This window comes from Paramisgurnus dabryanus, chromosome 3 (genome assembly GCF_030506205.2).
Source record: "Paramisgurnus dabryanus chromosome 3, PD_genome_1.1, whole genome shotgun sequence".
Taxonomy (NCBI): Eukaryota; Metazoa; Chordata; class Actinopteri; order Cypriniformes; family Cobitidae; genus Paramisgurnus; species Paramisgurnus dabryanus.
This window is the reverse complement of record NC_133339.1, coordinates 37,535,720-38,112,435: the sequence shown is the minus strand read 5'-3', so window position 1 is coordinate 38,112,435 and position 576,716 is coordinate 37,535,720. Positions and strand designations below refer to the sequence as shown.

The following is a 576,716-nucleotide window of genomic DNA, read 5'->3' as shown; positions in this document are numbered from 1 at the left end:
GTTAGGTCGCGCTGGACCTGACCTAGACGAAAAGTTGTGGTTTAAAAGTGCATGTTTTTTATTTTTATTGTCAAAAATGACAATCGTTTCGCTAGATAAGACCCTTATGCCTCGTTTGGGACCGTTTATAGTCCTTTGAACTCCGTTAAAAAAACTGTTAAGTGTTGAGTTAAGTATTAAGTGTTGGGCTCTATTAAAGTCCATTAAAATGAGAAAAATCCTGCAATGTTTTCCTCAAAAAACATAATTTCTTCTCGACTGAACAAAGAAAGACATCAACATTTTGGATGAAATGGTGGTGAGTAAATATCTGGATTTTTCTTTTAAGAAAATGGACTATGCCTTTAATATTTTTTATTCAAGATTTGATTATGAATTTGATGATTTGACTGTTAGTAATGAATTAATGATGACCATGATCCACAGCCTATGATCATACAGGAGACGGAGGTCGTCACATTGCTTTAAAAGGTAAACCGCATAAGGCAACTGTCCCAGATGGCCTGAAAGGGAAAGTCCTGACAGAATGTGCAGCCCAATTTGAATATGTGTGGAATCTTCCTGGAAAAATTCCATTATCACCCCAGTGCCGAAAATACCAATCTACCAACCTCAGCGAATATTTAAAAACACATATGTTTTAGTTTGTTTTAATCCTAAATATCTTAAAGAACATTTGAGGATAAACCAACAGCTGGGTTTAGGCACGGATTAACGCACGGGCCTACTGGGCACTTGCCCAGGGCACTGGGCCAGCAGGGGGCCCTGTCAAATTTACTGTGTCTATTATTTTCAAATAAATATTTTAATTTTAATTTTATGTTCAGTAAAATTGTGTTAAATATTGAAGAATAATGTAGGTTTTTTTGCAGTTGCAAAGTATTAACTAGTAAATAAATCAAATAAATAATTTTAATCTATTGCTGCGCTGTTGAGAGAGACATCTAGAGGCGAGTGAAAAGCATTGCGTGATATAAAAGTCACGCGTAGAAGATGGTTACTCAAAAACCAAAACAAAAATGAGTTTAAAACCACAACCAAGTGGATCAGTCATAAGAAAGCACAAAAGGACAGCTTTTCCTCACCCTGCCAGTCAGCAACTGTGAAGGAGAACGTTCATTTTCTCTAATGGCAAGAGTAAATAGGGGCTGGACACACAAAGCTTTTACGCCCGCAGCCAGCGTATGTTTTCAATTGATTCCAATGAAAACTCGGCGTTTTTCAAATAAGCAAGCAGCTAGCGGGTTTTTTCCGCGCTGAAAACCGGCGCTCTGGGTTTTTTTCGCACTCAGCGCTGAGCGCTGAGAGTTCAAAAATATTCAACTTTGAGTGAAATCTCCGCTCGTCAATGTCAGTTCTCACACGGCCGTCCAATTACAGTGGAGGAGGGGCGGGACATTACCACAGCAACCAACCGTCTTACAGCTGAAGTATCACAGCTACCAAAGCGCTCGGCTGAAAAACAGCTGGCATTCGGCGTCCTCAAGGCATTTTCGGCCGTGTTTAAAAGTTTTGGTGTTTCCAGCTTATAAATGCCTGTGGTGAACGACTGTTACACATGAAATGTAATGAAATGTCTGCTAAATGTAGAAATGTAAAATATTTATGGAATTTTCTCCTGTGATATGATTTGGAGAGGTCAGAATCTTTTTGATTGAGTATGTTGTACAGTATGTTGTATGTTGACAGATACTGGTAAGATATAAATAAACCAATTTGTGTTGTGAAAGTACAGAATATTGTGTGCATTCTCTCCCCCTGTATTAGTGCCATTGTTAATCCTGTAAGATGGGGCATACAGGCAGAGGCGAACCAACACTTGAGCCCTGTGCATACAGGTGCAACGCTGTTGCCCAAAAAATTGGTAAAGGGGGCCTTTGAGACATCCGTGCCCAGGGCACATCATCGCCATAATCCGTCCCTTACCCCTTTATGAAAATAAACCAGCATCTCAAAGAGTGCATAATGTCAGTGTATTATATATTTACCATATCAACCATATGACTGTTTTTATGTAAATTAACCGTATGTAAATGGATTAAAGACAAAACCTACGTCCTCAATTGTAAAAATATTATAAAAGTAAATAAAGTTTTTAAGCTGCACAATGTTTTTTGATAGGGTTAGGTTATATTATTTATAACTAGTGGCGAATTTTGTAAAACAATAGAAATCTATCATTTAGAAAGTAAATGTAATACAGTATAGAGTATGCGTTCTATGTAGCCTATTTGTTTGAGTTGCGCATTAATGCAACTTAACGCAGTCTTTCTCAAACAGTTATCTCTTCCTTTGACAGCAGCAGAAACTGTGTATTACTCCACGCCTTTTGATACTTTTTTGAATCCTTAATATTTTCACATGATTATTCTCTGAAAAACATGCTTATCTTGCTCTATAAATGTGATTTGTCCTGGCAAAATAAGTGATAAAAATGTCATATTTTGACATTCTCTTTTTAACAACTTCAAAACGATGCATGATTATTAGAATCCTGACAAAAAAGCATACATCTGTTTACAGTAAGTGAGCAAACTACATTTTGAGAAAAATCCAGTTAAAGATCTTTGAAGAAAAATCAAGGAAAATCACCCCATCCATACCTTAAAATCACTGGTAAAGCTAATAGATTTGGCACACACACAGACAGTCAAAAATAATATCTACACCCCATTTACCCAGGCAACATTGCCAGGAGGGGCCCATGTGGGCTTCCTATGTGGGGCCTATATGGGTTTGTCTATGGGTTCCACTATGGCCCCATCTGGGTTAGACCACATGAATTTAATGTAGAAACTGAGCGGGGCTTATGTGGGGCCCAGCTGGGCAACACACATAGGGCCCATTTTGCCCCCACCTAATGAAGCCCACATGTTATTTACCAGGGCACAGTCTGGGTTTTTAATGGGTACTGGACTGGTCCCTTATTATGTATTAATTATACTATTAATGCTTAATTGTAATTTACAAAAAGGGTAAAGCAAACATGCAAAATCTGTGGAGATGCTGTGTAGTAGAATTTTGCAAACTGCGTGGAAGTTTTTATTTTAGTGTATAAACAATCAAATAAACCATGAATTCTTGGGTCGTTCTATGTTGAAAATCAGCTGGGGGGAAGTTGGATGGTTTGTGTTGATTTTGTTTCTGCTTGATATAATTTGTATATTTGATAATGGTCTATTCTGATAATGAATTTTGATTTATGTTTTCTTATTTAAAATGATTGATTGGTTTACAGTTTTGTTAAAATTGATTTATTTAAATCTATTTATATTGTGTTTGTGTTATCCACTGTGTGTGTGTGTGTGGACTATAGTCCTGTAAGTTTCCCTTATCATTTGAGTTTTTTTCCAAGTAAGAATTCTTGTGTTAACTAGTTTTGTTTCTTTAGTTTATTTAGTTGAGCAGAAATGTGGAAATCTTTAATCAAATTTAATTTGTAATTTTTGATGGGGTTTGACCTTGAATAAACTTTCTTTGTTTTTGGAAAACCTTTCTTATTTTTGCCTTTGACTGCTTATCCCTTACAGAAATCATACCAGAAACCATTAAACCATGATGTGCCATTTGGTCAGGTGCCATTTAGAGATGATATCATTATCATGTAGTCTACTGCTACAGTATATGTAGAAAATGTACAAACATGCATGCAGTGTTTCATATAGGTTGTCTACAAAGTGGTGGTTCAATCCCCAGCTCCACCTGACCCCTGACCAAGTGTCGAGGTGTCCCGAAGAGCTGGATGGCGCCTTGCATGGCTGACACTGCCGTCGGTGTATGAATGTGTGGTATGTGAGGCAGCTTGTAAAGCGCTTTGGATGGCCATAGGTCTGTTAAAACTTAAAAGCGCTATATAAATGCAGTCCATTTACAACACTATCTCTCTCTATCCCTCTCTCTCTGTCACTATACAAATACAAAATAATTTAATTTTTAACTAAATACTGAATAAATTAGCTAGACTTTGGACTCTTTTGTGCTTAAACATTAATATTTAATACAGCACCAAGTGGCTAGAAGATCGAACAGTTATCCCAGTGCAGGTTGAACACAACCTATACACTTTTGGAAAAACCAGTTACACCCGTAGCTCGAGCTGGTGATAAAGAGTGATAACACTTATCCTGGTAAAACTATAGATTTAGCATAGCAGTTAAAAACAATATGTATATGAAAAATACACCTAGAATTTTTTTTAAACTTTTTTTATTGTTTGATTGACATTGAGACAGCTTTAAGATCTTCCAAACTCAGCATATATTTAATAAAAATTCTCTATAATAATATAATAATAAACACTGAAATAATTTCATATTTAAATATGTACTGTATCAACACAGGTTATTTTTTATATAAAAAGCCTCAGCATTTACATTTGAAATGTATTAAATATATAAATAAACAGGAGACTTAAAACAGATATTTACTGACAGATAAAGAATCATTTAATGCACTTAAGATTAGGGGAAGTGGGCATTGCAGGTTTGTCTTTTTCATTTAAAAAACAACAACAACCAATTCATTGAAACGTTATTTAATGATAAATAAATCTAAAAATAACCATCGGAAAACGTTCTGTATAACTTTTTTAAGGTTGTTTAAAAATAACCTGAAACGTAATGGGAAAGTTATTTTATTGTTTGAAAAAAATAAACCTATAAAAAATGTATAACCTTATTATTTAGTTCCCCAAAATAACTAAAAAAACTAACGTTAGGGGACAGTTCTGTGTTTGCTGGGACCAGTCTTCAATAGACTGTATAAATGCTGTATATAATGAATATTTACAAAAAAACACCATTATATATATCAGAGCTCAATATTAAGGAATGCCCGGTGGCCCGGGGCAAGTGTGAGAGACGTTCGGGCCAGTAAAAAGTATTGTCCCCATCGAGCCAGTGCTTCACCCTTAGTCACTAAAATATATTTTCATCGTTGTATATTATTTAAAATCTTGGAAGCAGACATTTACTTGGGTAAAACATGACGAAAGAAACAATGCAATATTGTGCACAGTTTGCTGTCAGTTTACAGGTAGGCTAAAGCAGAAGTTGGGAGACTTTTTTCGTTGGAACATGTCTGTTGTAAATTTATACAATTATATTTGACTTTTAAATTATTATTTTTAAATATGTGACACTGACATTTTTTTATTGGTGCCAGTGAAATTTTTGGCAGGGCAAGTGAAAACCTGAACCACTGGTCCGACAGGGTCAGTTAAAATCATTTGCGTTGAGCCCTGTATATAGCCTATATATATTATTTACAGGACAGGGACTCTGTGCACGCAGTGAAAGAGCGCGCAGAGCTCAAGACTCCAGCCGCAGTGAAGAAGTATGGCTTATAAAGTACGGCACGTCTATTAGTAGATGCCATGTTGTGTTTTTATCTATCATATATATCTAAAATAAGTAAAACACATTTCCATATAAGGAGGAATAAAACAATACAAAATCTATAATAATTAAATTAAATTACTGGATTATATTACTTGTATATTGAATATTATATGGATGTATTATAACACAGGTTATTTTAAATAAAAATGCATAAACACATCTGACATTGTATTTAGATAACATTGTATTTTATCAAATATATAAATAAGTGACTTCAACACAATAAAAAAGACTTACAATAGATATTTATTAAAAATGAATAAAGATTGAATTTTACTTAGATGAACAGATCTTACCACATCGTTAGCCGCCTCTCAATTATTAAGTTACAACAATTAATAACATCATCCCTTCATATAGACGTAAATCACTAAAATATATTTTAGTTCTCACATATAAGTTACTAAATGGAGAAAGAAAATGGAACTCGCTCTCAGTTTTTACAACAATCAAAAGCATCTAATACATTTTTCTCTTCATGAATTTCATTAAAATAAAATATATTTTCGTTTTCACATATTAAAGTTATGCTACTTATGAAGAAAAAAGAAATTGCTAGAATAATATTAGACTATAGTAAAAACGAAATGACAAATAAATAAACATTTCATTCACTTAAGTTTAAATAATCGACAGCAGTTTAACGTTAGTTCGCTCAGTTTTTACAACAATCAAAAGTTTCTAACATCATTTATCCTCATATTCTTTTCCTATTCTTCTCATATTACCCTCAAATCGCTAGGAAATCACTCACATGCATATTAATTTCCACTAATATAAGTTACAAAATCAAGAAAGAGAGAGAAAAAAAAACGCAAAAATAATGTTAGTCTCTGAGGTAAAAACGCTTTTTTTTTTTTTGCTGAGCACAAAAGAAAACGGTAGCCTACTCCTAAAGAGCGCAAGGTAAGCGCTTGCAGAGGAGCATGCGCATATCAGACGTGCTCACTAAAGGAATAATGGGTTTAATTATGCTTTCACTTCATTTCCTGAAAAAAAACATTAGAGAACGTTCTGTATAAGTTATTTTCAGGTTATTTAAAAATAGCCACCCTGCAACGTAATGGGAACGTTATTTTATGTTTGCAAAAATAAAACCTTAAAAAACGTTTCCAGAACGTTATTATTTGGTTCAACACATGAACACGCCCCCTTAGGAAAGAATGAGTGGCAAAACATTTACCGAAATGCCTGTATTTAATAGAAAGCGGAAGGATAACTGACAATTATCATCTTAAATAGAATTTAGTTGGCCTTGACAGTGACCCTAACAACTTGCCAAACAACCATTAGTCAGAGGATCTTGGCATGTGACCAGACATCTCTTTTGCCGACATATATGTGTTTGTGTGTCTTATACTACCAAAACAATAGCTACAAAATATTGTTAAATCTGTTTTCACAGTCGATCAGACAACAACTTACCCCATTTCAGACGCGTTTCCTGGTGTTTCCGCGCATTTCAGGCAACATGGTAATGCTGTCGCTCAGACTTTTTGCCTCTCAGTGCGCTTAACCGCATTCATTCCGCCGAAGGTGACGTCACGTGCATACCCTCTATAGCTTTATGATCAAAGCCTGATTTGACAGAGAAAGCTGATGAACAGCGTCATAAAACCAGTGAAGCATTGCTTTGGTTTTGTCATCACGAAACTAATCTCCTAACCTTGAGTTTTTTTCCCCATACATTCATCGTGCGGACGCTTAGTGGTAACAAATTGAAAAAAGGGCCAAGCGGGACCGTCTAGGTTGCATTTTGATGACAGCAATCAGGTCTGACCCTAAAACAATTATTTACTTAATGCTGCAACAGTAATGACATTTAACTAAACAGTTGGGCTTTGGCAAATCGACTTGAAAATGTTTGTGTGTGTGTGTGTATATATATATGTATAGTTTCTAAAGCTGGAGATATTTTAATATCTAAGTAGATTTCCAAATAACATTTTAAAACCATCATAGTTATTTCTGTTGATAATTTCTTTAAATACTAATGAAATTAATTACAATTTACTATACCGTGCGCTTATTTTATTTAAAGGCAACGTTTTTGACAATTGGAAAAATAGACAAAATTTACTGGTTTAAAAATATAATTATATTTAAATGTAAAATAAATTAATATTAATTATTTTAGTCATGCTCTATGAATGTGACATAACTGTATTATTGGAAGGTTACTCCATATTTGTCAGCTGTAGGCCAATATTGGCTGGTTTGGGGATACTGAATGTATAATTTAATTGCAAAGATAGAGCTATAAAAAGCAAAATGTTACAGACTTCATTTGACATTTAAATTTCTCTTTTTGCAGCACTCTGCTCCTCTCCACTTCCTCCTCAGTTATTCTATAGAACATACATCAAGTGAATAAACAAGATCCAATCATGGTGGGACTTCGTCAGAATATTAATTTCTTCTATTTTGTGTTTGTTGGCATGTCACTGACTGGGTATGTAAATTCGATTTACATTTTGCTGATTTACACGTGTGATGTTTGGAAGTTAAATGTATTATTTTGGCAATTATGCTGTTTAGTTGATATGATGTGATAGATACGGGATGTTTAGTTCACCGTCAAAAAAGTTAAAAGGCATAAACTCAAAAAAATGTATCTCAAGTATCCTGAATTTATCCTGAAGCTGAATACTTCTGTCAGTACTTTCTTCTGTCTTTGAATTACTATTGTTTGTTCGCTCAGCATTTTTTTATATATATTTTTGAGCAAATATTTATGTGTGATTTATATTTGTTATACGTGTGTGATTTATTAGTTAATAAGCAGTTGTGTAACTAATTAATTAAATTGTGATTTTACCATGCAACATGAATAAACTATAAACAGTATTCATTAGGGCTGAAAAAAACCCCGATTTACGTTAATCAGTAAATAATTTTTTAAATGATAGTAGGCTATGATTCACATTTAATTGCTTCATTTTAGTCTTTGTTTATAAACGAGGTTGATTCGACTTTTTTTATTCCAGAAGGATCCAATTGTTTTGATGTTTGCACCATAATACTTAATTTTGTGAAACTGGAACCTCCTGTTGTGCCCAAACATGGACAAATACACTGCTTTGTGTTCTTAGAAAAATAGTTGGTTATTATATTTATTGGTTCTTCTTCCTAACCCCAAAATAGCTGGAAGAAATCTGAAAAAAAAAGACAAACCAAAGCTCGCGTCTTAGGAGGTTAAACATTCGGTGATCGTTTAAATGCTATAAAAATATATAAAAAAATACACCATAACATGGCCAAATTTTTTGGTGAAAAAATACATTTTAGTAAACATATTTTAAAATATATTAGATTTTTGGCCCTTTTGTATACATTCTGAAATATATTTCAAATTAGGCTATTTCTAAACATATTTTTTGCTGTGTGGGACGGTTCAGTTATACGTAACATATTATTTTGGTAATTACATGACTTAACAACGTAACTAATACAACCCAGGGAGGTAATTTTTTACAATCATATAAACATTAATTTGCTTTTCAATTGAAGTTAGCTTGTCCTTTAGAGACGTCAAATACACTGGGGAGCTCTTTACATGGGAATTGAAAGCAGCATAACTCATCAGAGCAGAGCACGCACACAGCAGAACGGCGTCTGACAGAACCGGTCGTTTCTCTGAACTGACCCGTTTCACAAAGACATGTTTCAGTTGCTTATGAAAACCGCATTTAAACATGACATATTAGGGTATAATCTCACACCATCTCGTCTGACAGCAGTGCTTTTTTAAAGGTGCTACTGAGAGAAAAGTTATTTTTACAGAAAATGTCGTTATTTCCAACCCATACTAATGACATGCGTGGTAAGACACACACTACTACTACAAGCGTTACAATGGCACCCGGGTGGGTACAGTCAGCAAATGGGAACACTTTTAAAATAAACTCTATAAAATATAAATAATATAGCCTATACTATTTATAATTTCATTGGGGTAAATGCCTCTCTATATCAATAGTTTAGGTAGAATAACCTATATCAGGGATGGCCAACTTTGATAATGACGAGGGACAGCATTTTTCTCCTTTATACCAAGGGAGGCAGAACCACACGCACAATTTACATCATTCTTAATTTTCTTTATTAAGAAACCACAATATACAATGAACCGGTCTTTAAAGATTTTAACTATTAAACTTGGCAATTATGCTAATTCTAAATCATAACTTTATTTTCAGTGGACAAAGCATTTTTAGATAAAACTTCTTAACTGCATTGCTTTAACATTTACGGAAGAGGATTAGGGCCACTGGTGAAAAAAATTTGAATTCTGACTTTAAACTCAGAATTCTGACTTTAAACTCAGAATTTTGACTTTAAACTCAGAATTCTGACTTTAAACTCAGAATTCTGACTTTAAACTCAGAATTCTGACTTTAAACTCAGAATTCTGACTTTAAACTCAGAATTCTGACTTTAATCTCAGATTTCTGAGATTAAAGTCAGAATTCTAAGAATAAAGTCAGAATTCAAATTCTGAGATTAAAGTCAGAATTCTGAGATTAAAGTCAGAATTCTGAGATTAAAGTCAGAATTCTGAGAGTCAGAATTCAAATATTTTTTTCACCAGTGGCCCTACTCCTCTTCCGTAAACATCTGTAACAAACAAGGCAGTTTTAAATTAGTATAAAGGAGTTTCTCATCCTGCCCTCAAGAGAACAAAATTATATATATACATAATAATAATAATAAATAATACATACATTCAAAACAAAATATATAAAAATGTTAATAACAAAGTATTTTACCTTTCAAATCTAAGAGTAATTCTGTCTCGAGTCCGATCCGTTACCCAAACCAGTGGCATTGTTTTTAACCCGACTGGACCCGAATGTAAACTGACGTGTGTGCAGTCGCAGCCCCGGTGGGCTCGCAACCAATTTGGCGAGCTGCTCCATTTGTTTATATGACGATGACACCAAGGTAACCGCTAAAATTTACATTTAAAATATTCTGACATGTCTGTCTCTACGAAAATTTACCTATCGCCAGCCACATAATGTCGTAAATAGGCGCTCTTGGCAAACAGAGGAGAGGTTTGAAGGACATTAACACACACATTAACACACATAGTTCAGGGCTTCTCGGGTCCGTTTGGGAAAAACACATTCATTTTAAATAACCCGAGACCCGATTATTGTACCCGACATGTGTCCGAGGCACGCGTGAAACATTTAGATCCGAACTTGATTGGGTCTTGGGTCGGACCTTGGGTTTTCGCATTGACAGTAAAAGAAATGGACACAGCGAACCCATTGGATTCAACGGAGACAAGTGAAGTCAATTAGAAGCACGCACTTCCTGGGTGTCGAGCATACTGCGCAGACTCAAACTGAGCTCAATGACGTGGATGTCACGTGAGCAACCTGCCTGACAATTGTAAGTCTTCTAATAGCCGTGCCACGGGAAATCTGAATCACCTACTGAATCTTGCAGAGACGGCGAGCGTGAACAGGAGCACATTTTGGTTAGCATTTTGATTAATAATCTCCCTTGACTTTATGCCTTCACGTCCACCCGATTGCCTCATAGTCAGTAAAAGATTGCCTGTGAGCTTCTCTCCCAGTCCATACGGTAATTTCTCTACTGTGACAGAAAGTCGCAGGTTATGACGCAATCGTTAGCCTATTTTTACAAAAACTGCTTTTACTGGGACATAACGTAAGATACATGGTAATGGAGCCTTTTATACATTTTCATGTTTCTTTAGAAATAATTAATGGACAAACGGAGTCTTTAAACGCCTCAGATGTAAAGTTATTCGCTGTCAAAGTGACGCCAAAATGAATGGGAGTCAATGGGATGCTAACAGCAGATGGGTGTTTGCTAAGCAATGGCGGTGTCCAGGGAAGCTTCAATAAAATATGAAACCCTGCCCCCCTGGGTTTTCGGACCCCGTGAACTTGAAGACCTCTTCTTCACATAAGCCCAAACACGGGACTATGCTTACTGTGACGATCCGCGGGACCTAGCGCCCCCTCCTGGTTGGGAGGTTTTACGTCCGAATACAAAAATCATAATTTTAAAAGTATTTGATTAATTATAATATGGTCCAGCGGGCCGTATTAAAATTTACCCCGGGCCGTGTGCAGCCCTCGGGCCGCCAGTTGCCCATCCCTGGCCTATATTATATTGATATAGAGAGGCATATTTTAACGGTCTACATTCAGGGTGTGTCCGAATCCACTTTTGCTAGTTTAATAATGGGAAAAATGGGCTGTGCTCCTGGCACAAAAAGGGCTGTTCCTTTTCTCATAATGAGTAATTGGTGTGTATTGGGCGTAATTAGCGTCTCATCTCCCATCCCCTTTTAATGCCAGTTTTGGTCAGGCCATGGCGGATTCCCTATCTATAGCTTAGCATGTAAGAAAAAAACGACAAGCAGAGGAAGAAGATCACCAGTTTAAGAAGAATATTTAAAAAATGTCATTTTTTATTTAAATGGTTAATTAAAGCGTTGGATGTCCTTAAAAGTTATTATTTCACAGGAATAGGCATAATTAAAACATCTTTATTTGTAACAAATAGTGATGAAGAAATTACAAACGTGAGGAGAGCCGTTTTGAAAAATTTTACCTAAAAATGGTACTCATGCAGGTACAAAGTCATGGGCTGGTCAGGGAGTTCAGAGAGATCAAGATACTCAGTTGTATCAGGTGACTCTGCTGGCTCGGTTTAATTAGGTGATTCTGTTGGCTTGGTTAAATCAGGTGACTCGTTTGGCTTGGTTGAATCAGGGAATTCTGTTGAATCAGATTAATCGGTCGATTTGGTTAAGTCTGTTGAGTCGGTTGACTCGTTAGATTACGACGATTCAGTTGATTCCAGTGACTCGGTTGGTCGATTCCGATGACTCGGTCCACCCGGCTGACTCCGACGACTCGGTCCACCCGGCTGACTCCGACGACTCTGTCCACCCGGCTGACTCCGACGACTCAGTCGATTCCGATGACTCGGTCGATTCTGACAACTAGGTTCCCAAGATGGCCGCTGCCACATCTGAACCAGTTCACAAGATGGCCGCCGGCACATCTGAACGGGTTCACAAGATGGCCGCTGCCACCCCTGAGTCACTTCACAAGATGGCTGTCACACTGTATATCCAGTTGAGGCCTAGACTAATCAGTTAGTATCTAGTTTGCCGACTAGGTTTCTGACAAGTAGGTCGTTTCTGACAACTAGGTCGACCTGGCTGACTCCGACAACTTGGTCGACTCAGTCGATTCCGATGACTCTGTCGATTCCGATGCCTCAGCCATTTTTGACGACTCGGTTGACTCGGTCATTGGGGTAACTGGCAAACTAGACACTAACCGATTAGTCCAGGCCTCAACTGGATATACAGTGTGGCAGCCATCTTGTGAAGTGACTCAGGGGTGGCAGCGGCTATCTTGTGAACTTGTTCAGATGTGCCAGCGGCCATCTTGTGAACTGGTTCAGATGTAGCAGCGGCCATCTTGGGAACTGGTGCAAGCATGGCGGCGGCCATCTTGGGAACTGGGGCAGGTGTGGTGAAGACAAGGCTGGACAGAGTTAATGTAATGCATACAGACGTCCAATGTTGTGCCTGAACGTGTTAATTGAACGATAGTTCATAAAGTCGTTCATATTTTGGGCGAACATGAACTGAACATACTGTATTACTGCCTGATGAACGTTACTGTGAACTCGTTCATTCTGGTGCCTGTGAACGGAACACTCTCTCAGTTTAACTTGTTCAATAGGGTGCCAGATTTCTATAAAGCCTTCCAGGCGAAAACCCGACTAAAACACACCGTAAACAGGCCTTAATATGTAGCAAGAAAAAGCAATCTGGAAACACCAGCCACCAGTCAGTGTCGCACCGCTGCATGCGTCATCAAAACAAAAAGCAGCATGTAGGTGAAAAAGCAGCAATGAGTTCCCTTTCCACCGTTCACTCTACGTTGTGTGCTCTTGGGGGCCAATCTAGTCTGACTTATGTGTAAAACGCCAATGAAATTGCAATGAAATTGCAATGAAATTGCAATGAAATTGTGTGAATGGTATTCGCATACCAGTCTCTGCCCACACTTACGTGTAAAAAAGGTGACGAAATGCATTCATTCATTCGCTCTTGTTCTTCGGAGCTCACTGGTGATTTCTCTCTCCAATCAAACTGAAGAAATTATATTGTTGGCGATACAGCTTGGCAAGCGGATTTGTATTGGAAAACACCATCCCCTGGGTGCTTCAGCTGTTTTTTAGTTAGAATGTCTTAAAGAGCAAATTTCCACACAGAGTGAAACATCCTTTTAAGGATGACTTTTCATCTCTGTGTTCTTGGATGTGGCATGCATCTCTCTCCTGCTGACGGGCATGATCGTTGTCTTGGCTGTCTAGGTCGCCAGCATGCTGAGGCAACGTTTGTTGAAGGGACATGTTTCATTGCAAGAGTATGTCTATGAAGACGTTGCGGTCGCGGTTGGTGGCTTTCTTTGTGAAATCGCCGGCCACCGTGTTTGCTTTCCACGTTGGCGGGGCGGCTGGTAATTCAGCATCCGTCAGTATGGTGAGCAGCGTGGGCGATGTGGGACTTAGTGCAAGCACCTTGCTGTCGAATAAATACCTGCAGCCCGCTCGCCCCCCGCTACGCTCGTCTTCCCCCGTCAGCTTGGGAAATGAGTCAGTGTTTCAGCCTTCGGGCAGTCTAACTGTCACTATTCAGGGCAGAGGATGAGTTGTCTGTTGCAGCATCGGAGGGTGACATTCTGTTGTCTGATGCGGAGGATGAGTCTATGAAGATGCCTCCTATGGGTGGTCGATCCCAGGACGAAGCCGACGCTCAGATGGCAGCCGTGCTCGCTTGGGCAGCCAAGAGCATTGGGTTGCAGTGCTCTGCACCGCCTTCACCCAAACGCTTAAGGCTGGATGAATGGTTTCTGGGTTCCGGCCGTGACTCTAAGCCACGCCCTGCCCCAGTGTCGTTTGATCCTAAGGTGCACAAGGAGCTTTGGTTGTCCAAAAGAGACATCTCTGGCTTAACCTTGCGCAGATGAAGGATGCAAAGATGGTTCGCTTTCTTGATGCTCCCATCTCGCAAGCAGGGCTGTTTGGCGATACTGTAGAGGACTTCGCTCTTCACGACCATGGATTGGTTCTTAGCGATCGACCAGAAGGACGCATACTTTCATGTCTCTACCGTTTTTTCGGTTTGCTTTCGAGAGAATTGGTTTGCACTCACAGGGACCTGGTGTTACAACATCTAGATCATCTGGGCCTCCGGGTCAACTGGGAAAAGAGCAAGCTCTCCCCTGTACAGAGCATCTCTTTTCTCGGAATCAGGTTAGACTCAATAGTAGCGTCTCCCTAAAGAATGCGCTCAGTCATTGTTGATGTGTCTGAAGTCTGCAATGGCACATCAACTGCCTAGAGTTGTTGGCTGTCCTGCTAGCGCTGAGGCACTTTCTCACCATCTTGCAGAACAAACATGTGCTCATCTGGTCGGACAGCACAGCGACAGTGGCATACAGTGGTCCTTTCGGGCCTCAAGATGGCTCCATTCGAGCCCCTAAGAGAAACTGATCTTTCTCATCTTACGATGAAGACCGCTCTTTTAGTGGTGCTCGCCTCTATTAAGAGGGTGGGGAACCTACAGGCACGCTTTGTTTCTCTGGAGTGCCTGAAATTCGGAGGTAGTGACTCCTGTGTTACTTTGAGATTTCGGCCCGGCTATGTGCCCAAGGTTCCCACTACTCCCTTTAGGGATCAGGTGGTGAGCCTGCAAGCGCTCCCCTCTGTGGTAGATGACCCATCCCTGTCATTGTTGTGTCCGGAATGCGCACTGCGCCTTTAACTGGATCACACATGGAACATAAGAACTTCCGACCAGCTCTTTGTCTGCTTTGAATGACAGCAGAGGGTGACTGCTGTCTACAAACAGAGGTTGGCGCACTGGATTGTGGACACCATCACTTTGGTGTACCACTACCAGGAGCTGCCGTGCCCATTTGGAGTGAGGGCTCAATCCACTAGAGGTGTTGCCTCCTCTTGGGTGCTGGCGCAGGGCGCCACCCAAACAGACGACACGAGTTGGACAACGCCTAAAAAGTTCGCCCAGTTTTACAACCTCCGGGTTGAACCAGTGTCAGCCTGGGTCCTCCAGGGTAACAACTCGCCTGGTGACTGACTAGACATCTAGGTGAGTAGGGTCCTGTACCAACATACCCTTCTATTAAATGGGTTGGTACCTTTTCCATCATCTGCTTTTTTGATATAGACTGAGCAGAGCAGTCTTTATCGGTTCAGTATTCCCTGAATTATGCCAGAACTGAGATTCATATCCAGTCATTTGTCTCCACTGTCTCACATGGATAGTGTTCTCCAGCGGTATACCCACTCTAGTGTCTCCTCCACTTTGTGAGACACAATTTTTGACATGTTATTCTTCCCAACAGGTGAGACCATGGTCTATTTCATACAGGCTCCCCCACTGGGTGAGGTATGGTCTCCGTAGTGCCCCTTTTTCTATACAAGTTTATTTTTTGGCACATTCCCAGTATACTTCATTACCCTGCGGGCTAAGTCGATGCTATCTGTTTTAAAAGCCCCGCTGGTGTTACTGGTGAGGGGTCTGTTCCTCCTCCTCGGACCCCCTTGCACCTTACTGGAACGTTTTGATGTCATTTACCAACAGTACGGCATGTTGTTCCTGCCTATGATTGCTTTTTGAGGTCAAGACATGAGACAGAGTTTGTGGAGTTTTACATAGGGACCCAAAACTGTCGTCATCGACACAACGTCAAGTGAACGACAGAAAGAGAACGCCTCGGTTACGTATGTAACCACGGTTCCCTGATGGAGGGAATGAGACATTGTGCCCTCCGTGCCACAACACTGCTCATTCCGCTAAGCCTCATCGAGCTCCTCAGACACAAGCGAATGAATGAATGCATTTTGTCTCCTTTTATACATGAACGCAAATACCATTTGCACAATTTCATTGCAATTCCATTGTCATTTTACACACAAGTCAGACTAGGTTGGCTTTCAAGAGCACACCCCATACTGTCGTCATTGACACAACGTCTGTGCAAACTTTGCTCACCAGATTTCAAAAAGAAAATCCGCAGCACACCTGAAACGGCACATTGAACTGATTCACCTGGCTATCATTTCAAGGTATTTGCGAGCATATAAAAAAAAAGACAGTCAAGAAGATCCTCGACCCAAATCCCATTAACTGTGTACAGTAGCGGCTACGTTGTAATCTCCCAGCCACAGTTGGACAACCTGGTGGTAAATTAATAATCTCTTTAATAATAATAGTAATCGCTCAAATACGCAGCATTCAGAAATAAATAATTATTAAATAGAAAGTTCATCATTTGCATGTGTTTCTAAACCTTGCAAATGTTAACATTTAATCAATTTTAAACTATTTGAGCACAATAAGATGTTAAAATTAGCTGTTTCTGTGCACGCATTTGCACTCTGCGTTTCAAAAACCACGCAAACACGTCTCTCTGAGCTTGACACATACACCCAAAATTATCTCTTTTGGTAAATATTCTCATAAAAACAATCAGTTATGTCTTAAAGTTCGTGGGGAATGAAGTTCATATGGTGAACACAGGGGAAAAACATAAGGGCACCGAGAATGGGGTTGTGACAGTACTCCCCCCTCATGGGAGGCGCATCCTCGCACCTGGAAAAGGAACAAAGTACTACCTGGGAGGGGGTGGGCATCCTGGAGGCTGGGACTGGGTATAGGAACCTCCAATATGATCCAGATTGACTGTGATTAGCCCAGTGCTGCTCGCACTAGTGGCTATGGAGGTGCGGGCAGTTCGGGTGGCCACGGAGGTGTGGGCAGTTCGGGTGGCCACTGAGGCGCCGGCAGGACAGGAGGCCCTGGAGGTGCCGGCAGGACACCAACGGTCACAGACCATAACCCTGGGGACATGTAAGCACGGGGGGCTCATGGTCACTGCGACGGTGGTGGTATGGCCCCCCCAAAAATTCTTTGGGACAGACATAGTGTTCAGGGCATTTGGGAACAACCATCTTGGGCAGGGCAAAGAGTTCAGGGAGCTCGGGAATGGACACCTTTGGCCAGGCAGAGAGTTCAGGGAGCTCGGGACCAGGTGAAACAGGCGAATCAGGTGAACCAGGTGAAACAGGAGACTCAGGTGAACCAGGCGACTCAGGTGAACCAGGCGACTCAGGTGAACCTGGTGAAACAGGCGACTCAGGTGAACCAAGCGACTCAGGTGAACCATGTGAAACAGGCGACTCAGGTGAACCATGTGAAACGGGCGACTCAGGTGAACCATGTGAAACGGGCGACTCAGGTGAACCATGTGAAACGTGCGACTCCGGTGAACCATGTGAAACAGGCAACTCAGGTGAACCAGGTGAAACAGGCGACTCAGGTGAACCAGGTGAAACAGGCAACTCAGGTGAACCAGATGAAACAGGCGACTCAGGTGAACCAGGTGAAACAGGCGACTCAGGTGAACCAGGTGAACCAGGTGGAACAGGCAATTAGGATGATTCAGGGAAGTCAGGCGATTCGGGTGATTCAGGCAAGCCAGGTGATTCCGGCGATTCAGGCAAGCCAGGCGATTCAGGCAAATCAGGTGATTCAGGTGATTCAGGTAAGTCAGGTGATCCAGGCGAATCAGGTAAGTCAGTCGATTCAGGTTCGTTAGTTTGAGTGTACTCACAAGAAACTGAAGAGCAGTACGCAGACCACGTACACCACAGGGCCATGGCAAACATGGGAAGCACGGAACTCAAAGGATATACCTCCGATGCAAGAGGGACTACGGGACCATACCTTACCGGACTTTGGATTCCGGCCACCTGCACAGACATCATTCTAGGATTCCTCATCTTACGGGGAACAGATATTGGCATGGAGGTCTTCTCACAGGGAACAGAGGAGCAAGTCTTCAGCTTGCGGGGAAGAGATAAGCGAGTCTTTGGCTCACTGGGAACAGAGAAGCAAGTCTCCAGGTCGCGGTGAACAGATAAACGAGTCTTCATCTCTTAAGGATCAAAAGAGCGAGTATCCAGCTCGCGGGAAACAAAAAAACCGAGTCTTCAGCTCGCAGGGATCAGAGGAGCGAGTCTTCATCTCGCTGGGAACAAATAAGCAGATGAATCAGATGAAACTGTCTATAGGCGCATATTACTAACACGCTCTTTAAATAACAAAACAAATTACACTTTAGACCAGGTTTTAAATAGTCAATGGCGTAGTCTATTTTATAACAATAGGACATTAATGAAAAAACTCCATCGCACACCTGTAGTGAATAGGTGCGTAGGAAAAAAGACCAACAATTAGGTAGTATCAGAAAGGAAAAAACTCCCGCACACTATCATATACTTGCAATTAAAAAATTATTTATTATTAGCACCTGATGAAGGTTGTGAGACCGAAACGTTGTTATGAATAAATAATTTTTTAATTGCAAGTATATGATAGTGTGCGGGAGTTTTCCTTTTTGATAACAATAGAACATGAAAGTGATCACTGCACAGTGATGAAACTAGCAAAAAACACTCAAGTCACACCTTGCGCCTGGTGTATAGGACCCCTAAATGTTCAAAGGGTCTTGTCCCTCCTCCAACTTTTTTGAAGTGATTCTAAGGTTGTAAAAAAATCTAAATATTAAGATGATGTATTAAAAAATTAGGTGTGTTTGACGTCATGCAACGCTGCTCAGACTGGTAAGAGCAGATGACTTGTGGTCTGGCCTGAACGACCCTCCACCTCTTCAGGAGTGAGGGAGTTTGGTCTATTTGCCCTACTGGTAGTTGGTAGGTTGCCTCGCCCAACAATGTGGTTACGGGACCAGAGTCAAACGCTGCCTCCAAGCTCCACATCAAGCCCACTGCTTCCTATCCAGGATTGCGTCCTTGCCATTGTGTCCTTAAAGGACACCCCTCCATTCTCGTCAAATTCTGAGAGCCCTGCCCCAACAGTCAGCCTTTGGGGAAAAAGAGGGAGAAGAGCCTCCTGGGAGTCTGTCTCGGATGATTCCCTGCCTGAGACAGTGATATCCCATATGACCCCATCTGTGCCAACTTGTCTGTCCCTGTGTCCCCTCGATTGGCCTCGACTCTGTGACTCACCCCAAGAGGAAGAAAAAGAAGAAGGGGGCATCAGCTCCACAACCACAGTCTTCCCTCGCCTATGCTTGACGTCCAATCCCGTTGCAGCCACTCCATGTCTTGGCTTCTCAGCTTGCTGCAGCCTCTTCTGTGTTGGGCCCTCAGCTAGCTGAAGCCTCCCCAGTGCTGGGTTCTCAGCCACAACCACACCAGTACCGGCCCTTTAGCCAGCTGTGGCCTCTCCAGTGCCGGTTCCTCTGCCAGCTGTAGCCTCACCTGTGCCAGCCCCCAAGTCTGTCTCAGTCTCCCCTGTTTCCCTATTCTCCAGCCAGATCCCCACCCTTTATGTCAATGCCCTCCCTGAACTCCGTCCCAGGCCCAGGGAGCCCTAAACCACCCTCTGGCCCTGGCTCATCCATCTCTGCTCTGTTTCCTGTCCCCCAGCCCTTGAATCCTGCTCTGTTCCCATCTGCCTTACCTGCCTACCCCGGACCCATCTCATTTCTGCCTGTTCCTGCTGCCTTGCCTTCATTTGTTGTACCCCTCCACCCATGCCCTCTGTCAAGTTCACTCCTCCCAGAACCCCTGCTAAGCCTACCCAGACTCCTTGCCCTCTAGTCTCTCCCTCACCTCCTGGACCTAAGACTCCATGCCCGCCCAGTCCTGATACACCTGGATCGCCCCTCCTCCAGAACTTTCTTGTTCAGCCACTCCCTTCCATTGATGCTATTTTTGTTGGTTAACCCTAACCCATTTGTTATGTTGTACTGCCCATGTTGTTATTTGTCATGTTTTGTTGGTTCTTGTCTGTGTTTCCTGTCTAGAGTGTCACCTTGAGCGATGCCAGGTGGCATCCCACTATCCCTATGAGTCAGGTACATGACAGTCCCATGTGTTTTGTGTGAAAGCACATGGCCATTAATTGTTTTCCACTGCTGTGTGCTTTTCTGTTTTGTCTCCAGACCCCATTGTTTCCTCGTTAATTATGCTATTATTGTTTTATGCCCCACACCTGCCTGCCCCTGATACCTTGTTTAGTTCCTGCCCTATTTATTGCCCTTGTGTTTGCTGTCTTTTGCTGATTCATTTTGTAACATTCCCCATGTCAAGTGTTCTTTAGAAGTAAGATTTTTGTCAAGTTTATTGTTTGTTTTGGTCAACTATGTTTAGTATTATTGATACTGTATCCTGTTGAAATGATATTTTGCCCCCTTGTGAGTTTTTGTTTTCCTTGTTTATATAATAAACATGTTTTGCTTTCCTGCATAGTCTGCATCTGGGTTCTTATATTGTTATTTCCTTTATTTGTGATTTCGGTTTCAATAGCCGGCCGATAGAAAACAACCCTGCTGAAAAATCCAGCAAAGACCAGCATAAGCTGGTAGCTGGTTTTAGCTGGTTTAAGGTGGCAGTAGCTGGTCTATGCTGGTCCTCCCAGCCTGGCAAAGCTGGTCAAGCTTCCATCATGACCAGCTAAATCCAGCTAGACCAGCTTAAAAAGTGACCAAAACACAGCTAGACCACCTTGCTACACCAGCAATACCAGCTAAAACCAAGCTGGGAGACCAGCTAAAACCAGCTCACCAGCTTATGCTGGTCTTAGCTGGATTTTTCAGTAGGGAATGTTGTGGGAGCTGCTTTCACATGGTGAAACAATGACCCTCATAAATGCTTTTTTACTTCATCTTTACTGTCTTTTACAGACTTTAATGTAAAATATGATTAATGTAAATAAAGATTTATTCAGTTTATTGTGTTTTAGTGTTTTTTTACCACTATCCAGTCAAGTCCTGAGTTTTGAAAGGGGCATTTTTAGCCTTTTCTTTAAAGGAATAGTTCACCCAAAAATGAAATGATGTCATTATTTACTCACCCTCATGTTGTTCTAAACATGTTTAATTTTTTTTTAAAATTTTGTTGAACACAAAAGAAGATATTTTGATAAATGATGGTAAGCACACAGTTTATTATAACCATTGACTTTCATAGTAGGAAAACAAATAACATGTAAGTATTGTGATAAATGATAATGAAGATATTTTGTTAAATGATGGTAAGCACACAGTTGACGCCACCCACTGAATTCCATTGTATTTGTTTTCCCTACTATAAGTCTATATATTTAACTAATTTGTACTGTGTTTTGTTACTTGGTCAACCACTATTTGCAATTCTGGTAGATGCTAAATGCATCTCATTGCTGTGTACTTGTACTATGCAATGAAAAAAGTTCAGATCAGTCTGCCTGTCTGTTGATTTAAATATTTTGTCTTCTCTTACAGGCTGTTTTTTATGGGCTACAACTCCAATTGGCTGAAGTGAGTTTCACATAACTAAAAACGAATGTACACAAATGTATAAATTCCACAAAGTATAGTCATGTACAGTAACCCTTGAAGAGAATGAACAGTGTCAGCGTGGGTTTACTCCGGGTACTCCGGTTTCATCCCACAGCCCAAAAACATGCAAGATAGACAAATTGGAGATGCCAAATTGTCCCTACCCCAACCTGTGTATGGATCAACTTGTCTGAATAAAACTTGTATGGATTAACTGGTTCTCGCCAATGAATATAGCCGTAGATGCTGGAATGGCATAAAGAAATAAAGGAAGAAGAAGCAGAGATGTGTGTATCTGTTGGAAAGTCTATTTTTGAATAATTGTGACTTTTGTTTTTGTGGTTTTAGTTGCAGAGCTCAACAAACAGACGTTATCAAGTAAGTGCTCATGTAATGCATATACAAATGTGCAATAAAAACATTCACATGTACACTGTAAAAGATTCACACATACATGTACTGTACAGTAGCATTGCACATGTTTCCTAATTATCTAGGCGTAGACATCATGCATACACCTACTACATAAAATAGGGGGCATTGGTGGCCAAGTCATTAGAAAGTTGGGCTTGTAACCAGAAGGTTGCAGTTTTTTATTCTTACAGCTGACAGAAAGCGATGGCGGTGCCCACTCCGGGTGCGTGTGTGTGTTCACTACTCACTACTTAAACGCAGAGGTCACATTTCGAGTATGAGCTAAAATCTAGTCCCTTTCATGACATGATGTTTAAATGTAATTTCACAATTATAACATATACTAATCCTGCAATCTGATTGGTTAATGAAAATGTTGATCCAGGACCAACAATGGTGCTGATCCAGGATCACATTCTACTTGGTGAAATCACGTTCACCATACTTAAGATTATTTTATTATCAGGAAAGAGAAGCAGCATGAAGACTGGGGATTGCGTTCATTACCTGGGTGTGTACAACTACACACACATACACAAAATTTTATATTTGTATGATTATAACTTGTGTTAAATGTGTACCAACAATTAAGTCTATAAACAATAATCTACTCTATTTAATCTTTGTACAGGATGTTGTACAAACAGCCGAGTGTCCTAAATGGGTACGTATTAAATTGGAGCAGTACACATTCAATTTTAAAGGCAGGTTTAAATAACATTGATTTTTGTGTAATTAAAACAGTCGAGCAGATGTCGTTTATGTGACACCATGGTTGGCGCCAATTGTTTGGGAGGGAACCTTTGATCCTACACTGATTGACTCTATCTACAAACAACAGAACATCACTATAGCCACCACTGTTTTTGCTTTGGGAAAGTGAGTTCCACACACTACTAATATTTTTTATGAATCCTTATCTTTATTTCTTGTATTTTCTACACCGTAACAAGTATACATTTTTTCATATTTCTTAGTATTTCTTTAAGAGTCATTTAATTTAAATGTCAATTCACACAAACTCCAACTCTTAGGCAAAAACATAGAGAGATCCCAGTCCAGATGAACAGAAATATTCCGGTTTGCGGTTCAACCCTAAAGTTGACGTTCCTGAACCGGTTAGAACAAAAAAATTAAGTTCCTGAACCGGTTAATAACGTTCCATGTCAGCTGTGGGACATACAAATAAGCAGGCTTATCATTAGGACATTAAACTTTAATTATTAGTCTACATAATTTTCCTTAAGTCTCTATCTTGTCATTAAACATTAAAAAAGCTACATTATGTAAGTGGCATAACTGTAATTCTGACATGCCTACATTTGTTGAGTGCACTTAAACACGCGTGCACACACAGACGGAGGACGAATTACAAATGGCGCTTCGGGAAGAAGATGCAGCATAAACAGTCGCTCCACATAAAGTTAAAATTAAGTTGTTTTTCAATGCTTTATTCACCAAATGTGTTTAAATGGGCTACAGTATAAGACACTGTACCGCAACTCTTTCTCAAGTTTACACATGAAGAGTTCTGATCTTTGAAGGGCATAGGGATAATCACGTTTGATTGGAGTTGGACCGGACACATTTTTCCGCATATGCATTTGTGCAAACAGAAAATTGTTCACTTTAGTGCCTTTTTGTGGTTAAATTGTTTAAAATCACTTAAGTGTTAACATTTCCAAGCCTTTGAAACATGTGCAAATGATCAACTTTCACCCATATTTAAAATTGCGTATTAATCCGCTATTCACATGTGAGCCGAACTGTGGGTCGTGATCTGTACGGAATGGATCACGGATCAACTGCGATCCATTACACCACTAATTAGTATTAAAAAAATACCTTGAGATACTTGGTACAGTACCCTACAATATTTACCTTTTATGACTGAGCATTAAAGACTTGGGCTTGAGTAGACTACTTGCTGGTGGCAAGCTTCTCGTTACTCTGATGAGCCAACGACGACCAGAAGTAAACTTCACAGAGTCATATTGCACAGAAATCTTGTCAAGGAACGGAAAAAATAAAGGTATTAACGGTTACCATTATTTTAAAAACTGTTCTGTTCCGGAACATATATTTTTGGAAAGTTTCTAGTTTCGTTTCAGTTCCTTGCAAAACATCAAAAGTTTGTGGTTTTCGTTTTCGTTCCATGAACCGGTTCAAAGCCTTGGTCCTGACTATGGTAGCAAGATTAGAAAGCTCAGGAACGGCCATCTTGGTTGAGACATGAAGCTCAGGGGACTCAAGTTCAGATGATTTGGCCATTACAAGCAGTTCAGAAGATTTGATTTCAGCCGTTTTGGTTGAGAAACAAAGCTCAGGGACTCTCAAGAGATTAAGGTTTACGGGCTGTATCAACCTCTGAAGATATAGAGGAGCTGACTGTAGACCATACACCATAAAGCAGTAGCCACTACAGGAACCACTGCAGAGAGGGCATAGACCTCTTATGCTTCTGGGAGCACTGGACTTGGGAGCACTGGAATGCCAGCTGCATGAACAGAGAATAGTGGAGGATCCACCATACTGAAGACCAGTCTCTGGTAACCAGTAACTGCCATTTTGGGGACATCACAGATTATGACTGAAAACACTAGTGTAGCGGCATTGTTATCTCTAAGCTCTGACATGGCAGCCATCTAGGCTGTGGGCTTTAATGTGGCCTCCAGACATGGCAACCATCTTGGCTTTGAGCTTTGATGTGGCAGCAATCTTCAGAACTGGCTCTGGAGTGGCGGCCATCTTGGGTGCTGGCTCTGGAGAGGTGAGCATGACATGAACAAACTCTGGCTTAGCAGGCATGATGTGAGCATGGAGACTATCTGGTGGACCTGTAGACCATGGAGCGGCAGGCACTGTAGATAGTGATGGGTGATTTCAAAACACTGCTTCATGAAGCCTTAAAACGCGGAGAGAAACGGATGTGAGATGTAAGTGTATTGTGTTCTGATGTTAGTGGTGTGGAAAATTGTTTGCTGATGGAAGAAGTTTTGTTAGTGAAAAAGTTAGCAATGTCATTAGCTGAGGAAGTGGGTGGAGCGGGAGGGGGAAAAACAGATAATTAAAAGTTTTGAATAGCTGGTTAGTGTTAGGAGCGTTACTTACCTTTGTGGTGAAGTATGATGACTTAGTGGTGGTGACACTAGCTGAAAAAGAGGACTGAAATGACTCGTAGTAACAGAGGTCGGCGGGGTTATCAATTTTGTGCCATTTTCTTTCAGCAGAATAGTATGCTTTCATCACCAGCAGGGTGGATGACTGTAATGGACTTCTTACTGGGATCCCCAAAAAGACCATTAGACAGCTGCAGCTCATACAAAACACTGCTGCCAGAATTCTGACAAGAACCAAAAAATCTGAGCTCATTACTCCAATCCTCAGGTCTTTACACTGGCTTCCTGTTACATTTAGAATAGATTTTAAGGTATTGTTACTCGTTTATAAATCACTTCATGGCTTAGGACCCAACTAAATGACAGATATGCTAACTGAATATAAACCTAAAAGATTACTCAGATCATTAGGATCCTGTCAGTTAGAAATACCAAGGGTTTACTCAAAACAAGGTGCGTCAGCATTTAGTTATTGTGCCACCTCTAGCTGGAATCAGCTTCCAGAAGAGATCAGATGTGCTTCAACAGTAAACACTTTTAAATCTAGATTAAAAACACATCTGTTTAACTCAGCACTTTTAACTTAAGTCCCTTTTACTTCTGTTTTATTATTTTTAACATTTTAAACTGTTTTTGTTAAAATCACATTTATTTTCTTTAATTATTATTTTAAATTCTCATGTATCTTTGTTTTTATTGTGATTTTATTGTGTATCTATTATTTTTACATTTTCTTTTTTCTCTTTTATATATTGTATTCTCATTTCTATGTAAAGCACTTTGAATGACCTCTGTGTATGAAATGTGCTATACAAATAAACTCGCCTTGCCTTGCCTTCTTGAAATTGGTACAGTACTTGGGTCATGACTGATGACGTTTCACAAGTCCACGAGAACAGACAAGAAAGTATACTGAAAAATGGCCCAATTCTCTCTCGTACACACACTCATTCTTTCATTCACACTCTGGCTCTATTTCACAGCAATTGCTTCCCTTTTGTCCACATCCGCAACTTATCTGCAGTGTCTGCAGATATACCACAATCCATGCATCATTAGTACACAAGGAATGGAAGTGGATAAACAAATAAATCCAACTGTAACTGAAATCAAATCAAAGCACATATTGAATTGAATTTTGATTTAAATTTGAAAATCAATTTTGATGGATAGAGATGGAGAGCACTGTTTCCTCACTGGCCCTTCAATGTAAGCAGAGAGAAGTGTCATGAAGGGATAGCTTTTCAATTTTGTATTATTGTACGACCACATTTTAGTACCCCTGTGAGGTTGGTGTTAGGGGTGTGGTTTCCTTATTGGTTTTTATGAGAATCATACATTTTTGCATAATTTACTTCGTATAAATTCATAGCCACATCATAAAATATCAGGCTGGCCCACCTCAGAAGTATTTTATAGTTGCTTCGCCACAATGTTTTCAATAAATATAAATGTCTTTTCTGCTTTCAATAACTAACAATCAGATTCAGTTTTTTTAAATCTATCTCTTTCTTTTTCAGATATATACGTTTCCTCAAAGATTTTCTGGAATCAGCTGAGCAGCATTATTTTGTTGGATTTCGAGTACATTATTACTTGTTTACAGATCAACCAGAAGCAATTCCTGATGTAAAGCTCGGTGAAGAACGTCAGCTGAGAGTGCAGACGGTCCCAAAAATGGATAGGTGGCAGGACATTACTATGGGAAGGATGGGAATGATTGCAAAACTAACTGAGAGTGAACTGGCAACTGAGGCTGACTACATTTTTTGCCTTGATGTGGATACAAAGTTTTATGCCCGCTGGAGTGTGGAGGCATTAGGCAGTCTTGTAGGATTGATTCATCCTTGGCTATATGACTTTCGACGGGATCAATTTACCTATGAACGTAGACCAGAGTCGCAAGCATATATTCCAGTTGAAGAAGGTGATTATTATTATGCTGGTGGTGCGTTTGGTGGCTCGGTTCAGGAAGTGCATAAGCTCACCAAAACCTGCAGTGAGCAGCAGAATATTGATGCTGCTAAATCCATTGAGGCAATATGGCACGATGAGTCTCACTTAAACAAGTATTTTCTTTACAATAAACCCACTAAGGTTCTCTCACCTGAGTATCTGTGGCGAGATATTAATGCCAAAACAGACACCATTAAAACTATTCGCTTCTGTAGTGTAGCTAAAAATGTTGCCGAGGTTCGCCCAAACTTATAGCGACAGTTACCAATTGCAATATTCACCTGCATTGACAGGCCCCAGAAGTGTCAAAAGATAATACTTATAAAGAATGGTTCCAAAACGCAATAAATCCATTTTGACTAATTTTGGTAAAAATGAGTTTTATACCAAGAAAGTGACAAAGATGAAAACCACTTTTTTTTCTTTCACATAGCATCTTTAGGTTATAATAACATAAAAAATTCAAATCCATAATTTGATTTTCAAATATTTATTATAAAAACATATTTTTTTTCCGCAAAATGCTATAAATCTATTGAATCAATATTAAAATGTGCATTCATCTTTGCCATGTTATATTCATTTAGTTGACTAGTGGTATACACTGATTAAAAAAATAAACATTAATGGCATTAATCAAAACACTTACTTTGTCATAGAACATTGTCATTGCTGCTGTCATCCTTGGGACGTCATCGCTGAACTTTTTTGACAGCGATCAGCTTGTATCGATTTTCGATAACTTTCAAGTAAAATAATAGAAAGTTTTTCATAAGATCCCCTGGGGTCAATGTGAGCATGACAGAGGTTTGATGCTGTCGTGTGAGAACAAGCAACAGCTGGCATTTATCCATCGCCCGTGTCGCTTACATTTCTTCCTCGTCACAGAAAACCACCACAGGTTTATCAATGCCATCAAAATTACTATTTTGTTTTTGTTTGTTTTTTGATCACGAAGTACAAAGTAGATGAGGAAAACTAGGATTCAGTGTGTATTCAACGCGCCACCATTGTTGTTTAAAATGCGTGGAATGGTGCACTGTGATTTGTGGAGCGGATTTATTGCATTCTGCAGAGATGGAGGACTGGCGTTTATCGAGTTTGTGGAAAAAAGGGAGAAAAGATGACATAATAACACAGCGGATATTGGATTTTGCGTAAAATTAAGAATACAATACTGATTTTGGTGGTAACCAATTTTTTAAAATGGCGTTTATCGTGTTTTGGAACCAAACTCTTTTAATATACCCTTGGAAGTAACACTGGAGTCATACAGACATAATATTGTTATGTGACAAACCTTAGTCTTTGTCTCAAGCCTCTGAGGTCCAGGTCAAGTCTTTGTTCTATTTTTATCAACAGTTCTTTCAGCTTATTATTGTAATTAACTGTGTATAATGCAATTCAAACTTTGAATTAATAAAACTAATAAAAATAATTCTACGGGATGTTTTTTTTCTCACTTTTCATTTATTCAATATTGTCTACTAAAGCACAAAATAAATTCAATATCATTGACAATATCAATGAAACAACCTCAGTGCCGCTGCTAGCCATTTTGGTGCCCTAAGCATAATTCCTTTATAATGCCCCCCACCCCGACCCTGAGAAAAAAAACGTTTGTTTTTGCCAGTTTAACTTTTTACAAACATATAACTTAAAAGCAGAAAGTAAAATCTTCACAGTTTTAGCCAACACACACTAATTTGAATGTGCAAACTTTTATAGAATAGCAATAGAAAAAAATGAACAAACTTAAATAGGATAACAAAATAAAAAAATTATCAAAATAATCCAGACATGTTTTTCCCAGGTACAATGTCACTTTAAATAAATTACATCAAATAAATATCAATAAGTAAACAAGAATACCCAATATTCTTAAATAAAACAAAGATTTAGAGAACTAAGTGTCACAGTAATGTTTGCTTCATATCATACATACATGATGACATTTTATATTTATATATATTTAACAGTCAGGAATTGTTAGCCTACCATGTGCACTGACTGTTAACGTTAACTTTTACTGAGAAAGTATTAACCACCGTCACGTCAAAATAAACCACAAAATAAACTACTGCTCAATATCTAAAGAAACGTAGTAAAGAAAGTAACAGCTGGCGTCAGTTATTTGTAAAATGCATATGCATAGGTAATGTTTTACAGTAAAATCTCAATTTAACTTGCACTAAAGTTATAAATTATAACAACATAGTTTGCTAACATTGATGTCAGCACAGCAAGTTCGAGGCGCATTCCGATTAGCAGCAGCTGCAGCCCATGCACATTTCCCTTATTAGGAATGATTAAACATGATGGACTTACCTGCAAGTGATGCATGCGCATCATCCCGCAGTTTTTTCTTTTTTCCGATCCTGACTCCTGCTGTCTTTTCGGGGCCATTTTTAAAAGTTGCCTACTGACTGGCCGTTTCTAAATCCGAAGGCTGCAGCCTGCGCAAGGTCGCATATGCAGGCTGCATACGTCATCAAGCCTAGTTTATTTCAGTTAACTGAACATTACATTATCAAGTCATAAGCATATTACAACCATTTACGATTAACTAAGAATATTAGTCAACTTAATAAGCGTTTATATTACGAAATAAGAAAGTTTTGATGACGTATCCAGCCTAGAAATGCGACCTCTGGAGGCTGCAGACTTCGGATTGAGAAACGGCCTCTGTCAAACTTCTTCAGGCGCCCGCGCGATCAACCGGCATGGACCATCAAAGGCTGGGGGCATACTTTCTATACTAGAGCAATTAAATTATGTCGTTTCCCCTTTTTTTGTAACATATACATGGATAAAAATTGCCTGATAATATTTCTATAGGCTAATGAAATTCTATCAGCATTATAATTTTTTTACATTAGGCTTATTTTTGGTGCCCTATCAGCACCTGGTGCCCTACGCACAGCGCGTGATGCACGTTATGGGAGCGGCGGGGCTGAACAACCTAAAGTCACTTTAAAGTCAATCTTGAAAATAGTTTCTGAACACATTATAAATGTTAGAAATGTTCTGCTGAAATACGGCACAAAGACTGTAAACTATAGGGCGCACTCACACTATCCAAACAAAACTGTTAATCATGCCCTGGCCGGCTTGCAGAGGTGGGCTCGAGCTCAGTTTACTTCATGTAATCGCAAATTGCGCCAGATTGCTCTTCAAAATAAGAGACGTCAATTGCGTGGCCACTCACTTTCATCTACCTTCAGCGTGTAGCAGGGTTATGTGAATGTCTGAGCTGCACATGCAACAGATCAACTATGCAATATGATAGACATGTTGCTGTGTCTCATCGCGCACTAAACGATTTCAAATAAAAAACACAGACTTAACATAACGATAGGTTACAGTGTTAAGAGAGCGCTTTACTTCCTGCTTTGTTCAAAACAATCGCATCCTAATGATAAAAACGTGCCCGGGCTCGGATCAATAAAAGTACAGTGTGAGTGCGTGCTTCTGGGGGACAGTGGCGGAGCCAGAGGGCTAATTGGGGTGGCAATTGCCACCCCGGATGAAGTCCTTGCCACCCCTGTTGCCACCCCGCTGAAAACATTACACTGTTTGATTTTTACGAACATTTCTCAAATCTCTCAGCGGATGTGAATGCGCTGCACGCTGTTGCTGCTACACTTTTCATTACGCCCCATTCAGACAGCCAACGACAAGCAGTAGCAGAGCGACGCGATCTCATTCATTTCAACGGAAACCTGGCGACTTCCGGCGACACGAGCGAAAGTGACCGTTGGCGACCGTATGGGCGTGTCCAGCGGCGTGAGAAAGTTAAGAAAAGTTTAACTTTAAGCAAATGTCGAGCGACTTTCGGGAGCAACTACCAATGAGAACAAAGCAGTGGAGTTCACGTCATCCTTCTCTCGTCAGTTACTGGAGTGGATCGTACTCATTTGTTTATGACAAGCAGATTTAGAAACGCCTCATTGAAAGGGACGAGCGACACACAGCGACAACATCGCTGGCTGTCTGAATGCGGCGTTAGGCTTGTTCGACTTCATGCGGCGCCGCATGAAGTCGAACAAGCCTATTGGTTAAGCTGACACGCAGCTCCTTCGTGCTCCAAAACATAACGCGGCAGCACACACAGGATCGATGAAGAGCGTTTTGCTGGTATGTACGGCTTTTATTGGTATTAAATTAAACAAAGTACTGTTTTAACGGCGAGTAAGGGATAAGTTGCACTGTAGTGCTTAGCATTAATTCTTCAATGAGCATTACTAGTCTTGTGAAACTGACTAATACTGTCACGCCTGCGTGAAGATGCTTAAAATAATAAAAACATGTCGTTAGCAAATGTTCAGCAACAATCACAGACATTAGGTAGGCTTATTCATATTGGCACGTGTAATGCAGCATATTGAACTTAATAAAACCACTGTGGAGATAGTACAGGGATGTAAACAGCACGCTTTTCGGTGCCTCGTGCTTTTTCACGCCAGTTTGGTAATTGGGTCTGAGAGGGTTGGATTTTAAATTTCACAAAGTCATCTGAAGCCATTCCATAGCTTAATGTGAGGGACAGAAGTCTATTTACATCAGGGATTCCCAAAGTGTGGTGCGCGCACCCCCAGGGGTACGTGAGCTGCCAACAGGGGGTGCGCGAGAGGAAAAATGTAATGGCGGTCTGTTTCTTTAAGTGGGATTTTTCCATACAATAAATAAATAAAAAAATTAGTGCTGGGCAAAGATTAATCGCGATTAATCGCATACAAAATAAAAGTGATTTTTTGCATGATATATGTGCGTGTACTGTGTCTAATTATTGTGTATATTTAACCACACACACATTCATATATTCATTTCAGAATTGTTTTACTTATATATAATTTTTTTAAATTTATTTTTAATATAGAATATATAAAAATATCAATAAATATATATAAACATGTAAATGTTTCTTAAATACATACATGAATGTGTGTGTATTTATTTATACATAATAATTACACACAGCACATACTCATATATTATGCCAAAAATCACTTTTATTTTGTATGCGATTAATCGTGATTAATCTTTGCCCAGCACTAAAAAAAATGAACAGTAAACATTTCCTTTGTAATCGCTTTTATTTTAAATAAAAACTATAATTAATTAGTTTTTGATGGAAACGTAGAAGACAGCTGCTGGGTTTTTTACGCACTGCTCTTCTGTTATGCACTGCAGCCGCTATGCGTGCCAACTCGTTTCATTCATTCCATATATTATAAATATGCTTAACTGGCTGAATTCAGGGAAACTGTCAAGTGTGGGATGTCTTATGATAAAGTTGTTAGTCACAAAGGAGGAGAGCGACCAAGAGAGAGAGACTTTTTTATGGCAAAAATAGAAATAATGAAATGTGACGAGATGGGTGCAGGATAATGCACAGGAAACGCGAGCATTGTGTTTTCTTTCATGGTAAAGAGACCGCCAATGAATTATATAATAAAATACATTAATACTTAAAAAGACACTGTAGGGAACTTATTAAAAGCTTTCATTTAATTTTGTTTTAAACTTGAGCTGTTATAACGAATCTGCAAACTATTATACACCTTTAGTGCGAACAGTAAAGGCTTTCGTGAATGATGGGTCTGCACGTTACGCACGCATCTAGAAGGCTATATTAAGCAATATTACCAACTTCTTTCTAAAGAAGCAAAAGTCAGGTACAGATCAGGGCCAAACAGATCCCAGTTGTTCTGTTTTTGCTGTATACTTAATACATATAGGCTATAATTGTGTACATTTAGGAAAATAAACAACTTTAATTTAATCTATATACATTTTGTGGAAAATAATTTATTTTTAGTGTAATTGAACACTTTGTATATTGACCCCCCAAAATAATACCTTGCCACCCCTGTTTTAAAAGTCTAGCTCCGCCACTGCTGGGGAAGTAGGGAGGGGGGACAATCGCTGGTGCATGGTTTGGTTTGGATAGTGTGAGAGCACCCTTACTGAATTACAGAGTTCGACACTTAAGCAGTTTTTATTATTTCTGAGTTCAGGATTTTTTTATGTCGGCCTAAAACGGTGACTCGATGATGCACCCCACACAATCACAAGCATCCATTCAGGTTGTAGTGGTATTTAAAACTAAAGAAATGGCAGCTTTTACTAAGTGGTTACAGCTCCACTGGCGGACAAGCCCCCAGCATTTGAATTGAAAGATTTTGATAGCTTATTTTATTTACTGCGCTTTTTTCATTCATTCAATTTGGTTGGGGGGTTAATAACACATTTTTTATTTTTGACTTTACAGGGACTTTAATGAAACAATAACATTTTATTAGAAATCAAAAACAAAATGTATTTTGTAAGTATACAGTAAATGTTACTAAAAGCTATTGAAAGCACAGTGCTGTTTTATGAGGAATTTTTGCTATTCTTATTAATCCTGTATAATGCAATATTCATTTTTAAATTTTTTTAATTATATCTTCTAAAGATTAATGTCTTTTCATAATGTGTTCATTTATTCAAAATCTAGTCCTATATGACTAGTTTAAAAGAACCACGTTATGTTATTTATATTGTATGCTGCATTGTATAAAGTTATAAACAAAAATAGCAATTCCCATATCTATGGATCAGTAGGTGGCACTGTGACAAAACATGTGTCCTCAGGCCATGATTGTGATGAACTATAACAAAATTCAAGCATCATATTCATTTTAGCATGATCACTTGTTTGATGGGGAAGACAGGATTGGTCAATGGTTCTTAAGTTTTTTTTATAAAGGAGTATAGCCAACTTTCCGTAGTAGCCAAGACATCCCCTATTTTGAGCCTAAAGGGTTTATGATAAAAAGAGACGCTCACGTTTACAAAATACTCACAAGACACTAACTTAACACTGAACTCTGATAACATATGAGGTTAAAGGCGGGGTGAGTGATCTCAAAATCTCTCCAATGTTTATATTTAAAATCACCTAAACAAACACGCCCCTACCCTTATAGAATCTGGACCTTCTTTTGATAGGCCACCCCACACATATGCAACGGCAGCAACAAGTGTGTTTTGGTACTCAACCCGGCTCTCTTTTCCAAAGTGTTTTTCAAAAATCATGCACCCCGCCTTTAAGTGAGTATCTGGCAAACACGAGTGTCTCGAAGCATCTGCAGCAGGCATGTATTTTGATACAAAGCTCGATGCACATAGGTTCAAGGCGCGCTGAAAACATATTTTGACATGACCAGCCACACACTTGATGGGTTAAATACATGTTTTGACCGAGAGGCAACCTTCTGATCTCTCTGATAAAGCCAATACGGAAGTGATTTAAACTGCAATTCATTGACTGGCCACTAGAGGCTGGCTCCAAAATGGAGTCAATTCCATAGACCCCCATGTTAAAGTGGCCAACTTTACAGTAGAAAATAATATGTACAGCCTGGTACAAAAATAATTTTTGGTCTGTATAGCTAACTTTGTCCTTCATGACAACTGTGAGGGGGGGAATTTTCTTTGTAATTCATCCGTTTAAATTATATTAAGCCTTAAAGTTCTGCATAATTAATGACGTGGACACTTGAGTGACAGTTGAACTGCAACTGCTGTCACTAAAGTCGTGCTAGGAGGGCGTGGTTTGAGCAACCAGTCAACTCACACTCTTAAAACGAATGTGTTAAAATAACACATCTTGTGTCTAGTTAAAGACAACACATCTAGTGTGTTGTCCTTATCTTAACACATCACTTTTTGGAATAACACACTTTGTGTTGTTTTAACACATCTTGTGTTGTCCCTTCTATTTATTTGAACTCAAAATCAACACAAAATAACACATAATGTGTTAAATAGGATAACACAAAGCAGTGTGTTAAAATGAACACATCCTTTCTTGTGAGTGCAACTTCACCTATGTCCCGCCTTTTTACCCATTTTCGTATATCTGCGAGTGATGAGCAGTGATGCACAGCCAAGATGGCGACGCCAGGCACCGCCTACTTTAAGCTTCAAAAACGATCTTCAGAAACCTATGGGTGACGTCACAGACACTGCGTCCATCTTTTTTATAGTCCATGGTTTTGACGAGCTTTGAACTCGTGCACCATTGCAGAGGAGCTTGCTATCGAAATGCTCTTGTGGTACTTTGATGTCATCCACCTGTTAGTTCATGCGGTGTCACAAGCAGCAATAGCAGCAGTGCTTATCAGGGCACTTTCATCAAATCACAGACCCCTCAAGCTCAATCAGTATACTTTTAAGGGGGTTGAATAATACAATTTCATGTTTTCTATTTAATATAGTGGGTTATATAGCTGTTTGTGCATGTATAAGATCTGCAGAGTTTCAAAGCTAAGTCTCAACCAGTCTGTTCAGGTAGTCATTCAAATTCAGGTAGACTTTCAATGTCGCCAAACAATCAAAACTGTCCACCAATGTTTGTTAGATCCTTTGTTGATAAGAGTCCTACTGCATCCAGGAGATCCTGCTGAGTGGCTTGTAATTTAATGTTAGATGGTTTTCACCATCCCTGCTGAAAAATAACATCATACCAGCAAGACCAGCATATATGGTGTTTTGGTGCTGGTTTGCTGGTGACCACCAGCATAGACCAGCATAATTCCCATGCTGGATTGGTGCTGGTTTAGCTGGTGGTCTTCAGCATACCAGCACAAAAAATGACCCGCATGGGATGCTGGTATGCTGATGACCACCTACTAAACCAGTACCAAACCAGCATGGAGCAGCTGTTTTTTGTTAATAGGGATAGCAACAAACAAAATGCCCTCGTTGTGAAAAGACCTGACCAGTATACAAAACAGGTAACTGTAAAATATAAATTTGTTTATACATTTCTATTATCACCTAAGCCTAAGGATGATAATTTCCATGAAAGAACTTCCGTATTTTACAGATATGGCGACTGACACAATATTGGCACATTTTCATTACTTCATCTGATAACCAGAATAACAACCAGACAGTACTATCTTAACTGCAAACATTGCAATGTAAATACCAAAGTACAAGAAAAATACAACGTGTCAGGATGTCAGGCACAAAACACACACAGTATGTGACCCTGTCTGTAAAATCCAAGTAAATAAAATAAATGTTAAAATAAAAATCTGAAAATCTAATTAGATGAAGAGTATAAAAGTTTGAGTATCAAGCATTAATTTCACACTGATTTCAATGTTTAAAATGACCTTAACTCTTTCTCCGCCATTGACGGGTTAATTAAGAGAAAACACTTCTCTGCCAATGACAAGTCCGTAATACCACTATTATCCACCAGATACCCAACGAATGGAACCAAGAAGCAACCCCTTCCCCCAAACAGTTCAGACACAGCATGTGTTTTGATCATCGCTGTGAATGGGATTTCTATCAGAGGTTTTTCACAAAAATGCAATTATCTCAGCTTTTGCTCGAAAAATTTTTTTTTTTGAAAAAAGAGAACAAATGAAGACAGGAAAGCAGAAGATCTGTCCTTTCTTTTGATATATTGATTTGTATGTTTATATATTTAAAGAAACAAACATTTTCTGAAAGGAATTAATCTTTTTGTGAAAATCATATAAAATGTTGCTGCTGGAAACTTTTTTTAAACACTGGCAGGGAAAGAATTAATCAGTCAATTCTAAAGATATCAATGTTATATTTTGACAGAATGTTTTTTTTTACATTATTTCTGATGATATTAGTTTTCACAAGCAGGGTCACATTATATCTGAGATGAGATGAATTTCTCGTTAAGAAAAAAGAATGAAACATGCTTTCACAGCAGTCTCCGAAAGTCTCCAACTATGCCAGAAAAAGTTGCTAGATTTGTCCTAGTTGACTTTTTTTCACTAAAGAGGTCTGGAAAGTTGCTAAATCTAGTACTAAAGTTGCAAAGTTGGCAACTCTGCTTGGACTGTGTACGTGCTTGTTTGTGATCAAACACAGGAACCACTCTGCCTCTGGTGGGCTAACAATGAAAATTAAGCCAGTCATCATCAGTTATGTGGTTGTCTCCCAACCTCTCTAACACACACAACCACACACACACCAATCATCATGAGTTATGTGTCCCACCCCAACACACACACACACCAGAGAAAAAAACTTTGCAGGTCCAACTGTCTGTCTGGCTGAAAGAGCGCCTACTTGGAGGATGAAAATCACTTCACTGAGATGAATTATAGTAACATGCAGCATTTTTGTGATCTAGTTGCTGTTGATGAAAAATATTGCCTCGAATGAAGCAAAAATACTCTCTCGACTGCTTCAAACTTAGAATCAAAACTTTGAGAGTGTTGAAAACAGCGCAATCTGTTGGTTAATAAAGCATATAGTAGTCGCTTCTGCTCCATCGAACAGATAGTAGGTCTGTTAGATGTGGTACTTTATCTGAATACTCTACTAGGCACCCTACATGGTGTGTATGTGAGCTTGTAAGGAGATGGTTGCAATGGTGGGTTGAATCAGATGCCGACTGAATCTGTTGATCTATCTGCCTTGGGGATTGCAAAGCAGGATAGGGTCAGGACCCTGTTGCAGAGATATCAGTCTGTGTTTTTGGCTCACTAGAATGATTTGGGCTGTACTAACCTGATTTCTCATGCCATGAGCCTTGCTGATGATGTCCTGGTTCAACATCTGGAATGATTAGGTGGTCTTTTGAAATGGGAAGGTCTCAAAAAAATGTGTGTTTTTCCAACAACAGGTAAAAAAAAAAATTAAGAATTAAAAATTAAAAATTAAATAAAAAAATTTAAATAAGAATTAAACCAAACATATTAAATGATACATTGCAGTGTTGTTGGTTAGTAGGCTTATTATTCTGAAGTTTAATTACAAAGAATTTATGATAAATCAGTGTATTTCACGGCCCCCAGTTTAAGAACCACTGCACTAGGCTATCTGTTTTTAGTTGCATATTGAAAATTAGCGTATTTTAGTACAATGCAAATACATTACAGAACCATGTGTACTACTGAGCATTAACGTGTTTCATGGAGCAGAATATATGATGACTACATACTAGTGATGGGCAGGTCATCTCGTATGCTGCTGGTAACCTGCAGGTCGGGTTGGGGCGGGTAAAGAAATTGTAACTTTATTGCGGGGCGGGTTGGGGCATTGAAAAACAAAATAAAAAAAGATGTATGTTGCGTCTAATTCCCTGTAGCATATAGACGGCTTCAGCAGTAACAACATAAACAAGCGGCTGTCACGGTCCGCACGTAACTTCCGGTAAACTCCGCTAATAATAAATAACCACAAAGTACTTTAAACGTAGTTTATTTATATAACAAGCAAAAACAACACATAGATTACCTAGGAAACCAAAACATTTGTTATTTTTGACGAGGCATTTGTTCAAGAGATCAGTTTAGCAACTAGTCAGACCATTAAAAAAAAAGAAACCAGAAGTAAAGTTCGAATCCAGACGTGTATCACGTGCGTCCGATGAAACGTCTATATTAAATATTTGGGAATAAATATTTTAATATTTTATTAGGTTCTCTGATAAGGTTAAATTACGTAGGCCTACATGGCAATGTACCTTCTACCAGGGGCGTTTCTAGACTTTAAGGACAACCTGGGCTAAGCCAGGCTGGACCTGATGTAAATTTGAACATTAGCATATATATAACATAAAAACTAACAGTTTTATAAAACACTATATATAGTGTTTTATATAAAACACTACAAAGCATCCATTAGACACTACCTTAAAAAATGGAAAACACAACATCCAGGAGATCTGCTTACAGAAAAATATTGTACATATGTTTATTGTACATAACAACCCACTTGACAAATACTGTTAAAAATCTCTATTACTGTAATCACAAGTTTAGTTCAGTGAATATAGTGAATACTTTACTGTAAGTACTGTAAGTAATAGTAAGTTTTCAATATTACTGTAAGCAGCACTTGTATTTTGTAAAAAGTCAACTGCAACAAAAAACTGCAAATTTTGCCAATTGCATTGTCTCTGGTGTCCTTTTCTTCCTCATACTCTTCATCTGCCTCTCAGACTGTTTCCAATCCACACAATTGGTAAAAAATACCATTAGATAAAAGTGTGTAAAATTTTGAGTTGTTGTGTTTACTCGATGATAACGGTGTTTTAGTTGTGTTCAACGTTTGCCTGCATGTGTTTAGCATTTATAAAACAAGTGCATTGCAGTGTGAAATTTGTGTTTTAGTGAGAAGTTTGTGTTTAGAATTTTGCAAAAAGAGTGCATGATTTGACAAATGGGTTTAGGCCACTATGAATTTGGTTCAGAGATTGGGGTTTAGTGTTTTAGCAATTCAGAAAAACTGTAATTTAAAATATATTGTGGGTGTAATGTGGCATTAAATGAAAATATATTTATATTTAAGAAATTCAGTACACAAAGTAAAATAAAAAAGTATATAAAATATCATCCTCATTGGGGGCTGAAACTTACAGTAAAGGGTGCATAGTTAGAGCCCCAACACACATGGTTTGGCCTTGGGCCCCCAAATCACTAAATCCGCCCCTGAGTAGAAGTAAAAAATTATTACTCCAGTTAAGTATATAACAAAAATTTCTGCTTAAGTAAGGTAACAAAGTATTGTACTTTTTTACTTGACAACTCTGTTGATGGCAACTTCCAGTTACTTTTAACCTCCTGAGAACCGGGATTTGGTTTATCTTTTTTCAGATTTCTTCCAGCTATTTTGGGGTTAGGAAAAACCTTCTGGAACAGCCATTTAACAGGCTCTAAAGCCTCACTTCAAATGTAACATAAAACAGGGAAGAAAACACAGACATGATTGTGACAAAATGAGACAGTAGGAAGTAGATAAACAGATGGTACAAGATAATTCTTTAACCCGTTTACATAAATTTACATAATCCATATACCACATTGAATGATTCATATACCATCACTGTCAACAATCTTTGCATCTTATTAAAATGTAATCACTGACACTGATAAATATGCACTCTATAAAATGCTGGGTTGTTTTGAACCCGTTTGGGTCAAAAAGGGACAATACTCAAGTGTCCTTTAAGATATTTTAAGATTTAAACACATCTATAGTTCTTTTATCTTTGGTTCTTTTAAGTGTGTCACAACTACACTGTTAAAATGGTTTATTGGTTCAACTTAAAAAAGTTGAGTAAAAATGTTGTGTCAACAAATATGTTTAAGTGGAATTACCCCAACATTTTAAGGCTACCAGGTAATTAAATTTTTAAGTTGATTTTTAAATATAACTTGTCACTGCAGAAGATGTTCTTTTCTGTTTATGTGCATTATAGTTTATCTGAATTAAGTGTTATAAGTATAACCCATCACTTACAGTGAGGAAAATAAGTATTTGAACACCCTGCTTTTTTGCAAGTTTTCCCACTTAGAAATCATGGAGGGGTCTGAAATTGTCATCGTAGGTGCATGTCCGCTGTGAGAGACATAATCTAAAAAAATCCAGAAATCACAATGTATGATTTTTTAACTATTTATTTTTATGATACAGCTGCAAATAAGTATTTGAACACCTGCCTATCAGGTAGAATTCTGACCCTTAAAGACCTGGGCCCGGTTCCCCAAAACGTTCTTATCGCTAAGTAGTTCTTAACCTATTCCTTAACCTCTCTCTTAACTCTATGGCACGATTCCCAAAACGTTCGTACGCTAAGTATATCTTCTGTAAGTCACACTTTCGTAAGGTTGGTCTGGACCATTCGTAAGCTCTCTCTTAGCGTTGTTTGAGCGCAAAATGCTATCGCCGCAGTCTTTAGAAATCAGTGCAGTAAGTCAAACTATGTATGCTGACAATGATTTTATGTTATGGACATTTTTAAGACTTATAATAAAATATGTTTGCAATGGATACAGGGCTATTTATGCAGTTGACTTTATTTGGTATCAGAACTAATGAATCAAAGACTGCACCGGTGTTTGTTCCTCATTGAAGTCTGTTCCCTCTACAGTATGTTTATAGCGTTTTCATCACGTTACATTAATAATTTATTTAGAAAGATTAAAGATTTCAATTGGTTATACTAAAAAGCAATAATATCATGTATTCTATTATACAATTTATTAAATATTTCATATTTGAAAGTTTTATGTCTTTTAACATCTGGGGCTCTATTTTAACGATCTGAAACGCAAGTGCGAAGCGCAACGCGCAAGTGAGTTTGTGGGCGGATCTTGGGCGCTGTTGCTATTTTCCCGGCGTGAGAAATAACTCTTGCGCCGGGCGCAAATCAATAAGAGGTTGGTCTGAAGTAGGTTCATTATTCATAGGTGTGGTTTGGGCGTAACGTCAAATAAACCAATCAGAACGCTAGCCAACATTCCCTTTAAACGCAAGGGCGCAAGTTCCATGGCGGGTTGCTATTATTATGACGGATTTACCAGGCGCACGCCAGGAGCGGTTTACAGCCGAGGAGACCCACGTTCTTGTACGGGGGAATCCCACGCTTGCCAGCATAAATCGGGCACGCCGTGTAACGGGAGGTGGATCTGCCTCAGGACTTGACGCCAGCAGAGGACATCGCTGCGTCCACCCTCACCGCTGAAAGGGTTTGGGGGCTTTGAAATCGGACCCAAGAAACGCAAGCAAGGTCCAACCCCAAAGTACTCTTACAAATCAAGTTCATATACATTAAGGTTTCTTATGAAAACATTTTAACTATTATTTACATAAAATAAACGTAATACAGCCACACAACAAAGTTATGAAAATATTTTAATCGTTATTTGCATGAGAATAAATAAAAAATATCACCACAATGCTCACCACTATGATTCCCCTTATCTCGTGTATTAATATTTTTAAGTGTAACAATTTATGATTTGCAAAAATAACTGTTGCATCTGTGTAGATTAGATAAGCAAAGTGTATGCGCGTTGTGCACGCTATACATTATGGTCAAGCATGCGCCCTTAAAATAGCATAATGAACCACGCGCAACGCGCCACTGACTTTAGACTAGTATTTTTTGGTTAGTAGCGCAATTGTTTTTTGAAACTGCAAAATAGCATAAGAGATGGTTTGCGCCGCAACACGCCTCCTTTTTGCGCTGAACCGCCCAGGGAGCGCAAGTTCATTCCCTAGTTTGCTGACGTGCATCTGTGGAGGGAAAAACCCCGCTGTGCGCCGGCGCAAAATACGAATGATACATGCGTCACTGACAAAGTCAATTGCGCTGGGTGCAAGATAGGGCCCATAGCCTGTCTTTTTCTTTTCTTTTTTTCTCTACTGTTTGTTTTAAAACTGTTATGTTTCCAAACATAATAAATATATATTATACATATAATATGATTCATACTGTAAAAATAATTGACTTACAATCAAGAACAGTCAAGATACATTACATAAATGCACACATATACATCTCAGTAGCCATTAAAACTTTCAATGTATATAAAGAATAAACGTATAATGTGATAAAAATGCTATAAAAACACTACACTAAAGGGAAACATAGGGCGAACAGACTTCCACACAACACCGGCTGCGTAACTGTTTAGTCCATGCCAATTTTTTTATTCGTCAACCCTTAAACCTTTTGACATTTTGCCTGACGTGGCTAAATAAAAAAATTGACTTCCAAGACAACTCATTATGGAGCTGCTAAATCTTCTCAGACCATATTCTCTATCTAACTAGGTTTCTTTTTATTGAAAACATTAATGGTAAGCAATACCGCATTAAACAAAAATACTGCGGCTGCTTGCCAATCAGTTCTGATTGTTAAGTACCTTAACATTCGTATAAAATGAAGTCAAAACCCATGTCAAGAAGTGGCACAAGTGGCTGGATTTTTATCCACCCTCCTTATCCCTCAAAAAAACGAGCATTTAAAGACACAAAAGTGGAAACAGGCAACTTTTCATAGAACTCATATTAGTAGAACTGCGTGCACTAGGGGGTAACGTAGTCGGCGATCCACTTTTTTCTCCTGGGTTTTACAGCTCGACAGCTTATAAAAACTTATTTCTGGCTTCTTTGGCATGTTAGCTGTACACATTGTCACACAGCAGCTTTTAGGCATTATTCAGTTTTTTGTTACAAGCCAGAAATGACAAGGAAGCTGCCTCTCGCAATACAAAGTCAATGGAGACGGTTGGATTGTTTCCCCCCCAGTGGGTGTGGTTTTCAGGTTATGACGCGCTGCGCTCTGACTCTATGGTTAAAAGTCATTTTAATTGATGACAGATATGTACTATTCATATTTAACTTAAGTCTGAATGTGATTGTTTATGTTTATGTCTGAATGTGGCTGCTTCTGAACACTGCCGTTATAAAAGGGTGTGCACACTTATGCAATCAGGTTATCGTACATTTTTTATTTGAATTTTTTTCCCATAGATGATTCCTATTGTTACTTCAAAAATAGGTTGCAATTTCACAGAAAAGGTGGAGCAGGTTCTCACATGATTCAGCTTGGTTTCGTTTTTAAATCACAAAACCCTGCAAATAACAGGAGTGTATATCCACTGTATATCAGTGCCATTATTTTATAAGATTCACAACAGTATTGGTTTTGTAAAGTTTGTTTGTAAAAAAAACTAAAAAACTTCAAGGTCCCAATATAACTAAGGCCTAGTCCTGAATTAATCTAAACCATGTCCAGGAAACCACCCCATGTCACATTTAAGGACAGAAATGGTAGTTATCACATTAAAGAAAAAGTGAGGTTTTCTATTATTCAATTTTTATTTAAATATCCCAAAGAGGTTTAATTTTAAAACAAAAAATAAAATTTTTCTAACTAAACAACAATTAAGTTAAAATAATAAAGTCTCTTCTCTCTTCTCTCTTCTCTCTTTCTCTCTCTCTCTCTCTCTCTCTCTCTCTCTTTCTCTCCTCTCTCTCTGACAAAGCGTCATTTAGTGTAACGTGTATATTTATGTCTAAATGAAATTATACATTTATTCTGACCTGTACTTATTACAACATATAAAATGATATGTGATCTTACTTTTTTTGCAATGAATTTCACTTCCTTACAAAAACTTCTGGTTGTTCTTTTGAATATAAAGTTTTTCTCAGTCGCTTTGGAGCATTTCCCTAACCATTTCTTTGACAACAAATAAATATTTTAAAAACATCTTGTTCACCCCCCACACCATCTAGTCAACATAAAAGCTAATTGTCATTTTGAAAAAATTGCAAATGCTTGTTGATTATGTAAATTTATGTGCTTTCTACATTTTCTTCTGTCTTACAACATCAATAAACTTGTTCATTGCATTATTTACATTCATGCAAATACAAATTAGTTAATGCATAAGTCATGACACGCAAAATGGTTGACATTTTTGTCATAATCTGTTTTTTTATTATTTTTGTAAGTAATCTCAAGTGAATCATGATTTTGACTAATGGTTGGGGAATGGATGTGTGAAGCATGTATGAACAGAAAATTCACTATTAGCACATTTTCTAGAAATGCTCCATAGCAACTGAGAAAAACAGTAGCATAAAACATAGGTTTGTTGTTATTCAATTATAATTAATTACAGTGTGTCTAACCAATCATTGTTTCAGTTCCTACTTTCCAATTTACTATGTTTACATCAATACAATGGATTGTTGACTGAAACACTTATTTATTTTGTAAGAATTTACATAATGTGATTGTTTATGTCTGAATTTGGTTGCTTCTGAACACTGCCACAAGGGTGTGCACACTCATGCAATCAGGTTATCATACATTTTTTATTTTTCATTTTTCCCGTAAATGATTCCTATTGTTATTCACTTTAATAAATAGGTTTCATTTTTACAGTAAAGGTGGAGGAGGCTCTGACATAATTCATCTTGGTTTCATTTTTAAAAAGCACAAAAACTCTCTCTCTCTCTCTCTCTCTCTCTCTCTCTCTCTCTCTCTCTCTCTCTCTCTCTCTCTCGCACGCACGCACGCACGCACGCACGCACGCACGCACACACACACACACACACACACACACACACACACACACAGGGGCGGATTTAGTGATTTGGGGGCCCAAGGCAAAACCATGTGTGTAGGGGCCCTAACTATGCACCCTTTACTGTATTTTTCAATCTCTTTCTCATCGCTATCTCGATCTCTTTTTTTTCTCAAGGTTACCTAAGTTTCAGCCCCCAATGAGGATGATATATATATTGTATATATGCTGTATATATATATATATATACAGTATTGTTTGAATACTATGATTGTGTAGTAAATTGGCGTAAAGCCCAAATGCTCATTGGTTGGTTTCATGTAAATCTGTGAACCAACAAGGCATAAAAGGCCTAGTGGTGTAGCGCTTGGGAAGCGTCATTTATTTCTCACCCTCTCCATTAAGCGCTCTTTTCAAACGAGCGGCTTACCTGATGGCTTTTTGATGGCGGTGCGTTGGTACGTTTGTGGCAGTGTCGTGTGTTTGTAACCATTTTTGGATGAGTGATACGGCGTGAAGACTTCGTTATCTCTCTTGTGGCGACAGTATTGACTCTTTGTCGGACTTCATTCATTTGGTGGTTTGAGCTGGGAAGTATACCTGCAACTACATTGTCATCTGAGTTCAGCCCTGCCTGTAATGTATACAGAAATGCAGGAATTGTGGTCGCCTGTATAATGGATCACCAGTGTTATTTTCTTTTGTTAATTTGTTTATGTGGTTGTATGTTGTTTACTTGTGTATTGAAGTTGTTCACATCTACAAAGTGGGGATTGCCTGAGTTTGTGTACACAATTTGCTGTGTGGAAATTTTGTGGTGTTTTCACGAGTGTATTCTTATATTAAGTGTTTGGTGACTCTCCGACCCCTGCAGGCGATCTCCCCTTGTAGATGTGACTTTGCTTTTTTTGTAAATTTCAACAATCCAAAATATATTTTTCTACCTGTTGTCTATGAAAATAAAGAAATTATATTTTTGTTAAATTATTGTTTGTCTTTCTCACCCCATCCTTCACCATCGGACCTGTGTCTTAATCAAGATTTCCCGGGTAGATCACTGCTCGTACTTCATTATGCCACAATTGGATTTTATACTAACCACAACCACAGTACTACATGGTGAAAAGATGTGTATAACATTTATGTACTTTTTTATTTTACTTTGTGTACTGAATTTCTTTAATATATTTTCATTTAATGCCACATTACATCCACAATATATTTTAAATGAAAATAGTTTGTATTCAAATGAACATAATACGATGAGAAGAAACATAATATGGTAAAATAATGCAATCATAGGTGTTAAGAATTTGAGATAAAATAAACAAGGGGTGAAATTTGACTTTATACAGTGGATGGTAAAGTGTCATGTATTGCTTCTGCATTACATTTTGTAAATAGATTTTATATTAATGAACTATACAGATGTCATCTATCAGTTAATGCAGGCACATGCACACATAGACATCAAAGGGGGCTTGAGCACCTGCCCTTTTATTCCTGGAGAGAAAGTGCCCCTTTTTTCTGGGCTGCTTTTAAAAAAAAAATTATAACAAGTGATGTCTGTCTGTTTCTTGTGTTTTTTACTTGTTGCTTATTTTAATTTAACATGAATTCATTCAGGAATAATTTAAATGAGATTTAAACTCTAAAAATAGCGCTATTTGTGGCACACAACCGGTTAACAGATGAGTCCCGCCTCCAAAATTCACATCGCTAATATGATTGGCTTTACCTTTCCTTAGTCCCGCCTCTCTAACTTACTTTGCTTTATGATTGGTTTGTCTACACTCGTGCTGCATCATTCGCGCTTCAAGCGCCAAAGCTCAGCCTGAACGAGACGCGATCATGTGCATGATTATGCAGGCAGGCTATCGGTAAGTGTTTGAGGATGAAAACATTCTTATATTAACAGTTTATGCATAAAATATGGGACACGTTGTTACACATAACGATTCAGGGACATTGTTTTGCATGGCAATCCCATATTAACCTGAAGAGTTGCAAACTTGTAACAGTGTAGTGTAGTTTAAACAGACTGCTCATAAAATAATAAAGCACAAACAATAAAATAATTGCTAACTGCAGTAGTAAGCTTTTTTGTTTGCGTTTTTTGTAATGGCTGTTAAATAAGTATAATGTGTTATACTGGAGTGCTGGAGTAGATTGGGAAGAAATCTGATGGTTCAGTATTTTACTTGCCCAGTCTGAATTTTCACTGACATCACAAAAAAGTAAAATATAAAATACAAATAAAATAGGCCTAATCCATATTTGTTGTTTCTGACATGTGTAACCCTAATAAATATGAAACCTAAGATTAAAGGTGCCATAGGATGTGTTGTCATAATATGTTAAATTGTTCTTTGACAATTACATAAAAGGGAAGTTGCTTTATTAAGTGCAAAAATTATCCAGAAACGTTTTTACATGTCCATTTACAACCCTAGAATTTGTCATTTTAATGAAATGGTCTATTTTTGCCCTATTTGAAAGGGTCATAAATAATAATGTTGAGCTCTGCTCTGAGGCTCATGCCAGAAGCTCAAATTAGTAAACAGACCTTATATTTTGAGCCCTTATCAGACAAAAATACATTTTGAGTAACAACTAACAACTAATCAGCTAAACGCTAAGCATTTATTGGCATGCAGCGCTAACTCAGCAGTCACAACTTTGTTTTTAGCATTTTAACAAATTTGTAATTAATTTGTAATTTAATGTTTTCAAAACATGCACATTGTGTAATGGCTTCCTTTGCTGCTCTATAAACCTAGACTACTAAGGAGACCATGGTGTCTGTGTGAACTGATTATTTAGTAGACATCTTTTGAAAATTAAACAATTGTGTGAGTTTGAGGAAGATAAAATTAATTAACGTTTTTAATATTTTTTTTAAAAAAGGAAGTCAGAATTGCGTTAATATATATACTTTTTGTTAAAAAAAAAAAGAAAAAAATATACATAATTATGAGAAGTGCCCTTTATTTCACTTGAGCCCCTGCCCCTCAAAATGTCTGTGCACGTCCCTGAGTTAATGTACACATCTTGTACTTTGACGTTCGCTAGTGAAATAGAGGGCAAAGCCGATGCATGGTACCGTTTTCATATGAGATTTAAATGAGACTAAAGCGATCACAAATTCGTGTGCATATTGGGGAATGAATTACAATCTTTAGTGGTGCTGGGCAGACATTTCGGCGGACTAAATCTTACCTTAAGGCTACTGTACCTGAGATTACTCGCTAATATTATATAAACTGTAGAACCTGTATTATTTGCGGAGCATACTCACTGGCACACTATCAGTGTCCATGGCTGAGAGAGAGCTCTGTCTGACTGAAAAGTGGTTGCTGAGAGCAGCACAGACCGTGGTGGTGTTTGTGTGGAGAAAAGCGGAGACTTTTTTGTGTGAATCATCTTTTCTGCTACATTAGTGTAGCTACGTTTTACTGTTAGTTTATTTCCTTGCAGCTTCGCTCTTTTAAAGGCTCTCTAAGCGAATCTGTGAGACGTTAGTTGTTGTTGAAGTTTGAATTGTTTTCAAACAGACGGAGCGTAGCTAACTCCTCCCCCTCCCTTCCGTGCTTTCATGAACGCGCCCAACCCCCACCCCCAAATCCTTTTTGTCGTTTATTGGCTGGAATACTTTGTTTTGTTTCGTGGTGCAGGTTTGGGCACTATGTTGATATTGCCGTTTGTGAAGCCTGGGCTGTCTACAGAGATCGCGGTTTTTTTACATTTTGATCAGCGGAAGGCAGCAAGCAGATAGTGAGGAGATGTTTCCGGTATGTAACAAAAAATGTTTTATGGTCTAAAACGCGTCAATTCGCTTAGAGCGCCTTTAATGTATCATACTCACTCGCTGCTGCCTGCAGCTCTGCTCGCTTAAACTTGTTGATTTGAGCTTCGCGCGTATATGCGGTATTGCATGGAATGATCCACTCTAAACTATAATGGGGGGCGCAATCGTGCAGATGTAATAATAACGTTCAAACCTTTTATGGGAATATACTGAAAAACACAAAAGATGTTTAAATAGAATTCCTAATAAAACAAAATTCTTCTGGGAATCTTGATGATAACCAGGGGCAAAAAGTGGCAGCTCACCAAGAACACCCCTGCATTTTGGGGCCCCTTGGTAACGGGGGCCCAAGGCAATTGCTGACCTTTGCCTAATGGGTAAGTCCGCCCCTGCACACACACACACGCACGCACGCGCGCACACACACACACACATTTAGTATAATGTGTTTATTTATGTCCAAATGAAATTATACATTTATTCTGACCTGTACATATTACAACATATAAAATAATATGTGATATTACATTTTTTTGCAATGAATTTCACTTCCTTCCAAAAACTTTTTACTGACAAATGGATATTGTGTAAATCATAGTAAAAATATATCTATTATTTTTGCTCAGAGAAAAAGGAACTTAAACAGTACAAAAATGATCTTATCTTTGACATGCTTTTTGGCTTTGACATTATTTTTGGCTCAGGTAAGTAAATGATTTTTCTGGAACTTATAATTTATACCAGTATGTTATCGATCTTTATCTTCAGCTGGTGTAACTGGTTTTTCCAACAGGATATAGGTTGTGTTCAACCTCAACAAGGAAAACATTAAATTTCCTCGCAACTTGTTGCTGTTTTTATATTTATTTTTATAATGAATATTATTTTACGTTTTGGTATTTCAAACCCATAAAATAGCAGGCAGTGCAACCACCTGCACATATGAAAAGAATTTTATAAATACAATTCTAAAACATATTGTTCTAAATTATTTTTATTGCAAAGATGACATTGTTTGATATCTCTTTGTTATAACAGCTTGACATAAACCAGTAAATCATAACTTGTCATGATAATTTGACATCAACAAGACAACATAACTTGTCATGATAATTTGACATCAACAAGACAACATAACTTGTCATAAATCTGTCAAAAACATGACATAGCAGATCAATTAGCAAACTAAAAAAACCTCCCTTGACCATGTGACAAAACCCAACATTGCACTATATCTAAAACTAACTAAAAATAGGGGAGCTGTGAAATAAATGGTAGTAAAACTGTAAATGAAGAGAATATTGCTAGCAACCTAATTTTTGCAATTTGCATATAATGAATAATTTATTGAAAACTATGTCAATATAGTAAATATTGTTTTCTTAATATTTTAGCATGGTTATTTCAAAGATAATATACTGATCTTGGTCTCATCATGTTGAACACAATGGGTTGAACACATTGTTACCTTTGTATTTACACAAGCTCGTGGACTAATCCTATAGGTTTCCATACAAATTCTGACTTGACAAAGAACAGTGTTACCTGTAAAGCCTGTCAAATCACATTGGTTTGGTTCTGTTAACTGAAAACTACTCCCCTAACCATACTTTTGATAACAAATTGAAATTTGGTTTGAGCCAGCAAGACACAGGGACTGAACATCACGAAGCTGAACTCAGGTGCGTAGAGAAAATTGTTAATATTAAATGTTAAAGCTGAACATTTAAATGACAGCAATCAGGTTTTGATATAACATTAATGACATTTAGAAAGCGACGAGAATCAAACAGATTGGATAATGTTTGTCTTGCTTGTGTCATCTGTTTAAATATGGGCTTTTCAATTTTAAATACCGTACATGTAAACATTAAAGATATATATTTTTAAAATCCCATTGTTGGGAATTTTAAATACCTAAAAGTAAATAACCAAATATTATTGGAAAAAACATAATGATCTTTGGTTATTTCTTCTGTTGATAAATTCTTTCAATTCTAATGAAATCACAAATAATTTTTTTCTACTGTGTGCTGACATCTATCCATTTGTAAAACCATGATTTTACTGTGGTTACTGTAACAAAACCATAGGTAATTTGCAGTCACTATGGTTTCAGGGATAATGCATGTGTGTAAATGCAAAGTAAGTAAAGCTTTTAGACTCCATTTGACTTTTAAATTTCTCTTAGCACTTTCCTTATCGATATTTTCACACTCTATCATCCTCCAGCTCAGACATCAAGTGAAAACAGAAACAAGATCCAACTACCATGCGACCTAATTTCTTTCATTTTTTGATTGTTGGCGTATTGCTGACTGGGTATGTAAAATCTTTTTGATCATATACTGTAGCTGATTTATACGTGCAATGTTTAGATGTTAAATGTTATATCTATAGATACTGTATTGGCATTGAGGCTGGGATGGGATGCAATTTACAAATGTGATTTTAATTTGATTGTCAAAAGTCAGCCCAGCAAATTTTCAATAGTCACTTCATCCACCACATGAATCAAACAACAATTTTTTTGTAGTAAAAGCATAAACTGACTCTAAAGCAGACTCCTGAAGCTACTTTCTGTCTGTTCAATGATTTCATCTGCCAACAAAACATTGTCTTTAAATTACTTTTATTTTCTAACAAATATTGATATATGTGATTAAATAGCAGTGATTTATTGATCAAATTGTAATTTTTATAATGCTTTAAAAAATACAAAAAAATTGTGTTTTTAAGTACACTGCAAAGCCCTGAGGGATCAATCAACAAACAGTTATCCACACCCAAGATAAGCGTGTTGATTAGCAGGGATGGGCAGTATTTCAGATATATATTTTATATTATTGATGTAGCCTATTTTAATACTCTTTTGTATTTAAATTTGTATTTTGAATGTAATAGTATTTATATATATTTAAATACATTAAAGTAAGATGAGTATTTTTGCATTTTTAAAATACATAAAATCATTTTGTAGGTCAACCTATTTATTAGGCATATTTCTCACCTCAAATCCCAACATTCATGCATGTGAGCTGAAGCCTCTATATCTCAGAATTGGATCAGTGACTTTTTTGTCACGTTACATTTTATATGTATTTTGTGTATTTTCAAAATACTGTATTTTGTATTCAAATACATTTTCCACACAGTATTTTATATTTGTATTTTCATCATTTTTCCACAGAGTATTTTATATTTGTATTTTATTTCCGTGTTTTTATTCCCATCTCTGTAGATTCAGTTAATAAACAGAATCACTGGAAAAAAATAGTTTTACCTTTAGCTGGGCACTTGAACCTTGTTTTTTTTTTAAGCCAAAATGATATTGTTTGCCTGTTGGTGCTGATTTTTGTAAAAAAAAAAAAAAAAAAAAATCCTGATCATAGGTGTTGTGATAGTGATAAGTTTTGACCTGTGATAAGTTGACATAACTTATAAAAACAAGTTGAAATTGTTTAACTTAATTCGTTAAATCCAAGTAAAAAAAATATATGTTGGTTTGACAAAAATGCTGCATTTTTTACAGTGCAGGTGTGGATTATACGTTACGCATTGTTAATTTAACTATGGAGGTTTTGCTGTGTGCAGTGTGTTATGGTGTTATAGTGAGGTGTTCTCGACAGTTTGAATGATCGCACAGACAAACAAGTGAGTTTTTGCCCTCCCCCTATCTTACTATGAAACAGTAAAGAAAAACCAGATTTTCCAAAGTTCAAAAGTCAAAACATGTTCCAGTAAAGCAAATATCTGAACAATGGATGATGGAACTTTCGAAATGATGAGGGTGTGTTAAATATGAACATACATTTCATGAAGCAAACATGCCATACATTCAGACAAAGCAACCTCCTCCCACTTGACAAAAATGTGTTTATAGAAACACTGTCTTTTGTATCTGCGGCAGACTGGATGAGTATGTTGGTTTTGTAATTACCAGCATGCCTTTTTCATTGAATTTTTTCTATAGAAAAACGCAAATGGGGATTTAGGCTGTCAGTCTCTGAATTCCTGTTTTGGACAGTGAGCTTAACATTTTCAATTTTGGGTAAACTATGCCCTTAACCCTTCTTCTCCCCATAATACTAACTTAGTTAAAGGTTATTGACAGATACTTATGTCTGCCAGAAATACTACCGCAAATAGTGTGTAATTTATAAATGAACGCTTTCTGGATTAAAAACCATTTTTAGGTACTGTGGCCAACAGGTGGGTATCAATGCACTGCAATGGAAGAAGTATTTGGTTGAGTATTTAGAGCGTTTTTTTTTTTCATATGAACAACGATTATTGCGTGTGTCTTATCGAATGAAGTATAATGTCAGCAATAACCTGACCATGCTGAATGATGTGCCATTTGATTAATGTTTTTGTGTTACCAGATAATAGTACGAAAACAAACAAAATAGGCCATAAAGAAAAAATAAGTTCAGACCTTGTCTTTCAAAAATAAATTGTAGACATCACTAACAGTATTCACATACTCACTTTATATATTTCACAATGTGTCACATCAATTTCTAAAACATTAAACACAACATTTAAAGAGGATTTTTCCACAATGGATCTGGCAACATTGTGAATGCTGCACCTGCGGCCAACGTGTCACAGCTGCTTGAGTCAAACTCCATCATTTTCCGCAAAAATTTTACGCTTTACATTAAACTATTCAAACTTTATGTACGCGGATGCAAATGTGAGGCGTTTTAAATTACCAATTAGTCATTCAGAGAACTTAAAATTTTATTTTTTTAATATGAAAAATTACCGGCCTCATAGATGGCTACGGCCATGAGTGCATTACAAGGTTCATTTTATCAACATGTGTTCCCTGGGTTTAAACCCATGACCATTGAGCTGTTAACATAATGCTCTAACACTGAGCTATACAAGAGCAATATTTGCAGTGCTTTTCTGTGCGTTGTCTCTTACAATACTTAATAATTCCAGTGTGTCAGATTGTGTTAGTTGCACCTATATTTAATATCTAAATGTACATCATTTTTTGTAATCTATACGATTTATACAGTACTTAACCCGTAGTTACAGTATACATGTATATAAAAAAAACTTTTATTAGAGTGTTCCATCTTCTGTCACAGGCTCTTTTATTTGGGCTACACCTCCAACTGGCTTAGGTAAGTTTTTAACTATGTACACACATATATAAATACTACAAAATATGGCTACAGATTGTAACTCTGGTGAAGAGAGGGTGACCATACCTGCCATTCTTCCCGGACGGGTCCTGGCCAGGATTTCGGGTTCGTCTTCCGAAAGTCGTATTTGTCGACCGCATACGTCATAGAGGATTATTATTATTATTATTATTACAGAGAAGCAACCGTTACATTTTAAGGTAAGAATGAAACTACGATTGCATGTCTTATGTTTTAACTGAATGGCGTATGCAGTCAACAAATACGACTTCCGGAAGACGCACCGAAATCCTGGCCAGGATGCGTCCGGGAAGAATGGCACGTATGGTTACCCTAGGTGAAGAGGAAAAAGTGTGTGTATGTTGGGAAGTCCATTCCTGAATTAAATTAAATGTATTTAATTGAAGTGATTTCAGGTGCAAAACTCTACAAACAGATTCTACAGACATCAAGTGAGTGCTCATGTAATGCATACATACTGTACACTTGTGCATTAAAACAACCTCATGCACACACATAGATTCAGTCTTAGTCCATTGTAAAAGATTTACACATAGCATCTCAAATATTTCTCTGATCCTACACTGTAGGCAGACACATATGCAATCTAATCAATGTGCTTACAACAGTACACGATTTTTAACTGTAATTTTACAATAGAAATGCATGCCTTCTCCCATGGACAAGTACTTGTGAAGTAACCAGAATATAAGTTGTTTCTTCTTACATGTATTGTTGTCAGTATTCACATGCTCATATACAGTGGCGTCCGGTGACTTCTTTTTCGTAAGCACACAATAGCCGTGTTTGCACTATCGGGCTTCAAGCGGGCGTGCCAGTGCCTGCCGAGGCCTGTGGCGTTTGCATTGTCACTTCCGGGGCATGATCGTGCTTCACTGATGCTTCATTGGGGCTTAAGGCCCGGCTTTTCTGGCCCGCCGAATTCCTTGGGCCAGAGCAGGCTTCTTGGGGCTAGGGGAGTGGTAAAGGTCAAAGTTTATCTGAGTCTCTGGCAAGATGCGCATCCATTTGTCTGCAGATTTAAAACTTTAAAAATAATCGGGATCACCAGTAATTTACTGTTTAACGGAAGATGCCTGCTATGTTTGTACTTCGGACTGAAGAAAATGATCTGCATTTGTAAAAAACAAAGACGTGTTACAACGCCGAACTCGCCATGCTAAGGATCCGGCGCACACCGCTACCGGTTCGGGAGAAGTTTATAAAGTTTCGGGCACAGAACAAAGTGTTTAAAGTGCAACAGTGCTGAGAAATTAAAGATGTGTGTTGGATCATCATTTCATCATCCATGTATTAAAGAAGCGATCACTCGAGGCACGATGGTATCTACAGTCGGTGAGTTAATGCTACATAACGTTTGCATACAAAACACTTAAAATACAATACAAAAAAACGATTGCATAAGTGTCTTACATGGGTATTTATTGTGTTTTTTGTGTTATATTGTCATCTCTGTTGAATTTTTTAGTCAGCCTTTAGAAAAAGTAACCATGGTTTTATTATATTAGTCATAGCCATGCTTTCTGGCATTTTGGAGATTAATTTGACTCTTATATGAATGTAGCAAACTTTATATGTCGGCAGAGCCGGCCCAGCCACTAAACGACACTTGCAATTGCAAAGGGCCTCGTGGCCAGCAGAGGGCCCCCTTAAGTCACTCAGCTAGTGACTGAGTTGAAAAAAATGAAATCATTCATCAAAAGTAACATAAAATAAATATAAATATTCATTATTTATTATTATGGCAATGTTAAAAAGGCTGTTACTTGTTATTATAGTTATTATGAAAGTTCGCTAATAAGATCTCTTTCTTGCCGAGATTGATTGACACACAGCATCCAGCGCAGCAGCCAATCAGTGCCCGTGACTATGTGCAGGCGAGCATCCCGCCCACAGAACGCAAAGTTGAGTTGGGCCGGATCCCTGATACAGACGCGAACTTTTGCTGTTGCTTTAAGGACAATTTCTTTAATGTTATGTGTGTTTGTGCGTAAATGCGAAGTAAGTGGATCTTATTTGACTTCGGTAATGACCAAACCTGTGTTCTGTTTGACTTCTCTTTCTTATATTTGCCATCATAACGTGAATTGGTTTATTAAGCTTAATAATTAATATTTAAACGGTTTAACGTGGTAAATTAATTCTGTTACGCTTATATTTCACGTATGCCATAGTCATTTCTACATATTTATGTCATTAGTGTAATTATATTGTTAAACGTCTGAATTTAAAGTGTTTTATGTGTAAGAGTAAACAAACTCATGCGCATATGCGTGGTACATGTCCAGACAGCGCACTGATTTTAAACCACCTGCTAGCCTTTGCAAAAGTGTATAATGTCACTGTTCAGTCTTTAATATTTAAACTATAGCAATGCATATGACATACAGTAGCCAGCTTTGTTAGATTAATGTTATGAATGCAATGTTAATTGTTAATCTTCAGTTATTAATATTATTTGCAAGTGAATTGTTATTATCCACAAACCTATGTTTGTGTCAGATTTAGCTCATCTCAAACAAGCCTATTAACTTTTGTTATGCTATTTACGTAAGGGATAATATATAGTGAGGCGAATGTTAGGTACTATTAACCTTGTTTGTTGGGTTTTAGATAGTATTGTTAATTAAGTTTATTTGAAAAATTTAAACATTTAAGTGTTGTATTTATTATTTTATATTATATTTTATTTAAATGTTATTCTATTTAATCTATTTCATTTGAATTATATATAGGCTGTTGTTTGTGCCTCTTAAACTCTGGTGTCAATTAAAAATGTTTCTTTGATGGTCAGTGAAAATCACTTTATCAGTCTTTTTATTCAGCAAGTTCATCAGTGTGTGTTTGTTGCACTGCACTGCCATTCAGTTCAGTCAGTGGTATCATATTTTTCCTGTTAGACATCAAACATGGAACTCAAATCAAGAACTCAAGGGGGCAGTTTCCCTGAAAGGAATTAAACTAGTCCTAGACTAAAATAAAAGTAGGCTAAGAGCTGTCCAAACTGAAAAAAGCTTGCACTGACATATCTTAAAATACACCAGTTCCCTTTGTTTTGCCTCAAAATCCACACAAATAATGTTTTTTAGTAAGGCATTTTTGTTAAAATTTGTTATGTTTTCTAATTAAACTAAGGCAGAGTCCTGTCTTAAGATATTCCCTGTCCAGGACCACCCCAAGGTCTTTTATTGTCATTCTGTAGGCTACATGTTGCCACATAAGAACGAAATACTTAAAAAAAATAACATATTAGATATAATATGTGCAGTATAGTCATAAGGTAGTCATTGCTTTTCTTTAGGCCTTACTTAAAATGGTCAAAAGGGCCCCGACTAAATTTTGCTTAGGGCCCCCAAAGGTCTAGGGCCGGCTCTGTATGTCGGTATACTGTATGTGTATTTACAAACCCTTTATACAAAACATCACATGTGCTGCTTTCTTTTGTGTCCGTTTTACAGAAAAATGCCAACGTAAAGCTTTCAGTTTGTCATCCAGTAGTTTTTATTTAGTATATGAGAGATGACACAGCAACAGATGAAAGAGCAGGAGATGAAACGAAGATGATGATGATGAGACGACAGGAGCCATGGATGTTAAAATCCGTCCGGAGGAGATGTCTTTAAATACACCTGTTTGTGCACTGATATAAACTTCATATGTAAATAAAGTACCGCGCTATTATTACTACGGCTGCTTATCAGTTTATTGAAAATGATTGCTTAATAAGGATCACATCTTAAACACAGAAAGGTAAGATGCAACAAAATGGTAAATCTAACCTTCATTAACTTAACCACTGTAACATAGCTTTTTAAATACTTGTGTATATTCAGAGTTGATTCTTAACGAGTAAATTTTTTAATGATTTCTCAAACGTTTTTATTTTTGAGATGCAAATAAAGTGATTTTCAGTCCTAATCAGCTATTCGATGCAGTTCTTTATAGACAAAAGTATTTATTGATTGACACATTATTGAAATAGCTATTAGACAGTTACCTTGTGTTTCATGTGATGCTCAACTATTAAAGTTTTCATGATTAAAGATATCACACCTCTTATAATGTGTTAGTATGTTTACATCGCCATAGAACTATAATTACAAACTTAACATTACATATTTAAACACACGTTCATACCTGTATTTTAAAATAAGATTATTTTACATAAATGTAAAAGTAGGACTCGTTATATTCTTTAAAATATTGTGTATATAGTATAATGCCACATTAGGTAGATGATAGCTTTATTTGTAATTATCCTACTTCATAAAGTTAACTATTGCTTATTGATCTGATAATGTCTCGTCGTGAGATCGCTCGTGTGCAGCCAACATAAATTTGAAGAGTAACACCGCGGATGGAGCAAACATCTCTATCTTCTCATCTTGGCTTTCACCGTGCAAACAGCCGCCTCAGTTATGTTCTTTATGTTTGTTGTATGATGATGCGATCTCACTCCCGTCTCCTGTCAGATTGAAGTGACTTCCTCACGGTAAAACAGGCGGAGTTGTGTGACGTTACATCCAGGGCGTATTAAGGGCGGGGTTTTCTGAAGCGCTGCAGCGCTATTGGCTTGACAATGCAAACGCGTCGTGATTTTGGCTACACAGCTGGAGGTCTGAGGCTATTGGCTCCGTGAGGCCCGTTTGAAACCCTGGCTCGCACAGGCCCGAGCCTGTGCGAGCCAGGGCTAATGTAAAGCTTGTCAAACTGTATTTAGCCTGTCGTGTGTGGCTCGTCATATAAAAAAACTTGCCTGCTGCAGATGCTTTGAAAGGGTTTTTGATAAAAGAGACGCTCATGTTTGCCAGATACTCACTTAATCTCATGTGTAATCAGAGTAAGAGACGCATATTAGATTCCCCTCCTGTCACTCACTCGATGTTGTGTCGATGATGTAACACTAGGGTTTCGACCTTGGAAGACCAATCATTCTGATACACTCATCGATTGGGGCTTCAGGTCAACTGGGAAAAGAGTAAGCTCTCCCTGGTGCAGAACATTTATTTCCTGGGCATGGAACTTGACTCAGTCTGAGTCTACAAGGCAGCATGTCTTACAGATCAGCGTTCTCAGTCTGTTCTTAACTCCATCAATGTTCTCAGGGGCAGACTGGCGGCCCCGCTGAAGCTCTTTCGGAGGCTCCAGGGGCCTTAGGCATCAGCATCGAAAGTTACACTGCTCAAGTTGATACATATGAGACAATTTCAGCTGTGACTGAGTCCCTTGGTGGGCATGGCGCCTTGGCACAGATCAGATTTCCATCTCTCCAGTGTGTCACAAACCTGTGGATAGACACTCATTTCCTGCAGGGCAATGTGCCCTTAGGACGGGTTTTCAGATGCATCGTCATCATGACAGATGCCTCGAGAGCGTAGGTGGGGCGCTATGTGTAACAGGCATGCAGCTGCGGGTTCCTGGACGGGAGTCCGTCTGCATTGGCATGTCAATTTCCTCGAGCTGTTGGCAGTTTTGCTTACCCTGAGGAGGGTTCATCCTCTGATACAGGACAAGCATGTACTAGTTTGTTCTGAAAGCACAGTGGCAGTAGCGTATATCAACCGGTGTCCAGCTGATCTGGGTTAATTTCAGAGAGGCACAGGTCGACCTGTTTACATCTTAGGAGAATTCTCAGTGCCTGCTTTGGTACTCCGTTTAAGTATGCTTTTCCCCCAGTGAGCCTTATTCCCCCATTCTGTCCAAGGTCAGAGAGGACGAGGAGCAAGTTCTACTACTTGCGCCTTATTGGCCCAACCGGTCTTGGTTCTGGGAATTAGTACTCCTCACATCCTCTCCTCCCTGGTAGATTCCCCTGAGGAAGGACCTTCTTTCTTAGGGGCAAGGCACAATTTGGCATCCTCGGCCAGACCTCTGGAACTTTCATGTCAGGCCCCTGAACGGGACACGGAAGACCTAACTGACCTTTCGCTGGCTGTTGTACATACCATCACTGAGGCTAGATCCCCCTCTACTCTGCGGCTCTATGGACTCAAATGGCGTCTTTTCATGGACTGGTGCTCCTCCCATGAAGAGGACCTGCAGAGATGTCCAGTGTCATTGGTGCTTACCTTTCTTCAGGAAAAGTTGGACAAACATTTGTCCCCCTTGACCCTTTAGGTTTATGTGACAGCTATTGCAGCACAGCACATACTATTGGATGGGAATTGATAGGGAAGCATGACCTGGTTGTCAGGTTCCTCAGAAGTGCTAGGAGGATTAACCTCCTCAGGTCTAGCCTTGTTCCCTATTGGGACCTTTCTGTTATCCTTTCTGGACTTCTTGACCTTTCTTTGCCTCCCTTTGAGCCTTTGCTTAGAGCCGTCAAAAGACGGCCCTCCTGATCACGCTCACTTCTAAAAATGGGGTTGGAGACCTGCACTTTTCTCGGCCGCCAATGGATGCCTTGAGTTCAGGTCGGCCTTCTCTTAGTTATCCTGAGACCCTGGCACTATGAGCCCAAGATTACTACCACTTCCTTTCAAGGCCAGGAAGAGAACCTCCAGGCCCTATCAATTGAGCTTCAGATCTTCTGATCAGCTCTTTGTTTGCTTGGAGGTCAGCAGAAGGAGAAGGCTGTCTCAAAGCAAAGGCTCACCTGGCCAAAGGTTTCTAACACAGTCAGTTTCTGTGGCATTTTTCATAGGGACCCCTAGTGTCACATCATCAACACAACGTTGAGTAAGTGACAGAAGGGGAATGTCTTGGTTACATATGTTAACTCAGTTCCCTGAGGGAGGGAACGAGACATTGTGTCCCTCCTGCGGCGTCACTGACTGACCGCTGAAAGGCTGATCCTATTTCTGCTCCTCAGCACTAAATCTGAATGAATGAGCATACCTGCCTCCTTATATAACCGGATGAAAGGGAGTCACGGTATGCAAATTTGATTTGCAAAGTTCATTGTCTTTTTTCAAATAGTATCAGAGTGATTGGTCTCCCAAGGTCGAACCCCTAGTGTCACATCATCAACAAAGTCTTGTTCCCTCCCGCCGGGAATAGAGGTAACATATGTAACCAAGATGTTCCCATGAAGCACCAAACACATATTTTGACATTACAAGCCACACACATGACATTCCAAACATATATTTTGAATTTACACCCCTCGGAAGAAAAGTCACCAGCCGCCACTGCTTATAAAGAAACAGCAAAACATACCTAGATGCCACATAATCAAAATACATATAATAAAGATTATTTTATCATCAGGAAAGAGGAGCAGCATAAAGACTTGGGATTGCATTCATTACCTGGGTATGTACAACTACACACATGTACACAACATTTTTTTATTAGTATGATTAGTGTGTTTTGTGATAAATATATTAGCATCTAAGTCTATGAACCAAAAAGTGAAATCTATTCTGTTTAATCTTTGTACAGGTTGTTGTACAACCAGCCCAGTCTCCTGAATGGGTAAGTGATAAATAGAAGCAATACACATTCAGTTTAGTGTCAGGTTAAACAGTGCTGTTTCTGTGTTTAAAACAGTCGAGCAGATGTCGTTTATGTGACACCATGGTTGGCGCCAATTGTTTGGGAGGGAACATTTGATCCTACAGTAATTGATTCTATCTACAAACAAAAGAACATCACCATAGCCACCACTGTTTTTGCTTTGGGAAAGTGAGTTACACATATTACTAATATTGTACTATATTTATTTAATCTTTCCTTTGTTGCTAGTATTTTTATACTGGTAAAAATGATTAAGCTTGTTATTTGTCATTGATGCATCATTCTGTGCTGTACTGGAAAACAATCTGAAATAATTGTGAGAAAAAAACATTGTAAAGATTTCTTTGTATTTTTTAAAAGACTTTCAGTAATATTTTAATGTCAATTCACTTAAACTCCAACCTGGTTGTTTTGACATATTGGGAAAATACTGAATGCTGAAGTCTTATTGCTAGAGACATCTGTAGGGCAGTTCCAGCTAAATCCCAAGGTGGACTCCTGGATCACTGCCTTTTCATGTAATAAATGCCTTTTGATATGTGTTCAAGACCATACGATCTGGCTTCACATGGAAGATTTTGCTGGCCCAGTGTCTCAATTCAAAGCCCCCTTTTCTGCTAACAGCCCCCTCAGCTTGTCAATCAATTGCTTAGCCTCCTCTATTTATTGACAAGCTCTGTTAGAAGTTGCCAACATAGAAACATTGTTCTACTACTAACCTTACATTATCTTTGGATTGGCTGTGTTCTTTCATGTGCCATTGTAAGGCAAAAGAAGCATAACAGGGGCTACATGTTGCCCCAAAAAGAAGAATGTATCACTCAAAGACCCCAGGGGCACCATCTTTCTTTGAATCACACCAAATGAAATGAAGAAAAGGTCTATCTGCTGGAAAAAGGTGGACCTGAGAAACATGCCCTTAATGTCAGCATTGATGGCAACTGCATGCTCACAGAACTTGGGCAAGACCCCAAGGAGTGACAAACCCAAGGTGGGTTAAGCGAGGAGCGACTCATTTAGACTAAGGCCACTGAACTCCTTTACATTCTTAAAGGGCAGAACATCCACTTGCTGCAGTCTTACAACATGCTTGAGTACCTCAGCAGTGCAAGGGGAGTTGTACATTTGTAAACATTGGATTGGCTTGAGACTGTGTTCCACTAGGGTGGTAGGTCGCTGAAGTGTTCATACTAGTTTCAGACAGTCTCACTGGTTAAAGGGACACAAGGCAGCATTTTTATGTTAATAAATCATCTTCGTAAGTCGGTATATGGTTAAATGACTCATTACATGACGAATGAAGACTCTCTCGCCCGCCCCTACCGTCTGTAGGAAGAATACCCCACTTGCAAGTTCGCTGTATCCGACCCGGTGTCCTTCAGTCTCGTATAGTCTTAGATATAGAACGCATTTACTCCCAGACACTAGGGGGAGCTAGTAGAGAAATAATACTCAGACTTGCCTTGTGTGCCTTTAAGTTGGTGAGATAATACACCAACAAGGATGACAGGCTTCACTCTTTTAAATCAACGCAGTGGTAAACCAACCAGATATTTATATTGCTTCAGTGAAAGCTCAAGATAAAAGATAACTTATAAATATACTTGGATTGGAGTATGGAGAAATGTAGACTAAAACTGCAGGGTGATTGTGACCCTGCACATCATGTCTGATTGTTTTCAGAGCTAAGTTTTGTATCTTGTAGAGCAAGCTTCTGTGTGACACTCTGTTAGGAGCATACTATGCCCAGCGCTATCATTAAAGGGCGATTTATAGTTGTGCGTCGTGCGTAGGCTATCCGCAGCCTGTGCGTAGCTCTGCGTAGCCTGACGCGCACCTCGCAAAAATTTTAACAGCGCGTCAGATCTACGCGGACCGCGAGCGCTGTGATTGGTCCACCAGAACCCCTCCCGTCAGGTAAAAAAACTGCGTCATAGGTGTTTCCGTTTGTGACGGTGAAAACAAAGATGAGCCAAGATGAGGAGTGATTTAACTCAAACTGCATCAAAATTCGCTATTTATTTACTTCCATCATTGCTGGTCTTCTCAAATTATACACAACAAGTTGCTGTTTCTTCTTCGTTTGTGGGTTAACTTGCCAAGCTTCTTCTTCTCTGACGGTCACGCTGCTACTGTGCTTACACGCGTGGATACTGCCCACCAGCGGTCGCTCGTGTGTTTGCACAACTATAACAAGCCCTTTAGGATTGCAAACATGTCCAGTGTTTGATTGACAAGATGCAGCAGCACCCTGACAAGTTTAAAGTGCCCATATTATGACTGCTTTTCCACAAGTTATATAGGTGTATGAGTTCCATAAAGCATGTTTCAAAAGTTGTTTGCTCGAAATAGCATGTAGGAAAAGATTGTTACCCATCTCTAGGAGCCTCTGTTTCAGGGCATTTCAGATTGTGCCGTTTTGAGCTAGTCATTACATATTTATGAGCTGCTGCTCCTTTGTTCACGCCCCACTACTAACGTCATGTGCCCGTGCGCGTGCTCAGTGGTATCGTGAGCAGTACAGACCATACTGTGTTATTATTTTATATATTATTATTATTAACGGTTTATGTTGCCAACAGACAAATCATGCAGAAAAGTATCACTAATAAGTACACTACAGGAGGAGAAACTCATGACACACAATGATTCCAAAGTGAAAATTGTGATGTTACGTTAGCAGTCACAACAATAAACTCGTTTTCCCTGGACAATGCTAACATATTCCCATTATAAAACATTTTCAAACGCATTTTTTTTTACGCAAATTACAGAAATTAAGACCCGGCGGGGGATGTATACTGCTTGTGGACCGCGTGCTAATTGCTAGAAGCTAGCGGGAGCTCTGGACCGTAAAAACTTATAAATGGCTCGGGGGTTAGCCTCGTCAGAAAAGCCGGGGCGGTAAGGCCCGGTCTCGGTGTGTCAAACTCATCATGACACACAATGATTCCAGAGTAAATTGTGATGAGCAGTCTCAACAATACACTCGTTTTCCCTGGACAATACTAACATATTCCCATTATAAACATTTTCAAACGCGTTATTTTTGCAAATTACAGAAATTAAGACCCGGAGGGGGATGTATACTGCTTGTGGACCGCGTGCTAATTGCTAGAAGCTAGCGGGAGGTCCGGACCGTACAGTTATTAGAGGCTCGGGGGTTAGCCTCGTCAGAAAAGCCGGGGCGTAAGGCCCGGTCTCGGTTAGTTTGGCAAAAAACTTTTAGCTCTAGCATCATAAATGTAGTATTTTGTGACAGAAGATGACAACATGCAAAATATACTGTGACTTCTTACCTTTTATGTTGATACAAAGATCGCGAATCGAATCCAGTCTGTTTCAAATGTGTGAATGATCCATGAAAGTCCAATAAAATACAATACAAATAAAAAATACATCCAATGACCATTTTTGTCCACAAATGCGTATAATCCGTGGAAGCTACATAGTCTGTTGTTTACATCAGATTTCGCATGAAGGTCTTATCGCCTACAATCTGATGACAATTTGCGTCGTAACACACTGTATATAAGATTACTCCGGGTTCCATTAAACACGCGTTAAAACTTTGTTTTTAAAAGTAGGCGGGAGTATAATCCATAATATCCAAATAGCGCTGTTATTTCAGTGAGACATGATAACAGCACAGAGTGTCTCAGCGAAGTGACTGCTGTGCTCTGCTCTGAGTGCTCTCTAGCTACCTGGTGGGTGGAGACCTGCGAGTGGGGTGGTGGGCGGGAAAATTCAAACTGAATGTGAAGAAACGTTTTGTTACGTCACAACGGAGCTGAGTTTGAACTCGCGCGATCTGAGACTCAAGGCAGAGGACATTCAGAAACGTGTATCTCACTCAAAACAGCATGGATGGATTTTTTTCCAAGTTTGTATGCATGTGGGAGCATCAGAGACACAAAATAACACCCCAAAACCCAGAAAAAGTGAGTTTTTCATAATATTGGCACTTTAAGACTTTATAACTGTTGATTAGTTTGTTCAGGTACACTGGGGCAGTTGTAGATGTAGTGGTTACAAAGTCAGGCTTGTAACCCGAGAGGTCACAATTATCCATCTGTTATCCATCTTTTTCACCAAGGGCAAGTAACTCTACATGAGCATTAGATTTTGGTTGGAGTTGCGTCGTTGAGAAGTGTATTGATGAGTATTGTGTGGGTGAGTCACAACAATAATAATAATTCATTACATTTATATAGCCCGTTACTGCAGCACTCAAAGAGCTTTACATATGAAAGGAGGATTCTTCTCAACCACCACCAATGTGCAGCATTCACCTGGATGATGCAACAGCAGCCATATTGCACCAGACACCAGGTTATTAGTGGAGAGGAGACAGAGTGATATAGCCAATTAGTATATATGGGGATGATTAGTAGACTAATGGGCCAGAATGGCAGGGCACACCCCTATTCTTTTTCAAATAACATCCTGGGATTTTTTGACCACAGAGAGTCTGGACCTCTGCTTTTTGACAGTATAGTGTCCCCATCACTATACTGGGGTGTTAGGGCACACACAGGCCACAGGGTGAGCACCCCCTGCTGGTCTCACTAACACCTCTATGAGCAGCAACCTGGTTTTCCAAAGAGGTCTCCCATCCAAGTACTGGCCAGGCTCAACCCTACTTAGCTTCAGTGGGCAAGCTGTCTTGGGCTACAGGGTGATATGGCTGCTGGTCAAATCTCATCTATGCCAGCCAGGCTTAGGGGGGAAAGAAAACAGGAGAACTATGTGCTGCTTTAGGTTATGCGGCTGAGGCTATGCAATTTGGGTGAATCGCAGGGTTTCCTGGTTTAGAACAGGCTGACATCTTATTCCAGGGAAGTGCCAAGCCAGCTCGAAGGACCAGATGTTGGTTTGGAAACTGAAATCGGCTTAAAGACTGTCAGATAGTGTACACTTTTTACCCTATAATATCTGTCGTGAGGCGACAGATTCAGCAAGCAAATATGAATATATTAGCATGTATTAGCAGTAAAAACATCACAGGTGCTTTACTGAAATTGTTGAGGACATTGCTTACTAGTTTGTGGCTGTATGTTGGCTTTTGCCCAAAGCACGTTCACAAAGTGCATAGATGCAGCTTTTTCCACTCTACGAGGGAGCAATGTATGCATACATAATATTTTGAACAACTGGTTGGTTATGCCTCACTTGGAGAATACAATTAACAACACAAGCACACTCCATTAAACCATATTGACCACTTAGGTCTGTGTGTGAACACTCATGCTCTGCCAGACTCAAAATTCTATATTTGGAAGCACAGTCCTTTTGCAAGCCCACCTGTCTCAGGAGTGCTGTCTATATGCAATTGGGGCGAGAGTCTTGTTATTTTTGTAGTCTGCATGTATGGTTGATTTGTGGGGACTGCTAATACTGGGCATTTTAATGCGGCACGTTATAAACACACTTACTGGTGGTGCATGTGCTCCTTTCACTTTATGCTTAAAAATGTGAGATGATTCTGGTGACATTTGGTTGATCTTCTCAGAACACATTAAGCAGATTTTATAACTTTAATGTTTCTTTCCTAGCTGAACAGATCCTTCTTTAAGCTAAGATCAGTTATGATGGGAAGCAACAGCTTACTGTTGTTCACCTTTTTATCCCCTTATTGTAGCGTTCCACCAAAGTTGTATAGTTTGCTGAGGGGAAGGAGTTAGCTTCAGCCTTCATCTTATTGTTATGCTAGTAGCAACTTGTGGCACTTATTTGTCAGCGCTCGCATTAACACATTCACAATTTTATACTATTGTTCTATGCTCTTTACGAGTTGCCAGCCAGAGTGATGCACATAATGGCATTTTCTATTTACTGTTTGTTATGCTTAAAGGACAAGTTCGGTATTTACACTTAAAGCCCTGTTTTCAGATTGTTTATGATGAAATAGAACGGTTTTGACTGCAATTTGGACATATGATGCTGGCCTGAGATTTTTTTTTGTTTCTGTTGTTTCAGCCCCCACCTCTACAATGGGTGCATAGGTGCACTGGAACAATCCTTCCTAAAATGCATTAAACTTTCGTTTACAAAGACGTGAAACTCACCGAGTGGTCAGGGGTGTTCACTTATATGCTCACACAAAAATTGCTGCAAAAGATGCTTTCCAACAGGTGTTTACCATTCGTTGTAAACTTGTGGACCTATTTTTCCAAACGCCTCACACCCGTATATTCTTCTGTTGAGAGCTTGAATAATAGACACTCCAAACCAGTTGTTGGCAATAATCCGCCTTTGCCAACTGCAAGAATACAAACAAAGTTCCCGGCGTAATACCGTACCTCACAGCACATCTAATACAAGTCAATGGAGTTGGACAAAAACTACGATAAAACCTGTTGGAAAGCATCTTTTTCAGCGATTTTGGTATAAGCATATAAGTGAACACCCCTGACCACTCAGTGAGTTTCACGTCTTTGTAAACGAAAGTTTAATGCATTTTAGGAAGGATTGTTCCAGTGCACCTATAGAGCCATTGTAGAGGTGGTGGCTGATACATCAAACACCTGAAAATTCTCGGGCCAGCATCATATGTCCAGATTTCAGTCAAAACCCTTCTATTTCATTATAAACAATCTGAAAACAGGGCTTTAAGTGTAAAATACCGAACTTGTCCTTTAACACGGGCGTGTTGCCACTCAATTCATATTCATACAAACTGCATGGTTCAGTTGAAAGATTCTGAAGCTATGCTGTTAAAGCAGTGTATTACATAGTATCACAATCTCCATGCTTTTATCATGCATGATTATCATTGGTCAGTTCAACTGCCCTGGTGTTATTTAATAAACCCTCAGCATTCTGGTGAATGTAGGTTTCCCCCATAGTATAAGCTATTGACACAATTCCTGTAAAAAAAAGAGAATTGTCTTTTTTGTTTTCAGAAACTGATAAACAGACACATCTACTATAAAATCTAACTCTTTCTTTTTCAGATATATACGTTTTCTCAAAGATTTTCTGGAATCAGCTGAGCAGCATTATTTTGTTGGATTTCGAGTACATTACTACTTGTTTACAGATCAACCAGAAGCAATTCCTGATGTAAAGCTCGGTGAAGAACGTCAGCTGAAAGTGCGAACAGTCCCAAAAATGGATAGGTGGCAGGACATTACTATGGGCAGAATGGGAATGATTGCAAAACTAACTGAGGGTGAACTGGCAAATGAGGCTGACTACATTTTCTGCCTTGATGTGGATACAAAGTTTTATGCCCGCTGGAGTGTGGAGGCTTTAGGCAGTCTTGTAGGATTGATTCATCCTTGGCTATATGACTTTCGACGGGATCAATTTACCTATGAACGTAGACCAGAATCGCAAGCATTTATTCCGGTTGAAGAAGGTGATTTTTATTATGCTGGTGGTACGTTTGGTGGCTCAGTGCAGGAAGTGCATAAGCTCACCAAAACCTGCAGTGAGCAGCAGAATATTGATGCTGCTAATTCCATTGAGGCAATATGGCACGATGAGTCTCACTTAAACAAATATTTTCTATACAATAAACCCACTAAGGCACTCTCACCTGAGTATCTGTGGCGAGATATTAATGCCCCTTCGGACACCATAAAAACAATTCGCTTCTGTAGTGTTGCGAAAGATGTTGCTGAGGTTCGCCAAAACTTATAGCGATAGTTACCAATTGCAATATTCACCTGCACTGACAGGCCCTAGAAGTGGCAAAAGGTTGTAACAATCAGCCTAAACAGTTGAGTTACAAAGCTAAAATGGATCAGATTTTTACTGTGAGAGATTAAAACCGTGTTAAAAGGATGAGACCAACAAGTTAAAGAAATTATATAAGTATATTTACAATCTCACACTTTTAAAAGCATAGAATACATTAATAACACAACCTAAAACACTCTTAAAGTCCAACTGTGTAATGTATAGAAGTCCAGCGGTGTATATAGTTATAATCCAAAATCCTTGAAATGTGCCTGGTATGGCAAGAAACTCCACACTCCAGCAAAAGATAGTTTGAGCTAAGCTAAAAACTAAACATGTGGTCATGTTGCATCATTTTATGCTGCACTCCTCCAGACCTGCAGGTCAAATTTAAAGAAATATATATAAAACATGAAGGGACGGTTTTCCACCCTGCTGAAAAAACAATAAAACCATTACAGAAAATTCGAATTGTTTTATTGGTTTTATTGGGAATTGTATTGGTTCTAATGGAATATGGCCCAAAACACACTATAGTGTATTGGTTTTTGTTGGTCTCTAATGGTATGTATTGGTTCTTTTGGTTCTATGTATTGGTTCTAATGGAATATTTATTGGTTCTAATGGAATATGGCCCAAAACACACTACAATGTAGTGGTTTTAATGGTAAAAGCTAATGGTTCCTATTGGTATTTTAATGGAAACCATTAGAATTTTCTGTAATGGTTTTATTGTTTTTTTTCAGCAGGGCAGACAGGGTTTAGATTAAGCCATTACTAGGTGTTAGTTATTTTAGCACATTTAAGTTGTTTTTACAAACTTACCTTACAATATTACTGGTGTGCGCTTGAGAGAAAACAATGGCATAAATATATTTTGAGTAATGTCAGTCCAAGCTGTTTTTATCTTTGTACTATTTTTACCCTTAAGATAATTAACCATGGTTTTATTGTGGTAAAATGTAGTAACCATATTTTTTAGTGTATTTGTTACTATTAGCAAAACCATGATTTTACTACACCAATCATGGTTTAACTATGTTTTTTTGTGGTTATTTTGTGGTTACCTGGTTTTACTTCAGTGATGGGTAAATTTCGTAAGGGTAGCAACCGTTCAGCTACTTTTTGTAATTATTGTGTATTACGGAAAATTAATTTTGAAATATTAAAACTGATTACTACTACAGGATGTCTTTTTCATTTATTCAGAATTTTATTATTTAAAGAAGCGGTGGATTAAGGAATCGATTTAACTTTTGTTATATATGAGGTCATCATACTTGAATGAACATCCTGTAAGTTTTAGAACTGAAAATGACCTTGTTATGGACATATCAACTGTTATTGACACCAAGCCCCAAAAAAACGGCAGGTTCTGGAATGTGCCAAGATTTGACATAGTTGTGGATTTTCAAACACCCTCTCCACTTAACGTCTACTTCGGTAGCCCTGCCCTTTGGTGCGCACAAACCGGATAGCATCCAAACAACAAATATGTCACTGAAGACTGCAAAATATTGTTTAGTGCCTGATTGTGGAAGTCACTGCCTCAGAATCTGATATTAGGAATGTGTGGTTGAAGTTTATTTTTAAAGAAGTTTCAGCTAACGGAGGTTAAACATTGAGCGAACAAGCTACAGGCTGACGTTAGATTTTCAGAAACACTGCGATTAAAATAGGACAAAATAGCAAAGCAATCTTATGTGAGTAAAACACTTTAGTACTACATGTCACTATTGCCTTGTTAGAGATTGCGTGATATGACCTGACTGCCTAACCACAATGTTAGTGATAAGGAATTAACATGCTGTCACACCCTGAAGAATCCTATTACTGTGTTTGTGGTCATGCCAGCTGCGTTTTACAAGCACGATCAAGCCAGCCATGGTTTCGATTCTGATCTAAGCTTACCATATTGTTTACTTTATTTCTAGACCAGTTGCTTTTGAAGATTTGTTTGCTGCTTGTTTGCTGCATAGTCATTTATGTGTATCATGTCTTGTGCATAGAACATCTTACAGCTCGAATATGGGTTAATCCATCCGGCTGCCATTTTTACACATCGGAAGCTTTCAAAACAATTCACCACATGCAATATGGAGGAGTTGAAAGCTAGTTTACTACCAAAAACTGTTATCCAACCATAGCAGTGGGCATTTACTTCCAAGTCTTCAATGCGGCCCACCCATCAAAACAGAACATTTCTCGAGCTAGCCTCAATGCCAGAGTACAAATAGCCTATTACTTACTGTATTGCTTTTGATATTTTTGAATGTTAAAACCACCGGCACGCCATAAGTAGACCTCAGATAACAGTATAAAACAATAAAAACACCAGATTTACCAGACCTTTAAAGTCATATATAAAAATATGGATATGTGTGTGTGCTCAGTTCCAGACAAGCTACTGCTTCCTAGATATGTTTAGGAGCTGAATTTAATTTAAATGCTTTGTTGAAGAGATGGGTCTTTAGTTTAGACTAATAAAACAATAATGGACAAATATTAGTGGATCATGGGTACTGCATTGTGCTCTCTGCTCATGTCCTTAAGCATATGTTTACACTCATCTACAGCCCACAATCATGGAAAATATATTTCCATATTAGCTTATCAAGCCTTTATTAACAAGACAACTTGTTGGTCATTGTAGAAATGCATTAGGATTAAGTCTGCTAACATGGGCCACTTCATGGTTAATCTTTTAAAAACCCACAGCTTAAAGTGGCCACAACATCATATCATGTTTCTTTTTATTAGGCCTCTTGTATGGGAATAAATACAATTCAAAATGGTTTGCTGATGTGGGCACTTAACACAGTAGTGATTATATATATAATCTAATCAACCAATCACATGGCAGTTGCTTCAATGCATTTAGGGGTGTGGTCCTGGTCAAGACAATCTCCTGAACTCCGAACTGAATGTCAGAATGGAAAGAAAGGTGATTTAAGCAATTTTGAGCATGGCATGATTGTTGGTGCCAGACGGGCCAGTTTGAGTATTTCACAATCTGCTCAGTTACTGGGATTTTCCAACACAACCATTTCTAGGGTTTACAAAGAATCGTGTGAAAAGCGAAAATGCCTTGTTGATGGGAGAGGTCAGAGGAGAATGGGCCGACTGATTCAAGCTGATAGAAGAGCAACTTTGACTGAAATAACCACTCATTACAACCAAGGTATGCATCAATGCATTTGTGAAGCCACAACACGCACAACCTCGAGGCAGATGGGCCAGGTACCCACCAGGTACCACTCATCTCTACTAAACATAGGAAAGAGGCTACAATTTGCACAAGCTCACCAAAATTGAACAGTTGAAGAAATGTTGCCTGGTCTGATGAGTCTCGTAAACAGAATGAGAAGATGGATCCATCATGCCTTGTTACCACTGAGCAGGCTGGTGTTGGTGGTGTAATGGTGTGGGGGTGTTTTCTTGGCAGACTTTAGGCCCCTTAGTGCCAATTGGGCATCGTTTAAATGCCACAGCCTACCTGAGCATTGTTTCTGAGCATGTCTATCCCTTTATGACCACCATGTACCTATCCTCTGATGGCTACTTCCAGCAGGATAATGCCCAATGGCACAAAGCTTGAATAATTTCAAATTGGTTTCTTGAACATGACAATGAATTCACTGTACTAAAATGGCCCCCAGAGTCACCAGGGCCCGTATGTATAAAACTTCTCAGAAATACTCTTAAGAATAGTCTTAAGCTATGACTTGTGTCAAAAAATTCTTACTAAGGAGTAGGACCAGTCTGAGAATAGGAGCCATTTATAAAGAAGCTGAAAGCAACTTTCAGTAAAGTGTAAGAATTCTTAAGTGCTGACTTAAGTGCTGCAAACTAAGGAGTACAATGATTTCAACCTAAAATGCCCCCCCTTAACCTCTGAATCAGCCAATAGAAAGCCGGCAACGTTATACAGTCACAGCAGCATGTGACACCATACATTTATGAATCATGAAGACATTCATATTATATTAGTATTTAAATCAGTGGTGTAGTCTACGTGATACGCAGGTATACGGTGTATACCAACCTGATCTCACGAATTTCCGTGGCATAGTCACGGAATTTTGTGCTCATTTTTCCGTGGCATTCTCACGGATCTCCGCATTTTTCCGTGGCCCTGCTACGGACTGTCTTTTTCCGTGGCATTCTCACGGATTGGTTACTCAACTGTTTTGTCCTATTTTCTTACCATTTTCGCTTCGGTTTAGGGTTAGATTTACATGAAATGACATCCCTACCCAAACCCAACTCTAACCCCAACGCCAGGCGACAATTGTTTAAAGTTTAGAAAATATAAAAGAATAAATCAGAAAAAATTATATAAACCAATAGTTAAAGTGACATACTAATGCAAACACCAAATCTAACCCTAAACCGAAGCGAAAATGGTTTGAAAATAGGAAAAAGCAGTTGAGTAACCAATCCGTGAGAATGCCACGGAAAAAGACAGTCCGTAGCAGGGCCACGGAAAAATGCGGAGATCCGTGAGAATGCCACGGAAAAATGAGCACAAAATTCCGTGACTATCCCACAGAACTTTGTGAGATCATGTTGCGTATACCCACTAGAAAAGATCATGGATTTCCGTATACCCACTAAAAAAAGTGCGGAGATACGTAACAACATTGTTCTATAACAGAAATTTCATGCTTTCATTCATAAATCAATCACACTGTCTGTGTTGCAAACTTGCGAAGCACTGATCTTGTTTGGACCATATTTGGGCTTCCGTGGCCTGTGACCTGGATCTGACATATTTAACCAAATAGTGCTCCATACTACTATCCAGTAGGTGGCGGAAAATGCACCTTTAGTTGGTTTGCCAACCGCCATTTAAACAACAGAAAAAGAAGACCTGGATCTGACTTTAAACCGAAATAGCAACACACGGAACGGCGGTTAAGTTTTAAATGAACTAAAGTCAATGTAGATATGAAACTAAAGCAAACTCAGACTAGACTCTTTCACTGTTTTCGTAAGTCTGCCCATTAAGTTATTGCCGCTTCGGGTAACACTGCAACAGATGACACGAACGTTGCAGAAGAATCTAACGTTACAGAAAATGAGCCAGATTGTATTGTGACTTTACCTGGTAAGTAAAAGTAGCAAATACATTTTCATTAATGTAAATGGCGATAATTGGTATACTGAGATGTAAATTAACCATGTTTTTGTAGTATAACTAGATGTGTGGGTGTGTGTGCACGCGTGTGTGTTTTTTGTGTGTGCGTGCGTGTGATTATATCTATTTGTTTTAGATGACGAGAGGTAAGACAAATCCTGGCCAGCCTTGTGGACTGAGAGTCAGGCTAGGGAATTTAAAATCAAGCATCCTTGGTTAGACTGGAGGGACAGAAACTTAGGTAGATATATCAGCACATATGCAAAGTTGATATAAACTATTGAATTCCAGTGACTATGCAAATGACAGTTAATTCAATGTTATCTTAAGTCTGCATTCATTTACACCAATAAATTACTATATGGTAATGTTAGTTATCACAAAAAAACAATTAAAAAGGGACATTTTTCTTCTTTTAGTTTTTCTTTCAATGGTGTGAAGATTATAAAAAGTTTATAAAATATTTTTGATTAAAATGTGGCCCTGCTCAGCAGATGTTAATATAGGTGCAAGGTGCTAATATAGATACAAACTTACGATGATGCTTGTTAGTCATGGTTTCGTTTACTTCCAGGTTGTGCTGTTTGCAGTGCATCAAAATCAACTGTCATCCTCACAGAACAAAGAGTGTCTATGTCTGAGGAGTGGGTAAACTTTAAGATACAGTCCTCAAACACAAACAGATCAACATCTCTGGCCTCTTTGAGGAACAAGATAAGAAGAGACATCCAGGGCGCATGAAATAGCCCAAGAGCAGTACCGGTCTTTCCTATACGCAAATAACGCAATTTGCATAGGGCCCCCGCACCACTAGGGGGCCCATTATACCAAAGAAAAATTATTATTATGTTTAATGAAAACAAGACGCTATAATTTAAATAATTTGCAAACTTCCGAATTTATGCGGGTTTTTTAAAAATACTTAATGTTTCTTAAATCACTTATATGTACTCGGACAACATGCAGGCAGTTTCTCAATCCGAAGGCTGCAGCCTTCAGAGGTCACATTTGTAGGCTGCATATGCGTCATAAAAACGTATTTCAGAATATTAACAATTATAATGTTGACTATTATTCTTAGTTAATGGTTAATTGTTATATTATGCTATTTACATTGTTATATATGTAAATACATATATTATATAACCACCATTGATTTAAAACAAAGCAATCCGTCTGGGGCAGAATAAAGGGGAAAAAACGTGAAGCAAGGGAACAAGATAAAGGTTTGGGCGAGCAGATTACATACAAAGTCAATGCAAAGACGCATCCACACGCGTCCTAGCATGGGGCGATGAAAACAACGCTAATTGGGCGACGCAATTGCCGCGAAAACATGCGCTTTTCCCTTTGAACTTCAAGAACGCGCTCATTTGACATGGGAGAGAGAGAGAGAGAGAGAGAGAGAGAGAGAGAGAGAGAGAGAGAGAGAGAGAGAGAGAGAGAGAGAGAGAGAGAGAAGAGAGAGAGAGAGAGAGAGCAGTGAGAGAGAGAGAGAGAGAGAGAGAGAGAGAAGAGAGAGAGAGAGAGGAGAGAGAGAAGAGAGAGAGAGAGAGAGAGAGAGAGTGAGAGAGAGAGAGAGATAGAGAGAGAGAGAGAGAGAGAGAGAGAGAGAGAGAGAGAGAGAGGATTAAATTCTCCTTTATTTATACCATATAGGCAAGACCAAAAACTCTGTTACAATTCTGCATTCTTACATTTCACAAATCACAATTATTGAAACATTTAACCATCCACAAAAACATAGTTAAAAGCTGATTACTAAATCATCATTTTCATCAACTGTGCAAAGTACCTCATTTACAGCCCATATATTCAGCAAACATTGGTAAACAACCTGTAAGTTTATAGTAGGCATATTCAATCTTGAGTCTTGATTTCATCAACCCCCAGAAACATTAACAAAGGATCTAATGTATCTCTGCCCAGCATCTTATTCTTCCTTGTTTTCCAAATAGCCAGTTTAGCAATACCAAACACATAATTTAATAAAAAACAAAGCATTTTGTTGCGACTGACCGAATATTTTGGTCCATATATAAACAGTTGATAAGAAAAATCTTCACCCAAGGCTGATGCCCATTGAGTTAAGATGGTAAACATATTGCCCAGCCGTGTACATTGTACAAACAGATGAAAAACAGATTCACTTTCAGAACAAAACAGACAGCCCACTGTTGTATTTGGATTGAGGTGCACCACATGTCTATTTGTTGCTATTGCGCCATGAACTATGCGCCATTGCAAATCTCCTGTTCGTTTGTCAATTGGCCGTTTATACAATGATCGCCAACAGCCTTTGGGGGAGGTATTATCTCTAAAAAAATCAGTCCATCTAGATAAAATCACTCCAGACAAGGATTGTGCATTGGTCACTTTAACACAAGTCACATACAGTGCTGTTTTCTCAGCAGACTCAAAACTGCCCAGCTGAGGAGTACTGAAGGACAATATGAGATTTTTCTCCTCCTGCCATTGTCCTGAGTCAGCAGCTACCATTAGGGTTGGAAAATTATATTCACATCCAGTTTTCCAGTCATCAATGTGATTAGAATCATTAATGAAAAGTCGTTGATCAAAGTTCAGTTCCCCAAGCACTTCATTGGTGAGCTGTTTCAAAAATCGAGTAGATTTTATCCCAGTTCTTTCACTCAGATTGTCCACACTGATACTAAGAAGATGGCCCAATTTCACACATCCAGCTGCTGTCAGTCGTGATGTCAAAAAAGTGGAGTGTAAATGTCTAGAGGGTAAAAATTTATTAAAAAACAATGGTTCTTCAAAAAGCCAAAAACCTGCACTTGTTTCCATTGATCTTGAAACACAAAATACTTTCCAGGCTTCCATCATGGACCTATAGAAAGGGGTCAGATCTTTTAAAATGGTTTCATTCAAGTCCATAAGGAACAAATGTCTATCAATTCCCATGTTTCCTGCCCTTTTTAGCAAAGCAATTGCTGTATTTATCCAAGCACTATCATTGATGTAAAGTAGTCTTTGGGCAGCTTGCAAACGAAAGGCCATCAGTCTAGATTTGATGTCAACTAGACTTTGCCCCCCTTCTTGAACTGGTAAAAAGAGAACAGCTGAACGAACCCAGTGCTGTCCAGACCAAAAAAATGTCACTAGTTTCCTTTGAATTTCTTGAATTAGTCCAGCAGGTGGCTGTAGCACAATAAATCTGTGCCACAAAGCAGAAGCAACCAAATTGTTAGCAACTAAAACTCTCCCCCTATAAGACATCTGTGGCAAGAGCCATCGCCACTTTGACAGTCTGGTGCACACTCTCTCCAATACCCCTTCCCAATTCTTTTTCTGATATTCCTCAGATCCCAAAAATACACCCAATATTTTTAGTCCACTTGTGCTCCATACTAAGTTACTGGGTAGTTTTGGGAACCTTTTTACATCTCTTTTACCTGCCCAAAAGCCTTCAGTCTTTTCCCAGTTTACTTTGGCTGATGAGGCCTTCTCATACATGTCAATTATCTCAGTTAAAACATTGATATCATTCTGGTCATTTACAAACACTGTGACATCATCAGCATATGCAGTAACCGTAATTCTTAAATGCTGAGACATAGTAGTTAATGATAGGCCACTTAAAGCTTTTCGTATGTGAAAAAGAAAAGGTTCAATTGCAATGCTGTACAATTGCCCTGATAAGGGACAACCTTGTCTTATACCTCTTAAGACTGAAATAGGCCTACTCAAACCACCACCAAGCTTAACCATACAAGAAGCTCCATTATATAAAAGTTGTATCCATTTTATAAATTTTTTACCAAAACCAAAACCTTCAAGCAAATTAAAGAGGTATTTATGGTCTACACGATCAAATGCTTTTTCTTGATCTAGTGTTAATATCCCAACCTCATCATTACATGTTTTGCAAATATCCAAGACATCTCTCACCAGGAAAAGATTGTCCATTATTGATCGTTTTGGAATACAGTAGGTTTGGTCTTGATGAATGATCAAATGTAGGTATTTCTTAAGTCTATTAGCAATACATTTTGATAGAAGTTTGTATTCTGTTGTTAATAAGGCGACAGGTCTCCAGTTCTTTAAGAGCGTTAAGTCTCCCTTTTTTGGTAAGAGAGACAATACAGCACGCTGACATGAAGTTGGTAAAGAACCATCCCTATAACTTTCACAAAAAACTCCAAAGAGGTCCATACCGATGCACTTCCAAAAATGTTTATAAAATTCAGAAGTCAGTCCATCAATGCCAGGGGAACGACCAGATTTTAACTGTCCAACAGCATTACTGAGTTCATGAAAAGAAATGTTGGCTTCCAAGGCAGTCTTTGATTCAGAGTCTATTTTTGGCAGATCCTGACACAACTGTTCAGCACAATCAGAGTTACATTGTTCAGCCTTATATAAACAAGAATAAAAATCAACAGCATGACGACGCATTTCTATAATATTGTTGGTTATTTTTCCATCAGGAAGCCGCAGACATAGCATTTGTTTGTGCTGTGCCACTGATCTTTCCAGATTAAAAAAGAAAGTACTTGAGGCATCCATATCGGCAACTGATGTAAAACGTGCTCTTACCAGGGCTGCCTTCACCCTTTCATTCAATAAAGAGCTTAACTGCGTCTTTTTCTGCTGCAAATTATTAATCATGGTTGTGTCATTTCTTTGTAACACTGCAATTTCTATAGAATCAATGTCTTTTTCAAGTCTTTGAACTGTTTCTCTTTCTATGGCAGTAGAGTATGCAGTATATTGTTGACAGTATGTTTTAATATGGATTTTGCCAACTTCCCACCACTGCTTTAAGTTCTCAAAATCTGCCTTTTTTGTTCTCCACTGATTCCAAAAAGTTACAAAATGTTCACAAAAAGATGAATCCTGCAACAATTTAGCATTGAAATGCCAATATGAGGATTTTCTTAAAGACTGTATCATATTAACTGAGATAAACACAAGGTGATGGTCAGAAAATCCCACAGGTGAAATACAACAATCAATAACTCTATTATTAAAAGACTCTGAAACATAAATTCTGTCTAATCGGGCAGCACTAACCTGATTGTCAGACATTTTAACCCAAGTATATTGTCTCTCTACTGGATGTTTAATTCTCCACATGTCCAACAATTCAGCTTCCCTCATTAATTTTGACAAAAGAATAGAAGAAGCGATATGAGGTTCCTCATTTACACGGTCAAAAGTAAACTTTTCCGTGCAATTCCAGTCTCCACCAATAATAATATTCCCATCACTAAAATCTTGTTTTAAAACATTTTTCAATATATTAAAGAAAAGAATTCTTTCATGTCCCAGATTTGGTGCGTAAACATTTATAAAGTAAAAGATAAGCCCTTCAATATCAACTTTGACGAGCAAGACGACCCTTTACAAATTCTTCAGTTTTCAAAATACTAATCTTTTTATCTGACATAAAGAGAAAAGCAATACCTGCACTCAGATTTGTGCCATGACTAAGGATATGATGACCCTTCCACCACATTCCCCACTCAACTTCATTATCAGCATCGCTATGCGTTTCTTGTAACAATATAACAGTTAACTTTTTTTGATGCATTATCTCAGACACCAAGGCTCTTTTGTGCCTATCCCTCCCTCCATTAAAATTTAGTGATCCCACCCTCAATGAATCCATATACAAAAGAAGGAAGGGATAGAGAAAGAACAGAAAAGAGCAGCAAAAAAGGAACACCGCGTGATGCATAGTTAGTAGTTTACAAAAAAGCTTTTAGTTTCCTCTTTTTATCCACTTTTCTGTATTTTCTAATGGAAGTAATATGTTTTTTCAAACGAAATCGCTTCTTTTCACTCAACAGATCATGACTTACATTTTTATAGTAGAAGGCCACAGATCTCTCAAATTTTTCTACATCAGGAAAAAAGTCTTTGATATTAACTTGTCTTCCAAATGTGTCATCAAGAAAGCTATTGATTTCCTCTAATGTATATAAGGAGGAATCTTTATTCATATCCTGAGAAGTGCCTTCAGGTCCACACACAGAACCTGCTTGTGAATCACAATCAAAATCAATAGAACCATTGTCATCCGATAAATCATCCCTTACACTTGTATCATTACTAGAACACAAAGCTTTTTGACTCAACTCCACATGACCAGCTTCCACACCAAAACTAGAACTAGGTCCCGCCTGCATCACATTGTTTTCTTGTGGTTCATCACTTGTGATGTTTTGCTCAACACTACTGATACATTCAGCACTCTGACTTTCACTTACATCTCTAACATCGGAAGAAATAACGTTATCAAGTGTTTTTGTAGCGGACGGCGCCGCATCAGTATTACTCACCGGTTTAGATGATGTGGATTCCTCTCCCTGAACTGAAACCTCCGACACATTTCCCTCACCTGAGACACCAGGCCTGCTCTCTGCTGCGTGTTCGCGATGTGGGCATGTAAACTTTTTATGGCCAAGGTCACCGCATTCGAAACATCGCAAATGTCCAGTAGACGCATATACCATAAGGTTCTCCCGTCATGTCGCACGCGAAAAGAAACATCCATCGTATTTTCTGGAGAATCCAGAAACATAAACACTTGTCTCCTGAAAGATTTAACGTGTTTTAATGACGGGTGTTTGCAGCCCAGAGGGATTGTTTTAAAACCACTCGCAAATTTGCCAAAGCGTAACAATTCTCGTTCCAAAGCATCGTCGGGAATAAACGGCGGAACATTTGATACAGTAATTCTTGCAGACGGAGCATACAAGGGGGTAACCTGAACAAGATTTTCATTTATAACTAGGCCAGTTTCGATTACACGATTAACAAGTTTGTGATCCTTTACGAAAATCACTACAGCCTTATTCATGCGGGAGGCGGACACTATGTTTTCATGTCCGACTTCTTCCCCGGTGGAAACAAGCACGTCTTCCACTGAGACGCCGTCTTCAGGTACACACCTGAAACCATTTCGCAGAGATAACGATGGCGTCTCCTCGTGAGACGCCATCTCCCTCCGCAGTCTCTACTAAAGTGCTTAAAGTATAAACTTCCAAACCATGCAAGAAATTAGAAACAGAAAAAATCCAAAAATGTAGAAATATGAGGATATACAGAGCTCAGGTCTCACCCACCACCGCTCTCAAAACACTCCCAGCATGCACTCCGAGAGAGAGAGAGAGAGAGAGAGAGAGAGAGAGAGGTAAGAACGGTGCCCACGTCCAGAAAACTTAATATAAGACTTGAAATTTGTAAAGGATTAAAGTATATGTCACTCGTTTAATTACAGTATGTTAACTGGATAACACTGGATATAACTCATTGTATAGTTTAATAAAATAATGTATTTTGGTTACACAAATCAAACCTAACTATATGATTGTTTTAGCTGCTGACCAGCATAGGGAATCTCTATGGCTAATTTATAAGGCATGTTGCTGATACAGTACTGTGTGTTGTACCTTTTCTTGTTAATTGAGTCTTTTAGGGCATCTTATGCCTAGAATTATTCAAGGAGGTTGATTCTTTTAACTTCCTTTAAAGTTTGATCAATTATGCATAATGACATGTGCAACAAATGGATATAGGGTGTCAAACTCATAGATTTGCAATATTTAAAATCAGACAGTCTTTTTAAAATATTTGGGGTCATCCTCTGGGACAGCTTTAAAGGGACACTTCACCCATTTGCATTAAGCTTTGTAGTGTTAGAACCCCAGTCATGTTTTTGAATGGTCATGCATCATTTTCTCAGTTGCCGCTGAGACAGGAGAAATACAGGTTTCAGTATTGCACATCCTTCTTTCAATGATGTAAAAATCATCATTTGTTGAGGGAGTGAGACTACAAACACCCATTTTCTGTGTCAAATAGGCACCAAAATTCTAAATGTATGTTACATTTCGACTTCAAATATGACAGACTTTCAATAAAGATTAATATACGGGTGAAATGCTCCTTTAAAGCTGAAACTTATCAAATACTATCAGAGGTCCAGAATGTCATTGAAACCCACCAGTGGCTTTGCTGTCATCAGTATTAAACATGTTACCCCTCGAAGTACCCCTCCCCACAGAGCCCCCCCCCCACATAACAAATCCCTATTTAACCCCTGTGTATTAACAGTATGTATTTATATTTAATTTAATTTGATTCATTACATTAATTTAGATCAGGTTAATTTTTTAGTGCTTCTCACAACACATTTTAAATCAAAACAACTTTACAGCAAATATATGTTTCATGTTATAATCAGCAAGTTTATCAGTCAGGGTTTCAAAGTAATGTGCATATGGGAATAATATACAGCTATAAGATAATACACTATGTGGTTAGTTAACAACTAACTAACAGCAACAATGACTGGGTTTTACCCAGACAGCACAGGTACGTCTGTAAGATGTCTGGTAAAGATCTGGAGATCTGGAATACATCTGGTGTGTAAAAACATCTTATAAAGGAAAAGCGCTGCTTTACATACACTAAATCAAAAACGTCTTGCAGACATCTTCAATATGTCTATATGACATCTTTTAGGAGACGTCTCATAGACGTATTGCAGATGAGAAAACAATCTAAATAAGACATCTTGGAGATGTAAACGCAGACATCAAATAGACGTCCCTGAGATGTATGTGTGCTATCAGGGTCTGAATGCACTGACAGAGGGCCCCTCACAAAGCTTTGCTTAGGGCCCCCCAGCATCTAGGACCGGCACTGCCCAAGAGCTCACTAAAAAGGGTGAACAGGATTTATTTGGAAATTTGATGAGAACTGTGTCAGAGACAGTTTTGGCTGAGACAGATGCTGTATTTAGAACAGCATACGGTCTTGCATAGATGAACTGACCTTTCACTGACCTTGAATATTTGATTGAGCTTCAGGAAAAAAATGGTGTCAACATGGGCACTACTCTGCACTCTAGGTACAGTTCCACAAAAATTGTGGAACACATAGCAAAAGAGATGCAGAATTTTTTTTTGACAGTATTGTATCATCTTCAAGCAAGTTGTCTGTTCTCATTGATGAGGCTACATCTCTCAGCCACAAATCTGCCATGATTGTCAACATTAAAAGTCTCATTCGATGGAGCTACTCCTGAATTTGTTTTTCTGGAGCTGGATGAGCTGGAGAGCCAAAGACCAGATGACATAGAACAAGCTCTACTTAACTGTTTGGACACTGCAGGCTTCAGTAAAGAGTGGCTTCATATGAACTGCGAGCTTCTTGAAGCATCGCAAGAAGTGGGCTCACAAGTAATGAAAATTGGCAGAGTTTTAAGTACACGATGGGTGGCCAGCAGTTTCCGTTCTGTAAAGGCTGTGTGGAGATCATATGAAGCACTTAACAGACACTTTGAAAATGCTGTGGGAGACCAAACAAGAAACAAGAAAGACAAACCTACACAGGCGTTGCATGTCGTATGCAAAGCAAGGAATTCCTGTGTGACCTTGGACTCATGTATGATGTACTGTCTGAACTTGCAAACCTGTCTGAGCAACTCCAGGCACATTCAGTTGAGGGCAGACCAGCTTCTAAAATGCACCATTAGAGTGCTGACATCACTCAAAGACATGCCAGGAAAGAAATTAGAAAGGGGGCACTGACAGCACAATCTTTGGGACGTTTTCGATAAGTTCCCCTGGAGTCAAATGGAAAGCTCACATCAATGCAAAGCAGTTCCTGCAAAGTCTGATCAACAACATGGAGAAGCGCCTGTCATTTGAAGGTGAAATGCTTCATGATCTCAGCATTCTAGATAGAGGAAACTGGCCATCAACACCTGGAGTACGGCATGGTGAACCACAAGTGAAACAACTGTGCAGACGGTTTAATCTTTGTGAATAGCAAGCAGTTAATGGTATGAGAGATTTCCTTGAGCACCCAGACAGCCCGAAAGCATAAAACCACTCATACGATGCATCCACACTATCCCTTGCAGCACAGCCGAGTGTGAAAGGGGCTTCAGTCTCATGAACACTATATGTACAGACAAAAGATCTACACGGTTGTTGTCTAATGTAAGTAATTTGATGATGATTAGCATTAATGGGCCACCTCTAAGACTTTTTGAGCCAAGAAAGTATGTTACAACATGGCTGAAAAACCATCGCTCTGCCATACAAGCAAGGAGGCAATGCACACCTCAGACACCAGAGTATAAACATTTATGGAAATCTTTGTAGACTAGCAGGCTACCCTCCCTCACCTCTGATGGTACCCTATACTGCTCTTCTTTTTGATCTGCCCCAAGATCACTGTCACAATCTAGGTAGAATAGATAAAACTGCACAAATGTTCAAAATGCTAATGATAATCCTCAGCTTTCTATGGTAGTAAGAAAAAATGGTTACTAGGTAATAATAGTTGCAACCTGCACTCTTAAATGTTCATTAAAAATCGCCAGCAACCTTTGCTGTAAGAGGAAGTAATGGCTGCACAGCTGTATGTTACTGGCTGTTAACTCATGTGTTGTTTATAATAAATGAATACAATAAATTGACATGTTGAAAACACATTGTAAGGGGAAAATAAAACTATCCATCCGTTTGGCCCAACGGCGGAATCCAAACGGCATGGCAGAAGGATCGTCGCACGTTCGGTCTTTTTCAGCGCTTACCAATGACGTTTTAACATTACGCAACTTAGGTAGCTTCATCTGACTCCAAGAAGATAAAAACATATTGTAATATGAATTAAATTGATGTAATTATGGAATTTGGATAAACGTTTAAATCATTCTATTTACTCATGTTTACATTGAACTCATTCATTCGATTACCAATGTCATATCAGCCCACACCGGCCGTTGTGCGGGTACTGAACACAAACTCGACCATACTAGAGGTTGTAGCTAAAGCAATTTAACAATGTGAATCTCTTGTTAAAAAGTCCCCATGTAGCTCTCAAAAATCGCCAATTAAGTATAAAACTTAAACCATAATTAGAGGTTCAGTCTAGCTCCTTCTAGACTCATATAGTTAAAACATAGGACTATATAACAATGTGATTATAACAAAGGTAATTATGATTATCAAATGCGATTACAAAACAACTTAGTTAAGGTTAAATAATTAATCTGACCATACAAAAACTAGAGGTTATGGCTAAAGCAATTTAACAATATTGCTTCATGTTTACATGCTCTCATTAAAGGCATTCCATGCAGTTTGACGTTTATTGTCAAACAGCGACCCCTAGAGTCACTGGGGAAAACTTGCAACTGTCGTAATTTCGCACCCCCACTCTGTACGTACCTGTAAGCATAGTGTTTGGCGTGAATATGCAGAGATGGACTCCGAAGATAATGACCAGGTAATGTTTCACAATTTCATACAAATATTAGGCTACTGCATGTCTACTAAACTACAGATGATGGTAATAGGATAATAAGAAGTTTATGCCAAGTGTAGAGTAGGCATATAATAATAAAGTAGCCTACCGCGTTTGCTGGCTTATTACGTTTTTACAAGATTGCAGCTTAATCACAAGTAAACAGTCTATAGTCTAATGTTATGTCTACTGTATAATTTAATTTGTTTTTTAATTGTAAACATTACAAAATGCATTGACAAAGTTAATTGTATATGTTGCATTATTTCATAACATTGGCCGTTATTCGTTGGCCATAAGAAATCGAAATTAGACAAATGACTACGTACACATCACAACACAACACTTGAGTTTAGATGGCAAAAAAAAACATGTAAGAGAAATGAGTGTTTGTTAGCAAGTCTGCTAAATGCTCTTATGATCGTAAGCTAGCTAGACCCATGTTGAAGTTATTTTACTGGTCTAGTTATCAACACTGGATGAATGAACAGCATAGTAAAAAAATACACACTACAAGCAAGCGCAATCACATACAACATAGACCGCAAACAAATTTACAAAAAAGAGATTTACTTACTTGTCCATCAACAAGATCGCCAGATCAGCATCCAGTGCTGTCTATTAGCTCACGCCAACGAGTAAAAACCTGACCGAGTGGGACTCTTGTCCGGATCCTAGAAGATCTAACTCGTAAGGATTTGCACCGCCAATAAGTTGTAATTTCTCAAAATATCGTGCCTTTTCTTGTGGTCCAAGTCCTTTCCTGTATGCTTTGCATCTTGGACGTGTTTTCTGTTGTTTAGACATGTCTACATTCACTTAAAGTATCCAAAGCGCACAATACTCCATTTTACACTGTTCAGTTCTTTACACCGAGTGCCTCCACAATGGCCGCGCATCCGGGTTACCGCCCAGAACGTGACGTTGGTGAAAACCCTCTATACAGAGCAAATTAGAATGAATGCAAACGTAACAATTTATTAACCAGCTGGGTAAAACATAATCAGAAGCCAATTTACATTCCAATTCAAATACGAAAATCAAACGAAAACCATTGCATACCTGGTAATGAGATGAAGATCTGGTTACAGATTCCTCAACATAAAATAAAATACACAATGCTGTGTCAGGACAGCATCATGGGGGTGCATTTCTCGATATAGAATGTCCCGCCTGAATCTTCTACACATCTCCTTAAATAACCAGAAAACAAAGTATAGGAATTTGGTACTGATTGGTTGTTGTAAACCCAGGGGTGTTGCCTAATATACATACAGTGGATGATTGGTCAACATGTCTAAGGTAGGAGGTGTCTCCCAACATTAGGTTAAGTTTACTTATTTTTTTGTCACAGATTAACATTGAATCCTGTTGTCATATTAATAAACCCAAATGTACCACTTGCATTAAAAACACTTCATATAACACCAAACAAGACCAGTTTCAGATACTTTGTGTATGCAGAATGTAGCATTCCATATACAGTTTGCTTTGACAACATGAGAAGAGGGGGACGAGAAAGTGTGGTAGGGTGTCCCACACCATGGGGTAGCATTCTTGGGGGGGGGTAGATGTGAACTCTTTGAGAGGTTTCAGAGAAAAATTCAACAGGAATTTAAAAGCGGTTCCCTGTGGATTCAGCCATTTGCTGCTGGTTTTAGAAATACCTTTTGTCAGGGTTTCGCATCACCTTACAACATCAGCAGTCTTTCAGAATGCTCATAATTATATGTAGACACATACTCTATGCATTAGTAAGTGTGGTGGTGCTTATGGGTTGTTGCTCTATGACGGTTGAGTATGAGGCTGGGAGGGAAAATCACAGTATACAGTACTCACTACAAAAATCTAGACTACACCACTGATTTAAATATATTATAGTTTTTCTCAGTTGCTTAAAAACACATTTATTGAAACTATGCCTCATATTCTCAAAACAGTAAACACAATTGCATAACATCTCACCCAATACTCCAAACATCATATTTTCAGGTCAAAATGAAGCTCTACACTCAAAACCATTCACTCTTACTGAAAAACCAGACTTTTCCCTCAGACAACACACACAAGCTTTCAAAAACACACACACTACAACATAGTTTACGCACTGGTGCAATAAATTCAAAACAATATATCCAAAACTGGTAAGTTGCTTGTGGTTCTCCCCTTCAAAAACCTTTATATATGACCAAAAAAGACACAATCGAAGTTTGCATTAGCACATTATTCATTCATGTGCTACACAGCACAACTGTAAAAATAAAAAATAAATTATTCCTCCTCAACATCCCGTCTTTGTTCTGGTCAGGCCAGAGAATCTTGTCCACATCACAGACTATATTGGTCCCAGCCAAACAGTGAGGGTAAAATCCTATTGCATGATCCACCCCTGGCATTCATCTACTGATATGTCGATCTGTATGAAAGGCAATTTGATGCATTTCTTTATTCCAGTAGCATAGTCCAACAGTGTATGCACACTAAAGTTACTGTACAGAGCAGTCTAACTGTAAATACATCTATCTGTTTTCCTCCCTGAAGGCTCTGAAGATGGAGGCAAAAGTGAACTCAAATTAGGCTTTACTTGTTGCTCAGCCTCCCTCATAGTCATACCATGGACAAGGACATGGTCAGCTAAAGTGGCTTGAATTTCATCTGAGACTGCTTGTCACCTTGCCCTTCATCTCCCTCCTCCTCTTTCACCATCCCCCCTCCTCTTCCTCCACGTCATCCTCCTCTTCATTCTCCTCCTTCATCATGTCCTCTCCCTTCTCCTTCACCACGTCCTCTTCCTCCTCCTTCACCACATCCTCCTTCTTTCCCTCTCCCTCCTCCTCTTCAGTCTCTTTCTCCTCTACTTATTCCTTCTGTGGATCCATTGTTCCAAAGCTCAGTGAACTGATTCAGGCCCTTTTATCTATCTATTGAAGGATCTGATTGATGTGTGTTCAAATTTAACTCTTAGTGTTTCCACCTTGGTAATTGTTTGCTAATTGAGCCTAAGCTGTGCTGACTTGAGTGAACAGTTTTGAATGCTAATGCTTTCCAGAGGTGAGGACAAGTCGCACATGGTCAAGTCCAAGCAAGTCTCAAGTCTTAAACCATCAAGTCCGAGTCAAGTCTCAAGTCAAAGTTCAGATAAATCAAGCAAGTCAAGTCAAGGGTTCACCCTAAGCAAGTCAAGTCGAGTCATGATAAGTGTCAAGTCAAGTCACAGTACTAAAATAAATAGGGGTACATTTTTTGGATAGGTCTAAAATTAGCATTAGGCAAAGAAATCGAATAAAATGAAGAATAACACTGTCTTTATTTATTATATTTATTTGTTTCTTTATTATTTTTTTAGAGCTAAAAATTGATTTGATTTTGTTTAATTACAGTTTTTTACGATTGCTATGACGGTTTTTTCAATACTTTTAACAAGTTTCCAAAACTCTTAACACAGTTAGCACTACATCTACCTGTGTAAGCTATACTATTAACACATTTCTTATTGCTTTAACACAAAATGCATACAATTAACACGAATTTATAATGCTTAAACTTTTTTTACACACAAGCTCAAACAAAACCAAAACAATGGATTTTTACTGCCAAATTTACCAATGCTTTAACACTGTATGTCAGAAAAGATAACACCATGTTCTAAACCTAACCTTACATGCTAAAGTCAAGGTAAACAGCTGTTTATATTGTGAATTGAAATACAAATATATCCATTGTATTTTATTCTATTGTTACTGAGAAACAGCTGATTCAAGTTATGCAAATATATATATCACAGCTGATTCCCATCTAGGAAGATGTTGAGGTTCTTTCAATCGCATGACCATATGTTATAAAAGAGGACTCTGTGGGCTGATCTTGTGGGTAAAAGGAACAATATATAAAGCAACACAAAGAAAGAAAGAAAGAAAGAAAGGAAGAAAGAAAGAAAGAAAGAAAGAAAGAAAGAAAGAAAGAAAGAAAGAAAGAAAGAAAGAAAGAAAGAAAGAAAGAAAGAAAGAAAAATAAATAAAAAATGCCTCCACGAGGGAGAGGAAGACGAGTACCAGGACAAGGGAGAGGAGTGGGGCAGGGACAAGGGAGAGGAGTGGGGCAGGGACAAGGGAGAGCAGTGGGGCAGGGACAAGGGAGAGGAGTGGGGCAGGGACAAGGAAGAGGAGTGGGGCAAGGACCAGGGAGAGGAGTGGGGCAAGGACAAGGGAGAGGAGTGGGGCAAGGACAAGGGAGAGGAGTGGGGCAAGGACAAGAGAGGAGTGGGGCAAGGACAAGGGAGAGGAGTGGGGCAAGGACAAGGGAGAGGAGTGGGGCAAGGACAAGGGAGAGGAGTGGGGCAAGGACAAGAGAGGAGTGGGGCAAGGACAAGGGAGAGGAGTGGGGCAAGGACAAGGGAGAGGAGTGGGGCAAGGTAGAGGGAGAGGAGTGGGGCAAGGACAAGGGAGAGGAGTGGGGCAGGGACAAGGGAGAGGAGTGGGGCAGGGACAAGGGAGAGGAGTGGGGCAAGGTAGAGGGAGAGGAGTTAGAATGCGTGGTGGTGCTCAAAGAAGGACCGGAGCTAGGATAACTAATCAAATAAGAGCTACTATCATTGACCGTGTCATAAACCATGGGCTATCATACAGAAAGGCTGGTGAAAGAGTACAGCCAAATCTCAGCCATGACACAGTGGCATCCATTGTCCATATTTTCAGAGAAACCAACCGGTAGGATATTGCTTCTCTTACATCAAAGTGTAAATAATTTTACCATTTACTATAACAGTAGATTGACTGTTTGCCTCAGGTCTCTAATATGTAACTGTATTTTGTCTCTCTAAGATTGAACGTCTACCTCCCTCAGGGGGCAGAGGACAGCTCCTAAATAAAGAACAGAAACTAGCTATTGTCAACATGGTAATTGCTGACAATGAAATAAAACTGAAGGACATTCAGTCCAGAGTTGTAGAGGACAACCTGGTCTTTGCGAACATTGCAGCCATCAGCATAACAACCATTTCTCGGACTCTAGCTAAACACAGAGTCCGAATGAAACAACTATACAAAGTTCCCTTTGAAAGGAACAGTGAGCGCATCAAAGAACTCCGTCACCAATATGTCCAGGTAATCCGCGAATCGAATTACATGCGAGTCGAACCGTGGGTCATGACTCTTGACCACAGATCAACTGCAAGCGCATTTTCCACACGCAGTCCACACAAACACTTGAAAATGTGCAAATTAATACAGACATTATCCTACATGTAATATAGATCTACGCCAATGTTATAGCCAAATTCCCCAATACATATTTATGAGACGTATCAGTAATGATAATGGTCACATTTAAAGCATATGCAATCATGGCCAAATTATGACAAATAGGAAAGATTAACGTAATTTATTGCGTAATCGTTATAGAGTAAAACTGACTATAAAGAGATGACTTTCTTACCTTATTGTTCTTGAAGTTGTGGTTGTCCTGTCGGATATTCTTGCATTGCATATTATGCATCTGGCAAATCTTTTTTATTGGCACTGTCCAGTTTAAAGTCTTTATAGCCAAACGAGACTATTTGTGGAGCTCGACTAACGTTACTGTCTGCCATGTTTGGCGCGGTTTGAATTGTGCAGTGTTAAAGGCACAGACGCTGATTAGTGGTGCTAACGTCACAATAATATTTTTTATTTTAATGAATTTTTTTGCTGTTTGTTTATTATTTATAAGTTCAAGTCATTTTCGAGTCTTCCCCTTCAAGTCAAGTCAAGTCTCAAGTAACTTGTTCTCAAGTCAAAGTCAAGTCAAGTCATTTTCATACTTTAATCAAGCAAGTCTCAAGTCCTGAAATTTGTGACTCGAGTCAGACTCGTAGTATGGTGTTCCTAATAATTCTTTAGGTGAGTGTATATATATGAGTTTGTGCTGTGTGTAAATATTATGTATATATAACCACACACACACATACATATATAAACATTTAATAAATGTTTTATTTATATATCGTTTTTTTATTTATATATAATATATACAAATATAAATAAATATATATAAAACTGTAAATGTTTTTTAAATACATACATGAATGTGTGTGTATTTATATATACATAATAATTACAAACAGCAAAAACTTATATGTTATGCAAAAAAATACTTTTATTTTGTATGAGATTAATCTAGATCAATCTATGCCCAGCCATAACATACATACATACATACATACATACATACATACATATATACATATACATATACATATACATATACATATACATATATATATATATATATATATATATATATATATATATATATATATATATATATATATATATATATATTATGGCTGGGCATAGATTGATCTAGATTAATCTCATACAAAATAAAAGTATTTTTTTGCATAACATATAAGTTTTTGCTGTTTGTAATTATTATGTATATATAAATACACACACATTCATGTATGTATTTAAAAAACATTTACAGTTTTATATATATTTATTTATATTTTTATATATTATATATAAATAAAAAAATGATACACACACACTCATCGGCCACTTTATAAGGTACACCATTCCAACTGCTCGTTAACGCAAATTTCTAATCAGCCAATCACATGGCAGCAACTCAACGCATTTAGACATGGTCAAGACGATCTGCTGCAGTTCAAACCGAGCGTCAGAATGGGGAAGAAAGGTGATTTAAGTGACTTTGAGCGTGGCATGGTTGTTGGTGCCAGACGGGCTGGTCTGAGTATTTCAGAAACTGCTGATCTAGTGGGATTTTCATGCACATCTCTAGGGTTTACAGAGAATGGTCCGAAAAAGAGAAAATGTCCAGTGAGCGGCAGTTCTGTGGGCGCAAAACCCTTGTTGATGCCAGAGGAGAATGGCCAGCCTGGTTCGAGCTGATAGAAAGGCAACAGTAACTCGAATAACCACTTGTTACAACCGAGGTACACAGAAGAGCATCTCTGAACGCACAAGTCGAACCTGAAGCTGATGGGCTACAGCAACAGAAGACCACACTGGGTGCAAAGAATAGGAAAATGAGGCTACAATTTGCACAAGCTCAACAAAATTGGACAATAGAAGATTGGAAAAACATTGCCTGGTCTGATGAGTCTCGATTTCTGCTGCGACATTCGGATGGTAGGGTCAGAATTTGGGGTCAACAACATGAAAGCATGAATCCATACTGCCTTGTATCAATGGTTCAGGCTGCTGGTGGTGGTATAATGGTGTGGGGGATATTTTCTTGGCACACTTTGGGCCCATTAGTACCAATTGAGCATTTTGTCAAAGCCACAGCCTACCTGAGCATTGTTTCTGACCATGTCCATCTTTTTATGACCACACAACCCAGTCTCACCCCATGGCGTCAATATTTGACGACACTTGACCATGCGTCAATATGTTGACGCGGAGGGTATACCTTTCGCGTCACTTTTTGACGAACTGGGGACTTCAATACTATCAGGTACGCGAAATTCTCTTTCCTATTTTCTTACCATTTTCTACCATTTTCGCGTCGGTTTAGGGTTAGATTTACATAATGACATCCCTACCCAAACCTATCCCTAACCCCAATGTCAGTTGACAACTGTTTAATTTCGCGTACCTAATAGTATTGAAGTCCCCAGTTCGTCAAAAAGTGACGCGAAAGGTATACCCTCCGCGTCAACATATTGACGCATGGTCAAGTGTCGTCAAATATTGACGCCATGGGTGTGAGACTGTGTTGGACCACAGTGTACCCATCTTCTGATGGCTACTTCCAGCAGGATAAATCATCTCAGACTGGTTTCTTGAACATGACAGTGAGTTCACTGTACTGAAATGCCCTCCACAGTCACCAAATCTCAACCCAATAGAGCACCTTTGGGACGCGGTGGAACCGGAGATTCGCTTCGTGGATATGCAGCCGACATATCTACAGCAACTGCGTGATGCTATCATGTAAATATGGACCATTTTTACCAGCATGATGAGGATGAGCTGGGATGTAAACAAATCCCTGTTGTCTTATGGCCGATATGCTGGCTGACGATGATATTGGAGGAGGGGGTGGGAGGCTGGGTGGGACCAGCGGGGACAAAAACAGTGGGGTGGGACCAGCGGGGATGAAGGTAAGCTGGGCGGGACCAACGGGTATGAGGAGAGCTGAGTGGGACCAGCAGGGGGTTGCAGACAGCAGAACATATCATTGGGAAAGTTATATTGTCCAGAGTTCAGCAATAGCTCACCCTCAGTGGCGGGAGTGTGGGTGGGGCTTCCCTCAAACTCCACCAGACTACCACAATGGCACACAATGTAGCTGGCTCATGCACCTGGTCAGACGTTTCGTGAGGCTCTGGCTCCGGGGTGATATCGGGCTCAGTCACTGTGAGCTCTGGCTCAAATGTCGGTGCAGGCTCAGGCCCTCTTGTCTGCGGTGGGCTCAGACTCCATGCGGCAGGGTGATGCTGGCTGGTCTCTGGTTCAAGAGTGGGGCTGGCGGCGTCTTCAATGTTCCACAGGATCCACTCCACGAATGCGGCGAAGCTCCCCTGAAGATCTTCCCTGGACAACTGCTCTCGTGTGGTGGCGTTAAGTCCAGCGAGCAGGAAAGTACAGAGCCAGCTGTCCGGGAAGGTGGTGAACAGTGTTAAGACTAAAGTCACATAAATGTTCTCTCGAGGGAGCGATCTCCATACTCCAGGCCAACGTGACCTCATGAGAATACGTGTGTATGTTTACGTTTCAGTGTTGTTGTACAATACATACATTTACTTACGTTTAAAACACACTGAAACGTACAATATCGACATTTTGACAGGACTAATACATAAATTATTATTACGCGGGCATTGGCGTTTCTTACTCATAAAAATGACATGTTTTCTTTCATATTTTCTGACTTGTTTATTTAAGACAGTTTACCCATTTACCTAATAAAATTATTATGATATTCAGAGAATTTCACAATATTTAACATTTTAAAACTGTAAAATGAATAGCATTTCTGTATTAATATTTAGTTTGTTTGCCATGACACACAAAAACGCGTTTTCTCTTGCTGTCTTCTATGCAATACGCTATTATTACTACTAAGCAATAGTTACAACAAAATACAACATAAATTCACAAAAGATGTTACTTTTATTCATTTGCTGTAATCGACATCTTTAAAATTCATACGATTGCGAGGAACAGATCCAAATTCAGCCCTTTATCCAGCGATCTTGATCCTAGTTCTCATCAGCAACCGCAGTCAGATCGTGCGTTCATTAATGTGAATTCAAAAATCCTGCCTCAAAAAGCTTTACGACCAGAGGTGTAAAAAGTACTCAAAAATTTTACTCAAGTGAAAGTACAAGTACTGAGTGTAAATTTTACTCAATTAAAAGTAAAAGTATCTGGCCAGAAATATACTTGAGTAAAAGTAAAAAAGTACCACATTAAAATTGTACTTGAGTATTAAAAAAGTAAAAGTAACCGGAAGAAGGAAAACGAGAGATTCATGTTTAAGCTTTCTCTAAAAACATGAAGTGAATGAACCACATACAAGGTTTTATCCTTTACAACGGTTTGTATTTAATTGTATTTCATTATCAAACTATAAGACTACTACATAATTTCCAACATGATCTCACAAAGTTCAGTGGTATAGTCACAGAATTTTTTGTTCATTTATCCGTGTCATTGTCACGGATCTCCGCATTTTTCGTGTCTGTACCACGGACTTTCTTTAAAGGCCAGTTCACACTGGTCAGACAACTACCAACTCCAACAGACACCCACATTCTAAAGTCTCATTTACTCTGATCCAACAACTGCCACCAGGGGTTTCACACTGGTCAGTTTCATGTATTGATTACTCAATTGTTTTTCCTATTTTTAAACCATTTTCGCGTGGGTTTGGGGTTAGATTTGGGCTTTGGGTTAGGATGTCACTTTAACTATTGGTTTATAAAAAAAATTCCATACTTTTAAACAAAAATTTGGATGTCATTTTATGTTAAAGAAAGTCTTTCTAACCCCAAACCCACGCGGAAATGGTAAGAAAATAGGAAAAACAATTGAGTTACCAATACGTGAAACTGACACAGAAAAGAAAGTCTGTGGTACGAACAAAGAAAAATGCGGACATCCGTGACACTGACAGTGAGTTTTAGTATGCAACATGCTACTCAAAAATGTAAAACCTCGAACTTAACTTAAATTTCAAGCTCTATCAAGCCTCTCACAGGAAGCCGATGCAGGATAAGGTGTATTAGACCTTGTTCACACTGTAAGTCCAAATCTGATTTTGGTGCATATCCGATAGGAAACCAATCACATTTAGAACGGTACACGGCTAAAAACCACATGAAATCTGTTTTTTTCTAATCCGTTTCAGGCTACATCCAGAGGTGGTTTGAAATCCATTTCAGTCTTACCGTCCTGATCGCATTTGTGTAGCTTTTCGGTTACGTCATGCTGTCACGTCACATAAAACACGTCAGACGTCGAGGCAGATTGTCATGCCAGCACGACGACATTGCCATAGAAACAGTGCAGATAATCCGGAAAACGGCTACAGGATGCACAGATCTGAACAGGATCTGAACAGTTGTGATAGACAATGTGGACAGTGAGTCTGTCAAATTAGATATGCACCAAAATTTGGACTGACAGTGTGAACAAGGTATTAGTCTTGATAGAGAGGCTGCAAACAGCAGGAAACGTGTCACACTTCATGTGTTGTCAGTTTCAAAGAAGCAAAAAAATCTTCATCATTAGATGAACTGTTGGCCAATTCCTCAGTGTGGTCCAAAGGCTCCAGAATAAATAACATTTCAATTAAACTGGCCATCAGCGCAATTCAATTGTTTTGACAGAGCAAGCAAAAATAGATCTCTAAAATAGAAGTACTTTTTGACTTTAAATAAAATTGTAAGGAGTAAAAAGTACTTTTTTCTTAAAAAAATGTAATGAAGTAAAAGTACTGATTTTTAATTGTACTCTAGTAAAGTAAAAATCCCCAAAAATAATACTTAAGTACAGTAACCAAGTAAAATTACTCAAGTACTTTACACCTCTGTTTACGACACATTACTTTACGGCAGTGATATCAAAAGCTCATTGGCTCTTTGAGTGCCACGTGACATATTTGCGTCATTTCCATTTACGATGGTGAACGTTTGAAATTAAAAAAGCGCGCCGTGACAGAGGGAAGCCGGATCAACGTTTATCAAACTCTTGGATTAATAACTTTAATACTTTTTTACTTTACTTCATATACTCCAGAGAGGACCTTGGCTGCAGCACATCATCATTTTAAAGAGCCACACAGATCCAAAATCGAAACTGACCTGTATTGCAGTGTGTCATGTAGCTGTCCATCAATGTAAACAACGTGTAAAGAAGTTGAACCAAAAAGTGCACGATTAATAAAGTTATTGGCTTCTAAAGCAGGGAATCAACTCTGAATCGCTGAAACGAATCGTTATATGGATTGAATCTCCTGCCTGTCTTTATCCACGTCACACGAACGCATCCACGTCACACGAGATACTTCCCTGATAGTAATAAGCTCCGGGACGGATTCGCAACGGATCCAGACCGGAGCTGTCGGCTTCGGAGCAGAACCGTTGCAGATCCGTTCCGGAGCCTATTGCTATCAGGGTTATCTCCGCCTACAGCCTTGCCCGCCGGAGAAACGAAAACTATGACCCGCCCACAGCTAGTTAGTGTGTGTAAACATCAGCTCACGCTGTGTTTTCAGTTTGTGTTGTTTTCACTACCAAAGGAGACTTTTTCAAGGAGGGATATACTAAACGTGTCTGGCTGTGAATAATCAGTGGTTAAAATTAATTTTTAACGTAGGGATTTAGACGTTTGGCAGTAAAAGATGGTTCAGTACCCACTTTATTTGGAACAACATGCGTCTCCTAACCACAACCTGTCAGTATGATTATAGCTACATACTTGCTTAAATGAGTTTAAAATGTCTATCATCATTTTTATTGCTTGGATTAATGATGAATGATGTCGTTGTCAGAGAGTCACGTTAGCAAGCGGTTAACGCATGCTGCACTTTCGGTTTTGCTATGGCACGGTTATTTTACATAAATGCTTAAATGAGTGTAAAATGTCTATAGTCGTTTTTATTGCTTGGATTAATGATGAATGATATGTTTAAACTCTTTATACTGTCAGAGTCACGATAGCAAGCAGTTAACGTAACTCATGCTCAAGGGTTTTGCTATGAACCGGTTAGTTTACATGAATGCTTAAATGAGTGTAAAATTTTTATTTTCGATCGTCGTTGTTATTGCTTGGATTAATGATGAATGATTTCGTTGTTTAAACTCTTAATTTACTGTCAGAGAGTCACGTTAGCAAACGGCTAACGCATGCTCACTTACTGTTTTGCTATGACCCGGTTAGTTTACATAAATGCTTTAATGAGTGTAAAATGTTAGTTTCAATCGTCGTTGTTATTGCCTGGATTAATGATGAATGATGTGTATTGATGTTGATAATGTCTTCTCAGTAAATCATGTTAGCACGAGGTCAATACATGTTGCACTGTTGTTGGTCTGTGCCACTGATCTGTGGTCTGTGCAAAGACACTCTGTCAGTTGACCAATCAGAGCAGAGTAGGCTACTGAAAGGTGGGGTTTAGTCAGACTTGAGTCGTTGAACGGCTTCACACGAATCGTTTGGGGATCTCTGAGAAATGGGGTAATTTTAAATTTATATTTTGAGAAAATTACAGTGCTTTTTGACCTTGCATGCATTTAAACCTGTTGTCCGGGACTTATAAACAGTGATATGATGCTTAAAATTGTCATCTTACTGGCTCTTTAACAACTTTTGGTACTGATTTTAATATTCGCAATAAATAAGTTGTTGTGATTACAATTGTCTGTCTGTTATGATTTTTTAAACAGTAGCGTTAATTGATTTTAATAAACTGTTTTGCATAGGACTGTAGCACCTTAAAATATCTTTTGAATGCTATATTGTTACTAATATGTTCCTAAAAATATCTGTCTGTTACGTTATAAAAAGAATACATTACGTATTTAAACATTTTGTATGAAAAGAATTTGGGTTTAGGGTAAGGTTTGGGGTAGGGTTAAGGTGGTAACATATCGTTATAATGGTTAAAAGGAAATTATACAGCAATCTTTATGGAATGAAAGATATGTAAATGTTTTAAGTTTTTTAGCTGTCAAAACGTAATAATGCTACGTTTAAATAATGTAAATACGTCTACATTGTACGTTTTAGCATCTATTTAAATGTACAAAAATAAGTTTTTTGTTTTTTTAAGTTATGTGTAAATACTACGTATTAACAGTGAGACCAGGCTGTCCAGGCACACAGGCTAACTGCGGGTAGGTCCATGACAGTGTGACGCAGGAAACTAAAATGCAATGAAAAATTGATCATTCTTCAATTAGTGGCAAATGAGAGAAAATATAAAAATAATGCTTGTTTGTTTTCTTTTATTAAAATGTATTGTTAAGCATTTAAAATGAGTTTAATATACTATGGGGTGGTTTCCTGGACAGGGATTATTTGAAGCCAGGACTAGGCCTTAGGAAATATAATCAATTGGCACTAGGGGTGTAACAATTAACCGTGCAAATGCGCATTTTCTCAATGAATGAATTTTAATTAATTTCCGTGAAATCCCGGCACATCCGAACGCCAGGGGGCGCTCTTGTGTAGAAACTCCCTTTGTGCCACAGAAGAAGTAGTATTACAAACGCTATTCTAGGAAATGTCTACAGGAATATTTATATGCTGTTCTTCAAATTGTTTCAGGTATTTTCATAATAATAAAGAATATTTTGAATGATTTTTATTTAACGAGTGTTGCTTTTTAAATTTCACGTTATAAACGACTCAGACTCATAATGATTTTAGATTGATAAGGACTTCCTAATGATCATAGAGCTGTAGTACACGCACAAGCTGTGCATGAAACAAATAATCGCAGCCTTGCGATTCAGAATCGATTTCAGACAGGCATTTTTAATGGAACACGCGATTGAATCGTTACATCCCTAATGGGCACTGATGTATTTAAAGTTTTGACAGCGCATACAATTATTTTAGTCTGGGACTAGTCTAATCCCTGTCCGAAAAACCGCCCCAAAATCCATTAAAATTGAAGCTAAAAGCAACACTATGTAGTAGGGGTGACCCCGAATAGTCGAAGATTCGATGCATCGATAGGATAAGCCTGATTCGACTACCAATCTCACAGTCGAATCGTCGCAGATGTGTTACGAAATGAGGATCATTCAATTTTGGCCGTGGGTGCACAAATGATCTGATCTCACATATAACATCTTTCTCACAATATATTAATATACTGCATATTATGATAATGCTGCAAATAATATGTGAAGTAGCAGCTTTCAATAAATATTTTTAAAATGCTTTAATAAATCCAACAACCCCTGTGACTGGGCTACACGTCCATAAGAGGTTTATATGTTAATAAACCATTGCCTCTTTGTTTCTACATTTAAAAGAAAAAGCTGGCAAATTATATTATGCCTTTCGTTCTTTTAATAATTTCTATATTTTATTTATAAATCACTTTGGGTTATCTGATTTAACTATTTGGCTTGTGTTTTGTTTCCGTGCACTTGAGGCATTTTGCATATTTGTTCTGCACTTTGTTACTTTTGACCTTATTTTATTAACAAAATTGTATTTATTATAAACGTAAATTCTGATCTAATTTAAGTCTGTAAATTTTGGATAGCTTTTCGTTGTATCGATGTTGCGCTATTGCGTGCTGGCCATGCTTGCGCATGCAATTTAGCCGAACGGGCTAGGTGCTCTGCATCTCATATTTAGGAGTTCATCAAACTAAACATTAAAAAACGGATGTTTTTCGACGAGTATAAGTTTTTAAAATGTATTGAAAACAGATTGGTTATCTTCAAAAGTCAAAAGTTAAACTAAAAAACAGGTAAGCCGTTTTTTTTTCGGTGATGAAACGGAAACTAGTATCTGCACCGAACCTATTTCTGCCTGACACGAATGTCTTTCTTGTGATTTAATATTATTGTCGGTCGGTGTTCACTTTCAAATGATAGCAAAGAGATTCCTGAAATAAATAATATCATCCGGTCTTTCTGTATCTAAAGTTAATACAGAGATGATCAAAGTCAAAGCAAGCAAGCAGGTATTTCTGTGCTAAATAATTAACGCGTAGTGTCTATAAAATCATTAATTTCAGTGTTTTTCTTGTTATAAATTAACGTTTTGTATATATGGTTATATACAACAAATTGTATATAAAGATTAGTTTTTATCATTTACAGTCACAATCACAAATTATTTGTCATTTCTCATTTGTCGGGTTTTTTTTTGGTCATGACTGCTTTGACGCGCTAAATCTCCAAATTAAATAAAAACACTTAATTGTAGCCGGAGTTTCCAAAGCAGGAACACCTTTGTTATTTTTTTAGGTTTATTTATCAAAATGTATTTTTGTGTGATGGTCTGTAGATCGTGGCTTTAAAATGTTATGAGGAATAATTAAACAAATGTTGCCTTACATTTTACCTTAAAAAAAAAAAAAAAAAAAAAACTATATATATATATATATATATATATATATATATATATATATATATATATATATATATATATATATATAAATGCATCGTCAGTTTTGTCTTCTTTTATTACTTGAAAGACAGTTTTGGTCACTTTATCAGAAAGTTGTTTATGTGTGCTGCTTGTGAAAGAAAATAAAAGTTACCTGGCCCCTTCCCAACCCATGCACACAAACATAGATGATTCGACTATCGGTCGACTATGGAAAGATTCGACAATTCTGATTCGAATATGTAAATCCTTAGTCGAGGACACCCCTACTATGTAGTTTTTTACTAAGGAAGTCAAGATTTCGATTTTAAATCGAAATCGATCGAAATTAAGTCACAACCTCGAACTTCGAATAAAAAAATGTGATCGTCGATGCTGCCACGTCCCCATGTCACGTCCAGTCGGCTTGTCAAGGGGGGAAAATAAACCTCTCAGAGGTGCCTTTAAAAACATCGGTCCAGCGGAACGCGATTTATATTTTAAACACGATGATGTTTTGCAACAACTCCTTGTAATGCATATCATAAACAGGATTACTACCTAGTGATCTGATTTCGGACAGAGCGCAGCTCTCTACACGTGCGCAAGAGTGAGAGAGCCGCCAAGATGCAGCGGGTTATATTTTAAACAAAAGTGATAGTTTGCCTCAGCTTGCATGAAACGCAAAAAACTGAACAAATATGTAAGGATTACTACTTTAGTTTATGTTAAGACTTTGGACAGATGCGAGAGCGCGTGCACGTGAGACAGAGAGAGCGCAGCTGCTTATGATGCACTGGTTTTATTTCAGATGTTAGGAGTCCAAGACGCGTGCATTAAATCCATGTACGTGCAAGAAGGAATCCTCTCTCTACAAGATCTCTCGCGTAAAGTAAAGCCCACAAACCCCCATGCGAGGAAAAGCACGCAATGTGCATGTTAATGTGAAACTATAATAATAATAATAATAATAATAAAGGCATATAATTTTTTGTCTTTCAAAAAAATATATCGAGAATCGAATCGAATCGTGACCTTAGAATCGAAAATGTAATCGAATCAAGGATTTGGAGAATCGTGACACCCCTATTTTTTTACCTTTAAATAATGTCTCTAAAATTATTTCAGTGATAGAACAACTTTAAACTGGACAAATTGTACTGTTGCTGCAACCTGAGCAGCCTCCTAGCTGCTACAAGCACACTCTGAAAGTGGAGCAAACTCTGAAAGTGGCGGTGGAGGGTAGAGCACACAACCCCGCCCCTCCCCCTGCCTGCAGAAGAGTGTCTGATACCAGGCACTGTTGCACTTTTCAACCACATGGGGGGGCTGTAAGTCATTTTTACATGGAAACTACATAGTGTTGCTTTAATAACATTTTTATTTCAAAAAAATTAAATATATATATATATATTTTAAAACATTGTAAACATCCACTTATGTCTGTGGTGTTGCAAATGTTCAAAATAAAAAGACAGTAACACCACAGACAAATATGCCTAGATCCAGTCTTTTCTAAAATGGAGACTGCCATTATGATGATTTCATGATCAGGGCCCGTATGTATAAAGCCACTCTTATTCCTAGACTTAAGAATAAGTTTAATTTATAAAGCCTCCTAAGTGTTAAGACTAGGTCTCATCTCCTAAATTATTTAAGAGAGCTGGGCTCGTATGTATAAAACATCTCAGAAATGTTCTTGAGAATAGTCTTAAGCTATGACTTAAGTGTCAAAAAATTCTTAGTAAGGAGTAGGACCAGTCTGAGAATAGGAGACGTTTATAAAGAGGCTGAAAGCAACTTTCAGTAAAGTGTAATACTCCGTCTTAAGTGCTGACTTAAATGCCGCAAACTGAGGACTACAATGAGTTCAACCTAAAATGGCCGCCCTTAACCTCTGAATCAGCCAATAGAAAGCCAGCAATGTTATACAGTCACAGCAGCATGTGACACCATACATTCATGAATCATGAAGACTTTACAATTAGATTAGTATTTAAATATTTTTAAATTTGCTTCACGAAATGTTTAACAATATTACAAAAAAGTACATGCATTTATTTTACACAATTTTGATTAAGTTTCAACATGTTAATGAAATAGACAAATGTAATACTATTTTAAAAATTAAGATGATGAATCACATCATTTTGATTTTACTCACAAGCTGTTTATAAAGAAAAGACTAAAGTTTGCAAACACTTAGATAAAAATACTTTGATGATCAAGCCTGAACAAGATGATCAAGTTAAGTTGGATTTCTCCACTTAAACACAATTGTAATTTATGCCATCTTTGTTACTTTCACCTTTGGCTTGCTCACTGCTAACATTACTAAAATGATGTTTTGGGTCAGGGTTGTATTCTCTATTAATATCACTTTACATGTAATGATGTCACTGCAATCTTGTAGATACTTTACATTTTATTGTAGATTTTATTAACACTTTATGGTATTTTATATACCTATCATAAACTGTAAAATGTAAAAGCGGCTCTACAGTACTTAAAAAACTTACTTCAATTGGTAAAACCTAATATTCAAACATTTTTAACTTTAATTATTTCACTTAAACTGAGAAATTTAAGTTGAAAAAACATGACATTTTTAGGCATTATCAATCATTTGATCCAACTTTAACTTTTTACAGTGTATATTATTCAAATTTATATACATTTAAGTATATACCATTGCTGTCTTGATAATCCCATAAAAATTATTGGTACTGTGCAAGCACTTGAATAAGTTTCACTAAATCTTATACTGTATATTATATTGTGTAATATAATATACATTGTATAGAAAATCCTATACTCTTTATGTTTCATGTTATATTAATTCCTATCTACTGTCTATATACTACTAACATGTATTTATTGTACATTTTTTGCTCTGCAACACTGCAACAATAATTTTTTTTCAAAAGTGCTATAGAAATATATTTGAATTAAAGTAATTCTAACACTCTTTGTTGTAAAGTGAATTATCTCTGCCTCTCTGCTGCCCTCTTGTTACTCTTAACTAGGTTTCTCCAGCTCTCTTAAATAATTTAGGAGCTGAAACCTAGTCTTAACACTTAGGAGGCTTTATAAATCAAACTTATTCACTGAAAAAAAAATATTCATTGAATTTAATCAATTTTTTAAGGTAAGTGGTTGCAATAAATTTATTTAAGCTACATTTAAACAAAAAGATTAGTAAAGTAAAATAAAATATAAAACTTTTGTTTGAATGTAGCTTAAAGTGACACTTAAGTCATAGCTTAAGACTATTCTTAAGAGCATTTCTGAGATGTTTTATACATACGGACCCAGGGGACAGTAAGGAAAAAATTAATGGGTATATATTTATCAAAAACTTAATTTAAATATTTAAAATCTGCAAGTTATAAACATTACACCACAGACACTAATAAAATGTGACAAGAACTTGTCAGAAATTTTGCTAACTTTTAGAAAATTAATAAGAAAGAATGCACTCACCATGCACCCCTCAAATCAACCAGCACCTGCAATGACCTTTACACACAGGAAGTAGTCCAAATAGATTTCCTCCTTAAAGGGGCGATATCGATTGTTGTAACACCACAGACATGAATTTGGAGGACACTTTTTTTCTCTTAATTAATACAAAATATATCAATTTTAAAACAATTTAACAGATTTGTACATGTTAAATAAATTCTATATTCACAATATAACAACTTCATTTGTGTTAAAAATCTTATATTGTTGCAATTACAATCCATGATACCTCTCGGAGGTATGGCGGGAACATGCATTTTTTGTTACAAATGCAATCTCTCAAACTCAATTAAACATGTATTTTAAAACAAAAAATGTAATTGTTAATAGTGCACAAATTGTGTTTATACCACAGAATACAAACCTGGAAACATTTGATAATTAATTGGTATGTAAACTTTATTTGAACTGAAAAGTAGAGGGACACCACTTGACACCATATATAAAGAATGATCCAAATAATAAACACTAAACAGTGCGTCCGTTATTCTGTTACATTTGCTGGTGAAGAGAGACTAGGATGACAAAGGAGATACTAAAACATTTAATCTTTAATAAGAAATGATAACATAAACCATACAAATATGTTGACATTAAAATATAGGACAGACAATAACGGACAAAGACGAGTGGAAGAAAACAGGGTATAAATAGACAATGACAAAGAACATAATGATAGGTGAGGATGATTACACAACGGAATGGAATTGAAGTCTGGTGCATGTTCAAGTTCAAAACAGTTCACTGTGTTCTACTACGGTTTCCGGGTTGAACAACATGTTTTCTGGAAACGGTGTGCATGGGTGTGCAACAGGGTTTGAGATAAGTTTTCTCTTGTTTTGTGGGTGTGTCAGAACTGCAGTCCAATAACACCAACATGTAAATAAACCATAACCATAAACAGACAGCTCATACAATGGGTTTAAGTTGGAATGTTGTCTTTCATTCTGGAATGCAAGGACACCCAGATAGCATGCAACCGTTGAAACAAAGTTATGCAAAAAATGGATGTTACAGTACTAGTTGGAAACCGTGTCAGGTCTGTTATTTTGAGGATTTTAAAAACACATTTAAAAAGTTAAACTACTGAATCTATCTCTGATATCATGAATCGGTCTATGAATCTCATCAATGGTGACGATATACAAAAGAAAGCTTCATGCTGCAATGCATGCTGGGTATCATCGTAGTACTAAACTAATTTATAACTCCCAGCATGCATTGCAGTTGATTGTGTTATATGAATTTGTTTGATGATTGTCACCATTGTCGAGATTTTTAGGATGAGTAATGAAGTCTGAATGTGTCGGCAATTTTTCTGTTTGTCTTGTCACAGTGTATTTACAAACCAACACAATTATAAATGTCAAAAATGGATCAACATAATCATGTAAAGCAGCTTAATTTTATATAATCTTGACTTCTTCACAAAAAGCAATCAGTTTCAACTTAACTTTGAAACACATCTTTCTTTTCCAATGCATATGTGTTTCTACATAAACACATACAAACACTAAAAAACAGAAAAAGATTTAACTTAGTGAATAAGAAGAGTCAAGGACCAAACTAAAGCAAACACTGATCACAATCATGGTGATTTGTTGAAATCTCAATATTTTTTCAATATTAATGGAGGGTGCAAACCTGATTCAATGCAGTTAACTTTGACAAATCAACTGTTTTTAACATTGTTTCAATGGTTTGCATGCTATCTGGGGCAGTGACTGTAATATCGAGAGCATTTTACAGTATTTATACGTATTTATAATGATTTCATCGGGCTCCAGAAACATTTAAAAAGAACACAAAGAATGGCCTTTTCAGCTACCGTAGTTGCAACTCTTGGGTCATTAGAACAGGGTGTTCAACACATCACCTTTCTGTTTAAAAAACGTGCAACGCTTTGTCGGGGCTGAACGCAGGATGACAGACAGGGAAACAGACGAGGATGTAACAAAATGTGTGTGGATGTTAGGGTTAGGGTAACCCTAACCAAATGTTTCTTAAATTCATAATATGTTTAAAAGTAAATTTATTAAACAAAAAAACTCAAAATGCATAGGCATTTGTAAATACAATGGAATATAAATTCCCCTTTCTCACATGGCTTTACACCAAAAACTTGTTTTTTAATCCCGCATCCAAATAGCACCGATTTATTCACTTTATACCCCAGTAGGTTTTCTTGCATATTTTTGAAGTATAATTTTTTTAAACATTTAAACAATACTTTAGTTATGCATATTCTGTTCAAACATGACACTATTGAAATCATAAAGTTATGTTAAATTAAGAATGAATGTCTTGACAAAATGAAGCCAATTTCTTTCCACCCTTGCACACTTTAAAATCTTGCTGAAAGTAGTAGGTCATCCAGGTACTTTTCGCCTACTGTTTATCAAATAAATTAGGACATACTACTCGCCTCGCCTATTGCTTTTAAAAACAAATTTTCAAGTCCTGAGGACCACTTTTCTCCAAATTTTGTCTCTACTATTGCAAATGTCTCTTATTTAACACACTTGATTCAAATCATCAGCTCATTAGTAGAGATCTCCATTTATTTATTTATATAATTAGTTAGTTAGTTAGTTATCAGGGACATGGCCTATTACAGTTTTTTTCAACTGCTTACACAAAAAAATTATTACTTGTCACACAATTTCTAAAACCTGACACTCAAACACCAGAACCACACACTAAATCTGCAAAACCATAGACAAATTTTTAGCCTTTTACTCAGTTTTCAATTTCATTAAACACTTTTTGCAAAACACAACACACAATTTTCTGTGCAACACACAAAAATCTGACAGGAAGTTTATTGGTTTCCTTTTATAAACACAAACAATCAAAATGCCATTCTAATTCATCAGTGTCTCACACTAACTGCTCACATGTACAAACAATTGTTGCTTTACTTAACAATTATGACTTTAGGAGTGGCCTATACAGTTTTTCTCGATTGCTAAGACACATTTCTTGAATGCTGCTCTCCTTTTCTCTGAACTGTGAACACAAAACCCAATTTTCAAGCTACATTCACAGAACCTCAGACTCTCCTTGCAAAACCAAACTTTCACCTCAAAACAGTTCAATCTGTGCTCAAAACTGAACCATGTTGTCAAATCGTGCCTCGAGTCAATCAAAATTAGAACACTACCTAGAAAAATAGAAAACACAATGCTCAGGACATGAAGCGTGAGAAATAAATGATTATTGTTCAGTGTAGGCTAAATGCATGTTGCAAAACAAAAAAAACTGTGCATTTATCACTTGTACAAAAAGACAAAACAGAAATCCAGAACATGGTCAATCATACCGTAGTAGCTCTGATTTCATCAGATATTTAGTGTTTTAGCAATCGAGAAAAACTGTAAATAGGCCAAAGGTCAAGTAATAGCTTTTGGACAATGGATGCCCATGCCATTGTCCATGAATACATTTATGTGGATGAGGTGGGCTTTAATCTCAGTAAAATCAGAAGAAGGGGAAGGAATGTCATTGGACAAAGGGCCATTGTCAATATCCCTGGACAATGTGGCAGAAACATTACAATGTGTTCTGCAGTTTCACATAATGGTGTCCTGCACCATCACGCCACACTTGGCCCCATAACACTGATCACATCATACAATTTATGGAAACCATTGATGACATGCTTGTTTAGGGTCTGCAGAATGAAGACCAGGCAAGATTTGTCAACATCTGGAAAAATGTCAGGTTTCATCATGCCCATCAGGTCCAAAACTGGTTTGCTATTCATCCCCATTTTTCTGTTGTCTACTTGCCTCCATATTCACCATTTCTAAATCCTTTTGAGGAGTTTTTCTCCACATGGCGCTGGAAAGTTGGATACGCCATACAAGAAGATTCTTTCCACGGTGTCTGGCAAGAGAGAATATAGCATGTGAAATGGATGAAGTATTGTGGCCGGACCCAGCCCTGAGGAAAGATGGAGCCTTGATACACCCAACCATCCCCACACACACACACACGCAAGCACGCATGTTTGGTTTTACAATACATGCAACAAAACGTCTCGGTTACGGATGTAACCCTCGTTCCCTGAAGGAGGGAACGGAGACGTCACGTCGTGACCGACGAATTGGGAACTCGCTTAGAGGACCAATCTGCTTCGAATACTACTAAAACTTGGCATTGAGATATTTGCATAATGCTGGCGCCGCCCCGCCAGGTGCGTATATAAGCAGCAGGTGCAAATAGGGAAATTAGCTTCTTTTTCGCTGAGAAAGCCGGAAAGTGTGACCGGCCGTAACAGCAGGTGGCAGCACCTGTGGCGACGGGACGTGACGTCTCCGTTCCCTCCTTCAGGGAACGAGGGTTACATCCGTAACCGAGACGTTCCCTTTCAGTCGGTCACTATGACGTCACGTCGTGACCGACGAATTGGGAATCCCTACCAAAACGCCACTAGGGGCTGACCTCTTCCAGTGACTGCGTAAAAGCCCTCCGGTTCCACTTAAGGAGGAGGAGATAGGTTTTAAGGCAGAAGGCCGGGCACTAGATGTTCCTTTAACCCCACAGAAGTGCCAGCGACTGGGAAGCGCCCTACCTGAGCGGGATAGGAACGCTGCGGAAGCCACCACCCGTCTTAAGGGCTAATGGTGGGCGAAAGTCAACCGTAGTTGAAGAATAAGACAGCCGTGGCTGTGTAAGCAAAGCAGTGCTCTGCTAAGGGAAACGTGGGCTGGTAGGATTAACCCCACGGAAAAATACTCACAAAGGAACCCGGTGGGACACAATGTGGAGCCCGAGCCAGACACGTAGGTTCGCGAGGATACAGCTAGTGAAAGGCTGACAGCCAATGCTCCGCAACAAAGGCTGCCAGGGCAGCGGAGGAAGAGCAATTCAAACCATTACGCATTTTTGCTCTGAAGGCCTTCCATACTGACACAGTTATGAAGCATCAGTTGGAGGCTGCAAGCCGACATGCGAGTCTGCTCTCCGTGCCCTCCCTGGTGAGGAAAGAACACGAGAGGATACAGGCTCGATACGAACACTGTAAAATCTAATGAACGTATTAGGTGTCGCCCAACCAGCAGCTCTACAGATGTCTGTTAGCGAGGAACCACGAGCTAGAGCCCAAGATGAGGCAACGCTCCGTGTGGAGTGCGCTCTCAAATTAAAGGGGCAAGGAATACCCTGAAGATTATAAGCCAGGGCGATAGTATCAACTATCCAATGAGACATCCTCTGCTTAGTGACAGCTTTCCCTTTCTGCTGGCCACCATAACAAACAAAGAGCTGGTCTGAGGTCCTGAGGCTTTGCGTGCGATCCACGTAGAGTCGCAGTGCGCGTACGGGGCACAACAAAGCCATGGTTGGGTCTGCGTCCTCCGGAGGCAGCGCTTGCAAGCTCACCACCTGGTCTCTGAAAGGAGTGGTGGGAACTTTGGGCACGTAGCCTGGTCTGGGCCTCAATGTTACGCTTGAGGCAGCAGGACCAAACTGAAGGCACGAGTCGTCAACAGAGAATGCATGTAAATCCCCTACTCTCTTCACTGAGGCCAACGCTAGCAGGGTCAGAGCTTTCATTGATAAAAGCTTCAGACTCGCAGACTGCAAAGGCTCGAACGGGGGGGCCTGAAGGGCTTTCAGCACCATGGACAGGTCCCAGGGAGGAATAGAGGGAGGGCGCGAGGGGTTTAGCCTACGAGCGCCTCTTAAAAATCTAATAACCAAATCATGCTGGCCAACTGTTCTGCCGTTGATAAGTGAGTGATGAGCAGAAATAGCAGCGATATCAACTTTAATGGTGGAGGGTGACAGCCTACCGTCTAACCTATGTTGAAGATATAAAAGCACGATGTTAATAGGGCATTCTCTGGGGTCCTCGCGTTGCGAAGAGCACCAGGTGACGAAAAGGTTCCATTTAAACGCGTAAGCCCGTCTTGTGGACGGAGCTCGAGCCGCGTCGATTGTGTTAGATACCGTTTGCGGTAAATCACCTAAACCTTGCGCGCGCTCAACGACCACACATGGAGATCCCACAGGTCGGGGCGCGGGTGCCATAATGTGCCCCCTCCTTGAGAAAGAAGGTCCTTCCTCAGGGGAATCCGCCAGGGAGGGGCTGTCGCGAGGAGCATTAACTCCGGAAACCAATTCTTGCTCGTCCAATATGGGGCGATCAGTAAAAGGCTCTCCTCGTCCTGCCTGACTTTGCACAGTGTCTGCGCGATTAAGCTCACTGGGGGGAATGCGTATTTGCGCATCCCCCGAGGCCAGCTGTGTGCCAATGCGTCCACGCCGAGGCTGCCCTCGGTTAGTGAATAAAACAGGCGACAGTGGGTATCGTCCGGCGACGCAAACAGGTCTATCTGCGCACGACCGAACTTCTTCCAAATTAGCTGGACCGTCTGGGGGTGGAGTCGCCATTCGCCGGGGCGCGCAGCTCGAGAAAGCGCGTCCGCCGCTGTATTGAGCGAGCCCGGAATGTGAATGGCACGAAGGGACCTCAGATGCTTCTGACTCCAAAGGAGGAGATGACGAGCGAGATGCGACAGGTGATGGGAGCGCAAACCGCCTTGACGGTTGATATACGCAACGGTCGCAGTGTTGTCGGTGCGTACTAGTACATCCTTCCCTCGCAGCTCCGTAGCGAAGCGTACAAGTCCCAGATATACTGCCCACAACTCTCGGCAATTGATATGCCAGTGCAACTGGGGTGCTGTCCACACCCCTGAAGCTGTAAGCTCGTCGTACGTGGCACCCCAGCCCGTGTCGGACGCATCTGTGTGTACAACAGCATGCTGAGCGATCTGTCTCATGGACACACCGGACCTGAGAAACGCGGGGTCCGACCACGGGGGGAATGTTAGGCGACACGCCGATGTAATGGTTACACGATGGATGCCGGCGCGCCACGCTCTCCTCGGGACTCGATCGTGAAGCCAACGCTGAAGCGGTCTCATATGGAGCAGTCCGAGCGGTGTCACGGCCGCTGCCATATGCCCCAGGAGCTTTTGAAATTGTTTCAGCGGGACCGCATTCTTCCCTCGGAATGAACCGAGGCAAGTCAGAATTGACTGGACGCGCTCTTCTGTCAAACGCGCCGATAAATCGATCGAGTCCAGTTCCATCCCGAGAAAAGAGATCCTCTGCGTGGGGCAGAGTTTGCTCTTTTCCCAGTTGACCCGAAGACCCAAACGGGCGAGATGCCGAAGCGTTAAATCTCTGTGCTCGCACAGCGTCCGTCGAGAATGCGCTATTATAAGCCAATCGTCGAGGTAAGCCAATATGCGAACGCCGCTCTCTCTGAGGGGTTTTAACGCCGCCTCCACTACTTTCGTGAACACACGGGGAGAGAGGGATAGCCCGAACGGTAAAACTTTGTACTGGTATGCCCGTCCCTCGAATGCAAACCGGAGAAACGGTCTGTGACGAGGGATAATGGACACATGAAAGTACGCGTCTTTCAGGTCTATTGCCGCAAACCAATCTTGGGGGCGAATTGAATTGAATATTTGCTTCAGTGTTATCATCCTGAAAGACCTCTTCTGCAGAGATTTGTTCAGAACGCGCAAATCCAAGATCGGTCGCAACCCACCGCCTTTTTTGGGTACTATAAAATACGGGCTGTAGAAGCCCGACCTCATCTCGGTTGGAGGGACCGGCTCGATCGCGTCCTTCGCCAGCAGGACTTCGACCTCTGCACGCAGTACGTGTGCATCGGACGCTTTCACCGTGGTGAAACGAATGCCCGAGAATTTGGGTGTGTGCCGGATGAATTGAATTTCGTAACCGAGGCGAACAGTGCGTAAAACCCAACGAGACGGGCTGGGAAGCTGAAGCCACGCCCCCAGGGACCGTACGAGGGGAATTAACGGCACTGTCGGGGTACCCGCGGTGGGGCGGCTGAGCGGGACAGGTGGTACTGCCGGTACGTCTGCTGGGACAGCATAAGTATCTACAGTATGTGTGTGTGTGACACTGACCTGAGCCCGCTGAGGGTGACGGTCGTCTGGTCTCCTCAGCGGAGAGCACAGACTCCGAGGAGGGTGCTGGTGGTCCCGTCTCCTCAGCGGAGAGCTGGAACTCCTCAGAACACCCGCTGGCGATAGAGGAGAGGGAGGAAGAGCATGTAAATGCCCGCTCACATCTCTCTCGATCCTCTGGAGACCTGGAGAAGGAATAGGAATGCACTCTTTTTGTGGTTTTGTGGGTGCCGGCTGAGAAGCCGGCGGAACAGAAACAAAACGAAACCAAAGATTCTCCACCCGGCCCTCTACCGGTGGAGGGAGCGATGCCATCACCGTCTCCCGTAGAGTGATCCCATCCAAATCCAGGTCGCCCGTCTCAGGGCCGCTTCGATTTCCGTTTACCACGGGAAGCGGGTGGGGCGGGCGGGGCGGGCTGTCGACGGCTGTTCCCCCTCCGTGGCCTGGAAGATGTTCTAGTGGGGGGGGCGGAGGCAGCCGCCGCAGGGCGCCCTCGGCGAGGAGCAGACGGGCCCGCCGGCGCTGGAGGGCGAGATGCAGGTCGCTTGCGCCGGGGCATGATCTGAGCGATCGCCTCTGTCTGCTTCTGGGCGGCGGAGAACTGCTGGGCGAAGGACTCCACCGACTCACCGAAAAGGCCAGCCTGGGACACTGGAGCGTCCAAGAACTTGTTCTTCTCCGCATCCGACATGTCCGCCAGACATAGCCATAAGTGGCGTTCCTGGACCACCATCGTGGACATGGCACGACCAATTGCCTGCGCTGTCACCTTCGTAGCGCGAAGAGCCAGATCAGTGGCAGCCCGGAGCTCCGAAAGGACAGGCGAGTCGTGTCCTCCCTCGTGCAGATCCCTCAAGGCCTTCGCTTGGTGAACCTGCAGCAACGCCATAGCGTGCAGGGCTGAAGCCGCCTCTCCACATGCCTGGTGGGCAGCGCCCGTTAAACCGGAGGACTGTCTGCAGGCACGAGAGGGGAGGGTTGGGCGGTCCTTCCAAGAGGGAGCGTTAGCCGGACACAGCTGCATCGCGACCGCGCACTCCACAGGAGGGATCCCCGTGTAACCCTTAGCGGCTCCGCTGGTGAGGGAGGTGAGGGGGGAGGGCTGAAACGGCCGTAATCTCATGGAAAACGGCGACTTCCAGGTTCTAGTCAGCTCCTCGTGCACCTCGGGGAAGAAAGGCACCGGTGGAGAGGGTTGTGAAACCCGGGCAGCTCCAAAGAACCAATCATCCAGGCGGGACGGTTCGGGCTGAGGGGGGGGAACCCACTCTAACCCTACGGTCTCCGCCGCTCGAGCGAGCACGGCCACCATCTCTGGATCGAACTCCGGCGTCCCAACCCGACCAGAGGGAGGAAGCGCGTCGGGGTCCACGTCAGGGGGAGGAGGCCCACCCTCGGATGCTGCGGCGTCGGTGGACCCGGAGGGCGGCACGATGGATTCTAGAGACATCGTAGAACACGACGCTGAAGTCTCCATCGGCACATCAACCGGCTGTGGATGAGAAGGCTGAGAGCCTGAGGACGAATCCCCCGCTCGGCTCAGCACAGTGATGCGCAGGTCGTCCTTTGAGAGCTTCACAGCCGCACCGTGGCGGCGTTCAGCACTCGCATGACGAGGGTTGCGTTTTTCCCGGAGGAAAGACAACCGTCTGCGCAAATCCACAAGGGACATGTTCTCGCAGTGAGAACACTTACCCCCAGCGAACGCTGCCTCTGCGTGCTCGATGCCCAAACACGAAAGACAACGCTCGTGACCGTCCTTCGGACCCATGTATTTGCCGCACCCAAGATCGCACGGACGAAAAGCCATCCTGAAAAGGACGCTGATGTCCGGATATACGAGAGAGTGGCTGCCTTTAACAAGGCACAAAGCTCTCTCGTATCACTCTTTTAGGGAAATTCACTCAGATGCTTAGTTGATGAGCGCACAGGAAGGCAACGCACACACTAAACTCAAAACAATAAAAGATGTAGAGTCGTGGAATTAAGCGAAGCGTCCGCTGTGGTACTGCTAGTCCAACCAACTTCAGCAATCGAATCCCACCAGAGTAGAGTAGCTTCTCAGTAGCAGATACTGCCGGCTTTCGAAGCGATAAAAAGCTAATTTCCCTATTTGCACCTGCTGCTTATATACGCACCTGGCGGGGCGGCGCCAGCATTATGCAAATATCTCAATGCCAAGTTCATTGGCGTTTTAGTAGTATTCGAAGCAGATTGGTCCTCTAAGCGAGTTCCCAATTCGTCGGTCACGACGTGACGTCGTAGTGACCGACTGAAAGGGAACTACATTTTGATGTATTTTTTTTATTTCAAACTGTGTACACTAATACTACATTTACAACCACAAAGAGCAGAAAATAAAAACATAAATAAAAAGTTTGTTTCAATTTTGCTTTTGTTTTTACTTTATATATTCTACAGCTCTCTCATAATTACATTCAATCAAATACATTGGAGCTTTTAAAGTTAAAGAAGAGCTTTAGGTTTTGAATAACACTGTGTATAGGACATATTCAAAAATATAACATTGTGGTAAAGGTGTTTACAATGTAAGAAAAATGTTTGCTTTTGAAATATGTTTGTGATATTTTGACTGTGGTGTTTCATTTTGAAAGAGATATGAGGCATTTAGCATCTTGTATATACTTTAAGTTTACGTGTGTACAAGGCTGTGGCATAGCCACGGGTGTGCCAGGGTGTACCGGTGCCACCCAGAGTGGCAGCTCCCTACTGAAAAATCTAGATAAGACCAGCATGAGCTGGTGAGCTGGTTCTCCCAGCTTGGTTTTAGCTGGTATTGCTGGTGTAGCAAGCTGGTTGTAAAACCTAACAGTTAACTCAAACCATTTAAGTAAACCAGTTGCATTAGACCATTTAAGTTTTAAAACACATACATTTTAGTACTGTCAACTTAAGTAATGTGTAATTATGCACTTATATTTAATGTACTCAAATGTATGTGTTTTAAAACTAAAATGGTCTAATGCAACCGGTTTACTTAAATGGTTTGAGTTGAGTTAACTTTTAGGTTTTACAGTGAAGCTGTGTTTTGGTCACTTTTTAAGCTTGACCAGTTTTTCCAGCCAGGATGAGAGGACCAGCTACTGCCACCTTAAACCAGCTAAAACCAGGTACCAGCTTATGCTGATCTTTGCTGGATTTTTCAGTAGGGCTGGCACACCAAAAAATTGATGCATTTTATAGTCTCAAAAATGTTTACTAAACTTGAGCTATTGTTGTTTCCTTAGAATATATATATATATTTTAAATCAAGCCTTTCAAGCGTAAGTAAAAATATTTTAACTGACCCCTTGTGTCCATGGCACATGGACTATTATAATGCTATTCGTTTTATTTCGTTTTTCCTTTTTTATCCAAAATATTCAATAACTTGTTTACCATGTCAACTATCTGATGTTCTGATGGTTCATTTAAAAACCTTTATAAATTATTTTGATTTATAACGAGATGTTTAGGGCTATCTTCATTTTGTGGCACATACACAATGCAAAGTTTCCTTGAAACATTTTAATACAACCAAATGGGTGCACAAACATCTTCCAACAGTAGCATCATTTGGCCAATAGATTTAAGTTTTCCCAGTACAGGTTGAACACAACCTTAAACAAATAAGTGCAAGCAATTTTCCTATAAACACAACACAAGCAAATAAAGCATGCATATAAATGCAATACAAGCAAAACAATGTTAATGGCAAAAAGAAAATCATCTGCCTGCAAGCTAAAGAAGAATTCCCGTGAAAATAAACAGAACCAGTCGACTCTCAGCAAACGGACCAGAACACTGAGGTAAGTGATGTAAATTTAACAAGTTTGTTGATGCCACATCCTGACTGCTGATGCTGACTGACTCATGCAGCCTAAGATCCTGCCAGCACTTATATCAAGAACTTTGTAGCTCATTTGCTGTGCTTGTGTTTGTGCATGTGTTTGTACAGAATTATACTGTTTTCTGTAAGTTTGCCTTGGCCTACATAGATCTGTTTCCTGTAAAACTTAAAATAGTATAAAAAGGTAAATACTACTTGGAGGGTAGAGAGCTTGACACCGTTTGACTTTCTGTTTGTTCATTGTTTATTGTCAGGAAGTTAAGTGTAAAAAGTTAAAAGTTGGACTTAAAAAATACTTATTTTGGTAACACCAACAAAATTAAAATGTATTCAACTTTATTTGAAAGTTTATTTAACTTTAACTTAAAATTCAAAGTTATGCTGCACCCTTTTTTCCTAGACATGGGCGTAACCAGCATGCCATTAAATTGCCCTTTTACAGAACATGTATAAAACATGTCAGAAATGTTCTTGAGAATAGTCTTAAGCTATGACTTAAGTGTCAAAAAATTCTTAGTAAGGAGTAGGACCAGTCTGAGAGTAGGAGACGTTTATAAGGAAGCTGAAAGCAACTTTCAGTAAAGTGTAAGACTCATTCTTAAGTGCTGACTTAAGTGCCGCAAACTGAGGACTACAATGATTTCAACCTAAAATGGCCGCCCTTAACCTCTGAATCAGCCAATAGAATGCCAGCAATATTAAACATTGGAACACATTTTTGTTCATGGTCAGGGACAATTTTTTCTAGCGGAAGGAATGCTTTTTATTGATTTAACTTCATGAAAGTTGCACAAATATTTTTTTTCTTTAATATTGTGTGGTAACTGTTTTATAAAAGCAATAAGGTACTTGAGGCAAGTGCTGTATCATGAATAAGTAACGGCTGAAGGACGTTGTTAGGCAAGACGCGAAGCACGATTATACAATATACATTGTATAAAAAACCCAAACTCTTTATATTTCATAAAATGTTATATTAATTCTTATCTGCTTTCTATATACTACTAACTTGTATTTACTGTAAATTTGCTGCTTTGCAATAATGCAACAAGAAATTTGTCAAAAGTGCTATAGAATTACAATCGCTGCAAAAGATGCTTTCCAACAGCTGTTTTAGCATTCGTTGTTAACTTGTGGACCTATTTTTCCAAACGCCTCACACCCGTACATTCTTCCGCTTAGAGCTTGAATAATAGACACTCCAGCCCAGGTGGTGGCGCTAATCCGCCATTGCCAATTTCAAGAATAGAAACAAAGTTCCCGGCGCGGAGTAATACCGTACCTCACAGGACATCTAATACAAGTCAATGGAGTTGGTAAAAACTACGATAAAACCTGTTGGAATGCGTCTTTTGCAGCGATTTTTGTGTGAGCATACCAGTGAACACCCCTGACCACTCAGTGAGTTTCACGTCTTTGTAAACGAAAGTTTAATGCATTTTAGGAAGGATTGTTCCAGTGCACCATTAATCCCATTGTAAAGGTAGGAGCTGAAACACAATCACGCGAAAATTCTCAGGGCAGCCGCAAATGTCGAAATTTCAGTCAAAACCATTCTATTTCACCATAAACAATCTGAAAACAGGGCTTTAAGTCTAAAATACCGAACTTGTCCTTTAAGCGTGTCAAAATTCTAAGAATGACGTCATTTTACTCTTATTCCTAGACTTAAGAATAAGTTTGATTTATAAAGACTCTAAAATGTTAAGACTAGGTCTCGGCTCCTAAATTATTTAAGAGAGATGGCGAGGTCTCTTAACCTAGTTAAGAGTAACAAGAGGGCAGTAGAGAGGCGGAGATCATGCACTTTACAACAAAGAGTGTTAGAATTACTTTAATTCAAATGTATTTCTACAGTACTTTTGAAAAAAATATTGTTGCATTTTTGCAGAGCAGAAAATGTACAATAAATACATGTAAGTAGTATATAGACAGTAGATAGGAATTAATATAACATGAAATATAAAGACTATAGGGTTTTTTATACAAGGTATATTATATTATACAATATAATATACAGTATAAGATATATTAGTAAAACTTATTCAAGTACTTGCACAGTACCAAGAATTTTTATGGTATTATCAAGACAGCAATAGATACTTAAATGTATAAACATTTGAATAATATACACTGTAAAAAGTTAAAGTTGGATCAAATGATTGATAATGCCTAAAAATGTGATGTTTTTTCAACTTAAATTTCTCAGTTTAAGTGAAATAAGTAAAGTTAAAAATGTTTAAATATTAGGTGTTACCAATTGAAGTAAGTTTTTAAGTAGAGCCGCTTTTACAATTTACAGTTTATGATGGGTAAATAAAATACCATAAAATGTAAATAAAATCTAAAATAAAAAATGTGAAGTATCTACAAGATTGCAGTGACATCATTACATGTAAAGTGATATTAATAGAGTATACATTACTACCCGTATGTATAAAACATCTCCGAAATGCTCTTACAGTTTTTTTCAAATGTTTACACGCAATTTTGAAAACCAGGTTCTTTTTATCAAAATATAATCACAGTTATCCAAACACCACGATCAATTTGCATAATTCCTACAAATCCCTACATCTCTCAGTGCTTACACCATTTGGTCATATCACTAGCATTCAATACTGTTCACTCAAGTCAGCACAGCTTAGGCTCAATTAGCAAACAATTACCAAGGTGGAAACACTAAGAGTCAAAATTGAACACACATCAATCAGATCCTTCAATAGATAGATAAAAGGGCCTGAATCAGTTGACTGAGCTTTGGAACAATGGATCCACAGAGAAATTAAGGAATAGGTCAAGGTCAGGACAAGGAGGAGGAGGAAGATGAGGGAGAGGCAGAGGAGGAGGGAAAGAAGGTGGACGTGGTGAAGGAGGAGGAAGAGGACATGGTGAAGGGGGAGGGAGATGAGGAGGATGTGGTGAAAGAGGAGGAGGGAGACAAAGGGCAAGGTAACAAACAGTCTCAGATTAAATTTGTGCCACTCTAGCTGACCATGTCCTTGTCCATGGTATGACTATGAGGGAGGCTGAGCAACGGGTAAAGCCTAATTTGAGTCGCTTCACCATCGCCTCATCTTAAGAAACATGTAGATGTACTTACAGTAAGACTGCCCTGTGGAGTAACTTTAGTGTGCATATACACTGTTGGACTATGCTACGGTAATAAAGAAATGTATAAAATTGCCTTCTATACAGATAACCATATCAGTAGATGAATGCCAGGGGTGGATCATGCAAGAGGATTTTACCTTCGCTGTTTGGCTAGGATCAATATAGCCAGTGATGTGGATGAGATTCTCTGGCCTGACCCAGAACAAAGACGAGATGTTGAGGTGGATTTTTTTTTATGTAGCACATAAATGAATAAAAAAGTGCTAATGCATATACTGATTGTGTCTTTTGTGGTCATGTGAAAAAGTTTTTGAGCGAGAGAACCACTGACCAGTTTTGGATATATTGTTTTGAATTTATTGCACCAGTGTGTAACACTATGTTGTAGTGTGTGTGTGTTTTGTGTGTGCTGTCTGAGAGAAAATGTTGGTTTTTCAGTAAGAGTGAATGGTTTTGAGTGTAGACCTTCATTTTGACCTGAAATATGATGTTTGGAAAATTGTGTGATATTGTGTTTACTGTTTTGAGAATATGAGGCATAGTTTCAAGAAATGTGTTTAAGCAACCAAGAAAAACTGTAAACAGTATCATTTCCGTAGGAAAACAAATATTATGGAAGTATTGTGATAAATAAGAAGATATTTTGATAAATGATGGTAAGCACACAGTTGATTGTATCCATTGAATTCCATCGTTTTTGTTTTTCCTACTAAGTCAATGGTTACATTCAGCTGTGTGTGCTTACCATCATTTATTAAAATAACTTATTATGTGTTTATCTGAGAAAAGAAATTCATACAGGCCTAGAACAACATGAGGATGAGGAAATGATGACAGGATTTTCATTTTGGGGCAGTGATGGTGCCAGGGATTTTTTATAGGTGTGGCCAGGCATTTTTTATTTCATTATGCATACAAACATGTCAATCATCTAAGCTTAAAATACTTTTTAAGTATTATAGGTGCGTAAATCAGAATGATGAATAACATGCAATTGCTACAACCCTTTAATTTGAATTAAACTACTGTATATCTGCTGCCTTTCTCTTCATTTTTCTTACATTTCAATGATTATCTGACATTAAAACACTGATGCAAAACAATTAAACATTGCCAAATGTATCTAGATGTCTGTTTTTACACTGTAATGTTTGTGTGGATTATTTGTGGGATTTCCGAATGTACAGTGACGTAGGCTACACTGTCCAGACTGTCACGTGAGACACCGCGCTGGAAGAGATTCTCTCTCGTCGAGTGGCACTTCCGGTGTCCAGTGGCTCATGCCACTTTTTAGTGGCTCGTTGTGACACATACCACTCCGTTTAGTGGCTTATCTACTGACACAGGTCAGTAGGTCTGTTGGATTGAGGCATGTGGCACTAATAGTCACCGATCGATCATGACAGATCCGAGAGTAACTTACGCGTCCTGCTGCTACGTTCATTTAATTGTGACATTGATTTTGTGTGTTCTTTTTGACTCTGGTGTTTTAGGTAATCGAATGCGTGAAATGCATCGAGAGCTAAATAGAACATTTTGATGATCGTTCAACAAGGGATGTATGATTATAATTCATAATTTAAGTATTACAATTGTAAATAGCTTATTTAAAATGGGAAGGCAAATATTTTATATATTTGATAAAGCACAGCATTTGTCTGAGCTATATTGTATAATACTGTTAGTTTTTAATATAATTTTTCTAAATGTATTATTTGTAAAAATGTAGTCTGTGAGTGTTTTTTATGTAACCAGTGCCAATGTGTTGTATTTAATAAAAAGTGTCATTTATAAGTATCTCGCAGAACAGGCTATTATAATATTTTTTTCTGCAAAGTAGGCTACCGCATTTACACATGCACGCCGATACAGTAAGGTGTCAGTCCAACCATGTTGATAGTTTACCTATGTTTAAAAGCAATGTCCCATTACATATTTTACAACTTGATATATACACGGTGTTGACAGTGCAGATACATCACGTGCCCTTCAAAATTACATTTTATATAGGCCTAGTCTTAGTCTATAGGTATAGATTGTTGTCCATAAGAAATAATGGTTGTTAATTTTAACAAATTATTATTTCACAACATTTATGAGAATTAGTCATATTTTAAATAAATTGTTGAATTATTTCAAAGTAGCAAAAATTATTTTTATGTAAGCTCCGACTTTACAAATGATTAAATCAAACACAGTTTTTTCCTTTATTTTATGCCTTTCAATGGATCTAAATGTTGCCTACAGTATGTTTTAAGAAGGGGTCAGTTTTGTTTACTTCAATCTCGTCTTCCATAAAGAGTGTGAACTTATTTTTCCGATTTTCATCAGCTCTGAGTTGGGGCTTTATCTCCTCCACAATTGCAACTTTCATTACTGCGTTGTTGTTGCTGCTACCCAGTCATATGATTATTATATAGCTTTCATATAGTGTAAATCATGTGACCCTTGAAACTTTATTTTATGCATTTCAATGGATCTAAATGTTGCCTACAGTATAAGAAGGGGTCAGTTTTTTTTTACTTCAATCTCGTCTTCCATAAAGAGTGTGAACTTATTTTTCCGATTTTCATCAGCTCTGAGTTGGGGCTTTATCTCCCACAATTGCAACTTTCATTACTGCATTGTTGTTGTTCATATTACGATTATTATTTAGCTTTCATATAGTGTAAATCATGTGACCCTTGAAATGTAAATTAAAGAAATAGAGAAAGAAGTGCTTTTCGTTCTCACCTTAATATCATCTGCAAACCAAAGGGTGTGGTGAAATGTCTCAGTATGTCTAGACTCACTTAAATTACTACATTTTAAAAAAGATTTACAAAAACAGATTAAATATAAAAAAGGCACACTGTTCACACTACCATGGCTCAGACAGATACTGTGCTTTATTAAATTAAAACAATCAAAATTATGCATTTCCATTTTAAATATTTAAATATTGTGATCATACAATCCCTTTTAAACGAGCGTCAAGATGATATATAGCTCTCGATTAATTTTACGCATTCGGTTACCTGAAACAACAGAGTCAAAATTACACACAAAATCAGTGTCACAATTAAATGAACATAGCAGCAGCACGCGTAAGTTACGCTCGGATCTGTAATGATCGATAGGTGACTATCAGTGCCAAATGCCTCAATCCAACAGACCTAAGTTTTAGAGGGGTATGAGCCACTGGACAGCGGAAACATAGTGGCACGTGCCAGTGGCTTCTGTGCGTAAGATGCCATGCAATTTCATGTTAAAACTGCTACTGGATATCCTTGAGTGTTTGAAAAGTTATTTTCGTGCCTGCAGGGTGGCCGTGATTATGTCCATGATGGCCCCCAGCAAACATTGGTCCGACCGCAACGTCGTGTCCCTGGCCAAAAATAGTCGCGGTATGACGGCACAAATCGGTGAAAATATGTAACACAGAACATTTCATAAAAATGCATTCAGATACATTTGTACATGTCTATAGTTCTATGGGGTTGCATGTATAATTGTTACTTTGACTTTTACTACGTGTGCTTCAATATTTATACCCTGTTGTGAATCGGTTGTAAGAGGACGTCACTAGGTGACGTCTTTTACACGTGCATTTATAGTCCACCATGACCCTCTATAAAAAATCATAAACCTTCTATAAAGTCATTGTGAAATATGCAAATGCTGTGCCTACACCTTGGTTAATACTGCAATAATTAATTTAAGTGCAAAAAGTATTTTTTAAGAGGTTGTGAATAGACGTCCACTAACGTCTTTTACACGTCAAGACTAGACTAGTAGGAAAAAAACAGAATTATCTTTATGAAATACACGATTTGTATACAAAGTAAATATATTAACTTTATCTTGTTTAAATAAATTATAATCACAAAGTGCCCAGTGTGATTGCAAAGCCACACTGCATTTTAGTCATTATTCCAACCTGTTTTATTATTGAATGTATGCATATAAATGTAAAACAGATACATATCCGGTCACCATTTAGGTCTGAGTTGGATGTAATTTCAAAAACTGTGCTATTAATTTAAGAAATATTGTGATAAATCTAGGGATATTACAAAATCCCGCGATAGGACAGATTATCTCGCGAGATAGTGGTGACGTCACGCGTTCTTCCGGAAGTTCACATTCAAACACGAGGAGCGATTACGAGGGAGTTTTGTCTATATATCATTCAAAATCTACTGTTGGGTAAGTACATTGTGTATTATTTGATTAACGTGCTTAAGTTTTACTTGTTTGACACGAAGGCTCCGAAATAAACGTTGCCAGAATTGTCCACACTGAGTATTGCAATAATTAGCTAGAAGGCTAAAAGCTAACGTATTTTGAACTTATACATGGTATAAAGTATGTTTAAGGATACAGTCAAAGTAACTTATTAATGTAGCCTCTTGAAAGTCTCTTTCAGAAAGTAAATTATCTGAAAAATAAAAGTTATTTGGCATTAATGGAATTACAATGATTTGATTGCCTGAACATTGCACATGCAAAATATTAAATACTGTTTTGCATTAAAAGTTTAGCAGAAGTGTTTGTTTGTTTGATTAACTTCCTTTGCTTTTGTTTTGTACAAAGGAAAAGCAGAACCTCATCCAAATAAAAATAAACAAGCTGTTAAAGGCACTGTGTCCTACACAGACCCTCCAAAATATAACCACCCAAAACCCAAGTCAGGTAAATGCCTCAGTTTGAAAATACATTAACAAATTGGAGTTGTTATTGTGGAGTTAATATCATTAATTACAATTTCGTTTTATTTACAGTTGAAGGTCAACACAAACCAAATAAAGATGTGCATTCTACAAACAATAAAAAAAGGTATGGAAAACTGTAGATATGAATTTTTGTAGATATGACTTAAACAGTCTACACATTTGTTAATGTTCTAATGTTTCATATGTCCTTGTTTGTGCTAAAGATCAAGTTTTGTGTCCACCACACTTAGATGAGGTGTGCCCGACCCCTGACTTTGTCTACCCTACATTAAGTTGTACGTTTTTGACTGCTTTGCTTAATACTATGAAAAAGCATGATTCTTTCAAAAAGGACTTTTATATATTTTGATATGAAACTCAAAAATGTATATAAATTGTTTTGGTGTATTTTGTTTACACAGGCACACTTCATGACAGTAAACATCGGTATCACAATGGTGTGATTGATCTATACCCTAGAATAAGCTGTGACACTATGAGACGTACGTGCTACTGATGCTTTTTTTTTGATGCATTCCCACACTATACAAACACATGAATGTCAACATAACAACATAATATCCAAAAACTTTGATATAAAAAGTGATTTATTTTAATATTTTACACTACTATGTATTTTTTAAAATACATTGTGCATGTGTATGTTTATTGTACTTAATGAAATTACATGCAAGGTGTCATGCAAGATTTTACATTAGTGACAACAAAGCTAAGAGTATAAACATATTTACATTTCTCTGAATCTGAGTTAATAGTTACAAATACAGAGCTTATAATATCTGTCATTGCTCAAGCACAAAGACCTAAAAGTACAGCCAGCTGATTTCATAACTAATGCAGTATTACACTGTGAAGTGATTTACTGTTAATATTTTACACTACCATATAATTAACTCTATTTGTACAGGTGAGGTAACACAACGAAAAAATTACCGGATGGAGACTACCTGATTCTTCACCTATGGCCTCAGCTTCAAATGCAACATGTAAGAAATGCTATATGACTGTGTATTTTGCATTATGAATACATCAAATATGTTGATAACAAGGTGATCTGCGTAAGTTGTGACATAAAGAATATGTATATATATTTCCATCTATCTTTCTATAACATTATTTCAATTGTTTTCACATTTAGGTCCAGCAACTGTCTGAGTTGGTGGATATTCTGTCAGAGACTGCGTGAACAACGTTATGAACAGGTATGTATTTCTCTTGATTTGTGTAATCCTGCATAATATTTAAGGAATATATATTGATTACCACCATAATTAACCCAGCTATTTATATTACTTCAATTCAGGATTTAATCCGTCACACATCACTTGTTGAGAAGTTTTAATGTTCGTAATGACTTAAACAGTCAGCCATACTGAAAACAAGAAATCAAAACATAATTTCAGTGTAAGCCATTACTTGTCACCCAAAGTTAGGGATGAGGATATAGTTCATAGCACTTGTTACATGGTAGATGAAACAAGTGAAGTTGTGAAGTGTTAACACATAGTGTATGTTTAAACATTGTATGCAATTGCTCATTACTGTTAATTGTGATTTATTGACCATTTAGGTAATTTGTCTAAGGTGAAGTAATCTTAAATTTCTTTCACAGAATGATGTCAAATTGTCTTATGGCAAAGTTCAATATGAGGGGTGGTGGACATCTGGAAAAGAAGTCTTTTAAAGGCACACCTTTGTATTATGTTATTCAAGGTAATTTGGGGAATGTTGATCTAAAAAAACTTGTTTTTGTATATTGATTGTAATTTTATTGTTATGCTTGATCTATTCAGGGGACATCACAGCTCACCTGTCTTTATCAGAAATATCCTGTTCATTTTTTGACACACCTAGTTAAGGGTCTTTCTCAAGGTCACCACAGTGGTTTTGTAGAGGGAGGGGACAAATGCTGTATCCCCCACAACTGATCTAACACTTATTTAAAGCAGAGCATATTTTGTACAATAATATATATAATATTAATATATCATTTTAGCTGTATGCCATAAAGATTTTGAAAGTAAGTGCATGTCATTTACCTCAAAATTTTAATTGTATTTATTTTAAAAAGAAACATATTCTTCTCTTCCTTCAGATGCTGTGAAGAGGTGGAGCCCAAATGCCACAGACTCGGAAATAGATGCAGCTATGGCAGACCACCTCAAGCACGCTCCAGGAAGAGCTGGGGGTGGTGGATACAAAAAAGCCTAACAGCTGTGATGTGTTAAAGAGAGAGTTCACCAAAAAAGGAAAATTGTTATAATTTTCTTATCCACATGTTTCAAACCTGTATACCTTTCTATTTTCTGCTGAACACAAAGATTGAAGAATGTTTGTAACTTCACAACCAATTAACTGTCAATATTTTTTTTACAATTGTAGTAATGGGTTGTGGGATCTGCTTTGTTAAAAACATTCTTTCACATATCTTTGTGTTCAGCAGAACATAGAAGGGTATACAGGTTTGAAACATGAGAGGGAATAAATGACTAAATATTAATTTTTGGGTGAACTATCCCTTTATAGAAAGTGTTTTGAAGTTATTATAGTTAAATGGTTAAAAAAATAAAAAGTGCTAAATCAGAACATGCTTCTTTTTTTGTTATGGCCACAAATATTGTGTTCTTTAATGTGTTTGTGAAGTACACGTGGTTAAAACGGTTTATGGACGTTCAGGTCTGACTGGACCAATTTTGAACTGATTTTGAACCTTTGTGAATATGTGTTAAACCTCAATACAATTGATTGCCTTTCACGATGTTACACAATGGGTGTATATTCATTTTATATGCATACATTTAAACTATGCAGCAACACATTTAAACATCCAGAAGACGGCACATTTAGACGTCCAGGGACGGGCAGAAAAGACGTGTAATTCACGGCCAAATGACGTCAAAGACGTCCGCTCAACTTTAATTTAGGGTATTTTTCAACCGCGATGGGACGTGACGAAGGGTCGTCTTTTCAACGGTCATAAAACGTCCACATGTTTGCTATATGAGGGCTTAAAACATTTATTTAAACTATGCAGGAACACATTTAAACATCCAAAATACGGCGCATTTAGACGTCCAGGGACGTGCAGAAAAGACGTGTAATTCACGGCCAGATGACGTCAAAGACGTCGGCTCAACTTTCATTTTGGATATATTTTTCAACGCGGACGGGACGTGACGAACGGACGTCTTTTCAACGGTCATCACACGTCCAAATGTTTGTTGGGCCGTGGCACCTGGCTCCGCCCCTTGGGTAAACGATCTTTTTGAGTAACTTTACAATATACACTTCAAATGCAGGGAGCAAATGTTGCATTGCTGTTCAATAATTATTAATAAATCTGAATTTCCCCACTAATTATTATGTAAACATGTTAAACATGTTTTGACCAATGGCAAATCATATTTATCAAGCTGTGTAGCTTATTATGTGCCCTATTATTACCATTTATATATGCAACCAAAGATTTTACTATTAGCCTGGAGCACAAAGTTATGTGTGCGTGTGTATATTGTGTATGTATGTTTTTTTATGAATAACCACGACTTGTCATCTATGGCTTTATACAAACAAAGGGCTGACTGTCTATATGTAAATAAAGCGATTAATGCATTATTTTGTTCCTTCTGACTGTCTTCTGTCTCCTTTTCTATATTTTGGGGACAAATTGTTCACAAAACTGAGCAAAATCTAACAAAACCGACGTCATCGTTTGTAAAAAATACTATAAAATATAGTTTATAATTTTTTTGGACTGTAAAAAATGCAGAACGTTTTCTTTTAGGGTTAGGTTATATTATTTAGAGTATAAAACAACTGAAATGATAAATAAGCAATTATCTTTGTCCAACTTTGACAGCTGCAGAAACTGTGTATTATCCCATGCCTGTAATACCTTTTTGTATCCTTAATATTTTCACATGATTATTTTCTGAGAAATATGCGTATCTTGCTCTAAATGTTGAACGCGATTGGTTGAAGGCGACGTCAAACTTGTATGTGCACGCACTCCCGAGGTAAAAGTAACAGCTGATGAAAAGCGTCATAACAGACTGAGATTTGGAGCGTTTCAGGAAAGACAGGGGGACTGGAATTCAGGTGCGTAGGGGGAATTTCTACCATAGGGTTAAAGCTGGACATTTAAATGACCTCAATTAGGTCTCACACTAAAACAATGATTTAATTAAATGCTTTAACAGTAATGACATTTATATAGCTGGACTTTTGGCTTTTCAATTCTAAATATTCAATTATAAATATATATAATAATGACCATTATTTTTTTTGTTGTTGATAATTTCTTAAAAAATTAATGTTTTTAACATTAATTACTACACTATAAAAAGTGAAAGATTTAAAATTAAAATATTTAAAAAACTGACTTCAACTGGTAACACCTAAAAATATTTAATCATTTAAATCTTTAAATATAAACACTTAAAGTGAGAAAAACGTCACATTTTAGGTGTTACCAATTGAGTAATTTAAGTAAAGAGACAATCTTTACTTTTTACAGTGTAATAAATTTAGTATGCTAACACCTATTCTTAAACCACACCCACCACAATTATATTATACTAAAAGTGTTGTAACCATGTTATTTTAGCATAATGATTACTATTTGTAAAAACATGATTTAGCAAAACCATAGGTAATGTGTTGTCACCATGGTTTCCAGGATATGGATACATAATGTGTATGATGTAAATGCAAAGTTTAGTAAGTAAGGCTGCATTTGACTTTTAAATTTCTCTCCTCATCTGTATTCTCTATCATCCTCCAGTTCATACATCAAATGAAAACAGACGCAAGATCCATCTAACATGCGACTTAATTTCTATCATTTTGTGTTTGTTGGCGTGTTGCTGATTGGGTATGTAAATTCTTTTTGAAAATATGTATCTAATTTAGACGTTCGATGTTTGGATGGTAAATGTTATACCGATAGATACTTTATTGGCATTAAGGCTGTTTAGAAGAGGAGATGTGATTTACAAATGTGATTTTAGGTTGACTGTCAATATCAGCACAGCTAATAAAAAAAAAAACACTCACTACATCCAGTACATTAGCACAATTAATCAAATAACAACAGATTGTAAAAGTAAAAGGCATGAACTGAACCTCAGATTCTGTTGATTTAGTGACAAACTGGACTCCTGAAGCTTCTTTCTGTCTGTTCCATACTCTGCCAACACAACATGTTTTTGAATTACAGTTATTTGTGGGATAGGACATTTTCTATTTCTCAGAAAACATTGATATATGATTAACTAGCAGTCTGTACAATTAATTTAAATTGATTTGTTTAAATAATGATTTTTCCTTATAGAAAAAAATAATGCATATAGACGGTTTTAGCGGTAAAAACATGTCATAATACGCACATAAAAAGGTAAGATCCAAGTGCAGTTTATTAGGGTAAATCCATCCAGGCAAAGGTCAAAATCCATACGAGATTTAATGTACTGTAGAGAGTTCAGGAGGGAGGTGGAATAGTGGAGGATCAAAGGGAGGGAAGGAGGGCCAGGACCATGAAGAGGCCAGGGCGGAGCCGGCAGGACAGGTGGCCAGGGTGGAGCCGGCAGGGCAGGAGGCCAGTGCGGAGACGGAGACAGGGGGCCTCATTTATAAAAGTGCGATGTAGACCATTACTGAAATTATTATATGTGTGATTCCGAGAAAAGGAGCGTACGCACAAAAAACGTGTGTATGCCTCTTTTTCAGATGTGCTGTTTATAAATCACAAATCACGGGTTTCATTTAAATATAGTTTTACACGTAAACGTAATATTTGTGTCTTTAAAGTTTTGTTTCACTGTGCAATTCCTCCTGAGCGGCAGTGTAAAATTTAGATATTTTTTTGACTTTAAAATTCAAAGATCGTACACTGTCCGAAATAAAGGTACAAACTTTTCTGTCACTGGGGCTGTACCCTAAGTTTTCATTGGGTAGCTTTACATGAATAAAAAACAGAATACAATTTTGGGTAGATTGGGTACCTTAAGGACCTACATTGTTAGAAAAAAGTCAAAATATGTACCCTAGCTGTCAGTGGGGCAGCACATAAATTGTATGGACCGTTAGGAATAGATAAGTAAACATTTAGTACCAATATGTACATTTGAAATACTAATATGTAGGTCCCAGTACGTACCTCCGAAGTACTAAAGTGAAATTCGGTGCAAAGCTACTTTTGGAAAGGGCAGAGCTCCAGTGACAGTTTTGTACCTTTATTTCTGAGAGTGTATATTAAACTGTCTGAATATATTGCATATGGATACATTTGGATTTACAGATGTTTAACATCGATGCATTGGAATAATTTATATAATTTTTTTAAATACCCATCACTCTTAAATGTCGCATGTCCCTTATTGTACATCGAGGCTTTACAATTTAGTTTCTCTTACGTCGTTTTAAACATTAAATTCGATCGTTTTTACTTTCATTCAATAAAGCACACGTTATGTAACATTTGCATGTGCATTAAACACGCGAAACAATTTTGCTATATTTTAAAATATTTTTTGAAAATATGACGAACTAGAAAATCGTTTCCTGAACCTATAGCTTAGCGCCACCTTTTTGCCTCAGAATAGGTCTACAATTTAAAATATTAAAACAGGCCAACAGTGTTTTGATTTAAACCTTCATAACTTAAAAAATACAGCGAAGTAGCACCATAAAACAAAATAGTAACATGATAACATGATAACATAATAACAAACATGTTTTGACAAAACCCAACCCCCACCCCCAAATCCTTCTTGTCGTTTATTGGCTGGAATACTTTGTTTTGTTTTGTGCTGCTAGGTTTGGCCATTTGTTGATATTGCCATTTGTGAAGCCTGGGCTGTCTACAGAGATCGCGTTTTTTTACAGTTTGATCAGCGGACAGGCAGCAAGCAGATAGTGAGGAGATGTTTCCGGTATGTAACAAAAAATGTTTTATGGTCTAAAACGCTTCAATTCGCTTAGAGCACCTTTAAGATAATTCTGAACAGATTTCTGTAGTGAACTCTGAATTGTAGTTGAGAACGTCACAGCGCACTATTAAAACATTGTAGGTAATGTGTCGGTCGGGCCGGGGTCGGACACAACATTTTTGGGCCCGATCTAATACAGATGATGTTGACGCTGTACACTCTAAAAAAACAAACAGTGCTATATAGCACCAAAACTGTTGCTTTGGATCGTAATCATAGAAGAACCGTTTTTAGTGCCATATAGCACCGGTGAAGCACCAGTGAAGCACCTGTGTAGAACCATATAGGGGCCATATAGCACTACTATAGCACCACATATGGTTCTACAAAGCACTTTTATGGTTCTAAACAGGTGCTTCACTGGTGCTATATGGCACTAAAAACAGTTCTTCTATGATTACGATCCAAAGCAACAGTTTTGGTGCTATATAGCACCGTTTGTTTTATTAGAGTGTAAAAGATTCGAATATTAATTAATTTTTTTATCAAACATATTGAACACTTTTTTACATTAGCGAGGGGATGAAAGAGAAAAATAATTAAATAAAAACATGGAAATGCTGACATGCATTAATACATTTAGCAGCTTTCTTGTTTATCAGATTATAAATAGATTTTAGGTATTGCTTAACTTCTAATAGAAAAATACGGAATAATGGTTTATAATCACCATATTTACATTTATGTATACTAAACTTTGCCAACAAAAGTAACACATTAATCAAATAATATTCCTTATGTAATGAGATATCATAAGAGAAAAAATATATATATATATATATTTTCAAAACAAAGTCTGAGCAAGATACACTGTAAAAAAAACTTTGCTGCCTTAAATTTTTTGTTAAATCAACTTAGATTTACAAGTCATGTCAACAGAAATGAGTTGTCACCACTTATAAAATATAGTTGAGAAAAGTCAACTTTATTTTATAAGTTATAACAACTCACCTGTAGTTATAACAACTCATCTCTAGTCAAGATAAATAATAGTAAGTTGAAATGACTTGTAAATCCAAGTTGATTCAACAAAAAATTTTAAGGCAGCAAAGTATTTTTTACAGTGTATGAATTCTAACAAAAGAGCACAAATCTAACCAATGTTTTGTTTTATAAGGACAACCCCAAAACAAATGAAAAAAAGGGTTTCTGTATGTTGACCACAAAGATACAAAACAAAAAGTTTTTGAATAGCCTATGCATTTCTGCAATACTGCAATATTGCCACAAGGAAATGTGCGTACATCAAGTCGGAACCTGACGTGGAGGTAAGTACTTTTCCACGTTGGAGTGGATTTGAGCGTTTTGGTCTAAGATCAAATATGTGCGTAAAAACAGTTTATAAATGAGGCCCCAGGTAGAGATTTCAGGGCGCTCGGGACAGCCATCTTGGGCCAGGCAGAGAGTTCAGGGAGCTCGGGGACGGCCATCTTGGGCCAGGCAGAGAGTTCAGGGAGCTCTGGGGCGGCCATCTTGGGCCAGGCAGATAGTTCAGGGAACTCGCAGTCTCCCATCTTGCGCAGGACAGATAGACTGGGGAACTCAGGAACAGCCATTTTGGCAAGGATAGAAAGTCTATGGAGTTTGGGAGTGACCATGTTGGCTGACCTACAGGACACAGGAAACTTAGGAATAACCACCTCGACCTTTACAGGAAACTCATGGAACTCGGAAACAGGCCTTATGGTCAGAACAAAAAATTTCAGGAAACTTAGGCTGAGCCAACTTGGTCGAGACAGAAAGCTCAGGAGACTGAAATTCAGACCTTTCAGCCAAAACAAGAAGTGCAGAGGACTCAGGTTCAAACCTTTCAGTCGTGACAGGAAGTTCAGGAGATTCGGGTTTGTGGACCTAAGAGACCTCTTGTGGGACAGAAGAGCAGAAAGCAGACCACACACACCACAGAGCCAAAGCAAATACAGGAAACACAGAAGTCAATGGACATACCTCAAACATCATCTTTTCCATGGAACTGGAGACCATAGGAGTAGGAAGACCAGCCTTCCGTACAGACATTAATGGAGCATCTGCCAGACTAGACATCAATAGCTGGGTCCTAGCATGAACCGAAGAGTCTGGTGAGGCAGCCCTCTTGTAATTTGGCTTCGGTGTGGAAGCAGCCATCTTGAGAACAGGTACAGGCATGACAAACGGCCCTCTTAAGAACAGGTACCTGTATTGCGGTGGCCATCTTGAAAACAGGGACAGGTATGACAGCGGCAGTCTCAAAAACTAGTGCAGACATGGAGACAACCATCTTAGGAACAGATGCCGGCTTGGCTGTGGGCTTCTTGAGAACAGGTCCCGATATGGCAGTGGCCATCTTGAAAACAGGGACAGCTATGACAGCGGCAGTCTCAAAAATTGGTGTAGACATGGAGACAGCCATCTTAGGAACAGATGCCGGCTTGGCGGTGGCCTTCTTGAGAACAGGTCCCGATCTGGCAGTGGCCATCTTGAAAACAGGGACAGGTATGACAGCGCAGTCTCAAAAACTGGTGTAGACATGGAGACAGCCATCTTGGGAACAAATGCAAGCTTGGTGGCTGCCATCTTGAGAACAGGAGTAGACATGACTGGCTTTGTGGAGAAGGGTGTTCTTCTAATTGCCAGTGTAGAACCTCGTCCTGGTCTAGCTGGTGTGATGGGTTGTTTAGCGAACTGACCCCCATTCATTTTGGCGTCACTTTGACAGCAATTAACTCTATATCTGAGCCATTTATAGACTCCATTTGTCCATTAATTATTTCTAATGAACCACTTAAATGTATAAAGAGCTCCATTACCATGTATCTTACGTTATGGCCCAGTAGGAGCAGTTTTTGTAAAAATAGGCTAACAATTGCGTCATAACCTGCAACTCTCTGTCCCACAGTAGAAAAATTACCATATGGACAGGAGGAGAAGCTTGTAGGCAATCTTTTACTGTCTTTGAGGCAATCGGGTGGAAGTGAAGGCATACAGTCAAGGGAGATTATTAATCAGAATACTTACAAAAATGTGCTCCTGTTCACGCTTGCCGTCTCTGCAAGATTCGGTGGGTGATTCTGATTTCTCGTGACACGGCTATTAGAAGACTTACAATTGTCAGACAGGTTGCTCATGTGACATCTACGTCATTAAGCTCAGTTTGAGTCTGCGCAGTACGCTCGACCCCCAGGAAGTGCGTGCTTCTAATTGACTTCACTTGTCTCCATTGAATCCAATGGGGTTGCTGTGTCCATTTCTTTTAATGTCTATGGCTAGAACAGCCAGTCATTTTGCTAAGTTCAACAGGGCGAGCTCCGACATGTTCACATGGAAAAGTGACGTTAATGCATACCCTTTATAGGCCAAATCACACTGACCCAACAAACACCAAATGAGGCGTCTTTTGTAGTCTGTTAGGTCAGTGCGAAACCTTTGTTGGTAGTTGTTGAATCAAAGTAAATGAGACTTTAGAATGTTGAGGTTTGTTGGAGTTGGCTGTTGTGTGACCAGTGTGAATTGGCCTTATTGGTGGTGGTTGAGAAGAATCCTGCTGAGTGCTGCAGAGAAGCGCTATATAAATATAACAAATTATTATTATTATTTTAAAGAGAAAAGAAAACCATGTTAAGTATTCATTACAGAGTAATTCTCTGTAGTGCAATTCTTAGAAGTTCAGATCAGACAAACCCAGTGTCTTTTCCAAACCTAGATTACAATGGTTACAATGCAAAAAAGCTTTTCCTGAGGAATCCAAATATCTTAACAATGGATGATGGAACTTTTGAAAAGACACGGGTGTGTTCAATATAAAATTACACTTGCATTAAGCAAACATGACACGCATTAAGATCAAGCCTACTGACTATTTTCTCTGGTGCTAACTGGGTGTGTTGGTTTTGACTCATTAGACCATTCACCTTTGATCTTTTTTCCATACAATTAAAGCAAATGTTCATTTATGCTACCAGTCCCCAGAATTCTATTTTGTAGGTTCCATGGAAGAAATAATGTCATGTACGTTTTAAATGATTTAAGTGAGTTATTCGATTTTCTATATATAAAGGGATAGTTTACCCCAAAATTTAATTCTGTAATCATTTACTCAGCCACATGTTTTTCTAAACCTGTCAGTGGCAGCCTGTGCCTTATTTGTGTTTAGTGCGTCATGGGAACCTATGTGTCATGTCAAAATATGTCAAAAGGGTTCATGATAAAAGAGATGCTCACAACTTGCAGGACACTCACTTAACACTTAACTCTGATTACACATGAGAATAAGTGAACAGAATTATATAGTTCATTTGTATAGCACATTTCATACAAAGAGGTCATTCAAAGTGCTTTATATAGAAATGAGAAAACAATCTAAGGGAAATAACTGTAAAAATAAGAGACATAAAAAAATCACAATAAAAACAAGCATATGCTGGAATTTAAAATAACAATTCAAATAAAAAAAATGTAATTTATAAATACAGTTTAAAATGTGTTATGTATAAAACAGAGATAAAATTGCAGTCAATGTGAAGCAGCACATTGCTCATTCATTAAAGGCAGAAGGTTAAACAGATGTGTTTTTAATTAAAAGTGTCTACTGTTGAAGCACATTTATTCTTTCTGGAATCCGATTCCAGCTGCAGAAATCACAGCTACATTTGGCATTATGTGTTTTCGTTGATCGGATCACAAGTGGACGACGTTAATGCCAGGTGTAAACGGTGTTCAAAACGTTTTGAGCTCATCCACTTTCGACCACTTTCAACCACATCCAGAGGTAGTCGAAACCACTTTCGATCGGATCGCTTTAGGAGTTGCGGAATGCACATGTGGTTGAATGTGTTCGAACAGCCACACGCGACCGCCACACTCCGCCCATTTATCTAATTTGAGGTATTAAACAAGTTTTACGTCTTTTTTTGACTTCTGGCGTGAACATACGGTGAACAGCACTATTTTTAGCCTTTCATTGATAAACCTAAAGCGGCTGATCTCCGTAGTTTCGTTTTGAAAGCGTGTGATAAGGTAATGATCTTATAGGAGGGCAAAAATCGTGCAGTGTATTCCGGGCTTAAAGATAGCGCTCTACATTGTGTGTTTGCGCTAGAAGTAAAAAATTATGTAAAATATTGTGCTCTTTAAATGTAATGTGGCTGTTCGAACACATTTGACCACATGCGCATTTACACCACAAAAACAATCCGGTCTAAAGTGTTTTCGACTACCTCTGAATCTGGTTGAAAGATGAGTTCAAAATGTTTTACTCCTTGTTTACAACTGTCTTTAGCGTCGTCTACTTGTGATCATCTGATCAACAAAAACACATCTTATTAATACCAGCTGTAAAGTTGTTTAGGGCCAGTTCGACCTGTTAACAAAATAAACATGTTGTTCGTGTTTTCTTGTCTGATGCTTAATCAAAAAAGAAGAAAAAAAAAACAGAATTTGGGCCCGGTTCTCCGATAGCACTCACTCTTAGCCCGCTAAGAAGACTCAAAAATATATATCTTACCAAAGTTTTTTATGTTCCTAAGTGTGTTCCCCGAAGTGTCCCTTAGGAAGTTTCTTAACACGCTACCTCTAAGTTCGACGTAACAAAAGCGCTGTCCCAAGTGAAGGTGCTGAATTATTGGGATCGATTGCTCAGGGATCGATTTTTCACTTCACGCGAAGGTGCATTTAAGGAAGACAACACGTTCTATACAAATTAAACATTCCTCAAATTATTCCATTAACATTTATTTTAACATAGTTTAAGTTATCCGTAAATAAACTATTAATTTAATTATCAAATTGTCAGTAATACGGGTAGTATTACCTCGCTAATCATCCAACCTCCTTATCCCGTTGTGCCACTTGTGCCGCTTCATGGGTTTAACAACTTTTAGAAATTATCTAATACACTTTTATACTAATGGTGAGGTACTTTACAACCAGCATTGATTGGCAAGCAGCTGTTTGTCAAAAGGGTTTAAGTTTTGCCGAATAAAAAAATTGGCATGGACTAAACGGCTCCGCGGCCGGTGTTGTGTCGAAGTCTGTTCCCCTTTGTTTCCCTTTACTATAGCGTTTTTATCACATTATACATTGAAAGTTTCAATGGCTAATGAGATGTATACGTGTGCATTTATGTCATGTATTTTTTTGTTCTTAATGGTAAGTCGATTATTTTTACAGTAATCATATTATATGTATAATATATATTTATTATGTATGCAAACATAACATTTTTTAAACAAACAGCAGAGAAAAAAAAGTCGGCTATATGTTAAAAGACATACCCTAATATATAAAACTGTAACATGTATGAAATATTTAATAAATTGTATTATAAAATACATGATGATATTGCTTTTTAGTATAACCAATTCAAATATTTCATCTTTCTAAATAAATGATAAATGTAACATGATGAAAACGCAATTTTTATTTGCGAGGCGATAGCATCTTGCACTCAAACAACGCTAAGAGAGAGCTTACGAATGGTCCAGACCAACCTTACGAAAGTGTGACTTACAGAAGATATACTTAGCGTAAGAACGTGTCGGCTAATGCTGAAAGTCAAGATTGAGCAGTAGTATTTCTGACATAAGTTTTAATTCGTTTTAGGGCTCAGAATGTCCGTTCGACATATGACGCAGAAATAATCACTGCTTAACATATTAATACGTACAGCTTCCAGATTTTTATGATTAAGGAAATCAAGGATTTCAACTGGATTGTTGCCTGTAAAATCAGTCATGGCATGCATTACAGTCAGTTCTGTTGGACTCTGTGTTAAGCTAGAGGACGCTGTATTTGGGAATTTTTCCCAGTATGTTTGAAATGGCTGACATCGTTGTATGCCTTCTAGAAGACTCCGGTTACAACAACTTAACATCTGATTGGTTAATGCAATAATTTCACTTCCATTTATCTTAAAGGAACACGCCCAGATTTTGGGAATTTAGCTTATTTAGAATTTATACAAATCACAACAAATAAATAGGAAAATGTTCGCGTTATTTTGTCACTTATTTGGAGCAGTATGCTAGCTGGAGCCATTCACTTCCAGACTTTGTGCTAAGCTAAGCTAGCGGGGGCTGCGTCAGACAGAGTTACAGCACGCATGGAGATGAGAAAGGTATGTATGGACTTATCTAACTCTGGGGGATACGGTGAATAAGCTAAATTCCCAAAATCTGGACGTGTTCCTTTAAGCTGAAGGCGCCAGCACTGTTCGTTATGAAGGCCTAGGCAGATTCTTTGACCCTGGCAACACATGATGTCAGCTGCTGACTGAAAAGTTATTTGGATAAATGCTCTATCATAAATATATACTGGAACCAAGGGAAAAGCTATTAAATGAAGATAATAGACTACTATGGGATTTATTTAATACACATTCATGGTAAAATATATTAAAATGTAAATCAATGATTCAGATATTGTTTAGGCAGCAGAAAAGGCGTTGATGGCCTTGAAGGCCCGCCATATATTATATGGGAAAACATGTTTTTCAAATATCCTGTCTTCACCCACAGGCTCTCTTATTTGGGCTACAACTCTAACTGGCAACTCCAAAGGTGAGTTACATGTATAAATACACTGTGGAAGTGAAAAAGTGAAAACATGAAAGTTGCATTAACATAAAGGTATAGTTCACCCAAAAATGAGATTATTTTCTCACTCTCATGTTGTTACAAACCTTTTAACACATTTCAAAATACACGTTTTTGCATTTTACAGCTATTGTTGTCAGTGTTCATAAAAAACATTCAGATGCCACATGATCCTAATACCACATATAATAAAAAATTATTTTATTACCAGGAGAGAGGAGAAGCATAAAGACTTGGGATTGCACTCAGTTCCTGGGTGTGTACAACTACATACACATAATTTCATATTATTAGGTTTATAACTTTGTGTCTAATATGCATGCATTGTATTCACCAGATAAAAAGCATAGCTTATCGTTTAAATGTGTTTAATATGTATCAACAGCTAAGTCCATGAACCAGTAAGGGATGTCTGCTTTTCATTTTCTTTAATCTTTGTACAGGTTGCTGTATGCACAGCCCAGTGCCCTTAATGGGTACGTATAAAATCTAGCAGTACACATTTCATTTAAATGGCAGGTTACATGATAACAGTGTTGTTTTTGTGTTTAAAACAGTCGATCAGATGTCGCTTATATGACACCATGGTTGGCGCCCATTGTTTGGGAGGGAACCTTTAATCCTACACTGATCGACTCTATCTACAAACAACAAAATATCACTATAGCCACTACAGTTTTTGCTTTGGGAAAGTGAGTTCTACTTTTATTTTACTGTATTCATGAATCATTTTCTTTATCTCTTGTATTTTTTACAATGTTAAAAATTATTCAGTTTGTTAAAATGTCATCAAAGCATAATTATTTGCGTAAAAAAATAATAGAATAAAATAACTGTAAAAAAAGAAGCCGGCCAGGTACTGAGACATTGGGGTTCAGAGACGTCAGCTCTCCAGGATACTCTAACTGACCTACCTTAGAGGTAAGACTTGAACCACAGTAGTGCCGTTCAAGAGACAGCCATAGCCTTGAGGGTCGACAGGAGGATGTGGTGATTGACAGTGTCAAAAGCAGCAGATAAATCCAGTAGGATCAGTACAGATGATTTGGAGGCTGCCCTTGCCTGCCTTAGGGCTTCAATGACTGAGAGCAGTTGCAAGTATAAAATCTTGCAAGTATGTGTGATGGTGACCAGTTGGCTACTTCACAACATTGTGACCACTTTAAAGAGAGCCAACAATGATGACATTCCCCTTGTTGAGTGTGCATGTAAACCAGATTGTTTGTAAGACTCTTACTGGAACAGGCCAAGGAAATTGCTTCCACCATTGAGTGTGATAATCATTGTTTTGGGATCAGTCTTCCCATACACGTTTTTGCCAATGTATAAATGTTATGCATTTAGCATAGGCATTTAAGCTTGCTGACCAGTTGAGGCCAAAGATGAGGTACTGAACCACTCAATTAATTATGTAAATATATATAAATGTTTTGCATGCAGGCAGAATGCATAGAAAATGCATGAATTTGCTTACAGGCTTTGCTGAAGCCAGAGCCAACACCCTTCATCATTAAAGCTTAAGTGACATGCTGATATACAATTGAAAACACTTTCCATTGATCTATCATATCCTGAAGAAATGCTAGTGTCAACACCACTGAACACATTTTTCATTACAACTGTAATTCCGTGCTAACTGCACCATTGCTCAAACATGCTTCATTTACGTTCAAACAAAGACCCATGGGACCAGTTGCATTCAAATTAAACCATTTGACCAAGCCTAGTGCCAGGTGCACTGGGTGCGGATGAAAAATCTTTTACAGTGTGCATGACAGCAGATCTCTGCATAGGCAAAGAGTCCATGGCTCTTTGTATAACACATATGATCTCTACCAATTAGTGCTTTTCTGGCCAGCATGGAGTTATTAATATCAGTCTCTAAAACCACCATAGTGGGTGTGCTCCTGTATGACTCAGTGGTAAATCATTGCATAGCAGTGCAAAAGGTCGTGGGTTCAAACCCAGGGAACACACTTACTGATAAAAATGTGAAACCTTCTAATTCACTGTGGATAAAGCGAGTGAGCAACCACCTTATAAGTATGTTCCATAATTTCGATCTGGTTTTAACAGCAATATCAGGTTAAACATGCTAAAAACTTATGCTGCATACACACCAAACGTGAAGCTTTGCATTCCTCACTCTAAATTACTCGCATTTGGTGTGTACCCTCATTACGGTGCAAATGCGTGGCTGCTAATGGCTCCCATGGCCCGGAGACATACAGAGAAGACCCTCCTTCTCCCCCCCTTATTGTCAAGAGCAGATCCCGCAGTTGTTTACCCTTGCAGCATGACTTTGCAGCCTCTGCTACCATAGTCGGCCATTAAATGTTTAGGTTCTTTGCAGTGCATTTGCACACATCCTGCAGATCATCACTAAGAAGCGGAAATGATGGTGTTCTGCCGTTTTTCTCTATGAATTTTACCACAGTGAATAGTTGTGCCTGTTGAGCAGAGGGAAAGAAGATGAAGTCATTGAAATTTTTCACTTTCTCAGGGAGAAGAAAATACCATTGTCTATCAAAATCACATGCAAATCTTTTACTTCATCCATGTAGGGCATGTAAGGTAAAGGAGATGTAGTACACAAGGCTTACTTTGCACAAGGCCACTGCACTTCTCTGGTTTGCTCCCTGGCTTGGCTGTAATAAGATGCCGGTTCTCCACTGTCTTATTTTGCTCATTTGTATGTGCTTGTGTAACCACTTATTACCAAGCTGTTTCTAACTTATAAAAGCAGTACATGTCTCCACATTGCAACGTGCACTTGGCACATAGAGGAAGCTATCTAGGGTTAAGACACATTCGTTTTCTTAACAGAGCCACCGATATATGTGACCGTGGTGAAATCAATAACACTGAGGGAGCTGGCAGGTAATGTTGATCTAGATGGGTCGATGCAGCCCCGGATCCCAATGATACCACTAGCCATAAAAGAATACACAGTGACAAGAAAAAGAATGTGAATCTTTTGGAATTTCATAGTTTTCTGAATAAATTTGTTGTAAAATGTGATCTGATCTGATAGTCAAGGGTATTGACAAACATAATGTGTCTAAAAATAATTACACAAAAACTCTGATCTTTCATGTCTTTATTGAACACATTCCAAATTCAAAAAGGCATGAAAAAAGTAAGTGAACCCTTAGAATTAATAACTGGTTGACCCCCTTCTTGGCAGAAATAACGTCAGCCAGGCGCTTCCTGTAGCTTTGGATCAGACCTGCACATAGGAATTTTAGCCCAATCTTCCAGGCAGAACTGCTTTAGCTCTGTCATATTCTTTGGACATCTCATGTGTACGGCCCTCTTCAAGTCAATCCATAGCATCTCTTTTGGGTTGAGGTCTGGGCTTTGATTTTGTTTTTCTGAAGCCATTCTGTTGTGGACTTGCTTCTGTGTTTTGGGTCGTTGTCCTGTTGCATTACTCGCCTTCTATACAATTTCAGCTGACATACAGACATACTCAAATTATCCTGAAGAATTGTCTGATTTACTTGGGAATTCATCTTCCCCTCAAGCACTTCCGATTTTATTGTTCCAAAGTATATATTTTTTAAATAGGGTTTTGGTTAAATTCCATAAATAAAATCTTGGGTTAACATAAGCTCAAGATATTTCTTATGCTTTATTTTACAATATAAAACACAACAGTAATACTCCCACTCATGGCTTTCTAAAGCTTTAAAGTGTCTTTAAAGGGGAGGTTACTAACAAGTTGGTATATGGGACTATACAGACTTTGTGGGGACTTTAAACATCATCCCACATGAAGATCTTAAAAACATTGCAACATGGGCATAATTCCCAACAAAGATTCAAACTCAAAGTATTAGGAAACATGTTTTTAAATGTGTTTAATAAAGTTTAAACAAAAATGTCACAAGCTCGAGATGACGTTGATGTTTAGGGTCCATGGTGTACGGTTAGCTGTTTACTTCAAGTAAATGCATTTAGACTTCAAAATTCATACATTTCTTTTCATCTGTAAAGATTATCTTGTTGGACAAAACGTGTAAGTGTCTTTAACTTTTGTTCAACACGGAACTTAATTTTGCGATAATCCAAAAAATTTATGGGAAAAATTAATGGGCTTTTGGTGAGGAAACCAATGGGGAGTTTTCCTCGTAGCATCAGCACCAATAAAATGTCTTTTACTGTTTCTTTTTCTTTTTCAGATATATACGTTTTCTCAGAGATTTTCTGGAGTCAGCTGAGCAGCATTTTTTTGTTGGATTTCGGGTGCATTATTACTTGTTCACAGATCAACCAGAAGCAATTCCTGATGTAAAGCTCGGTGAAGAACGTCAGCTGAGAGTGCGGACAGTCCCGAGAATGGATAGGTGGCAGGACATTACTATGGGAAGGATGGGAATGGTGGCAAAACTAACTGAGAGTGAACTGGCAAATGAGGCTGACTACATTTTCTGCCTTGATGTGGATACAAAGTTTTATGCCCGCTGGAGTGTGGAGGCTTTAGGCAGTCTTGTAGGAGTGATTCATCCTTGGTTCTATAATTATCGAAGGGATCAATTTACCTATGAACGTAGACCAGAGTCACAAGCATTTATTCAGGCTGAAGAAGGTGATTTTTATTACGCTGGTGGTACGTTTGGTGGCTCAGTGCAAGAAGTGCATAAGCTCACCAGAACTTGCAGTGAGCAGCAGAGTATTGATGCTGCCAAGTCCATTGAGGCAATATGGCACGATGAATCTCACTTAAACAAGTATTTTCTTTACAATAAGCCCACTAAGGTGCTCTCACCTGAGTATCTGTGGAGAAATATTGATGCCAGAACTAATGAGGTGACAATAATACGCTTCTGTAGTGTAGATAAAAATAGTGAAGAGGTTCGCTCAAACTTATAACAACAGTTACAAACTGGAATGTTCATCTACACTCACATATTGCGTCCATAAAGGCTTCAGAAGTTTCAAATTGTGACACTAAAATACTTTTGATTATATTATGATATAGTATATTGTTATGTGTTGTCAAGTACAAAACTTACCAAAAATTTACTTTAAATAGTCACTATCCCCCGGTTTCACAGACAAGGCTTAAGGCTAGTCATAGACCAAGACACATGTTTGAGCTATCTCAACTCAGAAACAAGCACTGATGGATCTTAAAATATGCCACAGTGCCATTGATCTTTTTCTTCAGTAAATGAACCATTCAGGGATGGGGTATTCAAAATATCACTTTTCTTTGGCCTAACTTCAACTTGCTTTTGTTTTAATTGTTTGATTGTCTGTCCAGATGTAGATACAGATTTTTCTTTTTCATAATGTTATTATTTTATTATTAAAAAAAACGTTTTATTTATCTCTCTACTTTTTTCTTTTTGTAATTATTGTATTCTATTTATTGTAAAAAAATTTATTCTGTCAAAAGAGCGATTATAAAGGTCAGTTAAAACTGCCTTTCATTAAATGCAGGTCATCAATATAGGCAGCAAAACGCTGGAAGGAAACAGTCAGTGAATCCCTAGGAGCAAATAAACCCAAACCAGGCATTCCAGTGCCCCAAGCTTTATCGCAGCGCCCCTCTCCACCTACTATAGTGGAGAAAGGTTTGCTACATTGGCGGAACTAGATTTTTATAGATGGGGTTGCCAGGAAGTGGCCAAGACTTTAGGGGATGCATAGTCAATGAAAGAATGTCTTACCCTAACCTGGCATCAAAATTCCATAATTGCATCCATGGTTACCCCACATTACCTTATGTATTTCTATACTACGACACGTGAATGTTAATCAATTAAAATGTTGAACTTCACGAAGTGCAACACAATTCAAATGGCGGTGTGGGTCCCTGAGGGGGCTTAGGGATGTTTGTGAGTTTAAAAGTGGAGTGGAACGCCGCCCATCAAATGGGGAGCTGCACTTTTTCTGGATTATAAGCATAATAACACTTACATTTCTCAACCACTATTTTAATTAATTATGTAGGCTATAATTTAAAACAAAGTAATAGTAGTAGTTTTACCATATCACATAAATGTTTAACTAACTGCTGAAACTTTTAACCAGATCCATTAGGGATTCTCTTGTCTGTTTTGAAGTATGTCTGTACGCTTTTATACTTTTTATTTGATTTTCATTGTCTAAAAAAACTCATGCATGGGTTCTGACCTGCAGCACAAGACAAGCATATGATGAAAGAGAAACCCACTTCCATAAACAACATATTTTTAATGTTATGTAGATAAGAATTGGTGTTTTGTTCGATGATTCAAATAAGAAACTTCTCTGTACGATCTTAGCATATCCATGTTGAAAGCACTGCATATTAAAAAAAATCTTCTGTCTCTCTCTCTATACAGGTTGTGTTCTAATGATTATTGCTTTTCTTTGACAAATCACTTTGCCTTTTTTCCTTGCTTTTGTAAGCCGATTTAGATGAAGGGATTTGCTAAATGCCTAAATGCAAATATCTGTTATTCTTCTTGGCAAACACTTCAACTGTGTTTATGCTCTTTATCACTAAACATAGTGCCATCTAGTGGCTTTAAATGAATAACAGACACAATAAATCAATATTTCACAATTCCTTATATTAATTACTAGCCTGACGTTGTCATACTCAATTCTAGTCAGAATTTGAGTCTGATACCGCTCCATTGGGCTATGATTATGAGGCGTTTCTCAACCGAAAAAGCCTCTGCACTCAATTGGATAGACCTATGACCAATCAGAGCAACAGAGTATGTGATGTATGTTGAAATGACGTCTTTTGCAGCCTGACCGATCTGCTAGTTATTTCGCTACAATGACACTAACATTGTGATTATACTAAGTCTGAGTTAGCAAACGTATATCAACACCTACTATGTTTACAACATTTCATTTATATCACAACATTAAGTATTTACTAAGTCATACAGTTAAACTATATCTCTTACCATTTGTACATTAGGTGAACTTCATCCACGACGATACCCATTACGTTTGCTTGAAAAATATCGGAGCCTGGCATGTCCCTCCACTTATTCAGCAGCCACGATTCCGGGCTTCCAAAAAGAAGCTGGCAACGACCGCTAATTATATCCATCTCGTCGTGCACGCCGAGTTGCATCGCCGTGATACCCATTTCAGTTGCTTCTTTAACTTTGTCCTCCATAAGTGTGACCAACTTTTGCCGAATCCCGTAAGGACGGCAAAAACATCTTTCCCATCAACAAATGCCTTGATCCACACATCTGAATTCTACAGCGGCAACCATTTTGTTGTAAATAAATTCAACACACGCGCTCTTTGGTGACGTGGTTGATTACGTTACTGTTGATCATCTGTCCATCATCGTATAAAGCTGCCCTGACAATTTGATTGGTCGACCAGCTTTGGGTCTCGCATAGTAGCTCCTCAACGGAGAAACCCCAGACCGATCTTCCCGTCCTCAAAATGTTGTGGGCGGGGCTAAGATCGGCTGGCACCCAGGCTAATTAATTACTTTTTTCTGAGACTGTCTACATTTTGGATACATGACATTTTTGATCCTCAAGTAGATGGTAAACAATTAAAATTGGCTGAGAAATGTCTTGTAACAGCTGTAATTGAGGCTTTTCCCAAATATGCAATTGTTTTACCCGTAATTGTAATCCCTATTAGTTTTTCAATTAATTATGTGCAGGCCTACGAATTAGCCAACTCAGAAATAAAGACTTTTGTTTACCTTTTAAACTTTATAAAGCACCAGGAGACCACAGACAGTTGATTCACTGCACTGCATTAATGGAAATTGATAATATAAAACATGCATTTTAACCTTAGACTTTAATTGTTGATGTTTCACTCTTCTATTACACACACACACACACACACACACACACACACACACACACACACACACACACACACACACACACACACACACACACACACAACATGCGCACACACACACACACACACACACACAAACACACACACACACACATATATATATATGGGCCATTCTACCGAATTGGTGCAAATTGACACTTCAAAACTTCTTGAAAAACGTGTGTTTTTTCCTGAAAGCTTTGTAGCCATAAACATAGTAGAACATCTAAGGAACACTAATCTACTGATTGGACACTTTAGTTTCTTAGCATGTTTTTATACAGTTTCGAAATGTTTTCTCTCTCCCAAAATGTGTCACTACCAAAACACAACAACATTTGATATAAAAAATAGGTTTTTAATAGCCTATTCTGATTTTCTGTACATTAACCTTCTAAATATATTTTTTATTTTTTTTAAAGACAGTTTCATGGTTATATTGATTGGAAAAATAGTTTTAACAAAACTATAAGAGTGGTTTATCAAATGAAATGCATTTTGAAAGCAATATTTCTCTGTAATTGCCATACATGCACTGATACAGATTTGAAATTCAAGGATTCATTAGTTTAAATTTTTATCTAACCTATTTTATTTTTCTAGAACATTATTTGTTTCGGTCGTGACAGTAATGTTTCGGTAGTGACAATTTAAGATAACTTTAATCCTACTGCTAAGATGCTAATTAGTACGTAGTTAGCCAGCACAGTTCTCAACATTGAAACATGATTAAAACCTAAATGACCAGTAGAAAAAATTAAAAAAAATTAATTAATCATTGAAAATGTGTGATCGGTAGTGACATTCATAAATGTCGCACACTGATTTCCAAACTTTTGATCACATTTACTTCAAAACCATGGGACTGATCTAATCGCCATGCCACCGCGAGGGAGCGAGGCACAGACAAAGTTTCTGGTTAAAAATTGAGGGGAGTGGCTTAAAGCAGTATTATATTATTGACCAAACTATGCAATGTTTCGGTAGTGACGTGAAAATGCGGGACAGTGTTTTTTTTACATGATTATTCATGTTTTTTTACTGAAAATATCCAATAAATATATTTTTGGTTTTAATTTACAAAAGTATTCAAAATGATACTTCTTTAAAAAATTATAAAAAATTATAAAAAAATTATTTCATATTTTTTTTCTATGGTGAAATTCAGACCTTGGGGTTTGGGACAACCACCTCTCAATTGAAAGCACCATATAAATGATGATATTTTATATATAAAGCCTGCAGCTACCTCAAATATTACTTTGGGTTTTGATTGCTATTTGCTTATATTTTTTTATTATCAAAAATGTTCCTACGTTAATGCTTTTTAAATTAGTTTTTTTGGTTCCGGGACAGCAATTTGCACGAATTCGGTAGAATGGCCCATATATATATATATATATATATATATATATATACACTCACCTAAAGGATTATTAGGAAGACTTGTTCAATTTCTCATTAATGCAATTAATGCTGGTCAAGACAATCTCCTGAACTCCAAACTGAATGTCAGAATGGGAAAGAAAGGTGATTTAAACAATTTTGAGCGTGGTATGATTGTTGGTGCCAGACAGGCTGGTCTGAGTATTTCACAATCTGCTCAGTTACAATGATTTTCACACACAACCATTTCTAGGGTTTACAAAGAATGGTGTGAAAAGGGTAAAACATCCAGTATGCTGCAGTCCTGTGGGCGAAAATGCCTTTTTGATGTTAGAGGTCAGAGGAGAATGGGCCGACTGATTCAAGGTGATAGAAGAGCAACTTTGATTGAAATAACCACTTGTTACAACCGAGGTATGCAGCAAAGCATTTGTGAAGTTTTCTTGGCACACTTTAGGCCCCTTAGTGCCAATTGGGCATCGTTTAAATGCGACGGCCTACCTGAGCATTGTTTCTGACCATGTCCATCCCTTTATGACCTCCATGTACCCATCCTCTGATGGCTACTTCCTGTGGGATAATGCAGTTTGAATCATTTCAAATTTGGTTTCTTTCTTTCTGTCACCAGATCTCAACCCAATAGAGCAGTGGTTCTCAACGTTATTCCTGGACGCCCACTGCTCTGCACATTTCCCATTAAATGGATGTTTGCAATGGAGGTTTTGATCAAAATACTAAACAAAGTGCCACCAACTATTGTCACAGATTATAAAAGCTATACCAGCTTGTTTTAAACATGGATTCTGAAAGAAATTATGTTTGTTTTATATTTACGTTTGAGTATTGTTGTGTTTGAATATTGTTGTAATGTTTTTTATGATTTGTTTCAATTAAATTAGCTTATTAAGAAAGACAGAAAGTAATTTTACATGCCATATGGGGCGTTAGATTGAAGGTTAAAATGATCAAGGGTCAGACATAATCTTTGACCACTAAATAAGTTTTGTTTACTTCTTTAAAACGAATTTCGTTTCATACAATTAGTTTCTTAATTTTAAAGTATGTTTTGTTGATGCGTTTCATGAATATTAATAAATAAGAGCATTTAAAGCAACACAAGGAACATAAGCCGAAGTTTACTTCAAGTAATTGGCGCAGTGGCAGAAACGCGATCTGTACAGTTAAGTTTTAATTTTTCTTGTTGATATCATGAATGGAAATGTTAAGCTATTTAACGGTAAAATATACCAGAAGATTAGTCCTTTCCATTATTATTATTTACATGGCTGAAATATGTAAACAGCAGAACTGCTGCACTTGAGTGGTTGAACTTGAGCAAGTGATGAGAGAGAGCAACAGGTTGCTGGTGCGATGATCTCAGAGTCTGATAATGACACGCAGTGACAATAATGCACCACCCTCCGGGAAAATGGTCTCGGACCGATCGGGCTCTGAACCACCGAACAGACGGGAAAGAGCGTCAGGCTTAACATTCTTGGACCCAGGCCGGTACGAGGAATGAAGTTAAAGTGGTCAAAGAAGAGTGCCCAGCGTGCCTGCCTGGATGTTAACCTCCTGGCTGAACGGATGTATTCCAGGTTCTTGTGATCCGTCCAGACCAGGAAGGGCTCCGAGGCTCCCTCTAACCAGTGGCGCCATTCACCCAAAGCGAGTCTAACCGCCAGCAACTCCCGATTACCTATGTCGTAATTACGTTCAGATGGGGTTAACCAGTGAGAAAAAAGCGCAGGGATGCACTTTCCTGTCAACGAGTGCTTGCTGAGACAAAACGGCGCCTACACCGACATCAGAGGCATCTACCTCCACTATAAACTGGTGAGCCGGATCAGGAATAGAAAGAACAGGTGCAGAGATGAAACAGGACTTTAATTCATCAAAGGCTTTCTGAGCTTCGTTATTCCAACGGAAACCTACTTTAGTGGAAGTAAGAGAAGTAAGAGGTTTAGCGATCTGACCAAAATTTCTGATAAATCACCTGTAAAAATTAGTGAAACCCAAAAATTGCTGTAACTCCTTACGTGTGTCGGGTACTGGCCAATCAGCTTCCGCTTTGACTTTAGCAGGATCGGGGCGAATTTCACCAGCGGAAATGACAAATCCCAAGAATGTAACCGACTGTTTGTGGAATTTGCACTTCTCCGCCTTGACAAATAACTGATTCTCTAAAAGCCGTTTTAAGACTAGGCGAACATGTTGGGTGTGTATTTCCATGGCAGGCAAGAAGATGAGAATGTCATCTAAATACACAAAGACAAACTTGTTAATCATGTCTCCCAACACTTCATTTACCATAGTCTGGAAGACAGCTGGAGCATTTGCGAGCCCGAACGGTAAAACGGAATATTCCCAGTGCCCCTCTTATGCGAACCAAGTGATAAGCGTTGCGCAGATCTAACTTGGTAAAGACACAAGCTCCCTGTAATAATTCAAAGGCGTTCGACATTAAAGGTAAGGGGTAGTTATTCTTAACAGTAATATCATTTACGCCTCTGTAATCAATACACGGGCGAAGGGAGCTGTCTTTCTTTTTAACAAAGAAAAAACCTGCCGAATGAGCCCGGCGGCGAGAGCTTTGTAAATATATTTATCCATAGCCTATCTTTCAGGACCAGATCGAAAGGGAAAAAACGCTACCCTTCGGCGGAGAAGTACCTGAGAGGAGATCGATAGTACAATCATATGACTGGTGAGGAGGCAGGGACGTGGCTTGAGACTTACCGAACACCCGGATAAAATCCGAATACTCCGCCGGGACCCGGGTGAGATCGGCCGCAGGAGTCTGAAAAACAGAACAAACAGACGCAGAAGGAGCAGGACCCAGACAAGGACCAAGATAATACAAGACTATTCTGTCAATCAACATGAGGATTATGTTTAGATAGCCAGTCATTCCCTAAAATGAAGGGTGACTGACAAGATGGTAATGGGAAAAATTGGAAATCCTCACGATGATTGCCAGAAACAAAGAGACTTACAGAGGGAGTGCGGTTGGTGATCTCTGCCATGTGTTGCCCCTTTAGTGTGAAAGCGGACAGACAGTCAGTTAGAGGTACCGCTGGAATACCCCAAGACTCTGCAAGAGCAGCGTCCATAAACCTTGTCTCGGCAATGGAATCGAGCAGAGTCTGAGAGTGAAATGTAGAATGATTATAGTTGATTGAGATGGATAACATAGTACGAGACCCGAAAGAAGAACTGAGATGAGAAATGCCCACCGATATTCCTGAGACTACCGGCGGCGGAACCTTTTACTGGACAGTTCAGAGCCTTATGCCCCGGCTTACCACAGTAAAGACAGAGTCCATTGACGAAGCGATGTTGTTTCTCCCCTGCCGGAGCTGACCTAGTTGCATAGGCTCTACCGAGGAGGGAGATGGAGTGGAAATATCGCTCACACTCAGGGAAGATCATGTGACACGATCTTGTCTTGAATACTTTCCTTGAGACCTCTCAGGAACTGCGCCTTCTGGGCTGCATCATTCCACCCGTCATATGACCGTCAAGAGTGTCAGTACGTATGCGACCTTTGATACCTCAGTCGCATACCCCCGGGGCTGAAACGCGAAGACCAGAGAACATTGATCGAGGAAGGCTCTACAGGTCTTAACATCTCCGTCATATGTGGGTGGGTGAATGACTTGCGGTTCAGGTCCGTTACCCGGGACCTCAGCTGGTGGTGTACGGTTTCCTCTCTCTCCAATTACCTGTGCCACCTGTTCCACCTTCTTGTGGATGTCAGTGAATTGACTCGATAGGATCTGGAATTCACGTGAAGCTGGTGAAAGTAATGATGAATGCTGTTCCAGTACTGCCACCTGCTGGGGCAAGGTTGCTTGGACTGAATCCCTGCTCGCTTGTGCAGATTCCATTTTTGGCGCTTTCGTCCTGTAAGGAATGAGACAGAGAGGAATCTAATGCAGTAAAAATGTTTATTAGTAATAAACAGCAAGAGGGGCATAAAGTCAATAATCCACTGGAAACTTCATGAACACAGTCCAATCAGGAACTCTGCTTATAACATATAATCTACACGAACGTCTTTTGGAAACATGAAGTTATACTCATAATCCACAAGGGTAATTTATCAGAATCTCTGCTTTCAATACACAATCCACGAAGGGCTTTCAGGAACTGGAGTTTCAATACACAATCCACGTTGGGTGATGAACACCATACGACCAATCGGAACCTGTCTGAAAATGAGACACACCGATGAGAAATGCACATGAGACATACACTGTTCGAGGATCTGTACTGTACCGAGTTCAACAGTGTCAGTCCCAGTCTAAAGACGAGACTCACTGAACAGAGGATAATCCAATATGTCCAAACGGGTAATATTCAAAGAGAGAGGGAAACAGAGATCCAGAACCTTCAGGAGAGAGAGAGCAGGAGCCGAGCGAGAACATAATCCACAACCGGTCCTGGAGGCAAACACAGAGTACATAAACCAATAACAGGATCAAAGACCAACATGAGTCAGACACGACATGGCAGCGATCTCCCGGAAGAACAAAACGAATGCGCACAGAACACAGCACACCTGAACCTAATATATAGAGAGAGACAAACAAGCAACAGCTGTAGAAAACAATCAGGGATAACGAGAAGGGCGGAGACAAGGAGTGCACACGTGAGAGACAAAAGGTAAACAAACAGAAAGTGCAGCCGATCACACCGAAGTCCTAACAATGGTATTATTATTACCGGAAAACAGCAATATTACTGAAATAACCTCTGAGGCAAATGCGCCAGGTTTTAGTTTTTTTTTTGCAACCATAAAATAACGTTCCCATAACGTTGCAGGATGGTTATATTTAACCTTAAAATAACTATACAGAACATTCTTTAAAGATATTTTTTTTGAAACATAAAATAGCATTCCCATTACCGTAACATTAGAATAACGTTAGAAAGATGTTAAACTAACCTGAGAATAACGTTCTCCTAACGTTAGAATAGGAACTTTAAACTAACTTAAAAATAATGTTCTCCCAACGTTAGAATAACGTTATCATAATGTTAGAATAACGTTGGGGGAACAATAAACTAACTTAAAATTAATGTTCTATTTTTATAAAGAAAACTTTCCTGGCTAACCAAAAACAAACCTAAATTAAAACTGCAAGCAGTGATGGAAGGGCCCTCGCACACATGACACCACCACGCCGTGGCATAAGAATTAAAGGGAACAGTAGTAAATAGGCATTTAAGCATGTAAACATAGGTGAACTATTTGTGTAGTACTATAAGTGTAGTATAATGTGCCACATTTCCTGTTGCTAATTACAAATTACAGCGAGGTAGCATCATGTAAGATAGCATGAGAGAGGGAGAGAAAGAGAGAGAGACAGAGAGAGAGAGAGAGAGAGAGAGAGAGAGAGAGTGAGCGAGTGTGTGTGTGTGTGAGTATTAGTGACTACATGTAAATATTGGCACATAGATGTGTTCAGTCCAGGACTCTTATTGATCATGTAAAATTTAGGGCAGATCTGACTTTGAATAATCAGTGTAAAACATGTTACTTCTTGTTGCCAGCAGGTGGCGCTATGGCCATAAGTGACTATTGGCATGTAGATGTGTTCAGTCCAGGACTCTTATCAATCATGTGGAGTTTGTGACTAATCAGACATTGCATAATTAGTGTAAACATGTCACTTCCTGTTGCCAGCTGGTGGCGCTATGACCATAAGTGACTATTGACATGAAGATGTGTTCAGTTCAGGACTCTTATCACTCATGTGAAGTTTGGAACAAATCCGACTTTGCATAATCATTGTAAACATGTCACTTCCTGTTGCCAGCTGGTGGCGCTATAACTATAAGTGACTATTGGCGTGTAGATGTGTTCAGTCCAGGACTCTTATCAATCATGTGGAGTTTGTGACTAATCAGACATTGCATAATTAGTGTAAACATGTCACTTCCTGTTGCCAGCTGGTGGCGCTATGACCATAAGTGACTATTGACATGAAGATGTGTTCAGTTCAGGACTCTTATCACTCATGTGAAGTTTGGAACAAATCCGACATTGCATAATCATTGTAAACATGTCACTTCCTGTTGCCAGCTGGTGGCGCTATAACTATAAGTGACTATTGACATGAAGATGTGTTCAGTTCAGGACTCTTAGCAATCATGTGAAGTTTGGGACAAATCCGACATTGCATTATCATTGTAAACATGTTACTTCCTGTTACCAGCTGGTGGCGCTATGACCATAACTGACTATTGACATGTAGATGTGTTCAGTCCAGGACTCTTATTAATCATGTGAAGTTAGGGAAAGATCAGACATTGCATAATCATTGTAAACATGTCACTTCCTGTTGCCAGCTGGTGGCGCTATAACCGTAAGTGACTATTGACATGTAGATGTGTTCAGTCCAGGACTCTTATTAATCATGTGAAGTTAGGGAAAGATCAGACATTGCATAATCATTGTAAACATGTCACTTCCTGTTGCCAGCTGGTGGCGCTATAACCGTAAGTGACTATTGACATGTAGATGTGTTCAGTCCAGGACTCTTAGCAATCATGTGAAGTTTGGGACAGATCAGAAATTGCATAATCAGTGTAAACATGTCAATTCCTGTTGCCAGCTGGTGGCGCTATAACCATAAGTGACTACTGACATGTAGATGTGTTCAGGTCAGGACTCTTAGCAATCATGTGAAGTTTGGGACAGATCGGACACTGTATGCCTGAGTTCCAGCAACCTGTTTCATAGCGATACATCAAATTTTGGCTGGCCGAAACCGACACAAATTTTAATATAGAATCAAATCCTTTGCAATTTAGCATCACAAAGGCCTCAAGATGAGACTCGCCAAATATGATGATGATCCGACGAAAACTGTAGGAGGAGTTAGTTAAAGTATGACGCCTGGAAATGAGAAAAACTGAGCCAAAATCTGAGAAATAATTAAAAATAGCTGACTTCCTGTTTGGTGTAGGGCGTTGCTCCAAGAGACTTTTTTGTAGGGCTTGTAATAATACACGAGTATACCGAAATTCGTACATGTAAGTTAAACACAGTCCAAGGGCTGCTTAATTCAATATTTGAAAGTGGCGCTAAAACATGTTCCTTCAGGTTGCCAGCTGGTGGCGCTATGGCTATAAATGAAAATTGTTATGTAGATGTGTTCAGGTCAGGGCTCTTAGCAATCATGTGAAATTTGGGACAGATCGGACATTGTATGCATGAGTTCCAGCAACTTCCTGTTTCATTGGAAAACATCAAACTTTGTTGGGCCAGAACCGACACAAATTTTTACATAGAGTCAAATCCTTCGCAATTTAGCATCACAAAGGCCTTAAGATAACACTCACCAAATATGAAGATGATCCGACGGAAACTGTAGGAGGAGTTAGTTAAAGTATGACGCCTGGAAATGACAAAAACTGCGCCCAAATCACAAAAATAACTCAGAATAGCTGACTTCCTGTTTGGTTTACGGCTTCGCTCCAAGAGACTTTTTTGTAGGTCTTGTCATACTACAGAAGTGTACCGAATTTCGTAATTGTACGTCAAACACAGTCCGAGGGCTGCTTCGTTGAAAATTTGTAGGTGGCGCTATAGAGCCATTTTCCCACGCCTAATTCTAAAGCCTACACCACATGTCAATTTTCATCACTCTTGACATCTGTGCAAAATTTCATGAGTTTTCGAGTATGTTTAGGCCCTCTAAAGTCCCGCTGAAGTCGGAGAAGAAAAAGAAAAATAATAATAATAAATATAGCTGCAAGCAGCAATGGCGGGCCCTCGCACGTTTTTTTACCGCTACACGGTGCGTCCGAATCTCATTAATATTCTAGAAGGAGTATTTAAAAGAACATCGGCGTCAACTGAAAGGCTTCAATATGCCTTTAAAATGAAAGTAAAGTTTGACGCGTTGCCATGGGAACAGCGTTCGAGATATCAAAAATCCCTTCGCAATTTATCATCTACAATGTCTCGGCATCATGTTGACCGCTTCTGGTGTCAATCGCATGAAAATCCTAGAAGGAGTATTTAAAAGAACATCGGCGTCAACTGAAAGGCTTAAATATGCCTTTAAAATGAAAGTAAAGTTTGACACGTTGCCATGGAAACAGCCTTTGAGATTTCAAAAACCCCTTCGCAATTTATCATCTACAATGTCTCAGCATTATGTTGACCACTTCTGGAGTCAATCACATTATTTACTCAGGAGGAGTATTTAAAAGTTTACCGCATGCAGCTGTAAGGTTTAAATATGCCTTAAAAATGAAAGTAAAGTTTGACACGTTGCCATGGGAACAGCGTTTGAGATATCAAAAATCCCTTCGCAATTTATCATCTACAATGTCTTGGCATCATGTTGACCACTTCTCGTGTCAATCGCATGAAAATCCTAGGAGGAGTATTTAAAAGAACATCGCATGATACTGTCAAAAAAATCCACCTTTATGACTGACACACTTCCTGGCGCCTGGTGGTGGCGCTATACACGAGACTCACAATAGGCACATCGATGCGATCGGAATCTTCAGACGAACAAACACCCCGCGTGTCATCACAATAAGACATTTTTTGCCTTAGATATTAGACACTTCCTGTTTCTCTGAATTCGCCATAAATTTGTCGCCTTGCCATGGCAGAACCGTTCGAGATATCAAAAATCCCTTCGCAATTTAGCAAGTCCAATGTCTCGACATCATGTTCACCACGTTTGGTGTCAATCCCATGATTCCTCTAGGAGGAGTATTTAAAAGTTCAACGCATGCATTTTTTAAACAATCCAAAATAGCCGACTTCCTGTTGGGCGGAGCTTAAATGTTAGAGGGCGAAAGTTGTTTGGGTCGATGAGATCTATATGCGTACCAACTCTCGTACATGTGCGTAAATTTTTGCCCGATCTGTGCCCCAATGTTTGTTTTTGCATTACAGGGGGCGCTACAGAGCCCCCTTGCCACGCCCGAGTTCCAGCCTTTGCCGGGTCCTGATGGCCAACGACTCTGACATCTCTGCCAATTTTCAAGAGTTTTTGAGTATGTTAAGGCCCCCAAATTGCCCCGAAACGTAAAAAATAATAAAAAAATAATAATAAATATAGCTGCAAGCAGCAATGGCGGGCCCTCGCACGTTTTTTTACCGCTACACGATGCGTCCGAGAAAACGATGCACGGTGGGCAAGGGCATCAAGTGGGTAAACATCAGTGGGCTATTTAATGTTGTTACTGAGCCATTTGGGGACTGTAGGTAAAAAAAAAACCCACATTTTAGACAAACGGGGGCGCTAATGAGCCACTTAAGAGACACGCCTTTGCCTGACCTATTTGTCCACTCTGAACAGCCGACAACTCTGATGTGTGTGCCAACGTTTAGGTTAATCTAAGCACGCCAAGAGTCCTAAATATGCCTGAAATAAATGTAAAGTTTGGGGCGTTGCCATGGGAACAGCGTTCGAGATATCAAAAATCCCTTCGCAATTTATCATCTACTATGTCTCGGCATCATGTTGACCGCTTTTGGTGTCAATCTCATGAAAATCCTAGAAGGAGTATTTAAAAGTTTCCTGCATGCAACAGAAAGGCTTAAATATGCCTTTAAAATGAAAGTAAAGTTTGGCGCGTTGCCATGGGAACAGCGTTCGAGATATCAAAAATCCCTTCGCAATTTATCATCTACAATGTCTCGGCATCATGTTGGCCACTTCTGGTGTTAACCGCATGAATATCCTAGAAGGAGTATTTAAAGGAACATCGGCGTCAACTTAAAGGCTTAAATAAGCCTTTAAAATGAAAGTAAAGTTTGGCGCGTTGCCATGGGAACAGCGTTCGAGATATCAAAAATCCCTTCGCAATTTATCATCTACAATGTCTCAGCATTATGTTGGCCACTTCTGGTGTTAACCGCATGAATATCTTAGAAGGAGTATTTAAAGGAACATCGGCGTCAACTTAAAGGCTTAAATAAGCCTTTAAAATGAAAGTAAAGTTTGGCGCATTGCCATGGGAACAGCGTTCGAGATATCAAAAATCCCTTCGCAATTTATCATCTACAATGTCTCAGCATTATGTTGACCACTTCTGGTGTTAACCGCATGAATATCCTAGAAGGAGTATTTAAAGGAACATCGGCGTCAACTTATAGGCTTAAATAAGCCTTTAAAATGAAAGTAAAGTTTGGCGCGTTGCCATGGGAACAGCGTTCGAGATATCAAAAATCCCTTCGCAATTTATCATCTACAATGTCTTGACATCATGTTGACCACTTCTGGCGTCAATCGCATGAATATTCTAGAAGGAGTATTTAAAAGAACATTGGCGTCAACTGAAAGGCTTAAATATGCCTTTAAAATGAAAGTAAAATCTGACGCGTTGCCATGGGAACAGCGTTTGAGATATCAAAAATCCCTTCATAATTTATCATCTACAATGTCTCAGCATTATGTTGACCACTTCTGGAGTCAATCACATTATTTCCCCAGGAGGAGTATTTAAAAGTTTACCGCATGCAGCTTTAAGGTTTAAACATGCCTTAAAAGTGAAAGTAAAGTTTGACAGGTTGCCATGGGAACAGCGTTCGAGATATCAAAAATCCCTTCGCAATTTATCATCTAATATGTCTCGGCATCATGTTGACCACTTTTGGTGTCAATTGCATGATAATTCTAGAAGGAGTATTTAAAAGTTAACTGCATACAACTGTAAGGCTTAAATATGCCTTCAAAATGAAAGTAAAGTTTGACGCATTGCCATGGGAACAGCGTTTGAGATATCAAAAATCCCTTCGCAATTTATCATCTACAATGTCTCGACATCATGTTGACCACTTCTCGTGTCAATCGCATGAATATTCTAGAAGGAGTATTTAAAAGAACATCGGCGTCAACTTAAAGGCTTAAATAAGCCTTTAAAATGAAAGTAAATTTTGACGCGTTGCCATGGGAACAGCTTTCGAGATATCAAAAATCCCTTCGCAATTTATCATCTACAATCTCTCGGCTTCATGTTGACCACTTTTGGTGTCAATTGCATGATTTTTCTAGAAGGAGTATTTAAAAGAACATCGCATGGAACTGTCAAAAAAAATCCACCTTTGTGACTGACACACTTCCTGGCGCCTGGTGGTGGCGCTATACCCGGGAGTCACAATAGGCACATCGATGCGATCGGAATCTTCAGACGAACAAACACACCACGTGTCATCACAATAAGACATTTTTTGCCTTTGATATTAGACACTTCCTGTTTCTCTGATGTCGCCATAAATTTGTCGCCGCGCCATGGCAGAACCGTTCGAGATATCAAAAATCCCTTCGCAATTTAGCAAGTCCAATGTCTCGACATCATGATCACCACGTTTGATGTCAATCGCATGCATCCTCTAGGAGGAGTATTTAAAAGTTCAACGCATGCATTTTTTAAACAATCCAAAATAGCCGACTTCCTGTTGGGCGGAGCTTAAATGTTAGAGGGCGAAAGTTGTTCGGGTCGATGAGATCTATAAGCGTACCAAGTCTCGTACATGTGCGTACATGTTTGCCCGATCTGTGCAACAATGTTTGTTTTTGCATTACAGGGGGCGCTACAGAGCCCCCGTGCCACGCCCGTGTTCCAGCCTTTGCCCGGTCGCAATGACGGACGACTTTGACGTGTGTGCCAAATTGCAAGAGTTTTCGAGTATGTTTAGGCACCCAAAATGGCCAAAAGTGTTAAAAAAAAAAAAATAAAAATAAAAAAAAAAAAAAAAAATATAGCTGCAAGCAGCAATGGCGGGCCCTCGCACGTTTTTTTACCGCTACACGGTGCCTCCGAGAAAACGATGCACGGTGGGCAAGGGCATCAAGTGGGTAAATATGAGTGGACTATTTCATGTTGCTACTGACCCATTTAGGTACAGTAGGTAAAAGAAACACCATATTTTAGACAAACGGGGGCGCTAGTCAGCCACTAAATAGACACGCCTTTATCTGACGTTTTTGTCAACACTTAACAGCCGAAAACTCTGATGTGTGTGCCAAATTTAAAGTTCAACTAAGCACGCCAAGAGCCTTAAACATGCCTGAAATTAAAGTAACATTTGACGCGTTGCCATGGGAACAGCGTTCGAGATGTCAAAAATTCCTTCACAATTTATCATCTACAATGTCTCAGCATCATGTTGACCACTTCTGGTGTCAATCGCATGAATCCCATACGAGGAGTATTTAAAGGTTCACAGCATGTAACTGTCAGCCTTAAATATGCTGGAAAATGAAAGCAAAGTTTGATGCGTTGCCATGGGAACAGCGTTTGAGATATAAAAAATCCCTTCGCAATTTTTCATCTACAATGTCTCGGCATCATGTACACCACTTCTGGAGTCAATCGCATGAATATTCTAGAAGGAGTATTTAAAGGAATATCGGCGTCAACTGAAAGGCTTAAATATGCCTTTAAAATGAAAGTAAATTTGACGCGTTGCCATGGGAACAGCGTTTGAGATATCAAAAATCCCTTCGCAATTTATCATCTACAATGTCTCAGCATCATGTTGAACACTTTTGGTGTCAATTGCATGATTATTCTAGAAGGAGTATATAAAAGTTCACTGCATGCAACTGTAAGGCTTAAATATGCCTTTAAAATGAACGTAAAGTTTGACACGTTGCCATGGGAACAGCGTTTGAGATATCAAAAATCCCTTCACAATTTATCATCTACTATGCCTCAGCATCATGTTGACCACTTTTGGTGTTAATCGCATAAATATTCTAGAAGGAGTATTTTAAAGAACATCGGCATCAACTTAAAGGCTTAAATAAGCCTTTAAAATGAAAGTAAAGTTTGACGCATTGCCATGGGAACAGCGTTTGAGATATCAAAAATCCCTTCGCAATTTATCATCTACAATGTCTCGGCATCATGTTGACCACTTCTGGTGTTAATCGCATGAATATTCTAGAAGGAGTATTTAAAAGAACATTGGCGTCAACTGAAAGGCTTAAATATGCCTTTAAAATGAAAGTAAAATCTGACGCGTTGCCATGGGAACAGCGTTCGAGATATCAAAAATCCCTTCGCAATTTATCATCTACAATGTCTCAGCATTATGTTGACCACTTCTGGAGTCAATCACATTATTTCTCCAGGAGGAGTATTTAAAAGTTTACCGCATGCAGCTGTAAGGTTTAAATATTCCTTAAAAATGAAAGTAAAGTTTGACAGGTTGCCATGGGAACAGCGTTCGAGATATCAAAAATCCCTTCGCAATTTATCATCTACAATGTCTTGGCATCATGTTGACCACTTTTGGTGTCAATCGCATAAACATTGTAGGAGGAGTATTTAAAAGAACATCGCATGGAACTGTCAAAAAAAATCCACCTTTGTGACTGACACACTTCCTGGCGCCTGGTGGTGGCGCTATACCCGGGAGTCACAATAGGCACATCGATGCGATCGGAATCTTCAGACGAACAAACACACCGCGTGTCATCACAATAAGACATTTTTTGCCTTTGATATTAGACACTTCCTGTTTCTCTGATGTCGCCATAAATTTGTCGCCTCGCCATGGCAACACCGTTCAAGATATCAAAAATCCCTTCGCAATTTAGCAAGTCCAATGTCTCGACATCATGTTCACCACGTTTGGTGTCAATCGCATGCATCCTCTAGGAGGAGTATTTAAAAGTTCAACGCATGCATTTTTTAAACAATCCAAAATAGCCGACTTCCTGTTGGGCGGAGCTTAAATGTTAGAGGGCGAAAGTTGTTCAGGTCGATGAGATCTATATGCGTACCAACTCTCGTACATGTGCGTACATGTTTGCCCGAACTGCGCAACAATGTTTGTTTTTGCATTACAGGGGGCGCTACAGAGCCCCCGTGCCACGCCCGTGTTCCAGCCTTTGCCCGGTCGCAATGACGGACGACTTTTACGTGTGTGCCAAATTGCAAGAGTTTTCGAGTATGTTTAGGCACCCAAAATGGCCAAAAGTGTTAAAAAAAATAAAAATAAAAATAAAAAAAAAAAAAAAAAATATAGCTGCAAGCAGCAATGGCGGGCCCTCGCACGTTTTTTTACCGCTACACAGTGCGTCCGAGAAAACGATGCACGGTGGGCAAGGGCATCAAGTGGGTAAATATCAGTGGGCTATTTAATGTTGTTACTGAGCCATTTGGGGACTGTAGGTAAAAGAAACCCCACATTTTAGACAAACGGGGGCACTAGTGAGCCACTTGAGAGACACGCCTATGTCTGACCTGTTTTTGCACACTTAACAGCCGACAACTCTGATGTGTGTGCCGACTTTTAGGTTAATATAAGCACGCCAAGAGCCCTAAATATGCCTGAAATAAAAGTAAAGTTTGGGGCGTTGCCATGGGAACAGCATTTGAGATATCAAAAATCCCTTCGCAATTTATTATCTACTATGTCTCGGCATCATGTTGACCACTTCTGGTGTCAATCGCATGAATATCCTAGAAGGAGTATTTAAAAGAACATCGGCGTCAACTGAAAGGCTTAAATATGCCTTCAAAATGAAAGTAAAGTTTGACGCGTTGCCATGGCAACAGCGTTCGAGATATCAAAAATCCCTTCGCAATTTATCATCTACAATGTCTCGGCATCATGTTGACCACTTTTGGTGTCAATCGCATGAATATCCTAGAAGGAGTATTTAAAAGAACATCGGATGGAACTGTCAAAAAAATCCACCTTGGTTACTGACAGGCTTCCTGGCGCCTGGTGGTGGCGCTATACCCGAGACTCACAATAGGCACATCGTTGCGATCGGAATCTTCAGGCGAACAAACACTCTGCTTGGCATCACAATAAGAATTTTTTTGCATTAGATATTAGACACTTCCTGTTTCTCTGATTTCGCCACAACTTTGTCGACTCGCCATGGCAGAACCGTTCGAGATATCAAAAATCCCTTCGCAATTTAGCAAGTCCAATGTCTCGACATCATGTTCACCACGTTTGGTGTCAATCCCATGAATCCACTAGGAGGAGTATTTAAAAGTTCAACGCATTCATTTTTTAAACAATCCAAAATAGCCGACTTCCTGTTGGGCGGAGCTTAAAACTTAGAGTGCTAAAGTTGTTCGGGTCGATGAGATCTATATGCGTACCAACTCCCGTACATGTGTGTACATTTTTGCCCGATCTGTGCATCAATGTTATTTTTTTGCATTACAGGGGGCGCTACAGAGCTCCCTTGCCACGCCCATATTCCAGCATTTGCATGAGCCTAGTGGCACGTGACTTTGATATCTGTGCCAAATTTCCGTTGTTTTCGAGCATGTTAAGGCACCCAAAGTGCACGCCAAGAGCTTAAATATGCCTGAAAATGAAAGTAAAGTTTGACGTGTTGCCATGGGAACAGCGTTCGAGATATCAAAAATCCCTTCGCAATTTATCATCTACAATGTCTCAGCATCATGTTGACCACTTTTGGTGTCAATCGCATGAAAATCCTAGGAGGAGTATTTAAAAGTTCACCACATGCAACTGTCAAGAAATCCACCTTTTGTGACTGCCACACTTCCTGGTGCATGTTGGTGGCGCTATACCCGAGACTCAAAATAGGCACATCGATGCGATCGGAATCCTTGGCCGAACATACACACTGCGTTTCATCCCAATAAGACATTTTTTGCTTTAGTTATTAGACACTTCCTGTTTCATTGAATTCGCCATAAATTTGTCGCCTCGTCATGGCAACACCGTTTGAGATATCAAAAATCCCTTCGCAATTTAGCAAGTCCAATGTCTCAGCATCATGTTCACCACGTTTGGTGTCAATCGTATGAATTCCCTAGGAGAAGTATTTAAAAGTTCATGACTGACACACTTCCTGGCGCCTGGTGGTGGCGCTATACCCGGGAGTCACAATAGGCACATCGATGCGATCGGAATCTTCAGACGAACAAACACCCCGCATGGCATCACAATAAGATATTTTTTGCCTTAGATATTAGACACTTCCTGTTTCTCTGAATTCGCCATAAATTCGTCCCCTCGCCATGGCAGAACCGTTCGAGATATCAAAAATCCCTTCGCAATTTAGCAAGTACAATGTCTCGGCATCATGATCACCACGTTTGGTGTCAATCCCATGAATCCACTAGGAGGAGTATTTAAAAGTTCAACGCATGCATTTTTTAAACAATCCAAAATAGCCGACTTCCTGTTGGGCGGAGCTTAAATGTTAGAGGGCGAAAGTTGTTCGGGTCGATGAGATCTATATGCGTACCAACTCTCGTACATGTGCGTAAATTTTTGCCCGATCTGTGCATCAATGTTTTTTTTTGCATTACAGGGGGCGCTATAGAGCCCCCGTGCCACGCCCGTGTTCCAGCCTTTGGATTTCTGCGATGACGGACGACTCTGACATCTGTGCCAATTTTCAAGAGTTTTCGAGTATGTTAAGGCCCCCAAAAAGTCCAAAAGTGTTAAAAAAAATAAAAAAAAAAAAAAAAAAAAAAATAAAAATAATAATCCGAGCAAAAACAATAGGGCTTCGCACCTACGGTGCAGGCCATTCTGGCCTGCTCCTCGGTGCTCGAGCCCTAAAAATAATAATCCGAGCAAAAACAATAGGGCTTCGCACCATTCGGTGCAGGCCATTCTGGCCTGCTCCTCGGTGCTCGGGCCCTAATAAATCCGAGCAAAAACAATAGGGCTTCGCACCTTTCGGTGCAGGCCATTCTGGCCTGCTCCTCGGTGCTCGGGCCCTAATTAAAACTGCAAGCAGTGATGGAAGGGCCCTCGCACGCATGTGCACCGCCACTCTATGGCCTTAGTAAAGCAATAAACCAGGGGGATTGAAATTTCCGTGGATAAATATAGGTGGATATTCAAAGGAACTTTGAAGTGCCACTACTCCTTTATGCAGCAGGTGGCGCTATGATTGTAATTGATTGTTGTAACATTGATGTGTTGAGGCCAGGACCCTTGTCAAACGTATGATGTCTGTGACAGGTCGGACATTGCATGTCTGAGTTACAACAGCTTTCTCATCGCGAAAAATCAAACTTTGACAGGCCACAACGGACACGCCCCTTTAACGAAATGTCAAGATCTTACCAATTTATCATTGTGAAGTTCCTAAGTTCAGACTGACCAAATATGATGATGATCTGAATACATTTCAATGAGCCGTAAATCACAGTGTAAAACATGTCATTTCCTGCTTCCAGCAGGTGGCGCTATAACTTTTACTGAATATTGCCATGTTGATGTGTTCAGGACAGGACAATTATCAAACTTGTGAAGCGTGGGTCAGGTTGGACATTTTAAACCTGAGTTAGAACAACTTCCTGTTTCATTGAGAAACACAGAAATTTGGCAAGCCGCCACATACACACCCTCCATTGAAATGTCAAGATCTCCACAATTTAGCATTGCAAAGCCCTTTAGATGACACTCACCAAATATGATGATTATCTGATAAAATTTATAGGAGGAGTTTGTTAAAATACGAAGGCCAGAAATGGCAAAAGTTGCACTCAAATTACAGAGAAAATTCAAAATGGCTGAATTCCTGTGGGGTTTAGAGCTTTGCTCCAAGAGACTTTTTTGTAGGTCTTGGGGTGATACATGATCCTACTGCATTTCGCATTTGTGCGATTAACGTAGCGGGGGGGCTGCTCTATTTAATTTTTGTAGGTGGCGCTATAGAGCCATTTTAACACCCCAAGTTCTGAAGCCTATATCACATGAAAATATTCGCCACTTTTGACACGTGTGGAACGTTTCATGACTTTTTGAGCTCGTTTAGGCTGTCAAAAATGGGATTCATTTAGCGATACTTTGCGAGGCCGCAACGGACACGCCCTTTAACGAAAAGTCAAGGTCGTTGCTATTTATCATCACACAAGGTCTTGAGATTAGACTGATGAAATATGATGTTGATATGGTTAAATCTCTAAGAGCAGTAAGTCACAGCATAAAAGGTGGTATTTCCTGCTTCCTCTAGGTGGCGCTATGACTGATACTGAATTATGCCATGTTGATGTGTTCAGGCCGGGACCCTTATGAAACGTGTGAAGTTGGGGGCAGATCGGAGTATGTATGTCTGAATTACAACAGCTTCCTGTTTCATGGTGAAACATCACACTTTGCCAGGCTGCCACGGACACGCCCTTCAACGAAAAGTCAAGATCTTTGCAATTTATTATCGCAAAGGACTTAAGATCAGTCTGACCAGATATGATGATGATTTGATTAAATCTCTAAGAGCAGTAAATCACAGCGTAAAACATGGCATTTCCTGCTACCTCTAGGTGGCGCTATGACTGAAGCTGTATATTGGCATTGAAATGTGTTCAGGCCAAGACCCTTATCAAACGTATGAAGCGTGGGGCAGATTGGACATTGTATGCCTGAGTTAGAGCCACTTCCTGTTTCATGGCGAAAATGCAGAAATTTGTCAGGCCGCCACGGACACACCCTCCAACGAAAAGTCAAGATCTCCGCAATTTAACATCGCAAAGGACTTTAGATAAGATTGTCCAAATATGACGATGATCGGATTAAATCTGTAGGAGGAGTTCGTTAAAGTATGAAGCCTGGAAATGACCAAATTTGCACAAAAATCAAGGCAAAAATTCAAAATGGCCGACTTCCTGTTGGGTTTAGAGCTTCGCTCCAAGAGACTTTTTTGTAGGTCTTGGGGTGATAGATGATCCTACCAAATTTCGTATCTGTACGTTTTTTGTAGTGGGGGGGCTCTTCTCTTGAAATTTTGCAGGTGGCGCTATCGAGCCATTTCTACACGCCCACTTCTGGCGCCTATGCCACATGTAAATTTTCGCCACTCCTGACATGTGTGCAAAATTTCATGAGTTTTCGAGCATGTTTCGCCCCTCAAAAATGCGATTCACTTTGGAGAAGAAGAAGAATAAATAAAAAACTGCAAGCAGTGATGGAAGGGCCCTCGCACTTATGTGCACCGCCACTCTATGGCCTTAGTATAGCAATAAACCAGGGGGATTGAAATTTCCGTGGATAAATATAGGTGGATATTCAAAGGAACTTTGAAGTGCCACTACTCCTTTATGCAGCAGGTGGCGCTATGATTGTAATTGATTGTTGTAACATTGATGTGTTGAGGCCAGGACCCTTGTCAAACGTATGATGTCTGTGACAGGTTGGACATTGCATGTCTGAGTTACAACAGCTTTCTCATGGCGAAAAATCTAACTTTGACAGGCCACAACGGACACGCCCCTTTAACGAAATGTCAAGATCTTCACAATTTATCATTGTGAAGTCCCTAAGTTCAGACTGACCAAATATGATGATGATCTGAATACATCTCAATGAGCAGTAAATCACAGTGTAAAACATGTCATTTCCTGCTTCCAGCAGGTGGCGCTATAACTTTTACTGAATATTGCCATGTTGATGTGTTCAGGACAGGACAATTATCAAACTTGTGAAGCGTGGGTCAGATTGGACATTTTAAACCTGACTTAGAACAACTTCCTGTTTCATTGAGAAACACAGAAATTTGGCAAGCTGCCACATACCCACCCTCCATTGAAATGTCAAGATCTGCGCAATTTAGCATTGCAAATCCCTTTAGATGACACTCACCAAATATGATGATTATCTGATTAAATTTATAGGAGGAGTTTGTTAAAATACGAAGGCCAGAAATGGCAAAATTTGCACTCAAATTACAGAGAAAATTCAAAATGGCTGACTACCTGTGGGGTTTAGAGCTTTGCTCCAAGAGACTTTTTTGTAGGTCTTGGGGTGATACATGATTCTACCGCATTTCGTATCTGTGCGATTAACGTAGCGGGGGGCTGCTCTCTTGAATTTTTGTAGGTGGCGCTATAGAGCCATTTTAACACCCCAAGTTCTGAAGCCTATATCACATGAAAATATTCGCCACTTTTGACACGTGTGCAACGTTTTATGACTTTTTGAGCTCGTTTAGGCTGTCAAAAATGGGATTCATTTAGAGATACTTTGCGAGGCCGCAACAGACACGCCCTTTAACGAAAAGTCAAGATCGATGCTATTTATCATCACACAAGGTCTTGAGATTAGACTGATGAAATATGATGTTGATATGGTTAAATCTCTAAGAGCAGTAAGTCACAGCATAAAAGGTGGTATTTCCTGCTGCCTCTAGGTGGCGCTATGACTGATACTGAATTATGCCATGTTGATGTGTTCAGGCCAGGACCCTTATGAAACGTGTGAAGTTGGGGGCAGATCGGACTATGTATGTCTGAATTACAACAGCTTCCTGTTTCATGGCGAAATATCACAATTTGCCAGGCTGCCACAGACACGCCCTTCAACGAAAAGTCAAGATCTTCGCAATTTATCACGGCAAAGGGCTTAACATCAGTCAGACCAAATATGCTGATGATTTGATTAAATCTCTAAGAGCAGTAAATCACAGCGTAAAACATGGCATTTCCTCCTACCTCTAGGTGGCGCTATGAGTGAAGTTGAATATTGGCATTGAAATGTGTTCAGGCCAAGACCCTTATCAAACGTATGAAGCGTGGGGCAGATTGGACATTGTATGCCTGAGTTAGAGCCACTTCCTGTTTCATGGCGAAAATGCAGAAATTTGTCAGGCCGCCACGGACACACCCTCTGACGAAAAGTCAAGATCTCCGCAATTTAACATTGCAAAGGCCTTTAGATCAGATTGACCAAATATGACGATGATCGGATTAAATCTGTAGGAGGAGTTCGTTAAAGTATGAAGCCTGGAAATGACCAAATTTGCACAAAAATCAAGGCAAAAATTCAAAATGGCGGACTTCCTGTTGGGTTTAGAGCTTCGCTCCAAGAGACTTTTTTGTAGGTCTTGGGGTGATAGATGATCCTACCAAATTTCGTATCTGTACGTTTTTCGTAGCGGGGGGGCTGTTCTCTTGAAATTTTGCAGGTGGCGCTATCGAGCCATTTCTACACGCCCACTTCTGGCGCCTATACCACATGTAAATTTTCGCCACGTCTGACATGTGTGCAAAATTTCATGAGTTTTCGAGCATGTTTCGCCCCTCAAAAATGCGATTCACTTTGGAGAAGAAGAAGAATAAATAATAATAATAATAATAATAAACCGAGCAAAAACAATAGGGTCCTCGCACCCCGGTGTGCTCGGGCCCTAATAATTAAAACTGCAAGCAGTGATGGAAGGGCCCTCGCACTCATGTGCACCGCCACTCTATGGCCTTAGTAAAGCAATAAACCAGGGGGATTGAAATTTCCGTGGATAAATATATGTGGATATTCAAAGGAACTTTGAAGTGCCACTACTTCTTTATGCAGCAGGTGGCGCTATGATTGTAATTGATTGTTGTAACATTGATGTGTTGAGGCCAGGACCCTTGTCAAATGTATGATGTCTGTGACAGGTCGGACATTGCATGTCTGAGTTACAACAGCTTTCTCATGGCGAAAAATCTAACTTTGATAGGCCACAACGGACACGCCCCTTTAACGAAATGTCAAGATCTTCACAATTTATCATTGTGAAGTCCCTAAGTTCAGACTGACCAAATATGATGATGATCTGAATACATTTCAATGAGCAGTAAATCACAGTGTAAAACATGTCATTTCCTGCTTCCAGCAGGTGGCGCTATAACTTTTACTGAATATTGCCATGTTGATGTGTTCAGGACAGGACAATTATCAAACTTGTGAAGCGTGGGTCAGATTGGACATTTTAAACCTGAGTTAGAACAACTTCCTGTTTCATTGAGAAACAGAAATTTGGCAAGCCGCCACATACACACCCTCCATTGAAATGTCAAGATCTCCGCAATTTAGCATTGCAAAGCCCTTTAGATGACACTCACCAAATATGATGATTATCTGATTAAATTTATAGGAGGAGTTTGTTAAAATACGAAGGCCAGAAATGGCAAAATTTGCACTCAAATTACAGAGAAAATTCAAAATGGCTGACTTCCTGTGGGGTTTAGAGCTTTGCTCCAAGAGACTTTTTTGTAGGTCTTGGGGTGATACATGATCCTACCTCATTTCGTATCTGTGCGATTAACGTAGCGGGGGGGGGCTGCTCCATTGAATTTTTGTAGGTGGCGCTATAGAGCCATTTTAACACCCCAAGTTCTGAAGCCTATATCACATGAAAATATTCGCCACTTTTGACACGTGTGCAAGGTTTCATGACTTTTTGAGCTCGTTTAGGCTGTCAAAAATGGGATTCATTTAGCGATATTTTGCGAGGCCGCGACGGACACGCCCTTTAACGAAAAGTCAAGGTCGTTGCTATTTATCATCACACAAGGTCTTGAGATTAGACTGATGAAATATGATGTTGATATGGTTAAATCTCTAAGAGCAGTAAGTCACAGCATAAAAGGTGGTATTTCCTGCTGCCTCTAGGTGGCGCTATGACTGATACTGAATTATGCCATGTTGATGTGTTCAGGCCGGGACCCTTATGAAACGTGTGAAGTTGGGGGCAGATCGGACTATGTATGTCTGAATTACAACAGCTTCCTGTTTCATGGTGAAACATCACACTTTGCCAGGCCGCCACGGACACGCCCTTCAACAAAAAGTCAAGATCTTCGCAATTTATCATCGCAAAGGGCTTAACATCAGTCAGACCGAATATGATGATGATTTGATTAAATCTTTAAGAGCAGTAAATCACAGCGTAAAACATGGTATTTCCTCCTACCTCTAGGTGGCGCTATGAGTGAAGTTGAATATTGGCATTGAAATGTATTCAGGCCAAGACTCTTATCAAACATGTGAAGCGTGGGGCAGATTGGACATTGTATGCCTGAGTTAGAGCCACTTCCTGTTTCATGGCGAAAATGCAGAAATTTGTCAGGCCGCCACGGACACACCCTCCAACGAAAAGTCAAGATCTCCGCAATTTAACATCGCAAAGGCCTTAACAAGAGATTGACCAAATATGACGATGATCGGATTAAATCTGTAGTAGGAGTTTGTTAAAGTATGAAGCCTGGAAATGACCAAATTTGCACAAAAATCAAGGCAAAAAATCAAAATGGCGGACTTCCTGTTGGGTTTAGAGCTTCGCTCCAAGAGACTTTTTTGTAGGTCTTGGGGTGATAGATGATCCTACCAAATTTCGTATCTGTACGTTTTTCGTAGCGGGGGGGCTGTTCTCTTGAAATTTTGCAGGTGGCGCTATCGAGCCATTTTTACACGCCCACTTCTGGCGCCTATACCACATGTAAATTTTCGCCACTTCTGACATGTGTGCAAAATTTCATGAGTTTTCGAGCATGTTTCGCCCCTCAAAAATGCGATTAACTTTGGAGAAGAAGAAGAATAAATAAAAATAATAATAATTAAAACTGCAAGCAGTGATGGAAGGGCCCTCGCACTCATGTGCACCGCCACTCTATGGCCTTAGTAAAGCAATAAACCAGGGGGATTGAAATTTCCGTGGATAAATATAGGTGGATATTCAAAGGAACTTTGAAGTGCCACTACTTCTTTATGCAGCAGGTGGCGCTATGATTGTAATTGATTGTTGTAACATTGATGTGTTGAGGCCAGGACCCTTGTCAAATGTATGATGTCTGTGACAGGTCGGACATTGCATGTCTGAGTTACAACAGCTTTCTCATGGCGAAAAATCAAACTTTGATAGGCCACAACGGACACGCCCCTTTAACGAAATGTCAAGATCTTCACAATTTATCATTGTGAAGTCCCTAAGTTCAGACTGACCAAATATGATGATGATCTGAATACATTTCAATGAGCAGTAAATCACAGTGTAAAACATGTCATTTCCTGCTTCCAGCAGGTGGCGCTATAACTTTTACTGAATATTGCCATGTTGATGTGTTCAGGACAGGACAATTATCAAACTTGTGAAGCGTGGGTCAGATTGGACATTTTAAACCTGAGTTAGAACAACTTCCTGTTTCATTGAGAAACAGAAATTTGGCAAGCCGCCACATACACACCCTCCATTGAAATGTCAAGATCTCCGCAATTTAGCATTGCAAAGCCCTTTAGATGACACTCACCAAATATGATGATTATCTGATTAAATTTATAGGAGGAGTTTGTTAAAATACGAAGGCCAGAAATGGCAAAATTTGCACTCAAATTACAGAGAAAATTCAAAATGGCTGACTTCCTGTGGGGTTTAGAGCTTTGCTCCAAGAGACTTTTTTGTAGGTCTTGGGGTGATACATGATCCTACCGCATTTCGTATCTGTGCGATTAACGTAGCGGGGGGGGGGCTGCTCTATTGAATTTTTGTAGGTGGCGCTATAGAGCCATTTTAACACCCCAAGTTCTGAAGCCTATATCACATGAAAATATTCGCCACTTTTGACACGTGTGCAAGGTTTCATGACTTTTTGAGCTCGTTTAGGCTGTCAAAAATGGGATTCATTTAGCGATATTTTGCGAGGCCGCGACGGACACGCCCTTTAACGAAAAGTCAAGGTCGTTGCTATTTATCATCACACAAGGTCTTGAGATTAGACTGATGAAATATGATGTTGATATAATCAAATCTCCAAGAGCAGTAAGTCACAGCATAAAAGGTGGTATTTCCTGCTGCCTCTAGGTGGCGCTATGACTGATATTGAATTATGCCATGTTGATGTGTTCAGGCCGGGACCCTTATGAAACGTGTGAAGTTGGGGGCAGATCGGACTATGTATGTCTGAATTACAACAGCTTCCTGTTTCATGGTGAAACATCACACTTTGCCAGGCCACCACGGACTTCAACAAAAAGTCAAGATCTTCGCAATTTATCATTGCAAAGGGCTTAACATCAGTCAGACCGAATATGATGATGATTTGATTAAATCTCTAAGAGCAGTAAATCACAGCGTAAAACATGGTATTTCCTCCTACCTCTAGGTGGCGCTATGAGTGAAGTTGAATATTGGCATTGAAATGTGTTCAGGCCAAGACTCTTATCAAACATGTGAAGCGTGGGGCAGATTGGACATTGTATGCCTGAGTTAGAGCCACTTCCTGTTTCATGGCGAAAATGCAGAAATTTGTCAGGCCGCCACGGACACACCCTCCAACGAAAAGTCAAGATCTCCGCAATTTAACATCGCAAAGGCCTTTACAAGAGATTGACCAAATATGACGATGATCGGATTAAATCTGTAGTAGGAGTTCGTTAAAGTATGAAGCCTGGAAATGACCAAATTTGCACAAAAATCAAGGCAAAAAATCAAAATGGCGGACTTCCTGTTGGGTTTAGAGCTTCGCTCCAATTGACTTTTTTGTAGGTCTTGGGGTGATAGATGATCCTACCAAATTTCGTATCTGTACGTTTTTCGTAGCGGGGGGGCTGTTCTCTTGAAATTTTGCAGGTGGCGCTATCGAGCCATTTTTACACGCCCACTTCTGGCGCCTATACCACATGTAAATTTTCGCCACTTCTGACATGTGTGCAAAATTTCATGAGTTTTCGAGCATGTTTCGCCCCTCAAAAATGCGATTCACTTTGGAGAAGAAGAAGAATAAATAATAAATATAGCTGCAAGCAGCAATGGCGGGCCCTCGCACGTTTTTTTTACCGCTACACGGTGCGTCCGAGAAAACGATGCACGGTGGGCAAGGGCATCAAGTGGGTAAATATCAGTGGGCTATTTAATGTTGTTACTGAGCCATTTGGGGACTGTAGCTAAAAGAAACCCCAGACTTTAGACAAAAGGGGGCGCTAGTGAGCCACTTAAGAGACACGCCTATGTCTGACCTTTTTGTGCACACTTAACAGCCGAAAACTCTGATGTGTGTGTCAACTTCAATGTTAATCTAAACAAGTCAAGAGCCTTAAATATGCCTGAAATAAAAGTGAAGTTTGCGGCATTGCCATTGGAATGGCAATCGAGATATCAAAAATCCCTTCGCAATTTATCATCTACAATGTCTCGGCATCATGTTGACCACTTCTCTTCTCAATCGCATGAAAATCCTAGAAGGAGTATTTAAAAGAACATCGCATGGAACTGACAAAAAAATTCACCTTTGTGACCTACACACTTCCTGGCGCCTGGTGGTGGCGCTATTCCCGGGAGTCACAATAGGCACATCGCTGCGATCGGAATCTTCAGATGAACAAACACCCCGCGTGTCATCACAATAAGACATTTTTTGCCTTAGATATTAGACACTTCCTGTTTCTCTGAATTCGCCATAAATTTGTCGCCTCACCATGGCAGAACCGTTCGAGATATCAAAAATCCCGTCGCAATTTATCATCTACAAGGTCTCGGCATCATGTTCACCACGTTAGGTGTCATTCGCATGAATCCTCTAGGAGGAGTATTTAAAAGTTCACCGCATGCATTTTTGAAACAATCCAAAATAGTTGACTTCCTGTTGGGCGGAGCTAAAATGTTTGAGTGCGAAAGTTGTTCGGGTCGATGAGATCTATATGCATACCAACTCTCGTACATAAGCGTACATGTTTGCTCGATCTGTGCCCCAATGTTTGTTTTTGCATTACAGGGGGCGCTACAGAGCTCCCTTGCCACGCCCATATTCCAGCCTTTGCATGAGCCTGGTGGCACGTGACTTTTACATCTGTGCCAAATTTCTGTTGTTTTCGAGCATGTTAAGGCACCCAAAGTGCACGCCAAGAGCTTAAATATGCCTGAAAATGAAAGTAAAGTTTGACGTGTTGCCATGGGAACAGCGTTCGAGATATCAAAAATCCCTTCGCAATTTATCATCTACAATGTCTCTGCATCGTGTTGACCGCTTTTGGTGTCAATCGCATGAAAATCCTAGGAGGAGTATTTAAAAGTTCACCACATGCAACTGTCAAGAAATCCACCTTTTGTGACTGCCACACTTCCTGGTGCCTGTTGGTGGCGCTATACCCGAGACTCAAAATAGGCACATCGATGCGATCGGAATCCTTGGCCGAACATACACACTGCGTTTCATCCCAATAAGACATTTTTTGCTTTAGATATTAGACACTTCCTGTTTCATTGAATTCGCCATAAATTTGTCGTCTCGCCATGGCAACACCGTTTGAGATATCAAAAATCCCTTCGCAATTTAGCAAGTCCAATGTCTCAGCATCATGTTCACCACGTTTAGTGTCAATCGTATGAAATCCCTAGGAGAAGTATTTAAAAGTTCATGACTGACATACTTCCTGGCGCCTGGTGGTGGCGCTATACCCGGGAGTCACAATAGGCACATCGATGCGATCGGAATCTTCAGACGAACAAACTACCCGCATGGCATCACAATAAGATATTTTTTGCCTTAGAAATTAGACACTTCCTGTTTCTCTAAATTCGCCATAAATTCGTCGCCTCGCCATGGCAGAACCGTTCGAGATATCAAAAATCCCTTCGCAATTTAGCAAGTACAATGTCTCGACATCATGATCACCACGTTTGGTGTAAATACCATGAATCCACTAGGAGGAGTATTTAAAAGTTCAACGAATGCATTTTTTAAACAATCCAAAATAGCCGACTTCCTGTTGGGCGGAGCTTAAATGTTAGAGGGCGAAAGTTGTTCGGGTCGATGAGATCTATATGCGTACCAACTCTCGTACATGTGCGTAAATTTTTGCCCGATCTGTGCATCAATGTTTTTTTTTGCATTACAGGGGGCGCTATAGAGCCCCCGTGCCACGCCCGTGTTCCAGCCTTTGGATTTCTGCGATGACGGACGACTCTGACATCTGTGCCAAATTTCAAGAGTTTTCGAGTATGTTAAGGCCCCCAAAAAGTCCAAAAGTGTTAAAAAAAAAATAAAATAAAAATATAGCTGCAAGCAGCGATGGCGGGCCCTCGCACGTTTGTTTACCGCTACACGGTGCCTCCGAGAAAACGATGCATGGTGGGCATGTGCATCAAGTGGGTATATATCAGTGTACTATTTCATGTTGCTACTGACCCATTTAGGTACAGTAGGTAAAAGAAACCCCATATTTTAGACAAACGGGGGCGCTAGTCAGTCACTAAATAGACACGCCTTTATCTGACGTTTTTGTCAACACTTAACAGCCGACAAATCAGATGTGTGTGCCAAATTTAAACTTAATCTACGCTGCCAAGAGCCTGAAATATGCCTGAAATAAAAGTAAGTTTGACGCGTTGCCATGGGAACAGCGTTTGATGTATCAAAAATTCCTTTGCAATTTAACATCTTCAATGTCTCAGTATCATGTTGACCACTTCTGGTGTCAATCGCATGAATCCCATAAGAGGAGTATTCAAAAGTTCACAGCATGTAACTGTCAGCCTTAAATATGCTGGAAAATGAAAGCAAAGTTTGACTCGTTGCCATGGGAACAACGTTTGAGATATCAAATATCCCTTCGCAATTTATCATCTACAATGTCTGGGCATCATGTTGACAACTTCTGGAGTCAATCGCATGAAAATCCTAGAAGGAGTATATAAAAGAGCATCGCATGGAACTGTAAGGCTTAAATATGCCTTTAAAATGAAAGTAAAGTTTGACAGGTTGCCATGGAAACAGCGTTCGAGATATCAAAAATCCCTTCGCAATTTATCACCTACAATGTCTTGGCATCATGTTGACCACTTCTTGTGTCAATCGCATGAAAATCCTAGAAGGAGTATTTAAAAGAACATCGCATGGAACTGTCAAAAAAAATCCAGCTTTGTGACTGACACACTTCCTGGCGCCTGGTGGTGGCGCTATACCCGGGAGTCACAATAGGCACATCGATGCGATCGGAATCTTCAGATGAACAAACACCCCGCATGGCATCACAATAAGATATTTTTTGCCTTAGATATTAGACACTTCCTGTTTCTCTGATGTCGCCATAAATTTGTCGGCTCGCCATGGCAGAACCGTTCGAGATATCAAAAATCCCTTCGCAATTTAGCAAGTCCAATGTCTCGACATCATGTTCACCACGTTTGGTGTCAATCCCATGAATCCACTAGGAGGAGTATTTAAAAGTTCAACGCATTCATTTTTTAAACAATCCAAAATAGCCGACTTCCTGTTGGGCGGAGCTTAAATCTTAAAGTGCGAAAGTTGTTCGGGTCGATGAGATCTATATGCGTACCAACTCCCGTACATGTGCGTACATTTTTGCCCGATCTGTGCATCAATGTTATTTTTTTGCATTACAGGGGGCGCTACAGAGCTCCCTTGCCACGCCCATATTCCAGCCTTTGCATGAGCCTAGTGGCACGTGACTTTGACATCTGTGCCAAATTTCCGTTGTTTTCGAGCATGTTAAGGCACCCAAAGTGCACGCCAAGAGCTTAAATATGCCTGAAAATGAAAGTAAAGTTTGACGTGTTGCCATGGGAACAGCGTTCGAGATATCAAAAATCCCTTCGCAATTTATCATCTACAATGTCTCTGCATCGTGTTGACCGCTTTTGGTGTCAATCGCATGAAAATCCTAGGAGGAGTATTTAAAAGTTCACCATATGCAACTGTCAAGAAATCCACCTTTTGTGACTGCCACACTTCCTGGTGCCTGTTGGTGGCGCTATACCCGAGACTCAAAATAGGCACATCGATGCGATCGGAATCCTTGGCCGAACATACACACTGCGTTTCATCCCAATAAGACATTTTTTGCTTTAGATATTAGACACTTCCTGTTTCATTGAATTCGCCATAAATTTGTCGCCTCGTCATGGCAACACCGTTTGAGATATCAAAAATCCCTTCGCAATTTAGCAAGTCCAATGTCTCAGCATCATGTTCACCACGTTTGGTGTCAATCGTATGAATTCCCTAGGAGAAGTATTTAAAAGTTCATGACTGACACACTTCCTGGCGCCTGGTGGTGGCGCTATACCCGGGAGTCACAATAGGCACATCGATGCGATCGGAATCTTCAGACGAACAAACACCCCGCATGGCATCACAATAAGACATTTTTTACCTTAGATATTAAACACTTCCTGTTTCTCTAATTTCGCCACAACTTTGTCGCCTCGCCATGGCAGAACCGTTCGAGATATCAAAAATCCCTTCGCAATTTAGCAAGTACAATGTCTCGACATCATGATCACCACATTTGGTGTCATTCGCACGAATCCCCTAGGAGGAGTATTTAAAAGTTCAACGCATGCATTTTTTAAACAGTCCAAAATAGCCGACTTCCTGTTGGGCGGAGCTTAAATGTTAGAGGGCGAAAGTTGTTCGGGTCGATGAGATCTATAAGCGTACCAAGTCTCGTACATGTGCGTACATTTTTGCCCGATCTGTGCATCAATGTTTTTTTTTGCATTACAGGGGGCGCTACAGAGCCCCCGTGCCACGCCCGTGTTCCAGCCTTTGGATTTCTGCGATGACGGACGACTCTGACGTCTGTGCCAATTTTCAAGAGTTTTCGAGTATGTTAAGGCCCCCAAAAAGTCCAAAAGTGTTAAAAAAAATAAAAAAAAAAAAAATAAAAAAAAAAAAAAAAAAAATAATAAATTCTAACAAAACCAATAGGGCTTTCGCACCATTCGGTGCAGGCCATTCTGGCCTGCTCCTCGGTGCTCGAGCCCTAATAAAAATAAAAATAATTAAAACTGCAAGCAGTGATGGAAGGGCCCTCGCACGCATGTGCACCGGCACTCTATGGCCTTAGTAAAGCAATAAACCAGGGGGATTGAAATTTCAGTGGGTAAATATAGGTGGATATTCAAAGGAACTTTGAAGTGCCACACCTCCTTTGTGCAGCAGGTGGTGCTATGATTGTAATTGATTGTTGCAACATTGATGTGTTGAGGCCAGGACCCTTGTCAAACATATGATGTCTGTGACAAATCGGACATTGCATGCCTGAGTTACGACAGCTTTCTTATGGCGAAACATCAAACTTTGATAGGCCACCACGGACACGCCCCTTTAACGAAATGTCAAGATCTTCACAATTTATCATTGTGAAATCCCTAAGTTCAGATTGACCAAATATGATGATGATCTGAATACATTTCAATGAGCAGTAAATCACAGTGTAAAACATGTCATTTCCTGCTTCCAGCAGGTGGCGCTATAACTTTTACTGAATATTGCCATGTTGATGTGTTCAGGAAAGGACACTTATCAAGCCTATGAAGCGTGGGTCAGATTGGACATTTTAAACCTGAGTTAGAACAACTTCCTGTTTCTTTGAGAAACACAGAAATTTGGCAAGCCGCTACGTACACACCCTCCATTGAAATGTCAAGATCTCTGCAATTTAGCATTGCAAAGCCCTTTAGATGACACACACCAAATATGATGATTATCTGATTAAATTTCTAGGAGGAGTTCGTTAAAATACGAAGGCCAGAAATGCCAAAATTTGCCGTCAATTTACAGAGAAAATTCAAAATGGCTAACTTCCTGTGGGGTTTAGAGCTTTGCTCCAAGAGACTTTTTTGTAGGTCTTGGGGTGATAAATGATCCTACCGCATTTCGTATCTGTACGATTAACGTAGCGGGGGGGCTGCTCTATTAAATTTTTGTAGGTGGCGCTATAGAGCCATTTTAACACCCCAAGTTCTGAAGCCTATATCACATGAACATTTTCGCCACCTTTGACACGTGTGAAACGTTTCATGACTTTTTGAGCTTGTTTAGGCTGTCAAAAATGCGATTCATTTAGCGATACTTTGCGAGGCCGCAACGGACACGCCCTTTAACGAAAAGTCAAGGTCGTTGCTATTTATCATCACACAAGGTCTTGATATTAGACTGATGAAATATGATGTTAATATGGTTAAATCTGTAAGAGCAGTAAGTCACAGCGTCAAACATGGCATTTCCTGCTGCCTCTAGGTGGCGCTATGACTGTTACTGAATTATGCCATGTTGATGTGTTCAGGCTGGGACCCTAATCAAACGTGTGAAGTCGGGGGCAGATCGGACAATGTATGCCTGAATTACAACAGCTTCCTGTTTCATGGCGAAACATCACTCTTTGCCAGGCCGCCACGGACACGCCCTCCAACGTAAAGTCAAGATCTTCGCAATTTATCATTGCAAAGGGCTTAAGATCAGTCTGACCAAATATGATGATGATTGGATTAAAGCAGTGATGGAAGGGCCCTCGCACGCATGTGCACCGCCACTCTATGGCCTTAGTAAAGCAATGAACCAGGGGGATTGATATTTCAGTGGGTAGATATAGGCGGATATTCAAAGGAACTTTGAAGTGCCACACCTCCTTTGTGCAGCAGATGGCGCTATGATTGTGATTGATTGTTGTAACATTGATGTGTTGAGGCCAGGACCCTTGTCAAACGTATGATGTCTGTGACAGGTCGGACATTGCATGCCTGAGTTACAACAGCTTTCTCATGGAGAAACATCACTTTTTGCGAGGCCGCCACGGACACGCCCTTCAACGAAAAGTCAAGATCTTCGCAATTTATCATCGCAAAGGGCTTAAGATCAGTCTCACCTGATATGATAATGATTTGATAAAATCTCTGAGAACAGTGAATCACAGCGTAAAACAAGGCATTTCCTGCTACCTCTAGGTGGCGCTAGGACTGAAGCTGAATATTGGCATTAAAATGTGTTCAGGCCAAGACTCTTATCAAACGTGTTAAGTGTGGGGCAGATTGGACATTGTATGCCTTAGTTATAACAACTTCCTGTTTCATGGCGAAAACGCTGAACTTTGTCAGGCCGCCACGGACACACCTTCCAACGAAAAGTCAAAAGCTCCGCAATTTAACATCGCAAAGGCCTTTAGATGAGATTGACCAAATATGATGACGATCTGACAAAATCTCTAGGAGGAGTTCGTTAAAGTACGAAGCCTGGAAATGACAAAATTTGCACAGAAATCACAGCAAAAATTAAAAATGGCTGACTTCCTGTGAGGTTTAGAGCTTCGCTCCAAGAGACTTTTTTGTAGGTCTTGGGGTGATATATGACCCTACCAAATTTCGTTTCTGTAGGATTTTCGTAGCGGCGGGGCTGTTCTCTTGAAATTTTGCAGGTGGCGCTATCGAGCCATTTCTGCACGCCCACTTCTGGCGCCTATGCCACATGTAAATTTTTGCCACTTCTGACGTGTGTGCAACGTTTTATGACTTTTTGAGCTTGTTTAGCCTGTCAAAATGCGATTCATTTAGCGAAACTTTGCCAGGCCGCCACGGACACGCCCTTTAATGAAAAGTCAAGGTCGTTGCTTTTTATCATCACACAAGGTCTTGAGATTACACTGGTGAAATATGATGTTGATATGGTTAAATACCTAAGAGCAGTAAGTCACAGCGTCAAACATGGTATTTCCTGCTGCCTCTAGGTGGCGCTATGAGTGTTACTGAATTATGCCATGTTGATGTGTTCAGGCCTGGACCCTTATCAAACGTGTGAAGTCAGGGGCAGATCGGACAATGTATGCCTGAATTACATCAGCTTCCTGTTTCATGGCGAAACATTACACTTTGCCAGGCCGCCACGGACACGCCCTCCAATGAAAAGTCAAAAGCTCCGCAATTTAGCATCGCAAAGGCCTTTAGATGATACTGACCAAATATGATGATGATCGGATTAAATCTCTAGGAGGAGTTCGTTAAAGTACGACGCTTGGAAATGTCAAAAAATGACAGAGAAAATTCAAAATGGCTGACTTCCTGTGGGGTTTACAGCTTAGCTCCAAGAGACTTTTTTGTAGGTCTTGGAGTAATAGATGATCCTACCAAATTTCGTATCTGTAAGTTTTTCGTAGTGGGGGGGCTGTTCTCTTGAAATTTTGCAGGTGGCGCTATCGAGCCATTTTTACACGCCCACTTCTGACGCCTATACTACATGTAAATTTTCGCCACTTCTGACGCGTGTGCAAATTTTCATGAGTTTTCGGGTATGTTTAGGCCCTCAAAAATACGATCCATTTCGGAGAAGAAGAAGAAGAAGAATAATAATAACAAGCAGCAATGGCGGGCCCTCGCACGTTTTTTTTACCGCTACACGGTGCGTCCGAGAAAACGATGCACGGTGGGCAAGAGCATCAAGTGGGTAAATATCAGTGGGCTATTTAATGTTATCACTGAGCCATTTGGGCACTGTAGCCAAAAGAAACCCCACATTTTAGACCAACGGGGGCACTAGTGAGCCACTTAAGAGACAAGCCTATGTCTGACATTTTTGTGCACACTTAACAGCCGAAAACTCTGATGTGTGTGCCAACTTTAAGGTTAATCTAAGCACATCAAGAGCCTTAAATATGCTTGAAATAAAACTAAAGTTTGCGGCGTTGCCATGGGAACAGCGTTCGAGATATAAAAAATCCCTTCGCAATTTATCATCTACAATGTCTTGGCATCATGTTGACCACTTTTGGTGTCAATCGCATGAAAATCCTAGAAGGAGTATTTAAAAGAACATCGCATGGAACTGGCAAAAAAATCCACCTTTGTGACTGACACACTTCCTGGCGCCTGGTGGTGGCGCTATACCCGGGAGTCACAATAGGCACATCGATGCGATCGGAATCTTCAGACGAACAAACACCCTGCGTGTCATCACAAGAAGACATTTTTTGCCTTAGATATAAGACACTTCCTGTTTTTCTGATTTCGCCACAATTTTGTCGCCATGCCATGGCAGAACCGTTCGAGATATCAAAAATCCCTTCGCAATTTATCATCTACAAGGTCTCGGCATCATGTTCACCACGTTAGGTGTCATTCGCACGAAACCCCTAGGAGGAGTATTTAAAAGTTCACTGCATGCATTTTTTAAACAATCCAAAATAGCCGACTTCCTGTTGGCCGGAGCTAAAATGTTTGAGTGTGAAAGTTGTTTGGGTCGATGCGATCTATATGCGTACCAACTCTCGTACATGTGCGTACATGTTTGCTTGATCTGTGCCCCAATGTTTGTTTTTGCATTACAGGGGGCGCTACAGAACTCCCTTGCCACGCCCATATTCCAGCCTTTCCATGAGCCTAGTGGCATCTGTGCCAAATGTCCGTTGTTTTCGAGCATGTTAAGGCACCCAAAGTGCACGCCAAGAGCTTAAATATGCCTGAAAATGAAAGTAAAGTTTGACGTGTTGCCATGGGAACAGCGTTCGAGATATCAAAAATCCCTTCGCAATTTATCATCTACAATGTCTCAGCATCATGTTGACCACTTTTGGTGTCAATCGCATGAAAATCCTAGGAGGAGTATTTAAAAGTTCACCACATGCAACTGTCAAGAAATCCACCTTTTGTGACTGCCACACTTCCTGGTGCCTGTTGGTGGCGTTATACTCGAGACTCAAAATAGGCACATCGATGCGATCGGAATCCTTGGCCGAACAAACACACTGCGTTTCATCCCAATAAGACATTTTTTGCTTTAGATATTAGACACTTCATGTTTCATTGAATTCGCCATAAATTTGTCGCCTCGTCATGGCAACACCGTTTGAGATATCAAAAATCCCTTCGCAATTTAGCAAGTCCAATGTCTCAGTATCATGTTCACCACGTTTGGTGTCAATCGTATGAATTACCTAGGAGTAGTATTTAAAAGTTCATGACTGACACACTTCTTGGCGCCTGGTGGTGGCGCTATACCCGGGAGTCACAATAGGCACATCGATGCGATCAGAATCTTCAGACGTACAAACACCCCGCATGGCATCACAATAAGACATTTTTTACCTTAGATATGAAACACTTCCTGTTTCTCTGATTTCGCCACAAATTTGTCGCCTCGCCATGGCAGAACCGTTCGAGATATCAAAAATCCCTTCGCAATTTAGCAAGTACAATGTCTCGACATCATGATCACCACATTTGGTGTCATTCGCACGAATCCCCTAGGAGGAGTATTTAAAAGTTCAATGCATGCATTTTTTAAACAGTCCAAAATAGCCGACTTCCTGTTGGGCGGAGCTTAAATGTTAGAGGGCGAAAGGTTTTCGGGTCGATGAGATCTATAAGCGTACCAACTCCCGTACATGTGCGTAAATTTTTGCCCGATCTGTGCATCAATGTTTTTTCTTGCATTACAGGGGACGCTATAGAGCCCCTGTGCCACGCCCGTGTTCCAGCCTTTGGATTTCTGCGATGACGAGCGACTCTGACGTCTGTGCCAAATTTCAAGAGTTTTCGAGTATGTTAAGGCTCCCAAAAAGTCCAAAAGTGTTAAAAAAAAAAAATAAAAATAATAATAATAATAATAATAATAAATATAGCTGCAAGCAGCGATGGCGGGCCCTCGCACGTTTGTTTACCGCTACCCGGTGCCTCCGAGAAAACGATGCACGGTGGGCATGTGCATCAAGTGGGTATATATCAGTGTACTATTTCATGTTGCGACTGACCCATTTAGGTACAGTAGGTTAAAGAAACCCCATATTTTAGACAAACGGGGGCGCTAGTCAGTCACTAAATAGACACGCCTTTATCTGACGTTTTTGTCAACACTTAACAGCCGACAAATCAGATGTGTGTGCCAAATTTAAACTTAATCTACGCTGCCAAGAGCCTGAAATATGCCTGAAATAAAAGTAAGTTTGACGCGTTTCCATGGGAACAGCGTTCGATGTGTCAAAAATTCCTTTGCAATTTAACATCTTCAATGTCTCAGCATCATGTTGACCACTTCTGGTGTCAATCGCATGAATCCCATACGAGGAGTATTCAAAAGTTCACAGCATGTAACTGTCAGCCTTAAATATGCTGGAAAATGAAAGCAAAGTTTGACGCGTTGCCATGGGAACAACGTTTGAGATATCAAAAATCCATTCGCAATTTATGATCTACAATGTCTCAGCATCATGTTGACAACTTCTGGAGTCAATCGCATGAAAATCCTAGAAGGAGTATTTAAAAGAGCATCGCATGGAACTGTAAGGCTTAAATATGCCTTTAAAATGAAAGTAAAGTTTGACAGGTTGCCATGGGAACAGCGTTCGAGATATCAAAAATCCCTTCGCAATTTATCATCTACAATGTCTCTGCATCATGTTGACCACTTCATGTGTCAATCGCATGAAAATCCTAGAAGGAGTATTTAAAAGAACATTGCATGGAACTGTCAAAAAAATCCAGCTTTGTGACTGACACACTTCCTGGCGCCTGGTGGTGGCGCTATACCCGGGAGTCACAATAGGCACATCGATGCGATCGGAATCTTCAGACGAACAAACACCCCGCATGGCATCACAATAAGACATTTTTTGCCTTAGATATTAGACACTTCCTGTTTCTCTGATGTCGCCATAAATTTGTCGCCTCGCCATGGCAGAACCGTTCGAGATATCAAAAATCCCTTCGCAATTTAGCAAGTACAATGTCTCGGCATCATGTTTACCACGTTTGGTGTCAATCGCATGCATCCTCTAGGAGGAGTATTTAAAAGTTCAATGCATGCATTTTTTAAACAATCCAAAATAGCCGACTTCCTGTTGGGCGGAGCTTAAATGTTAGAGGGTGAAAGTTGTTCGGGTCGATGAGATCTATATGCGTACCAACTCTCGTACATGTGCGTCAATTTTTGCCCGATCTGTGCCCCAATGTTTGTTTTTGCATTACAGGGGGCGCTACAGAGCTCCCTTACCACGCCCGAATTCCAGCCTTTGCCGGGTCCTAATGGCCGACGACTCTGACATCTCTGCCAATTTTCAAGAGTTTTTGAGTATGTTAAGGCCCCCAAATTGCCCCGAAACGTAAAAAAAAAAAAAAAAAAAAATAATAATAAATCCGAGCAAAAACAATAGGGCTTCGCACCTACGGTGCAGGCCATTCTGGCCTGCTCCTCGGTGCTCGAGCCCTAATAAACGGAGCAAAAACAATAGGGTCCTCACACCCTGGTGTGCTCGGGCCCTAATTAAAACTGCAAGCAGTGATGGAAGGGCCCTCGCACGCATGTGCACCGCCACTCTATGGCCTTAGTAAAGCAATGAACCAGGGGGATTGAAATTTCAGTGGGTAAATATAGGCGGATATTCAAAGGAACTTTGAAGTGCCACACCTCCTTTGTGCAGCAGGTGGCGCTATGATTGTATTTGATTGTTGTAACATTGATGTGTTGAGGCCAGGACCCTTGTCAAACGTATGATGTCTGTGACAGGTCGGACATTGCATGCCTGAGTTACAACACCTTTCTCATGGAGAAACATCACTCTTTGCGAGGCCGCCACGGACACGCCCTTCAACGAAAAGTCAAGATCTTCGCAATTTATCATCGCAAAGGGCTTAAGATCAGTCTCACCTGATATGATAATGATTTGATTAAATCTCTGAGAACAGTGAATCACAGCCTAAAACAAGGCATTTCCTGCTACCTCTAGGTGGCGCTAGGACTGAAGCTGAATATTGGCATTGAAATGTGTTCAGGCCAAGACTCTTATCAAACATGTGAAGTGTGGGGCAGATTGGACATTGTATGCCTTAGTTATAACAACTTCCTGTTTCATGGCGAAAACGCTGAACTTTGTCAGGCCGCCACGGACACACCATCCAACGAAAAGTCAAAGGCTCCGCAATTTAACATCGCAAAGGCCTTTAGATGAGATTGAACAAATATGATGACGATCTGACAAAATCTCTAAGAGGAGTTCGTTAAAGTACGAAGCCTGGAAATGACAAAACTTGCAAATAAATCACAGCAAAAATTCAAAATGGCTGACTTCCTGTGAGGTTTAGAGCTTCACTCCAAGAGACTTTTTTGTAGGTCTTGGGGTGATATATGACCCTACCAAATTTCGTTTCTGTAGGATTTTCGTAGCGGCGGGGCTGTTCTCTTGAAATTTTGCAGGTGGCGCTATCGAGCCATTTCTGCACGCCCACTTCTGGCGCCTATGCCACATGTAAATTTTTGCCACTTCTGACGTGTGTGCAACGTTTTATGACTTTTTGAGGTTGTTTAGCCTGTCAAAATGCGATTCAATTAGCGATACTTTGCCAGGCCGCCACGGACACGCCCTTTAATGAAAAGTCAAGGTCGTTGCTTTTTATCATCACACAAGGTCTTGAGATTACACTGGTGAAATATGATGTTGATATGGTTAAATACCTAGGAGCAGTAAGTCACAGCGTCAAACATGGTATTTCCTGCTGCCTCTAGGTGGCGCTATGAGTGTTACTGAATTATGCCATGTTGATGTGTTCAGGCCTGGACCCTTATCAAACGTGTGAAGTCAGGGGCAGATCGGACAATGTATGCCTGAATTACATCAGCTTCCTGTTTCATGGCGAAACATTACACTTTGCCAGGCCGCCACGGACACGCCCTCCAATGAAAAGTCAAAAGCTCCGCAATTTAGCATCGCAAAGGCCTTTAGATGATACTGACCAAATATGATGATGATCGGATTAAATCTCTAGGAGGAGTTCGTTAAAGTACGACGCTTGGAAATGTCAAAAAATGACAGAGAAAATTCAAAATGGCTGACTTCCTGTGGGGTTTAGAGCTTAGCTCCAAGAGACTTTTTTGTAGGTCTTGGAGTAATAGATGATCCTACCAAATTTCGTATCTGTAAGTTTTTCGTAGTGGGGGGGCTGTTCTCTTGAAATTTTGCAGGTGGCGCTATCGAGCCATTTTTACACGCCCACTTCTGACGCCTATACTACATGTAAATTTTCGCCACTTCTGACGCGTGTGCAAATTTTCATGAGTTTTCGGGTATGTTTAGGCCCTCAAAAATGCGATCCATTTCGGAGAAGAAGAAGAAGAAGAATAATTAAAACTGCAAGCAGTGATGGAAGGGCCCTCGCACGCATGTGCACCGCCACTCTATGGCCTTAGTAAAGCAATGAACCAGGGGGATTGAAAATTCAGTGGGTAAATATAGGCGGATATTCAAAGGAACTTTGAAGTGCCACACCTCCTTTGTGCAGCAGGTGGCGCTATGATTGTATTTGATTGTTGTAACATTGATGTGTTGAGGCCAGGACCCTTGTCAAACGTATGATGTCTGTGACAGGTCGGACATTGCATGCCTGAGATACAACAGCTTTCTCATGGAGAAACATCACTCTTTGCGAGGCCGCCACGGACACACCCTTCAACGAAAAGTCAAGATCTTCGCAATTTATCATCGCAAAGGGCTTAAGATCAGTCTCACCTGATATGATAATGATTTGATTAAATCTCTGAGAACAGTGAATCACAGCGTAAAACAAGGCATTTCCTGCTACCTCTAGGTGGCGCTAGGACTGAAGCTGAATATTGGCATTGAAATGTGTTCAGGCCAAGACTCTTATCAAACATGTGAAGTGTGGGGTAGATTGGACATTGTATGCCTTAGTTATAACAACTTCCGGTTTCATGGCGAAAACGCTGAACTTTGTCAGGCCGCCACGGACACACCTTCCAACGAAAAGTCAAAAGCTCCGCAATTTAACATCGCAAAGGCCTTTAGATGAGATTGACCAAATATGATGACGATCTGACAAAATCTCTAGGAGGAGTTCGTTAAAGTACGAAGCCTGGAAATGACAAAATTTGCACAGAAATCACAGCAAAAATTAAAAATGGCTGACTTCCTGTGAGGTTTAGAGCTTCGCTCCAAGAGACTTTTTTGTAGGTCTTGGGGTGATATATGACCCTACCAAATTTCGTTTCTGTAGGATTTTCGTAGCGGCGGGGCTGTTCTCTTGAAATTTTGCAGGTGGCGCTATCGAGCCATTTCTGCACGCCCACTTCTGGCGCCTATGCCACATGTAAATTTTTGCCACTTCTGACGTGTGTGCAACGTTTTATGACTTTTTGAGCTTGTTTAGCCTGTCAAAATGCGATTCATTTAGCGATACTTTGCCAGGCCGCCACGGACACGCCCTTTAATGAAAAGTCAAGGTCGTTGCTTTTTATCATCACACAAGGTCTTGAGATTACACTGGTGAAATATGATGTTGATATGGTTAAATACCTAAGAGCAGTAAGTCACAGCGTCAAACATGGTATTTCCTGCTGCCTCTAGGTGGCGCTATGAGTGTTACTGAATTATGCCATGTTGATGTGTTCAGGCCTGGACCCTTATCAAACGTGTGAAGTCAGGGGCAGATCGGACAATGTATGCCTGAATTACATCAGCTTCCTGTTTCATGGCGAAACATTACACTTTGCCAGGCCGCCACGGACACGCCCTCCAATGAAAAGTCAAAAGCTCCGCAATTTAGCATCGCAAAGGCCTTTAGATGATACTGACCAAATATGATGATGATCGGATTAAATCTCTAGGAGGAGTTCGTTAAAGTACGACGCTTGGAAATGTCAAAAAATGACAGAGAAAATTCAAAATGGCTGACTTCCTGTGGGGTTTAGAGCTTAGCTCCAAGAGACTTTTTTGTAGGTCTTGGAGTAATAGATGATCCTACCAAATTTCGTATCTGTAAGTTTTTCGTAGTGGGGGGGCTGTTCTCTTGAAATTTTGCAGGTGGCGCTATCGAGCCATTTTTACACGCCCACTTCTGACGCCTATACTACATGTAAATTTTCGCCACTTCTGACGCGTGTGCAAATTTTCATGAGTTTTCGGGTATGTTTAGGCCCTCAAAAATGCGATCCATTTCGGAGAAGAAGAAGAAGAAGAAGAAGAAGAAGAAGAATAATAATAAACGGAGCAAAAACAATAGGGTCCTCACACCCTGGTGTGCTCGGGCCCTAATAATAATTAAAACTGCAAGCAGTGATGGAAGGGCCCTCGCACGCATGTGCACCGCCACTCTATGGCCTTAGTAAAGCAATGAACCAGGGGGTTTAAAATTGCAGTGGGTAAATATAGGCGGATATTCAAAGGAACTTTGAAGTGCCACACCTCCTTTGTGCAGCAGGTGGCGCTATGATTGTATTTGATTGTTGTAACATTGATGTGTTGAGGCCAGGACCCTTGTCAAACGTATGATGTCTGTGACAGGTCGGACATTGCATGCCTGAGTTACAACAGCTTTCTCATGGAGAAACATCACTCTTTGCGAGGCCGCCACGGACACGCCCTTCAACGAAAAGTCAAGATATTCGCAATTTATCATCGCAAAGGGCTTAAGATCAGTCTCACCTGATATGATAATGATTTGATTAAATCTCTGAGAACAGTGAATCACAGCGTAAAACAAGGCATTTCCTGCTACCTCTAGGTGGCGCTAGGACTGAAGCTGAATATTGGCATTGAAATGTGTTCAGGCCAAGACTCTTATCAAACATGTGAAGTGTGGGGCAGATTGGACATTGTATGCCTTAGTTATAACAACTTCCTGTTTCATGGCGAAAACGCTGAAATTTGTCAGGCCGCCACGGACACACCTTCCAATGAAAAGTCAAACGCTCCGCAATTTAACATCGCAAAGGCCTTTAGATGACATTGACCAAATATGATGACGATCTGACAAAATCTCTAGGAGGAGTTCGTTAAAGTACGAAGCCTGGAAATGACAAAATTTGCACAGAAATCACAGCAAAAATTAAAAATGGCTGACTTCCTGTGAGGTTTAGAGCTTCGCTCCAAGAGACTTTTTTGTAGGTCTTGGGGTGATATATGACCCTACCAAATTTCGTTTCTGTAGGATTTTCGTAGCGGCGGGGCTGTTCTCTTGAAATTTTGCAGGTGGCGCTATCGAGCCATTTCTGCACGCCCACTTCTGGCGCCTATGCCACATGTAAACTTTGCCACTTCTGACGTGTGTGCAACGTTTTATGACTTTTTGAGGTTGTTTAGCCTGTCAAAATGCGATTCAATTAGCGATACTTTGCCAGGCCGCCACGGACACGCCCTTTAATGAAAAGTCAAGGATTTTCGTTGCTTTTTATCATCACACAAGGTCTGGAGATTACACTGGTGAAATATGATGTTGATATGGTTAAATACCTAGGAGCAGTAAGTCACAGCGTCAAACATGGTATTTCCTGCTGCCTCTAGGTGGCGCTATGAGTGTTACTGAATTATGCCATGTTGATGTGTTCAGGCCTGGACCCTTATCAAACGTGTGAAGTCAGGGGCAGATCGGACAATGTATGCCTGAATTACATCAGCTTCCTGTTTCATGGCGAAACATTACACTTTGCCAGGCCGCCACGGACACGCCCTCCAATGAAAAGTCAAAAGCTCCGCAATTTAGCATCGCAAAGGCCTTTAGATGATACTGACCAAATATGATGATGATCGGATTAAATCTCTAGGAGGAGTTCGTTAAAGTACGACGCTTGGAAATGTCAAAAAATGACAGAGAAAATTCAAAATGGCTGACTTCCTGTGGGGTTTAGAGCTTAGCTCCAAGAGACTTTTTTGTAGGTCTTGGAGTAATAGATGATCCTACCAAATTTCGTATCTGTAAGTTTTTCGTAGTGGGGGGGCTGTTCTCTTGAAATTTTGCAGGTGGCGCTATCGAGCCATTTTTACACGCCCACTTCTGACGCCTATACTACATGTAAATTTTCGCCACTTCTGACGCGTGTGCAAATTTTCATGAGTTTTCGGGTATGTTTAGGCCCTCAAAAATGCGATCCATTTCGGAGAAGAAGAAGAAGAAGAAGAAGAAGAAGAAGAAGAAGAAGAAGAATAAACGGAGCAAAAACAATAGGGTCCTCACACCCTGGTGTGCTCGGGCCCTAATTAAAACTGCAAGCAGTGATGGAAGGGCCCTCGCACGCATGTGCACCGCCACTCTATGGCCTTAGTAAAGCAATGAACCAGGGGGATTGAAATTTCAGTGGGTAAATATAGGCGGATATTCAAAGGAACTTTGAAGTGCCACACCTCCTTTGTGCAGCAGGTGGCGCTATGATTGTAATTGATTGTTGTAACATTGATGTGTTGAGGCCAGGACCCTTGTCAAACGTATGATGTCTGTGACAGGTCGGACGTTGCATGCCTGAGTTACAACAGCTTTCTCATTGCGAAACATCACTCTTTGCGAGGCCGCCACGGACACGCCCCATCAACGAAAAATCAAGATCTTCGCAATTTATGATCGCAAAGAGCTTAACATCAGTCTCACCTGATATAATAATGATTTGATTAAATCTCTGAGAACAGTGAATCACAGCGTAAAACAAGGCATTTCCTGCTACCTCTAGGTGGCGCTAGGACTGAAGCTGAATATTGGCATTGAAATGTGTTCAGGCCAAGACTCTTATCAAACATGTGAAGTGTGGGGCAGATTGGACATTGTATGCCTTAGTTATAACAACTTCCTGTTTCATGGCGAAAACGCTGAACTTTGTCAGGCCGCCACGGACACACCTTCCAACGAAAAGTCAAAAGCTCCGCAATTTAACATCGCAAAGGCCTTTAGATGAGATTGACCAAATATGATGACGATCTAACAAAATCTCTAGGAGGAGTTCGTTAAAGTACGAAGCCTGGAAATGACAAAATTTGCACAGAAATCACAGCAAAAATTCAAAATGGCTGACTTCCTGTGAGGTTTAGAGCTTCGCTCCAAGAGACTTTTTTGTAGGTCTTGGGGTGACATATGACCCTACCAAATTTCGTATCTGTAGGATTTTCGTAGCGGCGGGGCTGTTCTCTTGAAATTTTGCAGGTGGCGCTATCGAGCCATTTCTGCACGCCCACTTCTGGCGCCTATGCCACATGTAAATTTTTGCCACTTCTGACGTGTGTGCAACGTTTTATGACTTTTTGAGCTTGTTTAGCCTGTCAAAATGCGATTCATTTAGCGATACTTTGCCAGGCCGCCACGGACACGCCCTTTAATGAAAAGTCAAGGTCGTTGCTTTTTATCATCACACAAGGTCTTGAGATTACACTGGTGAAATATGATGTTGATATGGTTAAATACCTAAGAGCAGTAAGTCACAGCGTCAAACATGGTATTTCCTGCTGCCTCTAGGTGGCGCTATGAGTGTTACTGAATTATGCCATGTTGATGTGTTCAGGCCTGGACCCTTATCAAACGTGTGAAGTCAGGGGCAGATCGGACAATGTATGCCTGAATTACATCAGCTTCCTGTTTCATGGCGAAACATTACACTTTGCCAGGCCGCCACGGACACGCCCTCCAATGAAAAGTCAAAAGCTCCGCAATTTAGCATCGCAAAGGCCTTTAGATGATACTGACCAAATATGATGATGATCGGATTAAATCTCTAGGAGGAGTTCGTTAAAGTACGACGCTTGGAAATGTCAAAAAATGACAGAGAAAATTCAAAATGGCTGACTTCCTGTGGGGTTTACAGCTTAGCTCCAAGAGACTTTTTTGTAGGTCTTGGAGTAATAGATGATCCTACCAAATTTCGTATCTGTAAGTTTTTCGTAGTGGGGGGGCTGTTCTCTTGAAATTTTGCAGGTGGCGCTATCGAGCTATTTTTACACGCCCACTTCTGACGCCTATACTACATGTAAATTTTCGCCACTTCTGACGCGTGTGCAAATTTTCATGAGTTTTCGGGTATGTTTAGGCCCTCAAAAATGCGATCCATTTCGGAGAAGAAGAAGAAGAAGAAGAAGAAGAATAATAAACGGAGCAAAAACAATAGGGTCCTCACACCCTGGTGTGCTCGGGCCCTAATAAACGGAGCAAAAACAATAGGGTCCTCACACCCTGGTGTGCTCGGGCCCTAATTAAAGCTGCAAGCAGCGATGGGAGGGCCCTCGCACGCATGTGCACCGCTACCCTATGGCATTAGTAAAGCAGTGAACCAGGGGGACATGAATTAAAGTGGGTAAATATAGGTGGATATTTAAAGGAAAATTGATGTGCCACAACGCCTGTGTGCAGTAGGTGGCGCTATGACTGTACCCGATTATTGTTATATTGACGTGTTTAGTCCGGGACCCTTAACAAACGTGTGAAGTCTGGAGCAGATCGAACAATGTATGCCTGAATTACAACAGCTTCCTGTTTCATGTCAAAACATCACACTTTGCCAGGCCGCCACGGACACGCCCTTCAACGAAAAATCAAGATCTTCGCAATTTATCACCGCAAAGGGCTTAACATCAGTCTGACCAAATATGATGATGATTTGATTAAATCTCCAAGAACTGTAAATCACAGCGTAAAACATGGTATTTTCTGCTACCACTAGGTGGCGCTATGACTGAAGCTGAATATTGGCATTGAAATGTGTTTAGGCCAAGACTCTTATCAAACATGTGAAGTGTGTGGCAGATTGGACATTGTATGCCTTAGTTATAACAACTTCCTGTTTCATGGAGAAAATGCTGGACTTTGTCAGGCCGCCACGGACACACCCTTCAACGAAAAGTCAAAAGCTCGGCAATTTAACATCGCAAAGGCCTTTGCATGAGATTGACCAAATATGATGACGATCTGATAAAATCTCTAGGAGGAATTGTTAAAGTCCGAAGGCTGAAAATGACAAAATTTGCACAGAAATCACAGCGAAAAATCAAAATGGCCGACTTCCTGTGGGGTTTAGAGCTTCGCTCCAAGAGACTTTATTGTAGGTCTTGGGGTGATAGATGACCCTACCAAATTTCGTATCTGTAGGTTTTTCTTAGTGGCAGGGATGTTCTCTTGAAATTTTGCAGGTGGCGCTATTGAGCCATTTCTACACGCCCACTTATGGCGCCTATGCCACATGTAAATTTTTGCCACCTTTGACATGTGTGCAACGTTTCATGACTTTTTGAGCTTGTTTAGGCTGTCAAAAATGCGATTCATTTAACAATATTTTGCGAGGCCGCCACAGACACGCCCTTTAACGAAAAGTCAAGGTCTTCGCTATTTATCATCACACAAGGTCTTGAGATTAGACTGATGAAATATGATGTTGATATAATCAAATCTCCAAGAGCAGTAATTCACAGCATAAAAGATGGTATTTCCTTCTGCCTCTAGGTGGCGCTATGACTGTTACTGAATTATGCCATGTTGATGTGTTCAGGCCGGGACCTTTATCAAACGTGTGAAGTTGGGGGCAGATCGGACCATGTATGTCTGAATTACAACAGCTTTCTGTTTCATGGCGAAACATCACACTTTGGCAGGCCGTCACGGACACGCCCTTCAACGAAAAGTCAAGATCTTTGCAATTTATCACCGCAAACGGCTTAACATCAGTCAGACCAAATATGATGATGATTTGATTAAATCTCTAAGAGCAGTAAATCACAGCGTAAAACATGGCATTTCCTGCTACCTCTAGGTGGCGCTATGACTGAAGCTGTATATTGGCATTGAAATGTGTTCAGGCCAAGACCCTTATCAAACGTATGAAGCGTGGGGCAGATTGGACATTGTATGCCTGAGTTAGAGCCACTTCCTGCTTCATGGCGAAAATGCCGAAATTTGTCAGGCCGCCACGGACACACCCTCCAACGAAAAGTCAAGATCTCTGCAATTTAACATCGCAAATGCCTTAAGATAAGACTGACCAAATATGATGATGATCGGATTAAATCTGTAGGAGGAGTTCGTTAAAGTACGAAGCCTGGAAATTACCAGATTTGCACAAAAATCAAGGCAAAAATCAAAAATGGCGGACTTCCTGTGGGGTTTAGAGCTTGGCTCCAAGAGACTTTTTTGTAGGTCTTGGGGTGATAGATGATCCTACCAAATTTCGGATCTGTACGTTTTTCGTAGTGGGGGAACTGTTCTCTTGAAATTTTGCAGGTGGCGCTGTAGAGCCATTTCTACACGCCCACTTCTGGCGCCTATGCCACATGTAAATTTTCGCCACTTCTGACATGTGTGCAAAATTTCATGAGTTTTCGAGCATGTTTCGCCCCTCAAAAATGCGATTCACTTTGGAGAAGAAGAAGAATAAATAATTAAAACTGCAAGCAGTGATGGAAGGGCCCTCGCACTCATGTGCACCGCCACTCTATGGCCTTAGTAAAGCAATAAACCAGGGGGATTGAAATTTCCGTGGATAAATATAGGTGGATATTCAAAGGAACTTTGAAGTGCCACTACTTCTTTATGCAGCAGGTGGCGCTATGATTGTAATTGATTGTTGTAACATTGATGTGTTGAGGCCAGGACCCTTGTCAAATGTATGATGTCTGTGACAGGTCGGACATTGCATGTCTGAGTTACAACAGCTTTCTCATGGCGAAAAATCAAACTTTGATAGGCCACAACGGACACGCCCCTTTAACGAAATGTCAAGATCTTCACAATTTATCATTGTGAAGTCCCTAAGTTCAGACTGACCAAATATGATGATGATCTGAATACATTTCAATGAGCAGTAAATCACAGTGTAAAACATGTCATTTCCTGCTTCCAGCAGGTGGCGCTATAACTTTTACTGAATATTGCCATGTTGATGTGTTCAGGACAGGACAATTATCAAACTTGTGAAGCGTGGGTCAGATTGGACATTTTAAACCTGAGTTAGAACAACTTCATGTTTCATTGAGAAACAGAAATTTGGCAAGCCGCCACATACACACCCTCCATTGAAATGTCAAGATCTCCGCAATTTAGCATTGCAAAGCCCTTTAGATGACACTCACCAAATATGATGATTATCTGATTAAATTTATAGGAGGAGTTTGTTAAAATACGAAGGCCAGAAATGGCAAAATTTGCACTCAAATTACAGAGAAAATTCAAAATGGCTGACTTCCTGTGGGGTTTAGAGCTTTGCTCCAAGAGACTTTTTTGTAGGTCTTGGGGTGATACATGATCCTACCGCATTTCGTATCTGTGCGATTAACGTAGCGGGGGGGGGGGGGGGGGGGGGCTGCTCTATTGAATTTTTGTAGGTGGCGCTATAGAGCCATTTTAACACCCCAAGTTCTGAAACCTATATCACATGAAAATATTCGCCACTTTTGACACGTGTGCAAGGTTTCATGACTTTTTGAGCTCGTTTAGGCTGTCAAAAATGGGATTCATTTAGCGATATTTTGCGAGGCCGCGACGGACACGCCCTTTAACGAAAAGTCAAGGTCGTTGCTATTTATCATCACACAAGGTCTTGAGATTAGACTGATGAAATATGATGTTGATATAATCAAATCTCCAAGAGCAGTAAGTCACAGCATAAAAGGTGGTATTTCCTGCTGCCTCTAGGTGGCGCTATGACTGATATTGAATTATGCCATGTTGATGTGTTCAGGCCGGGACCCTTATGAAACGTGTGAAGTTGGGGGCAGATCGGACTATGTATGTCTGAATTACAACAGCTTCCTGTTTCATGGTGAAACATCACACTTTGCCAGGCCACCACGGACTTCAACAAAAAGTCAAGATCTTCGCAATTTATCATTGCAAAGGGCTTAACATCAGTCAGACCGAATATGATGATGATTTGATTAAATCTCTAAGAGCAGTAAATCACAGCGTAAAACATGGTATTTCCTCCTACCTCTAGGTGGCGCTATGAGTGAAGTTGAATATTGGCATTGAAATGTGTTCAGGCCAAGACTCTTATCAAACATGTGAAGCGTGGGGCAGATTGGACATTGTATGCCTGAGTTAGAGCCACTTCCTGTTTCATGGCGAAAATGCAGAAATTTGTCAGGCCGCCACGGACACACCCTCCAACGAAAAGTCAAGATCTCCGCAATTTAACATCGCAAAGGCCTTTACAAGAGATTGACCAAATATGACGATGATCGGATTAAATCTGTAGTAGGAGTTCGTTAAAGTATGAAGCCTGGAAATGACCAAATTTGCACAAAAATCAAGGCAAAAAATCAAAATGGCGGACTTCCTGTTGGGTTTAGAGCTTCGCTCCAATTGACTTTTTTGTAGGTCTTGGGGTGATAGATGATCCTACCAAATTTCGTATCTGTACGTTTTTCGTAGCGGGGGGGCTGTTCTCTTGAAATTTTGCAGGTGGCGCTATCGAGCCATTTTTACACGCCCACTTCTGGCGCCTATACCACATGTAAATTTTCGCCACTTCTGACATGTGTGCAAAATTTCATGAGTTTTCGAGCATGTTTCGCCCCTCAAAAATGCGATTCACTTTGGAGAAGAACAAGAATAAATAATAATAATAATAATAATAATAATAAACCGAGCAAAAACAATAGGGTCCTCGCACCCCGGTGTGCTCGGGCCCTAATAAAAACTGCAAGCAGTGATGGAAGGGCCCTCGCACGCATGTGCACCGCCACTCTATGGCCTTAGTAAAGCAATGAACCAGGGGGATTGAAATTTCAGTGGGTAAATATAGGCGGATATTCAAAGGAACTTTGAAGTGCCACACCTCCTTTGTGCAGCAGGTGGCGCTATGATTGTATTTGATTGTTGTAACATTGATGTGTTGAGGCCAGGACCCTTGTCAAATGTATGATGTCTGTGACAGGTCGGACATTGCATGCCTGAGTTACAACAGCTTTCTCATGGCGAAACATCACTCTTTGCGAGGCCGCCACGGACACGCCCTTTAACGAAAAGTCAAGATCTTCGCAATTTATCATCGCAAAGGGCTTAAGATCAGTCTCACCTGATATGATAATGATTTGATTAAATCTCTGAGAACAGTGAATCACAGCGTAAAACAAGGCATTTCCTGCTACCTCTAGGTGGCGCTAGGACTGAAGCTGAATATTGGCATTGAAATGTGTTCAGGCCAAGACTCTTATCAAACATGTGAAGTGTGGGGCAGATTGGACATTGTATGCCTTAGTTATAACAACTTCCGGTTTCATGGCGAAAACGCTGAACTTTGTCAGGCCGCCACGGACACACCTTCCAACGAAAGTCAAAAGCTCCGCAATTTAACATCGCAAAGGCGTTTAGATGAGATTGACCAAATATGATGACGATCTGACAAAATCTCTAGGAGGAGTTCGTTAAAGTACGAAGCCTGGAAATGACAAAATTTGCACAGAAATCACAGCAAAAATTCAAAATGGCTGACTTCCTGTGAGGTTTAGAGCTTCGCTCCAAGAGACTTTTTTGTAGGTCTTGGGGTGATATATGACCCTACCAAATTTCGTTTCTGTAGGATTTTCGAAGCGGCGGGGCTGTTCTCTTGAAATTTTGCAGGTGGCGCTATCGAGCCATTTCTGCACGCCCACTTCTGGCGCCTATGCCACATGTAAATTTTTGCCACTTCTGACGTGTGTGCAACGTTTTATGACTTTTTGAGCTTGTTTAGCCTGTCAAAATGCGATTCAATTAGCGATACTTTGCCAGGCCGCCACGGACACGCCCTTTAATGAAAAGTCAAGGTCGTTGCTTTTTATCATCACACAAGGTCTTGAGATTACACTGGTGAAATATGATGTTGATATGGTTAAATACCTAAGAGCAGTAAGTCACAGCGTCAAACATGGTATTTCCTGCTGCCTCTAGGTGGCGCTATGAGTGTTACTGAATTATGCCATGTTGATGTGTTCAGGCCTGGACCCTTATCAAACGTGTGAAGTCAGGGGCAGATCGGACAATGTATGCCTGAATTACATCAGCTTCCTGTTTCATGGCGAAACATTACACTTTGCCAGGCCGCCACGGACACGCCCTCCAATGAAAAGTCAAAAGCTCCGCAATTTAGCATCGCAAAGGCCTTTAGATGATACTGACCAAATATGATGATGATCGGATTAAATCTCTAGGAGGAGTTCGTTAAAGTACGACGCTTGGAAATGTCAAAAAATGACAGAGAAAATTCAAAATGGCTGACTTCCTGTGGGGATTAGAGCTTAGCTCCAAGAGACTTTTTTGTAGGTCTTGGAGTAATAGATGATCCTACTAAATTTCGTATCTGTAAGTTTTTCGTAGTGGGGGGGCTGTTCTCTTGAAATTTTGCAGGTGGCGCTATCGAGCCATTTTTACACGCCCACTTCTGACGCCTATACTACATGTAAATTTTCGCCACTTCTGACGCGTGTGCAAATTTTCATGAGTTTTCGGGTATGTTTAGGCCCTCAAAAATGCGATCCATTTCGGAGAAGAAGAAGAAGAAGAAGAATTAAAACTGCAAGCAGTGATGGAAGGGCCCTCGCACACCTGACACCGCCACGCCGTGGCATGAGAAGAATTAAAGGGAACAGTAGTAAATAGGCATTTAAGCATGTAAACATAGGTGAACCATTTAAAAGTGTAGTATAATGTGCCACATTTCCTGTTGCTAATTACAAATGACAGCGAGGTAGCATCGTGTAAGATAGCATGAGAGAGAGAGAGAGAGTGAGTGAGCGACTGTGTGTGTGTATGAGTGACTACATGTAAATATTGGCACGTAGATGTGTTCTGTCCAGGACTCTTATCAATCATGTGAAGTTTGGGACAAATCTGACATTGCATTATCATTTTAAACATGTTACTTCCTGTTACCAGCTGGTGGCGCTATGACCGTAACTGACTATTGGCATCATAAGTGACTATCAGTGATGGGAGTAACGAGTTACTGTAACTCCACTATTTTTTTAAATCAAGTAACGCAATTACAATTACTGAAATTTAAATGAGTTCGTTACGCGCGTTACTCTATTTTGTAAAAAATAGACAAGACATATCTGACGTCGCAGGACTGTAGTTGGCGGCGCAATGATTCATTACACTTCATCATAGCTGACAGTGCATATAGAATGAACATGAAAAATCTAAACGGGACAACATACCTTTGTTTAAAAATTGTGCGCAAGTCATAATCCATCCGGTCTCATGTTTGTAAATTATCTTCACCAAGCAATCGCAGTATGACATCAACTTGCATTTGTAATCCACAAAGGTAATAAATCTAAGAAATGATCATATATTCTTAGATGTTTACATCGGCTTCATGGAAGAGAACGATCCGCGATTGTTGTTTCCACTAAAATATTCACACTGCGGTGTACACTTGTGTTAAAACTCCATAGTATGTGTGAGCTCGCTTTTAGTTTTAGTTTCAGTCTCTCCGTATCCGAACAAAAAATCCACTCGCTCAGTGTCCATCTGACAAAACAATCCACTCGCTCTGTGTCCGTCCGACAAAACAATCCACGTAGCCTACTCCGTTTTCTGAATAAATATCTTCCTTTAATCCTGTGTATCATTTAAATCCAACAGAAAACAAACAATATATGACCAAAGAGCGCAGTCCCTGTGGCAAGCTTCACAAGCTGTGTTCCAATTCAAGTGCTACACCCTACTAAGCATGCAATAAAAGGTGAGCACTTGCCCATTCAAGGCGCTCAGAAGTTCGCGAAGAGAACTGAAATGAGACGGTCTAACCTTCGGAGGACCCATAATTTGCCTCATCTGCTGCACACGCATCGTGCCTGTCAGCAGGACACAGCGGAGACGTTTCTAACTTATTAAAATAAATATGAAATCAGAAAAATTATAATTTATTTTAGAAAATTTGACATGTTGACACAATTGTCTCCAAATTTTTAAAGAGACACTACACAATTTTAACACATTTTATATTTTTGTAAACATGCAGAATATTTGTCTAAATGGTCTAAATGATATACATAAATAAACTAAGTTTAAATATTAAGATAATTTCTAACAAAAATATTCAAAGGTTGAATCTAAAGCAAAATAGGCTCCTACAGTATGTGATATATTAGAGTCTTATGTGTAAAATAGCCCATCCATATCATTTTACTGTTTGACTGTTCAGTACTGTTCATATTTACATTTAAAAAGCAGACATAAAAGTAACTTAAAAGTTACTTTTCTAAGTAACTAATTACTTTTGATATACAGTAACCGGTAGAGTAATTCAGTTACTTTTAAAAGAAGTAATTAGTAACTGTAACTAATTACTAATTTTTTAGTAACTTGCCCAACACTGGTGACTATTGACATGTAGATGTGTTCAGTCCAGGACTCTTATTAATCATGTGAAGTTAGGGAAAGATCGGACATTGCATAATCAGTGTAAACATGTCACTTCCTGTTGTCAGCTGGTGGCGCTATAACCATAAGTGACTATTGACATGTAGATGTGTTCAGTCCAGGACTCTTATTAATCATGTGAAGTTAGGGAAAGATCGGACATTGCATAATCAGTGTAAACATGTCACTTCCTGTTGCCAGCTGGTGGCGCTATAACCATAAGTGACTATTGACATGTAGATGTGTTCAGTCCAGGACTCTTATTAATCATGTGAAGTTTGGGACAGATCAGACATTGCATAATCAGTGTAAACATGTCACTTCCTGTTGTCAGCTGGTGGCGCTATGACCATAAGTGACTATTGACATGTAGATGTGTTCAGTCCAGGACTCTTATTAATCATGTGAAGTTTGGGACAGATCAGACATTGCATAATCATTGTAAACATGTCACTTCCTGTTGCCAGCTGGTGGCGCTATAACCATAAGTGACTAATGACATGTAGATGTGTTCACTCCAGGACTCTTATTAATCATGTGAAGTTTGGGACAGATCAGACATTGGATAATCATTGTAAACATGTCACTTCCTGTTGCCAGCTGGTGGCGCTATAACCATAAGTGACTAATGACATGTAGATGTGTTCACTCCAGGACTCTTATTAATCATGTGAAGTTTGGGACAGATCAGACATTGGATAATCATTGTAAACATGTCACTTCCTGTTGCCAGCTGGTGGCGCTATAACCATAAGTGACTATTGACATGTAGATGTGTTCAGTCCAGGACTCTTATTAATCATGTGAAGTTTGGGACAGATCAGACATTGGATAATCATTGTAAACATGTCACTTCCTGTTGCCAGCTGGTGGCGCTATAACCATAAGTGACTATTGACATGTAGATGTGTTCAGGTCATGACTCTTAGCAATCATGTGAAGTTTGGGACAGATCGGACACTGTATGCCTGAGTTCCAGCAACCTGTTTCATAGCGAAACATCAAACTTTGGCTGGCCGAAACAGACACAAATTTTAATATAGAATCAAATCCTTCGCAATTTAGCATCACAAAGGCCTTAAGATGACACTCGCCAAATATGATGATGATCCGACGAAAACTGTAGGAGGAGTTAGTTAAAGTATGACTGCTGGAAATGAGAAAAACTGAGCCAAAATCTGAGAAATAATTCAAAATAGCTGACTTCCTGTTTGGTTTAGGGCGTTGCTCCAAGAGACTTTTTTGTAGGGCTTGTAATAATACATGAGCATACCGAAATTCGTACATGTAAGTTAAACACAGTCCAAGGGCTGCTTCATTCAATATTTGAAAGTGGCGCTAAAACATGTTCCTTCAGGTTGCCAGCTGGTGGCGCTATGGCTATAAATGAAAATTGTTATGTAGATGTGTTCAGGTCAGGACTCTTAGCAATCATGTGAAATTTGGGACAGATCGGACATTGTATGCATGAGTTCCAGCAACTTCCTGTTTCATTGGAAAACATCAAACTTTGCCGGGCCAGAACCGACACAAATTTTTACGTAGAGTCAAATCCTTCGCAATTTAGCATCACAAAGGCCTTAAGATGACACTCACCAAATATGAAGATGATCCGACGAAAACTGTAGGAGGAGTTAGTTAAAGTATGACGCCTGGAAATGACAAAAACTGCGCCCAAATCACAAAAATAACTCAGAATAGCTGACTTCCTGTTTGGTTTACGGCTTCGCTCCAAGAGACTTTTTTGTAGGTCTTGTCATGCTACAGACGCGTACCGAATTTCGTAATTGTACGTCAAACACAGTCCGAGGGCTGCTTCGTTGAAAATTTGTAGGTGGCGCTATAGAGCCATTTTCTCACGCCTAATTCTGAAGCCTACACCACATGTAAATTTTCATCACTCTTGACATCTGTGCAAAATTTCATGAGTTTTCGAGTATGTTTAGGCCCTCTAAAGTCCCGCTGAAGTCGGAGAAAAAGAAAAAAAATAATAATAAATATAGCTGCAAGCAGCAATGGCGGGCCCTCGCACGTTTTTTTACCGCTACACGAGGCGTCCGAGAAAACGATGCCCGGTGGGCAAGGGCATCAAGTGGGTAAACATAAGTGGGCTATTTAATGTTGTTACTGAGCCATTTGGGGACTGTAGGTAAAAGAAAAACCCCACATTTTAGACAAATGGGGGCGCTAGTGAGCCACTAAAGAGACACGCCTTTGCCTGACCTATTTGTCCACTCTGAACAGCCGACAACTCTGATGTGTGTGCCAACGTTTAGGTTAATCTAAGCACGCCAAGAGTCCTAAATATGCCTGAAATAAAAGTAAAGTTTGTGGCGTTGCCATGGGACCAGCGTTCAAGATATCAAAAATCCCTTCACAATTTATCATCTACAATGTCTCGGCATCATGTTGACCACTTTTGGTGTCAATTGCATGATTATTCTAGAAGGAGTATTTAAAAGAACATCGGCGTTAACTGAAAGGCTTAAATATGCCTTTTAAATGAAAGTAAAAAGTTTGACGCGTTGCCATGGGAACAGCGTTCGAGATATCAAAAATCCCTTCGCAATTTATCATCTACAATGTCTCAGCTTTATGTTGACCACTTTTGGTGTCAATTGCATGATTATTCTAGAAGGAGTATTTAAAAGAACATCGGCGTCAACTGAAAGGCTTAAATATGCCTTTAAAATGAAAGTAAAATTTGACGCGTTGTCATGGGAACAGCGTTTGAGATATCAAAAATCCCTTCGCAATTTATCATTTACAATGTCTCGACATCATGTACACCACTTCTGGAGTCAATCGCATGAATATTCTAGAAGGAGTATTTAAAAGAACATCGGCGTCAACTTAAAGGCTTAAATAAGCCTTTAAAATGAAAGTAAAGTTTGACGCGTTGCCATGGGAACAGTGTTTGAGATATCAAAAATCCCTTCGCAATTTATCATCTACAATGTCTCAGCATCATGTTGACCACTTCTGGCGTCAATCGCATGAATATTCTAGAAGGAGTATTTAAAAGAACATCGGCATCAACTGTAAAGGCTTAAATATGCCTTTAAAATGAAAGTAAAATCTGACGCGTTGCCATGGGAACAGCGTTTGAGATATCAAAAATCCCTTCGCAATTTATCATCTACAATGTCTCAGCATTATGTTGACCACTTCTGGAGTCAATCACATTATTTCCCCAGGAGGAGTATTTAAAAGTTTACCGCATGCAGCTGGAAGGTTTAAATATGCCTTAAAAATGAAAGTAAAGTTTGACAGGTTGCCATGGGAACAGCGTTCGAGATATCAAAAATCCCTTCGCAATTTATCATCTACAATGTCTTGGCATTATGTTGACCACTTTTGGTGTCAATCGCATAAACATTGTAGGAGGAGTATTTAAAAGATCATCGCATGGAACTGTCAAAAAAAATCCACCTTTGTGACTGACACACTTCCTGGCGCCTGGTGGTGGCGCTATACCCGGGAGTCACAATAGGCACATCGATGCGATCGGAATCTTCGGACGAACAAACACACCGCGTGTCATCACAATAAGACATTTTTTGCCTTTGATATTAGACACTTCCTGTTTCTCTGATGTCGCCATAAATTTGTCGCCTCGCCATGGCAACACCGTTCGAGATATCAAAAATCCCTTCGCAATTTAGCAAGTCCAATGTCTCGACATCATGTTCACCACGTTTGTTGTCAATCGCATGCATCCTCTAGGAGGAGTATTTAAAAGTTCAACGCATGCATTTTTTAAACAATCCAAAATAGCCGACTTCCTGTTGGGCGGAGCTTAAATGTTAGAGGGCGAAAGTTGTTCGGGTCGATGAGATCTATATGCGTACCAACTCTCGTACATGTGCGCACATTTTTGCCCGATCTGCGCAACAATGTTTGTTTTTGCATTACAGGGGGCGCTACAGAGCCCCCGTGCCACGCCCGTGTTCCAGCCTTTGCCCGGTCGCAATGACGGACGACTTTGACGTGTGTGCCAAATTGCAAGAGTTTTCAAGTATGTTTAGGCACCCAAAATGGCCAAAAGTGTTAAAAAAAATAAAAATAAAAATAAAAAAAAAAAAAAAAAATAATAATCCGAGCAAAAACAATAGGGCTTCGCACCATTCGGTGCAGGCCATTCTGGCCTGCTCCTCGGTGCTCGGGCCCTAATTAAAACTGCAAGCAGTGATGGAAGGGCCCTCGCACGCATGTGCACCGCCACTCTATGGCCTTAGTAAAGCAATGAACCAGGGGGATTGAAATTTCAGTGGGTAAATATAAGCGGATATTCAAAGGAACTTTGAAGTGCCACACCTCCTTTGTGCAGCAGGTGGCGCTATGATTGTATTTGATTGTTGTAACATTGATGTGTTGAGGCCAGGACCCTTGTCAAACGTATGATGTCTGAGACAGGTCGGACATTGCATGCCTGAGTTACAACAGCTTTCTCATGGAGAAACATCACTCTTTGCAAGGCCGCCACGGACACGCCCTTCAACGAAAAGTCAAGATCTTCGCTATTTATCATCGCAAAGGGCTTAAGATCAGTCTCACCTGATATGATAATGATTTGATTAAATCTCTGAGAACAGTGAATCACAGCGTAAAACAAGGCATTTACTGCTACCTCTAGGTGGCGCTAGGACTGAAGCTGAATATTGGCATTGAAATGTGTTCAGGCCAAGACTCTTATCAAACATGTGAAGTGTGGGGTAGATTGGACAATGTATGCCTTAGTTATAACAACTTCCGGTTTCATGGCGAAAACGCTGAACTTTGTCAGGCCGCCACGGACACACCTTCCAATGAAAAGTCAAAAGCTCCGCAATTTAACATCGCAAAGGCCTTTAGATGAGATTGACCAAATATGATGACGATCTGACAAAATCTCTAGGAGGAGTTCGTTAAAGTACGAAGCCTGGAAATGACAAAATTTGCACAGAAATCACAGCAAAAATTAAAAATGGCTGACTTCCTGTGAGGTTTAGAGCTTCGCTCCAAGAGACTTTTTTGTAGGTCTTGGGGTGATATATGACCCTACCAAATTTCGTTTCTGTAGGATTTTCGTAGCGGCGGGGCTGTTCTCTTGAAATTTTGCAGGTGGCGCTATCGAGCCATTTCTGCACGCCCACTTCTGGCGCCTATGCCACATGTAAATTTTTGCCACTTCTGACGTGTGTGCAACGTTTTATGACTTTTTGAGCTTGTTTAGCCTGTCAAAATGCGATTCAATTAGCGATACTTTGCCAGGCCGCCACGGACACGCCCTTTAATGAAAAGTCAAGGTCGTTGCTTTTTATCATCACACAAGGTCTTGAGATTACACTGGTGAAATATGATGTTGATATGGTTAAATACCTAAGAGCAGTAAGTCACAGCGTCAAACATGGTATTTCCTGCTGCCTCTAGGTGGCGCTATGAGTGTTACTGAATTATGCCATGTTGATGTGTTCAGGCCTGGACCCTTATCAAACGTGTGAAGTCAGGGGCAGATCGGACAATGTATGCCTGAATTACATCAGCTTCCTGTTTCATGGCGAAACATTACACTTTGCCAGGCCGCCACGGACACGCCCTCCAATGAAAAGTCAAAAGCTCCGCAATTTAGCATCGCAAAGGCCTTTAGATGATACTGACCAAATATGATGATGATCGGATTAAATCTCTAGGAGGAGTTCGTTAAAGTACGACGCTTGGAAATGTCAAAAAATGACAGAGAAAATTCAAAATGGCTGACTTCCTGTGGGGTTTAGAGCTTAGCTCCAAGAGACTTTTTTGTAGGTCTTGGAGTAATAGATGATCCTACCAAATTTCGTATCTGTAAGTTTTTCGTAGTGGGGGGGCTGTTCTCTTGAAATTTTGCAGGTGGCGCTATCGAGCCATTTTTACACGCCCACTTCTGACGCCTATACTACATGTAAATTTTCGCCACTTCTGACGCGTGTGCAAATTTTCATGAGTTTTCGGGTATGTTTAGGCCCTCAAAAATGCGATCCATTTCGGAGAAGAAGAAGAAGAAGAAGAAGAAGAAGAAGAAGAAGAAGAAGAATAAACGGAGCAAAAACAATAGGGTCCTCACACCCTGGTGTGCTCGGGCCCTAATAATAATAAACGGAGCAAAAACAATAGGGTCCTCACACCCTGGTGTGCTCGGGCCCTAATTAAAACTGCAAGCAGTGATGGAAGGGCCCTCGCACGCATGTGCACCGCCACTCTATGGCCTTAGTAAAGCAATGAACCAGGGGGATTGAAATTTCAGTGGGTAAATATAAGCGGATATTCAAAGGAACTTTGAAGTGCCACACCTCCTTTGTGCAGCAGGTGGCGCTATGATTGTATTTGATTGTTGTAACATTGATGTGTTGAGGCCAGGACCGTTGTCAAACGTATGATGTCTGTGACAGGTCGGACATTGCATGCCTGAGTTACAACAGCTTTCTCATGGCGAAACATCACTCTTTGCGAGGTCGCCACGGACACGCCCTTTAACGAAAAGTCAAGATCTTCGCAATTTATCATCGCAAAGGGCTTAAGATCAGTCTCACTTGATATGATAATGATTTGATTAAATCTCTGAGAACAGTGAATCACAGCGTAAAACAATGCATTTCCTGCTACCTCTAGGTGGCGCTAGGACTGAAGCTGAATATTGGCATTGAAACGTGTTCAGGCCAAGACTCTTATCAAACATGTGAAGTGTGGGGCAGATTGGACATTGTATGCTTTAGTTATAACAACTTCCTGTTTCATGGCGAAAACGCTGAAATTTGTCAGGCCGCCACGGACACACCTTCCAACGAAAAGTCAAAAGCTCCGCAATTTAACATCGCAAAGGCCTTTAGATGAGATTGACCAAATATGATGACGATCTGACAAAATCTCTAGGAGGAGTTCGTTAAAGTACGAAGCCTGGAAATGACAAAATTTGCACAGAAATCACAGCAAAAATTCAAAATGGCTGACTTCCTGTGAGGTTTAGAGCTTCACTCCAAGAGACTTTTTTGTAGGTCTTGGGGTGATATATGACCCTACCAAATTTCGTTTCTGTAGGATTTTCGTAGCGGCGGGGCTGTTCTCTTGAAATTTTGCAGGTGGCGCTATCGAGCCATTTCTGCATGCCCACTTCTGGCGCCTATGCCACATGTAAACTTTGCCACTTCTGACGTGTGTGCAACGTTTTATGACTTTTTGAGGTTGTTTAGCCTGTCAAAATGCGATTCAATTAGCGATACTTTGCCAGGCCGCCACGGACACGCCCTTTAATGAAAAGTCAAGGTCGTTGCTTTTTATCATCACACAAGGTCTTGAGATTACACTGGTGAAATATGATGTTGATATGGTTAAATACCTAGGAGCAGTAAGTCACAGCATCAAACATGGTATTTCCTGCTGCCTCTAGGTGGCGCTATGACTGTTACTGAATTATGCCATGTTGATGTGTTCAGGCCTGGACCCTTATCAAACGTGTGAAGTCAGGGGCAGATTGGACAATGTATGCCTGAATTACATCAGCTTCCTGTTTCATGGCGAAACATTACACTTTGCCAGGCCGCCACGGACACGCCCTCCAATGAAAAGTCAAAAGCTCCGCAATTTAGCATCGCAAAGGCCTTTAGATAATACTGACCAAATATGATGATGATCGGATTAAATCTCTAGGAGGAGTTCGTTAAAGTACGACGCTTGGAAATGTCAAAAAATGACAGAGAAAATTCAAAATGGCTGACTTCCTGTGGGGTTTAGAGCTTAGCTCCAAGAGACTTTTTTGTAGGTCTTGGAGTAATAGATGATCTTACCAAATTTCGTATCTGTAAGTTTTTCGTAGTGGGGGGGCTGTTCTCTTGAAATTTTGCAGGTGGCGCTATCGAGCCATTTTTACACGCCCACTTCTGACGCCTATACTACATGTACATTTTCGCCACTTCTGACGCGTGTGCAAATTTTCATGAGTTTTCGGGTATGTTTAGGCCCTCAAAAATGCGATCCATTTCGGAGAAGAAGAAGAAGAAGAAGAAGAAGAAGAATAATTAAAACTGCAAGCAGTGATGGAAGGGCCCTCGCACGCATGTGCACCGCCACTCTATGGCCTTAGTAAAGCAATGAACCAGGGGGATTGAAATTTCAGTGGGTAAATATAGGCGGATATTCAAAGGAACTTTGAAGTGCCACACCTCCTTTGTGCAGCAGGTGGCGCTATGATTGTATTTGATTGTTGTAACATTGATGTGTTGAGGCCAGGACCCTTGTCAAACGTATGATGTCTGTGACAGGTCGGACATTGCATGCCTGAGTTACAACAGCTTTCTCATGGAGAAACATCACTCTTTGCGAGGCCGCCACGGACACGCCCTTCAACGAAAAGTCAAGATCTTCGCAATTTATCATCGCAAAGGGCTTAAGATCAGTCTCACCTGATATGATAATGATTTGATTAAATCTCTGAGAACAGTGAATCACAGCCTAAAACAAGGCATTTCCTGCTACCTCTAGGTGGCGCTAGGACTGAAGCTGAATATTGGCATTGAAACGTGTTCAGGCCAAGACTCTTATCAAACATGTGAAGTGTGGGGCAGATTGGACATTGTATGCCTTAGTTATAACAACTTCCTGTTTCATGGCGAAAACGCTGAACTTTGTCAGGCCGCCACGGACACACCTTCCAACGAAAAGTCAAAAGCTCCGCAATTTAACATCGCAAAGGCCTTTAGATGAGATTGACCAAATATGATGACGATCTGACAAAATCTCTAGGAGGAGTTCGTTAAAGTACGAAGCCTGGAAATGACAAAATTTGCACAGAAATCACAGCAAAAATTCAAAATGGCTGACTTCCTGTGAGGTTTAGAGCTTCGCTCCAAGAGACTTTTTTGTAGGTCTTGGGGTGATATATGACCCTACCAAATTTCGTTTCTGTAGGATTTTCGTAGCGGCGGGGCTGTTCTCTTGAAATTTTGCAGGTGGCGCTATCGAGCCATTTCTGCACGCCCACTTCTGGCGCCTATGCCACATGTAAATTTTTGCCACTTCTGACGTGTGTGCAACGTTTTATGACTTTTTGAGCTTGTTTAGCCTGTCAAAATGCGATTCATTTAGCGATACTTTGCCAGGCCGCCACGGACACGCCCTTTAATGAAAAGTCAAGGTCGTTGCTTTTTATCATCACACAAGGTCTTGAGATTACACTGGTGAAATATGATGTTGATATGGTTAAATACCTAAGAGCAGTAAGTCACAGCGTCAAACATGGTATTTCCTTCTGCCTCTAGGTGGCGCTATGAGTGTTACTGAATTATGCCATGTTGATGTGTTCAGGCCTGGACCCTTATCAAACGTGTGAAGTCAGGGGCAGATCGGACAATGTATGCCTGAATTACATCAGCTTCCTGTTTCATGGCGAAACATTACACTTTGCCAGGCCGCCACGGACACGCCCTCCAATGAAAAGTCAAAAGCTCCGCAATTTAGCATCGCAAAGGCCTTTAGATGATACTGACCAAATATGATGATGATCGGATTAAATCTCTAGGAGGAGTTCGTTAAAGTACGACGCTTGGAAATGTCAAAAAATGACAGAGAAAATTCAAAATGGCTGACTTCCTGTGGGGTTTAGAGCTTAGCTCCAAGAGACTTTTTTGTAGGTCTTGGAGTAATAGATGATCCTACCAAATTTCGTATCTGTAAGTTTTTCGTAGTGGGGGGGCTGTTCTCTTGAAATTTTGCAGGTGGCGCTATCGAGCCATTTTTACACGCCCACTTCTGACGCCTATACTACATGTAAATTTTCGCCACTTCTGACGCGTGTGCAAATTTTCATGAGTTTTCGGGTATGTTTAGGCCCTCAAAAATGCGATCCATTTCGGAGAAGAAGAAGAAGAAGAAGAAGAAGAAGAAGAAGAAGAATAAACGGAGCAAAAACAATAGGGTCCTCACACCCTGGTGTGCTCGGGCCCTAAATATAGCTGCAAGCAGCAATGGCGGGCCCTCGCACGTTTTTTTACCGCTACACGGTGCGTCCGAGAAATCGATGCACGGTGGGCAAGGGCATCAAGTGGGTAAATATCAGTGGGCTATTTAATGTTGTTACTGAGCCATTTGGGGACTGTAGGTAGAAGAAACCCACATTTTAGACAAACGGGGGCGATAGTGAGCCACTTAAGAGACACGCCTATGTGTGACCTGTTTGTGCACACTTAACAGCCGACAACTCTGATGTGTGTGCCGACTTTTAGGTTAATCTAAGCAGGCCAAGAGCCCTAAATATGCCTGAAATAAATGTAAAGTTTGGGGCGTTGCCATGGGAACAGCTTTCGAGATATCAAAAATCCCTTCGCAATTTATCATCTACAATGTCTCGGCATCATGTTGACCACTTCTGGAGTCAATCGCATGAATATTCTAGAAGGAGTATTTAAAAGAACATCGGCGTCAACTAAAAGGCTTAAATATGCCTTTAAAATGAAAGTAAAGTTTGACGCGTTGCCATCGGAACAGCGTTTGAGATATCAAAAATCCCTTTGCAATTTATCATCTACAATCTCTCGGCTTCATGTTGACCACTTTTGGTGTCAATTGCATGATTTTTCTAGAAGGAGTATTTAAAAGAACATAGCATGGAACTGTCAAAAAAAATCCAGCTTTGTGACTGACGCACTTCCTGGCGCCTGGTGGTGGCGCTATATCCGGGAGTCACAATAGGCACAACGATGCGATCGGAATCTTCAGACGAACAAACCCTCCGCGTGGCATCACAATAAGATATTTTTTGCCTTAGATATTAGACACTTCCTGTTTCTCTGAATTCGCCATAAATTCGTCGCCTCGCCATGGCAGAACCGTTCGAGATATCAAAAATCCCTTCGCAATTTAGCAAGTACAATGTCTCGACATCATGATCACCACTTTTGGTGTCAATTGCATGATTATTCTAGAAGGAGTATTTAAAAGAACATCGGCATCAACTGAAAGGCTTAAATATGCCTTTAAAATGAAAAGTTTGATGCATTGCCATGGGAACAGCGTTTGAGATATCAAAAATCCCTTCACAATTCATCATCTACAATGTCTCAGCATTATGTTGACCACTTCTGGAGTCAATCACATTATTTCCTCAAGAGGAGTATTTAAAAGTTTACCACACGCAGATGTAAGGTTTAAATATGCCTTCAAAATGAAAGTAAAGTTTGACAGGTTGCCATGGGAACAGCGTTTGAGATATCAAAAATCCCTTCGCAATTTATCATCTACAATGTCTTGGCATCATGTTGACCACTTCTCGTGTCAATTGCATGAAAATCCTAGGAGGAGTATTTAAAAGAACATCGAATGGAACTGTCAAAAAAATCCACCTTTGTGACTGACACACTTCCTGGCGCCTGGTGGTGGCGCTATACCCGGGAGTCACAATAGGCACATCGATGCGATCAGAATCTTCAGACGAACAAACACCCCGCGTGTCATCACAATAAGATATTTTTTGCCTTAGATATTAGACACTTCCTGTTTCTCTGATTTCGCCATAAATTTGTCGCCTCGTCATGGCAGAACCGTTCGAGATATCAAAAATCCCTTCGCAATTTAGCAAGTACAATGTCTCGACATCATGATCACCACGTTTGGTGTCAATCCCATGAATCCTCTAGGAGGAGTATTTAAAAGTTCAACGCATGCATTTTTTAAACAATCCAAAATAGCCGACTTCCTGTTGGGCGGAGCTTAAATGTTAGAAGGCGAAAGTTGTTTGGGTCGATGAGATCTATATGCGTACCAACTCTCGTACATGTGTGTAAATGTTTGCCCGATCTGTGCCCCAATGTTTGTTTTTGCATTACAGGGGGCGCTACAGAGCCCCCTTGCCACGCCCGAGTTCCAGCCTTTGCCGGGTCCTAATGGCCGACGACTCTGACATCTCTGCCAATTTTCAAGAGTTTTTGAGTATGTTAAGGCCCCCAAATTGGCCCGAAACGTAAAAAAAAAAATAAAATAAAAAAAATAATAATAATAAATCCGAGCAAAAACAATAGGGCTTCGCACCATTCGGTGCAGGCCATTCTGGCCTGCTCCTCTGTGCTCGGGCCCTAAATATAGCTGCAAGCAGCAATGGCGGGCCCTCGCACGTTTTTTTACCGCTACACGGTGCGTCCGAGAAATCGATGCACGGTGGGCAAGGGCATCAAGTGGGTAAATATCAGTGGGCTATTTAATGTTGTTACTGAGCCATTTGGGGACTGTAGGTAGAAGAAACCCACATTTTAGACAAACGGGGGCGATAGTGAGCCACTTAAGAGACACGCCTATGTGTGACCTGTTTGTGCACACTTAACAGCCGACAACTCTGATGTGTGTGCCGACTTTTAGGTTAATCTAAGCAGGCCAAGAGCCCTAAATATGCCTGAAATAAATGTAAAGTTTGGGGCGTTGCCATGGGAACAGCTTTCGAGATATCAAAAATCCCTTCGCAATTTATCATCTACAATGTCTCGGCATCATGTTGACCACTTCTGGAGTCAATCGCATGAATATTCTAGAAGGAGTATTTAAAAGAACATCGGCGTCAACTAAAAGGCTTAAATATGCCTTTAAAATGAAAGTAAAGTTTGACGCGTTGCCATCGGAACAGCGTTTGAGATATCAAAAATCCCTTTGCAATTTATCATCTACAATCTCTCGGCTTCATGTTGACCACTTTTGGTGTCAATTGCATGATTTTTCTAGAAGGAGTATTTAAAAGAACATAGCATGGAACTGTCAAAAAAAATCCAGCTTTGTGACTGACGCACTTCCTGGCGCCTGGTGGTGGCGCTATATCCGGGAGTCACAATAGGCACAACGATGCGATCGGAATCTTCAGACGAACAAACCCTCCGCGTGGCATCACAATAAGATATTTTTTGCCTTAGATATTAGACACTTCCTGTTTCTCTGAATTCGCCATAAATTCGTCGCCTCGCCATGGCAGAACCGTTCGAGATATCAAAAATCCCTTCGCAATTTAACAAGTACAATGTCTCGGCATCATGATCACCACGTTTGGTGTCAATCCCATGAATCCACTAGGAGGAGTATTTAAAAGTTCAACAAATGCATTTTTTAAACAATCCAAAATAGCGGACTTCCTGTTGGGCGGAGCTTAAATGTTAGAGGGCGAAAGTTGTTCAGGTCGATGAGTTCTATATGCGTACCAACTCTCGTACATGTGCGTACATTTTTGCCCGATCTGTGCATCAATGTTTTTTCTTGCATTACAGGGGGCGCTATAGAGCCCCCGTGCAACGCCCGTGTTCCAGCCTTTGGATTTCTGCGATGACGAGCGACTCTGACGTCTGTGCCAAATTTCAAGAGTTTTCGAGTATGTTAAGGCTCCCAAAAAGTCCAAAAGTGTAAAAAAAAAAAATAAAAAAAAATAATAATAATAAAATATAGCTGCAAGCAGCAATGGCGGGCCCTCGCACGTTTTTTTACCGCTACACGGTGCGTCCGAGAAAACAATGCACGGTGGGCAAGGGCATCAAGTGGGTAAATATCAGTGGGCTATTTAATGTTGTTACTGAGCCATTTAGGGACTGTAGGTAAAAGAAACCCCACATTTTAGACAAATGGGGGCACTAGTGAGCCACTTAAAAGACACGCCTATGTCTGACTTTTTTGTGCACACTTAACAGCCAACAACTCTGATGTGTGTGCCGACTTTTAGGTTAATATAAGCACGCCAAGAGCCCTAAATATGCCTGAAATAAAAATAAAGTTTGGGGCGTTGCCATGGGAACAGCATTTGAGATATCAAAAATCCCTTCGCAATTTATCATCTACTATGTCTCGGCATCATGTTGACCACTTCTGGTGTCAATCTCATGAATATTCTAGAAGGAGTATTTAAAAGAACATCGGTGTCAACTGAAAGGCTTAAATAAGCCTTTAAAATGAAAGTAAAGTTTGACGCGTTGCCATGGGAACAGCGTTCGAGATTTAAAAAATCCCTTCGCAATTTATCATCTACAATGTCTTGGCATCATGTTGACCACTTCTGGTGTCAATCTCATGAAAATCCTAGAAGGAGTATTTAAAAGTTTCCTGCATGCAACAGAAAGGCTTAAATATGCCTTTAAAATGAAAGTAAAGTTTGACGCGTTGCCATGGGAACAGCTTTTGAGATATCAAAAATCCCTTCGCAATTTATCATCTACAATGTCTCGGCATCATGTTGACCACTTCTGGTGTCAATCTCATGAAAATCCTAGAAGGAGTATTTAAAAGAACATTGCATGGAACTGTCAAAAAAATCCAGCTTTGTGACTGACACACTTCCTGGCGCCTGGTGGTGGCGCTATACCCGGGAGTCACAATAGGCACATCGATGCGATCAGAATCTTCAGACGAACAAACACCCCGTGTGTCATCACAATAAGAAATTTTTTGCCCTAGATATTAGACACTTCCTGTTTCTCTGATTTCGCCACAACTTTGTCGCCTCGCCATGGCAGAACCGTTCGAGATATCAAAAATCCCTTCGCAATTTAGCAAGTCCAATGTCTCGACATCAAGTTCACCACGTTTGGTGTCAATCGCATGAATCTCCTGGGAGGAGTATATAAAAGTTCAACGCATGCATTTTTTAAACAATCCAAAATAGCCGACTTCCTGTTGGGCGGAGCTTAAATGTTAGAGGGTGAAAGTTGTTCGGGTCGATGAGATCTATAAGCGTACCAAGTCTCGTACATGTGCGTACATTTTTGCCCGATCTGTGCATCAATGTTTTTTTTTGCATTACAGGGGGCGCTACAGAGCCCCTGTGCCACGCCCGTGTTCCAGCCTTTGGATTTCTGCGATGACGGACGACTCTGACGTCTGTGCCAATTTTCAAGAGTTTTCAAGTATGTTAAGGCCCCCAAAAAGTCCAAAAGTGTAAAAAAAAAAAAAAAAAAAATAATAAATCCGAGCAAAAACAATAGGGCTTCGCACCTACGGTGCAGGCCATTCTGGCCTGCTCCTCGGTGCTCGGGCCCTAATAAACGGAGCAAAAACAATAGGGTCCTCACACCCTGGTGTGCTCGGGCCCTAATTAAAACTGCAAGCAGTGATGGAAGGGCCCTCGCACGCATGTGCACCGCCACTCTATGGCCTTAGTAAAGCAATGAACCAGGGGGATTGAAATTTCAGTGGGTAAATATAGGCGGATATTCAAAGGAACTTTGAAGTGCCACACCTCCTTTGTGCAGCAGATGGCGCTATGATTGTGATTGATAGTTGTAACATTGATGTGTTGAGGCCAGGACCCTTGTCAAACGTATGATGTCTGTGACAGGTCGGACATTGCATGCCTGAGTTACAACAGCTTTCTCATGGAGAAACATCACTCTTTGCGAGGCCGCCACGGACACGCCCATCAACGAAAAGTCAAGATCTTCGCAATTTATCATCGCAAATGGCTTAAGATCAGTCTCACCTGATATGATAATGATTTGATTAAATCTCTGAGAACAGTGAATCACAGCGTAAAACAAGGCATTTCCTGCTACCTCTAGGTGGCGCTAGGACTGAAGCTGAATATTGGCATTGAAATGTGTTCAGGCCAAGACTCTTATCAAACATGTGAAGTGTGGGGCAGATTGGACATTGTATGCCTTAGTTATAACAACTTCCTGTTTCATGGCGAAAACGCTGAAATTTGTCAGGCCGCCACGGACACACCTTCCAACGAAAAGTCAAAAGCTCCGCAATTTAACATCGCAAAGGCCTTTAGATGAGATTGACCAAATATGATGACGATCTGACAAAATCTCTAGGAGGAGTTCGTTAAAGTACGAAGCCTGGAAATGACAAAATTTGCACAGAAATCACAGCAAAAATTCAAAATGGCTGACTTCCTGTGAGGTTTAGAGCTTCACTCCAAGAGACTTTTTTGTAGGTCTTGGGGTGATATATGACCCTACCAAATTTCGTTTCTGTAGGATTTTCGTAGCGGCGGGGCTATTCTCTTGAAATTTTGCAGGTGGCGCTATCGAGCCATATCTGCACGCCCACTTCTGGCGCCTATGCCACATGTAAACTTTGCCACTTCTGACGTGTGTGCAACGTTTTATGACTTTTTGAGGTTGTTTAGCCTGTCAAAATGTGATTCAATTAGCGATACTTTGCCAGGCCGCCACGGACACGCCCTTTAATGAAAAGTCAAGGTCGTTGCTTTTTATCATCACACAAGGTCTTAAGATTACACTGGTGAAATATGATGTTGATATGGTTAAATACCTAGGAGCAGTAAGTCACAGCGTCAAACATGGTATTTCCTGCTGCCTCTAGGTGGCGCTATGACTGTTACTGAATTATGCCATGTTGATGTGTTCAGGCCTGGACCCTTATCAAACGTGTGAAGTCAGGGGCAGATCGGACAATGTATGCCTGAATTACATCAGCTTCCTGTTTCATGGCGAAACATTACACTTTGCCAGGCCGCCACGGACACGCCCTCCAATGAAAAGTCAAAAGCTCCGCAATTTAGCATCGCAAAGGCCTTTAGATGATACTGACCAAATATGATGATGATCGGATTAAATCTCTAGGAGGAGTTCGTTAAAGTACGACGCTTGGAAATGTCAAAAAATGACAGAGAAAATTCAAAATGGCTGACTTCCTGTGGGGTTTAGAGCTTAGCTCCAAGAGACTTTTTTGTAGGTCTTGGAGTAATAGATGATCCTACCAAATTTCGTATCTGTACGTTTTTCGTAGTGGGGGGGCTGTTCTCTTGAAATTTTGCAGGTGGCGCTATCGAGCCATTTTTACACGCCCACTTCTGACGCCTATACTACATGTAAATTTTCGCCACTTCTGACGCGTGTGCAAATTTTCATGAGTTTTCGGGTATGTTTAGGCCCTCAAAAATGCGATCCATTTCGGAGAAGAAGAAGAAGAAGAAGAAGAAGAAGAAGAATTAAAACTGCAAGCAGTGATGGAAGGGCCCTCGCACGCATGTGCACCGGCACTCTATGGCCTTAGTAAAGCAATAAACCAGGGGGATTGAAATTTCAGTGGGTAAATATAGGTGGATATTCAAAGGAACTTTGAAGTGCCACACCTCCTTTGTGCAGCAGGTGGTGCTATGATTGTAATTGATTGTTGCAACATTGATGTGTTGAGGCCAGGACCCTTGTCAAACATATGATGTCTGTGACAAATCGGACATTGCATGCCTGAGTTACGACAGCTTTCTTATGGCGAAACATCAAACTTTGATAGGCCACCACGGACACGCCCCTTTAACGAAATGTCAAGATCTTCACAATTTATCATTGTGAAATCCCTAAGTTCAGATTGACCAAATATGATGATGATCTGAATACATTTCAATGAGCAGTAAATCACAGTGTAAAACATGTCATTTCCTGCTTCCAGCAGGTGGCGCTATAACTTTTACTGAATATTGCCATGTTGATGTGTTCAGGAAAGGACACTTATCAAGCCTATGAAGCGTGGGTCAGATTGGACATTTTAAACCTGAGTTAGAACAACTTCCTGTTTCTTTGAGAAACACAGAAATTTGGCAAGCCGCTACGTACACACCCTCCATTGAAATGTCAAGATCTCTGCAATTTAGCATTGCAAAGCCCTTTAGATGACACACACCAAATATGATGATTATCTGATTAAACTTCTAGGAGGAGTTCGTTAAAATACGAAGGCCAGAAATGCCAAAATTTGCCGTCAATTTACAGAGAAAATTCAAAATGGCTGACTTCCTGTGGGGTTTAGAGCTTTGCTCCAAGAGACTTTTTTGTAGGTCTTGGGGTGATAAATGATCCTACCGCATTTCGTATCTGTACGATTAACGTAGCGGGGGGGCTGCTCTATTAAATTTTTGTAGGTGGCGCTATAGAGCCATTTTAACACCCCAAGTTCTGAAGCCTATATCACATGAACATTTTCGCCACCTTTGACACGTGTGCAACGTTTCATGACTTTTTGAGCTTGTTTAGGCTGTCAAAAATGCGATTCATTTAGCGATACTTTGCGAGGCCGCAACGGACACGCCCTTTAACGAAAAGTCAAGGTCGTTGCTATTTATCATCACACAAGGTCTTGATATTAGACTGATGAAATATGATGTTAATATGGTTAAATCTGTAAGAGCAGTAAGTCACAGCGTCAAACATGGCATTTCCTGCTGCCTCTAGGTGGCGCTATGACTGTTACTGAATTATGCCATGTTGATGTGTTCAGGCTGGGACCCTAATCAAACGTGTGAAGTCGGGGGCAGATCGGACAATGTATGCCTGAATTACAACAGCTTCCTGTTTCATGGCGAAACATCACTCTTTGCCAGGCCGCCACGGACACGCCCTCCAACGTAAAGTCAAGATCTTCGCAATTTATCATTGCAAAGGGCTTAAGATCAGTCTGACCAAATATGATGATGATTGGATTAAATCTCTACGAGCAGTAAATCACAGCATAAAACATGGCATTTTCTGCTAGCTCTAGGTGGCGCTATGACTGAAGCCAAATATTGGCATTGAAATGTGTTCAGGCCAAGACCCTTATCAAACATGTGAAGCGTGGGGCAGATTGGCCATTGTATGCCTGAGTTAGAACAACTTCCTGTTTCATGGCGAAAACGCTGAAATTTGTCAGGCCGCCACAGACACACCCTCCAATGAAAAGTCAAAAGCTCCGCAATTTAGCATCGCAAAGGCCTTTAGATGATACTGACCAAATATGATGATGATCGGATTAAATCACTGGGAGGAGTTCGTTAAAGTATGACGCTTGGAAATGTCAAAAAATGACAGAGAAAATTCAAAATGGCTGACTTCCTGTGGGGTTTAGAGCTTAGTTCCAAGAGACTTTTTTGTAGGTCTTGGGGTGATAGATGATCCTACCAAATTTCGTATCTGTACGTTTTTCGTAGTGGGGGGGCTGTTCTTTTGAAATTTTGCAGGTGGCGCTATCGAGCCATTTCTACATGCCCACTTCTGACGCCTATACCACATGTAAATTTTCACCACCTCTGACGCGTGTGCAAAATTTCATGAGTTTTTGAGCATGGTTAGGCCTTCAAAAATGCGATTCATTTCGGAAAATAATATAAATAAATATATGACCCTACCAAATTTCGTTTCTGTAGGATTTTCGTAGCGGCGGGGCTGTTCTCTTGAAATTTTGCAGGTGGCGCTATCAAGCCATTTCTGCACGCCCACTTCTGGCGCCTATGCCACATGTAAATTTTTGCCACTTCTGACGTGTGTGCAACGTTTTATGACTTTTTGAGCTTGTTTAGCCTGTCAAAATGCGATTCATTTAGCGATACTTTGCCAGGCCGCCACGGACACGCCCTTTAATGAAAAGTCAAGGTCGTTGCTTTTTATCATCACACAAGGTCTTGAGATTACACTGGTGAAATATGATGTTGATATGGTTAAATACCTAAGAGCAGTAAGTCACAGCGTCAAACATGGTATTTCCTGCTGCCTCTAGGTGGCGCTATGAGTGTTACTGAATTATGCCATGTTGATGTGTTCAGGCCTGGACCCTTATCAAACGTGTGAAGTCAGGGGCAGATCGGACAATGTATGCCTGAATTACATCAGCTTCCTGTTTCATGGCGAAACATTACACTTTGCCAGGCCGCCACGGACACGCCCTCCAATGAAAAGTCAAAAGCTCCGCAATTTAGCATCGCAAAGGCCTTTAGATGATACTGACCAAATATGATGATGATCGGATTAAATCTCTAGGAGGAGTTCGTTAAAGTACGACGCTTGGAAATGTCAAAAAATGACAGAGAAAATTCAAAATGGCTGACTTCCTGTGGGGTTTAGAGCTTAGCTCCAAGAGACTTTTTTGTAGGTCTTGGAGTAATAGATGATCCTACCAAATTTCGTATCTGTAAGTTTTTCGTAGTGGGGGGGCTGTTCTCTTGAAATTTTGCAGGTGGCGCTATCGAGCCATTTTTACACGCCCACTTCTGACGCCTATACTACATGTAAATTTTCGCCACTTCTGACGCGTGTGCAAATTTTCATGAGTTTTCGGGTATGTTTAGGCCCTCAAAAATGCGATCCATTTCGGAGAAGAAGAAGAAGAAGAAGAAGAAGAAGAAGAATTAAAACTGCAAGCAGTGATGGAAGGGCCCTCGCACGCATGTGCACCGCCACTCTATGGCCTTAGTAAAGCAATGAACCAGGGGGATTGAAATTTCAGTGGGTAAATATAAGCGGATATTCAAAGGAACTTTGAAGTGCCACACCTCCTTTGTGCAGCAGGTGGCGCTATGATTGTATTTGATTGTTGTAACATTGATGTGTTGAGGCCAGGACCCTTGTCAAACGTATGATGTCTGTGACAGGTCGGACATTGCATGCCTGAGTTACAACAGCTTTCTCATGGAGAAACATCACTCTTTGCAAGGCCGCCACGGACACGCCCTTCAACGAAAAGTCAAGATCTTCACAATTTATCATCGCAAAGGGCTTAAGATCAGTCTCACCTGATATGATAATGATTTGATTAAATCTCTGAGAACAGTGAATCACAGCGTAAAACAAGGCATTTACTGCTACCTCTAGGTGGCGCTAGGACTGAATCTGAATATTGGCATTGAAATGTGTTCAGGCCAAGACTCTAGTGTGGGGCAGATTGGACATTGTATGCCTTAGTTATAACAACTTCCGGTTTCATGGCGAAAACGCTGAACTTTGTCAGGCCGCCACGGACACACCTTCCAACGAAAAGTCAAAAGCTCCGCAATTTAACATCGCAAAGGCCTTTAGATGAGATTGACCAAATATGATGACGATCTGACAAAATCTCTAGGAGGAGTTCGTTAAAGTACGAAGCCTGGAAATGACAAAATTTGCACAGAAATCACAGCAAAAATTAAAAATGGCTGACTTCCTGTGAGGTTTAGAGCTTCGCTCCAAGAGACTTTTTTGTAGGTCTTGGGGTGATATATGACCCTACCAAATTTCGTTTCTGTAGGATTTTCGTAGCGGCGGGGCTGTTCTCTTGAAATTTTGCAGGTGGCGCTATCGAGCCATTTCTGCACGCCCACTTCTGGCGCCTATGCCACATGTAAATTTTTGCCACTTCTGACGTGTGTGCAACGTTTTATGACTTTTTGAGCTTGTTTAGCCTGTCAAAATGCGATTTAATTAGCGATACTTTACCAGGCCGCCACGGACACGCCCTTTAATAAAAAGTCAAGGTCGTTGCTTTTTATCATCACACAAGGTCTTGAGATTACACTGGTGAAATATGATGTTGATATGGTTAAATACCTAAGAGCAGTAAGTCACAGCGTCAAACATGGTATTTCCTGCTGCCTCTAGGTGGCGCTATGAGTGTTACTGAATTATGCCATGTTGATGTGTTCAGGCCTGGACCCTTATCAAACGTGTGAAGTCAGGGGCAGATCGGACAATGTATGCCTGAATTACATCAGCTTCCTGTTTCATGGCGAAACATTACACTTTGCCAGGCCGCCACGGACACGCCCTCCAATGAAAAGTCAAAAGCTCCGCAATTTAGCATCGCAAAGGCCTTTAGATGATACTGACCAAATATGATGATGATCGGATTAAATCTCTAGGAGGAGTTCGTTAAAGTACGACGCTTGGAAATGTCAAAAAATGACAGAGAAAATTCAAAATGGCTGACTTCCTGTGGGGTTTAGAGCTTAGCTCCAAGAGACTTTTTTGTAGGTCTTGGAGTAATAGATGATCCTACCAAATTTCGTATCTGTAAGTTTTTCGTAGTGGGGGGGCTGTTCTCTTGAAATTTTGCAGGTGGCGCTATCGAGCCATTTTTACACGCCCACTTCTGACGCCTATACTACATGTAAATTTTCGCCACTTCTGACGCGTGTGCAAATTTTCATGAGTTTTCGGGTATGTTTAGGCCCTCAAAAATGCAATCCATTTCGGAGAAGAAGAAGAAGAAGAAGAAAAAGAAGAAGAAGAAGAATAATAATTAAAACTGCAAGCAGTGATGGAAGGGCCCTCGCACGCATGTGCACCGCCACTCTATGGCCTTAGTAAAGCAATGAACCAGGGGGATTGAAATTTCACTGGGTAAATATAGGCGGACATTCAAAGGAACTTTGAAGTGCCACACCTCCTTTGTGCAGCAGGTGGCGCTATGATTGTAATTGATTGTTGTAACATTGATGTGTTGAGGCCGGGACCCTTGTCAAACGTATGATGTCTGTGACAGATCGGACATTGCATGCCTGAGTTACAACAGCTTTCTCATGGCGAAACATCACTCTTTGCGAGGCCGCCACGGACACGCCCTTCAATGAAAAGTCAAGATCTTGGCAATTAATCATCGCAAAGGGCTTAAGATCAGTCTCACCTGATATGATAATGATTTGATTAAATCTCTGAGAACAGTGAATCACAGCGTAAAACAAGGCATTTACTGCTACCTCTAGGTGGCGCTAGGACTGAAGCTGAATATTGGCATTAAAATGTGTTCAGGCCAAGACTCTTATCAAACATGTGAAGTGTGGGGTGGATTGGACATTGTATGCCTTAGTTATAACAACTTCCGGTTTCATGGCGAAAACGCTGAACTTTGTCAGGCCGCCACGGACACACCTTCCAACGAAAAGTCAAAAGCTCCGCAATTTAACATCGCAAAGGCCTTTAGATGAGATTGACCAAATATGATGACGATCTGACAAAATCTCTAGGAGGAGTTCGTTAAAGTACGAAGCCTGGAAATGACAAAATTTGCACAGAAATCACAGCAAAAATTAAAAATGGCTGACTTCCTGTGAGGTTTAGAGCTTCGCTCCAAGAGACTTTTTTGTAGGTCTTGGGGTGACATATGACCCTACCAAATTTCGTATCTGTAGGATTTTCGTAGTGGCGGGGCTGTTCTCTTGAAATTTTGCAGGTGGCGCTATCGAGCCATTTCTGCACGCCCACTTCTGGCGCCTATGCCACATGTAAATTTTTGCCACTTCTGACGTGTGTGCAACGTTTTATGACTTTTTGAGCTTGTTTAGCCTGTCAAAATGCGATTCATTTAGCGATACTTTGCCAGGCCGCCACGGACACGCCCTTTAATGAAAAGTCAAGGTCGTTGCTTTTTATCATCACACAAGGTCTTGAGATTACACTGGTGAAATATGATGTTGATATGGCTAAATACCTAAGAGCAGTAAGTCACAGCGTCAAACATGGTATTTCCTGCTGCCTCTAGGTGGCGCTATGAGTGTTACTGAATTATGCCATGTTGATGTGTTCAGGCCTGGACCCTTATCAAACGTGTGAAGTCAGGGGCGGATCGGACAATGTATGCCTGAATTACATCAGCTTCCTGTTTCATGGCGAAACATTACACTTTGCCAGGCCGCCACGGACACGCCCTCCAATGAAAAGTCAAAAGCTCCGCAATTTAGCATCGCAAAGGCCTTTAGATGATACTGACCAAATATGATGATGATCGGATTAAATCTCTAGGAGGAGTTCGTTAAAGTACGACGCTTGGAAATGTCAAAAAATGACAGAGAAAATTCAAAATGGCTGACTTCCTGTGGGGTTTAGAGCTTAGCTCCAAGAGACTTTTTTGTAGGTCTTGGAGTAATAGATGATCCTACCAAATTTCGTATCTGTAAGTTTTTCGTAGTGGGGGGGCTGTTCTCTTGAAATTTTGCAGGTGGCGCTATCGAGCCATTTTTACACGCCCACTTCTGACGCCTATACTACATGTAAATTTTCGCCACTTCTGACGCGTGTGCAAATTTTCATGAGTTTTCGGGTATGTTTAGGCCCTCAAAAATGCGATCCATTTCGGAGAAGAAGAAGAAGAAGAAGAAGAAGAAGAAGAAGAAGAAGAAGAAGAAGAAGAAGAAGAAGAAGAATAATAAACGGAGCAAAAACAATAGGGTCCTCACACCCTGGTGTGCTCGGGCCCTAATAAACGGAGCAAAAACAATAGGGTCCTCACACCCTGGTGTGCTCGGGCCCTAATAATAATAAACGGAGCAAAAACAATAGGGTCCTCACACCCTGGTGTGCTCGGGCCCTAATAATAAACGAAGCAAAAACAATAGGGCTTTGCACCCACGGTGCAGGCCATTCTGGCCTGCTCCTCGGTGCTCGGGCCCTAATAATAATAAACGGAGCAAAAACAATAGGGTCCTCACACCCTGGTGTGCTCGGGCCCTAATAAACGGAGCAAAAACAATAGGGTCCTCACACCCTGGTGTGCTCGGGCCCTAATAATAATAAACGGAGCAAAAACAATAGGGTCCTCACACTTGTGTGCTCGGGCCCTAATAATAACTCCTTGAAGAACAATAGGGTCCTCACACCCCGGTGTGCTCGGGCCCTAAAAATAACGTTATGGGAACCAAAAACTAACGTTAGATGAAAGTTTTTAGAACCAAAAACTAACGTTAGGAAAACGTTTTGGGAACCAAAAATTGTTTGCTGGGTTATTTCCTGTTTAAGAGCATGTTTGTCTCTGGCCTCATTCTATGTAATAGCTGATTGACAGGTTGTGATCTATGGCTTTATATAAACAAAGGGCTGACTTTTTTATGTACATTTATGTAAAGGAATTAAAGCATCATCATGTCTTCTGTCTCCTTTTCTAGTTTTCTGGAAAAATTTGTCCCCAAAACTGATCAAAATCTGACAAAACCAACATCCTCATTTGTAAAAAAAAAAAAATACTATAGAATATAGCAAATAAAGTTTTTTTAAACTTTAAAAAAATGCAGAAAGTTTTATTTTAGGGTTAAGTTATATTATTTAGCATATAAAACAGCTAAAGTGATAAATAAGCAATTGTCATCAGTCTTTCTCCAACAGTTATCTCTTGCTTTGACAAAAGGAGAAACTGTTTAATTGCCTGTAATACTTTTTTGTATGCTTTTCACATAATTATTTTCTGAGAAATGCGTAGCTTGCTCTATAAATGTTGATGTCTATTTTTTATCTAAACAAAGGGCTGACTGTTTTTTATGTAAATGTATGAAAAGGTATTAAAGCATTATCTTGTTCCCTGACCGTCACGTGTGAATGTGCACGCACTCTGAGGTGACAGGAAAAGCTGATGAAAAGCGTTATATGGATAACAGACTGATATTTGGAGCGTTCCAGGACACACACGGGGACTAGAAGTCAGGTGCGTAGGGAGAATTTCTATCACAAGGTCAAAGCTGGACATTTAAATGACAGCAATCAGCTCTAACACTAAAACAATTAGTTAACTGGTTTAACAGTAATGACATTTAAATAGCTGGACTTTTCAATTCTAAATGTTCAATTCTAAATATATATATAAAATAATGACCATTGGATATTTTTTCTGTTGATAATTTTTTTAAATATTAATGTGATTACTCCACTGTAAAAAGTGAAAGCTGCTCTACTTAAGAATCTGACTTCAGTTGGTAACACCTAAAATATTTACATTTTTAAATATTAACACTTAAAGTGAGAACATTTGAGTTGGAAAAAAACGTCACATTTTAGGCGTTACCAATTGAAGTAATTTAAGTAAAAATCCAGCCTTTACTTTTTTACAGTGTAATAAATTTAGCTGGTGTATGCTAACACCAATTCTTAAATCACACACATGCACGCACGCGCGCGCGCGCACACACACACACACACACACACATTCTAGTTTCCATGTTTTGTGGGACATTCCATAGACGTAATGGTTTATATACTGTACAAACTGTATATTCTATTCCCCAACGATTATATTATAATAAAAGTGTAGTAACCATGTTATTTTAGCATAATGATTACCACTTGTAAAATCTTTATTTTACTGTGGTTTCTGTAGCAAAACCATAGGTAATGTGTTGTCACCATGGTTTCCAGGATATGGATACATAATGTGTATGATGTAAATGCAAAGTGTAGTAAGTAAGGCTGCATTTGACTTTTAAATTTCTCTCCTCATCTGTATTCTCTATCATCCTCCAGATCATACATCAAATGAAAACAGACCCAAGATCCAACTAACATGCGACTTAATTTCTATCATTTTGTGTTTGTTGGCGTGTTGCTGATTGGGTATGTAGGTTGACTATCAATTTCGGCACAGTTCATTCTCAATACACTTATTACATTCACTACATTAACAAAATTAACCGAACAACAACGGATGTTAAATTTAAAAGGCACAAACTGAACCTCTGATTCTGTTGATTTAGTGACAAACCAGACTCCTGAAGCAACTTTCTGTTTGTTCAGTGATTTCCTCTACCAACACAACATAATGTCTTTGAAATAACCTTATTTGTAGGCTATGACATTTTTTATTTCTAAGAAAATATTGATAAATGTGATTAGCCAGCAATCTGTACAATTAATTAATTTAAAGTGATTTATTGTTTAAATAACGAATTTTCCTTATAAAAATAAATAATGCCTGTAGACAGTATCAGCAATAACAACATAAAAAACGGCTTTCATAAAACAAACGTAACTTCCCGTAAACTTCTGACCCTTTTACAGCTCACGTGATAAAATAGCCTGCGCGCATCTTGGCAACGGAAATTGTGTAGTTCCCCAGTGGTTCTAACATGTTAGCAACTCAGAAAGTTTATTTAAACGGTTTCTCAGCATCAACGTGCGTGCGTCTGATGAAACCGTCTATAGAGGGTATGCACATGACGTCACCTACGGAGAAAATGACTGCGGTAACTCCCACTGAGTGGCAAAAGACATAAATCAGCGAAAACATGGGGGAAATGCGTCCAAATGGGAAAAGGCTGTTGTGCGATAGACTGTACTAACAGATAATAAGGTACGTATAAATGTCGTAAAAGGCAATGTCTGGCCACATGCCAACATTTACTGACCACAGGTGGGTTAAAACGTTTCTAGGGTCACTATCAAGTGCAACTAAATGTAATGTTTGCTGATAATTGTCTGTTAAACTGACATTTTTGCAGCTGCCGCTAGAACAGCCAGCCATTTTGTTAAATTCAACAGGGCGAGCTCCGGCGTGTTCACGTGGAAAGTGACGTCAATGCATACCCTTTATAGGCCAAATCCCACTGATCCAACAAACGCCAAATGACCCGTCTTTTGAAGTCTGTTAGGTCAGTGCGAAACCCCTGAGACTTTAGAATGTTGGTGTTTGTTGAAGTTTGTTGGAGTTGGTTGTTGTTGGACCAGTGTGAATTTATAAAGAGAAAAGAAAACCATGTTAAGTATTCATTACAGAGTAATTCTCTGTAGTGCAGTTCTTAGAAGCCCTTAACCAGCAACAGACCAGACAAACCCAATAGCTTTTCCCAACCTAGGTTACAATTCAAAAAAGTTTTTTCCTGAGGAAACCAAATATCTCAACAATGGATGATGGAACTTTTGAAAGGACACAGGTCTGTTCAATATAAATTTACATTTGCATGAAGCAAACATTACATGCATTCAGATAAAGTACTCCTCCCTCCTGCTGAACATCTAAGTAAAACAGACTACTGACTAATTTATCTGTGGCTAACTGGGTGTGTTGGTTTGTCATTAGACTCACCATTCACTCTTATTGTTATTATGTCTCAAATTATACCCTCTGATCTTTTTTCCATACAATTACAGCAAACGTTAATTTATGCTACCAGTCCCCAGAATTCTATTTGGTAGGTTCCATGGAAGAAATAATTTCACGTACGTTTTAAATGATTTCAGGGAGTTATTCAATTTTCTATTTTTAAAGTGTGGCGTGGCAAAGGGGGGGGGGTCGTTTTAAAGAGGACCTACCCCCAAAACACCGACTACGCCACCCTAGGACTTACACCCAGGGAATACTTGGAGTTAGTTTCTCAATTTTGATATTCTAGGTACACAAGGACACTCAGGTACGTATACAATTAAGCCAGAGACGAAGTTCAATGTAAAAATAGAAAACATTTTATTTGAATTATAAAACACCAGTTAAAACATTCATACTTAGGAAGGGGGCAAATTTAATGGCTGCTGAGGCTTACCGGTGGAGGAAAAATGAGTCACAAGGGCTTAAAGAAATCCAAAAAAATAATAAAGCACCCAGGTGAACACACACACACACACACACACACAGCACAACAGTGAATCTGGCGAAAACGGGGTAATTGCCATGGCACACAGGCAAGGGACACCACCACCCAGGACACCAATTCCACCACCTTCAGCTCTCAGCAACTGAAACAAAAGCAAACACAAAAAAAGGTTGAATCAACAAGCAAAACTCAATATTAAAGAAAGCTAAATAAAGTTAAATCACAAAATAGGTAATAAACTGCCAGGGCCAACAATGGCTCCACAAAGGCAGTGCACATCAAAACCGAATAACACAAATAAACTTATCACTAAACAAAAAAACCCCAAATATAAATCAAATAGAATAAATCAAAAGAAACTAATAGAGCAAAAACAATAAATGAAAATACACTTTAACTAAATTAATTTACAACCAGCACAGCTAACACTAAGGTTATTATAATAAAGTTTACGTGTTACACAAACATTAATCCAGGCAAAACAGCAGCTAATGAATAAATGCTCTGCAGCTGAAGTCAGTCTCCAGTTGAACTAGTCCGGTCTCTGTCATTTAACAAAAATATAATTATTAACCCCAATCCAACCATAAATAAAGCTAGCACCAAGAGCCTACATACTGATCAGGCATCGCCTTGTATCACCCAGGAGGAGACAGCTCAAAGGGTACAAACAGTACCAGTAGCCTTCGTTAACATCCGCTTTTGAATGTGACCGTGTAGAGGATTAGCCAACCAACCGGAGATCTACGAACGTTCAGTACATAGTAAACATAACAGCTGGTAACAGCGAGATACACAGAGACAGCAGAGCCGCTACCCTACCTGTTGTGCAGCAGCAAAAACAATTTAAGTTCTGTTATCATTTACTCAGCCACATCTTGTTCTAAACAGTGACAGCCCGTGCCTTATTTGTGTTTAGTGCGTCATGGGAACCTATGTGTCATGTCAAAATACGTGCCTGCTGAATACACGTCAAAAGGGTTCATGATAAAAGACATGCTCACAACTCGCAGGACACTCACTTAAAGGAATAGTCTACCCTTTTGCCATATTAAACTATGTTATTACCTCAACCTAGACGAATTAATACATACCTATCTTTTTTCAATGCGTGCACTGTACAGCCCATTGTGAATGTGTTAGAATTTAGCTTAGCCCCATTTATTCCTATGGTACCAAAAAAAGTTTTATTTTTTGGCACCATACTTACTGGTATAACTCCTCATGTAACAGTCATTAAATAGGGAAAACACGGAAGTGTTTGGTGGCTTCCCTGTTTGGTACCATAGGAATGAATGGGGCTAGGCTAAATGCTAACACATTCACAACGTGCTGTACAGTGCACGCATTGAAAAAAGATAGATATGTATTAATTCGTCTAAGTTGAGGTAATAACATAGTTTAATATGACAAAAGAGTAGACTATTCCTTTAACACTAAACTCTGATTACAAATGAGATTCAGTTAGTATCTAGCAAATGCGAGAGTGTCTTTTATCATAAACCCTTACAAAGCGTCTGTAGCAGTCACATATTTTGACATGACTGTTTCGATGAGTTTGCATTCATATCTTCTCAGAAAAGAAGTCATGAGCTGCCCCTGAAACCTGTATGTTTTGATTTTATTCTGTTAAACACCAAAGAAGGATTTTTTTTTTATAAATGATGTGTATGAAATGTGCTATAGAAATGAACTTGCCTTGCCTTGCCTTGGTATTTTAATAAATGATGGGAAGCACACAGTAGTAGACTGTATCTATTGACTTCCATAGTAAGAATAACAAATACTGTGAATGCCAATGGGTACAGTCTGTGTGCTTCCCATCATTTATCAAAATACCACGGCAAGGCAAGGCAAGTTCATTTGTATAGCACATTTCTTACACAGAGCTAATTCAAAGTGTTTTATATAGAAATGAGAAAACAATCTAAGAGAAAAAACTGTAAAAAGAAGAGACATATAAAATCATAATAAAACCAAGGATAAGCTGGAATTTAAAATAACAATTCAAATAAAATAAATGTAATTTATAGATACAGTTTAAAATGTGTTAAAAATGATAAAACAGAGATAAAAGTGACTGGAGTTAAAATTACAGTCAATGTAAAGCAGTACATTTCTCCTTTAGTTAAACAGTTATGTTTTTAATCTTGATTTAAAACTGTCTACTAGTGATGTAGTACTCGAGTCCGAGACCGGTCTCGAGACCGATTTCTGCTTTCTCGGACTCATCTCGGACTTGTTCCTTCAAAAATTCATTCTTGACTCGGCCTTGGACAACAGTGGGAGGAGAAGGACACAACAAAAAACACACAACACATAACAATAGTAATAAAATGCAATGTTGATGGGCATTATTTGAAAATGACATCCCATGGTGCAATATAAAGATACTGCCAATAGAGCCGTTTATTTATCTCTAGAAAATAGGCAGAAGGTGATGCATGTGGTAGGGATTTTTTTATGAAAGTAAAAGCATAGTCCATATCAAGACGTTAAGACTTATAAACAATTCCCAATCTAGCTTAGTCTGTAGGCCTAACTGTTGATTATTAACTGGGGTGATTTTAAATCATGAATATGTTTTTATGGTCTTGGTCTCGACTCGGTCTCAACTCCTAAAGGATCAGTCTCGACTCAGACTTGCTTCTTCAAAGACTCTGTCTTGACTCTGACTTGACTGTATTTGAAAACCAACGGACTCGGTCTCAACCCTTCAAAGACTCGGTCTTGACTCGTCATAGGCGGTCTCGTCCCCATCACTATACTGTCTACTGTTGAAGCACATTTTATCTCTTCTGAAAACTGCAGCTACAGAAATCACAGCTACATCTGGCATTAAGATGCGTTTTCGTTGATCAGATCACAAGTGGACAAGAAAGACACATTCCTTTAACACCTGGTCTTTAAATTCGTCTCTTTGGTGCAATTTCTAGTAGTCTGACGTTGTCATACTCAATTCTAGTCAGAATTTGAGTCTGATACCGCTCCATTGGGCTATGATTATGAGGTGTGTCTCTGCACTCAATTGGATAGACCTATGACCAATCAGAGCATACGTGTGACGTATGTTGAAATGACGTCTTTTGCAGCCTGACCAAACTGCTAGTTATTTCGCTACAATGACACTAACATTGTGATTATAATAAGTTAGCGAACGTACATCAACACCTACTATGTTTACAACATTTCATTTATATCAAATGAATATGCATCCTTGTAACATCCTTAAAACCTGTGAGAGGGTCCCCTCACTAGTTTTAAGGTAAGTTACAGTGCTCCTCTTGTTGTGGACTTTTAGTTTGTTGTTTTAATACTTTCTGTTTCTTTTGGAGTAGTGTGTATGCCACTAATATAAATGAAGAGTTCCAAGAATTCCAAAACGCAATAAATCTATTTTGACTAATTTCAGTAAAAATGTGTTTTCTATACCAAGAAAGTGACAATCAGGAGAAAACATTTTACTTTTCAAAACATCCCTGCATCAGCGAGAGTGAGTTCGCTGCATTTTCAATAATTCAGTCATTCAGTAATTTGTGATTAATAAAAGCAGAACGACCTAAATTGTCGTTTTTTATGCTGACACTGTAAACTAACAACTAACTTGTAAATGTAAATTATGTATTTGAATGTAGAAATAATTTTATGTAAATTAGATATTCATTAATTTCTAATCAACATAACCACATGAGTTACAAAAATAAGTCTGCCCACCACAAGCAAAATAAAACTGGATTTTTAGACAATTTTGACGAATATAACAAATATTTTTCATTAAACTGCTCAAACCCACTGCTTATGACTTAACTTTAGCTGAATATTAAGCATTTTGTTTGTTTTAACTTGGCCAAAAATAGAAGTCCCATCTTATGAACATGTGTTGATTCATTGCACAGAATACAATGGAGAAATAATCTATTTTATAGAATCATTATTAATACATTGTCAGTAAATAGCATATTTCTTTTAGCTGGTTTGCCAACCGTCATAAAACTCAGAAAGAAGAAGTGTCATCTTTGAGCTTGAAGGGATTTATAACTCTTGCAAACTGTACACACTCAATCTAAAAACAAGGTAATTGACTAGAAATGTGAGCGTCTGGATCCGTAATCCAGTCTTGGGCTGCTAAATCATATGAATCTATGTTGTTTATCTCGGACAGTTTGTCCAAATAACTTCTTTTGGCAGTGGCATTTAGTGTCTCCCGATAGGGTCCCTTCTCTTTTTCTTTCAACTTCTCCATTTCTTCCATTCTTCTTCAATTTTACCTTGTTTTAGCTTAACACACCCACGATTAAATGGCATAGCGGTCGGCGGTGCCTCTAAACATGGCGCGCACGTCCCATAATGCAACACTGTGTGACGTACCTTCACCTTCCCTATACAGTCCTTACTAATGGTTAAACCTGAAGGTCGGTTTGAGACACTCGGACAGCAGATTGCGACTGAGATACGTTTTCCCCAATTGCTGGGAGCTGCAGTGATAGCTGCCCACTGCTCTGTGTGTGTGTTCACGAGTCATGACTTGCAGTGAATGTGTTCACCACTCACTGGTAAACCGCTCATTGCATTTCACACCTAGGCCAACAGTGCTGTCCTAAATGAATTAATCCATCTCATAATATCATCATTATGACATCAGGGCAGTAGAAACACATTAACAGTTGAATTGCAAAGTAAAACAGACATTACATTTACACCAGATAAAAAGCATAGCTTATAGTTTAAATGTGTATCAACAGCTAAGTCCATTAACCAGTAAGGGATGTCTGTTTTTCATTTTCTTTCATCTTTGTACAGGTTGTTGTATACGCAGCGCAGTCTCTTTTTTGTGTACGTATAAAATGTAGCAGTACACATTTCATTTAAATGGCATGTTAAATGATTACAGTGTTGTTTGTGTGTTTAAAACAGTCGAATAGATGTCACTTCTATGACACCATGGTTGGCGCCAATTGTTTGGGAGGGAACCTTTGATCCTACACTGATCGACTCTATCTATAAACAACAAAACATCACTATAGCCACTACAGTTTTTGCTTTGGGAAAGTGAGTTCTACATCCTACTATAACTTTCCTTTATCTCTTGTATTTTTTACACTGTTAAAAATTATTCAGTTTGTTATAATATCATCATAGCATAATTCTTACTGTAAAATAATAATAGAATAAAATAATTGTGAAAAAAAGAAGCAGAGGTCAGAATTTCATACTATTTCTTTAAGAGTCAATTCATTTAAATGTCAGTTGACCCAAACTCCAACCTGGTTGTGCAGCACATCTTTGGACTGTTTGCAGTATTTAAACATTTACATTTAGTCATTTAGCAGACGCTTCTGTGCAAAGCAACTTACAAATGAAGCAACAATAGAAGCAATTACAGCAACACAAGAACAGCAATACATAAGTGCACTAGAACTCATCAAGTCTTACACAGTATACAGTTATTCAACAAGGTTAGTCATTGTTTTTATTTTTATAAAGATAAAGAAGATAAAGATAGAAAAAAGAAAAGATTTTAGTAAGTGAGGTGTTGGCAGAAGAGATTGGTTTTTAGCCGATTCTTAAAGACTGCTACAGAATCAGGAGATCTTATCGCAAGCGGCAGATCATTCCACAGATGAGAAACAGAACCAGATAAGTTTTTGGGATGGCACTACAAGCTTCGCTCTGTGGCAGAATGCTGGGATCTAGAGGGTACATAAGTCTGTATAAGTGATTGAAGGTAAGAAGGTCCTCTTTAACTCATTGAAGCCCATTCTTGCTGCAGCATTTTTGATCATCTGTAGGGGTTTGGTTGTGCAGGCTGGGAGTCCAGCCAGTAACGCATTGCAGTAGTCCAGTCTGAACAGGACAAGAGCCTGGACTAGGACTTGTGTAGCATGTTACGAAAGGTCTAATTTTTCTAATGTTGTAAACTATGAATTTACAAGAGCGGGCGTTGCTGGCAACATGCTCTGTGAAACTAAGCTGATCATCAATGACCACTCCCAGGTTTCTGGCTTTCCTGGAAGCCGTAATGGTCGAAGAACCTAGTTGAATGGAAAGATTGTGATGATTCTTAGGGTCAGATGTTGTGTGTCATCCGCATAGCAATGGTAAGAAAAGCCATCTTTCCAAATGACAGAACCCAAGGATGTCATGTATATAGAAAAGAGCAGTGGTCCGAGCACTGAGCCTTGAGGTACCCCGGTACTGAGACATTGGGGTTCAGAGACATCAGCTCTCCAGGGTACTCTAAATGACCTACCTGAGAGGTAAGACCTGAACCACATTAGCCCCATTCAAGAGACAGCCATAGCCTTGAGGGTCGACAGGAGGATGTGGTGATTGACAGGGTCAAAAGCAGCAGATAGATCCAGTTGGATCGGTAAGATGATTTGGAGGCTGCCCTTGCCTGCCTTAGGGTTTCAGTTCAGTGACCGCTCTTGAAACCAGACTGGTTGATGTCCAGGAGGTTATTTTGTGTGAAAAAGTAGGAGAGCTGGTAAAAAACACTTAGCATCTGCGCTGTAAGATCCAGTTTATAAAACCTTGAAAGTATGTGTGGCCACTTCACAACATCATGTATTGTGACCACTTTACCTTTTGTTGAGTGTGCATGTTAACTAGATAGGTTTGTAAGACTCTTACTGGAACAGGCCATCCAGTGCGATTACCTTGTTTTGTGATCAGTCTTCCCATACACGTTTTTTGCCAATGTATATATGGCATGCACTGAGCATAGGCATTTAAACTTTGCTGACCGGTTGAAGGAAAAGATGAGGTATTGAACCACATAATTAATTATGTAAATATATAAATGTTTTGCATGCATGGAAAGTGTATGAATTTGCTTGCAGGCTTTGCTAATGCAAGAGCCAACAACCTTCACCATTAAAGCCTGTAACATGCTGATATACCATTGAAAACACTTTCCACTTTCCATTGCTCAAACATGCTTCATTTACATTCAAACAAAGACTTAGGAGACAAGGCTCTATAACATTCTGTAACACTGTAACACTGTCAGGCAAACAAGTTGCATTCAAATTAAACCATTTGACCAAGCCTATAGTGCCAGGGGCACTGGATGCGGATAAAAAATCTTTCCCCGTTTGCATGACAGCAGATCTATGTATAGGCAAAGAGTCTATGGCTCTTTGTGTAAAATGTTTTATCTCTACCAGTTAGTGCTTTTCTGGCCAGCATGGAGCTATTAATATCAGTCTCTAAAACCACCTGTATGTGTGTTGCTCTCAGATTTAAATGGCTGGTATCGCCCCACATAATCTTTGCCTTAAAAACCGTAATGGGTGTGCTTCTGTAAAGCTGTTGTGGATAAAGCGAGTGAGCGACCACCTTATAAGTATGTTCAATCATTTATATTGAAACCTTTCTAGTTTTAACAGCAATATCAGGTTATATTCTGCCTAGAAGAATTAACCTTTCATTTGACCTTCTTTCAGGAGCTACAGGTATGAAAATATTGGATGCAACTGTCTCTATGCCTGCTTTGCTCTGTGCAGTACACTTGCAGCATGACTTTGCAGCCTACCACAGTCGGCCATGAAATGTTTAGGTTCTCTGCAGTGCATTTGCACACATCCTGCAGATCATCACTAAGAAGCAGAAATTATGGTGTTCTGCCCATTTTCTCCATGAATCTCACCACAGTGAGTAGTTGTGCCTGGAAGTCCTTGAAATCTTTCCCTTTCTCAGGGAGAAAAAAATGCCATTGTCTAATAAAATCACATGCAAATCTTTCACTTTGTTCATGCAGGACATGTTGGGCAAAGGAGATGTAGTACACAAAGCTTACTTTGCACATGGCCACTGCACTTCTCTGGTTTGCTCCCTGCATCACTGGCTTAGCATGTAATAAGATGCCGGTTGTCCACTGCCTTATTTTGCTCATTTGTATGTGCTTGTGTAACTGTCACAGGTAGGGGTGGACCCAGATGTTAATAAGGTCACGCCCCTTTCTCCACCTCGAGGAGGTTCCCAAAGCCACCCCAATGACTAGACACACACAGTAAGCATAATATTAAAATACTCTTTATTTAAATTACTTAAAATAAAATAAATAGGGGAGAGAGGAAGGGGAACTTAAAATAACGGCCTCTTCAGGCTCTCGTTATCTCCCTGGCAGGGTTTCACACAGTTCCTTTTTCAGGTCGTTCACTCGCTCTCTTTCTTCTCTTTCCACAGGCATCGTCTTGGACACAAAAGCACAGTTACTCTGCTTTGGACGGTTCTCACCGCTTTGCTGGGCTCAGCGTACCGTAAGTACAGGTTTTACTCTGTTTCTCCTCAGAATAATCACTCTCTCTCCTCTTCTCTCCACAGGTATCGACTTGGACACAAAAGCACAGTTAATTTGCTTTACGATGGCTCTCACCTCTTAGCTGGACTCAGCGTACCGTAAGTACAGGTTTCACTCTGTTTCTCCTCAGAATAATCACTCTCTCTCCTCTTCTCTCCACAGGTATCGACTTGGACACAAAAGCACAGTTAACTTGCTTTACGATGGCTCTCACCTCTTAGCTGGACTCAGCGTACCATAAGTACAGGTTTCACTCTGTTTCTCCTCAGAATAATCACTCTCTCTCCTCTTCTCTCCACAGGTATCGACTTGGACACAGAAACACAGTGGCGGGCTTTACAGCAATCGGCGCGACGTGTGCTGGGGTAAGTAATTCCTAGGTAGCGTCGGGGGTGAACCCTCACGACCAGTAGATGGTAGCAGAGGGGCGGAAAATCCCAGCGTCTCACCGGGCCGAGCGCTGCCCTTTCCTCGTTACCGTCCGGTGTTCGAACTCTGGACAGGGGCGCCCCTTTGTAGAGGCCACGGGATGAAGGGATTACGTCACCTCTCTCTCTGCAACAACAATGTTTATGCAATGGAAAACATCAACATTAATAGCCCCAAATCGTACTCACACCTCTGCTGTTTCTTCAGCTATTCACCGCTCTCTTCACATCCACCCAATGGCTAAACAGGGGGAAGAATCGTTTCTGAGCACCGTACTATTTCTGGAGGCCCGAAGCACGCTCACAACGTATGCTGTATTATCTTAACTACGCCAGCAGCCTCTTTGTCTTCCCTTGACGAAGTGTGTGAAGGCGGGGGTTAATCTGACAAAACACACAGCCAAACACAGCAACCCACAGCAATAGACAGCACCACGTCAAAAATAAAGGTTTCCACAGCACAAAGACTCACCCACCACTCCAAGTGTACAAAAAGGATGCCCGTCTTCTCTCACTTCGCTTCGTTCAGGTTTGGCGATGGAAATATGCGGCCCAGCTAGTGATGTTCGTTATTGTGTCTGCTTCGGTAAATATTTCCTCAGCTCACCCACCACGCTCTATGAGGGGTAGGGCCGTCCTCCTTCTCCTGAAGGGAGTTAACATAAACCAGGTCAATACAACAGTCACTTTCAGCTTGCTCTAGTACTCACAGCGATGCCGTTTTAGATCCCCTTTTCCACTTCGTCTCAATCCGTCATATGTTCGTTCTCCTCATAACCTTTAAGGTTCACGATGTCCTCACAATCGCACTATTCCAGCCAGCAGAAGCTCTCTTCGGGGTGCTCTTTTACTCTCTCTCTTCCCGTCCTGCCTTTCTTTCGCCTCTCGTGGCTCCTGTCCTCTTTCCGCGCGCTCGTAGCGCAGCCCGGATCAACAGAGCCTACGGGCTCTTCAAAAGGTGCGGATCTTCTTGCTGCCTTAGGCAGAGGAGCTTTCCCCGTGTCGATCGCCTCTCGTGTCTGACGTGCCTCTCTTTGTGTTTCAGCAGAGCTATTTATTCATCTCCCTTTCCCACAACCTCCAATCACACTTCGCTTACTTAACTCTTCTCACCTGTGGCTCGTAAAGCCCGATAAGTTTCCCTGGAAACCAGGAAGTGAGAAGGTCCGTCCTTGAATGCGGCCCGGTGGGAAACCTTCCGGGCGGAACCAAACTTCCTTAACTTTGGTTCCGCCCTTAAAAATATCGTCACCTTGTGACATAACTTCTACCAAGCTGTTCCTAATTTTTTAAAGCAGTACATGCCTTCGCTTAAGGCTAAGCTGATCTTCATGATTAATTTAATTTTTTTATTTTTTATTGAGAGAAAACTGTGAGATGGAAAGTTTCCAATTCAGTTGCTCAGAAGGACCAAAATTAAAACATTTCAAATGAAAAAGGCTTTAATGCCACACTATACGGACAGCAGGAATATGATTACTATAAGTAATCATCAATAAGTAAACCTTGTGCAAGCAAAAGACTGCTGGAAAACAGGCTAATCTCAACCTAACACAGACTTTGATGTCACAGTCGAGATGTACGCCCCCAACATTACATTACACAGTAAATCAAGTACAAAGTATTTACTTATCAGGGAACATGTTTTTAAATGTGTTTAATAAAGTTTGAAAGAGCTGTCTGAAGTTTGGTTGTGATGACGTTGAGGTCGAGAGATCGTGCTGTGGGGTTAGATTTTTACTTCAAGTAAATGCATTTAGACATCAGAATTCATACATTTGTGTTCATCTGTGAATGTTAATCTTGTTGGACAATTCGTGTAAGTGTGACATAAACTTTTGTTCAACACAGAGCTTATTTATTGCAATAATCCAAAACTCTATGGGAAAAATGAATTGTCTTTCGGCAAGGGAACCAATGTGGAGTTTTCCTCAAAGCATCAGCACCAAAAAAATTATTTTATGTTTTCATAAAATCTAAAACTTTCTTTCTTTTTCAGATATACACGTTTTCTCAGAGATTTTCTCGAGTCAGCTGAGCAGCATTATTTTGTTGGATTTCGGATGCATTGTTACTTGTTAACAGATCAACCAGAAGCGGTTCCTGATGTAAAGCTCGGCATTGAACGTCAGTTGAGGGTGCGGACAGTCCCGAGAATGTATAGGTGGCAGGACATTACTATGGGAAGGATGGGAATGATTGCAAAACTAACTGAGAATGAACTGGCAACTGAGGCTGACTACATTTTCTGCCTTGATGTGGATACAAAGTTTTATGGCCACTGGAGTGTGGAGGCCTTAGGCAGTCTTGTAGGAGTGATTCATCCTTGGTTCTATAATTATCAACGGAATCAATTTACCTATGAACGTAGACCAGAGTCGCAAGCATTTATTCGGGCTGAAGAAGGTGATTATTATTACGCTGGTGGTGCGTTTGGTGGCTCAGTGCAGGAAGTGCATAAGCTCACCAGACCCTTCAGTGAGCAGCAGAATATTGATGCTGCTAATTCCATTGAGGCAGTATGGCACGATGAGTCTCACTTAAACAAATATTTTCTTTACAATAAACCCACTAAGGTGCTCTCACCTGAGTATCTGTGGAGAAATATTAATGCCAGAACAAATGAAGTGACAACAATTCGCTTCTATATTGTAAATAAAAATAATGATGAGGTTCGCTCAAACTTTTAACAAGTTACAAACTGAAAAGTTCACCTACACTGATTTTGCGCCCATAACTGTACGTTCACACCACAGTTGGTGAGAGCGTAAAAAATGCTCTAGCTGCCGTCAACGACGCTATACAAAAAGTGTAGTGGACGCTCAAATGCATTCTCTCAAATGGAGGTTTCCACCTTTCGAATGGTTGTCGCCGAACGTTTCCGCCTTCAGAATGGTTGCCGCCAAAATTTCCGCCTTCCGATTGGTTGCCGTCAAACGTTTCCACCTTCAAATTGGTTTCCGCCGAACTGCGTCATAGCTCATTACCATAAAGTTGAGCTGAGTCATTTGCTTTTATTTTTGACCTGAACCCGCGGGTCCTGTCGGGCCGACCCAACCATTTGAGAACTCTACAAGATGCCCCACTGCTTACCAGAGCTCGCCGACAGCTCTCAATGATAATAAATGGCCCTGTCCCAACTGACGCACTTCATGTGGACTTTCGATCTCGTGGCCTTAAATTGCACATGCTGGCTTAGTCTACAAGTCCATAAGGTGTCCCATCTGTTATTTGAATGGTCCGAAGTGTGCTCATCAGTACCCCCTTTGCACCCTTGATGCGGTCTTCGGCAAAACCCGCACTGCTGCATGCTTCACTACTTTACCAACCCAGAAGTCCTTACAAAAGAGCAATCCGACAGATGACGGATGGAAGGCGTTCACACTGATTGGCAACTTCTCTTCCTATTTCCGGTGTGGCGCTAGAGTCTGTCCCGAAATACGACTCCAGTGCGCCCTTGTGAACTCGCGTCAATGGTCCCTAAGGTCTGCACTACATGATGTCATGAAAGTGTGGACTCTGAGGAAGCACACAAGTCCGGAGTGTGCCATTTGGGACAGGGCCAATGACTTCCAGCCACTTTGACGCTCTTGTTGGTGTGACCGCACAGTTAAGGCCTCAGAAGTGTCAAATTTTGACACTTAAATACTTTTGTACTCTTCACTCTTTATTATAGCATTATACTGTTATGTGGTGTCAAGCACAAAATCTACCAAAGATTTACTTTAAATAGACACAGATAAGGCTTCAGTTATCTCAACTCAAAAACAAGCACTGATGGATCTTAAAATAATCAACAGTGCCATTGATTTATCTCAAGATACACACCAGTAACATCTTTTACTAAGCCATGTTTAAAAAAGATGCTTAGAGAAATTTAAGTACGCACATCCACTTAATTTTAACTTCATAGATCATAGAAAATCATTTAAAAAAGGCCCCTGCAACTGCCATAAACGTGTTTGGTATGATCAGCCCCTAACGCATACATTTCTCAACCACGATTTCAATTAATTATGACCTGTGTGGGGTACAAAAACGTAGAATAATATTACCATATCACATAACTGCTGTAACTTTTTACCAGATCCATCAGTGATAATCTTTTATCGTGTCTGATTTAAAGTTAATCTGTATGCTTTTATACTTATTTTTTATTTCATTGTCTGAAGTCCAATAAAGGCAGGTGACAAAGGCTGCGTGCGAAAACGTAGGCAGCTGACTTGTTGCCTCGCGGCCTCATGAGGCAATGACTTCGGGGGCATGAAGGCAGCTCAGAGAAACGCTTTCAGACACACTTCATAGAATTGTGGGACAGGATGATTAAGGTATCTCAGGAGTCAGGAAGTAAACCTTACATTAGATTCGGACATGCCTTGATGCCTTCCTGCCTTGGAATGCTGCCTCAGAAGGCAGCATAGAGTTTTTGTACACAGCCAAAGAAATCCATTTCCATATTTAAACTTTTTTTATGTTATGTACATTAAATTATATTACCTTTGGTGTTTTGTTTGATGATTTAAATAAAATACTTCTCTACTGCCTATAAAAAAAGACTCTTTAGTCTCTCTTTCTCTCTCTATAAAGGTTGTGTTCTAATGATTATTGCTTTTCTTTGACAAATCACTTTGTCTTTTATCCTTGTTTTTGTAAAGTAAAAGTTTATACGTCCATAATACCTTGATAAAGGCGATTTACCTTGCTGAAACATTGCTGGTAATTAATAAACTCTGCTTCAGTGAGTGTCGGGCGCCACCTGGTGGGAAGTGCTGAACATAGCCTACAGGTATACAAATCACTTTCGCACCACTTATCTCGAGATATTTGGTGCAAAACAGAGAGCACACAAAAAAGAGTGTTTGAAACTCGTAGCAGCAGATTCAAGCAGTTGCATTTATGTACTTGTGTTTGTGCTAGAAAATATTTCAAAAATAAAAAAATATTTGTGAAAAATTTTTTACACACATGCAACTCTCATCGCACAGATGCACAAACTGATTTGCGAATGTACACAATTTGTGCGTGACTTCACATACTTTGATGCAGGTGTTCAAGTAGGTTTTGCACCATATTTACTGCAGCAATTGTAGCAAAAAACGTGAGCTTGTGAGTTTCTTAATCTGTGATTTGTAAAATGGGATTTGTGCAGCTGCACTGAAGGATTTGTGAATGTGTAACTGTTGTGTTGTATTTGAGGGAAAGAAAAAAATTCTACAAGTTTGCAACTCTTCATCTGTGACTTCAAATTTACTGATACACATGTGTGGATAATCTCTACAAATACAAATTCCACTGTCACAGGTGTGCAGTTGTTTTGCACCAAATATACCTTCATATTTTTTGTCTCATCATTTTATTTATCTTTATTGTTCATATGAAGTCTGTTATTTGTTATCCTTTTAACTGATGGCAAAGTTAAGTTTCATAACTTAAATCAGAATCATATATATTTCTATATAATCTTAACACTGTAGTAAATAACTGCGCTTTACTTTAACTGGATGTTTTTTTGTGTTTATTTCATGTTGTACAATCGTTTAGTAGTATTAAAATAAATGGTTTTATAATAAATAAATAAATGTGTTTTATGTCATACTTGATTTTGTAATAAATGCATTAAAGCGAATCAGCGTATTCACGTGTTGCCTTAAGCACATACTTACATACTCTGCTGTTCCATTTGCAATATAACCGGACTCGCGTCCTCCCATCCTCGGGAGTTCGTGCAGTGCACTGACCTGAGTAAGCTCCACTGGGGCTGCTCTTCGCTGTTCTCACGCCGTGATTGGATAAATCTCCAATAGCATTAGGGGACGCAATGTCGAGTCACCGCTCTCAACAGGGAATGTTTCGGTTACCATCGTAACCTAGGTTCCCTGAGAGACAAGAACGAGACATTGCGTAAGCCACCGTGTCACTGCTCAGATCAGCTCTACTGTTTGTTCAGTCGAAGGAAACAATTTTTTACCGCCCAATAGACATGGGCCATTATTAGATTCTGGTGGTATGACCTTTAGCAAAAATATCACAGTTTCACGATGTTGCGGTTTTGCCATTGCAACACTAAAATGTGTTATTTTCAAATACCAGGTAAAATAAAGCCTTTAAAATATAATATGCATTTTAAAAAATATATAATATTTTCGTAATGTATATTAAATGTAAAAATCTAATTAATTACATGACTTAATGATTTAATGAATTTTAAATAAACACTGCTCATAACTTGGAGAAGGTATCACAGAGCATTTTAGAGGTTTTGAAACCTTGACTGTTTAAAACCTCGGCATACCTTGAAACTGTTAAACGGCCCATGCCTACCGCCCAAACAGGTTATATAGCAGGGGATGTCCCGCCCCTATATGCCATCATGGGCGGCATTGGCCAGCACACATGGCGTTATTTAATAAAAGCTTCAGAGAAACGGGAAGAGGGAGGCATTCCCATAGCGTCCACGGACCCAATTGCCGTTTCTCAATATGCGTTTTTGGCTGTTTCTCAATGTCAAGGATACTTCCTTGGCAGGACTAGTCCTTACAAGTCACATCCTTCAGAGGCTAGGCGAGGCTCCTCTTTAGCATTCAAAGAACACATAAATGGAACAGGCTAGCAAGTGCACGTCATTGCGTCATTGCATCAATGAAAGGTGTGCTTTCGGTGCTGCGCACATAGGATTCTGGGGGATTTCAGAGCGCGAACGATACACATATGCATCCTTTCCTTTATATGGGATATTTCTCGAACGAAGGACTCCTTGGCTGAAATTCCGAGGATCCTCGACATTGGAACAGTCCTTCGATGGACATTAATGACGTAGCATCCTCGAAATTCTGGCTTTCGAGGATCCTTCCTTGACACTGAGAAACAGCACTTGTCTGTACTTGTGTTTTTGTGGACTTGTAAAACATCATCAGTTGTGGCCCAAGTACTGTTCCAAATCAAAGTTCGCATCAAGCCAAGTTCACAAAACATCCCCGGATGTGTTCTTGATCTGCCCATTTTATCGAGAATGCATCAGGAGGAGACTTGCCCTGCGTTCCAGTTCGTTTTTTTATGACCTTCCCTCGCTAACCTCTCTCAGTCTCGTTCACTCGGATGTACGTCTTTGCTTACGTTGTACGAGTGCCCACTACTGCTGAAACACTTGAAGTGGGTTCAAATGGATCGCCCTAAGCCCTTGATCACATGGAGAGTGGAGACCGCCCCCTCCATGTGCAAAGCGCGAGTTGCTGAAGTGACGTCACAATCGTGATGCATTGTGGAATATGGAGCTGCCTGAAGTGTACATATGAAGTCCGAGGGAGCGAGGGTCTGTCCATACAAACTTCCCTCGTCCACTTGACAAAGTGGAACGCACTTCAAAATGGCGACAGGGATTCCCCCAAGGGGAAGTGTTTAGGGAAGTTCGCGAGTGCGTGTCTAAAACTGGAGTGGAACGCACCCTTGTGCGGACTTCTGACAGCCAAGTGTCCCAGAATGCATTTCGTGTCAACTGCAATGAAGCTTAAAGGTGCAGTGTGTAAATTTTAGCGGCATCTAGTGGTGAGGTCACGAATTGCAACCAATGGCTTAGTCCACTGCTCACCCCTCGCTTTTGAAACACATAGAGAAGCTATGGTAGCCGCCACCAGACAAACATGTCAACGTCGGAGACAACTTAGTAAAAAAAATGTCCGTTAAGGGCTTCTGTAGTAAAATGGTGGCACAAAATGGTGACTTCCATGTAAGGGGACCCTCGGTGTATGTAGATAAAAAGGTCTCGTTCTAAGGTAATAAACACATACCAGGTCATTATGAAAGGTCTTTATACACCCCTGATTATATAGTTTTGTATATCATTTTGCATTTATGTCAAGAGATCCTTTTAAAAATTACACACTGCACCTTTAAAGCTTGCACAATATTCAAAATGTTTCTCTTTCTGTGTAATAAATCTAGTTTTAAGAGCTGTTTAGTCGAGAATATAGATAAATAAACTTCAGATATGTGGTCAGTTAGTAAAGATAACCTTATAATAGCCTATATTAAAATTTCCTTTTGGATATGTGAGTTCCGGTGAATCAGCAGGTGGTCAGCGGCATATACACCAGCGAGGGCAGCCTCATCTCGGCAAGTCCTTCTGAAATTTGCCGCGATCTCAGTGCAGCTGCTCTGCCCTCCGTTGTCTAATGGTCAAACATAAAATATTCCCTTTGGATATATCTAACTGGCATTTTTTGTCTCATCAATTTATTTATCTTTATTATTCATATGTCTGTTATTTGTTTTCCTTTTAACTAGTGTTGCTTTCGTCAACGAAAAGTATGACGAAATATAGTCGTCAACGAACCTTTTTCACGTGACGTAAACGAGACGAGACGTAACGAAAATGCTGGTCATGTGACGATGACTATAATAAAATGTATAATGCAATATTGTTGACGAATAAAAACGAGACTAAAAGTGGTTTACAAAATAAAAACTAAGCTAAAATGTCTCTTCATTTTCGTTGACCAAAACGAGACGAGACGAAATGTTATAACCAGGGGCGCCGTTAGGGGGGGTGCAGAGTATGCAAGGCATATGGGCCCATGAGTACGCTAGGGGGCCCCACCGTCATCACTTTTCCATTTTTTTTTTTGTTGTACACGTTTAATTATTAACACTACAGTAAAATGTAAAGTAAATGAATATAAAACTAATGTAAATGACTTTGTGATAAGTAAAATTGAGACACTTTTTAAAACAGCGTGCAAGCAGCCCCGCCGCTCCCATAACGCGCATCACGCGCTGTGCGTAGGGCACCAGGTGCTGAAAGGGCACCAAAATAATAGCCTAATGAAAAAAAATTATAATGCTGATAGAATTTCATTATCCTATAGAAATATTATTAGGCACTTTTTTTCCATGTATATGTTACAAAAAATGGGGAACGAGATAATTTAATTGCTCTAGTATAGAAAGTATGCCCCCCAGCCTTTGATGGTCCGTGCAGGTTGATCGCGCGGGCGCCTGCCGAAATTTGACAGAGACCGTTTCTCAATCCGAAGGCTGCAGCCTCCAGAGGTCGCATTTCCAGGCTGCATACGTCATCAAAACGTTCTTATTTCGTAATATTACGATTATAAAATTGACTATTATTCTTAGTTCATCATAAATTGTTGTAATATGCTTATGACTTGCTAATGTAATGTTCAGTTAACTGAAATAAACCAGGCTTGATGACGTATGCAGCCTGCATATGCGACCTCGCGTAGGCTGCAGGCAGCCTTCGGATTGAGAAACGGCCAGACAGTAAACTATTGGAAATGGCCCCGAAAAGACAGCAGGAGTCATGATCGGAAAAAAGATGAAACTGCGGGATGATGCCCGTGCATCACTTGCAGGTAAGTCCATCATGTTTAATCATTCCTTAATAAAGGGAAATGTGCATGGGCTGCAGCTGCTGCTAATCGTAATGCGCCTCGAACTTGCTGTGCTGGCATTAATGTTAGCAAACTATGTTGTTATAATTTATAACTTCAGTGCAAGCTAAATTGAGATTTTACTGTAAAACATTACCTATGCATATGCATTTTACAAATAACTGACGCCAGCTGTTACTTTCTTTACTACGTTTCTTTAGATATTAGCAGTAGTTTATTTTGTGGTTTATTTTGACGTGATGGTGGTTAATACTTTCTCAGTATAAATTAACGCTAGCAGCAGTCAGTGCACATGGTAGCTAACAATTCCTGACTGTTAAATATATAAAAATATAAAATGTCACCATGTATGATATGAAGCAAACATTCCTGTGACACTTAGTTCTCTAAATCTTTGTTTTATTTAATATTGAGCATTCTTGTTTACTTATTGATGTTTATTTAATGTAATTTATTTACTTGGGAAAAACATGTCTGAATTATATAGATTTTTTTTATTTTGCTATTTTATTTAAGTTTGGTATTTTTTTCTATTTTGCTATTCTATAAAAGTTTGCACTTTCAAATGTGTAGTGTTTGTTGACTAAAGCTGTGAAGATTTTTCTTTCTGCTATTAAGTTATATGTTTGGTAATAAAAAGTTAAACTGGCAAAAACAAACAAAAAAAATTCTCAAGGTCGGGGTGGGGGCATTTTAAAGGAATTATGCTTAGGGCACCAAAATGGCTAGCAGCGGCACTGCGTGCAAGCATGACCTAGTAGATGCAATTACATATTTGGCGGTTCTGGTGGTTTTTAATTTGATTGTGCAGGTATGGATATGGGTGGGTAGGCAACATTTTGGTTTGGGATCAGGGATGCAATCCTTTTAAGTTACCACAAACAGTCGAAAGCCCTACTGTTTGGCATTTCAAGGTAAGATCTCACATGCCACTTAAAAGCGCTCATGCTGATCCGTAAACCGTAAAATGTTTCATGAAAAATAAAAATATTTGTGTTAAAACAAAAGGACAGCAAGGCCTTTATTTAAGGAAATATTAGGATAGCGACTGCTGAAAAATAGGCCATTGCATTTCTAAGACGGACAATTACTTAATAGGCGTAGTTAAAAATATTATTTTCTGCAATTGTGGACTCTTTATTAAATAAACATGAAATAGGAGAATTGTCTTAGCCATTGTAATTGAGTTAAATTTTAAATGACTAAGTGCTGGTTTCAGGGGCGTCGCTAGACCCCTTTTACTGGGGCACGTGCCCCAGTGTAAATCTTTTGTGCCCCGGTGTAAATCTCAAGTTTAAATTTTAGCAGTTAACTAGTGTATTCCTTTACAAAGACAATCGCGGCAATAACGGATCTTTATGCAAAGTAGTTACCCAATTTAGGCTTCTAAAAGCGACGAAGTAGTCGCATTGACGCGTGCACGCACGTATCCATGGCCGCGCGCGTTTGCGTTCACCGCGCACAACCGCATTCAAAAGGTGATGCCACGCGAGTGCTTATGAAAGCATAACGAAACTAAAGTAAGTTTCTAAATAATAATGCTAATATTATTTTGACTCGATCATTATTGGCTTCTGTATATGGACATCAGAAATGTGTTGTGCAAAGCAGGGAAAGGGAAGAAGAAAGGATAGATGAGTTTAAAGGAGGTAAAAGACAAACTACATTACATCCTCACCCTGTCAGGTCTCAAACAGAGGAAAAATCTCAGGAAAACCTCTGTCAAGTCTATAGAATTGCATCGTTGCTGAGAAAATCACCAGATGTATGTGATATACTGTTCTGTATTTTGAGATATGAAATTAATATTTAGTTTACTAATATTTAACTCTAGGACACTAACTTACATAACAGTTAGCAGTAACTATGACTGAGATTATTTATTTAGTATAGCTGTCATAAAATGACTGGTTCTTAAAATATTCTTGTAAAAATAAGTTAATATCATTGCTATCATTGTATAATGTAGAAAATATTTCTCTGCTGTCATTATTTCCAAACATGTTATGCCATTTATGCATCTAAACATGTTAATAATGTTAGGTATGATGAAGAATACACTTGTATATATCTTTTGCAGTAACTGTTGCACTAGAATAGTGGGTTAAGCAAATTACATTGTATAGAAGTGTTGCACACCTCTTGCACACAGCAGGCTTTCAAAAAAAAAAGTCAGCAAAACATTGGGGGCCTGTGCCCCAGTAGAGCTTTATGTCTAGCAACGCCCCTGGCTGGTTTTAATGTGACAGCGCATAATTTTCAAAGTGAAAGTGATTCATTTTTATTCAGGTTTGCAACGGAGGTTTAGCCCTTAGTGCAGCTATTATAAACGCTATATCAGATTGTTTTAATATGTATCCGAATAGAGAATGTCTGTTCTATATTTATGTTTAAGTATTGTTTTGTTAAAATATTGTTGTAATGTTGTTACTGTTTTGTTTCAATTTAATTCGATTATTAAGACTGTAATTTTAAACGCTATATATTGGGCATTGTAATGGATTAAAGGCTAATATGACGGTAAAAATAGAGTGAATCATAAGACATAATTTTCGAGTTTAATTTAAGTTTTGTTTGCTTCAAATGTTTGTTTAAAATAAATTTCGTTTAATATAATTAATCTCTTAATTTTAATGAATGTTTTGTTCAGAGCCGGCCCTAGACCTTTGGGGGCCCTAAGCAAAATTTCGTCGGAGGCCCCTTTGACCGTTTTAAGTAAGGCCTAAAGAAAAGCAATGACTACCTTATGACTATACTGCACATATTATCTCTACTATGTTATTTTTTTTAAATGTGTCTATTAAATTATGTTTTAATTATTCTATGTATACTGTATGTTAATGATCTTTTTTACATTGCTGGTCCTGAGTACGTATTTCGTTCTTATGTGGCAACATGTAGCCTACAGAATGACAATAAAAGACCTTGGGGTGGTCCCGGACAGGGAATATCTTAAGACAGGACTCGGCCTTAGTTTAATTAGAAAACATAACTAATTTGAACAAAAATGCCTTACTAAAAACATTATTTGTGTGGATTTTGAGGCAAAACAAAGAGCACTGGTGTATTTTAAGATATGTCAGTGCAAGCTTTTTTCAGTTTGGACAGCTCTTAGCCTACTTTTATTTTAGTCTAGGACTACTTTAATTCCTGTCAGGGAAACTGCCCCCTTGAGTTCTTGATTTGAGTTCCATGTTTGATGTCTAACAGGAAAAAATATGATACCACTGACTGAACTGAATGGCAGTGCAGTGCAACAAACACACACTGATGAACTTGCTAAATAAAAAGACTTTTCACTGACCATCAAAGAAACATTTTTAATTGACACCAGAGTTTAAGAGGCACAAACAACAGCCTATATATAATTTGAATGAAATTGAGTAAATAGAATAACATTTAAATAAAATATAATATAAAATAATAAATATAACACTTAAATGTTTAAATTTTTCAAATAAACAAAATTAACAATAATATCTAAAACATCACAAACAAGGTTAATAGTACCTAACATTCGCCTCACTATATATTATCCCTTACGTAAATAGCATAACAAAAGTTAATAGGCTTGTTTGAGATGAGCAAAATCTGACACAAACATAGGTTTGTGGATAATAACAATTAACTTGCAAATAATATTAATAATTGAAGATTAACAATTAACATTGCATTCATAACATTAATCTAACAAAGCTGACTACTGTATGTCATATGCATTGCTATAGTTTAAATATTAAAGACTGAACAGTGACATTATAAACTTTTGCAAAGGCCAGCAGGTGGTTTTAAAAACAGTTCGCTGTCTGGGCATGTACCACCACGCATATGCGCATGAGTTTGTTTACTCTTACACATAAAACACTTTAAATTCAGACGTTTAACAATATAATTACACTAATGACATACATATGTAGAAATGACAATGGCATACGTGAAATATAAGCGTAACAGAATTAATTTACCACGTTAAACCGTTTAAATATTAATTATTAAGCTTAATATACCAATTCACGTTATGATGGCAAATATAAGAAAGAGAAGTCAAACAGAACACAGGTTTGGTCATTACCGAAGTCAAATAAGATCCACTTACTTCGCATTTACGCACAAACACACATAGCATTAAAGAAATTGTCCTTAAAGCAACAGCAAAAGTTCGCGTCTGTATCAGTGATCTGGCTCAACTCAACTTTGCGTTCTGTGGGCGGGATGCTCGCCTGCACATAGATCGCGGGCACTGATTGGCTGCTGCGCTGGATGTTGTGTGTCAATCAATCTCGGCAAGAAAGAGATCTTATTTATTAGCGAACTTTCATAATAACTATAATAACAAGTAACAGCCTTTTTAACATTGCCATAATAATAAATAATGAATATTTATTTTATGTTACTTTTGATGAATGATTTTTTTCAACCACTAGCTAAGTGATGGCCCTAGCTAGGGGGCCCTCTGCTGGCCACGAGGCCCTTTGCAATTGCAAGTGTCGTTTAGTGGCTGGGCCGGCTCTGGTTTTGTTGATAAGTGTTGTGAATATAAAGAAAAAGAACATTAAAAAGAACACCGTGCATCATAACGTATATATAAACTACTGCAATATCGCTATCAAATGCCAAAACATGCAGTATTATTTTTGTAATAACATAGTTGTTGTTGGATGTGCAAAATCATATTAGGGAGTAGGCTATATCACTTTTATCGCTTTTCAAAAAACAGCCTTCAGTGCACAGAAATTAAATGCCCATCAGCAGCACATTTAATGACTGCGGCATGCTTTTGACTGAAAATCAACGTCATATTTAAAACTTTAGCCGATTGTGCTTTTTGCAATTTCTGTGTCACTGGCTAAGGGCGTGCGTGGGCGAGTCACACACTTAAAAAAAAATCTACGTCATATTAATTTTTAAAACTTTTGCCGACCACGCTTTTTGTCATGAGCGGAGGACGCGTGTGGGGGTTGCGGGAAACACATACCACACGCACAGAGAACAACGACATAAAGAGAATATAAGTGGTGTTTTCTGATGAATACAATCGGTTTGTAAGAACATTTTTAAATGGCCTAAATGGACTATAAAGATCATCAATACACTGTCAGAAATAAAGGTACAAAACTGTACCTTTTCTGTCACTGGGGCTGTACCCTAAGTTTCCGTTTGATACCTTTACAGGAATACAAAACAGAATGCAATTTTGGGTAGATTATCGTACCTTAAGGACCTACATTGTTAGAAAAAAGTCAAAATATGTACCCTAACTGGGGCAGCACCCTTTAAAAAGGCAATTGTATGGACCATTAGGTACAGATATGTACTGGTAAAATTTTTGTATCAATCTGTACCTTTGAGATACTAATATGAATTTTTGAGGTACTAATAAGCTCTCTTTGGTCCCAGAATGTACTTCTGAGGTACTTAAATGAAATCCTTATGTGCAAAGCTGTACTTTTTGAAAGGGTACAGCCCCAGTGACAGAAAAGGTACAGTTTCGTACCTTTATTTCTGAGAGTGTATGAATTGAATTGAACTCTGAAGAATGAACTATTATAGGCTAAACATAAATGTACACATTTCGCTTCTAAAACCGCACAGAAAACTTGACTGCCGTGACTTTCAAAGCACCTTCCATAGATTTCCATAGATTCAGAAATGCATCTTATTCTTCTTTTAGTGATCTCTTTAAAATCAGTCATGTAAATGTTTTTTGCAATTCCAGATTAAAATGGTATTCATTTTTCGAATAGCCTAAATCTTTTTTTTTTTTTCGCTTCATGCATTTATTTTTAGGTGCAAATGCGACTTGTAAAATTAAATAAACACACTCAATTGAGTAATTTTCTATAGCTACACATTATAGTATGAAAATCAAACAATCATCCAAAGAAAGGGGCCCAAAATTCTGTCTCGCATACCCCCCTTGAAACTGTTCATTGCGCCCCTGGTTATAACGTTATTTCGTCTTTTACCCATCTCAGCATCTCCGCGCCCCCACCAACTGACTGCAGGTGATCACGTGTGTTGTTGGCGCTGCGTAGATCAATCAAAACATGAAAGTACCGCGAGAGTGAGTAGAAAGCATGCGGAGCAGTCTGCTCTCGCGATGCTGTGATATCATACGCCTCCATTTGCACGTTAATGGGCATTTCAAACAGTGTACGCGGCAACCGCGAGACATGCGGAAAGCGGAGAAACGGGGGCGGTTACAGAGGTGAAGCGGAGTTGGTCCACAAGCCTTGCTCTTGCACCTAAGATCCTCTACCTTTTACGGACACGACTCTTCATGGCAGTCGCTGTTGAAGATAAACACATTTCCACTAAATGCTGCACTAAACGCTTCCACTACATGAGAAAAGCTGTAGCCGCGCGGCGATTCCGACCGGAAAGATGCAGCATTCTGGCTCCAAATGTAAAAGAAAAGTCCAAAATAAATCCCGTGCATCACTTTCAGGTCAGTTCAACAAGCCTGTTAAAATCTATAGCTTTGATTGCTGACACCACCAGTATAACAATGTACAAATTTATATCATGTAACAGTTGTTTAAATGACATTGTGCTGCGTTGCGTTTTGAAACATTGTAAATATATCTATGCTAAAGACATTCGTTGTTTTGTATATGCTTAATAATTACACTTATTTATTATTTAAATAAACAAAACATACTTCGCTGAATACTTGAGTATTAAATCAATCAAACACCTGTACTGTTGAGAACATAACCATACATACCAACTTTGCTTTTCTTAATAGACAACGTCTGTTTTCTTAAAGCTGACTTTTAATTTACTTACAAGAAAAACATTTAGTAATTCTCCAAAATTGCTTGGATTTATACTGACATTTAAGATCAGTTTTGTCACATTAGATTAAGCCAAAGTCCATTAGGTACACTGGTGGTAACGTACAGATGCAGAAATATAAACTATAATAATATATAATTACATATGTATGATTGTAGTTTGTGCTGCTGTCAAAATACAATAATAAATGTTAACAATAGCATATTTCTATTCTCACACATACTATAGTTGTGTTTGACCCATTTGACCTTGTGTGTGTGTGTGTGTGTGTGTGTGTGTGTGTGTGTGTGTGTGTGTGTGTGTGCGTGCGTGCGTGCGTGCGTGCGTGCGTGCGTGCGTGCGTGCGTGCGTGCGTGCGTGCGTGCGTGCGTGCGTGCGTGCGTGCGTGCGTGTGTGTGTTTGCTTAGACTACTTTTGTTTTGATTATGTAGACTTTTATGTAGACTCTTACGAACAGTCAAGTCACTCACTCAGAGGATAGTTAAATAAATATCTATTCAAATCAGAGCATCTTCCATGTCTGGAATGGATGTATTCTTGGGTCTATAAGGTAACAATAATATAACTTTTGTTTGAAATGGGTTTGGCTAAAAGAAAATATTGTTTTGTCTATAATACTATTAGGTCATTATACTATATGGGTTAAATAGAATTGCATTACTAAAAAGAGACTAAATACAATTTCACTGACTAAAACTAGACTAAAATGTCATCAGTTTTCGTCGACTAAAACTAGACTAAAATAGTAATGGATAAGTCTGACTAAAATTAGACTAAATTGGCAAGAATTTTAGACGACTAAAACTTGACTAGACTAAAAAGAGTATGACGTGACTAAAACTAATAAAAACTAAAATGACAGCTTGACTAGACTAAAACTAAAATGAAAACAGGCTGCCAAAAACAACACTACTTTTAACTGATGGTAAAGTTTCATAACTTAAATCACATATATTTTTATATAATCTTAACACTGTATTAAATTACTGCGCTTTACTTTAACTGAGTGTTTTTCTTGTGTTTATTTCATATATTATAGTTTAGTACTATTAAAGTGGTTTTATAATAAAAAAAATTATGAATGAATATGTGTTTTATATCATACTTAATTTTGTAATAAATACATTAAAGCTAATCAGCGTATTCACGTATTGCCTTAACCACAGGGTTTTTGCATTTGATATATTTAGTTAAAAATACATTAAAATAAGAATACCCAGGACTGCACGTATTGGTTAGACTGAATGACGACCTCAAGTACTCCATGCTCTTTAACATATCACTTAACATAGTGCCATAGTGGCTTTAAATGATTAACAGACACAATTAATGGATAATTCACAATTCCTTATATAATGATTCATTTTCCAAACCTATCTACATTTTAGAGACATGACATTTTTGTTCTTCAAGTAGATTGTAAACAATTGAAATCGGCTCAGAAATGTCTTGTGACAGCTGTTATTAAGGCTTTTGCCGATTATATGCAATTGTAATCCCTATTAGTTTTTCAATTAATTCAGGCCTACGAATTAGCCAACTCAAAAATAAAGACTTTTGTTTTATTTTCATGTAAGTTTATCACATAATGCTAAACTTTATAAAGCACCAGCTAGGAGACCACAGGCAGTTAATACTTGATTGTCATTCACTGGATTTTTTTATTAATGGAAAGTTAAGAAAAATGAAGATTTTATAAAGTTTGTCAAGTTTTCTGTGCACAACAAACCGTTATGACGTTGCCATTAGCAATTACTATACTGTCTCATTTTATATTTAATGTTAAACAAAAATACAAAATACTTTTATAAAAGTATATGGTGCAAAATAAATTTAATTAATGTAACCAAAATAAATAAACAAAATGATAATGAAAAATGTATATAAAATACTACCAATATTTGCAAAATGCAAAATATTTTTATTCCCCTGGCCCTTTAAGACACCGTCCCAGAATACTTTGCGTGTACTAAAGGTAAACAAACCTAGGCTAAGAGTTACTAAATCTATATCAAGTTTATAGCTAGCAACCTTTAATTTCTGAATTACATAGACTTAAATATGAAATGAGTAATATTGAGTTAATCCAAACAACTCGTCCCTTTACCATGAAGTCATGTTAAGTTTTGATAAGCGATATCATGTTATAATAGCTACATGACACACACTAATAATTGCTTTACTGCAAGCACTGAGACTTGTTTAATTTGGCAATCGTAACAGCTTGCATGTTGAAGTAAAAAGTCCATAACAAACTTAAGTCGACTTTTTTTCTTTCCGGGCGGGTTATTTGGCTATATGTTTAATCATGACAACGCGAAAAAGAAAGAAATTGCTATTACCAAATTCAGAGTCTCCCGAGGATCAAACTGATGGTAAAGCTGTCAAGAGACAAATTCAGTGTCGGCCTGATTCTTCATCACAGGTCGTTCATCAAAGTGTGGGTAAAGATGAGAGTTTGAGCCCTTATTTCTCAACGAGAGATGCTGTCAGGTTGGATTACAGCTTCTTCAACCAGCCGTGTGTTCAGCTGGCAAAAGCCTTTCTGGGAAAGGTAAGATGGGAACCGCGGGCACTATTCTGAATTAAGTGATTAATGGACATTAGTTTTAAAATGCGATTGTTTTCCAAAAATTATATAAAGTATGTTATTAGCTGGCCAGGCTGAAAGACCAGCTGACCCTTCCGCTTGACCAGGGATGACCTGATTTGCCAAGCTGGGATGTCCCTTTTAAATAGTGGATAAAACCAGGCTGGGTGTTCAGTTAAAACTGGTTTTAGCTGTATTCTCAGCAGGGTATATATCATTTAAATAGTTATTACGACCCTGATGTATTACATTATTTCAATTCTGTAAAAATTTGAATTTCATATTTACAATAGACAACTTAATTTCTATGTGCCTTACAAATATAGTATGCACACATAATATTTATGACATCATATTTTAATTTCAATAAAATACAAAAATGTTTCAGGTAAAAGTTGCCTAAGTTCATCTATTAAAGATTAACCTTTGGGATTGTTCTTGTTTTTCTTATAAATAGTAAATCATTGAGAAACCGATGGTTTTGTTTCCTCCTCATTAAAGTACATTCAGATTGCTAGAAATGCAATGAATATTAATGTCTGAAGAAGTCAAATTCCAGACCGTTTTCCTGTCAAGACACAGAAACATTGAGCCTGTGATTAATTATTCACAGGAACTGTGTGTTAAAATCATAAAGTGAAACCCAGACATGAGTAACACCCCAAACACATACTGCACTGAACTCAGTTCATGTCAAAAGCCTTGTGCAGCCCAATTCTGACTTAATTTATTACTAGAAGAAATGTTTTTAATGTAATACATATATATAAATAAAATGTAATGAATATATGTAATATGCACATATATGTAATACAATTTACAATTCTTTGCTTCGGCCCACTCCTTTTGAGCAGAATGTTTACTGCTCAAATAAACAAACTAAACTAAACTAATGTTTAGTATGTAATATTGTGAATAGATCTGACTTCCAGTCCCGAGTATTTTAATGACCCATATTTGGAATGGATAGAGACCATATCTGCAATGCTACCATTGATTCAGTACACACTGTAAGAGCTATATTCAGTTAAGCTTAAAGGTGCAGTGTGTAGATTTTAGTGCCATCTAAGTGGTGAGGTTGGGAATAGCAACCAATGGCTCAGTCCACGGTCTTTTGAAACACACAGTGAAGTTATGGAAGCCGCCATAGGTCAAACATGTCATCGTCTGAGACAACATAGTGGTGAAATGTGAACTGGTGAGCGGTTTGTCTAATAAGGGCTACTGTAGATACATGGCGGTGCAAAATGGTGACTTCCATGTAAGGGGACCCACTGTGTATGTAGATAAAATGTCTCATAAGGTAATAAAAACAATACAGTTCATTATATAAGGTCTTTATACACCACTAAAACATCTATAATATATTGCATTTCTGTCAAGAGATTCTCCTAAATTTTACACACTGCACCTTTATAACTTTGTGAAACGATCATGATAGCCTTCCAGCATCCAAAAACTCAAAAACAGAAAGATGGCTGCTGAAGCCATTAACTTTACATAAAACTAAATAAAACTCAGCTTTGCATATGGTCAGTTAGCTGGTGTGCATGTGAAAGAAGAAATGATGCAATGATAAGCCTGAATTCAGATATCACAAAGGGCATCTGGTCTCACTCATAATACCTAGATTCTTTCTTTCCATGTGACCAGGCATTGCTCCAGTGTAAGTCTGCACCCAGCCCTGTGGGAAAATCAATCTGTGGCTTTCAAATTTTGTTGAGCTCACAAAAATAAACATCATTTACATGAGCCTTGCATTTGATCTACTAAAGAAATCTTCTTTAACTAGAGATGTCAATAGTTATTTGATTGTACTGCTCATTTGCATTACATTTTAGGGACCGCAAGGCATTTCTAAGAATGTTTATTTGCAGTCATAGTTCATTTCTTCTCAACTAAACACGCAATTTAGGACTTTGTTTGTTGCACAAACCGCGATGGACCAGTTATGTGCATGAGCAAGAGGCATAGTGAAGCGCATCATTTGTGGTCATTTGTGTTTGTTCCTGTAGCCCAGTCATGGGCACACAAATATAGATGAAATGTATAGTTGGAATGCACTGTAAGCAAAGCATATGCCAAATGCATAAATGTAAATTTAAGTAAATGTGGCACATTTGTACCACCTGCTGAAAATAAGTGTACAACCCAAATTTGTAACAATTCAAGTGAGCCTGCAGGAAAGTTCATGCGATACCTGGTATTTCTTTGTATTAGGTGTTGGTGAGGAAGCTAACCAATGGCACAGAACTCCGAGGAAGGGTTGTTGAAACCGAGGCATATTTAGGTGGAGAGGACAAGGCGTCCCACTCGGCGGGAGGAAAACGTACAGAGAGGAACGCTGCAATGTTCATGAAGCCTGGAACCATCTATGTCTATACCATCTACGGCATCTATCTCTGCATGAACGTCTCAAGCCGAGGTGAGGTGTTTCGTCCCGTTTTCTCATACTGGTTCTCATTACAGGGCAAACTTGCATGTCCTGTAAATGTTGCATTTTGAAACTAGAGAAAGAAACACAAAGCCTACAGGAACAGTCAGACTGACTACCATATATGTGTTTGTGATTGCAGGGGAGGGGGCGGCAGTGCTTCTGCGCTCACTGGAGCCTCTGAGTGGTCAGGACGTCATGAGGGGCCTGCGAGCAGCCAAACGCAGGGAAGGAGCGAAAACCCTTAAAGATAAAGAACTCTGCAATGGTCCATCCAAGTTGTGCCAAGCACTAGATATACAGCGTTGCTTTGACCGCAGGGATCTGGCAACCGATATGGAGTTATGGTTCGAGACAGACCAAGGAGACACTATTCATGCCGGAGAAGTGGTGTCAGCCCCCAGGATCGGAGTCGAGTCTCATGGGGAATGGGCTACCAAACCACTGCGCTTTTATTTGAGAGGCCACCCATGTGTGAGTGTGCTAAACAGAGATGTGGAGCGTCAGATGAGCACACAGTCCTGCACTGACTTCTCCATTTTGGGACCACACATAATGGAAAAAAGACTAGTTTAATTATCATGTTGACCAATTAAGTCTTTAACGCAAATGAGTATCGAATGTGTTTTTGTTAACGGCTTAATAAAAGCATGTTTTGCATCTTGAGCTTATTAATTTTAAAGATGCACCTTGAGGAAGATACAACCACTTTCTTTTCTCCTGTCTTTCCAGGACATCCAGCTTTGTGGTCTGGAATAATATGGCAGGTTTTTTTGTCGTGTTTGTTGGACAAAATTCACATTGGAGAATAGCCACCAAAAATAGGAGACGCTTGGGTGGAATACTGAAAAGTTTTTATGGCTATCCAAGTATGAACCACACAGCAATATAAATTAGTGACAATAGAAAACTGTATGCCGTAGATCATTCATTATATATTGCCTACACATATGCTTCTTTCAAAACTGAAACATTCCTTATTTTCATTTGGCTGAAACTTTTGAATACTGCTTTAAGTTGGATAAATTATTCCCAGCTTAAATCAGCCATAATACCATTGCTGAAACACATCACATGGTCCGTCGTGGTCTGGGTTAAGTGAGCCGAGTGCTTTTACTCTGGTGGCGATTGGAAGAGCGAGATAATGGGGTCTTCATGGTTGGTTATCACTAAAACGCTCCGAAACTTGTCAAATAAAGTCTTTAGCTGGGAACGACGCATGTTCTCATTATACATGATCTCCTCCAGGTGGTGCCGTCCTCTGAAGTAATGCAGCAGCCTAAGGGTACAACAACATTATATTACTACAGACAACTAGTAGTAACATTCATCCTACTTTGCTGATTTAGTAAACCAAAGAAATGTGACAGTGTAAACAGGATCCAAACCGTTTTGATGCTTATTCGAAATGCATCACATAAATAAATCATGCACGGGACGTGGGGATCTGGGCCAGGTAACCTTTCATGTGCAAGCACAGATTTGTAGTTCATATTATTAAACATGTTATAAACAGAACTTCAATCACCTGGCGAACAACCGCAGGTCCTCTGGGTTCTGTGCGGCTGGCACGCGGAGGATGGCCTGCCGTTCGTGTTCAGTCAAGCTAGCCAGAAAAGTTTCTGTCATCCCCTTATTAAGAGGAGAGTCTCCGCCGGTCTGCAGCTCAGCACTCGAGTTATCCATACTGGGACTTGTCAAAGTCATGTCATCGCTACTGGCTGCAGGGAGACATAAAAAAAAATAATCTAAGCATTTCAAAACCTCACTGTAAATCTGTTTGGAGTACATTGGGCTGCATACTAGGAGAACCGAAGCTCAGGGCACTGGGCGTACTCAGACTTCGGCATGTAACGCGTGTGACCAGGGGTGGCTCCTCCTCCTGCAGACCAGGCTCCTCTTCAATGGGTGGAACCATCAGACAAACATATGTGTGGAGCTGATACAGCTGCCGATGCTGAAGCATCCACACCACCATCTGAATGAGCTGGGCCTGTTCAAAGACACACACAGTGGGTCTAACACATTATGTCTCCAACACTTTATACCAAAAAATTGTATAAAAGTTGTCACTGGGATGGTACCTTTTTAAAAGGTCCCAATATGTACTATTTTGGAACAGATATGTACCTTTTTGAAAAGGTGCTGCCCCAGTGACAAACAAAATGGTTTCCCAAACATTTTTAATGCCTCATAAGCACATATATGTAGGATTTCTTAGCTTATTGTTTGTGATTGTAATGTTCTCTATAATAGTACTTCTCTAGGACAATAACCTCATGAACAGGGGCATCCAGTGGGTTCCTGAACTCAGATAGAGACACAGGAAGTGAAAATTTGGCTAACATGGAGGGCAGGTCATGACCTGGAAACTGGAGAGAGAACTGCTCAGCAAGAGGAGAGTAGCTGGGGAAGAAAGAGACACAAATTATTCTTAATGTCAGAACAGAGTGACAGTAAACAACTTTTAACTACACTTTACAATAAGATTGTACATCGCAAAAAATAACCTTCTTACTTAGTATTTTTGTCTTGTTTTCAGTAAAAATATCAAACATTTTTTAAATTAAGATGTATTTTCTTGATGAGCAAAATGTCTTAGGAAAATAATAAAATAAATAAAAAAAATTAAACTTTAAGCAAATTAGTGCTTAAAACAAACAAAAAAAATCTGCCAATGGAATAAGAAAATCCTTTTTTCATAAACACTTAATTCAAGAAAAATTTTCTTATCATTGGCAGATTTTTTTGCTTGTTTTAAGCACCAATTTTTTATATTTTTTGTCTAAAAACTAGACTTATTTTCCTAGGTCATGTTGTTCATTAAGAAAATACATCTTAATTTAAGAATTTTTAGATATTTTACTGAAAACAAGACAAAAATAAAAAGTAAGTTTATTGAGTAAATGCATTAGCTAACATTCACTAATAATATTCAGTATGGTTTTAATGTTAATGCCAATACAATTGTTTATGTTAGGTCATTGTGCATTTAATAAAGTTAAGAGTTATAACTTTTGATAAAAAAATGTTGTAGAAATAGTTCATTGTTTTATCATGCATTAACAAATTTTAAATGGATAGTTTACGCAAGAATGTTGTTACAACCCTTTATAAATTTCTTTGTTTTGGAAAACACAAAGATATTTGTAATAAAGCAGAAAAAAAGAAACACCATTGACTGAAAAAAACTTCTATGGAAGTGGTGCTCAAAACGGTTTGGTTACAGACATTGCTCAAAATATCCTCCTTAGTGTTTATCTGAACAAAGAAATGTATACATGTTTGAAACAACATGAGGGTGAGTAAATAATTTTTGGGTGAACATATGCAACCTTCTTGTAAAATGTTACCAAAATAAAAAAAATACTTTTAGCAGTTCTTAGGAGATCACTTACATGCAGATGTTTGCATGAGGAGAGAGCATATAGACGTTGTTCTCACAGAGTGGATAGATAATGATGGCTTTACCCCAGTACACCAAATGTGCAGCTATCTGAAAGACCTGTAGAGGGCAATATAACATCAGAAAAAGACTCGGCAGGTCAGTTATAAAAACTTAGTGTGAGTGCAGAGATCCATGCATTAAATAAAATGACATTTTATCCACAGATCACTTTCTTATTTAAAGAATAAATAAATGCTCTGAGTGCACATCAAATCAACATCTGTGTCAATGTTTATTACCCCTCAAAAATTATTTTGATTTGAACTTGGAGAGTTTAAAAGAAATAACATATCTTGAATCATGTGAAACCAATTACAGGCTGTAAATGTCTATACAATGTTTATTTAAAGTAATATTAACTTTACAATTATTGCATTACTGATGTTTTTATTTCTATTTGCAGAGTTTACACCATGTCACTTTCTGTTACATATCTGCATGTATTGTGAGTAAAATGACTGGCTTTACTGGAGTCCACTGGTTATTAAAGTTAAAAGACTGTACATAATTTTATTTTATTATTATGCATAATTATTGACATAATTGTTAATCACAGTAGTCTCATGTCAACATTTTTCTCAGGTCCATATTCATACAAATGTGTTTTCACTGTTAATTTCCTGCGCACTTCCGAATGTCTACATGTAAAAAGTCAAAAACAACAAAATAATGTGTTATTCAATAACAATGCTATAGACAGGCTTATCTTCTCCTGACCTAAACCCTCTCTTTTTACATTTGAAATTCATCAATTCTGTCCACTAGATGGCAGTTTGAGACTAATTACTGTATATCAGGAGTGTGAGTACAACTACTTAAAGGGATAGTTAACCAAAAATGAACATTCTGTCATAATTTACTTGCCCTCGAGTTATTTCAATCCTGTATAGATTTCTTTGTTCTACTAAACAAAGAAAGATATTTTGAAGAATGTTTGTAACCATGAAGATCTGGGGCACCATTCAGTTACATAGTATTATTATTTTACTATGGAAGTGAATAGTGCCCCAGATCTTCTTGGTTACAAACATTGCTCAAAAATATCTCCCTTTGTGTTCAGCATAACAAAGAGATTTATATAGGTTTGAAACAACTTGAGGGTGAGTATATGATGACAACGATCCCTTTAAAGATGAAAGCTTGAATCTACTTTAATTTAAACACATTGCTTTTTTTAGTCAAGAAGTAAAAATAATGTTAAATATATAATACATCTGCTTAAAGATAATGCTTAAACAGAGACAGCACTATTAAATGTGACCCAGTCTGTAAAAACGTAGCTAAAGTAATTTTTTGTAAATAATCATTTTGTTATAAAATCATCTTATATAATGTAAAGAATAGGGCTGGGCATAGATTAATCTAGATTAATCTCATACAAAATATAATTTTTTTTGCATAATATATGAGTTTGTGCTGTGTGTAATTATTATGTATATTTAAACACACGCACATACATACATGAAGGTGTGTGTATTTATATATACATAATAATTACACACAGCACAAACTTGATATGAACTTTGAACCTTGATATCTTTAATACTGAATGAGTAAGACCATATCGAAGATTGAAATCAAACTTTGATGCTCCAAATCGCATACTTCAATTATGAGACATTAGCTTGGATTTCACAGTTCAAGCCAAAAAGCCCCATATATTTCTAATTTCTGTGTCAGACATAATAACTGATCACTGTTCACAACTGCGAAATGTATAATTTCACCTGTAGGAGAGCTAGATCAGTGTCCTGAGCTAACTGCTGCAGGTTCTTTACAGCTGAACAGGTTTTGATGAGTCGCACCAAAGCAGGAGAGCAGTCCAGAGGGAGCTGAGCCAGCAAAGCTTTCTCATCATCCAGAAGCAGCAACGCATGATACGGCCTGCAGAGGACACACCACGCATTCAAAATGACACTCAGAGTAAAATACAAACTGTACTTTACAATGCAGCAAAAACAAAGACAGATAAAGGAATGCAGTGTCAAAGCTCATGACATCATGCACCAGTTGTTCTCTCTTGATGCACTAAACAATACAGGACATGAACTAAGGCAAATCATCTGTAGGAGGTGGACATGTAAATAGGCGTATATTTCGGTCATAGTCTTTAGGCCATATCTATTAAGAAGACAAATATATGCATTATTCTGCTTTTTTAAAGTTACATTTAAAATGCTTTCAAGTTTGAATAGGCATGATGTCTCACAGTGTGATGACCGAATCAACTCACCGAATTGCTTTTAGACTGTGCTCCAGAGCTTCTGGTGGGATGTGTTTTCCGCACACCCGGTGGATTTTATGAGGAAGGCAGAAACTGACCTCCAACCAGTTATTAATGTGAAGGCGCACGATTCCAGTTGTGCAGAGGCTAAAAGTATTACACAATGAACAACACTGTCATGACAAGAAATACAATCCACTTACAGTTGTCTGTCTATACTGTATTAACTTTCTACAATAAATTTACAGTCATACAGAGGCGGCTTCCCGGACAGGGCTTATCCAGTCCCAGACAAAAATGCATGTTTGAGCTGCCTTCATTTAAAAACATCTTGCACTGACATATCTTAACATATATCAGTGCCATTGTTTTGTCTCAAGATGTAATATAACTAAGGCCTAGTCCTGGATTAATCTAAACCCTGTCCGGAAAACCGCCCCTTCGAGTAAAAGATTGTGAAAAAATAGTATAGATATCAAGATGTACATGTAATGCATAAGGACTTAAGTAAGAGGATTAAGTATAATATCAAACTGAATAAAATAAAGTACTGTGCAAAATGTCTTAGGCCATCGGCAGCTTTGTTGTTTAGCAAAGTTTTAATGATCATCCATATATTTTCTCTTTATTAAGATACAAACAGTACATTTGTACAAAATGTTTTAAGAACAAATTTTTTTTTAAATACAACATACAAATTTCCTGTATTTTTCCACCGGGTTGTATTCTAATAAAGAGACTTTTATTATATATATATATATATATATATATATATATATATATATATATATATATATATATGGTCATACCATTACAAAAACAACAAATTTAATGGTGGTATGGAGGCTTTTGCACAGTACTGTGTATCTGTAAACAAAATGTAATTTAGCTAAACTGGATTAGTATCTTTCAAGTCCTTTTAAGTCCTGAAATAACAATGATAATAAACAATCTAATAAATTATATAGCTTTACCCCTAAAATCAAATGAAAAAAATAAAGCCCAAACTACATATAAATAAGATTATTATTATAATTCTACCCTAGGCCAAACCTCAATCGTAACCTGTCCCTCCAAAATTCGAACCCTAAATCCCCCGTCTCAAGCCCTGTTATGAGGGGTGCCAACTAAGGTCCTATAATGCAAAGCCTAAAAAAATTATGTATAGGCTGTGTACATTTTAGTGACATATCCTGATCCATCCCAGATCATAATCAGGTAGCCGGTGCAAATGTGATTTGAATTTATTTTAGAAAATCTAAGACTATAACAATCTGTTAGGATGATAGGAATATTGTTTCATTGTGAACACGTCTTCTCTGGGTAAATAAGAGTAAAGCTCACCTGTCATAGGCCTCTTTAAGGTCTCTTGCTAATTTACACTTGGGAAGGATCTGGCGAAAAGGCGACTGTGGTGGGTCATCCGCTATAATAGCAGTTAACAGCATAGTGAACATCATGTAATGGCTTTAGAAATAATTTTTACAGGATATTGTACAATATTGCATATTGTAAGGGAAAAATATGATTACTCTCGGTCATGGTGGTGACCTCATCCTGTACTGCTAGCATTAGCTTGGCTTCTCTGGTGAGATACTGACATCTACGCTCCTCATGCTGCAGGGCTATGGCAATGCGGCGAGATAGGTTATGCATACAGTTGATAACTGAGTCATCTGCATTGGCCTGTAACAGATAGAAAGACAAACTGTTGTTGTTCTTTTGATGAGTACAGCATTATTGCAAAAGTATAGCTTAGTATTTTAGTTAATTCAATAACTAACCAAACAATAATAATCAACATTGTAATTTATTCATGTTTTTAAATGTTTATTTCTACATATGTGACCCTGGACCATAAAACTAGTCATAAGTAGCACGGGTATATTTGTAACAATAGCCAACAAAACATTGTATGGGTGAAAATTATTTATTATTTTATGCCAAAAATCATTAGGATATTAGGTAAAGATCCATGAATATATTTTATACATTTTCTATCGCAAATATATTAATAATGTATGTATCATTAGAAATATGTGTTTCTAAGGACAACTTTAAAGCCAATTTTTCTCAATATTTAGATTTTTTATTCCAGATTTGCATCTCGGCCAAATATTGTCCTTAAAAAAAAAAGAATCAATGGAAATGTATTCAAATTTTAAATTCATTAATTAATTTGTTTAGCTTTCAGATGATGTATAAAATCTTGATGTACAAAAAAATTAGACTAGTTTTCTGGTCCAGGGTTCACATATACAAATTTCTCACCTTATATTTTTAACATTAGTTAAAATATTATGAATATAAATTAACAATAATAAATAATATATTAATCAGTGTCCTAGATTAATTTACATTTATTCATTTAGTGAGACTAGCATTTAACATTTCACATTAATACAACAATAATAAATTCATACAACAATAAACACGGTATCTAAAGTGAAGCTTTAAAAGAGAAGTGAACATTACAAAAGAGATTTATTTAATGTTATACAGGAAGTTAAGCAGTGGTATATATAGAAAAACATTTCTTCAGCTGTTTTTTGAAGGTTGTAGTGCAAAATGAATAATGAGATTAACTATTTATTACACCTAACAAACAGTATTAACTAAAGTGAACTAATTAAGTCTTTTTTAAAGATATGGTTGGCCTTTAATTAGTTTTACTATTTTACTATATTTTTGTCTAAACTTTTCTAACTGTTCTTGTTTTTCTTGCAACAATGTCTTCCTCTAGAGCTAAAGCACTTTTTAATGCAGACATTTTTCAATTAGTTTTATTCCCTCAATAATTACGTGCAATGTACTACTTATAAGATTATAATGGACATAAACATCAAAAAAATTATATATTATAAATTTTAATGTGTAAAGTAAAATATTTTTAAAAATGATGGTTATATTTGACCATCCAAAATACAAGGAACAACCTGTTTAATAAAGTCTAAAATTAAAGTTTAAAATGTGCACATAATTTGCTGTGTAACGGTGGGCATGTGGCCCGAGTGTGTGTACTGGGGAAAGGGAGTGTGCATGCTGCAGAACTGATAGCAGCATGAGTGTGCATTTTCGGCATCTCAAGCCATTACTCAGCACTCTGTCCTGCTAAGTCATGCTGGCACAGGGGTGGGTGTGATTGTGGTCCTTTTGATAATGGAGGAAAGATGGTACCGCCCCTGTCGGTCTGTGTGATACAGACAGCATACTGGAAGTTTATCACAATTCGCACCCTTTTCTGAGAAACCCAGACAAACCTCTTCCAGATATCCCCATAACAGCTGATTCACTATAGACTGCCAACAGGTCTTGGACACCTAAGGCCCATACATTTTATTGCATGAAATAAATGTAAAATATAAAATGAAGTGGAATCAGAAGTAAGAAATTTTCTTAACCATTTTTACAGTTGCTGACTGGATATATATATATTTTTTTCAGGCCCCCTTAATTTTACACAGGTGTCCAAATGTATATTTATATATATTTTTATATATTTATATTATGAATATAAATAAAATATTCCTAAATAAAAATGTTTTTAATTACATGTATGTTTATATTTATAAAAACAAAATATATACACACAGTACACACACACATATATTATGCAAACTTTTATTTTGATTAATCTTCTGACAACCCTACAGAAAATGTAAAGATATGTTATGTTATTTATTTCATATAAAGAGTATCTGATGTTTGAACTAGTTGGAGGTCAATTTCTTCCCTTTACATAATTAAAACCTTTTTTGTTGTTTTAAACATTTTGCATTTTGCAAAAATGTGATATTTTATTTAGTTTTTTTTATTTTAATCTAATGCAATGATATTCATTCAAATCTTTAAAAAATAATAATTTTTTGAAGTCACTGTATTTGAAAAGATAATGTGAAAAACAATTTCTTGTAAAAAAAAATAGTATGTAGTAAACCACAATCATGTCTTATTTATTTATGTGGGGGATGATATTGTAGTGCTGTAACTGATCAATTTATTTAGTAAATTTTATCATATACTTTTAAGAAAATAATTTCAAATTGGATTTCAAATGATACATTTATAATTAATTAATATATGAAATACTGTATGTTCTGTTTTCTTACCCTTAAAGCAAAGACAACACTAAACAGGATCATGGTGGGTAGCTCTCTTTTGGGGGAGGGGTCGGTTTTGGAGACCTGCAGAAGGAAATTTCATTAATAACTAGAATTACTTTATGCTAATGTTTTCATTTAAGTGGACCTTTGGGAAAAAAGGCACAAACTAAATGAACATCTCTAATAATATTAGAGCAATTTAGTTTTTACGTGCATAATATGTTTTATTTAAAAAAATTTATGCTGCATAAAGTATCAATCAGATTTAGATCAGATCCTGAAAATAATTCTTCAGAAAAATCAATGGTCTGTTTTCTATACTAAAAACATAATAATAATAATAATAATAACTTTGTGCAAAGATTTTATTTTTAAAATGCAGTGCAACAGCAAATACGTTGCAGTTTAATAAACTGAATAAGTACAAGATACCAAAAGAGAAATTGGCATTTCTCCATCCATGTGGCTTTTTAAAAATGTTCAGGCCCAAAGCTAACACTTTGCTAATAGGAGAACATTTGTTTAGTGACAGCCTAACATATTTTATCTCTGACAGAAGGTGGAGCTCTTGGCCTGGTATCATAGCATTCTCTGGTGTCTATTAACATCTGGGTATTCATGCAGTAATGTAAAAGCACATGTAAATGCCCAAGTAAGATATCTGAATTTAAAAAACTCTAAATATTGGTAAATGTCCTATATGACATTTCTTAAGCTCTCACCTGAATATTTTGTGGGTGCTGTAGTAGAGTTGGATGACCGACGAAGCGCACATTGTCAATTTTTAGTTCAAACTTCTTGCCGCACATATCAGACTTGGTGGCCAAGATGGTGGCAAGAATGATATCAGAAAATCTTTTTAAGGAGAAGGAATAAAACAGAAAGAGAGATTAAGGACAGAGATCACAAAAGGCCTTAAACTTAGTTGGTGTGATTAAATTTGAAAATCTGGTTGGATTACAGGCACTAATCTATCTACTGACCAATAAGAATTATTCACAAACTCGTTTTCTGATTTCTAGAAAATGGGGGGGGGCATTTTAAGCAAATTATTTGGTAAAGCCTTTAGGCTTTTTTTCTGATTATAACAAGAATATCTATGAAGGCACATCAATGATAATATGGCATTGGACACTTCTGGCAGAGTGATGGACCGTAAAGAAAGAAGTGACAAACTTGTGATGGTATAGACCCCTTCAAGGTTTGTAAACATTGAATGACTATTGGGTGCGCACGCAGCACAGGGTCAAGCTGTTCATACCCTTTAGGCTTTCTAGTTTAATCTAACAGGGCTGAAAATTATGACTTACCTGAAATGAAGTGAGCACTACAAACACAAGCCTCTTTAATCTTTGCATTGTCCCAGTCTGCACGTTTAATTACTTGCAGCCACAGATGTATTTTTTGTTTTTAGGAATCCCGAAAAACTTAACGGCAGACCTGGTGCGATTTTCACAGCCCACAACGCAAGTAGGCATTTTTGACGATACCGAATAATACGCAACTTAATCTGCTTTAATGATTTTTCTGACCCCGACATGCGCAGTGGGAACCGCCTGTGACGTGAACTGTGAAGAGGTCTATACATTTTGGTGCTATAGCCAACTCAAATAAAGCCTTTACAGTGAGTCAGACCCCAGAAAAAGCCTATTAGTGTGCAAAAAACAGTGGTTTAATTTAAAACCTTTAATCTCGATCAGTGGTGAAATTATTTTGTTAATAGAAATAGAATAGAAAGTAAGGTCTTGGAAAAGTGTGCATTTATTTTATACTGCATTACATTTTATTTTTTTGCAAATTGCAAATTTTTTAATCCAGCAGTTTCAATTTACAGAACTTTTTTACAGTGATGTAAAAACAAAATTATGGTAGTTTTGATCCTATTGGTTGAAATGTGATCGACCATTTGAGCTTATACAAAAAAATTAAAGACACAAATCACATGAACCATCACATCACAATTACCCACGATTCATCAGATTATATTTTAAATTTGAATGCATATGTGAACAACAAAACAGAACATACAACATACAAAATATCAGGGAGGAAAGGAAAACAAAAATTGGGTGTTCTGGAAAAGAAGTGGTTTAGAGTGGTCGTTTTATCTTACCCTGCTACCAACTGTTCATCAGTTAGTGGAGTGTGTTCTCTGAAACTGGAATATGGTCAATGAAAGAAAAAACAAAACAACAAAAAGCAAAATGCAGCAGACAGGAATGGATGGCAGAGCGCATAACACAGGATGGTCAAAAACAAATAATAAAGAAATAATATCACAGATTTATCTGAATCTGAAAAAGTTCTAACCAAACCTAGACGTCTCATTTTGTCAGCATAACAGTATAAATTCTTTGTGGGCTTTTCCAAAATCTGGCAACAATATTACATTCCCGTGGTGTTTGTTACATGCAGATCTTGCGTTAGTCCTTAGTTAATCTTAGTTGTTAGACTGTTCCTATTTATTTATATTCTGATGTTTGTTTGGTGCTCTGTGTGACAATATGTTCAGTCAGCATAGGTACTGTTAGTTTGCCATTATGCAGATAAACCATTTATTTTATACACTGTCAGAAATAAAGGTACAAAACTGTACCCTTTCTGTCACTGTACCTTAAGTTTCCGTTTGGTACCTTTACAGGATTACAAAACAGAATACAAGTTTTGGTAGATTACTGTACCTTAAGGACATACATTGTTAGAAAAAAGTCTAAATGTGTACCCTAGCTGTCAGTGGGGCAGCACTCTTTAAAAAAGGTAATTGTATGGACAATTAGGTACAGATATGTAAACTTTTAGTACCAATATGTACCTTTGAGATACTAATATGTATTTTTGAGGTACTAATAAGCTCTCTTTGGTCCCAGTGTGTACTTCTGAGGTACTAAAATGAAATCCTTAGGTGCAAAGTTGTACTTTTAGAAAGGGTACAGCCCCAGTGACAGAAAAGGTACAGTTTTGTACCTTAATTTCTGAGAGTGTACAATGGCACAGTTTTAAGAGAACTATACACATCTTTAAGAGGCAGGACAGCCCTCTTCCTATATCATACAGCGCTTAACTAATTTTTAAGACCACATGTCTATTTCTCTCAAAGATCATCCAGCATGTAGAAGCACTTTAATGGGGACTCTTTTTTTAATTTTCAGAGAGTTCTGGACATTTCGCAATTTTCAACATGAGGAATGTCAAATTAAATTTGCGTGTTCAACTTCTCTCAGAAGTCAGAAATAAATCAAGCCTAACATTCAACCATTGAAACCTAATCTAGGCTTAAGGCAAGTCCTAGACTAAGACACAAGTTTGAGCTGTCTCAACTGAATCTAACTTGACCTGAAAGATCTTAAATATGCCAATGTCATTGATTTGTCTCAGGATACACACCAGTAACATCTTTTTTAAAAGATGCTTAAACATCTTAATTAAACTAAGACCTAGCTTTAGCTAAGCCTTGTCTGTAAAAACCAAGCCATTATTCTATTAAAGGAAAACACCACCGTTTTTCAATATTTTACTAGTTATTCTTACCTCAACTTTTTTCAATGCATGCACTTTTAATCTTTGTACAGCGCGTCGTGAATGTGTTAGCATTTAGCATAGCCCCATTCATTCCTATGGCTCCAAACAAAAGTTTTATTTTGTGCCACCATACTTACTCGTGTAACGTCTTTAAATAGGGAAAACATGGAAGGGTTTGGTGGCTTCTTAATTCATCCCTGTTTGGAGCCATAGGAATGAATGGGCAAAGGCTAAATCCTAGCACATTCAAGTGCACACATTGAAATAAGATAGGTATGTATTAATTTGTCTAAGATGAGGTAAGATAAATTTGGTGATAAATTTGTTAAGTGCTGTATGACTGTTGCTTACCCATAATCATATAAAACCAAAAAAGGAAACTAAAAACATTCAAACTCTTAAGTGAATTAACCATCTTTCAGTTTGGATCATGTTATGATCTTATACACTCACGACTCATCATATGAGCAAGCAATCTTTCCAAACTGCTAGCCGGGGCAGGTATTAAACCCACAGAATGGGCACAGCAACATTTTTCACTGGTGTACTCTTAAAGAATAACAAGACCTATGTGTAGCTGTATTTATAATGTCTGAAGAGTTGTGGTGGAATTAAGTGTTATTTTAAAAAGCAACACTTTCTTAATGTTGTATTTTTGATTGAAGAATGATTAGTGATGGACCGATATATTGCAGTGGCCGAGACATCGGAAGATAATTTTTTCAATCGGCCAATAAATCTTTCTGTTCCCTAAATGTGTTGTTTGGCAAACAGTAAAATAGCCAATCTTATTCACTTTTTAATGTGAAGTTGGTTGTATTTCACAAAATATCTGTCTTAATATCTGTCAATATCTTAAAAAGGGTACAGTACTGTGCAAAAGTCTTAGGCCACCACCACCACCACCAGACTTGTTGTTTTAGAAGTTTTAATGTCCATCCATATTTATTTTTCAATCTATTTTATTAAGATACAAACAGAAAATACAGGAAATATGTAAAAAAAAAGAGCATTTTTGAGCAGAATGAAGTAAAGAGAATAATTTATTTAAAATGAGAAATTCACATTTGATTTGATTTAGGTTTAAGAGATCCTGAGGTTTTCTGCTATTCCTTAAGTGTAAGGGGAGTTTACCCTAAAAACTTGACACATCAGTTTACATTTTTTATACAGTTTTTAATACTATATACACATTTCCTTTATTTTCTTAATGTATTCTATTAAAGAGACTGAGAAACATTTTCATTTTGTCTCTCACTGGTTTGTCTCTTATGTACTGTATTTGTGTTATATTGCCCAAACTACTTTCTCAATATCTGTACCTGCCATAAAACCCCATATCGGTCGACTACTAATAATAATATATTATTTTGTGTCATAAATGTCACTGTAAGATGCTCATCTGACCTAACTGCACAATGTAAATAAAAATTCCTAAAGCTCAAATGTGACCACTAAAGTAGAACATGCAGTATTTTAAACATGGCAAAAAAACTCTACATCAAACAACAACATCCTGCTCAGATATAAAGTAACTTACACCAATTCATTTTAAATTTGTGTTTTTTGGCTGCGTCAAAGAAAACCACCAAATCTTTAAAGCATTTCCCTGCATACCTTGAATCACCATCCTGATCCTCTGTAGAATCACCTGAGGTATTCAACGCGTATGGACTCCGCTGTTTTGCTTTAAAAGAAAAGAAACATGTTTTCTTTGTATTAGTTATGTTATGTAATATATAGTGCAATATAATTGACAGTGGAATCCCTACTGGAAAATCCAGCTAAGACCAGCATAAGCTTTTGAGCTTGGTTTTGCTGGTGTAGCAAGCTGGTCTAGCTGTGTTTTGGTCACATTTAAGCTGGTCTAGTTGGACTTAGCTGGTCAGGCTAGGAAACCAGCTGACTCATCATCTTGACCAGCTTTGCCAGGCAAGGAGGACCAGCTGAAACCAGCTACTGCCACTTAAAACCAGCTAGCAGCTTATGCTGGTCTTAGCTGGATTTTTCAGTAGGGATGTAATGTGTCAATCACAGAATCTGGAGGTGCGACAGGGACACGTTGATAGATGTCAAAAGTTTACAGTTGAAATAAAGTGAATGAAATTAGGTGTGAAATAAAATGCAACAAATAAGTGAACTGTGACACTTACACGTTGCCGATGAGGTGCTTTCAGATACTTTCTGGAATGGGTATCGGAAGAGCAATTTGTTTCCTCTGCTCCCAGAACTAACTAATATAACGCTAATGGGACTTGTTTTTTCTCCATTTTGCTGCAGATTGGATTGTGACCGTTTCCACGTCACTTTCGGGTCTACTTCTGAATCTACAGACCACTGCTTGTACATCCTGACGCTTTCTTCTCAAATATATAATATGTAAATAATCGAGCGTAACTTACTGCTGCAGTTTGTGCCTGAACTGCTGGAGCTACATTAAATATTTGAATAGATGGGAGGTAAAATGTTAACCAAAATTAGATAATTATGATATACAGTACAGAACATCTTTCATAACTTTATTTCTCGCTGGGAAACAGTGCAAGAAAAAGCTTTCCTAGTTTGCTAGTTATATCAAAAACACTTATGCAAAATCTCGTATTATTTACTAGACAGCAAACCCATTTTTACCCGGTGGTCATCAGATGTTGTCTTTGGACATTTTCTTCTAACCGAGAGCAAAGTTTACCATTCAAAATACCTAAATGATAAATATACTGAAACACAACACTGGCTATTGTTTTGGTGTTACACAGTTTGCGGTCCGTTGAAATTCAAATCCCAGCAAATAATGGTTCCGGATGTTTTCTCATTGTCATTTCGGACCATTAACTCTTTAATAAACCCATTTTTTGCACGTGCCCAAATGTAAATCTGCTGTCAATGCATGTATTCATGTACGTTTATAATCGGGAAGAAATAAAAACGAAACGACGCAGTCCAGTTGTTCCGACGATCTCTGCTACCTCTCTGAATGAGCTACCCACACACTGCGCATGCGCATTACGTTTTCACACTTTGAAGGCTCATGTCTAAAGTCCCGCCCATAATTTTGAGCTACCTTGCCTCACATCTGGATAACTGTGTAAGTAAAATAAATCTCGTTGAATTAAAATACTGTTTTCACTGCATAATCAAATCTTTCAAAGTAAATATTGAATCATCTTTGTATGTCTGCAAAAAAAATGAGCACTCCCTACTGAAAAATCCAGCAAAGACCAGTATAAGCTGGTAGCTGGTTTTATCTGGTTTAAGGTGGCAGTAGCTGGTCTAAGCTGGTCCTCCCAGCCTGGCAAAGCCGGTCAAGCTAGTGGGTCAGCTGGTCTTCCAGCCTGACCAGCTAAGTCCAGCTAGACCAGCATAAAGTGACCAAAACACAGCTAGACCAGCTTGCTACACAGCAATACCAGCTAAAACCAAGCTGGGAGACCAGTTAAAACCAGCTCACTAGCTTATGCTGGTCTTAGCTGGATTTTTCAGTAGGGGTAAGTTACAACATTTTCGCAGACAGGGTTTATCTTGCCATGAAGGCACAATAATAAGCGCTTGACGTAAATACATTTTATTTAAGTGTGGAATTAATGTACTATTTTCATTGCAATATTGAATCTTTCCTAGTAAATTTGTAATCTCTGCATTTCAACCCTAAATAAACACACCTGAAAAATCAAAATTTTTTCGAGTGGCATTACATGAGCCCTTTTGGGCTCCTGGAAGATTAGCGGAGCTGCTGCATTCTGAACCAGTTTGAGTGGTTTATAGACCGTGCAGGAAGGCTGACAAGAAGAGAGCATTACAGTAGTCCAGCATAGAGATTACCAGGGCTGGGTCAGGAGTTCCCAGCCAACATTGCAAGGTGGGGCCCATGTGGGTTTGATATGGGTTTGTCCATGGGTTCCACTATTGCCCCAACTTGATTAGCCCACATGAATTTGATATAGAATCTAAGTGGGGCTTATGTGGGGCCCAGCTGTTCAACATACATAGGACCCATATTGCCCCCACATAATGAAGCCCACATGTTATATACCAGGGTCCAGTATGGGTTTTTAATGGTTAGTTGACTGGTCTCCAATACGGTGCCTCCAATACAAAACATCATCAGTTGTGCACCCCGGCCTCATTGGGTGTTTCAGCCTTTTACCACAATACACCCTCACCCGAGGATGGCCCACCACAGGCTGATCAGATGTGTGTGTCGCACTGGAGGCTTCATGAGGTCATTTGGCTGCCCATAAATTCTGCTTCAGCCACAGCCAGTGACTGCTTCTTTCAATATACAATATATTCCTTTGACAAGACTTACGGGGTAGTGACACAGGAAATGCAAAACAAATATACAATATGAAATGTATTTACATTTATTTATATTTGTATGCAACGATACAGAATATTTTATCATAAAATGATTATACTGCGCAGCTCTAATATGTTGAATTGTATATAAGTACTTATAAGTCTGCGCTTTGGATAAACGAGGCCCATTGGGTTTCTAAAAAATCTAATAAAACCTACAGTTTTGTTGCTATGACTAGCAGCTATTACTGTAATTGACTATTAACAGACCAAAAGCTCCACTGTAACTATCATACAAACTAAAATGAATGTATTTGTTAAACTACTGGTTGCTTAGATAGCAAACATCTCGGAACGACTATGTGATGTTTGTGTTGTCTTCAAGATTTCTATGTCATCTGCAACACGTCTCTGAGAATTTTCCTAAAAGATTTCATATAGACATATAGAAAAAAGATTTTTTGATTTAGAATTTTTGGTGCTGGGCAAAGATTAATCAATTATCGCATAGAAAATAAAAGTGATTTTTTTTTACGTATATGTGTGTGCACAAAATGGTTCTACTAAGGTTCTGAAACGATGGTAAAGGTTCTATATCAGGGCTATTCAAATCTTACCCTGGAGGGCCGAGCACTGCATAGTTTAGCATCAACTCTGATCAAACACACCTGAGCAAGCTAATCAAGGTCTTCATGATCACTAGACGATCACAGGTGGTTAAGTTTGATTAGGGTTGGAGCTAAACTCTGTAGTTCTCGGCCCTCCAGGGTAAGATTTGAATAGCCCTGTTCTAGAACCATCTTACTGAAGACCCTTTTTTTTTTTTTTTTGCTGAAATGCGTCTTTGTCTTTGCAAAAGGGTTCATTGGTTCCTGCCTTTTTTATTTTATATTGAGTCAGTTATTTTCAAGCTGCCTCCTGATTATTTTCACCTGTAAAAGCCCTGAATCATCAGTCTTGTTGAACCGCATGCAGACTAACAACACAAACAGGTAAGAGAGTAAAATAATCATCATTTACTGTTAAAAACATTATGAAAATTAAAGTTTTGTGTGTTCTTATTGTAATTTATTTATTTTATAACAGGTCAACTTTATACTGTAAGCATATTTCCATTTAAAGCAGGTAAGCTTCATACTGTTTTAAATGATATAGAGGACTCTGCTTTAACAATGACTTAGGATAATAATTTGTTAAAATGAAGTGTTAAAAAGCTAATACATGTATATTGTACATTAAGTTTATTAAACTAATTATGAAAAGAATGTGGTACAACATGTGTTTAGGTTTTTTTATTGATGTTTCAGAGTTTCGTATGTGAGGTAATCTTGCTGGGAGTGAAAGCAGTTCATGGGACCGCTTGATATAAGAAACACATCCTGTTTTTAATGGTGATGTATTCACGTTTCTTTCAATCCTGACATTAAAATAATAATTATTTACTGTTTAAACATTTTGGAGATTGTGTGTGTGTTTTTGTGGCACATTTACTTGTAATAGCAGAATTACTTATTATTATTATTATTATTATTATTATTATTATTATTTTTATGTTGTAGGTGGATCATAGCTCTGAAAAGTTGGATAGCTGTTGGCCATTGGCTTGATAACAGTGGTTTATGAATAGGTTATTCAGGTATTTACTGACAAAACAGGTAGCTTGAGCAGAATCATATTGAAACTTCTGTCAAATCATGTTTACATACAGTATGCATGCAAACTCCAGGCTAATGTAAATTTTTTTGTCTCCATGTCTTATCCTTTCACCCATGACCGACAGACCCAAATCTTGTTCGGTCTGATGCTCAACCTTGTACAGTCCACCAAAGGATGACCACTGCAAAGTGATGGGAATCTGTGGTAATCACAGCCTGTGTCTCAAGATCAACATGACAATAGCAGATCATCTCTTATCTTACTCTTATCTGACTAAATGTTCAACGTCACTGCCACAAAACAAAGAACGTTGGATGGAGTATTGGAGTATGTACTGTACAATGATCCAACAAACAAAATATACTTTTTGTTAGCTTCTACAGACATTGACACAATCCTATTGACTTTTATTCTTACAGTTAGTAATGTATTATTAACATCCCATTCATTTGTATTCAATGCCATCTATCTGTTTGTGCTAAAGTGTTTACATCTGAATGTAATGTCATAATATTATAATATTCAGTATTGATCTTTTTTTTAATACACGTATTTATTGTTGTTGCTGTATGACACCTCATGTAATGAAAAAGTGAAAATAAATTTTCTGATGTCTTGAAGTTCTGTTTTTAAACTGTTAAACCTTATAAAGTGCTATAAATAAAAAACAAAACAAAACAAAAATATAAACAAAATAATCCTCCTAAATGCTGATAAATTAAAGGGTTCTTTATAGCACCACTGGGGTTCTATGTAGCACTTTTTAAGGCAAGGTTCTATATAGAACCATCCAAAAAGGGTGCTGCTATTGTTACAAGCTGAAGAACCCTTATTTGGTACTACATAGAACCATTTTTCTTAAGAGTGTAATTATTATGTATATATAAACACACACACGCGCGTAGGTTTATGGGGACTTTCCATAGACACAATGCATTTTCTACTGTACAAACTGAAACTATAATTGTACTGTACAAATTGGAATTTGGCTTGCATGACTTTCATACTTCGTGCTATTTCTACGGAACTCCGTGAGACGGTTACCGTAGCCGCGTTAAATTCGACCACAACTGCGAAGTGGACTTAACACGGGAATCTTAAGTGAGATTCCAATCCAAAAGGAGCAAATATGTTAGTTCAAAAGTCACTCGACGGCATCTAGGGAATAAGTGTAAATCTAAACTTGTATGAATTTCTTTTTTTCTTTTTTTCTTTTGTTGATGAACACAAAAGAAGATATTTTAAGAAATAAAGCAAGATGAGGATGAGTGAATGACAGAATTTTCATTTTTGGGTAAACTATCTCTTTAATCACCCAGCTATCATTGCGAGTATTCACAATTTTTATTATTATAAAAGAAACTATAGTATTTTTGAATTGGCATTCTAGTGAAAGCACATTTTTACATTCTATTGTATCCCCTAAAGGAATTTAGGTAACACTTTATAAGGTCTTATTTGTTAACATTAGTAAATGTATTAACTAACATGAACAACATGAACTAACCATGAACAGTACATTTGTTACTCTATTTGTAAATTTTTGCTAACGTTAGTTAATAAAAATACAGCTGTTCATGGTTTGTTCATGTTACTTCACAATGCATTAACTACTGTTAATAAGATTTGAATTATGTATTAGTAAATGTTAAAATTAACATTAACAAAGATAAAAAATGCTTTATAAGTGCAATTCATTATCAGTTCATGTTAACTAATGTAGTAAACGTTAGCTAATGAACCTTACCGGAATTTATTTAGAAATAATTATTAGATCATTCACTTTTTAACTGTTTTTGCTATGATTTGAAATTTCTTTTGAAAGTTAGCCTAGTTTCAGCACTTTTGGAACGGACAGTTCCCGTAGCTCAGATGCATTCTTTTTAAAATCTTTTAGCATGTTGTGGGAATCTGTTTCATGTTGTGTGTGTTTTCCTACAATTATTTGCATGCATCAACACCCGTATACTGTATTTATGCACTTGCTCCTGCAAGTATTTTTTGTATTACTGGGTAACGTTTTAAACTGTTTCCTGTATGTAACATTTACTCATAAAGAATAAAACTGCCACACCATGTAAATGCAGGGACGTGCACAGGGGGGTTGCTCAGGTTGCCCGGGCAACTGCCCATGCCCTTCTCGACTCAAGTTGCCCTTCCGAGGTGGAAAATAAATAAATTGTACTTTTACTTCGTTTACACTATGCAGCGTTCCTTCGTTACTGTATTTTAATTAATTACGAAATTTGTATTTTATTTTTTAATTGCTATCTTGTGTTTCTGGCGCATTCGCGAATTAATGACTCGTTTGAATCGATTCCTTACAAAGTGTTGCAAATAAACGAGTCTTTTGAGTCGATTCTTTACAAAGCGAATGGGCCAAACGTTTAAATTGGTTCGCGAATCAGTTTGAATGAATTGTTCAGATCGCTGCAAAAACGGAATCGTCCGAAGCTGTTTTACTCGTAACCTATGTAGAAACACGCAGAATATAACCAGTTTTGGGTGACGTGGAAATGAATTTACCAATCTTTTAACTAAAAGCAAAACTTCACACATGTACCCGCCATTACATACACGCGACCTGTTCGTCGTCAGACACAGTTAAACGCGAGCAACCTCCAGAAACACTGAAGCACAGATTGAAGAAAATCCATCGATGATTGACGTCTGATTCGCTGTATACTGTACTGTATGATGTAAGTGATTCTCACAAAACACACGTGAAATGACAACGTAAGAAAACATGAGTTTTGTCTAAAATCATTTTTATGTAAGTGTAAACTGTCAATGTCCTCAGACCATAGGAGATTTCTAACTTTATACATATGCAAAACTGTTGTCAGCTTACTTGTCTGATATTTCAGCTATAAGCTACATCATCATTGAGACTAGAGTTAATTTGTTAATTTGAAATGCTTGTCTATTCTGTGTTTGTATTCTTTTTTCTGTACTGTTTGTGTATGTTGCAGTTTTACACATATTCTTCTGTTTGTTGTGGAGTCAAGAAATGTCTAAACATTAAAAGATGAACATGAGACAAAAGTACAGAATCTGTCACATTATTATTTTTTTAATGGTCACTGAGCTGTTTCTGATTGTTTACACATGAAAAGCATAAAATGTGTAGGATCAGTTTGATTTACTTATGTGCATTTGTGTACAACACACATAAGTCAGCATTTAATGCTGTTGTTCTTTGTTGTTGAAGCATGTGTTTAAACATAAACAAAGGTTAATAAAATGTGACATTCTAAACTTCTGACATACTGATACTTATCTTACCAATTTCTGGTCCCCACAGCAATGTGTGTGTGTGCGTGCGTGCGTGCGTGCGTGCGCGTGCGTGTGCGCGCGCGAATATCTAGATTTATTTTTTCATGAGTAACTAGTAACTCGCTACTTGAGTATTATTTTCATTGCATACTTTTTACTTCTACTTGAGTAATTATTTATATAGCCTAGTTACTTGTATTTTTACTTGAGTAAAGGTTTTGGCTACTCTTTCCACCTCTGTTAAAATCCTCTTGAATCTAGGCAGAGTTTGCCTCGTTTAAGCCTAAATAATCAGACAGATAGCAGCTAGCTATCATAGCTTGCAGACAAGCAGCCTAGGCTACTATTTTTTTGGTAGGCATTAGGCAAACATGTTTGCTGATTTTAATAAAGACCCTGTTATTCTCAGTCCTTCATATAGGCAGTGAGTTTAAAAATTTTTTTAGGAGGGGGGGGGGGTGCCCTTTATTTAGGTCAGAGCAACTGCCCCTAAAAATTCCTGTGCACGTCCCTGTGTAAATGCATGTAAAAGTTGCACGCTTATTGTGCTGATATTCATTAACAAATGTGTGTGTGTGTTTGTAACACAGTCTCACCCCATCCACTTCATGAAAAAAGACACAAGATATTTGAATTATGTATATGAATTTAATACTTTATTAATAAGTTTGATGCTTTGAACCATCACTGAACTGATGCAAAGAAATAGTGTGGTCCTTTGTAAATCTTCACCGGTTCTTCAGAAATAACGACTGGAGAGAGCGGCCACAACGACACACAGGAATTTCTGCCAGGTGGCCTGAACTTCAGGGGTGAAAGCGTTTCCGAATTTGAGCGCAACAACAATGGTTAGGCAATCGGCCAACAGCTGTGGAAATCAAAAATGTATGCATTAAAACCCAGGCAATATTAAAATGTTATATCAAGCACGTCATTTGAAATTACATCAGAAACGTACCTTAAAGTTGTCAGGATCAACGTTGAGTTTTTCACAATGCAGTTTACTTAGTTTGGCGTAGATGCCTTTAATGTCGTCCATGTGCTTCACGGCCTTGTCCAGCGCACCTAGCACAGTTTTGCCATGTTCAGCCACTTTAGGATTGCCCGTGATTGCAGCTACGTTGGACAGGTTTCCAAAGGTGCCGAAATACCTCTGAGTCCAGGGATATACGACGAACATCCTTTACATGCAAGAAATCGAACAATGAAAATTAAGTCTTAGTTCTTTTAAAAAATTTAAATCGAATTTGATATATACACCCTGATATACTTTGATATCACATTAGCTTACCTGACCAACGCCTGGTGTCCGACTTCGTCAGGGTTGATTTTGCCCCAGACATCAGCAATAACTTTGCGCTCGGCAGGTGACCACTCCACCATTGTGATTAGCGTGTATTTTCTTCAACAAGTGAGAATTTTGAAGACATATGAAGGTGCTGCGCAGTTTTATTTATACTTGCCCTCCCCGCCCTACATCAGACGCTGAGAATGATTGGCTCCCTGGTACATGGATACGATCCAATTTTACAATATTACAATTTCATTAGAAACTGTTAAGTTAGAATTGTCAAAAATTAGATTTAGAATCAAGAGTTTATTAAATGTGCTTAAAACCGTAAACGTATTATATTTTGCTCAACAGAAATAAATCCTTTCTGAGAAAACTTAAGTAGGCTACTGATTGACCCTTTATTAATAATTTTGACTGACTCAGGCACTTTTGAGGTAAATAACGGGCAGTCTCACCAGTGTCAACAAGTTTGAAGCTGTCAGTTGTTTTAGGCAAAATTATAAACATTCTTAACACATTAAACATTTGTTTGCAGGTTTAAAATTGAATAATTGCCAGAATTTTATCTAGACGTTCAGACCTGCTCCTCCCGTTTCAGAATGTTCCCGATTTGGTACATTTTGATAACGATGAATGTTCAGTTGGGATACTAAAAATTTGGCTCACCCTTTTGGCATAATTTGCTGTCCTAAGTTGACCCCAAAACCTCTTTTGAACAAGAAGCGCAAAGTAAACTTATTTGTGTGTGCAAACAATATAAGAGTTACAAATTTGCCATCTTATTGTATCTACTCAATGAGAAGTGTTGCAAAAAAGCTGGTGTGTCTACATGGGTGGAAATCATATTTTTTGTTGTTTGCACTATAACACTTCTGTGTAATTGGAACCTGTTATACACAAACGTGGACAATAACACTGCTTCATGTTCTAAGAAAAATATTTGGATATTTTATTTATTGGTTATTCCTAACCCCAAATAGCTGGAAAGCTCGTGTCTTGGGAGGTTACGATAATAATTGTAGACATTGGGAAATAGCAATGGCTTAATTTAAATGATTCACTGCCATCACTTTATTTTGACTAAATAAAAAAAGTAGTTTAAACAAATTTCTTTCTGATCGTTGTATTTATTGACTCTTGAAAAATTATTGTTGGTAATGTGTAAATAATTAACGTGTATCAAATTCATCAGTAGGCTAGTTGTTGGCTGAAGTTTATTAGGAGGAGCCCACTTCGATGCTGGGTGTGGCAGTACAGCGCGTTATAAAAATGCCCCCTTCTTTTACCCCTAAAACTCTTCCTTCTGAGTGGAAAGAATCGAAAAATGAGTTTGACAGCTAAAGACAAAGCCTTGGTCAAGGGATTCTGGGGTAAAGTCGGTGGAAAGGCCGACGCCGTAGGCCATGACGCTCTAGTTAGGTAAGTGGAACTTACTTTCAAAATTACTTTCACCAACAACAGCATACTTTGATAAATATAATAATACTGATTCTTTACTTTTTCGCAGAATGCTTCAGGCCTACCCTCAGACCAAAACATATTTTTCTCAATGGTCTGACCTCTCTCCCAACTCTCCCCATGTGAAGAAGCACGGCAAAGTTGTGATAGGAGCCGTCGGTGATGCTGTGGGTAAAATGGATGATCTTGTTGGTGGACTGAGCAAGCTGAGTGACATCCATGCCACTCAGATTCGTGTAGATCCTGGAAACTTCAAGGTAAGAGACCCCAACCCGTGCCGATTTGTAACCATGTTAAAGTCTCACAATCTTATTATGATATTAGGAGCAAAGTTTGATTTCACTCATTGAGTTTAGTTTTTGCAATCTTTGACATAAAGATATCAATGTTATATTTTCACAAAAGTTTTTTTGGTTATGTAAAATGATTTCATGAAGAAAATTGTAATTTTGTGATGATGTAAAATGTTGGATAATTACTTAATACAATGTTCTTTTTTTTTCAGATTTTGTCTCATAACATCCTTGTGTCTCTTGCTGTTCATTTCCCTGGTGACTTCACTCCAGAGGTGCATGTAGCCATGGACAAGTTTCTGGCCGCTGTCTCTTCCGCCCTCGCAGATAAATACAGATAAGCACATAATTCAGCAACCCTCTTATCTGCAAATCGGGGCACTTAAAAGAATATCTCTGAATATGATGTCAATTGATGCATTTAATAAAATCCATAACAATTAAAAACGTCTCAGTGTTTATTTGGTCGACTTTAACCAAGCCAGTGGGTTGAGTTAAGAGTTTCCTTATCCGGTTACAAAATAATAGGACATGAATAATCATGTAAATTAAATAATCACTTTAATTTAACCTAATGATGAGTTGTAACCTAATGAAAGCAATTCTCTAAGACCTATCTAATAACTATGTAATGAGTCATAAGAATTTGCATGAATAATAGCAACCTTAACGTTACATTGATGTATTAATTAACACTTTGGGTAACCCAAATCAAACATGCTTTATAAGAACAAAAATAACTTTACACTCAACCTCATCAAATGTACAGTGATGCATTCATATTTAAAATGGATAATTTTCTATTAATATCTTTGAGTTATTCCACTGCTTCCATTAAAGCAGTGGTTCTCAATCCTGGCCCTGGAGCCCCACTGCTATGTGCATTTTGTATGTGCCCCTTATTTAAAACAGCTGATTCAAATCATCAACTCATTAGCAGAGATCTCATTGTATTAAACTGAGTCTGTCAGATAAAAGAGACATACTAAATGTGCTGAGGGTGAGCAGTGGGTCTTCATGCAGGACCAGTTTTGAGAACCACTGCATTAAAGGGATAGTTCACACAAAAATTTAAATTATGTCGTATTTTACTCACCCTCAAACACTCTCAGTGTTTGTTTTTCCTACTATTGAAGTCAATCTATTTCATGAGATAATTAATTGCTACTATCAAAAGAAGCTGGTATTAGTTAGTTAGCCTGTATGTCTGAATTATGTTGCTTCAATAACGTTAGTATAGCCTACTTTCCAGCAGCTGAATAGCCTAAATTGTCCTGACATGACTGATAATGTAAATACTGACTTCAGCTATAGACGGCAAAAAAAGTAGGTCTAGAATAATCTGTTTGGGAAAACCGGGCATTAAAACTGAAAGACTTCAGGTTACTCAATTTTACCACATGAGCCAAACTGCTATATATATATATATAACTACTGTATATATTAACGTTTCAAGTCAGTCTAACATTAAAACTGGCCCATATTGTAAAAGGAGCAGGCTTACAGACAAACGGATTTGTCGACGATACATTTTACAACAAAAAGGACTTACATTGATTTTAAGATACATGCAAGTTTATATTCTGTGCATAATCATATATGCGGCATTTGCACCTGTAATATGATTGCATGCTGCGATTGCATGATTATTTAGACTACCTTGAAAAAAGAAAAATATATAACATACTTTCATCTTTAATTCAGTGCATTTTTAAACTGCGCGTTTTGCCTGGAGCGCTACGCAAAGGTCATAAAGATGGCGGCACAACAAAACCCATGAATAGTCAGATTTCAGCACCTCAAATGCGGACAGCTACTAGCCTGCTTCAAGACCCACTGACCCTGCAAACACACATACTTCCAGTATTGGGCTAGTGGTTAAGTAGGCATGAGCACAGCCTGAATAACATCTAGCTATGTGACAGAACACCCTCGGCAGCGGGTTTCAAAAACATGTTTTATAATAATATAAATCACATCACCATAAATAAAAACATAAAAATAAAACAGGCATTTTGGTAGGCCTACACGCCATTCCTGCCTTGGCTGTTGAATGGTGCGAGACGTAATCATCATTTCATCTCATTTATTTAATAATTTAAATTCAATTACATGATTCCCGGCTGCGTTTTGAACCATGACACAGATATATATGTTGTTGGATAAACTGTGTTAGTTGTTAATTTGTTTAAACATCCGTGTTAAAGTAAAAAATGTGCTTCACAAATTAACTCTTATCTCTGGCGGTTTTTATAGCCTGTCTGTAGTGTTGAACTTGGCCTTGTTAATATATAACTGCAAACATATTTTGTCCTTAGTCTTTGCAAATATAATTACACAAGGCTAAATTACATTTTTTTTTTTTAGTTTCATCAAAAGTTTGAAAAAAGCAACCCGACAATACAAACTTGAATAGCTAATGCCAATGTCAATCCAACAGTATTAACAACATGAAATGTAAATTAGCATAAAATAAATTCTTAACATAATATAACATTAGATCAAGACATGTTTCCATCCAGATATTTTTGTTTGTTATTTCAAATGTGCATAAAAAATAGATGGAAACACTGCAAACTCATAGTTGAAAGCATTACCAGCGGGACTAAAGCGTAAGTTTAATTTTTTTGCTTGTTTATTTAAATGTACCCTATTAGTTAGAAATATGCATCAGCTAGTCTTCCTGGGGCCCATTCTAAAAAAGTGTAAACTAAAGCGTTAGTGTTATACTTTTTTCCCGACGATGGCAATGATACATTGATTTATCTTCTGAGTTGTGTTAAAACATCAAACTGTTGATCTAATACGCCAGGAACAGATAAAACCATTTTGTTTAATATATCTCACTAGACTTTAGAAACGAAGAGGTTATGTATTGAATTCCCAGCACCAACATTTCTTATTATTTAGTATTAATAATTATTATTACGCTTTGTATTAAAGCGTCTTTCAAATTTGCAAATGCATTATTATCTGCAACATGCAATGGATCCACGATAAATGATAAATGCTGAAAAATAAGACAACTTCTCATTGTTGTATTTGAAAAGCTTTGCAAACATTTTAATTTCGTAATTTTGGGAAATAATAGTTTCTGGTCCAGGATAAAGAATTTCAAAATATTAACATTTTATTTTAACTATTCCAACATAAAACATTAAACATAGAATTTTAACTATTCCAACATTAAACATGACTGTTATGTTCATAGCAAATTAAATAGATAAGAAGTTCAACATCTTACGTTGAAATAAGGCCGTGCTGCCACTGGAGGTTGTGATAAATTTTATTTCTTTTATCACTAAATTCAAGCGGTGAACACCCACAGTGTGCAAATCTATCACACCATAACTGACTGACTCATAGAAATTAGAAAGTAGCCTATAATTGGTGATTTATTATTCTACCTATTTTCACATTGTCAGGAAAAAACTTGTTAAAATATGTACCCAGCTGCCACTGGGGCGGTACCCTTAAAAAGTACAGCTTTGCACCTAGAATTCATATTAATACATCGGAGATATTGGTACCAAGAAGAGCTTATTAGTACCCAAAGATACATATATTAGTATCTTTAAAGTACATATCTTGTACGAAATGAATATATCTGTACATATAGGACATTTTAAATGGTATACTTCCCCAGTGGCAGCCGTACCTGGCGTGTTCCTAACCAATAAGGAGCTTCTTGTTAATTAAACATCTCCTCGGGGGGGGGGGGGGGGGGGGGGTATGCATAAAAAATAACAAATACTTCTTATTTCAAGAAATCCAAGCATAAAACGGTAGGGGCATAACGTGAAAGCCTTTTTCGCCAATGTGGTATTTCCCTTTATTTTAATAACCTATTATACGAAATGCCTTATTCACTGAGAGAGAGGTTATGGGACACAGCGCATCATTCAGTTTTGTAAATAAAAACAAATTTTCTATTCTTTTCTATTCCATAATTGTTGTATATCATAAAACACTTCCTAACATATAGCCTTTTCATTATTAACATCACTGTTAAACCTTACCAGGCTTTGCCAGCTAGTTACTGTAGAGCATCTGTAACGGGGACTTAGTGTTGCCATTATAGGACTGTGTCTATGACAATACAGTGAATAACTGGCAACCGTGTTGCCAGTAATTTACTGTCTCTCTACCATTACGGTGTCTAATTTTATACTGTAGGTTAGGAATTACAGTTAATAACTGGCAGCAGTGATTTCAGTTAATTACTGTACAGTACCACATGCTTCAGGTATAATACTGTATACAATATATAAAATTCCGTACTCAATGTGGCACTCTAAAACTTTTGAAAGACTCTTTTTATGTTACCTTATTAAAAAGGGAGAAAGAACCCCCAAAATATTTAGACAAATCCACTTTTACGAGTTCACACTTACAAATAAGTTGGATAGATTACATTTGTAAACGTATATGGCTTGCTGTCCAGGGAGAGGGACCTGAGCTCGGAAATGGGCCCGAACACAGAGTATCCCCCCCAGGTTTAGGGAGCAACCTGGTGGGTGAGAGGAGATAGGGTGGTGGAGGGATTCTGAAGACTTTAGAAAATCCTTAGGTGAGTTTGACTGTGATTAAATATGGGCTTGCCTTCATGCTGATTGGGTAGATATGTTGATTACTGATTGTAAACAGCTGGAGGCACTTGAGTAGTTTATTTGACGTGTTCCTTCTGAACTATGTTAATAAAACATAATTTATTACTGTGGCAATAGATAAATACATAACACAAGGAATCACAAAGTATCACAAAATTAAACTTAACAGAACATATTATTATACAATTATCAATTATCATATCCAAAACAATGCAATCAAATAAAATGCAGATTATTTCTTGGTAAAAAAAAAAATGCAATTGCACCACATCTGGCAAACTGTGTGGTTCACATTCAATGTAATAGACAAATTCGTTTAAGACACTTAACACAATCACGTCAAATCCCACCCTCAAAAAAAGTCACCGTTGACCCTCAGTTTATTCCAAACCTGCAGTAATTCAACATAATTAAAATGACCTTCTTATATCCTTACAATTCAAGCATTAACAAAAATGCTCCATATAACACGATGTAGGAACCAGAAATTAAGCTCTGTTTTTTTATTTGCACAGGCCTACTAAATGGTTAATAGTGCCACATGGTGATCAACAGTAAAAATGACAAATTTTACCTCTTTGCAAAAGGAAGACAATGTTTTTTCTAATCTTTGACATGCCCAAGCCTGTGAAAGGGTGAAAAGATTCCAGTCCAAAATCACATTTTATATTGAAAATAAGTTATTTTGTGTTCCCCGAAATAAGTAACATCAATTATGAACTTGGCAATTTAAGAGTTACATTCATGGAATTTTTGTAAACTTTGGTAATTTTGATTAGTACTGAGGTTGATTAATATTAATAACAGATTTATTAAAAGATTTTTTGTAATTTACCAGATAATATTACAGTTATTTCCCTTAATTGGTGCAAAGAGTAATTTACTGTAGTTTATTATTAGTGCATCATAACTGCACCTCATATCACAGTAAAATACCTTTCAACGATGTTAAAGCTAAATACTGCCTATTTTACAGTTATTTACCAAGAAATCTACAGCAAGGTTTAACAGTGATGCGTTTTGGTGACATTGTTAAAATATAAGATAAAAACATATATTGTCTGTTTAAGTCAGACGAATTAAGCAAAAACCCTGCATTATTCCACCTATATTTCACAACAAATGTCACGGGCGCAATTTTTTATTATTTAAATGCAGGTGGATTTTAGCAGTGACAAGTAACACAGTCATTTCCATGAAAATGCATGGGCCAACCTATCGGTATGTGACATCATCAAACACATCGCTGCGTGAGGTCGAACTTGCACACAGTGTTTGCTCAATGGTCCATTTTCAAATAATTTTGTTTGTTTATTAATCAGTTTGGCTTGTGGAGAATACAAACACGTTTCATTTGGTACAGCTAATTGTAAAAAAGTAATGATAATACGATAATACACCATGTTATATTTTTTGATGCAATATTTTGCAAAATGAAATGAACCTTAAATATATTGCTTTTAAAAATGAGGACATCCCCAGATGACTTGTAATAGAGGTTTTTTTAAATTTGGCTCATTTAAAAAAAATCATAGGTTAATTTAACCCATTCAGGGTTTTGCCTAAAACCCAACAAAGTATTGAAACAACCATTTTTAGAGTGCATAAGTTACCCCAAAAGTGCTATTCCAACCAACATCTCTGATTGCGTGCATTTCAAACATTGGGGGAAATGTTGAGAATTTTTTCGGTTCCAGGTTGCGACAAAGATCCATTAAAAAAAAAATTCGGAAAAAAGCAAACAACAATAAAGTGCTTTTAACATAATTTTATTTATCTTGTTTTATAAGATTCTGATCTTTGTGTCATCTGCTCCATGCGAACTTCTGCAATGTAGCTGGTACTCATTTGCGATGAGGCTCTAGTGGTACTGTCTTAACAGGGCAGACACAACAACAGACAGAAACTTCTGCCAGGCCTCATGGACATCAGGAGTGAAAACTGAGGGGCCGAGCTTCATGGCTACGCATACGGTGATGCAATCCCCGAGAAGCTGTAAAAGAGCAGACCAATTAGTTATTCCTCAATATTTTAAATATTTCCCCATAATATCAGCACAACAATTATTTCTGGCACTGATTTTAAAGATTTATTTAGGAAAGTTATCCGTGTTTAATTAATGCGCATCCTGTGTCTGATTTAACTTACCCTGAAATTGTCGGGATCCACATGCAGTTTTTCAGAGTGCATTATACTCAGCGCGGCATAGGTGTCCTTGATGTTATCCAAGTTCTTAATGGCTCTCTCCAGACCACCCATCACGACTTTGCCGTGAGCTGACACCTTCGGGTTACCCATGATGGCAGCAGCGCTTGAAAGGTTTCCAAAGGCGGCAAAATATCTCTGAGTCCAAGGATACACGATCAGACATCTGAAATGCAGAATTATAATATAATTATTAACAACCTCAGTAACTAAACTGTGCGTTTGATATCACAAAACAATGTTTTTAGTAACGTTTAATAAGTTTGATACCTGGCCAGTGCCTGAGGTCCGATTTCATCGACGGAGATTTTCCCCCACACACCAGTAATGGAATGGCGTTCAGCATCTGTCCATTCAACCATGTTGACGCTTTAGGATTTTCACAGGTACTTGCTTAAAGCTGTCTACCAGAAATCACTTGTGACAATTAGGAAACCGGGGCACAATTTATTGACGTGTGATGTCTCCGCCCATCAACGAATACAAAATCTTATTGGATGATTTTTCTGGCATGCTTTAATGATGCCTACGTGTCTGGGCTTTACTGATGAGATTAAAAACTTGTTTTTGTAATAGATTATTAGCATGAATAAGGTTTTTTTTACATTTTTATGTTGTTGATCATCAATTAACTTTTTAACAGATTAAATAAATTATTATGCTAACTAATTTCCCCTATCATGCAAACGTATGTGTTTTTATGCCTTTCAAAACTTTTCAAAAGTGTTTATATTAAACATTTCTGCCTATTTATTTTATAATTGTCGATTGGGGTTGGGTTAGAACGACTTTTTTGTTGCATTTCATTTTTGAAAAGGCATAAAAACACAAAAAGCAACCAACACAACGGGGCGTAAATTTGCATGATAGGGGAAATTAGTTGCATGATGATTTCTTTAAACTTCTTAGAAAACACACAGTGGGGCATAAATAAATGTTAAAAATAGGAAGAAAAAACAATACATAAAGTTACATCTTAACCCAAATCCAACCCCAAGTAGCAATGGTGTTAAAATAGAAAAAAATAAAAACCAATACATAAAATGACTTGAAAAAATCGTGCTCGGGAACAGGAAAAACAACATATTCCCTGTAAAAATTATATTAAATCAACCTATATTTTATGTTACTTTAACAGATTAAGTGAAACAATTTCAACTTTAAAAAAAACTTTAAAAAGTAGGTTGAATTGACTTGCATAATCAAGTTGTTTTAACTTCATGCTGCATTTTTTTACTGTGTAGAAATTCGTGTTAAATCAAGTTTTAACTTGTTAACTGAAATTACTTGTATAATACACTGAAAAACAACTTGTAAAATGTACTTAAAAAAAATCCTCGTAACAATTTCCACGAACTTTTTTTAAGTAAAATTTGCTGCTTTTTAAAGTGCAACTTACCTACCACAATAAAATAAAGTCTTCTTAATAATACATGAAACATTTGTTAAATAATTAAGTATATGTCACTTAATTATTTTTATTTTATAAGTTAGATTTATTTTAATTGTTTAGGTAAAGTCCATGACTTTTTTGAATATTGAAGCATTGCTGTCCTAAAAATATTAAATAAATCTTATTTACTATTCTATGAAAGATTGTATTTACTATTTTTAACATAGTTGTATGGACTTGGTCACTCTTAGTGTTATAAATGGCATTAAAACACAAAAAATATGAATGACTGTAAGTCAGTCATTAAATAAACCTGATTCTCCACGTATAACACACACACAATTTTGTTTTTGACATACATTGTCAGTACTGTGGAGAGAAAAGCAATAAAATGTTTTACAGGGCTCATGTAAGGAAACGCTGATCACCTGAACGGTGACTTCACAAAATTATCATTACAACAACACAACATCAATAATATAAGAGCTTAAACCTTTATGACATTAATTAACAAATGTTAATATAGCTATGTAGAAATTATGTGGGATAATCTTATATATTTTACTACACCAAAAGTTAGTTTTTCAGTGTAGCTATTTGTACCTGGGCTTTATAATAAAATTTAAGGCAGAATAATAAAATACTCAAACGTAGTAGCATGCATAGCTCGTGAAGTAGGCCTATTTAGATAAAATATATATTTTGTTATCTCAATTAAACAAGATGCACGAAATCGCTACGTTTGCCAAGTATTTGAGATCAACCGTAATGTGTTAAAGAGGTGTGGTTTGTACAGATTACCTGGGTGTGCCCTTCTCTAGTTTAATATAAAAAGGTCGAATTCATCTGTCCGCTAATATCTTTTCCCAAAGTCAGTCTAACTTGAGAAAAAGAAGAACGCAGCAATGAGTCTCTCTGAGAAGGACAAGTCTGCCGTGAAGGCCCTCTGGAGCAAGATCTCCTCCAGGTCCGATGATATCGGTGCTGAAGCTCTTGGCAGGTAATACTGACCAAATATATGGTCACTTTGTAACAAATATAATTAAATAAAATTAACTTTTACCTTTAGTGGGTTTTATTATCTTGCTTTGATACATAAATGTGAACATTTGTTTTCCGTATTGATGTTTTTGGCAGAATGCTCATCGTCTACCCCCAGACTAAGACCTACTTCTCTCACTGGGCTGACTTGAGCCCTGGCTCTGCTCCTGTGAAGAAGCACGGCAAGACTATCATGGGTGCAGTCGGTGAGGCTGTGTCAAAGATTGACGACCTTACGGGAGCTCTGTCAGCTCTCAGCGAACTTCATGCTTTCAAGCTTCGTATTGACCCGGCCAACTTCAAGGTAGATCCCACAAAATCACTATAGGGCTAACTGATCAGTGTGATATCATATTTAAATCTTGTCATGGACGTGATACAAGTTTATTATTCATCTTTTCTAGATCCTTGCAACCAACCTTATAGTGGTCATTGGCATGCTCTTCCCTGGAGATTTCTCCCCCGAGGTTCACGTGTCAGTTGACAAGTTTTTCCAGAACTTGGCCCTGGCTCTCTCTGAGAAATACCGCTAAACTTCCAATCGGAAATTAATGTCAACAGGCAACTCTGAGCAGCACCTCACCTCTAAACAACTTGTGTCTAATGCCTGAATAACATTTCTCAATAAAAGCACAGAACTACATTATTAATTTGTCTTTTGATTTATTTCTAATCAAGTGTTCCTAAATCCCTTAACTGGGCAAATGTAAATTATACTCAGTCTTTAATTATTTTGGCAGACGGTTTCTATTTAAAAGTGTTTACACATCTAGGGCACTGGCAAATAGTAATAGAGCATTTCAGTAAAATACTGTGATCCATCATATGTTATCAGCATCACTACAACATATGGTAATGGACATTACCACATTATTATTATGTTATATTTAATAATACAATAATGTTATATCATGCTACATATAATATTAATGGTTAATCGGCAATTATTAATTTTTTATTTATTTCATAACATCCTATCATCAAAAATAAATAGAAAAATGCACTTCTTACCCGTTGTCGATGTGCAGAATCATTATTTTCATAGCCTGACCTATGTACGATACTTGTGTTTGAGTTTGAAAAATACAACTTTTTGCAATATCTCACAATATTTTTTACCTTTTGAGAATGAATAGTGAATAAATAGATAATGAATTAGGCAGTTTTATTCTAACTAGCCTAACAGTAACTTCAAACAGTAGTGAACATTTTTTGAAGTATAATATAGGATTAAGGAAACATTTTATTAAAAAAAATGCATAAGTGTGACGCTTATTAATCAAGCTCTTTTACTGAAAAGTTCTTCATATTTTTTCTTAAGGTTTTCTCGCACATTGTTCAGAAAATATTAATTCAACTTAACATGAAATCTATGTCCGTTTAAGGCGTGCTGATTTAAACATATTTTTGCACTCGTCTTTCTGTATTCAGCTACATTTTTACATCAGTATTGTATTGTAAATATAATAAAATAAAATAAAGATATTACAAAGCATAATATTTCTAATTTATTTTATTTAATTTCTTCTTATTTATTTATTTAAATTTTATATTTTAAACCTTGGAGAACTCACGAAGTCAAATTTGGCCGCTGTTAATTGCTGCTACCCAACGGGTAGGTTAAGCAGAAGGATGTCCACACAGGAAAATCCCCAGTGTTAAATTAACTCTACCAGTGTTAAATCAACACTATTTGGTGTTTATATAATCCACACCAAGATCGGTGTTAAAAAAGACTGGTGTTAAAAATATAACTCTGAATCAGTGTAAAAGTTAATGAGATAATGAAGTGATGATTAAGACATTAATGGTGAACACCTGCTGGTCATTCAAATCAATTACATTTTGGACATTTTCCTGTCTCTAAATTTTTATTTTGATGACTCGTTTTCTGGGAAAATACTAAAATAATGAAGAAAGACAAATTATTAAATGCAATAGATGAATACTGTTGGGTGTATGCCTCCAAAAGCTGCAATATTTCACGTTGCCTCTCTATCAGCATCTCTGTTTGAAAAATAAAATGATAACTTGCAGAGTTATTTTCTAAATGGATAAGTTTGACTTCTAAACAGCTGTCAGAACAAAATACAAGTGCTCAACTATTCCATCATCCACATGCGTGATTTAGTAGACAAATCTTCTTTCTGATGTGATGTCTCACAAGTCAAATAGACATTTATCACAAAATGTATCACATTTGTGTTTGTTATGAGTTGATTTGAAGTCACCATTACTGTGAGTAGTGTTTCATTTAGTTAGGCATTTGTCCCTTGACCTTCACTGATTTAACACTCCACTTTTAGCAATAGGACAACGTTTTAATAAGACCGCTTGTTCATTGCTTCATGTAGAGGGAAAACCTTCCAGACCTTCTCAGTTTATTTTTATTATATTCTACTCCACAAATCATTGAAATATTTGGTCACAAATTAATTATGAAGAAACAAGCATATAAAAAAAGCTCTACGCAAATGACATTGTATTGAATAAGACTGCCGTAATGCTAGGGATGGCTGACGCGAAACAGTCGTTCCGAAGCTTTGCGAGATCCCGAAGCGCAGATGTGTCGAAACACTGATCCGAAGCGTGATTCAAAACACCCATGTCACGTGACTATGACCAAACGAAGCCTCGAAGTGTTTCATTAAATGTTTCATCAGGTGTGGTCTGCCGAATCAGCGTTTGATTGGCACGGTCGGGAACAGAAAACACAATCGCACATCTGTATAAAAGTGAAATAAACGCATATTGACCTTGTGGGTTTTTGTGAGAGGAGTTTTTCAAAGGCTGGAGAAATTATCTGTAAAAAAGAAGTAGGCTAAGTCCTTCCACACACAGCAGATGTGACATGGTGGCTGATATATTTTATTAATTTCTTATTGTTTATGTGGTATTTATCTCTATTCAATTTATTTATTAAATAGACCAGCTTATAGTTATTGACAAAGATGAGCCTAAAAGCTCATGTAGTTGTCAAACAGATGTTAAAACAACAACAAAAAATATGTAACTTAATTGTGACGACGGTAATAACAATGCGTTTCCCGGGGTTCGATCCAAAGTGCTTTTGCATGAGAGTCTAGGACACTATCCACTCTCCCACCTGATCACTTATATCAATTACACAACATGTGGGATACAATTTGTCAGTGCTCGTCTAAAACCTTGTCAAGGCTGCTCTATGGCAATACGTGCAAATGACCACTAGGTGTCACTGTGGAGGCAGTTTCGATCCATGTTTCGAAGCCTCGACACAATTGATTCAACTGTTTCAGTGTTTCACGAAGCCTCGCTCTGCCCATCACTACGTAATGCTTTAGTGTGTTTTTGTTGTTTTTTGCTTAAGAGAGACTTGATGATTTCGGATACAAATCTCAACAATGGTGACAGTTAATGGTAAGAAAGTTGCTAAATTTTTGTCATGTTGCAATGCATTATGGGATGTATGATTGAGTTTGGTACCCAGCATGCATTGCGGCATGAAGCTTTGTTGTTGATTGTCACCATGATTGTGTTTTATAGGCTGATTGTTCATGTCTCAGTGTGTCTGACTAACACCACAGATTAAATTTGGGTAAACAATATTTAACTCTTCAGGGTATGTGGATTTTACAGTACTGTTGGATTTCATGGGAGCCTCACAGGGTTTGTAGAACATAAATTAAACACTAATATTCAGTGATTACTTTTTTATCATGTCATTGAATCCCTAGACTTATCCTTTCATAATAATTAACATAGCAACATAACAGACTACATTTCTCTCATCTTCTTCTGCTTTAACAGATGTGTTTTATAACACACTGCCACAATTAGCAGCAGAAACTAACACTAAACTTCAAGACCCAAGTACCCAACTAAAGGAAACACTAATCGGACCAATGGTGACTTACTTTATTAACCAGATTTACAGCAGTTCTTTAGAAGTTAAACTTATCATCCATGTAACTCTGCAAGCAAGTTGTAATTTTAGTTTTCAAACAGAGATGATGATAGTGTTCATTTAACTATATATGGTGATTTCATCTATTGCATTTAATAATTTGGCTTTCTTCAACATTTTAGTATTACTTTCTCCAGAAAAAGAGTCAACAAAATAAAATATTTAAGACAGGAACAATTCCAAAATTGAGTTGATTTGACACGGAATGACCAGCAGGTGTTCACCATTAATGACTCAATCACTTCATTATCTTATTAACTTTAACACTGATTTAGTGTTTTTTTAACACCAATCTTGGTGTGGATTATATAAACACCGAGCAGTGTTAATTTAACACTGGGGATTTTGCTGTGCACAACTTCTGCGTTAATCTGATTCGCGTTTCCAATGCTTCATTTTATAAATTAATCTGACTCGGCAATGAACCTTCTAACCTTCTTGAACCTTCCAACTACAAAGATATTGAATATTCACATAATGTGTTTCCATTATGTACAAAAGAGGTACAAAAAAGTTACAAAGGTGGAAAATATTCATATACTCTGCATTTATATTTTTAGCATGATAAATAAAAGTGTGTTGGTGCTGGTATATTGCCTAAAAATATTCGGTTGTTTTAACCTTGGTTGTTTATGTGAGAGAATCAACCGAAAGCAGTTACACTAAATAATCCTTTGGCTATTCGATGCGAGATTTAATCTTAATGTTAGTCCTGTATGCTAGTGTAATGGTTCATAACTGGTATTACAAATAACAGGTTAGGCACTATTAAGTTTTTTTCTGTTCAGCTTAATACTATATCACATGCACACAAGCGTTTTATTTACACGTTCAAGAAAATACATTTAAATGGTTTCCTCATGGTTGAGCAAATGGACAGGGACTTAAAACTACTTTTCTACATAGGCCTGTAAAGTTTCAGACACCACATAAATATTATTGCAAAACCTCGTTTTTAAAGTAAACTATTGGTTTATGTTGCTGATTGTGTTTAATGCAACTTCCATGTATTGTTAAATGCACTTACAGGATAGTTTAAGTTATTAATTTTTATTAAATTATACATTTTCCCACTCTCATGTTGTTACAAATCTATATAAACATCTTTTGTTTTGATGAGCACCAAGAAATATATTTTTAAAAATGTTTGAAAACAAAACCGATCATGATTATTATTTTTTCCTACTATGGAAGTCAATGAGGCTCATGATCCATTTGGTTACAAACATTCCTCAAAATATCTTCCTTTCTGGTCATCAGAACAAAGAAATTTATACCGGTTTGTAACAACATGACAGTACGAAAATGATTACAGAATTTTCATCTCTTTAATATTATTCGTGTGAAGACAGTAGAAATAGTAGGAAAAACAAATACATGTCAAAATATCTTCTTTTGTGTTCAACAGAGTAAAAAAAACTCATTCAGGTTTAAAACAACTCAAGGGTGAGGAAATGATGACAGAATCTTCATTTTTGGGTGAAAAATCACTTTAGTGATTGACTGCTTATGTCATATCTCTTGCCTTCATTTATCGCTGTCAACAATCGGAGGTTTATCCCCAGGCCCTGCTGTGATAGCTGCCCACTGCTTCGTGTGTGTGTGTGTGTGTGTGTGTGTGTGTGTGTGTGTGTGTGTGTGTGTGTGTGTGTGTGTGTGTGTGTGTGTGTGTGTACCTGGTAATTATCACGTTGTGGGGACCAATTGTCCCCACAAAGATAGGAATACCAGTGTTTTTGTGACCTCGTGGGGACATTTTGATGTCCCCATGAGGAAACAAGCTTATAAATCAAACAGAATGATGTATCTTGAAAATGTGAAGTAGTAGAAGGGTTTTTGTGATGGTTGGGGTTAGGGAATGGGGTAGGTAAGGGGAATAGAATATACAGTTTGTATGGTATAAAATGCATTACGTCTATGGAATGTCCCCACAAAACATGGAAACCAGAATGCGCGCGTGTGTGTGTGTGTGTGTGTGTGTGTGTGTGTGTGTGTGTGTGTGTGTGTGTGTGTGTGTGTGTGTGCGTGTGCGGCCGGGTAATTATCACGTTGGGGGGACCAATTGTCCCCACAAAGATAGGAATACCAGTGTTTTTGTGACCTCATGGGGACATTTTGATGTCCCCATGAGGAAACAAGCTAATAAATCAAACAGAATGATGTTTCTTGAAAATCTAAGGTATCAGACAGTTTCCTGTGATGGTTGGGGTTAGGGAATGGGGCAGGTAAGGGGAATAGAATATACAGTTTGTACAGAATAAAATGCATTACGTCTATGGAATGTCCCCAAAAAACATGGAAACCAGAGCGTGCGTGTGTGTGTGTGTGTACCTGGTAATTATAACGTTGAAAGATAGGAATACCAGTGTTTTTGTGACCTTGTGGGGACATGTTGATGTCCCCATGAGGATACAAGCTTATAAATCAAACGAAATGATGTTTCTTGAAAATGTGAAGTATCAGAATGGTTTCTGTGATGGTTGGGGTTAGGGAATGGGGTAGGTAAGGGGAATAGAATATACAGTTTGTATGGTATAAAATGCATTACTACATCTATGGAATGTCCCCACAAAACATGGAAACCAGAATGTGTGCGTGTGTGCGTGCGTGCGTACCTGCGTGCGTGCCTGTGTGCGTGGGGTTTGGGTTAGAACAGGGGTGGGGAACCCTGGATCCTGGAGGGCCACTGTCCTGCACAGTTTAGTTCCAACCCTAATCAAACACCTGAAAATCCAATCAAAGTCTTCAGGATTACTTGGTAATGAAATGCAGGTGTGTTTGATCAGGGTTGGAACTAAACTGTGCAGGACAGTGGCCCTCCAGGACCCAGGGTTCCCCACCCCTGGGTTAGAATAATGGTGCGTTCCAGGTAGGTTTTTAAACCCGTGAGTTACGACTTCAAAACCACGACTCACGACCTTATGCGTTCCAGGCAGCCCGTAACTCGTGTTTTTACAACCTTCTACCGATGAAAGTGCACTGGAACGGCAGTCAAACCCGTGACTTCCCACCCGTGAACTCGTACTAGATCGATGTACTCCCAGTTCAGAGTCGTGAGGCGTGGTTTTGAACTCGTGAGTTACGGGTTACGGGTTGCCTGGAACGCAGCATAACTTTCTGCGACTTCCCAATCTAACTCTAACCCCAACTCCAGGCGAGAATAGTTTTAAAAGCGGACGAAAAACATGTAGAAACCAATGCATAAAATTACATCCTAACACAAACCCCAAATCTAACCCTAACCCCAAGGGACAATGATACAAAAATAGGAAAAAACGATGAGAAAAATAAATAAAATTGAAAACAGCCATTGAAATTCGTGCTGGGAAGGACGTAAAAGACATTCGTCTCCAGAGACACGAAAAACAGCGGATTTTCGTGTCAACAAACACGAATAAATTAATCAAAATTTCGTAACTATAACACGACTTGCCTTGTATGTTCACTTTTCACTGGATTATAATGGGTTAGCAGAGGTCAAAATTTTTATGCATTAAACACATTGGTTTTAATTAAGATGTGCCCTGTGTTGGTTTAAAAATAAAAGTGTGTCCATTGCTGGTTAAAATGAGAATGTGTGCATTGCTTGGTAAAATGAGAGTGAAGGTTTCCCTTACTGGTTTACAGTTTTTTACGATTGCTTAAGCACAATTTTGAAAACAGGGCCCGGTTTGTCAAAACACTACACACAATTAAAGGCGCTCTAAGCGAATAATGTGCGACGTCACTTCCTGTTGATGTTTGAACTGTTTTCAAACAGACAGAGCGTAGCTAACTCCTCCCCCTCCCCCTCCCTTCCGTGCTTTCATGAACGCGCCAAACCCCCACCCCCAAATCCTTCTTGTCGTTTATTGGCTGGAATACTTTGTTTTGTTTTGTGCTGGCTAGGTTTGGCCATTTGTTGATATTGCCGTTTGTGAAGCCTGGGCTGTCTACAGAGATCGCGTTTTTTTTACAGTTTGATCAGCGGACAGGCAGCAAGCAGATAGTGAGGAGATGTTTCCGGTATGTAACAAAAAATGTTTTATGGTCTAAAATGCTTCAATTCGCTTAGAGCACCTTTAACTCAACCCTACACCAAAGTAGCACAACATTTCAGATCATTTGCAAAATGGAACACTTTTGTCAAAACTATACACAACTTTATAAAAACAATATTTTGTTACCTTAAGAAACACACACATTTCACAAGAATTCATTTTTTTTAACCAGTTACACACTGCTGCTGCTAACCTAAAACACTTTTAGCAAGTCTAATTCTTATTGATAAGAGTACTACAAATGTAGTACAAAGAGAAAGTGCAACTAAATATAACTGATTTCTCTTCATACCCAAATCAGTCAAACATGGAGAATCACAACAAAACATGTCCCAGTTGTCATGCCACTACAGTAGTGTGCATAACACTGTTAGCTCAGTAAACAACAGAAAAAAATATAAAATACTGTATCCAGTACAGGTTACAAGTACAGTAAATAACAACAACAACAAACATAAAAAATAAAGAAAAGTCTACGGTCATCCCTGCTGGAAAAACCAGCATACCAGCAAATTGTGTTTTGGTGTTGGTATGGTGGTGATCACCAGCTAAACCAGCACCAAACCAGCATGGACCAGCATGGGAATGTTGCTGGTCTACGCTGTTTTTTCAGCAGGGATACTATACATTCTCTCTTCGCCTAACTGGATCTGGCCAGAGAATTTCATAAACATCACAAGCAATATCCTCATTAGCAAGACAACGCAAGAAGAACTGTCTTGAATGTTGAATCCACCATTGCACAGCTACAGTGTCGATTTGGTCACAGGCGTCCTCCATGGCCTGAATGAAGGGTATCTGAGCCTGGAGATCATAAACCTTCAACAGCCATGCAGAGAAAAACTCTTTGATATGGTTTTGAAACGGAGAGTATGGTGGAAGGTATACAGTTTTTTACGATTGCTTAAGCACAATTTTGAAAACAGGACCCTGTTTGTCAAAACACTACACACAATTAACACAACCCTTCACCAAAGTAGCACAACATTTCAGATGATTTGCAAAATGGAACACTTTTGTCAAAACTATACACAACTTTATAAAAACAATATTTTGTTACCATAAGAAACACACACATTTCACAAGAATTAATTTTTTTTGAACCAGTTACACACTGCTGCTGCTAACCTAAAACACTTTTAGCAAGTCTAATTCTTATTGATTAGAGTACCACAAATGAAGAACAAAGACAAAGTGCAACTATATAATTGATTTCTCTCCATACCCAAATCAGTCAACATGGAGAATCACAACAAAACATGTCCCAGTTGTCATGCTACTACAGTAGTGTGCATAACACTGTTAGCTCAGCAAACAACAGACAAATATAAAATACTGTATCCAGTACAGGTTACAATTACAGTAAATAACAACAACAACAAACATAATCTAAAAAACTGACAATATTGTAAAGAAAATACTACGGTCATCCCTGCTGGAAAACCAGCATACCAGCAAATTGGGTTTTGGTGCTGACCACCAGCATTCCCATGCTGGTCCATGCTGGTTTGGTGCTGGTTTAGCTGGTGGTCATCAGCATACCAGCACCAGCATCCCATGCTGGTCATACCAGCAAGACCAGCATATAATGTGTTTTGGTGTTGGTATGGTGGTGACCACCAGCTAAACCAGCACCAAACCAGCATGGACCAGCATGGGAATGTTGCTGGTCTATGCTGTTTTTTTCAGCAGGGATACTATACATTCTCTCTTCGCTAGCTGGATCTGGCCAGAGAATTTCATCAACATCACAAGCAATATCCTCATTAGCAAGACAACCCGGGAAGAACCGTCTTGAATGTTGAATCCATCCTTGCACAGCTACGGTGTCAACTTGGTCACAGGCGTCCTCCATGGCCTGAATGAGGGGTACCTGAGCCTGGAGATCCTAAACCTTCCACCGCCATGCTGAGAAAAACTCTTCGATAGGGTTTTGAAATGGAGAGTATGGTGGAAGGTATAGTACTGTCTGTGGATGGTGTTGAAACCAGTTCTTGACCAAAGCAGAGTGGTGGAATGACACATTGTCCCAGATGACAGTGTATTGTATCTGGTGCATTTCATACTTGCTGTGACAATGTGGTGCAATCGGTCCAAAAATGAGAAAATGTGAGATGTGTTCTAAGGGCCCATTTTGGCATGATGGAGGAGAACCGCATGCTGTGAAATACTTTCACTTTGCCCTGGGACACTGATTATAGCCCGGTGGCCAATGATATTTCTGCCTCTCCTTCTTGCTTTTGTGATTTTGAACCCTGTCTCATCAATACATATGAATTCATGCAGGACCTGCTGCATTTTTATAGTGCTTAAACCTGATTGGTATGTCTACAATTTAGCATCAGTGTGTTTGGGCACCTGATGGCTGTGTTTAACCGATTGGCTCATAAGTGTGGTCATTTGACAGTCAGTGCTTTGGTATTGCAAGGAAGTGACATCCTGATATACTTCTGTGTCTAATGTATACAAGTGTGTTTAGTGTTTTGCAAATCACTGTGTGTAATGTTTTGCAAATAGTGTGAAGCTGACAATGTGCTTACAGTTGTGCAAATCAAGCCTTGTGTTTTGCTCCTTGAGTGTAAGGTTTTGCTAATTGTGGGAAAAGTTTGATTTTAGTGTGTAAGCAATCGTAAAAAACTGTAAAATGAGTGTGTCCATAAAACGAAAGTGCGCCCTCTGCTGGTTAATATTAGAGAGCGTGTCCTCTGCTGCATAAAATTACAGAGTGCCCTCTACTGCTTAAAGTAAGAGTAAGGTTAAATATGGCCTTTTACTGCCAGTCACATGAATTTTCACCGACAACAGGGGACGCAATAAGACTGGCAGTAGAGTAGAGCAATAACCGTATGGGTATTAAAGTCATGCCTTGCTATAGCTTAACTGAACATGAAAATAGTCCCACTAATAACATATTGTAAAACATTATGTCAATGTATTCGACTTTTAAGTTGTACAACTTTAACATTTTTACTGTTAAGAAATTTCTATTTTACTTACATGAAATTTCCCTTTAAGTATATTCGGTGTGTTTTTAAGCCATCATGTGGCTTTTCCATTATTCCATGTTTTGATATGTCATGTCAGTTTAATATATTTTGAACATAATTCAAATTGTTTAAAAGTTTTACGTTAACAACATAAAATCCAATATCTTTATTTTCCTCGCGTATTAAAATAAACTTTTTTCTTCATTTGAATCACTTACTCTGCAACTATTTTTAACGAAACGCTGATTTCTGAATTTGTTAGACCGTAATAGGGTATAATGCAAATGTACACGCATATCTGTATCTGTAAGTTATATCTTGGATTGTACACGACAGAACCAGCCCTCAAACTGGACACCCAATAGCCTGCTAAGAGGCGTGGTGATGATGCGCATTTAAAAGTTTCTCAGAGAAACCACCTGTCAGGATGTCTAAGCTTGTGTTAAAGACACTTGTCTGAAACTTCACAGTCGCAAACATGGTTCAGTGGACAGACTTTGAGCGCACCACTCTTCAGAACATCTTCTCCAAAGTAGACCTCGATGCCCTTGGTCATCAGGCATTGGCAAGGTATCAAACCCTGACACTTACAAAACCAAACTTATACAACTAACTTCTAAACTTCTAACATTTTAACTTAGTATTTTTCCTTTGTATCTTTCAGATGCCTTGTCGTCTACCCCTGGACCCAGCGTTACTTCGGTAAGTTTGGAAACCTGTACAACGCCGCTGCCATCCTGGGAAACCCAAACGTTGCTGCTCACGGTAAAGTTGTGGTTGGTGGATTGGTGAAAGCTTTGAAGAACTTGGACAACATCAAAGAGACATATGCCGAATTAAGTGTGCTGCACTCTGAGAAACTCCACGTAGACCCTGACAACTTCAGGGTAATTTAACATCCATTAAATCATACATTAGTTGATTATTTCATAGCAGTCTTGTCACTTATAAACTTGTATTTCTATATAACATCATCTGTGTCCATCCACAGCTGTTGGCTGACTGCATTACCATTGTTGTCGCTGCACAACTGGGAGCTGCATTCACCCCTGATGTCCAGGCTGCTTTACAGAAGTTCCTCGCTGTTGTGAACGCCTCTCTTAGGAGACAATACCACTAGAGACCAACAATGCTTTGACTGATAAACAGAGAATCTGACATCTGATGTTTCAACAAAACATTTTGTTCTTCTGTGTTAAAGCAAATAAATGTTTCAATATTTAATATTTAGTGCATTCTGTGATCTTTTACATTTATGGGTTCGTTTCCGCTTCAGACATTTAATAACAAAACTCAAATCTTGGTTGAAGTTATTTTTAATACCATTTTTTAGGCATACAACACAACATAATCACATTAAATTTTGGTCTCAATTCGTGCAGCTATAAGCGCAAAGTTTTAATGGATTATTATTTATCAGTTTAATGATGAAAGTTACTATTTAAGACATTACTGCACTACTGAGAACTAGAAAAAGGGTCACGTAAATACATATTTTGTTCTGTCTTTTCTAAATATACTTTGATATAATTTTAATTATGGCCCCTTGAACACAACATGTTTTGGTCATGTTTACACTTCTATATAAATCACAAAGAAATCAAATCGTAACATCCCGTTTAGTGAAAATTGAGTGACTTTCATAGGCAAATAAAAAATAATAATACACAAAATGCATATTTGTAATATAATTAAATTGTTTTTGGAATAGTGGATTATGTTTTAAAGGGATGTTATTTTAGCATAAGTTAACTGGTAGTCTAATAACGTTTCGAAATAAGATAAATATGCCACGATTTAATATTTTATTAGGAATTAAAGAAGCTTTTTACGCAATCTTTTCTGACAAAAAATAACTTGAGTTTTTGTCTTGGTAAACAAACTTTAAATAATTGTGTAACATAAAGATTACATTCTGTTAATGCTATACTTGCCAAAGTCAGTCAATTTAATATATTTAATTTAAGAACTAAATACAACATTGAAAGAAAATTACATTATAATACAGAAGCAAAAATAATTTTCAATACAACATAACATTTACACAATTATTGGATAAATCAAATTAATAATTTTCGCATTCTAAACTCTACCATATTAAAAAAAAACTTTTTAAAATCTTCAACTAAGAAGTCCATCTATTAAAAAATATGAAAAGTAGAATTTAGTTAGGTAAATTATGTAAGCTGGAAAAATATGTTTTAGTTATTTTGTATTTGAGATATTGAGTAATAACCAACAAAACTAACAAAAGCTTTTCATTTTTGCTTTGCACAATTTTATTATTATTATTATTATTTATTTATTTGTTGCGATTTTTTTTAATGACAAATGGTGTTTAAAAACAGTTTATTGACACACATGAGTTTTTTTTCTGTTGGTTTGTTTGTTTTTGTTCTCTTTGTTTGTTTGTTTGTTTGTTTGTTTGTTTGTTTGTTTGTTTGTTTTGTTGTAGTTGTTTGTTTTTTAAGAAGTAAGTGAAATAAGACATTTAGTCGACTTAAAATTTGACAAGCATTTATTGCATCACAGAAAGACAGAACATTCATGCTGGCATTCGTCTGACGCGTCTGATGTGAACACACTATAAAGTGCTTATCGGTACTTTTCGGACAGAGCCAGAGCCAGGGCAGAGAGGAACTTGTCCATAGCCACATGAGCATCAGGGGTGAATTCAGTGGGGAACAAGAGGGCCAAAACCACGAGTATGTTGTGGGACAAAATCTACAGAAACAAAAAAAAACCAAATGAGGTTACTAGGAGCATAGTTTAGAAATCGTAGCATAATTTAGATTTATTTTAATTGCACTTGCCTTGAAGTTGGCAGGATCAACACGAAGCTGGAAAGCATGAAGCTCACTGAGGCTCAGGAGTCCGGCAGTCAGGTCATCGATTTTCTCGACAGCCTGGGCAACGCCAGACATTACAACCTTTCCGTGATTCCTCACGGGGGCTGAACCGGGGCTCAGGTCCTTCCAGTGAGAAAAGTAGGTTTTGGTCTGGGGATAAACCACCAGCATCCTGCAGAGACAAAATTCATTCAATTTTAATGTCCGGACAGAGCATTTCATAATAATAAACAACAGCCATTATAAATCAACTTACCTAGAAAGAGCATCGTGACCAATGTCATCAGACTTTCCTGAGACCTTGGCCCAGAGGTCTTTGACGGCAGCTTTGTCTTTGGCAGTGAGGCTCATTGTGGAAGGATGACTTTGCAGCAAACTTCTGTGAACTGACAGTAAGAGGGTTTGGCTTTTTATACTGCTGTCAGGCAGAAGATAAACCCAAGTCCCTCCTTGAAACCCCAAAGTTGACTCATCAAATTTTGGTCAATTGCCATCACATCTTCCACATTATTAACAGCAGTGAATTTAATGAATGAAACAAGCTGATTTATTTGGTTACATTTTAAGAAGTTGCTGAAAGTTTAAGTGATTTTTTAACAACAACATGCTTACTTTTACCACATGCTTTCTTTCTTTTTCTTTCTTGTTGTATTTTATGTAAAAATGTTAACAATTTATTAATTAAATGAATTCATTTATACGCCTTGATAGTGTATTCAAAATGTAAAAATCATTGCCCCTCTTTAGAATTTCCTGTGCTTTCAGATAAATAGAAAAACTTGTATTCTTTAAAATAATTTAAAAATAGACGTCTTGTATTTAAATGGGTTTAAATGTGAAGAAATAAGAAACACTTTAAGGCAACATAATCCACAAATCTGATAAGCATATCTTGGATTACACACGACAAGAGGCGTGGTTTCGATGCGTATTTAAAAGTTTCTCAGAGAAACCATTCACAGGACTTCTAAGCTTGTGTTCAAGACTACACAGTCGCAAACATGGTTCAGTGGACAGACTTTGAGCGCACCACTCTTCAGGACATCTTCTCCAAAGTAGACCTCGATGCCCTTGGTCATCAGGCATTGGCAAGGTATCAAACCCTGACACTTACAAAACCAAACTAATACAACTAACTTCTAAACTTCTAACATTATAACTGAGTGCTTCTTCTTTGTGTCTTTCAGATGCCTTGTCGTCTACCCCTGGACCCAGCGTTACTTCGGTAAGTTTGGAAACCTGTACAACGCCGCTGCCATCTTGGGAAACCCAAACGTTGCTGCTCACGGTAAAGTTGTCGTTGGTGGATTGGTGAAAGCTTTGAAGAACTTGGACAACATCAAAGAGACATATGCCGAATTAAGTGTGCTGCACTCTGAGAAACTCCACGTAGACCCTGACAACTTCAGGGTAATTTGACATCCATTAAATCATACATTATTTCATAGCAGTCTTGTCACTTATAAACTTGTATTTCTATATAACATCATCTGTGTCCATCCACAGCTGTTGGCTGACTGTATTACCATTGTTGTCGCTGCACAACTGGGAGCTGCATTCACCCCTGATGTCCAGGCTGCTTTACAGAAGTTCCTCGCTGTTGTGAACGCCTCTCTTAGAAGACAATACCACTAGAGACCAACAATGCTTTGACTGATAAACAGAGAATCTGACATCTGATGTTTCAAAAAAACATTTTGTTCTTCTGTGTTAAAACAAATAAATGTTCAATATTCAACATTTGTTTCATTCTGTGATCTTTTTTACATGTATGGGTTCGCTTCTGTTCCAGACATTTTAAAACAAAACTCAAATCTTAATATAAGTTATATTTATTATATCATGTTTATTAAGTACAACACAACATAATTGCATTATCCTTCTTAAATGGGCTCAATATTTGATCAATATTTAACTAAGCTTAGGCCTATATGTACTATTAATTTTCAGTTTCATGGTGACACAGTTAATATATTAAGACATTACTGAGAATTATTTTATAAAATGATGTCAAGTAAAAATATATTTTGTTCTTTCAAAGTATTTTCTTAACATGGTGTGATATTTTTATTACGGCATCTTATAACACAACATTTTTTCTCATGTTACACATATACAAAATCTGATTGAAAAAATAAAACAAATTTTGTAAAAACATGTACAAATGTAATAGGTTAAGTGAAAAGTTAGTTATGTACATCATTACAAAATAAACAAAATTCATATTTGTAATAGTTGATTATATTAAAAAGAAAAAAACTCTGCTGTGTTGGCAACCGCAAGTTAATTGTTAACGTGATAAAGTTTCGAAGTGCCTCAAATAAGGGAAATATGCCTCGATGTAATATTTTACGAAAACATTTGTACGCAATTTCTTTCTTACAAAAAATAATTGAATTGATCTGAGTTCTTGTTTTGGTAAACAAACGTAAATGAATTGTGTCAAGCAAAGAACAAATTTTGTCGGTAAAATACTACTATTCAGGACAAAGCCAGTTAATTAAATATAGACCATTTTGCAAGATGTAAAAAACATGGCCAGAAGCAATTCCTGATGTTTTTAAGCTTTTTAGTTAACATTTGTTTGACATTTTTTATCAGTTCTAACTTTTCTGGTTGTATTCTGTTATATATTAATTAATATTCATATTTTGTTCTGTGTTAGAAAAAAAACAGGAAGTGCTTCTGAACCAGTGTTCTTTATATCCTGCAAAATGTTCCATGGTTTCATTTAAGAAATAAATACAACAATATACAAATATTGCCAATCCGAATTTAACTACAGTGAAAAATAATGTTCAATAGGCCTAGACTACAGCAGTTACACAGTTATTGGGTACATAAAATGTATCATTTTAAGAAAAAATGCAGGAAGATCATTTTAAGAAAAAAACAACAAAATGAATAAGAGTTTGTCATTTTGATATTGTACATTTGTTTTGCTTCGTTTTATTTATTTTTCTTTTTTTTTCTTTTAAACACCACAATTGTAATGGTCTCAAGAGAGTTTTCGAAAGACTAATATGTTCATTGTACAATATATTTGCGATTTTTATAACAACATCGTGTTTTTAAACACAGTTAACTGACACACGTGATATTTTTTAGTTTGTTTGTTGATTATTGAAGACTAAAATAAGACATTTGGTCAAGTTAAAGTTTGAAAAGCATTTATTGCATCACAGAAAGACAGAATATTCGTGCTGGCATTCGTCTGACGCGTCTGAAATGAACACACTATCAAGTGCTTATCGGTATTTTTCGGACAGAGCCAGAGCCAGGGCAGAGAGGAACTTGTCCATAGCCACATGAGCATCAGGGGTGAATTCAGTGGGGAACAAGAGGGCCAAAACCACGAGTATGTTGTGGGACAAAATCTACAAAAAAATAAAAGAAACAAACGAGGTTACTCTACGAGCACATATCAGAAAGTTGCAATCGTAGCATAATTTGGATTTATTTTTATTGCACTTGCCTTGAAGTTGGCAGGATCAACACGAAGCTGGAAAGCATGAAGCTCACTGAGGCTCAGGAGTCCGGCAGTCAGGTCATCGATTTTCTCGACAGCCAGGGCAACGCCAGACATTACAACCTTTCCGTGATTCCTCACTGGGGCTGAACCGGGGCTCAGGTCCTTCCAGTGAGAAAAGTAGGTTTTGGTCTGGGGATAAACAACCAGCATCCTGCAGAGAATAAATGCATTCAATACTAAATATGTTTGGACAGATCATAATAATAAACGAGAGCCAATATAAATCCGCTTACCTAGCAAGAGCATCGTGACCAATGTCATCAGACTTTCCTGAGACCTTGGCCCAGAGGTCTTTGACGGCAGCTTTGTCTTTGGCAGTGAGGCTCATTGTGGAAGGATGACTTTGCAGCAAACTCCTGTTAGCTGACAGTAAGAGGGTTTGGCTTTTTATACTGCTGTCAGGCAGAAGATAAACCCAAGTCCCTCCTTGAAACCCCAAAGTTGACTTATCAAATTTTGGTTGATTGCCATGATCATCTTCCATTTTATTAATAGCAGTGAATTTAATGAACGACATAATCGGCACTCTTCTAAACTATTTATTTGGTTACATTTCAAATAAATTAAAGTTATTTTGAGAGACGACATTGAATTATTTATTAAACGTTTACAAAAAATAGAATTGCTTTTAGAAAGGTGAATGTGAAAGTAACTGAAGTTTACATAAAATAAAACTTAATTGCCAATTCAAAATGACCCTATGATATATTATAATTATGTGATATTTATAATTATGAAATTGGGAGCATCAAAGTTTAATTTCACTATAATTTAAATCTTTGACATAATATTACTGAGTCAATATTAAAGATATCAATGTTGTTTAGTGCTGGGCAAAGATTAATCGCGATTAAAAAAATAAAGGCAATTTTATGCATAATATATGCGTGTGTGTAATTATTATGTATATTTAACCACACACATACATATATTCATGTTAGATTTTTATTTAAATCTGATTTTTTTATATATATAATATAGATTATATAAAAATATAAATAAATATATATATACACACACATGTAAATGTTTCTACATGAATGTGTATGTATTTATATATACATATTAACTACACCCATATATTATGCCAAACATCACTTTTATTTCGTATCTGATTGATCGTGATTAATCTTTGCCCAGCACTATTTTTTATTATATGTGTAATGTTATTTTAAAATAAGTTTAAAGGTTAAGTAATATTATATTGGGCTACAATGCAGGCTAACACACATATTTGATAAGCATATCTTGGAGTGCACACAACTGAACAGCCCACAAACTGGACATCCAATAGCCTGCTAAGAGGCGTGGTTGCCATGCGCATTTAAAAGTTTTTCAGAGAATTCATCTGTTCACAGGACTTCTAAGCTTGTGTTAAAGACACTTGTCTGAAACTCCACAGTCGCAAACATGGTTCAGTGGACAGACTTTGAGCGAACCACTCTTCAGGACATCTTCTCCAAGTTAGACCTTGATACCGTTGGTCATCAGGCCTTGGCAAGGTATAAAACCCTGACACTTACAAAACCTATACACAACAAATTTCTAAACTAATTAAATGCTTCTTTGTGTCATTTAGATGTCTTGTCGTCTACCCCTGGACCCAGCGTTACTTTGGTAAGTTTGGAAACCTGTACAACGCCGCTGCCATCCTGGGAAACCCAATGGTTGCTGCTCACGGTAAAGTTGTGGTTGGTGGATTGGTGAAAGCTTTGAAGAACTTGGACAACATCAAAGAGACATATGCCGAATTAAGCGTGCTGCACTCTGAGAAACTCCACGTAGATCCTGACAACTTCAGGGTAATTTAACATCCACATCCATTAAGTCATACATTATTTCATAGCAGTCTTGTCACTTATAAACTCATATTTCTATATAACATCATCTGTGTCCATCCACAGCTGTTGGCTGACTGCATTACCATTGTTGTCGCTGCACAACTTGGAGCTGCATTCACCCCTGATGTCCAGGCTGCTTTACAGAAGTTCCTCGCTGTTGTGAACGCCTCTCTTAGAAGACAATACCACTAGCGACCAACAATGCTTTGACTGATAAACAGAGAATCTCACATCTGATGTTTCAACAAAACATTTTGTTCTTCTGTGATAAAACAAATAAATGTTTGAATATTTGATATTCAGTGCATTCTGTGATATTTTACATTTATGGGTTCAATTCTGCTTCAGACATTTAAACAAAACTCAAATCTTGGTTGAAGTTATTTTTAATAGATCATGTTTATAAGGCACAGCACAACATAATTACATTACCCTTCTCATATGGGCTCAATATTTCATAAATTTATTCAGGTTTAATAAAGTGCCAAGTTTATAAGCTTGAATCCCAGGGGAACACTTATCTATAAAAATTATGTCTTAAATACACTTTGGATAAAAGCATCTTTCAATGTATAAATGTAAATTAAACAATTGTTAGATTCAGCATTCTCTTGATAGCACGCAGTGTGAAAAGTTGTACAATATATACACCAAATTACAATTTTGCATGTGGTTGCAACCAGGGGTGCAACTGTACATTTGCTAAGGGGTAAGCTAGATCAGCGTTGGTGCCACCCTTACATTTTTCAAACCTTGCATTTACCCACATAATTGTATTAGTGCCACAAACACACTTTTTGAGCAATACAGAGATGGACTGTTACTAACATTATCTAAAATCTTTAGCATCTGTTATACTAAATCTGTTTGCTCTCTCACCCAACATTGATATGTGGACCTCACATGGGTCCTATAGGCAGCATGGGATCCATGTGGGCATGGACTTAACATGGGCAAAATGTGTGGGTCCCATGTGGGTTTGACTGCTGGACAATGTGGGATGATAATATGGGACACTCATAGGCAGGGGCGTCGGACTGGGGGTAAAACCAGTACTGATTACCAGGGCCCCAAAGGAAGAGAGGGCCCTTGAAAAGTCTAAAATATATGATGGGGTGGGGCATGGGGGCCCATCAGACCTGCCTATGCATAGGGCCCGAGGTCTTGTTCAACACCCCTGCTCATAGGACCCAAAATAATTTCATGTTTGAAATACATCTTTATACATTTAAAGTCTTAAAATAATTACTTTTGTTTGAGTGTCACTTTATAGAGGCAATAATATAACATATAGGATCGAATCAGTATAAAACTTTTTAAATATAAGCATCATTTTCTATTGTGACATTTTGAGTGAATTGATCAAATATGCACAGCTGAGGGAAAATAAGAAATGTCAGAAAGTTTGTTAGTTGGTTAATTAAAGAAACGATCAAGCGAGGAGCCTGATGAGTGAAATCAGTTGTTTCATATAAGGAGATATCATTATGACCTGCTCTCTGTTACGACACATACGCTTGACAAAGAAGTCCTGCTTTGAATGGTATTAATTGCGAATTTCTTAAAATAATATAATATTTCATATAATATTTGCTGAAAACAGGCGGCTTTTTAAAATGACAACTAAAGATGATAAACATTTAAAATAAAAGAATTCCCGCCCAGGCGCAAGGATACAGTAACAGGAGATAACACTTGTAATTTTGTTTTATTAAATTTAAAATAAATGTATCGTGCAGGTTCACGTATCGGCACGGCGTTGAATCAAAGCAAACGTGCAAGACATTTAATGAGTTTGGCTGTGGATGCTTCGGAAGATCTTCTTAAAACTGTTGAGCAAAGATAAAAATGATGATCAAAATTAAGACCATCTCCAGAATAGTGAGTCATGTTTATATTGTTTTTGATCCCCGAGTATTTTAAGAGTTTGACTTTTTCATTGCTTGTTTTAAGTGTTAAATTGTGAAAAACAACGGTATACAGATAATTAAATTGTGTGAAAAACAACAGAATTCCCCTTTCCCCTAAAGTCCAATATCCCCTTGGACTACAGCCCTCTATTTCCCGGTTGAATGATGTCAAAGTAAGAGGGTTTGACTAAACTCCATGTCAGTTTCAAGTAGTGTTGTAGTTCTACCAGAAAGACTCGAAGATAGGTTAAGAATTGATATGAGTTTATTAAACAGTAGTTAGCAACTAAGGCTGGAATGTAACACAGTATAGTTCTTTGGCGAAGGCGACCATAGTTAAAATCCGAAGGTTACGGATTCTTGCGGTTCCTGTCTGAAGATGAAGACAGGCCAGAATCTAAGCCCCCTCGAGTATGGACGGAACCGGCCTGGTGATGGTGTAAGGGAGGGTGGGTTGTAAATGCTGGCATCAGTATCTGCGAACGCAAAGACAGGTGAGTACGAGGCTTATATACTCTCAGTATCAGGGGTGATTGATTGCACCTTGTGAAATGAATGACGTAACATTCAAGTTTCCTGGTAGAACTTATGCTGCGCTACACTAAGCTAACATTTCTCGAGACCGGTCTCACTTTATAAAGGTCTTGGTCTCGTCTTGGAATCGACCGCATTTTCACTCAGTCTTGTCTCGGTCTCAGACAAAGAGGACACTGAATTTTATTTCAAGACCAGTCAAGACCACAACTGATGGTACATCACAAATCTTTTTATTATAAATTTTATGCAGTTTATTCAGGTTTAGCATAATCTTTTTTTATCAAAAATTGTATGCAGTTTATTCGGGTTTGGCATATGATGTTGGCATTTTTTAAGCATTGTTTAAGTTTCTCCCAATGACATTTTTTCTAATTTTATTACTAAAAACACCTGCATTGTGTTAAGTGGATGGCAAGCCAAGAACGTTCAGAATAAATGGTTAAATTGATTTCAGCTCTTTAGTGTTTTTTCACTTTTATTTGCTTATAGACAAAGATAAATTCCCACATATCTGCAATGCCTTTGATTATTTTATCAACTTCTTTGATGGCATACACACACACACACACACACACACACAGATTCTGGTTTCCAAGTTTAGTGGGGACATTCCATAGACGTAATGCATTTTATACCATACAAACTGTATATTCTATTCCCCTTACCTACCCCAGTCCCTAACCCCAACCATCACAGAAACCCTTCAACTACTTCACATTTTCAAGAAACATCATTTTATTTGATTTATAAGCTTGTTTCCTCATGGGGAAATCAAAATGTCCCCACAAGGTCACAATAATACTGGTATTCCTATCTTTGTGGGGACAATTGGTCCCTTTTTTGCTGTATGCGTTAGGATTTCCCCTTCAGTATTGGTTAGGGTTAGAGTTAGGTTTGGGTAAGGATGTCATTTTATGTACCAGAAAGTTGTTCTAACCCTAAACAGAAGTGATAATTTTAAGAAAATAGGAAAAACAATTGAGTAATCAATACATGAAACTGACACAGAAAATGAAAGTCGTGGCACGGGCACGTAAAATGGTGGAAATACATGACAATGCCACGCAAAACTAAGCAAAAAAAATGCGTGACTACTTCACGAATTTTGTGAGATATAACAACACAAAAGACATTAATTATGAATAAGAAAACAAGTAATAGTTTTTGACCCTGCAGAAAAAACAGCATCAAATCAGCATGGACCAGCATGGGAATTATGCTGGTTTGGTGCTGGTTTAGCTGGTGTTCACTAGCAAACCAGCACCAAAACACAACATATGCTGGTCTTGCTGGTATTCTGGTTTTTCCAGCAGAGGACACCAAATACTGCTGATTTGATCTCGGTTTTGACCATCAAACAATGGCCTACATCAGAGCCAGGGAATCCCTGTCAGAGATGTAGCCCAGATAGGGCGGTGGTCAGCGGGCGAGTGAACACTGACGTCCGTTCATGGCTCTGGGGGCGTATTACAGAAAAGTCCTAACTTTAAAATCTTATCTTAACTGTTTGGTAACCATGGTAATTTCAGTTAGGACCTCATTTAAGACAAAAGCTATTACAGAATGATGTTCCTAAATGCATTATCTTATCTTAACTGCAGATAGGAAAGTGGTATTACAGAAGCATCCTAACTTGACAAAACATCCTAAAAACAGTCTTAACTTTAGGGTAACCTCACAGGTGTCCTAACTTAAAACTTTAATGAGAGCCAGCTGAAACAATCACATTATGATAGAGCTGCGGGAGAATACAGTACACACTTGACTCAGCATCTATTTCTTGTCTCTATCAAATGTTGAAATGTACAATAGTATCCTAGCACTTAGGAAGAATAATTTTTTTAATTTTTGTAAGTCACATTTGCTAAATGTTTAAATTGAATGGTAACTGATAGATGATGTGCTAAAACACTAATACAGAAAGACACAGACTATGATTACTATGAATTTAATAAAATGTATTTTTCTGGTCCATTGAAATTAAAAGGACAATTCTTTTGTTTACTGTAGCAGCAGCTCACGCATTGCTGGTTGCTTGGTAACAGACATGACAGTTGATAGCCGAACATGATTAAGCGATTTGGGATTTCCTAACTAGAGATGAGATAAGATTTGGTGAAATAAGATGAGAATCCTAAATCAATTTAAGATTTGCTTCTGTAATATGAATTTGTGAAAAATCTTAACTTAACACATCATATCTTAAGTTAAGACCTAAGATAGAATGTTTCTGTAATACGCCCCCTGGTTCTCACTTATCAAATCTTTCTAAGCAAACGTTCAAATAGGCGTTATCTTTACTAATCGACCGCAGATTTGGATATTATACATATATATTCTCGACTGAACTAATCTTAAAACTACACTTTGTGACCAAGAAATGGTAATATTAAGAAACTGCTATTTCGTCTATTGAGTTATGAGATTCAAAGCAGCCAAAAGTGTAACCTGTCATTCTTGCCTTCAAATCCGTGGCGGAAGAAAGTAGTTCCCAAACAAAGAGGCTTTTAAAATAACTCCGTTTTTGTTTTTAGTTTTCTTTTTTCAAACGTGTGCTGTCGAACGGTTTTATAAAAGCAATATCGCTCTCAGAGTCGTGTGATATAGGTCTATCGTCAAGGCTGTCATTGCTTCTGGCCTAATCACAGCCGTGATGGTATAGACCGGGTGTAGGCAAGTTCGGTCCTAGAGAGCCGCAGTCCTGCAGAGTTTAGTTCCAACTCTAATCAAACACACCTGAAGAAGCTAATCAATGTCTTTAGGATTTAGACATCAGGTTACATTATCAGAGCTTAGGCTAAAATATGCAGGACTGCGGCTCTCTTGGACCGAACTTGCCTACCCCTGGTATAGACCTATATCACACTGCTACTTGAACGATATTGCTTAAAGGAACAGTATGTAAGAAATTTATATCAATTAATCATTAAATGGCCCTGAAATGTCACTAGACATTAAGAAATCCTTTTCATTTCAAATACTTATATCACTGACAACAGCAGTCCGGCCAGGATATTGTCATTTAAAAAGTGGAGTTGCAGCCCTCAACTGATGTTTATGTTGTCGTTTGGTATATTGGCCACCAGCTGTGTGATTGCAGTACCAGTTTTAGCCACACGTTTTGTGATTGCAATACCAGTTTTGGCCACAATCCTACATACTGTTCCTTTAAATATATTATAAATAATATTAATTTTAATATTTTTGCTTATTTTAGCTTATTTTTAATGGTTGTTTTGTCCAATTTTTAAAATGCACGCATTACAATGCATTTTAAATGACACATTATTATTATTATTGTGTTGTTGTTGTTAATCAAATTTTTTTTTTAAATAGTCCAATGTTATTGTTCCTTTTCTTAACATGTGCCGTGTGTGTTCCAAAATTAGCATTTAGACTGTGTCACATTTTGTTTATAACAACACAGATGTGTTTTTCGTTATTCAAAGCATTAAATAAGACATTTAGTCGAGATAAATTTTCACAAGCATTTATTTTGCATCACAGAAAGACAGAAAATTCATGCTAGCATTCGTCTGACATGGCTGAAGTGAACACACTATCAAGTGCTTATCGGTACTTTTCTGACAGAGCCAGAGCCACAGCAGAGAGGAACTTGTCCATAGCCACATGAGCATCAGGGGTGAATTCAGTGGGGAACAAGAGAGCCAAAACCACGAGAATGTTGTGGGACAAAATCTACAGGAAAAACAAGAACAAATGAGTTTAGTCTGGCTAAGAGCGTATAACAGAAATCATAACATAATAATTTGTATTCTTTTCTATTGCACTTGCCTTGAAGTTGGCAGGATCAACACGAAGCCGGAAAGCATGAAGCTCACTGAGGCTCAGGAGTCCGGCAGTCAGGTCATCGATTTTCTCGACAGCCTGGGCAACGCCAGACATCACAACCTTTCCGTGATTCCTCACAGGGGCTGAACCGGGGCTCAGGTCCTTCCAGTGAGAAAAGTAACTTTTGGTCTGGGGATAAACCACCAGCATCCTGCAGAGACACAATGCCTTAAATTTTAATATATGTCTGGACAAAGCATTTCATAACAATAAACAACAGCCATTATAAATCAGCTTACCTAGAAAGAGCGTCGTGACCAATGTCATCAGACTTTCCTGAGATCTTGGCCCAGAGGTCTTTGACGGCAGCTTTGTCTTTGGCAGTGAGGCTCATTGTGGAAGGATGACTTTGCAGCAAACTCCTGTGAACTGACAGTAAGAGGGTTTGACTTTTTATACTGCTGTCAGGCAGAAGATAAACCCAAGTCCCTCCTTGAAACACCAAAGTTGACTCATCAAATTTTGGTCGTTTGCCAACTTAAGTTTATAAATAGCAATAGCAGTGAATTTAATGAATGACATAAAGCAGAACTCCTCTAAACAATTTATTTGGTTACATTTTAATAAATTCAAGTTATTTTTAGAGACAACATTGAAATTTGTTTATTATTATACCTTTACAAAAAACAGAATTGCTTTTATAAAGGTGAATGTGAAAGTTACTGAAGTTTACATAAAATAAAACTTCATTGTAAAAATTACTCTCCAAGTGTATGTAGTCCCAATGCAAAATGACTCATTTAAACAAATTTCTGTACATTGAAATTCTTTCTTTCTTTCTTTCTTTAATGTACACGGTTACAATTATTCATTTTGTTTCAATCATATGCACACCCCTTACACAAATGTGACCCTGCCCCTGATATCAAAACTAAAGTCTCATAATTATGAAACTAAAAGCATCAAAGTTTGATTTCACTCATTAATTTCACTATGATTTCAATCTTTGACATAATCTTACGGAGTTAACTTTAAAGATATAAATGTTGTATTTTATTATATATGCAATGTTATTTTAAAATATGTTAAGTAAGGCAACCACACATATCTGATAAGCATATCTTGGATTGCACAGGACTGAACAGCCCAAAAACTGGACATCCAATAGCCTGCTAAGAGGTGTGGTTTCGATGCGCATTTAAAAGTTTCTGAGAGAAGCCATCTGTTCACAGGACTTCTAAGCTTGTGTTAAAGACACTTGTCTGAAACTACACAGTCGCAAACATGGTTCAGTGGACAGACTTTGAGTGCACCACTCTTCAGGACATCTTCTCTAAAGTAGACCTCGATGCTCTTGGTCATCAGGCCTTGACCAGGTATCAAACCCTGACACTTACAAAACCAAACTAATACAACTAACTTTTAAACTTCTAACATTTTACCTGAGTGTTTCTCCTTTGTGTCTTTCAGATGCCTTGTCGTCTACCCCTGGACCCAGCGTTACTTCGGTAAGTTTGGAAACCTGTACAACGCCGCTGCCATCCTGGGAAACCCAATGGTTGCTGCTCACGGTAAAGTTGTGGTTGGTGGATTGGTGAAAGCTTTGAAGAACTTGGACAACATCAAAGAGACATATGCCGAATTAAGTGTGCTGCACTCTGAGAAACTTCACGTAGATCCTGACAACTTCAATGTAATTTACCATTCACATCCATTAAATCATACATTACTTCATAGCAGTCTTGTCACTTATAAACTCGTCTTTCTATATGACATCATCTGTGTCCATCCACAGCTGTTGGCTGACTGCATTACCATTGTTGTCGCTGCACAACTGGGAGCTGCATTCACCCCTGATGTCCAGGCTGCTTTACAGAAGTTCCTCGCTGTTGTGAACGCCTCTCTTAGAAGACAATACCACTAGAGACCAACAATGCTTTGACTGATAAACAGAGAATCTGACATCTGATGTTTCAACAAAACATTTTGTTCTTCTGTGATAAAACAAATAAATGTTTGAATATTTGATATTCAGTGCATTCTGTTATTTTTTACATTTATGGGTTTGCTGCCTCTGCAGACATTTTAAAACAAAAATCAAATCTTGGTCTAAGTTATTTTTAGTAGATCCTCTTAGCTCTACGTCGTTCTTAGCTGTACCTTATGAAAATGTCACGTTTTGCCGCGTTTGAGCGTGAGCATGTCACGCTTTTCTGTTGTGTCACTGGAAAAGTTATGTAAATGTTCAAGTAAATGAAGACATTATGGCAAATAGATTATAATAAGGGGTGCTCAATTTTTTTTAATTTAGGATAATAGGATAATAATGCCTAATAGCCTACAAATAGGGTTTTAAAGAAAACACATTCATTTATGTTCGTACTTTTTTTCTTGTAATGTAATTTAATAGCATTACAATATGGTTATAATATGCAAAATCAAAACCCTGATCACGAATATTAATGTTAATTAATGTTAATAACATTGAAGTTTTAAAATATTTTATAACTTTGACTGAGGCAAAGGCACGCCATATTCTTCACAAACATACGCAAAAGAAACTGCTCCACTTGATAACTGCTTAGTCTCCAAAGATCAAAATATTTTACAGGTTAAAACAAATCAAAGCTAAAATCTAAAAAAAAAACAATCATAACTGCACTGTAAAAATTAAAAGTTGACTTAACTTAAATTTTCAAGGCAACTTGCTGCACAGCTTTTTTGAGTTTACTCTTGGATGATATAGTTCACCTAACTCAATTTACTGAGTAATGTCAACTTACACCAAAAAGTTGAACCAACTTCAACTGATTAGGTAATAAGCAAATTTTTATGTTTACTCAACTAGTGACTAAGTTGGGTAAAGAGTAATTTAGTACATCCTAATTTAACTAATCTATATGTTTTGGACTGTGTGAGTGTACACAGAAAGGTCTCATAAACAAAGTCTTTGTCTGACTTAAACCAGAGACCCTTTTTGCTGTGAGGCAACAATGATGAGCGCTAACTCATTGTGCTGCCCTCTACACTGAACACACACTCCTCAATCATGGTAACAATGAACAAACATAATTCTTTAAAAATTACTCTAAAAACAACATATAACTAACATTAACAACATAACAACATAAATAAATCCAGCAAACATTAAAACAGTCATCTTTTTTAGTAAATATTAACCAAAGAAGTGAACATGTCGCAATGCATGCTGGGAACCATTCCGACCATTGTTTTTTTTATTGCTTGTTCAGATTACTCAGTTTGGCAAGTTGGGTGAACGAATTGGACAAAAAGTCCAGTCAACAAAATAATATTTGTTAGCTGAATGATTATGCTCTTTTCATTCAGTGAACACAAAATAATCAAATGACGCCCTTCAACAAAGAAATCTTTGTTCAAGCTACTTAAGGTTTTTTGTTGAATTAACATGTATCAAAAAAAAGTATCAAAGTATTTCTTATTCTGGATCCAATTCTTTGCAAAAAGGCAAATTTGACCCAGCCAATATAGAGAGACAAAAAATGACACTGGCAAGTGGCAATAGGCATCATGGACAGGCAATGGTGTACTGATTCGTAATGAGTATTTTGCATTTTGTTGTCCACTAATGATTGTGCAAGTTGTGTTGTTTGAAGGCAAATTTTGCTTTTGTTTCATATTTTAAATGTTTGGCGCGGTTAGAGTCCTTTGCAAACAAAATGTGTCATTTTGACCATGAGTGCCACTGTAGGCCTGTATGTTAACTGTTTTATACATGTAGAGTTTGAGTTGATGACTGCATCAAAGCAATCAAGAAAAACTGTAAGCAGCACATTTTAAGTTGTCCAAACTTAGTGATACATTTCTCAACATGTGCTGTGTATATTACCATTGCGAATTTTTTATTCAGTCTGTCACATTTTGTTTATTACAACAAAAAGGCATTTTTATTAATAGGCCTACCCTTTGTTTTTCATTTGTTCAAAACATAAAATAAGACATTAAGTCAAGATAAAATTTTCACAAGCATTTATTTTGCATCACAGAAAGACAGAAAATTCATGCTAGCATTCGTCTGACACGTCTGAAGTGAACACACTATCAAGTGCTTATCGGTACTTTTCGGACAGAGCCAGAGCCACAGCAGAGAGGAACTTGTCCATAGCCACATGAGCATCAGGGGTGAATTCAGTTGGGAACAAGAGGGCCAAAACCACGAGAATGTTGTGGGATAAAATCTACAGGAAAAACAAGAACAAATGAGTTAAGTCTGGCTAAGAGCGTATAACAGAAATCATAACATAATAATTTGTATTCTTTTATATTGCACTTGCCTTGAAGTTGGCAGGATCAACACGAAGCCGGAAAGCATGAAGCTCACTGAGGCTCAGGAGTCCGGCAGTCAGGTCATCGATTTTCTCGACAGCCTGGGCAACGCCAGACATCACAACCTTTCCGTGATTCCTCACGGGGGCTGAACCGGGGCTCAGGTCCTTCCAGTGAGAAAAGTAACTTTTGGTCTGGGGATAAACCACCAGCATCCTGTAGAGACACAATGCCTTAAATTTTTTATATATGTCTGGACAAAGCATTTCATAACAATAAACAACAGCCATTATAAATCAACTTACCTAGAAAGAGCATCGTGACCAATGTCATCAGACTTTCCTGAGATCTTGGCCCAGAGGTCTTTGACGGCAGCTTTGTCTTTGGCAGTGAGGCTCATTGTGGAAGGATGACTTTGCAGCAAACTTCTGTGAACTGACAGTAAGAGGGTTTGGCTTTTTATACTGCTGTCAGGCAGAAGATAAACCCAAGTCCCTCCTTGAAACCCCAAAGTTGACTCATCAAATTTTGGTCGTTTGCCAACTTAAGTTTATTAATAGCAGAACTCCTCTAAACAATTTATTTGGTTACATTTTAATAAATTCAAGTTATTTTTAGAGACAACATTGAAATGTGTTTATTATTATACGTTAACAAAAAACAGAATTGCTTTTATAAAGGTGAATGTGAAAGTTACTGAAGTTTACATAAAATAAAACTTCATTGTAAAAATTACTCCCCAAGTGTATGTAGTCCCAATGCAAAATGACTCATTTAAACAAATTTATGTACGTTGAAATTCTCTTTCTTTCTTTCTTTCTTTCTTTCTTTCTTTCTTTCTTTCTTTAATGTACACGGTTACAATTATTCATTTTGTTTCAATCATATGCACACCCCTCACACAAATTTGACCCTGCCCCTGATATCAAAACTAAAGTCTCATAATTATGAAACTAAAAGGATCAAAGTTTGATTTCACTCATTAATTTCACTATGATTTCAATCTTTGACATATGTTAAAGATATAAATGTTGTATTTTATTATATATGCAATGTTATTTTTAAATATGTTAAGTAAGGCAACCACACATATCTGATAAGCATATCTTGGATTGCACAGGACTGAACAGCCCAAAAACTGGACATCCAATAGCCTGCTAAGAGGTGTGGTTTCGATGCGCATTTAAAAGTTTCTGAGAGAAGCCATCTGTTCACAGGACTTCTAAGCTTGTGTTAAAGACACTTGTCTGAAACTTCACAGTCGCAAACATGGTTCAGTGGACAGACTTTGAGCGCACCACTCTTCAGGACATCTTCTCTAAAGTAGACCTCGATGCCCTTGGTCATCAGGCCTTGGCAAGGTATCAAACCCTGACACTTACAAAACCAAACTAATACAACTAACTTTTAAACTTCTAACATTTTACCTGAGTGTTTCTCCTTTGTGTCTTTCAGATGCCTTGTCGTCTACCCCTGGACCCAGCGTTACTTCGGTAAGTTTGGAAACCTGTACAACGCCGCTGCCATCCTGGGAAACCCAATGGTTGCTGCTCACGGTAAAGTTGTGGTTGGTGGATTGGTGAAAGCTTTGAAGAACTTGGACAACATCAAAGAGACATATGCCGAATTAAGTGTGCTGCACTCTGAGAAACTCCACGTAGACCCTGACAACTTCAATGTAATTTACCATTCACATCCATTAAATAATCCATTATTTCATAGCAGTCTTGTCACTTATAAACTCGTATTTCTATATAACATCATCTGTGTCCATCCACAGCTGTTGGCTGACTGCATTACCATTGTTGTCGCTGCACAACTGGGAGCTGCATTCACCCCTGATGTCCAGGCTGCTTTACAGAAGTTCCTCGCTGTTGTGAACGCCTCTCTTAGAAGACAATACCACTAGAGACCAACAATGCTTTGACTGATAAACAGAGTTTCTGACATCTGATGTTTCAACAAAACATTTTGTTCTTCTGTGTTGAAATAAATAAATGTTTCAATATTTAATAATCAGTGCATTCTGTCATCTTTTACATTTATGGGTTTGCTTTTACTTTAGACATTTTTAAACAAAACTCAAATATTGGTATAAGTTATTTATAATATCAGGTTTATTAAACAGTAAACACAGCACAACACAATTACATTACCCTTCTTATGCGGGCTCATCATTTTATGAATTTATGAATCTTTAAAACAGCTCAAAGGTTAGGTTTGACTCCTACCGATTTAATGCCTTTAACACACTTTGGATAAAAGCATCTTTTAAATGTAAATGAAACCACTGTTAGAGTATAATTTTGCAAGATTGTAAAAACGTAGCTGAAGAATCAGGGCCGGCGTTTGCATATGGCAGGGTATGGCAGTTGCCACCCAGCCAACATTGAAATGTGTGCCCCACATGGGTCCCATCTAGGCAGCATGGGTTACATGTGGGCATGGGCTTCACATGGCCATATATGTGGGTCCCATCTGGGTTTGCCCATGTGGGATGATAATGTGGGGCCCTCATGGCACCTATGTTGGCAAAATAATTTTATCCTTGAAATACATCTTTATACATTTAAAATCTTGAAATAATAACTTTTGGTTGATTGTCACCTTTAAACAAAGAGCAAATTATATAACAGATATGATTTGATCAGTATAAAACATTTTAAATTAAAATGCGTTCTTTTTTACATTTAATTGTCATATTTATAATGTTTACCTGCTTATGAATTTATCAATAATTAATTTTAATTTGCACAGCTGAGAATGAGGGAAAATAAGAAATGTCAGAAAGTGCATCAGTTTGTTAGTGTGGTAATTAAAGAAATGTTTCAAATATTCTGGAAGGAGCTGATAAGTGGAGTCAGGTGTTTCATATAAGGAGACCTCATAACGATCTGCTCACTACTACGACACATTACGCTTGATAAAGTAGTCTTGCTTCCAATGTTTTTAATTTTTCACATAATATAATATCATATTTTATATAATCTTTGCTAAAATAGGCGGACTTTTAAAATTATAAACGATAAAGATGGTAAACATTTATACTTCAAGAATTCCAGGCGCAAGGATACAGTTTCAACCGGAGCAGCAGGAGTCAACTTAATGTTACACTTGTAATTTATTCTGATGTGTGGTTTTAGAAAATGTGCAAGTTCACGGACTGCACAGCGATGAATCAAAGCAAACGTGCAAGGACATTTAATGAGTTTGGCTGTGGATGCTTTGGAAGTTCTTCATAAAACGTTTGAGCAAAGATTAAATGATGATCAGAATTAAGACCATCTCCAGAACAGTGAGCAATATTTGTGTCGGTTTTTTAGTATTTTTAGAGTTTGACTTCTTTCAATGCTTATTTTAAGTCTTATGTTAAATTATTAGTCATTTCCTGCATTAGCAGTTTTGAAATGTTGATGATTATTTTAGCATTGCAAGTGTTATAAATTATTTAAATTAATAAATTGACAAAGTATTTTGAGATATTGAACCTGTACAGTTTTTTCTTTGATTTCTCATATTGCACCTCCTTCGTGTTTTGTGATGAATAAACTGTTAAATATTTATGCTGAAACTGATATTTGCCGAACTGAAGTAATGTTCCTTTTATCGGTTTTCAATTTTGAATTGTATATTAAAGTAAATTAGAATTAAGCATTAAAAGTATAATAATTACATAATAAGGGACCAGTCCAGTACCAATTAAAAACCCATACTGGGCCCTGGTAAATATCTGGGCTTCATTAGGTGGGGGCAATATGGGCCCTACGTGTTGCCCAGCTGGGCCCCACTCAGTTTCTATATCAAATTCATGTGGGCTAACCCAGGTGGGGCCATAGTGGAACCCATGGACAAACCCATATAGACGGTTCGCACATGGGCTGACGCGATACACGTCTGGATCCGAGCTTTACTTCCGGATTCGTTTTTTTAATGGTATGACTAGTTGCTAAACTGATCTCTTGAACAAATGCCTCGTCAAAAATAACAAATGTTTTGGTTTCCTATGTTATCTATGTGTTGTTTTTTGCTTGTTATATAAATAAACAATGTTTAAATAACTTTGTTGTTATTTATTCTTAGCGGCCCTTACGAACCATGGTTTTACTACACTGGTTTAACTATGGCTTTTGAAAATCATGATTGTCAAATATTTTGTAGTTACTATGGTTTTACTACAGTAACCATGTTTTTTGGTTTGTTTGTTTTAACTGTAATATAGTAAAACCATGGTTAATTTTCGTAAGGGGGGTTTACCGGAAGATACATGTGGACCACGACAGCGGCTTGTTTATGTTGTTACTGCTGAACCGACAATAGGGCCCACATAGGAAGGGCTGGGCATACCTAGCATTCAGACAAAACACCAGAAATCAACAGGCTATAATGATGCTCATTAAAGATCATTTTAAATATTTTTAATAGAACATATCTGAACATTGGTACATCACTAAGAGGGATAATTTACACGTGTGTTCGACTTCATGCTAGTAACATAGGAACCTACAGGCGAATGACATCGAAGAGCCGCGAGAGCTGTTCGAAAGCAAACTCTTCCGATACTTTGATGTCATAAGCCTGTCGTTCTTGCCGGGCAGCTTGAAGTTGAACACAATCTATAATAGTGGGGTTCCTTCTGCAGGAGGTCTGATGACCGCTGCTTTTATAATCTCTATTTTCGCAAGTGAAATCCTTTTTTGTTTTAACATTCAAACAAACTCACGGTTCTCCCCCACACTCGCGCTATGGATATTATTCCAGAAGTAATATGATTTGTTATCTGAGGATAAATAAACATGTTCTGTTTTCCAATGGGATTGTAACGCCGTCGAAGTGAATTGTATTAATTATTTGCGCGCATTTTTGAATATGTTTTTGAACGTTAGGGGAGACCGGGGTTGGTTGTCACAATTTTTACTCCTGCATGAATTGCTCATCTTCAAAAAATCTTTCAGCTGTAATTCCTACATGAAATGAAACTTTGGAGTCTTGGCTTTAAATGTGTATACTTTTTACTTTTAGAATGTATTGTAACAGGAAGTAATTAACCATCAAAGACACTCTGACACAATGTGACAACCAACCCCATCACGGGGTTTAAATATGAATCCACCCCTATGATAGTTGTTATTAATGCCCCTTATGTTTAATCAATGGGATTAAAGTGGGTGATCAGTTACTTGAATACTATGAACTTCAGCCAGCTCCTTGTTTCCTGACTGCCATTATTGGACAAACTGATTAATCCAGGTGTGTCTGATTATTGTTGTTGTGACTACTGAGGTCAGGCACACCTGGATTAATCAGTTTGTCCAATAATGGAAGACAGGAAACAAGAAGCTGGCTGAAGTTCAGGAAGTAGCGCAGCTGGGCATAAAGCCTATTGTCTACTGTGTTGAGAAATAAAATGAAATAATGTTTAGTGTTAAAACCTCTTTATTTAATGCTTTGTTTATTTTATTTTAACAGCAAACAAAATCAAACAAACACACAAACAGTCTTAAAAGGTCTACATGTCCAATATTCTTATGTGACAACCAACCCCGCAAGCTGTGACAACCATCCCCAACTGACTTCTTGACAAACATGATAAGCTAGCTGCCACACCGCTTTGACTTGATCGCTTAAAGATTACTCAAAATAAAGCTACTACTTTTAGCTTTTTAATGAGTGTTTTGTTTTTGAATTACTAATATCCTACAAGATTTCAACACAAAAACAACACCAACATAAAAATTTACTCTGACCCATAAAAATAAAAAATTGTCTCCTAACATCAATGTTTTGTGTCTGCTCAGCAAAATTTCAAGTGCAAATGAGTAAGCTATTAAAGGCTAACAAATTGATATCAAAATTGTACCACAGTGCCATGTAGTATGTCTGGAATAAGCACTGTGACAACCGGACAACCAGCCCCGGTCTCCCCTACTTGTTCAATGAAAACTGCACGACGACAAAAGGTAAGACTTGTTTTGGCTTTTAGCCCTGTTTTACTAAGAGTTTTATTTAGTGTAGTTGGTTAACCTTAGCCGTGCTCTATCACATCATTTAAAAGTCTTTGTGTGTTTTATTGGCGGTTTTCATGACAAGATTTGTGAAGGGAGATCACAGTATGTTTTGTTTTAATATTATCTTGTTTTAGTGTGTCTGTTGCTGGAGTTGCACTTAAAATTACAACATGTGAAAAGCATTATTAAACAACCATAATTTTCAGTTTCTATTTTTGTTTTCCATTTGTATTGCTTCCGTATTGTTGTTTGTAAGTGTACATCCGTGTAATCTTAGTATGATTTTGTACACACATAATGTGTTCATAGGTTCGTTGTTTGGGAATGGCCTTCTTGTACGGTGAAATTTTGCCATACTCTAGGTTTTCTTGAAACGCAGCCACTGTGAAGAATGTCTTAAATTTCAATTGTAGTCTTAAACTATCTGTAAAATTAATGTTTGACACAGTTAAAATTATAAGACTTCTGCTCAATTATGTGCACTACTGACAATTAGGCAATATAAGAAAAATGTTAAAGAACAAATATTTGTATGCTCTTGCAAGGTGCTTGATAAATGTACTATTTAAAACATTTAAAAGGTTTTTGTCGTGCATGCAATCATTTAATAATTCAAAAAGTAAATATTAAACAAACTTTTTAAATGTTATAAAATGTTCGTTAAAATTTGCTGTATACTTTAGGACTTTAGTTAAGCAAATAAAGAAAATAAGCAAAATGCATACAATACTGGATTGTTTTAAAAAGAGCATTAACATTCCTACTTTGAAAACTTTTAATTTGCCTCATATAACGTAAATATGCCTCGATTTATTTTTGTTATAAGAAAGAAAAGAAAAATATTTTCACGCTATCAAATTCTTTTTTTTTTTGCAAAAATGTCAAAGGTCAATACACTAAAAGCATTGGATAAACAACATATTCCATGTTTTGTAGTAATTATATTAAACACATTTATTTATTAACATCTTGTTTACATTTTATAGGTTTAGTAAAAGTTGGTTGATGTGTTAGATGAGCAAATAAAGAATAATTTACAAAAGCTTGTTTGCAATAGTGGATTTTTTCTAAAGGGGATTTTGGCAACAGGGTTAACAATTATAACGATAAGTTCATTTGACTCAAAGTTAAATATAATAATATAACGCTATTTATAATATATAATTACACTGTAAAAAGAGTCTGTAGAAATGACAGTATTACTGGGTATTACTGGCAACTAGCTGCCAGTAACTTACTGTAGATTTTACATTTGTTATTTACTGGCAACAGTTTGTTCAAAATTAAATGAACATTAAACATTTTCCGTCTTTATCATCTACAATAAGTTACTGGCAACCAGCTGCATAATTACAGCTAATTTTTTACAGTGTATTTTATTTATTATTTTAGTCTGAAAATTTTGAGAAGAAACTCGCGAAATGTAATATAAACTTTTAATTTTGAGTTGCACATTTATTTGTTTATTTATTGTCATTTGAAAACCATATTTTAATTTGTCCAAAATTAGTAATAATTTTCTCAACATTTGCAGTGTATATGCAATATTACCATTGGGAATTTTGTATTCGGACTGTGACATTTTGTTTATGACAAAACCAATGTATTTTTATTAATAGGCCTACCCATGTGTTTTGTGGTTTGTTTTTTTTATTTGTTCAAAGGATTAAATAAGACATTTAGTCGAGATAAATTTTAACAAGCATTTATTTTGCATCACAGAAAGACAGAAAATTAATGCTGGCATTCGTCTGACACGTCTGAAGTGAACACATTATCAATTGCTTTTATCGGTACTTTTCGGACAGAGCCAGAGCCAGGGCAGAGAGGAACTTGTCCATAGCCACATGAGCATCAGGGGTGAATTCAGTGGGGAACAAGAGGGCCAAAACCACGAGAATGTTGTGGGACAAAATCTACAGGAAAAACAAGAACAAATGAGTTTAGTCTGGCTAAGAGCATATAATAATTTGGATGTATTTTTTATTTCACTTGCCTTGAAGTTGGCAGGATCAACACGAAGTTGGAAAGCATGAAGCTCACTGAGGGTCAGGAGTCCGGCAGTCAGGTCATCGATTTTCTCGACAGCCTGGGCAACTCCAGACATCACAACCTTTCCGTGATTCCTCACGGGGGCTGAACCGGGGCTCAGGTCTTTCCAGTGAGAAAAGTAGGTTTTGGTCTGGGGATAAACCACCAGCATCCTGCAGAGAATAAATGCATTCGATTCTAAATATATTTCTGAATTCAGAACAGTTAATTTCATTATAAAAAAAAAAACTAGAGCCAATATCTTACCTAGAAAGAGCATCGTGACCAATGTCATCAGACTTTCCTGAGACCTTGGCCCAGAGGTCTTTGACGGCAGCTTTGTCTTTGGCAGTGAGGCTCATTGTGGAAGGATGACTTTGCAGCAAACTCCTGTAAGCTTACAGTAAGAGGGTTTGACTTTTTATACTGCTGTCAGGCAGAAGATAAACCCAAGTCCCTCCTAGACTTGACTCATCAAATTTTGGTCGTTTGCCATTATCATCTTTCACTTTATTAATAGCATTGAATTTAATGAATGACATGAAGGGCCATTCTCTTAAGCCAATAATTTGGTTACATTTTAAATAGTTTAAGTGATTTTTAATAACAACATATTTCTTTTTTGTATTTGATGTACTAGTTAAATAAAATGTTAACAATTTATTCATTTAATTAAATTTTAACGCCTTGACAGTATATTCAAAATTTCTAAATCAATGCCACTCTTAAAAATTCCATGTGTTTCCAAATAAATAAAAAACGTACATTCTTTCAAATAATTTAAAAACAGCCGTTTTGTATTGAAATGGTTTTAAATGTAGAGTAATAAAAACAACACGGCATCAAAACCCACAAATCTGATAAGCATATCTTGGATTGCACACGACAAGAGGCGTGGTTTCGATGCGCATTTAAAAGTTTCTGAGAGAAGCCATCTGTTCACAGGACTTCTAAGCTTGTGTTCAAGACACTTGTGTGAAACTCCACAGTCGCAAACATGGTTCAGTGGACAGACTTTGAGCGCACCACTCTTCAGGACATCTTCTCTAAAGTAGACCTCGATGCCCTTGGTCATCAGGCATTGGCAAGGTATCAAACCCTGACACTTACAAAACCAAACTTTTTAAACTAACTTCTAAACTTCTAACATTTTAACTGAGTATTTTTCCTTTGTATCTTTCAGATGCCTTGTCGTCTACCCCTGGACCCAGCGTTACTTCGGTAAGTTTGGAAACCTGTACAACGCCGCTGCCATCTTGGGAAACCCAAACGTTGCTGCTCACGGTAAAGTTGTCGTTGGTGGATTGGTGAAAGCTTTGAAGAACTTGGACAACATCAAAGAGACATATGCCGAATTAAGTGTGCTGCACTCTGAGAAACTCCACGTAGACCCTGACAACTTCAGGGTAATTTAATAAACATTAAATCATACATTATTTCATAGCAGTCTTGTCACTTATAAACTTGTATTTCTATATAACATCATCTGTGTCCATCCACAGCTGTTGGCTGACTGCATTACCATTGTTGTCGCTGCACAACTGGGAGCTGCATTCACCCCTGATGTCCAGGCTGCTTTACAGAAGTTCCTCGCTGTTGTGAACGCCTCTCTTAGGAGACAATACCACTAGAGACCAACAATGCTTTGACTGATAAACAGAGAATCTGACATCTGATGTTTCAACAAAACATTTTGTTCTTCTGTGTTAAAGCAAATAAATGTTTCAATATTTAATATTCAGTGCATTCTGTGATATTTTACATTTATGGGTTTGCTTCGTCTTTAGACATTTTAAAACAAAACTCAAATATTGGTATATGTTATTTATAATAGATTAGGTTTATTAAACACAGCACAACCTAACACAATTATATTACCCTTCTCATGCGGGCTCATCATTTTATGAATTCATGCAACTTTAAAAAAAGCGCAAAGTTTAGGTTTGACTCCTAGGAGAAAACTTACCGATCAAATTTCTTTAACGCACTTTGGATAAAAGCATGTTTTAAATATATAAATGTAAATGAAACCACTGTTAGAGTATGGTTTTGCTAGATTGTAAACACGTAGCTGAAGAATTTCTTTAAATTTCAATTGTAGTCTTAAACTATCTGTAAAATTAATTTTCAGTTTCACGATGACACATTTAAAATTATAAGACTGCTGCTTAATTATGTGCACTACTGACAATTATATAAGAAAATGTTAAAGAACAAATATGCTCTTGCAAAGTGCTTTCTAAATGTACTTTTAAAACCTTTAAAAGGTTTTTGTCATGCGTACAATCATTTAATGATTCAAAAAAGTAAATATTAAACAAACTTTTTAAATGTTTAAATGTTATTAAATGTTTGTTAAAATTTGCTGTATACTTTAGTTAAGCAAATAAAGAAAATAAGCAAAATGCATACAATTCTGGATTATTTTAAAAAGAGCATTAACATTCATACATAGAAAACGTTTTATTTGCCTCAAATAACGTAAATATGCCTCGATGTAATGTTGTTATTAGAAAGAAAATAAAAATATTTTCACGCTATTAAATTCTTTTTGGTTTTTTTTTTTTTTTTTTGCAAAAATGTCAAAGATAACAACGAAGGTTAAACAACATATTTCATGTTTTAGTAGTAATTATATTAAACGCATTTATTTATTAGCATCTTTTTTACATATTATAGGTTAAGTAAAAGTTGGTTGATGTGATGAGCAAATAAAGAAAAATATACAAAAGCTTATTTGCAATAGTGGATTATTTCTAAAAGGGCTTTTGGCCACAGGGTTAACACTTATAACGAGATAAGTTAATTTGACTATAAAAAAAGATCAATATTAATAGTAATAATATAAAGCTATTTATAATATATAATTATTTATTTATTATTTTAGTTTGTAAATTTTGATAAGTTACTCGTGAAATGTAATACAAACTTTTGATTTTTAGTTGCACATTTATTTTATTTTATTTTATTTTTGTTATTTGAACAACACATTTTAAGTTGTCCAAATGTAGTCCATCAGTTAGAGTGTAGGTTTAGTAAAAGTTGTTTGATGTGTTTTATTTTAACAAATAAAGATTAATATACAAAAAGCTTACTTGCAGGATTTCTTTTATAAAGGGACTTTGGCACCAGGGTTAACACTCCAGATAAGATCATCCGCTCAAAGAAGGTAGATATTGTAATAATATAAAGCTATTTATAAAATATAATTAATATAATAGTAATTGTCAACTGTTAACTTATTGTAGCGTTAATACAATAATTTTGAAAACTGTTTTCATGTAGCCTAAGCACGATGTTTACGCTCAGAAAACACCGGCAGAAATTTTAATCTAAAACATATCTAAACTTTACAAACTAATTACTAAAGTACACTCCATTAAAACCCAGAAAGTACGTTTTCTATAAAGTAAAGTATGTATTAAATATTTATTATTTGTTGTTTTAGTTTGAAAAATTAAAGAAGTAACCCACGAAATGTAATAAAAACTTTTCTTTTTGAGTTGCACGTTTGTTTATTTATTTTTTGGTCATTTAAACAAGACATTTTAAGTTGTCCAAAATTAGTAATAATTTTCTCAACATGTGAAGTGTATATGCACCATTGCGAATTTTGTATTCAGACTGTGATATTTTGTTTAGGACAACACAGATGTATTTTTATTGATAGGCCTATGTGTTTTGTTGTTTGTTTTTCATTTGTTCAAAGCATTAAATAAGATATTTAGTCGAGATCAAATTTAACAAGCATTTATTTTGCATCACAGAAAGACAGAAAATTCATGCTGGCATTCGTCTGATGCGTCTGAAGTGAACACACTATCAAGTGCTTATCGGTACTTTTCGGCCAGAGCCAGAGCCAGGGCAGAGAGGAACTTGTCCATAGCCACATGAGCATCAGGGGTGAATTCAGTGGGGAACAAGAGGGCCAAAACCACGAGTATGTTGTGGGACAAAATCTACAGGAAAAACAAGAACAAAGGAGTTTAGTCTGGCTAAGAGCATATAACAGAAATCGTAACATAATAATTTGTATTCTTTCTATTGCACTTGCCTTGAAGTTGGCAGGATCAACACGAAGTTGGAAAGCATGAAGCTCACTGAGGCTCAGGAGTCCGGCAGTCAGGTCATCGATTTTTTCGACAGCCTGGGCAACGCCAGACATCACAACCTTTCCGTGATTCCTCACAGGGGCTGAACCGGGGCTCAGGTCCTTCCAGTGAGAAAAGTAGGTTTTGGTCTGGGGATAAACCACCAGCATCCTGTAGAGAATAAAAGCATTCAACACTAAATATATGTCTAGACAGATCATAATAATAAACGAGAGCCATTATAAATCAGCTTACCTAGAAAGAGCATCGTGACCAATGTCATCAGACTTTCCTGAGATCTTGGCCCAGAGGTCTTTGACGGCAGCTTTGTCTTTGGCAGTGAGGCTCATTGTGGAAGGATGACTTTGCAGCAAACTCCTGTGAGCTGACAGTAAGAGGGTTTGGCTTTTTATACTGCTGTCAGGCAGAAGATAAACCCAAGTCCCTCCTAGACTTGACTCATCAAATTTTGGTCGTTTGCCATTATCATCTTTCACTTTATTAATAGCATTGAATTTAATGAATGACATGAAGGGCCATTCTCTTAAACTATGTATTTGGTGACATTTTTAGAAGTTTAAGTGATTTTTAACAACAACATTTCTTTCATTTTTTGTATTTGATGTACTAGTTAAATAAAATGTTAACAATGTATTCATCTAATTAAATGTTAACGCCTTGACAATATATTCAAAATTTCAAAATCAGTGCCACTCTTAAAAATTCCGTGTGTTTCCAAACAAATAAAAAAACGTACATTCTTTCAAATAATTTAAAAATAACCGTTTTTGTATTGAAATGGTTTAAATGTAGAGTATTAAACACAACACAGCATCAAAACCCACAAATCTGATAAGCATATCTTGGATTGCACACGACAAGAGGCGTGGTTTCGATGCGCATTTAAAAGTTTCTGAGAGAAGCTATCTGTTCACAGGACTTCTAAGCTTGTGTTAAAGACACTTGTGTGAAACTCCACAGTCGCAAACATGGTTCAGTGGACAGACTTTGAGCGCACCACTCTTCAGAACATCTTCTCCAAAGTAGACCTCGATGCCCTTGGTCATCAGGCATTGGCAAGGTATCAAACCCTGACACTTACAAAACCAAACTAATACAACTAACTTTTAAACTTCTAACATTTTACCTGAGTGTTTCTCCTTTGTGTCTTTCAGATGCCTTGTCGTCTACCCCTGGACCCAGCGTTACTTCGGTAAGTTTGGAAACCTGTACAACGCCGCTGCCATCCTGGGAAACCCAAACGTTGCTGCTCACGGTAAAGTTGTCGTTGGTGGATTGGTGAAAGCTTTGAAGAACTTGGACAACATCAAAGAGACATATGCCGAATTAAGTGTGCTGCACTCTGAGAAACTCCACGTAGACCCTGACAACTTCAGGGTAATTAAACATCCATTAAATCATACATTATTTCTTAGCAGTCTTGTCACTGATAAACTTGTATTTCTATATAACATCATCTGTGTCCATCCACAGCTGTTGGCTGACTGCATTACCATTGTTGTCGCTGCACAACTGGGAGCTGCATTCACCCCTGATGTCCAGGCTGCTTTACAGAAGTTCCTCGCTGTTGTGAACGCCTCTCTTAGGAGACAATACCACTAGAGACCAACAATGCTTTGACTGATAAACAGAGAATCTGACATCTGATGTTTCAACAAAACATTTGTTCTTCTGTGTTAAAGCAAATAAATGTTCAATATTTAATATTCAGTGCATTCTGTGATTTTTTACATTTATGGGTTCGCTGCCGCTTCAGACATTTTAAAATAATTTTTAATAGATGTTTATAAGACACAGCACAACACAATTACATTACCCTTCTCATACGGGCTTAATATTTTATCAATGCATGCCGCTATAATAATGCCCAAAGTTTATAGGTTCGACTCCCAGGGGAACACTTAAAATTATCAAATAAAATGTATGCACCGATTATATACATGTCTTGAATACAATATGAATAAAAGCATCTTTAATAGGCATAAATATAAATAATCAATTGTTAGAGTATTTCGGCATTATTTTAAACATTTAACATTTCAAATTTCAATGGCTAATAAACTATTTCTTAAACTATCTATAATTTTCAGTTTCAAGATAATAATGGCTGGGCTACTAAAAATTAAATTAGAAAATTAGTTGGAAAGTTAGAGAGAAAAAAAATGTTTTTGTTCTTGCAAACTTTTTTCTAAACGTACGTTTGATTATGTCCTCTTAAAACTATTTGTGTCAATAAATTCTATAATGTCAATGTCACTTTATTTGTATAGCACTACTACATACAACACTAGTTGACCAGTGTGCTTCACATCAATAAAAGCTCTAAAAATTATACATAATAGATAAAAAAAAAGAATCACAACTGTAAAACACCATACAAACACAAGATAAATATACAACATATTTCATCCTAGACCATATGCTAATCCAAAAAGGTGAGTTTTCAACCTAACCTTAAAAACCGATATGGAAGGAGAAAAGCGGATACTAACAGGCAACGCATTCCACAGTCTGGGGGCAGCTATCGAGAAAGCACGATCTCCCTTATTTTTCAGTTTTGTTTTCGGAATACGTAGCAGTCTCTGATTTGCTGACCGAAGAGACATGACTGGATAGTGTTCAGTCAACAAATCGGAGAGATAAGGAGGGGCCAGGGCCCGGTTCCCCGATAACGTTCACTCTTAGCGTGCTAAGAAGACTCAAAAAGATATATCTTACCAAAGTTGTTGATGTTCCTAAGTGTGTTCCCCGAAGTGTCTCTTAGGAAGCTTCTTAACACGCAGCCTCTAAGAACGACGTACAATGGCGCTGTCCCAAGTGAAGGTGCTGAATTATTTGCGATCGATCACTCAGGGATCGATTTTCCACTTCACGCGAATGTGCATTATGTCGTTAAGAAAGACAACACGTTATATACAAATGGAACATTACTCAAATTATTCCAGTCACATTTATTTTAACATAATTTATACGTAAAATATAGACTATTAATTAAATGATCAAATTGTCAGTAATACGGGTAGACGAACCGGGTATCCCTCGCTATTTATCCACCCTCCTTATCCCGTTGTGCCACTTGTGCCGCTTCTTGACAAGGGTTTTGACTTTAAAAAAATATGTAATACACTTTTATACGAATGTTAATGTACTTAACAATCAGAATTGATTGGCAAGCAGCTGCAGTATTTCTGTTTAATGCGGTATTGCTTACCATTAATGTTTTCAATAAAAAGCAACCTAGTTAGATAGAGAATATGGTCTGAGCAGCTCCATAATGAGTTGTCTTGGAAGGCGATTTTTTTATTTAGCCACGTCAGGCAAAATGTCAAAAGGTTTAAGGGTTGACGAATAAAAAGTTGGCATGGACTAAACAGTTACGCGGCCGGTGTTGTGTGGAAGTCTGTTCCCCCTATGTTTCCCTTTAGTGTAGTGTTTTTATAGCATTTTTATGACATTATACGTTTATTCTTTATATACATTGAAAGTTTTAATGGCTACTGAGATGTATGTGTGTGCATTTATGTAATGTATCTTGACTGTTCTTGATTATAAGTCAATTATTTTTACAGTATGAATCATATTATATGTTTAATATATAACAGGGACGTCGTTAGGCCTATTTTAGGGGGGCTGAAGCTACCCCAAAATGTTCCTAAGCCCCCCTAAATGACAGGGCTCTCAAGTGTCACGCATTGAGCGTGACAGTCACTCATTTCGGTCTTTTGTCACGCACTCCCGCCACACATTGTATTTCTCACGCAGAAAACTATTTATAATATATTTAATATATGCCGCAGGCCCGCAGCGCACAAAAGTTATCTGGTCGCGCCGCTCTCACTATGGAAACCGGCAGGAATCAAGCGCGTATCCCCTAGAGCCTGCCACTTATCAGCCAATCAAAAAAAAAGAAATAGGCTACACAATAGCCAATCAGAAAATAGCACTATTGTATCTGGGTAAGATTTAACGCAACAACCAATGAAAGGCGTCATGCTGCGTCAAGTTTCGTCTCCTCCCCTGATCTGAGTCAGCAGCATGGATTTAGCGCGTTTATCAATCCGCAGGGGGCCGAGCAGAGCGAACATCAGTAGTACAAGGTGTGTGCAGGGCGGACTGGCCATGTTGACCTGGCGGCTGTTCTGACCCGCCGTGCAGTCGTCTCAGGTTGACATGTGAAAGAGAGAGAGAGACAGACGCAGCGAGATGCTGCAAAATCAATCACAGAAATATTCTCCAGGAAGGGAGCAGGTCAGTCACCAGTAAAAGCACGCGTCTATATATTGCTTATTAACGTAACAGGTTTTAAAGTCATGTGCTGGCGTGATGCATTGCATTATGTACAGTTGTTGTACTGAACGCATCAGGCAGATCATTTCATGCAGCGAAACACCAGGTGATTGTGAAGTGTATCCTTTTATAAAACTAGTTTTTTTTGTGGAAAAACTGGATCAAACGTGCAAATTGAGCTTTTAATGGGCATTTCACCTTATATTTGCAGTAAAATAGCTTTTTTAAAATCTAATAATATAATTAAATTATAGCTTATTAAATATGTTTGTTTCATTTCATTTAAAATATTAATATTTTAACATTTGAACTCCTTCCTTTTAAAAAGTGTAAGGCACCTGTGTATTTGTCTTTGGTATGGTAGTATAATGTGTATTCCTAGTAAGTTTTTGAGGGTTCAACATGGTATTTTTAATATTAGCTTGGCTTGGTTTACCTATCTTAACATTTTAAACAATACTAAAACGTATCAACAAGTAAAGTAAAATAAAACAACAAGTAAAAGAAAAACGTTTTGATTAAACTATATCAGAAAGTAGTAAGTACCCATCCAGATTGTTTTATCCATTGTGGTAGCCCTTGCTTATAAAAAGGTTGGAGACCCCTGACCTACAGTATAGACATAGGGGCTGTTTCCCAAACAGGGCTTAAGTCTTATTCAAGACTAAAATGCCTGTTTGAGTTTTAGTTCTTAACTAAAAGTAGCTTGCACTAACATATCTTAAAATACATCAGTCACGTTGTTTTGTCTCAAGATGCACACCTGTAATATTTTTGTGCTTGTAAAAACTACATAAACATCCTAATATAACTAAGGCCTTGTCCTGGCTTAATCTAAACCCTGTCCTGAAAACCACATCATAATGCATCTTGACAACTCAGTATTAAGGTAGATCACTTGTTGGTCATTCCCCTTTTCTAAATTTTAGATCTGTATAATTTCCAGATTAACACAGTGGCTATCAACTAATAATATTAACCTATAAGATTAGCAAATCCGGTTTATGTTTACATTTATGTGAACACACACATTTATCTTATTTTCTGGTTAAAAGTTTATTTTGTCAAAAAAAATCCTTGGCTAAGGTTTCTATGTGAGCATAGAAATGCAAACAGTAAAATGATGTGTTTGTACTGGAAATGTGTACGTGTATTTACACAGTGAATAATGAATCAGGAAGTCTTCATTGTAAAAAATCTCCATTCCCAAATGAACATTTTCTAGTCCCATATATGACACACAGGGAATACAATGGAATAGTGGATTGCAATAAGGTTAGTAGTATACAACCTAATAGTTAAATAATATTTGGGGTGGTGGGGGGGGGGGGTATTTGGAGGGGTGTCACTCTTGCCTGTCTTCAAAACTTGAGAGCCCTGGTCAATAGCTTACCTGGTAAAGTATGCAGTGATGCCAATTTTTTTCTATTTCTTGTACTGCTTTTTCTCATTTGTTTAACTTACCAACTTTTTAGCTGTCTGACCTCTGTTTATGGACATTTTGGATGTTTCATGTGACCAATTTGCAGATAGCATTTAAGTCATTGCTTATAGAATAACTAATCAGGAGCAAAGTCTGGCCTAAATTCCCCCATGCAGCTTTGATGTGTCTAAAAGCTAACATTACAGTAACTTTTATTTAACAGAGTAGAAATGGAAGAGGAGGATATGTCTGTCATGTTTTACTTGTTAACATCTTGGTTTCTTGACTGGTTGTTGACATAATTGTAACTCAGATGTGAGTGCAAAAATTTTGCAAACACAAGTTACAAATACTCTGTGGGCTGAGCCCCCCCTGTCTTCCAATCCTAGTGACGTCCCTGATATATAATAATTATGTTTGGAAACATAACATTTTTAAAACAAACAGTACAGAAAAAAGAAAAGAAAAAGACAGGCTATATGTTAAAAGACATAAAACTGTCAAATATGAAATATTTAATAAATTGTATAATAGAATACATGATATTATTGCTTTTTAGTGTAACCAATTGAAATCTTTAATCTTTCTAAATAAATTATAAATGTAAGGTGATGAAAACGCAATAAACATATCGGGAACAGACTTCAATGAGGAACAAACACCGGCGCCGTCTTTGATTCATTAGTTCTGATACCAAATAAAGTCAACTGCATAAATAGTCCTGTATCCATTGCAAACATATTTTATTATAAGTCTTAAAAATGTCCATAACATAAAATCATTGTAAGCATACCATAGTTTGACTTGTACTGCGCTGCGCTGATTTCTAAAGACTGCGGCGATAGCGTTTTGCCCTCAAACAACGGTAAGAGAGAGCTTACGAATGGTCCAGACCAACCTTACGAAAGTGTGACTTACAGAAGATATACTTAGCGTACGAACGTTTTGGGAACCGTGCCATAGAGTTAAGAGAGAGGTTAAGGAATAGGTTAAGAACTACTTAGCGATAAGAACGTTTTGGGGAACCGGGCCCAGACCATTAAGAGATTTAAATACTAAAAGGAGAATTTTAAAATCAACCCGGTACCGTACAGGTAACCAGTGCAGAGAGCGTATAGTACAGGAGTAATATGGTCTCGTTTTTTTGTTCCTGTCAGAAGTCTTGCCGCCGCATTTTGTACAGTCTGTAATCAAGTCTTGATGTTAAAAATGCGTGAATTAATCTTTCAAAATTATTAAAAGATAGAACAGGTTTAACTTTAGCTAAAAGACGTAACTGGAAGAAACATGATTTAACCACTGTGTTTATTTGCTTATTAAATTTTAAGCCATCATCAAAAACAAAACCCAGATTCTTGACCCAAGGCTTTGCAGGTATAGTTAAATTACCTAATGTTATTTGATTAGGGGAGTTTATAGCACCAAAAACTATTGTTTCAGTTTTATTTTCATTAAAATTAAGGAAGTTTAATGATAACCAGTCTTTCACTTCAGATAAGCAAACCCTAAGTGTTTCCAAGCCATCAGTATTACGTTTAAGGGGTAAATAAACTTGGGTGTCTTCTGCATAGCAATGAAATGACAACCCATGTTTCCTAAAAATGGATCCTAATGGGAGCATATATAATGTAAAGAGGATGGGAGCTAAAATAGATCCCTGAGGAACACCACATGTTAGAGCGGCCGCCTCTGACGAATATTCCCCAATGTTAACAGTAAACTTCCTATTTGACAGATAAGATTTAAACCATTCTAGAGCAGCAATACCCGCACAATGCTCTAAGCGGGCAAGAAGGATAGAATGGTCTATTGTATCGAACGCCGCACTCAAATCAAGCAATACAAGTATGGTACTAACCCCAGAGTCAGCAGATATTAAAACATCATTTAGGACCTTCAGGAGTGCAGTCTCTGTCGAATGATACTTTTTAAAACCTGATTGAAAAATCTCAAAAACCTTATTTTTATCCAAAAAACTCTGCAGTTGTTGCAACACTGTTTTCTCTAAAATCTTTGAAATAAAAGGTAAATTAGAAACAGGTCTAAAGTTTGCCAAAACATTTAAGTCTAAATTTGGTTTCTTTAGAAGTGGCCGCACTATTGCATGTTTCAGCTCTTCTGGTACTGTACAGGTTTCCAGACATCGATTTATTATATTTAAAAGATAAGGTCCCACTGCATCAAATACTTGTTTTAAAAAAAATGAGGGAATGGCATCCATAATGGAACCTGACGACTTTAGCTGACCTACTATTTCTTGTAGATGAGAGAGCGAAAGAGGTTCAAACTTCTTGAATTCTGTCACACAAGCTATAGAGATAGAAGGGTCAATAGAAAGACAGAATATACCCGATCTAATGTCACTAATCTTATTGACAAAAAATGTAAGAAAATCGTTACACAGAGCCTTTGATACTGCCGGATGCTCATAACTGGGTGGATTTATAATAGAGTTAAAAGCCGTAAAAAGAGTTCTTGGTCTATGGTAGTTATTTGAAATAAGTTTTGTAAAATAGCTGGATCTTGCTGCTCTCAATGCCTTTTGGTATTTTAACAGTGACTCCCTTAATATTTCTAAAGACACATGAAGTTTATCTTTCTTCCATCTACGCTCTGCTCTTCTGCAGAGCTGCCTCAAGGAGCGAATGTTGTCATCAATCCACGGCTCGGCTCTTACATTTGATTTTAAAACCTTTACTGGAGCAACTGTGTTTAAAACATTCACACACGTAGAATTGAACTCTGACAAAAGCTCCCCTGCACTTAATTCATACTGATTTATATCCACAACTTGCATAATATCACAGAAAGCTGATGAGAAAACTGTACTTGTAGTAGAGTTTATCAATCGTGATTTACGAACCTGTCTTTTAAAAATGACAGGTTTAAAAATATAATATTATAAAGTATTCTTTAAACATTTTTATTTTGTAACATCCTGTACAACTTTGATTGGTTTTGTAAAAGTTGGTTGATGTACTCTAGATAAGAATAACTAGAAAACAGCTAAATGAATAATTAGAAAAGAATAATACTAAAAGCTTATATGAAATATTGGATTATATTAAAAACAGATGTTGGCAACAGGGTTAACACTCATAACTAGATAGCTTTTCATTTGCTTCAAATAAATTAAATAATAATAGTAATAATATACTATTTTCAATTAATGTGAGAGTATAATATATAGTAAAACAGTTTATATATCAGTAAATGTTAACGGTCAATACACATTAACGCTAAAAAAATTATTTGGTAAATAACATAATGTTTTTATGTAATCTAAGCTCATTTTAAAACACCAGAAATCGGATTTTTTTATTATTTTGCAGCAAATGCTGTGAACTGTAAGGGGGTTTTGATTTTTAAACTGACCCTTAAATATGACCTGTCAAATTTTGGTCGATTGCCACAGGCACATCATATTCCACTTTTTGAACAGCAGTGAATAAAGACAGAAAGCGGCAAAGTGTTTTGTTGTTAATTTTGTTGTCCGACATTTAAGTGGTAACGTTGCGCGTTAAAACGCATATTTCAAATCGTTAAATACAAACACATGTATATATTTCGAAGGACTTTGTATCTTATATCTGTCTTTTTAATAAAGTATAAATCATTAATAAGCTTGTTTTAAAATTCACTCAGCTCTTTCAGTCTTACCACGCCTTAAGGGGAAAATGGGTGTATTATCTTTGCAGCTGCAGTGCTTATCAAAAAAAAGGTCGATGGGCGGTCTCATTCAAGTCTCAAGATATAGATAATACTGCAGCTTTGCAAGGTAAAAGTGGTAATGTGCAATTATTACCTTAAAAAAAAAACATTTCCTTCTAGTTGCAATCCTGTTAAAATGGCTTTATTCACATTTGGTTTAATTTAAATGTAAGTTAAGTCAAAATAATAATCTAGGCAATAGTTAAGTTTTTTATGTTATAACGTAGTTCTTTATTTAACTCAGCATAACAAAATGTACCCTATTATAATTATAACCAAGAAAGAAAGAGAATTTTTAAATCATTGCCTTTCTGCATTTATTCATTTGGCAGACGCTAAAAGCGCTATTTCATACAGTGTATTACAATGTAAACTCTTAACCTTTTGGAGTTATGCATTATATGCATTACATATGGACAGCAGAAAACAATCCATTATTTTAATACGTCTGTTATAAGTTTTGGGTGAATTTTTCCAGTTATATTAATTTATGTCAAACGCCAGGCTGGTTTGTAATTTACTGTAAACTAACGCGGAGTATTTCAAAGTTTCTCGTTGTAATCTCGTCCGTGAAATACAATGTCAATGGAAAGCAGCATATACTGCATCAATGTGTAAGCTATTTGCACATTTTTAATAGGCTAAATATTATCAGTAAAACTTATGAAACATTTCAGATATAAAATAAATCAAAATTTCTTTTTGGAGATTGCTGAAAAAAGCAAGAAACTAAACGTATTGTTTTATAATCCGCTTGTTTCAGCACTGGACAGCGCCACGTATTAATTATTTATTAGGTTGCATTAACAGGCCATCTTCGCTATGAGATAATAGACACAAAGGCCTAAAAGCAAAGTCAAAGTTGTAAGCCTACTAAGAATTATTTATAAGAGTTTATAAACATTGCATTACAGTAAAATAATCCTGCAAAAAATACCTTTTGCATGCCGTTAAATTATTTTTAGTGACTATGAATGTTGAGGAAGCGTTGGCTATTGTAAGCTAAGCTTGGTTAGCAAAAAATGTAGGTTAATGTAGGTTAAGAAACCTACCTAACAATCTCTTTGCACAGCCCCAACTCGCCCTAAAAATGTAATAAAAATAAGCAGTGCACGAAATGTATTACTATGCAATTAGGGAACTTTATATATTCAACCCCATTACAAGTTGGTTGAAGATTTGTGGGGGGGGGGTGCGTGCGTGCGTGCGTGTGTGTGTGTAGATGAGACAGTGCATGGGTTTCCATCCAAACGTGAAGCGAATCTTTTCAAGATTCCCAAAAAAAGAAAAACAAATGCCAAATTAGGTGAGTTTACATCAAGTTGTTTGAGCTAGTGACGTATTGGTAACCTACACTCTAAAAAAAATCCGTAAAAAAACGGACAAAGTTCTGTGTAAATCTGAAGGAATTTTCCGTATTTATGTTTTACAGGCGTTTATCCGTTTTTTTTAAAAAACATGTTGCATTATGGGTGCAACAACTCCTGCTGCAATCTTTCACTTTTGCCTCTCTATCACCATCTCTGTTTGAAACCTAAAATTACAGCTTGCTTGCAGAGTTCTTTTCTAACATGGATGATGTTTAACTTCTAAACAAATGCTGTCAGAACAAGATACAAGTGTTCAACTATTCCAGCATCGACACATGTGATTTAGTAGACAAATCTTCTTTCTGACATGACATGTAAGTCAAATATATATTTACCACAACATTTATCACATTAAATCTACAGTTTGTGTTTGTTTTAGATTCATTTGAAGTCACCACTATGGTGATTAGTGTTCCCTTTAGTTAGGCTTTTGTCCCTTGACCTTCCAGAACTGACTCTGCTCTTTTAACATTACAACAGTGTTTTTGCTTGTAGCAGTTACAACTTGTTTGTTGCTTGAGTAAGGGAAGTGCCTATTATGTCATCTGAGCTTGGTTGTTTTTAAGTTATGCTACCTAGCATTTAAATATGAAGTGATAAAATAAGAATAAAAACTGAAGTGATAAAATAAGAATAAAAAACTGAAGTGTATAGGAGTTACACACTATGCTGATCTAATAAGACACTGTATTGAATAACATTGAGGTAAGGTATCAATTGTATATTTTGCTTCACAGACACATCAACATTTTGGATACAAATCTCAACAATGGTGAGAGTAAATGTTAAGAAAGAGTTTTCTACAATCCTGGTACCCAGCATGCATTGCGGCATAAAGCTTTGTTGTTGATTGTCACCATTGTTGCGTTTCATAGGCAGATTGAAGTGTCCCTAAAGCCTACGGAAAATGTTCTGTAAATCTACGGATTGTTCTGTTTTTGAATAAACGGAAATGTCTGTGAAATAACGGAAAATGTACCGGTAATTTTCTGCCAGGACATTATCCGTTTTTTTACGGATTATTTTTTAGAGTGTAGTAACCAACAGTAAACAAAACAAGGCACGCTTAGAAAATGGAGACCGGACTGCATGCAGTCACAATCGGATAAGTTATTAATTTATTAGCAGTGCAGCTTGTAATTGCTGAATGCTGTGCACAGAAGAAGAAATTCGGCATTTTTTATGAAGGCATTAACAGCAAGGACATTGCGACGGCCTCGAGCCCCATATATGGTAAAGACACCGACAGCGGAAACAGCAGTTCCGTGGGTTTACTGTTTGCTACATCAATTAATTCGGCAAATGCGTTTCCATCTCCAATTATTCGCATTTACCTTTTTCGCATAGGTCAAAAACCATTTTTTTTTATTTTTTTGCGAATTAAGGGGTTTTTAATCGAAATTTTTTCGTTTCCAGCACTCGTTTTGATGCTTCAAAATGCGCATAAAATCATGGTGATGGAAAAATGGTTACTGTGGCTGGGTTTCGATCCAAACGTGAAGGGAATATTTTTCAAGATTCGCAAAAAGAATAATAAACAAACAAAATGCGAATTATTTGCGCTTCTATCAAGTTGTTTGAGCGAATGGCGGTGGTATAGGTAATACCATCTTTCAAACGCATAATTCGCTTTTTTGTTTTTCTTTTTTGCATCTAGCTGAACCGAAACCCATCTACAAAATCCTTTTGTAGACAACTTATATCGTGGATTATAGGCCTATTTTGCATTATATATATATATATATATAGTATACCTAAAAAAGACGTGCCTTTTTAGGAACATTTGTTAACCTCGATTTGCCAAATAGGCTACTTGATTTTTATTGATGCATCTATAATTATATTTAAACATTTAAAAATAATTCACATTTCTATTGAATAATTTATTTGTTCTCAATTTAAGAAAAATGTGACAAATGTTCAAACTTATATATTAACATTTATTTGCTGAATGTCTGTAGAAGCATCTAAACCAATAAAATAAGAATCAAAACTATGTCATTTAGAACCAAGGCCGCCTTAATGCACAGGCTTACCTGTGAAGCCCAGAGGCCTCTCAAGTTCAGGGGCCTCCCAAGTTCACGTTCATATTGTTTTGTAACTCGTCAGGTTATTTGTCAATCACTACTGCACGTTACATGGCTGCTAATTGGTCCGTGGTAACTTACCGTGAAATAAAATATCAGACGTAACAGATTTTTCTATTCCGCGTAATGTGCGCGTTTTCAACTTGGCATTCCTACATGTTATCTCTCTGTGCTCGTGCTTTCTCTGGCATGCAGAAGTCTCTCCAACTGTGCGCAAGATACTGTGCCGCCAAATAAAGAAAGGAGTACCCGAACATATTAATGCTGTTCGTTGTTATAAAGTTTAAGTTTACTCGCGTTTATATCAGTGACGCGTGCGCAGCTGTTGCAATGTAGTTTGACGCGATGTTAGCTCACAGTACACATCTGTTGGTTTAGAAAGACGACGCAACGGTAAATGTGCAAGTCAAAGCGCGACAAGACCATCTCTAATGATCATCCCCTGATCGCACCATTCATATTTATAATGTCCTTATCTGATCTTATATACATGTATGTTCCCTGTCTGTTTTGTGCATATTCATACGTGTTCGTTTTACATGCGTAGTATGCATAAATACTAAATACAATGCATACTATATCTTCAATAGCCTACAAAATAAATAACTAATTAAAAAACAACATTCTGTCTATAAGACTTATCTTTTGTTAACATTAATGCATTTTCACTTTAAAACTGAATTCTTATATTTTTAAACTGTGCTGAGCATTTAGTTAGTGAGTGGCACTTTTCTGCAAATTTGTATATTCCAAAAACTATATAGACATAAAGCTTATAAACATATATACTCTCACACATTTTGGTTTTATTTTCACCACAAGTTGCTGTGTGTGTGGTTGTTAAATAAAGTGTCTTGTGTTTATGCTCAAGTGGGCTCAGTGATATGTTAATAATGATATTATGGTGTTTTCTGGGTCAAAGAGGGGAAACTCACTGTTGTATGTATTGAAAGAAACTAATGCATTTTGTGACGTAGATTACCTAGATATTACACTTTTTTTTAATAAGACTATAAACTGAGGCTATGGGGGGGCCTCCAAAACCTCTCAATCCCAGGGCCTCACATTAGGTTAAGGCGGCCCTGTCTAGAACCAAACTACCGACAAATGCTTTGCATTAGAGTTCTATGTTTAGGTGCAGGACTATAAATAGCTTAATGATGGCTATTTATAACAAGCTACATGTAGATTTAATGTGTTTTTTAGAATAAATAAAAATTAATTACACAAAAACATTTTTCCTGTCTGTGCATTGACCCACTGAGCTTAATATTAATTCACAATTTAACCATTTGAAAAAGTTATGGAGAAGAAATTAAAGTACATTCATTTAAGCATTTTTTACTGCGAAGAATCAGCATTTAATAAACAGCTATTTGTTAAAAAAGATTGATCGTTTCATATAATTTTATTTATCATCAACGTGCAACAATAAGGGTCACTAAACGTTCATTAAACGTAGACTTATACAACACAGCTTACATTTCTTATTGATGCATACTGCGTTTATTTTTTTTTGGTAGACATAGAAAAGAGATTGCTTGGTTTCATGATTTTTTACTTTTTTATTTGATCATCTTTAAAACGAATACAGTGTCGCGTTGGAGATAAACACATTATCTGTATTTCTCAGACAGGGCCAGGCTGACCTGAGCCAAAAACTTGTCCACAGATACGTGCACCTCAGGGGTGAAGTCCTCAGGAAACAACATCGCGAGCGCCACAAGCAGGTTGTGGTTGATGATCTAAAAAAAAAAGGTAAAACATGTCAAACTAATAAACGCTTTCATTAAAAGCCATAGCTCAGAAATAAAGTTAATATGTCACGATTTTCCGACCGCGACACAACGAACCTTGAAGTTAGCAGGGTCCACGCGCAGCATAAAAGCGTGCAGCTCGCTGAGGTTAATCAGGCCACCGCTGAGATCATCGATCACTTCAATAGCACTGAGGACTCCCTTCATCACTGTCTGTCCATGTTTCTTCACCTGAGGTGATTCAGGGCTCAAGTCTGCCCAATGGGAGAAGTAAGTCTTGGTCTGAGGGTACACGTACAGAGTCCTACAATGGAAAACAAAAGAGATTTAATGGTAGTCTATAAGTCCATTAATTTCCCAAACAAACAAACAAATGTGAAAGGTTACAGTACCTTGCGAAAGCCTCCCTGCCAATATCATCAGCCTTAGAGGCAACATTGCCGAAGAAGGCCTTCACTGTGGCTTTATCTTTTGCGGTAAGACTCATGGTTATTCAGTTAGCTGTGGACAGGCTGCTAAAAAAAACTCAACAATTTCTTGCTTTTTGGCAGGGCTTTTTAAAGCCACGCAGAACATTGTTGTCAATATCAATTTTAACTCCACCCCTTTTTTCTGATATAACATCCATCTTGATAAGATATAGCTACAACTGGTAGTTTAAGTGTAAAAAGAGCACTTTAGTTTTTTTTTTTTTTTTTTAAATGACAAGGAAACAAGAAAGCTCTCTGTTTCAGTGCCTTTGTTAGATGGTATTTTCCAGGACTTTAAATAACAAACAACTTATTTTTTTATTGTTTTACAATATTGTGAACATTTATCTTGTTTTAATTTGGCCAGTATCCAAAACATTCAGTTAAACATCATTTTCTGAGGACCTTGAAAAAATTCTTTGCTGCCTTAATTTTGTTTTTGCTGAATCAACTCAGATTCAAGTAATTTCAACTTACTATTATTTATCTTGACAAGAGATGAGTTGCTACAACTTATAAAATTAAGTTGACATGTTTCAATTATATTTTATAAGCTATTACAACTAGTCTCTAGTCAACTCTCTGGTCAAGATAAATAATAGTAAGTTAAAATGACTTCAAAATGACTTCTAGTTAAAATGACCCAAAATCTGAGTTGATTGAACAAAAACATGTAAGGCAGCAAATCATTTTTTTTACAGGGGTCTCCAACCTTTTTGTGAGCAAGGACTACCAAAATGGATAAAACAATCTGGAGACTACTTTTCGATATAGTCCATTAAAAAAAGTTTTACTTATTTTATTTTACTTGTTGATATGTTTCATCATTGTTTAAAATGTTAACATTCATAAAAGAAGCCAATCTAATATAAAAAAATGTAATAAAAAATATTACAATTGAGACTATTAATAGAATGTGCTATGGAGGGCACCTCACAGACTCTGTGCAGGCAACTTGGTGCCCACGGGCACCATGTTGGAGACCATGGTATAAATAGTATATCTGATAAAATTAGAAATCAACCTGTTTATCATCAAACCTTTAAAGATGAGTGTTATGTGAAAATAATATATTACTGAAGCTTTCACCCACTGTTTGGTTATTACTGTTTTACACTGTAAAAAAATTCCGTAGAAATTTCAATGTTATTGCAGCTGGGTTGCCGGTAATTTACCGTAGATTTACATTTATGTTATTTACTGGCAAGAGTTTGTTTAAAGTTAAATAAATTTTAAATATTAACAAGTCTTTATCTTCACAGAATAAAACTATACAATAACAGCCTCATGCAAAGCATTCTGGGAATCAGAAATCATCATCAACCTTTTTCTGTTTTTTGCTTCAGATTTTGTTTCCCAGAATGTTTTGCTTGATGCTGTTTTTTTAGTTTTACTCTGTAAAGACAAAGACTTGTAAATGTTTAATGTTCATTTAACTTTGAACAAACTCTTGCCAGTAAATAACATAAATGTAAATCTACGGTAAATTACCGGCAACCCAGCTGCAATTTCTACGGAATTTTTTACAGTGTATGTTTTATTAATAAATAACAGATATTGTGCCATTCGCAGCTTGTTTTATTTGTGTTTTGGTCAATTTAGCCCAACATGAACACCTTGAAAAATAATAAAATAATATGACAAAATTTAAATAATCAACAGTGTACCATTACATAAAAACAGCATATGAAAATTATTTGCATTTATTTGTTTTATAGCAGAGATATCTGAAGCTTGGCTAAGCATGTTAACAAACTAAGCATGTTAAGAGTAAGTTGTGTGATAGCACTGCAATCACTTATTAAAAAAACAGGGATTTGTAACCACATTGCCAGTATTGACATTAAATTAGAGATTTTACAGACTGCCCAAGAGTGATAAAAGCCCTCACATTAATATTTGATGAAATTAGTCTTTAGTTTCTCGAGAAGGGGTTTGGCTGGGTTTCAAATCTTATCGTCTGGAAGCAGGAACACATTTTATCATAAAGTCCAGCAGGAGTTACACCCATACTGCACTGATCTTGATTACAAAGAACTGCTTGATGTAGAGACCTTCAGCTGAACCACCCTGTGAAGGTTTCTTTCTGAGAACACAAAGTGTTGATATGTTTCATGAAGATTGCAGGGTATGTGTTAAACATGTTACCGAATCCAAAATTAATCTGGATAACAGTGGTACTTTGGCTTAATGTTTATAAACTATTGATATATAAGGGAAACTATTAGCTGTCACAGAAAAGTGCTTCTCAGGACCTCAAGGTTTGGATTCAATTATCCAATTAAACAGATGTGTTTTCTTACAAATGGGTTTACATGTTAAAATGCAATATCCTTAAATATATTTTCAGTATATTTTGTAATATCTATATGAACAAGTGAATACTATAAAACAACTGTAGCACTAAATGTTGACATATATTTCCTACAACTATACATTTATTTAAACATTGCTAGACAAAATATTATTTGTTTGCTACCATATTTGGCCCAATGACATGACGTGCAATTTTGATGTCCAAACCCCTTTATGAAGTCAAAATAAGAAAATGTATAATAAAAAGCACATTTATTGAATCTATTGGGTGAATAACTGTGAGCGACATACAAAAAAGCCAAACAAACTGTACAAAATTGAATAAACCCTAACATCTCTGCCACATGCATAACTGTATGAGTCCTGACAACAATATACTTAAATACTACAAAGAATATGACATCCAGTTGATTGTTATGCTCTGGAGCATTCGGTGTCAAAAAAAAATGTCATCCGGGATAAAAAGCAAACTGGAGCAATTTTATTGTGAATTTTATTTTGACACGATGTGAGAAAGCATGTTACACAATCAGGAAGACCCCGAAGGACCCCCAAAAAATGATGAAATGTAAGTAGGCTATGTCTTTAATGTGTTTAACTTACCATTTTCCTCACTAGCACACTATTTAGTATGTAGTAAAATCCTGTGTCATATGGGATAACGCTAAAATAACATATATAATGTGGATTTTATGTAAATATAGTTAGCATGAATTTACATATTTGGAAGATGAAGGGAAAGGTTGCAGATTTCTATAGGTAGCCAAAAATACTGCGATTTTTGTCATACCGGATAACAATTTTGTTATATAGGATAATAGTTATTTTTGACTGGTGTCGTCGTGTGATTCTCAGTTAAAACGCTTAAAATACATTGTTAAAATTGAGATTTTAGTAATAAGTAGACACATCCCCATAAAGATAATAACTACTTTGATGTGCAGTTTTTACCTATTTGAATTTGACTTTTTTGTCACTGGCACATTTGCTGTTTCAAAATATTTTTTTCTGTCTTACTTCTAAGCTTCAAAAGCTTTAGTAGACCTTTTAGGCTAGATACTGATGAGGACCCAAAATAGTTGTAAATAAAAGGGCAGTTTTCCGGATAGGATTTAGATTAATCCAGGACTAGGCCTTAGTTACACTGTAAAAAATGTGAAAATATTTCATGTTCATTTAACTTTGAACAAACTGTTGCCAGTAAAAACCGGCAAAATCTACAGTAAGTTACTGGCAGCTTGTTGCCAGTAATACTGCATTTCTACAGATTTGTTACAGTGAGAATATGTAGACAGTTTTTACAAACATATCTTACAAAAAAAAAAAACATTACTGGTGTGCATCTTTAGACCAAACAATGGCACTGATAGATTTTTAAATGAAGGCAGCTCAAACATGCTTTTTAGTCTTTCCCTGTCTGGGAAACCACCCCATAGTGTATGGGCAAAGAATGGATGTTGCAATTGTTGTATTTTGCGCCCTCCGGTGCATGAACTGAAACGTTTGCCCAGTGAACCTTTCACCTTGCAGATTAATTTCCTTAACATTAGGCAAAGTTTTAAATAACATGCTAATTATAAACAATACTTACAGCATTTGTTAACAATATTTTCTCTATATAGGTATATAAATACTTTTAAAAATAAAGTTAAAATAATTGGTTAACAAATACTAATATTTATGAATTCAGATGTTGTTTGAACCGGACTGTAAATTCTCAAAGTGACACATTTCCTTTTATTGTTTTTCTGTTTATTTTTTTTTTAAATGAATGGAAGGAACAAACAAACAACTTTCATTGTGAGCTCTGTACATATTGTAAGGTACAAGGCAGGCAAATGTGCCAAAAGATATACATACGCTGTGAACAGATATTACAAAGATATTCAAAGAGAGTTAAATAAATCAAATACAAAAGAGTATCAAATCAATTTGTTACTAAACTGGTTATAAGAAAGCATGTGTATAAAGTGAAAAAACTCAAATTCAAATTAAAAAAGTTAAAACTTGTGCAGTTAAAATTGCTAAAAAATTCTATAGTCTTTGCACCAAACCTTTGGAGATGATACGTATTTATATATTATTTTCATTTTGGAAAACATCTTACATTCGTCATAGACCTTTCCACACACATTCTGGACCTTAAAACCACTAGCTACCGAGCAAAAAAGAACCAAATCAAATGATTTTCCGCACTCAGTGAACCCGTACCAAACAATGTGCATATCAGTTGTACCAACGTCTGGTCTCATTCACCAAATCTAAAGAAACTTCAGGATTCACGTACCTTCATATTACCTTCAATGGCTATGTATCATTGCAACTGGTAATCACACACATGCACACACACACGCACGCACGCACAAAAAACAGTGAGATAAAAATGCTCTCATATTTAATTACTAGTCAACATTTGAAATGAATTTAAAAAGTTAATCAAAGTTCTTCTAAGTCAAGAACGGGTATTGCTCAAAATTTTATGAAAGGTTTTGATCCACTTCAAATGTTGACTAGTGTATAAAGTCTTTAGAGAGCCCTTGTTCGACAAAAGTCCAATGTAAGTCATTGTTTACACTAAATTACTGTAAATGCGGTTTTACAATCATCACAAATGGCAAAACTACGCAGTCCTCTATACCAGTCAGGATACACAAAGTACACCCTCGAAAAACTACACTGACATCCACTGTGAAATAATCTATGCTATCCGTTAATACCTATAAAATCTATACAATTTACACAAAAAACAAGCCTGGTATTTAAATATAAACAATATCTGAAGCAGGTTGATGTCTGACAATATGCAGCTATATTTAGTAAAAACAAAGCAAGTGTTTTACGGCTTGTGAAAGTTAACATTATAAATCTCCAAAAAGAGGGACAACTGCACAGTATAATCAAACCTAGTATACAAACACATACTAAAAATAAGGATTTAAAGTCTATCAAAAACAGCTGGTGTGAGTGCACTTATATGCACTATGATGTCTATACAGATTGGAAATTAAAAGTCTTATTTTATTGTGAACAGTAAAAACCATGAAAGGACACTTGATTAAGGTACGTGATAATCTGGTTGCTTACGCAACAGTTTTACAAATATAATCGATTACTGTGTGACACTGGATGATGATTTCAGTTTCAAACATTGATGGATTGTCTAAAGTACAGTAAATGCATTTGCATCATTTTACTTTGTAGCGTGACACTTAACATCCAACGTTTCATCGCAAGAAATAGATTGATAGATAAATGATATTGCTGTTACACGCTTGTTGTTTTAATTTAAAACTCATCTATTAAGATGAGAATAACACAGAAAACAACGATAAAAGATCAACGGTGTCAAGTGCTAATTTTTAGACAAGTCTTAAGATTCTTGTTAAGAGTGCACTTCTAATGTCACTCAAGCTAAAAATATGCAAAAAGTAACATGATATTACACATATGTATATACACACACAAACACACACACACACACATAGACAGTGGAATGGACGAAGAAATCTGCTGGAAGAGGTGACATCAAATTTATGACATCCATTTAATGAAAGGGTCACTTCATTTCTGAAGAGGGAGGAGAAGATCCCAACATTGGAGACTTTGGTGACACCTGTTGAATATGATAACCATATCAGAAAAATGCTCACTGGGCAACTGTGTGTATATTTAAAGTGACACTCCACCTTTTTGGAAAATATGCTCATTTTCCAGCTTCCCTAGAGTTAAACATTTGATTTTTATTGTTTTGGAATCCATTCAGCTGATCTCCGGGTCTGGTGCTAACACTTTTAGAATAGCTTAGCACAATTCATTGAATCTGATTAGACCATTAGCATCGTGCTCAAAAATGAACAAATAGTTTTAATATTTTTCCTATTAAAAACTTGACTCATCTGTAGTTACATCGTGTACTTAAAGTTGCGATTTTCTAGGCAGATATGGCTAGGAACTATACTCTCATTCCAGCGTAATAATCAAGGACTTTGCTGCCGTAACATGGCAAATCACAACTTTTAATTTTCAGTCGGTCTTAATACACGATGTAACTACAGAAGTGTCAAGTTTTAAATAGGAAAAATATTGAAACTCTTTGTAGAGTTGTCTTTCATTTTTAGCGTGATGCTAATGGTCTAATCAGATTCAATGGATTGTGCTAAGCTATGCTAAAAGTGCTAGCGCCAGACCCGTAGATCGGATGAATGGATTCCAAAAAGGTAAAAATCAAATGTTTAACTCTAGGGGAGCTGAAAAATGGGCATATTTAAAAAAGTGTCCCTTTAAGGTGAAGTGTTTCATACAGTAAGAGCACTTACAGGGGAAGGCGGCTTAGCAAAATTGAGGTGTGCGTACAGAAGCACAGCGATGTCATTCTGACTGGCCTCCAGTGCAATAGATAGAGCCGTGCTGCCATCCTGTGGAAAAGCAAAGCAAAGGCCCACAGTGTCACAAACCATAACAAAAACTTCACAATTTGGCACCCTATTTTTACTTCGACACTTAAAATAAAAAATTAGATTTAGGGAATAATTTCTCAATTTTAAATGATGTTTCAGAAAATTCAAATGCAAAGTAAATGTGAGTCTTGGTTGGGTTACGAACATTAACATTGTATTCAAATTATTCACTGTTTATGTAGTCTAAGTAGTCTTACACAGTCACTGTATGTTATTGTATTACTCATTACAAATGACTGTCTCAAATCTGTATCAACCAAGCTGATTTAACTCACTTAACTGAAATGCTTGAATGAGTGTAATAATATGAGAAAAGTATCTCTCGTTAGTTAACAAAGAAAATACTCCAAAACATATTCCATAACTTTCAAGCATCAAAGTTTCATGAACTAAGTCAGTATTAAGGATATCGAGGTCATGTTTTCACAAAATGTGACCCTGGATCACAAAACAAGTCATAATTAGCAAATGTATATTTGTAGCAATAGCCAGAAATACATTGTATGGGTAAAAAAAAAAGTTTTATATTTCGTCATGTTCCATGAAATTTCCCACCATAAATATAAAAAAAACTGTATTTATCATTAGTCATATGTGTCACTAAGGACTTCATTGGGACAACTTTATAAGCAATTTTCTCAATATTTAGATTTTTTTCAACCTCAGATTCCAGATTTTCAAATATTGTCCTATCCTAACAAACCATACATCAATGGATGTATTTATACAGCTTTCAGCTAAATCTAAATATTACAAAATCCATCCTTATGATTAGGGCTGGGCAAAAAAAAAAAAAAAATTGATTTTTCAATTAATCGTTTTTTTTTTAAACATGGCTGATTAAAAATCGATTCTCAAAGGCCACGAATCGATTTTTTTTTTAATGAAATAACCTGATCCTGTTTGATCAAGTAATGCGACTGTTTTGACTTTTTCAGCATACATTTTTCATTTTGCATCAAAATTGTATTGTTTTTAACATAACTGAATGCATTTGAAAATTACTGATGGGTTCTGTAATGTACCCAAGTTTACCTTAAATAAAAAAGTGTAATATACCGGTTGGTGGCTTTTTTATTCTTTTTATTAATTACCCACTTGTAAACTTAAGTTCACTTTTTTTTTATAAATATAGTATTTGTATTAAATCTATATTCATTGAGTTGAATCGAGAATCGAGTATAAAAATCGGTCCGAGAATCAGAATCGATAGCTTATGAATCGAAATCGAACCGATCCAGAACATCTGAATCGATACCCAGCCCCACTTATGATTGGTTTTGTGGTCCAGGGTCACATATGGCCTCATAAGAATTTTAAACAAAATGGACTTCTTTCTAAAGCATTTCTAACTAATTTTTAATGCAAAATACTAGGGCTGGGAAAAGATTAATCGCGATTAATCACATACAGAATAAATGTAATTTTTGGCATAATATAGGAGTGTGTGCAATTATTACGTTCATATAAATACACACACATTCATGTATGTATTTAAGAAACATTTACATGTGTATTCATATTTATTTATATTTTTATATATTCTATATTATATATAAATGTAAAAAATTGATATATAAATAAAAAAAAATCTGACATGAATATATGTATGTGTGTGTGGCTATATATACTCAATAATTACACACAGTACACACACATATATTATGCAAAAATTACTTTTATTTTGTATGCGATTAATCGCGATTAATCTTTTCCCAGCCCTACAAAATACCTTAACTTGTTAAAAGTATATACAATATTTAATGCCACTAGATTTTTCAAATAACCATTATTGTTTTAGGTGAGAATTTAATTATTTAAAGTATTAATTGCATCACATCTGTAAATAATGATGGTGTCAAATACAAAAGACAGAATCTAATGGAAGGAGGTAAAAATAAACATGAAATAATGAAATAATCACATTATCAGTGAGCGTGGCGTCACAGCCCGGCACAGACAGCAGCTGGCGTACGATATCCACATGTCCATGTTCACAGGCACACATGAGCGCTGTGGATCCATCATCATCACGCAGGTTCACCTGCGCTCCACAGGACAGCAGTGCTTTCACCATATCACCTCTGCCATGACTGACCGCCAGCATCAGCGCCGTCTGTCCTGCCTACAACACAAAGACGCCAAAGGTTATAAAGTGATCCTATAGCTCAACTCTATACTGACTGACCAGTAGGGGGCGCACCTGGCTGGCTTTGGCATTGACGTCTCCGGTGCGGAGGAGCTGTAGGACGGTTTGAAGGTCACTGTCGGAATTAAAGGCAGCCAGTGCTGTCAACATGATTGCTGTGTAGCCCGCCTTGTTCTGCTTATCAGCATTACAGAGACCTGTGTGACAAGGACACGACTGATAAATACACAATACAGATATAGCACTGTCACATGCTTAATGAAGGCTATTTTTGTAACACAAATACGTGAAATTTCACAGGCACCATTGTATGATAAATAAAACATTTGTTTATTAAGCCGATTCATGTCTATAATTGCCCCTATAAAATAATATGCCAGCTTTGAGCATGAGGGCACTAACCAGTATCCAGCAGCAGTTTGACTACAGGAAAGTTGGAGTGTGAGACGGTATAATGCAGGGCTGTGTTTCCATTGCCGTCTGCCATGTTAATAACAAACTCCAGTAGCTGTGGGGAAATGGAGGCAAAGGTGTCCATGTGCGCCTTGACCACCGCAGTGTCAGCAGCTTTATGACAGGACACTCTCAGCCACTCCTGTAACACTGTAGTGTAGGCCGTCCTCTGTCACACACAGACATGTATTTTTAGTACTGCATTAGCAATTAACAGACAGTCACGTTAAACTACTTATAGATAATTAATAGGAACAACTTATTCATTTAAAAGTCACATTGAAATGGAAGTAGCGATTGTCTTATTGTTCTCGTTGTGGCATATATTTTAGTAAATCGGCTTCTGAAATTAAAACATAAAGAACTGATCGGATCATTGGAAGTTGGGTTATGATGCTATTTGAAAATCGCTGCAATCTTTTTCAGGGCCCGCCAACCCCTGTGACCAGTAGTAAAAAGAGATCAATACGAGGAGGGGAGGAGATTTGCATTTTAATTAAAGACTATGAGAGCACATTTATTTTTTTAAACAATAAAGCTCACAGATAAGTCATATATAAAAAATACCAAAATATTCCACAAAAAGTTTTAAATTTCATTGTGAATTTAAAGTGAACACTGCAAAAAAGAGTTTCTTACTCAGTATTCTTGTCTTGTTTTCAATACAAATATCTAAAAATTCTTAAACCAAGATGCATTTTTTGATGAGCAACATGAACTAAGAAAATTAGTCAAAACATATAAAATGTAATAGAATTTGTGCTTAAAACAAGTAAAAAACATCTGCCAATGGGGTAAGAAATTTTTAAGAAAAAAATAGACTAATTTCAAGTTTTTTTTTTTGGCAGATTTTTGCTTGTATTAATCACCTAAATTGTATTATTTTGTCTTAAAACTGGATTTAATTTCTTTGGTCATTTTGCTCATCAAGAAAATGCATCTTGATTTGAGAATTTTTCAATATTTGTCGTGGACACAAGACAAAAATACCAAGAAAGAAACATGTTTTTTTTTCAGTGTAATTTCCTGGAAACAGCAGAAACAAGTGGAATTTTGAAAATGAATAGATTTTTATATTTGCGTATGTTGTTCCTAGTTTAGGGTACAGTATCAGGGGTTTTCAATTTCCAAGGGGTTCCCAGAAAATTTCAAGAAAAAAAGACAAAGCAAAAACTGTGTAGTCTATCTACATGTAGCCAATTATTTGTGCAATCTATCTACTGTATGTGTACCAAATTATTTAAAGGGGACATTTCACAAGACTTTTTTAAGATATAAAATAAATCGTTGGCCTCTCCAGAGTATGCATTTGAAGTTCTAGATAATACCACATAGATCATTTATTATATCATGTTAAAATTGCCACTTTGTAGGTGTGAATTTTTTTGATGTGTCATATTAAATGCAAATGATCTCTGCACTAAATGGCAGTGCCAGTGGTTGGATAATGCAGATTAAGGGACGTATTATCCCCTTCTGACATAACAGGGGGAGCCAAATTTCATGGCTTATTTATTCACATGCTTTCAGAGAATGGTTAACCAAAATTAAGTTACTGGGTTGCTACATTTTCTAGATTGATAGAAGCACTGAGGACCCAATTATGGCACTTAAACATGGAAATAGTCAGATTCTCATGATATGTCCTCTTTAATGGCGCTTTTCCATTGCATAGTACCTCACGGTTTGGGTCGGGTCAGCTTACTTTTGAAGGGCTTTTCCACTGGGTGCAGTACGTAGTATGCGATACTTTTTTTTTTTTTAGTACCACCTTGATCTGGGTTCCAAGCGACCCGAGCTGATACCAAAACCTGATGCGAAAACACTGTAGATCACTGATTGGTCTACAAGAAAATCATCGCTACCAGCGTCATCGCTATAATTTAAAAGATTAGTTTTACCTTCATGCTAGTCTCGAATAAACATGTTATCATCTGTGCTCTGCTGTAAGTTCCCAAACTCTCTTTTAGCGATGAAAAAAATCCACAGGTAAAGAATCAGGAACATCATAACAGTTTTTTTTTTCCAGACTTGCAGTTTGTGGCAGCACATTTGCAACGTGCATGTGTGCATATAAGCTTAAATGCAACTTAAATGAGGCTCAGCAGAGCGCGTCGACTGACACCACCGGTGTTTGTACAGAAACGGTCATGTGAGACAGAGGTAGTGATAAACGCAATGTGCAAACATCTGTTTGTGTTGGGCAATTTTAATTTTGTGGCAGACTGAGAAATAAATGAATGTATGGGAATGTACAACGACACTCTCACATGTATGATGTCACAGCAGTAGGCAGCGCAAATATAACGACACATCATTAATACCTCCCACTCCGAAGTGTTACTAAACTCGATGGAAAAGCTAACCAAGCCGAAGTGAGGTGAGCTGACCTGACCCAAACCAAACTGTGGGGTACTCTGTAATGGAAAAGCGGCATACGTTAGTTAACAATCCACTGTCTTTATAATATCACAACAACTATTTATCTAACACAGTTTAAATGTTTCTTTATAAAAAATATGGATACATATTTTAGGAAAGGGGTCCCTTGTGAAAGTTTGGATGCTATAAAAAAAGTTTAAAAACCCCTGCACTATATAACCTGTGCTGAAGCAAGTCTTACAACTTTTCCAGTATTGAAGTTTTGTAAATAATAATTTAGGGAAGTCAACCTCCATATCCTACACATTAAAGGAATATTCCATTTTCTTAAAAGAAAAATCCAGATAATATACTCACCACCATGTCATCCAAAATGTTGATGTCTTTCTTTGTTCAGTGGAGAAGAAATTATGTTTTTTGAGGAAAACATTGCAGGATTTTTCTCATGTTAATGGACTTTAATAGAGCTCAACATTTAATACTTAACTCAACACTTAACAGTTTTTTTCAACGGAGTTTCAAAGGACTCTAAACGATCCCAAATGAGGCATAAGGGTCTTATCTAGCGAAACGATTGTCATTTTTGACAAGAAAAATAAAAAATATGCACTTTTACACCACAACTTCTCGTCTAGATCCGGTCGTGATGCCCAGCTTGACCCCACGCAATACGGCATGACGTCAAGAGGTCACAGAGGACGAACGCGAAACTCCGCCCCAGTGTTTACAAGTGTGTTGAAAGAGGACCGTTCCTACATTGTTGTATGTGGAATGATACGAATTAATGTCTTTGTGGCAGTTTATTGTTTGAAATTGTCCGCAAATGTGTGTTTTATATATGTAACACGTGACCTCCCTACGTCACTACGCATTTACGTTAGGTCGCACTGGACCGAACCTAGACAAAAAGTTGTGGTTTAAAAGAGCATATTTTTTATTTTTCTTGTCAAAAATGACAATCGTTCCTCTAGATAAGACCCTAATGCCTCGTTTGGGATCGTTTATAGTCCTTTGAAACTCTGTTGAAAAAACTGTTAAGTGTTGAGTTAAGTATTAAATGTTGGGCTCTATTAAAGTCCATTTAAATGAGAAAAATCCTGCAATGTTTTCCTCAAAAAACATAATTTCTTCTCGACTGAACAAAGAAAGACATCAACATTTTGGATGACATGGTGGTGAGTAAATTATCTGGATTTTTCTTTTAAGAAAATGGAATATTCCTTTAACAATGCCAGCATCAAAGCCACCAATATCATTTATCTTCAACAGAACAACAGAGACCATTAGTTAAACTTTATGCAAATGTGTGGTTAAAACTGATGGAAATGCAGACGGGGAAGCTCAGTAATTCCCAAAAAAGCATCCGCTCTCCACCTCTTTCATTTTACATTAAATTGGGATAGAATTTTTTTTCCAAAATGGCCACACACTTAACTTTTTTATTTTTGTGTCAGAGTTAAAATTGGCCAAATTGAACATACCGCGTCTTGATGGCTAAATGCATTTGGTTCACTCAGAGCTTTCTGCAAGATACAGAGAACTGCCATGAGACTGCTGCTCAACTCCGGTCTGAAAAAAAATGACAATGCTTATTTATCCACATATCATTACAAAACCTGTAACTGATTTGTTCGAGGATGAACTTACTTGCTAGCTGGAATAGCGCAGGGTTTCCCAGTCGCATCAGTGGTGGAGGATATGGCTGTTTCCTGTTTCACCGAGACATCAGCAGATCGTGTAGCTGTTTGCTGGGCAGTGAGGTCAGTGGTTTTTGATTGGCTTGTGTCTTGCTGAGGTTTGGCATCAGTGAATTGCGATTGAGTGGTTACCTGCGGACCGGCAAAGCCTGACACCTCTTGCTGGGCGGGCCTTTGCTGAACGTTTGAATCAGTGGCTTTGGATTGAACAACGGTTTGTTTGGCTACATTGCTGGTGGCTGGTAACTGGGCAGAGTTGTGCTGAAGAAAAGTGGCAGTGGACCGAACGGCACTCTCCGGATGAGCCGCGGCAGTAACTGGTGATTGGCTTATACAGTGCTGTGTGTTCAACTCTGTTGCTGGTGATTGGGTAACCTGTTGCTGGTCAGCTGCATCCGTGGAATGCGATTGGCTGGTGCTCTGTTGTGGTGCAGTTTCATTGGCTGGTGACTGGGCAGTGCTGTGTTGAGATGTTAGGGTAGCTGTTGTAGCAATGCTACAGGAGTTCACCTGTGCTGCAGATTCAGGGAGTTTCTCTGTAGCCTCGTGGTACTCGCTCGCATCGCTTTCCTCTTCTGAACTTTCCGAACTGCTCTCTTCGGAAGATGTCGACTCGTAACTGCAGGGCACAATATTTAGCAGAATATTTCAATATAGTCACATGAAAACTGTGCTTGGATCTAAGCATGGTTTAGTTAGACCAGTGTCACTTTTTGCACGGTTTACCAAGCTTTAATTGGTAAATAATGTGGTAATATTATCATGCAGCTTTATCTGACTTTTTTACTCAGGACGCTAGCTTTGTTAGAAAATCATACTCATTATATCAAGATGCATGTTAGTGCGTTCAACTGCGTGCAGTGCTTGCACAGAGCGATCGTCATATGACATCAAAGTACCGTGAGATATTTAAAAATAAAAAAGGGCACCCCTAGTGGTTAGGGAGATGAACTGCATATGCACATTATAACAATGCTTAACATTAAGGTAATACGTTTTTGGTAATACGGGAAATCATCTCATCTCAGTTAAAAATTTGATAAATGAATGATAAGAATGATTCCCCTTTTGTATTTATTGCGTTTCATATTATATGATATTTTATTGTTTGATTTACCCTCCATTGACTCCTATGAACTGCAGGTTCTTTTTGGTGTATGGAGAGCCGGGTTCTCCATCTGCCTTTCTCTTCATGATTGACCTCAGGGTGGATTGAGGGGAGGCTACCAAATAAAAATTAAAGATAAAGTTAGTCTCATTGCTCAAAAATGAATGTCTGAAGAATAAAACAATATGAGATTAAATACAGCCACAGAAAAAAAGACCCTTCCGGCAAACTTCAAGAGTAATGTCACTGAGCGCATGCCAAGACCCATGAAATATGTGATTAAAAATCACGGTTATTCCATCAAATATTCATTTTTGAATTGTTCCTCAATACTTGTAAAACATTAGTTTTGGATAAGCAGATAACCAGTGTTGTTAAGGCTGGGTTTTATCAACTCCGAATTATTTCTAAATTTAAATCTATTCTCTCTTTTAAAGACCTGGAGATTGTTATTTATGCTTTCATATCATCACATATTGATTATTGTAATTCATTATACTACGGTTTATCGCAGCGCCAACTATCTCGTCTTCAATTATTACAAAATTCTGCAGCTAGACTTCTGACGCACACAAAGAATCACACCAGTTCTCATTATGTTACACTGGTTGCCTGTAAAATCAATGATTGAATTTAAAATTTTGTTTTTAACGCACTGCACGGTATTGCACCAAAATATATTGCTTATTTTCTAATGCCCTATCAAAACACAAGAATTACAAGATCTACCAATGAGATGATTTTGCGTGTTCCTAAAACAAGGTTAAAGTCAAAGGGTGACAGGTCCTTTTCAGTAGCCGCACCACGCTTATGGAACCCTCTTCCCTTATACATTAAATCGGCTCCTTCTGTAGATGTTTTTAAGTCGGGACTAAAATCATATCTTTTTAAAGTGGCTTTTAATGTTGGCTAGAGTTTTTATTACCTCCTACCTCATTGTTTTAATGTTTGTTTTTTTTCATTCTTTTTGTTTAAATGTCTTCCTGGAAACACTTTGGTCAACGGGAGTTGTTTTAAATGTGCTATAGAAATAAAGTTTGTACAGTATTGTATTGTATTGTATTGTATTAGCATTGTGTTGTTTAAAAATTAATATAACTTGTTATCTTTGCAGTATTCAAGATCTGAAAACGTTCCATCTTTTTGTTAGTTTGTCCAGATAAATTAAACTTTTTTTCAAATATTTTTTTTATTAGGAATTTGGCAGAAATGTTGGCGGTAGTTGACAGAATTAAAAAAATATATATAATTTTACTTTAGGGTGCCAAAGAATGCATTGATACAATATGTTTAATCTACATTAACTCTTTCACCGCCAGCGTTTTTAAAAAAAGTTGCCAGCCAGCGCCAGCGTTTTCATGATTTTCACCAAAGTTTAATGCCTTCCAGAAAATGTTTTTCTTTAAATATATAAACATACAATATACCAAATGAAAGAACAGACCCTCTGCTTTCAATAAAAAAAAAACGTTTCATCCTACCTTTAGTGGTTCTTTTGCAATCAGCTTTTGAATATGGGTAGGTTTTTGCAAAAACACCACATTTTGAGCAAAAAGCAGAGATAATTAAATTTTTGTGACGGACTTTTCATAGAGATCCCATTCAGAGCGATCTTTAAAACAGACACGGACATGCAGCAGCTTGCCATAGGGCAATACTTCCGGGTTTAAAAAGTTGCGGAAGGTGGATAATAGCGGTATTGCGGAAAGACGGAAAATCTCGTCATTGGCGGGGAAGCGTTTTCTCTTAATTGACGGGATATCTCGTCAATGGCGGGGAAAGAGTTAAAGGTATGTGAATTATTTAAGTGAAAAAATGACCCAGAAACAGTTTTACATGTCCACTTACAAACCCTAGGATTTTCTTTAAAATGAAATGGGCTGTTATTACCTTATAATAATTTTGAGCTCTGCTCTGATTGCACGGCTCTGATTGCACGGTTTCACAGCACGGCTCATTTCAGTCAGTAGCTCTCAAAGATAGTGATGGGAGAAACGAAGCTTTTCGAAGCTTTGAATCAATTGAACCAATTGCTTCGAAAATTGATTCAGTTTTTTGAAGCAGTTCGAAACACCACACATGCTGGCGACCCCTGCTGGTCAAAATAGTGTAAAAGCAAATCTTTCCAAACATTTTACACTTTTTTTTAACAAAATAATAGCAAGATTTGTATTAAAATATGTTTAAATTTTTTTTTAACTTAATTAAGACATAGTTAAAAGTGTATTATGTGTTTTTAGTTTTATTTAGAGCAAACAAATCATTAAAACTAACTACCCTTTTAATTATGCATTTTTGTCATTAAATCTGTCTATAAACAAAAAGTAGACAAAATGGCAGTGTAATTAGTCAAAAGGATAAATGTTTTTTGAATTTTTTTTATAAAACTGACCCGAGTTCACCTAAACATATTAGACACTGGTCATGTGATCAACTCCCCCTAGTGGTGAACCATCGGATTTTCGAAACGTTTCAAAACAGTTATGACATAATGAAGCCTCGTTTGCTAAAATCACGTGACTTGGGCCAGTTTGAAACAAGCTCCGAATCACTGATTCGAAACAAAAGATTCGTAAATGGTTCGAAGCCTCATGAAGCAGTGCTTCGAAAACGACCATCACTACTCAAAGCAAACAGACCTTTATATGTTTGAGCCTGTATCAGACGAAGATACAGATTTTGAGGAATAATCACTTGTTTGTAGATTGTTAGTGGACGTTTCTGAGTGGTAACTTTGTGTTTTTTTTTTCAGGATGGACCCGCAAAACGTAACTGTCACGTCAATAATAAAACTAAATGTTAGCATATAGCATAAATTAGCATGTAGCGCTAACTTAGCAGTCAAAACTTTGTTTTTAACATTGAAAGTTAGTGTTATGTTGACATTTTTTAGTGGTCTTTTGCATGCCCAATTTTTTACATAAGTAAAGTGTTTGAGACCCAAGATATGTCATTACCTTGTACAGGGCTCTTATTATTTATTAGGGTGGCCATTCGTGCCAGTTCCGCCTGACACGTCCCAAACATGTTTTCGGGTGTGTTCTCCGGAAGTCGCGTTGGTCGACCGCATATCTCATCAAGGTTTAATATTTTGGGTTCAATTTCAGAAAAGCAACCGTTACATTTCAAGGTAAGAATGAAACTACAATAGTTGTATGTCTTAAAAGAAATAAATCTTAATTTTCTAATGTATTTTAACTGAAATGTGAGAACCTCGATGACGTATGCGGTCGAGCAACGTGACTTCCGGAAAACATACCCGAAAGCATGTTCGGGACGTGTCCGGCGATACTGGCACGAATGGCCACCCTATTATTCATCTATGTCTAGATTAGTACAGTTTTACATTCTTAAATCCAAACCTATAAATAGTAAATTTCGAAAAACTGAAAATAATCTTAAAGTGGTCTCTACATTTTTTACGGCTGTATATGTTTTCCTCAAATATTGAAAATTTAAATAGAAAACCTGGTTTCGTTGCATCTTTTTGGACATCGTCTTCAGCTGGTTTCTGGTTAATCTCTCCTTCTTTTAGCCTCTGGCAGACAGGAGGCACTTGGTTGCACTTTGTTTCCATGGCAGTTGCCTGGTTGGTCACTGGTACTGATTTGGAAACCTCACTCCTCAAGACCTCTCGCACCTGCTTGGAGCTTATTGCAATGGGAAACTCGCGTGGTGATTCTAAGAGAAAGAACAAAGCCAACAAACAAAATTATCTGACTGGTCAACCTCATCTCTCACAACATTAAAAAAAATTACTTATAAACACTCTTCTAATATTTCTCTCTCTATAAACAGGATGTGTCTCTAAAGAATGCTGAAACTTTTCTCATATTATTCATTGCCAATGACAAATCACTATGCTATTTTCCTTACATTTTTGGGAGTTGCTTTAGATAAAAGTGTCTTCTAAATACCTTAATGTAACTATCAAAGTGAAAAAATTTGCCATCATTTACTTATCCTTATGTAAATGCATATGAATTTCTAAAAAAACACTAGGTGGAACACAATCAGGAGCAACTTTAGCTACAATTTTCGTTCAGTGAAAGTCAATGTGGAAGGATACTGTCAAACTCCAAAAAATACAAAAAAGCAGTCCAAATAACTAGGGCTATAATGTAAAACTGGAATGTTGAGGCTGTCAAACCAGAGTTGAAGATGAGAAGTATGATAAAAAAATTGGCAGAAATATGATAAAAAAATCATGTGGACTTATTTAAGGGTGGCTATGATGATGTTTGTGCCAGTATCCATGGATATGAAGCAGGAATGTTCTACCTAACATGTCCCCTAGTGTTACACACACATAAACAGACTTAGGGTTGAGTAAACAATAAAAAAAAACTTTCTTAGAGACTCTTTGATGCCGTTTCAAACGCACCTTCTGTTATTAGGGACTCTACAGGTCTCCGACGGGAACCCTCCAGTGTGCCTGCAGACACAGGTTGAGCAGAACTGCAGCTCTGGGCTTTCACCAGTGACCCTACACCCACCACTGTGGGCTGCTCCAAAGTGTACACTTGAATCCCCACTGTCCTCTGCTGATGTGGCTGTTGGGTAAAACTGACAACAGTGTGCAAGCCTGCACCAGCCTGACCATGCTGCTCCTGCCAGCCCAGACTGGTGGCTTTCACCGCATGGTCAACCTGAGGGTAAAGAGCCTGCTTCTCTTTCTTAGAAGCTTCCACTTGTTGCTGAGCACTCTGTAGTTCCTGCATAGTTTTCCTTAGCTGAACTTCCAATAACCCCACCTTAGTCTTTAGTGCTTCAGTTTCAGGAAGCAACCCCAAGTCCGCCTCCCGAACCTCCACACCTACATGACAACAGCTCCTCTCTCCCACCTCTGGCCCCACACCTACGGTTCTCACTTCTTTTTTTGCACCTGGACGCGCTCCACCAACAATTACAGTCTCCTCAATTTCACAGCCAGAGTCCTGGAGAGACCCTGGGGTAGTAGGTGAAAGGCTTCCTGCAGCTTTGTTTGGGCCACCATTTGCCACCTCCTCCTCTGGTATGTCAATGTAGAGCTCTCCACGCGGACGACTCCGGCCGAACCCCAGCGTGTGACCTAGGAACTTCTGGCTTTTGAGCTGTACACTAAGCTGCCTCTTCTCCTCCTGCAGCACGGAGATCTTCACTTGAAGCACCGGGATTGTCTTCACCTGCTCCTCCAACTCTCGGATTTTCCGCAGGGCGACGGCCATCTGCTCCCGTACGTGCTGCAAATGGGCGGGTGTGGGTGAGACGGGTGTTGACAAACCAGAGCTCATTGGTGTGTAGGAGCTACCCTGGGCGCGATTGAAACTGTGCGCACTGGACAAGGAGGTGTTGGAGCCGGCCACGCTGTTGTGCATATTGCCCAGGTTAGAGAATTGACGGCCATCCTTTTCTTCTTCCAACTTACGGCGAGCATCCAACAAAGTTTTCTCCACACGTGCTGTACTGAAGTTGGGCCGATGTGTGCTGTGGAAGCCTGGCGCGCAGTAGGAGTACGATGAGTGACGGCTGTCCACGCTGGCATTGGAGCACAGCGACTCTGTGGAAGTCCACCAGGATCCAGTGTAGCTGTAGCCACGTGGAAGTGAGCCATACCGAGGGCGGCGCTGTACCGGCACCTTCTTAATAGTGTTGCCTTTTTCAATATCATTGACGTACTTGAGAAAGTCCAGGTCCAGACGATAGCCATACGGGGTCTCTACCGAGTACGGAGCCTCTTGTTCCTTTCCATGTACTGGGGGAGCCGGAGCATTAATCTTCCCTAAGGGCAGAGGAAACCATTTTAAACTGCAGGAAATCTCAGTCTAATCTCTGAATCAGACAAGAGGAAAAAAAACTGACTTGGGGTCAGCTTAAGGCTTTGCTAAATAGTTTTTACAATTTCAAAATAAACTTTTAGTGGAGATGAAGTAGGTAAAGAATAACAGAATGTAAATACAGTATGTAAACTTTACAGAAGGTGTAGTTGAAAAATATGGGAATGGTACCTGGAAAACTGGAGTCCATATGTAGCACCTGAGCCATGATTGTCATTCACCAGCCAATCTCTCCTAGACAATAAGGATAATGTAAGTTATTGTACAACTGGGGTTTGTGAGGAATAGCAGGGGTTCATAAGTTGATGAACAAAATGTATCATCAAATCTTGAAAATGGATAAAAGATAAATGTTTCTGAAGTTAAACATGCAAATGCAACTATATAAGCTAGATTACTGAATATATACATTAAAATCTCAGGCGGTACTTCAAATAAACAATTTGGGTCAAGAGGATTCAGCTGGCAAAAATAACCCTGATCTTAATCAATTCAAAATAATTTTGGCCGCAAAAAGTTTACCAATTTTCAGCAATCAACCATATGTGGACCACAATGCATAAGTCATAACAAGTCACAAGGTATATTTGCAGCAATAGGGAAAAATGCGTTGTAAGGCGTCTGCACACCAAAGCTTTTATTTATTACATGGCATGTCCGGCGGACGCCGACTGCCAGCTTTCTTCTGCTGAGTGCTTTAGATGCTGTGATACTTCTGGTCTGTTTATCAGTCGTTGAACGATGTGCCGTTTGATTTTTGTGATATTTGCCCCGCTCTTACTCCACTGTAATTGGAAGGCCGTGTGACAACTGACATTGACGAGCTGAGCTTTTCACCCAGAGATGAATATTTTTCAACTCTCGGCACTCAGAGCAGAAAAACCACCGAATGGCAGCCTTGAGTGTGAAAAAAAATGCCAGCTGCTGGCTTTTTTTAAAAATGCAGCGCTTGCACTGAAAACTATTGAAAACATACGCCGACTTAAAAGCTTTGTTGTGAATGCACCTTAAGGGTCAAAATTATTGATTTTTCTTTCATTAGGATATTATGTAAAGATCATGTTCCATGAAGATATTTATTAAATATCCTACTGTAAATATATGTGAGAGGATGCAGTGCTAAGGACCTTATTTGGACAACTTAAAATGCAATTTTCTTTTTATTTAGATTTTTTGCATCCCCAGATTCCAGATTTTCAAATAGTTGTATCTTGGCCAAAAGTTGTCCTATCCTAACACACCACACATCAATGGAAAGCTTATATATAAATTGACCCTTATGACTAATTCTGTGGTCCAGGTCACACATATAGTCCGTGCAACTGTTTTGTTTTTTGATACTTTACAGTATAACGAATTAACATGTGAAGGTGGGGTCAAATCCCTTCTAGAGTTTGCCCGTTCGGTTTCTGTTTGTTTCTGTTACTCTTGTTTGAAGAAAAGAAAGAGTGGAAAGTTCCCTGGCAGTCAGCTACAGCAGAAAGAGCTTCTAGTTACAGCCTTATTAGGAATCATCTGAATACCCTCTCTGTGGTTCTCAGAATTAAAGTACAGGCACAAGCACTATCATTCGCTCCTTCTCTCCCACAGTTTTTCCATGCTTTTTATCTCCTTTTTTCTCCTCACAATGTCAGCTGATGATCAGGAGATAGCAGCTGACTGCTCCTTCATCTTCTGCTCTCTCAGTGGCCTGTTCTAGCTGAAGTGATTCATTCAAGCCCTAAATCAATTGGGTAAAATAAAAGCAATGCGATGCATGTGTGGATGTTTCTCTAACAGTATTTCCGCTGTTTTTATCATGATGTTCACTTTAATCCATGTTGCATCTCTCTAAGCTAGTGTTTCTCTTCGCAAAAGATTAACTTTCTAGGTCATTACTTAATGTGGGTGAGGAAAGTGCTGTGTGCTTTAGCAATCTGTAGTCTGGCAGTGGACCTGTGTTATCTCTGTTCCCAACATTCACTGCATATTAGAAGATAGAAGGGTGAATTCACGCAACGGTTTTTTACACATTTTTTTTTGTCTTATTTGGTTTGGTTTATTATTTATAAAGCACATTTCTACTGTCGCTAGGACAGCTCAAAGTGCTGTACAGAAAAATATTAGATAAAATACGGAAAAACATTGTTAAATGGACATAAGGCTAAGAAGACCGTAAAAAATATACAATAAAATCAATAAAACTAAAACACTGAATGTTAATAAAAAAATCAAGCACAAGAAGTGGGCTAATCGGTTGGTGGTGATACCCTCAACAATCCAATTCAAGCCATAAGTTATAGAAGTGCTTCAATAAAGAAGATCTGAAGATTGATAAAGAGGGGGTCTCACAAATTGATAACGGAAGATTGATCCATAATCGCGGCCCGGCAATGGAAAAGGCCCAATCACCCTTATGCTTGATTATGACATATAACCATTTCCATATCTGACATGCAGTCTAGTTAAGCACATTTTCATCATTTTAGATAGCAGGTGCTTGTACCATAAATTATGATAATAGATGTAGAAGGGCAACACAATATATTGAAATTGTTAAAACACCGCAAATGCGCATATGTGACCCTGGACCTAAGTAGCACAGGTATATTTTAGCAGTAGCCAACAATACATCGTATGGGTCAAAATGATAGGATATTAAGTTAAGGTCATGTTCCATGAAGATATTTAGAAAATTTCCTACTATATATTTAAAACAGACAAAAAGTTGTGTTATACCCTAACCCTAAATTTGATTAATTTATTTGTGTCCATGGCACGAAATTCAGCTTTTTTCATGCCTTGAGCACGAATGTCTTTTTTGTGACACTCACACAAATTTCTATAAATAGTTTTTTTTTTGTGTCTGTTGCACGACTTTCTTTTTCGTTTCGTTTCGTTTCATTTTATGTATTGTTTTATCATTTTCTTACCATTGTCGCATGGGGTTAGAATCACTTTGTTACATTTTTAGAAATCCTAACCCAAACCCAACATCTAACACCAACCCCAAGCGTAAATGTTTTAAAAATAGGAAAAAACTATGAGAAAACAATACATAAAAATGACACGAAAAAGAAAGTCGTGCCACAGACACGAGAAACTATTTATAGAAATTCGTGTGAGTGTCACGAAAAAGACATTTGTGTGCAAGCATAGAAAAAAAGCTATATTTTGTGCCATGGACACGAATAAATTAATCAAATTTTGCTTGACTAGACTTTATAACAAGATCATATTGCAAAAAAAGTGTATTTATCATTAATAACATGAGGACTTTGCTAAGGACTTCATTTGGACAATTTTAAAGGTGATTTTCTCAATATTTAGAGTTTTTGCACTCTCAAGATTCCAGATTTTTAAATAGTTGTATCCCAGCCAAACATTGTCCTGAAAGCTTATTTATCCAGCTTTCATGTGATGTATAAATCTCAATAATATTAAAAAATGACCCTTATGACTGGTTTTGTGGTTCAGGGTCACATCTGGCAATATGCATATCGAAATATTTTGCAATAACAAAGTCATTTTAATTCTTCCAAAGGTCACGCACAGTCAAAGTTTTAGAAAACACATAATTGAGTGCTTGTGTGTGCTCTGGTGTGTGGAAGATGATCAGAAAATTTTTTTAAACATGTATGTTTCTTATATGATTTTCAGTATTGAAACATATTTAAATAAGTTCAAATTGATTTCACAAACTAAAAGCATTATTGTATCACATATTTTATTTAGTTAGCTATCGCATATTGCTTTTTCCTTCAATATCACAAAGCCCTATGATGTAGTGATGCTGTACAGCGCCAGTACAGTATAATATATAATGCTAGACTGTTAAATCCTTCATAACACACTGGCCGACAGAATCAAAAATTGCGGCATGCAAACTGGGTTTGAAACAACATTTGGTGGTGTGTTTGCACCCTTACCCAATTTGCATAACTCCAGGGTGTTAAAACAGCAGACCGCATGTAAAACCAACCAACACTATTATTATAGTCATTCTTAGTTAATTCCCTGAGAAATTTAGGCTCGGTTCAAACTTTACCTTACTTCTCAAAAAGAACTTCTGAGCACTTTGGTTCATAATCCAAAATAGTTTATACCTCGCTGCCTCACACAAAAACTTTTCCTTTCTGTCTAATCTCATGACCCTCTGAGTCTGTTTATGTTCTTGACTGTATGAGGGAAAGTAGGGCGTACGGAAACACTGACTGAACTGATTTGGTATTTCAGAGGCCTAAACTCTCTTGCCCAATATTCATTCTGTGTGCTTTTTGCTTGCTTTTCCCTCCCATAATTCTCATCAATTAAAAATGACACACCAAAAAGATATTTTACCCAGCTCTATAGTAAAACCAGCTGTGGAGTTTTGGGATAATTTATTTTTTATTTTTGCTTAGATCAACTTCCAAATACAACTACAATGCATCCTAATTCGTGCTGCAGCATGGGAATTAAAAACACTAAGATGAATGCTGAATGTCCTTACGGATATTCCTCTGCATGTACGTGTGAAAAGTAACCATCATTGCTGTGCAAAGTGTTGACAGATGGACCTCTGATGAACCATATGTAGAAACGAACAACAAATAGGCACAAAGCAACGACCCAACCCAACTCATTAACAGCATTCTTTAAATCTATGCTGTTCAGGCTAAGGCGAGCATCACTATTACGTTTGCTCGTCCCTAGATATACCGATTTAGCTCTGCAGACCCACCAGTGGTTCAAAATACATTTTTGTAAAGTTTTCTGTTAAATAAGAAAATTTTTGTCAAATTCAGGCATGCCCAATTCTGCAAAAATATAAATTATACTGCTGAGTATAAGAGGTATAAATCTCTTGAACTTTAAAATCAAACCCTGCAGAAACATCAGTGGGTCCCAAGATTGTTTCAGCTCAACCTGATTTCTGCCAAGAGACAAACTGTAGCTTGTTAACCATAGAAACAACCTTTTCACTTCCACAAAACCTAAACATAGCTTACTCTGAAATGATACACCTAAAGGCCGTTTCACACGGTACGCCGCAAGCATAGTGCCAATTTATCTTCAAAGGTGCCTGCCATGTAGAGCCGTGTCCGCAAAAGGAATAGGATTTTGGGTGCACCAGCAAGGCGTGTGGACCAACTCCGCTTCACTTCTGAAACTGCCCCCGCTTTGCCGCTTTCCGCAAGTCTCCTATTGAAAAAAAACTCAACACTTGCGATTGCCGCGTACCATGTAAAACGCCCATAAAACTGGTTTTAAGGCTAAAGTACACTTTACCTGTAAACTTATCCCTCAAGGGTTCAGACTGAATCTTCTCCTCTTGTTTGAACACCGTGCTTTACGCTCCAGGACAATTCCCCCTTCCCCAGCCCACCATGTCCACTCTCTCCTGATCAAGAACAGGGCAGGACTGGCTACTACTGTGCAAAGGCATGTCTGCATGTGTGGTTGTGACCTTCCACCCTCTTTGTCTGCTCATAAACAGTGCTTCATTGAGATGACAGTGAACAGAGCACAGTGTGCCCTCCCTCTGCCATTTCTTATTGGCATGCCTGCAGACCTTTCCAGCACAGCCATTCTCTACCCTAACCCTCTGGAAGGAATGCGTTGCCCTAAACTCATGCCCCTCTCTCGGTACCTCTCTCCAAACGTCCCTTGTTTTACATTCCAGAGAAGCGGAAGTTGACATCTCCTGCCTCCTGGGTCTCCCCCACCCACGGCCAAATTATTAAGATTAGCAATCGAGTGAAACGAGTATGTGGAGAACCTTACACCGCTGCTTAAACTTTGTAGCACATTTGGTAGCTTGTACGAATCATTTCGCACGTTTTTTAGAGGAGGCAAGATTAAAATGTTTTGTAATTGTGTCATATTATGAAAACATATCAAGGAGAATGTCTGATCATTAGTTTTCATGTGTGGGACTGATAAATGTTGGCTGGTTAGTTTTGATTTGTGGCATGTTCAAAGGTCAGTTTATCAGTGTGTGAAACTCAAGGTCCATAACGAAAACCATCCTACATCATGGAATTTGAGGTCCTTATCTATACATGCTTGAAAATAAATGGACTCCTTAAACGCAGAAGTACCAATTCTGTAATTTGTACCTTGTCTAAAGATAGCTGTCAGCCTCAAATAAATAAATAACTCACTGTGCTGCAATGATGGTCTCCTCGCTTAGGTTCCCCTCCCTCCTCTTTCAATTCCTACGTCTTAAAGGTGCCACCTAAATCCTAAAGGGGAAAAAATGATGATCTGTTTACACAACGGCTCAAATTATGACTAAGACTTTGGCCACACCCTTCATTTAAAAAAAAATTTGTTTCTCGTGACTGCTGCTCATCTTGGCTCGCTTTCATCATTGCTTACCACTCCAACACCCCTCTTCTCCCTCAACCACAACAACATGTTACTTGGCAAATCCCTTCAAGGCTGGGAAACCTCTGCACTGTGAGCAATGTGTGTTGGTTCCGAGTTCCCCGAGTCACCCGCCCCAATCCCGAGAAACAGACACACCCCTACTGGACAACAGTAACGTACGACACCCAGAACCCTCAGAACATTCCAGGCCATCGTAGACCTCCACAAACACTACAACAGTTCAAAGCCTTCCTTAAAACCAGACCACTTTACTAACCAACCAGATGTGTGTTTAAAATATCCACGACCTGAAAATTCTCCTAAAAAATGTAACCATGTAATCTGACCGTCCATCATTTCTGCAGACTGCGGTAAATATGTTTATTGGGTAACAATGTCAAAGTGGGAACATTAGGCTACATTGTTCTATCACTTTTGTCATGGCAATAACTAGAGGCAGAACGAAACAGAGCTTTATACAGGAGTGACGGCCAAATCACAAAGAGCCATTCATTCAACCCAAAACTCCACAGCTGGTTCTAATACAGAGCTGGGAGGGGCAGACAGAAAAGAGAGAAAGAAAGAGAGAGAGAAAGAAAGAGAGAGAGAAAGAAAGAGAGGGAGAAAGAAAGAAAGAAAGAAAGAAAGAAAGAAAGAAAGAAAGAAAGAAAGAAAGAAAGAAAGAAAGATTGCCTTTAAAATACAAGTAATGGTTCTCGCTTGCCCACTGCTGAGAGTCCTATTCTTTTTTGGAAAACAAAAAGGGGACAGGACTTACCGTAATCATAAGCGGTTACGTTTTATGAATATATATATTCACCACTGGTGTAGGACATGAAGTGAATGGATGTGATTAATTTCCACAAAAAACAAAACAAAACACGCACATCAACTTAAAGTGGGTTGCTCGAAAAAAAAATTCAGCATTAAGTTAAAACAACTTGGTTTTGCAAGTCAATTCAACCTATAATTTTAAGTTTTGACCTGAGAATAGTTGACATAACTAAAGACGAACAGGTTTAAATTGTTTAACTTAATTTTCTCAGTTAGAGTTGCATAATATTATATGTTGATTTATCAAAAATGCTGCATTTTTAATTTACATTTTTTTCTTCATCAAACTGAATTCTTGAAACATCACACACTATTTGAAAGTCTCTTCATTAAAAAAGTTTTTGATACTGTTGGTGTGCCAACTTTATATATAGTTTTCACAATTTTTCACACGCAAAACATTGCAGACACACACTCATCCATATCTACAAACTAGAAAGAAATTGACTACTTAAACACAAACATGTGAACCATTTATATACAATATGTGACCCTGGACCACAAAACCAAGGGTCAAATTTGTGAAACTGAGATTTATACTAGTGATAGACCAATATATATCGGTTGGCCGATTTTTGCGATATGTGGCTGCTGTGTTCGGCATTTTTTTCCAGCATTATTTACAGACAGACAGAGTGCTGGAAGCCAGGTCATGTGACTAAAAACAACCAACCTTTCCATGACAACATCGAAAGCTCGGTCTTACAGCTGATAATAGCTGCACAAAACGAGTTTTTATCTCTATATATATATTTTGTAGTAGTAAAGAAATCAATATTCTTTGCTAATAGTTCCTCATCATTGTGGACAGCGCAGTTCATGGTTAAATAGCACCCTCACCTGTTTTTTACTATTTGTTAAATATATATATACATTTTAAGTTCAATAAATGTTACTTTTTTAAATTGAGACTTTTGCCATCATCTTGTCATTTTTATGATGTAAATTGAGTGAGCAAAAGCAGCATCGGCTCCAAATATCAGCAGCCTGTATCGGTCATTGGCTAAGGCTGATGAAACAAAAATCGTATCGGCCTTAAAAAAATCCATATCGATCGATCCCTAATTTATACATCACTAAATATACATCCAATAAATGCCTTGCCTGCCTTGCCTAAATAAATAAGCCGAGATACAACAATTTGAAAATCTGCAATCTGAGGGAGAAAAAAATCTAAATAGAAAATCGCATTTAAAGTTCAAAGTCCAAATCAAGTCCTTAGCAACGTATATTACTAATGAAAATATTTGTTTTAGCTTTTTTTACCGGCCTCCCGCTGTAAGACTGAATGGCGATACATAAAAAACAAACTTGAATGGAAAATCCCAAAGAGATATTATTCCTCTTATAGTGTACTTAAAGTGCTCTATTTTCGAACACTAATTTATCTTTAGTATTTCTTAAGATAATCTAAGTGTACTTATTTGTGCTATTTTGAGACACTATGAATATGAACTAAAATGCACTTTTAACATAATATCTCTGTATTAAGATTAAGAATATGTTTAGTTAGAGATGCAGCGATACCGATACTGGTATCGGGTATCGGCCTCGATACCACATTTTCTAAAGTACTCGTACTCGTTAAAAGTCCCCCGATACCAGGGATCGATACCACGGTCTGAGAAATGTCTATGTTTGAGCGGCGTGTAAGGGGTTAATGCCTCTTGTGTTGTCCAAAGAGGCAGAGTTTACAACAAACTGGAAAACTAGTCCCTTGTTTTTTTGTTAAATTATATGACTAAAGCTCAGGGCCGGCGCCACGAGGGGGCGTGAGGGGGCGTCGCCCCCTCACTGGCACTATCCCGCCCCCTCAGATCACCATTAATGTTGAATGGGATTTTAATGATAAAATGCGCTATTTAAAATCACGTTTGCCTTGTGTATTGTCTTCCTAAAGTGAATTTTGAAGTCTAATTATTTAACAAAACAAAAAAACAAGTGTGCATGTATTCTACCGTGACACACGCCCACTCATGTGTAGCCTATAGGCTTGTTCGAATTCATCAGGCGAAGACGTCAAAATGCCGCGAGAGCGAGACGAAACGACACTTAGTATGATTTCTCGAATCGTTCTCGCGGTACTTTGACGTCATGTGGTTGTTGGTTCTTGCAGCCGCGCCTGAAGTTGAACAAGTTTGTGTTGACGGCTTGAGGCACGCCGACAATGAGCCCGCGTTCTGAGTCTCAGAGGGAAATCAAGATGTCGAAGTGGGAAATTATATAAAAATTTACAGACAGGAGTGTGAGAGTGACCTGGGCCTGCCCTGTAGCAATTGATATATGAAAAATAGCATTGGAAGTTCTACAAACCGGACTCCGGATTGTCACACATCAATTAATGCCGTGGCGTGGATGAATTATCGGAGCATTTCAGGTGCAAAGATCCAAATGTTCGTCTTAGTCCGGTGGCGTAGTGAAAATACCGTTACCGAGGTGATAAAAGCACCAAATTTTGCATGGTGTTACCTTAGGGTCTATAGTGTAATTTTGGCCTAGGAGCCCTCAGAAAATATCTTTGTAACATGTCATATTAGAAGTATACATTTATCAATGAAATATGCTTAAAAACACAGCAATTTCCAACTTCCTGCACAAGATAAAGAATTCAAATGAATCCTAAAGGTGAAATTTTATATATTTATTTAAGAGTGCATGAACTTTAGCTTCAATACATGTCAAAGTATTAGCAGTGTGATCTTTATTGGCCCTGTAATTGATAATTTTGAGTTGTTACAGTTGCATTTGCAAAGAGGTGAGCAGTCTAGACTTGCTTTGCCACATTTGCAGGTGGAACAATCCCCCTTACAGCAATATTTGATAAGTTCTCTGCAGGCTGTGGGGACTTCTGGAAGTGTCATCCAAACAGGTTCATCCAAACGTTGGAAGTGTCATCCAAACGTTGGCGTTTCATTGGCTTTCCCCCTCCAGATTCAACAGGATTTCCCATGTTCTTCTTTGTCGCTTTCATAAGCTTTGAATTGTTAAACTTTAGGTGGCAAGATTTGTGCCAAGAAGCAGAATGTGATGCAAAATTGCTAGCAGTTTCATCATTCCCAAAATAGAGTTTAGTTGGAAGATTGTCAATCGCCCTGAATTGCTTGACATTAGCAAGAAATGATCTATAGGCATCAGATTTATCACCACTAGTCCCAGGTGTCTGCAAGGGACATCTCAGGGGTTCAGAGGTGTCTTTCTGGCAAATAATACACAGAGCCCAGATCAGCTCCATGTTGAAGTCTCAGAAACTAATGTTATTTAAGCATAAAAGAACAAACAATTCAAGATATTCTGACCTGTATGTCTACAATAGGAAACCAAAATAACTGAAAGTACATTTAGCTATGTACTGTCACACAAATAGGATTTAAAGTGATGTGATGCAGCCTAACATAAAACTAATGACCAGACTATGTACTCAGAAAATAGCGATATGAATGACCTAGCTGAATTGAAAAATTAAAGAGAAAACCAAAATCTCTTAACATTGAAGCATTTTTGCTGGCTTTTTTAATAATTCCGCTTATATTATACAGGGCTTTTTGAGGGTTTTTTTAGGTATAAGGTGTCTCAGCACTCTATTTTACACTTATTATTTGGAAGATCTACTGGCCGGAGTACAAATTAACAAAATTAAGCTTATGCAGTGGTCTTAAAAGCCCATTACCCTGAAAGTTTTACTTGAGAGGAAAAAAAACAAAAAACATTTTTAATGAATATAGTTTTTTAAGTGCTTTGACACTAAATTTTTATATTTTAGCTGGGCTCCTAGGCTGAAATCATTCAGGAGGTCCTAAAGAAGCTTCATGTAAAATTTGGCGCTTTTATCACCTCTGTAACGGTATTACTTAATATGTGCACTACCCAACTGGACTATCTGTCATTAAGTCAATTCGGGCACCATGAACTTCAGCCAGACTGTACATAGTTTTGAAAAGTTCAGATGTTCATGTTCTTCAGCATCCTTGCAAGTCAACGCACAACCAACAGCCTATTATTGTTCTGCATTTAACGTTAAAGGTAAGCCTGTACTATATCTCTCTCTCTCACACACACCTGTTTATCAGAGTAAATAGATAAAAACAGACATTGTTAAATTTATAATGAACGAATTTGAATTAGCCTATCCTACAGCATAGCTGTATATGTAAACGAGTTATTGTCATTTTGCTATTGTGGTTCTCTAGCTGCTTAATCGCTAGCTTATGGTGCATTACTTGTGGCAGTTAAAATAACTACGTTATATGATCAAATTGAACCAAAATGTTGATAAAATGTTGCGTTTGGACCGTTTTTGGGCTGAAAACCATCAACTCTATTTGCCAACACTGCCCCCCACCATTACGTAAAATTTATTTCTACCTCTGGGTCTGAACTTCAAATGAGTAGTGTTGTGTAATATGTAACGTTAGGTATGCGTTTTTTTGTTGTTGTTGTTGTATTGTTCAGAGCTCTGTACATTGCTATAGCTGTAGTTTTTGTGGTTGTATTACAGAGATGTTTGTTTATAACACTTTAAAACTTAATGTACGAAACCTATGTATTTTCTAGCTGGGGGAATTATATGCATTCATGTGATCGCCCCCTCTGGTATTTTAGACGCCCCCTCATCAGCGCTCGGCTGGCGCCGGCACTGCTAAAGCTGTTACCTGTAAATTTAAATCATGTTTTTTATTAAGTACTCGGTATCGGTATCGGCAAGTACTGAAATGCAAGTACTCGTACTCGTACTCGTATTCCAAAAAAGTGGTATCGGCGCATCCCTATGTTTAGTCAACACTTGTATTAAACTTGAACTCAACTTTCATACAAATATGGGTTCAAGTTTACTACAAGTGGTACCTAAACACATTTTTTAAATACATTTTTAGCACATTTAAGTTCATATTTATGGTGTCTATAAAATAGCACAAATAAGTACACTTAGATAATCCTAAGAAGTACTAAAGAAGAATTGTTAGTATATTAAGTACAAAATTAGTGCGCAAAAATAGAGCACTTTGGAAGTGTACTTAATTTCACCTGGGAAGGTAGCAACTAGAGCAAGTTTGTATGTACATTTTTGTTGCATCAACTCACAAAAAGCTTTGATATATTTACGGTAAGAAATGTACAAAATATCTTCATGGAACATGTTCTTTATATGACTTTTGGCATAAAAGAAAAATCTATTTTTTGATCCATGCAATGTATTTTTGACTTTTCTACAAATATACCCGTGCAACTTGCGACTGGTTTTGTGGTTCTGGGTCACATACAATACCCATGTATACTGTATAGATACACACAGCCACGTCATTTTAGATGATTTAAGACTACAGAACCAATGGATCAACCATACCACTGCACATTTTCCACCACAAATGAACACGTTTACTGTACAGCAATTACTAAACAAAGGTTTCCAAGCTATTGCGAGATGGATGATAACTACACAAGGGTAGTTACAGGGGTAATGGTTGACTGAAAACAACTGCGTGCATGCATATGTACTGTACACTGTATGAGTTCAGCCTCAGAAAGTGTTACAGGAAAGCAATTCCCCAAAGGCTTCAAAACGAGTTGGTCACTTCCTCCATGCCTGGGAGAAAGACGGACCAAAAATTAGGGAGGGATTATGGAGGGAACGAGAGAAAAAGAGAGACCAAGAAAGAAACTATTAAAAATAGAGAGAGAGAGAAAAAAACAAAGCAAATTTGGCAGGAAGATGGGGGAAAAGGGAGATAAAAGAGTGTAGGTCCTGAAGCAAGCAAAGGGTGATTTCTATGGAAATGTCTAGAACAAAAATACTTTCACAGAGAAACAGTGATCCAGACTGCTTTTAAAGTAAGAAAATCCTAGTGTGAGTCATAGCAAATGCCATTGGCTTTAGGTTTGCGCTTCTTGCTGACCATATGCTGCAAAATAAGCACAGCAGGAGAAGATGAGGCTTAAGAAATCTTAGCTAAATCTCAGGCCTGTGTGTTGAATAATACTGTGATTTGCCTGCAAAGTTTGTGATCCTTTTTGTGCATCGCACTCAGGAAAACCGTCAGACAAAGCGGAAGCTGTGTTGTGCCTTTGAAGTAAGGATGTTTAATAATTCTCAGTCCTGAGGGTTTAAATAATGCATGCTGGCCTAATAAATTTACACAGATTGTGTGTATATGCACGTCTACATAAAAATACCACAAAGAACGTGTCCCTGTAGGACAGAACACGGCAAGCAATTTTGTGTTTAAAAGACGTCTGATAGCAGTCCAAACACGGCTCAGAAGTCCAAGTTAAAACAAGGCAAAGATTGGGGTAGTCAGTGAAAATTTAAGACACGTCTAACCATAAATACATCAAATAAATAAATAAAACCAAACACCCTGTAATCACTGTTGACTTCACTTCCATGACGGAATATCATACATCTTGCAAGTTTATTTCGGCTAGAAGTGGATTACTCATAGCCGGACTGCATTGGGTCTATAGTTAACCTAGATGGTGAAATGGCGGCTATTCCATGCTGGAAAGCTGCTCTGGTGGTAATATCTCCATTGGTGGTCCAAAGCTGTTGTAGTGATAACAGATCTTGTCGATATCCAATCGCGGACGAATGAGTGATCTACACGATGGGCAATGATGGGGCTTAGTACTTCTCGGCTTGATTAAGATGTTACGTAACAGACCTGTTAACTTCCTTCAAGCTGTCACAGTCTTTCATACAAGACCCCAGACATCATTACCAATCCTGGAAACTGTCCTGCCACTGAAGTCAGCATGCCCAGCACATATGGTGCTGTTTTTTACATTAGGGAGTGGTGTGGGGAAAAACACTGCATCCACAGAAACAGCATGGGATGAAGCCAAAGCTCAAGGTCCTGGGAGGGGCTTCTCCCTACTCACGTTACGGACGAAGCAGGAGAAGAACAAACACATGTTGGACGCCATTGGTCATTGTGCCGACCTTTGAGAGGAAATGGCCTGCAGGGTGGAGTTAGGCAACAGGAATCACCACAGACATCCAAATTTACCCCTCCGAAATATAATTCAAGGCAAGAGCACGGGGATTAGGGGTGATCAACGGAAGAGAGGAAATATAATGGCAGACGTGTTGTAAGCGTAGTGTCATGGAATAGCGGTAAGGTCACGAGTGTTCAAAGGGTGCCAATGTATCACTGCGGTTGGAGCAGCTGTGAAGGGGAGACATCGGGGTTTAGTCAGACTCTGCTTGGTAATGTAAACAAAGAGTAAAGAAAGCAGATTTCATGACTAAGGAAGGGAACGTTTACAGGTTCCAGCCTAGTACAGTATTTGTAAAGTGACCAAAACTTTTTCAGAGTAGTCTACTCTAAAATACTACACTGACAGGGCTGAATCCAGAGTTACCGAGGAAAGATGCATACCTAAAGTGAGAAAAACAGTATGTTTCAACTTTGGGCAAATGAGGTCATTGATCATTTTTACATGAGACGTTCCAGGCAGCCAGCAGCCCACACCTCTGAACACATGTCCCACACATGGAGCAGACAACGACGTCTTTAGACACACCTTTACTCTGGGGACTCTGTACTAAAATTTCCATCCTCCTCTACAGTTATGTCCAAACCGGATAAGACGGATCTTTATGGAAGATAATAGCTCCCTGCATTCTTGTCTCACCAAATGGCAAGGAACATAGAGCTAGCATGCATGCTTTTTGATAAGCATGAAACTTTAAGAGCATTATAATGATTCTAGTTTACAGTACAAGGAACTAAACCAGTTATAAAATGTTGCTGAATGAACAGAATGACAGTGACTCTTTGTGTCCTTAATTTTAGTTGGCGTTTGGAAATTAGTTACAGGATGAACTGAACAAGTGACAGTCGGAGTTACACACCTATCAAACCGAATAATACTCAGTGTACAGGAGAGTGAACATGACATGCCATAAAAGTGCTGAGAAAGTGCTTATTTTGGAGACATAGCTTCCCACTGTCATACAGGTCCAGAGGAACATTTCATTTTTCATGTCATAACTCATAAGAAATAGTGATCTCAGTTATGCAACCTGTAATTAATAACATTGTTTTACGATAGTTGTTTTTACAATAGGAGGAATTAAGACAAGAAAATTGCTGGCGTACAGTAGGCATACAGTTATAAAGCTGTCAAAATAATGTGGACAGCATAGTTCAAACAATTTGGATTTAGAAGAAATTAATAAAAAAAATTGGGTTCTCTACTAAAAAGACCAGATAAAACAAGCAGAAACTGGATTGTTGGTTTTAGCTGATCTCCCAGTCTGGTTTTAGTTGGTTAAGCTGATGTAGCAGGCTGGTTTTAGAGGGTTTTTGGACACTTCTCAGCTGGTCTTAGCAGGTCCGGCTGGTAGACCAACTGACCCACCAGCTCAAAGGAATATTTCACTTGTGGTTTAAAATGATATATTTTTAATTTTCTTGGGTGAAAATTACAATCGTTTCGCTAGATAAGACCCTTATGGCTCAGTTGGGATAGTTTAAAACCCTTTAAGGGGTGATTTACATATACCGTCTTTAACGCTCTCAAGTCGTTATTTCATATGGGGTGGTGATTGCGCAGTGAATAAGAATTTGGTGTGAGAGACCTGCATTCGAATCCACTGTGACACACCATTGTGTCCATGAGCAAGACACTTAACCCCTAGTTGCTCCAGAGGCGTGCGACCTCTGACATATATAGCAATTGTAAGTCGCTTTGGATAAAAGCGTCCGCTAAATGAATAAATGTAAATATCAATATATGCGCGTTCATAATGGAAATGACGCAGTCGCGATGCGCACATGGTGCGCTGCGTTTGTTTTTTCCAGGCACTGCATCGAGGAAAGCCCGGAATACCCTGCAGGATTTTTGCACTCTTATAAAATCATTACCTTATCATACTGGGCGACATAGATCGTTTAAACTTGGGAACGACAAGCATGAAGACTGTACGATGATGACAGTCATGCTGAATTTCTGACACTGTTAGAAAACTATCGTAGGCTATCTTTGGACGCCAGATGGGGAAAACGTCCATCTTTGAACATTTCTCACTGTACGACATAGGACCACCGATGAAGAGCCACGATGGTTTCACAATGGCAATCTTTCATCTGGGACAGCCAATATCCCGGGCTTTAAACATTTAAACTTTTCAGAATGCCGCAAGCACACTGCACATCATGTGACAAGAACCTACACACCTACATTTTCCACACGTTTTTAAGCGTGACATGTGAATGGCCCCTAAGGCTGCATTGAAACCGTAAACTGTTGAGGTCCACTAAAGTCCACTATATGGAAAAAAATCCTGGAATGTTTTCCTCAAAAAACTTAATTTCTTCTCGACTGAACAAAGAAAGTTATAAACATCTTGGATGACATGGGATTGAGTAAATTATCAGGATTTTTTTTAATAAAAGTGTAGTATTCCTTTAAACCAACTTGACCAGGCTGGAAGCTTGGCTAAGCTGGTACTAGCTGGTTTAAGATGATCCTCCAAGCAAAGATGGTTAAGTTGGCCTGCCAGTCTGCTCAACCTGACCAGCTTAAGCTTAAACTTGGCTTGTCAGTAGGGAAATTGAAATCTCTGACTTTATAGACTTATCTGGTAAATCTAAACCAAGTTTAAATCATTTGAGATCTCAGTACCTGATGTGACCGTCTTTTTTCTCAGTATAAAAATCTAAGTTGCAGGAAACATATGCAGAAGTTTCCAGCTGGTCTCCATTTAATCTCACTGGTGTCTAGAAACAATTGAGATCTTGAGGATGTCCGTCATAAAGGTACACAGTACACACTGAAAAGTGTAAACAACGACAACGAATTACGTCTGAGTCTCGTAGCCATGTGGCTAATTTCATTAGTCTTGCAAACACTTTGACGCCCAGCGTGTGGTCCTTCGTACAAATGGGCTTTTTAGCCGAGCATTCCTGCTCGAGGAATTCCACGAGCTCACTACGCGCGCGCCAAACGACACACATTCCACCGCCGCGCGCTTCTTCTCATGAGCACAACGTCGTGAACGCTTTAACATATATACTAGCTATTAGTTAACGTAAACATACGATAGCGAGAAAACGATTCAAGTAACCACAACAGAAAGTTGCATGTATTAAAGTTTGAAGACACACAACAAATTAAATAGTACTACCAAGAAAAAAACTTGAATTTGCTTAAAATAATTTAATCATAATGAGGTAACAAGTATTTTAAGTACAATGAAGATTTTAAAAAGCTGTATATTTATCTTCCCCTGCATTTTCACAAGTTGTCAACATATTTGAGGTGATAATCTTCAGCATGGCAATTAAAATAGCTGCACAAACAGTGTAAGACAACACGAATAAACAACCAAGGGCACGTGTTTAACCAAACCATTTCTACCCGGCCAAATTAAAAAAGGACGAAGCCCATGAATTCAAAGTCACTGCTGCAAAGTGATGAACATCTGGAAGTCATGAAGAGCTCGAGCAGTCCCACCCTCTCCCCAGAGTCACAGCAGTCACGGGGCTTTTATTTAATGAAGAATTTACCCCTAACCGCCATTAGCACTCGTTTAAGCAACCTTACGATCATTAGGACTAGACGTTACAAGAACATTTTACACATAAAGCAAAAGGTGTTTTCTCGCATAATTTGACCAAATAAAGCGACCGAGCGGCTATTTCCAAGAGCGCAAATTACCACAGCACATGAAACATCATTTCTACAATATCACTTTAGCTATACTATTGAATATGAACCAAATTCTGCACGCTTTTATCTAAACTAGTTTTACACTTGCGCTACACTACCAAAAGCATTGTGCGCGCTTCCCCCATATAAATACCATACAGCAATACCAGTCATATATCGACCGATGCAAAACAGATACTGCGTTTCAAATAAACACCATATTACCTCCAGTAATACGTCACGCAATAACAAAGGTTAAAATAAGTCGCTTTAAATGGTGAATCCCCACCGCTGACCCGTTACTTTGAAACTCAAGGTAAAACCGTGCAGCACAAAGACTGAAGCATCATTGAACGCAAATGGAAAGCGACAATGTATATCTCAATAAATAATTTTAGATAAAATAAATGAATTAAAAACAAAAGATAAATAAAAAACCATGCACGTATTCTTACCTACCCCCGTCCAGTCCCCTCAACGTTTAAGGCCAGCAGTCTCACTGACAGCGAGACAAAAACACTGCGGCCAAATCATGCACTAAACCCCATTCTCCTCCCCCCGCTCTTAAAGAGCCAACAAATCCATGCACTTCATTCCTCATAATCCTCATCAAATATTTACATTTTTTTATTTGCACTATTAAGATCTTCACAATTTAAGCGATGTATTTTCAGTATCACAAAAAGATTGGTCAATAGCGATCATGGTGTTAGATAAAAATTAAATTTAAACAAACAAACAAACAAAAATAATAATCCAAATATCATTACTATGTACTGAATATATATATAGATTTTTTTTTTTATTATACCGCACAGTAATATGCAATTTGATAACAAAATAATGCACAGGTTTTTATAAGGTGTGTTAACGTCATACCGCACTGCGCAGACCGTTTGCCGTATGACATCAAAATACCGCGAGAGCTATTGGAAAGCACAGATATCGGATCGCTCTCGCAATACTTTGAGGTCACACAGCGTAGCGCCGCATGCAATCAAACACATCTAGTGATACCCTTGAGCCATGATGTCATAACGCCCTTACGTCATGCTCCGCTATAAAAGTCCGGCGGCAACTAACAAGTAATAAAGCGTTTGGTTAATGTGTTATCAGGTCGCAGATGGACATGCGTCTCTCGTTTATGTGAATACAGCACCGTCCATATGGAGTTTGCTGTGCGTAGCAGACAATAACCACGTGATATGTATGTAAATGAGGGGTACGATCGTTAAAGCATCTGTTTCAAGCATCTGTTTTAAATAAAAGATCTAAAAGCCCGCCTCATTATAGATAATTAGTACAAACCGGTTGTAAGCCGGTCTGTAAATTATTTTTTAGCCAGACAACCTCAGCTCGAGTTCATTCGTTATGTATCAACACTATAGCATTGTTTTTTTTTAGCATACCTTTCCATCTACTGAACTTGTTGATAAAGTAGTGAAAATGTGCAATTTTACTTTTTTCCATCTGCTACTGAACACACAAATTTAGAAGAAATCTCTTTTAATACAAAAAGTAAATGTAGAAAAGAGACGAACATATCAGAATAAATAAAAAAACATTTTGGCTATTAAAAATACAGTATTTCGTCCAGCAATTTGCAAAGTATACAGTCAAACAGGAGAAGTCACAAAAACATTAAAATAGTGCAAGACAGATCAACACAGCAGTGTATATTAGACTAAAGTAGTATTGCTAATTCAAGGCAGTAGCTACATTCAAAAACCAAATCCTTTATATTCACAAAATGCTTATGTAAATCAGTTTTTCTTTTTCCAGTTTCAATACTTGTGCATAACGTAAATAATAAACACATTTCTGTCTATTTAACATAACATTAACACTAAAACCTTGTCTAAATGTGTGATTCTGTACAGCATTGGCCAATATTTATAGCAGTCAGTGCAGAAACTAAGTTAGTGTGCTCATCTGCTAGTTAGTGCGCTTTGAAAACTTCCATAGTTAATAATGACTATATATGCTTTCATCCTCTGCTACGTCTGGTCTTGAAAAATGTTTATTACTTAACCAGAGTATTATTTTAAGTTTTAAAATGGTCTACGCAAAAGATGCTAACTAGATTAAATTGGTAGTTCATCTCAAAGCGAGTCTGTCAGTGGTCTGGTCAGTCTTCAAAAGACAAAGTTAAATCAAAAGGAATTACGAGGATTTCTACTACAACACATTCACAGAAAAATTCCTGGAAGGAGTGTGGCTTTCCCTTCTTGCACTCACACAAAACAACAACAACACAAACAAACAAACAAGAGGAGGAAGTGTAGAGGAGTATCTGAATGCCGTGTGCTGGCTAGAGCCTAAAATTATCTCTAAAGAAGTCGAGTAAGAGTTTACTTCCCTACTAATGACTACTCTGACCAGCTAAGCTGCTTTGCCCATGAAGATTATAATGACTATGTTTACAGTAGATGACTCCTCAGAATAAACACACTTGTGCTTCTTCACTCGCCCAGGAAGAGAGAGAGAGAGCATGAGAGGAATGTGCAGTTTGTTAGTGTGTGGTGGGTGCAGGGGTGACATGGTGGAGCGAGAGATCAAGTCTGGCTCCACATCCACCCGCGTTCCAATCTGCCACACCTCAGCACTCCACCCGACGAAAACTGGATCGGCTGAGAGAATTCCTGTGAAAAAGAGCAAAGACCAATAAATCCCCTCGGGTGATGCTGTGTTTATTGGCTGTCACTGGGTGATGACCCTAACTGTTTGTCAATTTCAATACAAATGTTTTTTTTATATATGATTCATCGGCTGCACCTCTATCATCTGCTGTGTCCGAAATAGCCCCCTATACCTTTAAATAGTGCACTCTCCATATTGAAGTGGTGTCCGAAATGATAGTGGACATCACCGAGTGCATTTATTCAATCCTTTTATGTACCGAAACATACACTTAGCAACCCGCTACTGCTTAACAAATTGAGGTAGACTATATTATTAAACAAGGGTATAGAGGGCTATTTCGGACACAGCCTTTGTGTTTTGTTTTAGCTACAAACAACACTAATACGGGCCACCTCATGCACACACAGAAAAACACAGCTCCTAGCTCCAATCTGATTTGCTTCTCAACTTGCATGATGGGGGTAATAAGTAGATGGGAAACAGTCTAGTGGTCATGTAAGGTGTATATGTGTTGCGTTACCTCTGTGTTGGTGGGGTTGGTAGAGGAAGTGGTCTGTAGAGTTGAGGGATCTTGCGGTTGATAAGAGGAAACAGAGCTTCTTTCAGTTTGGTATAGTTACGCTCCAGCTCTCGATGGTATTCCTTCTGATCTGGACCGATCAAAGACTTGTTCTTCCTGAGGGCATCCTCGCACCTGAATACATAATATTGTAGTTAGTTGGTTAAATGCATAAGAGCCGCGCATAACAGACACAGTGGGAGTCAAACTAAGACCCAGACCAAACCAAAGGGGCCCAAATAAGTCTGAGATTATAAGAAAGAAGTCTCATGATCGAATTATTAAGATGGATTACAAGTAAGCATGAATGTGTTTCCAAGAATATGTGCACCTTTTGGTCAAGTCTTTAAAGCAGAGACGCAATTTATTGTGATGCCGGAAGAGTTTGGGATCCTCTGGAATTTCAGACAGGAAGACCTGAGCCACCTCCAGCGGACCCTGTGTGACAACAATGATAGGTTCACGTCTACAAATAAGGCAGCAGCATTGGGAAAAACGTATTTACTTTTAAGATTACCTGATTAACAGTGGTGCCCACACAACCCTGGAGCACCATCTGGAGCATCTTTGGGTCAGAGGGGTCCTGATGGGTGGCAAAGGCCAATTCCTGTGTTTTCTTCTGCATGTCCTCAATCGCCACCTCCATCGGCATCAGAATGATCTACAGCACAGAGGAAATTCAGTTGTAAAATCAGTATTTTGTATTTCAATATCTCAAGTTTAAAAGCACCCCACACCTCCTCTTTGTGGATGACGTTGATGCGTGTCTTGATGTAGGGGAAGGCGTGGGAGGTGGTGAGGATGGTTTTGCGTTTGTACTGCTCGTGCAGGTCGCCGTGGGCACGGCCGTCCAGTGTGAACGGCGTGCAGTACATGAACGTGCGCAGGTTGTAGTTCTTGTCGAAGTACGTGATGCGCTCCTTCAGCTCGTAAGTGTCAAAGAAGGGCTCCACGTATGTGATCTGAAGGTATGCCTGAGAACATAGCGCAGGGTCAATACATTTACCATATTACCATGTGTAGAAAAATACACTGATTTTATTAAACTGAAAAAAAAAAAACATGATTCATGACAATTTGAAGTGAAAACTAAATTGTGAATTATACGGATTTTAATCATTGATATGATCTTACTCAGTCAATATTAACGGGGACAATATTTCACAATACTTTTTTTAAAGATGTAAAATAAATCTTTGGTGTCCCCAGAGTACACATGTGAAGTTTTAGCTTAAAATACCCCACAGGTAACTAGGGTGTGTCCTTTAAAATGCAAATGAGCTGATGAAACGCAAACACTGATCGCCATGATGGTGGTGTGTTGAAACTGAAACTCAACTGTGCTGTCAATTATTTTTTCTTTCTCTCTCTCTCTCTGCACTAAATTGCAGTGCTGTGGTTGGATAGTGCAGATTAAGGGGGCGGTAAGATACCCTTCTGACATCACAAGGGGAGCCAAATTTCAATGCCCTAATTTTTCACATGCTTGCAGAGAAGTTACTGGGTTGATCTTTTTTACATTTACTAGGTTGATAGAAGCACTGGGGACCCAATTATAGCGCTTAAACATGAAAAAAGTCAGATTTTCATGATATATCCCCTTTAAAGATATCAAGGTTACAGTATATTTTCACAGAATGTCCTTTACATTATGTAGGATGATTTTATGTAGAAAACAGACTTTTGCTGGGTTTTCACAGACAGGATCACATTGGTGTCCTTGTTTGGTAAGGCTTTATGCCATGAGTATCTTACCTTATTGGGGTCCAGCTTGTTCTTGTCAACAGGGTTGGAGTCCTTAATGATCGCAACCACATCATCACCGAATCGTTCAGAGTAAAATTCCTACAACAAAAACAAATGATCATATGAGACGAACATGCATGGTTTGTTAGGACAGGATAATATTTTGCCTATATATAACAATTTGAAAATATTGAGAAAATCGCCATTAAAGTTGTCCAAATTAACTCTTTCCCCGCCATTGACGAGATATCTCGTCAATTAAGAGAAAACGCTTCCCCGCCAATGACGAGATATTCCGTCTTTCCGCAATACCGCTATTATCCACCAGGTGGCGCCCTTCCGCCATTTTTTAAAACCGGAAGTATTGCTCTATGGCAAGCGGCTGCATGTCCGTGTCTGTTTTAAAGATCGCTCTGAATGGGATCTCTATGAAAAGTCCGTCATAAAAATGGAATTATCTCTGCTTTTTGCTCAAAATATGGTGTTTTTGCAAAAACCTACCCATATTCAAAAGCTGATTGCAAAAGAACCACTAAAGGTAGGATGAAACGGTTTTTTTTGTTTGAAAGCAGAGGGTCTGTTCTTTCATTTGGTGTATTGTATGTTTATATATTAAAAGAAGAACATTTTCTGGAAGGCATTAAACTTTGGTGAAAATCATGAAAAACGCTGGCGCTGGCTGGCAACTTTTTTTAAAAACGCTGGCGGTGAAAGAGTTAAGTCCTTGGCAACACATATTACTAATGATAAATACATTTTTGATATATTTATGGTAGGAAATTTACAAAATATCTTAACCGAACAAGACCTTTACTTACAGGGGACATATAAGACTTTTTTAAGATGTAAATAAATATTTGGTGTCTCCAGAGTACATATGTGAAGTTCCAGCTCAAAATATCATATAGACCATTTATTATAGCATGTTAAAATTGCAGATTTTCATGATAAGTCCCCTTTAATATCCTAATGATTTTTTTCATATAAAAATCTATAATTTTGCCTAATACAATGTACTGTTGGCAATTGCTACAAAAAAATCCTTGCTACTTATGACTGTTTTGTGGTCCAGGGTCACATATTTGCTGTCATTATCCTCACCTCCAGTCTGTGCGAGATCTCTGACAGTTTGGTGATCGAAGGCTCTTTATAAACAAACTCCTGCTCATCCAGATCTCCAAAGCGGCAACCGTAGAAGCCCACGCGAAAGTAGGTGCCAAACATCCTCTGTGACCTGAACATTGAGGACACAAAGACAGAGCAGAGGCACTGAATACTAAATGACACATAAAAGCTAAACTAACATCACTTTACTCTGTTTCAGACACATCATGCCTAAGGGAACAGCACTGATGGGTTTTCGTATGCGAATCTGTACACATGTGCCCTGCAACAACACTGACTGCATCCTTGTAAGATGGCCTTACTTAGTTAAGTGTGTCAGAGAGTGAGATGAAACAGCTTGGCTAAGCAAAGTTCATCTCCGTGCACTCACCAGAAAAACATCCAGACATCGCGGGCCAGGCCACATGGAGACAAGAGGGGAAGCCCAAAGAGAAATGAAACAAGATGAAAAACAAGTTTTTAGCGGAGGAGAGAAATCATCTGCCAACACAAACTGTGCAGCACATGGTACTGATAAGTCCAAAAGCACAGTGAGATCGGTAAGCCCTACCTCCCATCCTGAACTCTGTGCGTGGACACAGCAGGGAACACATCGTCACCAAAACAGAGAAGGACATCAATCAAACATCCAACATCTCAGTAAGCCACACACATTGAACATTTTGTAATTCGAAATTTAACACAAACCTGATTGTATACTTTGTTAAACGCATCCTGCAGTTTGCCGTGGACGGAGGCGAGCTTCTTAAAATCTCGGTTGGCCTCGTGAATAGGACAGAGGATCTTATAAACCTCATTTATGGCCTCGTACATGGCGGCCTGGAGGAGAGAAAGAGGCTGTGGTCAGGTCACCACTGATTTTAGAGTTGATACCCTAAAATATGGATACATCCCTTTGGATACCAATAATGGGTTAAATAAAGCAATTCAGGAGAAAAATAAAACTCTCACCATGTTGAAAGAGGCAGCTGCTTGCTCCAAAAGCCCGACGAGCCCCGACTCACTAAAGTACTTCCCAGAACAGATGCCCTCCTCCTCTGGGGACAGGATATCATCGGACACCGCTGACTCTTCCAACACATTCGACGAGATACTCTGTGAATGTAAATTAAGTGTCAAAGGTGTTTTTTAAATTTTAAATACTATTCTTTTAAAACATTTAAAGAAACATTATTTGTACACAAGCATTGTTTGATTTGTTACGCTTCTAACAATACGATTTAATACCAAGCACAATACTTAACACTAGCCTAACACATAGTTTACCTGGAAGGTCACACAGCCGATGGGAAGATAGCGGCAATCTTCGAGCATGTTGAGGTACTCGGCCACCAGGGCGGCGCTATGAACCAGGCAGTGTGCTGCCTCGGCGTGGTTCCCTCTTTCTGAATGCTTCCCTGCCATGTTCTGCAGCCAGGTGAGTCTCAGATCTGGAGAGTTCTGATAACCCTTAGCGATCCTAAATAAAGAAAAGAGGGATTTGTAAGCACGACACAAGATCAACGCTTGAGGTTTTTAAGAAGGAACAATGCTGACCTGTACATGAGGTCTATGAGCATCTCTGGATCCTGCTGGTGTTCCTTCATCTTCACGGTGTCTGTGAGAATCATGTGGAGGTTGAAGACCAGATCCTGCACCTGTAGAGGTGACATTACTGATCATTTATGAGAAAAAAAAATTCTACTATAGAAGTCAATGGTGCCCCAGATCTGCTTTGTTACAAACATTCTTCAAAATATCTTCCTGTGTGTTTAGCAGAAGTAATTTATACAGGGTTGAAACAACTTGAGAGTGAGTAAATGATGACAAAATTTTTGTTTTGGGTGAACTATACCTTTAAATATTTATAGTTGGCTACTTTTGTTCAATGCAACACTATGTGGATGTTAAAGCAACAATCTTCGAGTTATGCCTCGAGATCTTTATCCTTTGACTCTTAATGTACGGTACCTGCTCAGGAAAGGGCGAATCTCTGAGCTCTAGGTCATCCTCAGCGTAGGTAAGAATGGTCTTTAAGGAGCGACGCAGATGCTCTTCATTGAATGTCTGGAAGGTTCCCACAAGTGAAGACAGAGACATGGTCACCTGCATCTTCACGCGGGCGAAATTCTAGAGAATAGGAAAACAAAAGTTAAACCAAGTTTATCTCTAAACAAGCATGTACAGTAACCACATGTATCAAACCCAGCGTTTTAAGGTGGTGTTGTGCCTTACATTGCCAATCTCAAAGTTCTGTCTCATGAGCAGGTAGAGGGAAGCGCTGGCGTGGCTGCGTACGGTGCTCACGCTGCTGCTGCAGTGACGCAGTAACCGCAGACAAAGGTCTGCACACAGCTCTGTGTCCTCCTCAAACAACATCTCTGGAAACTACAAACACCAACACATGCAGGAGTTAAGCCTCTTCCAACTGAATATAGTACAAGAATCTATCAAATACAAACAGGTGACCAAACCTGAACATCTTTAATAAATAAACTTAAAGTATGAATCTCTGAAAAAATCCCTGATAGCAAAGATAGTATAACATCCTACTGTAGGGGTGTAAATTGGACAGTTCATTACAATACGATACAATATAGATTTTGCTCTGCGATAATTTACAATAATTCAATGTGATCCGATTAATTTATCGATATTTTTATATTATGTGCCTAGTTAAACCGTTGCATTTTTAATAACTTACAAATGCAACTAAAATATATATCATGAACATTTAATTAAACTCTTTGAAAATGGCACAATCTCTGTCCCAATTGGAACATTTACAACAACAACTAACAAAAACACAATAAAAAAAAGGAAAATAAATAATGAGGGAAAAAATGTCAAACAAAATCAAGCTTATGATGGCAACAATCAAAGTCTTTCAGTATTTTGTGCCAAAATGTGCAACAGTGACTGAGTAAAAAAAATAAACTTTGCTCACTTGCAGACAAAAAAATAAACAAAAATGTGCTCTTTGACGCAAATATATATAGATGGAAGTTACGTCAAGGAATGAGGATGCGGACAGTGTCAAAATCAGGGTTCCCACACCTTAGTTAACTTCAAATTTAAGGACCTTTTAAGGACTTTCCAGGTCCAATACCCTCCAATTCAAGGACTAAATGTGGGGACATATTTCAAGTGAGAGCAAGGTTACATTGTGTTTCTTTTTAAGATACATTGTTACAGTTCCCTTTCGAGGAAACTCGCGCTGCGTCACTGCGGTGACACTTTGGGAAAGCCTTCAAGGGTAAGTGAGTCTCAATGTGTATAACAAATTTAACAAATGGTAAGGGTTAACGAAAAAGACAGGGTGACGTGGGAGCCAGGAAGTATATCGCTATCTGAAATATTGCCAAAGACGGCGTTACAGGGACGCAGGGAGTATGGCAAGGGAGACGCAGCGTCTCGTTCCCTTCTCAGGGAACAACAGTTACATACGTAACCAGAGACGTTTTCATGTGTCAAACACAACTATGCAAAAAAGCATTTTGGTATGAATCAACATTTGCATATAGAAGACATAAACATTTTAAGGGAACAAAAAAGTCTAGAATTTTTATGATATCATCCTACACTACATAGGGAATAAAATGTTTTTTTTCCAGAAAACATGTGGCATGTGCGGCATTGAATCGCACCGTATCTACCAGCTATTTTGGGGTTAGGAAGAACCAATAAATATATTAACCAAATATTTTTCTTAAAACATAAAGCAGTGCATTTGTCCATGTTTGTGTACAACAGGTTCCAGTTACACAGAATTAAGTATTATGGTGCAAAAAAAAAAAACTTGGTCTTAGGAGGTTAAATAATAAAAAAACTTGATTCAAATCTATTCAGTGTTTTATGTAGTATGTTAACAGTATGTGACTGTGTATATCTGAAACAATTTTGATATATCTGTAACGTAAACATCGTAATGTAAATCCATTCGTAATTTGGTACATGTACTGGGGGTCCCTGCAGGTCTTTTTTATTTATCTATTAAGGGGTCCTTGGCCTGAAAAAGGTTGAAGACTTCTGACTCTCTTTAATATCCTCACGATTGTGTGCGAGTATGAGCTAAAGTGAGAGAGAATGAGAATAAGTGAACACCCTTAATAACAAATCAGAAGACACAAACCTTGTAGACCAAAGCTCTCTGTGTGCTGAAGCAGTGCTGCAGGAAGAGGGCGCTCTGGTTTCCTGCCATACTGTGAAGCAGCGCTCTCAATACTCCACCCAGAACACTTTCCTTCAGCTCTGACATCACCACGGTCTGACACAAACAAAAACACCATTTATCAGCGTAAAACTGGCATGCATATTGTAGAACAGTGTTTGTTTAAAATGCTTTTAAACACATTAATGAGAAGAGAGAGAGAGAGAGAGAGAGAGAGAGAGAGAGAGAGAGAGAGAGAGAGAGAGAGAGAGAGAGAGAGAGAGAGAGAGAGAGAGAGAGAGAGAGAGAGAGAGAGAGAGCATCCATTACTTTCACTATAATCTCCAGCGTGTCCAAGACTATTAGAGCAGCTTCTGTCGCCAAGTTTCCATCCACTACAGACTCCTGCTCCACCTCTGCTTTAGTTCTGCAAAGAGATGGTGTTTACAGTAAGCTATTCATAGTGCCCACCCGACACACACACACAGCCTGATGTGCACCCAGTGATTATGTGCTTTATTAGGCCCACAGACAGCTAAAGTGAAGAGTAATGGAAAGACATAAAAAATTGAGAGCCGTACTTGTCCACTCTGTCTGCGTTCTGTCTCCAGTGGGTGACGTTTTTTCTCCACCGGACGTTTTCTTGACCTCCATAAGGACTTCGCTCTGGAAAACACGGAGGTATGAAGTCCAGATTTGCTAAATTCACAGAAACACACGCACACAGAAAAAGAGCGATGGTTGTACCTCTGCAGCGACGGACCATCTCCTGTCTGGCTCCGATGGTGCCCAGTATGGCCTCCTCCAGACGAGCCTTCATGTCTTGAGATTTCTTAAAGGTCAGGCTGTTGATTCGCTCCAGGGCTTTCTTCCCCTGAGAACAGGAGAATCAAGAGTAAAAAGATTTAGATAAAAACATCTTGACTGTCTAAAAAAAGGCATATGGAAATGACTTAAAGGGCACCTATTATGCAAAATCCACTTTTACAAGGTGTTTGGACACGATGTGTGTTGGCAGTGTGTGAACAAAAACCACCCTATGATGAATAAACCGCTTGTAGTTTTTTAATATCCATTAAACCAAAACAGTCTCATTAGACATGCCATTTCGATTCTCTTATCAATGTGAGGTCACACTGATAAAGCCCCACCCACTTACAGTCCTGCATTACCATAGTACCACCCTCAGCGAGTTGTACACTGTCCACTAGATACTATTCTCTCAGACTTTATTAATCAGATCTATTTGAACTGAAAGCGCTCACTGTATGTTTTTAAGGGATTGAGGAGCTGTAGCTCATTTGCATTTAAAGTTACAGACATAAAAATTTGCTCCCACCCCAAATATGGGCATTTAGGGCATGCTATAATAAATAATCTGTGGGGTATTTTGAGCTGAAACTTCAGACACATTCTGGGCACACCTGAGACTTTTATTGCATCTTGTAAAAAGGCCATAATAGTTGCCCTTTGTTGTAGGAGTATTGAAAACATTTATTGAAATCTGAAAAACATAGTGATCATTTTTAGATTATGAGCACAGGTCAGTTTATCAATCCAGTCTTTAACCCTGCTATCCTCCAGATATCTCTGCTGACTGTTAAAAATACATATCAGTCGATTGAGAACGATGAATGTACCTTGTATTCAAAACAGGACAGACATAGGTGCAGAAGATCAAGCAAACGGTTAATCTGAGGGACTGAGAGGTCTGACACCCAGCGCTCCAGCAGGCCTGCATCTGCGTTCCTCCACACCCACAGGAAACACACCAACAGAGTCCGACTGCACTCGGCGGAGAGGGCGCTGCATGGACGGGCGGTCTGAGAAGAGACAAACAAATACAGCTTTACACCCAACATACACTGACACGCAACATTAGACAGCCTGTTAGTAGCCGTCTTATACAAAGGATGTCCTTACACTCGAATGACCAATAAACACGACTCTCATTTCCTCTGCAATACACAAGCCATTAATATAAACCAATGAAGGAAAATGACATGGCAGAGCCCCCTTGTGGCAAAAAGTGTTAAAACACTTCTGGTGGTGTATATTTTTATATATAGATGCAGGTGGATCTGTTGCAGACTATGCTTGACCCTGCATAATGAGCTACGATCATTTAATATCTGCAACATTTATTAAACATTTACAAAATGAAACCTCTCAGCAGGTACTCACCACTGTAGGTAAAGTGAATGGGTTGGCTTTGGAATGAGGAAGGGGCGAGCCGGCTATCGCCATAGCAACAGACTGGCTGATGGTGCCGTTGTCTGAGTCGCTATCGTCGACGAGCGCAGCGGCGTGACGTGCACGCTGAGCGGATGTGTCTGTGACAGACAAAGGCAGAGAGATACACATCTCAGTTGAAATGTCACTTTTGTTCAGTTCTTTGAATGGCTCTCTGGAGCTCTGACCTTTGAAAGACTCATAAACAAAGAGTTCATATAAATAACGCAAGAGATAACCAGGGCGCTCGGCTCTAAGAGACTAACTGACCGGTGAAGTCGTAAAGCTGGGGCAGCGTCTCCATGACGATGGGGAGGAGTGGCAGGTAGAGCTGGGCGATGTGCGAGCGGACCTGGGGGTCGGTGTAGCGGGGGTCCGCGTCGTGACTGCACAGCAGTGAATGCAGCGCGCTGATGGCTTTCTTGTGTAGGAAAAACAAGCTGCAAAAGAGGAGAAATATAGCAAGGTGTTAGCTGTTGTGTTAGTGTTGTTATTTTAGGGAATAACCTTCTGATGAGGGATTAGCGAAATGGATTTAAACATTGCAAAAATGGCTAAAAAAGCTACCTTTTAAAATAGTTATAAATAGTAAAATTAGCAGAATGTGACAATTACAGGGAGAGTCTTTTGTGGGTGCGAATGCAAAGCTGTCAGATATAAACCTCTCATCTCCAAAATGTTTTTTTTTTTCAGGAAATTAACACATTTTTTTAAACAATTAAACACAACATATATTTGTATTCTTTATATGGCTAAGTTTTGATACCTTCAATACATTTATATTAAATGTTTGCAAAACCCGCAGGAATAGAAAAAAGATTATTAATAGAAATGATTTATGCAAAAAGGAAAAATGCCCACAAATGGAGATGCGAGGTTTCTGTTGGACAGGAAGGATTATGTTGGATGGGCAAATGTCTGGAGTTTATTTCCCATGGAACACACAAAGATAAAATGCACTAATAAGTGACTTAAGATTAAACTGTCTGCATAATGAATGAATATTTTTTCCATAATTCATTTATTTATATATGTAAAAGCTAAAAATGACTATGATACAACTATCACTAGTTAATGTGTTGTGTGTGTCTTACCCCTCTCCATCGGGTTCGAGGATGAGAGAAAGTTCAGAGAGCAGTAGACCAGAAAGAAAGTGCTGCTGGCGAAAGGCCACAGACAGTTCAAACATGCTGACCACTCCCTGATCCTGAACGTGACTGGAGAAAGCTGAACTCTAAAGGAGAAAGAGAAAACCTGACTTAGCACAAAGTACATATGATTTACAACATGAACTTCACTGAAAGTGTTAGTTTGATCAATCGTGTTTATCCGGCTGCCAGAAAGCAGCAAAAGGCATCTATCATTACAGGGTTTAAACTCCTGCATGACTTTAGGAAACACTTCACACTGTGCAATTACAAACACAGCAGGAAAACCTCGACCACTAACACTTTATTTCTGAGGACTGAGGTCAGTTCTTATAAACATTTACAAATTGTGCTCTTTCTCAAGAGAACATGTCATTATAGCTCTTAAAATATAAAAAGTAAATAAATAAATGCATTTAAAGCAAAAATATTTCATGATGTATAACACAAGTTAAACTATATGTTTGTGAGAGAAAATGATGTGTGTTTTGAGTGTATTTAGTCATCTAAACTAGAGATGAAACGGTATGAAAACCATCACAGTTGTAGTGACCAAAATCACCACGATTATCGATATTATCATGGTTTTGTGAACAATTTCTAGAAATGTAAAAAGTAGTGGTGTACGGGGAAAAAACTAATGTGGGGTTAGTTGTAACACAGACTGTTTACATTGTTGCACAAGGTTGAGCGCTTTGTTTTTCCAGTATTTTTTCACTCCCGCAAATTATTGTAATTGTATAATGTTTTTCCAGAGAGTTATTGATGAACGAGTGTTTTTGTTGGCATGCAAGTAAATTTTTTTATCATATGCTTTCTAAGTTGGGTGTGTAAGATACCAAATCCAATTTTATGTCATATTAATCAGTGTCTTGTTGACTAAAACATAGCATCATTTTGAAATATGTCTGCAGGTCTTGAAAATATTTTGACCCAGCGGGGTTAATTGTAACGCTGTTTTACAACTAAGCCCTCAGCACTATCGATATGAAAACGTAACGCTAACTTGAGCATAATTCTTGTAGGTTTTTTTTAAATAGGCTACACACGAATGATTGCTAGTTGCCAACAAAATAAATGTGCATGTCTTATCAAAAATCGTGTGTCAAATTTATTTTTGTTTATATATCGTTAATATTGATTGAATGAGGTCACGTCAAAGATTGAAATCATAATGAAATGAATGGCTAAAACAGTGGTCACCAATCCTGGTCCTGGAGGGCCGGTGTCTCTGCAGAGTTTAGCTCTAACCCTAATCAAACACACCTGAAGCAGCTAATTAAGATGCTTCAGGTGGGCTTGATTAAGGTTGGTGCTAAACTCTGCAGAGACACCGGCCCTCCAGGACCAGGATTGGTGACCACTGGGCTAAAATCTGACTTTGACGCTCATTATTTTAGAATTTGATTTTAAAACTGTAGTATGGTTATTACAGACTGGGTCACATATAAAAAAATGTTTGTCATAACTGTGCTTCTTTTTCTCACATATTTAGACATTTGTATCCATTTATAATTGAACTATTGTTAGAAAAATGCTGGATGAATGAATACAGTGTGGATACCTGTCTATTATTGACAGATATATAAACAATATCCAATTCAAGTATATAGACAAAATAGTATTGAAATATTTGCCTGCAAACTTAATTTTTAGCAAGTGTTACAACTAACCCCCTGCCTGTTACAATGAACCCCACCTATGGGGTAAGTTGTAACGTTTGCACTTCTGTCACAATTGTAAGTACTAGAGACAAACTTCAAATGTTTATTTGTATCAGAGATGTGTGTGTTGCTTGTGTAAAAATATAATTAATCAAACTCAAATATTTTTGAATGATTGAGCCAAAACCAAAAAGCGTTAGGTTGTGCCCCACTCTCCCCTACTGATGCAAACCCAATTTAAATTTGATTTTACATGTAAGTGCACTTTTGTCCACATAAGCATCAAATAAATAACATTAATCATGGTACATTTGGGGTTGTGAGATAGATGTTTATCTAGTTCAGATAAAACACAAGTGAATAAATCATGTAATGGAAAATGAAAAGATGGATCTGTCTAAAGAAAATTAAGTAAACATGTCGGTACAACTAGATGTCCCCAAATGTAAATTTTTTTTTGGATTTCAATTCAGTCAGTAAAGCACTGTCATCACAAACACATGGACGCAGACTTGAATGAATGTGTTTGTCTTAAATTATTGCTTAAATTATTTGATGCCAGACAAGGGTTTTCGAGTCGTTGTTAAATGTAAACAAACAAAAGACGCAGTAATGCTAACTGTTGGACATTTTTAATGCAGTTAACTATTAAACCGTCACACTAATCGAAACATTGCTTGCATCAAATGTAAACGTAAACCTAGATGACAAAGTATTAAAAAAATTGGTTCAAGAAACTTATGAGAACCAATAATCGTCTTACTACGTCTTACTTTAGGATGGCATTAAAGTGAGTAAATTATGGGGTTATTATTGTCATTTTGGAGTAAACTATTTCTTAAAAAAAAAAAAAAAAAACACGGTTTCAGTAATGCACTTGCAATGTTAGTAAACAATCCACTTTAAACTCATTCCCCACCAGCTTTTTAAAAAAAAAATGCCACCCAGAAAATTTTTGCTTTTATAAATATAACAGAACAGACCACCTGCTTTCAAACAAACAAAAAAATAAACAAAATGGGAAAACGTTCCAATCTTCATTTGTTCTCTTTTTACAACCTCTTAAATATGGGTTTCTTCAAAAATACTCAATTTTGAGCAAAAAGCCTAAAATAATTGCATTTTAGTAAAGGAATTTTGCTAGAGATCAGATTTAGAACATTTATCAAAACATAATTCATAGCGGAATTACAAATTACCATAAAAACTCATCAGGAGAGCGTCATTGGCAGGGAAATGTTTCCTCTTAATTGACGAGATAACTAATCAATGACAAGTAAAGAGTTAATGAATGTGTTTGTGGGTGTACCTGAGATGTGGTGGAGGATGTGGAGGGTGAAGGGGAGGCGGGAGGACTGAGTGTGGCACAGGGCAGATTGAGGGTGACGTAGTGCTCATGACTACAGACGATACGTATGAAGTCCATCCTCAGTGCTGTAAGAGAGCTTGGGTTCTGAGCTGTGTGCAGTTTATTGTTAATCTGAAGACACAACACACACAGTCGTAAGAAAGTAAAACATTACTTTGATGCGCTGGGGTGAATTTACTTGCACGATTGGTACAACACTGGTTAAATATGAGAGTATAATAATCAAAAACACATGCAAGTAGCTATATTTGTGTATGAACCTGTTTATAATAAGAGCGGATGAGGTTGAAAACAAAGCCTCTGTCCACAAGGGAGAGCAGGTCATTGAGGAAAAAGGCCAGACTGCTGTTTAACCTTTCCACTAGCTCGACATCCTGAAAGACAAAGACACAGAACCAAACACAGATAAGCATGCATCCTGTTGATTTATCACCGCCTTAAATAACAGCACAAGTAAACAGTCATGAAACAAAGCAGAAGGCACCATCTTATCTGCAGCGTGTGTTCGTGTCGATCTATGTTCCTCCAGAAGAAAAATCACAGATCTGCCTGTCTTACCTTGTGATACCTGCTGGCTATGTCTGCGCTAATGGCACACACTAAGGCGGCGATGTCATCCACAAAGCGGTCTGGAAAGCGCTGTCGTCGCGGCATGTCCAGACGTGAGGACAGGAAGAGATGATGGGCCATGCTCTTGACCTGTTATCGCATCAAAAAACATCATAGCAAACACCTGTTTAATCTTTAATATTGACTGAGTAAGGTCATGTCAAAGATTTAAATCAATAGAAGAAATGAATAATCAAACTTTAATTCTCTTAATATCATCATAAGATTATAAGACTTTAGCCTGGATTTACAAGCAGGGTCACAGAAGGAGTTGATCTGTGTTATAAAATCAGACTGGACTACTGCTTTATATTGTCGCTGTCCATAATGTGAAACTATAAACTGACCATAAGTTGAAAGAAGAACCAGGCCTGCTGCAAAGAGGCTTCCCTGACGCTGCTGGTGCTCACCACCCACTGAAGAGCCAGTTCTTCGTGAAGCAACTGAACACACAGGGCATTATCAAAACACAGACACCAGATACATGCACACAGTTCTGCATGAAGCAACTAAACACACAGATCATTATCATAACATACGGACACACATACACACACACTTAGTCTAGAGAATTAGCATTTACCAGGCACTAGGGGTGTGAGGAGATCAGTGTCAGCAGATTAAACGCTCAATCTGAGTTTAGATTATTTAAGGGTGGTTTCCCGGACAAGGATCAGCTTAAACCAGTATCCGAGCAGGTTGTTTTTAGCTTGGACAGCTCTTACATTTATTTTATCATTGAGGATTTCTTAAAAAGTTTAAAAATCTCATCTTCTCTTGATCACGTGAACCTAATCTCATCACACCCCTACCAGGCACCTTGGCTTCAAATGGGTTTTCAAAACAGGATTTTTGATTTATAAATACGGTCTGAAGTTAACAGCACTTCACATTTTATTCTGTGACATAAATTACACACTCATAACCCCAAAACATGAATTTTGAAACCAAAGAGAAACTCCCTCAATTAATGTCCCCACACAGGAGAATTGCAGTCCTTATGTTGCTAACAAACTGCAACCTAAGGACTAAAACAAGTCATTGTCTGAGACAACATAGTGACAAAATGCGCTCTGTAGAACAGTTTGCCGTTTAGGTAGTTGGGTGAAAAAACTGTCAAGCAATGTTAACCACAGACCTTCATTGAAAACCCCATTTTCAAAAACCACCAGAAACGGGTGAACTAGCTTTCAAGGTTGACCCCCCCAAAAAATGACAAATTATAATAATATATGTGTGGATGAATGAATGAATGAATGAATGAATAATAAAAAAGAAGTGAGTGAATGAGTGAGTATGAGGCTCTACCTTCTTGGCTATTTGCCTGGAGGGTGGGCAGATAATGGAGGAGGTCTCGATGAAGGCAGACATGCGGTTACAGCCACGCTCACTGGCCTGCAGACCAGCGGGTGAACACATGAGAATGATGATAAGGATGATGAAAGGTAAGAAAGGAAGATGAGGAAAAAAGATAAAACAATGTCTGCTGGATTCACAAACCCAGGTTCAGCTATGGTAGGAACACACTCAAAATAAGAGAACATAACGCATACAGTATATTATGTATAAATGTACATAGTATAGTATATTTCCTAGTTTATATACTGCTACTGACATCATTGTATGAAAATATCAGTGATTGACCAATCAGAATCAAGTGACGCAAAGTGTAATAATCAACCATATTTATGCTTTTATTATAAAAAAACAACAACTGGCTTTGACTTTGTAATACTTTAGTGCATTTAGTACAACTGAATATATTTATGCAACCTGGGTTTTATATTTCCATCATTGTGAGAGACATGTAGCACAGTTGGAATCTACATTTCTAGTCAGCAAAAGGCGAGAAAGAGAGGTGAGGTTAAAGAGGTGAATGATGAAGAAGATGCAAAGACATACGAAACCTTCCACACCAACATTCACATAAACACATACATATATCACCCGAAGATGGGAACTGTAATGCTGATGAGATCAGTTAAAGGCAATGTCACAGAGTATGTAATATAAGGGTGCAGTGCTGGGACATTAGGATTTATTAGAATGTTGATTAGAGATGACAAGATATTTTGATAAATGATGGTAAGCACACAGTTGATGGTTCCCATTGACCTTTATAGAAGGAAAACAAATAATATGCGAATCAGTAGGTATCATCACCTGTGTGTTTTCCATTATTTATCAAAATATCTACTTTTTGTTAAACATAATTAAGAGACAGGTTTAGAACCACATGACAGTGTGTAAATGACAGAATTTAAATTTTTGGGTGAACTATCCAGAAAATGGGTAAAAAACAATGCATACTCTTAGGGGTGAATCATTGGAAGTATTGTGTAACATTTGTCTAAAACAGTAACGGGTCATTTTGGGTGTATGGTTTGAGGTGGTAAAGAGGGACTTTAGGGTATTGGGCTAAGAAACCAAGGACAAAAATTCAGATATAAGGTCTGAGACACCAGGGAGGAGGCTTTAGGGTTGTAGGGTTTAAGATAGTAAAAATTAGCATTAGGGAGTCAGCTTTGAGACAATGGTTGTAGGGTTTGAGACAGTAGGCAGGGGCATTATGGTTGTAGGGTTTGAGATAGTAGGCAGGAGCATTAGGGAGTAAAGTTTGAAACAGTAGGAAGGGGCATTATGGTTGTAGGGTTTGAGACAGTAGGCAGGAACATTACTGAGTAACTTGTGAGACAGTATGAAGGGGCATTATGGTTGTAGGGTTTGAGACAGTATGTAGGAGCTTTACGTAGTAACTTTTGAGACAGTAGGAAGGGGCATTATGGTTGTAGGGTTTGAGACAGTAGGCAGGAGCATTAGGGAGTAAAGTTTGAAACAGTAGGAAGGGGCATTATGGTTGTAGGGTTTGAGACAGTAGGCAGGAGCATTAGGGAGTAAAGTTTGAGACAGTAGGAAGGGGCATTATGGTTGTAGGGTTTAAGACACTAGGCAGGAGCATTACGGAGTAACTTTTAAGACCGTATGAAGGGCCATTATGGTTATAGGGTTTGAGACAGTAGGCAGGAGCATTAGAGAGTAAAGTTTGAAACAGTAGGAAGGGGCATTATGGTTGTAGGGTTTGAGACAGTAGGCAGGAGCATTACTGAGTAACTTTTGAGACAGTATGAAGGGGCATTATAGTTGTAGGGTTTGAGACAGTAGGCAGGAGCATTAGGGTTGTAGGGTTTGAGAGAGTAGGCAGGAGCATTAGGGTTGTAGGGTTTGAGAGAGTAGGCGGGATCATTAGTGATTAAGCATCAAAAGAGTTAGGTTTGAGACAGTAGGGAGGGGCATTAGGGTTGTAGGGTGTGCGACAGTAGAAAGGGGCATTAGGGTTGTAGGGTGTGAGACAGTAGGAAGGGGCATTAGGGTTTGAGACAGTAGGCGGGAGCATCAAAGAGTAAGGTTTGAGATAATAGGGAGGGGCATTATGGTTGTAGGGTTTAAGACAGTAGGAAGCGGCATTAGGGTTGTGGGGTTTGAGACAGTAGGCAGGAGCATTACGGAGTAAAGTTTGGAAGGGGCATTATGGTTGTAGGTTTCAAGACAGTAGGCAGGAGCATTAGGGAGTAAAGTTTGAGACAGTAGGAAGGGGCATTATGGTTGTATGGTTTGAGACAGTAGGCAGGAGCATTAGGATTGCAGGGTTTGAGACAGTAGGAAGGGAGTATTATTGAGTAAGGTTTGAGACAGTAGGGAAGGGCATTGGAGTTGTAGGGTTTGAGACAGTAGGAAGGGGCATTAGGGTTGTGGGGTTTGAGACAATAGAAAGGGGCATTATGGTTGTAGGGTTTAAGACAGTAGGAAGAGGCATTAGAGTTGTGGAGTTTGAGACAGTAGGGAGGGGCATTAAGGTTGTAGGGTGTGAGACAGTAGAAAGGGGCATTAGGGTTTGAGACAGTAGGCGGGAGCATTAGGGAGTAAGGTTTGAGACAGTAGGGAGGGGCATTATGGTTGTAGGGTTTGAGACAGTAGGAAGGGGCATTAGAGTTGTGGAGTTTGAGACAGTAGGGAGGGGCATTAAGGTTGTAGGGTGTGAGACAGTAGAAAGGGGCATTAGGGTTTGAGACAGTAGGAAGGGGCATTAGGGTTGTGGGGTTTGAGACAGTAGGCAGGAGCATTAGGGAGTAAGGTGTGAGACAGTAGGGAGGGGCTTTATGGTTGAAGGGTTTGAGACAGTGGGAAGAGGCATTAGGGTTGCGGAGTTTGAGACAGTAGGGAGGGGCGTTATGGTTGTAGGGTTTGAGACAGTAGGCAGGAGCACTAGGGAGTAAGGTTTGAGACAGAAGGGAGGGGCATTAGACTTGTAGAGTTTGAGACAGTAGGAAGGGGCATTAGGGTTGTGGGGTTAGAGAAAGTAGGGAGGGGCATTAGGGTCTGAGACAGTGGGGAGGGGCATTAGGGTTGTAGGGTCTGAGACAGTAGGGAGGGGCATTAGGGTGTAGGTTGTAATTAGCACCTGCTTGAGCTCACAGCTGGAGTTTGGGTTCCGACGAAGTACGGACCTGGAGCCCCCCGGGGCATAAGCAGAATTTACCCAGGAATGTGAGCGGTCTATTCCCTGCTTATTCAATGATGATACAAACACACACCACAGCGCAACACAGGAACAGTTGATCATCCACAAATGGGTGTCACAGGCGGGGCAGGAAGTACAGGAACGGGGAATTCATTCAGGGGAAAGAGGTGAGAGGTCAGAAACGCAGTCAAGGAAGAAGCAGGGACAGCAGAACCACAACAGAACATCATAGCACTATTAGCTGGTAAATAAATAATATTAACCACAGACAGACATAAACACATCAATCTCTGGTCCTGTTTACACCTGGTAAAAGATCTATTTTTGGTTGATCAGATCACAAGTGGTAAGGCAGGAGCGAGACAGACAGATCACAGTTTACACCTAATATGCATCTCAAGAGAACCTACCGATCCCTTATGTTTATAGTTTGACCAAATGCTCTCTGCATGAATTATACGTCGTTCATCAAAATGTTTTGCCCAAAAACCACTTAATCCCAGCCTCAAGTCATTTAAAAATACCGGTTTGTTGGCAGAATCCATAAGGAGTCTGATAAAAAAATGCTGATTTACAATAAAACATGTCAGACGCACTTAGAGGGTTTTGCATCTTAGCTCTTCATATGCAGTTTGAAAAAAGATTTAAACCTCATTCACATCTATATTTGTGACTGTCCACTTTTAGTCAGACTGGCTTAAACAGATTTTGGTACCAGGTGTAAAAAGGCCTCTGATACTGAAGCTCCAGTAAATAGCACAGTAGGAAATTTCGAATGCAATTCTTTGTAGCTGCCTATCAAGATATCAACACTGGGCGGACCAATTCAACTTGAACAGGCAATAAAACGGCTAAGTCAGAGCCCACCTTGCTGCCGATAATTCTCTGCACCTCTTCATCGGGGGTGGCAGGGGTGGAGGCCAGATCGGGGTTGGAGTTACTGATGCTCTTGGAGCGGGACAGGAGCAATGTGCTGGGTCTTCCCGTGGCCCTGGAGAGCGTGGCATAATGGATGGGGAGCTCGTATTGTGCAGCTCCTAATAAGGAATCAAGATAAGCAAACCAGTGTTTGACCTTAAATAAACATCAGGCTTGAGGCCAAATGAAAGTGAGAGTGAATCAGAATCAGTTCCTTGTGTGATACGCATACTTGAGAAAAAATGTTGAGTAACATTTATGGTTTTGCTAATGGTTCAGAGTCTCTCTGAGGTCAAGTCGGTATTTAATAGCCGTATAAGGTAAAGCTGGAAATATCTGGGCCAGTAGCAACACCAAAGAACTACATGTTTGGGTCAACCAAACGGTTTAGGCTAGAACTACCCGTTTTAAAGAAATATAAGCTAGAAGTTGAAAAAGAAAGCTAAAATCCTCTTTTCATTTATTCTCTAAACAGCTAACAGACTGTTGTAACAAATTATATGTAACATAACAATGAACACTGTTAGCCAAACAGAAAGTATCCATATGCTGTAAAGATCACTAACCTGCAGGGGGCGCCACAGGCTCGGTTGTGGGGAGGTGAAAGCAGTAGTGTATGTAGGAGGACAGCAGATTGTTATGGCCTTGGTGGTCCTGGTTCCCCTCCAGGTTCTTATGGATCTGGTTCACCAGCAGGGCCATGGCTTCAAAAGCAGCTCGGCCAAGATTTACTACATTTGAGACGTGGTAAAATGGATTAAAAGACAAAATATATGTTTACACAACTGTATTTAAATAAAATAAATCCCCTAAAAGGTCATATATGCAATTTGTTAACTTAGAATTTGTAGTTAGCTGATTTTTCAGTGTTATCAAAAAATGTGTGTGGTACATGTAACTGCACTCAGTGTCCAAAAAAGGGGCTCCATTAACAATTTGTTCAGTTTGGATCTGTACATTATTTGCACTTTCCTGTAGCTTTTCTGAAACATCACACAATTGCATAAAACAACAAGATGTTGCAACATCATGTAAAATAAATGAAGAGAACAAATGGAAGAATTATCTGAAGCTCGACTAGTGTTTCTCACCGATTTGTCCTGCTATGACAGGTGGGTGAACGATTAACAGTATGAGTTTGCTCATCAGCTGATGCAAAAAGCGCACACACGTGTCCAGCAGCGCCCCCTTCAGAGCAGCCATACTGGCCTTTAGCTCCGCCTCCACATTTGCCTCTGTGATTATAACGTCTTTCAGTCGAAAAGGGAATGAGTACTCCTCCAGAACATACACAAGAGTAAAGAACTTATCCAGATGAGGGTCCTACAAGCACATTCAACACATAAAAATTTTATTACTCTTTGATAATGAAACTGGTTTGGAGAGTTTTAATATGACCACATTTTTATATAACCTGTCATAGGGCAAGTATTTCCATACACATATTTCCACATCATTATATCATTAGCCCCTCCCACTGCGTTCAGGCTGAGGAGCGTGTGGACCCAAAAAGAGTAGTTGTTTGCAATTACGTTAAGATTGTAATAAGATTGCCACTTCAGACAAACATTGCTGTTGCTGGCTATGGAAAACAAGCGTTTTTGCAAAGCTTCTAAATGATCCTGATGTCAAAAAAGTAATGAATTGTTATTTTAAACAAATGTCCTTGTCATTTTAATGCTGCCTGACTTACGTCCCAACGGTTTAAGACAAAACAAGAAAGTAACGCATTTCATTTAAATTCTACACTAGTCAAGATTTGAAGTGGATCAAAACCTTTTATAAAAGTTTCATAAACATTTAAACAATACCTGTTCATCAACTTTGATTAACTTTTTTGATCCATGCCAAATGCTGACTTGTGCATTTTACAACCCGTGCACACGTGTATGTATGTTAGAAACACATCGTCATAATTTTTACGTGTACACAAACATATGTGCACAGACAAACACACAAGCCTTGCAATACTGCAAAAAAGTACTTTTTACTTAGCATTTTTGTTCTGTTTTCAGTAAAAATATATAAAAAAATTAAATCAAGATAAATTTTCTTTATGAGCAATATGACCTAAGAAAAAAATCTAGTTTTTAGATACGTAAATTTGTGCTTAAAACAATCTGCCAATGGGTTAAGAAAAATATCTTGAAATAAGTTTACTTTTTCTTAAATTTTCAATTCAAATTGACTTAAATGGTATACATTTTGCTCATCAAGAAAATACATTTTGTTTGAAGAATTTTTAGATATGTCTACAGAAAACAAATACTAAGAAAGAAAGTATTTTTTTGCAGTGAATGCAGTTTATTTACCTTGTACGTACACGTACACTTGTACGTACATTTGTACAAAGACGCATTGCACGCAGATTCATAAACATTTAATGCAGTACATACAAACGTTGCATTTAAACAATTGCCTCTAATTCAAAAGTGAAAGTAAAATGTGCATGGCATTTATAAGCCCCTCCCACCCGGTGATACGATACCGGAATTTTCCCAACGGTTAATCAGCATGTGACAAACCCGGGTTTTGCGACATGTGCTCTGTGTGCGGATCCTCCCGTATGCGTAAAAGTGAATTATACTTCTATCTCTAGTGTTGATAATCTGTGCTATCAATCATTAAAGCAGGGGTTTACCCCGAAAAAAATAATATATATATTTAAAGGGAAACACACAAATCAGTTCATTTTAGTCAGAGGATTAAAAAAGTTTGGTCAAATGATTTAATTTTTTATGCAAATAACTTCAATATTATTATAATGATACCTTAGGGAACAAAAAAAAGTTTATATTACCAACAAAGAAACTGCAATGAATAAGTAAATATATTATGTGTACTGAAAATGTGGAAAACAAACATTACCTGTGTGTGAACTGAAGAGGCCGCGGACACCTCCACATTAAAAACTCCTTTGTGGTTGTCCACCCATTTCATTCCTGGTAGCTGAACCTGAAATAGATACAGACCACAGATGTCATCCCCACCCTGTCATGTCAATACATACAATACATTAGGATTGTCCCAATACAAACATTCAGTAGTTGAAATGAATACAGAAAACTGATGTCTAATTTTGAGATATATTTTTATGTCTAATATTGTTTTCTTCTGCCTCTATTTAATCCTTAGTTCTTTTGTTAATGTATAATTACAAGGGCGTAATAACACCTGATCATGATTTCATGTATTAAATTATTATAATTATCTTATATTTTAGTCTAGTCTCACAGTATAATTTTTACAATTAACTTTCTCATTACAATCTATGGCGCAGTTACGTTTGGGTCATGAAAATAATTATACAAAAAGATGACAGGTGGATTATTAACAGCACTTACATCAGGAGTGAGAACAGAATAGCTGGGTGGAGGTTTCTCCACAGACACAGGCAGACTAAAGGTGCCGGTGCGGAGACGGCCATGCTGCATGAGAGGAATCCACTGCGAAGAGCAACATCATTATTAACCTTAAAGGATTAGTCCATTTTCTTAAAGGATTAGTTAGTTTTCTTAAAAAAAATCCAGATAATTTACTCACCACCATATCAAACAAAATGTTGATGTCTTTCTTTGTTCAGTCGAGAAGAAATTATGTTTTTTGAGGAAAACATTCCAGGATTTTTCTCATTTTAAATGGACTTTAATGGACCCCAACACTTAACAGTTTTAATGCAGCTTAAAATTGCAGTTTCAAAGGACTCTAAACGATCTGAAACAAGGCATAAGGGTCTTATCTAGCGAAACAATTGTCATTTTTGGCAACAACAAAAAAATGCACTTTTAAACCAGTTTCAAAGGACTCTAAACGATCCCAAAAGAGGCTTAAGGGTGCAACAATATAAAGAATGAAAGAGGACCATACCGACGTTGTTGTATGTCGAATGATACTAATTAATGTCTTTGTGTCAGTTTATTGTTTAAAAGGGTCCGCAAATGTGCGTTTCATATATATAACACGTGACCTTTCCACGGCATTACGCAATGACGTGAGGTCGCACTGGCGTGTCACATAGCCGGAGCAAGACGAGAAGTTGTGGTTTAAAAGTGCATATTTTTTATTTTTCTGCCCAAAATGGCAATCGTTTGGCTAGATAAGACCCTTATGCCTCTTTTGAGATCGTTTAGAGTCCTTTGTAACTGCAATTTTAAACTGCATTAAAACTGTTAGGTGTTGAGGTCTATTGAAGTCTATTAAAATGAGAAAAATCCTGGAATGTTTTCCTCAAAAAACATAATTTCTTCTCGACTGAACAAAGAAAGACATCAACATTTTGGATGACATGGTGGTGAGTAAATTATCTGGATTTTTTTTGAAAATGGACTAATCCTTTAACCTGAAGCACACAATTCAACAGCATGGCAGCGTGCACACGTGACACTACAACTTTAAAGGGGTCGTAAGTATCACAGCAGTGAATGTGAGTGTGGGGAAGATGATGCATGAAGAAGTTTCATGCGTTTCTTGAAATGGGGGTGGTTTGGGGTCACATAGAGGTGTTTGATTCGTGGAGTGACCCGGTGCGCTTTTCAAGTGTGACTGTCAGGACAAGAAAGGTAGGTAAAAAAGTGTGAGGGTCTGTATCTCACCGTGTAGCCCACGGGGGTCTCCAACGGGGTGTTCTGCTTGGGCTGGCAGCTGATGTGATAGAAGGTGAAGAGCAGGTGGTGGTTATCTGTGAGGTTGGCAGGAATCTTCATCTTTACCTCCTCGTAGAACTCTGGGGACCTGCATGAATCAAAGATAAGAAATAAAATACAGAAACTAAGAAAAAGTGATGGTACATTTAGTCAAACATTTGTTTTGGCTATGGTTTTGTCACAGTTCAAACCAAAAAAACAATGGTTACTATTAAACTATGGTTAAAAATACTGAGACAGTGGGGTTTTATTGAGTCAAGAGTCCATACTTGTTATGGTAGATGACTGGTGTGTATGCCTCTTTGTAAAACTCTGCACAGCTTGACTTTCCAAAGATGACCTGTTGAGGGAGACATACATCATCACTTCACATGATATCACCGGAGAGGTGCTTTACAACAATATAAAACCTCACATGGATTTTATAATCACTTCAAACTGAATTTTGCTTCTAATGTACTTGCTCTAGGTTTGGCCTCACGCGAGCCTTAAACAAATTATGAAATGTGAGCGGAGGGTGTGGAACTACAGCTCTAACACAATTAGGGAGTTTGGAAACATTTGCGATTAGATTACCAAAATGTAAAAGGTTTTGCCAGTTCGTGGAGTAATCTCCAAATACCCTCCGAAATTTCCCAGAGTGCTGCTTAATAGCTCTGGAGACCGAGCTATTAGTTCAAGTGACTGGCGTAACCTGTGCTTTTAGATGAAGCAAAATACTGCCAGATGGATTGATGGATTTTAGTAAGGTCCTGTCGTGGTTTTTGCCCACATCTGGATAGCTTTTATTTCTCACAATTAGGTTCATCGGATGGATGAAATCATCGTATCAGATGTGTTCACATTAGTGTCACGAGTGAGGACAGGGTGTGGTTGTGACTTACAGGCATGGCCTGACTGGGGTCTTCTCCAGCCATGAACTGGACCTTCACAGCGATGTTCCTCACAGAACCCTGCCGGCTGTTGAAGTTCACAGACTGGGGATAAACGTACAGCAGGTTCCTGAGGGAGAAAGAGATGGATGACAGGATGAGATGATGGAAACCCTCATGGTTGGGAAAAGCCTGTACAAATGACATGATGAATGACAGTGTCTTCAAACTTTGTTCAGTTTGACACTTTTGACAGTTGTGCAGACCTTAGGCTTTTTTAATGATTTAATAAGACACTCAGGTGAAGTTTCATCTTGCTTTCTGTAGCACTTCCCATAGGTGTTATCGGATTATATCACATCCTAAGATCTTTATGATCAAACTCCCCAAACAGCACAACACCTTAAATTTAGATTGACTGCCTCAGCAATAATCAATCTATCATGTGTTGTTCATTCAGCTGTCGACTGAGGTCCTGTCATATTTTCCTATTTAAAACTTGACTCTTCTGTAGTTACATCGTGTACTAAGACCAACGGAAAATCAAAAGTTACGATTTTCTAGTTAGATATGGCTAGGAACTATACTCTCATTCTGACATAATAATCAAAGACTTTGCTGTCGTAACATGTCTGAAAGAGGTGCAATGATATTACGTAGCAGCCGAAAATAGTCCCCTTGGTATCTTTCAATAGCACGGGACCATTTTCGGGCACAGCGTTATATCATTGTGCCTCCTGCAGCCATGTTACAACAGCAAAGTCCTTGATTATTACATCAGAATGAGAGTGATGTACTTGTCAGCTTGTTGTGCACCTGGGCCGTCCATTGCTCTCTATCTTTGTCCTGTTTTAATAAGGTTTCCCTTCTTTTAATTTTCCGTCGGTCTTAGTACACGATGTAACAACAGAAAAGTCAAGTTTTAAATAGGAAAAATATCAAAACTCTTTGGTTATTTTTCAGTGTTATGCTAATGGTCTAATCAGATTCAATGGATTATGCTAAGCTATGCTAAAAGTGGTAGCGCCAGACCCAGAGATTGGCTGAATGGATCCCAAAACTGTAAAAATCAAGTGTTTAACTCTAAGGGGGCTGGAAAATGAGTATATTTTCAAAAAAGTGGAGTGTCCCTCTAAAATTGTGCTGTATAAACACATTTATTAACTCTTTCGCCGCCATCGACGAGTTAAACGCTTCCCTGCCAATGACGAGAATTTCCGGCTTTCCGCAATACCGCACTTTCGCAACTTGTACAACCCGGAAGTAGCGCCTCACGTGAAAGAGAAAGAACTCTGTGTATGTTTTAAAGATCCCTCTGCATCTGATCTCTATCAAAAGTCCTTCACAAAAATGGAATTATCTCAGCTTTTTGCTCAAAATTGGGTGTTTTTGAAGAAATCTACCCATATTTGAGAGGTAATAAAAAGAGAACTAATGAAGGTAGGATGAAACGTTTTTGTTTGTTTAAAGCAGAGGGTCTGTTCTTTCATTTTATATATTGTTTGTTTATATATTTAAAGAAGAACATTTTCTGGAAGGCATTAAACTTTTGTGAAAATCATGAAAAATGCTGGCACTGGCTGGCAACTTTTTTTTAAACGCTGGCGGGGAAAGAGTTAAAGGTCATTTCAGCTACTGCGCACGCACACAGTTTTGCAAACGCCTTACATGACTCTGTACAACGCCCCTCCACTAGAGAATCGTCAGCCTCTATCGATTAATGTTTTTTTTTACTCAAAGGCGACAAAGTTGTCCCCAATCATAGTAATGGGACTGCTTAAATTTTTAACCGTGTTGTCCCAAATATACGATTATTTTCCACGGAAATGGCTCGCAATAAAGAAAGTCATCTTATACTGGTGCTCTAGACCAGGGCTATGTCCGAAACCGCCAACTTCCATACTATATAGTCAGTAGGCGAGACAAGTAGTATGTCCGAATTCATATTATTGTATTCCAAAAAACAGTAGGCGAAAAGTACCCGGATGACCTACTACTTCCGGCAAGATCCTGAAGTGTTCATGACGATTACATGTCAATAATACAGTACATGCGCAAAAATGTGGTAGGTGGTGCCAAAAACACATAAACCAGTTGACATGGACTGAAGCAACCTGATAAACTACACTCATTCATTGTATCGCAGACTTCTAGTGTTAATTAAATATTAAAATAAATCCAATATGTCTGCATGTTATATATGGTACTGTTCAGCATATGAAAAGTATTAAAGAATGTAGGGAACCAAATGAGTTCCCTTTGACTCATGAAACCTATTTTGAAATTAAAGCATTTTCTTTATAAAAGACAAGAGTACACCTTGGGGGGGAGGGCATCTTATAATCAGGTTCATCTTACTGATCCAGTATCTTCGATTTAACTCACAACCTATGCACTGCTAACACAATGGTGTACCAATAAAGCTACAGGAATCACAGTTCAAATTGTTTTCAATGCCACATTTGTAAAGATATAATGTAAAGCAGGGGTCTGATATAAAGTATAATGTACTAAAGCAAACAGTCTAGTTTATAACTACAGTACTACTGTAAGCGGTCTACAAAAAGTTAACGACACTTATTCAATACAGTCGTAGAGCAGCACCAGAGACAACATGCAAACTGCAAAGTTAACTTCAGGTTACACGTTCTTAGAGAACCAGCTGTTGAAATCAGGGTACAGGCACGTATGACCACGAGATGACACGCATCCAACTCCTGAAAAGTTTGAGTAACAGAGAACGAAAATAGATTTGAAACACATAACTTTAGCCCAAATCAAACAGTGAGCAGGTGATAACAGCATGAACATCCAGGCCTTTATCTCTTTGACTGCCTGTGACACTAAATACTGTTTTTTATGTTATTGAGTCACGTTTTGAAGTTTGTCACGTGTGTTTTTACAAGTTTACTGTATACTGAAGTCGATTCAGTAAAAGATTTGGTGCCCATTTTGATCTTTGCTGAATATTAAGATATGCTTTTAAACTTGATGATTTATGAACTATGATTTATGGTGTAGCATAATTGTCTTTGGGTAGATTACGATGCATGCGGCGTTGCCTTTCAGATCAGAAGCATGGGCTGGTTCGCAGGTTGGCCTTAGATGACCTCTAAAATGAGCACAAGCCCTGGCACCTGAACCAGTTTTGGTGGATAAAGGATGACACGAGAAGTTTAAGGTGAATAACGTGTTGGCAACCGTTCGAGCGCTCTGCACGTCTCTGGTTCAATACAACCAACCTTCTGTCTGACTGTCATAAGTCAAGGTCTCTCTCTCTGCCTCTCTTCCAGACACGCACAGCCCTGATAGGACCCCATATCTGGGTTGATTTCCCAATGTCCACGTTTTGACACACAGCCACGGCTTATAAAAGCAGCGCCAGTTCACAGACATGTAACCTAAGCATTAAAAGGTTGTTTCCTTCATCATCAGCCATCAGTTTGCTTGCAACTCCCATACCTGAAAACGCACAGGAGGACGGTGTGAATTTGCAGCTCAGGATGCAGACAGTTTTATGTGTGCTGTGTGCGGCTCTGTGTCTGAACGGTGTCATCTCATCTCCGTTGAAAAATATTCAGAGCAAAGGAAATCTGGCATCTGTGGATGAGGTGAGCGTTCTCATGTATGGCGTGTTGCAGTTCAGCGAGTCCCTGCATCACATGCATCAAAGCACAGAAGCAAAGCTGGAGCGCGTGATGAAGGCCATCAGAAAAACCGAGAGCAAGGTCAAGAGGCTGGGTCTTGACACAGAGCAGGTGGCTCAAACCGAACTTCAGATCAAAGAAAAGCTCAACCTAATTCAGGTAAAATTACTTTGTCATTTATGATATTTGTTTTTGTGGAACACAAAAGGTTATATTTTAAGAATCTTTATGCAGCTGTTTTCCATACAATGAAGGTCTATTAGATATTATTTTTTTTTGGATAAAATATTGAATCTGGTCAGATTTTTTTAGGATCTACTTTAAGATGTTTTGACATAAATGTGTGCTGGCAGTGTGTGAACACAACCACCCTACAATGAAAAATCCACCCACTCCCCCATTACAACAAATCAGTCTCGTTTGACATGAAGTTTTGATTCTCTTGTCAATGTGAGGTCACACTGATAAAGCTCCGCCCACAGGCACTGATTGACAGTCCTGCATTACCATAGTTTCCACACTCAGTCTCAGACTGGATTTACAGGAATCAGATCTATTTTACCTGAAAGGACTCAATAGCTGCGTTTCCATTACCCTTCAAATTGCGCAAGTTCGTATTGCGAATTGAAAATACCGTCAATAGAAACGCGTATATTTCGCAAAAAACTTTTCACGCTTGCACGAGGTAATTTTTTAGGCAATTTGGAAAAGGTGTATTTAAAATTTTCAGGTCAACTGATGTAAAAATTACATAATCATTACTTGAAGATGATGCGGTATCTACCCAAAACTCCCAGAAACACATCATACATGTATAGCAGGCTTTCCTTGACAATGTTGTTTGGATAACTCCTTTGATTTAAAATAATGTACTTTTACTTCTGAGAAACACCTATTTTGTTGCCTCTCCTAAGTATAAGGGGCTTTTCTTGGCATTAACTCTTTCCCCGCCATTGACGAGTTATCTTGTCAATCTGCAATACCGCTATTATCCATCTTCCGCAACTTATAAAAACCGGAAGTATTGCCCTAGGGCAAACAGCTGTATGTCCGTGTATGTTTTAAAGATCGCTCTGCATCTGATCTCTATCAAAAGTCCTTCAGAAAAATTGAATTATCTCTGCTTTTTGCTCAAAATGTGGTGTTTTTGATGAAACCTACACATATTTGAGAGGTGATAAACACAGAAAACATGACGGTAGGATGAAACAGATTTTTTGTTTGAAAGCAGAGGGTCTGTTCTTTTATTTCATATATTGTATGTTGATATATTTTAAAAGGAGCATTTTCTAGAAGATTAAACTTTTGTGAAAATCATAAAAAATGCTGGCGGGGAAAGAGTTAATGTTAGGATTACACTAGGATAACACGTCTCTTTCAATTAAAATAATGGCTAAAATAGCCATCATCCATCGAAGTGATGTTTGTAATGTAGGACTGCAACAATTAATCGCGCGTCTTCAGAATCAATTCTGTGTTTCATGCACAGGTGGTGTGTATACTACGGCATTTTGTCAGTCCTTATCAATCTAAAATCCTTATGAGTCGGAGTCGTTTATGACGTGCATTTAAAAAGGTTAAACAAACTCATTAAAAATATTCTTTATTATCATGAAAATACCTAAAACTTTTTGAAGAACAGCGATATAAATCTTCCTTTTGAAATTACCTGGAATAGCATTTGTTATGCTACTTCTTCTGTGAGTTTCTGCATGAGAGCGCCCCCTGGCTTTGGGATGTGCCGGGATTTCAGCGTAATTCATTAAAATTCATTCACTGAGAAAACATATATTTGCACGATTAACCGTTGCAGCCCTATTGAAAAAAAAATATCCCGAGAGGAAAAACTTTTCATTATCGACATTTAGACATATCGGATAAGTTTTACGCACATTTGTAATGTAAACACAGTTATGCTGTGTTTACACCAAACGCGGTTTGGGCGTCAAAATCGCGTCTACCGCGCGGGGTTTGCCGCTTGAACAATTTGGATGCATTCGCGCGTGTAGAGCGGAGTAGACGCGCGGAAAAAGCAAGCATTTGACGCACGTCAGAGGCAAACTCCGCTTCTTGTGGGAGGGGCAAGTGCTATGCGGTTGTCTGTTTGCAAAATGACTGATGTTGATTGTGCATTTATCGAGAGAGTTACCAGTTTGTATTTGGTAACCTTACTATGGGGAAAATAAACGACACGGGTCGATAAACGTCACGTGACTCAAAAGTGAAGTGTGTATTACAATTACCAGGTTGCCCAATGTCCTCACTGACACTCTTCCAAGCGAGGTCCTTTTTATTCCTGTCTCCTCTATAGAAATAAGAACTTGTGTCGTATAACTCCGGGTGTCTGCTTATGGACAATATCAAGCCTTGGTTGAATGAGTGACTCCGGGCGGGGCTGCCACCACAGCAGCAAGGAGGCTCCTGATTGGTTAACGTGGCGCGAAATTCCGCCAAAGTTCAAATTTTTCAACTTGGGCGTCAGCCGCAAATTCGCGTGAACCGCAAGATGCACAAAAAGCACCATTTGCGCGTACCGCGCACAATGCTCAATTCGCGCCTTTCACCCGAGCTTCACGCGCGAAAGAGGCGGAAACGCGTCTTCCGCGCCGCACCGAACGCCTCTTCCGCGCTGCGGGACCTCCTGACGCGCGTCAACGCGTCTTCACATTGACTTAACATTGAAATCACTCGCGCTTCACGCCTCTACCGCGGTTGGTGTAAATGCATCATTAGTGTTTTGTTTTTTTGAGTTTGTGTGTTGAACAGCCGTTTTGTTTTCAGGCTCAAATGGAAAGTCTACAGGCCCAGACCCAAGAAAGCAGAGACAAGATTACTAGGCTGGAGCAGGAAGAGGCGGAGCTAAAGAAAAAACTTAAACATTTGGAGGAAGACTTAAACAGCTCTTTGCCAGAGAGGATCAAGGTACCGAAGATGCAGAAAAGTGACACCTTAATTCAGTAACACTAAAACTGTACACATTTAACGGTTACACTGGAAAGAACTGACTTATGCTCTTCTGACAGGATAAGACATTTAAAAACACAGCACTTCTGAAGGATCTGATGAAGTGGGCAGAGGAACAGAAAATTAAATTAAAGAATCAAACCCAGCAGCTGGCCCAGTTACAGGAACAGGTAAGACCGTGTAGATTTAAACTCATGATGATGATGGATAAACATGTGATCTTCAGTTCATAAAACCATAAGCTCATGTCAGTACTTGCTTCTCATTTCAGAATGTGGTGTAACCGCTAAAGAGATTCCCTAATATCGACGGTTTACCTGCGAGGATAAGGAAACGTGACCCTCATCAACACTCCATTTGTGTCTTTAAAACGTAGCGCACATAGACAGATGAAGTCTTTGCTAATAATTTCATTTACATTGAGCCTCATTCATGCAATATTTTGTGTGAAATGCTGGTAAAGTCATTCCTAGATAAAAGGTTTCACTTAATTCATAAACCCAGACAGTGTGTCCTAAAACCCTTATATTTATACTACTTTGATATCTACGCTAATTATTATGACAAAAAAAATCTATAATGTGCATATATTTGTTATTTATACAAAAATAAAAGTGTTGTTTTAAAAACGATCTATCTTTGAATGTCTTAAATATAATTAGGAATATAATTGAACATTTTTATGTTTTTCTTTCTAGATATTGAGACTTTGATCTTAAGCCATTTTAGCAGAACTGCATTTAGGGCTGTCACAATTATGAAATTTGGCTGACAGGTAAATGTCTAATAACTTGTGAGGATTATGAAGATTAACTGCCTGTTTTAGGGCTTTGACAATTATGACGATTAGTTGCCTTTTTTTCTTTGACATTTAATTCGGATAAATTTTTTGTTTTTTCATTAAATAATTTTCACACAATGTTGTGATTATTTAAATGAAATATTTTGCAAGGTTTACCTGGCAGTAAATATTAAAACACATAACACATATTTAAAAGTAATCTGATACTGTTTATACAGGCGCTGCAGCTCCCCCTTGTGTTTTTTAGAGAGATGTGCAATCATTGCGGTGATCTGAAATCATTGCGATGAGAAGATTATTTTAAGGAATATTCCATTTTCTTAAAAGAAAAATCCAGATAATTTACTCACCACCATGTCATCCAAAATGTTGATGTCTTTCTTTGTTCAGTCGAGAAGAAATTATGTTTTTTGAGGAAAACATTGCAGGATTTTTCTCATTTTAATTGACTTTAATAGAGCCCAACATTTAATACTTAACTCAACACTTAACAGTTTTTTTCAACTGAGTTTCAAAGGTCTATAAGCGATCCCAAACGAGGCATTAGGGTCTTATCTAGCAAAACAATTCTAGAAAAATTTAAAATATGCACTTTTAAACCACAACTTCTCGTCTAGGTCTGATCCAGCGCAACCTAACGTAAATGCGTAGTGACGTAGGAAGGTCACGTGTTACATATATAAAACGCAAATTGGCGGACCATTGTAAACAATAAACTGCCACAAAGACATTAATTAGTATCAGTTGACATACAACAACGTAGGAACGGTCCTCTTTCAACACATTTGTAAACACTGGGGCGGAGTTTCGCGTTCGTCTTCTGTGACCTCTTGACGTCATGACGTATTGCGTGGGGTCACATCACGCATCACGACCTGATCTAGACGAGAAGTTGTGGTTTAAAAGTGCATATTTTTAATTTTTCTTATCAAAAATGACAATCGTTTCGCTAGATAAGACCCTAATGCCTCGTTTGGGATCGTTTATAGTCCTTTGAAACTCCGTTGAAAAAAACTGTTAAGTGTTGAGTTAAGTATTAAATGTTGGGCTCTATTAAAGTCCATTAAAATGAGAAAAATCCTGCAATGTTTTCCTCAAAAAACATAATTTCTTCTCGACTGAAAAAAGAAAGACATCAACATTTTGGATGACATGGTGGTGAGTAAATTATCTGGATTTTTCTTTTAAGAAAATTGAATATTCCTTTAATCATTGTGACAGCCCTAACTGCATCCATACATATATGTATGTATTTATGCGGACAGACCTGTAGGTGGTGTGAGGTGTGTAGACGTAACGAGCAGGAAACTCCAGCACTTCTTTAGTGGGTCGTACGCGCGGGTCAGGGTACGGCTTCACGTGGAGCAGCTCCGGAGACAGACAATAGTGAGGAGCCTCAGGGGCCGGAGAGATGTCGATCTTTAACTGAGCTGGAAAAAACAGACAACTCTTACAATTTGTTTAAGTACGATAATGCACATTATTTAAGAGAATAGCAAGTGAATTGTGGTACCTGTCACGGGCCTGAGTCGACGCAGGACGGATGATGGCCTCCTCATATCCGCCAGGAACTTATACAAGTCCTCATCGCTCAGCCTGTCCCCCTCCTAAAACAGTAACACAAAACACCAACAGTCACTCAAGGTGAAACAATAACAGCATGATAATAAAAACCATCACAGATATGTTCATAGCAAACGTGCCTGTTTAAAGAAATTGGTGACGGTGAGAGTTGCTGGGCGGAAGCTGGTGAAGTTGCACACATCGTCTCCAACGCTCATTCTCTCGAAGCCTTTTTTCTTCCTCTCGTTCCATGTCCCTTTACGTTCTGTAGGGATTAAAAAGTGCAGTTTGCTAAAACACTACATCACATGTATATAAATTATATTATGCAATACTAAAATATGCAATAATGTCACAAGACATGCAAGAATTAAAAAGATGTATCGATCACTAAATAAGCTCAAAATATTAATAATTTCCGCTTAAAGGGGACATTTTAAAAGACTTTTTTAAGATGTAAAATAAATCTTTATTGTTCCCAGAGTACATATGTGAAGTTCTAGTTCAAAATACCATATAGATAATTTATTATAGCATGTTAAATTGACACTTTGTAGGTGTAAGCAAAAATGTGTCGTTTTGGGTGTGTCCTTTAACATGCAAATGAGCTGATCTCTGTACTAAATGGCAGTGCCATGGTTGGATAGTGCAGATTAAGAGGCGGTATTATCCCCATCTGACATCAGAGGGGGAGACAAATTTCAATTACCTATTTTTTCACATGCTTGCAGAAAATTGTTAACCAAAACTAAGTTACTGGGTTGATCTTTTTCAAAAAAAATTTAGGTTGATAGAAGCACTGGGGACCCAATTAGCACTTAAATATGGAATAAGTCAGATTTTCATGATATGTCCCCTTTAAAAACATTAGCTTCAAAAGACATCTTAACTCACTTGAATTATTTTAATAATGTATATGTGAGCTCAAAGATGCTTGGCTCCAACATAACAATAAAATAATGGCACTTTATTACAAAATTGTTCAAGTGTAATCAAATAAGTCACTGGTTAATACCTGTATCAGAGTCTGAATCTGAACGCTCAAGCCCGCCGACGCTGCTTACGATGTTAAGCAGATGAATGGCGGTCCAGGCGAAGGGCATTCGGAAACGACCAAGCCTGGTGCACATCTGCTCGGCCTGCCCCCTTAACTTCTCCAGCTTCTCCTTATGCTACACACGCACACACAAAAAAGGTCAAAACCACTGAACTACTTCAGCACAACCATGTGGTTGGTTGAGCAACGCCAGTGTAAAGGTAATCTGATCATGCCATTTCAAACAACCAAAAAAAGCTACTTGGCACCCGAATGATACAGTGTCAGACTCCAGCATCTACTGGACCTTGCTCATTTTAGAAAAGATTGACAAATATTGCAAAAGTCGAGACCAGGTTGAGAAATCCTCGGAGCATATCATAATCATGCCTGGTGTGCCTGATGAAACCCCAATGTACGCACACAAGGACACATCTCTACCTTAGTGGAGTCAGACTCCTTCATGACCATGTACGGCTCGCAACATTCGCCGATATCCCCCTGCTGAAGAACTTTCTCCAACTGAAACAAACAAACACACACACAGATTTTAGCCCATATTTACTGTACTCTGACCTTCTACAACCTCTAAAGGCAATGCTGTGCGGCTGGTCGTACCTTAATGACAAGGAAGATGTCAGGGGACGGGTACGTGATGGAGAAGATAGCGGATCGAGCCAGGGTGGAGATGGCTACATGGGGGTTATGTGGGCGGAGCAAACCTTTCATCTGATCCGAGTTCAGATCAAAATGAAAATCTTCTGAAATCTGAGGGAGAAACGAATCAGTTAAAACTACAGCAAGTGAAAAAACTGGATGTGAGAAAACATGATCTCATGAGTTGTTTAGATACTTCTGTTGTATATATCAATACGGAAGTGACTTAAGCTGCAATTCACCGGCTGACTGCTAGAGGCTGACTCCAAAAGGGAATCAAACATACCCCAAATTAAACGATGATGCGATTTATCGATGCTCGCGTGGGTTTGTCATACTTAAACACTTTAATTCTTAGTATTAATCATTAAATTATAGTATGTATAGACCACCAAGCTATATAAATGATCAGTGGTATAGACACATATATTAATTTTATAGCACTTTTAAGAATGTCTATTTGAATGTAGTAAGACTATGAACTCTAACAATTTAACTTTATTTTTCTTGTTTAATATTTTGGGGTTGAATACACTTGATCATTTGATAATAGAGAATGAACTTTATACAGAGAGTGAGGATATCAGGATATGCCATTTCACTTAATGCTTCGAAAAGACAGAGTAGGCAGTCTTTTGTGGTTGTTCAAACACACAAGCGTCTACACCACAAAAGCAAACTGCTTGAATGCGTTTTCGACAACCTCTGAATGTGGCCAGAAGTAGACGTGCTCAAAACGTTATACACCTGTATTTAGCATTTTTAACTGAAAGATGATGGTGTATACATTTCAGCGGCATCCAGTGGTGAGATTGCGAATTGCAACCAACAGCTCACAACAATGTACGGGACGAAATGCGCTCCATAGAACAGTTTTTCTGTTTAGGTCTACTGTAGAAACATTACGCCGACTTTCATGTAAGGGGGCAAATGGACAAACTGCTCTATAGAGCATCGTCTCAGACGATGTCGTGTCGGCTACTACAGCTTCTAATTGCATTTCAAAATTAAGGTTGGTTGAACTTACAAATTTTACTGATATTTTTTTAATGACTGCTTCTGTGGCAGTAATCTTTCAGAAATTTGTGAAAAAATGTGCGATGCTTGTACTAATTAGGAAACCATAAATGCTTGCGTAATACAAGTAAAAAGCTCTCAAGTAACAAATGAAAATAGGATGAATAAATACAACATCAAGATACAGACACAAACTGTATTGGAGGAACTGAGCATCTTGATGGGTTTAAGAACTGACTGAAGATGATACTGACATAAATATTTGCCTAAAAACACTGCTATTGGTCAAAATGTTACAAAAGAAATTTGACAGTAATACCTTTTTCTTTTCCTTGACATCATACAGAGCCACTGATCCAAAGATTGGCTCAATTTCAATCTCAAATCTGGAGAAACAGCAAGAGCAAGTCAGAACACATTACATTTAGTTTAGATATTCAGGGTGGATGTAAAATCAGTGGGCGTGTTAAGGTTAAAATAAATCTAGTTACATACTAGGGCCGGGCACTGGCACTCATTTCATGATTCAATACGGATTCGCATAAAAACAGGGTAGGACGTGACCCAATGTGTCCACAACATCCTTTCCTCCATCGCTTTTGACATCATGCAAGTGAAAGTTTTTCTAACATGAGAAGTTAGAAAAGGTAAACAGCACATGAAGCTGCCATTTTTTATTTATTTTCGGCAAAAGGGACAGATGATTGCCCAAATTTAGAGGGAATCAGATTAGACAAAACAATAAATGAGTGATGGAACTGAGCGCACATCTAGGACTTTGACCTCTTGCTTAACTAAAAGTCTGATTTGGAGATCGCTATTAGACCAAGAAAGCGATTAATCCGATAAAATAAAACTACATTTTCACATGACTCACTTGAGTGACAAACACTTGACCATGATCCTCTGGCCGCTGTGCTCTTTGGGCACCTCCGGGATGACACATCTCTCCACGGCTTCATCCTGCCAAACACACAGCACTGTCATTAAGACTACGGTTCAGCCAACGCCATGGAAACGTTTGCACAGTCATCAGAAACAATGTGTACACAGACATAAAGCGAGAGGACGAGCGATGCGGAGGAGAAGAGACAAAGAACATGCCATGTAAGAAAGTTCACACAACATCACAGAAGGATAATAAGAGAGGAAACGTCTATGCTTCTGAACTTCAGCTTGACAGCTCTCCTGCATGAAAGAGTCTTGGATGTCACTCATCGTCTCATACATATAATAACTCAACTTTCCCTTGTATTCTTTCTTTTGCTCATGCACAAACTTTAACTCCGGTTTGAATCAATTCAGACCTCATCCGGTGCGTGGTAAAGCCCCAGCAGATTAGCGTGGCGCCCCTGCAGGCGGTTCTCAGCGTTGCGGCGGTCCATGTCCTCGGCTGCAGTGCGCTCCAGCACAGAGGGCAGCAGCGAGTCTGGAGTGGAGTTTTTTAGGTCAAATATACTGGAGGCCCAGCTGCCGCGCGGTGTGTCATCCAGCGACACAGACTGCCTCTTTGAGTCATCCTGACACAGACAAAACTCACTGTTAAAACAAACAACTACACAAAACAGACTATTTTCAGAGAAATTTGAGTTTTTTGGCCTCTAGCTGCTTTCATTTTTCAGGTCATTGATGATATAAAGGGAAATGATTGGAAAATGGGTTGAAAACTGCTAAGCTTCAAGCACTTGTGAGATTGTATGTAATATTACTGTAGTAAGGCACTTACCTGGTCATCCTGACGGTCAATAGAGGCTTCGTCCAGTTCAAAGGTTTGTTTTACGAGGCCTTTTTGCTTCTCCCGCTGCCGCTCAGAGTTGTGAGGTGTCTGAGTCGTGCTGTATCGCTGATACCTAAAGGATCATAAAACATCTTCAGTACACATCTATGCTGCATATAACCAGTCACAAATCTGGGCACATTTGCCATTTGAAACAAATTTATTGGATAACTTTAAATGGCTTATGCCTAGATTTTAATTATAATGCTTTAATGGAAAAATTCTTTCCTAATTTATTCTTCCTTATGCAATCCCATATGAACAAAACTTAATTTCTTTGGTTGAACATGTGTATCGTGACTATTGTCTTTTGGAGTGGTGTTTAGTCACAGTGAAGAGTCAATGAGAATCAAAGTTATGGATGTGAAACCACATTTGTGTTTACCACACTGAACTATATGTTTCCATGAATATGCGACATCCATTTCTCTCGCAAACCTATTGTTTCACTTTTAAAGACATTTATTAACCCACTTCACTCATTTGGATTATTATTAGTGCTGCAACGGATCGCAGTTGATCAGCAGATTCAGAACTCTTAATGTGTAAACTTTAGATGTTGCGTTACTGTATCTAATACTGTAGTTTATTAAAATACATTTGGCTAATAGAGCAATGAAAAACAATGTAACGTTTTTATGTGGGATGGCTGTTTATGCTGTGCCATTTGTAATTCACCCTCTGTCTGTGTCTGTCTGTGTGCGGGCACTTAATACTGCACACACGGAGAGACGCGTTTCAAAAAGCAAGCAAACATACAATCTTTCTGTTCTTGACAGGGCACATACAAACAAAATTATCTCCACAGTAATAAAATAAAAACATGCGTTTATGTCTGAAGTGTATATATAGATAAGAAGCATAAATCAGTCGGTGCTTATTTGGTCTTAAAGAGACAGTAACCTCAATTAACCTACTTAAGTAAAGTCTGTGTCATTAATGTTAATCAAACAAACCAAGACAAAGAGAAAATAACTTCTGTAGCTCTAAAAATAATAATTATTTAATTTATACAATGAAGGTAGTTTTATTATTCAATTTTTGTAACTAATGCTAATTTTTGACCTTACTTAATGTGCAGCTTTGTTCTTTTATTTTGAAATGTGTAATTTCTTGATTTGTAATTTGATTTTTCCCATCCTTTGTTGTTTGCTGATTCGAAATATTATCTGATCCATGCCTCAAAAACTGTAATGTGATCCAAACCGTGAGTTTTGTGATCCGTCGCACCCCTTATTACTATAATGATAACATAAAGGCGTTTGAATATAAAATTATTAGTTTGCGTGCATTCAACCAAATAAAGGAAGGTCATACAGATTTGACCTGAGAATTTTTTTTTCTTTGACTAAACTATTTATTTAAATTAATTTGTAAACAAATATAAATCCTCCCTAAACATGTATTTTCACTAGTCGTGTCTAAATCAGTTGCATAGCTCCCTTGAACGTGAATGAGTATATCGTGTACACAGGCTTGGGCACTGCTAAGGACACTGTCTCACTATACATTCACTTATTTTCGGATGACGTCACTATTGAAAAAATATTGTGAGAGATGTCACCACTAATATTTATAAGCAACTTATTTTTTATAAACTGGTTAAAAGTACACAATGAAAAACACACATTATTCTGTTTCATGTAGTACAGACGCTGGAAACTCACATCTTCAAATACATCTAAGGAAATTTTTAAATAGGCACCATCTTTGCAAATCGACAGCAGATTTAAAAATATATGAAGTGAGTTTGGTTCCAAAACGCAATAAATCCATTTTGACTAATTTGGGTAAAAACGTGTTTTCTATACCAAGAAAGTGACAAGATAAAAAACAATATTTTCTGTTACAAACTTTCACATAGCATCTTTAGGTTATAATAACATAAAAAAATTTAAATCCATAACTTGATTATCAAAGATTTATAATAAAAACAGAAAAATTTTCCTCAAAATGCTATAAATCTATTGAATCAATATATAAATGTGCATTCATCTTTGCCATGTGATATTCATTTAGTTGACAAGTGGTATACACTGATTAAAAAATAAACATTAATGGAAAACATTTACTTTGTCATATTAAGAACACTGTCATTGCTGCTATCATGCTTGGTACGTCGTCGCTGAACTTTTTTGACAGCAATCAGCTGTAAAATGTTTTAGTCCTGATCGATTTTCGTTGACTGAGTAAAATAATGGAAAGTTTTTCATAAGATCCCTGGGGTCAATGTGTTAGCATGACAGAAGCTTGATGCTGTCCTGTAAGAATTTTTCCGTCATCCGAGTGGCTTACGTTTCTTCCGCACCCCAGAAAACCGCCACAGGTTTATCAATGCTATCAAAAGTATTATTTTGTTTTAGTTTGTTTGTTGATCACGAAGTACAAAGTATATAAGGAAAACTAGATTTCTGTGTGTATACAAAGCGCCGTCATTGTTGTTTACAATGCTTGGAACGGTGCGCTGTGATTTGTGGAGCGGATTTATTGAATTCTGCAGAAAAGGAGGACTGTCGTTTATCGCGTTGTGGGAAAAAAAGGAGAAAAGATGACAGAATAACACAGCGAATATCGGATTTTGCGTAAAATTAAGAATTGACTTTTTTAATACTGACCTGATACTGACACAATACTGATTTTGGTGGTAACTCATTTTTTATTTTATTTTTTATCGGGTTTTGGAACCAAACTCTTCATATTTATACTCGTCTAAACTAAAACTAAATTTTGTGACCAAGAAACAGTAATATTATGAAACTGCTAGTATGTCTAACGAGTTGGCTCACACAATTTCTGTTGAAGGGCTTCAGAAAAGATCACATGATTTCTGGTAAGGCAACATATGGAGCATTGATGCTACCTGGTTCTTGCATTGCATTGTGGGAATTTTTATGGAACGAACTTTGAAATGCACTGGATGGATTTAGCAAGACAGCCCTTAAAATAGCTGACTTCCTGATCAGCGCCCTGACTAATGAATAAGGGAGCAGTGGCCGGTTGCATAAACCGTTTAGACTAGTCTTACAAGTTAGTCATATCAATTTTTTACTTCAAAACTGATAATAACTCTTTCAAGTCTGATCTCGTTCCAATTTAAAAAAGTAAGACTGATTAGTTGGTCAGACTAGTTCTTAAGACAGAGTCTTAACTTACTGGCTATGTTTATGCAACCAATCCCTGATTAAGACTCACCCTAAAATTTTTCATTTAACCAGGACAGTGAATTAAAGGCAGCCATAAAACATCAATCCAGCACACATGAGAAGATGTTTCCGTATGATTTAAAAGCCTCTAAGATAGAAAATGTATGAATATATCATTTCAAGAATTTAAATATGATTCAATTTTCTTTGCCATTTTGGTCACATGTCCGAGCTTTTGACCACTAGTGTGTACGAGCACTTACTTTCTCTGAATGATGAGCCAGTCGTCAGTGTAGACACTCAACGCATCCCTTACTCTGGCATCCAGACAGCTAGCAGGGAGTACAAAAACATTTTTACGTCAAACCCCCATTTAAACAACATACAGGCAGCACAGAAGACAAACTTATCCAAGATAATGAGATTACCTGATTACCAATGAGGGTGTAAGAAAGAGCGAGCTTGATTATACAGTGGTGTCTATGTGTATGTATGTGTGTATACATATGTATGTATATATATATATATATATATATATATATATTGGCGACTCACTCCTCATCAGGTAGAGGTGGCTCTATGGTAGCACACTCTCTCTCCTGAAGAACCAGCTCCAGATCATCACTGGGAAACTCCAGCAGCTGTCTCAAGCACCCTGGCTCAGCTCCTGGTGGATGACTGCTGACATACTCTTCAAAGTCTATTGGCTCCACCACCTCGGTCAGAGGCACCTGGAAGAGTACAGAGATATAACCATCATTCTGAGGTCTGAGGTCAAATGTAAGCCTCCCAACCAGCTTGCATGTTGTGCGGCTGTATATTTTCAAAGAGGGAGGAAAAACCTTTCTTTAACCCTGGAGAACCCAAGAGAATCCAAAAACCCATTTCTTCTATTGAACAAATTTGACCCCATGGGTTCTCAGGGTTAAATTGTATTTTCATCCTAAGCCCTTTTAACTCTTTCCCCACCATTGACAATTTATCTCGTCAATTAAGAGAAAACACTTCCCTGTTTCTGCTATTATCCACTTGATGGCGCTCTTACACAACTAATAAATCACTGAAGCATCTACTAATTCAAAAACAGTAAAAACTCTGTATGTTTTGATTATCATTCTGAATCTGATCTCTAACAAACGTACTTAACTCTTTCCCCGGCATTGACGAGATATCTCGTCAATTAAGAGAAAACGCTTCCCCGCCAATGACGAGATTTTCCGTCTTTCCGCAATACCGCTATTATCCACCAGGTGGCGCCCTTTCGCAACTTTTTAAAACCGGAAGTATTGTTTTAAAGATCGCTCTGAATGAGATCTCTATGAAAAGTCCGTCATAAAAATTGAATTATCTCTGCTTTTTGCTCAAAATATGGTGTTTTTTGCAAAAACCTACCCATATTCAAAAGCTGATTACAAAAGAACCACTAAAGGTAGGATGAAACGTTTTTTTTTGTTTGAAAGCAGAGGGTCTGTTCTTTCATTTGGTATACGGTATGTTTATATATTTAAAGAAGAACATTTTCTGGAAGGCATTAAACTTTGGTGAAAATCATGAAAAACGCTGGCGCTGGCTGGCAACTTTTTTATAAAAACGCTGGCGGTGAAAGAGTTCCAGCCATTTTTTTTTTAAAGTTGCACGCTAGCATTTTTTGTTATTTTCACAAAAGTTTCACAAAATGCCTTTCAGGAAAATGTTTTTATAAAATATATAAACATACAAATATATCAAATGATAGAACAGACCCTCTGCTTTTAAACAAACAAACAAAATGGGAAAAAAATGCTTCATCCTATCTATATTTTTTCTCTGTTTATAAACTCTTAAGTATTGGTATTTTTCTTTAAAAAAATACTTTTTTAGCAAAAAGCTGAAATAATTGCATTTTTGTGACGAAATTTTTGTTAGAGATCAGATTCAGAACGATTATCAAAACATATAAAGAGTTTAAAATTAGTAAAAAAAAATTCTGGCTTCAGTTTTTTCATAATTTGGGGAAGTGAATAATCACAGCATTGCAAATTAACATAAAAATTCACCAAATTTTATGCAAATGTTTTCTCTTATTTGACGAGATAATTCATCAATGGTGGGGAAAGAGTTAAAAATATGAGTTGACTTAAATGTTGTGTAAATGTGTTGTGTCAACTAATATTTTTCAGTTAAATTAACTTTTAAGTTTAATCAACTTGTTTTTTTAAGGGTAGTTTGACTTTAATTTGATCTCTTTAAATTATGGGAAGCTTATAGTTGAATCTGGCGAGCTATAGTTTCATAGTAGCTTCCTCAACACTGTATAAATGAAAAACATTGTTTACAGTTACTGTTTCAGTGTGTGTGTATTAAGGGAAGGGGAAGTATTTGGGATCTGTGGTTATTTCCACTTTCCATTTTGATTCCTATCTTTAACTTTACCAAGTAAATCACGTGATCTTAGTGTGAACTAACTAAAGAAAAAATCCAGCGGTGTTAAATACCTACATGTTTTGTCTGTTGTATATTGGACTAAACCTAGTTCTGCATAATTGCTCTACAGCAAGAACTTTCATTATGTGATTCACACTATCATATTAAAGTCATCTGTTTTCAAAACAAATATTCTGAAAGCTCCTAAATTACGCCCTCATCCTACTAAGCCAATTTTGGATGTGGGATGCCCACAGATTTCTGTGCAGACTAAGAGAAACTGACATGAACAAACACAAGTAAAGACAAACCGGCTGATGAGCTCCACCGCGTTTTTTGGACATCTGCGGAGAGCCATACTCTCGGGAAACCTGCTTTCTGACCTCAGACGCTACTGTCCTGTGAGAGACAAAAACAGAGAGGGAGGAAATTATATTTGCATGATTTCTTATCACATCGGTAGCTCATATCCCAGTACACAATAACCACAAAGACGATTAAAATTACGACGCATCAGACGCGAGGTGTACATATATGACAGCTGCTTAGAAAGGGACGATCAAACGTGGGCAAAAAAAATTTAAGAGATGCTGAGCTGCCAATTTTGGTAAAGCTCTGCCAATTTTCGTACCAAAATACAAATGAGAGACTTTAATGTGCCACAAAGCTGAATAACCCAGCAACCCCTCATCCCGACAGCTGCTGCCTTACAAACTCAAAATGTCTCGCTCTTACTTAGACAAAGATATACACACAAAGCATACATGCTCACTCACAGCTGCAAATACTCCAGCTCCCTTCAAAACACACACTTCCCATCATTACTGGTGTTTACTAAAGAAAAGCATCCCTCTTACTAGTATGCTCAGGCTTAGATTGATCAATGTTAGTACTTAATTTTACTTTTTTAAGCAAACAGACTTACAATTGTCACAATCTGCATACCAATCACAGCACATAGGAACTGCATAACAAATCTTCTGCAACCGTCCTTAACTTTAGCATCGTGGTACTAAGTTTTGCATGGGCAAGGGCAAACACATATACTTTAGAAAATGCAAATGTTCACACTTCTTCTGACATTTTCTGTTTCAACACAAAGTCTTAACAATAGCTTAGTACAATAGGTTTCTCACAGCAATGCCATGTTCCCCAAAGAACCATTTAGTAAAAGGTTCTTATAAGAAAAATGTTTCCATTTTATAGTTTCGGCACACGAAAAGGTTCTCTCACAGGTTCTTGGGATTGTCTATGGCAGGGGTTTCCAAACTGGGGTCCGGGGACCACCAGGGGACCTCCAAGAGGTTCCAGGGCAAGGGTTTCCAACGAAGGGCCCGCCAAAGCACATTCTATTAAGTCTCAATTGTAATATTTATTTATTACATTTTTTTTATATTAGCTTGGTTTGGTTTACCTCTGTTAATATTTTTAACATAAAGTAAAATTAAATAAAATTAAATAAAATCAACAAGAAAAACCCCTTCAAAGTGTTTTATCCACTGTGGTAAACCTTGCTTACAAAAAGGTTGGAGACCCCTGCTCTAGGGGGTCCCCGGGAAATTTCAGTGAAAAAAGCCAAAGAAACATTTTAAAATTTGTAGGGAATTCTCTCTCATTTCTTGCTACATATAATTTAGAAACATTTATACTTTTTACAGTCCCCTTTATATAATGTTTTGGGGTTTATAAGTAGTGATTGACCGATACCGATTTTTGTTTCATCAGCCTTAGCTGATGACCGATACAGGCTGCCAATTTTCTTGAGCTGATATTTGGAGCCAATACTGCTTTTGTCACTCAATTTACATCATAAAAATGGCACAATGACGCCAAATGTCTCAATTTAAAAAAGTAACATTTACTGAACTTAAAAAAAAAAAAACTATATTTAAAAAATAGTAAAAACAGGTGAGGGTGCTATGAAACCATGAACTGCACTTTCCACAATGACGAGGAACTATCAGCAAAGGATACTGATTTCTAGCACTTTACTACTACAAATATATATAGAGTTGAGAAATAAAAACTTGCTTTGTTCAGCTATGATCAGCTGTTAGGCCGAGCTTTCGATGTTGTCACGGAAAGGTTGGATTTTTTTTTGTCACATGACCTGCAATCACTTGCGGCTTCCAGCACTCTGTCTGTAAATAATGCTGGAAAAAATCGGCGAACACAGCAGCCACATATCGGCCGATGCTGATACACATAAAAAAACACGCAAATATCGGCACGATATATCTTCCGGCCGATATATCGGTCTATCACTATTTATAAGACAGGATTCCTTGTAAAGCTGCTATATAAAACAAAATTTATTGTCAAAGTTGATGTACAATGTTTTTACATCCAGCATTACTCTAAGTGTAGCCATTTATATATTCGTTAAACATAAAAATATATAAATTGCTATATATATTTTAGGTAGGGGTTCCCTCTCAGAAGGTGTATCATATTTGGCAAATTTGAAAACCCCTGGTCTATGGCATTATGTAGCACCTTTACTTTTAAGAGTGCTTGCAATGCAACGCAAAGACTGCTTAACAAAACCCTGCAGACAGCATCAGCCCAGAGCCTTAACCAATCCCCATGTGATCCAAACAGGCGGACATGGCCGCTTCCCTGGGGTCAAGCCACTTTACGTACTAACCATTTCCTGAGATTAAAAAACTGAGACTGTGAAGGAAAACTCTTAAAACAACCTCTAAGAGTGGCAGGTCAGACTAAACTTACAGTAATAATAATAATTAGCGCTCATTTTATTTTACAGTGTGTGGCAAAAAATACAAAAAAAGTGTAACATTTTGGTAGTGCACAGAGTGGTTAGGAATGCTGCTTTTACCGTGCCTTCCCATTTCCTTTTTTAAAAGGAAAGAGGAAAACTTGGAATGGAGCGCAACACCCTTTCCTACATCCTGCAGTGAAACAATGAGTCTGCTCTCACAGAGGTGAAGACAGTAAGGAGCATGCAAAAGAATACGGTACGTGAATGAAACATAAGCCAGTGCACCAACGTTTCATCCCTTTAGGCTACAAAACAGGCACAAAAACTCCCTCATCAACTCAACTCATCTGGTGTATCCATGAACAAAGTTTCAACTTATTAAGACATAGTACTAGGTAATAATGCCACACCTTACGTGGAGCCTTATGTTACTAAAGAGTTTGGTGATGGCAGCACCAGGGGCGTGGGTTTGGTTTTCAAGGAGCACACAAACATTAAAATGAATACGTTGGAGTAAGTTGCTTTGGATAAATGTAAACATGTTTAGGATCATTAGGATTGGACGTTCTGTACAGTGAGTGTGTCCAATTTCTGTGTGTTTTTTAATTTGTTAAGCATAGTCAACATTTGAAGTGGATCAAAAAGTTCATCAGAGTTGTACAAGAACTGGTATTGGGTAATGAAAACCTCCATCCTTCAAATTTTGACTACTGTATTTTGATATACTAATCTTTCTCAATCAGGGTGTATAAAGTACAATGGTTATCCAATTGATGTACTGCAACAGTACTTGAACAAAATGCACCCTGAAGACTCACACATGGATGTTTATCTTTACCTACATTCCAAGATTTCACTTTGTTCTCATGTTTTTCCAACATGTTCATTGGCGTCCTGATGTGATTTTAATCTCCTTATCAACTGATCATGTCTGATCCAGTCCATAAATAATAAAGCAGCCATAACAATGATAGAAAAAATAAAAGCAAATGAAAAAGTATGATATTTGTACTCATTACTGAATAGGGTTTAAACTCAGACAATACAATACAATATGATTTCTAATACAGTGTTTCTCAACCAGGGGGGCCGGGGTCCTTAGGATGGCTTAAAATGATTAAAAAGACGACAAAACAATCAATAAAATAAGCTTATATAACTACAAAGCTAGATATTTCTGTTTGTAAAGAATACACATTTGTCAAGTATTTGCAAAAAAAATTGTAAGTTGGGGGGGGGCTTTACATTTTGTTGTGGACAATAAAGGGGCTTTGAAATGATAAAAGTTGAGAACCGCTGTTCTAATGGTTTCCATAACAAACACCATCATCAGTTTACCATTAAAACCATTATAACATTTCTTAATGTTGTGTGTATTAGGGTTTTATTCCGGTAGGATTTAAAAACAAAAACACATCACCAGTAGGACCATTATGGTATCCATTAAAACCAATAACGTTCTTATTATAACCATTAAATGCATTATAACCATTAAATGCATTTAAATGATTTTCCTGATGCGTTTTCTCTGTTTTGTTGGAGATACAGTAACATCAACTGAACAAACAACAACAAGTTACATTAGTGATCTGCATACCATCAATAACCTCACAGTATCAGCAAACCTCTGCCTTAAATGAATGTACAGCCCTAGGCACATTCCCAAAACACAAAGTGACATGTATTTCAATAGTTGAAAGTGTCACCGCATTCAAAGCGACATTCACAGTTGCGATATCATAATATCACTTATCCCATTATCACTCAATGCATTCACATATCGCCGACACCAACATCTGATCGCTTCAAATGTGATATTTACGCTGCAAAACGCGTTGTAGTCGAAAACTGTATATCAAAACACAATAGTGTGTTTTACTGTCATATAGTTGAGATGTGCACGGAACTAAACAAAAGGTTCAGGTCAACTCGTGGCGGGTCTCTTTATCTTTCTCATACGAGTCGATCCCGACAACTACTTTACGACACGCTTACGATTCAAACTGTGTAAAGTATAAACCCACCTGTTGATCTTGTGCGCAAAAGCCCTCCGTTCGTTCGTTAGGGTTGCCATCCCATCTGAACAGGGACAGCGTCGTACAGTTTCCCTGTACTTTGGAAAATATTTTGGAGTCGAGTCCTAAGCTTCCTTGTGTGGGATTTGGGGTAAAATTGCGCCTCCTAGCAGTCCGGGGGCTGCATGGCGCTTCGTTCATGTGGTGCTGTGCAAACTGACATACGTGTGACATCAGATTGTCGCGAGAACTATTCATAATGTATGCTTTCGAATCGTTCTCGCGGTACTTTAATTTCATAATCTGTCTGCACAGCCCTTCAGAATGCGAACCAACCAGACTGCCTTGACTTACCAAACCGGTTTCGACTGACGCACCTGTCGGTGTCTCAAGGGATATGCAATGTTTTTCTTGGATGGATTTCCTTTCTACTTAATGAGGTATTATAGTGAATTTAAATAAATTTTAACCTTCTTCCAAAAAAATACTGCATTGCTAACGGGCATATAAAACAACAGCACCATGAAAACAATAAATACAAACAATAAAAATAACATCTAATTTATTTATATATATATATTTTTTTTAGAATTTCTTTATTATAACAAAATAAATTAAAATAAAATGTATTATTTATAATTTGATGAATGTGCGGTGTTAGATGTGTGTTCGCTGTTTTACAATGTCTTGAAACTTGGCTCATACATAAGCCATACATGTGGTTTCATAGATATGTATAAAGGCTAGATGGCTTACCGCTGAGTCCCTAATGGCATCACCTGGCGGCCATCTTAGGACAGGACGCTCGCTCACTCGTAGCATTGAGTTTAATGGTGAAGGTACTTTTAAATGACCATAACTTGCTCAATTTTCTACCGATTTTCAAACGGTTTGGTTTTTTACAAACGTTATTAACGTGGCTATAATACTGGATGCTTTGACATGTTTCATGATTTTTTTATATATTTTTAGTATAGGTATGCAGTGTCATAGTTACATCTTTGACGTTTATAATAAACCAAACCGTTTGAAAATCAGTAAAAAATTAAGCAAGTTATGGTCATTTAAAAGTACCTGCATCATTAAAACTCAATGCTAGGAGTGAGCGAGCGCCCTGTCCTAAGATGGCCGCCAAAATGCAGACGTTCCACTCAATTGGCCAGCAGGGCGGGCGAGCCATCTAGCCTTTATACATATCTATGTGTGGTTTACCGATTACTTTAAACAGCTTAATTCCAATCCATAAATCTGTCAAGGTCTCATAAAAACACACAGCAAAAAAAAAAAAAAGTATAGTGATTAAAATGATTATTCTTCCGCCAAGCAATGTAGTTCTTCAGAAGCATATGGTTGCCAAGCAACACAAAGACGCAGTGGCGCAGTAATACTGATGTAAATGCGATTAATGTTTGTAAAGTTTTAAAGGGGACATATGATGAAAATCAGACTTTTTCCATGTTTAAGTGCTATAATTGGGTCCCCAGAGCTTCTATCAACCTAGAAAATGTGAAAAAGATCAACCCAGTAACTTAGTTTTGGTAAACCATTCTCTGCAAGCATGTGAAAAATCAGTAATTGAAATTTGGCTCCGCTTGTGATGTCAGAAGGGGATAATACGGCCCCTTAATCTGCACTATCCAACCATGGCACTGCCATTTAGTGCAGAGATCAGCTCATTCGCATTTAAAGGACACACCCAAAAACAGCACATTTTTGCTCACACGTACAAAGTGGCAATTTTAACATGTTATAATAAATTATCTGGTATTTTGAGCTAAAACTTTACATATGTACTCTGGGGACACCAAATATTTATTTGACATCTTAAAAAGTCTTGTGAAATGTCCCCTTTAATGTCAGGATATGCGAGGAAAGAAACCCAGGTGCAGACAATTTAGAAAAACACTAAACACTTTTATTAAATAAAACAAAAACATTGTACTGTTAGAGCCCTACCATACTGAACTAGATATTAATACTCAACAAGACTCTGGCAGGATCCTAACACTCAAATTTTGCTAAAACAATCATAATCAAGGCTCATAATCGGTTTTATGTTTAATCATTTAGCAGATGTTTTTATCCAAAGCGACTTACTAACATGTGACAACATTTTACCTTACAATTTGTCATTGCAATCAGTTTTATTAATTTTTAATCATTTTAGAGATGATTTTGCATCCTGGCCATAGCCCCTCAAGACGACATTTTACAGTGAACTAATTTGTATCCCTGCTCTTTATTGGTGTTTCATATCGTAAGTATTTAAATGTCAATGTGATTTTATGTCTAATGCTACTAGAGTGCCCAATTTCCCCAAAGGCATCTAGAAAAGTTCATTCTTATTTCTTCTCAACACACTTGTGTACGAGTCAAACTTGCTTGGTGGCCACCAGAGGGAGTTGTACTCCACAAGTGTTGGACACATCCAGACAAAAGGCGGTGGCCAGGAAATATTGACTCAACCCTCCACCACCTTATTGTCTAGATGCAGTATTGTCCAGAAGTATAATATCCGATTTCATTATTCATTTCACACTGTAGAATAAATACAGCAATATGTGAGTACCATATCCTTCATTGTACTGTACCAATACATTTGAGACACATATGTTGTTGCATGCCAGAATTCTTCAATTGTATAGACTATATACATATAATAGACCACACTATAAACATACAAAATAAAATTAAATGCCAGCTACGATAATAATCTCATTCAAACCGTAAAACATCTGTTTCCTTTCCATAAATTAAGACACACGCCCAAAAGCAGATTACCAGGGGACATTTATTGACACGTCTTTCTCCCAAGGACACACATTTATCATTTCAGAGCAAAGCCGTCAGTTCTCTCTCCTTCTCCCTGCTGTAACCTCTTCCCATCCCCCTCGAAGCAGTGAGGTATGACCATACAGTGCTGTCGGCCCCCTCCCTTATAGCTCGCCTCAGCACCATGCCCCATTAATTCAGCACCAAGGAGAGCTCTGCTGGTGCAGGTACAAGCCAGCACTGACCTAAGGAATGACTGTGGTAGTATGTGTGTGCGTGTTTTAGAGAAAAGGGCTTCAGGAGGGCCATGTATGTTGAATTTTTTGTGCAGTCTGTTCAGCGATCCTTACTCTGGGGCCGATACGCTAATGAAGATGAATGAATCTCTATCCTGTTTTTGGCCCCAGACACAGTGCAGAACTAAAACCTGATGCTTGGTTTCACTAGGAATAAATATAGATGTAAAAAATGATGTTGTGAGACTCTGGAGGTCTTCTTCTGTGACATTCATCTATATATTAGGGAGTGTGCGTTGTGGTGATTTTGAAGGATGATCAGCCTGCACCGATGGGAGTGGACGGGCTCAGAGATGTAATGGACCATCATTCAAGCAATTACATTAAGAGAATTACCGCATTGCGACTTTCATACGAACCCGCTACATATATTCTTGAGCTATAGCGTGCTACCATACTGAACCCAATGGCACTCGGTTGGCAGTGATCAAATGCAACATGTGAGATCCAGATGGAGGATTAAAAATAGTTTTACATTTTCGAGCTGAAACGCAGGATCATTACAGGCAGGCGGCATTTACATCACGTCCTTTTCTTCTTTCCCTTCTGCTTCTCTCCCCGTCGAAGGCTTTCAATTCTTCGACCGGCACTATTGTTTGACTGCCCCTCCCCCAGCGGGCAGGAGAGCACCCCCCATCCCTGCTGCATTACCGGAGAACAAAAGAGATAGTGTCAGACGCCACCCTCTAGATCTCTTTCACACCCCAGCCCCCACCGCGATTCCAGATGGGGCTGCCTTTTTTCAGGGTCTCTCTGAACCCCAAGAGTCCTTCAAAATGGACGTGCACCTCCCCCTCTCCCCAATCTTCAGCTGCCCGTCACCCACCTGCTCTCTCTGCCACGCGCCCCGTGTCCAGAGCACGCCCCCTTTCCCCATCCCATACACGCAGACAGCTCCATTCAAATCATTAACCACTTGCCTGCTACGGCCTTCCTCCAGACCATAGGATAGAACAAAAATTGCAAATGAGATATCTGCAATAACTTAATTATTTTTAAAAGCCATGGAGAACAAATTATGAGTCTCTGCTTTTATTTTGGAGAAACGACATGTGTCTCCTCTGGTGCTTAAGATCTTGCAACAGTGTCTTAAACTATGCTCGGATTTGCCATCAAAAGCCAGATATTTCCATATGTACACATCAAATTTCTTATCAAATACTCTCAAGAGAATCCAACTATTTACATTTATTTTACAGCTTTATGCTTTAAGCAATGGTTTAGCATCTGAGACAAATCTGACATCTTAAAAGAAACATAACTGGGAACTCAATTAAATCCGAGCTATAAAAACGCATCCCCTATAAAAGTGTGCTATGGGAGGGGAGCTGTATATCTAATTTTATGATATGGTTTCCTCCAAGGCCTACAAAAGAAAAAATCCATTTCATATGTGAAAATGATTCGTGTGTACTATGTGACAACTCCAAAGAGTGCTTGCAGATGTACACAAAATGGCAAACGTTGTAAGAAATGACATAATCAGTGCATTTCTTTTTAAAACGAATGATTTCATCGCGTTTGCGGTAAGATCACGGTTTTGGCATCTGACAACATTAAGCCTCTGAAAGTCTGCAACGGTAAGCAGTGATGCAGACTCATGCGTGAGGCGAGGAAGAGGCAGATGCTCATTTGATTGTATTCCTCTAAAAGCTCTGACACGTCGCATCCTCTGAGCCGCACCCCCTCTCCCAGGCCTCCAGGGAATGGTGTGGAGGAGTAGCACTGGTCCGCATCTGTCGCGGGGCAGCTGTTGGTCACTTAATGGAATTTGTCCTGTCGCTGATGGGCCAGGGGCAGTGGGAGGCTGGGCTAATGACTCCTGAATCTGTTCAAATCTTACCAATTACTCTGAGATAGCGAAATCCATACCGCCATTTTACTGTATCTGCTGTTACGGTCTCCTTAAGAGCTGATTAGTGATTTCTCTGATTGATTATGTTTTAAGTGTGTGGGACATTCCTGCATTTACTTACAGTATACGACAATATGAAGTGATGTAAGAAAATGCTTGCAGGGCTTTGGAAAACTTTATATTTTCAGTAGCAAAGGTGGCAATATCAAGATTTAAAATTCAAGATGTTTATTTTTTTAATGCCACTTAGTATAATTAAATTCTTATTTTGTGCATTCCTCTTGAGAAAGATGGGGTGTGATAGACAATCTATTAAGTTTTACATTTATGCATTTGGCAGACACTGACTTACAAGGTATACATTTTTATCAGTATGTGTGTTCTCTGGGTTTAGTGACGTTTTGCACTGATAGCAGGAGGTATACAAATACAAAATGTAAACAGACATAAGCAGAAAAAATACTAACTTTTATACTTCCTATGTCTGTTAAAAGATGTCAAATAGTTGTCCAAACACAACCAGACGTCTAGGTTAAAACAATGGCTGTCAGTGAAAATACAGCCAAAAAATAATTATAATAATACATAAAACCAACACTTTGTAATCACTGCACTGTTAAAAATGCAACACAAGGTTAAAACAACCTAATGTGCAAGTCAATTAAAGTTTTGACTTGTGATAAGTTGACATATCTTAGAAAAACAAGTTGAAATTGTTTAACTTAATTTGTTAAGTTAAAGCTGCGGTCAGCAACTCTGGAGGATTGAGATGATTTCGAATGTTTACAATCTTCGTGCCCCTCCCACACTACCAGCGAGCAACCCCCCTTTGAGATTGTCCTCGTCAGGGCGTGTGCACCAAAATTTTTGTGAACGCATACTTGGCAAGAATACTTAGATTACTTACATAACATTCAGAAATACAATCAATGGTTGATAAAGCACAATTAACTGTCAAGAAGACATATGGCAAGCTCTGCATCCAGCTTGAAACCTTTAAAAAAATCTTGTAGATTCCTCCACCTTTCAAATCCCAGACCGATATTGATCCTAGTTTTATTACGAACACGGTCGCTTTCTATCTGTGTTTCCTTCTTTTCATTGGTTGTTTCCTATCTCTGATTGTTAACCGAGGAATCGGAAGTTTGTAAGTGAATGTTTTCTTCGCCATTACGTTGTGTTCAATCCAACACACCTGTGAATTTCAGGCGGATGCATGTGATATTGTAACGCGCGAGGGGGGATCTGTGGCGCGTGCCGAAACTGTGATTGACAGGCAGATTTTACACAGCCCTGCGCTGATTGGACCAGATGAACCGGCCCTGCGCTGATTGGAGCAGATAAACCGGGAGCGGTGGATTTTTGCAGTAACATAAAAATATATGTTAATAGATATTATATTGTTTTTTACAGTGTGTTGACTTTGCTTACAGAATAGAATTTCATACATATTGCACTTCAAAGTTATTTTGGCTAGAAGTGGGTTAATTAAAGAAAAACACCGCGCCCGAGGTCGAAGTGCTGCAAACTAAGTGCTCCTCCGCCATACAAGAAAGTTCTCTTAAAGCTCACGTAACACACGCTGTTTCTGCATTTCTGATGTTAATCTGGAGTACCTATAGAGTAGTATGACATCCTTTATATCTCCGAAGAGTCTTTAGTTTAATCAGATTTATAAAAGAAAGATTAGCTTACCGAATCTTTCCGATAACGTACGAAAAAATGAAGAAGGAGGAGTTATACCGCGGGAGGAGGGAATATGAGTCATGCAACACTATACAGCACTGTTTTAAATTATGATTCACTACAAGTTCGTGTCATTTATATAATATGCACGCGACTATTTCCAACATAAGACAGAAGTCTTACTTACCGCATGCAACTCGTGACCCGGTTGGGAAAATCCACCGCATCAAACACACACAAAACTCCGCTGCTACCCCGGATAATAAACTATATCCATTGTTTTCATAAGGCTGGATTTCTTCTCCTTACATCCAAAAACACACTTCATCTTTCGTGCCATTGTTGAGTTTTGAAATTAAACAAAGCTGAGTGGCGTGATAAGATGTTTGCAAGCTCTAGCGTCTCCCGCTGATTGATGGGTGGGCGGGGTTTTCCGGGGGAAGTGCCCATATAAAGAAGTGATACGTATAGAAAACCCCTGAAACATCAGTTGGACCCGTAATCGAAAAAAACTTGTACGAACCCTGGCGAAGTGCATTCGGCACAGAAATACTCTGTAACACTGCTTTTTTGACACTTTGCCTATGTTTAGCATGAGGAAACAACTCTATAACTGTGTTAATAAGTCAGAATGCTTGAAATACCATTGAACCCCCCCCCCCCCTTTAAAAAAATCGCCACGTTTTATTTTGTGCCACCATACTTACTCGTGTAACTACTAATGTAACAGTCTTTAAATAAGGAAAACATGGAAGTGTTTGGTGGCTTCTAAACTCATCCCTGTTTGGATCCTAAGGAATGAATGGGGCTAGGCTAAATGCTAACACATTCACGACGCGCTGTACAAAGATTAAGTGCACGCACTGAAAAAGATAGGTAAGTATTTATACGTCTAAGTTAAGGTAAGAACATAGTAAAATATTGAAAAATGTTGATGTTTTCCTTTCAAAGCCGGACTATATGAGGTCTATATTTAACATAGACCGTAAAATGATGGATATTACTTGCTGGTTAATAAAAACACACAATAACAAAAAGACTATATACAGTATAAATGAGAAAAAAATGTATGATGTATTATGATGTAGTGCAGATAGCAATGAAGTCACGAGTAAAGTGTCAAGTGGTAATAAAATTTCAGTGCCAAGTGTAGGGCTTAAAGTGACAATACAGTATGATGTATGACAGTCAATTTGATAAAGTGCAGAGTGCAGTTGAAAAGAGGAAGCTGAGCAATATTCAATATCAGTGAATTTGCAGTACTGTATTTTGTCAGTATAAATGTTCTTCAGTTCTTCAGCCTGGGTTAACAAAGTCAGTCCCAGGACAGTGTTGGGATGGTCAAGTGGTCTTACTCCTACATTGATGGATAGCTGTAATCAATCTATAATCGTGAATGTTGCATTTTGCTTAGTTGAGATAAAAACGTTTTATTTATTTATTTATTATATTTGACCATGCCTGTGAAAACCCAGTTAGTCTTGATTTACTGTTTTCTACATAAAATCATCCAAAAAAGCCAACACAGCAACCTTTAGTCCAAGACACTCTATTCTGAAAGGCTTTGTGTGTAATTTCTTGACTGTACGACAAAAGCAGCAAACCACTAAGCATTACTCTGATTTTTTACCCCATGACCTGCAGGAAATCACCAACCCCCCAGCCCTGCTCGGCATCCACGAGAGTTCAAGCAGTCAAATCAATAAGAAGAAAGAGAAGTGAGCCCCGTTCCTCCCTCTGCATCTGTCAAGGAGCAGGCAAGGGAGGGGTTCACTCACGGGATTGGGAAGGGAACAATATCACTCCATCTGTCACAAACAGCCTCATCTCTGCTAAGATGAAATGTAGCTCCAAAGTAAATCAAACGACGCGTTACTCCACCACACCGATCAAAGTCACATGCTGTCTGATTTACAGAGACCTTGTGCTGACCGATTCATTCAAATGACCGCTGGCCAGGACCAAAATAGCCACACAAGGCTGCGGATGTATAACATACAGTATATATGACATTTTATCCTATAAAACACCAGTGTTGTGTTACACGTAGGCCTTGTACAAACTGCAAACTTTTCGAGAGTGACAACCGCATTTAAATGCAGGAGTGAATCCCCTAAACTAACGTTCCATGTCTGTACGGAAAAAGACTCACTCCCGAAAATGCAAGGATTGACCATAGCAATGTTTTGCATAGCACAGCACTGACCAAATAATTTTACAACGTTATGTTTTGCAATAAGCCTCCATCTTTGCATTGTGTGTTGTACATATTTGTGAGGCTGCTCCACAGAGCGCTGTCAGGTTCTGGTCTTTTTTGTACTTACAATGTGGCGCTTAACCGCTTATGGCTCACGAAGCGATCAAACTTTGTTATTAAAGTGAGATGCCATTACTGATATTTTGATCTTTGAGATAAAGCATTTGAAATTGTTTCGGTTTATTATTGGATTTTTCTAGTTTTTTTATTGTAAGATCTGGCAACACAAGTAAGCAAACGCACGTGCCTATGTCATTTTCTGCACCGTGCATGCAGAAGACTTTTCCCCTTCTAGGCATTTATTTTTTTCAGAAGAGAGACCTATCCTGTCCATGATGCATTTTTAAACAACTAGTTGTTCAGTTCGGTTATGTACACATTCAAGGTTTGTTAAATGCAGTTGTCACTAGTTAATTCAGTTGTTGAATGTAGTTGTCAGTCCCGTAAATTACTGAACTGTGTGTGTACAGAACAGGATTAATCTTTTAGAGGTGAAGTGACAACCGAATTTATATGCAGTGTGTACGAGGTCATACTGTACAACCCCAGCAACATGTAACTCACCCAAGCCTGATGCTTCGTCTCATAAGTGGGATATTTACCGTCTCCCTTCCCCCTCCGAGGCCTCATCCTGCGCTCTCAGTGGCAGGTAGAGCCGCAATCTCAGTCATTCATATTTAATTCTAGCAGAGTTTCCGGCCAGACTAATGTGCTATTGATTGCAAGTCTCCTATTACCGTAGGGTGAGAGGAAAGCGGGAAGGAAAAGAGAAAGAAAATGATGAGGGAGTGAATACAGAGGCATACTGCACGAAGGGTGGGGAAATATGAGGTGGTCGAAGATAAATCTGAAACCAGTGGGGGTAGAAAGTAATCTGACATTTAAGAAATATGACCGTACCGTACTTTTAATAAATCAATGGGGATGGTGCATGAGTAACGTTTCTGAATTTCTCTGATTCTCAAGCATGATTATTTTTAGGCCCGGCACTTTTTCGAGGAATTGAAAACCCATCAAGGCCGTGGAGAGTTAGTGGAAGATGTGCTGAATGCAAAAGTGCGCGAATGCATTTAAATGTAATTAAAGGCAAGTACGCTGACATGTTGTCGGTGTAAAGAGGGGGGCATTGCTTTGCTCAGTAAAAACTGCATCTAAGATGTGCTCATTTGTGTTATGAGTGAAGGCAAGAGTGCTTGTGATAGTTCGAGATGGAAAACGAAAGAAAGAAAGAAAGAAGGCATTATTTAAGGTTTTCTCCCCGGATACTGACGCAGACAAGTCTAGATAAAAGTTTAATAACAGCATCTCTATATTTAACAAGACAGGGTGTAAAACAGGCTCTCCATCAGACACAAGGCTTCCACTCCCACCATCACATTTGCAAATGCTTGGCCCATAAACTCTATGACTGTAAAGGCGTGGAACTGGGAAATATCTTCCAAGTTTATGCTGTGTTTATTGCACCTCAAGTCGTATGCCAAAGCGTGCAGCTCCGCATGCGGTGCATGGAAAGCTGAAGGGAATCAATAAGTGAAAAGATGACAAAAAGTCTGATTCCTCTTCCCACCAGCCTGTCTGGTCTAATAATAGCCTGAAGAAAACACAGCAAAGCAGCTGAGAAAATGCCAAATAATGCATGTGGGGCCAAATTAGTCCTTAAAATTAGAAAAAGGCTCAAAACTATGCAGGGAGGCTATAAGAATGGCAGAACCAACCCAACATGACCCTCCCTCCAATGCTCCCCCAAGCCCTTTGCCTAAATGGGCCAGCGGTGTTACCCTAGGGCTCAAAGCCCACTAAACTGTGAAAGGATGGGCCCAGAGCTATCACTGCTCAAATCCTATCAGACTCATCCACTCGCCTTCTCTCTTTCTAAAAAGAACAGAAAAATTTGATCAGACACTTAAACACATCACTCGGCCGTGCCATGCAATTTGTAGAATAGATGGGGAGTTATTATAATGGCTGACTAATCCTGTAAGCATTACTATAACACCTTATCACAAATGTGCTAAAGTGTCCTGATTTAAGAAAGCCAACAAATATGTTAAAAATCTCTTTGTGAGTTGTTACTTGTGAAACTGGCAAAACCACCACATTCAATCTAATAAAGCGTTGGTTATTGTTTTAAACTTGTTATCACACATTGCTGATGAATTATGACCATATTTACTGCATATTTACTCATTTACAATGTAAACATATTCTAGGTGACAACTTGTTACAGGTAAACGTATTATTAAAAGAGCCATACTACACGATCACGAGGCAGGTCCCTTAATGAAAGACTGTCATAACAAATGCCAAACAGTCTATTGACTGTGAATATATGAGCAGTCACGCTCGGCATATCTGGTAATAAGATTTCTCTCCATTATGTTCTTACATCCTGTGTTACAGTTTCAGTACGTGAGGAGAGCTGCAAATTATGCAGAAGTGTTGTTGTCGAGTAGAGATACTATTAATTCATGAGACGCTTTGTAAAAGAAGCAGAATTAATGTGTGAAAAGAGATTGAAAAACACTATAATACATTTTTTTTTAGAATATCCAAGCAACACAGAAATTATACTGCGTTTAGATATTAGCTCAGTTTCCATCAACCTGATTTTATGCGCATTTTGAAGTATCGCATCAGAAATGAGTTACGGAAACGAATAATTTTGTCTAAAATCACTTAATTCAAAAAAACGTTTTTACGCTCCCTTTCGCTTAAGGTGGTTTTGACTTGGAAACGCATTTGCCGCATAAATTCTGAAGTAGCGAACATTAAACCCACGTGACGGATCATCTAGCTGTAGGCCTATTCGCTGATGTTGTCTTTTACATATATGTGGCTTGACGTCGTTGTAATGCATTTGCTTTAGTCCCTGCATCAAAAATTATGCATTTCGTCTTCATTTTGGCATTTACAAGCTGCACTGCTAGTAAAAAAAACCTTGCCCAAATGTAACTAAATGCCGGCGTGTCACCATTTTCTAAGCATGCCTTGTTTTATTTAGTTACCAATACCACCATCAATTGTTCAAAGAACTTGGACCTGGAAATGCACCTAATTTGCATTTGTTTTGTTTTTATTTTGAAAAACAAAGAAAACCCAGCTATTACTTGTCAGAGTAAAATTGCCAAAATGGTCCATAGCTGTCACCAGAGCGGTACTCTTTCAAAAAGGTAACCTTTGTACCTAAAGACTACATACTACAATGTAAGCCCAGATGAGTTTATTCAACTTAAAAAACATAGGGTAACTCGCTGCCCTAAATATTCCCATTTTGCCTTGTAAAGCAAACAAGTAATTTTAAGTTAAATCTACTTAAAATTGCTCAACACATCTTATTTTAGCATAGTTTTATAAAACTTGTAATGTTAAGAGGATATTGCAAAGCAATGGTAACTTTAAAAAAAGCAAATGTTTCAACTTTACACAGAGACCTCAACACTCAAATCTCAATAATGGTGGCAAGTAATCAAATCTCATGAAGTTAAAGATAAGCTCTTGCACTTTACCACAACAATTACAAAAACAACTGCAGCCGTATAAATAAAGACAACAAACAGCAAAACAGCACTCATATAACAGTAGCAGTTAATTTATGCATGCTGCAATGCATGATGGGGAAAATGGCTAAAATAAATAGATTTAACTCAACAAAAATATTGAATGAGAGAAATCATGCAATTTGTGCATTAGACTAAAACACTTGCGTAAAAGAGGATTTTTTTCAGGGTTTAAGTGTACATTTGGGTCAGGCCTGGGGTGGGTAATCGGGAGAACCGGGAGAATTCCCAGTGGGCCGGTCGAGTTTTACACGCGTTCCGCATTCTGCATGGGTTGTACCATGTGGGGGAGTTCTCCCCTCCACTCCCATAGAGTTGTTTGGTTCCATTAGCCCGTCTTTTCCAAAACTTTTCTCAGGTAGGCTACTGCTGGCGCCAAATGATAGCTGGTCTGGCCCTACCGTAACGGGGCACGTTAGGGAGGATGGGTGGGAGGAAGAGGCCAGGAGGGGCTGAAAAAAGGCATTGGAAGAGGATGCTGCCAAATGTGCCAAGCTTACAGATTTATTTTCAAAAAGAAAAACACAAGTGGCAACAGGTAAAGCTAGGGCTATAATTAGCATTAGCAATGGAATACTTTGGCTAATACCGTTGTCAACCGATTCACAAGCAAAATATAAATTTTTATTTAAAGCTTTTTGTGTATCACCCATTATATGGTGATTCATAGACTTTGCAAATATTATGTCATTTAATATTGATGACAAAACTCAAGCTTGATCTGTATATGCAGTAAAATTACTTTATTATTACTTTGTATTATTATTTTATTTTTATTACAAATTATTTTTTTTGTAGTGAATAAGTTAATTTTTATTTTATTTTTATTAAAACTTTTCATTATTGGTTGAACCATGGCATTAATAAAAACTATACACACTAGTAAGAGCTGAACAGTTGCTTCATTTATCCAATTTGGAAAAAGTGTTAATTTGGAATTACACCATGGAAAAAGTGGGCCGGTTTTGGGCCTAAAACTCCCGGGCTGAAAAGTGGCCCCACTCCGGCCCTGATTTAGGTTAAAACAAAATGAGGGTTAACAGTGTAAAAGCTTAGAAGTAAATACTGGTACCAAAAAGTGCATATTAGTACCTCAGAGGTACACACTGGCAGGGTTGTGGTCAAGACCAAGACCAAAGATCGAGTGTCGAGTCAAAACAGAGTCCACACCTAGGTTTATCGGGACTCGTACTTGACCCTCAATCTCTGGTCTTGGACTCGAGTTGGACTTGACTACAACACTGCATATTGGTACAAAATGTACCTATATATTAGGACCTTTAAAAAGGAAACTTCCCCAGTATCCGGTATTGACAGCTAGGGAGCATTTTTTCTGAAAGTGTATAAAAACTGAAAGATAAAGTGGTTTGGGACTGAGGATAAATCTGGAGGGTAGAAATCAATATGGCATTAAGTTAAAAAGACATTTGAAAATACTTAAATACCAACCCTTTTCTTACATTAAAGCTGTTATAATCCATTACTTTAGACAATAATAAGGGGAATAACACAAACTGTAGCAATGGAACACATCTGTTTCACACAATCATATCTCCTGTGTCTGTGATAAGTAGATTCAGTGCGATCGTAACATGCATGTAAATTCACAATTTGCAAATGTGAACCAGACACATTTTTTGTTCCGAGATAAAAAACAGTGCATAGTTTCCTGTTTTTCTACACACAAGCACCACATTTTCATGGCCAAAAAAACGTGACTTAAATCAATGATCATTGAAAGTACAAACGAGAGCCTTAGAGTCTCTTATAGTGAAATGCCATCCAGGACAAAAGCGACAGTCTCTTAATCGGCTCTTCGGGAGGGACTCCTGAACATTAAAAATCATCAGCGAAATTACTGAAAGAGTTTGAAGCAACAGCCACGCTTGATCCTCTGAATTAGGGTGGTAAATAGGTGCTTCAGATGCCCTCTTACCCACCGCCTGAATTCAGCTGCCCTGCTGCCAGTGAAGACCCCTAATGAGCCTCTGCAATTAAACTGGTTTATTCAAGTGAAGTGTGAACGGGGTGCGTGTGGAACAGACCTGGGCTCTTTGTGCCATAAGTGCTGCTTTTATTCGTCTTACAAAGCACAAAACAACACCAGCAACTAATGGCTAAATCTTTCCCTCTCGCCTGGTTTTCGCCAGTCCCCTCCTCCGTCTCTGTCGAGAGCGGTCCTCGCGCACACATGCACCCTCAGAGCACAGTCTGAGGAGTCACGGCTTGACAGAACAGAGTGGGCGGGGTTAAGACAGATTGACAGCAGGGCCCATCTCTATCCTCTTATTAACGCTTAACGAGTGCCTTTCTCATGCAATATTCATCGCCACTAATATCATCCAAGCTCCGAGCTGAGCTGGCTACTTATGTAAGGCAATTATGTAAAATATCAGAAAGGGCCCACACTCAGAATCTGACTGGGGTAGAGTTGCAGGACAAGGCAACAAGAAGAATACAGTAAGCATGCAGGTAGAGCATTGCGAAGAAGGTCCGTCCTTACTTGAGATGAGTCAATGCTCAGCCAGAAATGTACAACAATCTCTAGATCGTCTACAGGTTAATGACTTTGAACACAACCACCCACTCACCCATCTCGGCTGATTTTCTACAAACTCGTCAGCGAGAACACATATATCATTGTGTATATTACTCACTGTAGACGCGCAGGAAAGATGCTGTTTTTCTGATCTGAATTACAGCGCATTTGCACGCCAACGACAATACCACCCACACCGTAACTCTCTGACTCTTAACGCCTGATACCTGCACTGTGACTGTCTGCAATCTGCATAATCAGCGGAGAGCATCAGTGCCACTGAAGACACAACGGCAGCTCAGATTTTCACAAGGTCATCCAAGGCCAATGCAGATGTAGGTGAGCACCTCGCAGTCATAGACGGTCACAAAAACATGCACATTGCTCATTGTATCGTTGGAACGCCAAAGCATTGTTGTGCTCCGCAAGAGTCTCATCCAACTTTACAGACACCAGAGGAATTTAGGAAACCGCTGACAGCATCCGATCCACATGCACGCTATCGCAAACAGAGATTGCACTTGCTGCCGTGCACACTCCCTCAGGTCAAGGCCCTATGGGGGTCTGTGCAGAAATAGGTCATTTGTCACACATCAAGTCCTGGGGCAGGAGATGCATTATAGATGAGACCAAACAGCCTGTCTCGGTGAGCTCTACCCTCTCTCTGAGATTGAAGGGGGGAGGGAGCTTAAGATAACAACCACTGCAATCAGCGTGTCGATGTTTAATATCAGCATCACTGAGGAACAATAAGGAGACACAGTTGGAGCCGATGCCATGTATAGTGCGTGCACTGACTTTAACATCTTTACCGTATTGTGTGTTGCTTCACATTATGTCATTGTGTGGGATTATATAACAACAACAATAATGTGTGACATCTATGTGACATTGACACCCAAAATTGCAATTATTACGCATTAATCTACACAGGCGCACATGTAGGGTGTGAATGGTGTACGCTGCCTCTTTCTCCTTTTAGGTATTGCTAGAAATCACGTCTTTGTGTGATTATGTAATCTATGCTTTCTACACACACCCATCAATGCTTCTTAAGAACGCACTGACATAATTCTATAGACGAGTATAAATAAGCATGCACTTTTGTTGTCAGACAAATAACTTGGCCAGGTATCCGGAAACGACCTTCACACATTTATGCCTTTGCACCGTCGACTACACAGCCATTTTCCTCTCGCAATGTGGAACAAATCCTGTACTTGTGTTACTTGAGCTTTCTTTACAACTGGAAAAATAAAAACTCTTTAGTAAGCTGTGCGCCAGGCCTATAGAGGACACAATAAGAGTGCTACGCAACAGATGAACGCAAAAGAGCTGCAGGGGAAGAACACATAATATGAAATCAAGGAAAAAAGAGAGCTGAGAATGGGGGAAGATGAGAGAGGGGCAAACAGAAGAAGAAAGCATGGCTCCTGTCTTTTTCTGCATCCATCTGTTCTGAGTGCAGGTGGAGCTCTATTCACTCAGCTCTGCATGTGCGTTGAGGGGGCAGGAAGAAAGGGAGGGCAAAGGGAAGTGTGGAGATGGGTGGGGGTGTCGGGATGGGGGGGCTCGCTCGGTGATCTCTCCTGAAGGGGATAATGGGAGAAGAGCGCATTGCAATGGCTGCCATGTAGTACCCTCCCTGCACAATTAGCCAATCAGGAGCAAGCTCTGCCTGGCAGAAGGACACATAAGAGAAGAACATTGCAGCAGAGGCACAGAAGAAGCCTGCGAGGAGCTGGGAAATACACACACAACAGCAGAACCACAACACCCTCCCCTGGACACACCCTACTGGGGATCACTGCTTCTCTTTTTTTCTGTACCATCGCCCACGCCACACGGAGAGAAATCTCTCTCTCATCATCATCCTGAAGAAAACCCCCTTCTCCTCATTTTCACACTGCTGAGGAAACCTACAATCGCACGGGCTGAGATTTCCTGACCGAGAAATCTCTTTTTCCTTTTTCTTTTTTTTTCTTTTCCTTTGGAAATTGACGTTTTCTGTTCTCGAGCCACACCATAAAAACGCCAGCGCTGTTTTAACTGCAAGCCGGCCCGAAGACCTGCAAATTGAAGGACCTAGATCACTATCATCTCCGTACATCAAGAATGGTTACTGTACGTATACCTTTTTTTGTCTATTTCATGAGGAATGATAACGATGAGACAAAACCAATTTTTTCATCCACAATGTGTGGAAGACATCTTAAATACAGAATATAAGAAACAGTATACTGCTAATGTTTTATTAGCATTAAACTGTATATTTTTAAATCAATCAGATTAATACACTTAAATGTAAGCTACTTAATAATGTCAACATCGCATTTGGTCACATACTGGCACACCTAATAGCGGATTCTGTAAACAAGATTAACGATTAGCCTTGGGTGTAAGTAATGTGATACAGGCATGCGCAACCATCACTGCCCAGCTCGCTCGCTTCTTCGACGTTTTCGGTGATGAATCAAAACATTGCTTTCGTCTGCCATATTATAACAATTCGTGTTAATCCATTTGTCAAACCATTCAACACGCGCGACGTGGATCTATTTATAACCGTTAAATAAAATATACATGTATTGTAATTAGTCATAATAAAGGAAAATAGCTGAGGAATTCCTGAGGTGTAAGGGCGTAAGAGGGCACGTGCTGCTGTACAGCCTCTCTCTCCTCTCGGCGCAGCAGTAAGGATGCTCAAAGACGAATCTCTGAGACAAAACACGATGCCTCGGAGGCTGACAGTCCGTACAGAGCAAAGGCAAAGAAAAAGGGTCGAGTCACTCCGAGGGGGGAGGGGGAGATGCTATGCATTCATCGGTTTGAATTGAATCAGACGGGAAGAAATTCCTCAAGCTTAGAGATCGCGAGACAGCGAGCGGCTTAAGGTATCACGAAGCGTACGGATGAAAACAAACCGAGGGTCAAATAAATAAGACCACCTAATTTAGAAATACGAGGGGGGATGCAGAGGCCTGATGCTAAAAGGTTTGGGCGTGTCTTCTCGGCAAGACAGCGATGGCACGCGCTCAAAACAGCATCACCTTCACGTAGAGCAGAACAAATAAATAAAACGACACGTTTAATATGCGCGTGCGTCTCAAATTTGTCTCAATTTTTTTTTACAATGTAAATATTAATTTCTGACTTGTTATTCCCGGTACGAAGGGTGTTTTCAGAGCAGCTTATCATCTTTGTTCCTCGTCAAGGATCAAACTAGTAACTATTCGTTGTAATTATGACCTCCATCGTGTGTATTCATTAAAAAGGTCACTGTTACAATCACACGTGCACAAAAATCATTGCTAGCTCGACGATATTGTGCGTTTCTGAGCTTTGGGCCCGGATAAATAAGTAATTTATGTATGAATACAGCGTATTCATCACAGGTACTACGAAGGATGCTATGAAGGACAGCCTGCCTTGTTTCACAGTGACCTCAAACAAAAGCATTAAATCTCTATAGATACTGTGACTGGTGCGTGAGCAGTGATGAATGAAGGCCCGTCGGCGTGTTGTTCCGCAGTCCTCCGTGAGCACGAGCCTGTACCGCAGTGCCAAGCACATAAAACCGTTGAGTCAGATAACCTTCTCCAGGCGCGCACACAACTCAAGGACATCACAACCGAAACAAAATAGGATCGTCTGCATGTACGAGCCTCTCATTCATCTTCAATGTCCAAACGGATGTTTTTCGATAGCAGAAAAATACGACATTTTAGCTGAATGTCAACATTTGCTTGGACTTTAATTGTATGACGATAAAACATCAGCAGGCCTCGTGTTTTGTCAAATGAAACGAAACGATTTAACAAACAAAATAATGAAATTAATAGCTAATAAAAAGACAAATATAAAATAAATATATATGCGTATTATGTTTAATAATAATAAGTATTACTATTATTATTATTATTATTAACAAGAGAAAATACATATGTGAGCTGATGGTATTTTAAGAAGAATGGGTATAAATTTAAACCTATATCACATTTTAAATTAATGATTTAAACTATCTATATTATTATTATTGTGGAATGTAGAAACTACAGCAAGTGAAGGCAATGTTCATTGTTCCCGGAGAGTCCCGCATGCAGCCTGTGGCCTCGACACAAAGCGCTACTGTTTACATTAATATTCATAGTGCTGCCATGGTCTCTGTAGAGGAGGAACGGGTGGCTCTTTTGTTCGCTTGTGTCAATACGTTTATTCAGCAAAAAGGAGCTCGGATTTATGAATGCCCACCGAGCACACGCGTACTTGTCTTATCAAAGGACGATGGGATAACGATTTTAAACGATCCGTGAACGGCTGGACCAAGGGCAAGGCGTTTATTTATAAAATTGACATCGAAAGCTTAATGTCCACTTGATAAAAAACTCACAGCGTGCAGGATATTTTGAGGTCAGTTGTAAATGTTTTGAAGAAGGAAGGCAAATGCGCTAGGTTTCAAACGGGATCCCCTCTGAGCCACTCCCGACTTCAGCACTCTGGATAGCGACCAAACACCGACATCCTGCTTTCACGAAGCCTTTGCAGATTTTTAGTGTTCTTTCACAAAATACATTGACTAATTTCATAATTTTAGAAATACATTTTTTAATGATAAATTGTATTTAGAGAGAAAAAATAGATACATAATTTACGTGATAATAAATTGATTTATCGTTTGCGCTCATTTTGAGAAACAGAACGAACCCAATTTATTTGTTAAGCTGCGACCAAAATAAATAAGAAGAAGGGTTTATCCGCTCATGCGTGTGAAGATTGGGTTTTGACTTGTGTCCTGTTGTTTTACAGCTGCCACAGTGATCCTTTAAGCTGCAGTGAGAGTGTAGCTAATGCCTTTTGTTTAGGATAATCCTGTAATCTGTGGTACTGAAACGGCCTTTTTGCAATCCAACATTCACATTTCAGTCCGGAGCCTGTCCAGACATATTTTATGAATTAGAAATTACAAGCTCTGTGTTAGCACAAATTTGATTGTTTATAAAAATGTACCACAATTGCCTGTCCGGTCAGATTGAAAATGAAGGTTGACATGATGCATACAGCTAAAGATTAGATCTGCTTTATTTGTTTACCTTACCGGATGCTGTGTGAGACTGTGTTTATTTTAAGAAAATCACTCTCTCTCACAGCACAGGAATAATAAGGAAGTGACGTGAGGCCGAACATCTTCAGTCAAATGGATCTTTATCACAGACTGCTATCAGGCCTGTCTTTAATTAGCATTGTCTGGATCCCTGTCTCTTGGGTTGTAAATAATGCAAATATATTTGTAAAATGTATTGCTTAACCATATACTTTATCCTAATTCAATATTTTTCTTAAAAATAAAAAATAGCACTCTCATTTTGACAAGTTTAAATTCTACCATTTTTTTATTTTTATTTAATACAATGTAAACATATCCATATGATATTTTCTAAAAATCAACCTTAATGCCTCAATTTCCCAAACAGTTGATGGATATTTGTGCCGACTCTAATTGCACGCTCACTAAGAGGAATCTTTGCAGTCATTTATCTTTATCAGTGCGGTGGTGGGAAGGTAATAGGTTTTGCGTATGAGATGCAAGGCTCTTGTTTGCGTGCGAGTCTGGGTCCTTGTGTAGGCGATGCTGATGCAGTGCATTAAATATTGAGGCAGAACTCAGCCAGAAATAGAAAAGTACATGCTGGGACAGAATTGTCCACCCTTCCCTCCACTGGCATGGTTTTACTTCTGTGCTTTCATTAAGCAGTATTTTTAATAGTACAAATTCTGGGTCTGAATGATGTTTAAGGAGCGCAGTGAAGAAAACTCCAGTGCTAAGCAGTCTCTCGGCTGTCTTTGTGAGTCATGTATTTTGAAATGAAGTTCTCTACCTCTGCTTTGCTGGCTCCAGTATCCAGCCAGTGAGATAGTGTGTGTCAGTCCCCGCGTCCGAATAGCCTGTGTGTTGTGTAACTTGTTACTTTCGTCGCTGAAGATGGGTGGCTTGCCATAGGGAGGTTTACTTCAGTTCATGCATCACATTTGCCCTGATCCTGTCACTTTGTGTAAAGACTCGGTCTGTTTGTGTCAACGCATGGGCAGTGCCTGTCTGAGTATAGGGTTTGTGTGCTAACCCAAGATATTACCAAGGGCGATTTCCATAGAACAAAGCGAAAAGCCCTGATGCTGTATAAACACAATTTGTGTTATACGAAATCCATTTCTTGTCTAGGAAATTCCTGTTTAGACGATATTGAAACTGGTTATGGCCAGCAGTTTTGCCTAGATCCATGTTTGCGGTGCTTTAATAACTCGCTCATCACCGCCTCTCTGCGTTTTCTCCTTGTCAATGTCAATTTGCCTGAGATATACATTCTGGCTAGCCTAAAGCTTATTTTATTAATGCATACAAAAAGTGGTATTAACTGAGAGCTAGCTTTTTTCTCGCTAACATCAATCCGTCTTGCGCACATACATACAAGGTTTGCTAAAAGTCAAGAAGCCAGCCAATAGCAACAGTCGTCAAGCTGCTGTTACCTGGGCAACCTGGTTAGAGGTAAGGCTCAAGGCAGGAATAAATCATTCTACTGAAGAGCGGGTGTGTTAGAGAGGGATGAGACGCAAAAAGGAGAACAAAGGAGAATAGTAACCACGGTACCAAAAATGCACTGGTTCATGCAACTAAAACAAAATGTGTTTTAAATAACCTTTTAATAAAAATCATTACATTCTCGTGGTGATGAGTAACACCTGTGGCACACGATTCTGCCTGTTGATTGTGTAGATTCAACAAAAAGATCACGGATGCATTGTTAATTAAGTTGGTGAGACACCCCGTCCCACCCCAGGGGCCGTTCTAGGGTAAGAGCCCTTTCAAAAAGGATGACTAATACATGAACATACATTGCACATGCCAATTCGTAATTCATAATTTTACAATAAATACAAAAAATAGCTTATGGTTTAATGCTATGCTAAGATTTTGAGGGAAGATGTTGCATTTGCTGGTGGATGATGGGACCGTAAGGGACCGTTAAAGAAGGTAGCAGAAAGTAGCGTCTACAACCTGCATACATCTGTTGTTTGAAAATCCCCTATAGGCCAAATTAAGCCTCATGCTGTGCTCCACGGCAGCATAGATGAACCAAAGACCCAGACATACGCACACACACACACTCGTGATTTTCACATCAACAAGGTGACTTGCCATCTTCAACTGTCTGGAGCACGTTTTTTTAGCAGGTTGAGAACGTTGCAGGATGCCATTTATGTGTCCAACCTTTCAGAGATTGTCCCAGTGATGTAATGCACAGGAGGATAGAGAAAATGGGGGCAGGGAAAAAGTGAAAGGATTGTGACATCTGTAGACCCAGGGGCAGATCGAAAGAGTTGAAGTGAGGGAAAAAACGGTCAGAGGAGGAGGGGAGGTGTGATATTGTTCTCCTTAAGTCCTCTGGTCCTCAGACACACTGATTTCTAGCCTCCCAAAGAGGATGCTGTTGTGTTAAGAAGAGGAAGCTTGTGGATATTTAAGTATTATACCACACAACAGATGTTTTGCAACACAAACACACAATCTCAGAGTCTGATTTGTGATCTTTTTCCTCCTGCAGATAATTAGCACCATGGAAACTCAGGTGTCCAATGGTCCGAGCGGAACCAGCCTACCCAACGGCCCCGTCATTAGCACTAATGGCGCCACAGACGACAGCAAAACTAACCTGATCGTCAACTACCTGCCTCAAAACATGACCCAGGAAGAGTTCAAAAGCCTCTTCGGCAGCATCGGAGAGATCGAGTCGTGCAAACTAGTCAGAGACAAGATCACAGGTAACACCTCTCATTTCAACCCATAGCAAATGTCAAGCGATGGAACCATGACCAGAAATGCATCAAGTACATTTTTATTTATCTTACTCCAGGTCAGAGTTTGGGCTATGGCTTTGTAAATTATGTGGATCCCAATGATGCAGACAAGGCCATCAACACACTCAACGGTCTTAAACTGCAGACCAAAACAATCAAGGTAAGAGATGCCCCACCCCACGCTCCTCAATCACGCAACGGGGAAGAGGGGAAGAAAGGGAGCGAGACACGGCCCAAGACAGACACGACAGCCGGAGAGGTGGAGAAAGGGGGGCGGGGCGCAGGGGAGGAATTGGTAGCATGAACAAAAGGAGCAAAAGAAAAGAAAGAGTGGAGGTCAGAAAGCAAGGCGTTGTGTGCAGAGGTGATTGTGATGGAAATGTAATTAGGGGGACGCAATGTGAGGATTGGAGGTCAGCAGAGAGAGAGCCCCATCTGCCTCCCATCTTGGCTAATTAGGGGTTTCTTTGTCCCGAATTCAGCTGGGCTGTGGGGTGGAGAAAGGTCTGACTGCAAGCGAGAGATTAAACAGTCGGGTCTGTTTCTCCACCTGATCACCACAAATCAAAGACTGCAACAAAGCCAAGACGAGAATCAGCAGTTAAGATGGCTTCCTTGTGCTTGTACGCATGCATACTGAGAATATGCATGTAAATTGCAACACAGACCATCATGGCGTTTCACATTAGATGTCACAGTTATTTGTACAATCCTGTGACAGACATGATTGTCCCAGCTATTAAGATTCAGAGAAATTAGAAAACAGAAAGTGAAAGCTGCCTTAACTTCAAAATCCCCTTTAAAACCAAACAACTTCTAAGCGATTTATCTCCATTAAGGATATATTTTTGGATTTTGCCTATGTAGATGGTCCACAATATACAGGGTAATATTCAACATCCTAAAGCACCATTATTCTGTGAATAATGACTACGGGCCATCTGCAGAACAACATAATTGGAGTGCCTATGTAAACAACAGTAAGTCTTATTGCTATTATCCCAGTCATCTTGTTTGTTTAATGCATTGAGTCACTTTCACCACTGTTCTGACTATTAGCCTTCGTGTGTCTGCTGCCCTCAAATCTTTAAGCCGGGCAAATGTCATATTTTCCATGTCAATAAGGCATTGTTAAAAAGGTAGAGAGTGAAGAAAGAGAGAGAGGATGGTTGGGGAGAGGAAGGGAGGGCAGGCAGGAGATGGGGCGGGAGCAAAGGCTAGAATGGAGACGAATGCCAATGACAGGATTAGGGCCATATGGGCTGCAGGGACCATCTGTACTGGGGGAGAGTCAGGGAGAGGGTTAATTATGGGGCAGCATCCACCCCAATCTCTGCTGTACACTCACCCACTCACTGCACAATTACACCCCAACCTCAACAATACCACTGCTTAGTCATACTTGCCTCCAACACGCATACACATATGGTGGAAAAACACACTCTTTTCTGTCAAGACCTCACAGTGAAAAATGTAATAACATTTTTAGGCATCATTAAATATTTATCTTAATATATATTATTAAAAATCTTGTTTGTGAAGAAATTTACTTGTTTAAACTTTGGGTTTATAGATAGATTGATAGATAGATAATTTTTAATTTAAGCATCTAAGACCTTTTTGGAGATATGGGATGGATGTGGGAAATATAAATTTGACTTATTTTGAGGGGTTATGTATGAATGCGCGTTGGGGAGTTGTAAGGGACGTTGGACATCTTGTAATCTGTTTACTTGGGTTTGCCGGTTGCCAGAGAAGCAGTTTTCCCTTGAGAAAGAAAACAATAGAGAGCTGGAGGTGTGCGTGTGTGGGAGGGGCAATCGCTCTCTCTCTCAAAAAACCACATGTACACACACTGACACCATCAATCAAAGTCACTCTCATTCGAGCAGAAACTCATAAATATACATATTTTATGAGAAAAATCTGTTCGCATCTCAAACACGAGCAAATTAGGGGGATTTTGAGAGAATGCTGAGGTGATCTAAAAAATGAGATGAATATTTTAAAGTCAAAACAAATGCCTAATTGGACTTGATAATTCATGACACGTCCCAACTGCGTAACAGACTCTAAATGCTGCTGTCTACTGGAAAATCACCAGTTAGCATAACAGCCCATGATATCAAATTTTCCTCAGTACTCTCTAAGGGAGCCGGTCTAGAATCAGAGAGGAGGGTGTTGATGTATCTGTGGGCTAAGTGTGAATGTTAGAGTGGGTTTGTGTTTTTGCTGTCAGGGGCGCTGTGAAGCTGAAGTAGTGTTTAATAAGGAAACGGGGTTTGGTTCGAGTGAAGTGCACGTAAGCGATGAGGATTTCAAGAAGGGAGGAATGAGAGCGAGTGGGAGGATGTCTCGCCTTTGAGCGCGGCAGTGCTGTGACATAGCTGCTCCGACTACACTTGAAAGTTTGTACTGCTGGGAGTTTTAGGAGTGTCATAGCTGTCTTGATGCATGCTTCTTAATATTCCTATTAAAATACACTCTGAACTGTGTGTGTGTGTGTGTGTTATAGGTGTCCTATGCCAGACCCAGCTCAGCTTCCATTCGTGATGCCAACCTGTACGTGAGTGGGCTGCCCAAAACCATGAGTCAGAAGGACATGGAGCAGTTGTTTTCCCAGTATGGAAGGATCATCACCTCACGCATCCTGGTCGACCAGGTCACAGGTAAACGTTACCTCCTGTACACAAACACCATAGACTGCCTGGGGAGGATTAAAAACTAATTAAATCTTTGGATGTAATGCGAAAACTAGTCCATATGCTTGAACATTTCTTTGTGTTGGTTTAATAATGCAGATCAGGAAATCTCTAAAAGGATTGCTTTAACACAAATACAAAATATTAATATACGTGCAACACTAGGCAATTTCCATAAAGTATATGTATTTTTATACATACTCCATAACATACATACTCTCTTTATTCATATTTACACCTATATTTTTCATATTTAATTGCACTTGCCAATTTGCACAGTCCTACTATTTGCACTTCTGGTAGATGCTAAACAAGAATTCTTTGCTGTGTACCTGTACTATGCAAAGACAATAAAGTTGTGTCGATTTATTAGGGCTGTATGATGATTAATCGCAACTAATCGTTTGCAGAATAAAAGTTTTTGTTTTATATCATATATGTGTGTCCTGTGTTTAATAATTATGTATATATTAATATACACACACACACGTAAATAGATGTATATATTGTGTATTCATATTTATATATAATATAATTTATATATAAATATAAAATGTCACATGTACACATTTAAATATTTATTAAATATATACATGCATGTATGTGTATATATACATAATTATTATACACAAAACACACACATATGATCTAAACAAAAACTTTTATTCTGCCAACGATTAGTTGCGATTAATTGTTATGCAGCCCTACTATCTATCCATTTATCTATCTGAATTTAAATATTTTCTTCAAGAAACAAATGTATACCAGTTGATGCAGTGGCTTAAAGTGCATTAAATCTGATAAATAATATACGGAGTATTTACATTGCCCTGCAAGACCAAACGATATTAATATGTTCTGTCTGTTATGTAAGGTCTTTTAATGGTTTACAAAGTGATAGCCAAGCAACCGAAGTTTATCTAAATGGTATAAATTAGATATGTATTTAATCCAATTCACGATGCTTACAACGCCTCGCTTTTCGTCTGGAGCAGGTATATCGCGCGGCGTGGGTTTCATTCGGTTCGACAAGCGCAACGAGGCTGAGGAGGCCATCAAGGGGCTCAACGGTCAGAAGCCGCTCGGCGCTGCCGAACCGATAACCGTCAAGTTCGCCAACAACCCCAGTCAGAAGACAGGACAAGCCCTGCTAACCCAACTTTACCAGACAGCCGCTCGCCGCTACACCGGTCCTCTTCATCACCAGACCCAGCGCTTCAGGTACTGCCCCCAACCTCGACTCTCATCCCCGCTGTTTTCTCTTTCTCTTTTCCTCTGCCGGTTAAAACCGCAGCGCATTCACGGCACCAGGGGGATTTTATGACTCATTACGCGTTTGGAGCTAATTAAAGCGGTGTGTAAATTTGCCACAAATCTATTTTAACCCATTCATTAAAACAAATGTCTAAAATTGCCTTTAGAGATCAAACTGTGTGTGTCTGGATCACTCACGATCGCAGTACTCTCAATCTATCGCCTGAGGGCTCCCTCTGTACAGACTGCGCGTCTGCGTCACTCTCGAGCCGCGGCTTCTGATTGGTGGATACTGTGTCGTGTAAAATACTCCCCCTGGTGGCTGAATGCACGGCTGCATTCAAACGCTTTTCTCTGGTTGTTGGTTCTGCGACTAATATCTTCACCTCCGTCACTCTTCCTCTTGCATTGCAGACTCGACAATTTACTAAACGCCAGCTACGGAGTCAAGAGGTAATTTCCAAAAAAAAAGGTGTCCATTCAAAAGCATCCATGCCTAAAGTAGCTCAAACAAAGTGGCTGGAATACCACCTGCTGACTTAAATCATAAAACTAGACATTGCATTTAAAAAAAAACTCTGTTTTAGATAGTATCAATTCCTCACAGCAGGACATTCTGGCATGGCTTTGTTGAACCTTTTTTTCTTTTGGTTGATTCCTTGATCGAACTGATTTGTATTTCTGTATTGAACTAACATTATTATTATTTTTCAGTTTTGGTTGCTTTAATGTTCCTTTTTCCACCAGCATGGACATTCAAGATTCCGTTTGCGTCTCCTCTGTTTGTTCCAATTTTCTGTTGATTTGTTTCTGATTTGCCTTCATCCCAATCTAGGTTTCTATGTTTTGCTAAATATTGTGATTTTGTCTGACATCGTTTTTTGCCGAGACTTTGGTCAACAGGGATTATGACTAGTTAATGTGAATAGTTATGTGTTTTTTATCTGCTGTGCGGATCGAGCGCCAGTGTCCAGGAACATGTGGTGATAAATAGCGTCAGTGTTGAACTTCAGAATGACACCCATGGTAGCTCTCCTCCTTTCCTCCCCAGATTCTCCCCGATAACCATCGACAGCATGACCAGCCTGGCTGGAGTCAACCTGACCGGGCCGACGGGAGCTGGCTGGTGTATCTTCGTCTACAACCTGTCCCCGGAAGCTGACGAAAGCGTCCTGTGGCAGCTCTTCGGGCCGTTCGGCGCCGTCACGAACGTCAAGGTCATCCGCGACTTCACCACCAACAAATGTAAGGGCTTCGGCTTCGTCACCATGACCAACTACGATGAGGCGGCCATGGCTATCGCCAGCCTGAACGGCTATCGCCTGGGCGACCGCGTGTTGCAGGTCTCCTTCAAGACCAGCAAGCAACACAAGGCTTAAAGGAAGGCCTGGTCGCTACCGCTCTTTAACATGCAGGGGGAGCTACTGAGCTCCCTGTACATCCACTCTACATGGGCCTGGACTGAGTCTCTCTCTTACACACACACACACACATATTTAGTTTCGAACAAAATACACAAGTAGATTTTTTCTTTTCTCTTTACACAACATGCTAGTCCTTCCCAACATTTGCCTGCATTGAATTAGCAAAAGTGCGAGGAGGGGCTGGGATTGAAATGAGGAGGGACAGTCAAATGAATGTGACAAAGAATGTCTGCTGAGAGCTTTGATTTAATTCAGGCAAAATAAGAGAACTGGACAAGGAAATATTGCAAAAATCATAAAAAAATGTGCAATTTACCCCAAATATTGCCCGGTAACTTTACTGTCTGGCTTCAGAAGATGTAGTCACTTTTTTACACTTGGGCATTTTGAATCAGTGATTTTTTTTAGAGAAAAATTATAAAAACAGTGTTCTCTTCTATATATATATATATATTATGATATAACTATATATATATATATATATATTCAACATTTAAGGTGGTTATAATAGCCAAATATGTAAGCATTTTCTAGAACTTTGATAATGGTTTCCTGGCTCTACATTAGGTTGCAAACTTCACACACTTTACCCGAGGTCCAACCCGACAGCCACCGAACAAACCGTGTAGATGGTAGTCGCAAAGTGAGACGTCACCCGGGGTCATCCTAATCGCCTCAGCACACTGAAAGACAAGAGTCATCACAGAGACACTCGCACACATACACACACACACGCGTACCTCCAGTTTAAAATACATCACAAACACCTTAAATCTCCCTGCATTTCTCCGAGTTTTAGAGTTAGAATGTAGAATTGACTCCGCCACATGCAGTCGTCTGTGTAACTAGGAGCATTTGGACAGTTTTCCCATGATGATGGCGTTTGTAATTCATTTGATCTTTCCAACCAATCATGACGATGATCGACAGCAAAATACATAAATTCAGGTTAATAGGGCTCTCCTTGTTAACCTCGCATGTATATGTTGAATGGGAGAAAGCTTTTATGGATGTCAAAGGTCACCGAGATTGGTCACCTTTGCTCTTCATAAGCTGCATTTAGCTCTATTCGCTAAAAAAGAATTACACACGGGTCTATAATGAAAAGCTTCGCTTTCCCGAATCGGTTTTATACATGGGGACCCTGCGTATCGAAAAGTAGCTAACATCACACATGCAATCCAATTGTGTCTTCTAATAGCCCTTTTCAAAGACACATCATAACTTGTCTTATGATATTATCGTCAATGCCCAAGTTAGGACTAGCTGTGTCAATAGCCCTGAAATATAGATAAACATAAACTAAACTGTTCCATGGGGAGAGACATTGCTGTAAAATCGCAAAACTTCACGTTATATGAAGAAAAGTACAGAAAGATGTAAATGTATGTTCAAATCAAGTGACATTTTGCTTTTCTATATAACGCTGTGTTAGCCAAAGAGGACAATGATCTCTTTGAAAGGATTACATTAGAGATTAATATATTTTTATATCTACAAGAAAAAACGAGACCTTGTGCAACATTTTTACAGATTCTTAATCGTGAAAATCTTTGGACACACCGCATGGCTTTATTTTCAGAGTTTTCAAACTTTGGGGAGAGAGAGCCAGTCTGCGGTGTTAGGGAGGGGATTGGAGGGTTGGGGATTAAGATTTACATGCAGTGAAACCATTTCATTTTCAAAAATACAAAACGAATAAAAAAAGAGGAACATCTTTTTCAAAAAAGAAAAGAATCAGCAGACGGATAAATGTATGCATTAAGAAAGGAAAAAGGCTTGAAAGTTTCTCTAAAGCGAATCAAGCGTTGCTTCAGACGGTGCAGTGAAGCTCTGTAGCCTCGTATTAAACATCATTCAATGAGGCGCCTAAACTGACTAAACGCTTCTTCAGCATGTTCAGTGCACCAAAATAAAGTTGAAAATTGACATAAAATGATGTAGCTGCACTTATCAACTATAATCCATAGTGAATTATATTCACCAATATATCATCACGCAAGGCAAACGTCGTCTTATCAATACTGTCTAGGCGTGATTTCTTTTGGACATGCATGACTTTTTTGTTGTTTAATTTCAGCGCCACATATTTCCTGTATTCCACCATCAGTTCATATCGTTGACACCTGATTTTGCTTCTTTGCACAAGCACTAACCAACCAAGGGATCTTAGCTTTGTCACTGATGAAGGAAAAGTCAGAAACATTTAGCAAGCGTGAACGCACACACACACAAACACTTACACGCGCACGTCATAGCACATATCAAAGTGTCTCTGAGCCCTCCACGTCATACCTATTGTATCCAAACATTAAAGAAACCCTCTTAGCTAATACACCCCTAACATCGACATTGCAAAACATTCAAGCTTTTTCTTTCGCTAACGCAACTCATCCTGGAACTTCTAAGTGGTGTGCCCTATTTAGGATTTGTTCACCCTCAAAATTAAGTTAATGGGAGGGCTACACTGTAATGGCAACCAGAGGGGTCTTTATGTTCCTCTGATGAAGTGCCCAAAAGAACCCTTTAGCTCCACCACATCTAGAGACCAACTCATACCCTCATAGAGCCAAGGACAATGGCAGAAAGCAAGACATACTGCACCGCTTGAGCAACTACAATAATAATCATGAAAAAAAAGACAAAAAAACTTTCCTATGGAACAGTAAGTGCAATGTGCTTCGTTTTTATATTGACTGAGAACAAAAGATATATATATTTTTTAAAAAAGAAATTAAACGTCACACTGAAATGGTTCGCAGAATAGTGAAAGGATCAAACGAACAACAACAAAAAAAAGTGTTAACTAACAGATTCATTAAAAGAATCGAACAAGCACCGAGAGGTCCGATCTCTAAAAATGTCCATTATCCCTTCCTCCGCCCCCTATTTTAGTGCTCTGACCATGCAAGCTAAAACAAACAGCCATCTATGGTAAAGAAAAGAGCAATTTTTAAAGACCGTGAAAGGAATACCGTCTAAAATATCATCGGTTTTAGCCCATGTTGATTTCAGAGTATCATTTTCCTGTAATTTACTTTACATATCAGAATCACATGTTAACTTAGCGTATTTGTGTTGTTGATGTTGCCATAGAGGACACACGTGGGTCGAATATTTTTCTTTCGGTTGGTGCGATTTCTTCTATTCGTTTCCATTATTTATGATTAGTTGCTGTTCCTACAGTGTATGCAGGTTTTAGAATTAGTTAGAATTATTTCCTTTCAATCAAAATGTGTTTAATTGTGTTTGTAAAAGTCTGTGGTAGCTTTCGTTGCAACATAAATAATTTAAACTGAAAAAAAAATTCAATATAGCGCCAATGAACTTGTATTATTTGGGCGACTTTAAGCTTGTAGTTTTAACTTATTGTTAACTTAAAAACTATTTATTATCATTATTATGATTATTATTATTATTGCCTCGTATGAAAGTATGTTTTGTGTATATTTATGGTTTATTTCATTATATTTGCAAGTTTAAATACGTTTTATTTTGCCAAAATGTGGTTACACCTTTGTTTTTCTTTAAAGGGAGCAAATAGATTAAAAAAATAATAATTTTAAAAAATGAAACTGCTTTAGAATTACAATTTGGAAACGTTCTCCATAGGCAAAGAATGCACTGCTATATTAAACTAATTGAAGTGTATAAACATACATGCTGTGTGCTAGATGTTATGCCTTTAATGCCTGTGTTTTGTTTGTCTTGTTAAATGAAAACCTTTTGATTATTTAATCTAATCACAGTCTTGTTTTTCCAACCACGTTCAGAACCCTATAGTGAGTCAGGGGCCTGGGGTAGGGGGGCGGGTTTAAGGCGTGGTCCAGTCTATACGGTCTGGACCTGTAGTCAGGCCTAAGGCTCAGTGCACTCGCCAAATGCTTCTTACCCTGCTGCCATACGGCCATGTATCCGACTGAGAGTCAAATAGAGAGAGAGAGAGAGCGAGAGCAAGCAGACATGAAATGGCCGATATGGCAGCGGTAAGGGATGGGTGAGGCACGGAACGGAGCAAGAAAAAGGGGTCAGTGGTCACTCTGTTTCTCAACCAGTTGTATTTTGTGTCAATATTAAGTTAGGAGGGACACAGATTTACCTAGTAATGTTTTTCTGAAACCATTTCCAGGAATAACGGAACATTAAAACAAACAAACGAACAAAAAATAAATGATCAAAAGCAGAACTCCTGATCTCAGTGTCTGTGCGTCATGAATGAAAATCTCATACTTCCAAACGTGAACAAAGACAAACACATAACAAAAGGGGAAAAATAATAAACCTTTCAGTTTAGTTTAGGATATTTATTACTGGGATTTCAGCTGAAGACGCTTAAGGACTTTTTCATGGAATTGTTTAATTATTTGTACTTTACATGCCAGAAAAAAATAAAAGATATGAATCTCAGTGTTTCCCTTGTGCTTGTTTTTTTTTGTGTTATTTATTAAATATGTATGAAAGTGAATGTAAGAATCTTACTCACTGTCAGTAGAGTTCATAAACAGATTAATATTTATCCAGTCTTTTTTGAAATAGGAGTTCATAGAGTGTAAAACATTAACCATAGTTAATCAACGATTCACTCGTCGGTGTACTTAAGTGAATAAGTCTTGTTTTAACAAATTACAACACAATAAAATTTCACTGTAAAGCTGAATTTATTTTAACATTATCCATGGAATGTGAGAAGATAAGATCTTACTTCATTAATAAAAACCAACAAACAAACAAACAAAAACATTTCAGTTAATAATCTCTGTGCTTCTAGCTGACAATAAACTAATGGAGGAAGAAGATCCCAAACATTTAACAGGAAAGGAAAGTAATGTTCCCATGGACCAACCTAAGAATCGAGAGAAAAAAAAACAATGTTAGGAATATGTGGATATCATTCACATATTAAAGCATTTTGAAATGTTGCACTTTGTGAACATAAACCGATGATTCTGCACTAATATGGCTAGAAAAGCAATTTGCGTGCTGGGTTCATTGTAATTTAAATCATCGGAGTTCAAAGAAACTGTAAGAAAGACAGCGGCTTTTAGGAAAAACCTCAGACAAAAGATAACCTAGTTTAATAAATATCCAAGATGCCTTCAGTAGAAATATAAATGTGCACACATATTTATATTGACAGAACACTAATGTTGATAAATACGAGTTGGTAGAATGCAACACAAGAACAAAGGAACGTTACACTATATCTATCCAATGTATGAAAGTCTTATTTATTCAACAAGGACAAATGAAATATATTAGCATTCGGCAGTATTTTTGCATTATAATAATTATATAAATATTTATCAGTTAAAGGCGGGGTGCATTATCTCTAAAGGCCAATGTTGACATTTGAAATTATTACCTAAACAAACACACCCCTATACCCCAATAGAATCTGGACCTTCTTTTGAAAGATCCGCTCCACACATAAGCACAACAATGTCGGTTAGTAGACACGCCCCTTACTGCTGATTGGCTACAAGTGTGTTTTGGTACACTGCACCGACTCCCTTTTCCAAAAATCATGATTTCAAAAATCATGCACCCCGCCTTTAAGTGATGTTGTATATTTTTAATAGGCCCTTAAACTTTTCAATTATGTAAACACTTCACAGTAAGGTTCCATTAGTTAAAGGAATATTAAATTTTCTTAAAAGAAAAATCCAGGTAATTTACTCACCACCATGTCATCCAAAATGTTGATGTCTTTCTTTGTTCAGTCGAGAAGAAATTATGTTTTTTGAGGAAAACATTGCAGGATTTTTCTCTTTTTAATGGACTTTAATAGAGCCCAACATTTAACACTTAACACAGTTTCAAAGGACTATAAACATTCCCAAACGAGGCATAAGGGTCTTATCTAGCAAAACGATTGTCATTTTTGACAAGAAAAATAAAAAATATGCACTTTTAAACCACAATTTCTTGTCTAGGTCCTTTCCTGCGTGACCTAATGTAAATGCGTAGTGACGTAGAGAGGTCACATGTTACATACATGAAACGCACATTTGCGGACCATTGTAAACAATAAACTGCCACAAAGACATTAATTAGTATCAGTTGACATACAACAACGTCAGAACGGTCCTCTTTCTCAACACTTGTAAACACTGGAGCGTAGTTTCGCGTTCGTCCTCTGTGACCTCTTGACGTCATGACGTATTGCGTGGGGTCACGCTGGCACATCCCTACCGGATCTAGACGAGAAGTTGTGATTTAAAAGTGCATATTTTTAATTTTTCTTGTCAAAAATGACAATCGTTTTGCTAGATAAGACCCTTATGCCTCGTTTGGGATCGTTTATAGTCCTTTGAAACTCCGTTGAAAAAAACTGTTAAGTGTTGAGTTAAGTATTAAATTTTGGGCTCTATTAAAATCCATTAAAATGAAAAAAATCCTGCAATGTTTTCCTCAAAAAATAATTTCTTCTCGACTGAACAAAGGAAGACATCACTATTTTGGATGACATGGTGGTGAGTAAATTATCTGGATTTTTTTTTAAGAAAATGGACTAATCCTTTAATGGATTATCTACCATGCACTTACAATGATCAATATATTTTTTCAGCTTATCTTGATCTTTGTTAATGCTAATATTAATACAATAAAGCTAGAAGTGAATTGGTATTTATACATATGCAAGGGACGCAAATTTTGTCATCTGCCGGATTTTTGTAACCGCTCGTACTTTGTATGCGTATGTTGCGCATGCGCGTACAGAAGAGTGTAGTATGAAGCCCAGGAGATGCATTGCATTTTGTCATTATGCGAATGTGTTGAACGTCTGTGTACAAGTACGAGTCAATTTATGCTTAACTATGCCTTGCAAGGCTGTGCGTTTGACCGTGCGTTTACATTTGCATACACAAAAAAACTATACTCTGGGCTTAAAGGGGGCATATTAGGAAAATCTGACTTTTTCCATGTTTAAGTGCTATAATTGGGTCCCTAGTGCTTTTATCAACCTAAAATGGGAGAAAGATCAACACAGTAACTTAGTTTTGGTTAACCATTTCTCCAAGCACGTGAAAAAATAGGTAATTGAAATTTGTCTCCCCTTGTGATGTCAGAAGGGGTAATACCGCCCCTTAATCTGCACCATCTAACCACTACACTGCTACACATTTGCATTTAATGGGACACACCCAAAAACAGCACTTTTTTGCTTACACCTACAAAGTGGCAATTTTAACATGTTATAATAAATTATCTATTTGGTAATTTGAGCTTAAACTACACATACGCACCTCTGATGACCCCAAATAAATTTTTTTACATTTTAAAAAGTCTTGTGAAATGTCCCCTTTAAGGCAAAAACTAATTTTGCAGGTGCAATTTAAAATGTATTTGTAAATGCTTAAAATGAAAATGCTGCAGACGAATTCTTCATTGCTGGTTCATGTTACCTACCGTACTTTCCGGACTATAAGCCGCATCATTCAAAAATGCGTCATTAAGATGAAATAACATATATAAGTCACAGTGGACTATCCGTCGCGTTTATTTAGAAAATTATTTCACAAAATCCAAGCCGAAGAACAGACATTTAATCTGGAAAGGAAAGTTATTCAACTAAACAATAGCAGAAAGAACAGCAGGCTGAATATATGTTTGTACGTTTAAGTAATATTATCAGTTATTTAAACGATAAACTATAGCATACAGAATATAAATTATTTAAATACAGAAGCAGCATATGGCGGACTCTCGCGACTGTAAACGGTCATAATGTTGTCTTTTGCCTCATAAATGTCCAAATTTATTCATACTGACTTACAAGGCGCACCTGACTAGAAGATGCAGCACCAGCCAAGCTATGAAAAAAACGCAGCTTATAGACCGAAAAATACGGTAAGTTAATAATACAACGTTACTGTAATTCAAATGTGTATGTACGGTACTGTTTGTCACTGCACACCATGCATTGTTGAGCAGAATCTACAGCTCCAAGTGAGCATGTGCTGAAGGATCAACACTGGCCGCCTCTTGGCAAACAGCAGGCGTAGTAAATTCCATTAGGTATTCGCAGCGACTCGGCTCCGAGGTGGAGGTCACCACAGTCTCCTTTCCACAAGTCAGCTTCACCTGACACACAAAGACACACTTTAGCACAAAATCAACCACCCAGTATAAAAAAGCAGTGGAAGCGATGAAAGATATCGGCACTTACTGTAGTTGATCTGCTTGGACCTTGCCAGCATCCGGTGCCATGCTCGTACTTCATCACCAAGTATTTATTATTTTCAGGCCCTGACCAACTTCCCCATGATCTGTAAACATAAGCATCTTCTATTAAGGACTGTCAGTAACGTTACCATCATGACAAGACATTAGAAAGGCTTCCCAACTAAAAAAACAGCCCAAACCAGCATGGCTAACTGGTCTTGCTGATTTAACTGAACATGAAAAGCCCCATCAATCCATAAAAACAAACCAGCTTAGGCTAGTTTAATCTGTTTTCGTATACAGCAGGTTTGCCATGCCTCTTACCCAAGGTTGGTCTCTGAACCTCCGTACTTGGGTTTCTGTGAAACCCGATTAAAAGGACACAGTCTGTAGATGTACCTGAAGGCAAACACAACATATTTTATGAAACAAAGTACAAGCCGCACAGAAAATATTTCTAAACAACCAAAGCTTTTCAAATCCAATGTCGTTTTCACTTACTCGCTAGTGGAAAGTTCATAGCACTGGCTGTACATGTAGGTGAACTCAGCATCAGGGCCGAAATCAAAGGACAGCTCTTTTTCGATATTTCTGAGATGCAGAGTACAAACAGAGCTCATCAGAGTTTGCATTGCGTCAAAGAGCGCTACCAATTCAACACAGACGGTGCATTGCAAGGACGTATAGAAAAAACTTAAGTGTTTGCAGAATTGATAAACTAAAACTTTGTAACTTGCAATGCAATGCATAGTAACAGTCATCCGTTGGTCAATGAGGTCAATAAACTGATTCGTCCCTTTTTAGACTCCATTTCCGTCAATCTGGACTAGCACTGGACTATGTACTTAGCTTCCAGAAAACTGTGGTGATGGTATTGAACGAACCTGATCTGATCGTCCACTTCCCGAAGAGCTTTCTCAGACTCTTCAAAGTCATCTCTAGCCTTCTGAGCAGCTATGAACAAGAGAAACAGTCAGGTCAATAAAAAAACATCTGACTAAAAATAATTAAATACAATCCTGTTTCACTGCAGCATGTGGTCATATGGTCTCTGAAGGACTGAAACACACCGTCAATAAGGGCCTGAGTTTCCGCGTCATAAGGAGGCATGGCTTCCTCATCTTCATGACTCTTCTCTGAAGACTTAATGCTGGGTGGAGCCTGTATAACACAGAGCAACTCTTATAGTGTATAAAGATAAGCCCTACACCCACATTACCGCTACAGACATTTTTTAATATTCCAACACCTCCCCTTCTTCTCCGTTGGGTGACTCCTCTACTGGGGCTCACAAGATAGTAAAGTGTCAATCAAAACTTACAAAATAGTAGGTCATCCAGGAACCTTCACCAACTGTATTACTAATACTGTGAATTCGGACATACTACTTAAAGGAACAGTATGTAGGATTGTGGCCAAAACTGGTATTGCACCAACAAAACTTGTGGCTAAAACTGGTACTGCAATCACCCAACTGGTGGCCAATACACAACATGACAACATAAACATCAGTTGAGGGCTGCAACTCCATTTTTTAAATGACAATATCCTGGCAGGACTGCTGTTGCCAGTGATATAAGTATTTGAAATGAAAATGATTTCTTAATGTCTAGTGACATATCAGGGCCATTTTATGATTAATTGATATAAATTTCTTGCATACTGTTCCTTTAACTCGCCTATTGCTTTTCACCTACTATGTAGTATGGAAGTAGGCGGTTTCGGACACAGTGATAATCTTAAAACTGAACACAATGTGCTTTAATCAGATATTATACTACAATTTCTCTAGGCTTTTTACACTGCTGTTCATGATATAATTGCAGTTTTTTTATGTAATGTAACACTCCTGCTCTTGTATTTATTTCTTCTTTTAAGGGGTTCCATTTCCATTTAAGATGAAAAGTTTAATTTGAAAAAAAAAAAGTTTAATTTGACGCCTGTTATGTGCAATAGTCAAAGAAAAAGTATACACCATTACATTAAATTATAATTTATTTATGAAAACAAAAAAAATTGCAATATAACTATATATTCTATTCTACATACTGTCACACTTTATATTAGGTGTATTGGATTAGTATTTACCTACATATTTTTGTCAGTGAATTTTTGTCAAAATTCGAAAATCTTTAAAAATCTTTTTTTTTAACCATGCATCAGGTGGCATATAGTGTATTAATGTTAATTTTATGCAATAAAAAAATCACATTTGCACCATTTGAAAAAAGTTAAGACTGAATGGACCCAAAAATGTCAAATGGTGTAACCGCCAATTGTGGCAAAGACTGGGAAATATTAAATATTTGATCCACCTTGATGGCATGTAAGGGTAATCATAAAAAAATCATATTTAAATATCATTTTATTAGTTATTTCTAAATGTCAATTTTACTATTCTTTATATTTGTCCTGACATACCGGTATGCTGAAAACAGCTGTTTTCTAAATAATCTTTAACAAATTATGTAAAAATGTATGTAAAAAACATATTACACCAAATTAGATGATTATATTTTATTCCACATTTTTTATAAATATTTATGTTTTCATAAAAAAAAAACTTTTTTGTTACACCTGTTGACACAGAACGGTTATACAACATTGACATTTTTGCAATTATCCCACAAATATTCTTTCAAAATGAAATAAAACCAAAAATTTTAGCCTTGGTCCTAAAAAAAAAGACACTGTATGCAAGTAATCTGCAAATTTATTTTGAAATTTTAACCCTTTACATTTAATTGAACCATACGGACACAAAATAATTAACGTCACGTCATTGACCCATCTGCATGTAACCATATGCTTGATCCTCCACCTAACACTAACCCTTAAAGGAATATTCAATTTTCTTTAAAAAAAATCCAGATAATTTACTCACCACCATGTCATCCAAAATATTGAGGTCTTCCTTTGTTCAGTCGAGAAGAAATTATGTTTTTTGAGGAAAACATTGCAGGATTTTTCTAATTTTAATGGACTTTAACAGAGCCCAACATTTAATACTTAACTCAACACTTGACAGTTTTTTCAACGGAGTTTCAATGGACTCTAAACGATCCCAAACGAGGCATAAGGGTCTTATCTAGCAAAACGATTGTCATTTTGACAAGAAAAATAACAAATATGCACTTTTAACCACAACTTCTTGTCTAGGTCCGGTCCTGTGATGCGCCAGCGTGACCTCACGCAATACGTCATGACGTCAAGAGGTCACAGAGGACCAACGCGAAACTCCGCCCCAGTGTGTACAAGCATCTTGAAAGAGGACCGTTCCTACGTTGTTGTATGTCAACTGATACTAATTAATGTCTTTGTGTCAGTTTATTGTTTACAATGATCCGCAAATGTGTGTTTTATATATGTAACACGTGACCTCCCTACGTCACTACGCATTTACGTTAGGTCACGCAGGAAAGGACCTAGACAAGAAGTTGTGGTTTTTTATTTTTCTTGTCAAAAATGAAAATCACTTTGCTAGATAAGACCCTTATGCCTCGTTTGGGATCGTTTATAGTCCTTTGAAACTCTGTTGAAAAAAACTGTTACGTGTTGAGTTAAGTGTTAAATGTTGGGCTCTATTAAAGTCCATTAAAATAAGAAAAATCCTGCAATGTTTTCCTCAAAAAACATAATTTCTTCTCGACTGAACAAAGAAAGACATCAACATTTTGGATAACATGGTGGTGAGTAAATTATCTGGATTTTTCTTTTAAGAAAATTTAATATTCCTTTAACCTTAAACCTACTCTGACCAACATGCATGTACAGAATAAGATTAATGTATAAAAATAATTTTTTCTAATGCAAGTACACACTAGTTAAAGACACCAAATATAAAGTGGACCTCTGTAGACTATACATTTAATAATTGTCCGGTTTCTATGGCTTCTTTCCTTTGTTTTTAATATAAAGCTGCTTTGAAACAATGCAGCACTACATACATAAACTGGACTTGATTTGGGCACATGCAACAAGCACAGACGTTAGAGGTTTTATGCTGTCATCAGGTTTATCATGTGTTATACCCTCCTACCTTATCATCCTCTTCACGATAATCATCGTCATCCTCCTCCTCCTCTTCTTCATCGGAGACATCCTCCTCTGGGTACGGCTCAGAGTCGTTATCTACATTTGGCTCTTTCGCCTCTTCTTGAGGTGTTTCCACTGGGGCAGGCTCCACAGGCTGGGACTAAAAGAAATGCACATGTTAACTGACCATTTCTGTTCAAGCAAAGGACAGCAAAACAATCTTTGTACAAAATATAGCTTTAATTTAAAAACAAAATACATGTGAAAGTTGTAAATGTTACAAACAAGGTCAAAATAAATATTTACCATTTATTTTATATGATGTGCATTTTATATGAAGCAATTGCAACTGTTTTTAAAATTTAACACATCCCTTACTGCACCAAAACGGATAGCTTTGGATGATGATAAAAGTTCCAGTTGTTTCCCATTAACACAAAGTAGGGAGCCATGCAAGACACTGCATATATGATATGTCTGTTTCTTCTCTACTGACCTCTGTGTGGTATTTGTCTTTAATGTTGGACCAAATACTCTCAAATGCTGATGTGTCCACTTGGTCAGCTCCTCCCATCAGTCCCTAAGTAAAACACAAATCACTGAGCATCACTGAATACCCACACAAAGCCACATACGGTTTTATATCCGAGTGCATTCTGACCGAGAAGAGATTCAATGCGAAAGTACCTGAGCTTCAGTTTCAGTTAATGTGCCATCAGCATCCGGGTCCAATTCTGCATGGGACTGAAGCTCAGAAACAGACACGCTGACACAGACACAACACAGCATTATTTTATGTATTCCCCATGTAAACAATCACAGGGGTAAACATGCACGAGTGCAATACTTACACGCCATCTGCATTGTCATCCAGCTCCAAGAAAGCCTCTGCCATTTTTGCTTTATCTTTCTCCAGACGAATAGCTGCCTTTTGTTCTGGAATTTAGATGTTTGCATGTGAATTTCAGTATATGTAACGTTAAGGAGTACTGTGAATGTTTGCTGGCTGCGTACGAAAACATAGACGTGATAGATATGTACTGTTTCTCTTTTTATCCAATCAATATTTACTAAACACTATAAGCTTACTAAGGTAAACCATCACTTTTGTTGGCATGATGCTGTGGATTCAGTAGTGATAAACAGGAGATTTGACTACTTGAGCAGTAAAAAAAGCTGCACTCACCTTCCCAGGCCTTGAGGTGGCGCTCTTTAGCTTCCTTCTCAGGTTCCTCTGCTGTCTCTTTAATGGTCCTCATTGCTTCAACTTTCTCCTCTAGCTGTTTCTTATTTTCCTGTATTTCAGTCAGTTTACCCTGCACAAGATGCATGCCATTTTACCAAAACTTATAGAGACAAAACAGAATGATACAAAGCAAATCTTCCGATGTCTCTTTCTCTACCTGCTTTTCTTGGTGTCCCCTCTTGGCCTCCTCAATGAGCTGCTGTTTCAGCAGAAACCCCTCTTTGGTGATCTCAGCCATCTGCTGAAGTACTTCCCTCTCTTTACGTCCCAATTCCCTGAGAAGCAATTAAAGGTGCCAAAGAATGCATTAAAATAATATGTTAAATTGTTCTTTGATATTTACATAAAAGGTATGTAACTTTTTTTAAGTGCAAAATTTTCCAGAAACTTTTTAACTTGTCCATTTACAACCCTGGGATTTGTCCTTTAAATTAAATTATTATTCATGACCCTTTCAAAAAATAGACAATGTCGAGCTATGCTTTGATCGCTCTGCTTTGCTCTAAGGCTCATGCCAGTAGCTCATATTAGTAAACAGACCTTACATGTTTGAGCCTGTATCAGGCTGCATTTACAAGTCTTAATGCACAGATCTTTTGACCATATCCGATTTTTTGTCCTTCCTGTTTACACATACTTTAGACACGCCTCAATGTCCATGTTTACATAAAACTCCCTCCCAGACATGATGCTAGCTTAACTGCGTATAGTTTTAGCTACCTAGCGTTAATATCATCATCATTTATTTAAAGAAAAGCCCAAAATGATAACCTTTGGCATCATCGTCATCCACATTCATACTTCATATTCAAGCTGAATCGGATGTGTGTGTGTGTGTGTTTAGACGCAGTTCGGATGTCTGGATATCGGATATATATCCGAAAAAAATCCACATTTTGGAAGTGGCTCAGATGCGATAGAAAAAAATCGGATCTCGGTAAGTTTTTGTGTTGATGTGCAGCAATTTCCGATCTGTGTCAGATGCGAGCACTAAATCCGATATTTTTGTGACAGTGTAAATGCACCCTCAAACGAAAATACAAAAAAGAAAATTTTTTTATGAACAACTAATTGTTTGAATATTGTTAATCGATGTATCTGAGTTATAAGTTTGTGTTTTATTTTTTCAGTATGGACCTGCAAAACTGTAGTCAGTAGTAAAACTCCAGCCTATGCTTCAGCCTAGCATATAGCATTAATTAGCATGTAACGCTAACTATGTTTTTTATTATTTTAACAACTTTGTAATTCATTTAATGTTGGGGCGTACATCTTATCTGTAACATCACAGTCTGTGTTATGTTAAGATTGGTCTGTTTTTCAAAACTCTTTTGCGAGCACAAGGTTCACATAAAAATGAGGGATAAAACACATTTGAGGCTCATGATATGTCATCGCCAGCTCTTATTATTCATCTATGCCTAGCAAAATATAGCTTTGTATTATATTGGCACCTTTAAAATTGAGATGTTGCTTTTATCACCGGATTAGAAAGAAAAGCACAAGTAAAACTGAATAGGGTCAGACATGAAAAATTTATCACTGTAACCTGTGGGTACCATTATACTATAACTAAGTCGTTGTTTTTTTGCAAACACATATATAAAAGGCAGTAATGTGCTTTTCACAGCTAGGCAATTTTAAACAGAACTCACTTGCAAGTGTTTTCACATTTGGCTCCGCTGTTGTACTCATCAGTAGTGTCGCAGCAATCTGCAAAGAAAAATATTTTGAATGCAATGCCATTATACTCATTAAACACTGCCAATGAAAATATACAGATGCTTGGTCATCTTACCACAGATGCCATCATTAATACGCGAGGATGGGATAAAAGTCGGCCTGTATCCAGCATTAGTGCAATGAAAGCTACCATTGGGACAAGCAGCAGTGCCTGGTGAAACATGTAAGCAAATAATGTAAATAAAGTAAACCGTATGACGTCATACCTCACTTTATAACCACATGTGTAAAGTCTGTGGATGTAACAAAAGCTAGAGCATTGTTTAACTTTTTTTTTATCTTTATCTTTATATACATTTATGTGTAGATAGATACTTGGTTTGGATTTGCTCTGTTAGCCATTTGTCATTACTTTTTATTTTATTTTAGTTAATGTTACTTTAAAATAAGACTTTAAGGATAATCATTTTACTGCTCTACTGAAAAGACCATCTAAGACCAGCCTAAGTTGGTTGGCTGGTTTAGCTGGTCTCCCTGCCTTGTTTTAGCTGGTTTAGCAGGTTGGTTTTAAAGAAAGTTGGCCACTTTTTTAGCTGGTCAGACTGGGACGTGCTGACCAACCATCTTGACCAGCTTTGTCATCTTAAACCAGTTACCCCCATCTTAAACCGGCCAAGTTTCCAGCGTGGCCAAGCTGATTTAAGCTTAAAAGTGTTCAAAACCCCTCTAAAACCAGCATACTACACCAGCTTAACCAGCTTTGCCAGGCCAGGAGACCAGCTTAGACTGGTTTTAGCTGGTCTTTTCAGCAGGCTGTTTATCCTTCAGATACAAAATAACTAGTAACTTACTTGAGTAGACTTTTTTAGGTTACATTATTTGTTTTCAATTATTATTAAGCTAATTTAGTACCTGGCTCATCTGAGCCATCTTTGCAGTCACAGTAGTCATCATTCACTCGGTCAAAAGGAATCGTCCGGGATCCATCTAGACAAGTAAAGGGCTTGTTTTCCTCATAAAACTGCCTCTCTTCATGTGTTCAGACACAAAGAAAAACAAAAAATGCAGTGTTTTTAAGAAATCACAGAAGAATGTTACATTTAAATAGGTGTAAATGAATTATGCAGACTTTACTTGATAATGGTACTCCTCGTGGCCGTTGAATTTCTACCGGTGTCCCCAGACTGACAGTGAATGCTAAAGTCAACAGCAGATGCACACAGCTCATGATGCCGCAGGTCAATGCACACTCACACGCGACCTTGGAGCACAAATACATGCACAATGCTTTGTCAAATTCAACACGAGAGTATATCTAATCCCTTATAACGTCGACTTTATAAATACACAACTCATTCCAAGAGTTTATAAAATAAGCAATGCTCAAATGCAAATAGTATCGAGGTTCGTTAACAGATTCGTAAAAATGTCTTAAGACACGCTCATCCTGGTTAATTCAATCTGAAATGGCCTCCGTACAGTCACCTGAATTGAATGCTGAAATAGTTACCGATTTTGCACAATCCGAGATTAAAAAACATACAGTATCAATGCAGTAAGTATAAACGTTTTGATAAAAGTCAAATAAACGAAAAGTGATATTAAAAAGAAGTGTAAAATATCAATGTAAAAGACAATCGGTACCTACTTCCGCAGTACGCGCTGACAGCAAATGTCACGTGACCCAGGCAGAGCGGTGCACTCATGTGATTGGTTGATTCGAGAGCATGTATGTGGCATTGTGGGTAATGTATTATCTTTACCACTTAATTGATTTCGAAGTTTTAACATAGTTGTGTATTTTGGAAAGGGTTTTTGTCATCATGTACTTTTGTATTTAAGTAACACCTTAACACAGGTATTTAGCCCACGTCAAACAATCTATATCAACGTTTAAAATCTGTCACAGGTGTGGAGGTGTGTGCAGCGGTACCGAGAAGACAACATCCTTAATTTTATTCTTATTTATATATGCATTAGTGTAGGTTAAGAAAAGCAAATTGTAATATTTATATCTTATCTGGGGTCAATTTAATAGAATATAGACTGAATATATTTAAATTGAACATTTTAGTTAGTCTAACGTTAGTTCTGGGCAACCTGGTATGGTGATTGATTTAACTAAATTTGCTTTAATTCAATAAGGTCAAAGGAAGAATGAGGACATGGATGAAAACAGGCTTGCCAAGGTAAAGGTGAGTGAGATAAGAGCAACAATTGAATAGTACCGACTTGTAGGGAAAACGCGAAACACCCACAAAATCCTCTTATTTAATACAATTTAAAAAGTTAATGTTAATGAACAGTTCACCCAAAACATTGTCATAGTTTATTTAATAATATTTCTAAAACCCCTACTGAAAAATCCAGCTAAGACCAGCATAAGCTGGTAGCTGGTTTAAGGTGGCAGTAGCTGGTTAAGGCTGGGCCTTCCAGCCTGGCAAAGCTGGTCAAGCTGGTGGGTCAGCTGGTCTTCCAGCCTGACCGGCTAAGTTCACCTAGACAACCCTTCTCTTATATCTCTTCATCTTAAAAAAGTGACCAAAATACAGCTAGACCAGCTTGCTACACCAGCAAAACCAGCTAATGCCAAGCTAGGAGACCAGCTTAAACCAGCTCATGAGCTTATGATGTTTTTTTAGTAGGGTACTAATGTAGTAGTTTGTCCACATAAAATCAGTCTGTAGGGGTCAGTAAAGCATCACTGTTTGAGCAACTGCAATTTTTTTTGTAAATGCCATATTTTCTATACAAGTTTTAAATAGTGTACTTAGTGCCAGAAGTGTGGAATGAACTACACAAACTAGCCTTATTACATGCAACACAGTCAATAATATAAGGGCACCATGTAAAAAAATGAAAGGATACAGATATTGTTGCATTTATTATAAAAATCATCCTTTATTTGTATTTTCAACACACTTTACAGTACTGAACAGTGAAAGAAAAAAAATATACTGGTTTATATATATATCTATATATATTTGTTTTTATATATATATAGCTGTTTGCTTATTAAATGCATTTTATTCACAAAATGACAACTTAGTTCTCTCAGCGGAAAACCTTTCATAAAAATAATATAATATAAATAACTTGGACACATTATACACATTACAGCAATATAATGTACAAATATTACAATCATTTTCCTGTGTTTTCTTTTTCATTTATATTATTACCATAACTTGTGAACAAGTAACATATTATTTAAAGCCCAGAGAATAACTTCATTTGAGTCTCATGAGGCATGACTTTAAAGTACAAAGAAAAACTGTTCTCAGATTAAGCCACGCCATCTTTCTGACTGTCAATTGGTCATTAACCTCACAGAAGTATTAAAAAATCCTATTAAAAGCCATTACAGTGCAGATTATTGACACGGAGTAGCAGATGTTGCTCAGTGCTTTAGCAGAAAATGGCACATAGGACCAAAAATGAAGATGTTTGGACCGAGCCATTTCAAGTTTCCACCCTGCGTCGCGCCATACAGCTCCGTTCAATACACAAATCAGTATATATCATACTATACGCCCTGATATCAGCCATCTCACAACCTACAGAAAAATAAAGTGCTGGTAAAGAACAAGTTTAGAGATGATGACCAATGATTAGTCTGTTTTCCAATACGATTCAAATATACACATTTAAAGGTGGTGAGATGGTTACAAAAATACCCCCTAAAAAAATGACAGGAGAAAGAAAGGGGACCGTGGGGGGGGGTGATTATGACAATCCACAATTCAACTACAATTCAGTACAACTAAAAGTGATTATTCGTGACAATGTTTGATTCTGAGAGATTTCAAATTTACAATTTAACATTACAGTATATACAAAACAAGCAGTGAATAGTCTACTATTTATAGTCGATAGTAGTTTTTTTTAAACCATTAAACCAGAATGATACAAAAATAAAAACTGTACACAAACTGTTCAAAGAAAACACTTGTTTTTCTTTTTGATATCCAAAAAGAATGGCAGCAAGGAATTAATTGTAATAATTTCTTAATAAGAAACAATTGCTACAGTGTCGTGTTAAAATGGCAAATATTATTTGTTAGCTTAGCGCTCACAACGTTAACATAAAGTCTCACAACAAAGCATTTTAAGGTAAGACAGGCAAATGTAGATGGGAATGTCATTGATTCACACAGATCGATCACATGACCCTGGGCTTTCCTTCTGCGGTCCGCTAATTAAAGTCATACTATCCCGTTACAGACACGTACGGCTATCACATACGAGTTTCTGCTTTGACATGCAAGCTACTGACCAGCAGAAACTAGCTTGTCATGTTTCAAAAGAGATGCTTGCGATCGCTTCCTCAAAATACAGCAACTATTCAACAAAAGAGAGATATGAGAGAGGCGATATTGCAGTTCTGACATCGACCTGAGAACTTGCTCTCATTTTCTTACTTCCTCTCTCTCTCTTTCATTAAAACATTGAAACTTGTGACAATAGGACACCAATAAAAGACGCCAGACATTAAATACATTAGAGCAATAGTTTCATTTAACAGATATGACCTGCTTTGTCCTTCTTCACTTCAACTTGCGAAAAAGACAACACATGTCTGTGCTGATGGTGCTATTGTGTATTCACAAACATTTAGCAAGGCATATAGACATGAAACAAATCCCCCGGGATATAATGTCAACGTCTTATTATTCCACAATGTGACAGGTAGAAATCCTGCAGTTGACATTAAGGCAAAAAAGCATCAAACTCAATATGGCTGCATGTGACTCCCTGCACATCTTTTCTATTACCGACCGTTCGTTCAACCTCTTTTCAAAACTCATCAGCTCATTCCTTTGGCAAAACATAATGTGGTGGATGTATTACCATTGCGAGTGGGTGAAGGTGAGAGAGTCTGTGCGTGCTGAAATTGAGGAGGCTCCGTTGCTTTCACAAATTTGGCAGGAATGGATAGAACGAAACAAAAAGAAGGCAAAACATATGTTTCCACGCGTCACATGGCTTATCCTCAGAAAGTGACTATCATTAATTATTCACACGGAAAGTGAGGGCCGTCTGTGAGCTATGACGCTGATAAATCCTAATCTAGGCCCCAAATGCTCGGTCAGCATGAACGCAGCCGAGGAAGACTGACAGACGAGAAGGAATTATCACAAAGACGATGCGAACGCTCCGTGCCCACGCAAACCATAAACAATGGAGATCGATTGCTTAAAAAGAGACAATCAAAAATGAAGACAAAAGCAGACACTCCTGTCCCACGATGCATTGCTTCACAACAGCTCCAGAGTTGAAGCTGGTGGTTCAGAAAGGCACACGGCCATCTCGCACTGGTAGCACTCCAGGGTAAAGGGAAAAAGGGGTTGAGACCCACAAACAAATCATGCCATGTCTTATCTCTCGCTTTTTGTGTTCTGAAATTGAGCAAAAGTCTCTTCGGTTTCACCAATCACACGATTTTCAAGGATTCGAGTCCCTGTTAAACACTGATGCTCCATTTTGAGATGGCTTTTTCCACAAAAAAAAAAACAGATTTCTTTCAGATCCAAGCCCCCTGAACACATACACAGACACACAGCTGTGTGTTTGCATGTACTTATTTTAGGTGTGTTACTCTTAACGTTTGTGTACTTATTGACTGATGTGTGTGTGTATGTGTGGAAATTCCAGAGTGCTACGCTGACTTAATGGCCCATTACAAACCCACCATAATTCTGCTTCTCCTTAAAGCCTCACCCTCTCCGTTGGGTAGACTCCAGCACCCACTCGAAATCTACAGTTGCTGTGTTAAATACTTCTCTGATATCAATATTGTTTTGTTCCCTTTTTGAAATTAAAAATGAAACGTCTTATTGGATCAGTACACAAGACATATTCTGTTCATGGTTTAGCGATCAGAAACAGAAGAGTCCTATGTGAATGATTAGGGACAGAGTTTTTAAAGTATGGCCTCTACTTAGCCCTCTGGGCCAGACGGCTGTCTTTTGAGTCTCGAGTATTACGTGTCATCAGTTGGAGACGACAGTTTCTCCTCCTCGACGGGGCTCTCGTCAGACTGTCTTTCGTCCTCCTCCTCGACTACTGACTGAACCTGCAGTCGCCTCCTCCCCGACCTCTCCACCGCTACATCCTCCCCATCCTCCATGATTTCTTCTGGCTCGTCATCCTCTGCTTCATCATCTTCCTTCTTTTCCTCCTTATCGCTGTTGCTTATGTGGTTATGATTGGCAGTCCCGTCTTCCTGTGCCGTCTCTCCCTCCAGGGTGAGCTCAAACTGGAATTTGTTCGCGCAGGATTCGAGCGCGTTATCTGGGCCGTCGGGTGGTGGCGATGGGCTCTGCGGGATGGTGCTTTGGTACCAGTCCCGGTTGTCCTCGAGGGTGTCCAAAATTTCCTGAGCGTCAGGGTGGACCAGGTCCCCCCAGGTTTCCCACAGGGGATGCACAATATAATCAATAAAGCCCACCTAAATAAGGAAATATACAGAGACAGATTAGGAGATAAGAACATTTTAATGCTTGAGAATTGATATTTACACATTTCCGTGTGGGTGTTCGTACCTGACTCTTCTCGACGGATGCTGTGTGTTTGTCACACATGGGGCTTATTTCCATCCCACGCTCTCGTTCTTTATCGCCCTGCCGGAAGAACTCCTCCATAATGCGCTCAGTCCACTGCCTGTATACTGCCAGGGGTTTGGTCGGGTTACTAAGGTCAGCACAGTGCACCATGTTCCTCAGGACCTACACACACAGTTGTTTGTAAGACGTTACATCTTATTTCTGTTGCCATTTCCATATTAGTTGTAAACCTTTTTATGTAACAAAGAAATGCATATTTGTTGGTAATTACCTGTATTCGGTCATTATAATGATCCAACATCAACACTCCAGAGCTGGTCACTTTCTTGGTCTCCACCATTGTCTTCAGATCTGCCAGTAAGCTCATATGCTTTGACATGTCTGTCGCCAAAACCTGAGAAGACAAGGAGGACCATTAACTCGTAGGCCTTAAGAAATAGACACTGAGGCGACCAATCAGAACGCAGCGTGTACAGCAGCTCACCATGTCAATGACCAGTTTTCGTAGACTCTGCCGCTGTCGTTTGGTGAGGTTCTGAAAGATGTCACAGTTCTCCTCATGCAGAAGCTTAAATCCTACAGCCAGATGATGGTTCTCCAGCACAGACTCATCATTGTACATTAATGCCAGTTCTGAGTCTGTAAAACAGAGCAGACGAGGCTATTGCTAGGCTTTGTGCTTCGCTTGACCTCTTCTCAAGATGCAAACCAAAGACAAGAATTATATTTTGTTATATAAGATGTCATCACACTTTAATGAACATCATGCAAGTTTCAGAACTGAAAACATCCTCGTTACTGATATATATATATATTTTCATGAACGTGCCAATGTGTGATGTTGTAGAGATTTTAATCACCACCTCCAAAATCAAAATGCAACGACTACTTTTGTAGCCCCGCCCACAGGTTCACGTTACATGTGGGGACCAGGGGTGAAGCAAACCGTATGCAGTGTCTCAACAATCAGAAACGGAGCATTTCTCCAGGTTTCAAAGCCAGGTTACAAAATAGCCTATTACTTGTTGCTTTTGATGTTTTTGATTGTAAAAACTACGCAAATTTCATAAGTAGACCTCAGGCAACAGTAGTGTTGGGCGATATGCCTCATTTTGAGATCGTCCTATCGTCAGCCTGTAAGATCGACGATACACGATAGTACCGGGGGCGGGGCAGTTGTTTACTCAATCATTAATTTGTTCATTTTTGTACTCATTTATGACATGGCACTTGATTGGTGGACAAAAAAGAAGCAAAGGCAACCCTGTCATGACCGCAACCTTCTTAAAACTGATGCCAATTAATCTAACCCTAACCCTAATCTGCGTTAGTTTGTTTATACTCGCGTTTTGGTCCGCATCCACTGATCGCCCGTCTCAACAAACGTCTAATCTCTTTCGCGAAAAGTGAAGCCCACAAACCCTCTCATGCGAGGAAAAGCATGCACTGCGCCTGTTAATGTGAAACTATGATGATGATAATAATAATAACCATCGGCAACTATGGTCATGAAAGCCTGCTACTGACGATCATTGATACATGATATTATCGTCTATCAGCACAACCCTAGGTAACAGTATTAAACAATAAAAACAACAGATTCATTGCCCCTTAAGATTAGCTCACAATGCAATGCTAACAGGAGTTAATATCGTCTTTACTACCTTATCAATACGAGCTGAACCTGATCCAGGAAATGCAGATGACCAAGTTGATCAATCAACTTTGCCAGCGCGGCTTGGGCAGGTTGTAACCATGCTACATATTAGTAAGGTAAGGATTACTAAAACATTAAAACCATGTCTGCATTTGTGATCGTAGAAACGGCAAACAGTGCTAATCTGCACTGCACAAAACTCATGTCGAATCATGGTTTAGTCAGCAGTAAATTATGATAATGATCGTCGTGTCCACGTCAACCGGCCCAGGAAGTAAATTGTTGCCTACAATCCATGTGTGTGTTGTAGTCCAAGAAAAGAGATTTATGTTGGAGACGATAACTTGTGGCATCGTTTACTTTGGGGATGTAGCTTTTGCATATTGTTAACATGTACTAATACACACTTACACACCAAAGGAAATTTTAAATCATGAATCGGAAGATAGGTGCTCTTTAAGACCCCACACTAGACTTGGTTTATTTGAGCGTTTGACTTATGGTTAAAAATAGTAATTTGTCAAACTACTATGCAAATGCTACAGAACAGCCAGTCAATGTGCTAATAAAATCACTGTAATTAAATTATTAAAAAAAAATTGACACGCCTTCGAATCAATTGCATTATTTATTACAATTATATTGCAGAAAACTATTCAGCGAAACCACATTTTATATGCGCCACTGTCCTGACCACAGCAACTTTCACAAAAAGTGTAATAATTTTACAGCATGGACTTACTGGTGTTGATGAGGAACTGGTTGGAAACTCCAGGGTGATCCACATCATGGATGGCAGCCGCAAACAGTGCAGCCAAGATTTCCAGATCAGTGAAAACAGCCTGTTGAGAATCATTATCTTAGGCCTGTGGTATTTTGTTTGAACAGTGATATCACAAATATATGCTCATTGCTTTTGAATGGCTGCTGTCAGCAGGTACTCACGTCCAGTGCCGGTGTAGAGAGTAGCACATGTGTCGACTGTGTGACATCAGCTGCATGCAGGCTGTTGTGATAGGCCACGTTGGCATGGTAGTGATCTTCCAGCGTCATCACATAGGTGATAAATGTGTCCACCGGGATCCGAAAAGTCTTCATCAGTTCCCTTTCCTTTATGCAGATAGCATTGATAGAACATGAACAGTGCTTATTAAAATATATTCACACAAAGAGGACAAATCATTAATAACAACAGGTCTTATTGTCGTGCTAGAAGCAGTGTTTAGAGTAAAACTACATACTCTGTACCAGTAACTAGTTAACAAGATTTTAAGTGAAGCTTTGTATATTTGTGTTTTTAGGGGTCGCTCACACAGAATGCATTCTTGTGTTAGAAAAACACTATTTGTGAAATACATATTAAAGTCTGCCTGCATGATACAAAACTGCAGTTCAAACTAGGGATGCACCGAATCCAGGATTCGGATTCGGACGAATACTGGGCTTTTTGACGGGGTTCGGCCGAATCCTAGACTTTTTTTCCACCGGAACCGAACCCTAGGCTGCGCTACGCTGGTCGACGTCACACGGCCGTTGATTACACACATCGGGTGCTGACGTGGGGATAAGCTTTTTTCTTTCGGTGAGCCTTAGGGGCGGTCCACGTTTCGCGGACTCACCTGGAAAAACGAGCGTGTTGCACCGCATCGCTTTCATTATGCATAGGCTTATGGTAATTGTCAAAATAGTTTTTCCCACTTGTCATCCTGGCATAATGTTGCCTTACAGTTTAAATTAAATAAAATGAAAAATACACTGCTGTGGACGTTGTTTACTGTGTTAATGGAATAAGGATGAGTAGGATTCGGTATTCGTTTTTGGATTCGACACACTCTTAAACAGTAGATTCTGGATTCGGTGCATCCCTAGTTCACACCCAGTATTTTGTCGAATCCGAGTCAAGACCAAGACCAGAGATCAAGACCGAGACTAGAAAAAGCTAGATGTGGACTCGGTCTTTACTTGGACTCAACACTCAATCTCTGTTCTTAGTATTGACAACTCAAGTTGGTGCAGAATTACAGCGACTTTATGCCATCTTGGACACATTTACAAAAGTTATCAAACAAAAAAGTTTAAAAGACCCTCAAGACTTGCAGTGCAGTTTTAATGCAGCTTCAAAGGCTCTAAACGATCCCAACGATGCATTGGGGTCTTATCTAGGGAAATAATAATTTTCGCAAAAAAAGTACTTTTTAACCACAACTTCTCGTCTTGCACTTGCCTTGTGATGCGCCAGCGTGACCTTACAGATTACGTAATTACGTTGAAAGAAAGGTCACGCATGAAGTATGTGAAACTACACCTCCAGTGTGGAGATAAAGGACCCTTCAGATGTTGTTGTATATGGAATGATACCAATTAATGTCTTTGTGTCAGTTTATTAAATTGGTCCGCAAGTGTGCTTTTTACATATGTCATGCGTGACCTTTTGACCTGATTACGTAATATGTAAGGTCGCACTGGTGCATCACACGGCTAGTGCAAGACAAGAAGTTGTGGTTTAAAAATACTTTTTTTGCAAAAATTACCATTGTTTTGCTATAGATAAGACCCTTATGTCTCGGTTGTGATCGTTTGGAGCCCTTTAAAGCTGCATTGAAACTGCAATTTTAAACTTTAAACATGGTAAACTCCAATAAAGTCCACTATATATTCTTTCCTGAAGAAAGAAAGACAAATATCTTGGATGACATCATCATGGTGAGTCAATTATCAGGATTTGTTTTTTACAAAAGTGGAGTGAAACTTTAAAGTTCATGTTCTTCCTGGTCCCATTTTTTAAACTTTAGTTAGTGTGTAATTTTGCTGTTAGAGCATAAATAATACCTGCAAAATGATAAAGCTCAAACTTAACTGCCAGGCGATATATTTTCTTTAACAGAAGTCCCCTTAAAAAAAGTTCAAAGCCTACAACAAAGGGCCAGTTTGGACTTGTCAGACATCAAAATAAAAGTTTTTGACTAAACTCCGCCCACAGGAATACATCAGTCACAAGCTTTGACTCAAACGGCACTGCTAAGCTAAGCTGTTGTTGAATCACAACACACTAAACAAACTACACAATCAGAACTCGTTACGTATTTCTGAAGGAGGGACTTCACATAACAAGGAAGACATCAGCCCGTTTTTAGGACAGTGAAAACAGCGCTATACAGATATGTAAATTGTGTGAAAAATACCTTTTTATCCAGCCAGGTGAAAAAAAGTACACTTTCACATACTAATTTTGTACTTTATATACAAAAAATCTTCTTTAATACTTAAGATAATCTCAGTATACTTATTTGTGCTATTTTAAGACACCATGGATATAAACTAAAATGCCCTTTTAACATACTATCTCTGTTTTAAAAAATATATTTAGTTAACACTTGAATTAAACTTGAACCCAACTTAATACAAAGTGGTACCTAATTAAAAAATGTAAATACATTTTTAGCACATTTTAGTTCATATTCATGGGTCACAAAATAGCACAGAGAAGTAGGCTAGAACAGGAACGAAGGTATAATTGTTCATTTTTTAAAGCTAATGTTTTAGACAGAGATATATTTTTGTTTTTCAAAAAGTAACACAACAAAACAAGATAGATTTTATTAAAGGCGGAGTGCACAATGTTTGAAAGGCAATGTTGATATTTGAAATCACCTAAACAAACACGCCCCTACCCCAATAGAATCTGGACCTTCTTTTGATAGACCTGCCCCACACATACGCAACCCAGGCAAGGATGTCGGTTAGTAGACACGCACCTTACTGCTGATTGGCTACAAGTTTGTTTTGGTAGTCGGCCCAACTTTCTTTTCCAAAGCGTTTTTCAAACATTGTGCACTCTGCCTTTAAATATACATGGCTATGACCTTATTATGTACATGCAAACATATTTTGTCATCTGCAAGTTGACGCGGACGATGAAGCAAAAGTAAAAATGTAAAAAAAGTAAAAACAAAAAAGTAAAAAGTATAAATGAAAACTGACGCGGAACCTACGTCGTTGCGGCTACACCGTAGGACATACGTACAACCATAACGAGCCCTGTGGGTTATCCCTGTTCGTGTTTTTCATTTTTCAACAGCACAGCAACATTTTTAGCAAAACAAGAGCGCACATACCTGGAAAATTGCAAACATGATGCAACTCAGAGGTCTGCTATTGGAAAACTCTGCCACACGGAAGATATTAAGGCCCCACTTGTTTAAGTCATTCAGCTCCTGTAAAGAAACCGTAAATTCAATCAAAACAAACCCATTTCACAAACCAATGTTTCTGACACAAATGGTGGTGTTGGGAATACTTAATTTGCATGTGTTTGAAAGTTTTTTTTACACCGGTGCATGCTTTGGTCAAATGTATACGTTTTGCATTTACGCATTTGGCAGACGCTTTTATCCAAAGCGACTTGCAGTGCAATACAAGGTGTACATTTTTAGCATTATGTGTGTTCCCTGGGATCGAACCCACAACCTTGTGCTCTATAACTGAGCTACAGGAACACAGGCGTCCTACAGGCCAGATTTCAAATAATTTAGCCCAATAGAATGAGAGCCTGTACCCTGGCCAACGCGTCCTCCTGCTCGGTCTTGACCCCGAAGCGTGGCAGGGCTGCACTTGTTAGGCTGGAGCTGTGCGTGAGCTTCTTGACGCCACTGATGTGGGACATCGGTTTGTCTCGCTCCCGCTGTGTAGGGGACGGGATGTCCACCTCGTTCTGCTTGTCTTGAAGACAATAGGAAACATCAACAGATGAAGGCACATTTCTAAATCAGGAAGCTGGAACTGAGGCTTTGCCATTCAAAAAATAGAAACAAGGCTGAGATGTGCGAGTTTTTTCACTTACCTAGGAAAGTAGTGGAGATGTATTCAGACACCTGATTCCCCGAGCGACTCGTCTCAGATAGATGAGACAGTTCCCTGTTTAACATCCTCTTGAACTAGAGATCAAGATGGAAATAGACAAGGATAAGGAGAATAAGTGTTTTTGTTAATACAAAGTGGATAGAAAAACATTTTAACGTTTGTGAAAAACTGACCAATGTGATACGTTATCACCTGGTGGCTTGATGAATATATGAAGAGTTTGGTTCCAAAACGCAATAAACGCCATTTTTGAAAAAAATTAGTTACTGCCAAAATCAGTACTATATCAGGTCAGTATTTAAAAGTAAATTCTTAATTTTACGCAAAATCCAATATCCGGCGTGTTATTCTGTCATCTTTTTCCCAAAACGCAATAAACGTCACTCCTCCTTTTCTACAGAATGCAATAAATCCGCTCCACAAATTACAGCGCACCATTCCACGCAATGTAAACAAACAATGGCGACGCGTTGAGTACACAGAGTCCTAGTTTTCCACATCTACTTTGTACTTTGTGATCAAGAAACAAACAAAAACGAAATAATACTTTAATAGCATTGATAAACCTGTGGTTTTCTGTGACTGGAATGAAACGTAAGCCATCAACATCTAATAATTTAAGCGAGATGCACTCGGGAGACGATCGCTTGTTCTCTCGACAGCATCTAGCTTCTCTCATGCTAAAACATTGACCCCAGGGGATATTATGAAAAACTTTCCATAATTTTACTCATAGTCAACGAGAATCACAGGTGATCGCTGTGAAAAATGTTAAGCGACGACGTCAAGTATAACCGCAGCAATGACAGTGTTCTTAATATGACAAAGTAAGTGTTTTGGTTAATGCCATTAATGTTTATTTTTTTAATCAGTGTGTACAACTGTTCAATTAAATTAATATAAAATGGCAAAAATAAATGCAGATTTATACATTGATTGAATAGATTTATAGAATTTTGAAAAAAAACTTGCATTTTGTGGAAAAAAGAATTTGTTTTTATAATAAATCTTTGAAAATCAAGTTATGGATTTGAATGTTTTATTTTTTTATAACATAAAGATGCTTTGTGAAAGTTTGTAACAGAAAATAGTGGTTTTCATCTTGTCACTTTCTTGGTATAGAAAACACGTTTTTACCGAAAATTGTCAAAATGGATTTATTGCGTTTTGGAACCAAATTCTTCATATATTCTTGTAAAACTTACATACATACTGTTAAAATTATTTACTATATACACTAACATGCAATACATCATTTTACATTCTAGGTTAATTATAGACCCGATATAGTCCGGCTACGAGTAACCCGCTTCTAGCCAAAATAAACTTGAATTTGGTTACATGTTTTTGCCAAAATAACTTGTGAGATGTATGATCATGTAAGCAAAGTCATTTAGGTTACATTTATTTATTTATTTTATTTCATTTATTTTGCGGCTAACAAGATGTTCACTAACAGCCCAAATTTTGCCTAGACATCTGGGCTGTTTGGACGGCTATTAGATGTTTTTTTTAAACACAAAATTGCTTTCCGGAAACCTAAGGCCTGTATGTGTAACAGTGTGTGATTTAAAGTAAAGGCCTGTCTTTAATTAAAATCTATTTAAGCGATAGCCATTGGGTAAAAAATCCATACTGTGGATATCTCTCCTCAAAATCTCGTCAAATCACCGCTTTAATGAAAAGGAGAAGCAATACCTTTTAAATAAAAACACTAGTTATTTTAATACACCACATATTTGCCTCGAAGGAATAAAATTGTGCAACTTCAGCATATAACACAAATAACGCAGCACGACTCTGGCAAGACCCCTGGTCTGTCCCACTGACTGGTCCTTCACACGTTACAATCTCCATGGAAACCAGCAGGTTTCCTTAGCAACTGCCTCCTCACGGTCCCTTCTGCAGCACGATGGGAGCGAGGCGATGGGTTGGGTGCCAATCTGAGAGAGTAGGCAGGTGTCTGTCTGTGACCTCCTCCAAGGTCAACACTCTCTGTATCACTCTCTATCTCTCCTCCATTCTGTCTTTATTTATCTATGAACGCCTGCTTTGTCTCTCCTTCTTTCCACCGCTTTCTCTCCTTATTCACATCTTTATAGTCATTATTTTCCATAGCTTGCATTTGTATTTTTCATTGTCTGCTATTCATTTTCTCATGTGTATATGTAGCACACAGGTATATGCAAATCATGCATCAGGTTGTTGTCAAATCATCCAGGACTACCACAATTCAGACATGCAGACATAATCTAGCGTATAGGAAAAACATTTACATTTATGCATTTGGTAAACGCTTTTATCCAAAGCAACTTATAGTGCATTACAAGGTATACATTTTATTATTGTGTATGTTCCTGGGACCGAACCCATGACCTAATGCAATACCACTGAGGTACATGCACAAGTTTGACAGAGCTACCCTATGATGGGAAAAACAGCCCATGTTAAGTGTGACTTTAAAGCGATAGTTCACCCAAAAATAAAATTCTGTCAATTATTTACTTATCTTCATGTTGTTACAAACCTGTATTCAGTTCTTTGTTCTGCTGAACACAAAGGAAGATATTTTGTAACCAAACCGTTTTTGAGCACCATTGACTTCCACAGTATTTGTTTCCACAATGGAAGTCAATGGTGCTTCTGTTTCCTGCTTCATAAAAAAAAAAATCATCCTTTTTGTTCAGCAAAACAAAGAAATGTATACACTTTGTAACAACACGAGGGTGAGTAAATGATGACAATTTTTTTGGTGCATGCTGTAAAAGCGTAAATATACCACTAAGGAACCATTGAGGTACGTCTGCCTACCTCACACAGTCATGAGTTTATATGAAGCTTCATTTACATAATTTTTCTCCCCTGTGCAAACACGAATTACACACTGTACCAAATCTCTGTCCATACTGTGCTGAGTCATTATTAAAACACTCAGTGCCAACTGTTTGGAGCATGTATCCTCTGGAGGACCAGGCTGCTACCGGTCCATGTGGGAAAAAAATTCAGACCAAATTAATACAAATATGTGTTACTAGGAGACCATGATACTATCAGTTTCCTTTATTTACTATGACTGGGCTAGGAGGACGTGTCCATCAAAACTGCCAGTCGTGTCAAATTTATTTACATTTAATTCATTAATATTTAATATTCTATGCATAATTGTATATAGTAATAATTGTAATAGATTGCAGTGTTTAATATTAGATTTATAAATGATGTCATATAATGATGAATTGGGGTGTGTTTTGGTTTTATTATGCTAAACCTTATTTTGTTAAAACGTTTTTTGTTTTGTTATTATTGCATTTTAATAGAGCAAAGTCCATAGATCCATTAAGCAACATACAGTAGGGGTGCACGGGGCAAAAACTAACGCGGGGTTAGTTGTAACACGGACGGTTTACATTGTTGCACAAGGTTGAGTGTTTTGTTTTTCTAGTATTTTTTTCACGTTGCCAAAAGACAATCTCCAGCAAATAATTGGAAATGTATAATGTTTTTCCATAGAGTCAATGATGAACGAGTGTTTTGGTTGCATGAAAGTAAATTTTTTCATCATATGTTTTTTTTTTCAGTTTCTAAGTTGGGTGTGTAAGATACCAAAACCAATGTTATGTGTTATGTCATATTAATCAGTGTCTTGTTGACTTAAACATAGCATCGTTTTGAAATATATCTGCAGCTCTTAGCAACTTTTTTGGTGGGCTTGAAAATATTTTGACACAGCGGGGATAATTGTAACGCTGTGTTACAACTAACCCCTCAGCACTTACGATATGAAAACCACTAATGCTTGTGTAATTCTTGCCGTTGTTTTAAATTGGCTACACAAGAATGATTTATCTTATAAAAAATCGTGTGTCAAATTTATTTTTGTTCATATCTTTAATATTGATTGATTAAGGTCACGTCAAAGATTGAAATCATGATGAAATGAACGGCTAAAATCAGACTTTGATTTTCATTATCTCAGAATTTGATTTTGAAACTGTAGTTTGGTTATTACAGACTGGGTCAAATATAAAAAAAATGTTTTGTCACAATTGTCACATATTTAGACATTTGTATTTATTCGAACTATTGTTAGAAAAGTGCTGGATGAATGAATACAGTGTGGATACCTGTCTATTATAGACAGATATATAAACAATATCCACTTCAAGTAAATAGACAAAATAGTATTGAAATATTTGCCTGCAAACTTAATTTTTAGCAAGTGTTACAACTAACCCCCTGCCTGTTACAATGAACCCCACCTATGGGGTAAGTTGTAACGTTTGCACTTCTGTCACGTTTGGTGTAATTGTCCAAGAATGGCAAGTAGTAACAAACTTCAAATGTTCATTTGTAGCAGAGATCTGTGTGTTGCTTGTTTAAAAATATAATTAATCATCAATATTTTTTGAATAATTGAACCAAAACCAAAAAGCATTAGGTTGTGCCCCGTTCTCCCCTACTCTGCAAAAGTCTTAGGCCACCACCACCAGACTTGTTGTTTTAGAAGTTTTAATGTCCATCCATCTTTATTTTTCAACCTATTTGATTAAGAAACAAACAGGAATACAGGAAACATGTACAAAAAAATAAAGACTAAAAGTTTTCTTTAGGCATCGTCTGTGTTTAGTGTGACCTCTTTTGGCACTAAACACATCTTGAGCATGTTTGAGCAGAATGAAGTAAAAAGACTAATTACTTTAAAATAAGAAATTAGGATTTAATTTTATTTAGGTTAAAGAGATCCTGCAGTTTCCTGCTGTTGCTCAAGTTGAAGGGGAGTTTACCCTAAAAACGACACTTCAGCTTATACTTTTATACTGTTTTTAATACCACATACACATTTCCTGTATTTTCTGGATGTATTTTATTAAAGAGACTTAGAAACAATTATATATGATCACTATAACAATGCAAAAACAACTAATGTAACTCTAGCATGGTGGCTTAAGACTTTTGCACAGTACTGTATATCATTTAACAGTTATCCAAAAGTATAACCAAATGTACACACCTGTTGGGGTGGCAAAAAGTACAATTTTGTACATAAAAGGTGCATATTGGTACCTCAATATTTTACATATTTTTACCTAAATGGTATATATTAGGACTTTTTTAAAAGGACAACTTTTGTACCTTTTTTCTGAGAGTGAAACCACAAAAAGTATCTTATTCCACATCTTTGGCTTAATTGAGTTAAAAACACAAACTGGACACAAACTGACACTGTCACATATTAACACATATCAATGTCAAACATCTCATACAACAGCATATACGTCTAGTGGGATACTTTGCAACAGAGAGCTGGTCCTACCCTACCAAGCAGTGGCCAGGTGTAAACTGTTTATAGTCAGGTGTAAGGGAAGGGGAAATAGTGAATTGGAGGCGTCCTTTGATACAAGCACACTGTTTAGGTTCCATGTTAAATGCAACTTTCAGCACCAAAACAACATAAACCAAGTGCTACAGCAGCAGCCATTTTCTTTCTGTCTCTCAAAGTGACACAGTGATCAAATTAAAAGCGCAGGTTGAAAATTACACTTCGAGATATAAGAATTAGAAAGGCTGGTTCAATATACAGATCTTCCCCGTCTCACAACGCATCTAATCTTATCCAAAAGTATTACGGCTCATTCACCCCAAAACTTTTTTTTCTGTCCCGCTTACACATTTTTATCCAGTATCATCATGTGAAGCAAACCTTTCTATTTCTGGTAATAACAATTCAGTGACACTTTTCTGTTTATGGGCGCCCTACCTGATCCCACCAGCCAATGAGCCAGGGTTTGGAGCAGGTCTCACAGAACAGATCCATGAAGGGGGTCCGACGTTCGGTGGCTTGACCACCCCCATCCAGCTCTTCATCTGCGGCTGCCCCAAGCTCCAGCTCTGACCCTCTCCTCCCCTGCAGTGGGCTGTAGCTGGAGGAGTGGGCCAGCCGGTAGCGTCCGGGCACAGGTGAGGGGCAAGAAGAGGGTGACGGGTCAATGGCCTCCACCACGCCCATGCTGAAAGTGACGGACGGCCCGGGCCGTTGGCAGAGGCAAGAGGCGCAGAAGTGCACGGGGGCAGAAGCGCGGCGGGCACCCCAGCGACATGTGGGCGTAGTCAGGGCGTGGGCAGATAGGCCGCAGCCTATCAGGCCGGGACGCTCCAGAGTGACGGCTGCCCCCGAGAGGAGGGGAGCAAGCTGGGGCGAAAGTCCAGCGTCAAGCGCTCGCGACAGCTGTCTCTCTACATGCAGCAAGTGGTACCAGAACCAGGCCCTCCTGAAAACCACGTAGTGTCCCCCGTGAACGGCCCGCCAGGAGCCGCCCAAATCCACAGGCCGAAGGGACTACATCTCATCCCAGCAGCTGAGTAGAGCGGACCCCAATCCAGCTGGAGGGGGAGAAAGCAGCGAGACAAAGATGGAGAGACGGAGCGAGGGGGCCGTCTGAAGGGCACAGAGAGGATGCAGTGGGAATGAGGACAGAGAAAACACCAGAGGAAAGATGGACGGCTAACACAAGAAAAGCATGTGACAGAGACTGAGGGATGACAGGACAACAACAACAACAATCAGACAGGCAACAGCAGGAGGAAATGATGGACGGCAGTATAAGGGAGGGAGAGACAGAAATGCGAAAGAGAGAGGGCCTGCAGGCAAAAGTCAAATTACAAAAGAGCGGTGGTCTGGAAAAACATCCTCTTTTCTCCGTATCCCTGCGTCGACACCCCTCCCCCACCGCAGAGCTCCAGGACCGGGGCCCAGCGTTCCCAACGAGTTGTGTTCAGAGCGCACAGTCCATCTAACACAATGCTAGTCCCGTCAGCGCGGTGCAGCTGTCTTCTACCGTGTAATCCACACACAGACTCGGCTGATGCGTTGCCTTGTGCTCCGTCTCCCTGGATGCTGTAGACAAATCTCGCAAGCTAATCAGCCGCTGTGGCAGGAGGCGCGTGCTTGGGTGTGTGTGCATGTATGCACGCTCTGAGTGCGCATGTGCAGCAGGCAGCATGTATGAGTGTGGAAAAATGGAGAACCGTCTGGGTTTGTATATGTGTATCTGTTTAACAGGGAAAAGGAGGGGAGGGAATATAGGATTGGTGCAGGCACACTAATCTGTGCATGTGTGAGTGCAAGCACTGCCTGTCTGTGTCACCAGAGAAATAAGTCCTTTAAAAGACACTTGTTATTAAGCATCACATGCGTATGGTAACCACCATAAAGAAATTACACATCAACAATATTTGCTTGCAGGATAAAAAAACGCACCGTCTCTTTAAAAAGAGAAGCTTTCCAAGACAGCAACCGATTTTTCATTGGCTAGTGTCTAAATCACATGCTTTATGGCCACAGTGAAGAGCCAATGGTTAAACCAGCACGCTAGACCTTGCTGCAGCTCGATAGCAACGAAGGTTACAGCAGAAACACCAGCATCAGGACCAAACTGCAACCCCCCTCCCTGCTTTATTTCCTCATCCACAAACACTATCCTTTCCAATCCGTCCTCTTTCTACACCTCCTGTAGCAGTGCAGCGTGTATATGACATTCAGAGATGTACACAAGTGATGTTGCATTCAAGGTGATAAAATATACTTTGAAATTTCACTTGACAAACTTGTTAAACATATCTGTAGAAATGACAGTATTACTGGCAGCTGTTTTCCAGTAACTTACTGTAAAATTAAATGTAAGTTATTTACTGGCAACAGTTTGTTTAAAGTTAAATGAACATGAAACATTAACAAGTCTTTATTTTTACAGAATAAGCCTATAAAATAACAGCCTCATCCAAAGCATTCTGGGTACCAAGATCTGAAGGAAAAACAGAAAAAGGTTGATGAGGATTTCTGGTACCCAGAATGCTTTGCATGAGGCTGTTATTTTAGTTTTATTCTGTAAAGGCAAAGACTTGTTCATGTTTAATATGTATTTAACTTTGAACAAAATGTTGCCAACATTTTTTTTTTTTTAAAGTAAGTTACTGGCAAACCCCTGCATAACTACAGCAAATTATTTACTGTAGACGTAGCCTTGCATGCATGATAATCACACACAATGGCGAATCTCTAAACCTCTTTTTATTTATTATATAGTATGTATGTTAATATAAGTTTTTATTTGACACTACGATAGAGGCCCTGTTTACATCTCATATTAAGATCCATTTAGGATGCTCAAGTGAGACACTGCTGGTAGAGACATGTGTCTCCTGTAACTACTTGTGTTAGAGTTATGAGGAAAAGGTCTTTAAAAATATATACAAGGAGCTGATCTATTTACAACTGAATACATCGCTTGCTACTTCAGAGTGTTAGGGCATATAAAGTGCAAGAAACATCCGTCTGGCTTGGGATAAAGTATAGCAAATTTATGTCTCTAGCATTTGCATTATAAATGCATTGTGGTCATATGCTAGGGTTACTATACGTGCCATTTTTTCCCAGTTGCATTCTGGCCAGGATTTCTGGTGCGTCCTCTGGAGGTCGCGTTGGTCATACGTCATCGAGGTTTATTATTTCAGGTTCTATTTCAGAAAAGCAACTGTTACATTTCAAGGTAATAATGACACTACAATGACTGTATGTCTTTGGAGAAATAAATATATATTTATTTTTAACATTTTATCAACTGAAATATTAGAACCTCGACGACATATGGGGTCGACAAACACAATTTCCAGAAGACGCACCTGAAATCAGGACACGTCTGGGAGAAATGGCACATGTGGTCACCCTAACATATGCATTTTAGTATGAAATATAAGTGGTCACTGAAGACATTTTTGACTTTGGCAGATACTTATTAGCACATGCATTCTTTGGAAATAAACTTATTACATAATTACTTATTAATGAGCTGTTTTTATCTTTATACACTGCGGGTCCGCTTACATCGAAGCTGCCATCATGTTTCTACAGTTGCCCTAAATGGACAAACTGTTTTTCAGAGCTTGTTTAGTCCCTACGTTGCCTCAGGCTAGAGGTCTTCTCGAGTCCTAAGAAATGTACCGGAATCACTTTATACCCAAACACGACATGCATAAAAGAAATTAGACCGTAGTCTGACATGCATCTGACACAACAAGTGGCAATTATTTTAAACCCGACTGGACCCAAATCTAAAAGAAAGACCAAACCCAAGACAAACCCGATATATTAGACCGGAGTCTTACCTGCAGCTGACCCAACCAAAAGGCAATTATTTTAAATCCGACTGGACCCAAATCTAGAAGAAAGCCCCAACCCAAGACAAACCCAATTAAATTAGACCGTATTCTGACCTGCATCTGACCCAACCAAGTGGCAATTATTTTAAACCCGACTGGACCCAAATCTAAAAGAAAGACCCAGCCTAAGACAAACCCGATAAAATTAGACCGGAGTCTGGCCTGCATCTGACCCAACCAAGTGGCAATTATTTTAAACCCGACTGGACCCAAATCTAAAAGAAAGACCCAGCCTAAGACAAACCCGATTAAATTAGACCTGCATCTGACCTGCATCTGACCCAACAAGTGGCAATTATTTTAAATCTGACTGACCTAAATCTAAAAAAAAGACCCAACCCAAGACAAACCCGATAAAATTAGACCGTAGTCTGACCTGCATCTGACCCAACCAAGTGGCAATTATTTTAAATCCGACTGGACCCAAATCTAAAAGAAAGACCCAGCCTAAGACAAACCCCCATAAAATTAGACCAGAGTCTGACCTACATCTGACCCAACCAAGAGGCAATTATTTTAAACTCGACTGGACCTAAATCTAAAAAAAAAACCAACCCAAGACAAACCCGATAAATTTAGACCAGAGTCTGACCTGCATCTGACCCAACCAAGTGGCAATTATTTTAAACCCGACTGGACCCAAATCTAAAAGAAAGACCCAACCCAAGACAAACCCGATAAAATTAGACCGTAGTCTGACCTGCATCTGACACAACAAGTGGCAATTATTTTAAACCCGACTGGACCCAAATCTAAAAGAAAGACCCAACCCAAGACAAACCCGATAAAATTAGACCGTAGTCTGACCTGCATCTGACACAACAAGTGGCAATTATTTTAAACCCGACTGGACCCAAATCTAAAAGAAAGACCCAACCCAAGACAAACCCGATAAAATTAGACCTGCATCTGACCCAACCAAGAGGCAATTATTTTAAACCCGACTGGACCCAAATCTAAAAGAAAGACCCAACCCAAGACAAACCCGATAAAATTAGACCTGCATCTGACCTGCATCTGACCCAACAAGTGGCAATTATTTTAATCCCGACTGGACCCAAATCTAAAAGAAAGACCCAACCCAAGACAAACCCGATAAAATTAGACCGTAGTCTGACCTGCATCTGACCCAACCAAGTGGCAATTATTTTAAACCCGACTGGACCCAAATCTAAAAGAAAGACCCAACCCAAGACAAACCCGATAAAATTAGACCGGAGTCTGACCTGAATCTGACCCAACAAGTGGCAATTATTTTAAACCCAAATGGACCCAAATTAACCTACCGCCACCAACACAATGTCCCAAGCTTTCTTGGCAAACAGAGGGAGGTTGGAAAAGGATTTGAAGCACACACGCAAGGTAGTTCATTAATAGTATACCCGAGGTACAAATTAAACTTTTAGACCCGCTAGGGTCGGATTTGGGTTTTTGGATCTAAGTGGACCCATTAAGACCTTTACCTCAGACGAAGACTTGACAGCTGCTACCGTAGCTTCCCACTGCGTTTTGAAATTGAGGTTGGTTGCAACTTTCCCTATATACTATACCATTACACATGCAGACTAGGCATTGTCCACTGGGATGTTACTGGTGTAACCTACAGTATCAAGTATCTACAGTACTACAGTATGAGTAAACTGCGCTAACAGTAGCTTGTCGTGTACGTTGTTGGAGACGTATCAGCAGTGATTGCAATAAATAGACAGTTACTTGTTGCTTGAGTTGTTAAAAAGTGTTTTTTGTTTTTACCATCGCAAATGCGTTTGATTAAATTCGATTTTATTTACCTATGAGGAGGGGGGGTCCACATAGAATTGACACATCGCTACATTTTTGAAGAGATACGCGTCATGCTACACATAGCTACGTGAAGGTAACACAGAAGTATAAATCAGCAAATGAACAAATTGCAAGTGATTGTAGTTTCCCATAATTGTGACCAACTTTTTAGAAACTTTCCTTCAGAAAAGGATGTCTCATAGGCTATCCGAAAAGTAAAGCACATGTGCTTGCTTAGGAAGATAAAAGATCTGTTGTAAACAGAGTAAAGTGCCTACTGAAAATGAATCAGGCAGCACAGATTCAACAGTTAATGATTTGAGAAACACCTTGTTGGAGGCCATCTCGCTAACAGAGCGGTGAGTCTGAATGGTCTCCAGCTGGTCCAAACACCAATCCAGTTCCTCCAGAGTCTCCACGGCCAGCTGCTGGTATGTCTCATCTACACGAGATAAAAAAAGCCATCAACACCTCATCACGACAGCATCATCATATTCACCTGATCTAACACGCACTATGGGGTGCAATGGCACCTTTCATTGTGAACAGTGGGGATGTGGTTCATGGGCAGAAAGACAAGAAAGCCCTGAGTGATGTCTTGACAGAGAAACTTATGAGTATGAATATTTCAAGAGCGTCATGCCGAGAGATCAAATGCCTCATAATTAATGGATTTCCCCTTGCAAGAATAAATAATCATATTTTCTTAATCCACAATTACCTACTTGACATAAATAAGATGATATGACATGGATTTCAAACAGTGTAATGAAATGTGACACGTGATACTTATTCAAAGTGTGAGAATGAAGCAAATTCATTCAATAATGACAACTTCCATATAACTGTGAGAACTACTACTGTATATAAATCATGCAAGAGGTGGGAACATCTGGATGGGAGACCACGCAATCTTCTGCTGTGGTCGTCAGACAATCTGGATCTAAAATGTAAACATATGGTCCAACATCTATAGATCATTAAAACGTGTGACACTATGCCAATGAGCAGACGGCATGCACATTTCAAGCTTCTGAATTTTCTGTTTGCCAAATATTTTATTTCAACACAGAGCTGAAAAAAAACCTTTTGCAATCCAGTCGGTATTCACTTTTTCTTATGCAAACTAGGTGCTGATGGCTGTTTTTGGCTGCTTAAAAATCTGTTAAGCATTCAGTCCCTGAAGTCCATATGGCTCCACTATTGCTGTAATGCTTTTTTTACTGGCAACAGTGCCTTTAACAGGAAGTGTGTGCATAGATGTGAGAGACAGTGTGTGGGAGAGCGGTAGTGTGGGAGATAGAGCTCACCAGTGACTGAGATATAGTACAGTACAGTAAACATACCTGAGAGCGTTGCTGGGGGAACGGTGGGTTGGCTTGTCACTGGCGACCTCCTGTGGACAAAAAGACAATTACATCAGCAGTAGTGCTGACGGTCGCCCTCTTCTGGTGTTAAACTGATCAGCATGGGAGCATCACTGAGGGCTCCACTTCTTTTAAACTGAATCAGTGTTTATGTTTACATACAGAATTTGAACAATTATTACTGCACTTAAGTACATTATTCAGTTATATGTACTTGTGCAGAGTATTTCTCTTTTGAAAACTACATTTTAAAGCATAATATGCTCCTAAAGCTCAGTGGTAGAGCATTGCAGTAGCAGCTCAGAGGGCTCAAATCCACAGGAACGCACATACGGATAAAAAATGTGTACCTTGTAATGCACTGTAAGTTGCTTTGGATAAACGCGTGTAAATGTAAGTGTGTAATAGGCTATCATTCTTTATTTCTCCACTAAATTACATGATAAGTGTCTTCAAATAAGTTTTATTTGTTACTTAAAATTATTAATAACATAAAAAATCTAGTAATTTTTTACTTCCACTCATGTTAGTTAAAGTAAGTACAATATTTTTATTGTAATTCAGTAAAAATTGACATGTAGTGAAGTAAAAGTTTTCCTTGGAAAAACATTATGATAAAGAACAGATAGTTGAAAAAATCTACTTTGGTAAAATACTTTTTAAAAACGCTATTCAACTTATGCCTATGTACCGAGCCCCTAAGGTGACATTGGAGTAAAAAAAATCTATAGTTTAGTTTTATGTGCTCACGTGAAACTTTCATGTGCAGATTTTTTTTTTTTAAGTTTAGTTTCGCGTGCTCACGTGAAGCTATCGCGCGAGCACGTGAAACTATCGCGTTCTCACCTGAAACTATGGTGCGCGCAAGTCTAAACTTAAAAAAAAATCTGCACATGAAAGTTTCACGTGAGCACATGAAACTAAACTTTATTTAATTTTTGCTCTATGTCCCCTTAGGGGCTCCGTACCTATGACATAAGATTAATGTTAATTTAATAATAAAATTATTCTCAATGTATACATTTGGTGTGGACGTGTGGATCTTGTTTTAGGTGTTATTTACATTGTGTTGAACAGACTGTTTTATACATTTTACTTCATAAAACAATGTCTTAATGAAAATCTAAGAGTCCAAACATGTTTTTGAAGATACACTCTTAACTCTTTTCACGCTAGCATTTTTTTTTTTTAAGTTGAAAGCCGGTGGCAAAATTTTTTTTATGTTGTTCACATAAGTTTAATGCCCTCCAGAAAGTTTTCTTCTATAAATATATAAACAATATATCAAATTAAAGAACAGACCCTCTGCTTTCAAAAAAAAGTTTAATCCAATCTTCATTTGTTCTCTTTTTATCACCTCTCAAATATGGTTTCTTTAAAAAATATGAAATTTTGAGCAAAAAGGTAAGATAACTGCATTTTTGTGAAGGACTTTTGTTAAAGATCAGATTTAGATCGGGGATCAAAACATACACAACGTTTTTTTTTTCGCTTAAAAGCACCTGTATTTTTAAAGGGGACATTTCACAAGACTTTTAAAATGTAAAAAAAATCTTTGGTGTCCCCAGAGTACATATGTGAAGTTCTAGCTCAAAATACCATATAGATAATTTATTATAACATGTTAAATCTGCCACTTTGTAGGTGTGAGCAAAAATGCTGTTTTGGGCGTGTCCTTTAAAATGCAAATGAGTTGATCTTTGCACTTAATGCCAGTGTCATGGTTGGATAATGCAGATTAAGTATTATCCCCTTCTGACATCACAAGGGGAGCCAAATTTCAATGACTTATTTTCACATACTTGCAGAGAATGGTTTACCAAAACTAAGTTACTGGGTTGATCTTTTTCACATTTTCTAGGTTGATAGAAGCACTGGGGATCCAATTATTAAACATGAAAAAGTCAGATTTTTATGATATGTCCCCTTTAAAAGTGTATTTTGGGTATAAAAATATTATTAGTGCTATACAAAACCCCAAAAATTCCCACCTTTTAGGAATTAAATGTGTTTGTGAATTTACATTGTTCACTATTTTAATTAATTCTTCACAGCAATACTCTGAATACAACGTAAGCATTCTCTGTGAATGCAAAACCTAGAAATGGTCATGAGGACACAGCAAACAGTTGCATTAAAGTGAACTGACTTGTTGGTGGGAGTCGTGACATTGGCGAGAATGGTGAAGTTGCTTCTGACAGTTCTTAGACTAGCCAACACCTGTGTCGAGGAGGAGGAAAGGAGGAGGAAGAGAGAGAGAGAGAGCAGATGAACATCAGAACGTCAGTCAACTCCACCTCTGCAAGTCATGACAAGCAATTAGCACTCATTATACAATGTTTGCCAGACGCAACAGAGGGGTTTACCTGAGCAAAGGGGGTGACGATAAGGTCTTCAGCGTGACTGCAGAAAGTAGAGACAAAAGGGTAGGGATTAAAAAACATACTACTTTTATCTTCTTTGACAGCAGTGTAACACTTTATTATAAAATGTTTAGACATTCGGAAACGTGAGGCAATAAATCAGCCCTAGGTGGGAGAAAATAGATTTAGCAGAACATCAAACCTTTTTTATAGCCATTATCCTTAGGCGGCAATCGTGGCGGTCACTGCTGCGTTTTGAGGGCATTTATGGGAGCTTAACAGTATTATAGGAACACGGGTAAAGAGGGATTTAGTAGTTGTGTGATTTGGGGATAAAAACTTATTTTACAGTCCCCAAGAAATCAAAACTGACAATTCTTATTTTTAAATAAAATATTGCAGCGTGCATTATAAAAAATTGACATATGTGGGTTTTCTGCGCCTTTGTGGCAATCCTTCCCTGATGATCTCAGCTAGAGCATCCGTTAACCCCGCCCTCTCCAACTGTCAGTATTTCTGAATAAGAAGCCTACTTTTCTATATCCAATCAATTTAAAGTTGAATACATAAACCACGCTCACTATTTCCATTGTGTTATTTTCTGTTTGACTCGAAAATACGTCACAATACGTGAAAGTGTGCGAAGGTGAGATGACGTACCCCTCGCTGTTGATGGAGGAGTTTCGAGACATGGTCTTGGGGGACATTTCGTAGTCTGAGTCTGAACGGTACAGGAAAGATTCCCTCCTCTGACTCTGTGGGAAGGAGGGATGGAGCACCAGACCAGGACTCGCCTGCGAATCCATAGGGCTGCGGCCAGGAGAGGGCCCATTCTCACCATCGTAGCTGTCGAGAGAGAAAGTAAAAATGCACGTCTCGTCATTTAAACACACATTTGCATGCAGCGGCAGCATTAAATTTCCTGTCTTTGGCCAGCAGAGCACAAATAAAGATGTGGAACATAAACAAATCGTGATTGCCTCTTAGTCAGTAGAGACTGACAACGCTATCTGAATATCTACAGAGCAAATGAACACCGTGTCACCCTGAACAGCTATTAAAGAAATCACCAGCCTAATCACTGAAGAATCCTCAGCTGCCACTTCACTATTTACATTCAATGGGCGCACTGTTGCTGAAAGGAATAGTTCAGATAGAAAATGAAAAATCTGCCATTATTCACGCTCAGGCTGTTATTTTTCTGTCAAACACAAAAGTAGAATCATCTCTTTTCATAAACCAACAGTTTGTAGTAATCAAAGCTGTCAATCTCGTATTTTAGATAAGATTTTATTCAATTTTATTACCATTGTCCACTGCACAAATACAGGACCATTGGAATGCATCTAACCAGAAGTGCATAGCTATAATATATGTAAGGAAAAACGTAATTATTCGAAAATAATGCACACCTAAGGTGGTATGTGTTACAACAGAGGTGTGCATTATTTAATGAATTGTGAGTCAATTATTCCACTTATACCACGGTAGTATAGGTGAGCTATACTACTTGAGCTATAATGATCACCAGCTATATATATATATATATATATATATATATATATATATATATATATATATATAGATATATAGATATATAGATATATAGATATATAGATATATATGTATATATATGTATGTATACACTCTAAAAAACAAACGGTGCTATATAGCACCAAAACAGTTGCTTTGGATCGTAACGATAGAAGAACCATTTTTAGTGCCATATAGCACCGGTGAAGAACCAGTGAAGCACCAGTGAAGCACCTGTGAAGCACCTGTGTAGAACCATATAGTGCTATGTAGAACCATATGTGGTGCTATATGGCCCCTATATGGTTCTACACTGGTGCTTCACTGGTGCTTCACTGGTGCTTCACTGGTTCTTCACCGGTGCTATATGGCACTAAAATGGTTCTTCTATCGTTACGATCCAAAGCAATTGTTTTGGTGCTATATAGCACCGTTTGTTTTTTTAGAGTGTATATATATATATATATATATATATATATATATGTGTGTGTGTATATAAAAACAAACGGTGCTATATAGCACCAAAACAGTTGCTTTGGATCGTAACGATAGAAGAACCATTTTTAGTGCCATATAGCACCGGTGAAGAACCAGTGAAGCACCAGTGAAGCACCTGTGTAGAACCATATAGTGCTATGTAGAACCATATGTGGTGCTATATGGCCCCTATATGGTTCTACACTGGTGCTTCACTGGTGCTTCACTGGTGCTTCACTGGTGCTTCACTGGTTCTTCACCGGTGCTATATGGCACTAAAATGGTTCTTCTTTCGTTACGATCCAAAGCAATTGTTTTGGTGCTATATAGCACCGTTTGTTTTTTTAGAGTGTAGCTGGTGATCATTATAGCACAAGTGACATGTAAAAAGTATCAGGAATGCACAAAGATAAAAAGCGAGAAAATGCATGATATTAACATAATAAACTGTACAATGGAGAAAAAAGGCATGATGAAAGCATTTAGATTATACAGTGGAGCAGCATTATGTGTGGTTATATTTCATCCATTTAGAAAATTGTAGCCATGGACAAAATAAATAACAATAAATAAATATCGTAATGACAAAAAAACTATAAAAACAACATAAAAGCTGTGGCGAGGCAAGGGCCACCATGGACAAAATCCTGGCCACTCCACTGCCCACCCTAGTTGTAAGTGCAGATGTACAAGACAAAAATAATATCTAGGAGTGTGACGAGACACGAGATGGGTTCGCAAGAACAAGACGAGGCAAAAATTTTACGCTTTTTAATAAATCCTCAATGATAAAATATATGAATGTGAAACTGAAATCACATTATTTTGAAATGTTTTAACTAATCTCGGACTGTCCCTAACAGTTATTTTGGTATTTAATAATTAAAGGATTAGCCCATTTTCTTCAACAACAAAAAATCCTGAAAGGTCGCGCTGGCGCTTTTCAGGACCAGTGATAGATGAGAAGTTGTGGTTTAAAAGTGCATATTTTTTATTTTTCTTGTCAAAAATGACAATCGTTTTGCTAGATAAGACCCTTATGCCTCGTTTGGGATCGTTTAGAGTCCTTTGAAAGTGTTGAGTTAAGTGTTGGGTTCTATTAAAGTCCATTAAAATGAGAAAAATCCTGGAATGTTTTCCTCAAAAAACATAATTTCTTCCCAACTGAACAAAGAAAGACATCAACGTTTTGGATGACATGGTGGTGAGTAAATTATCTGGATTTTGGACTAATCCTTTAAGTACTTTGATGTTTTCTGGTAATAAAATAGACCTAAGTGAGCTATGACATTTAAAATTACATATAATAATGATGATGCAATAATAATTGGTTCAAATAAAGTATCAAGAGGGCACTTGTGAACTCACGGTTGTTATTCTTACTTTCACTTTAGATTGAGAAATGCCTACTTTTGGCCAAACAACGTTTAATTCCATTTAAATAGGACCTATTTCATTGCTAAAACAATGTTATTAAAGACCCATTATTTTATATATACTGTAAATTTTTGTAGTTCCAGATATCCTGCCCTCCTCAAACGCTTTGATTTTGTACAAAACTCATCGATCTGAAAAGCACTGTGTCCCTAATTGGCCAGCTAATCCAACGCTAACTCATGAGAATTTTTACATATTATAGGAGTTGGCTGGTTCGTATTAATTCATAAGTTTTGGTACGATTTGCCTTGACCCCTGTGAAGTTAGGTGCGGGGGGTTAGGGGTTCAGTTTGTTGTTGTTTTTTTCATGAAAATCGTATGTTTTTGCACGGTTAACTTTGTATGAATACATACGAATTAGCCAACTCATAAAATATGTATGAATTCTCAGTAGATCAGGCTGGCTAATCTGTACGTTGTGATTGGCCTGAATACCTCTAAAGTCAATCAGAAATGTGACGCTCCTTACCATGTTTGAAAGATTCACTCACAGTGCAATGCTAACAGGAGTTAATTTACAGGCTGTGATTCCAAAGCGGGAGGAATTGAGATAATGACGGTCTTGTCTACATCACCAATCCCAGGAAGTAAACTGTTGCCTCCAATCTGTGTGTTTGTTGTAGTCCAAGAAAAGAGATTAACGTTGGAGACGATAACTCGCATCATCGTTTACTTTGGGGTTTGTACCTTTTGCATATCATTAACATGTACTAATACACACTTACACACCAAAGGAAATTTAAAAACGTGAATCGGACAGTAGTTGCTCTTTTAGATATACTAAGTTATTAATAAATTAATTTATTGCATTTAATTTTATTAACCAGCAGAATCACAGTGCCAAATACACTCCACCCATATGTGTTATGCATAAATATGCACTAAATACTGCACTAAATACTGCCATTGCATTAACTCTTTCACCGCCATTGACGAGATATCTCGTCAATTAAGAGAAAACGCTTCCCAGCCAATGACGAGATTTTCCGTCTTTCCGCAATACCGCTATTCCGAAAGTATTGCCCTATGGCAAGCGGCTGCATGTCTGTGTCTGTTTTAAAGATCGCTCTGAATGGGATCTCTATGAAAAGTCCGTCACAAAAATGGAATTATCTCTGCTTTTTGCTCAAAATTTGAAACCTCAAACCAAAAAGAAGTTTTTGCAGAAACCTACCCATATTCAAAAGCTGATTTCAAAAGAACTACTGAAAGTAGGATGAAACAGGTTTTTTTTTTATGAAAGCAGAGGGTCTGTTCTTTTATTTGGTATATTGTATGTTTATATATTTAAAGAAGAACATTTTCTGGAAGGCATTAAACTTTGGTGAAAATCATGAAAAATCCTGGCGCTGGCTGGCATTTTTTTTTAAAACGCTGGCGGTGAAAGAGTTAAAAGCCTCTCTAATTAATTACAAAATAATTGAATCTGCATTAAGAAAATTAAATTTACCATTAATAGGCTTTAGTGATTTGTTATGTGTTGCTTACGTTATCCTCCGCCTGCCCTAGCCTAACCCGTTTTCAGCAGCTGACCATACTAATCTTCCCATATTAGTGGATTGATAGAACTACATAAAAATACTACCTACACATACTGGTTGATATATAACTATTGCAAATCAATGCGTTTCTTGACTATAAATTAAGAAAATGCACAGTTCACAGCCTCTAACTAACTCAATGTATTTCATTGAGTCACTATGAGCTTCCAGGAACTAACTAAAGTCTCCATGAATCAGATGACAGCCAAGCTTTTGGACTTCAGGTGGCGCAACTTTATGGTTCTGGTCTCACCCACATATGGTTTCCGACGCACATGTATGAAACAATTCTGCATAAATTGTTTTTTTTTTCAATCTAATTTGAATTTTTGGGCTGTTCCTTTAAGCTTCACGTGATGCATGAACAGTTTTGGCATTAAACATGTGACTAGTGGAAAAGTACGTGATACAGTGTTTGACCGCATCTAGGGTTATAATGCTGTATTTGTTCAGTTGCATTGCTCTTTGATAAAGAATAAAAACTAGTCATCCGGAGGAGCCTAATGATCACATAGTGAACACAAAGCTGTTTGCGTGTCGTCCGACAGTAATAAACCAGATACATAATGCCAACAAATCTGACCTGTGACGGTAGATTGCATAATAAAGAACTGGAGAGACAGCAGTTAGGGGTGTAAAGTGCACAGATAACCTGTGTCCAATACACACCCTTTGAGAGTCTCCTAAACATGAAGAAACATACAGCAGAGGTCAAAATCAGGCCAGGATACACACACAGCCATATGGATAGGATAGAATCGTTATGTTTGCTGCTGTTAAACTTAATTCGTCTAATATACACCCTTTCTTGAGATACATTACAGTGTTACCAAATATACATATATGTTCCTAAACAATACATATTAGGACCTTTTTAAAGGATCCTGCCCCAGCGACAGCTAGGGTTGCTTATTTTGACCACTTTTTTACCTTGGGTGGGGTTGGGTGCCCCTGGGCTCACGGGCACGGTGACAGAGGACCAGAGCGGAGGAGAAAGAGGGATCTTACAGCCTCATCTCTGAGTCATCCCTGGAATTATGGTTACCCTGCACCAGCGAAACCTCAAACCAAAGCCTACACTTCAGAGTGAAGCGTCAGAACTTGGCGCCTGCCAAGACTTCAGTCTCTCTCTCTCTCCCTGTCATTCACTCATCCTCCCCCTCGTTCCATCGCTCTCACAGACAAAATACTGAAAGCCCTCTTCCCACATGCAGCGCGTGAGGCATTTCAGCTCATCTCATGTCCCTAACTGCAGAACCAATAGTAATTTTAGCCTCTGGGTATAGAGAGCTCCTGTGAGTTAGATCACGATTCGTCGTGAGAACTAGCAGATGTGTTTGAACTGATAAATCGGACTGGAATGAAAAGTTTCATAATCAAACGTTTGTATACTCTGAACGAAACATTGTAAATGTGTGACACAGAGTACTGTTACACAGATTCCAAACCAATCTTTTTTATCTTTATTTTATGACATTTTCAAGTAATGACAAATATATATATATATATATATTTAGTCCCAGACTAGCTAATCCTTACTAAATAATAGCTGAATTTAGGCTAAATATTTAGGGCCCTATTTTAACGATCTAAGCGCATTGTCTAAAGCGCACACCGCAACGTTTAAATCGACGTGTCCGAATCCACTTTTGCTAATTTAACGACGGGAAAAATTGTTTGTGCGCCGAGCGCATGGTCAAAAAGGGTTCGTCCTATCTTTTAACTCTTTCCCCGCCATTGACGAGATATCTCGTCAATTAAGAGAAAACGCTTACCCGCCAATGACGAGATTTTCCGTCTTTCCGCAATACCGCTATTATCCACCAGGTGGCGCCCTTCCGCAACTTTTTAAAACCAGAAGTATTGCTCTATGGCAAGCTGCTGCATGTCCGTGTCTGTTTTAAAGATCGCTCTGAATGTGATCTCTATGAAAAGTCCGTAATAAACATGGAATTATCTCTGCTTTTTGCTCAAAATATGGTGTTTTTGCAAAAACCTACCCATATTCAAAAGCTGATTGCAAAAGAACCACTGAAGGTAGGATGAAACGTTTTTTTTTTTGTTTGAAAGCAGAGGGTCTGTTCTTTCATTTGGTATATTGTATGTTTATATATTTAAAGAAGAACATTTTCTGGAAGGCATTAAACTTTGGTGAAAATCATGAAAAACGCTGGCGCTGGCTGGCAACTTTTGAAAGAGTTAATGAGTAATGGGAGTATTTTGGGCATAACGTGCAATAAACCAATGAGAGTCTCAGCTCTCATCCCCTTTAAAAGCAAGTTGCGCTGGCGCGATGTCTAATCCCTCTTTAGATGACGGACTTTGTAAACTGAAAAACTTAGCGGAGGAAGAAGATACCCAATTTAAGATTAATGTTAAATAATTGTGTTGTTTTTCACTTGTATTGAAATTGTTATTTTTTTATTAAAACCTTTAAAACCTGTTTTCTTTTAGTCATGGAAGTAAAAAAAGCAGGTGTTTAATTCCTTTAAATGTATGGCTATCCAATATCATCAAAAAATAATTTACAAGTATGTAAGAAAAGGTTTGTACTGTAAAAATACTTTATTTGTAACAAACAGGAGATAAAGAATTTACAAACGGCTCTCCGCACGTTTCAGCACTTGGACAGCATTCGTTTTTTTAAGCATTACTTAAAAATGTTTCTCATCTCACCATATCCACAGGTACAGAGTCATCATATACAATAAATCCGTGAGGTACCATTTGAAAAAAAAAACATTTAAAAACAGATGCATGTTTAAAGCAAAGCATTTATTTACTTACCAGGCTGCAGGTGAAGCAGCTCTTTGCGCCTTCTAACGTCTCATAATTAGTCCTCATTTATGTCCAAGAGACTCAATAATAATCTTTTACAATCAATCCTTTAATCTTTCATATTTTAAAGCATTTTTGTGCTGCTGCGCATTCATGTATGTGATAAGCAAACCCGCATTGTCGTCCCGTTTATAGGCGCATATTACTAAAGCGCTCTTTAAAAAACAAAAAACATAAGCGTAGTCTATTTTAGTTGCCTCAAAATAGCAACGTGAGAACAATGCGCCTGAACACACCTCGTTTTCAGACGAGAACGCCCATGGGAGCAAAAGGGGGCGCAAATGCATTTGCTATTTAAACAATGTGGCACTAAACGTGAAAATGATCATTGCGCAGGGTGGAAACTACCAAAAGATACTTGCACCGCAATAAATGTAAGATAGAGCCCTTAATTTTTCCAAATATCAAAGTTGCAAAGAACCTCCTCAATATAAATGTATAAAAAATAAAACATTACATTTTACAAAAATAATTTTTTTTAATAAAAAAAATAAACAGCCTCATGCATATCATTCTGGCAACAAGAAATCCTCATCAACCTTTATCCGTTTATTCCTTCGGATTTGGTTCCCAGAATGATATGCATGAGGCTGTTTATTTTTTTTATTTTGTAAAGATCAAGGGCTCTGTACCCGGCGCAATGCGCGCTGCAGGTGTTTTTTGCTAGTTTCAGCCCGGCGCAGTTATAATTTGTGTTTAAATAGCAAATGCATTTGTGCGGCCATGGGCGTGCTCATCTGAATACATGGTGTGATCAGGCTACCCAGTCTCACGAAATTATGTACCTATAGTCAAGTAATTTTTAGATTCTTTTTCGTGACCGTATCACGAATTTCTGTTGATGTGTCATTTTCACGTATTGGTTACTCAACTGCTTTTTCCTATTTTCAAACCATTGACGCTTCAGTTTAGGGTTAGATTTGGTGTTTGCGTTAGGTTGTCACTTTACATATTGGTTAATACTATTTTTTCAGATTTATATTTTATATTTTCTGATTTAAACCATTGTCGCCTGGCATTAGGGTTAGAGTTGGGTTTGGGTAAGGATGTCATTTTATGTAAATCTAACCCTAAACCGAAGCGACAATGGTAAGAAAATAGGACAAAACAGTTGAGTAACCAATACATGACAATAACACATAAACAGAAATTTTTGATACGATCAGGAAAAAACACAGAAATTCGTGACATTATCACAAAAAAGGATAAAAAAATTATGTGACTAGGTACGTCATTTCGTGAGACTGGGCTGGATGAGGCGCATTGTTGGTGCATTGCTATTTTGAGGTAACTAAAAAAGACTTATAGCCATAGACCACAAACTAAAACCTGGTCTAAAGTCTAATGTCAATGGCGCAATATTGTTTTTGTTATTTAAAGAGCGTGTTAGTATTACGCGCCTATAAATGTGACGACAACGCATGTTTGCTTATTACTAGGGATGCACAGATACCGATACTGGTATCGGGTATCGGCCTTGATACCACATTTTCTAAAGTACTCGTACTCGTTAAAAGTCCCCCAATACCAGGGATCGATACCACGGTCTGAGAAATGTCTATTTTTGAGCGGCGTGTAAGGGGTTAATGCCTCTTGTGTTGTCCAAAGAGGCAGAGTTTACAACAAACTGGAAAACTAGTCCCTTGTTTTTTTGTTAAATTATATGACTAAAGCTGTTACCTGTAAATTTAAATCATGTTTTTTTATTAAGTACTCGGTATCGGTATCGGCAAGTACTGAAATGCAAGTACTCGTACTCGTATTCCAAAAAAGTGGTATCGGTGCATCCCTACTTATTACACACAATGGATGCACAGCAACACACAAAACATTTGTAAATATGACAAATTAAAAGATTATTATTATTGAGACTCTTGGACATAAATGAGAACCGATTAAAGGACTTTAGAAGGCATGAAGATGAGATCAGCTGGCAGAAGAGCTTCTTCACCTGTAGCTTGGAAAGTAAGAAAATATATATTGCATTTATTTCAATTTTTTTTAAATGCTCCCGCACGGATTTATTGTATATGATGACTTTGTATCTTTGGATATGGTGAGATAAGGGTCATTTTAAGTAGCCTAATATTTTTCCTAATATTTTAAAATAACTCCTGTTTGTTACAAATAAAGTATTTTTACTTATGCAAACCTTTTTTTAGCATATTTGTAAATATTTTTTTATAAAATTATAAAAACCTTTTTGAGATTACGGTGTTCATGCATCATACTTTACCAACTTATTTTACTTAATACTCCATAACTGATATAATGTAAATAGGCAACTGGCTTTTAAAGGGGATGAGACATTGGTTTATTGCATGTTACGCCCAAAACACACCCATTACTCATAACGGTATAATAGGAACAACCCTTTTAGACTGTGTGCCAAGCACATAGACCATTTTTCCTGTCGTTAAACTACCAAAAGTGAATGTGGACACACCCTAAATGCACTTGCGCCGTGTGCTTTAGACCATGCCCTTGGATCATTAAAATAGGGCCCATAAACTTGTTGATGTTAGTGTTCATTTAACCTTGAACAAACTTTTGCTACAGAAAGTTACTGGCAAACAGCTGCCAGTAATACTGTCATTTCTACAAAAAGTAAAATAAAATAATAAACAGTGTAGTGAAACAAACGTTTCTCTACACTGTAAAAAATCCTTTGTTGCACTTAAACTTTTAAGTTTAATCAACTTGAATTTACAATTCATTTCAGCTTTCTTAGTGAGGAGTTGCTATAAATGATAAAGAAAGTTGAAATGAATTGTAAAATAAAGTTGATTAAACTTAAACATTTAAGTGCAACAAGGAAGGATCATGGTGCAACATGAACAGCACAGAGGTTCATAAGACAATACAAGACACAAGTGCCATATCTGATGGTTAAACTCAGAAAAGTTTCAGGAGCTGTTTCGTGAAAAGTGCATGCTAGGATCAAATCTGTCTTTATGTCGGCTGTGTACGGTTTCTTTACCGCACAGGCCCTAGAGCATTACAGCACTTGAAACGTGCCCAAGCCATCACTCTTCAGCAGCTGCCGTCTCCTCTCTTAGAGATCGTGAGTGATGTGATTTCAGTAAACAGCCCCTGCCTGTCCTCTCTACAGGCCCCTCAGGACAAACACAGCCTCTGGCACTTGACCCTCCATCTCTCTTTCCTTACAGTCTATCAGTCTGCTTTCCATCGACACTGCTCCTTTAAGATGCTCTCCATCTCTTTTTACAGTTACTCAACTCTATCTATTCTTTTTCTTTCTTTGGCTCCTTATCTCCCAGCTAACAGAGTTCCTCTTGCAGCCATCGCAAGAGCATGCAGCGTAAGCGCCAGATCAGAGCTCTTGTAAAAAAGATGGAGTGCTCGAGTACTTGAAAAAGGGAGAGAAGAGAGCAAAAAGATGACGGAGGAGAGAAAGACCAGGGGGAGGGGGTGACTCATGGCCCTATCTAAATATTTACATGCCCTCGGTGCCTGAAGCATGCACAGCTTTTTCCAAAACGTTTTATGTTTCCAGAAACAACCGCATCACTGATTACAAATGGTTGACCTTAAAGAATGAATGCACAACCCCTGACAAGACCAACTGGTCCAAGCTGTTTTTAGGTGGTGGCCCAGCAAAGCAATCGGATTCATCAGCAACATTTGTTTTATAAAAACTGCATTTACAGTATGAATGATCTAAAAATATATCTGGATGAGCATCTACACCAATAAAAATAATGTTATGTTAATGAATGTAGACAGCCTGCTGTTATTTTATGTTCTGCAAAAAAAAAGAAAGACAGATGTTTTTGGGTACACGAAATTCTTCAATGATTTTGGAGAAGCCGTCATTATTTAGAAGACTTACTTCCGTATGTCATTATCAGTCTTAAAGCATCCCGGACATTGTGAAAGAGGACATTAGCAAGAGCCGAAAAAAATCTTAAAGGAATCAATCAGTGCTAGAAACCATCTGGAAAAAAATCACTTTAAAAGGGATCCCAACAATACTATTCCTATGTTTCTTTATTATTATAGTTCTGTAGACTTTATTTTCTTGGAGCAATTCCATGCAAATATCAACCAAATGTTTTTTAACCACACTTATATTTCAGATGTCAGTTTATTTGGTCCACTGTGTAGATTTTTAGCTCTGAGATTGTGAATTGCAACCAATCCTCATAGGTTTTGCAACCTCACCCTCCATTTCGAAATGTATTTGCAGAATATTATAAAGTATGTTGTCTTTTTATGGAGCCAAAATGATCTCAATAATAATTCATGCAAAAAACATGATGAACACACACACATATACATATACACTCACCTAAAGGATTATTAGGAACACCTGTCAATTTCTCATTTATGCAAATTTTCTAATCAACCAATCACATGGCAGTTGCTTTAATGCATTTAGGGGTGTGATCCTGGTCAAGACAATCTCCTGAACTCCAAACTGAATGTCAGAATGGGAAAGAAAGGTAATTTAAGCAATTTTGAGTGTGGCATGGTTGTTGGTGCCAGACGGGCCAGTCTGAGTATTTCACAATCTGCTCAGTTACTGGGATTTTCATGCACAACCATTTCTAGGGTTTACAAAGAATGGTGTGAAAAGGGAAAAACATCCAGTATGCGGCAGTCCTGTGGGCGAAAATGCCTTGTTGATGTTAGAGGTCAGAGGAGAATGGGCCGACTGATTTAAGCTGATAGAAGAGCAACTTTGACTGAAATAACCACTCGTTTCAACCGAGGTATGCAGCAAAGCATTTGTGAAGCCACAACACGCACGACCTTGAGGGAGATGGGCTACAACAGCAGAAGACCCCACCGGGTACCACTCATCTCCAATACAAATAGGAAAAAGAGGCTACAATTTGCACGAGCTCACCAGAATTGCACAGTTGAAGACTGGAAAAATTTTGACTGGTCTCGATTTCTTTTAAGACATTCAGTTGGTAGACTCAGAATTTGGTGTAAACAGAATAAGAACATGGATCCATCATGCCTTGTTACCACTGTGCAGGCTGGTGGTGGTGGTGTAATTGTGAGGGGGATGTTTTCTTGGCACACTTTAGGCCCCTTAGTGCCAATTGGGCATCGTTTAAATGCCACGGCCTACCTGAGCATTGTTTCTGACCATGTCCATCCCTTTATGACCACCATTCCAGCAGGATAATGCACCATGTCACTAAGCTCGAATAATTTCAAATTGGTTTCTTGAACATGACAATGAGCCACGTAGAATTAAGGCAGTTCTGAAGGCGAAAGGGAGTCAAACACAGTATTAGTAGGTGTTCCTAATAATCCTTTAGGTGAGTGTATATATATTATTACTCAGATCATTCTGGCTCCATATATTTTGTGTCACATCCATAACACATGCATATTTCCCTAATCTAAAACAGAAAACACATGGATAGACTGCTACTGATATTCTGCTCATGTCTGGACTCTATCATTAAAGGTTTATTAAAACATAAACTGATGGTTCGATATATTGGTAATAAAAAGTAGGATATTACTTTTTTCACATTCCTAATGCTGAATTTGCTCCATGAATTGGAATTTTTTTTTAAATCATTTCCTTTTTCAATATTTTATCATTATTACCATATTGAAGACCCCTTCGATTAAAAGCCTGATAGAGATGCTTGCATAACACAATATATGCTGGTGACCAGCAGTGTTGTTTTTAGCATGCTATCAACAAAATAACAGCAGTCAAGCTTAACTGCGCAGTTCCCTGTAAATCCATTTCCCGTTTTTATAAAGAACAAGTCATTGTTTTAAAAACATTAACATTGCGCTCAGAGGGTGTTGCTTTTCTTAAACTGTATTCATTTCTTTAGAGGTAGTGTGTGCGAGAGAGAGGGAGAAAGAGAGAGAGAGAATGTGTGGGCACACACGAATGCTCCTGCTTTTCTGTCTGTGCTTTACTTTGATGCCTCCTGTAGTCATGTGACATTTCTGCTGCTCGGAGACTATCCACAAAGCAACAATACAAAAAATGAGAAGCCTTGTCAACCAGTTTTCCCCTCTCCCCCCTTTTTCTCTCTTGCGCTTCAACCCCCTCTTCTCCTCGTTCGCCCTCCATCCTCCTATCTGACTTTCTATCAGTCTCTGTCTTGTCTTTCAAAGATCTCGTCCTTTCGCTGCATCCTTCTCTGTAATTTGTGTCTGTGACTCAGCCCAGAATAAAAAAGCAAGCAGAATGCACGCCGGGATATTGGAGTTCTCATTTGTTTGTAAGGCACAAGAGACACAGTCACTATACCCTCATAGACGCACAATCAAAGGTCGTTTTGTGTGTGTTTGTGCACAACTGCCAACTCTCCGAAATTCAAATTGAACTCCAAGAACTAAAACAGTTCTTAAAACTATTATTATAAATAGCAACGACATTTCCAGTGCGCAAATGTGGTGAATTAACAGGCACACATGCAAATAAAGCAATGAAGAAGAAGCTATTATCTTGCTTCGGTAATCAATGAAGATGGAAAAATTTATTCAGCTTTCATCGCAGATAATGTACACACAAAACACACTCTCTCGCACGCTGTGATTGCAGGATATGCCACTGGCAGCTTTCTTTTCTATTCGGTGATAACAGATTCCCTGGAGAGCAGCGCCTCGGACAATGACATGATGATCACAGGGGGCACGGAGGAAAGGATTTGTGCCAGCTGGGTGATTCTTTCCTATAGCAGATAACACACTAACGTCACAGTCTCCCGTGCCTTTGAAAACAGACCACGGTGCATTGATCAGGTTGTTAATGCGTCTTCCTCGTCTTTCCGAATGACCTTGGAATAACGGGAAATCGCTGTAACCTGACAGTAATCCCAAGAGACGAGAAAAGCAAATAGCATTTTCGAAACACAACAAGATCTAAAAAAAGAGAAACAGTTACATGCTAAAAGTCCCAGGGGAAGAATTACGATCCATAACAGGTCAGACATGTGTGGCCTGAAGGAAAATCTCCCTGCATCTGACAGCACAGTTAAAGTAATTCGATAAATGTTGTATCGTCCTTTATGTAGACCGGAGAACCCGAGCGCAGGGATGACTCTTCTGTTGTTTGTGGTGGCAGTTTTGAAATTAATTGAATATAAATCTGGCCTATGAGTAATAGAGCATGTAATAATCTAAAATAAGTAGCTTTGAGTCACAAGGCTTTAGACTAAAATGCGACTCACCTAAGTAGTGTGAAAAAAAACTACCATCCACCATTTTTTCAGAGGTCACGGTGTCATGCAGTCAGAGGGGGAACCACCATGCATTAGGGGTGTGATGAGATCTTGTGCGACAAGATTAAAATGTCACAAGATTTCTTGTGGAAGTGATATCAGCATGAAGTTGAGTTTGTGGCAAAACATTTAACAATGCATGCATTATATTTGTCTTTTACTGCATGTGCTTTTTTGTTTGGGTTACGGTGGCGGCCGGTGACTTCTTTTTTCGAGGGCGTACGATGCGAAGTTCGTCACAACATGTATGTAGCCCGTCATGTGTGTGGTTCGTCATTTCAAAATATGTGTTCGGTGCGTCGAGTGATCCTATGTGCATCACGTGTCTTGTCAAAATAAGTACCTTTTGCATACGCAACTAAAGGGTTTATGATAAAACAGATGCTCGCGGTTGCCAGATACTCGCATAATCTCATGCGTAATCAGAGTTTACTGTTAAGGGAGTGTCTTGCGTGTATTTAGTGAACGTAAGTGTATAAACAGTTTTGACGTGTATGCAGTAGGCACTTATTTTGACAAGATACGTGATGCATATGATGCAACAAACACATATTTTGAAAACATGAGCAACACACATGACACTCTGAACTGGCAACAAAATCGATTTTTCGATTAATCGATGTGGTTGATTTAAAATTGATTCTCAAAGGCCACTAATTGTGCTTGTTTCATATTTATTTCCACAAACATTGAATGTAAGATTAATGGTAACCTAATTAATAGATTTCTCCACTAGATGTCAACCTCTTTTTTGCCTTGTGCGATGTCACTAAGGAGCGAGAGCCGAGCCTGTCATTCATTCATTCAGTGCTTAAAATGGCGGTTTCAGGTGCTTCATCGATGTTGATGCCACCTTCATATTAAAAGTCAGAGGTAAAGAATCATTTTGGATTTCGCAAGCTGGACGACGACGATAGTGTTATTAACAAGAACAAAACTTTATGTAATGCAGAGGTGAAATGCTGTAGTAATATTAAATCTATGTTCATTGAGTTGAATCGAGAATGGAGTATAAAAATCGACCAGAGAATTGAAATTGAATCAATCTGGAACATCCGAATCGATACCCAGCCCTACTCCGAACGCATATTTTGAATTTGCGCCCCTCGGAAGAGCAGTCACAAGCTGCCACTGCAATAATGCTCGTTTGAGAACTTGTATAAACTCTAAAACGCGTTGTGTTTGTCTGTTGATCATTCACATGTGGAGCATCTCAGCAGTTTAAACTAGGGGTCTTTACGGACAGTGTTGTATTCGAGACCAGCTCATTCGAGTCCGAGTCAAGACCGAGTCCAGAGAGGGTTGAGTCCGAGTCAAGACCAAGACCAGAGAGGGTTGAGTCCGAGTCAAGACCAAGACCAGAAAAGGTTAAGTGCGAGTCAAGACTGAGTCCACATAAAGTTGGGTTTGAGAAAATTATGTGTGTTTTAGCGCCACCATCTTATTATTTTGAGTAACAGTGGCTTATCTAATGCTTAAATCTCACTGGACGGGTGCGTTTGGCAGTGCAAAAACCTCCTCAGGTCTGACCATCTGACCTCGCGCCAGTATGATGTGCGCAAAAAATCACCAATCACTGTTCGTGTCAATTTTGCATCAGTTTAACTCTTTCACCGCCATTGACAAGATATCTCGTCAATTAAGAGAAAACGCTTCCCCGCCAATGACGAGATTTTCCGTCTTTCCGCAATACCGCTATTATCCACCAGGTGGCGCCCTTCCGCAACTTTTTAAACCCGGAAGTATTTCCCTATGGCAAGCGGCTGCACGTCCGTGTCTGTTTTAAAGATCGCTCTGAATGGGATCTCTATGAAAAGTCCGTCACAAAAATGGAATTATCTCTGCTTTTTGCTCAATATGTGGTGTTTTTGCAAAAACCTACCCATATTCAAAAGCTGATTACAAAAGAACCATTGAAGGTAGGATGAAACATTTTTTTTTTTTTGAAAGCAGAGGGTCTGTTCTTTCATTTGGTATATTGTATGTTTATATATTTAAAGAAGAACATTTTCTGGAAGGCATTAAACTTTTGTGAAAATCATGAAAAAACGCTGGCGCTGGCTGGCAACTTTTTTTTAAACGCTGGCGGTGAAAGAGTTAAAGAAACAGTAATATATATATATATATTTATAATATATAATAATTTTTTAACTTGTGTGGACTCAAAAAAAAGTTTGATTCCAAATGTATTCGAGAACGAGTCGAGACCGATTCAAAATGCTCACAAGTCCATGACAAGACCAAGACCATTAAAATATGGTCTCGAGACGGAGTCCTAGACCTAGTCTCGAGTACTACAAGACTGCTTACTGGTCCACTCAGATCCGAAAACCTGAGGTCCGACCTGAGCGAATTCAGGTGTAAAAGTTTGTTCTTCGGAGACGGGTCGGGATTGTTTTATGTCATGAGTTTTCTTTGGTGGTGGGCTGCAAAGGGATGCATGCCAAAAAGTTTGAGACCCACTGTCTTACAGTAATATGTCTTCACAGTAATGCCTATCTGTCTCACCTCAAATGCATACGATAGCACTTGCTCCCCATCTGTTGCTATAAAACTGATCCGGCGGCTTTTTCTGAACGTTCTCACTTACAGGGCAAAAAGAAAAGAAATTCGATTAGGTTCCATTAATACCCAGACTTCTAAAAGGCTTTGAAGTTTGAGTCAAGAAGCTGATTAAATTAATTAAAACTTGGTGTATTTGAGGCACGGCAGAGAGGATTCACAGGCTAACTTCATCCAATGACCCTCCTATTGATTCTTTACTAGCAGTAAATGCAATCCCCGGGCCCTAGAGGGTCTGATCTACAAGCCGCACATGGCTGCCATCCATCACGACAGCGAAATGAATTCTTTAAGTGGGAAGAGCAATTAAAAAAGACCCCCAAAAAAACCTTCATTCTCTCCCTTCCAGTTAATGATTAACGCCTCATTCGACCCCCAACCGCCACCGCGCTGCCTGAATGGGAGTGACGGTTATTTCCTGCCTCCACTTTCTCCGCTGCCAAGCACAGATGCTTGTTGCTCGAGCGCACACCAACGCCCCCATTACCCGCCCCCCTCCTTTCTCTCCAAGCAGTGTGCCTCACCCAGGCATTTAGCACCTGGTTGATTGCTGCATGTGGGTAGGGGGTCAGAGGAGAGAGAGATGATGTTGAGGAGTGGGGGGCAATCATAAAATCAGTGGAGATTCTGTCACATCACCGGCTCTTTAATCACCGGCTGATGCTTTTTTTGCGATTGTGTTGCTCTGTCCCTCTGGCAGTGCTTTACGGAGAACTGGGTCTCTGCCGCTGACTCACAGAGGTATTTGAGGAAGCGTGTGAAAACTGCACGTTCACCGTGATGCCCAGGCTCTCCCCCGGTGACAGTTAGGTGACCGGTTTTTACGGTGCATGTGAGGGCGAAAAGTTGGACGTCAAGTGCATGTTCAAGTGAAAGAAGCAGGCTGGACATGCTCTTGTGAAGCTCGCCGGACACCAGGCTCAGGCCAGATGAGAGGGCCGGGATTACAGGAGATTATCTGACAGACCGGATCAGAAGCATCCCAACAGTGACAGCACTACCATTACAGACAAGCCAAGCATCTGCCCTTAGGAAAAGGCTTTAAAGCCTCCGTCCATACAGTCATTTCTCTGAGAGCCATTGAGAAGATTGCTTTTACTATCTATATTATGGCTGGATGCATATCGAAACTCCATGTAAGCCTCGGCTTGCTCGAGAAGACACTTACATGATGTCAGAGTCCTGTGGAGATACGATAGGCTGCCACTCACAAAGTCGTTTTTTATTGCCGTCCTGTCGTCTTTATTCTGCCGCATCACTCATTCGTGATGCCGTTCTCTATTTTCATGCAAATTCACATTGGATGGATTTATCAGTTTATATTAGCCAAAAAATTCAAGCAGCACCCTGACTTCTCTATACATTTATATCTGATCTTTCAAGAGCTTCTCCTAAAGTTTTCAATAAAGGAACAGTTCACCCATTTTAATTAGTTTTTCTATGGATCACGAAAGGAAAAATGTCAAAGTCTACCTAAACCACAGCTGACCACAGTAAAACAAAAAAGGCACTGCAAAAAATTACTTTCTTACTTAGTATTTTTGTCTTGTTTTCAGTAAAAATATCGAAAAATTCTTAAATTAAGATGCTTTTTCTTGATGAGCAAAACGAACCACGAAAATAAGTCTAGCTTTTAGACCAAAAATATCAAATTTAAGTGATTTTGTGCATTAAACAAGCAGAAATATCTTGGACATTTTTTAAACACCAAATTCAAGAAAAATTCAAGAAAAAATTGCTTACCCCATTGGCAGAGTTGTTTGCATGTTTTCAAAAATAACTAAAATTTGATATTTTGGGTTTAAAAACCAGACTCATTTTCTTGGGAGGTTTTGCTCATCAAGAAAAAGCATCTTAATTTAAGAATTTGTAGAAATATTTACTGAAAACAAGACAAAAATACTAAGATTTTTTTTCTTCTTGAAAATATTTTTTTGCAGTGTATATGTTTATGAAAAGTAAACTTATTTCAAGAATTTTTTTCTTATTCCATTGGCAGAATTTTTGGCTTGTTTTAAGCACTAATTTACTTAAAGTTTTTTTTTTTGTCTAAAAACTAGACTTATTTTCATTTTAAAAGTTTTAGATTTTTTTTAGATATTAGATATTTTTACTGAAAACAAGACAAAAATACTAAGAAAGTCATTTTTTACATGAATGGGTAAGCAAAAAAATCTTGAAATTTTTTTCTTAAACACTAATTTCAAGAAAAATTTGCTAATCCCATTGGCAGATTTTTTTATTTTAATGTTTTGCTTGTTTTATGCACAAAATCACTAAAATTTGGTATTTTTGGTCTAAAAACTAGACTTATTTACTTGGGTTGTTTTGCTCATCAAGAAAAAGCATCTTAATTTAAATTTTTTTAGATATTTTTAGTGAAAACAAGACAAAAATACTAAGTGAGACAGTCATTTTTTGCAGTGGGACATGAATGGGGTGAGCAAAAAATCTTGAAATTTTTTCTTAAACACTAAATTCAAGAAAAATTTGCTTACCCCATTGGCAGATTTTTTTATTTTAATGTTTTGCTTGTTTTATGCACAAAATCACTAAAATTTGGTATTTTTGGTCTAAAAACTAGACTTATTTACTTGGGTTGTTTTGCTCATCAAGAAAAAGCATCTTAATTTAAATTTTTTTAGATATTTTTAGTGAAAACAAGACAAAAATACTAAGTGAGACAGTCATTTTTTGCAGTGGGACATGAATGGGGTGAGCAAAAAATCTTGAAATTTTTTCTTAAACACTAAATTCAAGAAAAATTTGCTTACCCCATTGGCAGATTTTTTTATTTTAATGTTTTGCTTGTTTTATGCACAAAATCACTAAAATTTGGTATTTTTGGTCTAAAAACTAGACTTATTTACTTGGGTTGTTTTGCTCATCAAGAAAAAGCATCTTAATTTAAATTTTTTTAGATATTTTTAGTGAAAACAAGACAAAAATACTAAGTGAGACAGTCATTTTTTGCAGTGGGACATGAATGGGGTGAGCAAAAAATCTTGAAATTTTTTCTTAAACACTAAATTCAAGAAAAATTTGCTTACCCCATTGGCAGATTTTTTTTATTTTAATGTTTTGCTTGTTTTATGCACAAAATCACTAAAATTTGGTATTTTTGGTCTAAAAACTAGACTTATTTACTTGGGTTGTTTTGCTCATCAAGACAATCATTTTTTGCAGTGGGACATGAATTGGGTAAGCTAAAAAATCTTGAACATTTTCTTAAACACTAAATTCAAGAACAATTCAAGAAAAATTTGCTCATCCCATTGGCATTTTTTTTTCTTGCTAGTTTTATGCACAAAATCACTTACATTTTGTATTTTTGGTCTAAAAACTAGACTTATTTATTTGGGATGTTTTGCTCATCAAGACAATACATCTTAATATAAGAATTTTTAGATATTTTTACTGAAAACAAGACAAAAATACTAAGATTTTTTTTCTTGAAATTGTGTAGTTCAGTTTTCAAGCTCTGTGATGGCATTGTGTTGATAAACCCCTAACAAACAAACAAACAAAAACATGAAGGGTATAAATAATGACAAAATGTGAATTTTTTAATTAAACCATGTCATAATGGCACTCCTCTATGAATCTCATCCTGTGTGGCTCCGACCTCAACCATTGAACCTCATTGCCCTCCTGATGTGCCCACCCGCATCGCCCTCCTGATGTGCCCTCCTGATGTGCCCTCCCGATGTGCCGCAGTAACCAGTGTTGAGCAATATTACTCGCCGACGCTGGCACCGTCCAAGCCAAGCAGTCAAAAGCCTGCCAGCTCCCTGCTCAAATACTTAAATCTGACTAATTCCCAGTGCGCTCTCATTCTCCAGCGCCACCCGGCTCACTAACCTTTTATATGGAAATCTACCCTCATGTGTGTCCAGAGGCCATGTGAAGTAATGGCAAACTATTAAAAGTCTAGTTTCCAGCGCTCGCGTCTTTTAACTTGCTTTAGTATGCTGAAATGTCAGGGGGAGCCCCGAACAAGTGTTTGTTTTAATGAGGGTTGCATGTGATCAGCGTTCATCTGTTTTCTGTGCTCTGAGATTGAAGGCGCTCTTCCGTTCTCACTGCTATGTTTGCTTTAGGATCGGGACATGAACCAGACCACGCTCATATACACAAGACAACAGCTCTCGTATAAATAAATAAAAACAAATCTAGCTTTTTATACTAAGGGTTCCTGGGCTGTCTGATGCTGGCATCAGCACATGAATAGATGAGCACACCAGGAGTAAAAAAGCAGATGGAGGACTGTTTCCAATTGGATCTGTGTTTAATCTTCTGCACTGCAGTTCATAAACAATAGCTGGTTTGAAAATGTGAGCTCTATTTACATCTAACGCAGACGGGAAAAAACCTAAGGGCGTGCCGCGTTGCTCCGTTTTACCGAATGACGACATATTGATTTGTTAATAGCACCAATCGAACATCATTTCCTGGTGTAATGACCAATACAAAGAAGTTATTGAAGGGAGTTATTCCATGATCAAGACAACAGTGGTCAGCTGGCTCTTTAACAAAGGTCCTTTAGAGACACCATTAGCAGTCCAACTGGTAACACAATTAATACACGCTGATTCGTGGAGTGAGTGATATCGACGCCGGCTCGGATCCAGCGTTCAGACGGCGCACGGATAGTCTGATGCTTCTCGCACCAAATCTGTAATGTACAAACCAGCTTCCAGAGCTGCGCCCCCGCCCTGATCTCCTACTTCAGCCCACACACGGAGGGGTATTTTTAGCGTATCACCCTGTCTCTGAGATGGAAAGCATAACTTCCCCTCTGCAGGCTGGGGCTCTGTTATTTTAAACCAGACTGGAGAAAGAGAAAGATAGAGAAAAAGAGGGAGGGAGTGAGTCATCATGAGCTACCTTTGTGTCACTGTACAGATATCTTTACCACCACCATCAACCTCTCCATAGCTATATGCCATTCTATCACATCTATCTATCTATCTATCTATCTATCTATCTATCTATCTATCTATCTATCTATCTATCTATCTATCTATCTATCTATCTATCTATCTTTCTTTCTATCTATCTATCTATCTATCTATCTTTGTGCCAGACAAATTATTAATGAGATTCTGATCTAATATGGCAACCTTCACAATTGATTTGTTACACGAAATTTATGGGACACACTCACATGATACTAGAATATGAAAAACATGTTATGAATGCTGACTGGTGTAATTAGAGAAAATGAAATGAAGATTTTAATTAAAGGAAATAGGATAAGAATGTAAGCAATGTTTTAATTTGGCAATTCGGTTTCATTATTTATCACGCATTTAGAAATCAATCTTGCAGGTTACAGTGCTTGACCTTCTAGAACAGCTTTGACAAACAGACAGCTGGCTTGTAATCATACAAAAGTGGAAAGAAATAAAAGACAAAAGTCAAATGAAAGACACAGACATATATAGTAATTCTGTTAAGTATTATTCATTCAGAATATACAAAAGACTTTAAATTCAAAATATAATGTGTGGTAGTGTGTGTGGGTGGGTGCATAAAGTGCATTTCTATATAAGGTGGGAAGAAAATGACAAATTATTGTAATTTGTAATATTCAAATGACATTTCAAATTATTGCAACTACCACACACTACTGTATTACAGTAAAATATTCATGCCAATAAAGTTTCAATAACATTTTTAATTAAAGACAGTGGTGGCCGGTAACTTATTTTTTCGAGGTCGCTCGATGTGAAGTTCGTCACAACATGTATGTAGCCCTCATGTGTGTGGTTCGTCATTTCACAATATCGAGAGATTCTGTGTGCATCACGTGTTTTGTCAAAATAAGTGCCTGCTGCAGACGCGTCTAAAGGGTTTATGATAAAAGAGACGCTCGCGTTTGCCGAATACTCGAATAATCTCATGCGTAATAAGAGTTTACTGTTAAGGGAGTGTCTTGCGTGTATTTTGTTTATCTTTTATCATAAACGGTTTTGACTCGTGTGCAGCAGGCACTTATTTTGACAAAACACGTGATGCACATGGTTCACATGACGCAACAAACACATATTTTGAAAACGCAAGCAAGACACGACACTCCGAACACTTATTTTGAATTTGTGCCCCTCGGATGAGCAGTCACCAGCCGCCGCTGATTGAAGGGGGATTAAAGCAATTTTTGACTTATTAACACTGTTTTAGAGTTGGATTCCTCATGCTAAACATAGGCAGAGTATGACTGTGCGTGCTGAATGCAGAATTTTTTTCGAACATGAAAGATTCATACGTAACAATCTTGCTTTATTTCTTTTATGGGCAATTCTAGTGCAGGAAGTACAGTGGAAGTCCATATATGGGCACTTCACCCAGAACAGCACACACACACACACACACACACACACACACACACACACACACACACACACACACACACACACACACACACACACACACACACACACACACACACACACACACACACACACACACCAACCAAGAGCTGACACGAAATCAACATCACCAAAGAATTGTGTTGTTGTACTAATTTATAGGTACTCAAGATTAACACGAGGTAAGCAGAAACGGCATGTGTTAATATTTGTTAGTATATATCCGATCGTTCGGAGCATGCTTTTGAGGCACTGTTCAATCAAATGGTAAAAATATGTACCATTTAGTTACAGATATTTATACATTTGGTACCACTATGTACATTTGAAGTACTAATATGCAACTCCTTGGGACCAGAATGAACCTCTGTGGTAGTAATATGCACTCTTTTAGGGAATTAGGGTACCACCCCAGTGACAGCAAGGGACCATTTTGACAGTGTAAAGAATATAACATCAAGATAATTGTGCAAAGCAGCAAAGTCCAATGCAGACAAAAGTGAGTAAAGATTGCGGTGTATCGCAACTAAATATTATTGTATTGTGACCCATATATTGATACGGTACTGTACTGCCATGACTTTACAGTAGTAGGTATCACATGATCTATATTTCTATGGATTAATTAAGTTACCCTATGAGGATAATAATTACCCTCACTTACAGAAAAGGCAAAAGCAGTCATTAGTGAGAGTGAGAGGGAAAAGATTTATTTCACCAGCATTTTGTGTTTAAACTTCGTGAACTTCATTTAGCCTCCGGTTACGAGCTTATCACATTGTGTTGTTTTTCGAAAGTCTTTCTGTCAAATTGAAAAAGCCTAAAAAGGTTCGAGACAGAAAAACAATCTTTCAAGTAAAGACTTTCGGGATGATGTGTCAGACTGTTCATCACAACGGCGAGACACCGCTGGATGCCTGTCTGTTGGTGAACACGCAGTGCCAGTCCAGCTGCGAAGCCCCTCCTGAATCAATTTTCTCTCCGAATGTTGACCTCTTTCAGCAAATGGGCATGAAGCGTGCACGACAATGTCTGCCTTTGGCTGGGATAAGCAGCGTAGATTCTTGCTCAGACACTAATTGAATTCCACTGGTTTATATTTATAGTGTTTTTATGCACTTTTATGGTATGATTTGATCGCCCTTGACGTCGTGAATAGTTCGAGGCAATGGCCCGCGTCACGGTGAGAAAGAGCTTTGTCATTTTATCTTCAGTGATAAAAGTGTCGAGATTACTTTAGATGGCCGTTAATGCTGAGTGATCCATTTAGGCTTTGCAGCATCTAGACTTATGCACTAAAATGGGTTATTTGTAGACGGCATCTTTTTCTGATGCATTGTCTCTCTCTCTCACAAAGACGCACACACACGAACTAAATAATGTTCTTTCAGCTCCTCTTCTTGTGTATCTCTCCCTAATCTTTCACAATTGATTCTGTCACTACTCAATACACAGAGAGTACATCTAGCATCTCTACCTGACCACGTCTGCACACCATCGCATGGATGGGTTTCAGTCAGTGTTCGGCCAAGAATGCATGCTGACATCATGTTTTAACTGATATTTATAATGGGCACAGTGTGCGAGGAATGATGGGAATAGGGGAGTTATTGTCTGGGCTCTAGCTTTTATTAATTGTGAGATGAAGAAATATGTCTGCGCGCTATGGCGGTGGCAGACACGTGTCAACCTGCAGAGAATTTTGCTATGCTGTTTATTATGCTATATTTATTTGTTACTGTCGGTTCCCGTAGGAAATAAAAATCACGAATGAGTTACCTTCAATTGTATCTCCTAGTCGATGAGACCCAACAGTGAATTTTTGCATAAAAGTCTCTTGCTTCTTACATTTTTAGCTGAAAAATGGTCTGAGTCACCTATTTAACAATGGCCTCGAATGTGGAATCACATTAGAGTCAGAACTATTCATTTTATAATATTGCTTTACTTGTTTTGAGTCTTTGTTTGTGACTGTTGCATAATGCCAAGCTGTTTGTGCACTGATGCCAGACTTATTCATATGTTCTTGTGGTTTGAATCTATTAAGGTCTAAATGAAAAGAAAAAATAATCAAAACTACCTAAGTACTTAATGCACTGGATGGTAAAAATGGAACAATTGACCTATGGCTAAGCCACGCCCCCTCCACTCACTCGGACAAACAATCAACGTTCGGTGATAGGCGCTATGGCAGCTGTCACAGTAGGAAGCATTTCACAGGAGGCAATGGATGATTTTTGGAGACAGAAAGACTATATATCATGTCGAAGTCACCAAAAGGGGCTTAACTAAGCATTGGAGGGTTATATTAATAATTTTATGGTTGAGAAGGTCGATGAAAAGTTTCACAGGTAAACCGCATCTTGTTGCCATCATGATCAAATTAAATATGTACAGGTCTAAGTTGTATACATTTCCAGGACAACCCTTTTTACCATCATTACCAGGGGTACCTCTCTGTTAGTTTGGTGCTACAGTATTTACATGTAACATTCAGCACAACATTGCTATTACAAATAACATTTTCTATCTCGGTTATTTACAGATACGTTAATGAAGCTAAGTGACATGATGTACAACGCAGCTAGAAGCTAACGTTAACGTTTTCTAATGTTAGGCTAACGTTACGTGAGATGTTTAAGATAACATTTAAATACGTTGTCGACTTAGCTTAGAACAGATGTAGACATCCTTGTTTAATTTATCCACGTTTAGTTGTTGTTGTGGTACCGCATAACTTAATCCAGAGAAGACACTTAACGCTATCTCGGTTGAAATGTGGCTTGGGAAAGGGTTAAAAATACACAATGTTGCCCAGCCTCTCAGGATACGTGTCGGAGTTGCATGTACCCAATTCACAGTTTGACCATTTATAACTTAAAATGACAAGAAAAAACATATAAAAATAAATGAAAACTGATTAACTGCAATGCATTTCAATGGACGTGTAAGCAGAGAATGTCCGATTGTATTGGGTTAGCTATGCGCACTGTGATTGGCTCTTCGCATTTGGGGGCGTGGGAAATGTAGGATTTCCAGGAAAAATAACTACTGTAAATCATGGTATTAGAGCCTGACCGATATATCGGCCGGCAGATATTATCGCCCGATATTAGGCATTTTCCAAACTATCGGTATCTGCATTCATAATTGCCGATAAATTAATATTTATAAAAAAAACGGACAAAACAGCCTTCAACCATGCATGAGTGTTGCCGTTGTATAGTTTGTCCACCAGAGGGCACTCTACAACCTCCCTGTTGGCAACAGTCGTGTATAACGCGTCACACATGCTGCAACCTGCTGATCCAGCCAGAGTCGGGCAGAGAGAACAACGGTTAAGTGAGTTCATGGTAAGTTGGTCACGAGACATACATTGCTTTAATAACAATGCATTATCATATTATTTTAGTCAAAACTCATAAACAACTACAAATAACTAATGTTAGGGAAATCTGTTTTGTTGCGCGTTTCTGAAATAAAAAAAATATCGGCCGATATATCGGATTTTAAAACCAACAAACATTTGTATCGTATCGGCCTTCAAAATCCTTTATCCGTCAGGTTCTACATGATATGTGACCATGTCTGTCAAAGGTTCATTGATTTCAATCTTTGACATGACCTTACTCAGTCAATATTAAAGATATCAATGTTATATTTTCACATAATGATGTTTACATTATGTATGATGATTTTATAGAAAACACTCAAAATAACTTCATCTGCATTTTCACAGACTGGGTCATATATAATATGAAATTATTCATATCACCCATAGCAGCTAAGGGTCTAAAAAGCCTGTAAGTCACAAACAGAGAGCGCCCATATGAGCTGCACGCATACTTTACGAGGCTTTTACTCCGTATGGCAGAGAGCACGTATGGGCTGTCGACCAGCAGTATGGCCGAACAGACTGGTCGTCTCCCACTCCATCCCCAGACACATGCAAACACTCCCTGGCACATACTGTACTCACAATTATGTAGCTGACACGTGCTCGTAGCTCTTGAATACATGTCATGAGAAGAATCTGCAAATATAGGTTGGATGCTGAAACTTGGTGAGAGTATATGGACTACAGAATAAAGTGACAGGCGCAGTGTGACAAGATAATGGCGGCTATTATAGTAAAACACAGGTTACTGGAGCAGTTTTATGACACTCTGGTGTTAAGTGCTTCGGCCTGATAAGAAAGGGATGCCACACCCAAGAGGATTTACTGTGAGATAGCAGACACAATCATATGACTTTTCATCTCTGTAAACGGTGACATTTTGGTACAAAAGCCATATAAAGGGCATGGATGGGTGTGATATGCCTGTGGCCAAGGACATTATCATGCTGCGTACACACCTATCGCATTCCATGCTCTAGATTACTCCTGAGATTTAACTTTTTGTCATGTGAATTTTTCACTTAAGTTATATATTTTCAACTTGCACTAAGAAGCATTTGAGGCGAATAACGCATCGCATCGTACCACATGAGTTTGCGCCTATTCGAGTCTTTGCATTGCCTTTCTATGTAATTTATTCACGCAGATCATTGAATCTCAAATTGATAAAGAGCATTTTTTACAACTTAGCAGATTGTCTGACTCCTCACTCACTTTTTTCAAGCAAGATCCTTTTTATTCCTGTTTCTATAAAAGTACGAAGATATGTCGTACAGCTCCGAGTGTGTTTACATACAGCAATGATGATTTTGTCCTCCATTGTTGTTTCGTATTTCTACCTCCGCTTCCTACATTGTAATCACGTTACTGCTAGAGCAAGCTCCTGAATGGTTCACGTGGCACGAATATCCACTAATGTTCAGATTTTTCAATTCACACGTTATGCGTGTCAAATGCCCGAAACGCTCAATTCGCGTCTTTGCATTGACTTAACGTGTAAATCACTCGCGCTTAACACGTAATTCGCGTCTGGTGTGAATGCACCATACGAGATAGAGATAAAGCACTTGTGTATATTACTATAGGTGTGCCTGTAGGTCCACTGGTTGTACACATACCAATAAAATGTATAAGTTTAATTCACTTTGGATAGAAGTAACATTTTGGGTTGTTTTAACGCATGGTTGGGTAAATATTTGACAAAAACAATTGCTATGTTGTTTCATTGGTTTAATTTCTAACCCAACGGTTGACTCTGGCCCATATTTACCCAACTATGGGTAAACACAATCCAACATTATAACAGTGTGCCAAATGCATAAACATGAATAAATTTAAAATCATAACATTCACTATGGCAGCCCTAAAGCATGCATGCTAGATGGATCAACCTGAATAATATATTTGGTGTGTGTGTGTGTGATGCAGGCGAGCGAGCTTAAGAAACACAATTTTGTGTTATTAGACTACAATCTTGGCCAACAGTTGATCTTTCCCTATTCAAGTAGATAGAAGCTTTACTTGCACGACGTGAAATAGCTTCCTGGAGGCATTACCAATATGGCTTACCAACATGAACTGACTTTGCCTTAAAGGGACTCTGACTTGGTTTGCATGCTTATCCATCCAAACTCTTTTTTTTTTCAAAACAAAATACAGAAGTGATGCTTGATTCATGCTAGATCCCAGGGCTGGTTAATCTCATTATAAATTAAGCCTAAGGCCTCCTATCCTATATATAGCTCTTACAAAGAGGCGGGTTGGACCCACGAGGTCACGTTGCTGTGGCCTGATGGGTGATATGACACGGGCCAATCACAGCTGGGGCTGACCTCGGATTTGATTCGGCCAAATGGAAGACAGCCGTGAATCTGTCATGACAGCGGTCATCATCGGCATCATCTGTGCTTTCTCTCATCTGCCCAACCTCTCCTCCCATCTCTCATCCTCACCCACTTTTTTCTCTCTGTGCTCTCTGCCTGTCCCTTTCCTGTCCTCAGTCCACCTGTCTCTCTCAACAAAATGCCCAGACTCCTGCGTCGCCTCCCATTACAACAACAGGATTTAAACATAGACGACGACAAGTACCCTAATCTGTCAAGGGTTATAAGCATCTCAGCAGCAGAAGTAGAGGAGGCGTGGCCAAGCACAGGGCTGTGTGTGTCAACATCACATTCGGCGGAGGTCCATTAATTCACATTCGTGTGACATTTCATGTTGCACGCTTCCCTTCATGGAAAACATAAGATTCACAACTCAACAGCTGAGATAAGTGTCCAGAAGTCACAGGATTGTACAAGGTTTGACTCTCTCTCTCTCTCTCTCTCTCTCTCTCTCTCACACACACACACACACCAAAACAGACACGCAAACAAGTGCAAAAGAGATGGGAGAAGCCGGAAAAGTGGGGCGAGCGAAAGAGCCGACTGCGATAATCTGAATTTAAGAGGGAGAAACAAGGTCTCGCTGTGCTCAATGTGGAGTTCTCATTGGCTCTTAGCCCGTTCCCTACATCACAGGATATTTTAATTCCTGCTCATTTGCAGATGTCCAGACCCCCGCTGCCGGTCACAGAAGAGCGAATCACAGCACTGCTGGTGAAATCTCTTCCTGCCTGCCTCTTCAAGCCCAAGAGCATATCCACAACTCCAAGAAAATAAGATCTTGGATATAAGGATAATAAATTCAGCCCCGGCATGGATGGTGGCCCTAAGGCACATGAAGAATATCAGGCCTTTTAAATGCCATGAGCAGTGAGACTTCAATCCCATCACTATTTAGGTTTTGGACAAAGCTAAGCTGCATCTCTGATATGGCCTTGATTTTGATGTAAAAGATGCAGATTATGGTTAAAACAAATGATGAATGAAGCTGTATTTTAGGTAAACAACATTGTCAGAATATTGAGACAAAATTTTAATGGAAATTGGAGCCACTGTGTTCAGTGCAATAAATCACTCGCAGTTTAGAGAGCGCAGACATGACAGATGCCTTATGTCTGGGCGCGACATCATGACAGGGAGGTAATAGTCGTCAATCATTTTTATTGACTGGCGCTAGCTCTTGTGAAAGGAATCATTAATTGCTACATCGTTCATCATTGAATTAATTCATTTATTTATTAATAATGCCATCACATGACTTCAGAATCATGTCTGTCTATGAATTTATATGGTATAATATAACTGACGTAAACAATAAGGTTCAAGAGGCTGTCCTGTTGTATTGTGGAATAAATCATGGCTAAAGGGCGTTGTTACCTTTTCATCCGTGACTTATTTACGATACAGCATTAGCCTCAAGTGCCTTATATAACAGCTACTAAACAATAAATAGCATAAAATATGTATCAACGCACCCTTCATGGAGTAATATCATCCTTCCACTAAAAAAATAGTCCCTGACCGATGATGAACACTAACAGAATGTTACACATGTTTACATTGCTGAAGCGAGGGCCACACACAAGGGTTTTCTTTTTTCAAAATGTGAGAGACCACAAACATGATGAAAAAAATCTACGATTTATCAGTTTTGTTCCTATAGTGTGTGACCACTGTTACGTAACGTCGACGTAATATGATGACCAAACTTATGTCGTAGCGACCAAAAAAGTGCAATACCTAAATGTAACGCCTCAACGTAACTTCACAACGTAATCTGCCTGTTGTGGTCACGTCGTGACAATGTAATAGATTAAAAGTTTTGTGTTTGGGTCTCAGTTCAGAGAAACAACCGTTCCTGTCAGATGCCGTGCTGTGCATGCACAGTCGCGCGCTCTGATTGAGTTTAGCTGAAGGCGGGAGGCGTGTGCTGTTTTTTGTTTCCCTGGAACGTACTTGGTTATCTAGCGACGTTAGGAGACCATACTGTGGACGTAGTGATTTGGTACTCTAATGGTAACACTTATGGTGCCAGCTGGTAAGTCATGAAATTACCAAAAATGACCAATAAATTACGTAACTAGTACATCGTTTGTTAGCTGGGTTGCCGCTATGTGGTCAATGTCATTGGAAATCTCGCAATGTCTCTCATGGTCAAACGTGACTTCACAGTAAACACACATGACGGGCATAAAACATGACATTAACTCTTTCCCCGCCATTGACGAGATATCTCGTCAATTAAGAGAAAACGCTTCCCCGCCAATGACGAGATTTTCCGTCTTTCCGCAATACCGCTATTATCCACCAGGTGGCGCCCTTCCGCAACTTTTTAAAACCGGAAGTATTGCCCTATGGCAAGCTGCTGCATGTCCGTGTCTGTTTTAAAGATCACTCTGAATGGGATCTCTATGAAAAGTCCGTCACAAAAATGGAATTATCTCTCCTTTTTGCTCAAAATATGGTGTTTTTGCAAAAACCTACCCATATTCAAAAGCTGATTGCAAAAGAACCACTAAAGGTAGGATGAAACGTTTTTTTTTTTTTTTTTGAAAGCAGAGGGTCTGTTCTTTCATTTGGTATATTGTATGTTTATATATTTAAAGAAGAACATTTTCTGGAAGGCATTAAACTTTGGTGAAAATCATGAAAAGCGCTGGCGCTGGCTGGCAACTTTTTTTAAAAACGCTGGCGGTGAAAGAGTTAAAGGCCGGGGTATACCTTTTTCCGCGTCCGCGCAGCTTTCCAAGTATACTCCCCGCGGCTACACGCGGATAGCCGCGTGCGACACTATACGCAATACAAATTATTTCTTATTTTAATTATTAGTCTAACAGGCCACGCAACATTGGGTACGCAACATCGAACGCACAAACACAATGACTGATAGAGTGCATAAGGCAAATACAGACACTCCAATTACGTTTGTGTCAACTTATGGACACATACGGTGGCTCATTCAGGCAAGTACTGCAACATTTGAAAAGCAAATGTAAGCTCACAACAAAACGAAATAAAGCCACAACAAAACGAAATAAAGTCACAACAAAATTAAATAAAGCCACAACAAAACGAAATAAAGCCGCAACAAAACGAAATAAAGCCGCAACACAACGAAATAAAGTCACAACACAACGAAATAAAGTCAGAACACAACGAAATAAAGCCACAACACAACGGAAACAAGCCACAACAGAAATGCTCCCGCCCACTAGGGGGTGCTTTCGGCGTAAAAATGGGTCAGGTCGAGCTCTCCAAGTGGTGTTGTTTTGCTAGCTGACTGTCTAATGTTGCATAAAGTATTTAAATCTTGTAAAAATAATAACAGAAGAATGCAATAATATAATATAATAGATAGAAGGACACAACGGAAATGCTGGAATTTCCAGCATTTGAATTCATGTAGAACTTATTCCAAAACGAGATTGTGTGAGGATAAATCCACTCATTTGAATCAATGCTCATTTGTCCATATAATGTTGTTTACTGTTGACATTCCGTTTGTCCCTGTTCAGCACACTTTAAGTTTATCCCATTACCTATTTTTCTTTCTCCATCAAGATTATTTAAATACGTTATGCATATAAAACTTTAGACGGACAGACAGACAGCAATCAAAACAACAACACTAGTCGAGCGCGACCTTCCTAATATCGTCGACGTGATGCATTTTTATGTTGAAAGCGCCCCCTAGTGGTCGAGAGCATTTTCGTTGTGGCTTGTTTCCGTTGTGTTGTGGCTTTATTTCGTTGTGTTGTGGCTTTATTTCATTTTGTTGTGGCTTTATTTCGTTTTGTTGTGAGCTTACATTTGCTTTTCAAATGTTGTGGTACTTGCCTGAATGGGCCACCGTACATATCTCATTCATTAAAAGATATTGTTCAACGACACTGGCATGTTTTAAGCAGTGACCCTACAATCGGTCATGCTTTCCAAGACCCTCCGCGAATTTGTTATAAAAGGGCATCTAATTTGAGAAATCGTCTGGTGCGATCGTATTTGCCTGCGCCAAGTCCGTCGCGTCTTTCTTTCAAAATCCCAGACGGTAACTTTAAGTGCTTTAATTGTGTGGCATGCAATTACATGCTCACTGAAAAAACGTTTACGCATCCAAACAGGACGTTCAGAGTGAAAGGCAAAATCACTTGTCTAACTTCCTTTGTGGTATATTTATTGACATGCCCATGTGGGTTATTGCATTTGGGTAAAACTAAACGTCAATTAAAAACCAGAATTTGTGAACATAAGTGTAACATTAGAAAGAATGATGAAAGGTCCCCAGTAGCAAGGCACTTTAAATGCGCAGGACATGATGCCAACACACTCAGGTTTATGGGCTTAGAAACTGTTAGTCGGCTTATTAGAGGAGCAGACCATGAGATCCGCCTTCTACAGAGGGAGGCGTGGTATATATTTAATTTGAGTACATGCACACCTAATGGTATGAATGAAGAACTGTCGAGGTTCCCCCCACACAACAGGATTTCTCATTTGTGATAGGAGCGGCTTCAACATGCTTCCGAGCAGATTCACACACTCTTAACAAACCATGCACCACTGATCTGATAATCTGATGAGATAATCAGTTGAACCACGAAGACGATAGGGACTTTACCTAGGATTGTTGTAAGGCGGAAGATTGGCCCAAAATCAGCCTGATTATCTTTTTTGTGTATCGGGTGCTGCCGAGGGGAAACCTTCTGATCTTTCTGATGCAGCCAATACAGAAGTGACTTAAACTGCAATTCATCGACTGGCTCCAAAAGGGATGTCAATTCCCATAGACCCCTATGTTAAAATGCCCAACTTTACAGTAGAAATAAATATGTTTATAGCCTGGTACAAAAAGTGTTTTTGGTCTGTATAGCTAATTTTGCCCTTCATGACAACTGTGAGATGGGCGATTTTTTTGTAACTCATTTGTTTAAATTATATTAAAGAGTAACTAAACCCTAAACCAACTTTTTTTAGTTAATGATCTGTAAGAATGATGCTTTATTAGTGCTGTTCGTTGATTTTAGTAAGTTTTTTGACATTTGGATATAAAGTGTTTCAATACTACAATATATGGTGTAAAAACGTCTGAGTGCTGCCCTCTTCAGGTTGAACGGTGGCTACTGCAGTTGAATTTTCCTATTGGATGTTGGGTCCAAGAAATGACTCGTGACGTAAGCAGGTTCAAGATCACCACGCCCTTGTTACGATCTCACCACACACTTAGTTCGTCCCCTCTATCTCCGTTGGGATCTGCCCACTTTTCTTGCATTTTTCAAATATTGCAGTGGGTGGAGTCAGGCTCTGACCAGGGGTTTAGTTACTCTTTAAGTCTTAAAGTTCTGCATAATTAAGGGCGTGGCCACGTGAGTGACGGGTGAACTGCCAATGCTGTCACTAGAGTCAAGCTAGCCGGGTGTGGTTTCAGCAACCAGCCACCTAAGCTTCACCCACATCCCGCCTCTTTACCCATTTTCGGTTATCTGCCAGTGATGCGCGGTCAAGATGGCGACAGCAGGCACCGCCTACTAACCAATGGGTGACGTCATGGACACTACGTCCATATTTTTACAGTCTATGGGTGTTTCGCAATGATACACAGAATTGGTCACAACTACTGACCAATCAGGATGAAGGTCTGGAACTAACTGTTATATAAATTCATGTCACTTCGTTGGTAAATGTATACCTTGTAATGCACTTTGGATAAATGCATCTGCCAAATGCATAAGGGCAAACATGCACGTCTTTTATCAAATAAAAAATGAATCAAGCGAGCATGGAGGTTTTTTCTATTCTTGACATTTTCATCCAACATTTTTGCATGTCATATCTTAAAGTTTGCATAAATTATATGCATATGGGAACCCGGTTACTTAAGTCAGTAGACGAGTATGAGTAACACTCTTGAGGGACCAAAACAGTGCCCATTACTGTAACACAGCCCTGTGATGTACTGAGCAGATAAGTTGGACATGTCAATAGAAACCGTGATCCAGCATTAATAATGCAGTGACCTTCTAAGTTAGTCATGATTTCTTCTCTGTGGTTTTTCAAAGAAACACAACACTGCAGCAATGTTTTGACTGCAGCTAAAAGCCGTGCTTGAAATCTCTGGTACCACCCCGAATCTATACTATTTCAGAAAGTAATGTTGGTTTTGCTCTGGTTATGTAATGCGAGTGACTCAGAAACAGGCGTTTCCAGTCCAGTTCACACACGACCAGACCACAGTAAACTCCAGCTGAGCAGGCCAATGTATTTCCCCTGTATTTTTTTGTCTCAAACGTACAAAGAAAATTCATTTACTAAGGTGCACGAGACCTTCGGAGAATGACGTGCGGCGCCAAGAAGTATGAAAACTCTGCATAATAAATTCATGAACAAGCATTAATTATACTCACTTATGAGGTGATTTGCTATATAATGTTGTCTAAATGACTAATGGTTTGTATTATGAACTGGACACATGCATTTGCCAGCTAATTCGTTGCAGGTTAGCAAAAATGAAAGCAACGTCTTGGATCACGCTTCAGTACGACATGCAGTCAGAGGCATATTCTGCTGATCGTGCAGCCATCTGTCCTTCCCCGGTGAGCAGGATTGCCACTTTCTCATAATTATCCAGTGGGCTGAAGCCAGTCTGTGCAAGTTTTTTTGATGACCGTATTACATGTTTAGAGTACTGCAGGATATAACTATCAAAAAAAGGTAGCTTATCTTTTAATGTAAAGAATAATATTGATTTGCTCTGGTTTGATGGAAGAACTCTTACAGTATGGTATTTTCAGATACTTTCAATTGATTGCTGTCATAGCAGAAACCGAATCAAATTTAGACGGATAGGTTGTGTTTGCATCAGCTTAATAACAGCAGATAAAATTCATTTCTAGTCCATGTTGTGATATTTATATAATTGTTTGCTAATATCAATTTCTCATGCACTGAAAAGTTTGGTTTATCTGGATGATGTGAGATGTCTTCAAGAACTCACTTGGGTCTTGATGTAACTCAATGTAACATTCATTATATTTTCTTTACTCATGATTAGGGCTGGGCGATATATCGAATTTTGGTAATATATCTGCATTTTTCCCAGTGGGATATGGGAAGAGACAATATCATCTATATCTGTATCTGATATAACCCTGCGTTCAGACCTAAGAAGCTCACGTGTTGTATCGCTGTCGATTTTCAGACAGTCTTTGAATTTTATTTTTATCATACACTATAAAAGAGGAGTGTGTCTGGCATTTTTTCTTGTAAATAAGCATTTTTTATCAGGCTCTTATGTTTTAGTTCAGTAATTTCACTTAAATGGCAATGAAAGTGTTATTAGTCATTGAAATGCCTTATTTTCACAAATGTCACTTTAGTCATTTCATTGGTATTTAACGATTTTTTTTTTTTTTTTTTCTGCAAAACCTTCTTCTTTGGACAAAACATCACTAAATCAAAATGCAACCCAAAACATTGCAAATGATGAAAGTCAGAATGTAAAATTGAAAAAACTGCACCACACACCCAGGGGGCGTTGTGATCCATGTCATTGCAACATTCGGGTTGTATTCAGGTCCAAGTACCCACAGGGGGAAAATTGATCCACGGTCGATCCGCATGCCGTCGTTCATCAAATTAATCTTTCATCCACTTTTAGTACTTGCTGAAAAATCGACGTGGCATTTAGTGGATTTTGCCAACAAAGCAGGTAATCCGTGCGGTGTTGTTGTAGAAATATCCATACTTAAAACTTTATTAACGTAAATAAATACCTTCCGGTAGCATCGCCATCTTAGTCGCGTCCGCATTCAGGATGAGAGCTTACGCAGTCTACGGAGGCTACTCTGCTGCTGCTCTGTGCCCCCGCCCTCCGAATTTGTCATACGTCACTAAGAAAAGTGCGTACACTACGCTAATACTCTCTCCTGAATGCGGACGCGACTAAGATGGCGGCGCTACCAGAAGGTATTTATTTTTGTTAATACAGTTTTAAATATGGATATTTCTACAACAACACCGCACGGATTACCTTCAGAAGACCTTTGTTTATCATCCTGGAGCCGTTTGGATTTAATTTGTGAAGGATGGACGCACTTTTTTGGACTTGAAGGTTGTGGACTATGGGTGGACCCCGTAACATTACATTGAATCATCTGAAAGATCTAAAACATTTTCTAAAATATCCGAAAATGTGTTTGTCTGAAAAACGATGGACATATGCAACTCGGACAGCTTGGGGGTGAGTAAATCATGGGTTTAATATCATTTTTGGCTGAACTATCCCTTTAAGCAGAATTGAAGCAAAGGTATTTGCTGAATATATAATATGTGAAGAGAGCATTGGGTGATCATTATTTTATTTTTTATGAAGGTGGCATTTAGCGGCGTTTGCATCTGAGCTTCTCATTCATTCCATTTATTAAAATATACAGATATGGTTATCGTATATTGCTGTTTTATCAACAAATTAGCGAGATATGAATGTTGGTGAATACCACCCATCTCCACTCATATTTGATTTCAGAAATGCATACATTTTGGCTGTGTTTCAATGACAAGGCTTAGCTAAAGCCAGATGTTTAAAGGTGACATAGAATGATTGAACGGGTAATTTATCCTTGTTCTGTGATGTGACGTGTAGACAAAACATATTTTGTTTAGGTCTGTAATGCCTTAGAAGCTTCCTAAAAACCTCTCTCAGATAGCTCTATTAGGGTGGGTGATTTTAAACAAGTGGTTTAGCACCTATTTGGCTCCCCCTACTGGCTTAACTTGCAATCTCATTACTGATTGGCTGACTTTGCTGCCACTCAAAAAATGTAGCCAATTATTTTAAAGTGGAGGGGCAGTTAGATGCCTGTGATGTCATAAGCATCAGTTTTTCAGATTGGGCTGTTTTCTGGCTGACATTTCTAAAAGAGGAATTTCTATGAGACTGAGATGTTTAGCATGTCTAGCACTTTTTGTATGTTCAGGAAAGCGGGTAGACTACCATTATTCAACAAAGACAAGGTAAAAATGTTTTTTCATTCTCTGTCCCCTTTAAGCATCTTTTATAAACATGCCTTAGAAAAAGACGTTACTGGTGTGTATCTTGAGACAAATCAATGCCACTGGAGTATTTTAAGATTTGTATGTGCAAGATATTTTCAGTTGAGACATTTCATTTGTGACATTTTTGTTTTAGACTTGTCTGTTGAATCGGGGAAATGACAACACAAATGTTTTCCAGTTTCAAGCCATCTCACACGTGATTGGCTGCTGAAACAAGGAGGCTGCGAAGTAAACAGTATCTCTATCGAATGCAAGTGACATGAATTGAAATAATCAATTTTAATTAATTTAATATCTGTATGTTGCACTGCATCCAGTGTGGACAGCATCAATGATTATAATGTGTTATAATGCGTCTTTTATTGCATTGCATAACAACATAGACACGGTGTTAAAACATTTAATGTAATGTATATATATTTAATATTGCAATATGTAATCATGTTTTTTATTTAACAGCCAATGCTATTCTTTTCCTTATGAGACCGCAATAGATTTAGTTTGAGACCCACTGATCTAGGGGATACAAGTCCCTTGTGCGAACACACAGTATATCAGCTAGGACATCAGGAAGACCTGCCTTAAACAAAAGAGAGCGAATTCATACATATTGAACTCTGGGACTCTTTTCATATCTCCCCGTGTCAACCAATCTCAAACCCCCAGGTGTGCAAATGCACTCAGCTCGGCTTTGATTTGTTTGCTGTCCCCGGTCTGAACTAGACTCTCCCTGTGTGCTTTCTGCCATCCAACCTACGTGTACATTAACCCAATCCCCCCCCCCCCTCTATCGCTCTGACAACTGTCTTTGTGATGTCTCCCGTGTTATTATGCGGGTGCATGTGAATGAGAGTGCCTACATGCAGATGTGTGTTTCTGTGTGAGATGATCTGTGCACCTGACATCTTGGTGACACAAGTGTGCCTTTCTCTCTCAAAACTGCATCTCAAACCCGCACACGCACACACATTCAGACATGCTTACAGACTCGGAGAGAGGGTCCAAGATCCCTTGATGGATGTCACTACATAGCTTATCATCAAAATGTGCGAATGGGACTGAAGTCTGCCACTGTGGAACAGGTTGATTCGGGTTGTCTGTCTGATAACAGGCTGAATTCAGGACTCCTCACACCTCCGCACAGATCCGGCAGGCTCCTTGAGGAGCACTGCTGTGCCAACGTTACACAGCAGATGAAAAGTACCGTGATAACTGACCTGTTTCAGACAACCAGCACGGGAATTAAAACACCTCTGTAGATTCAGGATCGATAAATATATACTGTCAGATAAGATGTAATATTATACCTATAGGGCTTCTATTTATAATAGCTTCGTTTATTGTACTGAAGGCTGTTAAGTGTTACTTGTATCCGATTTAAACACGGTGTGTTTGTTATTTTTGGTGATAAGACGACGTAGTGCATTCATAAAGAATTTATATAGAAATGGATGCATGGTCACAGATGTGCATAATCCAGTCAGATTTATAATGCATTACTATTTTAAGTCTTGTTTTTCATTAAGTGTTACATAATTCACAGCATCTATTTTTGCACTGTAATTCTTATCCTTATCATCTTACTGTGATTATCATCTCATATCTTGGTTTGTATCTAAAATAGTAAAAGGAAGATAAAGTGAAGTATTATGGCTTATTATGGAGTTCCCAACATAAATAATATGATGATGTAAAACAGAAATGTGATTTTAAACAGTCATATTCTGATATACTGTAAGAGATTTATCTGTCATATTTTAAAATAAGATCGTAATTGTTAACGTTAGTTAATGCATAAGCTAACACATAAACAAACAATTAACAACATTTCTACAGGATTTTAAACCAAAATGTCACTGTTAACATTATTTAATGCAAAATGAACAATTGTATTGGCATTAGCTAACATTAACCAAGATTTATAAATGCTGCAAAACTACACTCACCTAAAGGATTATTAAGAACACCTGTTAAATTTTTCATTAATGCAATTATCTAATCAACCAATCACATGGCAGTTGCTTCAATGCATTTAGGGGTGTGGTCCTTGTCAAGACAATCTCCTAACTCTCCAAACTGAATGTCAGAATGGGAAAGAAAGTTGATTTAAGCAATTTAGAGCGTTGCATTGTGGTTGGTGCCAGCCGGCCCGTCTGAGTATTTTACAATCTGCTCAGTTACTGGGATTTTCACGCACAACCATTTCTAGGGTTTACAAAGAATGGTGTGAAATGGGAAAAACATCCAGTATGCGGCAGTCCTGTGGGCGAAAATGCCTTGTTGATGCCAGATGTCAGAGGAGAATGGGCCGACTGATTCAAGCTGATAGAAGAGCAACTTTGACTGAAATAACCACTCGTTACAACCGAGGTATGCAGCAAAGCATTTGTGAAGCCACAACACGCACAACCTTGAGGGGATGGGCTACAACAGCAGAAGACCCCATCAGGTACCTCATCTCCACTACAAATAGAAAAGAAGAGGCAAAAATTTGCACGAGCTCATCAAAATTGGACAGTTAAAGACTGGAAAAATGTTCCCTGGTCTGATGAGTCTCGATTTCTGTTGAGACATTCAGATGGTAGAGTCAGAATTTGGCGTAAACAGAATGAGAACATGGATCCATCATGCCTTGTCACCACTGTGCAGGCTGGTGGTGGTGGTGTAATGGTGCCAATTGGGCATCGTTTAAATGCCACGGCCTACCTGAGCATTGTTTTTGACGATGTCCATCCCTTTATGACCACCATGTACCCATCCTCTGATGGCTACTTCCAGCAGGATAATGCACCATGTCACAAAGCTCAAATCATTTCAAATTGGTTTCTTGAACATGACAATGAGTTCACTGTACTAAAATGGCCCCACAGTCACCAGATCTCAACCCAATAGAGCATCTTTGGGATGTGGTGGAATGGGAGCTTCGTGCCCTGGATGTGCATCCCACAAATCTCCATCAACTGCAAGATGCTATGCTATCAATATGGGCCAACATTTCTAAAGAATGCTTTCAGCACCTTGTTAAATCAATGCCACATAGAATTAAGGCAGTTATGAAGGCGAAAGGGGGTCAAACACAGTATTAGTATGGTGTTCCTAATAATCCTTTAAGTGAGTGTATAATGCTTATTGTTAGTTAATGTAAGCTTATGCATTTACCAAAATACAAACCTATTCTGAAGTGCTACCAAGTTTATTTCATCATCTATCCCTAGTGTGTCTACATTGTTAAATATTTATATAGAAATTACAGTATTACTCCCAGCTGTACATTTAAATGTATGTTATTTACTGGCAAAAGTTTGTTCAAAGATAAATGAACATTAAACATTAATAAGTCTTTGTCTTTACAGAAAAAAAACTACTAAAATAACAGCCTCATTCAAAGCATTCAGGGAAGCAATATCTGAAGGGAAAAACAGAAAAAGGTTCATAAGGATTTCTGGTTCCCTGAATGCTTTGAATGAGGTTGTTATTTTATGGTTTTATTCTGTAAAGACAAAGACTTGTTAATGTTTAATGTTCATTTAACTTTGAACAAACTGTTGCCAGTAAATAAAACATTTAAATCTACTACGGCCAATTTTTAACTTTGCTGAAACATTTACGTGACTCAAAGGTATTTGATAAACGTATAATACGTGCTGAGAGCATTGGGTTAATATCATTTATCTCATTTTAGACAGACTCTGCGGACATGCACGAGAGTGGGAAGAAATGATAGATTTAAAGATATGCCGGCAGTGTTATTAACTCAGCGGTGAGCGTTCGCAAGTCCATCAGAGACAACGTAAGTGGCATACGGGTCCCGGAGAAAAGAGACGCACAATGGGGGGCCTAAAAAGGCATTGGGGGTTTAGCGGCTTTTGCATGTGAGCTCCTTGTATATTAACTCTTTCGCCGCCTGCATTTTTCATGATTTTCACAAAAGTTTAATGCCTTCCAGAAAATGCTCCTTTTTAAATATATAAACATACTATATATGAAATAAAAGAACAGACCCTCTGCTTTCAAACAAAAAATCTGTTTCATCCTATCTTCATGTATTTGGTTTTTATCACCTCTCAAATATGTGTAGGTTTCATCAAAAACACCAAATTTTGAGCAAAAAGCTGAGATAATTCCATTTTTGTGAAGGACTTTTGATAGAGATGAAATGCAGAGCGATCTTTAAAACATACACGGACATACAGCTGTTTGCCCTAGGCCAATACTTCCGGGTTTTATAAGTTGCGAAAGAGCGCCACCTGGTGGATAATAGCGGTATTGCAGATTGACAAGATATCTCGTCAATGGCAGGGAAAGAGTTAAAGAGCACCTGTTGTGCGATTCGCGTTTTTACATTTCCTTTGGTGTGTAAGTGTGTATTAGTACATGTTAACGATATGCAAAGGTACAAACCCCAAAGTAAACGATGGCGTGATTTATCGTCTTCAACGTAAATCTCTTTTCTTGGACTACAACAAACACACAGATTGTAGGCAACAGTTTACTTCCTGTGATTGGTGATGTAGACAACACCGACATTATCATAATTCCTCCCACTTTGATTCACAGCCTGTAAGTTAACTCCTGTTAGCATTGCATGTGACCGAATCTTTCAAACATGGTAAGGAGCGTCACATTTCCTGCTGACGTCAGAGTATTCAGGCCAATCACAACGTACAGATTAGCTGGCCAATCAGAGACACAGAGCTTTTCAAATCCATGTGTTTCAGAAAGAAAGTTAAATCTGGAGCTACAAAAATATACAGTATGTAGAAAATAATGTGACTTTTTAACCATAAACCACGCAAACACATTGTATTATACCAAATACACAACATTTTTAGCAATGGAATACTCTAGGTGCACTTTCATATCTCTCAGTATCAATTCTACTTATAAAGTCAATTAGCATTTACAAATATGCAGTATATTTTTAAACGTATGGAGCTGTGTTCAGGACTCTATTAGCAACTGGTACATTTGCTTCAGACCTAAATAATGCTTCAATTCAATCCCTTAATCATATCTGTTACAGTGGCTGCTGTGTACTGCGCAAACCCTGATTTCTCAATCCTCCCGGCTTTATGAAGGTCAAAACAGGGTGAGCGTGGTGCAGTTTAACAGATGTCATTAACCGTGATGTCCCGTGCCCAAACCTGAGGGCCAACATTATCCACGAAGCTGCATGGGTAATATTGTAGCTTAAATGCATTTTAATGCATCAGCAGTAAGCATCGCAACTGGTTTCCTGATTCGTTCCTTTTCACGCTATCGATTTCGTGTTGAAATGTCAGCAATGTGCGCACTACATCTTTATCTATCTAGTTTTTTTAACATTTGCAAATTTCATTTTTGGTCACTACAGGTCAACACACCAAGCTTGTACCATCCAATCCCAGCATAACAGCAGGTTTGGAATAAGAAGAATATTAAAAACTGTTTGCAACTCCTGAATGAATAAACGAAAAGTAAGAAACTACTGGGTTACTGTAACGTAAGGAGGTTTGGAGGTCGTGCACCATCTGAGCAGCTTGCATTAAGATGAAAGGGAATGCTAACTAATAGCTTTCTCCAAGTATTATATTTTGTTCTCCAGGTGTTTTTTCACAGCTAGATCTGTGCCGGGTCAGTTGGAGAGGACCTCACACTGCAAGCACCGAATAATCCTTTTACAACATATTCACAGGCTTTAACTTGCTAATGATTTTGTAGATTTCAGATAGCCATACTAATTACAGACACATTAGAGATGAAGCAGGGAAAACCGCAGGTATCTTTTAGAGCGCGTGAGCTGAAAGGATCACGGGAAACTGATGGATGGCGGTGCGAATGGAAAGACTTTTTGAAAAGGGAGCAGTATCATTTACAGGGCTGTACCCGCGGGGACCGGGAAAAGTAATAAATGACGGCAGAAAGTCTAATGGCGGGCACTTCATTCAGCCACTGGGGAAAGGGGTGAGACGAGTCTGCCCGTACGCTGATGATCTCTGCGGACATGCACGAGAGTGGGAAGAAATGATAGATTTAAAGATAACCCGGCAGTGTGATTAACTCAGCGGTGAGCGTGAGCAAGTCTGCCAGAGACAACGTAAGTGGCATACGGGCCCCGGAGAAGAGAGACGCACAATGGGGGGCCTAAAAAGGCAAGCAGGGAAAAGAAAAGGGAAACTCAGACAAATAAGCTGATAAGGAGGATAGAGAGAAAAGCGTAGAGCAGACGGCTTAGATCGAAGTCAGTAATTACCACACACAAAGAGTCGTACGGACTGCGTGATGTAGGGTGGGGGGGGTAAAAAAGGGAAATGCAATGCCGGCGAATACACATGTGTCCTCAGAGCCAAAGGTATTCTCATCTGTCAAAAAAGAAAGGAGGGGCCAGAGACATCAGACAATACAACAGATACTCAAGCGAGGGATTGTCGGGGCAACAAAGATGACATTTTCAAAAAGAATCTGAAAAAAACACATGATGCGGTGCGTGTCGAGTGCTTTGAAGTATAAAAATACAGGGAATCAAGAGCGGAGGCAAATAAATGGTAAGCATCAGACGGGAGCAAAGATTGATTTTTCAACACTGACATACAACAGTCCTGAAAAATAATAAAAAGGCAGATGCTGTGGGATAAACTGTAAGATTCGGATGCGGACGTTTACCTGTAACCCACAGGGAAGGTTTTAATAACGTATGTATATAATTCAAAGCTGAGCACTTCACATCAGCTTTTTAACAGACATTGTATAGTTTACGTCTATACATTCAAGTATAGCTGAAACAGCATAACGGTAAGATGCAAGGAAAGGTATGAGCGCTGCCAAAAATAAATATTAATAAACAACAACTAAGAGCAATGTGACTTGAGGGAAATCTCTGACATATCACTTTTGGGTTCTCAAAGGTGGCGGCTTATTGAATGTGTAAATCCATAACACATTTAGTGCAATAAAGCGTTTTCCTCAGCGTATTAAAACAACACAGTACCCATTAGGGAAACAAACTTCCTTTTGCCTTTTTGGGTGGAATGTATCTATTTTACACAACCACAAAATGTAACCATAGCAACAGAACTGCCTGTTCTTCGTTCAGTGTCGGTCATACTCTACTCTCTGGTAGCTTCCCAGAATGCACTGGGGTGTGGGGCATTGGATAATGCCACCTACCAACACACACACAAACATGCAGGTAAAGCTGCAGAAGATGTGAAATAAAAGCCTCCGAGCGCCTTTTTTTATCTGAGAAATTGCACTGCCCAAAATTCCTATCGAGATTTAATGACTGAAAACAGAGCTGGTGAGTATTGGGAACAAGTGACAGACTAAGTTCGATATTTCAGTGGGAGTTACGGTTAAAAAGCCTCAAAACAAAAAAGCAAGCTACAGCTGGGAAGAAGTAAACAGAAGGATGTGATTACACGGTGGCGTAGATAAAAAATACTGACACTAACAGAAATGAACATTTAAGTTAAACTGAACGATCAATCATTAGAAACAAACGGGTTCCGGTGTTTCAAATAAATCTGTCATCATGTTTCCTCTGACTGGGACACAGAGTGGGATATAAAAGTGTATATATATATATATATATATATAATTTGCTTGCTCACATCAGCTCTGGAGATTGAAATGAGGGCAGATTAACTTTCTACCATACTTAATACTTTTACTTTGATATGACAGCTCCCACCCAGCTAACAGGGAACGTTCTCAGAACATTTTAAATAACATTCTTTTAAACAAATAAAAATGTTCATACAACATTTATATAATGAGAGTTAAACATTATAATAATGTTTTGAAAAACTTCAAATAACGTTAAAAACTTCAAATATTAACACTGTTTTATAAACGTTATTATAACCTAGCAAGAACGTTCATACCATGATTATATAATGAGAGAGTTAAACATTATAATAACCGTTGAAAAACGTTATTTTAACCTAGCAAAAATGTTAATACAAAGTTTATATAATGAGCATTATAACTGAATATTATATTGTTTTGAAAACGTTATTATAACCTAGCAAGACCGTTTATATATGCTTATATAATGAAAGAGTTAAATATTATAATAGTTTTGAAAAAACTTATTTTAACCTAGCAAGAACGTTTATACAACGTTTATATAATGAGAGAACTGCACATTATAATTTTTTGGAAAAACTTTATAATAACCTAGCAAGGACGTTAATACAACATTTATATAATGAGAGAATTAAACATTATAATGTTTTGAAAAACTTTATTATAACCTAGCAAGAACGTTAATACAACATTTATATAATGAGAGAGATAAAGATTGTAATAACGTGTTGAAAAAACGTTATTATAACCTAGCAAGAATGTTAATGCAACATGCGTATAGTGAGAGAGTTTAACATTATAACACTTTAAAAAACTTTATTATAACCTAGCAAGAACGTTAATACAACGTTCATATAATGAGAGCGTTTAACATTATAATAATACTATGAAAATGTTATTATGACCAAGCAAGAACGTTAATACAACGTTCATATAATGAAAGAGTTGAACATTATAATAACATTTTATAAACGTTATTATAACCTTGCAAGAACATTAATCCGTTATTATAACCTAGCAAGAATGTTAATAAAACATACGTATAGTGAGAGAGTTTACCATTATAACACTTTAAAAAAATGTATTATAACCTAGCAAGAACATTAATACAACGTTCATACAATGAAAGAGTTGAACATTATAATTACGTTTTATAAACATTATTATAACCTAGCAAGAACGTTAATACTACGTTCATATAATGAGAGCGTTTAACATTATAATAACACTTTGAAAATGTTATTATAACCTAGCAAGAACGTTAATACAACGTTCATATAATGAAAGAGTTGAACATTATAATTACGTTTTATAAACATTATTATAACCTAGCAAGAACGTTAATACAACGTTCATATAATGAGAGCGTTTAACATTATAATAACACTTTGAAAATGTTATTATAACCTAGCAAGAACGTTAATACAACGTTCATATAATGAAAGAGTTGAACATTATAATTACGTTTTATAAATATTATTATAACCTAGCAAGAACGTTAATACAACGTTCATATAATGAGAGCGTTTAACATTATAATAACACTTTGAAAATGTTATTATAACCTAGCAAGAACGTTAATACAACGTTCATATAATGAAAGAGTTGAACATTATAATAATCTTTTATAAAAGTTATTATAACCTTGCTAGAATTTTAATACAACATTTATATAATGAGAGAGTTAAACATTATAACATTTGGAAAAACGTTATTATAACCTCGCAAGAACATTAATCCGTTATTATAACCTAGCAAGAACGTTAATACAACATACGTATAGTGAGAGAGTTTACTATTATAACACTTTAAAAAACTTTATTATAACCTAGCAAGAACATTAATACAACGTTCATACAATGAAAGAGTTGAACATTATAATTACGTTTTATAAACATTATTATAACCTAGCAATAACGTTAATACAACGTTCATATAATGAGAGCGTTTAACATTATATTAACACTTTGAAAATGTTATTATAACCTAGCAAGAACATTAATACAACGTTGATATAAAGAAAGCGTTGAACATTATAATTACGTTTTATAAACATTATTATAACCTAGCAAGAACATTAATACTACGTTCATATAATGAGAGCGTTTAACATTATAATAACACTTTGAAAATGTTATTATAACCTAGCAAGAACGTTAATACAACGTTGATATAATGAAAGCGTTGAACATTATAATTACGTTTTATAAACATTATTATAACCTAGCAAGAACGTTAATACTACGTTCATATAATGAGAGCGTTTAACATTATAATAACACTTTGAAAATGTTATTATAACCTAGCAAGAACGTTAATACAACGTTCATATAATGAAAGAGTTGAACATTATAATTACGTTTTATAAACATTATTATAACCTAGCAAGAACGTTAATACAACGTTCATATAATGAGAGCGTTTAACATTATAATAACACTTTGAAAATGTTATTATAACCTAGCAAGAACGTTAATACAACGTTCATATAATGAAAGAGTTGAACATTATAATAATGTTTTATAAACGTTATTATAACCTCGCTAGAACTTTAATACAACGTTTATATAATGAGAGAGTTGAACATTATAACATTTGGAAAAACGTTATAATAACCTAGCAAGAACGTTAATACAACGTTTATATAATGAGAGAGTTGAACATTATAATAATGTTTTGAAAAACGTTCTTAAGCACAAAAAAAACGTTAATACAGCGTTCATTTAATGAGAGAGTTAAATAGTATATAATAATGTTTTGAGAAACGTTATTATAACCTAGCAAGAACATATAATAATACAATGTTTATATAATGAGACAGAACATTATAATAACGTTTGAGATACGTTCTTAGGGGTTGTGCACACCAAAGCTTTTAAACGCAGCTGAAAACGCCTGGAGGACCCGAGCGCCAGCTGTTTTTTTCAGCTGAGCGCCAGCTTTCTTCAACTAAGCACTTTGATACTTCTGCTTTTTTATCAGTTGTTGTATGATGCGCCGCTTGGTTGTTGTGATATTTGTCCCGCCCCTCCTCCACTGTGATTGGACGGCCATGTGAGAACTGACATTGACAAGCTGAGCTTTTCACCCAAGGCTGAATATTTTCAACTCTCGACTCTCAGCGCCAGCTTTCAGTGCAAAAAACAAAACCGTTAGCTGTTGGCTTTTTTTTTAAACGGCAAGCTTCCATAGGAAACAATTGAAAACATACCCCGGCCGCAGACGTAAAAGCTTTGCTGTGCATGCTCCCTTACAACCACAGAAAAACGTTAATACAACGTTAATATAATGAGAGAGTTGAACATTATACTAATGTTTTGAGAAACGTTCCTATAGCAAAAACGTTAATACAGCGTTCATATAAGGAGAGTTTAACATTATAATAAAGTTTTCAAAAACGTTATTATAGCCTAGCAAGAACGTTAATACAACGTTTTTATAAAACGAGAATTCGACGTCCTACTAACGTTTTGAAAATCTTTCTTACAACCACAGAAAAACGTTAATACAACCTCCTAAAAACTAAACACATTCAGAAATAACATTTTTGTAACTTAATGGGAACATTATAACATTAAACTGTTAGCTGGGTACAAAAACCAGAGGATCAGATCACCTCAAAAAGAACTCAGTATTAAAAATTGCTTTCTGTAGTGGTGACCAATGACATTAGCTAGGTATTAAGAGACACACATGGTAAAACATAAGGCATAAATGTGGCATTAGACATACAGCTGTGTAAGAAGTTGATGCCCCAGGCCCAGAGGAACAGATGACATGGAGGACTCAAACAGTATATTACTTAAGCTCACTAAGTGCACAGAGGGGGCAAGTAACCCATGCTTACATTATGCCCATTAAACGGCTGTCATGGCAGAGACAGGACCATGCCTTAATAAACAAAATGAATGGAAATAAAATGTCGCCCCTGCGACGAAAACCTACCCACACAGCTCTGTAATGTAATACATGCAAACTGTTTATTATCATACTCATCTTTTACTAAAGCTTGAGGCAATGCACTATGCACAGACACACCGGCACCATGCATCAGACGTAAACATTCATACATGACATATTAGAATACATTTACAGTACAAGATGAACAACTAATATATTTCTTTGAGGCAATAATAAGCTCTTTTTGGCACCTTTGAGGTGCTAAAATGAAATCTTTGGTTGCAAAGCTGTAGCTTTTCAAGGGTACAGCCCCGGTGAAAGCTAGGGTACATATTTTCTGACAGTTTGGAAGAGCTATACCTTGGTTCTGCTGATGACACATACACTCACACACACACAAAATGCTAGGATGTTTTCAAATCATTAGCGCAAGGAGCGAGACTAAAAAGACATTGACAGATCGTGACATCTCACGTAGAAGACACGAACTTAGGCAGCCCTCTCTCCCACTGTGATGACAGATGCAGGACAGTTCAAGTCAGTGCCGCTGCACTAATTCTTGGACTGCCTGCGAGCGTGTCCTGGGGACTGGAATACAAATCAGGAGTTACAATACATTCAGGTTGAGCTGGCTTCACTCCCGGGAGCCTGCAGCGTGGGCCGTCTGTGACCCAGGCAAAGCTTGACAGGAAGAAAACTGGGACTCTGCTATCGACCTCTCCCGGGGACTCGTGGCCCTCACCCGGTTTATTACAGTAATTATTATTCGGTTTGCTGAGGTGCTACTCTGTGTAACAGCACATTTCGCCTCTTTCAGCCCTGACATCAGAGTCTGTGTGCACATCTACAAACGAACGGCAAGCAACACCCACACTCATCCTTGAGGGTAAAAGCAGTGTATTCTGTGCGCACCGAATTGTACAAACCCACAAAAACGACATGAATGTCATGCTGACAAATGTGCGTTTCGGTATAAACTAATTCAAGTAGATTATTCATATCAGTGCTACACAGTAAGTGTAATTCAAAGCCCTATAGGAATACAGTTTGTGTTTCTATTCTTTGTGCAGCTCACACTGACTATGCTGACATTTTTGAGACTTTGTATTAAATAAAACAGTCAGATTATTCAAATTTACGTTCCATATTTAAGACACTGTATGTGAAATCCAGATTTGGGGAATCAAAATTGGACTTCACATTTATTTCAATATTTGATATGGCCTTACTCAGTCCATAGTAAAAAAATCACAGCATATTCTTTATATTATATAGGATTACTTTATGTAGTAAACGGTAAAACAAACAAACACTTTAGCTGGGTTTTCACAGGCAGGATCACATTTTTTTAATTACTGGACATCTATGGGTGTCCCCAGTTTGTGGCCCAAGATGCTGGAATAAGTTGGGATAGAGAAAGAGGATTTGGAGGATATTGTAATAATGTGTTGTCTTAAACTTAATGAAATGGGCTCAATTGTGCAAGAGAAACGACTGACTAGATCATGCAAATTTCCTTTGGCATGCGCATATGGTGTCTCCAAGCGCCAAGAGCGAAAGAGCATATGCCATGATCTTAAATTAATGTTATATTCCCACATAATTAGAGTCCACCATTTTAAACACATAAAGCTGATGGATCCACAACCAGTGGTTTTGGGCTCTCCAAAAAGGACACAACAATCTTTTAAGTTATGCATTAAAACCATTTTTAAACTATTACTTTTGCGCACATGCCTGGCTCATGACTACCGGTTGTGGTGGGATGGGTCACCTCACCTGGTCACAGATAAAGGTCACTTGGGAAGGTCACGACATTCAAGACATTTCAAACTCACGCCCTCGGAGAGAAACGGTACCAGTTACGCATTACGCATCATCGAGGATGCCCACGCGTCCCGCCTCTCCATACAGAGCATCATTAACCCTTGCAACTCCGTTACTTAAAACCTCATTCAGAAAGAAACTGCTCTTTTTCTTATGCCTAAATGTTCAATCTTACCGCTTATTCCCCGCACAGTTGCCTATAGATGCGCTTGGGGTTCCCTGGAGCGACGATGGCCAGGACATGCGTGACTTTTTAAGCCCCGGTCGGTCACTCGTGTCCATGGCATTTGAGCGCTCTATTTGTCGGTGGTGATGCCGGTCGGTGTCAGAGTAACCGCGATGTTTGATTTTGATGGGGGTCCGTGGCTGTCTCCAAAGATGCTGCGGAGGCTTAAGGGTCGCCTGTCCCTCCCGGGGAACCGGCAACGACAGAGACAGACTCTTTTTCGAGCAAGGTGGCGGTTCCATCATAGTGCAAAATTAACAGAGCTATTGAAATCAACGTATTGAGAGGAATAAAAACGATATGGCTATGTATTCTCGCGCGTCAAAAAATAAAAGCGTCAAATAACTGACTGATCTCCATGTTTCACACTGGAATGTATTGAAACCAGGTCCAAAGGCAATAAAGATACTGTGCTTTTGTGAGAACTAATCACAGTGTTCATAAAACAGGTGATGGCGCAATGTCGTCCTGTCTGCTTCTCATCTCTGTAGATAATAAATCCAAAAAGTTCATCAGGCAGCCTCGATGCGCGCCCACTTCAAAACATCACGAGGCGCGGGTGACGGTCTTCCCCTGAAGTTTCTCATTGCGCAAAGCACGGTCACTTCTGTTCAGTACAGGTTTATTGCTTTTATCAACCGTGTGTTGCAGACACCCAGTTTTCCTTTCATGTCCCGTATTATTGCAGCTGGAGAGCGCACATGTCCCTCAAATCTCGCCGAGAAGCGCTGGCGTCTCCAACAGGAGCCATGAGATCTGAAACTAAAGGCGACTAAAACTCAAGCTCGCTGTCTGGAGATTCACCTTCCACCTCCATTAAAAGCCCGAGGCGAGTAGTTTCATTACGCGAATAATGTTCCGATTCGCCCGGAGAGCATCGCGCGTGGGATGATGGATGTATTTGAGATCCATGCACGCGGGTTTCTCGCGTCCTTGGTTTGTTGAAGCGTTCATTCAGTTCCGCGAAATCATCATCATCATCGTCGTCTATCAAAGTTCACGGATTTCCATGTTGCGCTTTAGTTTTGCCGTCTTATCTCGTTCCTATCATTCATTTGTCGACAGATGTTAAATTATGGCAATTGAGAAACACTCCAGCTCTTCACTCACTCTCCACCATCTCCAGCGCTCTCTCTCTCTCTCTCTCTCTCTCTCTCTCTCTCTCTCTCTCTCTCTCTCTCTCTCTCACTCTCTCTCTCGCACAATGTGCGTGTGTGTGTGCTAATTTTATGAGTACGCGCCTCAATGCAGTTTTGTCATTCAGTTGGACCATAGGGACACCAGATCCAACTACTTCCCCCCAATGCATTTATTTCTTATTGCCTTGCCTGAAAACAGAAATGGTTAGTTCCCACATTAGCACAATTTATACATAAAGTATAATGTCTTAAGCTGGTTAATGTTGCAGGCTAATGGCATAGCAAGATCTCCTTAGGTCGTGTTTTGTATTTTCTATTTATTTCTATTATTTATCTCCAGCTCTAGTGCGCCTCTAGTTTCCAATGCGTATCCCTGCATCCTCTTTAATCTTTGGTTGCAGGGTAATATTTTGTTGCTGAGATAATTAACCTCTCTTTTCAAGGCCAGCCCCATGGCTTTATTATCAAAGTCACATTTTTGGTGGCTTAAAGACGTTGCCAAATCCTCCTTGGTTAATTTTTCAAATAACTACTGTTATCTCTGTGGTTAATGAACGACACGGGTGACCTTTGAATGCATTTACGCAACATTAAAACAGCTTGTAAACATCTCAACATATATGCAGATTGGTTGGTTTGTTGCCCTGACAGATCTCTCACGCGCCTGTCATCTGTCCTCCATTTCCTCTGGACTTGACAGAGGCGATATTGATACTTAATATAATTAGATTTGCCTTAGCTTATGTATCACTGTGCTGTGGTCTCTGCATTGATTTTTACATTAACCCACTGCTGTGATAATGTAATAGATTTCTTTCTGTTCAAAGTTTTTTAAAGGTGGCACATCTCCGCACAGTTGGATACACAAAGCCAGCATTAGTTTTATGTATGTAGGCCTACCAAACAGCATAATCTGCTGAGCACTGGTGCGGATATGCGTTTTGTTTATCATACTGTACTCATTTAATCTTTCAGTTCAACATTTGGTGATAAATATTGCTGAGAACTGAATTACTGTGGACATGCATTTGCATTCATAATGCACGTCTTAGATAAAATGTCAAGCACTTTAAATTGATTGTAGCTGATTCTGGAGCAGACCACACAAATATATGGCTCTACCTTTATGCCCTATAACGTTGACCGACATTCCCAGCATACACCTGGTGCCTTAGTTGTAATATATCTTAGTCAAAATAATAAGGCCAGCCACCACCGTGCATCTGGCTGCCAGTGCTGAACATCTTCAATAAGCAGTTTGTCTGCTCCTATTTTCACTTTTCCGTGAGCGTATGCCACTTCTCAACCCACTCATAGGCACACATACACAGACGAGCTCCGAATCATAAAAGGCGATTTCTCAATGTTATGCCAAGAAAAAGCTTTTCATCGGGCCAGTGTCCCAAACAGTAGCCTTGTCATCAGGGAATGCTGAGCATCCGCACTTCTCGGCTTCTTAAATATTCATTTCATCCGTGGAATGAACAAACGGGTGGATCCTAAACACACACATGTTTGTATTGCATCTGCAATCGGTCATTCATCCAGCACCTGTATCACAGAACAACAAATACAGTAGCGACTGCTCTTTGGCTTGAATGATGTGCAACCGCCTCCTACGCTTGGTTACGTGGTATATTTGCAGCTTGGCTCCTGAAGAACCCGAAAATGAGTCCAGACCGAGACATGCCTATTTTCAGCCTGCTTGCAGTACACTGCACAAGAAAGGAGCATTTTGCTCACATTGTGTACCGGTCTATTACCTGTTTTTTTTTTTTACCACCCATTGCTCTCAGCTTGCCTTTGTGTGTGTGTGTGTGTGAAATGTGAGGAAAGAGATTCGAGTATCTGAGCACTAGAGATAATAACGTTGAGATGTTTTCAGAAGATACACGTGAGAACAATGTGATTTTCTGGACGAATGAGCTAAGTACCCATTAATTGCACTTTAAGTGAGTTGTGGAACTTGTGAAGTCGAGGTTTGGGATTGTCAAGAAGACGGGCCTGGAGGTAGGACTAATTGTCATTTAGAGCTCACAGCTGGCCACGGTGCCCTCTCGCTTACAGTTCACCGTAAACCATTAACATCCATTTTCATTACCCAGAAGTCCATCATCTTAGACACTAGCAGCTAAGGAGAAATCGTATTAAAGTAACCGCTGTAAAAGCTCATAAGATGTGCTTTTCCATTCCAGCTCTTGGAAGCAGAGGATGACATGTCAAGCATCGCCAGATGATTCATGTTGCTTTCTTCTTACATTTTGGCAGAGCAAGAGTTAATGCCACGTGATCGCCTCCTGCCTGTTTCATTATCCTCAGTTTATGTTCAGCATTTGGGGAAATCACAGGTTTCCAACACCAAAAGTGCATGGGGACCGTCCGTGTGGGTGGAAAAATGAAAGGCAGAATTTTAAACGCGCTTGACATATCGTCCACTCTGCTGCTACGCTTCCCTTCGAGCGCTCCGAGGTAGACAACCGGCAGAGTCACTCAGTCCAGGACGAATTAGAGACCTTTATAGAAAATGGAAATCGGAGCATAAGTGCACGTACGTCAGTACATAATAACAGGGATCGGTTGTGGTGCATTTCACTGCTTGTCCCTATTAACATCTGCAGCCACATCATGCACGGAGCGGTGGGAGTCTTCCAGTTAGAATGAGCTTATTAAAACACGCCGCGGACCATTTGTCGTATTGATCTGCATGTGCTTTATAACAGCCTGCTGTCAGTTCCATTAGATCCTCCATTACAGACATAATCTTGCCCTTTTAAATGCCCTTTGGGTTCTTGAGTGTATTTATTTAGCTCGTTTTAAAGGCCCTGGCATCACACAATCTCCAGCTCGGTGCCAAGAAGGCAGATCCAGGCTCGACCAATCACAGCAGCCTTTTAACCTAATTACTGGGACAGGTACCGTGAGCGGCTCTTGTCCTCCCGCTGCGGTCTCAGGGTTGAAGGGCACGCGAACAAAGGGACATCTTAACATACAACTTGGTCTTTAGAAAAGAGACAGAAGAGTAAACGGAAGAGTAATCTTTCCATTGCTTCCGTCGAACGCATCTTCCCGACCGTCGACTATTTGAGATCGGAAAGCTTGACATTAACTCTCCACAAAAGGAGGAAAAGGTTGCCGTTCTTATTTTTAAGTGATAATGTCAAGCCACCCAATGAGTAGCACCCTCTCCAAAACACCAATTTAAAATCTCCCGATAGAGACGGTTGGAGTTCTCTGTTGACATTTCTGTCCTCTATGGAGATATAAATCACAGATTGTTTGTGTTTATTGATGTATAATCTTTATCCTTAAATCGTAACCTTTGGTGTTGATAGAGTGGGTGCTGAGTGACTTTTTCAAGCAGCCAGGTCCAACAGAGACGGTCTTATCCAGCAACAAAATCTGACTCCAGCTTTTGCACTTGTTAGCAACATTAAGAAAGAAATAGCTAGAAAACATTGCATACCATATACACATGTTTAGCATTAAACATTTATTTATTTTTAATTTTATTACAATTAATTTCAACTTTCTTGACTAGTGAGGAGTAACTATAAATTATACAAATAAAATTTCCTTTATATATTTTATAATTTATAGCGACTGCTCATTAGTCAATAAAGTTGAAATTAATTGTAAATTCAAGTTGATTAACCCTCAATTGGTCCTTGTTTTTTGTTTACACTTCTGGTCTTTGGAGTCTATATGACCCCAAAATTGAAAGCATAATTGTAAGAAATATATAAATTTTCATTAAAACAAATAATATATCTTTTTTTGTTTACTGCTCATCTATGCAATAAAGCTTGAATAAAGCTAAAGTGTTTTGTGAGATTTACCACAAAAATCCTCTACTACACCATTAGCTTGAATGTGAAATATTTTTTTTATGAAGATAAACCTAAAAGAATTACCATAGGTTTGACCAGCAGAGGGCCAGAGAAAGCCATTCATTTCACTGGATGTTGCCAACTGCTCACATCACTACTTAAGCCATACATTTTGTGAATTTATGTTTATATAAACATTAGAAAGGACATTAACACTTAAAGGGATAGTTCACTTTAAAATGAAATTTCTGCCATCATTTACTCATCCTCATGTTGTTCTAAACCTGTATGAATTTCTTTTTTCTGATGAACACAAAAGAAGATATGTTGAGAAATGATGGTAAACACACAGCAGTAAGTGACCATAGACTTCCATAGTGGGAATAAAAATATATGATGGAATTTAATGGGTACCGTCACCTGTGTGCTTACCATCATTTATCAAAATATTTTCTTAGTCATTTATCACAATACTTCCAAAATATTTTTTTCCTACTATGGAAGTCAATGGTCACTTACTGCTGTGTGTTAACCATCATTTCTCAAAATATCTTCTTTTGTGTTCATCAGAAAAAAGAAATACATACAGGTTTAGAACAATATGAGGATGAGTAAATGATGACAGAATTTTCATTTTAAAGTGAACTATCCCTTTAACTTAACTCTTTGTGTAAATGTTACTGTGTCTTTGTGTGTGTGTGTGTGTGTGTACCTGGCATTTATCACGTTGTGGGGACCAGTTGTCCCCACAAAGATAGGAATACCAGTATTTTTGTGACCTTGTGGGGACATTTTGAGGTCCCCATGAGGAAACAAGCTCATAAATCAAACAAAATTATGTTTATTGAAAATGTGAAGTAGCAGAAAGTTTTCTGTGATGGTTGGGGTAAGAGAATAGAATACAGTTTGTACTGTATAAAAACCATTACGTATTTGGAATATCCCCACAAAACATGGGAACCAGAATGTGTGTGTGTGTGTGCGTGCACCTGTGTAAGCATTAAAGCCCACCACATCTTTGTACGTTATCTGTGGCTGATTTTATTTGCCAAATTCTATACAAATGCTCTCTTTGGCAGTCATAACTGTGTGTGTTGGTATGTGCTTGTGTGAGAATGTGTTTTCTACATTGCTTTTGTGCACAGGTACCAGGCCTTTATTTCTGTGTGAAAATGTTCAGATTTATGCTGGATTTATTGATTTTTTTTCATATTGACCCAAAAGACCACATTCATAAAAAAATTAGGAAAATGTAGGAAAAGTCACAAAAAAAAATTATCTGAGCTGAAGGAAACCACTTTTTTTAACTAATGAAATGTCGATTGGGGTCATAATAAATCAAAACTTTGTTAAATTTGAGCATCTTCTTTAGTGACCCTTTAGATAGATTTAGCAGTTTTAAAATTCATTTTCTGGGCTCTTATTGGCTGCTTTGTAATTATTTGGTCCAAAAGGTCTATTTCAGAAACATTTTTTAAAAAATAGATTTTTAGTTTTAATGAAAAATAGAATTATGTCACAATTATATTTTTGTCAATAAATCTAATTGATTCAGTGATCCATTTTCAGATCAATAGGTTTTCCAGATCATGAGAAACAGTTCAGTACCCAAAATTTCTGAATGACAGTTTACATAATACACCAATCAGTCACAACATTGTGACCACCTGCCTAATATTGTGTAGGTCCCCCAAAACAGCCCTGACCCCTGGACCCCACTAGACCTTTCGATCAGAACCAGTATTTACTTTTTAATTCGTTTTAGCTACAGTAGCTTGTTTGTTGAATCAGACCACACGGACCAGCCTTCGCTCCTCACGTGGATCAATGAGCCTTGGCCGCCCATGACCCTGTCACCGTGCACTGCTTTTCCTTCCTTGGACCATTTTTGATTGGTCAGACCAGGAACACCCCCACAAGAGCTGCAGTTTTGGAGATGCTCTGACCCAGTTGTCTATCCATCCAAATTTGGCCTACACACATTAGGCAGGTGGTCATAATGTTATGGCTGATCCAGTGTATATATAGAAAAAAATGGTTCCCAGCTGTCACTGGGGTGATTCCCTGTAAAAAAAGTACAAATTTGCACCTAGAGTTCATATTATTACCTCAGACGAACATATAGATACTAATTGTTTACATATCTGTACCTAAATGGTTTGTTTTTGGATGTGTTGCCCTTCTTAATGGAGTTGGAAATGAAGAAAATTACAGAACAGAAGAAAATATAATTGAAAAGTATTTTATTTTCTCTTGTGCCTACTTAGACATGGTGAATTAGGTATTCTAATTCACCAGTTGCCAATAAGGTTGTGCTTATTGGCAATTGCTAGTGCATACAGAGGACACTTAGATTCATTTATTTATTTTATGAGAACATGTTTTTTTTAATATCTTGAACATAGCTTTCGAGAACCAAGGATGTGTTTTATATATTTAATCATGTCAGTCATCAAATAAATCAACATTATTACTCCATTACAATGACAAGCAAGCTGCCAGCTGCCATTTTAACAAATAATGCTTAATCAGTGTGTTGGGGAGATGGGTTGAATTGAATTTTAGCAGATTAACAGGAGAAGGTTAAACAAGTTGAGTAGCAGCAAAAAATGAGCTCAAGGACAAACATAAGTGTGCAGATGAGAAGTGGAATAGAGCAATGGTTGACAAAGGGCTTTCAGTCCCATCAGGTTGAGGAAAATGAAGTGACAGGACTGGGTTGTTTTCATAATTGGCTCCACACCGACAACCTTGTCATCAAGGATAGGAAGTATTTGTGCAAACCAACATAATACCTGCTGTATATTGTTGCTTATTCTAGCGCAAAACAGCCCATTTAGATGGGAAAAGACCACATTTTTATGCGATGTCATCTGTTACAACCGATAGGTAATTTCTATGCAGGTAATGAAAACTCAAAGCAGAAATAGATGATGTGCAACAAACTGCTAATTGCACGGCCGTCTGGAAACTTTGTTTTACTTTTTTTAGCTTTTGTTTAAATGAAAAAGCATACGTTATCGTTAAATATGAAAATAACAAAAATAACGGAAGGAATTTTTTGCAACAGTATCCTTCACTGTAAAAAAAAATGCAGTATTTAGATTAAACAAATCAATTATGCAAATCATTTCAACTTACTTTTTTAAGTTTCGACTTGTGATACGTTGACATAACTTAGAAAAACAAGTTGAAATTGTTGATATTAATTTGAAACATAAACATAAGTAACATATGATGAAAATATGTTGTGAAATCGTACACTTAAAGTGCTCTATTTTTGCACACTAATTTTGTACTTAATATACTAAAAATTCATCTTTAGCACTTCTTAAGGTGTTCTTAAGATTATCTAAGTGTACTTCACTGTGCTATTTTGAGACACCATGAATATGAACTAAAATGCACTTTTAACATACTATCTCTGTATTAAAAATATATATTTAGTTAACACTTGTATTAAACTTGAACTCAACTTTCATACGAAGATGGGTTCAAGTTTACTACAAGTGGTACCTAAATATATTTTAAATGCATTTTTAGCATATTTTAGTTCATATTTATGCTGTCTCATAATAGTACACTATAAGAACATCTTAAGAAGTACTAATGAAAAATTGTTAGTATCTGGGTTATACACTGTAAAAAGTGAAAAGGTTGGAAAATTACTTTCAATTTTATCATTTTTTTTTTCATTTAAAGTGTTTTTCACATATACATGCAAGTTGAAAAAATAGTTTTTAGGTGTTACCAATTGAAGTAATTTTTAAGTTGATCCAACTTATTTTTATCCAACGGTCTATACTGTAAACTTGGTTTTGCAAGTCAATTCAACCTAATATTTGTTTTGACCTGTGATAAATTGATTTTACTTATAAAATCAAGTTTAAATTGTTTAATTTGTTAAGTTAAAGTAACAAAATAATAAACAGAGGCAAGAAAAAGTATGTGAACATTTTGGAATTTCTTGGTTTTCTGAAAACAAATTGTCATAAAATATGATCTCATTTTAATCTAAGTCATATGTATTGACAAACATAACGAGTCTAAAAATAATTACAATTCTGATTCTGATTTTTCATGTATTTATTAAACACACTCATTCAAAATGGCAGTGGAAAAAGTAACTGGTTGACCCCCTTGGTAGCAGTAACCTAAACCAGGCTCTTCCTGTAGCTGTGGATCAGACCTGCACATTGTTGAGGAGGAATTTTAGTCCATTGTTCCTGGCAGAACTGCTTTAACTCTGTTATATTCTTTGGACGTCTCATGTGTATGGCCCTCTTCAAGTCAATCCATAGCATCTCTATTGGGCTGAGGTCTGAGCTCCGACTCGGCCACTCCAAAGAGCAGATTTTTGTTTTAGTTTGAAGCAATTCTGTTGTGGACTTCTACACCACCCTTCAACACAGTTTCAGCTGACGTACAGACATTCTCACATTATCCTGAAGAATTTCTGATATACTTGGAAAATTCATCTTTCCCTTAATGATTGCAAGCTGGCCAGGCCCTGATGCAGCAAAGCAGGCCCAAATCATGATGATTCCTCCACCTTATATTTATAGTTGGGATTATGTTTTCATGATGATATGCCATGCCCGTTCTACGCCAGATGTATCGTTGTGTGTTTATTCCAAATAGTTCAATGTTAGTTTCATCAGTCCACAAAACATTTTGCCAATACCACTGTGGAGTGTTAATGTGCTTTTATGCAAACTTGAGGCGTGCAGCAATGTTCTTTTTAGAAAACAGTGGCTTTCTTCGTGGTGTCCTGCCATGGATACCTGCTTGTTCAGTGTTTTATGTATTGTAGACTCATGAGCAGAGATGTTAGCAAGTTCCAATGATGCCTTAAAATCTTTAGCTGTCAGTCTGGGTTGTTTCTTTACCTCAATGATGAGTCTTCATTGTTCTGTTGGTGTCATTTTTACTGCGTGCCCACTTCTTGGTAGAGTCCCACAGGGTCTCCATTTGTAGATTGTTTGCCTATAACTGTAGACTGGTGGATTTCTAAAGTCTTTCAAATAACGTTGTCACCCTTTCCAGCTTTATGTAAAGCAATAATTCTTGATCATGGTTCCTCTGAAAGCTCTTTTCTTTGAGGCATGTCTCACATAAACGTGTTGTTCTTGTGCAGAGCAAACTCCAAAAGTTTGAAGGGTTTTTATCAGTCAAAATAGCTGTAGTCCTCACATCCAAACATATTATCTTGACCAGACTCCAGGTGTGCTAAAACCTAACTCCAATTAGCTTTTTGGAGGTCATTAACCTCCTAATACACTGCTTCATGTTCAAAGAAAAATATTTGGTTATTATATTTATTGGTTCTTCCTAACCCCAAAATAGCTGATAGAAATGCAATATCAGTTTTTTGTGTTATTATTTTTAGACATATTATATCAGTCAATGCCACTGACTTTGATGAAGATCAGATCCCATTCTATTATAAATTTATTAAGAAAAATATGAAATCCAAAAGGTTCACATTCTAGAAGGAATGTTTGCCCAAAAATGAATTCCATTCCGGGTTTTCCATACCTGCTGACCACAAAGAAATTTTGAGCAATGTTTATAATCAAGCAGTTGTGGAGCACCCACAGCTCAAACCATCTCAGTTTACAGTATGCATGAGTAGTTCTGTGAAGCCATCCGAGGCTGAGACTGTTTGACACTAAAACACTTTCACATAGCCGGAGGCAACATTTGTGTGACCTTCAGCTCAGACATTTGGTAAGAGAGGTCTTGGCCGGGAGAAAGAGGAGCTCAGTCTTATCACGATTAGCCTATGCTTGAGATAATCGGTGGGCATCCAGTTTGAAATGTCAGAGAGGTCTGCAAAGATCTGTTTTTTGTCATTCATTTTTAATGAGATTTAATAAGAGTTTATACACTGATGTGTTGCCTGAAATAGTTGTAGTTCAGTAGGAATATAAACTAGCAACCTTGAGACTCAGCAACCTTCAGGGATTTGTACAGTATCGGTGTGCAGTCCAAGGCTTAAAGAAATGAAGGTGAAGCTGGTGAAAAGCAAAAGTCCAAGCCTTCACCCCGCATCCAGGTGAGATGACAACACTGACCCAGAAAAACGAATGAGCTGGAGTCAGAAATTGGTTCCTCCTGAACGCATGGATGATTTTTAGGAAAAGGGGGAAGCCAGTAGGAGTGAAATTGAAAATAGGATAATGAACCGTCATATGGATAGAGGCAACAGAACTTGCAAGGACGGTTTCTTGAAAACAATATCAAATTGTATTCATGCCCTGCAGGAGTTGAAGAAGAGCCAAGGAGACGGACACTGAATGCAGAAGCCCAGGGGCTTTAGACTTAATATTAAAATCAAGTAGAAGATCATCCTAACATTCAGCTTAAATTATAAAAATCTTTTGTAATAAATTATTCAGAGCATGATATTCAATAGATGGGGTAGTTTTGATAGTAACTTCTATGATGGAAACACCAGCAGATCAAACCTAGCAGTTTTGACACTACTACATATGAGGAGCTCAGATGCAAAACGCCACCTCA

General features: G+C 38.5%; 30 protein-coding genes and 2 long non-coding RNA genes across 50 annotated transcripts; 18 read left to right on the top strand and 14 right to left on the bottom strand.

Moving 5' to 3' along the window:
• The first annotated feature begins 22,887 nt into the window (after window positions 1-22,887).
• LOC135737783 (histo-blood group ABO system transferase-like) lies at window positions 22,888-27,585 on the top strand. The gene is made up of 3 exons (XM_065255993.1): window positions 22,888-22,919; window positions 23,000-23,134; window positions 26,895-27,585. Exons 1-3 carry the CDS (start codon window positions 22,888-22,890, stop codon window positions 27,583-27,585), a joined length of 858 nt encoding a protein of 285 aa, XP_065112065.1.
• Window positions 27,586-51,249: 23,664 nt separating this feature from the next.
• Window positions 51,250-54,635, top strand: LOC135771808 (uncharacterized). Its single transcript, XR_010543069.1, has 3 exons — window positions 51,250-51,342; window positions 54,126-54,161; window positions 54,590-54,635. It is a non-coding gene; the product is annotated as an uncharacterized lncRNA (long non-coding RNA).
• Window positions 54,636-55,522: 887 nt separating this feature from the next.
• On the top strand, window positions 55,523-69,477 carry LOC135775489 (histo-blood group ABO system transferase 2-like). Its single transcript, XM_073814120.1, has 5 exons — window positions 55,523-55,538; window positions 60,010-60,286; window positions 61,587-61,619; window positions 61,695-61,829; window positions 68,618-69,477. Exons 1-5 carry the CDS (start codon window positions 55,523-55,525, stop codon window positions 69,306-69,308), a joined length of 1,152 nt encoding a protein of 383 aa, XP_073670221.1. The 3' UTR covers window positions 69,309-69,477.
• A 59,030-nt stretch (window positions 69,478-128,507) lies between these two features.
• LOC135733069 (histo-blood group ABO system transferase-like) lies at window positions 128,508-145,386 on the top strand. Its single transcript, XM_065251415.1, has 6 exons — window positions 128,508-128,611; window positions 129,297-129,386; window positions 138,993-139,034; window positions 139,282-139,546; window positions 139,628-139,762; window positions 143,255-145,386. The coding sequence occupies exons 5-6, from the start codon at window positions 139,647-139,649 to the stop codon at window positions 143,943-143,945; spliced, it is 807 nt and encodes a 268-aa protein (XP_065107487.1). The 5' UTR covers window positions 128,508-128,611; window positions 129,297-129,386; window positions 138,993-139,034; window positions 139,282-139,546; window positions 139,628-139,646; the 3' UTR covers window positions 143,946-145,386.
• Window positions 145,387-227,802: 82,416 nt separating this feature from the next.
• On the top strand, window positions 227,803-243,247 carry LOC135733159 (histo-blood group ABO system transferase-like). The gene is made up of 3 exons (XM_065251526.1): window positions 227,803-227,895; window positions 234,783-234,917; window positions 240,601-243,247. Exons 1-3 carry the CDS (start codon window positions 227,846-227,848, stop codon window positions 241,289-241,291), a joined length of 876 nt encoding a protein of 291 aa, XP_065107598.1. The 5' UTR covers window positions 227,803-227,845; the 3' UTR covers window positions 241,292-243,247.
• A 13,515-nt stretch (window positions 243,248-256,762) lies between these two features.
• Window positions 256,763-260,491, top strand: mpg (N-methylpurine DNA glycosylase). 2 transcript variants are annotated; one of them, XM_065251949.2, is made up of 3 exons: window positions 256,763-257,357; window positions 259,614-259,818; window positions 259,970-260,491. In XM_065251949.2, the coding sequence occupies exons 1-3, from the start codon at window positions 257,112-257,114 to the stop codon at window positions 260,401-260,403; spliced, it is 885 nt and encodes a 294-aa protein (XP_065108021.1). In that variant the 5' UTR covers window positions 256,763-257,111; the 3' UTR covers window positions 260,404-260,491. The 2 variants fall into 2 exon arrangements, with proteins under 2 accessions (XP_065108021.1, XP_065107931.1); XM_065251859.2 differs by having other exon boundaries at window positions 259,614-259,823; window positions 259,975-260,491.
• Window positions 260,492-260,664: 173 nt separating this feature from the next.
• Window positions 260,665-276,081, bottom strand: nprl3 (NPR3-like, GATOR1 complex subunit). Of its 2 annotated transcripts, XM_065251649.2 has the most exons (15): window positions 275,753-276,081; window positions 275,275-275,552; window positions 274,739-274,808; window positions 271,716-271,760; window positions 270,325-270,457; window positions 269,609-269,683; window positions 267,032-267,185; window positions 266,844-266,925; window positions 265,509-265,646; window positions 265,003-265,159; window positions 263,226-263,332; window positions 262,104-262,233; window positions 261,631-261,820; window positions 261,356-261,548; window positions 260,665-261,106 (listed from the first exon to the last, which is right to left on the bottom strand). In XM_065251649.2, the coding sequence occupies exons 2-15, from the start codon at window positions 275,468-275,470 to the stop codon at window positions 260,941-260,943; spliced, it is 1,836 nt and encodes a 611-aa protein (XP_065107721.1). In that variant the 5' UTR covers window positions 275,471-275,552; window positions 275,753-276,081; the 3' UTR covers window positions 260,665-260,940. The 2 variants fall into 2 exon arrangements, with proteins under 2 accessions (XP_065107721.1, XP_065107805.1); XM_065251733.2 differs by lacking the exon at window positions 271,716-271,760 and having other exon boundaries at window positions 275,275-276,080.
• Window positions 276,082-278,217: 2,136 nt separating this feature from the next.
• On the top strand, window positions 278,218-279,755 carry LOC135738631 (uncharacterized). The gene is made up of 4 exons (XR_010528789.2): window positions 278,218-278,409; window positions 278,504-278,542; window positions 278,725-278,813; window positions 278,977-279,755. It is a non-coding gene; the product is annotated as an uncharacterized lncRNA (long non-coding RNA).
• Window positions 279,756-282,983: 3,228 nt separating this feature from the next.
• On the bottom strand, window positions 282,984-283,799 carry hbba2 (hemoglobin, beta adult 2). Its single transcript, XM_065252086.1, has 3 exons — window positions 283,641-283,799; window positions 283,308-283,530; window positions 282,984-283,217 (listed from the first exon to the last, which is right to left on the bottom strand). Exons 1-3 carry the CDS (start codon window positions 283,730-283,732, stop codon window positions 283,089-283,091), a joined length of 444 nt encoding a protein of 147 aa, XP_065108158.1. The 5' UTR covers window positions 283,733-283,799; the 3' UTR covers window positions 282,984-283,088.
• Window positions 283,800-284,903: 1,104 nt separating this feature from the next.
• LOC135733500 (hemoglobin subunit alpha-like) lies at window positions 284,904-285,841 on the top strand. The gene is made up of 3 exons (XM_065252213.1): window positions 284,904-285,062; window positions 285,151-285,358; window positions 285,607-285,841. The coding sequence occupies exons 1-3, from the start codon at window positions 284,968-284,970 to the stop codon at window positions 285,733-285,735; spliced, it is 432 nt and encodes a 143-aa protein (XP_065108285.1). The 5' UTR covers window positions 284,904-284,967; the 3' UTR covers window positions 285,736-285,841.
• Window positions 285,842-291,757: 5,916 nt separating this feature from the next.
• On the bottom strand, window positions 291,758-292,639 carry hbba1 (hemoglobin, beta adult 1). Its single transcript, XM_065252316.1, has 3 exons — window positions 292,480-292,639; window positions 292,153-292,375; window positions 291,758-291,997 (listed from the first exon to the last, which is right to left on the bottom strand). The coding sequence occupies exons 1-3, from the start codon at window positions 292,569-292,571 to the stop codon at window positions 291,866-291,868; spliced, it is 447 nt and encodes a 148-aa protein (XP_065108388.1). The 5' UTR covers window positions 292,572-292,639; the 3' UTR covers window positions 291,758-291,865.
• A 1,802-nt stretch (window positions 292,640-294,441) lies between these two features.
• LOC135733624 (hemoglobin subunit alpha) lies at window positions 294,442-295,289 on the top strand. Its single transcript, XM_065252434.1, has 3 exons — window positions 294,442-294,602; window positions 294,740-294,947; window positions 295,048-295,289. The coding sequence occupies exons 1-3, from the start codon at window positions 294,508-294,510 to the stop codon at window positions 295,174-295,176; spliced, it is 432 nt and encodes a 143-aa protein (XP_065108506.1). The 5' UTR covers window positions 294,442-294,507; the 3' UTR covers window positions 295,177-295,289.
• Window positions 295,290-305,992: 10,703 nt separating this feature from the next.
• On the top strand, window positions 305,993-306,769 carry LOC135739168 (hemoglobin subunit beta-2-like). The gene is made up of 3 exons (XM_065257727.1): window positions 305,993-306,186; window positions 306,281-306,503; window positions 306,608-306,769. The coding sequence occupies exons 1-3, from the start codon at window positions 306,095-306,097 to the stop codon at window positions 306,734-306,736; spliced, it is 444 nt and encodes a 147-aa protein (XP_065113799.1). The 5' UTR covers window positions 305,993-306,094; the 3' UTR covers window positions 306,737-306,769.
• Window positions 306,770-308,149: 1,380 nt separating this feature from the next.
• Window positions 308,150-308,830, bottom strand: LOC135740150 (hemoglobin embryonic subunit alpha-like). Its single transcript, XM_065258666.2, has 3 exons — window positions 308,722-308,830; window positions 308,430-308,637; window positions 308,150-308,340 (listed from the first exon to the last, which is right to left on the bottom strand). The coding sequence occupies exons 1-3, from the start codon at window positions 308,814-308,816 to the stop codon at window positions 308,212-308,214; spliced, it is 432 nt and encodes a 143-aa protein (XP_065114738.1). The 5' UTR covers window positions 308,817-308,830; the 3' UTR covers window positions 308,150-308,211.
• A 590-nt stretch (window positions 308,831-309,420) lies between these two features.
• LOC135740868 (hemoglobin subunit beta-2-like) lies at window positions 309,421-310,133 on the top strand. The gene is made up of 3 exons (XM_065259753.1): window positions 309,421-309,558; window positions 309,653-309,875; window positions 309,972-310,133. Exons 1-3 carry the CDS (start codon window positions 309,467-309,469, stop codon window positions 310,098-310,100), a joined length of 444 nt encoding a protein of 147 aa, XP_065115825.1. The 5' UTR covers window positions 309,421-309,466; the 3' UTR covers window positions 310,101-310,133.
• A 1,523-nt stretch (window positions 310,134-311,656) lies between these two features.
• LOC135741640 (hemoglobin embryonic subunit alpha-like) lies at window positions 311,657-312,350 on the bottom strand. The gene is made up of 3 exons (XM_065260528.1): window positions 312,231-312,350; window positions 311,941-312,148; window positions 311,657-311,842 (listed from the first exon to the last, which is right to left on the bottom strand). The coding sequence occupies exons 1-3, from the start codon at window positions 312,323-312,325 to the stop codon at window positions 311,714-311,716; spliced, it is 432 nt and encodes a 143-aa protein (XP_065116600.1). The 5' UTR covers window positions 312,326-312,350; the 3' UTR covers window positions 311,657-311,713.
• Window positions 312,351-313,407: 1,057 nt separating this feature from the next.
• Window positions 313,408-314,030, top strand: LOC135743081 (hemoglobin subunit beta-2-like). Its single transcript, XM_065260995.1, has 3 exons — window positions 313,408-313,499; window positions 313,577-313,799; window positions 313,902-314,030. The coding sequence occupies exons 1-3, from the start codon at window positions 313,408-313,410 to the stop codon at window positions 314,028-314,030; spliced, it is 444 nt and encodes a 147-aa protein (XP_065117067.1).
• Window positions 314,031-319,804: 5,774 nt separating this feature from the next.
• Window positions 319,805-320,702, bottom strand: LOC135743865 (hemoglobin embryonic subunit alpha-like). The gene is made up of 3 exons (XM_065262084.2): window positions 320,377-320,702; window positions 320,081-320,288; window positions 319,805-319,984 (listed from the first exon to the last, which is right to left on the bottom strand). Exons 1-3 carry the CDS (start codon window positions 320,469-320,471, stop codon window positions 319,856-319,858), a joined length of 432 nt encoding a protein of 143 aa, XP_065118156.1. The 5' UTR covers window positions 320,472-320,702; the 3' UTR covers window positions 319,805-319,855.
• Window positions 320,703-321,251: 549 nt separating this feature from the next.
• On the top strand, window positions 321,252-322,067 carry LOC135744615 (hemoglobin subunit beta-2-like). The gene is made up of 3 exons (XM_065263217.1): window positions 321,252-321,453; window positions 321,548-321,770; window positions 321,873-322,067. Exons 1-3 carry the CDS (start codon window positions 321,362-321,364, stop codon window positions 321,999-322,001), a joined length of 444 nt encoding a protein of 147 aa, XP_065119289.1. The 5' UTR covers window positions 321,252-321,361; the 3' UTR covers window positions 322,002-322,067.
• A 2,038-nt stretch (window positions 322,068-324,105) lies between these two features.
• LOC135745403 (hemoglobin embryonic subunit alpha-like) lies at window positions 324,106-324,807 on the bottom strand. Its single transcript, XM_065264021.1, has 3 exons — window positions 324,688-324,807; window positions 324,391-324,598; window positions 324,106-324,294 (listed from the first exon to the last, which is right to left on the bottom strand). The coding sequence occupies exons 1-3, from the start codon at window positions 324,780-324,782 to the stop codon at window positions 324,166-324,168; spliced, it is 432 nt and encodes a 143-aa protein (XP_065120093.1). The 5' UTR covers window positions 324,783-324,807; the 3' UTR covers window positions 324,106-324,165.
• Window positions 324,808-325,604: 797 nt separating this feature from the next.
• Window positions 325,605-326,291, top strand: LOC135746169 (hemoglobin subunit beta-like). Its single transcript, XM_065265082.2, has 3 exons — window positions 325,605-325,743; window positions 325,838-326,060; window positions 326,163-326,291. The coding sequence occupies exons 1-3, from the start codon at window positions 325,652-325,654 to the stop codon at window positions 326,289-326,291; spliced, it is 444 nt and encodes a 147-aa protein (XP_065121154.1). The 5' UTR covers window positions 325,605-325,651.
• Window positions 326,292-332,174: 5,883 nt separating this feature from the next.
• LOC135747013 (hemoglobin embryonic subunit alpha-like) lies at window positions 332,175-332,794 on the bottom strand. The gene is made up of 3 exons (XM_065265898.2): window positions 332,686-332,794; window positions 332,384-332,591; window positions 332,175-332,303 (listed from the first exon to the last, which is right to left on the bottom strand). The coding sequence occupies exons 1-3, from the start codon at window positions 332,778-332,780 to the stop codon at window positions 332,175-332,177; spliced, it is 432 nt and encodes a 143-aa protein (XP_065121970.1). The 5' UTR covers window positions 332,781-332,794.
• Window positions 332,795-333,368: 574 nt separating this feature from the next.
• Window positions 333,369-334,108, top strand: LOC135748139 (hemoglobin subunit beta-2-like). Its single transcript, XM_065266606.2, has 3 exons — window positions 333,369-333,507; window positions 333,602-333,824; window positions 333,921-334,108. The coding sequence occupies exons 1-3, from the start codon at window positions 333,416-333,418 to the stop codon at window positions 334,047-334,049; spliced, it is 444 nt and encodes a 147-aa protein (XP_065122678.1). The 5' UTR covers window positions 333,369-333,415; the 3' UTR covers window positions 334,050-334,108.
• Window positions 334,109-336,228: 2,120 nt separating this feature from the next.
• On the bottom strand, window positions 336,229-336,884 carry LOC135748919 (hemoglobin embryonic subunit alpha-like). The gene is made up of 3 exons (XM_065267627.1): window positions 336,765-336,884; window positions 336,473-336,680; window positions 336,229-336,377 (listed from the first exon to the last, which is right to left on the bottom strand). The coding sequence occupies exons 1-3, from the start codon at window positions 336,857-336,859 to the stop codon at window positions 336,249-336,251; spliced, it is 432 nt and encodes a 143-aa protein (XP_065123699.1). The 5' UTR covers window positions 336,860-336,884; the 3' UTR covers window positions 336,229-336,248.
• Window positions 336,885-337,456: 572 nt separating this feature from the next.
• On the top strand, window positions 337,457-338,165 carry LOC135749685 (hemoglobin subunit beta-2-like). The gene is made up of 3 exons (XM_065268632.1): window positions 337,457-337,590; window positions 337,685-337,907; window positions 338,004-338,165. The coding sequence occupies exons 1-3, from the start codon at window positions 337,499-337,501 to the stop codon at window positions 338,130-338,132; spliced, it is 444 nt and encodes a 147-aa protein (XP_065124704.1). The 5' UTR covers window positions 337,457-337,498; the 3' UTR covers window positions 338,133-338,165.
• Window positions 338,166-351,024: 12,859 nt separating this feature from the next.
• Window positions 351,025-351,652, bottom strand: hbae3 (hemoglobin alpha embryonic-3). Its single transcript, XM_065269668.1, has 3 exons — window positions 351,558-351,652; window positions 351,262-351,469; window positions 351,025-351,153 (listed from the first exon to the last, which is right to left on the bottom strand). Exons 1-3 carry the CDS (start codon window positions 351,650-351,652, stop codon window positions 351,025-351,027), a joined length of 432 nt encoding a protein of 143 aa, XP_065125740.1.
• A 4,029-nt stretch (window positions 351,653-355,681) lies between these two features.
• On the bottom strand, window positions 355,682-390,378 carry kank2 (KN motif and ankyrin repeat domains 2). Of its 4 annotated transcripts, XM_065252521.2 has the most exons (13): window positions 390,286-390,354; window positions 378,139-378,219; window positions 372,185-372,247; window positions 370,582-371,958; window positions 369,666-369,878; window positions 366,207-366,312; window positions 365,040-365,708; window positions 364,874-364,961; window positions 360,960-361,179; window positions 360,612-360,754; window positions 360,333-360,533; window positions 358,268-358,366; window positions 355,682-357,564 (listed from the first exon to the last, which is right to left on the bottom strand). In XM_065252521.2, the coding sequence occupies exons 3-13, from the start codon at window positions 372,228-372,230 to the stop codon at window positions 357,508-357,510; spliced, it is 3,219 nt and encodes a 1,072-aa protein (XP_065108593.1). In that variant the 5' UTR covers window positions 372,231-372,247; window positions 378,139-378,219; window positions 390,286-390,354; the 3' UTR covers window positions 355,682-357,507. The 4 variants fall into 4 exon arrangements, with proteins under 4 accessions (XP_065108593.1, XP_065108654.1, XP_065108782.1 ...); XM_065252582.1 differs by lacking the exon at window positions 378,139-378,219 and having other exon boundaries at window positions 390,286-390,378; XM_065252710.2 differs by lacking the exon at window positions 378,139-378,219 and having other exon boundaries at window positions 390,290-390,309.
• A 941-nt stretch (window positions 390,379-391,319) lies between these two features.
• On the bottom strand, window positions 391,320-441,897 carry dock6 (dedicator of cytokinesis 6). Of its 5 annotated transcripts, XM_065252991.1 has the most exons (50): window positions 441,762-441,897; window positions 437,327-437,414; window positions 435,168-435,343; window positions 434,876-434,944; window positions 431,419-431,542; window positions 431,000-431,212; window positions 430,570-430,655; window positions 430,012-430,078; window positions 428,637-428,786; window positions 428,460-428,540; window positions 427,998-428,154; window positions 427,123-427,247; window positions 426,933-427,026; window positions 426,687-426,849; window positions 418,019-418,136; window positions 417,404-417,474; window positions 417,084-417,222; window positions 415,836-415,937; window positions 415,360-415,446; window positions 413,583-413,814; window positions 413,058-413,222; window positions 412,441-412,610; window positions 411,514-411,615; window positions 408,363-408,449; window positions 407,402-407,497; window positions 407,004-407,144; window positions 406,706-406,819; window positions 406,386-406,556; window positions 403,359-403,498; window positions 402,535-402,704; window positions 402,217-402,365; window positions 401,673-401,855; window positions 400,780-400,906; window positions 400,614-400,698; window positions 400,363-400,459; window positions 400,015-400,149; window positions 398,118-398,270; window positions 397,854-398,012; window positions 397,440-397,540; window positions 397,170-397,362; window positions 396,855-396,998; window positions 396,591-396,722; window positions 396,454-396,468; window positions 395,880-396,005; window positions 394,788-394,877; window positions 393,770-394,006; window positions 393,550-393,693; window positions 393,364-393,470; window positions 392,994-393,167; window positions 391,320-392,472 (listed from the first exon to the last, which is right to left on the bottom strand). In XM_065252991.1, exons 1-50 carry the CDS (start codon window positions 441,809-441,811, stop codon window positions 392,430-392,432), a joined length of 6,342 nt encoding a protein of 2,113 aa, XP_065109063.1. In that variant the 5' UTR covers window positions 441,812-441,897; the 3' UTR covers window positions 391,320-392,429. The 5 variants fall into 5 exon arrangements, with proteins under 5 accessions (XP_065109063.1, XP_065109034.1, XP_065109251.1 ...); XM_065252962.1 differs by having other exon boundaries at window positions 400,614-400,906; XM_065253179.1 differs by lacking the exon at window positions 408,363-408,449.
• Window positions 421,391-425,249, top strand: angptl8 (angiopoietin like 8). The gene is made up of 4 exons (XM_065252838.2): window positions 421,391-421,812; window positions 424,435-424,575; window positions 424,677-424,787; window positions 424,889-425,249. The coding sequence occupies exons 1-4, from the start codon at window positions 421,510-421,512 to the stop codon at window positions 424,898-424,900; spliced, it is 567 nt and encodes a 188-aa protein (XP_065108910.1). The 5' UTR covers window positions 421,391-421,509; the 3' UTR covers window positions 424,901-425,249.
• Window positions 441,898-458,423: 16,526 nt separating the features above from the next.
• elavl3 (ELAV like neuron-specific RNA binding protein 3) lies at window positions 458,424-474,352 on the top strand. Of its 7 annotated transcripts, none has more exons than XM_065253674.2 (7): window positions 458,424-458,838; window positions 464,313-464,529; window positions 464,622-464,725; window positions 467,081-467,234; window positions 468,263-468,488; window positions 468,936-468,974; window positions 469,552-474,352. In XM_065253674.2, the coding sequence occupies exons 1-7, from the start codon at window positions 458,830-458,832 to the stop codon at window positions 469,898-469,900; spliced, it is 1,098 nt and encodes a 365-aa protein (XP_065109746.1). In that variant the 5' UTR covers window positions 458,424-458,829; the 3' UTR covers window positions 469,901-474,352. The 7 variants fall into 7 exon arrangements, with proteins under 7 accessions (XP_065109746.1, XP_065109763.1, XP_065109753.1 ...); XM_065253691.2 differs by having other exon boundaries at window positions 458,425-458,838; window positions 469,573-474,352; XM_065253681.2 differs by having other exon boundaries at window positions 458,426-458,838; window positions 468,260-468,488; window positions 469,573-474,352.
• Window positions 474,353-474,584: 232 nt separating this feature from the next.
• Window positions 474,585-486,809, bottom strand: prkcsh (PRKCSH beta subunit of glucosidase II). 3 transcript variants are annotated; one of them, XM_065253473.1, is made up of 18 exons: window positions 486,720-486,809; window positions 486,210-486,336; window positions 485,988-486,104; window positions 485,191-485,286; window positions 485,048-485,105; window positions 483,550-483,667; window positions 483,333-483,462; window positions 482,998-483,082; window positions 482,834-482,912; window positions 482,643-482,726; window positions 482,151-482,306; window positions 479,182-479,272; window positions 478,996-479,065; window positions 478,613-478,702; window positions 478,436-478,510; window positions 478,116-478,215; window positions 477,864-478,030; window positions 474,585-474,788 (listed from the first exon to the last, which is right to left on the bottom strand). In XM_065253473.1, exons 2-17 carry the CDS (start codon window positions 486,301-486,303, stop codon window positions 477,884-477,886), a joined length of 1,590 nt encoding a protein of 529 aa, XP_065109545.1. In that variant the 5' UTR covers window positions 486,304-486,336; window positions 486,720-486,809; the 3' UTR covers window positions 474,585-474,788; window positions 477,864-477,883. The 3 variants fall into 3 exon arrangements, with proteins under 3 accessions (XP_065109545.1, XP_065109471.1, XP_065109621.1); XM_065253399.1 differs by having other exon boundaries at window positions 486,724-486,799; XM_065253549.2 differs by lacking the exon at window positions 486,720-486,809 and adding an exon at window positions 486,586-486,606.
• Window positions 486,810-487,961: 1,152 nt separating this feature from the next.
• Window positions 487,962-566,376, bottom strand: pde4a (phosphodiesterase 4A, cAMP-specific). 2 transcript variants are annotated; one of them, XM_065253241.2, is made up of 15 exons: window positions 565,175-566,376; window positions 513,547-513,732; window positions 512,890-512,926; window positions 512,673-512,743; window positions 510,503-510,552; window positions 509,486-509,598; window positions 498,139-498,232; window positions 497,854-498,017; window positions 497,414-497,512; window positions 494,244-494,408; window positions 494,041-494,140; window positions 492,126-492,280; window positions 491,913-492,035; window positions 491,621-491,803; window positions 487,962-491,526 (listed from the first exon to the last, which is right to left on the bottom strand). In XM_065253241.2, exons 1-15 carry the CDS (start codon window positions 565,468-565,470, stop codon window positions 491,059-491,061), a joined length of 2,304 nt encoding a protein of 767 aa, XP_065109313.1. In that variant the 5' UTR covers window positions 565,471-566,376; the 3' UTR covers window positions 487,962-491,058. The 2 variants fall into 2 exon arrangements, with proteins under 2 accessions (XP_065109313.1, XP_065109403.1); XM_065253331.2 differs by lacking the exons at window positions 509,486-509,598; window positions 510,503-510,552; window positions 512,673-512,743; ... (1 more) ...; window positions 513,547-513,732; window positions 565,175-566,376 and adding an exon at window positions 503,917-505,917.
• Between the last annotated feature and the right edge of the window lie 10,340 nt (window positions 566,377-576,716).

Coding starts and splice junctions, on each gene's coding strand:
- LOC135737783 (XM_065255993.1), top strand. CDS start 22,888: ATGTTGTACAAACAGCCGAGTGTCCTAAATGG. Junction 22,920..22,999: donor CAGCCGAGTGTCCTAAATGG/GTACGTATTAAA, acceptor TAATTAAAACAG/TCGAGCAGATGTCGTTTATG. Junction 23,135..26,894: donor ACTGTTTTTGCTTTGGGAAA/GTGAGTTCCACA, acceptor TTTCTTTTTCAG/ATATATACGTTTCCTCAAAG.
- LOC135775489 (XM_073814120.1), top strand. Junction 60,287..61,586: donor CTTACCTTTCTTCAGGAAAA/GTTGGACAAACA, acceptor ATCTTTGTACAG/GTTGTTGTACAACCAGCCCA. Junction 61,620..61,694: donor CAGCCCAGTCTCCTGAATGG/GTAAGTGATAAA, acceptor TGTTTAAAACAG/TCGAGCAGATGTCGTTTATG.
- LOC135733069 (XM_065251415.1), top strand. CDS start 139,647: ATGACACCATGGTTGGCGCCCATTGTTTGGGAGGGAACCTTTAATCCT. Junction 139,763..143,254: donor ACAGTTTTTGCTTTGGGAAA/GTGAGTTCTACT, acceptor TTTCTTTTTCAG/ATATATACGTTTTCTCAGAG.
- LOC135733159 (XM_065251526.1), top strand. CDS start 227,846: ATGCGACTTAATTTCTATCATTTTGTGTTTGTTGGCGTGTTGCTGATT. Junction 227,896..234,782: donor GTTGGCGTGTTGCTGATTGG/GTATGTAGGTTG, acceptor TGTTTAAAACAG/TCGAATAGATGTCACTTCTA. Junction 234,918..240,600: donor ACAGTTTTTGCTTTGGGAAA/GTGAGTTCTACA, acceptor TTTCTTTTTCAG/ATATACACGTTTTCTCAGAG.
- mpg (XM_065251949.2), top strand. CDS start 257,112: ATGACAACGCGAAAAAGAAAGAAATTGCTATTACCAAATTCAGAGTCT. Junction 257,358..259,613: donor CAAAAGCCTTTCTGGGAAAG/GTAAGATGGGAA, acceptor TCTTTGTATTAG/GTGTTGGTGAGGAAGCTAAC. Junction 259,819..259,969: donor CATGAACGTCTCAAGCCGAG/GTGAGGTGTTTC, acceptor TTGTGATTGCAG/GGGAGGGGGCGGCAGTGCTT.
- nprl3 (XM_065251649.2), bottom strand. CDS start 275,470: ATGTACAAGCAGTGGTCTGTAGATTCAGAAGTAGACCCGAAAGTGACG. Junction 263,333..265,002: donor CTGATCTAGCTCTCCTACAG/GTGAAATTATAC, acceptor TGCCCTCTACAG/GTCTTTCAGATAGCTGCACA. Junction 262,234..263,225: donor CCTCATGCAAACATCTGCAT/GTAAGTGATCTC, acceptor TTTCTTCCCCAG/CTACTCTCCTCTTGCTGAGC.
- hbba2 (XM_065252086.1), bottom strand. CDS start 283,732: ATGGTGGAGTGGTCACCTGCCGAGCGCAAAGTTATTGCTGATGTCTGG. Junction 283,531..283,640: donor GGACACCAGGCGTTGGTCAG/GTAAGCTAATGT, acceptor TTGCATGTAAAG/GATGTTCGTCGTATATCCCT. Junction 283,218..283,307: donor TTGATCCTGACAACTTTAAG/GTACGTTTCTGA, acceptor TGATTTCCACAG/CTGTTGGCCGATTGCCTAAC.
- LOC135733500 (XM_065252213.1), top strand. CDS start 284,968: ATGAGTTTGACAGCTAAAGACAAAGCCTTGGTCAAGGGATTCTGGGGT. Junction 285,063..285,150: donor GGCCATGACGCTCTAGTTAG/GTAAGTGGAACT, acceptor ACTTTTTCGCAG/AATGCTTCAGGCCTACCCTC. Junction 285,359..285,606: donor TAGATCCTGGAAACTTCAAG/GTAAGAGACCCC, acceptor TTTTTTTTTCAG/ATTTTGTCTCATAACATCCT.
- hbba1 (XM_065252316.1), bottom strand. CDS start 292,571: ATGGTTGAATGGACAGATGCTGAACGCCATTCCATTACTGGTGTGTGG. Junction 292,376..292,479: donor GGACCTCAGGCACTGGCCAG/GTATCAAACTTA, acceptor TCTGCATTTCAG/ATGTCTGATCGTGTATCCTT. Junction 291,998..292,152: donor TGGATCCCGACAATTTCAGG/GTAAGTTAAATC, acceptor GCTCTTTTACAG/CTTCTCGGGGATTGCATCAC.
- LOC135733624 (XM_065252434.1), top strand. CDS start 294,508: ATGAGTCTCTCTGAGAAGGACAAGTCTGCCGTGAAGGCCCTCTGGAGC. Junction 294,603..294,739: donor GGTGCTGAAGCTCTTGGCAG/GTAATACTGACC, acceptor TGTTTTTGGCAG/AATGCTCATCGTCTACCCCC. Junction 294,948..295,047: donor TTGACCCGGCCAACTTCAAG/GTAGATCCCACA, acceptor CATCTTTTCTAG/ATCCTTGCAACCAACCTTAT.
- LOC135739168 (XM_065257727.1), top strand. CDS start 306,095: ATGGTTCAGTGGACAGACTTTGAGCGCACCACTCTTCAGAACATCTTC. Junction 306,187..306,280: donor GGTCATCAGGCATTGGCAAG/GTATCAAACCCT, acceptor TGTATCTTTCAG/ATGCCTTGTCGTCTACCCCT. Junction 306,504..306,607: donor TAGACCCTGACAACTTCAGG/GTAATTTAACAT, acceptor GTCCATCCACAG/CTGTTGGCTGACTGCATTAC.
- LOC135740150 (XM_065258666.2), bottom strand. CDS start 308,816: ATGAGCCTCACTGCCAAAGACAAAGCTGCCGTCAAAGACCTCTGGGCC. Junction 308,638..308,721: donor GGTCACGATGCTCTTTCTAG/GTAAGTTGATTT, acceptor TTGTCTCTGCAG/GATGCTGGTGGTTTATCCCC. Junction 308,341..308,429: donor TTGATCCTGCCAACTTCAAG/GCAAGTGCAATT, acceptor TTGTTTCTGTAG/ATTTTGTCCCACAACATACT.
- LOC135740868 (XM_065259753.1), top strand. CDS start 309,467: ATGGTTCAGTGGACAGACTTTGAGCGCACCACTCTTCAGGACATCTTC. Junction 309,559..309,652: donor GGTCATCAGGCATTGGCAAG/GTATCAAACCCT, acceptor TGTGTCTTTCAG/ATGCCTTGTCGTCTACCCCT. Junction 309,876..309,971: donor TAGACCCTGACAACTTCAGG/GTAATTTGACAT, acceptor GTCCATCCACAG/CTGTTGGCTGACTGTATTAC.
- LOC135741640 (XM_065260528.1), bottom strand. CDS start 312,325: ATGAGCCTCACTGCCAAAGACAAAGCTGCCGTCAAAGACCTCTGGGCC. Junction 312,149..312,230: donor GGTCACGATGCTCTTGCTAG/GTAAGCGGATTT, acceptor TATTCTCTGCAG/GATGCTGGTTGTTTATCCCC. Junction 311,843..311,940: donor TTGATCCTGCCAACTTCAAG/GCAAGTGCAATA, acceptor ATTTTTTTGTAG/ATTTTGTCCCACAACATACT.
- LOC135743081 (XM_065260995.1), top strand. CDS start 313,408: ATGGTTCAGTGGACAGACTTTGAGCGAACCACTCTTCAGGACATCTTC. Junction 313,500..313,576: donor GGTCATCAGGCCTTGGCAAG/GTATAAAACCCT, acceptor TGTGTCATTTAG/ATGTCTTGTCGTCTACCCCT. Junction 313,800..313,901: donor TAGATCCTGACAACTTCAGG/GTAATTTAACAT, acceptor GTCCATCCACAG/CTGTTGGCTGACTGCATTAC.
- LOC135743865 (XM_065262084.2), bottom strand. CDS start 320,471: ATGAGCCTCACTGCCAAAGACAAAGCTGCCGTCAAAGACCTCTGGGCC. Junction 320,289..320,376: donor GGTCACGACGCTCTTTCTAG/GTAAGCTGATTT, acceptor GTGTCTCTGCAG/GATGCTGGTGGTTTATCCCC. Junction 319,985..320,080: donor TTGATCCTGCCAACTTCAAG/GCAAGTGCAATA, acceptor TTTTTCCTGTAG/ATTTTGTCCCACAACATTCT.
- LOC135744615 (XM_065263217.1), top strand. CDS start 321,362: ATGGTTCAGTGGACAGACTTTGAGTGCACCACTCTTCAGGACATCTTC. Junction 321,454..321,547: donor GGTCATCAGGCCTTGACCAG/GTATCAAACCCT, acceptor TGTGTCTTTCAG/ATGCCTTGTCGTCTACCCCT. Junction 321,771..321,872: donor TAGATCCTGACAACTTCAAT/GTAATTTACCAT, acceptor GTCCATCCACAG/CTGTTGGCTGACTGCATTAC.
- LOC135745403 (XM_065264021.1), bottom strand. CDS start 324,782: ATGAGCCTCACTGCCAAAGACAAAGCTGCCGTCAAAGACCTCTGGGCC. Junction 324,599..324,687: donor GGTCACGATGCTCTTTCTAG/GTAAGTTGATTT, acceptor GTGTCTCTACAG/GATGCTGGTGGTTTATCCCC. Junction 324,295..324,390: donor TTGATCCTGCCAACTTCAAG/GCAAGTGCAATA, acceptor TTTTTCCTGTAG/ATTTTATCCCACAACATTCT.
- LOC135746169 (XM_065265082.2), top strand. CDS start 325,652: ATGGTTCAGTGGACAGACTTTGAGCGCACCACTCTTCAGGACATCTTC. Junction 325,744..325,837: donor GGTCATCAGGCCTTGGCAAG/GTATCAAACCCT, acceptor TGTGTCTTTCAG/ATGCCTTGTCGTCTACCCCT. Junction 326,061..326,162: donor TAGACCCTGACAACTTCAAT/GTAATTTACCAT, acceptor GTCCATCCACAG/CTGTTGGCTGACTGCATTAC.
- LOC135747013 (XM_065265898.2), bottom strand. CDS start 332,780: ATGAGCCTCACTGCCAAAGACAAAGCTGCCGTCAAAGACCTCTGGGCC. Junction 332,592..332,685: donor GGTCACGATGCTCTTTCTAG/GTAAGATATTGG, acceptor TATTCTCTGCAG/GATGCTGGTGGTTTATCCCC. Junction 332,304..332,383: donor TTGATCCTGCCAACTTCAAG/GCAAGTGAAATA, acceptor TTTTTCCTGTAG/ATTTTGTCCCACAACATTCT.
- LOC135748139 (XM_065266606.2), top strand. CDS start 333,416: ATGGTTCAGTGGACAGACTTTGAGCGCACCACTCTTCAGGACATCTTC. Junction 333,508..333,601: donor GGTCATCAGGCATTGGCAAG/GTATCAAACCCT, acceptor TGTATCTTTCAG/ATGCCTTGTCGTCTACCCCT. Junction 333,825..333,920: donor TAGACCCTGACAACTTCAGG/GTAATTTAATAA, acceptor GTCCATCCACAG/CTGTTGGCTGACTGCATTAC.
- LOC135748919 (XM_065267627.1), bottom strand. CDS start 336,859: ATGAGCCTCACTGCCAAAGACAAAGCTGCCGTCAAAGACCTCTGGGCC. Junction 336,681..336,764: donor GGTCACGATGCTCTTTCTAG/GTAAGCTGATTT, acceptor TATTCTCTACAG/GATGCTGGTGGTTTATCCCC. Junction 336,378..336,472: donor TTGATCCTGCCAACTTCAAG/GCAAGTGCAATA, acceptor TTTTTCCTGTAG/ATTTTGTCCCACAACATACT.
- LOC135749685 (XM_065268632.1), top strand. CDS start 337,499: ATGGTTCAGTGGACAGACTTTGAGCGCACCACTCTTCAGAACATCTTC. Junction 337,591..337,684: donor GGTCATCAGGCATTGGCAAG/GTATCAAACCCT, acceptor TGTGTCTTTCAG/ATGCCTTGTCGTCTACCCCT. Junction 337,908..338,003: donor TAGACCCTGACAACTTCAGG/GTAATTAAACAT, acceptor GTCCATCCACAG/CTGTTGGCTGACTGCATTAC.
- hbae3 (XM_065269668.1), bottom strand. CDS start 351,652: ATGAGTCTTACCGCAAAAGATAAAGCCACAGTGAAGGCCTTCTTCGGC. Junction 351,470..351,557: donor GGCAGGGAGGCTTTCGCAAG/GTACTGTAACCT, acceptor TTTCCATTGTAG/GACTCTGTACGTGTACCCTC. Junction 351,154..351,261: donor TGGACCCTGCTAACTTCAAG/GTTCGTTGTGTC, acceptor TTTTTTTTTTAG/ATCATCAACCACAACCTGCT.
- kank2 (XM_065252582.1), bottom strand. CDS start 372,230: ATGACAATCATGGCTCAGGTGCTACATATGGACTCCAGTTTTCCAG. Junction 365,709..366,206: donor TTCATAGGAGTCAATGGAGG/GTAAATCAAACA, acceptor TGTGCCCTGCAG/TTACGAGTCGACATCTTCCG. Junction 358,367..360,332: donor ACGCCACGCTCACTGATAAT/GTGATTATTTCA, acceptor GCTTTTCCACAG/GATGGCAGCACGGCTCTATC.
- angptl8 (XM_065252838.2), top strand. CDS start 421,510: ATGCAGACAGTTTTATGTGTGCTGTGTGCGGCTCTGTGTCTGAACGGT. Junction 421,813..424,434: donor AAAAGCTCAACCTAATTCAG/GTAAAATTACTT, acceptor TTTTGTTTTCAG/GCTCAAATGGAAAGTCTACA. Junction 424,576..424,676: donor CTTTGCCAGAGAGGATCAAG/GTACCGAAGATG, acceptor CTCTTCTGACAG/GATAAGACATTTAAAAACAC.
- dock6 (XM_065252962.1), bottom strand. CDS start 441,811: ATGGCAACCCTAACGAACGAACGGAGGGCTTTTGCGCACAAGATCAAC. Junction 415,447..415,835: donor ATTCTGTTCTCACTCCTGAT/GTAAGTGCTGTT, acceptor TATCTATTTCAG/GTTCAGCTACCAGGAATGAA. Junction 397,363..397,439: donor CTCATAGACCTCATGTACAG/GTCAGCATTGTT, acceptor TTCTTTATTTAG/GATCGCTAAGGGTTATCAGA.
- elavl3 (XM_065253663.2), top strand. Junction 467,235..468,259: donor CCTGGTCGACCAGGTCACAG/GTAAACGTTACC, acceptor TTTCGTCTGGAG/CAGGTATATCGCGCGGCGTG. Junction 468,489..468,935: donor CACCAGACCCAGCGCTTCAG/GTACTGCCCCCA, acceptor CTTGCATTGCAG/ACTCGACAATTTACTAAACG.
- prkcsh (XM_065253473.1), bottom strand. CDS start 486,303: ATGAGCTGTGTGCATCTGCTGTTGACTTTAGCATTCACTGTCAGTCTG. Junction 485,287..485,987: donor AGATGGCTCAGATGAGCCAG/GTACTAAATTAG, acceptor ATGTTTCACCAG/GCACTGCTGCTTGTCCCAAT. Junction 479,066..479,181: donor AACTCAGGCCCTTATTGACG/GTGTGTTTCAGT, acceptor TCTTGTTCATAG/CTGCTCAGAAGGCTAGAGAT.
- pde4a (XM_065253241.2), bottom strand. CDS start 565,470: ATGATGGAACCGCCACCTTGCTCGAAAAAGAGTCTGTCTCTGTCGTTG. Junction 498,233..509,485: donor GCGAGATGGCCTCCAACAAG/GTGTTTCTCAAA, acceptor CTTGATCTCTAG/TTCAAGAGGATGTTAAACAG. Junction 491,804..491,912: donor ATTATAATGACCGAATACAG/GTAATTACCAAC, acceptor CTGTGTGTGTAG/GTCCTGAGGAACATGGTGCA.